The sequence below is a fragment of the Peromyscus eremicus genome, chromosome 11 (genome assembly GCF_949786415.1).
Source record: "Peromyscus eremicus chromosome 11, PerEre_H2_v1, whole genome shotgun sequence".
Lineage (NCBI taxonomy): Eukaryota > Metazoa > Chordata > Mammalia > Rodentia > Cricetidae > Peromyscus > Peromyscus eremicus.
This window is the reverse complement of record NC_081427.1, coordinates 60,443,452-61,020,167: the sequence shown is the minus strand read 5'-3', so window position 1 is coordinate 61,020,167 and position 576,716 is coordinate 60,443,452. Positions and strand designations below refer to the sequence as shown.

The 576,716-nt window shown below is 41.5% G+C and overlaps 4 protein-coding genes and 1 long non-coding RNA gene across 7 annotated transcripts; 2 read left to right on the top strand and 3 right to left on the bottom strand.

Annotated features, from left to right (window-relative positions):
• Positions 1-153,710: 153,710 nt before the first annotated feature.
• Ssbp2 (single stranded DNA binding protein 2) lies at positions 153,711-417,272 on the top strand. Of its 3 annotated transcripts, XM_059276412.1 has the most exons (19): positions 153,739-153,849; positions 193,449-193,565; positions 237,842-237,914; positions 250,425-250,486; positions 250,966-251,028; positions 265,262-265,346; positions 342,314-342,403; positions 361,184-361,243; positions 376,492-376,558; positions 377,217-377,287; positions 382,347-382,414; positions 387,330-387,378; positions 394,509-394,544; positions 396,363-396,417; positions 401,087-401,157; positions 402,724-402,802; positions 404,738-404,766; positions 409,676-409,774; positions 416,687-417,272. In XM_059276412.1, exons 7-19 carry the CDS (start codon positions 342,350-342,352, stop codon positions 416,714-416,716), a joined length of 768 nt encoding a protein of 255 aa, XP_059132395.1. In that variant the 5' UTR covers positions 153,739-153,849; positions 193,449-193,565; positions 237,842-237,914; positions 250,425-250,486; positions 250,966-251,028; positions 265,262-265,346; positions 342,314-342,349; the 3' UTR covers positions 416,717-417,272. The 3 variants fall into 3 exon arrangements, with proteins under 3 accessions (XP_059132393.1, XP_059132392.1, XP_059132395.1); XM_059276409.1 differs by lacking the exons at positions 193,449-193,565; positions 250,966-251,028 and having other exon boundaries at positions 153,712-153,849; XM_059276410.1 differs by lacking the exons at positions 193,449-193,565; positions 250,966-251,028; positions 342,314-342,403 and having other exon boundaries at positions 153,711-153,849.
• A 28,456-nt stretch (positions 417,273-445,728) lies between these two features.
• Positions 445,729-447,259, bottom strand: LOC131921880 (uncharacterized). Its single transcript, XR_009382131.1, has 2 exons — positions 446,913-447,259; positions 445,729-446,567 (listed from the first exon to the last, which is right to left on the bottom strand). It is a non-coding gene; the product is annotated as an uncharacterized LOC131921880 (long non-coding RNA).
• Positions 447,260-451,869: 4,610 nt separating this feature from the next.
• Acot12 (acyl-CoA thioesterase 12) lies at positions 451,870-493,331 on the top strand. Its single transcript, XM_059276242.1, has 15 exons — positions 451,870-452,092; positions 458,890-458,959; positions 461,883-461,943; positions 464,119-464,220; positions 467,148-467,283; positions 480,072-480,228; positions 480,819-480,938; positions 481,805-481,955; positions 482,493-482,548; positions 482,823-482,886; positions 483,755-483,838; positions 488,703-488,836; positions 490,550-490,678; positions 492,345-492,471; positions 492,700-493,331. Exons 1-15 carry the CDS (start codon positions 451,963-451,965, stop codon positions 492,847-492,849), a joined length of 1,671 nt encoding a protein of 556 aa, XP_059132225.1. The 5' UTR covers positions 451,870-451,962; the 3' UTR covers positions 492,850-493,331.
• A 10,658-nt stretch (positions 493,332-503,989) lies between these two features.
• On the bottom strand, positions 503,990-512,524 carry Zcchc9 (zinc finger CCHC-type containing 9). Its single transcript, XM_059276209.1, has 5 exons — positions 512,119-512,524; positions 507,893-508,043; positions 507,637-507,729; positions 505,564-505,632; positions 503,990-504,249 (listed from the first exon to the last, which is right to left on the bottom strand). The coding sequence occupies exons 1-5, from the start codon at positions 512,500-512,502 to the stop codon at positions 504,131-504,133; spliced, it is 816 nt and encodes a 271-aa protein (XP_059132192.1). The 5' UTR covers positions 512,503-512,524; the 3' UTR covers positions 503,990-504,130.
• A 35,680-nt stretch (positions 512,525-548,204) lies between these two features.
• On the bottom strand, positions 548,205-559,061 carry Ckmt2 (creatine kinase, mitochondrial 2). The gene is made up of 9 exons (XM_059276535.1): positions 558,910-559,061; positions 557,154-557,352; positions 555,734-555,829; positions 555,087-555,308; positions 553,786-553,871; positions 552,608-552,731; positions 551,646-551,780; positions 549,575-549,700; positions 548,205-548,330 (listed from the first exon to the last, which is right to left on the bottom strand). Exons 1-9 carry the CDS (start codon positions 559,059-559,061, stop codon positions 548,211-548,213), a joined length of 1,260 nt encoding a protein of 419 aa, XP_059132518.1. The 3' UTR covers positions 548,205-548,210.
• Positions 559,062-576,716: the final 17,655 nt, after the last annotated feature.

The following is a 576,716-nucleotide window of genomic DNA, read 5'->3' as shown; positions in this document are numbered from 1 at the left end:
AAACCAAGCTGCTTAGCACATCATTCACTTCAAATACTTACTTTGGGAGGGATATTGGAAATCTATCCTCCTAGCCATGTTGAAACATGAGATACAAATATGCCCTATACTCACCACTCTATCCAATAGATCTCAAAAAGAGAAGGACTCATAGTAGAGACTTTGTACCCTCTGCCCATTGTTGCCTCTATTCCGTCAGCCTCCGTGACCACTCTTCTATCTCTGCTTCTATGAATTTGGTTGTTTTAGATTCCATGTATTAGCAAGAATATGTGGTGTTTATCGTTCAATGACTGGCTTATTTCACTTAATGTAATGACTTTCAGATTCATCAATGGTGTTAAAAATGACCTGAATTGCCTTCATTTCAAAGGCTGAACAAGATTCTCTTTCGTATATATGTCCTATTTTCTCTACCCTTTCATGTGTTGATAGATACTTGAGGTTGGTTCTATTGCGTGGATATTGCAAATAGTAGTGAGCTGAACATGAAGGTTCAGACATATCTCTGTCAAACTCATTTCAAGCCTTTTGGGTAAACACTCACAAATAGTAGTGTATTTTTAGTTTTGTGGGCACCTCCATACAGTGTTGTTGTTGTTGTTGTTTTTTAACAATAGCTATATTCATTTATCTCACCAAGAAAGGGATATCTATTGAGTACCTCGTATGGTATGTGCTGAAAATCTGACCTTCTTCCTAGAGTTATCAGTTATGCATCAGCCTTTACACAAAGGGAATAATACTAACACAAGCTAAAGAATCCATGCAGTGTCTTCCCACCTAGGTGCTTCCTGCATGTTACGCTAAATACTTAGCTGGAGAGGAGTCATCTCTATCAAAAGTTTGAATTTGTAATTTCCCCAAACCTTAGCTATGAAACTCCCCAACTCCTGGTAACAACTGCTTCTCAAAGCTTGCACTTTCTCTCTTTGTTAATCCAAAAACACATTGACATTTCTTTTATCAGGTACTTGACTGTTTAAAATAAATGTGTTTTTTTTCCCCTCCAGATAACTAAAGCTTACCAGTTAAATGTCAATTTTTCATTTGTTTATATCATGTTTGGTAAGATATTTCTAAAATGTATTCAGATTCCTCAGTCTGCTTAAACAGAGATTATTTAGTATAATTTAATGTTTTTTTGAATAACATGCTAAATTTTAGGAACATCAGTTATTATTCTCAACAAAAAGAATTATCTGTCTTTCATAACAGGATGTGTCCAGCCCTGTGCAGAATGAAAAGCAGAGCCTCCTCTTTTATACCTACTAAGTCACAAGATGATGACAGCAGAGCCTAGCACCAGCCAGAACTCTATAGGATCAGTGGGCTGCATGCCATGCAGCTGACTCATATGATGTCTTACGTAGTGTCTCACAGATAACAGACATCGGCATGTATTTACCGAATCATACTGGAAGGCCTACTAAGTGGTATAGAGTTCATTTCTTTAAATTAATTCAAATTCAAACAATGATGGCATTAATTGAATTGTGCATCAAGTTCTGTATTTGTTGTCCTAACTGATCCTCAGGAAACATGGTGGGTTTCCTCTAGTATTTAAAGGCTGTGTGTAACAGATGAAACTGAAGTGGATTTTATTTTCACATAATTAATAAGAGCCTAGTATGTGGAACACATAAACACAGGAAGAATGTTTATATCTTGCATCAGCCATGCTTCTCCAGATGTTGCAAAGCTATCTCCCAATTCTAATGCTTCCTTGTATCTCACAAGGCTCAGGTCACTGCTGGGTTTATACAGCCCCTCCCTGAGGCTATGGAAGTAATAAACAATGATTCCGGAGGAGACTTTTCAGTGGTATTGCTGTCTGCAAGCCCTGCAGGAGCCTCAGTGATACAGACCTCTGGATTGTCTTCCATGCTGCAGCAGGCGCTGTGGTGATTCAGCTGCCTGAGTCATCAAGCTCCTGTGAATAACCCCAATAAACTCACTGGATGGAATCATTTCTTCATTCTCCTATTGCTTCTCCTCTCTGGTAGGAATAGAAATAGATTCACCAGGAAAAGAATTGAAACAGCAGAGGGAAAGAGAATTCACAGAGGGGTATGTGGCCAGCTCACAGGCTGAAGACTCATGCAGGATATCTATGTTAGGGACTTGGGCAAGATCCTTTTCTCTTCAGCCTTTTGCTCTTTAGGCCTTCATCTGATTAAGTGATCTACATTACAATCTCCTTAACTTCAAATAAATGCTAACTACGTTTACAAAACACTGTCACAGCAACATATATGTAGATAGTTGACCAAACAGCTGGACAATGACTACTTAGTCACGTTGACACACAAAGTTCACCATAAGCAATTCAGTAAAGAAAGATAGACAAAGGTGGGCGGTGGTGACACACGCCTTTAATCCCAGTACTCAGGAGGCAGAAACTGGCAGATCTCTGAGAGTTCAAGGCCAGCCTGGTCTCCAGAGTGAGTTCCAGGATAGCCCGAGCCACATAGAGAAATCCCATTTCAAAAAACAAACAAACAAAAAACAAAAAAAAAAAAAAGCAAAGAAAGAATAGACTTTTCTCCAATGAAGTTACACAAATACCCAAGGAGCACATTAAAAAATGTTCAACATTATAATTCATCTGTGAATTTCCAATCAAATCACATTGCAGGGGATGGGAACGTGGCTCAGTGTCAGGATATTTCTTTAGTATGTTCAAGAGGCCCTAGTTTGACCCCCAGCACTACAAAAAAAGCACACACACACACACACACACACACACAATATCACTCGGTAGGATTGGTCATGACAATGATTGTGCTTCTGTGTGTGTGCGCGCGCGCGCGAGTACATATGTGTAGGCTCACACATGTATGTGGAGGCCAGAGGGCAGCCTCTTTTTTGAGGTACAATCTCTCAATTGGACCTGGGACTTACAGATTAGGCTTGGCTGGCTGGCCAGTGAGTGCCAGGGATCCATCAGTTTCTGCCTCCCCAGGGGTGGGATCATAAGTACATAGTACCACAGATGGAGTTTTATGTAGGTACTGGGAATCAAACTCAGGTCTTCATTCTTGCACAACAAATACTTTACTAAATGAATTATCTTTCTAGCCCCATCAACAAAATTTTAAAGAAAAATAACAAGTATCAGGAAGGATGCTTGGAAATCTGAGGCCTCATTATACCAGGCATTTTGGCTGTTATAATCCACTAGTATAGATAGCGTGACTTAAACAATAGAACCTATTTCTTGTAGTTCTAATGGCTGGAATTCTGAGGTCCAGTGACAGCATAAGGCTCTAGAGGCCCTCTTCCTGATGTCCCTGATTCTTGCTGTGCTCTCAAATGGTGGAGAGGGGAATTTCTGACATCTTTTATACTTTTTATAAGGGCATTAGTCATGCTGTCTCCACCCTCATGACTTCATCTAAACCTAATTACCACCCAAAGAGATCTCTTAATATCATCACAGAAGTTAGGGCTTCAATATAGGAACTTTTGGGTGATAAAAAAAATTCAGTCCATAACACTGATGCGATGCTAAGGGGCATGTAAAATGCCACACCCCCTGCAGAGAGCAGTTTGGCAATCTCTCAGAAAGTTTTACAAAGAATGCCGTATGATCAAACAATTGCATTTCTAGGTTTATACTTAAAAGAATAGGAAACAAGTTAAAAATTTAAATACCCAAGTGTTCATAGCAGCTCTGTTCACAATAGCTAAAGACTGAAAACAGCCCAAATGTCCATTAACAGATGAATAGCTAAACAAAATATGATGTATCGATGCTGCATAATATGCAGCTATAAAAACATACACGTGCTCAGAACGGGTCAACCTTGAAAGCGAAATACACTAGGTATAGGGCACACCCTGTGCATTTCTATTTATGGGAGCTACCCAGAATACACAAATCAACAAAGACAAAAAGATTTGTGATTGCCTAAGACCAAGAGTAGGGGATTATGGGAATAGCTGTGAGTGACTTTGGAGCATCATTTTGAGATGGATGAAAATGTTCTGGAATTACGCGGCAGTGATAACAACGCAGTGATGTAGGATAGTCATTATAAGACCAAATGTTTTGCTATATGAATTGTGTTTCAGTTACAACATCATGAAACAAAGAGAAAGACCCTAAAACCCATGCCTAACATGATTTTGACAAGCTTGGGAGTTGTAGAAGACTTTTTTCCATTCAACTTCTTCATACTGCAATTCTTCATAGGCAGGTTGATTGTTACAACTGTGTAAGGGGACTCCACCTAAACAAACCAAAAGGATTCAGAGAGAGGGGACAAGAAGGAAGACAACAGTTCCTTAGGCTGTGGCCTTCATGATGCCTTTAGAATTCCCTGCTGACCTTCCTAAGTCCCAGAATTCAATGTGAGAAATACTGGTAGAAGACATCTTGTAGAGGCATGATAGCATATGTTAGAGCTTCTCCCTGAACTAAGGGGCTAGCACATGTCATCTGAAGTATTACAGAGTCTCTAGTGTTATTTGACACTCTTATCAGAGACCTAGTGATAAAGAAACACACATTGGAAAAAAAAAAAAAACCTGATTGCCTGAGGTAAGTGCTTTTGCGAATAAATGCCTTGATTCTGTCATCTAAAGGATAGAAGATCTGCAAATTTAGTCACAATATTCACATTGAGGAACTTGGACAAGTCAAAGCCTAGTGACATTCCTAGACACCAGCACCATGTGAAGAAGGAGTCGAGCTTAGAGAACTCAGGATGACCACAGTGTGGACTAAGCATGGCATCTCCCCAAAGCCCGGCCTGAATGGGAGCTGACCAGAGCAGGAGGAGAACGTCCTGAGCTGGAGAATCCTGGAGCTTGCACATTAAAGTGAAAGACTTTTGAAATAATATGGTGTAAAATAACTAATTAGGCCGGGCGGTGGTGGCGCACGCCTTTAATCCCAGCACTCGGGAGGCAGAGCCAGGCGGATCTTTGTGAGTTCAAGGCCAGCCTGGGCTACCAAGTGAGTTCCAGGAAAGGCGCAAAGCTATACAGAGAAACCCTGTCTCGAAAAACAAAAAAACAAAAAACAAAAACAAACAAACAAACAAAAAACTAATTAGTAGTCTTCATGTGCAGAGGGAAAAGAATGAAAACTCTGAAATCAGTTTTTCATTGGCCAGGAAGGCGATCCCAAAGCCGGTACTTTAGGAACCTGTGAACCACGTTTCTGCTTTTGCCATAAAGAATCCACTGGAGGCAAGCAGAAAAACCTGTCCTTTTTCTCTTGTGGTCACGGATAGGCTGCAGTGAATTGAGCTCTGAATTACACAATGTCTTATGAAGTTTCTCCTTCACGACATGCTACTAACCTGTACTTCCAGGAAGAAACTGAGCATGGTAATTTTTAATTCTGTGGATCGCAACAGAAGAATCATACGGGGGAGGGGGGTTCACAGAGACCTTCTTACCCAATTAAGCAGGATATGTAGTCATTTGGTTAATAGAAGATATTGGTTAGAGATGTATATGCAAGCATCACAGCTGTATCTATTAAATTATTACGTTGAACTAAATGGCTGCTCATTCTGCTGCCAAGCTTTTGATACAAGGCCCATGCTTATAATTTGAAAGCTGGTGTGTTGACTGAAGACCATGTGCCTCTTTCTTGCATCAACCACATCCTTTATATAGCCTGTGTGCTTTCCAATTATAATTTCTTTGAAGGGCAGCACAACCGTGGGACACCTGTTAGACAAACCGAGCACAGAATCTTTCCAGGTCTGTATAGTTGTCTTTCCACGTTAAGCACTGCCCAGGAGCTGACATTCACTGGAGTTCTTCACAGAAAAGCCAAGTTTTCACAGAACTAACGTTTGCTTTCTATATTTACATTTCGCACACCTACAGTGTTTAACCTAGTTGACTGATAATAGTGAGGGGTGAGCAGACAGGGAAGAAGATGGGGAGCAGATAGCCCAACCTGGTAACACTGGGGCTCAAGCTTGGGAGCAGCAGAAGGGCATAGCTGTGCCAAGGGGTGGCCTGCTAGTTGTGAGGGATCGATGCACTGTGGGTATGAGTCAGTGTATTTTCCAGAAATGTCAGAAACACCCTCAGCAGTTCCTCCCAGGGCCAATGCCTGCTGCTCAGAGGCACTTCCCCTGGGGAAGTGAAGAGCTTGGATGCCTACTCACTGAAGCCTGGAAAATGATATCATCTTATAGTTAACTCACACCTTTGTAATTTAAGTTCCATAGGTGAAAGTCGGTCATCATATTACCTGCCACAGTGTATAGCCTCAACCATCCTGAAATTAGGAGTATCTGGTTCAGAGCTCTAGGTGACTTCCTTTCGTTCAAATCCCTTGCCAGTTAGCTACCTGAGGCTTGGCGAGGTCGAATGGGTGTGTGTGTGTGTGTGTGTGTGTGTGTGTGTGTGTGTGTGTGTGTGTGTGGATGTACATGTTATTAAAGGTTTATGTGTTAAGTAAGAGAAGTGAGAAGGCAAAACCATGTTGGGCTAGAAAAATCTCAAGGAGCATCAATATTAACAATGGGATATAAATAGAAAATGTGTAACTTTGAAAGTCTGTAGAATTGACATATTTCAGAATTTCAGAGGAGAAAGAATGGGCTTTGAGAAAATAGTGACTGGGAAAACCAGTGTATGTGAATAACCTGAAACTCCAGGGTCTGTTGGGCAGGCCCTAACAAACGACTCCTGAGCTCCCAGGGAGCCAGCCTACACTGGACAGGAGGAGAATACTTCCAGATACCATTTAGTTCAGAGTTCCTGGTCCTCTTCCCATCCTTGCTCTTTGCTGTCTTTATCAAGCCTTTTAAAATGAGAGCATGATGTCCATGTTGTCCCAGGAGGCATAACTCTTTGGATTGGCCACCTGCACACACACACACACACATACACACACACACACACACACACACACACACACACACACACACACACCTGTTGTGTTACCAGAGAATGCATCTCACAAAAGCTTAAATATCTTCCCTTCCTCATTTTTTTCCTCAACATCCTTCCTCTTCCCAGAGTCTTTCTATGTAGCCCAGGCTGTCCTCCAAACTCGAAGTCCTGCTGTTTCCTGAGTTTGGGGATTACATGTGTGCATCACCATGGCCAGCCTCTTACATCATTTTGATAGTAAGAACGTACAAAATCCCTAGTCCCATTGCAGTAACTCAGACTCCACCATTGCCCCTGACTGAGATCTTTCCAATCATGTTTCCTCACAGAGCACTCCTCTCCTAGCCTAGTACCAGCTCCCTGGGGCATCATTTGGTGTCCTTCAGAGACTACCATAAACCTACATCGTCCCACACACCTCTTTGACCTGTGACTGAAAACAATATTCATGCTCGATCCAGGTCTCTAACCAGATCCATGAACTTGCAAAGTGTCCGTCAATTGTTGAAGTCACCTGGCAGATGCTGCTCTGTACACACAGCAGATGCCACAAGGATGCAGCCCTCAGCCCATCACCATCCATGAATCTGGTCTCCTGTATCCTTCTAGACATGTGTGATTTTGTAAGAGATGGCCACATCATAATGCCAGCATCTTGCAGGTGCATACTTCTGCCTAAGCTCCAAGTCATTCTTCTTAGGGTACCACCTGAGACCTCCCTCCTACTCTGAGTCTGCCCCTGGCCTTGAGCCATCTCCAGCTCTGTCTGCTCCTCAGACAGTGGTACCTTCTCCTCTTCCCATCCTGGGTTCTCATGCATCTTCCCAACAAAACTTCATCTCCGCCTACATTGAAATTTTCTCCTAGCAGGAACTAAAATGGAAAACTCGTCACTCAGGTCTTCATCTCTCTAATTTGCCCTGTTTTACCACTGGTGCCCAATTTTTTTTATTATCATATTATGTTTTAACATGTTTATGAGAAAGTATAAAATTATACATGTTCTACTTTTTTAAATTTTACATATCTATGAAGTGGCACTGTTTAAGAACACAGACAGACCTGATTAGGTTGACTGACATCAGCAGCAAACCCATTCGTGACAGAATGCTTACAGGGATGTCTCAAGAGAGACATGGAGCAGCTTAGCATCTTGACAGCCTTTATTAGAATTCTGTGCTCTTATTTATTAATTAGTGGGCTCCTCCCAGTAGATTCTGTTGCTGCTGAACTGAGCTTCTGAGTTCTGGTAGCGTTGTGTGTCTCTACCTATAGAGACCCACCTTCATTTCAACCCTGCTCTCACACTACTGTGCATTCGACAAGACTTATGTGCAGTATAAACAGTTGTTCCGACAGAACAGCAGTGCAGTTCTTTTGGGGAGTCATCCTGGATACAAGGGGATCTAAGAATGGCCTTTATTTTCCAGTAATTAGCTTACCCCTGTGCTATCATCCTCCAGGTTGCCTCTGAGACTCTCCACAGCCTTCCTTCTGGGGTGGACTGGTACAGTTCTGAAGTCCATCCCAATCATCTTGCTAAGTTCTGTAATTACATCAGATTCCATTATACATCCTCTTAGGGAATCTGGAATGTGATTATTCTTAAACTTTAGAGATGGTAACAGTTAAATGTGTTCACATCAATTTATGCCATAAAAATCATACAGAACAGCAAAAGCATCGCTTCATAAATATGATGTAGGAGATTAAGTAAAAGTAATTAATTTAAGTTGTTTTCAATTAATGATAGCATTGGTGGAGCTACACGCCCCAAATAGTGAGGAGAGAAGCTCATGGTGATATTTGAGGAACATGCAGACCAGGACGGCTGCTGGAGAGATTTCACAGGTTTATTTTTTAAGTTTCCAGAATATTTACTTTACAGCAACTCATGTCTTTTTAATACAACTGCTGCATGCTGGGGGTTGTCCCCAGGGTCTTACACATGCCAGAACTGAACTCCACCACTCACCTACCTCTCTAGGTGATATTACTATTAATATTATTTCAATAAAAGCTGCACTTTGATTACAGCACATTTGAAAATTTCACGAAAGAGAAGGAACCAAGTGAAAATCCTGCTACACCTTCAGTGAAAGCTTCCGCCTGATGGCTTCCTCCATACTTCTGCCTTCCTTCTATTCTCCCGCTCTTGGATTTGCTCGTACTTAATCTCCTCTCATTCCCCTCCCCCTCCCCCCCTCCCTTTTCAAGCGTGCACATTCTCCCATTTTAAATACCTTTAAATTGGAAACATATTTCCCATATGGATTTGCCACTGTTTTAAATTTTAAAATACCTCACCATGCCATTAAGTAGCTTCCAAAAATTCTGTGCTAGAAACTTAACAGCATTCCAGCGCAAAGGAATAGTTAAGAGCACGTACAAACCAGACTTCAGGCCCTGGCCCTGCCTGCCTGGTGTAGATTATTCGATTGCTCCGTGCCTCCGTTTCCCTGTGAGTGATATGAAAACAGGAGTACCCGATTCACAGAATCAGAGAGCAAATGAGATAATATGCATCGAACAATGCCTGGCCCAGAATGCCTACTAGAAAACCTCAAACATGACCCCATGTGCCTCCAAACATTCCCTTTTTGGTGTTTTATGTTCTTGATTTCTGAGGAGCCTGATGTTGGATGTAATAAATGTATGTCTAACAAAATAAGTGAACTTCGATCCTCACTGAGTCCTGTGGCCCATCTATGCTGGCTTTTTGGTGTTTTTGTTTTTCCGGACACTTACAAAATGTCTTCTCATTCTCAGGAAATAAAATCTGACAAGATGGATTTGCCCATCTTGTGATATGAACTTTACCCCAAATCCCAAATATTAGGATTTCCCTCCCTCTCCCCCCTTCCTCTCCCCTCCCCATCTCTCTCTTCCTCTCTCCCTTCTTCGCTCATTTATTTTAACTTTAGAGTCATTTTTATTCATTTTATATATTTTTTGAGAGTTTCATACAATATTTTTGACCATATTCACTCCCCAGCTCCTCCCAGATCCAACACCCTCCCTACCTCCCAACTTAGTGTCGTCATTTAAAAACAAACACCCTGGTGTAATTTCTGTTGCCCACATAGTCTTGGGTGTACAGTTATCCACTGGAGTGTGGTCTACCCAGCAAGGATCACATTCTTTAAAATCTGATTCCCAGCAGCTATCACTCATCAGTAGCTCCAGGGCTAGGGGTGAGACTTCATGCCTCCTGGCCATTCTGGGATTTGTCTGGCTAGAGCTATCGCAGGTATTGCGTGTGATGGATTCATTCTCATTCTTATGTTTGGATCTTGCTGATCTCTCTCTTCCCACAGCGTAGACATCTCACTGCTCACAGCATTCACACCTCTGTACTTTATTGCTACAGTGACCTTCCTGTTCTCGATGACTGAGTGAGCTCCTTCTCCATTTGCCCCACTGACCTGTTTTCTCTCCTACTTTATAAATTTGTAATACAGTGGCTTGCCATAGCATGTATCATTCTGATTGCCACTTACCTTTCTATTGTTATTTATTTATTTATTTTGGTAACCCTCATGTCTGCTTTTCGCTTTTTTTTTCCCTCTTAATCTTCTCAACAATGTATACTTCAGGTTGCAGGGCTGTATAGGGAAACCTCTTGACTAGCTTAACATTCCTCGCAGTCAGCAGATTTCTGGCAAGCACCCCAAGGCCCTGCCAGAAGGCCAGCTTCTCACTGTACTTTCTGCCATTAGCACATTTCCTGAAAATTTGCATATAATCTACTTAAAGATGTTAGGAGTGCTCCTGCTTCATTCTGCACAACAAAGTCCTTGATTTTGCAAGTTCTGCTGTGAGTCACGGCTGCAGCAGAGAGCGCACCTTATCAAGCAAACCTTTTCTGGATAATAGGCAGGGCATAATTTTGCAGATTCTATACTCTACGGTCCAGCTTCATATAGAACTGTGTGATCACAAACTAGGAAAGCAGCACTTAAAACAATAGATACAACTTTTATTCTAGAAAAATTAATCTCTCTCCAGATCCCTCAGTTGTGAACATAACATCACATCTACTTTTCCTTTCTCTGAGAAGATAAGTATATGTACTTGCATATGTATATACACACATATATACATCATATACATATGTGAATATTTAATGATATCTTACCACTAAGAATAAAGACTTTCTCTGACATAACCACAAGACTGAAAAGTTAACATTGATGTGATATTATAAATTATGCCGACTACATTCAATCTCCCATAATTGTCCCTTAGTCTCTCTTGCCTGTGGTGCTATGTGTTCCCCAATATATTGTGCATCCTAATAAATTTATCTGGGGTCAGAGGACAAAACAGCCACTAGACAGACAGAGGCCAGAAAATGGTGGCACACACACCTTTAATCCTAGCATTCTGGAGGCAGAGATCCACCTGGATCTCTGTGAGTTCAAAGCCACACTGGAAACAGGCAGGCATGGTGACACACGCCTTTAATCCCAGGAAGTGATGGCAGGAAGCAGAAAGGTATATAAGGTGTGAAGACCAGGAACTAGAGCTGGTTAAGCTTTTAGCAGCAGTTCAGCTGAGATTCATTCTGGATGAGGACTCAGAGGCTTCCAGTTTGAGGAAATAGGATCGGCTGAGAAGTTGGTGAGGTGAGGTTAGCTGTATCCTGTTCTGTCTCTCTGATCTTTCAGCATTCACCCCAATGCCTGGCTCTGGATTTGTTTTTATTAATAAGACCTTTTAAGATTCGTGTTACACTTGCCTGCTTTTTTTTCTCTCTTTTGCAGCTGAGATACATATTTTGTTATTATCTGTCCTGTTTTGTTCCATGATATTTCTCAGTTTTTATTGTCAGATTGCTTAATAACAATTAAATTCAAGTTGTCCTGGGATTGGGGGAGACCTTAATTAATTGGGTGACATTATGTACATCAAATTAGGGACCTCCTGAGGTCAGGTTGTATCTCAGTGGTGGTGTTAAGTGTGGTCTCTTGATGAAGGTGGTAGTTGCTAGGTTTCTCCTTATGAAAGGTGCATTGCCCTCTACATTAAATAGGAATCTATGGAGGGAAATGGAACAACTGACTCCTAAATGTTCTTTCTTTCATATTAATTTTCTGTTAGCATACAAATAAACTTTGACCCCCCAGTACAGTATCTTCCACATTTCTCATCTTTCATTCCCCTCTTCATGATACCCTTCCTCTCATATAAACCCATGTGTGTATATGTGAAGAAGGATATATATATACATATATATATATATATATATATATATATACACACACACACATATGTGTGTATGGATATATGTATATGGCCCTCTGCAATATATTCAATTCCTCTTGTTTATGTTCTGGTGCACCACCTGCTTGTGTGGATTTTCTGATCATATAATTTTAACTTTACCATAAATCCCAAATAGTAAGATTCTCTCTCTCTCAAACTAAGGTCTTACTTATTTATTTTTTTATCGTCTAAAAACTTATACAATGTATTTTGACCATATTCACCCCTTCTCTATCTCCTCTGCTGTGTGATGGTTTGGGGGTTAGTTTCTGTTTTGGTTTTTGAGATGGTCTCATGTAGTTCAGACTGGCCTTCAGCTCACTATGTAGCTGAGGGTGACCTTGAACTAGGAATTATCTTGCCTTTATTTCCATATGCCAAGACACCCTGGCCCTGGCTTTTGTGTAAGTTTTAATGACGACTATATTCAGTGTCTGAACCTTGGACAACTGGTCTTCAAAAGCAAAATGAACAAAGACCAAAGTTCTTCAGCTTTGTGCTAAACTTTCCATATGTCTTGCCTAAGTCTTAGCAAATCCTGTGTAGTAAGTACTATTTATATTTTATTGAAATATTTTTAAAAATCTGTAATGAACATAAAAGTCCTGATATGGAGATACTATATCCCCAAATGAACATTGGGGCAGAGCACTTAAGAGTGTTCGCAAAGAGATGGAAGAACTCAAATTTCCTTTATGTACAGCAGATAAAAACACTTGTGCTTTTGAGGAATGTATTGCTGTGTATGCTTGGTTGGTGCTTTAATAATGTTAATTTACAATTTCACAGCATGTTATGGAGAGCTAAATACACATAAACCAACTGTACAGCAGACTTTTTAGTGACTTACACGTAACTAACTGGCCAGATTCACAGACACACCCCATCCTTCCTGTGAAGTCAAGTTCCCCAAGGGCTCTGTAAACCTGCCCGTATGTTTTCTGTTGTTCACTGACTGACAGTCAGTTATATTTGTTCTTAAACATGCTTGGGATAGTTAGACTTGTAATATTTTAATTAATGAAATTAAGCACATTTTAATTAAAAGTATGAAGATTATCAAATTAGGACAGAAAAAGGTATCCTTGCTCTGGAACTAAGGGTTGGTTACCCCCTAACTTTCACGCTACAATTGCACCATGGGTCTGTCTCACCATGCTGGTCACTGGTTGTCGTAGTGTCCAAAGTTCGCAACTGTGTAAGACCATAGACGACTGTCTTCCCAGGACTGCAGAGCATCTTCCTGTACTGTGAGAACTAGCCAACAGGAAGGAAACGTCTGGCAGCACTGACTTAACTTCTCTATGTCCTGTGGCCGGTTATGTGTGGTTCTTCAGCAATAAGATCTTCCCACCAGGGTCTGTTGGACTGAAGAGCAGTGGAGACACCATGTATTGCTATGAGGGGATCCAGAGATGCCCATGACCACCAACTCAAGGACAAGTAGCCTACATATACCACTGGGCCTTTTATTTGGCAACCTATGGCTTCTAGAATCAGCACGATCCCCTGTGTAGGGTAATTCCAATTAAACTCTTTCATGTGAAACACACATGTATTTAGGAAGCTTATAAAATAGTGGTTCTCTATAGGACATTTTCAATCATTCCCTGAGTTATCCCTCTCCAAAACCTCTCCTCTGCTTACCCTCTTAACTCTCTCCCCATTGAAACCTCCCTTCCATTATTGCCCTTTCTCCTTTATATTACCCATAATCCTCCATTGCCCCTCTCCTAAATATTCCTTCTCCTCTTCACCTTTCTAGTTTCCTGGATTCTACGGTCCCCCAAACTTAGCACACGAGTCTAAAATGTGCTGGTCAGATCCACGTCAGTTATTCTTGGGTAACGTTTCTGGATCTTTAAACAGTCTCAAAGAGCAATCTGTGGTACTGTTGGACTCTGTGTTGAGGCGACCAGGACCCAAACGATCACAGCAGATGAGTTTCTGGTGTCCCAAATAGAAAAATGGAGACTCCTTGCAAAAATGGTGCTCACATGAGGTTTATGTGTGCTGAACAACCAAACAACAGCAGAAAACACATTGGACGTTGTAGAGACTTCTGATGAGTGCTGTGCGACATTTAGAGTCAAAATTCATACTGAGCGTCCATTTCAAAAGTGTCTGGCACTTTTTCCTTCTCCCCAGTAACACAGTTCCTGTTCTTCCTAAATTAGACCTTTGAAAATTAGCTGGATGCATCCTGTCATGGACAGTTTTGCAAAGACTAACCCTCCACAGCCTGGCTTCAGGCTGTGCCATATCCACCCAGCCCTGTCCCCTCAGACATGAGCTCCAGCTTTTATTTGACTTCTAGCAATGTGATTGCTACTGGATGACCCACCACAGTAGGGCATCACAGTTCTTCAGGTAGACACCTAAATATTTGTGGATAATATCTCTTTTCACATCTAAGAATTATTCAGCACTTCCAATGATACCTAAGTGACTGGGACACAGAGGCCATACTGGGAAGTTGGAAGGTTCCTTGTCTATGATGGTGAACAAGAAGACCTATACCCACATGACCACCCCACCCCCACCACTGTGCTCTGTCCTCAAAGTAAACCTGTGTGCAAACCCCTCTCTCCCTCAGGATGCTAGAGAGCCACCCTCACTTTTCAGACAGGCAAATGCAGCCAAGTATACAAGCTTAAGCATCAGAGCATAAACAGAGCCATGTCATGTCACATCATGTCACCCTGACTTGGATGCAGCCCCACTGCTGATTGAATTTGATTCCGACTCCTCAGGCAGACATCTGAGCCCAGAGAACCCTTAACTTCCCCCCACCTTCTCAGCTCTCTTCCGTGACTCTCATGGTACGTGATGGAAACCTTCCTGTCAGATGACCCCATCCTCACCTGAATCATTGTCCTCATCCCATTCTGTCCCGTTTCTGCCCATGGAACTCTTCTCTACCTATCGACACCGAGGTCAACTGTTGCTTTGTCTGAAAGCCTGCCTAGACTTCTCTAACCCACAGCCATCTCTTCCTCCAGACCCCTGGAATAGTCTGACTCTTTGTCCGTTCATTTCGCAATCACTTCCTATGTTCCTTGGGGCAGTTTTACCCACCTGGTGTTCCTGTAATACTGTGCTCAGGTAGCACCTTGTGTACAGAATGCAGTAACTTTAAATGTTTGATAACTGTCAGTTGAATTGTCTAAGTCTTGACTAGAATCAAGGCGGGCAATGCTACAAGAGTTTAGGAAGTATTTTTAGGAGTTAAGAAGGTATATAGATTTGGGATGAAAATATACTGCTCTAAACCATGACATTCTCTGAACTAAAACCTAATATATAGAATTAATTAGATGGACTATTTGATTTACAGAGCTGTTCCTTTATGTACTGTAAAAATAGATTGTTTATTCCCAGGCAATTTTTATTTATTAAACAATAAGAAAAACATTACTTCTCTCTAACTTGGATCCTTTGAAAAGTATTGTCTCCAGGCCAGGCCATGGTGGCACACGCCTTTAATCCCAGCACTCTGGAGACAGAGACAGGCGGATCTCTGTGAGTTCAAAGCTAGCCTGGTCTACAGAGTGAGTTCCAGGACAGGCTCCAAACAACACAGAGAAACCCTGTCTCGGAAAAAAAAAGGATTGTCTCTAATACTTTTATTCATATTGATAATTGAATTGTTTTTAAAGTATTAATAATCTTTAAAAAACGAATAGTTTAAGATTATATTTATTATTTTTCTTTTCTTTCGGGCATTGAGTGGTCAGATGTGTAATCATAAATATTGATACTTCCCATAAATTCAGGGCACTATTCCATATAGATAAGGCATTTCTATAATTTATTATTGACACGGTCCATAATGATCTCGCTATGTCCTCCTTGCCGGCTTGTCCCAGAGTTGGGTGGCAGGCAGCTGAACCAGCACTACAGAACTTTCTCTATTACCTGTCTCCTTCTGATCAGCACAGAGGGTGACATTGACAGCATTATGGATCACTTGGCTTCTTCCCCGCCTCCTGATTTTTTTTTCTTGTACTTTGTTCTCGTGGGACCGAGGGGCATTTCAAGGTGGGCTCGGTGCATTAAGTATGCGTGCGGTCTGTCTACAGGACCGGGATGATACACACTAATGATCTCATTGCAGATTCTGGCTTCAGTTTACCCCGTGTGTGAGGCACTCAGCTAGATCATGATGAGCCGATGCCTTCCCAGTTCTGCTCATCTCCCTGCCTTGCTTGAAGGGTTTCTATACAAGCCATACTGGCCAGTGTGTCTTTTAAGTTTTCAGGAAATTTCCCTTCAATGTGGTCTTCGGGTGCAAATTTGGAGCATCTAAAAATGAAGTGAGTAGCTTAAAACAACGTAAGAGACCAAAAACAAATAACAAAACAAAACAAAGCAAAGCAAAGCCTTGGGTTGGCCTCAGAATAATAACTTGGCTTCACTGCTTAAAGTGCTGGTTTTGAAAGATATCTATCGAAAAATAACTTAGTTACCTCTCCTTAAAATTGCGGCCAGATAACAACTTACAAAGAGACCCTGTTCTAGCCTGTCAAACAGGAGTACTTTTCAACTGACCATGCTCTGAGTGCTATTCAAAAGGTGATCAGCATTCTCTTATTCCCATGCCCTTGCTAGAGATACAGGAATTTGTCTCTCTTTTGTCAGCTTGTGATTTGCAGAACAGTCATAACACACCAGGGGCTTTACCATGCAACTCCTCCTGCCTAAGATTTCCTCGCATAGCTATGCCCTTGGCTCGCTCCGCTATGGCTGCAGGCTTCTTACTCAAGTGGACCTTTGCTGCTCATCGGGAGGTGCTATTCTGTAGGCTGACTTGGTCACCCAATTACAGAGATTTCTCTGCTGTGTTTTCTCCAAAACACTCATTACTCCTTGAATGATCATGCGCATTTTTATGTGTAATCTGTTTCCCTTAGCCACTTGAAACTGCATGAGGGACAGAAGTCAACCGTTTCATGTGATACTATGTATCCAGCTACTAGAATCATGGTAGAGGTGGGCAACCAATATTTTCTACATAAGAACCAGTAAAGTTAGCTCTGTTTCCTTAACTTCTCTGGTCATCTTTCTAAACCACAATTATGATCATGTTATTATGTTTATATGCTTTGAAGAGGTCCCCAGTACCTACAGAATCAAAGACACCAATCTTTGTATGACCAATCTTTCTATCCTTTCCTCTCAGCACTTACTCTACATGCCTTCAAGACTGGCCACACAGAACCACTGGGCATTGACACTCTAATCACGTCTCTGCATTCTTGATCACATTGTTCTTTTCACCGATGTTGATGCCTTCCCTGAGCATCTCCTGTTAACCATCAGGACACAGTTGAAATGTGAGTTCTGCTGGGAAGCTACCATGCCCTGCCACACACACACACACACACACACACACACACACACACACACACACACGCACGCAATCAGCGGATGCATTTCCAAGGCTCCTGCTTTCATTTGAACACCCAAAGCTCAGTTACAGTTATTTCTGAATCTGTTTTTCTCCTTCTTCTAGGCTTTTATTAGTTGTATTAGTTACTTTTGTTGCCATGGTAAAATATGGTGATAAAAAGTGACTTATGGAGGAGTTTATTTTGGCTTAGGGTTCCAGAGAGGGAGTCCTCACCGGCTGGGGAGGCATGGCAGCAGGCAGCTGGAGCAGTAAGGTACAGGGTCACAACTTCAACTGCACACACCAGGGAGAGAGAGGGAAGTGTGGCAAAGTGATAAACTCTCAAGGCTTCCTCTAGCGAAGCTCTACTTCCTAAAGGTTCCATAACTTCTCCAAACAACACTCCAGTCGGGGACTAAGGGTTCACGTATGTGAGCCTTATTCAAACCACCACACTAGCCTTTGTATTCCTCAATCCAAATAATGAAATGAGTATGTTGCAGAGCTTTGTATAACGGTCCTTCCTTTCTCTGTTCCTATCCATGACTCAAATGAGTTTGTTCCGGTTTTGACACATGAGCTATCTTATCGTAATCTTCAAGTGCTAGTGAGTGCCTTAGAAATTGTCATTTTGCACAATTTTTAATGGAATGATTGATGGATGATGAGTAGATATACACATAAATACACGTATTACCAGAGGCCACAGGTCTAGGTCCTTTCCTAAGCACCTCCCCCTTTTTAAAAAAAATCCTACTTTTCTGCATAACTGCTTCATTACCATTCTTTCTGCCACGTACAATTATCTCCTCATGTGCCCAATTAGATGATTCCACATGATTTGGAGGGTATAAATGATGAACTGAAGATCCATGTGATTAACTTTGGGGACCTAAATTCTTTGATGTGCAAAAGGAAAGAGAAGGTTCATCCGAGGCCAGGTTGAAAACTGGACAGAAAAAAAAACAAGTGTTCTGGGTACACAGAAGCATCTTGAAATCTTTTAACTTTGAAATGTATTCATTCAGTCTTTAGGAAATAAACAACGAAGAAAGTTAGAGCTAAATGCATAGGAAATGTTTTCACATTTGACATGGAATGTAGTGATTTTATCAAGGCAGAAGACACTACAAAAGGAAGGTCAGAGAACGTAGCTGGATACAGAGGGGCTGCCATAAATCACCTCCACCACCAACTCACCGGGCATTCCAGCCCGCCAGAAGTGGCCTGTGTTGAGAGAAAGGTGCAAATCCCTCACCATATACTAAGATTTGCAATCCTATGCTGGAAAAACCATTTCTTTCTAAGTCCATTCAGGCTCAAAATATGACCCCAGTGAGTAGCGCCATTGTAATCTAGTTATTGTATACACAGGATGGGAAAAGGATGTACTTACAGTACAGAATCAGGAGACAATAGCCCTTGGAAAGTGCCCGCGCCTTCAACGTCTGGAACGTGCAGCCATGGTCCTTGACACCCTTCAATCTCATTTCCTATCACTGGAATCGTGGATCTGAATCTTTTTCCACTCCAGCCACAGAGTTCTCATCTACCATTCTCCTCGCAGGCCCTACACCTTCACAGTCTCCAGGACTTTGTCTTGAGATGGTAACTTATTTGTGGAATTCTTATTTCTGAGTTTCTTCAGGGTTCTCTGCTGTCCACATTAGAGGCTACGTTTCCTTATGTCCCTCAAAGTGTGGTCTCATTAAATTTTGGCCAGGAGGATGGTGTCCTCAACGCTGCATACAACTTCTAGGCTGTTTTCATAAAAGGCAAGAGTGTCATTATGTTTACTAGAATGTGGACCTGCCGGTGAATTGTTCTAAATGTGTGGATGAGAGAGAGCAAAGCAACCAGATAAAAGGAAATAAGGCTTTTGTTAACGTCTCAGAACAGAGGCCCTAGCTGTCTCAGGCCGTGACCTAGACAAGAAGTAATTTGATGTACTATTTTGCAGCTGAACTTAGAATCAAAGTTGTATAGTAGTTTCATGAAGTGACCTGCCCACAAAACATGTTTTTCCATCTCTGTTTTGCAACTCCATTCCTTTACACCCAACTCTCCGTGCACGGAAACTCCTGCTTTTCTTCCAGCTTGGCACTCCCAATCCTGACCCTGTCTGTACATGTCGTCCCCTCCAGCGTCAGTATCACAGCCTGTCAAGATGCCAACACCATCTCAAATTCACACTCTCACTCTTTTATTGTGGCTATCTATTTCCCAGGTCTATTCCATGCATCCTCTCTCTCGCTATCTAACCCTGCTCTTTTCCCTTCTCTGTCCTGCTCTGCGACCCAGAAACTAATACCACAGACTGTATAAACCAGAGTGCCGTGCCTTTGATGTGACCAACATATGTTATGAGGTTGGAAGAGCTTGGAAAAAGATGTGTGGGTGTTTATTTTCCCAACTTCCCCTCTGCTGGGCCACAGTTGTAACTTCTGTGTTACTCTGTGTAAATGCACAGCTCCTCTGTCACAGCCCCTCACTGTGGCTCTAAGTTCCTTGAGGCTGCGGTGGAAACAGCTTGTTGACACTCCTGTCCCGGTGCTTTGTCATTTTTTATAGTTTCCTTAATTCCACCCTCACACTTGTAAATGTCTTTATTATTAAATTCTCTTCCACTTACATTTTTGAGTTTGCCTCTGTTTACTTCTGGGTCCCTGGCTTATGACATGCCTCATTTGGCTCTTCACAAACTCTGACAACCTCTAAGTCAAGGACCAAGACAGATTTTCCCATCACAAGCCTAGCTGAACCTCCAACTCATACTTTTTCTCATTACTCTTCATAGAGTTAAAAAACAGGCTGTCCACTTGAGGTTCCTAGAAAACTTCCCAAGAAGTTGACCTTTGGCACAAAGTTTACCTTACATAACCTAGATTGTCAATTTAATTTCTTACTTTCATTTCATGTGAATGTGAAATTACTTTATCTTTTCTCATATCATCATGTAGTAACTAAATCTTACTCCAAATACTTACTTCACTCATTTCTTCAAACGTTTCATTTGTGTATCTGATATCTTATATTAGTATCTTACAATCATTTATAGCTTTTTCATTCAGATATTTTTATTCGAGTCAGGGTCTCACTATATTCAGGCTGGCCTTGAACCTGCAAACCACCTGCCTCTGCATCATGAGTGCTGGGATTACAGGCATATACAGTCATACCAACCTTGTAACTGTCTTGTGTCCTGGAACATTGCTGAGTTCTTCTATGAGTTCTAACAGTGGTGTGTGTGTATGCCTGTGGGGATGGAAGGGTATACATATTCTTTAGAATGTTCAGTAGCTCCCCCCATACATGGGAGACATCTTCCATGATCTTCAGTAGATACCTGATGTCATAGATTGCTCTGAACGCTGAATGTTTCATGTCTTTTAGTAACCACTTATGGTGGTTTGAAAGAAAATGACCCCAAAGGGAGTGGCACTATTAGAAGGTGTGGTTTTCCTGGAGTAGGTATGGCCTTGATGGAGGAAGTGTGTCACTGTGGGGGTGGGTTTTGAGGTCTCATATATGCTCAAGCCATGCCCAATGAGACTGTTGCCTGCAAGTCAAGATGTAGGACATTCAGCTACTTCTCCAGCACTACGTCTGTTTGTATTCCACCATGTTGCACCAGGATGATAATGGACTAAACCTCTGAAAATGTAAGCCACCCCAATTAAATGTTTTCCTTTATAAGAGTTGCCGTGGTCATGGTGTCTCTCCACAGCAATAGAAACCCTAACTAAGACACCACTCGACATTTTCCAGTTTTATTATTTTTTCTTGTTTTTTATTAGCTCTTTGAGAATTTTACAATGCATTTTAATCGTATTCACTTCCTCCACTCATTCTTTTCAATTCGACCCCTCATTCCTTACACCCAGTTTTGTGTCCTCCTGTTTTGTTTTGTTTATCCATCAAGTATAGTTGGTGCTACCCAGATGGTTTTGGATATATGGACTTCATTGGGAGGTGTGGCCAACCCATCAGAGGCTGCGTACTTAAAGACAATTGACTCTCTCACAGCAGCTGTCAACTGATAATAATAGCTTTTTAGTTAGAGGAAGGACTTCATGCTCACCTGCACCCCCTCTGCTAGAATTTTATTTGGCCTGAGTCTGTGATGGTGTTGTGCATGCTGACTCAGCTGCTGCAAATTCTTATGTCCAACTCCCTTACTATGTACAGAAAGCACTGTTTCCTTAGTCATCAGCTGCCTGTGGCTCTTACAATCTTCCCACCCCCTCTTTCACCGTGACCCCTGAGCCTTGGGGAACAGGGTGTGATACAGATGCTCCATTTAGGGCTGATCATTGCACAGTCTTTTGTTCTCTGCACCTTGATCAGTTATTGGTCTCTGTGTTAATCACCTCTACTGAAAAAAGAAACTTCTCTGGTGACAGTTGACCAATGCACTAATCTACAGTTAAAACAATAAACCATTGGGAGTCCATTTAATACCACACCCATTCAGCAGAGTAAGAGTAATAGGCTCTCCTCTGGGGCCTATATCTTGTATGTTATTTTCCTCATTTGCGGATGTTAGCCTTGAATCTTCAGATATGCGTGTTCCATTTGGAATAGCCTTTGAGGTGAAGAAACGAGGAAAGGGCCCTGTTGGGGCCCATGATTTAAAAGGAGGGGAGATAGAACACAGTAGATGAAAGCTTAAAACGAATAATGGCTGAAAAGGGGTTTAATGGGAAGGGAAGGGAAGGGGGGGCAAGGTAGATAAGGACATATGGAAAGGGATAACTGACATTAAAAACACTTAGGAAAAACCCACAAGAAAACCTACCACTGTAGAAACTTCCTAAAATCTATACATACACACATGTAAAGCATTTAAATAGAGTTACCCTATAACAGGATTATATCTCTACTAGACACCACAGAATGACAAAAAAGCCCAGCACTGGGAATGGGCTACCACCTTTGGAATTACTGGACACTAGAGTCTCATAGACCTCCCCGCAAATATTATAGGATAATGCTCTTGGTCACCCTGTAGAACTTGAAGCAAAGACTCTACTGCTGAGGACACCATACACTTGGATTGTAGAACCTGTAGAACTCAAACTGGTACTGACCTGGAAGTTTTATCCCCACTAGATACTTCCATAGTGCTGGAAGGTGCTATGCATGCTACCAGAGAGTAAAAAGGATTACCAGTTTTATGTAGTTGTAGATCTTATAATACACAACAGTGACTGGTCTGGCAAGATTTGCCTACCAATACAATAGTGTTATAAACGTTGTGGCAAAAACCAACTAATTTCTTATTGGATTTAAGTCCTGCTCCATAAGTTGAAACTCATGCTTGGAAGCATTATTAGAACCAAGACCCTGAGGCTAGATAGGTCATAGGCCTTAGGGGAGAACCTACATTTATCACTCTGCTAGGTGAATAGAGTATTAAACTCTTTCTGGATACTAATGGTCTCACTTTCTAAATCAAAAGACACAAACTAGTAGATTGGATCAAAAATCAGGAACCATTTATTTTCAGCCTCCAAGAAAAGCACCTCACCGCAAAAGACACACACACTCTCCTAGGGTGAGAGAATGGAAAATGGTATTCCAAGTAAACGTGCCTAGGAAAAAGCAAGTGCTGCTGTTCTGATAGCTGACAAAATGGGCCTCAAATCAAAACCAACAAGAAAAAAAATAATGACAGTTACTTCATACTGATTGAGGGAATAATCCATTAAGAGGACATTGTGGTTCTGAAAATATACACCCTAAACACAGGCGTGACCAGTTTTGTAAAACAAGTAATGGTAGATTTGAAGTTACAGATTAACTCTTGCACAATAACAGCGGATGACTTCAATAACCCACTCTCAGCAATTAACAGGCCTTTGCAACCAAAAAGAAACAAAGTAGAAATATGCAAATTAAATGACATCATAGATCAAACAGACTTAACAGACATCTACAAAACATTACACTCAAAGACTGTAGAACACATTTTTCTCAGCAGCCCAGAGAATTTTCTCTATGATTGATAATATATTAAGATGCAAAGCAAGTCTTAAATTACAGGAAAAAGAAGTAATCCCATGTATCCTATATGATCAAAATGGAATAAGAACACAAATCAATAGCGAGAGAGCCCCTAGAATACACTTAAACACATGGTGATTAAACAACACACTATAAAATTATGAATGAGTTCTTGAATAAGTAAAAAGAGAATTTAAAAACTCCAAGAATCAAATGAAAATAGGAAATATCAAAACATATGAAATACATTAAAATCAGTTCTAACAGGGGATTCTATAACTCTAATAACTAACTACCTATATCAATAAATCAATGTGATCTCAAACCCATAAATTGATCATAAAATTTAGAGATCTAGAAAAATAATGAGTAAAGCCCAAATTAATAAATGTAAAGAAAGCATTAAGAACAGGGTAGACACCTTATACCTGTCAGAATGGCTAAGATAAAAAACACTGAAGACACCTTATGCTGGAGAGGATGTGGAGCTAGGGGAACTCTCCTCCACTGCTGGTGGGAATGCAAGCTTGTACAACCACTTTGGAAATCAATATGGCGATTTCTTAGAAAATTGGGAATCCATCTCCCCCAAGATCCAGCTATACCACTCTTGGGCATATACCCAAGGAATGCTCAACTACACCACAAGAGCACTTGTTCAGCTATGTTCATATCAGCGTTGTTTGTAATAGCCAGAACATGGAAACAACCTAGATGCCCTTCAACTGAAGAATGGATAAACAAAATGTGGTACATATACACAATGGAATACTACTCAGCAGAGAAAAACAATGACATCATGAGGTTTGCAGACAAATGGATGGATCTAGAAAAAATCATCCTGAGTGAGGTATCCCAGACTCAGAAAGACAAACATGGTATGTACTCACTCATAACAGGATACTAGATGTGGAACAAGGATGACTGGACTGCTACTCACATCACCAGGCAGGCTACCTGGAAAACAGGACCCCAAGAAAGACACAGGGATCGCCCAATGACAGAGAAATGGAATGAGATCTACATGAACAGCCTGGACATGAGTGGGGGTAGTGAAGGGCAAGGGTCGAGGGAAAGAGAGCTTGGGTGAGTAGGAGATGCCAGCTGGATCAACAACAGAGAGGGAGAACAAGGAATAGAAGACCATGGTAAATGAAGACCACATGAGAATAGGAAGAAACAAAGTGCTAGAGAGGCCCACAGAAATCCACAAAGATACCCCCACAACAGACTGCTGGCAATGGTCGAGAGACAGTCCGAACTGACCTACTCTGGTGATGGGATGGCCAAACACCCTAATTGTCGTGCTAGAAACCTCATCCAACTACTGAGGGATCTGGATGCAGAGATCCATGACTAGGCCCCAGGAGGATCTCTGGGAGTCCAATTAACGAGAATGAGGAGGGTTTATATGAGCGAGAATTGTTGAGATCAAGGTCGGATAAAGCACAGAGACAAATAGCCAAACAAATGGAAACACATGAAATATGAACCAATGGCTGAGGGGTCACCAACTGGATCAGGCCCTCTGAGTGGGTGAGACAGTTGATTGGCCTGATCTGTTTGGGAGGCATCCAGGCAGTGGCACCGGGTCCTGTGCTCACTGCATGAGTCGGCTGTTTGAAACCTGGGGCCTATGCAGGATCGCTTGGCTCGGCCTGGGAGGAGGGGACTGGACCTACCTGGACTGAGTCCACCAGGTTGATCTCAGTCTGTGGGGAAGGCTTTGCCCTGGAGGAGATTGGAATGGGGGGTGGGCTGGGGGGAAGGTGAGGGGGGGAGGGGGGAGAACAAGGGAATCTGTGGCTGATATGTAGAACTGAATTGTATTGCAAAATAAAAATTAAAAAAAAAACAGGGTAGAAGTGAATGGAAGGAAACACACAAGCAAATATAAATATAAAGAATCAAAGAGATGGTTTTTTGAAGGGTAAATAAACTCTTAGCCAAACTAACAAACAGAAAGAAAATTTTAAAAAAGATCTAAATTAATTGGAGAGGATTACAATTGGAGATGAAAACTGAGCTAGTACAACAGATACCAATGAAATCCATAAAATCATTACGTTTTACCTTGAGAACATACAGTTGTGGTGATATTTTATTCGTGCTGAAATGTGATATTTTATTTGTATGTTAATAAAGTTTGCCTGGAGATCAGAGGTCGCAGCCATAAACAGAAATCTGGTGGTGGTAGCACATGCCCTTAATCCAATCACATGGCAGGCAGAATCTCTGTGTGTTCAAGGACACACCCAAGCTGGTGACACACGCCTTTAATCCCAGTACCAACCATAGAGACCTGGAGGTCTGTATAGACAGGCAGTGATGAGGAAGTGATGTGCCTGGGCTTAGAGCCAATGAGAAGGCAGAACAGTAAGGCAATAAGAGCGCAGGTTAGACAGGAAGAGGCTCTCTTGGGAAGCTACAACGAGGTGGTGAGCTAAGATTAGTTGGTGGCTATAGCTCTGATTTCTACGGTTTGCACCTCTGTATTTGAATCTGTGTTTCTTATTTAATAAGACTGTTTAGAAATTCGTCTACATACAGTCCACTAAATTTGAAAACAAATGGATGAATTTCTAGATGTGTTTAACCAATAAAAATTAAATGGGAGGAGAGGAGGGAGGGGAAACTGTATTTGGGATGTAAAATAAACAATAAATTAAATAAATTTAAAAATTAAAACAAGATGAAATAAAGAATTTTAACAGGTCTATAACAAGCACTGAGATTGAAATAGCTATTAAAATTCTCCCCATTATAAAAGTCTAGGCCTAGATGGATTCACTGGTGAATTTTCTAGTCCTTTAGAGAAGAGTCAACACCAGTGCTTCTCAAACTATTCCATAAAATAGAGCAGAACATTACCAAACTCTTTTATGAAGCTAGTATTACCCCAATATCAAAAACAGACAAAGAAAAACACACCAAAAGAAAGAAAGAAAGAAAGAAAGAAAGAAAGAAAGAAAGAAAGAAAGAAAGAAAGAAAGAAAGAGGGAAGGAAAGAAAGAAAGGAAAGGGAAAGAAAAATTACATATCAATTTCCATGACGAACTTATATGCAAAAGTAATCAACAAAATACTCATCCATTGCCATTGAGTTAGGTTTGTTCTGGACATGAAAGAATGCTTAACTATATGTAAATCAATAATGTTATAAATTAAATAAATGGACTCAAGGACTGAAATCCCAGCCATCTTGGTAGACACAGGAAAGGCTTTTGACAAAGCCTAACAGCCCTTCATATTAGAAGTCCTGAAGAAACTCAGAATAGATGAAACACATCTCAAGACAATATATGTTAGATGAAAAACCTATAGCCAATATCATATTAAATTGGCAAAACTCAAAAAAACATTTGCACTAAAATCATGAACAAAATGAGGGTGTTCACCTTCTCCCATCTTATTCAATATAGAACTGGGAGTTTTACCTAGAACAAAAAGTCAAGAGATGCAAATAAAAAGGATACAAACGGGACAGGAAGAAGTCAACACTTCTCTAATCACATATGATAAGAGTGTACACATAAGAGGCCCCAAAGACTCCACCAAAAACTCTTAGAGATGATAAACACTTTCACCAAAGTGGCAGGATACAAACACGACACAGGAAAATCATTTCTGTCCCAATGACAAACTGAAAAGGAGCCCAAGGAAGCAATCCCATCTACAATAGCCTGAAAAAACGCATCTTGAAATAAACATAACTGAGGATGTGAAAGACTTCTGTAACGAAAACTTTAAACACTGAAGAAAGAAATTAAGGAAGGCACTAGAAGCTGGAAAGATCTCCATGTTCACCAATCGGATGAATCAATATCATGAAAAGGTTATCTTCCCAAAAGAAATCTACAAATTCAATACAACCCAGAGACATTCTTCACATGGGATATCACCTCCCTGTGTGTTATTGGCCAGGGAGGCCTTAAAAGCTCCCCAAACACCACAGGCTCTTGTCATTGCTCTTGTTTGCCCATCACAGCTACATGGTAAAAACCTAATTGCTAAAGACAAAAACCACTTCTGTTGTAGGACAAAGAAACTAAAGTGGTTTAGTCTTAACATTTCCTCCTGGCTGGCTGGCTTTCACAGTGACAGAAGGTGCAATGTAGGCTATTGGGACAGAAATTTCTTTAATGATATTATCTAGCAGTGAACCCTAATTCAATAATACTTACTGACTTGCCCGACAAGATATACCAATGGGTACAACTGTGGCATGACTGATGCAGGAGTAACCAACTTCTTTCTAGTTTTATTTGAGACCTGCTGCCCAGGAAGGAATTTATGCCTAGTACTGTAAACTTGGTCAAAGCCCACGGCTTGGAAGGCCTTATGTAGTGGGGGGCACCCACTACTGTTGTTTTGCTAAATGGACGTGTTGTCAAACTACCTTTTGAATATTTATGTTTATTCCCATAGATCAGTGCTAGTCTCAACCTTGTTGAGAAAAGTTTCTTTTGCAGCAGGCAATAGTTAACGCAGGGGCTTGAAACTGGCCAAAGTGCTGAGACTAAACGACTGTTGAGTTCTAAGTCCAAAATGGGACAGATACGTCACACACCTCCATCAGAACTCAGGGAATATTGTGGAAGAGAGGATAGAAAGGATGGAGGGCCTGGAGTGTGGGGAGTTGTACTATCAAATGCCGTCTTCTGGACATGGCATGGCTGCTGCACTCAGAAACCCACTGCCCTTATGGTTATAGCTGCATGAGAATCTCGAAAGATCAAGCAAACACGATCAGTTGATATTTCTACAGGCAGCACTGACTGGACTCGGGAGGAGGTAAGGTCAAGGTTTTAAGATGGAAAGGTGGGAAGGGGTGTCTGGGGAAATGGATGGGAGAATTAGGGATTGATATGATTGAGATACAGTATATAAACATGCGCTAGCCAATAGCAACCCTCATACCAGGAATAAGTTTCTTCTTTTGGGGTTGGTGGCCAGTGTGGTTCCATAGACTGCAGAATGTTACAGTCTGTTGCCATTGCTCTTGGTTAGTGTCCTATTGCTGTGAAGAGACACCATGACCATGGCAACTCTTATAAAGGGAAAAATTTAATTGTGCCTCCCTTACAGTTCAGAGGTTCAGTCCATTTTCATCATGTTGGGACATGGTGGCATGCAGGCAGACAAGGTGCTGGAGAGGTAGCTGAGAGTCCTACATCTTGCAGGCAATAGGAAGTGAACTGACTCACTGGGTGTGGCTTGAGCATATATGAGACCTCAAAGCCTGCCTCCACAGTAACACACTTCCTCCAACAAGACCACACCTCTCATTAGTGCCAATTCTTTTGGGGGCCTTTTTTTTTCAAAACACCACATTCCACTCCCTGGCCTGCAAAGGCTTGTAGCCATACGATAATGCAAAATTTATTTAGTCCAGCTTTAAAAGTTTCCATAGTCTCATATAACAGTTTCAAACTAATTTAAAAGTCTAAAGTTCAAAGTCTCTTCTGAGATTTATTCAATCTCTTAACTGTAATCACCTATAAAAATCAAATTAAAAAAACAGATCACATACTTCCAACATATAACGGCACAGGATATACATTACTGTTTCAAAATGTAGGGAAGGGAGTATAGTGAGGAAATACTGAACCAAACCATGACCAAAAACCAGCTGGGCAAAGTTCAAACTCTGCATTTCCATGTCTAATATTAAAACACTTTCAGATCTCCAGCTCCTTTCAGCTTTGTTGGCTGCAGCACACTTCTTTCTCTTAGGCTGGTTCCACTCTGTCAGCAGTTTTCCTTGACTCTGGCATCTCCAACATGTTGGGGTCTCTAAGGCAAACCAGGCTTTTCCTTTACAACTTCACACAATGGCCTCTCTGTGCCTCCATTCAGGGACATCCCTGAAATATGCCTAGCCTTAGCAGCTTTCCTTAGTCACAGAGGAATATTCCATAATCCATTTTTTCTATCCTTAAATCCAGGAACAAGTGTCCAAAGCTGTCCGTTTCTGCCGCTTGCTGGGGCTGGAACATAGTGACTCATTTAATTACATCTTCACCAGCTTTCTGTTTTCCATGGTTTCCTTCACTGCTTAATCTTGGCTGTCCTGGAACTTGCTCTGTAGACCAGGCTGGCCCCAGAGATCTGCCAGCCTCTGATTTCTGAGTCCTGGCATTAATGGCATGCACAGCCATACCTGGATCTAAGCTTTTCTTTAATTTCTTTTCATAAGTTGGAAACTTATCTGCTTCAGATTTTGCCCTGAGGTCACCACTCCCTTTATTCCATTTCTTAATCTATTTATCTTCCTGAACACAGGACTTAGCTCCATTCCACTTCTTGGTGCTCCTTTTCTCCTCAAATTTTACATTTTGCAATTTTTCCTTGCTCAGCTTGCTCCTTTCATTATAAATCATTAGAGTTACCACTAACAACCACAAGACAGAGTCTAAACTAGGCTTTGAGATTAGGTTTTGAGATTTCCTCTGCCAAGAGAATTAATCTAAAACTCTTCACTTTATCCTCAGGTAAACTTTTGTGATAAGGGCCAAAATCAGCCATATTCTTCACCAAAATATCACAAAAATCAGTCTCTAGGCCACATACTAACATTCTTCTTCTTTGAATGCAGGCACACACAGTTCAATCACACTCAGCACCACTGTGTTTCATGCGTCTACTAGAATAACCCATTAAGCAGCACTTAAAGCATTCAACTGCTTTTATAATCCACAGTCCCAAGGTCCATATTCCTTCAAACAAAAGCATGGTCAGGCCTATCACATCAATATCCCACTTCTGGTACCAACTTCTGTCTTAGGGTTTCTACTGCTATATAGAAGGGCTCTTCTGCTCCCAAGAGCAAGAGTCGCATCTTACTGCCGCCCCATAAGGGCTTTTAAAGGAAAAATCCACAAAACCCACAAGATTACAATTCCCATACAATTTCATGGTCTGATCACAGGGTGGGTACAGTCACGTCCGCATGTACATTGTTCCTGAAACCTCAAGGGGGGTATCAGGGCAGGAGTGGAGTTTACAAAGGTCACAGTGGTCCTTCCTGGAACACTTGCAACTATCCCAGTCACAGTTGAGTACATCTTTTAACAGAAATCTTTTTACATTGCTATATTGTTACAGGGATGATTGAGTAATGGCTGAGTGAGATGGTCCTTGGAACTACATTTTTAGTTTCTCATTTCCTGGTGCTTGAAGTTTCTCTCTTTCTGAGGCTTGGGGGTATAAGCCTGAAGGGTTAGGGTCTTTCAGGACATGGTGGCACGCAGGCAGACAAGGTGCTGGAGAGGTAGCTGAGAGTTTTACATCTTGCAGGCAACAGAAAGTGAACTGTCTCACTGGACATGGCTTGAGCATGTGTGAGACCTCAAGGCCTACCCTCACAGGGACACACTTCCTCCAGCAAAACCACATCTGTCCAACAAGGCCACACCTCCCATTAATGCCACTTTCTTTGGGGGCCATTTTCTTTCAAACCACCACAGTTACCCCTCAGAACTTGATGGTGAGAACCTATTGCTGAGGTCACCACATACTTGCATCATAAACACAGATAAATCAAGCTGGTCCTGACCTGAGGCTTCATTCCCACTAGCTAGCTTTCATAGTTCTGGAAGGTGATACACATGCTATAAGAAAAGTAATCATTAGCCAGGTGGTGGTGGCGCATGCCTTTAATCCTAGCACTTGGGAGGCAGAGGCAGGTGGATCTCTGTGAGTTTGAGGCCAGCCTAGTCTCCAAAGCGAGATCCAGGAAAGGCACAAAGCTACACAGAGAAACCCTGTTTTGAAAAACCAAAAAAAAAAAAAAAAAAAAAAAAGAAAAGAAAAGAAAAGTAATCATCACTCTTACTCAGCTTTACACACAAATATATCACTTTAAGGCAGTACTTCTCAACCTTCATAATGCTGCAACCCTTTAATACAGTTCCTCCTGTTGTGGTGAGCCCAACTATGAAATTATTTTTGTTACTTCATAACTGTAATTTTGCTACTGTTATGAATCATAATGTAAATATCTGATATATGGGATCTCTGATACGTGACACCTGTGAAAGGATCCTTTGACCTCCAAATGGGTCCTGACCCACAGGTTGAGAACCACTGCTTTAAGCCATATTCTTCCATTTCTAGTTCCTGAGATTGCATGTTAACATCACAATATAAAAAAGTTAAAGTTTTAAAAGTCTCACAGTCTTTAAATTTTTCAACACGTTAAAAGTCCAAGGTCTGATTTAAAAACCCAACATCTCGGCGCACGCCTTTAATCCCAGCACTCGGGAGGCAGAGCCAGGCGGATCTCTGTGAGTTCGAGGCCAGCCTGGGCTACCAAGTGAGTTCCAGGAAAGGCGCAAAGCTACACAGAGAAACCTTGTCTCAAAAAGCCAAAAAAAAAAAAAAAAAAAAAAAAATCCCAACATCTCTTAACTGTGGTCTTTTGTAAAATCAAAGACAAGTTAAATATTTGCTATGGGATGTTCTGTATGTTAAGTGTTTTGCTCTGATTGGTTAATAAATAAAACATTGATTGGCCAGTAGTCAGGCAGGAAGTATAGGCGGGACAAGGAGAGAGGAGAATTCTGGGAAGTGGAAGGCTGAGGTGCCACCATCATGACAAGCAACATGTAAAGATACCGGCAAGCCATGAGCCACATGGCAACTTATAGATAAATAGAAATGGGTTATTTTAAAATATAAGAACAGTTAGCAAAAAGCCTGCCACAGCCATACAGTTTATAAGAAATATAAGTCTCTGTGTGTTTACTCGGTTGGGTCTAAGCGGCTGTGGGACTGGCAAGTGAGAGAGATTTGTCCTGACTGTGGGCCAGGCAGGACCAGGAAAGCTCTAGCTACAAATATTTCTTATTCCCAAAGGGAAGAACCAGAGCAAAGGACCCATCAGATTAAAGCAAAACCCAAATCTAGCAAAGTAAATCAAACCTTGTAAGTCAGTGTCCACATCTGAGATTCAGTCATGATCTTTTTGGCTAAAATGGCTCAGGCACCCCTGTTTCTCCAGCTCTGTCATCCACGATGCACACACTTTTTTTGACAGGCCCAGGTTGGGTCCACTCCACACCAGCTGCTGTCCTTGTAAGATGTCACAGGGTCCGGGCATCTCCAGTATCCTGGGGTCTCTACAGCAACTGAGGCTGTACCTTAACCAATGGCCCTCTCAGTCTCACTTCACAGTGTTAGGCCTGTGTAGCATTATCTACGACCCCTTAATCTTGCATTTTTTTATTCCTTCAAAACCAGTATCATGTGGGTGACTCTTACACATTGCCAAGTTCAGCTACCAGCTTGAGATGAGGCCTTCCCCTCATCCCCACCCTGGACCACAGCTTCTGTGTGCTGACCTCCAGGAAATACTTCAGGTTGAAGAAGATTTCACCTCTTACTAATCACAGCTGATTCTTCAACCTCAGCTGCCCAACATCTGTGGTCCCAGTGAAGCACAGTAGACTCCACCTCATTGGTGCTGATCTCTTGTTATCACAGCTGATTCTTAAGCCTCATTGGAGCAAGAGCCACAGATTCCTAATGAAAAGTATCACATGAACAGCCTGATAGTCTTGGCTTCCCTGGGAGACTTCATAAAACAGGCCTCGATTGTTGGCATTTCTTTCTGCGTTCTTAGGTTCCAAGATTCCACAGGAGAGCCCGCGAAGCTCTGAGGACTCAGGGGCTTTTCCAGTTCGAAGTTTCAAACACTTGTACAATCCCGCGCTCCCCACAAGACAATATGGTCAAACCCACCACAGCAACAACTCCACTCTTCTGGTACCAATTCTGTTTGAGTTTCTTTTCTGTTGCTGAGACAACACACTCCTGACACAGAGCAACTTAGGGAGGAAAGAGTTTGTTTCATCTTACAGGTTATAGTCCGTCATTGAGGGAAGGGCAGGAACTCAAGAAGGAACCTAGAATCAGGAACCAAGGAGGCGCGGGCACTGCTTACTGGCTTGTCCACTTTCTCAGGCTCGGCTAGCTTTCTTATATAGCCCAGGCCTTCCTGCCGAGGAATGGTGCTTCCCACAATGAGGTGGACACTTCCACATCAATCATTAATCAAGACAATCTCTCATGAACATGGCCTCAGGCCAATCTGACAGAGCAATTCTTCAACTGAGGTTCTTTCTTTCCATGTGACTCTAGGTTGTATCAACTTAATAATAAAATCTAGGAAGAACAATATGCATGAAATTGTCAAAAATAAAGAGAAAAAATATGGTCACTTGAACACAAGCCCTGCAACACTATCAAAATTGCTAGGAAGTAACTAAGAATGAGGAAGTAAATACAGCATAAGTGTAGGGAACAAAGAGATGAGTTCTGTCCTAAGTGCATGGAACAGGATGGCACAAGAATTCATCATAATACTTACAATGGCCCACAATTTAAAACTAATGAGTATCTTAGAGTTTCTATTGCTATGATAAAGCATCATGACCACAATCAACTTGGAGAGGAGAGGGTTTATTTTGCTTAACTTTCCCATCACAGTCCATCATTGAGGGAAGTCACGGCAGGAACTCAAAGCAGGAACCTGGAGGCAGGAACTGATGCAGAGGCTGTGGAGGGCCTCTGCTTATTGGCTTGCTCAGTTTGCTCTATTTGCTTTCTTATAGAACCCAGGACAACCAGCCCATGGGTGACACTACCCACAGTGAGCTGGGCCCCTCTATATCAATCATCAGTCAATAAAATGCACTCCAGACTTTCCTACAGACAAATCTTATGTAAGCATTTTCTCAGTTGAGAGTCCCACTTCCCAAATGACTCCAGCTTGTGTCAAGTCGACATAAAAATGACTAGCACAATTGACCCCTTGTTAAGTTGACATACCAATGCATCACTTATTATCCACAACTTCTCCTTTCTTGTTCATCCCCAAGATCTCGTATTAACATCACAATATGAGACATTTCAACTTGTGAAAGTCTCACTGTCTTTAGAAATTGAAACACTTTAAAAGTCCAAAACAGCCAAAGTCTTTTTTCAAGAGTTCAAAACTTCTTGAAAATATCCAAAGTTTTAAAAATATCCATAGTCTCTCTAAAATAGCCAAAGTCTCCTTAAAATTCCAAATTCTTTGTAAAATTCCAAAGACTCTTAACCATGGGCTCCTATAAAATAAAAAATAAGTTGTATACTTTCTTTTTCAAGAGGGAAGGCCCAGGGCACAGTCACAATCATATCAAAGCAAAACCAAAGGCCAACAGTGTAAAGCTCAGTCTCAGACTCCTAGGACTCATGATCTCCTAGGCTCCGCAGGGCTCCCCACAGCTGTGCAGCTTGCCCCACAGGCTCAGGCTGGCTCCACTCCACAGCTGTTGCTGTCCTCAGCCATCATCCACGGTACTGGCATCTCAGAAATGCTAGGTTGTCCTGCTACAACTGGGCCGGCCTTTCATCAATAGCTCTTGGGTTGTCGTCATGCTACCAAGCCTCAACTTTTCTCCATGATCCCCTCAATCCTGAGCTTCAGCTGACACTGAGGGTAAACCTTCATGAACGGCCTCTGCCAGCCTCTCTTCAGGAATGCTACCCTGATACAGTGCTGAGCCTCAGCTGCTCCTCATGACCCCCTCATGACTTAAAAACCGGTGCTACCTGGGAAACTTACACATTACCAATTTCATCAGCTAACATGAAGTGCGACTCTGGAACACAGCTTCTCCATGTCCCCCCCCCAATAGCTTTCCCAGCCTTCTTTTTTTAAAAACACCTAAGACTATCAGCCCAGGGAAGGCACCACTGACAGTGAGCTGGGACCTTCCATATCTATCATTCTACAGGCAAATCTTATGAAGGCATTTTCTCAGTTGAAAGTTCCTCTTCCCAAATGATACTAACTTGTGTTAAGTTGCCATAAAATTGGCCAGCAAGATGAGTTGTTTCTGGAATTTTCCATTTAATAGTGTTGGATCAGGGTTGACTATGGATAACTAAAGCTATGAAAAGGAAAATTGGGTGAATGGGAGTGCTGTATACAAAGTCACGCCACCAACTAATACAGATAGTTTTCTTTATCATTTTTGTTCCTTGATCCACCTCTTCGAATCTGTCAAGTAATTGGTATCTCTTCCAAAATGGACAAAAAGAGTTGCTAAAAACAAAGAAGCCCAGAGCTCTTGCCATGTCTGCCTCCCCGGTGTCGGAATCATAGGCGTGCACCACTACGGCTAGCGATTTACATGGGTGGTAGGAATCAACTTCAGTGCCCTCTTTACCACCTGAGCCATCTCCCCTTTTCCCCAGCACTATTCGTGAAAGAAACTGTTTGCTTCAGTGTATACTTTTGAACACCTTTGTCAAAAATTAGGTATCTGTAGCTATGTGGGATTATTTCTGGGTTCTCCATTTTGTCCCGTTGGTCTACAGGTCAGTTTTTGTGTCACCGCCATGCTCTTTTAGTTACTGTAACTCTGTAGCATAATTTGAGATCACATATTGTGATGCCTCCAGGATTGCTTTGGCTGTTCTGGGTTCTGTGCTGTTTCTATGTGGATATTAGGATTTGTTGTGAATCATTTAAAAACAAAATATGCATATGTGGCTGTCTGTGTGTGAATGTGTGCACATGTGTGCAGATGCTCACAGAAGCCAGACGTCTCAGAATCCCCCTGGAGCTGGAGCCACAGATATGGTGATATTTGTGCTGAAATGTGATTTTGTTTGTATGTTAATAAATAAAGCTGCCTGGGGGTCAGAGCTAATATCAAGCCATAGCAGAAGCTGGGTGGTGGCAGTGAACACCTTTAATCCCGATCATATGACAGACAGATCTCTGTGTGTTCAAGGATACAGCTAGCATGAAGACACACGCCTTTAATCTCAATAGCAACCATAGAGACCTAGAGGTCTGCATAGACAGGCAGTGACGAGGAGGTCATGTGGTTGGTTTTACAACCAATGAGAAGGCAGAACAGAAAGTCAATAAAAAGACAGATACACAGGAAGTAGCTCTCTCTCTGGGGGGAAGGACAGCAGCAGCAGCGAAGGGTAAGAAAGGGTTTTTAGTCTCAGCTCTTAGCTACTGCTCTGACCTCTTGGGCTTTTAACTCTGCATTTGGCTCTGTGTTTCTTATTTAATAAGACTGTTACATCTACACACAGATAGTTGTGAACTGCCCAACTTGAGTGATGGGATCCAAACTTGGATAAGAGTAGTAGAGGTCCTAACTGCTGAGCCATCTCTCCGGTTCCCAGGATTAATTTTTATAATTCTGTGAAGAACAACATTGGGATTTTGATGTGGATTGCCAGTTTGTAGGTTTCTTTTGGTAACATAGCCATCTTCACAATATGCGTTCCACCATCTAAGAGCATAAGAGGTCTGCCCATCTTTTGTGTCTTCTTTCATTTCTTTCTTTGGTATTTTAAAGTATCTTTTCCTCTTCCTCCTCCTCCTCTTCCTCTTCTTCCTCCTTCTCTTCCTTCTCCTCCTCCTCTGCTCACTCCTCTCCCAATCCCCCTCCCCCCATTAACATCCTCATCCCCACTTCCTGCTCCTCTTCTCTTCCTACAGAATCTCATGTAGTTCAGACTGGCCTTGACTTTGCTTTGTAGCCAAGGGTGATCTTGATCTCCTGACCCTCTAGCCTTACCCTCCAGGTGTTAGGATTACAGACATGCATCACCATGCCTAATGAGTATATTCTTTTTTATCCAGACTTTTCTTTTCACCACATCCCATGGAGTCGGCTTCCACTCTGCCTCTTAACTGGACATAGTGATAAAGATTTTAAGAACCTAGAGATTTCTCTGGGTCAACTTGCTTTTAATTCTCCAACAAAACTGTGATATTTATTTGAGTAATGTGTTGATGTGGTATTAACTAGGTGTCAACTTGACTTGGGAAAAAGATGAGCAGACATTTTGTCAAACATTACTTTAGATGTATTTGTGAGGATGTTTTGTATGATATTACCATTTGCATCAGTAGATTCAGTAAAATGAATTGTTTCTTTTAATATTAGTGACTTTTGTCCAATCAACTCAAGTCTGAATAGAATGAAAAGGTTGACCTTCATATAAGGAAGAGGAAACGCTTGCTTTTAAGTGGATCAGTTCTTGATATAACCTTTGTCTGCTGGCTTTCAAACCAAGACTCATACCATCAGCTTTCCTGGCTCTCCAGCTTGTTACAAATCCATGACCTCCAAGACTTCATAGTCATAAAGCCAGTTCCTCACAAGTGTGCATGTTATATGTGTAAGTGTTACATTGTATAGACAATAGATTAAATAACTGCTCTACTTTGTGATTTTTGGAAGAACTATGACTACTATAATTAGTAATGACAATCTCTTCATTTTGGCCCAACAGAAGCTCCCCAAAGTGTTAAAAGCAAAAGAGAGATACCTCCAACCCTGGAAAAACGGCTTCCAAAGCCGGATGTTCTATGGCTTCTGGTTAGTAAAGACTGAAACTGTTGAGACTAGATCAACGGTTATCTATTGATATTGAAACCCTCTGGGATATCTAAAGGACATCTTGATGACCAGAGCTTACAAACTGATGAACTAGTTTGGAGGTGAAACTCAAGCATTATAATATTTTAGCTTTCCCGGGTGATTCCAATGCACAACCAGTGTTAGATGTCCAGGTGTTCTAAGACACGATAGGGTTCATTCTTAACCGGAAGAAGGAAAACTGGCAGCAGAGAGGAGCAAAGTGATGGAGACAACACCTAATTCCTCACTTTAGTACTTGCGTGAAGTTTTGACACTGTTTATCATGGTAGCACAATTAAATATCAGCAAAAATATATTCAATAAAAAGTTTTAATGACTTTTTAATATCAAATTGTCCATAATTCTTACTCCTTTATGGATAATATGGGGTAAAATCATATAATTAACACATTCTAGAATACCACATTGATTTTTCTTTTTTTCAAATACCAAAAACAAAGAGATTTTTTGTATGTTTAAGAAGAGTCAGACTTCTGTCAGAAATGGCTAAATTCTTGAGAGAACTGGCATTCAACTTTTAAAACACAGAGACAACGTCTTGGTCCACATGTTTCTGTCAGGCAACAGCCTGAGAAATTGAGAGAGAGAGGGAGACAGAGAGAGAGAGAGAGAGAGAGAGAGAGAGAGAGAGAGAGAGAGAGAGAGAGAGAGCAGGAAAGCAAGGCAAGGTGGTTCATGCTTCTAATCTCAGCATCCAGGAGACTGAGGCAGGTGGATTGCTGTGAGTTTGAGGCCAGCCTGAATGTTTACATAGTCAGGCCAGACCAGCTTGAGCTACAGACTGAGACACTGCCCCAAAACAAAGACAGAGAGAGGGAGGGAGAGAGGGAGGGAGGGAGGGAGGGAGAAAGAGAGAGAGAGAGAGAGAGAGAGAGAGAGAGAGAGAGAGAGAGAGAGAGAGAGAGAGAGAGTCTAGCAGAGAGATAGAGGGTTACTGCTCTTGAGTGGCCATTAGGGTCCAATTCCCGTGCCACAGGCCTCGCCCTCCATTCACTCAGCGCCTCTAAATGACTTTCCTGCTTTCCAGGGCAGAGGAGGGGGGATTAATTTCCTGTGTATTATTCCATTACTTACTAATATCTGAAATCAGACCGAAGGGTGGCATCTGCTGACTGAGAGGGCAGGGCAGAAGTTGTAATTGCATGAATTTATTCTGTTGGATGCATGTGTTGTTTGTGTTTCCGTCAATGGGCTCGGTTCATCTGGTTTCTTGTGTGACAAATACTGCCGTAGTAATTATTTAAATGGTGGATTTAAAGAGAGAAGAATCCTCTCATAGTATTTTATTTGATGTGCCAGGAGAGGGAAGTCCTAGGACTGATCACTTTTGAAAATGCACTAGGAATTCAGAATCTGAATTAGTACGCATTGCCACGTCCATCCTAGGCTGTTCCTTGCCTAGCACTCCCACTGAAAGAGGGCTCCTTCTCATGATGTTCAGGAAAGCAGGAAGGGGCGTGTCTCTAGCTAGATCCAGCAGAGTTGAAGAGATGGCCTTTATCATAAAGCACACTACCACAGGTTAGAGCTAGCTTTAAAAAAATCAGGAAATAGTCTAAACTCAGCTATCAGCGAGGTATACCCTGACTAGAAGACAAATCGCAACACCGCCGCCCCCCCCATGCTGGCAGGGAGGGGTTACCTTTTACCTGTTTGTATTTGGATTAGCCCAGGGCGGGAACCAAATTTTAAAGTGCCTTAAGAAAAAAAAAAAACTGATGGTTGATAAGAACTCTGTCTTTTGTAAGCAATCGTAGAACTTACATTGGAATTGATAAAAATTGTTGGCTAAAATTTTGAGACCTCCATTTCACAAGACCCATATTTCACAAGACAAAATGCAACCACTGTGTGATCAATTAGCTATGCTTCAGAGGGAGAAGGGAAATCCGCCTTTGGTCAGACACGTTTTGCTATCTTGTGTGTTTTATTTGCTGTCCCATCTCAGAACCTTACACCTTAACATTTAAAACCTGTCTTCTGTAAGATGAAACAATGTTTCTTGTCTACAGAGTATACAGATTATTTTTGTACACATACAAAATACTGAGACACCCACTAGCCACGTATGTAACAGATTTTCTCCACTGAAATCTGGTCTTCATAATCACTAATTGTTTGGTCCCAGAAAACGAATCCTCACAAGTCCCAGGCCCAATGGTACGGCCGTATCCCCTTTTACTAGATATTTATTTTCCCACGTCTCCTTGCAGTTAGCTGTGTTTCACTGACCTGGCTTTGACTAATCAGAATAGGAGGGAATTGTCAGGGTTACTCTGAATAATATTCTGCTCTCTGACGAAGGGGATAGATACTTCAGCAGACCTTCTGAAGGTGTTCCTTCCACGCTGGCTGTGGTGCTATGTTAGTACTTGTTAACTATACATACAAGTACTTATAACATCAGTTAGCTGATGTTAGTACTTGAAGCTGAGACACGCACTTGGCCGCTGTTGCCCATGAGATGGCAAGCATGATTGATGATCAGAAGACGGAGATGATATCCAAAACGCTGACTAAGTGCTGACGTCATTACGGCTCTCCACCAGCCTTGAATTGCCCACAGTAATAACTGTTATCCAGTGAAAAATAAGTATCTTTCTAATCCAGAGTTTTCAGATCTTCTGATGCTTGCCACATATTAATCAATGTACTTGCTCTCCTTTCAGGACATAGATTTGTATTATTATCATTCTACAGTAGATATAATTGTCCTTCAGCCTGCCTTGTTGGTCTTTTTACTTAGTTTGCTATGCATTTTGAGTGGACATTAGCCTTCTGACGGAAAGAAACAGAATTCTCTTCCCATAAATTCAAATAATTTTTACCTTAAAGAGTTAACTAGCTCTGTGGAAACATTAACCTTGAGCAGGGTATAACAGTCATTTGCTGTAAGTGAGTCTGGCAAGTATTTTTCATCTGAAAGGTTGGTACCACGCACACAATAATGTATTGTTTCCATGTTGATGAATGGACAATGCTGTGTATTTTTTTCTAAAAGATAATTTTTTTATTCCACTTCAAATTTTACAAAGTGCTTTCATGTGTATGAGTTGAATTGATTCTCACAACATCACAAGGTGTATATTATTTTTAGCTTTGGCTTACAGATAAGGACATGGAGACAGGGGAAAACTAAAAGTCTCCTTCCTATAATTCAATTAATAGCTGTAAGATCTTGGATTTATATCAAAGCCTATCTTCCTTCCACAATAGCATGTCATGAAGAATAGCCACTTGGAGAGATCTAATCTTCAGCCCAAGCATCCCACAATGTATTTTTAATATGTTATAGTAAATGTCCTTAAATGTAAAAAGTATGTGATTTATTTACCATGTTAATACCAAGTCACTAGCCTAAAAAGAAAAAATAATGTAAGTTTGAGTATAACTGGCCCGAAACAAAAATTTTTAAAGCTCTAAAAGACCACCAAATTGGGACTTCCAAAGGTAATTTCTCTTAATGTATTATTGCCTATGTCATAGAAGGGAATTAATATAAAAGCTCACCCAGGTCAAAGATCCTCTAACAAATCAGTTACTGATCTAATCATCCATAGACCTAGAGACCTAGAAACATTCCCATCTTTTCTCATGTGTGTGTGTGTGTGTGTGTGTGTGTGTGTGTGTGTGTGTGTGTGTGTGAGAGAGAGAGAGAGAGAGAGAGAGAGAGAGAGAGAGAGAGAGAGAGAGAGAGAGAGGCATATGTTCACTGTGCACACAAGTGGAGAGGGAGCCAGTGTGTGTAGAAGCTAGAGATCAACATCCAGTGCCTTCCTCCATCTCTCCCTGCCTTCTGTATTTGAGAGATCTCTCACTGAACCCAGAGCTGACCACTGCAGCTAGACTGGCTGGTCAGGAAGCCCCAGGCTCCCCGCTGTCTTATTTCCCCAGTGCTGGGATTCTAAGCATGAAGAGCAGCCACTGGCTGGGAATTGACTTTGTGCTCAGCAAGCATCTGACTTGGAAGCCGTCTCTCCGAGCCTTGTCTTCTCAGAAGGTTGCTTGGGACGTCCAGGGTTCAAGGAAGAAACACTGTACGTAGAAGGACATGAAGATTTTTCTCCTACTTGAACTGAAGGAAGTGTTGGGTTTTTTTGTTGTTGTTGTTGTTTTTTGTTTTTGTTTTTGTTTTTAAGAAAGAGGAAAACAATTAGTTTTTTTCACCAGTAACGGTAATTTCTAGGGTAACTTATCCATCTTCCACAGGGAATTGTCTCTTTTCCAAACACTTTTCTCCTCATGCTAGATTGGCTTAGAAACGCCATTGCCAGTTTTCTGCATGCCTTCGGAGCTTAAATATTGCAGCCGCCTCACCGCGGACAGTAAAGGAAAACGGGTCCGTCAAGGACAACTAAACGCCTATCAAACTGCCCAAAGAGTAAAATTATAGCTCAGAGAAACCTAATTTTCTGTGTGAGTTTAAAAAAAAATTTTTTAAAGAGGGAATTCATATTCCTTGTGCGGAGAGCACGGCCTGTGGGCTGTAAGGCGCTCAGCAATTAGGATGTCCGCACGAGATCTGTCTTTCGAATATGCTGGGTTTATTCACACAAACATTCCTTCTAATATTGTGCTAATGTAAAAGTTAAACAGACATCTCCCTGGGCGGGGGATGGTTGTTTGGGCAGAAAGGCTGCTGCAGTGTTCGGATGCCCGGGGAGCTTGCAGGCTCTACCCGAGTCGGCTGTGAAGCCCTTCAGCTGTGGCAGGCAAGGGGATGGCACTGACGGAGGTCCAGGAGGTCCTAGAGAGCACAGACTAACGGCTAGTGCGGACAGCCAGGCCTGTGTGGGCCAGTGTCAGCACAGGTAGTTCCAGGGTCCCTGGGGTCTCCAGTCCTCTTGCTTGTGGGTATCAACACAGAGGGTGGAAAAGCCGAGTTTGGGGAGTACCGTTCTTAAAGTTCCATTATTTTTTTTTTAATCATTTCATTAGATGGTAGCTTCTTGTCTTAGTTAGGGTTTTATTGCTGTTGAAGAGACACTATGACCATGGAAACTCTTATAAAGGAAAACATTCAATTGGGGCTGGCCTACAGTTCAGAGATTAAGTCCATTATTGTCATGGCAGAAAGCACGGCATCGTGCTGCAGACACCGTACGGGAGAGGTAGCCGAGAGTCCCACATCTGGATCCTCGGGCAGCAGGAAGTGATGGTGACACACTTCCTCCAACAAAGCCACACCTACTGCAACAAGGCCACACCTCCTGATAGTGCCACTCCCTATGGACCTGTGGGGGTCATTTTTATTCAGACCACCACACTTTGTCCTCTGAGGGCTCACAGCTGGGGCTGGTTCACCAACATAGAAACTCCACATTGGGGTTAGCTCATTAGCATATCAAGGCCTGTCCTGGACTAGGAGCATCTGAGCTGCCCAGTGACCTGCCCGGGACTTGCTTCTGAGGCCTAGCTCTTATCAGAGTTGCCTAGTGGCAAGCTCAGACATATTATTTCCTGTCAAAAAAAAATGACTCTTGAGTTACACAAAGTGGTTTTTAAGTCACACAAAATGGCTTTTAAGTTATGTTCCTAACACCTGTGTTTTTAAATTAAATTCATTTTCATTTTAATGAGGTTAATTACTCTAATAAAGGAAGAGTTTCATAACTAAAACATTTGTGGATTGTGACTATGAAAACAGGTGTGTCAACGGGGACAACAATTCAAGATGCTCATCCTCAGGTTTTATTCTTGATACTCTCCTCAAATTTATTGATCAAGCCTCCTTTTAGAATTAGGAGAAGACAAATGATCAGAGGAAATTTGTTGTTGTTTTTTTGAGACAGGGTTTCTCCATGTAGTTTTGGTGCCTGTCCTGGATCTCGCTCTGTAGACCAGGCTGGCCTCCAACTCACAGAGATCCACCTGGCTCTGCCTCCCAAGTGCTGGGATTAAAGGCGTGCGCCACCACTGCCCAGAGATCAGAGGAAATTTTAAGCACAAAGTAATCTGAGTGAATGTCACAAACATCAGCTAACTACAAAGCCAGAAAGCCCAGGAAACCAAAATGCAGGCTAATGTCAGAAAGAGGAATCCGATTATGAAGAGGAACATGCAAAAACTCGGGCAAACGTATGCTTTATGGATCTTCTCTCCACTAATGTTTATGTTTCAGAAGAAGTAGCATTTGAAAAGGAATGGAGCTGTGAAAATTAGGTCCCTGCTACATGATACTATGGATCTGGTAGGCTTCCAGGCCATTTACACTCAACAATACATCGTGTTCCCACTAGGTGAGTGCTGGGTGAGTTTATTGAAACCTAAACTTGCTTGGATTTTTATTTCTGCCCTGGTCTCTATCATATTTTATTTCTTTTCATCTGAAACAGCTAAATAACATGCTGGCCAAGTCAAGGGGGGGGGGGGGCTTGTGAAGCTAGCAAGATAGGGTTTTATCCCATTTTCTCACAGGCATCTTTATCTGTGGGACACATTTATAAAGCATTTAAATAAAAATATATGAAATGCAAATAATTTTGAACTTCATACTATTATTGGCTAATTGCTACAGGGGAAAAATTCCATCACTAAATGGATAAGACATGGTTACCAATATTTAAATACACATGAGCATTTGAATACTAGGATCCTTTCTCTAATCTATATCCTTAAGTGGAGCCAGAGTTTATAAAACACCTGAAGACAGGGTGGTTCTTGCTGAAGAAAGAAGGAAGCCATCTTCCCAGGGAGGCCCTAAATCATCTCCTGAGCCCAAGATGTCTGATGACAGCTTGAAATTCTTGGACCTTAACCTCGAAACCAGTCTTTCCATCAGGCTCCACCACCAGAAAGGTGCATCTCTGGGGAAATGATTTTGCCTTTTAGGCCTCATAGTATGAATAATTTTTAAAGGCCCGACATTAATATCTTATTCTGATTTCTAAATATAACTATTCATGTTGCAAAGAAATCTATTGGGATTAAAATAGGAAGGAAGGGGGTTTTTGTGGTTTATATTAGCGTTAAATGTGTGTTGATTTCAAACACAATGCACTTGTTTACTCTTGAAAAATACAGTAAAAATCATCCGGACCCTCATAGCCACATCTCTTGATCTATGATTGTTAAATTCTGCCTTCAACTTAAACCACGCACTTTACCAACACACCAGAGTAAATAGTTGTTACTTCCTGTGTCTAGAGTCGTCAACCAATTGTGCTTACATAGGTGGCATTGTCAGATTAAGATTAATTCATATTAACAAGTTGGCAAGTGTCTTGTATTCATGTGAAAACTGCTCTTCTCCTATAAGGCTAATATGTGATTTGGTCAGTGGCATTCACTTGGTCAAGTTAAACAGTAAATACAGTACAATATACATTTTATTCTATAAAGTATACCCTCACCTTAGAGAATTCTTCACAAATTGATTTTCTTTTTGTTTCCCTCCACAGCTGCTCTATATTATGGAACTATTTTATATGGTGTTTGGCACGGAGACAATTGTCCAGGTATACTCGGTATAAGTAGAAGTACGAGTGACTGCCCAAGCTGAGCAGACATTAGATACACTCCCTGGGAACTGATGACAGACAGTGACAGAGGAAAGTGTTAAGGATTTTTTCATCATGGTGCAGTTCAAGAGCTATAAGAGGATGCATGGTTAGAGAAGAGCCGGATTGTGTGTTCCAGGCGTCAACACTCAAGGGCACTATCGAAGGAGAGGAAGGGAGCTGAGACAGGGGACTTCATAGATTGCCATAGAGAACCTAAAACTACTCAGGCAAAACTTCAAAAAGTTACAACTTGATCATACTCTTCAGGGACAGCCAGTTGTATCACTAAAGTACTCAAGTCTGGACAGGACAGTCACCAATGAGATGACACTCCCCACATCAGGTGGGAGGTGGATGTCCAGGACAGTCACCAATGAGATGAGACTCCACATCAGGTAGGAGGTGGATGGACAGGACATTCACCAATCAGATGAGACTCCACATCAGGTAGGAGGTGGATGGACAGGACATTCACCAATCAGATGAGACTCCATATCAGGTGGGCGGTGGATGGACAGGACGTTCACCAATCAGATGAGACTCCACATCAGGTGGGAGGTGGATGGAATGATATCCAAGGTGCCTACTTACTATTCTATTATTTTCTGAGGTTAAAAAAAAAAACATAGTTAATTTGATTTTGCATAGGGCATAATGAGGAGTAAGGCTGATTCAGAATAATATTTAGCAATTAATTATAGATGAAATGAACCTTTACAATGATGGAATTTGGGCCTTGAGAATGTAGCTCAGTGGTAGAGCATTTGCCTATCATGTGCCAGGTCTAGATTCAATCACCACCACCACCACCACCACCACCACCACCACCACCACCACCACTACCATAAACTAACAATAAATTTAAAATCCAATCTAAAAAGCAGAATTGTAAAGACTCCAAAGCTTTGTCTTCTATATTACGCATAAGAGACAAATCCAGGAAGGGCATATGATTTGTTAAAGGTCCTAGGACACTTGAGGATTCTAGACCCTGAATTAATCTCTTCCTTATGTTACACTGTACTGCTTTTAAGCCACTGAATTTATGTGTTGATGTACAAATTTGAGATATTGGACACCAATAAGCTTGTCAGATCTGTGTGAACAAAGACAATTGTGGATTTGAGACGATCTTACAGAAAATTCTGGGTGCCGTACAATGTCTGTGTACAGTACAACGTCTGGAGGACCAGCATTTTTTAAACACAGAATTCTTACCAAAAACACTTCACCTGAATCCAGCACTAAGATAATGTAGAACATTCTACAGAATGAAGTTTTAATCCTTTACAAGTATTAATGTTGTGGCAGTTGTGGAGGGCTTATTTTTCCCCTCGACTTGGTGATGGCAAGAATTGTGAGTTCTATTTAGCTGCTGTTTGTTTTATCTCCATTTCTGTAAAATAAGTTTTCTAGTACACATAGATATATTTCAATTAGGTAGATAAGTTCGAACACTTCAAAGACCTACAGAATATGGCATTTAAAATGTTTTAAGACCTTTGGCTTTCTGGACATTGAGACATGTCTGCTCCTGGCAGCACCAATCTACTTCAGAGAAGATAATACACATTGAAGAAACTCATCATGGAGTTTGCTTTCTTTGAGGCAAAAGTTAGCCACTGAGCAAAAAAGTGCCCTTGTGTCAACTGCTTGATAATATGCTATATAAACTGGACATGCAGGACCCATAGGAAAATGACTGCTGAATTTGTCAAAACAAGGCAAAATGGTCCTTCAGGTTCCTGCTTTGCAGAAGAAATGGCCAGACATTCTACAGGACACAGAGAGAAGCCACTAAGAGACTCTAGGCCTGTAGGCTGAAGAGTGGATGCCCCAATGTTGCAGAAGAACTTTGGGTCACTGTCCAGGCAGCCAGCTGTGTCTGTCATTCTAAATTTTCGGAAGCTGTTTACAATGCTCTTTCTGTTTACTTAGGTAATATTTTATCCTTTTGATGATGGGTTAATTTAAGTGTAAGAGCTAGTTAGTAATAAGCCTGAGCTAATGGCTGAGCAGTTATAATTTAAAAAATCAAATAATAATAATAATAATAATAATACCTAGTGGCTTTTGCTCTTGTTCATTGACAATAATCTAACAACTGTTTTCTTCATAGATTCGTCAAATATTCTGTAAAGAACTTATTAAACATGTACGAGTTGCTCTTTAACAGGAATTATCACGATTGGCTTAGTCTCGGGAAATTAAGACTTCTCCATGGAAGTTGGGCCTGAGACTAATGCCAGGTTTTCCTCAAGCTTAGAGCTTTTGAGAATCTTGTGGATGCCTGCACAAAATTGTGGTTTGTTTGTTTGTTTGTTTGTTTGTTTGTTTTGTTTTTCCCATGAAGGAAAAAAAAGTTTTGTGAGCAGGTAGCCATCACTGTCTGCTACAAGGAAGGAAACCAAGCACCTACATATTTTGGAATGTCAACAGCGCGGTTGGAGGGGTGGTCAGAAGACAAAAATGATTCTCACAGTGTTGTTTGTGTGGCTAGGCAACTGTGTATCACAAAGTGATCTAGAAAACAGACTTAAGAGTATGATAATCAGTTATATTTTAATTAAGTTGACCGTGAAGCGTCCTTGGAACATCAAGATACAATATTTAGCACATTGTGAGGTAGAGCACCGTATTGAATATATAGAGCTCTGAGTATCATCAACATTGGGTTAAAAATTAAAACCATGGGGTAGTAGATCACCTTAGAACAATAGATGGCTTGAGAAGAACAGTGGAGCTGGGAGAAACATTGTAAGAGACCTAGAAAAGGAGTGCCTAGGTCAATTTGTGGAGGCTGGCATAACCCTCTCCAAACCTTAAAACCAGATAAGTGACAGACACTGCCCAATGTAAAGGACAGGTCCAGCTGGCTTCAGAATAAAGATGTCATTGGACTTTCCAAAGTGGCCCAGGGGTTCTATAAAAGCAAAAACTGTAAGCACAGAATGGAGTGGGAGGTGAGAAAATAAGATGAATGATGTAAATGGACACGGTGGGGATTTGGGGTAAACAGAAATGTTTAGGCTAAGAAGCAAAGGACCAGTCAAAAGAAAGCAGTCAAAGGTGAAAGAGAGAAGAATAAATCATGACGACCACAACTTACTTCCAAGAATAACGGTAAATTCGAAGCTACTGGTCAGTGGGTGGATGAGCACATTTCAAGGGAAGGACAGGGTTGTCATGCTGCTGTGTTGCGCCTCTTTGGCTGACTCTCCAACTCACAGGCCAACGTGGGCTGTAGCAGCCAGTTCTGCCCAAACCACACCTGAGAGGCCACTGCAGGTGCTGTACAGCCAGGGCAGCTGGGTCTGTCAAAGCCAACCCATAAACCAGAGTCACCCACCACCACAAGTCAACTGCTCATAGGAGTGACAAAGCCAACCCATAAACCAGAGTCACCCACCACCACAAGTCAGCTGCTCATAGGCATTCAAAGCCAACCCATAAACCAGAGTCACCCATCACCACAAGTCAACTGCTCATAGGAGTGACCAAGTCTGGGCTGCCGAAAAGCGAGCATGGAGAGCAGAAGGGAACAGTGTTAGCAGAAGAGTGTGAGACAGAAGTGTGGTCAGGGAACTTGAGAAACTGACTCTCCTCCCCACCATTGCCAGGGTGAGGTGCCCGAAATCGCCAAGGATGCTGTGGAAGCCTGGACGGTAGATACTCTCCCAGCCAGTGAAGGAAATCGGCTGTCGGAACTTCTCCAGAGGGTGAAGCCACCGAAACCTCAACCTGAGGAAACTTTGAAACCTAGTTTACTAAAGACGAGATTGTGACTTACTGGAGAGAGGGGCAGGGGGATTCTGCCAGAAAGGAGTGTATCCTCACAGGAACCCAAATCCAGAAGGGCACAAGATTTAACTTGTCAGAATTACTGAGACTAGTTGTCCTCCCCACACCTATAAAGACTGATAATCCAGAAAGAAGGGGAACCATATCATCCCCCACAAAGAGGAAATGCTGAGGACATAAGACCTCTGTTTCTTGTTATCACCAGAAGGGGGGAAGATTGTGGCCAAAGAATAGGACACTGAAATTTAAGACGACGGGAGAATTTCAGATTCATTTCAGCCTATCTTTAATATCCAAAAGGATAACATTAGTGTCATCTAGACCCAAGGTCTCTGGTTGTATTCCAGGTGAGTAATCATGTGTAAGAAATGTAATTCCTCTGAGGGTCCTTTCTTTAGCTATAAACCTAGAGGTGATAAAATGCCATTGGTGTTGTGTGAAAAAGAAAGAGAATGGATAACTTTAGTGTCACAGACATTAAAGAATATATAACATAGCCAGGCATGGTGGCGCACACCTTTAATCCCAGCGCTCAGGAGGCAGAGGCAGGCAGATCTCTGTAAGTTCGAGGCCAGCCTAGGCTACCGAGTTAGTTCCAGGACAGCCAAGGTACACAGAGAAATCTTCTCTCAAAGAACCGGGATATACATACATACATAATGAAATATAACATATATAATATAGTATAATATAGCTCAATATTACATTATTATTTTATGTACGCAGTCATCATCAGCTTGTACAGTTTTAAGGACAACTTGAGAGCAAGCCTCAATGTCTCATTCATAATGTATTCCTAAGACTGATCTGGGAGCCTGGCACATGAGATATTCAAAGAATGGATGTGTGACCAAAGTACCTGCTGCCTTCTATTTTACCGTTCTCCCACCTCAATGTACTTAGGGAAGGAGGTTTTTACCTAATGCATACTTCTGATTTAGTCCACACGCAAGCCTGCTTCTCTGCCTGACTCATTCTATCAAGACTCACTCTGGGGCTGGAGAGATGGCTCAGAGGTTAAGAACACTGCTTGTTCTTCCAAAGGTCCTGAGTTCAATTCCCAGCAACCACGTGGTGGCTCACAACCATCTGTAATGAGATCTGACGCCCTCTTCTGGCCTGCAGGGATTCGTGCAGACAGAACACTGTATATGTAATAAATAAATAAATCTTTAAAAAAAAAAAAAAAAAAAAAAAAAAAAAAAAAAAAAAAAGACTCACTCTGTACCCAGCACCGTGCTGGGAGCTTGGGATACAGTGTTGCTAAAATGAGCACAGTCTTTGCTGTCATAGAGTTCACACAAGTAGGAGAACATAAGTAGGAGAATCTAATTTAATAAGACAACTTTATTATAAATAAATCACCAAGGAGAGCCCTCTATGTGTGGGGGGGGAGGGTTGGAGGGAGCAGAGGTCAACCTTGGGTATTGTTTCTTAGAAACTGTCCACTTTTTTTCACTTTTTCTTTCTTTCTTTTTTTGAGTCGAGGACTGTCAATGGAACCAGGAACTCAGCAACTCATCTAGGCTGGCTGGACAATAAGCCACAGGCATCCTCCTGTCTCTGCTCCCTTCAGCACTGGGATTACAAGTATGTACCGTCATGCCTGGACTTTTACATGGGCAGCTCCTTACACGTATACGTCGAGAGCTCAGGGGATGGTGAGGTGTCTGGTGCTGAGTACATCCATGCATGCCTATAACCCCAGCAGTGGGGAGGCTGAGGCAGTGAGGCCGGGGATCACGAGTTCAAGACCACTCTGAGCTACACTGTGAGCCCCCGACTCCAAACAAAACGAAGAAGAGAGAGCAGAGAACCAAGAGGGTGAGGGAAAAGGAGTTGGGAGAGAGAGAGAGAAGGAGAAGAGGGGAGAGAGGGAGAGAGACTAGACCAGAGAAGTTACAGAAATTCCATAATGTGAGGTTAGGCGACCTAACTAAAGGGTTATCGATAAGAGTGTCCTGGACAAAAGGAACAGTACGTGGAAGGGTCTGGACGGAGAAACAAAGGCCCGGCCTGGGTGCTTAGAGCAGAGAAATGCAGTGTCTGTTGTGCCGGGTAAAGCTGGAAAGAAAGCCCTGCTCCAAGCTTGCAGAACCCAGAACCTCCACTCATCCACGCACGGGTGACCAGTAGAACTATGAGGTGTCATTTTTCTCAATAAAGGTGCTGGTCTTAGTGAAGAGAAGTGAAGACAGGCCATCCTTTGTCCACCCTCCACCTTCCTGTATTATCAGTGCAGGACGGCTGTGAAGGGCAGGGCTTTTCTAATGCTTGGGGAAATGGAGGGAGAGAGAGCGTAGTTTATAACCACAGTTAAGCACGAAACCAATGCCAGGCACTACTGCTCTTCCAGTCTTCAGTCCAAATCCAGCTTAGCTGGTAAACCCGGCTGAGTTCTGCTCCTAACTATGTCGACTCAGTAACTGTTCCTGTTGGTTGTCTGTGTCTTCTAATCTATCCCAAGGTCTGTTCTTTACACACACACACACACACACACACACACACACACACACACACATACACACACACGATGGGGAAGTCAGGGGACGGCCTTGTGGGACTGGTTATTCCTATCCCTGTGGATTCCGGGAACTAAATTCAGGACTCCAGGCTTTCGCTGGATATGCTGCTACCCACGGAACAGTCTTACCAGAATATGTTCTTTAGCAGTGCTTACGCTACTGCAGGTGAAAAGTAGGAAGTTTATGGCCATAAAAGCAGGTTGATTTCTTCAAGATCATATCTTTCATTCCAAGAAATGACAAAAACAAAACAAAATAAAACAAAAAAAAAACAACCAAAAAACCCTCTAGGTTGGCTGGCTGAAAACCCGTGAGATGACCTTGTACAACCCAACTCACTTTAATAAAAATAACCTCACCACTTAAACCTTTCCATTTCTAACAAGTGTTATATAGCACTTAAAATATGCTGTAGACTTTGCTGGCTCGTGACATACATAAAGATAAGCAGACCTCAGTGTTGGGCCCGGAAGAGCTCATAAGACAAATCGTTTCAGCCTCCTGCCTTGTGACGGAGCTGTAGCCCAGAGTGAGTGTGTTCTGTGGAAGCCCAGAGGAGAGTACGTGTCCCCGAGGAAGTGGGAAGAGGGGACTTTGTGCAGAAGGCACCAGCTGAGGACCGCAATGCTGCACTCCCAGCAGAAAGGTCTGTTCTTGTCTTGGGAAGAACAGGAGCAAAGCCGTGCTAGAGAGTGTTGGAAACCCTGTCTGGGGAGACGAGCCAGGAAGAGCAGACAGACTTTATGTCCTTCATAAAGCAGTGGTGGGGTCAAATCAGTTTCTTAAAACTGTCTTCAAAGCTCTAGAGAGGCCATGGAGAGTCACAGCCACCTTCCTCTTTTTTTTTTTTTTTTTTTTTTTTTTTTTTTTTTTTTTTTTTTTTTTTAAGAAATTGTCTTTGGGTTTTCATGTACATTCCTTTAGAAAAATTCTATCAGTTGTTTTGAGTGTTTAGAAATGATTTCCAAATATCATCCAGACCAGCACGAGACAAACGCAGCAACAGAATCTAGCTTTGCGGTTTGTTTACCCGTGTTCACTGAGGTCTCCAATGAGAACACTGTGTAGAAACCACAGAATGATTTCCTAGCACAGTCTATGACGATTCCACCCGACTAAACCAGTGGAGATGAACTGACGTGATTAGAACAGGCTGCTGTGGGACATCGTGCCACGCGCCCGCTTTGAAGTGGAACTTTCCCACGCGCCCTGACCCTGGCACGCTTGTCTCACCTCTCTGTCCCCATTTCTCTATCTGTAAAATGGAGTTACTACATCAAGCACTTAGAAAGTTGAATTTCATAACCTGTTGTTATTCTAGCTGTTAATGGACAGACTAAGACATTCCGGCTGCCAACTATTACCAACATCAAATCTATCCTATCTAAAGGTATACGGAAAGACGGGCATCCACAAAGTGATTATAGAGCTTCCAAAAATAGCAAAAGAAAGGGAAGTCTTTAATTTCCTCATGAGTTAAGGGGGGAAAAAAACAAAGGATTTTTTTTGTTTTGTTTTTAGAGACAGGGTTTCTCTGTGTAGCTCTGATTGTCCTGGAACTCACTTTGTGGATGAGGCTGGCCTCGAACGCACAAAGATCCACCTGCCTCCTCCTCCCAATTGCTGGGATTAAAGGCATGTGCCGCCACCACCGCCCAGTGATATTTTTCTTGGGCTGTAACTCTCAAGATTCGGCATATCTATAAAAAGCACAGAGGAGATCTCTTGAAACAGATTCCTCAACAGAGCCCTCTCCACAGCAGTCAGGATGTGAGCTTTGGTCCGAGTCGGCTGACTTTATTTTGTTTAGTTTAGCTTGACACAGTCGGGTCTTCACGCCTGTCTCAGCCTCCTAATTGCAGAGTTTACAGGCATGTGCTGCCACTACTGCCTGGCCACTACTGACAAAGAGAGGGAAGTCTTTCTCCGGTAACCGTGATCCACTGGCCGCAGTAGGCTTCTGCTGATCTTAAACCCATTGGGAGTTCTGCAAGTCCCGTACCTGAGTCTCTTTCCCATTTTTTCAGCCCATTGCCTGTATTCCCCCAGGCCCCAGAATTTCGGAAACTCTGTTTTACCTTCCCCTAGGAGTGGGGCCTAATGACCTCCCACCTTTTCATCCTCAAAGCTGAGCTGCAGTGACTCACATCGATAGCAGGAATGTTATAGTGCAGGAGAGGGCGGTCTCATGGCCTTCCTTGGTTGTCCTGCTGTCCCCACGCCCCCGCCCCCACCCCGTGTGTGTGTGTGTGTGTGTGTGTGTACGTGTGTGTGTGTGTGCATGTTTGTGTGTGTGTGTGCGTGGGTGTGCATGTGTATGTATGTGTGTGTGCATGTGTGTATATGTATATGTGTGCATGTGTGTGTATGTATATGTGTGCATGTGTGTATGTGTGTGTATGTGTGCGTGTGTGTGTGCATGTGTGTGTTGTGTATGTGTGCTGTACATATGTGTATGTGTGCGTGTGTGTGCATGTGTGTATGTGTGCATGTGTGTATGTGTGCATGTGTGTATGTGTGCGTGTGTGTATGTATGTGTGCATGTGTATGTGTGTGCATGTTTGTGTGTGTATGTGTGTGTTTGTGTGTGTATGTATGTGAGAATGTGTGTGTATGTATGTGAGAATGTGTGTGTGCATGTGTGTATGTGTTTGTGTGTGTGTAAGTGTGTATGTGTGTGTTTGTGTGTGTAATAGTGTGTATGTATGTATGTGTGTGCATGTGTATGTGTGTTTGTGTGTGTGCACATGTGTATGTGTGTGTTTGTGTGTGTGAGAGTGTGTATGTGTGTGTGTGTATGTATTCCCTTATAAAGTTAGGATAAGAACTGAAAAGGAGAAATGAAATAATGGGAGCCGAAGATCTTGCCCTTTCCATTCCTCTCTCTTGAAGCTTCTGGGTTTGGAGGTTAGGATGCCCTGACATTTTACAACACTATAAAGCAGAGGGGCACTGGGGACACACTCACTCTCACAGGGTGCACAGGGCCGACACTAAGCTAGTCTGAGACATCCTATGTCACTGAGGGATGCCAGGCCAAGGTCTTCCCGCCTGCAGGGTAATGCCCCATCTCTCCTCCTGTCTCCCTGAAGTGGGCCACTGGGCGTTTTCCGTCCCCTGGACTCCGTTCTCTCTTCCAGCACCCACCTTCCGTACCCCCACCTCCAGGCAGGAGGAGAGCCGAGGCTCCATCCCCATCCTGCTAGGCTGATCGTGCCCAGTGAGACAGCATCCTGGGCTGCCTGGTTTTGCTCTTTCCCAATCTGCTCAACTCGCTTTCCTGTTGCCAAGACTGCTCTTTTCAGCCGGCTCGGAACCAGTGAGTGCCCTGGGCCGGGGCCCAGCCTCTGGAGCCATGCCCAGAGCTTGGCCCACTGCTTGGCCTGCTGCCCAGGAGTTGTCAAGAGTCTGGCCAGGGTATGAGTCCTTTCAGCTGCTTGTACTACAGTCCTCTCCTTGGAGCGGTAGGATGGGGGACATCCATCCTTGTCATTTTGTCCTAGGCTACCCCAGAGCTTTCTCTTGCCCTTACTACAGGAATGGTCCTGATGAGCACTAAGTAGTTGGGGTTCTGGGACTTCGAGAGGCATTGGGGGATTCACTGTGAGCCCTCTAGTGTTCACAAAATGTTTCAGAGGACTTTGGGGCCATGACTGGTGGCTTCTCCAGGAACCATAACCTGAAAGTAGCCTCAGTTTACAGGCCTGCTCTAGAACTTCTCCACCCTTGAGATCCTTTGGTAAAAACAGCCTTTCTGAGATGGGATGTTAGGGAAATAACGGCTAACTTGGGCCTTAAAGAGGGTCTAAGTGACCACTGAACCTATCAGTCTGTGTCCCTAGGGTAGGACCCACTAAACTCTGTGGGGAGGGGGTGAGGAGTGCTTTAGTAGAGAGGAGAGTCAAACACCCGGCTGTGAGGAGCCAGTGACCGGGAAAAGATTGACATGATGCCCGCGCTCAGAGACTAGCACGATATGTGTATCGCCAGACTGGAAAGAATTCGGGAAATCATAGGAAATAAACATACTATGTAGCCACTAGGTGGGTGGCCATAGCCCGTGCTGACAATCTCAGAAGCCGAAGTCAGAGCAACCGAAGCTCTCCTATATCTGATTCCCAGGGCAATCCTGAACTGGGTTAGTATGTTTATCAGCAAAACCAAAGCTTCCTTTGTTTTCTTTCCTAAAAGAGGCAGTTAGTTTTCAGACATAAATATATATGGAAAAAATTATTACTTTTCCCCAAAATCATAGTAGGAGAGCCAGATCCCCCCACCTCCCAATCTGGGACTCCTCATTTCCAGCTGTAAACACAGCAAGATGCCTCGTCTGGGGCTTTTAGAAATCAAGTCCAGCTTGTAGAAAAGACAATTAAGAGGGGGAAAAAATCTCATTTTACCTTATATTCAGCAAATTTGGAAAGAAAAGCACTACAGTACCCCCAAACACATCGAGAGCTCAAAAGTAATTGCCACGATGCCTCTAATGGCGGCCACAACGAGAAGACAGGGTAAACTCTAAAAGCTACCATGTCCCTGACCTCTTCAAGGCTAACACAAGTAACAAGTATCACAGTTATCACAGTGACAGGTCCTGAGCAAAGCGTCACTTGGAACATTATTTATCTAATGCCCATTTTTGCAAGGATCTGGAGATACTATCCACAGCCCACTTTTCAAAAATCACTACAACTTCTCTGGGTCACAGGAGTGAAATGAAACATCCTGTCATGGTTAATGGGAAGTGAAACTATGACCCGGGTGAGACTATGATCCTGGGCACAAAGACCCACTTCACTCCAGACCATTTCCAGATGAGGAATGTCCCAAGTGGTAAACTTTTCTTAGCTATTCTTTGTGGAAAAGATAGTTCATGACAGCTGGAGGTGGGGTGGGGTGTATTCCACGTGGTACTGAAATGTCAAACTATAATTATTTCCAAGGGTTTGTTAGTCTCTTTAGGGTTTTAGAATATCTCCTGCCTAATCTTACCTTACAATACATTTTGGCTAAACACATAAACTAATTATGCATCGACACAGATTGGGAGGGGGGTTGTTGTTGTTTTGTTTTGGTTTTTTTTTGAACAGCAACAGCAATCCCTGGACATGTAAAAACATGTTATGGGATATAAGACAGCAACAGATTTCAAGGGCAGCCAGAATAATCTCAGATTAAACTTGGCATCCAGTCCCTCGTGAGCACAGTCACCTAGCAGGAAGCACCAAAGAATGAACTGTTTCTGGAAAGAAGAAAAGTGGGGACACTCCACAGTGTGCCCAGGTGTCTGAAATACAGAGATGTGGGTTCCGTCAAAGTTCCCGGCAGGAGCAGGACTCCCTCCCTTCCTTTCTTCAATCCCTTCCTCACTCATCCCTCTGCCCACAGCTTTCACTTTGACCCAAATATGCTAGTTTCCTGAAAACGATTCCACCTTTCTCATTACCAACTCATTTGAAGTAAAGCTGTAGAATTTTGAACTCAGAGTATCAAAAAGAACAGAACTGTGATCATTTACATTTACGTGTTATTTCTCTTCCTTTGTCTAGTTGACGTTAAATGTTAGAAATCTAGCCCTAATGCCAGCCAGTGCTCTGCCTAGGAAACTCTTCTTAGCAAGCTAGGCAGAAAAGAAAAAAAAAAAAAAAAAAAAAAAAAAACCCAAACCCGACTTGTCTCTGTTATGGAAGACATATACACAAGCATTAATTTCATACAAAGCAAGGTTGAAATGGGTGGGGTTCTTTGATTGACATCCATTTGTCACTCTCATTGGAAAATTTTATGGGCAGCTTCCAATCTGCTTGGACAAATTTAGATGAACGAACGATGCTATTATCTGTACACCAAACATAAATGAAGGCCTGAAAACCCCGAGTGGTTCACTTGGACGGCTAGAACGGGGGGTGGGGGGGTGGGGGTGGGGTGGGAGCAGCGCATGAACCTGAGACAGAAATATGTTGAGATGGCAAACCAATGAACAGAAATGGCATTCGGAGATGTCAAAAGATAAAACAGATTTAGTTTTTGGAAAGAGGTCTAAATCTAGTACACAGGGCCAAGTCTCATGAATTGCAAAAATTACATCATGTACAATCATTTTAGCAATAAATTTATTTTAACCATCAATAGCTAACTAAGGGTGGTTATTTTAGGAGAATGAAGTCAATACATTTGTTTTCCTGAGGCAGGCAGGGGCAGTATTGTGCTACTCCTGATCTTCATTAATATTCATTAACTTTTTAAAGCACTTTGGTTAGCTTTGGCTATTATCTATATAGATAGTTTGCCCTTAAATAAAAATAATTACAATAATTTCATTATTTAAAATGTAATTAGCATAAAATTTAAAAAACTCTACATTTCCATTAGTGGACTTTTTTCACTGGAGAGTATATATATATTTTTTTCCAAAGGATTCTGTTCTAATTGAATTCCTGGGGTAAAATTCTAATAACCATACTGACTAAAATAACCTAAATGTAACCAAAATTAAACTGAAAATCCCTTTTAATTTTTTTTTTTTTTCAAATTAATCTCTACTTTCAAGACTACCATAGTTGACCCAATTAGCTCTGAGCAGGGACCCAGGCCTTTGCTGTTCCTCTGCATTGTCCCCCCCCCCCCCATTTCACAACAGACCGTCTTCACCAGCCCAGGGCCTTCCATCCCTGAAGAACCCAACGCACATTTAGTGATATTTACCTTCTAAAGTAACCAAATCCAGATGCGCACAGAGCTCACATCGCTGTAAAAAGAAATTGTTTCCTTGTGCTCGCTGCCCCCACTCTCAAAGGGGTGGACTGAAAACTATGAACATTATCCCTGTGTAGCTAGAAACTGCAGCCAGAAATACAAAATAGTTTTATTTGTAAATAAACCCAACTGTAGGAACCATTTACTGCCTTATTCTGCTACAGCCCTCCAGTCTTTATAAATCAGGCTTTTTACACTATGACAGATTAACAACCAGGACAAAATATTCATGCATATGGAGTTAGAGATGGAATCCTCCACATCTCCTTGATTCACAGCATCCATTGTGGTACATGTTGAGTCACATTTGTAGATTATGAGGAAATAAATAAATAAGATTAAAATATAACTGCAAGAAAAGAAGTCTGGATAATTGAAATGTTTTGAAGCATGGCCAAGGGGACAATTCACTATAGTGAGCAACTATATTTTTAAGAAAACACATTTTTTTCCCCAGTGTTTTGAGTGTGGTACGTATGTGTGGGACCACACATGCGTAAGGCATTCTGCCCTATGATTGGAATTAAATCCATTTATTTATTTGTCAAAAGTAAATTCCAATCCTGAGAAATACCTCAGTTACCCTGAGTCTTTAAGGGTTGGTATTCTGTTGTCTCTGTTTGGCTACTCGATTTTGGTGTGTGTCTGGGATAAACTGGCCCCTTGGGGCTAGTACAATTTCCCTGTTTAGGTTAGTCTGAAAAACAGGGAAAGTGTCTTCTTGTTATTGAAGAACACACGCCTACAGGCTCATTTTTCCAAGCACACAGTCATTAAGAGCAGACCGGCAAGAAGAGGGACTTAGCTTCTGCCTCCCTAAGTGGATTCAACTTCCTCCCCAATCCAGCAATGCCACAGTTGAATAATTCTCCTCAGAGATGTTTATTTCCACTCGGGTTTATTTTTGCAGCCAGGGAACAATATTGGTGTACCCTCTGTGGATACATTTCCAAGTCAAGGAACCAGGCTTTGGGCTGCCCACTGCTGAGACACTGGGCCCACGTCTAACCTGACATTGCAAGCCGGGAAAGTGGGGTAGGGGTAAGAGGGTAGGGAGCCAGCACCCCATCCTCCAAGGCCCCGGGTTTGAATGCATCAGGTCCTTGCCCTTGAAAGTTTAGATCCAAAGTTAGAATTAGCAAGTACCATCAGGCCCTTTTGCTGGAACAGCTGTGGTTCCCAAGCGGCCCCACTTCAAGACGGCCCCTTTCCTTTCAACCGTCTCGGGACCACTTAGCCTCGAAGCAGGATCGATTGTCTAAACACATGGAAGGGAAAGGGTTAATCTGAATTGTTCTGTCCACTCTGCGCCCCAGCTTTAGGGAGAGCACCGAAGCATCTGAACAGGCAGCACCGGGCAACCACAAACCCCCAAGCTCGAGGTGCCTGACAACTTGATGCAAAGATGGGGAGCTGACTGGATGGAGGAGTGCGAAGTTCAGAGGACCAGCTGAGGTGTCTGAACAGAACCACTAAGGACAGAAAGGGTCAGACCCCAGGATTCCCCTTGTGTGGCAGTGTAAGTCTCAAAATGTATTTTATGACCTCAATGCCCTTTATTCCGAAAGAGGTCTTAAAACGTCCTGTAAGAGTGTTAAATGCACAGTGGGCATCCGGGGGCTCCCCTGCTTTGCCTGGCCACTGCTTCCCAAGTACCTTGGTGGCGGGGCCGGGGATGCAAAGCCACCTTCGCCCAGTTGGTGCAACCTCCAAACAAGCGGAAGCCAACAGGCTGCAGGACCAACCTGCCGCTCGGGCCCCAGCTCCCCCTGGCAAGCCCTCCGGCCTCCAGCCCCAGCGGCTCACACAACCCTCCGCAGCCCCTTCCTCACTGCCCACCCGGGCGGGTCCCTGCACCCCCACACACACTCCCTCCCCACCCCACCCCCAGAACCCCACAGGCGCTCTCAGCCCACCAGCCAATTCCTAACAGCCCCCAGCCTTTCCAGGAAAGGGAAGGAGAAAAAAAAAAAAAAAAAGACCATGACATCACGGGCAGGTTTATTTGGGTTTGTTTGTTTGCTTGTTGGCTCGATTAAATACTCGTGGAAGGTGAACGTACCCCACACAGGAGAAGTTTGATGTTGACAAACTTCTGGTGGCAGCGAGACTGTGTCAGCACAACTTCCGGGATAATGAGAGCTGCTTTGCAGGGAGCGCGGCAGCGGCGGCGGGAGGCTGCCGCAGGACGGAACAGCAAATGCTATTCAGCCCGAGCAGTTTCAAGCCGCCCGAGCTGGGGAATTACTGTAGTCGAGCTTCGGCTCTTACCACCGGCGCTGGATCTGGGCGCGCGTTAGGGGGGGGAACTGCAGGCACAGGGCGCCGAGAGGGGAGCTTTCAAGTTACTTTGCTCCTTGCCTGCACCCGGCAGAGGCTTGCAGGCTGTGTGGTAACTGCAAACATCTTGTTCCCTGCTTCTTTGGGCGGCTGCCCTGGAACCAACCAACTTTTCTCTCCCCCCAAAACTCCCTCTTTGTTTCAAATAGGACTCTCCAAAATTTATTCTTGGGAAGACTGACAGCCGGGGTCAAGAAACAGCTGTTGAAGTTAATGTTTCTTCCTCCCACTTCGTCTGATGGTTGTGCCCTGCCAAGACAAAGTGAGAGGCACTGCCTGGTGGCTTCTTTAAACAGTTATGCATTTAGCCAGCCACCCCCCCCCCCACAAAAAAAAAGACGGGGAGGGGGACGGGGGCAGTATATTTCCTGCCTAACACACAAGCTGATCAGAAATGCAACAGCATGTGCCTTTCAACTTGTGTTGATTACTTGCTGAAAAGATGCAGCAGCTTTTAGTTTTGAGCACTTTGAGCATTAGGGGTGGGAATGGAGGTAGGGGTGACTGACATTTTACGTTTTAGTAAAGGGGCAAATTTTCCAAACCTTTTCCCCCCCTGCCCGACCCACTTGGCCATCTAAGAGAGAGAATGGCCTGGGGAAGAGGGAGAAAAGAGTTTCACTTTGGCAACAAGGTAAAGTCACATGTTAAAATACAAATTGTTGTGCATAGCCAGAGCTTGCACAGACCTTGACAAACCATTTTTATCTGGAGATGACCATAATAACTCAGGATACCACCCTGTCTTGGTAGCTTTGGGTTCATCTTTCAGACCAGACCTGGAGAACTCTTCCTTTCTGGGTAAAGTTGGTCTTTCCCCAGAAGGTATCCTGGAGCAGGGAGTTTCCCGCCGCTTCCTGCCGCTCTCTCCAGGGTGACTGTGGGGCTAGGTAACCCTTCTCTTGCCACTCAGAACCCTGAGGGTTGTGTAATGACTACTTAGGACCGTCCTGTGTTGTCATGTCCTGATTGAGCAAGGCTGGGGATGGGTGAATGGGAAGTCAAGTCTTCCCAGAGAACTTAACCACTCTTCCATGAGGCCGGTTCTCCATTGGGAATGCTGGGCCCATTGGGTCAGGTCCTAGGAAGACATAAAAGGCCTCCTCCACGCCACCAGGTTATCCTATCAGCACATGGCTGTGTGGCACCATCACGAACTGCTATTGCATCAGCCCCAGGGATATTTTAGGAAGCTCTCAAGCTGGGTCCAGCAGTGCAGGCATCCATCGGGACCATGCTGCCAAAAACAGAGCTGCAGAGACGCTGGACAGGTGGCCGCAGTGCCCTCTCGATTCTGTGATGCGTGTGCTCCCCGAATCAGGCAGCTCTGCTTGGTGGCTTCCCTCCCCTCTCTCTGCCTGGCTCCCAGGGACCACCACCATGGTTTTCCTCCAGCCCCTTTGCTGTGTTTCAGCCCTTCTTCTGACCTTCCCGGTATTTCTGCCTATCACAGGCACTCACTAAGATCTTTAGCAGTATTTGTTCGTATTATCTGTAAACCAACTGGTTACACTTGGAGTCACAGCACCACACACACACACACACACACACACACACACACACACACACACAAACACACACACAGCCACCAGCTTGAGTATCTGCACATCACGGGCTGCTTTGACTTGGGTGAACTTTTCTCATCTCCCCCAAACTGTGCCATCTCCCAGCTTGTCTAGTAGCAGGGTAGTGGCCAAGAATCAGTACACCCTCAGGTAGTGCCCCTTCTCCTGGGCCCTGCCAATGCAATCCAGCAACCAAGTGACTGAAATTCCTTCTGCTTTTTTTGTTCTTCGTCCTTAGAGAGGCCAAGGCTCAGGGTTTAGCGGTGCTGAGGCAGACCTCCGCTGATTCTAGAGTTGTAATTCCCTACTGCTGGCTCCTGTAGTTTTATTACAGTCTCCTTTTTTTTTCCCCTAAGATCTACAGACACAAACCTCTAGTGTGGAGGCCTGCAGAACTGCTCTGCAGAACTGCTCTTAAAGGCGTTTTTTGTGTAGAAATGTAACCTTAGGGCAAAGTAGGCCCAGCTCCAGGAAAGGCACATTATCCTATCACAGGGGAGCACTGTGTTTGGGTCTAACCTCAGGATAGTCCTAAGGGTTGGAACTGTGAACCTCCATGAGACAGAGACTTTTGTCTGAAGATGGGGTTGTTGTATTTTAGGGGGCCGGGGGAGCAGGAGAGGGAAACAGTAAAGACAAAGTCCTTCCCTGGGCTGTCCAAAGAACTCTACCTGCAATCAGAAGAAACAGATGTGCTTTAATGAATGACTCTCCAGAAGGAAACCATTCCTGAGGCTCTGATTCCTTTGCATCCAAGTCAAGGCATCCCATGGTGGGGACAGCACTGTTTGGCTCTCCATGAACGAACCTTGCCATCCCATCCCAAGTGGGGTGTCCTTGGACCACTTTGAGGATCTTGTCTGTTTGTGATGGTTTGCGATTATAATTTACCACAGAGGATAACAGTAGTATTTAAATCAGGTAATGTCATTAAGAGATATATTGACGGAGACAATGGGAAAAAAGATGAAGAATCTACTGTCAATGAAGTATAATGGGGGCAAGAATATAGTAACTTAAGTCCGGGGTTGTTTTTCTCTCTATATCTTTCAAATGTTCACTTACTCTTTCAGAAGGAATGGTAATAGGAGTTTGGCTTATCAGGCAGACATTTTCAGCATTTCAGACGGGTGCAAAACTTGAGAGAAGGTCTGCTCTCTGTAGGAACTCAGGCTGTGGCTGGACTAGGGGAGTGTGAGATACACCTAGTTAGAGAGGATGAATTTGGAATCAGAAGCATTAAGAAAAACCTGGGGACAGTTCCTATAGAATCCACTCTAGATGTGGGTGCTCACTCACCCTTGTAGCCCCCTGAGATGGAGTTGCTGGTTTGGAGAACTCAGCGCAGGGCTTCCAGACCACGCTTTTGAAAATGTTTTCTCACAGAGCGAAGGTCATGGATGGTGAAGGAAGTAAAAATGAAGACCGCTCCACAGACGGCATTTTAGATTACAGAAGGTAGACAGAAATAAAAATGTGCCTGGAATTATTTGCCCTTTTTTTCTTTCGTAAGTCTAGGCAGGAGTATAACTTTGAGTTAAAAGGCTCCCTGTTATTTCTCTGTTGGTTTCTCCTCCAGCTACCCCATCCACACTCCAGTTCTGGTTTTGGGCAGAGCTGTGATTGTCCTTTGTATGGGATCCCATGAAATCCTGGGCTGGTTTGCTAATGTGGGAAAATGTCTACTACAGAGGCAAAGACCACCAAACTAGTTTCATTACTGCCCAAGGTGCACTTAAATCCAGCCCTTCAGTGGTGGCCGACCAGCCCAGCTCACCCTTCCATAGTGCTCATTAAAATGTTATTTACATTTTACAATATGGTCTCCAGCCATGAGTTGAGATTTTTCTCTTGGCAAATAGAAAGGAATACTTTTGTGACATGGGGGTGGGGTGGGGGCTGCAAAGTTTTAACTTCTGCTATGGTCCTGCTGGTGATCTGCAAATCAAGGTCATAGCGTTTCAGAGGGACCTTCCACCCATTTCACTCTAGAGAAGAGACGAGCAGACGAAAATCCTGTGCTCGCAGAAGTCTGCTTATCAGCCAAGAAGACTGTGACTTCTGCTTGTCTCTTAGAAGTGGATTTAATGTTTATCAAAAGAACAAGAATGAACAATGTTGAAGAAAGCACATCCTCTCCTTAAACCCTGAACGTCTGGCGAAGGTGGAGAGTCTTCCTCGCTTCCACCATTGAATTACAGTGCTGCACATCCCCGGCATTTTTGGGTAAACCATGTTCTCTCGATTCTTACCTCAACAGGTCAAATCATATTGAACAATTTAAGGATGTCTTCTTTCTGGCATCATTCATGAGAAGGGCAAATCTTTCAGCCCAAGGTAACAAAACTACACAAGTGATTTTTTTTTTTTAAATGGGTCTTTGCTGGCTTGGAAATTAAGTTTCCTTGAGTTCTGGGACAGTGAAGATTTTGCAGAACTTACAGCCCAACTGTAGGATCTTCCACCTCCCAAGACAAGCGTTAAGAATTATCGCTAGAGCCAGTTTGAGACGTTTTTCCCTGATACCCTCGTGAAGGGTGAAAATCAGAAGCCACTTCTCCCGTGGCAATAGGCCAAGCCTCTGAGACCTCTGGAGATGCTTGCCATCTTCCCATGTGTCATCACAATCAAGTCCTGGGTACGGTATTCTCGGCTGAGTTTCCCTCACTGCCGGTAAGGGCCGTGTGTGGAATAATAAATGATATAACTCAGAGCTCCATTAGAATCGAGTGTGCCTGACGACGTTCTTGGGAAGACAGTATGAGGGAAATGCATCAGAGATGCCGTCACCTTTCCCTTGTCAATGCCTGGTGGCACCTGGTGGAAGGGCCACCTCCCTTCTGAGGCTTGTAATTTCTGAGATGGTCTTTCATTGCTGTATGAAGCGCTCAGTTGAAAACAATGAGCCCTTTCTCGGCGACACAATGGTGGAGCACAAGGTCAACTACAGAGAATTTTTTTTAAAGAAAAATTTAGGAGAAAGCAACCAACTCACTGACCCAGGAGAGCTTTTATTACAAAATAATAATTTCAGACTCCAGCGGGTACACAAAACAATCAGCTTACCAAGGTGGTGGCTCCCCTAAAAGATTTTAGTAGTTAATCCTTTTTTTTAAAGGATTAGCTAACATAAAGCAGGTGCCTTAACGTATCTGTTCAAAAAAGGTCTATCAGGCCAGGCAGTGGTGGCACACACCTTTAATCCCAGCACTTGGGAGGCAGAGGCAGGTGGATCTCTGTGAGTTCAGGGCCAGCCTGGTCTACAGAGCGAGATCCAGGACAGCCAGGGCTACACAGAAAAACCCTGTCTCAAAAAACAAACAAACAAACAAACAAACAAACAAAAAACAAAGAGAAGTCTACCAGGTTGCAGATAAACATGTGTAGACACAGAATCTTCAAATTCACAAATATATTCAGAGGCCATCAACTTCATATATCTAATTATAATCTAAATATGAATACAATCACACAATTATCTAAATACAATCGTGCAAATTAATAAATACCATCACCTTTTAGTGCTTGGGCTAATATAGTAATGACCTCTTGTTTTTAAAGACCATTTTTCCCAAAGAAACAGACGTAGTATCTGTTCACAGGATTTACTGCCTAGGTGACAAATAGAGACAACCAGAAGATTTTTCTTGAGAAGTGACGACCAGGTGGATGTCTAGACCCACTCATTAACCAAGTAATTTATTCTCAGACAGTAATGTGATCTAACCTACAAGTTATCATTACACAGAAAACTTTGGGTTGTCTATATAAAACATTACAGTGCTCATGTATGTCCTCACCTTCTCGGATATAAAGAGAAACAAAGGAGTAAAGAATTTGCATTCAGTGTACACAAATTATTTTCACACATGTTGAGGACGTTAAAAAAAAAACTTTCAAGGCAGTGTCTTTAAAGAGGAGAGTTTTTATTATGCCATGGACTGCTCCAAAAGACCCAGAACTGGTCATCATCAGAGAAGAGGAGACTGTGGAGTGCTCAGTTCTAAAAGGGACATGTGTATCACACTCCCTCTCTTCAAAGCTCAGATCATATGGGAAGAAAAGGTGGAGAGATCCTAGGAGAAAAAGGCAGGAGCCATTTGCAGTGAAACAGAGTTTTCCTGGACGTGACAGCACAGTGGCACCCATGAGCCCGCAGCGGCTGTGACTGCATGTTCAGCACCAAATCACACAAATTCCAGGCACCAGCGGGTGCGGTGGCTTGAATGGAAATGGCCCCCATGGCCTTAAAGGGACTGGCACTATTTAAAAGGATTAGGATGCATGGCTTTGTTGGAGGAGGTGTGCTCTTGTTGGAGGAAATGTGTCACTGGAGGTGGGTCTTGAGGTTTCAGACGCTCAAGCCAGGCCCAGTGTCACCCTCTCTTCCTTCCTACTGCCTGCTGATCCAGATGGAGGACTCTCAACTCCTTCTCCAGCACCATGCCTGCCTGCATGCCTCCATGCTTCCTGCCATGACGCTAATGGACTAAACCTCTGAACTGTAAGCCAGCCCTAATGAGATGTTTTCTTTTATAAGAGTTGCCATGGTCACGGGGTCTCTTCACAGCAATAGAAACTCTAAGACAATGGGGGAGGGATTCATGAAGGTCCAGCCCCAACTGAAGAGCTGCTGGTGACGACGGAAGGGAGGCCCTCAGTGATGAGGCCCCTGAGAGAGAGGCTGCCCAGGCTCTAGCGGAACATACATGTCTGCAGCCCCCGGAGGACTGGGTGCGTTTTTACAAAGAGCACGTGAAGTTGGAAGGGGAAGGTGACAGAAAGAGCGGGATGGACTGGAGGGGAGGGAGTGGGGGGTGGATCCCATCAAAACACCTTACATGCAGGTGTGACGTGCATCTGAGAAGCAGTTTGTTTTCATCTGCAAGAAGCGAAGTGACAAAGTGTTGTGTTTCTCACGACTGTGGTGGTGAACACAAGCCATGTCTTAGACTACAAGGAGTCTCAGATAAACTAATACATGTAACACACTTTGTTGATGAAAAAAAAACTTTAAATGAACTTTTTTTTTTTTTTTAACAAATATTTCACTTTCGGAATGGATTGCAGATCTAAGATGCGCTACAAGAACAGGTAGATGTCGCTTTCCTTGTATTTCTAAGATTCTGAAGACTAACTTGGCACAAGGGCGTGCTGAAGGTTAGGCGTGCGACACGGCCACGCTTGGTGCCTGAACCGCACAGGGAAAACACTTTCTCCTGGATGTGAACGTGCCACACGCAGTGAGTCCGCCACTGGCGTTTCTACAGTGGCGACTTCTTCCAAGCCGTTTGTGACAGCTGAGTGCAGAACCCAACTACACCTCTGATTATTTGTTGGCTAACAGAGAACGCGGCGTCACCCAGTTAATGCTCTTCAACTCTGCCCTGCAGGGATCGGTTCCAATAGCGGCGGGAAGAACCAAGAGTGCCACTGTCTTGTGAACCTCTCATCCCGGATGCCTATGGAGATTTCATGGGTGGCCCTGATGTTTGTCAATGAGTATTGCCTTTCTCCCAACTCCATTCCCACAGCTGGTTTCCTCTCTCCTCCTGGGCTAACCTGCCTCGCAGGAGCACCATGCAATGATCACCCCTAATCTGACGTGACAAATGAGTAGGCCACAACAAATTAATAAGAGCGTGTGCTCTGGAGGCAGAGATCCTAGGTTCAAACTCTATTCCGTCCTTAGCAACAGACTGACACCGACCGACTCTCTGGTTCCTCATTCCTAAGATAGGGCAGAGATAAAAACACGGATGTGCCACCATCTCAGTTCAAAGCTCTCCCTAACGCAGGCCGCCAGAAACTCTTGTAGTGGCTAGGTGGACGCTCTAAATGACCTTTGTACCAACCTCTGCGTTTCCCTTCCTGTGGAAGATAAAGGATATCATTTTCACTCAGGGAGGAATCTCATCTCATGCTTGGACCGGTGGAGTCCCAGAGGGAGGCCAAGCCTGGGAAGTCAGCAGGTCAGTTCCTCCACCTTTCCGGTTGAACTGGTGCTAGACCCTCTGAGCACAGATTGTTAGCTATCTGAAGAAGGGCCACAGAGTCTTACGACCCCTGTGTTCCTCTGAGCAGTACTCTGTAACATAGTACTTTGAAAATGACAGTCTAGCCAAATGCCGGAGGCCTGACTACATTGAAAAGGAGCCTTTGCCGAGTTTATAATGAAGCACATAGCTTGCCTGGAAAACCAGGGTTACAAGGACTGGAGCGATCCCCTGATCGCTGACCTCCTCACGGCCTATTTTTTTTTTTCACGGTGTTTATCTTTTTGTTTCTTCCTTCCTTTTTCTTATTCTTTTCTATTTCGGACCTTTCTCAGATAAACTACTGCAAAATTACTCTTAATTGGCTTTTATTGTATTTTGAGATGTAAATGCTCATTAAAAACACGAGGCTGCTCTGATAGGCTCCCTTCATTGGCTCGCCCATCAGATGTCTGCTGCTCCTGTGCTGCGACATTCTAGTTTATCTGCTACATTTTAGTGCTTTGCTTCTGTCCATAAAAGCATGGTTACACCGTTCATTTGGAGTTGGCTTTTTTTTTCCATAACAATGCATTGCAAATGGCTTTCCAATGTTCACACACACTGCATCCCTTGTTAGTGATGCAAGTATAGAAATTTCTTGTTATCCAACTCTTCATTATCATTACCTGAATCCCAGTAGTGGTTAAGTTGTGTAGGAAAGCAGAAATTAGTCATAACAGGGAAACATCCAGTAATGAACTGACCACTTACTAAATTAGTCCCCACTTAAATGCCTCCCCCACCCAGCATCTATTCCCCACTCCACCAGCCAATTTTGCTGATTGCAGATGTTATCAACTTCCCACAATACAATGTAAATAAAATGCATTTCAGTTGCAGTGCAAAGTTGCTAATCTTGCAGAAGATGCAGGATGTTATGAAGCCATTGGAAGTGATTCTGGACAAGCGTTTCATAAGCAAAGGAGCGTCTGGCAGTGCTGGGCCCCCTCACAAGGAGAAAAACAACAATGTGATGCGGCGAACAGAGTACATGCTTCAAACGGAGACTCGCTTGAATCTCAGAGGACTGAAAAAGGTTCTTAGGAAAATGGAGGACCCTCTACAATGTCTTATAAATGACCCCAGTTTCCTGCTATAAAAGTCAGTATGGAGTGAAGGGTGTCAAATTTTGCTGCAAAATCCTCTTGTTAGGTAAACTGTTCCTCTACTGAGTCAACCCTTGGTTCGTTGTTTATTCTAACAGACTACAGCACTGTTTAGGTAGAGTACATGATCAATTCTGTTGTATACGTTCTTCAAAGATAAATCATGTCTAATGATAAATAAGATAATCTTTACTTTTAGTTTTCACAAAAACGAGTCAACCCTTTTGTCCCCAGCCTTTCTTTGGGATGAGAGTCCCTGTTTATTAAATTTGCAGTTTTCAACAGCTGTATTATGGCAAGCAGGAACAACAGACTCTGAAAACAGGGCTCCTGGTAGACTAATCAGATTCTCGTCTCTCTCCAGGAGGCATTTGGAGGCCGGGTGGGCCACTGCGCAGGAGGAAAGCCTCAGGGTGGTTGGACAATTCAGGGAGATGGACGGGCCTGCAGAGGGGTGGGGGGTGGGGTAGGGGGTGGAGGGAGAAGCAGGGACTTCTCTGGCTCTAATCTGGCACATGGATATTTGGAGCCAAAGCCATTGAAACGACTTTAAAAAGATGTAACTTCATTTGTGTCCAAGCTGGTAAAGTGAGTTACACCAGTTACATGTGGTCTCTCAGGACTGATTTTTAACAATTATCTTCTGCCTTGTGTTTTAACACTCGTGTGGCTGTGAGCAAGCCCATACACATATATCCTGGCGCAGTTCTAACAGTGTGTCTATAAGAGAAATTTCTAAATGTAAAACCCTGAAATCAGGAACAAGCCACGTTAAATGTGTAATCGAAATAGCAATGACTTTACTGGTTTTTTTTGTTGGTTTTTCAAGACAAGGTTCCTCCGTGTAGCCCTGGTTGTCCTGGAACTCTCTCTGTAGACCAGACTGGCCTCTAACTCAGAGACCCACCTGCCTCTGCCTCTGGAGTGCTGAGATTAAAGGCATTGACACCAGGTTTAGCTACTGTTTAATACTATCTGCAGAACCTGAGAATGTTTATTTTTTTCTCCACACCCCTTCCTATGAGACTATTACTAGTTTTTCGTGTACATTGGTTGTTTTTGTTTGTTTTATGTTAATGATAAATCCTTAATCTGTAAAATAAACTTAGCCCACTGCCTGTTGAAAATCTTTAGACTCTGGAGAGTACGTATGTTGGATGTAGGGAGAGATCATTTCTTCTTGGAAATGAGGAGTTGAAAATTGAGTTCCCATTCTTCCGCTTAAGTTCCTCTTTGAAAGGGGTGTAGTAGCCGCTTCCGTAAGATAATGTGTTCATAGTCATAGCGGAAGAGGGAAGGTTAGTTTTGGAAACTTCCAGGTGGGATTGTGAGAGCCTTTAAAGACCTCCAAATCTGTGCTGGTAGGAGAGGAGTGGCTTTTCTGTCTCTAGCTACCTTGGTGTCATTTAAGCCTACACTTTCCCCATCAGAATGTTGGTCACAGAAATCCTGGGTTTTCTGACTGAAATATTAGCTTATACATTGAGGGACCTGAAAAAGAAAAATGGAAAAAAATCTAGTATATGTTTATCACAAGCCATCAAATGATACTCTTTAGTAATGTGCATTTTCTATGTTTTATATTAAAAAAATTAAATGTAAGCTTAGTACATGATCCAGTACTATACTCCAGGGCATGCACCCACCTGTGGTGAAAAGAGGCCTGTGCACCCATGTCCACAGCAGTGTCCTTTATAACAGCCCAAAGGGAAGGAACCTATATCAGGAGGCAGAGGCAGGCGGATCTCTGAGTTTGAGGCCAGCCTGGTCTACAGAGTGAGTTCCGGGACAGCCAAGGAAACAGCAGACAAAAGTTCCTGTCTCAGAAACCCACAAAAATAAAAATTAAAAAAAAAACCTCACAGCAACAACAACAACAAAACTTACACTAAGGAAAATGAGCCACTTACAAAGGAAAAAAAAATGGTGTAAGTCTACACATATGAAGTACCTAGAATAATCAACTTCATAGAAAAAAATCATAGCATGGGAGAACCCTCAGGTTGGGCAGACTTGGTATCTGACAGGCAGAATTTTACTAGGGGAAAAGGAAAAGTTCTGCAGTTGGATGGTGGCGATCACTACACAGTAATGTGACCACATGATCTACCACAGAATGACCTACCTCAAAGTGATTACGATGGTGAATTTTATCTCATATATATTTATTATAATACTTTTCTCTTTATCTATCTATCTATCTATCTATCTATCTATCTATCTATCTATCTATCTATTTTGATGCTGCGAGGTCACACCCAGGGTATATGCTAATACCAGGAGTGTGCTGGACCTTTAGACACTCATCCCACTAGATTGAGTCAAAACCTAAGTGGATACCAACTCTAAGTGTATAAATGCTGAAGTGTCTGGGGATGAAATGTGCTCAGTGTATCAGAAATGAGGATGAATTGACAGACTGACTGAGGCACGACAGATGTGTGCTAGAGAAATGGAGACAGATGTTCACTGTGGACCACCGCTACCTTTCACTTGAATATTTAGAAATGTCCTCCCCACCCCCCGCCCAGTGTGCTGGGAATAAAATCCAGGGCCTTGCATCTGCTAGGCAAGTGCTGCTGCTGAGCAACACTTCCAGTCAGTCCTGAAATCTTTCTTAGGGAACAGTCACTTGGGGAGAAACGACTTAGACCAAAAACATGGGCTAATGAAAGATTCCTTTTATGACAAATTAGAATTTTGCTCTTGTTAATTACAGGAAATAATTTTGTCATGGAGAGATCTTCCGGCTGAGTTAAGGAAATAGGACCTATTTTTGTTTGTTTTTAATAACTTTCCAGATAAGGACATTTATTAGACAAGAATTGGACAGGTATTGATTCCCAACTGACTCCATGATATTAAAAATGAAGTCAATATCACCAAAGTTGATAAGCATCTCTCTGTATACATCAAAGGCAAGGGTCATGGTTCAGCTTTTTCTTCTATTTATAGGAGCCGAGCCTGTGTGAAGGGAGAGAACCTCAGACTCCTCCAGATGGGAAGACGGAGTAGAAAGATTGCTGGGAGGACATGCTACTCAGGGTCTTTGCAAGATGCCGGCCTCCTGATGAATATTAGCTCATGGCAGAAAGAAGGTGGTGTAGTGGGTAGCCATTCCAGCTTTGTTCTGGAAGTTCCAACCCCCATTGAGACTTCGGCAACTGTCACGCCTACAAGGCGGGGCCAAGAGAGGCGCCTGGGGACCTGAGATCCGGATCGGGGAACGCTCTCTTGGTTCCAGGACGCTGGATGGTGGAGGTAGACAGAGGAGAGCTCCAGAGAACACCGCTGGACTGTGATACACCTTCCCCAGACCCCGCGACCTACCTATCCCTTAATTTGTAAGTTACGCCATTAAATAAATCTCCTTTTAACTACGTGGAGTGGCCTAAATAATTTCACCAATAAGGTGGATTATAAATAGCAGCTTTTTGCTTCTTTGCAGAAACATTTCAGAGAGCTCCACATTCCTTTGCTTTGGTTCATTAAAAAGTAAACAGAGAGAAGCAGCCTCCATTTTGGGGATCTCCACACTCCAGACGTGCGTAGGCAGATGTAATTATAGAGGCATGCAGTCCTCCTATCCCAACCACATTCCTATGGCCTCGGAGAAAACAGCCAAAGTTTCAGAGGTACAAACTCAACGCCTAAAGGCAAGGAGGGAACACTATTGAGTGATGTAAGCTGTCCAAGTGTGGCTTATGGCTTCTTAGAGAGAGCCTTGTCCTGACTACAGAGAGAATCCATGACTCACTCCTACCCAAATGACCCACGAAAGCTCACATATGTCAGATTATTATTTTTTTCTTGTTTTATCCTTTTACTTGCTTACTACAAAATAATTATACACGTGCACATATTGTATTAAGGAGCAGATCAAGGTAATTAGCATATTCATTGCTTTAAATGTTTATCATTTCTTGGTCATGAGAGCAATAGATATCATTTCTTCTAGTTCCTGTGAAAGATATAGATATATCAGCTTCTTAAGAGCAAAATGCAACTTACATTTTTACATGAATGAAGATTTTAAATGTGAAGTAAGTTCCACCACTGTCGAAAAACGTTGCATGGGTCAAACAAACCACCTTTCTTGGCACACTGAAGTCTTTGGGCACTCTGTGTGACTTCTAACATACAGAATCAGGATGGGACATAAAACTCATGTAGTAGCAATATCCTATAGGATTCAACTCTGATTTTGTGTTCACATCCACAGTCCTGTTTCTCCATTGTAGCTGAGGAAAATGAGTTGCCCATCACTTCATTATTTATCTACTTTTCATTTTTGAGACAAGGTCTCACTGTATAGCCCTAGCTAGCCTGGAACTCCCTATGTAGACCATACTGGCCTCGAACTCACAGAGATCTGCCTGTCTCTGCCTCCCAAGTGCTGGGATTAAAGGTGTGAGCCACCACGCCCTCTTATCGCTTTAAACAGGAAACAAATGTCTGGCCACAGGAATCTTTGCAAAAGCCATACAGTCCACATCTTGAAAGTTTGCTTTGAACTGGGGAGATACAGCTCAGTGGTAAGTGCATGCTTTTTACATGGCCATGGGCTGCTTCTGCAGCACCCACAGAAGTCCACTTCATGTCATGAACATTTCGCACCCTTCCAAAAGATTAATTGACCAAAGTATATAACTCATGGAGCCCTCAATTTATTTGTACTTAGTGATCCCCAAGTGTATGTGTTTTGAGCCAGGAACAGATTTTCCTCCAGGACAATAGCTACCATTTACGGATGCCACCTCTTCACTGTTTTCACTGCAGGAAGGCTCACACATTTAGCTTCTTTAATTCTGGAATGCTGTTCGGTATGGATGAGAAAACAGGCTCAGAACCGTAGCGTGTCTTGCCAAAGTAGTGGATGTCAGAGCCAAGAATCAAATACGTGTGGGGGTCGGGCTCCAAGGCCTACTGCTCTTTAATTCTTCAACACTGTAGTGTCTATAATTCAGTGACCATACGTGCTGTTAAGGCATGGACAGGCTACTACTACTACTACTGTATCCATCAGGAACTTGCAGGACTATATTCCCAGTAGTGAGTTTCTAATAAAACCCCTCACAGTATAATTATATATCTTAAAAAACAACATACAAACAAACAAGAAAAACTTCCTCAATTCTCTGTAGGGAAAATACTCTTAATGATGCATAGATACATTCTTACTGTGACATATCCAAGCAGCACAGTAACCTACAAAGCAGAGAGCGAAATTCTATTGGCTTCTTCCCTTCCCCCCAATCCTGCTCCTCTTTCTGTCTCTGGTTCTATCCTATTTGATTTGTTTCTCCTAGGTGACTTTTTACATATCTATACATTATACACCCGCGTACAATGCGTGCAGATGTGTTCTCCAGGAAATGAATTCCCAATTCCAGCCTGAGACGTCAACGGGCTTCAGCGGCAGTCCTACAACTTCCCAGAGTGTGTAGACCTATTTGAAACCCACCACAAGAACTCTTTTTATGTGAGAAGAAAACCAGGGATGAGGCAGAGTTCAAGACCAGGATGGGATAGTGTGAGTGATGGGGAGGCAAGGGACGGTGCAGAGATCATAAGACAACTCAGTAGTGAGAGGAGAGAAAGAATTGCATATTAAGATCACCTGGGAAAATTTAAAACATCCTGATGTCCTATACCCCACTGCTGACCGACTATAGTAGTATTTCTAGGACTGAGCCTGAGTATCAATATTGTTTAACAGTTCTCCAAGTGATTCTAATGTGAGCTATATAACCATGGAGGTGCTGGAGTTCAGCTGGGTCTGGGCTCAGGTCCCAGCTCTTTCAGGTAAGTAGCTACCTGCTCTTTGGAAAGTTAACTAGTGTTCTTGTGCCTCATCTGTGAATTGAGGACTCTTAGATCTTTGTAGGATTGGTGTGAGGTTGACTTGAACTAATGCCACCAGGAAAACGTGTGGAACTGCCCTGGGTATAGTAAATGCAGTTTAAATGCTTTTTTCTCTCCTGCTTCGCTTCCTGCCCCTTGGAGCCTGGCTAAGAGTGTGGTTTCTTAGCTCCTGGTTCTTAGCTTTTCTCTTGATCAGAAGTTATAGGAGTTTTCTGCAAAGGGTTCAGTCTCTCCAAGCTCTGCCTGTCCTCAGAAAGCTTCCCTGTGATCCCAGACACCAGGCTGCTCATTCAGATGCAGAAGGATTTGCATCCTGACAGATGGGAGAGCAGCCTCCTCTCTAGGTGGCGCACAGAGCGGGAAAGGAAGGTTTCTTACAAGTGGTGATCCTTCCAAGAACCTTCCCTGGTCTCAGTTTCTCTAAGGTGCTCTCTGTCATGGTCTCTGCATTTTCTGCTGCCTTTTCTATTTATTCGTTTACCTTTTCTGCTCTCTGTCCTTTAAACGGTAAGTCCTTTTAGGGGCAGAGCTGTGATTTCTGGAAGAGATAACAGTGAGCAGAGGAAAGGGAGCTAAAGAAAAAATAAAGTGTGGCTTCTCAGACAAGTGGAAAGTAGTGCTCTTCCTCTTCCTCCCAGTATCTCTGTACCCTAAAACACCCTCCCTGGCCATGGACAAATCGAATGAGTCTCTTCTTCCTGCTTTTCCAGCAGAAGTCAGCGCCATCACAGGGAATTGAAGAGGCAGGGACAGAGGTTAGTCCTACAGGGAAATGGGTTTCCCAAGTATAAAAGTACTATTTTATAGGAAGGAAGATTTAATTTTTTTTCAAATCAACAAGGGCAGATGGATGGGGAAATTTTAAATAAGCAATTAAACTATAAAACAGTAGCAAGACTTTATACAAATTTTCTGCTATTAAATTAATACTAATTTGAATAGGTTTATGTTAATATTATTCCTGGAGTTTTTGTTTGTTTGTTTTTCTGGTTTTGTTATTGTTGTTTTGCTTTGTTTGGTTTTTGCTTTTTTTTTTTTTTGTGGCTGCTCTGTTCAAGTTTAGGACTAGATCCTAAAACCCAAAGATCTTTTAATCTAACACACTAAGCAAAAAATATTGAAAGCCCGTGCTTCATTAGTAAATGAAGGAGACAAAAGACGACATGGAAGCAATAGCTAAATCTTTAACAATAAAGTGCATCATTTCCGTCACATTAGACTTAGTTCTAAAACATAAGAGAGGTGATCAGCATGGTCAGGACACTGCGGCAGCATGGCTTGATATGGTTACAGTTCTTGAGAGGCTTGAGGTCCGAAGATTCTGAATTTGAGCCAGCCTGGGCTACATAACTAACCCCTGTCAAAAAAATAAAAGATGGGAGAAAGGAAGGAAAGGAAAGAAGGAAAGATGGGGGAGGAGAGGAGTGGAAGAAAGAGAGAACTTGAGGGAGGAGAGACAGAGGAGGGAGGGAAGGAGGGAGGGAGGGAGGGAGGGAGGGAGGGAGAGAGAGAGAGAGAGAGAGAGAGAGAGAGAGAGAGAGAGAGAGAGAGAGAGAGCGCACGAGCAAGCGAGCTGGATTCCAGATGTGTCAGGAGTGAAAAACATCCAGATGCTGGAAGTCCTCTAATTCTGCTTTCTCCTGGCTTAGTTCATTCATCACTGCTAACATAGGGACTCCAGGATCTTAAGCCTTACAATCTTGAAATTAAAGTAGCCCTAAAAATAAGAAATTATTTTAGAGAAACATGGCCATGGGGGTGAGGTTATAATAACTGTTGCTTACATAAATAGGTCATTTTATTGGACTGGTTAATGATTCCCATGTGTCCTTCAGAAACGCTCTGTGATCTTCAATGACAGCCACCTCAGCAATTAGAGAAGAGAAAATGACGAACTCAAGGCTTCTTCATCAATGGGCTCAGCCAGTAAGCCAATAGAGGGCTCAGTGGCCATTACTGACCCTCCCAGGAAAGCTTCCAGAGTGGAGACTGAAGAAGCATGGCACAGACACACAGCAGTATAATTCAAGCGACTAAAATAAACTCAGCGAGCCTGCCTCATCTCTAAACACTGCATACATTTAAGTGCTATTTTGACAAGAGAGCATGGTGGCTTTTTAAGAATTTAATTTTTCAAACTCCGGTACAATTCTGTTCTTCTAACAGCATCCCCCGGTGTCTGTGTTGGCTCCTAGTGAGATCATTATGAAGTGAATTGAATTATTGTTCTGTTCAAATGACCTGTGCGTTCAACAATGTGTGCTGGGCACCAGAAAGAAGTGTTTTATGTATTATTGGGAGATGGCCATCTGTGGCACAAACCAGGCCTCCCAACATGCAGAAATGTTGCGAGATAGTTTATGTTCAGTTTTATCTATGATCTGAATTCCATTTATAAGCTTTCTCAGCCACTTGTCAACACTGTTCACTATAGCAACACTGAAAATGGCCAGAAAGGAACAGATTTATCAAAGCTTGGGAGGTTGGACTGTATGTTTCAATTATTGTATATTGGATTTTTATCATACATTTAAAATTCTGTCCATAAAAATAGTAACAATGTCATAAAAATGGAAGTAGTTTTCTTTGATCAACTTCCAATTATTATAAGCCACAAAATGAACAAGCTAGATTTCATGACTTTTATTAGATAATGGGTCTCACATTATATATGTATAATTTAAATATAACATTATCTGTCGATGCCAAGGAACATGGATTAATTTTTTTCAAGTCTGGAAAACATTTCTCTCCCCTTTCCTGCATATGCGATGGAACAGCATGGCAATGTGTAAAATTAAATTTTAAAATTGTGGAATATATTTAAACCATACCCTCCCAACCTTTCCCTATCTTTTTTAAAGTAAACTTTTGTTAATACAGGGGGAATGTTGGACCAAATGAATGTTTTTATATAAAGCAAATATACTTAGTTATCTATATCATAGAATTAAAAGACTTTCAGATATCTTTTGTTTGGTGGTTTTACTGTTTCACTCACGCCTCAGTGAACATTAAGTACCTCTTCTATCATGAAGTATTAAATTTTCAGGTGGAATATAACTTGTAAGAGTTCCTTCCTACCTTCCTTCCTTCTCTTCTAGTGTACAAAATCATGTTTATGTTGAACACATGGCTTTGTAACTGAGATGAACGTAGATTTTGATTTCGTGTGGGAGGGGACACTTGTTAGAAAAACCTGACTCATATCAACAGGGCGGTTAGTGTCCTTCATAGATGTGTCCCTGGACCTTGACCGCAGAGCGTGGGAATGATGTTCTGCAGTGATGACCCCCGGCACCCGCTGAGGGCTGAGGACTCTCTCTGCATCCCCCCTAACTGCCGCAGGCATTGTTATTTGCTCTTCACAGCTGCCCCGTGAAGGCAGGCAATTTTATCTTTACAGGGAGAAGCAAAGGCTTTGGAACCAGAAATTCGCCTAAGGTCACTTCTTAGGACTTACTTTAGATTCATGTGAACTCCCGATACTGGAAAGGGTGGGACAGGTGGGGACTCTTCCAACAAGCTTCCAGGTGGGTCGGAAGTCAGGGCAAGCAGAAGCCCCTGCCATAGACCGCTGTGGCAAGTCCTCCTTCTGCACGCTAAAATAGTACTGTTTTTTTCTACAACTGGCCTGGTTCAGAACAGCTCAAGTCCCTCTATTTTTCTCGTACCCGTTGCTTTCTGGCATATTTTACTTCTTCAGGTAGGAATATTTTCATCTGGTTGTTTGGGAACTCATACAATGACACTGTCCCTGTTGTTCTGAGACAGGCATTTGTCACATACACAGTGGAGTATCTTCATGCTACATTTTGGGATTTTGCTGTTGTTCTTCGGGGGTCCCTAACAGGATCGAATGGGATGCCTCATTCAAAGAGGTTAACTGGCAACCCACACTGGCCAGAAACAGAGGGTTCTGTACATCAGGAACAGAGTTATCCTTAGCATTCTGGGGTTCAGACTGGAGCATTTGGAAAGCATTGGTTAGGCAGAAGTGAGTGGAGAATGGGAGGTAGACTCCAAGATGCAGGGTTCATGTCGGCACAGAGCCCACAGGAAGGAGCCCAAGGAGCTCATCCCAAGGCTTTTTTTTGGGGGGGTGGGGGTGGGAGTGGAGGGACAGCTTCCGTTTTAGTCATCATAAGCATCTCTGTACTTTATCTTAGACTGCCCTTAGTGTGGCCCTGATCTTGTGCAGCATTAAGAGCCTGACAGTCCTTATGAGGTCTCTCAATCAACACAGCTTCCCATGGCTTGCTTTCCCTGTCTTCTCTACTCATCCTTGGTGTATTTGAGCATAATGGGGATAATGCTCAGGGGTCCTGCCTTTGCTAGTGACTGAGATCCAACTGAAAAACTTGAGGGGAAAAAAAGGAGGGTGGGTGGGTAAAGCAGGGTGCTGAGAGAGAAGGTAGAAGATACTGACAGAGGCCCCGGAGCTGAAGTAATCCAAACGGTTCCAAGCTTTATTGGCAGCTAGCAGAGCTCTGTTCCCCGCGGTTCCCATCCATCCCTCCTCTTGCCTTTAGCCTTTTCCTTCTCACAGGCACTCTCTTGGTGGAAGAAGATGTGGCTAACAGCAGCTATGAACATTCTGACCACTGTAGCCAGATCCAAGGGAGAACTGCCCCCACTAATAAATCTTAGAAAATTCCTGAGGCAGAACTCTGATTGGCTAGGCTTTGGTCATGTGCCAAAGGGAGAGCGTCAAGGAAATAAGGTCACTTACCCCTGAGGCCCAGGAGCACACACTAAGATTCTAGACTCATCTGGATGGGGACAGTGGTTCCCTAAAGTAAAAACAGCAGTACCTCAAGCAGACAATGAAATAAAATCTGCGGTCATGACAAGAGGTAAAGTTGGACAACTTTATCATTTACAAGGAAGTAAATCAGCAAATGGGGCTTTGTGCATCTCCAGGGCTATAGGCAGTGTGGCTCCCTCCCATGGTCCTTGCTTCCTCTCAGGCCATCAAGGGACATTAGAATTAGAGTACTCTGCCTTAAGAAGTCATTTGGTGAGTTCCATCTGGCAGCCGGCCTCACCATTGGCCCCAGAAGCTCAAAATAACTCAAAAGACTTTACAAAATGACATCAGAGGCTTCCCTGCCTTGAACTCTTCTTACTTTGTGATCCCTAGACCAGCAAATATTGGCATCACCTGAAAATTGGTTAAAAGTGTAAATTGTTAGTCCTGATCCCAAACATGCTAAAACCAGCAACTAGGGATGAAACCTGTCATGTGATGCTAGGAATGAAGACAGGAGGGAATAGGCATAAACACACAAGAGTGGAATGTGTATATGCGTGTGTGTATGTACGTATGTATGTATGTGTATATTTGGCAAGTGGGGTGGCTGATTTTCATTGTCACCCAGGAGGCAGGTCTGTGAGGATGTTTCTAGGCAGGTTTTACTTCAGAAGGAAGATCCCCCTGAATTTGGGCAGCTTCATCCCGGGGAAGAGAGGAAGCAAGCTGAACAGTAGCATGCTTCCTCTCTTCCTACCCGTAGTCACGGTGTGAGCATCACGGCATCCTCAATGAGGGACCGTATCCTCAAACTAAGCCAAAACAACACCCCCTCCCTTTTCCCTCCTTTTTCTTTCCTGGGGGTATTTTGTGACAGTAACGGGAAAAGTAGGAGCTAACACATGGACACTTCTTTGTTTCAGCTCCACTCCCTGCGGCCCCAGAGACTGCAGCAGCGACTCTTGGAGGAAGCTTGTCTTCCCCGTATATCCAATGGGACTTGGAGAAGCCTCAGGGGGTTAAAAATTGCACCCCAAGCGCTTTCTTGCCTTGTTTTCCTTTCTGCATAGTTAGAAATCTGAGATCATGTTTTTTTCCACACAGAGTACATCATGGAAGTATCTCAGACACAAGCTATGCGGACACTAAAAGTGAGAGAACACCTAGTGTCCCACAACCTGTGCTCCGATCCGTCAGTGCTGGCTTCTGACCCGGTCAATCAGCAATAGTTACTTTGTCTACACATCTAAAAATTCTCACTATTAAAGTGAGCCTTTTACCACTCACCCCGAGCCAAGTATGCTTGGGTTTCAAACAGCTTTATATTTATAAGATGAAGTCATCCAATGTATGTAGTATAGATGCATGTTTTGGTACTGTAAAATTATTCAAAAGCCAGAGATCATAAATTTTTATTGCATTCATTGTGTGTGTGTGTGTGTGTGTGTGTGTGTGTGTGTGTGTGTGTGTGTCCCTGCATGAGCTGTGGCACAGATGTGGAGGTCAGAGGACAGTTTGTGGGGGTCAGCTGTCCCCTTCCACCATGTGGGTTCCGGGAGGGTTGAACTCAGTTTGTCAGACTTGGTGGCAAGCGCCTTAATCTACTGTATCATCTCTACTGCATTGTCTATTATTATTATTATTATTATTATTATTATTATTATTATTATATCATACATCTGAAAACAAATTAGCTTTAATTTTTGTCCTTACAATCTCTTGGATGCAAAGGCCCTTGTCCAGACCTCTGAAACTTCACCTTTACAGGACAGCTGCTCCTGCCAGGAAGTTCTTATCCCAAAGTAAAAGGATTTGCAAGTAAGGATTCACAACACAAGTGCCACCTCAGCCTTACTGGTGCTATTGCAAAGTGCTAATTTAATTTAATTACACTATAATTTAATATCTCTCGTGTTTCTCTGCGAGTACATGAGGACGGTGCTGGAGCGGCAGCTAGGTCCCTCACAGACGGGTCACTGGTAGAAGATGTGGCTTGTGTTCCTAAGCACTAGCTAGGAGGTTTTTGTTTTGCTTTTTAATCTAAACTCTGAAATATTTAGCTCATGTTAATTTTTTTTTACATAAAATAGCAGAATTCTTTTCCAAGTCTTCAGTTTGCATTTCATAAACAGAATAGGGCATTCCAGAGGACAATTTGGTACTTATTTGCAAGACCAGTGATTCAAGTTTTCTTCTTTACTACAGGACCTAAAAACTAGCAGCCTCCCTTCCCTGGGTTGCATCCCCAGTCCCCAGCCCAGGCCCTAAAAACTGCTTAGAAATCTGTTGTCTTGGCTTCTTTGGTAATTCAGGGAGTAAAAGACAGATAGGACCTATGCCAGATTTCACTTTGTAGTGAATTATTTAAAATTGTTTAAAAGGATAAATATGCTGGAAATTAAATGTGACAGACTGTTAAAAATCGCCCAAGGCAATTTTTAGAACTCTTAAGACTTCTATTCTACTACCTTGGGTAAGGAAAAATCGTGAAGTCGATAACAAAGGAAAGCGACAAGGAAATTTAACGTGTTAAAGGAGGCTGAGTTTGAGGTGGATGATGGTACGTGGGCTCCGTGGTGAGCCACCCACACGTAACCTTCAGCACCAAGGTACTCAGTCCCCAGCTGTTAGGGCACACCACCTCCAGCTCACAGCTGAGTTCCTCTCCAGAAACAGCTGTGAGCCCCACTGAACTGTCTTGTCCAGAGTTAATGCTCTTTCTTCGGGGTAGCCCACATCCAACAACCGGTTCACGAAAGGTATCACGTCCTACCGGGCTGCCCTGCATCATTTTGGAAACGCTTTGAGAGGCTGTGCGCTCTCAGACACCCAGTGGGACTAGCTGAGGCGGCACAGCTCTGCATCTCCTTTTACCCAATCCTTCTACCCAGTCCTGCCTTGCTCACAAACTAATGGGAACTGGTTTTCAAAGCACAGGTCGATAAACTCCCGCACTCTTATCCTCAACATCTCAGTTGTTCTTGGGTTTGGGGACAATGTCAAGTTAAGGATATCTAAACACACGGGACCAAATGAAGAAGGTAAAGAAGTTGAAGCAGGGCTGGAGAGATGGCTCAGAGGTTAAGAACACTGGCTGTTCTTCCAGAGGTCCTGAGTTCAATTCCCAGCACCCACATGGTGGCACACAACCATCTGTAATGAGATCTGGCGCCTCTCCTGACCTGCAGGGACACATGCAGGCAGAACACTGTACACATAATAAATAAATAAACCTTTAAAAAAAAAAAAAGAGGTTGAAGCAATTTTTATTTATGTATTTTTAATTGAAAATTTTTTCATACTCTACATTCTGGTTTTATTGTGGTAGGAACACAATACGAGTGCAACACTCAACCCATTTTAACCATACAGTAGATTATTTGTGGACTATGGGTAAGGGTTGCACAGTAGACTTCTAGAACATAATCACATAACCTAACTGAACCTTTATGTCTGTGGATTCATAGCGTTTCTGGTCCCCAAGCAAGCCCCAGGTAATTATCATCCGATCTTTGATTTTATGAATGTGATCACTTCAAATGACCATGTCTCTCTATGGCCTGCTTATTTCAGCATAATGTCCCCAAAGTTTGTCTCGTACGTTGTCACATATGGCCAGATTTTTTCCTTTGTAAAGAGCTGCACAGGCCAGGCCTGGAAGCAAAGGTCTAAGATTCCAGCTGCTCTGAAGGCTGAAGCAGAAAGATTGCAAGTTCAAGGCCAGACAGGACAACTCAGTGAGACACTGAATCCAAACAATAAGTGAAAATTTGAATAAAAGTAAAAAATAAAACGGCTGGAGAGCTCGGTGTTCGATGGCTTGTCTACAGTGCAAGAAGCTGAGACATCCTCAGAACAGAAGCTCAATGAGTAAACAAAGTCAAGACTGGGCAGTATTCCGTCATATGTGTATACACAAACTGAAGCAGGTGATATTTCCTTTATACATTCATCCGTTGCTGGGCACTTAGTAACCCACCGCCACCCACCTCATCTCTTAGCTCTCTCAAGCAGTGCTCCCGTAAGCAGGAGAGTGACGATAATCTCTCTGAGATGTTATTCCCCATCTCGTGGATAAATACTCAGCCTGTTTTCCACAGCAACTATGGGCTTTGCTTTCCCACCAACAGCACCAAGCACTCCCGTTGAAGGAGCTACCTCCTCACCAGAAGTCCGTCTTAATACAAAATTGGGGTAGGTTCTGATTCTTGGTTTGTGCCCCTTTTAAGGCGGATTTGATGTATCAAAGTATATTATACCAGTGTGAATTAGTCACACATCCATAACACTGGTTTCTGACTGAAATTCCCTGTGAATACTGCAATTTGTTTATAATATAACCTGTTAGTACTATTCAGATGGTTTTCAGTTTTGATGATAATGAGCTCATTTTCAAAAACTTCACAGATAATAAGATCATGTGATTTCAAGAGCTTAAAAGTGAGTTATTGACCCAGGGTGCACCTCATCTGATAGTTACCCATAAGCAACCGGAGTTATATACAATTAGCTTCTCATGAAATCTATTAAAACTGTACTTTTTAGTTTTTTTAATTGCCTAACGGGATAGGTCATAGTCCTCTGTGTAATGATTATATTCACTGTGATCAAGACACGCGGCTCAGTTTTCAGAGATAACATTGTAGGAACTGTACGGGTTTCATTTAGAGGCAAGAGGCTGAATGTAGAGTCTCTCATCTCCACGTTTCTTCCTCATTAACACTTGTCCCAGGGCAACTTGAACTGCCCCAGTGTTCTACTGTTACCTCTGCTAGGGAGCACCCAGCATAGCTGCCCGGCAGGAATAGCAGGGTTCGCAAGACTGATGCCCAAAGCACACCGTTGATACAATGGTTTCTGTGAATCATTTTATTTTCACAAACCCAGCTGTTCCAGGTTACTTCCTATTGATGTCCTGCAGGCGTAGGCTTGTGGACCCAAAAAAACAGCTAATTACCCCAGTTTTTTTTCTTTTGTAAATCATGAAGAAGCATACATTCCCTAGACCTCCTTGTTATTTCAAGTCTGGGGCCTCCAAATTCTGTGGTGTTTCCTGTATAATACAGCACCTCTCAGCCGTGACCGATCACGGGCACTAGAATGTTACAGAGAAAATGCACTGCACGGAAAATGAATCCGAGCAACCTCTCTCTGTCTTTCCGTAATTTGATATTAAAATAATGATTTAACATTTTAATGTGGCGCAGTTGACAATGCAGGTTGGTGCAATGAAAAGATAATTGCTATAACGTTTTAAAATATTTCATTACAGCGCTTTTTAATAATAAAAACAGTAAAATGCTTCTGCATTTTAAACTCAGCCTAAACTTTAATAATCATTCTTATTCAAATGACAGGATGTAGAGCACTAGAATGTCGCATGTATACCCATGAATGATTTGGGGGAACTATGAAATTATATTAAATTTGAAGAATACAGTTTAGTGTATGAGGGAGAAAAAAAAACCCTAATGACTTCACAGGAGAAATATTTATTGGAATATCGTGTTACCTTTGTTTGTAGCGTAATGGTCTCAGAGGGAATGGGTGAGATTGTTTTGATGGTGAATTTATTACATACTTTTTTAGGGGCCTGGGACTGAGGGATCTTGTTGAAAAGGGTTTTGTGATCCCTGAAGCTAGGGGGAACTTTGGCCTCTCCCAGACAGGGTCTCCAGAGTGAATCAACGTCCTTGGAGAATCAAAACAGACATGGGGGTGGAGGGGGTTCACAGATGCTTCAAGTCTGTGTCAATTCCCTAAAAGAAGGGAGCAGACAGCACATAACTCCTTCTGTCAAAATTGCAGCACCAGCTTTAAAAATGTACCCCAAAGCATTCTTTGTGTCCTCTGCTCAGGTGCTGCGTGCGATTGAGTGTCTCGGGCTGGAATCCCGACTCCCATTTAGTCATTTCTGGTTATCTAGTCTCAACCTTCCTGAGTTAGTGTCCTCATTTGCAAAGAGGAAATGATCCACGGTTGCTGTAAGGACTCACCAGGTAACATGCATTGGCACACGACTGGACTCCTAGAAGGCAGACACCGTTGTTATCATTGTGATGATCTTATACCAACTGGGTTTTATCTCCGTGTCCTAAGGCGGGATCACAATGGCATGGCTTGTGAAACTTAAACTCTGGGTTCCCTTGGGGACCTAGGAAGAGGGTCGGTGTGAAGCCAGAGTGTGAAGTTGTGTCTTGTAAGCGACAGTGCATCCTGGAGATGAAGATGAAGGGGAGCCAGTCCATGGCGTTGTCCCCGGGATAGCAGAGAACAATCCAGGGTCTTTTATCTTGTTACAGTTCTAGCACAGGCCTCGGGGAACCCATAGGTTCAGAACAGGCACAACGCCTGTCAGTTGCCTAAGAAGAAAATGCTGTTCTTCTAATTGCATTTGCAGGAATTTGCTGGCCCCTTGCCTCTACAGTTCTCTGTCACCGCTTTGTCCCTATCTGTAAGTCCGAGGGAACCAGGAAGACCTCAACCATGCTGGTGTTTCTGCATTAAGAAACCTAAAGGTATCCTCTGCTTTGATATTTATACCAGCTTCAATGATAATAAAATTAACACTAATAACTAGTATTTAAAAAATTGTGTGGTCTAAGTATTTTCTATATTCCCACTCACTCATCTCTCATAAAAATCCTATTATGTAGCATTGTTATTAGTGCCATTTATAAACATGGAAACTGTCACAGAGGAAAGCAGAGCAAGCCAGCCTAACTCATGTGGGTAATGGGTGACAGGATGGAGATTTGAGTCCCGGCAGCTGGCTATACAGGTCACACTCTTCATCATTATCCCAGAAAACATCTTGGTTCCCCAATCTTAGTCCATAGCCCATTCTTCTCTCTAAAACTGAGTTCCCAACTTGTTCTGCCTCTCTGATGACTTCTGGCAATGAGCTAGCTGCCTGTGGCCCTATGTCTTTGCCACAGATGTGCTGGACCTCTGTCCAGGAGCGTTAGATTCTCAGCCCAGTCCCTTCCCCAGTTTGAAGTTTCTCTGCCTTGGACTCATCTTTGGGCTGCTCCTAACTCCTGTTTTAGGAGATTTCAGGTACCAGGTTTCTGGCTGGGTTCCCTCCATTGCCCATGGGGACTTAGCTCTCTAGGATGAATTCTTCATTGGATGTCCCAAATCTGGGCTCCAGGTCCTTCAGGCATGGCTTTGATCATAACCAAACCTCCCTTTGTACGATGCCATGCTGAGGCTTGTCTACAAGAAGTGCCCTGGTGTGGGAGGGTGTGGCTTTGAACTGCCAGGCATTGCCTCAATGCCTACTTGATACTGCCATTTTCATGATTGCTGTTTCTACTTCCTTCCACACCTGAGTCTAGAAGAAGGACATGTTTAAGGAGCCCCCATTTGGGCTTTCTAGAAATACATAGAGCAGGCAGAGAACCCTACAGAAAGATGCCCCTTAGGACAGGTACCCGATAGGGTATGTTTGATGTGTATCGACAGACTTCTGAGCCTGTGGAAGTAGAGTGAAGGTGGCTGAGACCCCAGATACCACAGGACAACATTCCACCTGCCTTCAAGGTTGTGCAGTATCTCTGAAATCAGGCTTACTGCACAAAAATGATCAACTAGATATTTTCCAATCTAATGTGTAAGCTACAGAAATGTCAAGTGTTCCATGGTATTATTAGATAGGTAAATTAAAATTAGCTGCATATTAAAGTGCACCTAAAACAGCAAGAGAGTTAAGGTACTCCTTGGTTATGAAGACGTGTATTTGATGAATAGGTTTTAAAAAAAAACCCAACACACTCCACTATCTAAAAAGTAGAATGTTAGACATTTTGAGAGACAATAGATTCCCAACTACCACACATGTCTCACTGTCAAGGTCATCTCTGACAAGAGAAAAAAACCCGAACATTGCAGCTGCCTAAATAATCAAAGGTAGTCTGCAATGCCCTTATGCACATCTTTAAAAGAAAAAGTGTAAGACTAGTTGGTTCAGGGGAAAAGTGCAGGAAAGCATGAGAATGGGGTGGGTAGTAGAGTATTTAGATCAGAAATCATCAGGGGAAAAAAAATTTTCAGCCTATGCTCACCAAAAAAGTAGATTTTTCTATGAAACCAAGAATAAAACTATAACTGACAACATTAAATGATATAAAATAAATGGTTACCAGGCTGTCCTGTCTGTGTCTATCTGTACAGTGTTCATTGTGTTTGTGGCACTTTAAAGACATATGAAAAGATCCTGAATATGTAAATAAGTTCTGCAAATTCAACAAGAGAAGATGCTCCTTCAATAGAAAACAGGTCAAAGGTCATGCATAGACAATAAACTGAAGAGAAAATATGAGTGGCCCATCAACATAGGGAAAGACATTCACCCTCAAAAAGGCTTGCATTTTTCAAATATTAGTGAGCCATCCTCTTCCCCATATTATACTGACAAAGATTCTGAGTGCTGACACTCATTAGTGGTGATCTTTTGGGGTGTAAAATGATAGACCCTTTCTTAGAGGCGGAGAGCTGAGGCTGTATGTCAGAATTGTAAATGTTCTTTTGGCTCGGCAATTTTCCTTCTAGGAATTTACCCTAGAAATAAGCCAAGGTTCACAATGTTCTTCCCCAGATAGTATCTTTAAACATACAGTTCTTGGGTTGGAGAGATGGCTAAGCGGTTAAGAGCACTTGCTGCTCTTATAGAGGACCTAGGTTTGATTCTCAGCACCCACACAGTAGCTCACAACTATATGAAACTCCAGTTCCAAAGCTCCGACACCCTCTTCTGATCTCAGTGGCCATCAGGCACAAACGTATTATTGCACATGCATGTGAAAACAAACACTCAAACACTTTTTTTTTTCAGTTTTTTTTTTTTTTTTCAGAGACAGGGTTTCTCTATGTAGCCCTGGCTGTCCTGGAACTCACTCTGTAGACCAGGCTGACCTCGAACTCACAGAGATCCGCCTGCCTCTGCCTCCCAAGTGCTGGGATTAAAGGTGTGCGCCACCACCGCCTGACACTCAAACACAGTTTTAAAAAGCAGCATGGAATTGATACAGCTTGAAGTCACAGTTCAAAGCAATTGCAAACTAACTCGGGCCTTTGTCCACCTAGCATTAGAGTGGACTCAATTCTGTGTAGACATGTATCACTTAAGGACAAAGCAGGTTCAGAAAGATGTGTCAGGGTTAGACTATTTTGTCGTTGCATGAACACCATGGTGTACTTAGAAAAACCTCCTTTGTGTAGTCTATTATACAACTAGACTGGCTGAGATGTGTAGTCAGATGCGTGGTCCTTCATTGACGTAGCTGTGCTGGACTGTGTTTGTTTTGTGTTTTACTCCTTTCTCTGAGTTCCAGCTCCTGTGAGTTGTAGCTGTCCTTACACACTCTATATTTCAACATGCCTCCAGCCCCAGCCCCATCAGCTCTTCCTTTTCCTCTTTAGAACAAGAAGCATTTTCCCAAAGGATTGGAGGTGAGAGGCTGACACTGGAGTTGGAGAAGAGTGGGATAGAACACTCGCAAATTAAAAGTCCTACAAACTACAAGTCCTGTGTCATGCTTACCTGTAGACAAGCACAGAAAGGTTCTCAGAGACATGCTTCGGTCCCTACTCATCCTCCCTTTACTCTGTTCTGGGTACCCAGCTGCTGTAGGCAGGTACACATAGCTCCATTCTCATCCCCTCTCAGGTCTCTGCTCATGTGTCACTGCCCCGGTGAAATCTTCTCTGGTTTCTGCTTATAATCGCAACAACCAGCTCCTTACTGCTCTCAATCCTCCTTCCTGCCCTTTTCTTCCTGCCACACATATATTTTAATCATCCACTTTGTTAATATTCTGACCCTCCCCTTGAAACCCCGCCCCTTGGCCCTGCCCTGCCCTGTGTCCTGACATAAAAGCCTTGTTATAAGGAAAACCTCCCCCGCTTCCGCTCTTTCTTCCCACCACAAGGTGCGCACACCTCCGCTTTCTCTCCCTTCTCTCTATTCCTTGTCTCCCTCTTTCCTATCTTTCTCTTCATCTCTCTATTATAATAAACTCTCCACGTGGATGCAGCGCCTGAGTGTGAATGACTTTCCACATGCCGCCCCCACTGCATCTGCCCAGCATGTTTTCTCTGCATGCGTGGGATACCCTGGCCTGGCCAACTGGGGGTTCCCCACTCAAGCAAATTCATAACACACTTACTGTCTGCGTCCCCCCTTTACCACTGAACTGTAAACTCTATTCAACAGAGGTTTTGTGTTTACCTTATTTCTGCTCTATCCTCAGTTTCTAGAAAGGAAGCTGGTGGACGTATACACTACAAAACCATTTGTTAATGTGTAAATACTTGTCTTCCTGTTCTTATCTTGAATGTGTTGTGACTGTAGACTTATGAAATGAATCATGACAGTTTATACAATAGACGTGTTAGCACACCATAGCCAGAACAATGGCCACCTAAAGATATCAGATCTTATAAGGAAAGGTCCCCTCATTTGGAAAGAGATTCTTTGCAGATGTGTAAGTTAAAGAATATGAGGAGGAGAGATTATGGAGATTACTTCAGGTGACTAAATGAATGCTAAATGCCATCAAACATATCTTTGTGAGATGCAGAGGGAGAAGAGGGTAGCAGAGAAATGAGAAGATTGGAGGGATACACCCACAAGCCAAGGAAAGTAGGAGCCCTGAGAATCAGCTGGATAGCCTGATTTCACTCGTCCAACTTCCCAAAGTGCAGAAGAATACATTTCTGTTGCTTTGAATTACTAAACAACTAATAACTTGTGAGGGCAGTCACTTCTAACTTTTAGATGATCATATTTGGGTTTGACACAGAATATAATTTTCTCTTCCATCAGAAGTACTTGTCTTAGTCAACGTTCTATTGTTGTGAAGAGACACCATGCACATGGCTGTAGTGGGTAGCTGTTCCAGCTTTGACCCGGAAGTACCACCCCCATTGAGGTTTCTGGTAACTGTCACGCCTACGAGGCAGAGTGAGAAAGGAGTCCTTAAGACCTGAGATCCGGATGTGCTGGCTCTCTTGGTTCCTGGATCCTGGATGCTGGAGGTAGATCGAGCAGAGTTCTCCAGAGAACACCGCTGGACTGCACTTCACCTTTCCCAGACCCTGTAACCAATCCCTTTACTTGTAAGTTACCCCACAAAATAAACCTCCCTTTTAACTATGTGGAGTTGCCTTAATACTTCCACCAATACATGGCAACTCTTATAAAGGAAAGCATTTAATTGGGGCTGGCTTACAGTTTCAGAAGTTTAGTCCATTGTCATCATGGCAGGAAGCATGGCAGAGCACAGCCAGACATGGTGCTGGAGGAGGAGCTGAGAGTTCTACATCTGGATTCATAGGCAGCGGGAAGGAGAGGAGTCACTGGGCCTGACTTGAGCATTTGAAACCCCAAAGCCCACCTCCTAGTGTCGTACTTTCTCCAATAAGGCCACATCTATTTCAACAGGCCCACACTTCCTAGTCCCTGTCAAGTAGCACCACTCCCCAATGTCCAAGTATTCAAATATATGAGCCTATGGGGGCCACTCTATTCTAACCACCCCAGTACCTCAACTCTCAAAAAACTCAATTCATATATATATATATTTAAAAAAACTTAAAAGAAAAGAAAAGTGTGTGTGTAGGAGCCGTGTGGTGGCACATGCCATTATTCCCAGTACTTGGGAGACAGAGGCAGGTGGATCTCTATGAGTTCAAGGCCAGCCTGGTCTGCAGAATGAGTTCCAGAACAGCCAAGCCTACATAGAGAAACCCTGTCTTGAGAAACCAAAAAAAAAAAGAAAAAAGAAAAAAAAAGAAAATCCTTCTAAATTCATACTCAGTGATGAAATAGAGAGACCCCATCTACATTTTCCAGGGTGCACAAGGTTACATCTTGAGGAAGGACAGAAGGCTAATTCCCAGGTGTGTTACCAGCCAGTGGGATTCAAAGAACGGACTCCCTACTTCGACTTTTCTGATGCCATCTGGCAGAAGTATCAGGTGCCTTATGACAGTCCTGTCGGATGGAGAGTCAGGGCCCAGCTTGGCCTTTTCTGGCGGTTTTGGGTAGGGCTTTTTTTCTTTGGTATTTGGCTAGAGTAGATCAGTTCTTGCCAATACCTTTTCTTTGCTGGTCCTTCCTTGTCCTTTGTCTGGGAAGAGCAGGCTCTTCTTGAGTTGTTTTTGTCTGTGCCTGTGGCTGTGTCTGCCTTGCCAACTTCTTCAGGTCCAACTGAACAAAAAGATAAGCCAAGGCTCTCACCGCGACACTGCTCCTTAAGTCCTGAGGTTTCCAGTCCATTCATACTCCTCCCCAGCCCCCCAGCCCCCACCTATCTATCATTCAGCCTTTTGAAGCTTCACTCTATATGTAAATAATGCCCAGGGATTTGAGTCACACTTAGTGGGAAGATCAAGGTAAAGGACTTAGACTCCATCTCCCCAGAAGTGAGAAATCCTATCCGAAGTGTGAACACATCATTTTCTTTGGCGTTTTTCACTTGTAGACAGAATGAAGGAATGGGATGTTTAAAAGGCCCCCACAACCAGAGAAATCCTCTGCTTTCTCAGGTCCCCATTTCTGATGGCGTAGGGACATGCACAGTCTCCTTGTGTGGTGTCATACTTCACATGTACTTTTCTCTATCTCCTGTAAGTTCAGCTTTTCCAGTTCTTTGGCAAAGACTGCCTCTTACACTCCCCTCCCCCAAACCTGGTTAACCACACAGGAGGTGTCCAATAATCACTGGCAGAACCTGCATAAAGAATACGAACCACAGATCCAGCACTATGGCAAGTCTTACGGGATTGTGGAAGGGAAAAATACCACCATGTCTTTCAAGGGTTGAAGGTTGTGCCCGAATGAATTACCCTGGTGTCCTTTTTGTGTCAAGCCTACGGACTCGTTTTTTGCATGACATAAGTAGTTGCTTCACTCTGTACGACTGGAACCCAACCTGAACCACAGCTGGCAGATTCCATAGTTGCCTTTGCTCACACGAAGGCTCCAACACTAGAGGTATCGACAACAGGTGACTCTTTACAAAGCAGGTGTTATGTACCACCCTGAGACAGTCAGGCCCCTAACAGCTTGGCCCAATCACGTGCTAATGATGAGGCCCCAAAGAGGAACATGACAGGTGAACCTAAATGCAAAGCTCGTATATGCATCTTTCCTCCTGGACTCAAATCCTCCAAGCAAAGAGAAACGCCTCCAACAGGCTGTGGCCAGTGGGCAAACGGTGAGTCCTGGCCGCTCCCTTTAGTCCTGGAACGGTCCAGTGAGGACCAGGCCTTTGGAGATTCTTGCTGAATGCTGAATTCCATGATCGAAAGCAAATTTCTCTGACATTAAGACTGAAAGTTCTCATCTCCCACAGGGTTTAATATGGGCAGGGAGAGGGATGAGGTTACTTCTGTGTCTAGAATATAGTTAGCAGTGAGAACAAGGCCATATTGTTCTGGTGTTGACCTGTCCTTGACTATCCTACAAACTGTTTAAACAATCCCTTTATAGCTTCCTACTGGGGTTCCATAAGGATCACCTCCTTACTCCAATGCTGTAAAAGAGACATACATCACTACATCATTGCATAAGGAAAAGTACTGTCCTTGGGTTTCTAAGCTCAGAAGTTTAATCTTTAGTCCCCAGTGTCTGAACTCTTGGCTGATTAATTCACATAAAATCTTTACTCTTTCAACAGTTTTCTCCTTTTCATTCCAAATCCAGATCTCAAGGACAGTATACAGAAATTAATTTTTGAGGTAGAACGGGAGAAATTGTGTTAGATTCCTTCTGAGAATTAGTGCGGAGCTGATATTTCCTGGCTCCATTGTACCTTTGCTTGGGTTTGTCCATGATGTCTTTATTTTAATCTTTGATCTCTGCTTTTTGAGAAACTATTTTTATTTTGAATTTTGAGAGATTTCATAATAATGTTTAGTAAAGGGGGAAAGTGTCTGGGAAATAGAGAAAGTTTACTAAAACTGGATAGCCATTGTTGAATGGGCTAGATTTTCACTATAGCTATTAGAGATGTTCTTTTTGCAATGAGTAATTCACAGTTATAGAAAAACAATACAGTTAATTTTTTGGTAGCAAATCTTTGATTCGCCCCATACTTAAAAACACATATAAAGTTTTGATGAATCTAAAATAATTTAGGGAAAAGATTTGACACTGTGGGTCCTCAGACTGCCAGCGTTTACACCGAATCCAGTGTGTGAATGTTGATGGTTTGTTTACCAGCTCTAAGTACCCTGGGGACATTGCAGGAAGAGGCAAGCGAAAGGGTGAATACAAACTTAATTTGTAAACTGGAGAAGCAGCTACCTTTTCTAATCTTTCCAGTCTTCATAACCATGGTCGCCACCATCACCACCACACACTGACCAAAGTCTGGTCCCAGCTCAACTATTGCACATTTTTATCTCTTCCTCCTTACTTTACCTCAGCCACTCTCCTGAGTCATCTCTCCTGCCCGTCACTCCAGTCTGTCTTCCAGATGAAGCAGTCTCATGGTTTACCAAAAGATTCATTTCCTCCTCTAAGGGCTTTTCCTTGGCCATCACAACAATCTCAGAAATGCGCAATGTCAGTGATGACTGATGACAGAAACCAATCTTTCTCCCTGCTGCCATTGGCTCTGCCTCTCTTGTGTTCCATTCTTCTCTGTGTAAATGCCTTCTATTTGAATGGAGAGTTTCCTCGGAAGACAGGCTTATCCACTAACTATTATCAGGAGCATCTTAGCTATTTATAGAGAGGTGTAGTAGGCATTAACACGCCATGTTCTTGCTTTGGGAAGATGCATTGAGGACTGACTTTCTTAGACTGATCCCTGGGCTTGTTTGCTGAGTTAGGAGGGAATGGTAATAAGCCATCCCTCATGTGGAATGTTCTCTTGCCCACAGGAGTACATGTGAGAACAGGTAGGTGTCATCACAGGACAGTGTTTCTCTTTGGGGACTTTCCACACTCCTCCCTGGCTCTCCCAAGTCCTGACGTGCACGTCACTAAGAACCCCAATTTCAGGAAGTGGCTGTCTCTGCCTTCTGACATCTGAGTGATTCCAATCTATAGGTGTTTAAAGTCAGGTTATTTACACATTGGTACTTATGCACCTTCAATCCAGAGAATTTCTTTCAAGTCTTTCTAACTACACTATTTTTCTTCTCCAAATCCTAACGACTGGATTACACAGTCACTGTGTGCCAGCCACTACACCAAGTAAGCTGAATATGTATCTTTACCAGAATCCTACAATTTATACAATCCCTATTTTATGGTCGAGGAAAATTGTTGTAGGAGAAGCTAAGAAATTATCCCCAGGAAGCAAAAGGTAGTGCCAAAGGCCAGATGCAAACCCGAGTCTGCCTTTGTTCGAGACCACACCTTTCCTCAACTCAAGTGTGAGATCCATGACGAAACATTTCCTTTCTCCACAAGTAATCTTCCTGCCCTCTGACTTCTAGTCATGACAAATGAAGACTGTTATGTAACTAAATTTTTTTCTGCCAAGGTACCAATGACTTTGATCCAGAAAAGAAGAATTTATGAAGAAAATATCTTGAAGAGGTGTCTATCTCTTCTTCCTTACTTATTCCAAGCCATAGAAAGCTCCTGTACCCCCAAACACACACACACACACACACACACACACACACACACACACACACATTTACACACATACATATTTACATATACATTCACACCACAAATGCACTCACTCACACTCATACAACAAACACTCACTCACACATACATTCACACACCTGCTGTGGGATGTTCTGTGTGGCAAATGTGTTGCTAATTAGTCAATAAATAAAACACTGATTGGCCATTGGCTAGGCAGGAAGCGTAGGCGAGACAAGGAGGAGAATAAAGCTGGGAAATGGAAGGCTGAGTCAGAGAGACACTGTCAGCCGCCATGATGAGAAACAGCATGTGAAGATGCCGGTAAGCCACGAGCCATGTGGCAAGGTATAGATTTATAGAAATGGATTAATTTAAGCTGTAAGAACAGTTAGCAAGAAGCCTGCCACGGCCATACAGTTTGTAACCAATATAAGTCTCTGTGATTACTTGGTTGGGTCTGAGCGGTTGTGGGACTGGCAGGTGAGAGAGGTTTGTCCTGACTGTGGGCCAGGCAGAAAAACTCAAGCTACACACACCCTACACTCTTACGCCACACAAACTCACACCACATACACACACTCCACTCACACACACATACACCACATCCACTTGCACACACATACTCTCACACTACATACACATACTCTCACACTACACACACACACACACACACACACACACACACACACTCTCACACTACACACACACACACTCCTCTGAAAAATAGGTTAAAATTGTGAAGTCTACTTTGTGCTGACTCTAGGTTTACCCAATTGAGCTAAACGGCTGAACAGTATTGACAAACTAAGACCTGGCTGGGTCTTGGCTTCTATATGGGATTCAAGGTTCATTTTAGTACAGTCTATTCGAAAAGCTTCTGACCTTTCCAATTAGCCAGAGAACATAGGATGCTTCATGTTCGATTCTTTAAGTTTAGCCTCTAGAGAAAAAAATACTTATTTTTTGAAACGGGAACTGCAGAGTCCTGACAGAAGAGATACTCATCGATGTGTTTCTCTCTCTCCCCACCTCCCCCACTTCTCGACAAGCCCCTCAGAAGTCTGCTATTGAGAACCTTGAATCATATACATTAACCATACCTATCTATATAGCTAGTCATATCCCTGTCTTTGAAAATGGTTTATTTTTATTTTATAATTTCATTTAATTTTATATATCAGCCACAGATTCCCCTGTCCTCCCTCCTCCCGCCCCCCCAAAAATGGTTTATTTTAAATTATATGAGAACTATATTAAAGGTTTAGTAGAGATAAATTAATGCAGAAATGTAGAAAGTAAAAAAAATGCTTTTATCTTCATTTCCATTCCATCTTTTTCTCCCAAATAAACCAGCATGTCCTATTTGATATACAAGTGTCTGTACCACTTTCTCTCATTTATGTACAGACCTACTTTAATCTTTATGTGATTGAGTTTATACTGAATTTATCTGTTCATTAAGGTATCTTTAAGATGCTCTTGTCAACACACACAGAAACACACCCTGTTCTAAATAGCTGTACACTATTCGATTGCATGGGCACATAGTACTTATCTGGCTGTTTCTCGACTAACAGATTTTGGGCATTTCCAGCTCCATTCACCGTCACTGACATTCCTTAATTAAACAGCATATTGTGGGAGATGGATTCCTAGAAGCTGAATTGCTAGTCAAATGCATCATACATTTCTTCAAATTTCTAAAAGCCTGCTTCATTAAGAAAGTCCAGCAGGAATAATTAGATGAGATTAGATGTACAGCCAGAAGGACATAATCTCCCCCAACTTTAGAATATTGACATCAAATCGTTGTTTTGGAAGCAGGTGAAATATTCTGAAAGCTCACTATGCATGCTTCCAAATGAAGCCGTTCACAGAGGAAGATCATGTCCAGCGTCACAGTTGAAAGGCGTCTTAGGTACAATGGGGAAACACACCAACAACAACGATAATAAAGCCAGCATTTACCGAGTGCTAGCTTTGCGCCAGGCCTTTCCTTTCTGTGTGGCTATTTTATTTCATCCTCACAAGCCATTGTGAACGCGGGGCTTTGGAAAGCTTGCATTCTTAGGCACGTTCTTTAAGTCGCTGTAAGCCTCAGTTTTTTCCTTGCTCTTTAAATAAGCAAGCACACACTGACATTGGTTCCTAAAAGCCAATTGTGTGCATTTCTTTCTTACTTGTTCAGATGGTGGTAATGGAAACAGCCGTGGCACAAGTATTCATAACGTGGAAACTGCCATATGCTACGTATCAGGGCTTTCCCGGGCCAGTAAGCCAACCCTACCCCAACCACTGATATCCTTCATGTGGTCATCCCTAGCCACACCTCTTTCACTGTTAGTGTATTCTATATCATTTCCATCCCCCAATCTCCAACTCAGGTTTGGTCCTCCCCTTTCTGTTGGACCATTTCCTCTCTTCCTAGCTTTCCAGTCACGGCTCTGTCCTTCACTCCCACCCCCATACTAACGTGAGGGATTGTGAAAAATGGAAGCAGAAGGTGGTGAGGTAGGGTCGAGTGTGCTTTGCTGAGTATCTTTCCCAGGATACATTAAGTCTGCCAATTCAGTAGAAGGGTTTATGTGGGAAGTGGGTATTTATATTTGTATACCAAGCCAATCACGGGAAAGAAATCATCAGAGTGTGTATAGGTTGGCATTGGTAGTAGATTAAACTACTGAGTATTACTTCAAGGCTCAAAGTGCTACTGTGCAATATAAGCTACATCCATGTGAACTTTAACCTATCATTGCCTGGTTAAACACAGTCACACACCCAGGGAACAATGTTTTGATCGGTAAAGGAACATATGCAGGAGGTGGTCCACAGAATGTCCCTGACTTAGAGTACTGTAGCAGTCAGCTGTATAAGTTCACTCTATAAATGCTCAACGACAAGATTTCTAACAATGTATTTCCCAGAGCATACTTTGGCCATTAAGCAGTACATGACTATTTACCACCAAACAACGGCTTGCAATGAAGACTCAGGCAGGCAATCTGTGCACCGTGCCGAAGACTTTGTATGTGTTCCAGAGTGCTAACTCCTTTCCTCGGTTAAACGAGGAAGCTGCGGTAGCTGTGTGACTTGCAAAGGATGCGTAGATGATTACTGACAGACTAGAGAGTAGGAAGGAGGGTCTGCAGCTCAGGAGGAGGCATTTCTGGGAAAATAGTCCAAGTGTGCTCGCAAGAATCTTCCCTTTTCCAGCAATCTATGTGCCATGCAAGTTGACCTTCAGGCTCTTTCTTTTTCTTTGCAGTGGTGTGGCTTAATCCCGGGGCCTTCATGTAGCTAGGCAAGCACCCCACCACTGAGCCACATCCCCAGCTCTTCATGTACTGTAATTACAATAGGATAGTATGACAGAGAACTGAGTGATCATTAAAAAGGTCAGCAGAAACATACTTTCTTACCAGTTCTTTTAGAAAACAATCATTTTGCATAGAAATGGTATTTACACTAACATATTTACTAGTATTATTGTGTTGACAGAAATGCCCAAGTATTTTGAAAATGGTGCCTCATTCTTCATTTCTATAGAGCATGGATGGCATCTAGCAATAGAGTCCACACAAACCAAGCTCTCTTGCATCCATATTTTTTTTTTAACAGTCTAAAACCAAAATACTTGAGTACAACTGCATGGTTATCAAAGAAGGAATTACAACCACAAACAGCTTTAAAATCTTAAATAATTTACAGCATGCTAGAATACAAAGTTTTGAATCTGGGGATTTTAAAAGAGCACCCAAACTGAAAATTTGGCTCATGTGTATAAATGGTGCCTGCATACGACTTTTTCAATTATCATAGCTAAATTTTATGTGTCAACCTGGATGAGCCATAGCATCCGGATATTTGTTCTGACACTACTCAGGCTGTTCCTGGGTGGCTAGTTTTCAATGAGAAGTGCATTTAAAACGGTGGCCTTTGAGTGAAGCACATGACTCTAGATACTGCGTGTAGGCTTTTAATCAGTCGCACTTCCCCAATTCAAGAAGGAGATCTGTCAAAGACCTGGCCACTGCAGTGACAGCTCTTTCTGGATCTCCAACTTGCTAGTTCGCCTCCTGATTCGGGGCTTGCTGGCCTCCAAAACTATGTGAGTCGATTCCTTAAACCCCCCATCCCCCCATCCTATTGAATACACTTTTCTGGAGGACCCCAGTACAGCAGGGCAGTGAGGGACAAGTTAGAGAAAAGAGTGTGGCAGTTCAAGGATTTCAGTACTTGTTGGGTAGACAAGCTTTAGCCCAGGCAGAACAAAGCCATCTTTTTCTACTTGAGATGCCCTAGCTGGCCAGCAGAGTCTTCAGCTAAGGAGGACATTTCCTGTGGGAAAACCAGACCGTAGGCCTTCTGCCTTTCTACCCCGACCTCACCTACTGTACCACATGGAGGAGGCTAAATTAACTTTCCACAGCTTCCTTGTCTATATTGGAAACTTCTTTGGGGAAAATTTTATACATGTATACATACTAAGTAAGTATATACATGTATGTATGGCATACAGACTAATTGTGTATATGAATATATATATTAGTGTATTATGTACAGTTAATCTATATGCCATCAGTATGTTGTGGGAAGCAAAAGGAAAATATAATGTGCTGAGAGGACCTTGGAGCTGGGGAGGGGATGGGGGGCAGGCGGGGCGTAAGGCACGGACATTGCAGCTCACACATTTGCACAGGGTCAGTTAGCCTTGCATGCAAATGCCCATGGAGTCGTAATCAGGTGCAGTACTTCCTTCCCCCTCTAAATTCATTGTGAGTATGTTGGAGCTAATTTCCTGGGGATTCATCAGTTGAGGTATCTCAGACCTTTGGCCCTGGGCCATAAAACGCACTTGACTGAGTATGATATAAATACCTTCCACTCCATTGATGTATTGATTTGTTTTCATTTTGCTGTCTCTGTGTTCTGTACACATCCATCTCCCAGCTAAGTTCCCAGAGAGCAAAAGGCTGGCTTGAAGAAATTCTTTCTGAGTAGCAGAAGAGCTGGAAGAGGGGAAGGCTGCATGCTCATTCTGTACCTAAAACGGCTCAAGCAAGTACATATTAAGCTTATCTGATTTTTGCCACACGTACAGATAAGAAAAGCTGAGCGGGAGCTGGAGAGATGGCTCAGAGGTAGAGCACTGGCTGCTCTCCCAAAGGACCGGGGTTCAATTCCCAGCATCTACATGGCTGCTCACGACTGTCTGTAACACCACCTCCGGGGGATCTGATACCCTCACACAGACATACATGCAGGCAAAACAGCAATGAATGTAAAATTTAAAATAATAATAATAATAATTTAAAAAGTAAAGCTGAGCCTTGGATAGACTGTCCTTGTGGTGTGGGGTGTTATTTTAGAAAGCGCTCCCTGTGTCTTTCCTCCTCTTGGTAAGCTCAGGGCTGACTGTTGGTTGCTTTGTCTCCTTGAAGCTGTAACAGCATTTTGACACACGTTGAGACCAGTCAAGGACAGGCTGAGAGACAGAACCAAGGGAAGGAGAAGGAAGTAACAGGGAAGGAAGAGAGCAGACGTAAAAATTCCCAAAATAGACCACTTGACTCTAAAAGATGCTGAGTAAGGTTGAATGTAAAATTTTGGTCTTTTCTTTTGAGTAGAACTGGGAGCAAGGAACCTAAATTGTAAGCATTTTTCAAATTTCTAAGCTTGCTATTCACAATAAGAAAAATATTTGACCTAATGCCTGTGAATGTACCGTGTACACACAGGCGCATGTTCATTTATAGACGTTAATGTATGACTGAAATGACTCTCAGGTACTGGACCCGCACCACACACAAGGACTACTTTATCTTCTATTATTTTTAAACATGTTTGTAAATTCCTGGCTAGTAGTGATCAGCACATGAGGAAAATCATGGAGCTGTGGAGGAATTACCCAGTGGCTCATCTAAGTTAGTTGTTCAAGGTCACGGTGGTCCTGGGCTTTATCCCACAGTGATTGTGCTGCAAGAGAAACTGCCCATAGAGAGGTGTCTTTGCTGAGGTGACAAAGAGGACAGGCAGTAAAAATTGTCCGATCTGTGCTGGTGGGTCCCCAGCCCCGACTTAGTCCAGTCTTCATGGGGCTGAGGATGGTGAACCAGCACTGAGCAGGGTGCAAAAAGAATGCAGCTCATCCCTTCACTGACTTGCTGCAGCCCCTCCGGCATTCCGCACCTTACATTTCCTTCCACGGTTCATTTCTTGCAGTTTTTGTCCTGGTAATTCTATTTTGGGGTAATCTTACAACATTGACCGGAAAATGAAAGCAAAACTCCTCTTTCCATGAGACTTAGTGAGCCTTTCTTCCAAGAAATGTTGCTCACCCAGGAACCTGATTTCCCAAGTATCATTTGACCAAATCAGAAGGTTCTCCCTTCAACACAGACTCCTTTCTCAAAGTGTGTCTAGGCTCTGGTAGACTCACTGTTATGCCCAGATTGTGGGGACCCCCAAAAGACCATCACGGAGACCGAATCCCATATATCAAAGCAAAGAGGGGATTTCCTAGGTTCAGGTGCTGACTTTTGTCTAGGGGTATAGGGAGTATTTGGAATGTCAGGTATTTCCTCTTAGATGTAGACCCCACTGGGTGGGGTCAGTTTATGGCTTATTCTGGGTCCAGGTGTTGCCTACCAGAAGCTATGTTTGGGCCTCAGGTATTTCCCCTTAGATGCAGGCCCCACTGGGTCTTTTCCTGGGTCCAGGTGCTGCCTGTCAGAAGCTGTGCCTGGGCCTCTAAGCCTGTCATGGCAGCTGTGTGGTCAAGCTGTTTTGGCCCCCTCACACCACTAGGGCAGGTGGACAACACAGGGTTTGGAATTTCCTTCCTGCTTCCAGCTGCTCTGTTCCAGTGGTTCTGTCCTGCTCCCTCATTGGATTCCTCTCATCCCTCCAGCTGAAACTGGGAAAGAGATTGGCAGGATGAACCCGCCCACCTGGGATGCACCCGCCCTTGGCAACCCAATCTCAGTCTGTTACTTGTCTCTGAACTTCCTGTGGCCCTGGCCTTAAACAAAAGAATTCTTTTGTATCTCAGAGCCTTTGCAGAAGCAATTTCCATTCCTGGAAAGCTCGCTCTCTCTCTCTCTCTCTCTCTCTCTCTCTCTCTCTCTCTCTCTCTCTCTCTCTCTCTCTCTCTCTCTCTCTCTCTGCTTCTTCACATATATAGCTTCTGTTTATCATTTGGGGCTCAGTTTAAACATCAGGTTCTCAAGGTTTTTCTGAATTACATCACAGAAAACATACCTTCTTCATTGTTCTCTAGTTTGATCCTTGCTTTCACTCATGATGCCAACCGCCATTAGCTAATAGTTTACTTGTCTCTTTCCCCACCCCCGCCACTGTGACAAGAGTTCCCCAAAGGCATGATCATACTATGAGGCAAAGGCATTGCCCCCTTTTACACGTTACAGAACCTCACTGGTCTTGTGATAGGCACACACTCTTAGTAGTTGCCCATGTACACTCTTTCCCAGGCTCTTCAGTAGCCAACACTGAACTGATTGACTTACTTGTTCAGTCAGGGATGCTTTGGGAGGTCCTGCTTAGTTCTGCAACACCAGATGCTATTACTACACAAGCTCCCGTGGTGAACCGGAAAATGGCCACTCCCCTTCACTGAAGAAACATTCTGAAGTGAATTGATCTGCTGGAAGCCTTCATCAGTTTCCAAATGCTTCTGGGGGAAATCTGTGGCCTACAGTAAGGGGAGCAGCAGTGGCCCTCTCTATCGGGTCCCTCCTTCTTCCCCATGTCTTTCTTCTGCCTCTCTTCTTCCATGTCAGGCGCTGCATGCATGCAGGAATACCTCAGCATGAGGGTGGTAACAGATACTGCTTTTCATTGTTTTGTGTTCTCTTTCCTTCCCTCCATGCCCCCCTCTGTGTGTGTGTGTGTGTGTGTGTGTGTGTCTGTGTTGCTCATTGTGGTAGGTGTATTTCTTTTTTTTTTTTTTTTTTTTTTTTGGTTTTTCGAGACAGGGTTTCTCTGTGTAGCTTTGTGCCTCTCCTGGAACTCACTTGGTAGCCCAGGCTGGCCTCGAACTCACAGAGATCCGCCTGGCTCTGCCTCCCGAGTGCTGGGATTAAAGGCGTGCGCCACCACCGCCCGGCAGGTAGGTGTATTTCTAACTAGTTGTTCAGACATCCTTTGTTCAGACACTCTAGCTAGCTGCTCAGAGATTCTGGGTTCTTCCCTGCTGGACTGGGTTTCCTTAATTTGTGATTTCAGCCCAGGTGTAGCAAAGACAAGGTCATCCCAGCTCTATTACTCTAGGGCAGGACTCCCTAAAGAAACCTCCATTGTGCAGGTCATGTTGCGTCTGACATTGCCAACAACGGCATGAACTTTACCTGCTACAAAGACACTAAATATAGCTGGGTGGGACCGCCAGGACCTGGGATCCCAGCTCTTGGAAGGTGGAGGTGAAAGGGAGGGGTTCAAGGTCAGTCTGAGCTACATGAGACCCTGTCTGGGAAAACAGAAACAAAGCGAAACAAAGAGCTGAAGAAGAGGACACTGGGATGCAAATGCTCCAGTTGTATCAATATCTTCCTCTGGGTAAGGCAGAGCTGGGGTTCACACCTATTTGAAGGGGTTTGAATGAAGTCTTGGCTGTGTTAAGTACTACTATTCTCTTGGTTCCACTCTCATCGGGGGTCCCCCCCTTTGTATTTTGTGCCCATGATGGTTACTGTTAACATTTTCCCTCAGAGGAATAACATGGAGAAAGGAACCTAGAGAAATTACTTCTTTTTCTTTTTTGGAAACTTGCTGTTTCCTGTGTTCTCAATGTTTTGTGCTCCAGCTTCTTCATCTATAAAATGGGGAATTAGTAAAATTAATGAACCTTCTTCTTCTATAAAATGTCTCATAGACTAGGTGCTGGGCAAGTAAAATGTTATGGAATGATAGCATTTTACTAGTGTTTATAAACATAATTTGAATTTTCCATTAATTAGAATTATATATCTATAAAGACCTTTCCAATGAAATCACTGGTGTGCAACTTTGGGTGGCCATTCCCTTATTTTGTTTTACTTTTAATAAAATGAGTTCCTACCTACACTATTTTGGGTAAATTTCTAATTTTGTCTTCCTTCGGCCAGCTTCAAAGAAGCAGTCTTACCTTTTATTTGGTATCCCTAATTATTCTTATTTGTGCTAGAAAATTCTCTTTGATATTATGCCTCATCTCATTATTGAAAATCGCTTCACAGCTGAAGGTTAATAGCAATATTTATTCTAGGTAATGTTACAATGTGCTTTTAAAATACAAACAAATAACCTTTCATTAAACTACTGTTTCAGTGAGTCACATTTTATTTTTATTCTGGATGCACAATGCCATTCCCTTCCCTTATGAATGAAAATTATACTAAATGCCACTTGCCCAAAGTGGTAACAAATTGCAAAGCTATGTGCATTTTAGTTTTCTCATGAACAAATAGCCACCTGGTTCTAATATTGAGCTACATATTAATACTGTTTCTTCATTTGTGAGCCTTTTAACCCTGCTATAATCCATTCTCTACTTGAACCATAGGTTAGTGATATGTCTAGATGTGCTCTGAATCTATACCTCAGTTCTTTTCTAAACAATATTATTGGAACACTGGTTTTCTCCCCTTCTAAGTAGTTTCAATAACATAACCAGTCATAGAAGATTGGCTAGAATGCCCAGTCCTTGCTCACATGATGACATTAAGATGTTTAGAATTCAAATATATTTGACTCTGAACTCTGGAACCCAGAAATTTCTAGAATCACCAATTTTTGTGTGATTTCTTTTGACTCAGAGATCTTTAGGCTAACGGTGGGGGAGTCTAGCTTACCCCTCTCCCAACCTAAAGGAGTGCACCAAATAATTCAAGGAGGGGCCTGAGTCCTCTGTGAAGTTCCTCATGTTCCCCTAGACTCTGAAAAGTGGGCTACGATCCTGGGAGCGTGTTTCAAGGAAATATTTGAGAGACAGAGCCAATAACTGTCCATCTAGAAGGTCTTGATAAGACATACCCCTTATGTTTTCCTTGAACCAAGTCCTCCAGGATGTTTCTAAATCCAAGATGGTAATTTAGATCCATTCAGAACAAGATCCTTCTTCATAGATACTGTCAAATAATCTTTATGTCTGGGAGGCTACAGACTCAATCAGTGATCTGGAAGGTACACGAGCAAGGAAGAGTCCGCTGCTTGTTTGTTAATAGCTATGGGGGAGACGTGAGCCTGAGATGAACTTATTTAAATGTTTAGCATCATACCATGATCATAGATGTGAACATCATTGGTATCTTATTTCTTGATAATGTGTTGAGCACAGTATGGCAAAATTATTGACTGTATTCAACTCCATTCTACTCTTCAGAAGCGAGGATCTCTAGTGTGCATACCTCTTATAACCAGCCTTAAAGCTCTACTGGCTTACCCTGAGCTGCGATGGACAGAATATGGGGGAAAGAAGAATATGGCCCTGAGAACAGCTCCCATGGCCAAGTTTGAGTATGGGTGATCTCAGCACCTTGACGTCATGTCTAAGGGATACATTGACAAGTGTGAAAACATGGTGCTAATTTTCTGCCATCTGGGAAGAAAATAGGAGCCATTGAATGAAGAGTGTTCCATGTCCCTTCACAAAGCTTTCTGGACTGTCTTTTCAGTCATGCTCAGGTCACTCACAACAATGGATGGGGTGATGTAATCTACTCAAGCAAAAAGCATCAGCCAATATTATAATGATATAATCTTAGGGAAGGGGATGGAGGAAATCCTCCCCCTACATCCACTTGTGGTGCACTCTCATGACAACAGGACCTCTCTCCCCTGGTGTCCCGCATGTCATTGCATTCATGTCATAGTGGCACAGGTCTCACTTCCTTCTCCTCCGATTGTGCAATGCCTAGCCATCAAGATCCCAGTCCTTCCACCTCTCAGTAGGGATTTTTGAATATCCATTTCGCTAAACTTCGTCAGCTTCTCCAGACTTGCATAGCCACATGAAGGTTTTAACACAAAACCCTTACCAGAGAGAGGGAGATAGAGTCAAAGTACCAAGCATACCCCCAATTTTTGTACTCAGACATTTTCCATCCATAGAGTCTGATTTAAAGTTACTGACTACTTAACTGAGTGCATGAAATGATAAAGGCCACACAGACGAAACTAAAATTAGAATTGAAGTTCCCGTAAGTTTGCACTTCCGGCTTGGTTGGGTAGTCTGGGGTGATTTTATCTCCTGGAGATGCAGGCAAGTTAGAGGGTGGACCCGTGCTGAATTTTGTCTCCCAAGAAAGGCCGATCAATGTCATGACCTAAAGGCTTTCTGTTTCTGGTATCTCTTGCCTTGTAGGCTGTTGGGAGCTGCACTTGTTTGGAAATCCATAGAGAGGGACAAGAAGATACGAACTTCAGAAAACGTGTGCTGAGCACATGCTGACATTTCCCCTTGTCCTCTTAGCGTTTTGCAAATGATAAAACTTTTACACAAAACATTAATTGTCAAATTAGCTCTCATAGGATGGATGGAAGGAAGAGGTTTCCATAACATACCATCTAGAAAACTTAGTCAAAGGGGCCATTGCGTTTTCCCCACAGTCTCTTTCTACATGGGCCTTCAGGTAGGTGGAATCTTCCCTCTGAACCCCTCACCCAGGACGCCTTTGGGTTTGTACCTGCTGCTTTGCTGGGCAGAGTGTTCTGCACTGGGCATGATGCCAGCTAGAAGTTTGACTGACCAGAGCCTGTTCATAGCAAAGCAAGCCTCCTCCTACAGGAATTCTCACACCATCTGCAAGAATGTAGGATCTTTTACATATGTGTATCCTCATTATTATTTGAAAGGTAAGTGCATGTTTCTGTTGAATTTAAGTGTAGATTCAGATTCATCTATTTCTCAGATAATTACTCAGAGTCTCTCTCTCTCTCTCTCTCTCTCTCTCTCTCTCTCTCTCTCTCTGTGTGTGTGTGTGTGTGTGTGTGTGTGTGTGTGTCTGTGTGTCTGTCTGTCTCTTGTCAGGCAATGGGCTAGAAACTGAGGCTACAAAAAGGGCTTATGGTACAGTGAGAAAGATTTGGAAAGCAAGCCTTCGGCTCAAAGCCTTGGTGTGACACTGGTGTTCAGTGTTCTGAGAACACTTCAAGGAGTCAGCCTACCTGCCTGCAGACAGGCAAATCTAGAAAAACTTTCCAGAGAAAAGGCCAGTATCAGCCAGAAGGAGGGCAGCGGCAGTGTACCTGAGAGGAAATGTCGAGTTTTAACCCTGGGGTAGGAGACGGAGCACAGTCTGTCCCAGGCTACCTCAGTTCACTGGGCTATGAGAGCACAATTAGAAAGGATGAGGCTAGGGAAAGAGGCAAGCAGAATCACAGACCTATGAAGCAGGTGAAGGAGAGTTTGAGGCCAGTGAGAAGTGTATTTAGATTTTGAGTCTTTAGAAGGAATTTCACTGGTGATACAAACCCAAACCACACAAAGCATCCTTTGGTGATTGCTAGGTTTGGGTTGTGTACAAAGTGCTGACAGCTCCCACGTGACCAGCACACACACACACACACACACACACACACACACACACACACACACACACACCGTGCTCTGATGGTCCTGGAAAGCCTTGTATGGCAAAGGGTCTGGGTGGTAAGGGGGCGGGGGAAACCTCAGCACTGCAAACAGCCCACCTCCTGGATCTGTTGGTTTTATTCCAAAGCACTTCCTTTCATTCTTGAAAACTTTGAAGACAGTATTAGTCGAGTACCTTCTGAAGCCACAGTCCCATTTATTATTTATCTGAAGTTTCCGATGGCTTTCTTTCTTGTCAGGCATATGAATCTGAAGGAACAGACTAGATGATAACTTCTTTGAATAAATTATTATAAAATATTTAGCTTCAAGGAAAATATTCAACTACAATCATAATGTTAAATGCCCCAAACTAATTTTGGACTGACTTCCTGTATAATCTACAATATTCCAAATCTTATATAAAATTTAAAGACTAAGGTTTGCATAATTGCTAATCTGGTTCTTTTTCAATAGAAAATAGATTCTACCTAATAAAAATGTAATTTTTTAAAAAATTAAGTGTCAGAAAAGGATTGGGGCATACAAAAATAATTTTGATAGAAATGAATGTCAAATTTTAGTTTGTGTATAAAACTGTTAAAAATAACAAGCCAGTGCAGTGATCCATATCTGTAATCCCAGCACCAGGGGGCCAGCAGCAGCAGAACCTCAAGTTCAAAGCTAACCTGGGCTACCATGCAAGATCAAAAACAGCTTGGACTACACAGTAGGACTCTGCCTCAAAAACCAACCAAGCAACCAAATAACAAAACACACCTACATATAACACATACACACACACACACACACACACACACACTCACACAGAGGAGCGAGTATGATGGCAGGTAATTACTGTGCACCAAGTACACTTTGCTTTGACTTTGCCATTTATCTTCCGACAGACCTGGGTCCCGAACACTAGGCGCCATCATTTCTGCTACTAACACGGCAGCAGGGAGCCAACCCTGACCTACCTAACAAACACACTAAGCAGCAGGGCTGGGATCTGAACCTGAGACTCCCGACATTACAGAGGTCTTTATTTCCTGTTGCAAGGTTAGCTGTTTCTAAGTGACCTTGGGGGAATTTTAGCCCCTTCCTTTGGACTAGGTATTGGATATTAACTTTGGGAGACAATACATAGACAATACAAGGAGACCAGAATAGAAACTCATCGTGTCGAGCTGTAGGTTCTTGCTGTTACTGAAGCAAACCTGGGTGCTTCTCCCAGCACCAACTCTTTGCTGCCGTGGAAGAGGATAGTGCAATGACCGCTAGCAGCAGAGCTTTGAAGTCCTGATCTGTCATTTACTAGTTGTACCTACTCATGTAAATTCACCCACACTTACACACACACACACACACACACACACACACACACACTCACTCACCCATGAGCTTCAATGTCCTCATCTCCAAAACGAAGATGACCATACCTACCTTCTAGTAGTAGAGCTTAAATTAGTCAATAACTGCAGGTACCTGCAGGCCTTAGGTGAATGGCTTTAGTTATCTCCAGTGTCAACACATCAAAATCAAAGCCACCCCAGGTTAAAAGTACTGCAATAGGTCTCTCGGTTCTGGCACAGTAGTTTGTACACAAGTGTTTCTTCATCCTTACAAGGCATCATTCACTCAGCCTTCTAAATAGAATATTGGTTATAAGGTTGACAATTGGTTCTGGTGATGATGGTTGGGGGAAGGGCTCACTGGCTCAAAGCTCCTTCTAGAAAGTGTGTCTCTTGGAGTCAGGTGTCCACTTGGCTCTGTTTGGTACTCAGAACCACGTGACTTTTTAGTCAAAGGTCATTTGCTAGCCTCCTGGCGTCCTCAGTCAGTTCCCTCCTGCTCAGAGGCCTGACTGCTGGGTTGAACTCATGCCACAGGCTCAAAGATCCTATTTGTCTTTAGAGTCCAGGAAACAGCCTGGCTTTTAGGCCAATGCCAAAGGTCTGAGTGCAGTACTCACTTGAACTCACACAGACATCAAGTTTATCCCCTTGTTTATTGGTTTGTCAATTGATTGATTTTTAGAAATCAGGGCTTCTTAGGATCATCCAAACTTCCTTCTCTGACAACCCCTGGGACTAGTGACTATTCCTAGCCAGGCATAGCTCAGAGCCTAGAGGTAAAAGGCCCAGTAATTCCTCTGTCACATTTTCTGAGATACAGCAGATGCCACAGAATCCTTATTTTGTAAGAAATAAATCATCACAGGCTGTTTTCAGCATGAGGTGGATTTATCACTCACCAGAGAATCACAGACAAGCAGGACGTACTAGGCCCCTATTCTCCTTGGCTGGCATCTGGCACCTACTTGTCTCCATACTCTACGTTCACCCGAGGGTTGAAAGTTACAGGTAGTCACTACATAACTGAGCCCATGCAGCGGAAGAGAGCATCAGTAGATAAGGTTTTGTGTCCTGAGCCAATAGAATGGGGAATTTGGGGAGGAGGCAGTACCAGACATCAGGAAGACTGTATCTCCCTGAAGAACTCAGCCAGTGAGAACTAAAGGGGGCAGAGAAGTTTGATTGGCAATATAAAATCCACCACTTTATGACAAATCAACACACTAGTCACTGTTGCCTTTTGTCTGGGCTAACCCCCAACTTCTATAGAACCAAAAATAAATTTGTCTAGTTTTTGATACTCTGAATCTCCAGTGCTCTTACTATGAAGTACAAATTATTGTTTCTCACATTTTTAAAACATACAAATCATTGGCAATTATTAATATATTCTCAAAGTTATGAAATAATCACTAGACCAAATAATTCTTTTTTTCCCAATTCAATCATTTCATCATGAGCAATCTCTACCAATTAGCTGTCCTTCTGGATCCAGTGAATCTTCCTTTTCCAAACACACACATACAACGACAGAACAGCATGTTTACTTAATATCAGCTTACCTTTATTTAAGTTGCTGGTGCATAAAATCCTGCATTTTGATTGGGATGGTTAGCTCTTCAGGCCCCTTAGTTTGCATGTTAAAGTAAGGTTGTTAATATGAGTCAAAAGCATATTCCTTTGTACTTGGACATTTTCTCTACTCTTTCAAGAATGAAAGAAATGACTGTGAAAGATTCCTCCAACACATATTCCCTCTTTTCTCGTCATGTATTCCTTCTCTTGGTGAGGATGTGTAGCATATACTTAGAGAAGTCTCTTCCAGGGGACAATCTTCAACCTTCTCAAACCCATTGCATATTAATATTAGCAGTAGAAATGTCAATATTCATTTTGTTCTCATTTCAAAGATCTCATGTTTGGCAAGAACTAGGGGTTCTGGTGAGAGTTAAGTGAAGCTGAGAATGGAACCCATACCAAATAGCTTTTGTTTATCTTATTTATGCCTTTAAATTTAAAATGTTTTAAATTTCTATAAAGCCACTATGATGCTCTTTTTAAGTATATGCATTTTAACTACACTGAAACTTATTAAACAAACACTGAATATTCTAGTTCCCATCAGACCTTATCCTTCAGCTACTGCAGGTCCTGAATTGGTGAGTGTTGAGCAATATAACAAGCTGGAGTAGGCTACCCGAAAGCTCCCTCAATTCTAGCTCTGTAGATGAAGGAAGGCTTTATTCCATATCACACCCTCCCCAAATTCCTAAAATAGAAGTCACACGTGTATCATAGTTTATGTATAAAGAGAGCATCGTGAACCGTTGGTGTCCATGTTGAATTGTTTTCCACTTGAAATGCAGGATTAAATCTCTGCAATAATATAGACGTATGGAAACACGATTAGTCAGAGTCAAAAAAGAAGCAGCCAGTTAATGCTGGTGTACACAGGATCACACTGGCAGAAACAGCGCTTCTGATGTTGGATGACATTAAGGAAGTGGGTTTTTGGAGAAGCACTGGGGAAGAGCAAGGGCCTAGACTACTTCACATCAGGGTTCAGTTTTCCCTTCCTTCATTCAAATGCCCAAAAAAGAGACCTGTAAAGAGTGAAAGCCACACACACAGCTACTCAACAGTGTTAGTGATGCCATTATTGTAGGCAAGAGGGTCTAGCTTGAATTTTTCATTCAATTCTATCACGAATCATTCAGTTGTTTTAGTGTTTAATAAGCATCCCCAGTATTTGAAACTGCTAGGGACCATTTGGTTGAGTGTCTCATGATCTAGGGAAAGGTTCCTTGTGCTCTTGTATGATGATGAATATAGTTACATGTTCAAATTCCCTTGTGACAGAATTGAAGGAGTGTTGAAATCGTTATATATTGCTAGACCTCCACTGTACTGAATGCCTGAAATACATAAGTTATTGGCTTAAATTGGGATCTTTAAATATATATATATATATATATTGAGGTTTTCATCATGGTGGTATTTATTGTAAGGGGATCTGAACTGTAATATAACACAGTTACAGTCATAAATATAATTATGAGTGTGTGAGTGCTGAGGGAATACGGCAGAGGAGATTAATTAGACACAGGTAGTTCCAGGACTTCTCCAAGGGCTTTGGGCTGATGCAGGGGGAGGTCTTTCTTCTCACCAGCTTTCTCTTTACTCCTGAGAGACTCTCCTACACTGAGAGCTAAAGACAGAAGTGGGGGGTATCTTTTCAGCTGCGCCCGAATCTGAAGGACTTTCTGATGCCTTCAGTAGGAGTATCTCCTTATACCTGTAAAAGAGCTGCTGTCACTAGAAAATACTGTTTTCCATTAAGAATTTACCTTTTGAGACATTTGGTGATGTCTCAGGATTTGGAAATTATCTTTTAAAATGAAGTGACATGCAGAGGACTAGGGGTCAAACCATCAAGACTCCATTAGGAAAAAGTGTGTTTAGTAATGGACGTCATAAGTTATGAAGCATCCATGGGTTCTGACGTAGCTGTTGCTGGGACACTGTGGTCACTCTCATCGGTCCGGTCACACATGAGATCTTACATTAGAGTAGAGAAGTGACACTCTGCCTCTTTTTGTTTCCCGGACACCTTCATGGCTTCACATATTTAATAAGTGACTCCTAACATTGACAAGCAGGTCCACTCCCGGGCCTAAGATTTGTGTTACAGTAAGTTATTTGAATAGATCTAAATAGTAAGGTCACTGCTGACACTAAAAATAATCTAGAAAATAGCCCAGGAGATAAAGATGGGTGCTCTGATTTTTGCTGAGTACCTTGAAAGGATGCTTATGCACAGCTAGCAGCAGTTAGAAACTCCTGGATGACTTGACCTCAACCCCTTGATCTCGAGGCTATTTTAATGCATCAAGAAATAGTTAATTACCACCAATAAGATGCAGAGACAACAAGCCAAAGCATCAGTTAAGCCAGAAATGAGAATTTTGTAGTGGTGCTGCTTATCGCTCCCAAGGCAATATAACCAAGCAGACTGTGTTGACCATTAACTGTCTTGATTTTAGCATGGTAGTGACTCAATCCCAGGTGAGTCCCTTCAACACTGGGCTCCTCTACCTCCCAACTCTCCTCGAACATGCACGTCAAAGCCTCAAAAAGTGTCTTTTGAATGACCCATTTCCGGGCACCTGAATGGGCAATCCTGTCTAAAGGAGTCAAGAGCCGAGACTGTCTTTAAAAGCAAGTGGATATTACAGAGATACCAAACTACAACTTGTGACTACTGGGCGTTGGAAACCAGCAGTCAAGCAAAGGCGAAATTCCAGTCATCTGCATGGTTGAAGTGCCAGCCAGCAGAATGTACCTTTTGTGTTTTCACACAGCTGGGAAGGTGAAGGCAGCCGGAAGCTGGCAGCCAGGAAAACCTTAGGCAGGATGTAACAGCCCCAGGCTTAAGAAGAGGAGGTAAGGGTGAAGTGGGAACAGGTCACTAAGTGGCTAATCATCATCACATGACTCAAATGTTTATTTTTTTAAATCTTCACTCCAGACTGAGGTGTCCTCATTTCAGCTACAGATAAGTATTAACAACAGGGGAAAGAGGAGAAATAAACAAAAACAAAAACAAAAACAAGAGCTAGAGTTGTTTACATTGTGAAAAATGATCAACAGTCATTTATATGAAGGCATCAAGAACAACATTTCAACAGTGTTTTCCAGCCCCAGACATCAGCAGAAACTCCCTACAGAAGGCTCTAGCCACAGTCGCTACCCAGACAACACAGGAAGCTGCTTGCAACAGTAACTGTCATCTTCAGGATGAATGGCAGCCAGCTTACAGAGCATGTCACCCCGAGGGTCGTACGGGTGATTACACAAAACCAAGGGGACTTGGTCATTTTTTTGGTGTTTTAATAACGCTGATGCAAAATATGAGTAAAATTACAGGTGCCAGTTCCCACTGTAGAGCGCTGATAAACCACTTCCCATTTTGCAGTGGCTGGTCACATCTGGAGCCTTTAGGGAGGCGAAAGTACTGGAAGGATTATTGCAAAAACTTAAAGACACTTTTGCTGCCATTACTTTGTTTTTAACCTAAATTAGTGGGGTTTGGGGAGGAGGGGGGTGCTTTTTTTAGAGAGTTGTAATGCTTATATCATACACGTATTTAAACACTAATCAAATAGCAAGTTTGGAAAGGGGGGGTTAGGTTTGGACTAGTTGCTTGGAAACTTTTTCATATTGACCTTAAATAATCAGAGAACAGTATGAAACTATGGAATTGTGGGTTATGATTTTTTTCAATAATGAATGCTATCAAATTCCTCAGTTAAAGTAACCTGCTTGAACTTGATTGATCTCTGTTCACAACCTCTTTTATAATGTTGAATTAGCATGCCATGTGCACAGCGTCAGAATCTTAAATGGAGGAATACAGTTCTTATTCACCATGGAGTTGTGGATTCTGATAACCACAAACATGTGGGTAGAATGTATTGGGAGATGGTTGATATTTCGACTTACTTTGAATAAAGCTCTTCTTATAGTATAAATATTTCTTTATGCCTTATGTCTGCTTTAAGGTTATTTGGCCAAGAACCAGGACTGGATGATGCAGTGTCCAGATCATACTCTTTATGCCTTGTGATGTTTCTCATCAGGTCTCTTGAGGAGTGGCCATGTACCTGTATAGTTAGTAGTGTACAGTTCCCTTACGTGCTTCTCTTTTTGTTTCCTTTGATTGAGAAAACACAATACAAATCCTTTGGCAGAAATCTGACCCAGCCATTGAAGTCCCGCTTCCAGGGGATCCCTTCAGTGGAGGCAGAGACTTTGCCATGGCATTGAATAGATTGACAGGAAAGCAGATGTTTGTAGCAATGTGGTTGGATTCATGCTGGTAGATTTCTTACAGGGCTTATTTGCCAAAAAATACTCCTTTTGGACCAATGAAATGGCTCAGCTGGTAAAGGCACTTGCTGCCAAGCCTGACAACTTGAGTTCAATCCCCAGAACCCACATGTTGGAAGAAGAAAACCAATGCTCTCAAGTGATCTCAACACACACACACACACACACACACACACACACACACACACACACAAAAAAACAAAAAACTCCCCCAAAAAACAACAACCAACCAGCCAAACAAATAAATAAATGTAAAACTATGTCTCTTAAAAGACAGTTGAAACTAGATAGTAATGTGGGGAACTTAATGGACTTTGTTCCTAGACACCGAGGTAGCTCAGTGGTTCAGCACTCATGCAAATGAGCAGAGATACATAACAAGTGGATCTTGAATCTATCCAGTGAAAAAATCCACCTTGTTGGCTGTGCACCGCTAGTGTGTGCAGACACAAGCACCCACTGCCTCAGATGTGTATTAACATCAGATGTTACTTTACTGAGAAATTCATCTGTCAGCCAAAATGTGCTGACCTGAATGAAAAGAGACCTCTCCAGTTCTAGTCTGCTATAGTTTGAAAGTTGGTGTCCCCCCGAAACGCATACACTGGAATCCTATCCTCAAGGTGGTAGTATTAGGAGGGGGAGCCTTTGAAAGACGTTTATGGCAACTTAGGGATGGCACTTCTCTGAGTGAAAGCGATGCCCTTTGCTGTGGGATATCTTTCTGTATGCTGTAAATATGTGTGGCTCCCACTGGATAATAAATAAAGCTGCATTGGCCTATGGCAGGGCAGGATGGAGCCAGGTGGGAAATCCAAAAGAGATAGTGAGAGAAGAAGGGTGAGGTCGAGGAGATGCCAGCAGACCAGTAATGCCACAGCCAAGTGGCAACATATAGATTAATAGGAATGGGTTAATTTAACGTGAAAGAGCTAGCAAGAAAGAAGCAGAAGCCATAGGCCATACAGTTTATAATTAATATAAGCCTCTGAGTGATTATTTTATAAGCGGCTGCAGGACCGTGGGACGGGAAAGACCAAGAAACTTCTGACTATAGCCCTTACGTGAGAGACAGAGAGAGAGAGAGAGAACTCTAGAGAGTTTGTTTGCCCCTTCACCTTGAAAGAAGACAGTGAGAAAATTCCATCCATGAGGAAGGGGACCTCTCACCGGACACCAAGTCGGCCAGCACCCTTGCTCTTGGAACTTTCAGCCTCAGAACTCTAAGGAACAAATTTCTGTTGTTTATACGCCCCCATGCCTATGCTACTTCGTTATTCAAGACACAAACGTACTAAGACACCATCCTTTCTGTGTTAAAGTCTCCTGTCAGGCCTCATGGGTGTTCCTCTTTGGGGCAATAATGGAGACTTTCTAGCTGACTACTTTTTAAATTTCTTTTTTTCTATTTCTTTTCCAGTTCCACTTATTGGAGTGATATTCTGAGCTGGCTGCAAGGCATAGGACTTACATGTGAGAGAGCAGGATGACATGGACATTTGCTGAGTGCTTACCATAGACCAAGCTCTTGCTGTGAATGGTTTCCCACACTCCTTACAACAAACTGAAGAAAGAAAAACATCACTCTCCCTGATGTAGAAATGAGGACCTGAGACTTCCTGAGAGCTCATATATCAAAAGCCAGGATTTCAAGCTGGATCTAACTCTAAAACATGTGTTCTTCCCACTGCACTGTGATGCTTTCTTTTGGACTCTGAAACTATATAAGAAAGACCAGAGGGAGAGAATTCCTTCAGAGGAAAATATCTAATATTGTTTCAAATATGTTTACATACCTTGTTAGGAAATCTACATAATGCAAAATGCACCTCTTTTTTTTTTTAACAAAAAATCTCTTCTATATTCCAATTTGCATTTTATATTTGGAACAGCTTAACTAGAAAGTTGCAGCTTGATGGCTGCAAAGGACCGATGGAAATTGCTGCTTTTGATACAATAAAATCTGCAACACTCTTGGTGATGACCTTTGCAGTTGTGGTGCTGCTATTTTAGCCCAGGAAAAGCAAGCTACTCAAAAGAAGTTTATCGTGAAGTTAAAATGGGCTATCTCTGGCCATCCTGGCAGAGGGGTGGGGGAATCAATGTATAGCTCATGCACTGACTGAGGACTAGACTGTTACCCGAGGGATTACCTGTCCCACTGCTGGCCATCTGCCTTGTTACCTTCTCTGTTTGTCCGTCCCCTTTCCAAGGGTTTCTGCCTACACATCAGTAGGATTGTGACTGAAAGTAGCCCTCAGCTCTCAGTTTCTCGTGATCACTAGGTTGCCATCTGAAAATAGTCTCAAGTCTCTTTAATTTCAAGAGAAAAATCTGATTTCTCAATGCCTGGTCAGTCAATGCCAGGGTGTCTCTGGTCAGGTGTCCTCTGCTGAACCACTAGTGTCGTTGAGGAGAGTGGTCCAACCATGCCTACCTCTCTAGCTAGGTTGCAGCTATAGGCAGTACTTGGAGGAAGGGGTCCAGAGTAAACCAGGCACTTCAAAGACATCTCTACTCTTAAACAAAAAGTGTACAGATATGGTCTTGTTATTAGAGTGTCTTCATATAGTCTTCTTTGAACTGGAAACATTTACCCTCATTTTGCTCTTGAAATATGACCAACTGCATGAACCATTTTCCTGTTGTCATTTGACAACATAAACTAGAGAAAGAGCCTAGGTGTCTAAGACATTGGGCTTTCTACCATATCAGGCTGCATCTTCTTCTGTGGAAATGTACAAAACGTTTGAAAGAACCTTGTCTTGTTTTGCTTTCAACCTGCAGTTTAATTCACACTTAGTGCTCAGGAATGAATTTTCTAATTTGAAGCCACAGTGGGTATTGGCTTCTCTTCACAGAACTACAGTTTTGTGTTTTTGCTTAAGATTTGTGTTGTCCTCTGTAGCAGTAGTCTTAAAAGTTCTTATTAATAAAAACAAACCCAGGGCCAGGTATTGGGGTGAACACTGGATAATCAGAGAAGCAGAACAAGCCACAGCTACCTCACCTCGCCAGTTCCTTAGCTGATCCTGCTTCCTCAGACTGGAAACCTCTGAGTCCTCATCTGAATGGTTCTCAGCTGAACTGCTGCTCCAAAGCCTGAAAGCTTAACCAGCTAAAAGCTTCTAGTTTCTGGTCTTCACACCTAATATATCTTTTTGCTTTCTTCCATCACTCCCTGGGATTAAAGGCTCACTTTCTGGGATTAAAGGCGTGAGTCACCATGCTTGGCTGTATCCTTGAACACTCAGAGATCCAGGTAGATCTCTGCCTCCAGAATGCTAGGATTAAAGGCGTGTGCTACCACTGCCTATCCTCTATGTTTAATATTGTGGCTGTTCTGTTCTCTAACCCCAGATAATTTTATTAGCGTGCACAATATTTTGGGGAACACAATATCACCACAGTCCTCTTAGAAGTCTGCAATGCATTTTCCTATTTTGACATCATATGAACTTCCAGGAATGAGGAGCACCACAAAAGATGTAAGTTGGGTTGATTGTTTGGGGCTGTAGAATGATTGTAGTCCCAGTTTGTACAATTCCAAAAGGAGCCATGGTCCCAAGAACCGTCTTTACAATGCATGGAGGAAGCCAAGTGTGGTGGTACATGCCTGTAATCCCAGCACTCAAGAGACAATTGGGTGGACCATCACAGATTTGAGGTTAGCTTAGTCTACCCAGCAGTTTCCAGGCCTGCCAGGGTTACATAGAGAGACCATGTCTCAAACAAATAACAAGGAAATAAAATGTGTACAATGTTTATATCACTTTTTCAATGACTCCTAAATTTCAAACTAAAAATCAGGGAAAAAAAGGAAAGAAGGAAGGAAGGAAGGAGAAAAAATACTGGGAATTATTTTCTTTGCCTAGAGATAATGTAATTTCTCTGTACTAAATTCTGTTAAATTTTTCCAGTGTTTAAAGAAGTGATAGTGTTTGAAAGATGAAAGGAATTTGTTCCTGTCCTCAAAACACAAAAAACGGTCTGGCATAATGGATGAATTAGGATGCACATATAAAGCATTTCTTCCTTCCTAATGAACGTATCTGCTGGAACTGGTCACTGTAGCAGGAACTAGACAGTAATTTTTCATGGAGGGACAGTACAAATAAATTCCTGTAGTGCTTCCAACGCCTGGGAAAGTCTCTGGAAATGGACCTTAAATGGCCACACAGTTAACGTTCAGATATGAAAGGATTTGGGGAAATAGCAACTGTTTAAATATTAAACATCAAATTTTCCTTCTTTTAAAGAACTAATAACTTAGCAATAAAAATTGTCTTTGAATCTTACCATCACAAGGTCTCAGGAAGGCAGTGGATTTTAAATAAAAATTTGCAGACAGTTCTTATTTAAGCAAAATTAACGGCTGAGCCAAGGGGAATGAATTAGTCGACTGCCCCAAACTCACCTTGACCAGACAGCACCCCGCCTCCCTGGCAGCCGAAGTTTCTCCTCTGTGGAGCTGACTGCAGAGCCAGCCTCCCGAGATCGATGCTGTCGGGAAAATACCTCCGCTCAGAGGCGAGGAGGCCCTAATCAGCTTCTGCAGCTGCTGACCTGACCCTCAACAGTTAAAGAAGAAGCATGCAGCCATGAAAGTGGAGCAGATGGTGGCTACGGAATCAGAGGAAGGGTAGCAATAAAGGAGAAGTCCTTGGGCGTCAAACAATGGGCCACCCAAACAAGAAAAGTCCCTTTGTCCCTGGTAATCAGGAAAGGTTTTATTAACATGCTAGGAGACTCACCCCCAGACAGGAGGGAACAGGGAAGGTGACTTGCTTGCTAAGGCTCTTCCTGAGTAGGGAACTAAAGGCTGAGTTCCAGCTCCCCAAGGGGACATGTTTATTATCCTAGAGAAGAAAGACAGAACCTAGGAAAACGTCACAGATGGAGCTGGGAAGACGGCTCGGTGGGTAAAGCTCCTGTCGTCACTGTGCATGCCTAGGACCAGAGTTAGGATCCCCAGAATCCATGTGAAAGCTAGATGGGTGTGGCAGCACATCTGTAATCCCAGCATTCCAGAGGCTGAAGCAGAGACTTCACACACATACCCCACCCTACCTTCTCCAACTCTACCCTACCCCACCCCACCCCACCCCAGAATGCTAGCTAGCCAGCCTAGCCTAAATTAAGGCAAGACTGAGTTCAATGAGACATTCTGCCTCAATATATGAGATAGAGAGCTACAGGAAGGCGCTCAACACCAACTTTAGGCACATGTGCATGTACTCACACACATTTAAACGTGTTTATACACATGGATATACATCACACACAAATGAGATTTAAAAAGTAGCAAATGGAGCCATAACCCAGGAGTGCAAATCTAGAAAGCACACTTCTATTTTTTCCTAGGCCCGTGTTTCCTGCTGAACATATTAACATTGGTTGTCAAAAAAAATGCTCACAGGGAAAGCATCACGGCACTATAGAATCTCCCAATAACCCAAAACTTTCTGGTCAACCCATGTTATAGACAAGGAGAGGGAAAGTCAGAAAGATGCCAGAACTCCCAAGATCACGTGCAAATTTGAGGCAGAGAATTAGAAAGAACAAAGGACACCTTCCCATAGACATAAGGACATTGACTTTCGACTTCCAGGACATTTTCACTCCGAAATCCTTTGCCTTTAGCTGGAACACTTCATTCCCGGAAGTAGTTTGAAACTGGGACAGGAAACGGTAAAACTGCTTGTTGTAGATGATGACTTCTGGAGAAAATACAAATCCTGTCAGTTAACCTCTGAAGCACGTTTTAGCTTTGCACATGATATATTCATGGCCCTGCTGGAAGCCAGAGATCCTTTTCAGATGTTGCTCTTACATGGGTAAGTGTTACGCAGCACAGACGGATGTTTACCTGGTGTTATTTCCACAGCAAGAATGAGGACTCCAAAGCGTCTGAATGGTTTTGTAGACAACACCATTGCACTGTCTCCCCTCATTTGCTTGGTTAGTACAATCCCAACTGTACAAGCGAGGAACCGGGAGGGAAGCAAGTTGGCTGGAGTAGACTTGGTACTAAAGATCTTCTCTGTCCTTAGATAAAAGCACCTCATGTTTGCATCCTAAAAAGAAGCAAACCATGTAGAGGCAGCTACTTTTTGTTTTAAACACATGTGAAAGATAGAACTTCATTCACTAGTTAATGAAAGAACTATTACAGTGTCCCCACAGAGCCAAAGGTGTCATCACATTAGCCATGTCACAGAAGGGATGCTGGAATGAACTTTAAAATAGGTACAAAAACATGGTACTATCCAGAGACAACTAAGCAATTGTGTTCCAACAGACCTACCTTGGACTGCTCTGATCAAGACTTACGTTATGAGCTGGGGGTGTGGCTCAGTGGTAGAGTGCTTGCCTAGCATTCATGAAGCCTTGGGTTCAAAGACAGCTAAGCATGGCAATATCACATGTTTTTAACATGAGCACTCAGGAGGCTGATGCAGGAAGCTCTTGAGTTCAAGGTCAGCCTTGTATATGAAGATGGTGTCTAAAAAACTGAAAGGAAAAGAAGAATTTATATTATTATCAGTTTTCTGTAAGTTACATGGAATTGTAAAGACCTCAAAGACAGTAAAAATGAGACTTCATCTAAGCAGATGACTTAGAAAGATATGCCAGATCTGTGTGTTTTTTTTTCCTGAAGACCCTTAAACCTTTCAGTCCACTCAAATTTCCTTCACAATTTCTATGACTCATTTTTACTCATTGCGAACAGGACATAGAGAAACATTAACCTATCCTGGATGCCACCAGGTACAGCCTGGACAGAAATCAAGGTCTGTCCAGTTCCAGGGACACTTTTCTTGGTGTGTGGAGCAGCATTTCTTATAAAGGGGTGGTCTGTGTCTTAGGAGATATGTGACAAATGAAGACATTTTGGATGGCCGCAGCGCGGGGGCTGCTTCTGACTTCTGAGAGGTAGAAGGCCCATGTGGTGTTGACCAGAGGAAACAACCTCCTACAAGAACAAAAGCCACCTCTTCTTTAAAATCCATCTGCTGCTGAAAGCTACTTTCTTCGGACCTATTCCCGTTAGAGACCGCTAAACTTCCTTGTCTGGACCACTGTGAGAGGTGGAGTCTCCCCCTCAGAGGCCCAGCTCCTTTAAAATCTCCCCAGCTGCATAAATCATCAAAACATTGAAGGGGCCAAGAAGACCAACTGGTAGGAGGCGATGAGACCTTGTGGCCACCGTCAAAGCAAAAATGCTTTCAGCACACAATTACATTTCTGTTTTATTTGCCTTTTTCCTTTGTGCCCCTGGCTTCATTCTACAGCTTCTCAAGATTCATCTTTCCAAAATCCTGTTTAAAAACACGTTTTCCCCATCACATCCCAAACACGGTTTTTTGTTTGTTTGTTTTTCGGTTTTTTGGGGGGTGTAGAGAGGAATTTTTTTTTTAATCTTTTGCTTTCTTCCTGTTCTGTACTCTTTAAGCCCAAAGCATGTTAGCAATGACAGAATCCTTTCTGAGCACACAGTAAGAATTCTGGGAAGGCCCCCACATTAACAACTTGCACCCAACCTGCCTGAACTCAAAACTCCTGGGCAACTCAGACTGGGAAGATCCTGGTGCTGGGAAGGGAGAGAAGTTACTCCTCAGAATGTCTGGCTTATAGTTGGGAAAATATAGACACATGGTTTGTATGTTCCTTTGCTTTGAGTCTCCATTTCTAAGCCACCCGGATTGGCTCCACTGTCCTGAGCTCCAGGGTTTGAGCTGGGAATTTCAGGGGAGCTGAGGACCAGAGGGAGCCACATTTGCAGTCCAGAGCAGGGACACTGGCATGGTGGCTTCTGTGCTGTGTTGATCCTTTGGTCTGATACTTGTTTTTAGTTTCACTTTCTTTTAATTAAGTTCACTCCATATCTGACCTGAATAACACCTTTTTTTTTGGTTTGTTAGTTAATTTTAATGATAACAGCCCATTGTCATTAGAGTGGTTTCTCAGGTCACAGTGTATTGCAGAGAACAGATTGTTAATTAAATTGCAATATTTTCTGAATTTGGATGTGATTCCTAAAGTTAATAGCTATTAATTACCTTGCTGTGGTAAAAAGAAAGAGAAAAATCAGTATAGATGAACCACTACATATTTTGCAAGCTGCCCTCCAAGAAGCAGATCACATCACACTGTTCAAAGCAGCAGCTTTGCTGACTAGGCACTGACATAGTTAAGAAAAACCATGAATCACGAGGGGCCAGGAAAATGGTACTGCCCGGCTCACATTCCGAGGCAGCATAATTTATAATGCACTAGGACAGTGGGAGGTAGGCTGTCAGAAATGCTAAGTTCTCTGTGGAATTATTACATTCTCTTTGAAAGATTCGATGTCATTGAAACGAGGTAATCCTGGAGAAGCTTGGAGGTTCTGTGCAATTGGGAAAAGTGCAAAGATACTTAGAAATGGAGCCAAATTTCTTAGCACTTTTCCCACTGGAAATCAGGCCCAAGGTCTTATGAAAACAGGCTTTCTTTTCTAGCATCAGGAGGAAAGAAATATACTGCAAGGATGCCTATGGCACTTTGAAACTCCCAGAGTCACCAAGACCAGAAAGGTCAGAGCTATGCAGAAACTGCACCGATTCTGCCTGTCACATCTATGTGTGCTCCCATCCCCTTCTCAATTATTTAAGATCTGATATTGTCTACAGGTGCAAGGAAAAGAGACAATAAAAAAATTAGCGATGTGTGCTGATGACTTCAGCAAACTTACCGTCAGTTGTGATATTTATTATTACTTTGGATGACCAGTAACTTGTAACATGATCTAGTCCTTACTTAGTGCTAAGGACTGTGCTAAGTACTGAGTGCTAAGGGCTTTGTGTGGGTTATTTTATTTAACTCTCTTGTAAATGGACATACCACCTTCAACTTGGAGACTTAGAGAGACCCAGCAGTGTGCCCAATGTCACCCAGTTTGTTAGTGGTGAAGCCTGTGTTCCACTTCCCGTAGCTTTTCATAAATGCATCAGGTTTTAATCTAATAAAAAAGATTAAAATGACTAAATCTACTTGACATTTTGGAACGGAATATGATTCACCTTGAATAAGAACACTTTGGATTTTGGCATAGCAAGCTGGTGATTTTTTTTTTCAAATCATTTTTATACAATTCCTATCTGGTCCATTATGGTGCTGTACATGGACTCTCCAGATACAGATGACATCACTCTGCTGTTAACACCTCCATGGAATGTTCCCTCAAAGAGAAAGTTTATCCAGCTTTCAGAAGTGGTAGCTGTGCACTATTTCCAAATCAGCTCATGGTCTCCTTACCTGTTTACACCCTCAGCTCATCCGCAGAATCCGAGACCTTTCTTCTAATGGATGCTATGATGTCTGTCCAGTACTGTCTATTTCCTTGGAAGTCCATTGTATCCACTAAACAGGTGGCCCTGTTTCTGAAGCATTTGTGAGAAGCTTTATACTGGTTTCTATGGCAATAGAGGATGAAAACATTACTTTAAGCCATTTAAAATGATAATTGACCGAAATAAGTACATGTATTTTTGTTTGTTGCCTGGCTATTGAAAGGTCTCCGGTAACTTGGTTAGCGGTTTGCGGCAGCCTTTTCCTCCTCGCTTCTGGGTATCGGGCCTCAACCTGGCCACAAACTGATTTCATCAAAAGTGGCCGCAGAGCAGTTTCAGCGAAGGTTCTAGCTGAACCTTTTGTGGCAAACATTGCCATTTCGTGGGTGCAGAGAGATAGGACTCCCTCAAAATGAACCATCAAGCCCATAGGCAAGATTAGTACAGCAGGCAGGCCTGTTTTCTGGGCTGGTAGTTAAACAGTTTCTCTTCTGGATCAAATGCCAGAAGTAAGCCTTTCCCATTTGTGTGTGATACCAGAATAAATAGAGACTCCTCAGAAGGGAAGCGCTTTGATTCCGCCCTGTTCAACAGATGGTCATGGGGCGTTGTGGAGAAAGCGCAAGCTTCAGGCTCACCGGAGCTGGATGGAGGGCGGGAAAACCCTGGAAATGTTTCTTATCTGCTTTAATTACCTTTCTTGACCTGGAAGTTAAAACAGTAATGCATGTACAGTCAGGGTGTTTTAATCTAATAATTACGTGGTCTTGTGTTAATGATTTTATTCATCGTTGTGAGCAGATACCTTATAAAATGTGACTTGAGAGAGGAAGAAGTATTGGCTCATGACTTGAGGTGAAGGACAGTCACCTTGATGGGAAAGGCAAGCTTGTAGGGTGGCTCGTTTACGCCATCGGCTGAAAGCTTGCTCATGTTTTAACTGACAAGTAAGCAGAGAGAAACCAGTCTGAAAGGTCTGCGCTAGTCCAAGGCTAGTTCACAGGGACCCCCTTCAAATCCATCAAGGCCACACTCCGAAGGGTTCACACCCTCCCCAAACAGTGCCACCAGCTGGGGACCAAATGTTCAAACACACAAGCCTTTGGGGACATTCCTCACTCACACCATGACAGAGCCTTTCTTGCAGAATTCTCAGAAGCTAGAAACTGTTCCAAGTGAATCATATCCCTCGCTTAGGTTTTTCAGGACACAACAGCGGAGTCCTCGCTAATACACTGATTCCCAGAGTGCAGATAGTCACATATTTACCCGCTCCTCTTCCTTCTTCCTCCTATTCCATTATGTCCCCCATCTTATCATCCAGTCCTGTTGACTACCTGTCTCTCAGTCTGTTCTACAAACGTCTAGGAGTCTGGAGAAGTCTTATTCTTCTCAGAGAGCATCGAAGCAAGGCTGCAGAGCAGATGCCAGGATTCTGTTTAGCTGTCGGGGGGGCGGGGGAATGGGAACTGGGAATGCACACCCTGAGTGGTTTGCTTTGTCACACACGGAGTGGTGAACTTAGTGCCTGGAACCCAGCAGACACTCAATCCAGAGTCAGTAAGCTCCTATAACACATCAGATGCCCGTCTAGTAAGCGTGTATGTCAGCACACAGTGATGAATAGAGTAAGACCCCTTCTCCGGGGAGCCCTCAGTGTCAAAGTTATTAGAAGTTTTGCTTGAATTTAAGTCTCTGTTAAGTACCTACATCATCCTTAAAACAATAAGCACAAACTGTTATTTTGCTCCAACATCCTATAGTACAACATTCACATGCCACAAATGACAAATTAATATATGGGTTATATTCTGGAGGGCTAAGTTCCGAACAAGCAGGGAACGTTTTATTAAAAGGCAACCAAACAAAATCACCCAAATTAAATTATTCAAGATCATATTGATTAGTGTGACATATAGCAACAAATGCTATTTGTGGATTCCGTAGTGGAGGTGCAATCAACACCCATAAACGTTGCCATGACTTCCACCTGTCATTTTGCACAGGCTTGGGTCAGAATGATACAAAAACGCATTTGAGGGTCCCTTGCTTCCTCTCTCTGTTCTAGCTGCCATTCTATTCTGGCCTCAAATAGGTTATATCGGGCCTGAAATTCGCTACTTATTAAGTGCAGGGTGTAACAAATTACTTAATCTCTCTGAGCTTCAGTTTCACATCTATTAAAGGAGATTAAATTTAATACTATCTACCTCATGGTCTTCGGCCTTGCCACCCTGAGTGCACACAGTCTCATCTAATGGTATACACCTTATGGAGTTCTTGTAGGGATTAAATAAAATAATGCATCTTCAGCACCCAATAGAGTCTGGCATAAGTGTAAGTACTCAACAAATGGTTATTATTATTGTTATTATTATAGTTGTTTGTTATTGCCTTCATATCAATTCATTATTGGAGCTGGATTTTATGAGCTACAAATAGGAAACAGTTTCATTCATTCTGAAATTCCACTGCCCTCAAAAACATTTCTTTCTGATTTCACTTTGCTCCTGTGTGGATTTTCTTGTTATTTTTGGGTATTAAACAAGAACCATATTTTCAGGATTTTCAAAGTCTAGGCTAATTTACATTAAGATTTCCATTTGTCCCAGGGTAATGCTCTTCCCCTATTCCTAGGTGGGCACAGCCAGAGAATCTACAGGATTGAGAAAGGAACCTCACGGACCCTGTTCCTCAACCACCTTCTCAGCCAGCTGCTTCTGGCTGCTTTGGGGCTGAGGGTCCAGAGGAGACATGGGACATGGTGGGCCATGAGGTGAATGTAGCTAGAGAAGAAGCTAGCTGCTGTTCCCTGGACCTCTCTCACGGTACTTCTTCTGTCTCCCTAATGAGCTCCATCCTGACAACTCTCCAGTGGCTAGCCCTTCTTTCACAGAGCAGAGCTGTGGGTTCTAAGACGTTCCCGCATCCTTGTCAGGGATGTCAAACATAGCAGGGTGCAGTGGCTCTCTACCTATAGTCCTAGCACTAAAGGAGGCAGGGGCAGGAGGATCATGAGTTCAAGGCCAGCCTGAGCTCTTATACAAACTGAAGTCATATCTTTAAGTGTCAAACAGTTCAATCTTTTCCCAAGAAACGACTATTCCCTCTGATTCAGGTTTGACTATGGAACCCAAATGCCTTCTATGTGGTCTGGCTTGTGAGAGGGAAATTCACCCCCTTCCCTTCACACTCTAAAGGACCCCATTGGTGTTCTTTCTGTCCTTGCCAATGCCCATGCCAGAGCCGGTTCCATGTTCCTCACGGTCCAGGGGCACTTGACGCGCGAAGGGAACGAAGTACAAATGCCCTCCCTCTCCACATCTTCTCTTTAGTGATGCGCTAACTTTTTTTTTTTTTTCTAGGAAATCAGGGCAGTCCAAAAACAGAGCTAGCAGGTCATGCACGAATGTGTTTAGTGACAAACTTCAGAACGTGTGGCTGTTATTGGCCATTGTCTTCAGCCCTGGCGCTGCAGCGGAAGCCTGCCGAGAGCAGGAAAAGTCCTATACAGCATCCTGTTACATTTTTATTAAGCCTGAAGTTGTACAAGTGTTTCAATTGGCTTTCCTGCCTCTTTCTCCACTGTTTCGGTCCTTCTCATGCAAAACTGTTAGATTAATCTTTCTTAAAACATTGATTCTTGTCTTGTTTTTTTTTTTCCCACTCAGTTTCACAGCTTAGCTCCCATCCCAACATCCCCTCTAAACAATAAAGGAACGTGGGTTGCATAGTGAGACCCTATTCCTATTTCAAAAGGAGAGAGAGAGAGAGAGAGAGAGAGAGAGAGAGAGAGAGAGAGAGAGAGAGAGAGAGCAGACCTCACAGCTACAGTGTCTGTAGCCCTAAAGTGTAATGTGGTACTGGATGCTTCCAACTACTTTTGTCACCTGAAGTTCCTCCGCTACACATAGCAACTCTATTATAATATAATCAGAGATGCCAAGGCACTAGATAGTATGTCTTTAATTCTATTCTTTTTAGGAGTGGCCTGCTGCTGGACAAATCCATGCCGCTTAGAGCTGGTTTATCCAAAAGCTACACTGTATCAAGAAATAAAGTAGGGGCTGGAGAGATGGCTCAGAGGTTAAGAGCACCGACTGCTCTTCCAGAGGTCCTGAGTTCAATTCCCAGCAACCACATGGTGGCTCACAACCATCTGTAATGAAATCTGATGCCCTCTTCTGGCCTGCAGTCATACATGCTCTATACATAATAAATAAATAAATCTTTAAAAAAAAAAGAAATAAAGTATAGAATCTAGAAACCTAGAATTTTAGATCTCATAAAACACCTAAATCATCTTTCCTACTTTATTGATAAAAGACTCAAAAAGGAGGCGACTCAGCCAGGTACACCAGGTTATCTGAGACCCACCTGGAGTCGTGGATTCCTCTGGACTCCGATGCTCAGGCTGGTCGCTGTTCCACATGGAAACTGCTTAGGCCCGTACTAGAGGAAGTTATCCCTGCAGTGGAAAGGAATATGTGTTCTAAATCTGGGATTAAAGCCAAGTGTGATAACACGTGTCTGTAATTCTAACTCTCAGAGCTGAAACAGAAGGATGGATGGCCTATTTGAGGCCAGCCTGGGCTACATAGACACTATCTTAAAGGTGTAATGAAACTGGTATTAAAGCCTTCTCTAGTAGCATGTAGGGAGAAGATTAACTATTAAAAAGAATTCAAGTGGATCCTGAATTTGTCTTAAGATGCTAACAGATCTTTTGAGGCGCAGGATATTTCCTGGAGAGAAAAGGTTAAGACAAAACAAGGCAATTTACATTAAATAATAATGTATCAGGAAATTTCCATTTCAAGTAAGGATAAAGAAAGGAAGGGTGTTGGCCAGCCTAGGACTTGGAGGATGAAAAGGGAAAAAAAGACTCAGGAAATGGAGTGAGCAGGGAGACCTGAGAACATTGACAGAAACAAAATTCTCCTAGACTGAAAACTTTAGAAACAAAGATGTATAGCCTTTGAGTTTCTTACACTTACTTACACAATACAGTGATCACCAGTCATGACCCACTGAAATACATGGAACACTGTGTAACTAAGGGCACTTGAAGAATAAAAGACAGTACAATTTGCCCCTGTTAGGATGTTAGAGAGTCAAGGAAGATACTGACTGGTGGATTGAAATGGTAGGCAGAGTAATGGTCCGCCAGAGGCATCCATGTTCTAATCTTAGGAACCTGTGAAAGTGTGAATTGCAAAGGAGAATTAAGATTACTAACAGAAATAGGGAGTCCCCTTGGCTAGTCCTATGAATGTAATTACATGGGTCCTTGAAAGTGAAGAGGAAATCAGAAAGAGACCAGAATGATTGGGGTGTGAGAACGACCCCATCTACCGTTGCTGTTTTGAAGCTGGACTGTGGAATGTAGGTGGCCTCTAGAAGTCGCCTATCTGGAGAAGATAAAGGGCATTCTCCCTCAAGCCTCTGAAGAAGGCTGTCCTGCTGGCACCCTGACTGAGGTGCCACTGAGATTCGTGCTAGGCTTACTACCTGGAACTACAGGATAACAGATTTGTGTTGTTTCAGCCACTAAATCTGTGGCTAAAAAGACCAATAGAAAGCCAATAGACCTAATTTAGATTTGGTAAGACTCTTAATGCTAATATTTAGCCCCAAAATATTTAAGTCCCTTGGTTTTCTGGGCTCAGTCAAGAGCCCAGAAATGGCAGGCACAATCGCTATTCCTGTTTCTGCATGGCTTGCCTTAGCTTACTTTATTTATTTACAACATTATCTCCCATGTTCTCCTTCATGAATGTTCTTTCTTGCTCAACTGGACCATTGGTAGTCCCATGCCTGCTTCCTGTACTCTTCCCTTCTTGTCACTTGGAAAGCTGTAGTTCCTTTGACCTGTGTGCCTCATGACAACCAGCTTGCTAATAATTAGTTGGATCCTCAAGGTCTACCTCCAACACTGTCATTTAAATCTCGGAAGCCCTCCCCAACCTTCCCTTGAGCTTTCCCAGTGCTTTGTTCTTAGCTCTGTTACAACCACTTGTGATTTGCTTATAGCTTGGTCATCTGAGTGTATCTCTTAATTCATTGTGTTGATTAGAAGCTCCTTTGGGGCACAATGTATATTGCTTGTCTTTATATCCACAGAGATACAAACAACAGATGCCTGGAATATTATTGTTGAATAAAGTCATAAAGTATTTGTCTATACAACTTGCTTAAAGTGAAATAAATTATAGTATATAGTGTCTTAGTTAGGGTTTTTATTGCAGTGAAGAGACACCATAACCACAGCAACTCTTATTAATTGGGGTGGTTCACTTACGGTTTCAGAGGTTCAGTGCATTATCATGATAGGGAGCATGGCGGCAGGCAGGCAGATGTGGTGCTGCAGTAATAGCTGAGACTCCTACATCTTTCAAGCAAGAGGAAATTGACCGAGACACTGGGCGGTATCCTGAGCACAGGAAACCTCAAAGGCTACTTTTTTGGCAGGTATGGAGGATACTCTTGCTCTTGAGGATTTATTTTTTTCTACCTTGTTGTCATCAATAGACAATGAACTCCTTCTAGTGTTGACATTTGGCCTAAGATGTTACTTGCCCTCAAAACAAAATCAAGGATTAGATCCAAATCTTAAGGAAACACAAGAGTGAAATTGAAAATCCACCATCTCTTTGGAAGAATAAATGCGGCATTCTCATAGTGACACACTTCCTCCAACAAGGCCATACCCACTCCAACAAAGCCACACCTCCTAATAGTGCCACTCCCTATGAGATTATGGGGGCCAATTACATTCAAACTACCACATATACTATCAATAACTACCTACCTGCATATCTTGTACATTTTCTAAGTCCAGGTGTCCTCTGGGCCCCAATTTCTTGGCATGCCTCTCTACTCTGTCCTTTCACATCAGTCACTAGAACTTGGATCCACCCCTCCTTGTCTCTGTCTCCCTGTATCTCTGCTTCCTACTCCTGGTTTTGTCTAGGTGAGAGTCTGTGGTTTGAGATCTGCGGAGGAAGAAAACTGAGGAAGGCCGGGTGAACCTCGGGCTGGCTTCTCTCTCATCTCTCACATTCATGGACCTCCTGGCTCCATCATTCTGTTCTTGTTTCTATCCCCAGGCACCTTATTAGCCACTGCTCTGTTCCTTCTCATCTAATGTGTGGCGATACTTGCGACCAGTTTCAGTCCCTGATACTACAGGTACCATCCCTAGCACGCCTTACGCCCCGGCTAACTCCCAGCTTCATATGAGAGAGTCTCCCAATGTTTCATATTGCAATTCAACATATTTTCCTACTGCATGTCTGGAAAAATGTGTTCTAGGGAGCTGTAGTTGGGGACGTTAAGATTTTTTACTCAATAAAAGTTTTTAAAAGTCAAAGAAGATTCACAGATTCTTGATGGAACAACTTTAAGCATTTTTCTTTCCTGTGGAACTTCTTAAGGCCTTTAATATGCAAATGTACACCATGACTCTCCAAGAGGGATATATGATATACTGTATTTCATACACTTATTTGACCTTGGAACTTTTTCCTTTGAAAGTTTCTTAAGGGTAGATTGTCCCACGAACACATTTACACATAGCAGATTAGAAGTCAGTTCTTAGGAACTGACACAGGGTTCTATCCGTATAGATGCAGCCTTTCCAGGGGGACAGTGCTGTTAAATGCTGCAATTCTAGAGCCCAACAGATGGTGACCTGGAGACCCAGGTAGAGGACCAATCCAACCAAGGACTGCATGTGTGTAACCAAAGGCGAGACACATGATCAAGGAAGTGCATTGGAAGAGCTGGGCAACATGCACTGCCACAATTAGGAAGGAGAAAGGTCTACCAAGCCACTGCCAGCAGGGAGAGCACAGATGACAGGAACACACTGTGTGTTTAAAAGATGGCAGACATGGTGACACACGCCAGGACTGGAGAGGCTGAGAAAGGATCATGGGTTGGAGGTTGTTTTGAGCTATATATCAGGAATCCCATTTTTAAAAAATGTTAGAAGATACTATTTTAATTACTTTTAGATAAAACATGACAAATATTTGAGGATGCACATATTTAATATGATTTTAAAATTACACAGTGTATAAATATGTTGAAACAACATACATTAGTCTCTTAATATGTCAAATTTTTTTGTTTATTTTGAGATAAATCTTATTATATGGCCCAGGCTGGCCATAAATTCATGATCTTCCTGTCTCATCCTCCTGAATGCAGGGATTGTAAACATGTACCACTGTGGCTCAGAAAAATATATAATTTTTATATTTTACTTTTAAATTAAAAATAAATTTGGTTTTTTTAAGAAGAGAAGCTAGTCTTTATCTAATTTCAACATTGTGACTATTAGCTGGAAATTGAATGCATAACATTCAATCATGTGTGTCTTGTTTCTTCATATATAAAAACAGTATAGTTAATGGTGATGTTAAGTAAAAATAAATAATACCTGCTCAACATGCGTCCCAGGAATTTTAAGAAGATGAAATTAAACAATTTAAAGAGAGGTTTGGGAACAGTCAGGCTTTTTTGAGTTAAGTACATATGTGAGCACCATGTTTTTTCTTAATTAATTTAGGTTTTCCAAAATTTTATTACATTTTTTAACTTTTCAAGTTATTTATGTGTGCTCCAAGGTGTGTGTGTGTGTGTGTGTGTGTGTGAGTGTGTGTAAGTGAGAGGATATCTTGTGGAATTTGATTCTTTCCTTTCATCATGTTGAGCCCAGGATCAAATTCAAGTCCCACGGAGCCATTTCACTGGCCTCACGGGCTCATATTTTTGAATACGTGGTCCCTGTTTGGTGAAACTGTTTTGGAAAGGATTAGGAGGTGTGGCCCTGCAGGAGGAGGTGTGTCCGTGGGGCTGAGCTTTGAGGTTTCAAAAAGCCCATGTCATTTCCAGTTTGTGTTCTCTGTCTCATACTTGTGGATCAGGATGTAAGCTCTCAGCTACTGCTCCAGCACCATGCCTGCCTGCCTGCTGCCATGCTCCCCACCATGACAGTCATGGACTCATTTTCTGAAACTGTAAGCACCCCAAAAACTCTTCTGTAAATTGCCTTGGTCATGGTGTTTCACCACAACAATAGAACAGTAACCAAGACAAAGGACAAGGATGCAAGTTCTTAGAAAACTTCAAACTTATTTTTTCCAAAGCATTTTCATCTAAATTATTTTCCCCAATATACAGCATAATTCATATATTTCCACAGCAACTTACTTTTGCTTTCAGGTATGTCCAACCCTGTTAGTTATAATGCATGTAGTCCCATATAAAATTGTAAACTTACCTAAAACATTAAGATTTTTTTCAAATATATTTATTTGTGTATGAGTGTGTACAAGTGCTTGTCTGTAGTGTGTGCATGCATATGTGTATATGTGTGTGCCTGTGTGTGTGTGCACATACACCCATGGACATGTGCACCACAGTGAGTGTGGAGGTTAATTTGAGGAGCCAGTTCGGTCTTTCCACCATGTGGGTCTTCAGGACTGAACTCCTGTTGTTAGGACTGGCAGAAACTGCCTTTGTCTGCTGAGCCCACTCCCCGACCGAAGATGTTATAAGATTCTTCTCTGGTGTGTGTGTGTGCGTGTGTGTGTGTGTGTGTGTGTGTGTGTGTGTGTGTGTGTGTGTGTGAGACTTGAAGACATGGTTGATAAGAATAGACCTTATAGATGACCGTGTCATGCTGCAATGTCAAAAGGCTGGACAACCACTTTGCTTGATGGAGAGGCAGTGCGTCGGCTAAGAGAAAGCTAGACCCCTCAGCGGAAGTGAGAACTTCAATATTTAGCAGACTGGATAATCAGGATGTGATAGGTCATCGACAGATTGCAGCTCTAGCTGCTGTCTGAATGACTTTGAAACAATGCAGTTAGGGGAATGTCTCTATTGGTTGCTGGAAACTTTGGGTCCGAAGTTGTCAACTATTACTTCACATTCCACTTGGGCAAAGTGGAGGATACGCCTCTGTTAGCAAAATCTAAAATACCTCCTATTGCCTCTGTGACACCACAGATGTTTCATGGATATCTTGGTCATTTTCATAGTGCTGTGAAGAGACATCATGGCCATGGCAACTCTTAGAAAAGAAATCATTTAATTGGGCTTGCTTAATAGTTTCAGAGGTTCAGTCCATTATCATCATGGCAGGAAGCTTGGCAGCATGCAGGCAGACATGGTGCTGGAGAAGGAGCTGAGAACGACATCCTGATTCACTGGAGACTCTGAGCTTACCTTGGGCTTTTGAAACCCCAAAGCCCACCCCCAGAGACACACTTCCTCCAACAAGGCCACACCTTTTAACCCTTTCTGATAGTGCCACTCCCTGGTGACCACGCATTCAAATTTATGACCCTATGGGGGTCATTCTTCTTCAGGTCACCACAGTGGATTATACAGAACAAGCCAAAGAGCAGAAGAGCAAGAAGAGTGGGACATGTAGTCAGCACACTTCTCCATTCTCCATCTCACACATGACTGGGTCACCAGGCAGCAGGAAGGAGGTCTCTTTCTTGGCCCCTGCAGCTCCAGGACTAATCCATTAAACCACCTTTTGGGGGTATTCTTAAGCACTAGTCAGTCTCTCGATTTGGGATCTAATTTAGAGAAGGGGGACTCTAGGTCATCAATTAGCATATCATTTATCCAGAAGACTCTGATATGTTAAACCTAGCAATTAAATTTAATTCCTCTCTCTATTTACTTTAAAAATGGGACTTGTAACAAAGCCCTTCTGCATCTACAGAGCACTGGAAAGGAATCTCCGCTGGTTATTTCGTGGCTGGAGTTGTACACTATGGTGAGCAGGAAACTCACACAGGCAGACCAGATGAGGAGAGACTGCATTCTCTACCATTAGCTTCAGGGGTGGCTTAGGGATGGGCAGTTTCTCAGCAATGACTCAAATTGATATCTGACTGAGAGATGTTTTCTTTCTGGTTGCTTTTTGTTATATAACTATGCTTTGGGTATTTGGTTTTTTTTTTTTCTACTTTTATTATTTGATGTGAAGAGAACAGTAGCATTTTGTGAACAAGCATGGCTAACCCGAGACTCTTCCCAAACAGTTTTATCTATATATGACTACTTTTCTTCGTTATTTTTATTTTTAAACATAAAGGACCTCTGCGTATTTTACAAGAGCAAACTCATGAACCCGAATACACGACGAACTGTTTGTCATTTCCTGTATGTCAATTCCTCTTGCTGTTTTTTTTCCCTCTACCCACCACGATTTTAAAATTGATACCGATCCTGGTATCCTTTATTTGTCTGCTTCCACCTACCAAGTCTAGACATTAGAATGAATTTCTCAGCAGTGAATTAATTAGGCATTCTGTGCTGTGTTTGAGGAGGGGAAGACCAACACCAGAGAAGCAAGATTGAGAAGTGTTGAGGGAAACAGGTCATTTCATCTCCCAAAGATGAAATTCTGTGGAAGGAAGCTTCGTGGCGCTCATTAGGAACAGAGCCTCCATACGTACATGGAAGAAAGGCAGCGAGAAAAATTCCAATTGCTTTTTCATGAAATCTGACCCAGAGTTAACAAAGAGAATCGCAAAGCTTTTGCATTTGCCATTTTAGAGGGGCATGTCAATCTCCTTTCTCTTCCTCTGGTGTTGCTTGAATAAAAAGAATTATTGAAACTGAACTAGTTCAGGTTTTTATAAATCAAGATGTCAACAAATACAAGCACTAGTTACAACAAGCTACCGACCGACCGCAGTTTCCAGAATAAAATTAACAGCCCCCGCCCTCCTCTTTTAAAGCTCCACAAAGAAAGCATTGTTGATTCTCGAGTAAAAACGCCAGGTAAAGAAGCTCCCTGGCAGGTATTCTATTTTTATTTAGCTGTTTCGTAAGTCAATTATAAAGTTCCTTCCACCAAATGATTAGCATATACATAGCAAAGGAGGGCGGGAACGCTGGTCCTCCCCATCTTGTGTGGGTTACACTCAGACCGCTCTGGAGAGCGGGCGTCTGCCTGGGTAGGTGAGCATCACTCTGCCCAGCTGGCAGCTTGCCTCTGCAGGAGTTGAGGGTCAGCTCTTGGAGAATGGCCCAGCAGCCAGAGGCCTGAGCAGGGACTTCCTGCCATCTGGAACAATCCGGACACAAGGGAAGATGTCAGCAAGAAACATTCAAATGACTCCTCTCTACCTCCTCCATGGACACCAGAGTGTTCCCTTAGTTCCATGATTAGGAAATAGAATGCCCACCGCCAGGCACTTCGTGCACTACCCAGGAGCTCTGCACTTGGTTGTGTTTCAGTTTTGCAGTTACAAGCCTCTGGGCTTCTTTTTTCTTTTTTCTTTTTCATTCTTTCTTTCCTTTTTCTTTTCTTCCTGCTTACCACCTTTTGAAAACTCTATGTGAGGAATTCCTCCCCTCCACCCCTAGGATGAATCAGACCTCTCCAAAGCCCAAGCTCCCTGTGTGTTCTTACCCCTTCATTTCTAGCAAGGTCACCAGTGAGTAACCCCCAGTCATCCAGGCTACCTTGCTTTTAGGACAAACTGTTTTGGTAGAAGACAATGAGAGGAAGTGGTGTCTCACTGGACCTGTTTTCTGGCAAAGGTGGCATTGGAGGTTTTGGACTGTGAGAGACAATGGTGGTAAGGGTTCCAGCGTCCAGCATGGGGTCCAGTGTAAGCAACAGTATTGGCGGTGGAGCGGGAGGGCCAATGCATCTTCCTCTTGGCAATCGTGATCTGGCAGTCCAAGATTAAGATATCTGTTACAATTAAAAACATACAGGCCTTTAATGTAGTCGTTTCTTGAGCATATACACTCTGAAAATCAGAGCATTTAACTTAATTTGTTGGGGTTTTTAAAGTTCTGGAGATGTGATTTATAAGTATATTATTTTCCATAGACAGGTATAGCTTGTGATTGGTAAATTTAAAGACCAAAATGTCTGTGGGAAAATACCTCACACAATTTCCCTCAAGGTATTTTGAGGGTTCACACAGATTTGTACTTAGTTTAGATATTAAAACATTCACCCTCTTTTTCTCCATTCTCTTTCTTCCTATACTCCCTTCTCATATACATATTATTGCATGAGTCTGATTTTTCCAGACCTAGATGGACAACCTAGACAGAATGGTGTCTGATGGAGTAGGTGGGCATCAGTGCGCAACTCCCAGTACGCTGGGAAAGGAGTTACAGTGGGATCGGTGATAAACCTCTCAGTGTGAGAAGAAGGAGGAAGAGGGAAGGAGGAGGAGGGAGGGGAGGAGGAGGAGGGAGAAAAAGGAGGAGGAGGAGTAGGGAGAGGAGGAGGAGGGAAGGAGAAGGAGGGAGAGGAGGAGGAGGGAGAGGAGGAGGGAACAAAAGGAGGAGGAGGGGAGGAGGAGGGAGAGGAAGAAAAGGAGGAGGACGGAGAAGAGGAGGAGAGGAAGAAGAAGAGAAGGAGGAGGAGGAAAACTATCCAGGTTGGTGACTAATGGGTCAGGGGGATGGCTCAGTCCATAAAGCTCTTGCCACACAAGCATGAGGCTTGAGTTCGGATCCCCAGCCCCCAGGTAAAACGCCAGGTCTTGTTGAGTGCACCAGGGAGGTTGAGACAGACAAACCCCTAAGTTCACTGTGGAGCTCATCCAGCCAAATGGGTGAGCTCCAGATTCAGTGAGAGACCCTGTCTCTGAAACCAAAGTGGAGAACCACAGGTGAAGACGTGCAATGTCGACCTCTGACCTGCGCGCACCAGGCCATGCATGCACACAGGAAACAGTGATTAACAAGTTTTAATTTTAAAAGTGAATCCTGTTTTATTATTTTCTACATAATTTGAAATAGATCAATCACTTTAAAAATATGTCATTGGAAAAAATATATGTCATTATTAACCCATGGTGATGGATTGTGACCACGCTTGATGCTATAGAAAGAATTTCTGTACCTGGAATTTGAAGATATGGTTGTAGATTAGTAGGTCCTTTCTTTGTAAGACAGACTATTGTTTTTGAAGGTAAATCACTATCAAATGTTTTCTCCAGCTGAAGGATGCACTACAACTCTATTATCACTGCATTACAAATTTATGGAGTCTAAATCAATGAGTTTGAACTGTATAGATAGTTGGAGGGATGAGGAATTCTTGAGGTCAGTGCACAATACCAAGTTCCAGGAATCACATGTAAAGGTCTTCACGGCCTCTGTTTAGCTCTGCTAGACTGAAATTCTGCACTGGAATGGGACATTCTTTCTTTGTCCTATTAGTTTTAATAATTACTTCCCACTTCATCCTGTTGTGTCATAATTTGGGCACGATAGTATTTTGTTATGAATACAGTTCAATTATTAGTGATCTGGAGAAAGAATTTAAATGTCTTAGGAAAGGTCTCTCGGACGAGACTCTATCTGATGAAGAAGCCACTGTTTCCTCCTATAGTTCCGAAGTGTTCTAAGTCCCATTATAACATCCCCTCTGGTTGCGGGACTGCTTTGTATTTAGCGTCAATTCTGCTGCCTCTGTTGCATGGAAATGTAAGAGAACAATACCCTCATATCAGCAATAATTTCTTTGTTTTCTTCTTTTAATGTCCACTGGAATCTTATTAGTAGTAAATTATTTTAAACTTGATTTTGAATTCTTTTCTCAACATGATTCTTATGTTTCTACAGTTTGAAAATAGCACTTCTAAGTATAGGCGATAAAACCATCTGGCTAGAACAATCTAGAGATAGTTCTACCAAGGCCAGGAATACAGCCTGCTTCTATCTTTGAGATCCATCGAAGCAGGGGTGTACGGATGTGGGAGACAGAGACCCCCTTTCAAGGAGTGTGCGTGCTACGGCTCTGGGGAATAACGTTAGCTTCCCAGGGGCTGCCTCAGCTGCTGAGACTATTTCTACACAGATCACACTCAGCCCTGGACATCACCCGTGTGATAAGTGAGGCTTGAGTATGCAGGCCAGGCTTGTGCCGAGGACCAGGACCCTCGGTAGACACTAGACACTGAAGAAATGTCTGACAGATTGCTTTAGGATCTGTGAGGCCTGGGCTGCTCCTTTGTCCAGTTCTGTTCCAAGGTGGATCCCTGTCCCCAGGTAGATCCCTCAGGGACACTTTGCACCCCAAATTCGATGCAATGCATTCAGAGGACCTAACTGGAGGCAGACATGAGTGTCATAAAAGCTGAAGCTTTTCCAGTCAGGGTCTGAAAAAAATTAAATCAGAACTTTGAAAGATTCCCTCTCTTGCCTTGGATCCATTTTTTAAATAAAATTCTTTCTTGTTTCGTTCCTGTGTTGACTTTTGACTTGTTTTCGTTTCTTTGGTGTTTGTTTCAGGGAAGAGTGTGGAAAGCGCTTTACACATTAGAAGAGTAAAGAGTAAAATGTTGATTTCCTTGTCTTCTGTTGTTATGATGGATTCTGTATATTTGGTTCTTTCACATAAAATAATTAACAATTAAATAATGCATATATACAACATAGCTAAACTCCCATTGCTTGTGAAAAACCTACTGGTAATTAATCTTTGAGAGCGAAGTTAAGCGAATAGAGGTCGGTGAGGTGACTCAGTGGATGAAGGAGCGGGCCGGCAAGCCTGCCTGCCTGGACTCTGTCCCAGAGACGCGGATCGGAGAAGACAAGAACTCAACCTTGAAAGCTTGTCTTCTGACTTCCACATGTGTGCTGTGGGGCAAGCACTCAGGCACACACACGTACACACACGAACAGGTACATGCACACAGACACACACAAGCGCACACACACAGGCACACACACGAAGGCACACACATAGGCATATCACACAAGCACTTGCACACAGGCACACGTAGGCACACACACACATGCACACACATAGGCCCACACACAGGCACACACACAAGAACACACACAGACACACACACACACACACACAGACACTTTCACACACACACATGCACACACATAGGCACACACACAAGAACACACACAGAGACACACACACAGACACCTTCACACACATACAGGCACACACATAGGCACACACAGGCACACACACTATTACTGTAATTAACGAGGCAATTCCACGTAATTTATCTGATAATCAAGAGAGGTTTATTTCTGGGATAACTTACAGCCAATAGGGGTTGGTTACAGGATCCAGGAGAGATGAGGGACCATTCAGTGGAGAACTCTGGCTTGGTGTCCCATCCAGCTTCCAGGACCATGAGGTATCTAGAAGGGCCAAACACATATGCACCTTGAGTCTTAAGGGGCTCCCTCTTAGCCACACCCCAGGGGCAGATCACAGGCAGATGTGGCAGTTACCTGCTGTCACTCTAGGGACAGTGTTTTAAGGTCAAAGTTGGAACAGCTACCCACTACAACATACACTAAAAATTTTAAATGTAATTAAAGGAAAAGAAGTTAGTTGACGAGTCTTTGCCTAGCCCTGGACAACCCCCGTTCTGTAGCGTAGGATCCTTCCGTATCGTTCCTCACTCCGTATCAGATCGCTCCCTCACAGTATGCATACGGATCCTTTACTAGTTTTCCCTCGGCCTCCCTCCTACTGCTTCTTTGTGCATTTTTTAAACTAACTTTTCTAACTGCGAACCTGATCAGGACACCCCTGTTTAAAATCTTCCATTGCCTCCCTCAAGGCTCCTCAAGCACTGGAGCCCAGTGTTTCCACAGTCCTTGTGTGTACCTTTTCCTGCAGCCGTTTTCCTTACTTCTGGTTTTACCTCCAGGACTAGCTCTTCAGTCACCCCACTTCTGGTGAAATTTAGAATGTGCGTGCTCTTTCCTGCTTTTGCAAACACTACTCCTCTTCTTGAAGAATTCTCCCCACTTTTATTGTTTTATTTAAGGTCAGGTCATCCTTATTTTTCTTTAAGGTCCTGTTCAAACACTGAGTTCTAGTAGAGGCGTCCCCTCATGTCCTAGAGTATACATTGCCACTAACATCTTCCACTGCACTTACAAGATTATATTGAACTTACACTATAGTTCTGCATAGAACGAGTTACTCAAAGATAGGAAACGTGTGTGTGTGTACCTTCAGCATTTATCTCAGTGCCCAGTCATGACGGGTACTCAGTACAGATGTGTACCTTTCTCTAAGTTTCTTTGGAACACTGCCTATTTCTCTCGTATCCTCTCTATTGTTTAGCAAACTACCATATAGCTCAATGCTGCACACTACAGGTACTAAATGAACATTTGTTGAATGTTCTAATTAGCAGGGTAACTTAAAAAAAAAGGCTGAGCTGTTTATCGGCCAGAAGTCTTGAGATACATACATTTTTATTTCACTCCAGAGCACTCACCTGAGCCATGAACGACAAGCTGATGTTATTCACGGGAGAGCAACTTTGCCTGTCGGCCTCTGTTGCTGTGATATTAGCTATGCAAATAAATATCTCGATTGTTCTTTTGGGAGAAGAGGATTACTTGATGACTGCCTCGAAGTATATGTCAGCTTACTATGAGGAGGACAACAAGTAGGTTTCCCCCACTGTTGTAGCTGATTCAGTGAGGGAAGTATGTCTAGCCAAAGATAAGAAGGAATTTCTTCACTGGAATCCAGACAGACATTTTGGCAACTCCCTTTTTGCAGATGTGACTAGATGACATCAAAATTCCCACTTTCATCTATGAGCCTGTGAAATTCAAAACGATGTCATTACAGTGAACAACTGCTACCAATAAGGAAGCTGTTGAGTTTGGCCTTGTATTCATCACTGACTGCATTAAAAAAAAAAAGTTAGTAAGTAGGCATGAGACTGGAAATCTTGGGCACTGCTGAGAAACGCCATTCCTTGCTCTTTGGTTTCACTGGACTGAGAAGACACATGAAAACTTCAGTTAAGTAAAATCGGCATCCACCACACACACACACACACACACACACACACACACACACACACACACACCCTGTTACAGGTTGCAAGAGCCGAGAATGGAATGCTTCCAAAGGAACTGGAGTCTGGAAAGAAAATAGCATGTTCACAGCAATGCAGTCCAGACAAATGTACCAATCTGGTTGCGTGTCGTTATAGACCCTATAGGCTGTGACCAGCCCTAGTTAGGAAGAAAACAGTCACTGCTATTTATTAAGCAGTCGGAATGGACCAAGCTTTGGGCTAAACCCAGTATAAGAACTTGCCATGTAATCCTCAGAACAACGTCAATAGACAGTGGGCTCCTCTGGGCTTGCAGCTGATGAAACCGAGCACAGAGAGACTTGCATGAATGAACACAGCTGATAACTGATGGGCAGGGAATCCAAACCCATGTGGATGTAGCTCAGCAAACAGAGTTATAATTTAGTTCCAGAAACATTAGCAAAACTCCTCCCCCAAACGCAAAGGGCAGATTGAAACGGGAATCACAATGCTTGGAAACAGGAACCTATGTTTGCCGGTGCATCCCAGCTTTAGGTATACTGTCAATGTCTGGGAATGAGTAGGTCATTGGCAAGTCCATGCACTAGGAGGGAGGTAGATGTGCACCTGTAAGTATAATCTGCCAGAGGTTCCAGGCACTGGGAGGTCAGCCTGAATAAAATCTGAGGGAAGAAGACACTGCCCTATAAGCAGTATGGAAGAGAGAGACATGATGAACGTGTATTACCACAAAATCTGCTGACTGTGTGTGCGGCTTGTTTCCTTATTGTCAGCAACACTGGGTCACTTGGAACTCCAAGCAAGGTAAATCTGTGACTGAAAAGAGGCAGGGATATTTTTTTTCTCTCTTATGTCTTGCTCCCCCTAAATTCTGCTAAATCAGTTTGGATGTTGGAACAATGAATTGGAGTCAGAATCCTTAACTAAATCTAAATGGATGCTGACATTTTCTGTCCATTTTTCTTGTTTCTGAGCATGTAAGAAGCTCTGGGCTGTAGTAGGTAAGGGCTGGAATAATTGTTGGAAACACGTAAGAGAGCTAGGGTCTTTAGAAGCATTCATTCATTCAATGAGTAATTATTTATTGACCATCATTGTGTGCTACATGCTGTTCTAGATCTTAGGGTATAAGGACCTAGTCCAGGAATACCACAAAACTGCTGCCTCCATAGAGTAATTCAGACTAGAGGCATTGCTCAGAGTGAGTGATATGTGACTATAAAGAGAAGAAAACGGGACAAGGAATGACCGAGGATGTGGGATTAGGCATCTCTTAGGGACTCTCAGAGAAGACAGCTCTGGAACTAACATTCCAGAAGTCTTGAATAATGACATTAAGCAGAGGGGAAAACATTCTGGGCAGAGGAAACAGCTAGGGCAAAGGCCCTGGGGCTGGGAATGGGGAAAGAGGAAGCAGGAACTGTGAGTTTTTTTGCAGTTAGCCATATTCAGAGCTTCGCAAAGCATATCTGAAATAATTCCTGCTCAACTATTATGTCAAGAGAACATTCTAACCCTTAACTACCGAATGCTCCTTTTTCTTATTCATTTTGTTCTTAGTAAGTAACTCAAAATTTCCATCTTAAATATTAATTTAAAAAATTGTTTGGGGTAAAAGTTGCCAGATAATGAAAATGCAGTGACAAAGGTCATCGAATAATAAGTAAAGATGTAGATGACAGGTCTCAGATCCCCTTGGCGAGGGTCGCAGTGGTGAGGTTTGGAAGTGAAAGGCTGAAAATCATGTACTATTTATTATTTTAATAAATCTGCCTTGATGTCAACGTAATAGAATGTTGCCACAAAATAATGGACTCTGCTGCTACCTAAATGTTGAAGCCAAGCTCTGATGTTTATTTTCAAGACAGGAGACATTGATCCTTCACTAATAGAATATTACAAGTTTATTTCTATTATGCTAAGTAACCAAAGTTGATTTCATTGTTTGATTTGATGGATGTTGGTGCTGTCAGAGTTCAGAATGGTCTGGGTCTAGAAGGCCACTAGGACGAATATTTTCCTTTCCTTAATTAGGCATCCTTGGAACTCATTGTAGGACAAAATCAATAAGAGAAAAACTCTGGGATACTTAGCCTCCAGAACCTTTCTTTGGGTTCCCTGGGGACTGGGATTATTTGGCACATGATTGCTCTCCCCTGAGACCAAAACGAGTCTGAAGCCAGACAGGGTGTGAGTTGGATGGGGCCCCACTGAACTGGAAAGGCAACAGGAAATGTGATGAGAGGAAAAGACAGCTATAACAATAGAAGGAGGAAGTGAAGCCAGAAAAACAAGAGAAGGAGGAAAAGTAACAGCGAACTACAAAAAAAAAAAAAAAAAAAAAAAAAAAAAAAAAAAAAAAAAAAAAAATCTAAGCGGAAAGGAAAACCAGACAGAAGCAGAAAGCTCAGCAGCAACAGCCCCGGCGGCGGGAAAACGCAGCCTGCTGACCGAGGTCCAGGGGACCTGGTCTGTTCTTCTACATTTGCCAGTTCCCAGAGGAAGGCCATGATTGACAATGATCCAATGAGTCTACCAACAGAGCTGCCCAGCTTCCTCTTTTCCTAAGTGGAGTGTGACTTGAAGACCTCCATCTTCAGGTTTTCTGTACCATAGACCACACGGGCACGCAGATGTAAATACGATGAATGAACAAGGTCAAGAGTGGAGACGAGAGTGAACTGTTTCATTTAGTGCAAGAAGAAATGCATCTCCTTTAAATCTGGGAAGAGAAACAGACAACTGCCAATCATTTCTCCTTTCAATATCTTATAATAAGCCACGGTGTGCACTTCAATGTGGTGGAAATGAGAAGAAATGATGAATCTGTTGAGGGATGACGTTCTGGGAAAGGAGAGTGACTCAGGATTATTGCCCAATCAGAGGACTTAACTACAAGAGCCGAATCCACACCTGCTTACAATACTGAAGCCAGAGCCTGCATCTTGCTCTTACACATTTAATCTAACCTGAATTCAGAGATGCTTGCCCTTCCAGAAGCCTATGATACACAATGGAGTAAATGTTGCAGATGAGGGTGCGTGGCAGGGTCTGTGTGACAGATTCCTGACAGATCATGATAAGACAGGCTGCCTGGGTAGAAATTACAATCTTGTCATTTATGAGTGTGTGAAAAACTATTACAAAAATAATACCTACCGTCAGCTAGGGATGCAGCTTAGTCGGTAAAGTACTTGCCTGGCATGCATGAAGCCCTGCATTTGATTCATAGCCACATGCAAACTTGGCCAGGGAGGTGTGTATGCCTGTGATAATCAGTCCTTTGGTGTTGGAGCCTACTTCTGGATCAGAAGTTCAAAGTCATCCTTGGCTACGTATTGAGTCTGGGGTCAGAGTAGGCTATTTGAGACTCTGTCTCAAAACAAAACCAAACCTGAGCAAACAAACAAAAATTTACCTTAAAATTGTTAGGAGAATTAAGCGAGCTATTCGGTAGAAAGGCGCCTGGCATACTGAAAATGTACAGGAATGGAATTTCATGGGTGGTTGAACCATAGAGTATTGTCAGCAATCAAACTTGTTTGGTTTACAAAAACAGAAGTTTCCAATGCAGTATATTCTTAGTAAACTGTCTTATTTCTTTCGCATTTTGTCCATTTTTCAAGGGTTAGAAAGGACAAAGAAAGGTGAAGGGAAAGAAGTGAGAAGAACAGACAGAGAAAGAAGGGGCTGCAGCCTCTGCACAGTGTTGCCCGGGACTGTGTGCTGACCGGAAGCTGAACAGTGATCAGTCTATTCCCTGCCTTCCTCACATCCTGTGGTAATCTTTCCAACATTCCCCCAGTTTTCTGAGGTAAGAATGTGGCGTATGTCTCCTTGTACTAGAAATGACAAATGCCTCTTTGAAGAAGAACCCACTATAAAACAGAGCTGGTATCTCCTAAAGGGCACAGGCCTGTGGTCAAACCACCCCGAACATTGCCCTATCTAGTTTAAAAGGGTGCAGGGTCCAAGGCGGTGAGAAAAGTCATGGTATGAGGAAGTTGAGATCCAAAGTGGATGCTTCCAGATGGCAGGGCAAAGGCTCAGACCTGTGTTCTTCCTTCTCTGTGGAGAAGACCACACTTGTCCCTAGCCCAGCTCCTTTCTTTACTACAGTATCCTCTGTCTACCTCACCTCTGGAAACAGGACTACATGGAAAGGCCAGGGGAAATGGCTATAGAGCTATTGTATTCTCTAATTTCTGGCTGTTTCAGAATCAAATGTAGGATCAAAGAAGACTTCTCCAGAGGCCAGAAGCCTTGTCAAAAACTCCCCTTCACCGAGAGTCAAACAACATAAACTCTAAAACAGTATCCACTACTGTAAATGTTAGGTTTCTCCTCAAAGAACCAACCGTTCTAAGACTTCAGAGTAGGACAGTGTAGGAGGTGAGGGCAGCCATGAGATGGGAATGTATCTTTCTCAACTATCTTAACTTCTCAACCTAGGCTCCTCGGGCCATAGTCTGAGACTCTGAGAAGCTGGGAGCGGCTCCCCGGTCTGCAACTGTCAAAGCTTCAGCACCAGATGGCAGGGGCACCTCTGTCCCCCACCCCACCCTCCTTAAGACTTTAGGTTGAAGAGAAAAGGTCCATGGAATGACAATGAAATGATGGAAATTGTCTGACAAAGAAACCATGCTGTATCACCTAAAGCTACGTGATAATTCTGAGGCGTGGCAATCCGTGCCACAGAACAGGCACACATCCTCTGGAGCTGCTCTACTGTGATGCATAGAGTGCAACCCAATTGGTTTCAGAGATTTATCTATTTATTTAATCTGAGACAGGCTCTCACAAAGCCCAGTCTGGCCTTGAGTTGGCTCTGTAGTTGCAGATAACCTTGGGCTCCTGATTTTCCTGCCTCCAGTTCCGGAGTGTTGGGGTTATAGACATGTGCCCACTGCACCTGATCTGTGCAGTGCTGGGAATCAAGGTTAGGGCTTCCTGTATGTCAAGCAAGCATTTCCCCAGCGAAGCTACACTCCCAGCTCTTCAAACACTTGTCTGAGAAGCCCAAAATAATGTAAAGTGCTCTCTATATCTCTGGCAAGTATATATGGCCAAAATAAGATTGTTTATGATAGGCAATGGTAAATAGAGTTTAGTTGGTGTAGTATCTTTCTTAAACTATAGCTAAGTAAGACGTAAGAGTGAGATAATCTGTCATTCTCCCTTCCCATATTTCCATTTCCCACAAAAGGGAGCATACTGCCTCAATGGTGGAACGGTCTTCCTATCAATACTGGGGCTTTTGATAGCTCCAAGTATGTATGCAAAGACATACTATGCCAATGACCTTACCAGGTTAAAAAAAAATCATTGCGAAGATCTAGAAATGCACTAAAAAAATACAGTAATATCACTGAATCAGGAACACTTTTTGGCACGTTTCCTATCATATAACTCTCAGCATTTAATGACAAACTCCAGCTAGCGAATACTGTAACACTTGGAAATTGTTTTGCGAAATGTGCTAAAGTGTATGAAATTGCCATACATGGTAGTACAGGTTTTAATTAAAAAAAAAATTTCCCTCATCTTCAGGCTACGTGTCACGTTTTGTAACAGGATTATTTTATCTCAAGTTACTAAATTTCAAATTGTTGCTGATACTAAGAAAGACTAGGCAAGGGCTGGAGAGATGGTGCAGTGGTTAGGAATGGGTACCTCTCTTGGAGAGGATGTAAATTCAGTTCCCAGCAGCCATATCAGATGGCTCAGAACTGCTAGAACTCCAGCTCCAGGGGGGTCCAACACTTCCAGCATCTATGAATATCTGCTCTTATATGCACATAGCCACACACAGACACATATAAATAAAAATGAAATAAATATTTAAAAAAAAGACTAGGTTTAGTAGAATGGAACTGTTGGAGCTGGTAGATCTGGACCTCATTCTCGTCAAATTGGTAAGTGTTTATGAATATGTAAGTTGGAATTTTAAAAACCCAGAGCAATAGGTTAAATAAACAGCCATTGCCTCAGATTAACAAACGTTAAACCACTATCGGTGTGTGAAATGTTAATTGGTAGCTCTTTCTATCTCATTCTTGTCTGAAGGACTGAATCGCACAGTATCAGAACTGCCGTCTCTCCCCTCCTTCCTCTGGTCCATGGCATTTGAACACTTAGTGAATCCCCGCCTGCTGCTCTCTTGCCCCGGGGTGAACTTTCATAAGGTAGTTTGAGTGACAAACATCTCAGAGTCTGCTCACATTCCTCTGTGGAATAGTCACTTCTAAGAGAAAGAGGCGTGGCTTTGTGGTCTGGGAATGCTCAGCCAGGGACATGGAGTTCTCTTATTGGAATTAGTTTTGTTTGTTTAGTATCTCCGGCCATGCAGACAAATCGTTGTCAGGACTCAGTTTACTCGGTTTAGAAAGCAGGTTATACAAATGTGATTTACTGGGATCTATCGAGTATTAATGAACAAATTAAATGTTTTGAGATGGAAAATTATATGAGCACAACTGAGTTATTTTTATAAACTAGTTTTATGAAAAACAAATAGAACAGTTTTGTCTTTTGGAAAAAATTACCCCCCCATTTCAACTTCATTGTTAAAATGTTATTTTTCTTAAATAAATATTTTCAATGTTAAAAGTTTAAGTTAATATGCTAAGTTTTTTACATGATGCAAATAATTAAATTCATTATCAGTTGCATTTAAACATAAAGAGGTCGTCTCTTTGTTATTGATGACACAAGAAAATCCTTCCTGGGATTCTGTGAATTGTGAGAATGGAGGCATTATTAACCTTAATGTTTTAGAGACAATATTAGTATAAGAGCAATATAAAGTTAGCGTAAAGTAGAAACAGAGTTTCCTGTTTTAAAATAATGAAGGCCTCCTAGAATAAGATAATTGTGCAAATGTGCCCAAGCAAAATAGGATGTATGTGTAGGGATGTAATGATTATCACTGATGGTCTATGTCTGAAAGGATATGGCTTAAACAATTATCCTCAAATGTAAAGGTTCCATTTTGGGTGGCTGAGCTGGTCAGTATTCCCTTATTCAAATTCAAGTTTCCTAAAATTAACCAAGCACTTATGGGGTTTAAAAAACATCTTTCAGAGTGTATCATGATACTCTGTACATTATGAAGCTTTCAATTTCCAATCTCTTCCTTCTTTTCTAAAAAAATGAGCACAAGACACTGGATCTTCAACCCTGTGTCTGGGATCTCAAATTTGGCTCTGAATATGTGTTTCAAATCACATTAATTACAATATTGGTCCCAAGAGGAACAGCTGCAAAGAACACTCTTTGTACTCAAAATAATCTGAACAAGGGCAAAGAAGCATTTTATTTACATGTGTAAACATTTAGAGAGGAAGCACAATGATGGCTCAGGTAGCTGCTGAGAGGTTTTAATGATAATTGATTTGATTACTTAAGCTCCAAGGTCACCATATATAGGCACGTATGCATATAAAAGTCACATTTCTTGGAGTGGTAACTGGCATTCATTTGGCAAGTTCTGAACTAAGACCTTTTAGCATTTTATTCTTCCTAGATACTAAGACCAAATTGTTCTGAATCCTATATCCTACTGTGCAGATCTGTAATTTAGTTTTTAAATATCAGAAAGCATGCCATTATCCACAGGACTCTCTAAGGTAACAAATATGGGTAAAAACCAACCAGATGAACGAATTACAGCAACAGACAGCAGTGTCTCCAATTTTCCTTCTTCATTTTCTTTTCTCTTTAGGACACATTAAGGCAGCTGAAATGCTTTGTGGTCCTGTGTTATCAGAACACAGCATAGACGGCCATACATTGTTATCCTATTAATGACTCTTGGCTTGGAGGTAGAGAATCAAGTGCACTGTAAGGATAACCGAGTGCCTTATAGGAGAAGGGTCATCTGCAATATACCACCACAACCTAAAGCTCTTGCTTTAAGCTTGGACTGCCCATCTGAAGTCAGCAGCCCTACTTATACATAAGGATCATTTGGAAGTGCTTGCTTTCAGCCCCAGGTTGATGCGGTCATTCTGCAAACCAACAAACACAGATAAGAGGATCTCAACACCAGTTTAAGAATGATAGTTCATTGTCTTGTTTTTGTTTTCACAGCAGAAAGACCATTTTCGGTTTTCATGGGAACCTGTCCCTTGGTTTAATCTCTGTGTCATTGAAAGAAACCCTTGAGCAAAGTGAAAGTTACCTGTCAAGGCGCTCTCTCTCTCTCTCTCTCTCTCTCTCTCTCTCTCTCTCTCTCTCTCTCTCTCTCTCTCTCTCTCTCTCTCTCTCTTGCAAAAAGGATGTGCTATGATCCCCATATGATCCCCAAATGAGTTACCAAGTAGCAGTATACTTGGCCAAGATGGCCTCCATCTTCTATCCTTGACATAGATGGTGGCTGCATCTCATTCTGTCTTGGGTGCTGGTTCCTAGTCTGACATGGTAGTTTAACTGGTACAAAGTGAAAGAGGGAAGGTCAGGAATGTCGGTCCTGGTGAGGTTAACCACCTTTGATAGTAAAACGTTTTGACACAGTTGTGGATCTGAAAGTAGTTCAGCAGTTGCCAGAGGTCTCTTCTTGACGGTATCTGAGCAACATCAATCACATATGAAGTGTTGCATGGGTGACGAAGCCTTGAGATGGTAAACATTTTCCGGGGTAAAGCTAATAGAAGATAATTGGATAACAATTCCACGAGGCTAGCCTCGGAGGTAGTGTTTGTAAACAGTAGCGACTTTACACACACTTGAGGGTTTTGATCAAGTTTTTTGGAAGAGAGGATTGCTGGCTGGTCCTGTCTCATTTCTTCCAGTTCTTCAGTCCACGAATGTAATGTTCCAAGCACCAAATCGCTGTAGGTTATTAGAACCAGAAGGGAGAACGTGCAAGCCGTATCTCAGCCACCACTGTGGGCCATTTGAAACAGAAAGGGAAATTTTAGAGTTTGAAATGGCAAATTATTTCTCTTTGGTAGTGATCTAGTTAAGCCAATGTCACCTTTTATACATTATATTACTTCTTTTATTGGCTTAATGATTGTTCCTTCTATTAGAAATGTATATTTTGGAAAACCATGTCTGCCCTCTATTATTTTTGTCAAGCTCATACCTTCTCCATGAACTCTTTTTACTATTCTTCTTTCCCTTTTTTATACTTCCCCCTTCATTTTCCCTAACAGCCGCGAAAGTCCGTCTTCACCCCCCCCTCCCGTCTTTGATTGATGCTGGGTTGCCAACCCGTTTTCATTCCCCACCTCTTCCCTACTGACTGCCCTTCCTTAACCTTCTGTTTTATTTCTGTCCCCAGCTACCAGAGCTCCCAAACTCCATTTCTCTCCTTTCCATCTCTCTCCGAATCTCCATACGCATTTTTATGATCCTACTGCTAAATGCTTAAAGCTGTGCGCAATAGAAAGGTAGGCTTCCTCATTTGAATGCTATCTCCTTCCCCTTAGCATAACTGTTCCTCCTCCTCTATTCATCCTTTTCTGAGGTTTCCCTGTCCTACCCCAATGGCACCTCTCTTCCCCTGTCACCTCCCATTGGAAGCTCCTCTCTTCTCCCAACCCGATTTCCACCCTGTCTGATTTTACAGCCAAGGATCTCCGACAAAATAAAGGATGGAGTCTATCAGAAACCAGGTTGCGTGTGTCTTGAGAAACTTTTGCGCATTCACTGAAATGAGATTAGGGACTTGGATCCAAAAATATTCTCGGGGAGTTTTCAGCTCGGGCACAGCTTTGCACACCTTGAGCTGTGCGGCCTGACCTGCTGGGCAAGTACAGGGATGTCTTTCCGGGCCTTCTCTGCTTCCTTCCAGTCGAGGGGTCAAGCTGAAATGACATTGCCCACCCAAACTATTGACACAGGCCGAGGAGAGCCTGCCTGGGCCGCGGGTCTGCCGCAGACCTGAGCCGAGTCCTGCCGAGGAAGGGGCCGAGGCCGCGGGCCGCCGAGGTCCCAGGACTCGGTCCCTTGGCCTCTTTGGGGGGGTGTGCCCCCCTCTTAGAAAGGCGGCTGACTCCAGGCAGGGTGCTCCCTCGGGACGCAGGGCTCGGCCTCAGAGCCGGCGACACCGCCTGGGCGGGCACCCGGGCGCGTGGGGTGAGGGGGGGGGGGTCCATCGCCTCCCGGGGGAGAGGAGGAGAGTCGCTCGGTCCCTGGGTCGGAAGGTCGAGGGTTCAGAGCGGGCGCCCCCCACCCCCAGGGCTGCTGTCCCTCCGGGAGCGGGGCGGAAGGTGGGGGGGGCGACACCCCCAGAGAGCAGGGATGAGATCCATCGAGGGGACCGGCGCGGGGTGTCAGGCCGCAGCGGAGCGGGGGAGCAGCCTGCAGGGGCCCCCCGGGGGCTGGGGCCGTGGGGTCGGGTCTGCCTGTGGACCCGCCGGGCGCCCCGAAGTCTGGGGCGGCCGCGGCGACTCCGGTTCCGCAGCCGCGGCCAGGCACTCCAGGCCGCACTTTCCCCTCCTCCCCGCGCCTTCTCTCCAGTGAGGAGCCGGGCGCGGGCGGCGCGGGGGGCGGGGCGGCGGCGGAGGGAACAGCCAGTTGTTTAAAATCCTTCTAGAGCAGTTTCTAATTCCCCCCTAGCGCCCGGGTTCGGAGGGGGAGGGGGGGAAGGAGAGCGGGAGGGTCGGAGGGGTGGGGGGGAGCGCGGCGGCGAGGGAAGGAGGGAGGGCGGGAGCCGGCGAGGGAGGGAAGGAGGGAGGAGACTGCCGCGCAGGCCGAGCCGCCGCCGCGCGCTCCGGCAGGCCGGAGGGAGGGGAGGCCTGTCAGTCTCGCGCGTTGCCAGGGCGAGGAGGGCGGAGCTCTGGCGTGGGGCGGCCAATGGTGGGGGTGGCTGCGTGGGTCGCCATGGGGACGGGGCTGTTCCCGGGGAGGCTGTGATGGGTTGACAGGTGCGTGACAGTGGGAGCTGCTCTCGGCACAAGCATGTACGGCAAAGGCAAGAGTAACAGCAGCGCCGTCCCGTCCGACAGCCAGGCCCGGGAGAAGTGAGTGTCTCCGCGCCGCAGCCAGCCCTCCCGCCGTCGCACGCGCGCACACTCGCGCACGCACTCTCCGGGAACCGCAGCCACACGGCCGCCCCGCCTGGGGTGGTGGTGGTGGTGTGTGTGTGTGTGTGTGTGTGGTGTGTGTGTGTGTGTGTCGGGGGGGAAGAGCCGGGGGAGGTGGGTTGCCGGGGGAGAGGTGCGGGGCGGGTGGTGCGCGGCTCGGCGGGGGGGGTGGGGGGGAGCGGCCGCCTCCACGGGGAGCCCCCCGGCGGGTGGCCACGCACGGGCGGCGGGAGGGACGCGCGTGGCGGGGGGCGGCGGCGGGGATGGAAACTTGTTTGGGTGGTTGAGGGGAACCCCCCGCGGCTTCACCTCCTCGCAAAGTAACTTTGGAGCTGTGGTCCAGGACGGCCGGGGCCGCTGCGCGCGGCGGGCCGGGGGTGGGTGGGGGGAGCTGCTGGGCTGCTTGGGGTCCGGCGGGGCCGCGGCGGGGGGCCCCCCGAGCGTCCGGGGAAGAGGAGAGGGCGGCGGGCCGGGCGCACGGCGGGCGGAAGCGGGGCCCCGCGGGGCCGCGGAGGGCAAGTGCGGGCGTGGGCCGGGCGGGCTCAGGGACGCGGGGTCCGCGGGGTTCTCCTGGCGCAGGCCGGGCGGGAGGGCGATCGGGCGATCGGGCGGGCGATCGGGCGGGCCCGGGGCGGCGGGGGAAGTTTGGGAGTGGGAGCGCCGAGTTCCCGGAGGGAGAAAGTGTGCTGGCCCGCGCGGGGTCGGCCGCGGAGCTTGGCGCTCCCTGCCTCTCGCGGCACACCGCCTCGGCGGCGGCGGCGGCGGCGGCCCCAGAACTTTTTGAGACTTGCCGTGTCCCCCGGGGGCGGTGGCCGCGGGCGCGGAGGGCAGGTCCCGGGGGCCGTGGCGGCGCCGTCGCCGCCGCTGCCGCCGCGAGGAGGGCTGGCCCGCGGCGTGGACGCGGCGCGGGTCGGGAAGGGGGGCTGCGGCAGAGATGCTGGGCGCCAGCCGCTTGGCTGGGTCGTGGGAGATACAGGTGGTAACTTCGGTGGGAGTCGGGAGGACGCCGGGGAGCCGGGGTGGCCGCGGCCGCGGGCACGCTGCGAAGCAGGCTTGTTGGCGGCTCTCCTTGTGTACTTGTTACGGCGATTTGGTTGTTACTAAAATGAGAGCTAATAGTGACTGTGGCACTGAGGAAGAGCCCTCCCCCCCCCCTTTCCCTATGTGCAGATGTTCAGACAGATTCCCTGTAACTGGGTCTGCTCGGAGGGTCAGGCTTATCCTTGTCATTGAATACACCGTCTTATGGAGGGGGTGTAGGCTGGGGGAAAGCTAGTCTTTCTCAGGTACTTGGGGTCCCTTGCATACAAAAAGAGCTTCGTAAATAAATATCTAACGTGTAGGCTACCGAGTTTCCCTCCTTGCTGAAGGTAGGCAGGCTTACCCATGGAAGTTTGTTGTGCCCTAGGGATGGGAACATTTTCTAATCTTCGTGTTGGCAGCAATACACACAATTCCCATAGGATTGAGAGGTGGCAGGCCTTGATGTAGGAAAACAAAACACAACAAAAAAAAAAATTAACGAAGAGATGCTATTGGTCCCTCCACCCCTGATATTTTTAAGATCTTGCTGTGACAAGGAATGTATAAAATACCATGGTATTATTGCCTGGTTAAGAAACTGCAGTTTACTGGACTTGGAGTTCTAAAATACTAGTTTGTGCTTATTAATCATTTATTTGGCTGGAATATATCTGATACAAACATCTGAAGGAGGATGCTTTAGTGGTAAAGTACCTGGATTTCACATTATGAGGAGTGAAGGACTTGTGATGTATGAAAATACAATCTTACTGTGGGGTTAGTATTAATTTTGGTTTTAAAATAACTCGGGTTTTAGCTGGACTCCCAGGAATGGCTGATATGCAGCTGAGTCGATTCTATAGTCTCATGATTAAAAAAAAAACAAAACCAAAAAATAAAATTGTTTTCTAGTGCTGAGACAACAAGGAAGTTAGACTTGGTATGTTTGGACCTCTCCAGTGCCAGTTCTGTGATCTGTCAGAAAAACAAGTAATTGCCATTCTTGTTCTCAGATGGCCAGACTGAACACCAAGAAACATCAACTCTTAGGAGCAAAGTAATGAGGCTCTGCTAGATGGTGCTGTTTGATTTGAATATATTTCTTCGTTTATTACAATTGGCAATAGGAATTCTTAACTGTTTGCCTTATGGACTAGATAGCTGAAGTGGCCACCTTTGGAGAATTGACAGTGGCTGTTCTGGGCGTTTCTGCGTTCATCTCTAGCAGATCTGAGACAAACGTTGAAGAACATCCCATTTTCATAGAATAAATACCATTTTGATGGGAGAGCTGATCTGATCACTATTGTCTCTGTGTGTTTACTGATTCTAGAAGATAGGAAACTTGAAGTTGTGGTTAAAGGTATGGCAACAGACTTTTGTTTTTAATTTTTTAAGGTAGTAGATTTTAAGAGGTAACTGAGGAACGAAGAATTCTCTAGTAAGCAACTTAAGACTGTTCCAGTCTTAAACATCACAAATAATTTATATTTCAGTAATAACTACCTGTGTAGTTTTATAAAACTTCTGAAAAATTGAATTGTGAATAATGGCAAACATGAAGTAAACATATTAGCTGTATAATAAGAATTGTTTTCTCACACAGCTTAATAATGGAGAGCTGATAAATACTTACCTGCATCAAGTCTGCTTTCTCTTGCTGCTTTTATATAGAAGCCACTATATAAAATACTTGAAATTATTTTGTGGCTTGTATAGTTTCTAAAATTTGTTTTCTGGTTCTGATCATAAAATTGGCTAGGGTCAGGTTAATTGTGTATTTTGTTGTTTTACCAAACAAACAGATCAAGCCTACTCAAAGGTTTCAGTAGGTTTAATTGGAGAGAATGATTGAACACCCTGGAGGAAGGTGGGATGTTTGCATAGAAATTTTAATTCTGATCCTGTTAGATTATTGCCACTGGCTTTAGTACTTTCCTTGTAGCACTGACCAAAATGATAATTAAATAATTGTGTAATTAGTTGTTTATATTTCGCTTTCCCTGTAATGTACAATAGTTTTTAATTTCTTCTCTAAGCTATCTTTGGCATTAAGAACTCTGTCTTCTGATACTGGAAGCACCAATTTCTTGCTGATGAATAAATATATCAGACTTAAAGGAATCTTTCCAATGGGAAGAGTTTTCACTGTAAGGCCATACAAGGTTGAGTTCCATATTATTTAGCTTCGTTTTTTTTTTTTTTTTTTTTTTTCAAAAATACCCTCAAACAAGAATCCAACACAAGTAACTATTGCTTTTTGCCATTGTGTGTGCCATCACACAATGTTGAGAGTTTCATGATGTTTATTTTCTCTTTATTCACATTTCTTCTTGTTCTTCCAATAATTCTGATATATAGGCAGTTTTTCCCTCCTCCACTGAAGTCAAGAGACAGAATCCCCTGTCTGATTAAGTAACTACCCAGGGATAAGATACTGAAAATCGGGAAGTTGTGTTTGGAACAAAGATTTCTCCAACTTTGGCACTCGTTACTGAAACTGAAAGACACACATTCGGTGACCAGGTTACCTTCACTGTCTGGGAGGGTGTCTCCGATTTAGGAGACAGTGTTACATAATCAGAAGAGAGTCAAGATTTGGTCAGCCGTGTGGGCTTCCATTGCTGTACCCCTGCGCTCAGAACTGTCCATGTTGGCAGGTTGCAAATGTGTGTGTGTGGTATGGGAGAAGGCACAGAAAATTTCTGGTGGAAGTTGGAAAACCTAAATAAAGAAGAATCCTTTTTCCTTCAGATTTTCTTTCCAGAAATTTTGTTTGATCACTGACAATTTTAAAATAAATATAGTAGTTGTGAGCAGTTTCTCTATGAAGTGTGTTTGACTTTGAACCACCCTACCAAGGAAAATAGTGATGAACTTATAAATACTGATACTACTTTTGTTTTGTTTTGTTTGTTTTTGTTTTTTGAGGTAGCCCAGCTTAGCCTCAAACTCCCTATATAGCAAGGATGACCTTGAACTTCTCACCCTCCTGCCTCCACCTCACAAGTACTAGAATTATAGGTGTGTACTACCACACCCGTTTTTTATGTGGCCTCGGGGTTGAACCCAAGGCTAGGCAGGCAATCTACCAGCTGAGCTACATCCTCAACTCCTAATTTGTTAACATTATCTTATGGTAGTGACGGAAGAATTTGCTGGGGATTGAAGATGGACCTGGGAGGCGCATAGTAAACAGTGACACTGGCAAAGTATTTGCCAAAGAGAAATTAAATTATAACATGGGACACTTAAAGGTAACTTCCATGTTTAGATGTTGGTTCTAATAGTTGAAAATTCCAGAAAAAATTTACTATAGGCTGCTTTTAAATGGCTACAATATGAAGAACATTTAAATGCTACTGAGTATGAGTTTTTAGGGATTAGTATCTGCTGCCTGTCACCTTATCCTCTCTTTGATCATTAAAACATCCCTACCAAGCAAAAATTACAAGTCTTCATTTTTAGTTTTTTCTGAAGAAAATTAGGCAGGTGAAGTAATGCAGATCTCTTTAGAAACTTGTTTGATGAACAGTTGATACAATTTAAGATTTTTAGTTTGTGTCTTTTGAGGAGGTGCTGAAGGTCAAATTTACGGCCTTGTGCAGGCAAAGTACACACACTCTCCACTGGTGACATCCCAACCCACAGGATTTCTGGGACCAATGAGAGATCTTTATGGGAACAAAAGATACCGACTCTCCTTCCAGTTTCCAGGATGTTTCCTCTAAAATACTGAGTAATTTGGATCTGAAATGTAATCTTAGCTGGGAGAACTTTTTCTTTTGATTGATATCTTTTATTTTAGGAAAAGAATAAAATCCTCCCTGTCCCCCGAATTTTAAAGGAATGACTCTTAAGAAAGAAGTTGATAGTCAGTTACAAGATCTCATATAAACTCTGGCTGGCTTGGAACTCACTCTGTAGACCACCTGACCTCAAAGTCAGAGACCCCCCTGCCTCTGCAGCCCAAGTGTTGGGATTAAAGGCAAGCACCACCATGTCTGGCAAGTCTTAGTATTTTATGTAGAGATTTATTGTTATTCTTAGAAATAATATTAGAAATACTGTATACTTTAAGAGCTATCAAAAATCGTAAAAGGTTTGTTTTCATACTTTAAAAGCCACTTTGCCCATAAAACCAATTCAGAATGAAGAGAAAGATCATTACATTTAAGTCTGTAGTAGCACACCAAATGTAGCTTACATCTCCGATTGCTACTGGAAAAACTGGAAGGAGTGTGTTGTTGAAAATTAGACTATGCCGGGCGGTGGTGGCGCACGCCTTTAGTCCCAGCACTCGGGAGGCAGAGCCAGGTGGATCTCTGTGAGTTCGAGGCCAGCCTGGTCTACCAAGTGAGTTCCAGGAAAGGTGCAAAGCTACACAGAGAAACCCTGTCTTGAAAAACCAAAAAAAAAAAAAAAAAAAAAAAAAAAAAGGAAAATTAGACTATGCTCTGGAACAGGGACTGGAAGCCCAGGTGGAGGCTGATTTCCAGTTCATCCTTGTAGTTTATAGCTCCAAGTAAAATGTGAATTTAGAGTCTTCCTTTTTAGAAGCATGGAGATCATAACCATATATTAGTGTTAGAACATAGGATTAGGACCCGACTTTAAAACTATGAGACTATTTTGAGGCATATGTGGTTTTAAAACATGCATAGTTACAGTTGTGTTTTGGCATACATGGGATGTTTTCTGCTACTGTGCATTATTGCTTTGACACCACTGTGAGAAAGACATTAAGTATTTGTATGCTAGTGACATTGTTTACTAACAGTTAATCCTTGGTAAACATATGCTAAACATTTAAATTTATCAAGAGCATATTTTTAAAAAACAGATTTAAAACAACTTTGGAATAATGGAATATGTATTTGTTAATTTTGGAAGATAATTTTTAGATAAAAATTAATTGAAAATATTCACATTTCTAAGAGAGTTTATCAAAATTTGTATGTATTTTTATATACACAATGGCTATTTATATAAGACATTATATAACTTAATGGCATGATGGATTTACTTGACTACTACACCAAAGTGCCTATACACTAAAAAGGTAGTACGGGGTAAAGATGGCAGCTGCCATGGTCTCTTAGCAGAAACTCTTCTTGTCTTCCCAAGCTGTCAGTCTTAAGAACTGTAGAGGGTACTGCAGAGTAGGTGCAGTGGGTCACAAGAACAAGAAGAGAGTTTCCATGAAGGTTTAGATTCGGTGTTGACCGCGATGGATGAGTAGTGATTCTTGTCAGAGCAAGTTAATAGCTAAAGGATTCTCAGTAGTGGAGATACTCATATTTTCAGATAGGTACAAGAGCAGACATCTGAACCAGCCTAGGCAGTCCTGATTTAGTGGCAGAATATCTGTATTATCACCTGTCTGCTTCTGTGTCATCTATGTTTAATCTTCTTAGCCCTTCCTTCACCTTTGAAAAGACAGACATCAGTTGACATCATTGTCTGGTGATGATAGAACTCAGATGGTACTGTAAGAACTCTGATGCTGTATTCATTCAGGGCCCCACCATGCAATGATGAGCCAGGAGGACATTTTACATCACAGTTGAATTACAGTGAGCTTGGACCAATGATCTGGGCAAGATAGTATTTTTATAGTCTGTATGATTTATTTGTACTTTATAGGCATGATATAAAAAAAGTTCAGCGTTGTCTAAACTGTAGAAACTGAAGCATGGCACTTTGCTTTCCTAATTTTAAATGTCTTGTAGTTGTAGCTATTGAAGAGTATATTTTCATTACTACTACAGTTTTAATTTTAATTCATTGTAAAAATCAAGCCACATTAAAATACTAATGAAATATTTGTGAAGAAAGGCAAGAATAGAATATGAAAGTTGTCCATTTAAGTTAGAAGAAAAGAATTGGTGCCCCAAAAGGCTGGCCTCTGAAACTCAAGGCCACTTTTGTAAGTGACCTGATTCTTGCCTGTCCTCTAGTTTACCTACTTCAAATCTGAGATTAAAAAAAACCAAAAGCACTTTATTGGTGGCCCAAATCTTAAGTAAATGATTACTGTATAATAATTTATCTCACATAAAAATTAAAATGAGTGCTTTCTGCAAAAGCATAAATACAGACCATTCATAGTTTTGTCTAAGAAAGTTACTGCTTAGTAGTAACAAAAACAGCAATGCTCTGATTTGAGTCTTTTGTTTGCATTTGTCCCTTATATATTTTGTTTAACCCTCTGAAAATCGAATAGGCTGTATGTGGTACTTCTTAATGAAACAAAAGAAACTTAACAGTTTACAGTGTTTTTGGCTCTAAGTGTCAAAACAGGCATAGAAAATGGCTTAATTAACTGGTTTAAAAATCAATCCCCTGTCCCACAGCATCTGAAGTAGTCATTCAGAGTTGATTGAGTCAAGAGCATGACAGTTCAGGACCAGCTTTTCTGCCATCCCTGTAGTGTTTCTGTCATGGATGTAATAGGTCTGTCATAGGTGCCCAGCATTACTTCTTATAAAAAATAAAAGACAGGAGAAGGTAAGATTTTTCCTGTATGTTTCATTGGGAAGGAAGGAAACACTTTCGTGAACTGGGAGATTCCTGTAATGCCGTATTAGAAAATGTAAAATTCCTTCCTCTGAAGCAGTTGGTGATAAAGATAATAGTCTTGGTGTAACTGGCTTAAACCAGTCCTGTTCACTCTGAGCTAGAATATCCCTCCTTTCTCCCTGACTACCCAAACACAGCAAGGAAGAATCTGAGGCTGATACAGAAAATAAAACAAGGCTTGCTTTCGTGGAACGGTGAAGTTTGTTGGAGTAATGTGTACTAATAAGTAAATAAACAAATGTACTAGGCAATTTTTGGACAGTTATATTGGCCATAAAAGTAATAAATATGGGGTTGTAATAGAGAATGACCGGAAAGCTGTATTAGATTAGGCAGCCACAGAGGAAGCTTCTTGGAGAAGAAGACATTTAGACAGAAACCTGAGTAATTAATACTAAAAGGAACAGTCAGGGTGGCAGGATTTCAGTTAGGTCTGAACTACCATTAAGGAAATGTCTCTGCATAATTGTTCAACGATGTGTAAAATATGAGTGAAGGTAGGGGTAAAAAAGGTGTGCTTAGCTGATTTTCTATTTTTGCTGAGGAACTGGGATGTGAGTCCAGTTGGTATACAGTCTTCCTAGGTAGTAGGGTGAGGATCTCTAACCTCCCGAACCCGGGGGGGGGGTATAGTTGTTCTAAGGAGAACAGTAAAGCTTTTATAATGGTGTTGCTGAGAGGAAGAGCTAAGGTTGGGGTTGGGGACTAGCTCAGTCTGTAAAGTCCTTGCCATGCAGATGTGAGGCCCAGCGTTATATCCCCAGTACTGATGTAAAAGAGCTGGATATGCTGGCATGCTTGTAATCCCTGTGCTGGGAGGGAGAGCACTCAGATCTTTGAGCTCTGGCCAGCCAGCCTGGCCTACTCAGGGAGCTGTAGGCCAGTGAGCAACCCTGCCTCAAAAAACGAGGTAGGCAGCCCCCGAGGAATGGCACATTTACATGTGTACTCATGCACATACGCCCCCACAAATATGTACCCACATGTCACATACACAAAAAGACACAGGTTAGTGAACACTTAGAGGTGTTGGGTTAACAATGGATGGTACAGTTGGTACAGTTACTTCTCCTAACCTTCCACATAAGTTTGGATGATTTTGTAATAACCCTCATTGACCATTTTTGTTTCAAAATGAATTATATGTGATCTGTTTAGTTTAACGTTTCATTTTTCAGTTATATTGAACATTACATGAGGACAAGATGGCTTGTTAACCAGTGTTTTCCCACTGCTTGCTTAGCACAGTGCTTGGGTTTATTATATTTGTGGCATAAATGAATTAAAGATGCAATCAATTTCATATATATATTCCACCAGTGTGCCACTATATCTACCTCATATTCTTCCCAATACTTTCAGTGTTTGGTACTAAAATTGTATAATTTCTAAAGATTAAAAAATATATAGGTATAAAGTAGTCCTTTTTGAATTTCAGAGCTGGGAGTATTACCTAAGTATAATGAGTATGTGTGAATATTTTCATAGAAAATTTGACAATTTATGCAATAAAAATGTCAATATAAGTTGTGTTTTATATTTTTCAAGTACTTTAATATACTTTGTTTAAATTTCCATTGATGTCAAAGGTTTATAAATGAAAATTAATTTAGCTAGGATAATATAATGTGTGGCAGAGCTAAGCCGTATTTAAAAACAGTTATTTTATTTTTTTAACTAGCATGCACAAGCTGATCCATAATTTGGATGTTTTGGTTCCTTTGACTAGAAGTTAGCTGCCTCTTTGAACAGGAGATGAGTGAAGCTTCAGCTGTCAGTTTGATCCATCAGAGAATCATAGATCAGATATTAGTTACAACTTTAAGATATAAGTTACAAAGACTTTGATTAAAAGAAAAATACATATTGAAGTTAAAGTATGTTAAACACAATTTTACAGTTACATAATGCCCAAAGTATCATGTCATGAATAGAATGAACAAATCTGATTTAATGTTATTTAGAAAATATTTTTTACACACTATACATTTTGATGATATTCTTCTCATCCCTTAACTCCTCCAGATCCTCCCCACCTCCCTGTCTACTCACTTCATTTTCACTCTCAGAAAGCATAAAACAACAAAACCATGAAGCTTGAAACAAAGAAAAATCAGTGAGACAAAAAAATACAACCCCAAAAGCACGAACATACAAAATAAAGAGTCTATTTTATGTTGGCCAAATACTCCTGGGCACGGGCCCTCCCCTGGAGCTTGGTTGAAATATACCCAGTTACACACTTGGAGTAAATGAAGTTTTCCCTTTGCCAGTGGTTATCACTTCCAAACAGCTTCTTGGTTAGGGGGTGGGACTTTGTGTCCACTTCCCGTTTTCTACACTGGGATTTTGTCTGGTGTGAACTTGTGCTGGTCTTGTGCATGCGTCACAGTCTCTGTGAGTTTGTGTGTGTATTAGTCCTGTGGGATCTGGAAGACGCTATTTCCTCAGTATCACCTACCACCTCTACCTCTGAAAGTTCTGCCTCTTCTGAGTAGATCCCTGAGTCTGAGGAGAGGAGTTTGATAAAGACATCCCACTGAAAGCTGACTACTCCAAAGTCTCACACTTCCTTTACATTGTTCAGTCGAGGGTCTCAGTGTTCACTACCATCTGCTACAAGAAGAAGTTTCTCTGATGAGCATTGACTGATGCACTGATGTATGGATATAGCAGTATGTCATTAGTTATTATTATTATTGCTGTTCCTTTAGGGGAATAATAGCATTAGGTGTTCCCCTAGGCCTCTGACCTTTATTGTCTCGGTTCTTGGCCACTTGAGCAGTGTGAGATGTGGGTTCCATCTCATGGAGTGTGTGTTACCCAGTCAGAAGGTGGTGGGTTACTCTCATGATGTCTCTGCCACTATTGCATCGGGACATTTTGTGGGCAGGTCAGATTGGTAGGTTGTGGAGTTTGTAGCTGTGGTGTTGATGGTGACTTTTCTGAGCTGGTAGCATGCAAAGTATCTCCTAGCACCATGGATGCTAGTAAGGAGGGGTGAAGCTTCTAGTTCGGCCCTAGCTCAATGTCTTCATTCTCTATGATAGATGTAAGTGGTGTCTTGAGCACCAGGGTCTTACTCTCACATTGTAGAGGGTAACCAATAGCTTTGGTAAATAGCCTGTGATATTTGGGGAGTATCTATGGAAACCCACAAATCTGATTTTTATTTGAAGTTTTTATACTTGTCTTATTTTATTTTATTTTTTCATTTTACCACAGATCTTTCTCTCTTTCCTCCTCCCACCTCTCAACCTTCCCCCCAACCCACCCTCCATTCCCTTCTCTGACAAGGTAAGGCCTCCCATGGGGAGTCAGCAGAGTCTGGTACATTCAATTGAGGCAGCTCAAAGCCTCTTCCCCTGCATCAAGGCTGTACAAGGTGTCCCACCATAGGTAGTGGGCTCCAAAAAGCCAGCTCATGCACCAGGGATGGATCCTGATCCTACTGCCAGGGGCTCCCTTAAGCAGATCAAGCTACACAACTGTCTCACTTATGCAGAGGGCCTAGTCCAGTTCCATGGAGGCTCCACAGCTATTGGCCTAAAGTTCATGAGTTGCCACTAGCTTGGTTTGGTTGTCTCTGTAGGTTTCCCTATCATGATCTTGATGCTCCTTGTTCATAGACTCTCTCCTCTCTCTTCTGGTCTTCTGGAGCTCGGCCTGGTGCTTGGCTGTGGATCTCTTCATCTGCTTCCATCAGTTACTGGATGAAGGCTCTGTGATGACGGTTAGGGTGTTCACTGATCAGATTACTGGGATAGGCCAGATGGATTGATGGATTCGGGATTCAGAGTAGTTTAGACCCTCTTGTATGTTTTTGTTTTCTGAGATAGGGCATTGCCATATGGCTCACACTAGACTTGAACCTAGTGTTTTTCCTGTGTCAGCATCTCAAATTCAGAATCATAGGTGTGTGTACTATATCTGCTTAGTTTATGAAGGCATGGACAGTTTTTATCAATGAACTCCTACCCATTTCATTTGCCTGTTTTCTGGATAGTTAAAATAGGGGTAGGGAAAGGGCAGTTCTCTTCTCCCTACTTTGTGCTGTGTTAGCTTTTTTAGCTTCGTTCATTGTTTGGGGGATTCAAGCCAAGGCTACCTGGCCCTTTGCAGTTAAGCACAGAATCAGGTGGAGTAAGATGGGGAGGACTTGGGTCCTAGGTACAACCTTTAAGGCACACTCAAAGCTACCTCTTTGTACAGTAGGCTCTGCTTCCTAAAGTTCCCAGACCACGTGGAACAGTGCCACCAGCTGCTGACCAAGTGTTCAACACGTGAACCTGTGGCAACGTTTCATGATCACAGTGTAGCCTATACCGCTCTCTAAAAAAGGAAGGGAGAGTCTTCCAGTAGAAGTGATCGCTGGTCTCCTTTGCTGTGGTAAAATATGTACACCCTGAAATCTGCCATTCTCACTGGTTTTGGTACGCTGCTCTGTCGTTTTTCATCTTCCTCTTGGTGTGCGGTCCCACCATGTTCAGAACTTTTTCATCTTCCCGTGCTGAAACTCTATAACCATGAAACAATGACTTCCTACTGGCCTTTCCTCTCAGCATCTGGCAACCGCCATGTATTTTTCTGTCTGTAAGAACCTGACTATTCTAGGAGCCTCAGTACATGGACTCCAGCAGTAGTTGTGTTTGGCTTCTTTCTTGCTTAATCCTTACAGCAACTCAAACAGTAAATATATTTCTGATTTTAAACTGGGGAAACTGAGTTTCAGGGGGTGTTTCCATGCTCTCCAAGGAAGCTTAGTGAATTGTGTTGCTCATTTTAACCGTCTTTACTCTGTATGCTTCTTTGTTTGACCCAGGAGAGAGAAAAAAAAAGTGAGTGATGTGGGTGTGGGGCGGGAAGTGGGAGAATGCTTGGGTTGTTCTGTTGGTACACATCCACAGTTTGTAGTTGGAATGGGACCTAACAGAGAGTGCAGGAGAGGTTAAAGAAAAATGAGAAGCAGTTTACACCTGCTGAAGGGTGGGTAGAATCCCACGGACCACAAATGGCTCCGTATCCTTTAGCTGATGTTGGAAGCTTAACATCTGGGATATAAATGCTTATAAAAAGGAAGATACTCATTAGGAGCTCAGGCTTCATTCTTTCTGTAAGCAGTGACTAATTGTTTAAGTTACCTTTCTTGGTAAACTTTGGAGTCAGAAATAAGTAGGAAAATATAATAACTAGAAAAAAAGCCTCACTTGTAGTTATGAGTTTCCTCTATCTGTTGTCTCTCCCAGTGAGCATATGGCCGGTTGATTTGTTTGTTTGTTTGTTTTTGAACAAGCACTTTTGGAAAGTTCCATGTGGTCCAGAATTACTCCACCCATACTAAGTCTGTTACCAGCAATTTCTCTGGAAATGACTACTAGAAAAAATAAAAACAGTTCCTTTGTTGGTATTTACATTATGTACTATTTGTTGCTTATGATTAGATTAAAATTATGAGATGATTATACTGTATCAGATCATTTAAAGAAATGGCAGTTAATAGGAGGCTATTACAGTGTTTCAATACACCTTTTTAACCCTGAATTAAATTTAGTGATTATTATTATTCCATTTAAAATTGTCATGGAAAAACCTATATGAGGTGGTGTCTGCCATAAACTATCCATCACAAACATACACATATGTTGTACTCAGTTCATTTTGGGAAAACCTTGCTAATTCATTTTGGATTCAGATTGTATCGAGTAAGCTAGGTGAGTTGGACTTCAGTATTCAGGGCCAGAAAGATGGGGATATAGGCAGGTTTTTCCTGAAACATTAAAAGATGTTGGTGCGGTTCTTTACATCGGTAATATCACCGGTAAGAGAAGTGATAAGCCAGCAAGTGCTGGGACAGTGATGCCAGCTGACAAGCTGTTTTTGTGCTAGCGTTAGGTCCCAGCAGGATGGCTTCTTCAAAGGGATACTCAAAAGTGTTGAATGAAGACACAAGCAGGATTCAAACCTAGGGGGGCAACACCCAGCGATTAGAAAGTGTTGTAGCGCTCCTTGGTCTGAAGGATCAATCGGAGGGAGCCGCGTCACTGGAGAGAGGCCAGGCTCCTGGAGCTGTGCCTGAAAAGGACCACTGCCACTGTCAGCCTAGCAGGGAGGAGCCTCCTTTCTGCTGCCGCTGCTCATCTCTGGAGCCAGAGGTCAGGGAATTTGGGTGATATGCAGGCCTTAGAGATAAGCCTCCCAGGTCTGTGGAAGGACAGAAACTTGAGCGCAGTCTCAGGAGTCATGGAAGCAGCTAGCGCAGCATTCGGTCTTTTAGTATGTTTTCAACTCTGGAAACAACCCTTTCAGTTCTCGGAGTGGAACTAGAGCTTCGAAAGTCCATTTTACCAAAATAACATTTAAAATTAGCTTAAAAATGTCTGAGTGTATATTTTTATTTTTTATATGTTTTGTGAGATGAGAATTATATTAGTTCTGCTTTCTAGAACTTATTCCTTTATCCATTAAAAAAATGAAGAAGTGCTCCGTCTGTTCTGTGTCGGTCTCAGTTGAGCCCTCCTACGTCAGATCAGTTAGTTCAGCCATCTCTGCCCACCAGTGGACTCATTCTTCAGAGGGCTCACTGTCAGCAGTTACCACCCTGGTAGCAAGCACTAGAATGTGTAAGCAGAAGGTTGTGGGTGAGCTCTGAGAAAGGTACTGTGTACTAATGGACGAGGACAGTCTAGTTGGGGGATGGTCAGTCAAAGAGGATTCTAGAGAAAGAATCTTGCACATAAACACGAAGACATTAAAGAGAAGTGGCATACATTCTCAGTATACTTGTCCCAGGGTCCCCATGGGTCCTCAGCTCTGTGGAAACTCAAGTCTTACACGATAGGGTGTACTGTTGGCGTGTAGTGTCTGCGCAGGTTCTCAGGTACTTTAGGCCATCTTTAGATAACTTATATTATCTAGTGCAGTGTGCGCGATATGTGGGTAGTTGTCACATTGTTTCCGGAATAATGACAAGAGAAGTCCATACAGATGCAGTATTTTATGATATTGTCGGTGTGAGGCTGAACTGTGGACACAGAAGGACCAACCGTATTTGGCAGACTGCCTTAACGTTGGTACGATTAGATGTACTATAGGTGCTATGTGTGGCAAGTTAAACTATTTTGGTTGTGACCTTGAATGACAGCTTGATTGATGAGATAAGGAATTTTAAGCAGAAAATTTACATCATGAGATGCATTTTAGAATAATAGTTTTGGAAGAAATATGGAGGGCCAGATAAGGGGACAGCTGTCTTAGGAAACTTTTGTAATAAATGTTTCAATTTTATGTGTTTTTGTTTTGTTTTGTTTTGTTTTTTGTTGTTCTAGTACAGTAGAAGTTTCAGGGTATGGAATACACTGGACTCAGTGGCCTAAATGTAAAAGAAGTAGGGTTTTTTATATGGCTATCTTGTATCTTAGTCACAGACACAGGAGATTCAGGAAGAAGAATGGGGAGGTTTAAGGAGAGAGATGTTCAGATTGAGATACCGTTCAGACCCAAAGAGAGCAGTGTGGGGGAAATTGTATATGTAGGATTTCGAGTTCAGAGGATAAATGGAGGCCGGAGATGCTGGAATTGAGCAGGGATGGGGGCAGAGTCGTAATATTTAGAAACATAAAGTGCTCGCATTTCAAGCATTGTGCCAGATGCTTCTGACAGGTTTCATGTTGCTGATGAGGGAAACCAAGGCTTTTGTAAACCACTCAATGCCCAGGTCTAGCTTATTTACTTAACAATGATTTCATGGAATATGAAATTCAAACAGATATGCATTTATCTTTAGTGTGTAGCTCAATGAAGTTTTACCAACTGAACATACAAGTGTGGTAAGCACCCACATGAAGAAAAAGACTCAGGAGCATCATGTGTGTTCCTACCCTGTCTGACTTCTACCAGTGGAGATTAGTGTGGGACCTTTCTAGGGCCCAGCTGTCCTTCTGTTGTTTATCATTTGAAGACATGAGGTGGGAAGGGCATGCTTTCTTGGGGATGTGGAGGGAGAAAGTGAGGGAATTGAAGATAAGCCTTGGAGAATATGTAAAGGCAGGTAGAGCGAGAGGTGGAGATTTAGACTGAAGAAGATCAGCAAACAGAAATGTGGGGCCTCATGAAGCTTGGCATGGCGTGTCAAGGACGGGAAGTTTCCAGAAGGGAGGTGTGGGCTAACATGGCCAGGCCTAGAAGAGAGAGTAAGATGTTAAACAGAGCTGGATATTAAAATTAGGATTCGGCCGGGCGGTGGTGGTGCATGCCTTTAATCCCAGCACTCGGGAGGCAGAGCCAGGCGGATCTCTGTGAGTTCAAGGCCAGCCTGGGCTACAGAGTGAGTTCCAGAAAAGGCGACAAAGCTACACAGAGAAACCCTGTCTCGAAAAACCCAAATAAATAAATAAATATAAATTAAAAAAAAACTAAAATAAAATTAGGATTCCTCCTGTAAAGCTCCAGTGGTCTACCTGCCTCTGCCTCCACCTCCGCCTCCGCCCCCGCCTCCGCCTCCTGAGTACTGAGAATAAAATAGGCATGCATAACCATGCCTGGCAGTATTAGTGTTTTGGGAAGTGGAGATAAGGTAAAGAAACGGAGATTTCAGTGTGGACAGCCTTTCTTTGAGAAAGGACAAGAGGACAGGGACTCTCCGCAAGGAGACAGGATTGGTTTTACTTGATGAACTTTCTGGTGGGAAGTATTTACTGGTTCTGTCACATTGTGAGAGGTTTTGTTAGTTGCTTTGGTCTACTTTGTTGTACTTTAAGTTTTATTAAAGAATGATAATTATGGGTCACTGTAGCGTATAGGAAAGAAAGCCAGTAAGTGGAATTTTTCTTTAGTAGCTAAGGCATTGAAGGTGACCGTGTATACATTTTAAAAATGAATTTTAGGGTGGGTTACATTGTTAGCTTTTAGTCAATTGATTTTTTTTAATTATTAAGAAATTTCTAATTTATTTTACATATCCATCACAGTGTCAATTGATTTTTAAAAGCTTTCTGAATCTTAGATTAGAATAAAGGCATCATTTCCAAGAGGTAATTGGGAAATGATTGTGGTATAGTTAAGAAAACTAAATTAATAACTGATTTCTGTTCCTACTAGTGTTTAAATCAAATACTTTATGGAAAAAAATTAACTTGTGTAATAGTTTTCCCCAAGATTAAAACATTCTGTCCTACTGGAAGCTCTGTAGCCAGGAAGGTAAACAACTCAGAATAGCTGTAGGAAGTCCCTGAAACAGACCAAATTCACTAGGCCCCTCCCTGCCAGAGTAAGCAATATAAGCGGAGCTGCTGAGAAGACTCTGAGATCCTGAGACCAGATCAGCTGCCAGAAGAGTTTTAGATCAGAGTCACTTGGGAAGGAGACTCTCCAACCTGTTGAGCTGCCTACAGGTTGTGTGGTATGTTCCAGGTTCCCAGCTTTGTGAACTACCATCTGTGCTGGGGGAAGGAGGCTTGGTGACACAGCTGTCTTTGAATCGTTTCAGCTCCTGTAAGTGACCCCAATAAATTGCATTGGTTCACCAAGTTGGGCTTCGGTGGTTTCTGTATTTTAGTCTGTTGTGGGTTCCCTATCTAGGGTGAGTAGATGTGTGTGTGTGTGTTGTATCTCCCCATCATACAACAAAAATGAATATAGTAAACATAACCACACGACCTCTCAGATTTTTCCAGATTTCCACATGTGCCTGGGAATTTTGAAGTATTGTTTAATAATAATAATAATAATAAAAGCTAGAACAACTCGTAAAGCCACTTGAATAAAATTCACCCTTTATTTTAATACTTACTTATTTTACTATCATGCAACCTAATTGATAGAAATAATTTTGTACATGCAATAAGGCCTCATTAGCTGAGTATTCAATAGAAGGACACACAAGACGAAGAAGCGTTGACATGTTGTATGTGCTTGAGTTAGTTCTGGGGCCTTAGTTTTCTGAAAGTCTTACGTTTCTTCAGACATAGGTGTATGATCATTTCACTGTTTCTTGCTTCAGTCAGAACACACAGCCAGAGAGAGGGGTGGGGGCAAAAGAGGGGACCATGACAGAGGGGTGAAAACCCTCTTAAAATCATGACCCCAGAAGAGCCGCATCTATTATTTTATTACTATATAGAGCACTGGGGAGAACCCAGGACCTGACACACGTTAGGCGAGTACTCCACCACTGTGTTCACCCTCTAGAACCCAGGACCTGACACATGTTAGGCGAGTACTCCACCACTGTGTTCACCCTCTAGCCCGAGAGCCAGCTTTTCTGACTCTCAGGTCAGCTGTTCTGAAATACCTTTTAACAAAGGGGTATTTTAAGACACGTTTTGGTGGTGCTCATTAGTCTTACAGCATTTGGAACGTGGGGGCTGTAGGATCAGGAGTTCAAGAGCAGCCCTGACTACATGGTTCTAGGTCAGCCTGGAACTTTTTGCAATGCCCCTCCCCCAACAAAAAGTCAAAATAAAGGTGTGAATGAGGGGAAGAAGGTAAGAAAAGTTAATAACAAGATTATCACAGGCCGGGAACAGAATGGAAAAAGAACGGGGGATGAAGACAAAAGATTTTTGTACGCTGGTCGTTTTTCAAGTTTCCAATAAATACCTCCTTCAAAAGCAAAGTTAAAAAATTTAAATTCTGTCATCCATTCCCTCACTCATTAAATCCTTAATTTGGGGTCTTGCTGCCTGCCAGGTACTGTACGAGGCAGTGGGGATCCAGCAATGAGGAGACCGACCTTGCCAGAGCGGTGAACAGTGCTTGGCATAGGGAACAGTTTGTGCCTGGGAGGCCGCCAGACTGATCCTGTCCAGAAACAGAAAGTTCAGTCCTGCAGTGACCTGTGTCATAGGGAGGGGCACTTGGGAAGGGTAGGAGAGGTTTCAGAGAGGAGCCACATCCTGTTCTGGAAAGCCAGGGGTTAATTTAGAATTCCTCCCGAGACTGGGGCCCACTCTAAAGCTTTTAAGTAGGTAGGGAACCCCAGGTTTACTTTTTACCACTCGGAGAGCAGGAAGCATGTAATGTGAAGTGTGAAATCAAAGCAACCTGTCTTCACCTAGGGGTGGAATAGCACAGTGGATTGGTGAATGCATTTGTCATTTGTTACAGTGTGAGTTTCTGCATAGAGGGAAACATAATCATGTGAGGAGAGTTTGCTTTATTCATCATGTGTTTTCTGATGTGATAAAACTTCTATTTTGCCGTCAGTAGTGATACTTATCAAATGTGTTGTGAAGAATTGGTAAACATCAGTTTCTTACTGAGAAGTGTTTTATTGTTTGAAAGTATATTTGAATTAAAAAACATAAGGTACAAGTTAGAAAAAGTTCTGTGCCATTAAAGTAGAAAATATATACTTGATTCATCCCTTGACAGATTAAAGGTTTGAAATGCAGCCAAGAGTATTTGGGCTATCTTTGTATATTGTTAAAAAATACAATAAATTCAGTTGTATCAGTATATTTAATATAATGTATAGTATCCAGCAGAAGACAAAGACTATACTCACTGTTATTCTAAGCAAAACACACACATACATAGTTTTCTTTAATAAATAGTTTAGCATGCTTATATTCGCTTAAAGTCAACTATAAAAACGTGCAAATCAATTCATTTATTCCTGAATAAGGCGGTGTGTTTATTTGGAAACTGCTCCGCCGAGGACAATGATCTTGATGTCATTTGTAATCATTTATGGACAGGAGAGGCAGCAGTACTACTGTTATTGTGTGCCACCTTCACATGGCTTCTGTGTGTCCTGTTTAACTAGAAGAAAGATTTCTACTCCACTTCACAGGCCTAAGTCATGTCCTCTGCTGGTGGAGGATAGCAGAATTTCTCTGCGTCGTGCATAGTCTCGTTATTTTGATTGTCCTCTTGATAATGGCAGCAGCTTTGAAATGATAAGAGTTGTTTCTGTAGTAGAGTGAGTGGTCCATTGTCATTTAGAATAGACTGGAGAGAGGGAGAGATTTATGTCAAATCAAACTGCAGACTAACCAAGGTGAAGAATATCGTAGTCTAGGTTTGCCAGCTCTTTTAAGGCATTAAATATTTAAGGTTATTGTTATGTTGTCTATTCTAAATTTTCCTTGGCTATTGCCAGTATGTACAAACATATTAAACATTGGCCTGTTTTTATCTGTGTACTTAAGACAGTGTAAAAGGCAAAGAAACAGGCGTAGTTTGTTTCTATATCATCTACTACTTCACTTATGTATCTTTAACTTAACAAAACAAAGGGTGTTGAGTCTAGTCAGAAAATGCCAGCTTTGTGCCTGTTTCCTAATACAACCTGCTCGTTTTTGATTGGGGATTTTTTTTTTTTTTTTTTGGTTTTTCGAGACAGGGTTTCTCTGTGTAGCTTTGTGCCTTTCCTGGAACTCGCTTTGGAGACCAGGCTGGCCTCGAACTCACAGAGATCCGCCTGCCTCTGCCTCCCGAGTGCTGGAATTAAAGGCGTGCGCCACCACCGCCCGGCTTGATTGGGGATTTTTTTCCAAGTAACTATAATGCTGATAATGCTTTAATAAATTTTGGATTCCTTTTTTTTTTGACAGAGCAGAGAATAGTTTCATATCTTTCTAAAAATGCATGGATATTTAGCTAGGTTTTATTAAGCATTACTTAGTATCTGGGGCCTGCCTCCAGACGGAAATCGCCGTTGTCACTGGGGTTTATGGGAGCGCTGTCAGCTAATTGTATTGCCAAAGGTACTTTCTTTCTGGCTGTTGATCTCACTTCCTATAACTAAGAGGAACCCGGTTTTCAGCTGTTTTGATGTCACAGGAGCTCTGTGTTTTCCTTTATGCTTATTTATTACTGTGACATCCAAGTTTTCTCGTCCATTCAGTAGAGTCTTGAGGTTATTGGAGCCTTCATTTTTTTCTGCTTATGACTGATAGGTTTTCATTTTGTTATTGACATCGAAATGATCTTAATACAACAGACATTTTCTGTTATTGGGGAATTCTGGACATACTTAATCTTGTTTGATGAAGAAAGAGTAAATACTTAATAAGTGTTTAAAATGTTATAAATTTAAATCATTTGAAATTATTTAAGTTGAAGAGTTTTATAACTGAATTATCTTCTAAGAGCCCCTTCTAATGATGAGAAAATTATTTACTTAGGACTTTAAAAAATTTTGATGTTTCAATTTTCTGTTTTTTTATAATAATTTTTTATTTTTGAAACTATAATTAGATCCTTTCTTCCCCCAAGTCCTAATGTAAAAAGGGAAGTTCTTATGAAAAGCAATAGGATGAGAAAGTAAGAAAACTGTCCTGTTCCTAATAGATACGATTTAGAGCTCCATTGAATAAATTAAGTTTGTGGGATTCCACTTAATTTTCCTAGGATTTTGATTGGAAGCTGAACAGTTTTATTTAGAATAATGAAGATATTGCTTATGGCATAATAAGGAAATATGGAGTGCCTGGTAATAAAATGCCCCTCACTGTGTGTGTGTATCCACGCTGGAAAGATAACTCCTGTGTTCATCAAGAACATGCACTTTTGAGGTTTTTATATTGGAACTATTTTATATTTTATGGATCATGGATTTTACCTCTTTATTTTGGAGAAGGTAAACTACAGTTTTCATATTTAGAAGCACTAAAAAGAATTAAAACATTGCATACACGATGATAACATGCCATTGTTTTGGCATGTTTTATTCTCTGAAGTACATGTATTTTATGGTTTTGAGTATATCTTCCCACTTTGACTGTAGTGTTCTAAATGCTCAGACTTTCTACTTCCTATAGTTATGGTATAGAAGTCAGCCTTGGCTGAATAGGAAGCATCAAATCAGACACCATCTTACGGACCAGTGTGAAGGCCTGGAAACCTAGTGCTTCAGTGCTTGTGGAGTTGAAACGGCCTGGTTAATTATCCATTCAGGATTTTATCCTGTTACATTCCTAAGCTCTGTATATAACTAAAAACGAGTAAAGCAACACACACACACACACACACACACACACACACACACACACAATTACATTTTATCTTTTCAAAGAATCAGTGACCATGAAGGAAAGAAGTATCTTCTCATTTATATGGTTATCTCTTTATATTTATTGAAACTTAGAGATCAAAGAAAATTATATCAATTGCAGTCTATTGGGATAAGGTAAATGACCTACTTTTAAGGTTCTTATTAGATTGGTTGCTGGAATGCTTGAAGTAGACAAACCATTTTAGCCCAAAATGTAGGAAGTAGCCAGGAAGTCTTTGCTCTTACCTGGCATGAAGATAATTTTCTACTGGATATTGCCAGAGGTTCATTTGGCTTAGTAACTTCCTAGACTTTAAAAGTACTGGTAGACATGATTACTTTTTGAGTGCAATACTTCCATCCCAGGAATATATTAATGACTTTTCTTTAAATCTGTGGTCATCTAAAAAAGATAAAGGACAAATGTGTGATGTTTTTAGTAAACTATTAAGGTATTTGAGTTAATAGTTGACAAAACATAATGACGTTAGCTGATAACTCCATCATTTTGATGCTAGTTTTATGGCCTTTGATTAGTATTTATTGGATATCTCCATTTTGAGTGATGAGGGTATCGTTAGGAAATGCTCAATTTTATTCAGTCTTGAGAAAGATATAAAAGTATGTAAATGAGTGTTTCCATAAAATTAATGTCTTAGTCTATAATAGTAGGTGGAGTAGTTAGAGCTCTGTTTATAGGTGCTTGCTAGATACTTTATGTGCGATTTCTGTAAGCCAGCAACTTTGTGAAGGTGATAATATATCCCTCTTTATAATATGATGTGACAAACGTAGAGATGTCTGTTGACACTTGGGGAAACTTAGCTCATAGTAACAGACTTGGGATTTGAACTTGGGTCTGTCAGTAACTACAGGTAGCACTTTTCCTACTCTCCTTTTTTGCCTCTTAAATTACTGCTTCTGTTGTCTGGGAAATTCACTTCTGATGAACACTTTGCTTTCCCAGTGATGCCGGTTAAAGGAGGTGCCAGGATAATAAGGTGCTAATTGAATGGTGCACAGAGCAAGTGCAAAAGAAATTAAAGAAGGAAGGGGTGTGGCCTGAAGTCATCAGGGAAACTGCTTGGAATAGTCAGGGGACTTCAGTTCATTCGGTTAAAGCTATAGAAGCATTGTGAATACCGGACCTGGTAGAATAGGTGGGATGCAAATGAAAATAGAGGCAGACAGACAAAGGATATTCTTTTGGAGAAACTAATTCTTAGATGTTTAAAAGTGTTGTGTTTATCCTGAAAGAAGCAAGGAAGCCTCGTGTGAGTAGAAGAAGCTTCTATACTGAAGAACAGTAGGGTACTCCCTAGAAAAAGCTCCTGAGGGTGATGTGCAGTATTTAAACCATGTAGCGCTTAACTGCTTCTGTGGTTGCCAAGACCAGTGGCATTGTGGGACTAAATACTATTTTAGGAAGCTTGAATTCCAGTGGCAGTGTTCAGTTTTAAATTACAATAGTGGCACATTGGTATAGTCAGAGGGGCCGCTCTGGCCTGGGCTTGGTGTCTACCTCTTCGTGTGCCACACTGATTAGACCGTCATCCACTCACTGCGCTCTGCTCTGGCTTTGGAGTTAACGGACAATACTTACGAAAACTTCTGTTTGGGTTTCTGTGTATCTGCTTCATGACGTGCACCTACTGATATCTCATCTGGTCCTCAGGTGACTGTACCGTCTATCCATTTGTGTAGACACAGGAGGTATCTTGGGGGTGAGACTCACTTATAAGTATGAAGTTCAGTTATTTTTTCATCTGCTCTTGAAGCACATAGCCTTAAAGGTGATTTTCACAGTAGTTTTAGTGCAACTGCATTTTGACATTAGGTCATCACATGAGACACATGGAATTTTCTGTTCGTGGAAATATGTTGGTACTAAAAACATTTCATATTTTGGGGTACTGAACATTTTTTTCTCATTTCTTTAAATATGTATAGATGTTTTGTACCAACTTGGCCAGAAGAGGGTGTTGGGTCCCCTGGGACTGGAGTTGCACATAGATGGTTGTTGGCAGTGTGGGTGGTGGAAGTCAAACTGGGTCCTTGAACTGCGGAGCCATCTTTCTCTGGCCTGTACGTCTGATTTTCGGGCTCGGAATACTCAGCCAGGATTCTTCCAAGCCCTCGCTAGCAGCACCTCTCTCCCCTCTATTTCACTGACCCTTGGTAGTTAAGCAAACCCTTTCACCACGTTATTTATTTATTTACTTATCTCTCCCTCCCCGCTGCCCGTGTTTTCACATGCCACAGCATGTGGAGGAGGTCAGAGGTCCTTCACCGTGTGGGTTAAGGACTTGGACTCTTCTTTGTCAGGCTTGGTAGCAGGTGCCTTTAGTGGCTGAGCCATCCCGCCTGCTTGGCGCTTGCTGTAAGCCTCTGTTTTTCAGTCTGGTGGTGTTTGCAGGTTGTGTATTGTGACTTCACTGCTGATCTCGGATAATCAGTGAATTCGTTCTCTTTACATACTTGTGGCTGTTTTCTGTCTTGGAAATTCTTACTGAAACAGCTCACTCACTATCCTCAGACCTCTGCTTCCTGTCACAGCCCAGGAAGAGCTGTGACTACCCTTCTTCAGTGTGCTCCAGTCCTTTCTTTGTCCTGCCGTATCAATATTCCTGGTCTCTAACACAGTACACTGTAGCAGTCATGTATTTGTTGACTTCATTTGCTCAAGTTCTTGGAAACAGGGAACATATCTTGTTTGCTTGCTTTTTTACAGCTGCATCCCTAGCACGGAAAACAGTAGCTGCTCAATAAATGTCTGCAGGATGTGTCTGTTTCCTTGGCTGGTGTCTGCTTTGCGCTTCTCCTCTGCAGGATGTCCATGAGAAACACTGATCCTTATTGATTTTAGATGTAATATAACTCATTAGTTTTCATTTTCACCGAGTGAAGTCCCACATTACAGCATGTAGATCAGCACTTCATGGTTTGTTTTTGTGGTCTACAGAAAACTTTGTATCTGATATCACAATCCCCCTATATTTTGTTCCATTTGGTTACAGTTTCATTTTTGTTTGTATGTAGGTCTGTAATCCTGTGAGAGTTTGCTTTCTTATGGGTTATAAGGTGTGCTGTTTAGTTTCTTCTGGAGAATGCTGCAATTGGTACTGCTGCTGACACAGAGCTCTCCCTCACATAAATCCCTTCACGTAGTTCATTGAGCAACCCTGTGTGTGCATTAGATTCTCCAGAGTTGGAGTTATAAGCAGTTAGTTGTGACTGACCCAGTGTGGCTGCCGTAAACCTCACTTGGGGCTTAAGAAAGAGCAGCAAATGCTGTTAACCCGAGTCATCTTGCCAGCCCCTCCGGCAGACTTTGTACTCTATCTCTGGTATTGTGTTGAAAGTGGCAGGAAATGGGTATGGAAGGTTTACATGAGATTCTTAAAGGCCTGTCTATACTCTGGTGATACTTCTCTATTGGAAATTAGGAACTCCAGGTCATTCCTTCAGTTTTCAGAGTCAAACTTCTGTTCTGCTCATGTCTTTTACAAATATGTTTTATTTATATGTGTGTATGTGTGTTAGTGTGCACATATCTGTGCAGGTGCCCCGGAAGGCCAGAGTGCTGTGTCCCCTGGAGCTGGAGGTCCAGAGGGTGTTGGTGCTGGGAACAGAACTCAGGTCTGTGGGATGAATGATTGCTGAGCCATCCCTCCGGCCCTCCATTCTATGTACATACAGCATGTATACTCACAAACTGAAAAGAGACTACAAATACTCTGTAGTTTTTCATGGGGAGTGCAAGTTGAAGCAAAATGGAATAGGGGAAAATAGCTTCTGTTCTTTCTCCCAGCAATAATACCTGTCTGAGCTGGAAATGTTCTTCAGAAGGTAAATAACATACTTGGGAATACTTTAGGTTCTATATCAAACATTGTCTAGATGGTTTCAATTGATGATTGGTTATTAAGCATAGGAATTGGAGCAGCATATTCAGATGCTCTGACCAATCATCCTTCAAGCGTAGGCTTAATCCTGTTGTTACGTCTATTCTGACTTAATTAGGAGTGGTGGATTTTAGTGTTCCTCTGTTGTTGTGCAGTGATACTGGTTTTCCTGAGTCACGTGATAAATGTACTGAGCCTGTTTGGCTAACTGGGAACTGTATTTCCATGTAGTTGGTTTTTAAACACTATCCTAATACTTTGTTTCTTATGATTATATTAGCTACCAAGCATGCATATGATTATGAAAATGGTCTAGAAAGATGATAACTTTTTATTGTTGATAAGCTATATATATATATGCTTTAACCTGATTTGGTTTTATTTTTACATGGAATACACAGTGAAATGAATGTTACCAGTAAAAAAAACAATCGATATAGAAGTTTAAGATTTTCCTAAACTGTTACTGTACTGAATTGTGATTAAAGCCAAATTGTGAATTCTAAAAGCAAATAGTTGATAGCATTTTAAAGTAGAACAAAACGTTTACTTAGAAGATGAGAGAGAGAGGGAATGCCTTGAGAGTCCCCAGTCAGCTTGTGTTAGATGATAAACACGAGTGATCGAGTTTGAAATCTGGAGGTGTAATTTTTTTTGTGTTCCTTTTGTTGTATTTTTTATGCAAGTATCCAAAATAATAGCTCCTGGTGTCACTTGCAAAGCTTAGCAGATATGACTCTAGTGCCCAGAGTTTTTCTATTTGAGTGATTCTCCTTCCAGTAGTGTGGTTTCTTTAGTTACAGCAAATCCTGTTACTGTTTTGTTGAGCTTGGATACAGATTTCATGTTAGGACGTAAATGATGAATCAAGGCAACACGATTTATAATGGCTCCTCCCATGCATTTATCACCATATCTTGGTAGTGGCAACCCAAGATGAGGGAGGATTGCTCTCAGGGCAGAAGGCAGCTCTCCTTTAGCTAGCGACGATTGCTCTTGCCAGAGCTCTTGTGTTGTGAAGCTGTGTGAGCGCTGGTCACAGAGCTGCAGTCTGGGCATGTAATTATATTTTTATTTTCTATAACTTATAAAGCTGTGACATTTCGGGGTCTTACTGGCCTGGGATACACTGCTCCTAAAGGGCTAGCTAATTCTAGTGGTAGCAAGTGATTCCCTTGTGGCACCTTTCAGATGGAAGGCTGCCCATCTAGCCTTGCCAAGTACTACCTTTATTGAGCTCTCACAGACTGAGCTCCTTCCTCCTTGCCCTAATAACACTCCAGGGTCAGGCTCCAGGTAAGGGGGCGGGGAGGGGGGCAGGACTTAGAGGCCGCCCTAACCTACTTGCCTTGCCCTGATTGGCTGTTTCTGCATAGAAGTCATCAAGGCTTGTGCCACACCTTCCTTCAGTTCATTCGACCTCCTGACTGACCTCGGTGTTTTCTAAGCAGCCTTGGGGAGTGGCATGTCCTTTTCTCTTGGGTGTAATAGGCTAGCCAGTCCTCTGAACCCCCCTTTCCTCTCTCCTTCCACTCTTTTTTTTTTCTTATTTTCTTTTGAGGTGTAGTATGTAGTTGTATAAACTAGGTTGGCCTGGAATCATTCTTTTTGCCAAGGTTGGCCTTGAACTTATTATCCTTCTCTATAAGCCTTCCAAGTGTGGGACTATGCATCTCCACAGTCAGCTAAACTCTTCTTTTTAAAGCATTTGTCCGTGTCTTGTCTTTTTACTGTTCTCAGTGAAAGTCAATTTCTATATATTCAAAACACGGTATCAGTTGTCCCCTAGAGTCTTCTTACTCAAGCCCAAAGTCAAAATAGGTGGGAATACCCCGGGTACTTACAATGTGCCCAGTGTCAGGGTGACTTCCTAGGTCTACGTTGGCTTGTGGACAGTATAAGCTCATGAAGGACCCCCTTGAGAAGTAATAAGTTGAACTGGATTAAGAAAGTAACTGCCCTCTCCTGTTGGTTTGGCTTAGCTCTTGAAGGAAGTAGGGTCTGTAGTAGAAACGGGGAAGAACCGTGGTGACTTCAACTCCTGGAGAAGGTGAGCCAGAGAAGACAGGAAAGCTCACCAGCAGCTGCTGTCACTGTAGAAGGTGTGGGCCAGCCGGTCACTCAAGCTGCTGCTTGTGACCCGGAGTCGATCTCAGCTTATGCTGCGGAGGAGGTTATCAGACTTTGTTTTGAAAGCTCCGGGACCTTATCTGTTCTACTGTATGAGGTAGAATGCTTCAGGAATAGCTGGAAGAATAAACATAGTATGTGTTTGCTGAAGAAAGAGATGGAGCTTTCTGCCAAGAGTATATTTTCTGATAAAAACGTAAATGAAGGAGGAGTTGGACAAAACCTATAGATTTCATGTTCTTTAAATATCAATTACATTTTTTTTTTTTTTTTTTCGAGACAGGGTTTCTCTGTGTAGCTTTGTGCCTTTCCTGGAACTCACTTGGTAGTCCAGGCTGGCCTCGAACTCACAGAGATCCTCCTGAGTGCTGGGATTAAAGGCGTGCGCCACCACCGCCCGGCCAAATATCAATTACATTTAAAGAAAGGGATTTCTTGCAGGAAGTTTATAGCAACATCTAAATAGAAACAGCCTTAGAAGTTTACATTAATCTCTGTTGTCTAAACTGCCTTTCTTAGTGTGGGAAGCACTGATTTATTTAATGTGGCATTATTTGTAGCTAAATAGTAGTGATAACCTTGGTGAGTGCCTTTCTTTCCTAGATCCCTCAAGGAGTGTAATCTCATTGAATATTGACAACTTGACATTTCTGTGAATGTCTGGAATAGAAAACGTAATCTTACAATGGATGTATGAAGTGTGAGTAATATAGGACAATTTCAGTTCAGAGCTTGTCAGGGAAGCTGAGTCCTTCACCTTCACTAATGCTCTTTGACTTCAGCGTTCTGTCTGTCTCTGTCTCTGTGTCTGTCATCTCTCTCGGTCACATCTGCATGCTAGTCTGCTTTGCTTGCTTTCAGAACTAGTAGATCTTTCTACATTTTTCTTTTTCTTTTTTTCTTCATTTTTTTATTAAGAGATTTTCTTTTCATTTTACATACCAACCACAGCTTCCCCTGTCCTCCCTCCTCCTGCCCCCCAGCCTTCTCCCCCAACCCACTCCCCATCTTTCTACATTTTTCTTAGCACTGTTGTCTGCTGTTTTTTTTTTTTCTCAGCTTTTATATGAACTTTTCTTTTTCAGCCAGTAATTTGGATCTGTTTATTTCATTTAGTCCTCAAAATTCTGCCTCTGTGGTGTATGAGGTACAGCCCTAGTGAATGGGGTGTATGTTTACAGTATAGACAGCCCTAGTGAATGGGGTGTATGTTTACAGTGTAGACAGCCCTAGTGAATGGGGTGTATGTTTACAGTGTAGACAGCCCTAGTGAATGGGGTGTATGTTTACAGTGTAGACAGCCCTAGTGAATGGGGTGTATGTTTACAGTGTAGACAGCCCTAGTGAATGGGGTGTATGTTTGCAGTATAGACAGCCCTAGTGAATGGGGTGTATGTTTACAGTGTAGACAGCCCTAGTGAATGGGGTGTATGTTTACAGTGTAGACAGCCCTAGTGAATGGGGTGTATGTTTACAGTGTAGACAGCCCTAGTGAATGGGGTGTATGTTTACAGTTGTAGACAGCCCTAGTGAATGGGGTGTATGTTTGCAGTATAGACAGCCCTAGTGAATGGGGTGTATGTTTACAGTGTAGACAGCCCTAGTGAATGGGGTGTATGTTTACAGTGTAGACAGCCCTAGTGAATGGGATGTATGTTTACAGTGTAGACAGCCCTAGTGAATGGGGTGTATGTTTACAGTGTGCATAGCCCTAGTGAATGGGGTGTATGCTATACAGTGTACACAGCCCTAGTGAATGGGGTGTATGTTTACAGTGTACACAGCCCTAGTGAATGGGGTGTATGTTTACAGTGTACACAGCCCTAGTGAATGGGGTGTATGTTTACAGTGTACACAGCCCTAGTGAATGGGGTGTATGACGTACAGCATTGACAACCCTTGTGAAGGTAGTATATGATGTATAGTATAGCTATAGTGAAAATTTGGTGGTTTCTTTCTCCACCCCTCCCCTTGTGTTAATTCCTGAAACATACTTTCTTGCTAATAATGTGTTGCTGTGAGCTTTTCGTGTGCCTTCCTTGTCTTTGGAAGGAATCATTTCTCAGTTACTTCATAACTTCTAGGAGAGAATAAAGGCCATTTTTCACAACCAAAAACTTGTAAGTAGTGATGGCCATGGGAAGATGCTGTGCAGTACGGCTTCAGCTTAGAAGTTGGAGAGGTGGACAGCATGCTTCAGCTCTGGATTCAGTTTTCCCCTTGGAGAGGCCACAACTGCATAGGCTTCTGTGACTGGTTCTGGTACCTTTTGTGTAGACTTTGCAAATGGTTGAAGGTTTTGTGTGGTTGAAGTGCAGAAGGTTTTGTATTTTATGCTTGGAGAGATAACATGGGAAAATCTTAGGGGATATGGAGAATAAAAGCAAAAACTGAAAGGATAAATAAAACCATGAACCTTGTTTTGCATGGGACGAAAGGTTTAAAATAATATAAGGAGGTTAAACTCAACAGGAAACTCTGAGGTAGTGAATGTTGTAGCAGATGTCACAGTGGCCATGCCCTAAGCGTACACCATTGCGTGAAGCACCCGTGCTGCTCTTGGTCACTAGTTGAAAAGTGTTTTGACTTGAAATAGAATTCTACTACTTCCCTCCTTTCCTCCCTCCAGCCTCCCCCCAGGCACTCTTTGTCACCCCACCCATGTCCAAATGCCACTCCTGAGTTGATGCCCTCTTTTTCATTCGTTATTACTGTTCCATACATACTTGCATTTATATGCATATACACACATATGCAAAAATATGTAAATACAGCCTGCTGATTGACTTTTGTTGTTTGTGAGTATATGTTTCAGGGCTGATCACCCTGGGAGAGGCTGGTTCTCCACCTCCCAGTAGTCATTTGTTGCCTGTAATTCCTTGTCTAGAGATGGGACCCCATGAAAATTTCCTCCTCTCTGTTAACAAGTCCGTTGATGTTGTCATTGCTCTGGTCTTGTTAATGCAGTCATCTTAGGAGAGACTGCTTTGCCTAGACTTGTATTTGGCTCCCACAGTCTTTCTGACCTCTCTGCTGTGTCCTCTGAACTTAGGTACAAGAGCTGTGATATAGATGTATCGTTGGGCCTGGCTCCTCACAGGAGCTCCATTTACTTGTGCATTGTGTCCAGTTGTGGTTTGCTGTAAAGAAAAGCTTCTTTGATGGTGAGGGGTGACAGCGGTACTTACCTGCAGGTATAAGGATAAGGTTTAGAATGTAGTAAGGAATTGTGCTAGTCTGGTAAAGTGGCGGTAGTAGATTCTTTTCTAATGGCCATGATCTCATTAGCCCTGGGAAGCTGTCTAGGTTTCCGGTACCCAAGCATAATCTCCCCCCCCCCCCCCCCCCCCCCCGTCAGAATGGTTCAGATCAACACAACAACTGACAACAAATGATTGCAAGGACGTGGAGAAAGAGGAGGGAGTGCAAACTGGTACAGCAACTCTGGAGAGCAGTGTAGAGAGTCCTTCAAAATCTAACGATAACTCTACCATGTGACCCAGTTATATCGTCGCACCGTGGCATATGCCTGAAGGAGTAGACAGTGCACTCCACAGATACTTGTTCAGCAGTGTTCATGCTGCTCTATTCACAGTTGCCAGAAAATGTGAACAACCTAAATGTCCTTCAGCAGATGCATGGTAATGTTTTGAAGTTGGTACACATACACAATGGAATACTGTTTAGCTGCAAAGAAAAGGAAATCCTGAAATTTGTATCTAAATGGATGGAACTAGAAAAGATTATATTTAGTGAGGTAACCCAGACCCAGAAAGACAAATGCCACATATTATCTCTCACTTGTGGTCCCTAGCCCCAGATCCTCAGACGTGAGTGTGCATTGTGGAGTAACCACAGAAAACAGGGCATGCAAAGGGGCCATTGGTGTGTGTGTGTGTGTGTGTGTGTGTGTGTGTGTGTGTGTGTGTGTGTGTTGGGGGTGGAGTGGGCGTGGGGGAGGAGTAGAAGGATACACGTACTGTGACACGGGAAGTAGGAGAACAGAGGGGGTTCCAACAGAAGGAGGCCAGTACAGATGGAAAAGGGGGGATGAGGGACAGATAACCAGTTGTTTATTAAACCCCAAGCATCCATATTATTTAGTGTTTACCTAAAGTTATACACAATGCATATAAGTATAGGAATATATACATACATACACACATATGTTTTTATATGTGTGTAGATGTATAGCTTAGAGAAGTGAAGCCACTTGGACTGATAGTGCTCCCCACAAGAATCAGAGACTAACAAAAATCTTAGCACTAGGCATGAGAAACTGTCTTTTGGATGGTTAGTCAGGGTAGTCTAAGTGACCCCTAAGACCTTTCAGGGGTTGGGGGTGGATCCCTGTTACTGAAGATGGCACACATTTAGGATACAGGACTCAGATGATTGGAGCTGGTTCTGTCTTGAAAGCCTCCTTGCTCTTCCACGATACCAGAAAATACTGTGCAAGTTACCAAAGGAGGGACAGCATTGAACAGTCTTACCTAGTTGTAGCACCTGTGAACCACAACAGTGACCAGCATGGCAAGATACTTGTAAAGATGCAGGAAGTGGCAGCCACATGTCAGTGGTAGCCACTAGTTGTCTTATTGCTTGCTATTAACAGAGCTTAAGGATACAGAGGATTAAGTCACACTTAGGACTGACCTCTGTACACCGAGGAGCAAGTGGAGAGACAAAGAGGTAAATTGTGATGTAGCCCATTAATATTGCAGCAGTGATATTTCATATGTGGGAGAAGTCACTGCAAAGTCTGAATGGGAATTACAGGACCTTATTTGTTTTAGTTAGACATCACCTTAGTGACGCTGATGTTTCAAGACAGTTCAGGTTGAAGCTAGAGAAGGAAACTCCTCCTTATACTGTTGTGGTAATTCCTATGGGACTGATCAAGATGGAGACCATTTAATCAGGTAGAGGTGCAGGACTGATGAGGCACTGTCAGAAAACAGTATGGGAAAACTCTCTATAGGAAGTTATGTCTAACAGGTTCAGTCCTGCCTATGTTGAAATTTCTATGTTTACAGGACATTTAGGCAGAGATGGTAGTTGGTTTCAGGTTTAAACGATTATTTATTTTGGTATATGAGTGTTTGTCTGCACATAGGTGTGTGCAGCACATGCCTGATGTCTGTGGAGGTCAGATGATGGTGTTGGTCATGACCAGCGGAAGACGGTCACCACCAACCATGAGAGCGCAAGGAATCAAACCTGGGTTCTGTGGAATAGTGCCAATACTTTGTCTCCTGACCTGACAGCTGATTTTACACACACACACACACACACACACACACACACTTTTCTAGACACAAGGCCAAACATCAGATCAAGACTGATATACTTTTCATTCTCCTAGGGCACAGACATAAAAAAATGTGAATTATTTTATTAAAGTGATGCCTGCCTTAGATCCAGAACTCTAGTGTTGTCCACTCTAGGGGCCACTGTATATATAGAACACAATAAGCCACTTTAAATCTTATTCAGGATGGGAGTTAGCCAAGGAATCGGAGGAGGGAAGAAGGAATTCTTCTACACAGGAAATAGTATGTGCCATGGTTCTGAGGCAAGGAAGAGCCAGAGTGCTGTGGGATGTTCTGTACGTTAAATGTGTTGCTCTGATTGGTTAATAAATAAAATGCTGATTGGCCAGTAGCCAGGCAGGAAGTATAGGCGGGACAAGTAGAGAGGAGAATTCTGGGAAGTGGAAGGCCGAGGCAGAGAGATGCTGCCAGCTGCCACCATGAAATGCGAGATGTAAGGTACTGGTAAGCCACGCACCACGTGGCAACTTATAGACTAATAGAAATGGGCTAATTTAAGATATAAGAACTAGATAACAAGAAGCCTGCTGTGGCCATACAATTTGTAAGCAATATAAGTCTTTGTGTGTTTACTTGGTTGGGTCTGAGTGGCTTTGGGACTGGCGGGTGAGAGAGATTTGTCCTGACGTGGACCAGAAAAACTCCAGCTACAGACGTGTATGAAATGACGCTGAATATGTTAGCAAAGATCAGATATGTAGGGCCTTACTAGCAAGCAAACATTTTAAAATTTATTCTGGAAACATCAGAAGCCACTAAAGGGTTTTGAGTTTTAAGCAGAGTACCATGACATTAGTTTGTGTTTTTCGGCAATCACTATGACTGTATGGTAGGAAATGCTTCCAGATGGTATAAGGTGGACTCTGAGGGACAAGTTAGAACTCTAGCCTGGTGACACTGATGGCTTGAACTAGATGCTGGTGATGATGGTAGTTGGAAGATCAAAATGTAAAACAAGTGGAACTTGATAACTTACTTATCAGGGCATCATATTATTGTTAGAATCTTTGAGGTGGGGGGAGAGGGGAGAGAGGTGGAGGAGAGGAGAGAAGTGGGAGGGAGAGGAGAGAGGTGGGGGGAAAGGGGAGAGAGGTGGGGGAGAGGAGAGAGAGGTGGGGGAGAGGAGAGAGGTGGGGGAGAGGAGAGAAGTGGGAGGGAGAGGAGAGAGGTGGGGTGGGGGGAGGGGAGAGGTGGGAGGAGAAGTGAGAGAAGTAGGATGGGGGAGAGGGGAGAGGTGGGGGAAGAGGGGAGAGAGTGGGGGGCAGTTAACTAAAACCTTGTAGTTTCCCAACACAGAAGGCCAGGGCTGGAGGGCAGGATTCCCAAAGGACAAGCAGAGTGCTTGGCAGAAGGGAATTGGGAAAAGATGCAAGTCAAGAAATGGGAGTTTGAGAAAGAAAAACTATTTGTCCCCATCAAAGAACAATTGGAAAAATGACTAAGTGATGGTAGTGGACACCACAATTTAAAAGAATATTTAAAGATATCAGAATATTCTTTTTATGTTAGTGATATAATGCTAATTTTTAAAGAAAATGCTATAGTAATTTGCATTATCAGTGTAAATGCTCAAGTTTCATTTAAAAGATTTTACATATATAAGTATGTACATATGTAGTAGAAATATTCAGAGACAATACATCAGTGGTTTTATGTGAATGGAAAAAATTCATTTTAGTTTCTCTATAATTTTCAAATTATATAAACATATTAATAACTAGGAAATTTATTTTAATTCTATCAACATTTTTTTAAATTAAGAAATTTATTATTCATTTTACATACCAACCACAGATTCCCCCTCTCTTCCCACCTCCCGCCCCCTAGCCTTTACCCCCAACCGATCCCTCATTCCCTCATCTGACAAGGTAAGGCCTCCCATCGGGAGTCAGCAGAGCCTGGTACATTCAGTAGAGGCGGGTTCAAACCCTTCCCCTTGCATCAAGGCTGTGTGAGGTGTCCCACCATAGGCACTGGGCTCCAAAAAGCCAGCTCATGCACCAGGGATGGATCCTGATCCTACTGCCAGGGGCCCCCTTAAGCAAATCAAGCTACACAACTGTCTCACCTATGCAGAGGGCCTAGTCTAGTTCCATGGAGGCTCCACAGCTGTTGGTCTAAAGTTCATGAGTTGCCACTAGCTTGGTTTGGTTGTCTCTGTAGGTTTCCCCATCATGATCTTGATGCTCCTTGTTCATAGAATCCCTCTTCCCTCTCTTCGACTGGACTCCCAGAGCTCGGCCTGGCGCTTGGCTGTGGATCTCTTCATCTGCTTCCATCAGTTACTGGATGAAGGCTCTGTGATGACAGAGTAGTTACTGATCTGATTGCTGGGGGTATCTTACCCATTTTTTTTAATAAATTTTTTTTAATAAAAAACCTTGTTTTTAAAATGCTGATGTTCTCTGAGCTGTAGTGGAAAACTTTTGTGTCTATAATCACAGTTTTTGTAGCTAAGATAAATTTATCTTCAGTCATTTTAGCTGATGTTTTTGGTATTTGTGATTTGTTATTTCCATGTAACAGGATTTACATACATACATTTATTTATTTATTTATTTGTTTATTTATTTATTTAAGGATTTTTCGAGACGCTGTTGATTTTCAGAATACATAAGCGGAGTATAAGGATTTTGTTCCTTTTCTTGCCCTGTTCACAGCTGCCCACATTTCTTGCCATCCTGTCTAGTCCAGCTAACTGACTTTGGTTTGAACAGTATTTAATGTTTACGTTATTATGACTGACTGCTGGTCATTGACATGACGTGTATTCTGTAACCGAGTTTTCGTGTTCAGTTTTGCTACTGGGGTGTGCTTGTTAAAAGTGGCTTTGATTTTCTGTGATGTCAATGTTATTTGTTAATAAACGTTGTTGTGTTAATTTTATTTTCTTGATGAGGTGGTTCTCATACTCTTCTCACCCATTCTAACTACACTGGTTTCTCTTTTGGCTTTTTGCAAAGTTGTTATCCTGGTCTCTTTCTTCCTCCTCATCTCCGTCATCCTGATGATCCATTTGGCTGCTTCCTTGTTCTGGATCCTGTGTTACTTTCCATCACTGATGGGCTATCTCAGGAAAACCGGTGTATAAGGAACAACTTACTTTCGTTGTGGTTTCAGAACACGGTTGCTTGTCCTTGTGCCTTTGGGCTGGAGTTGACACAGGTGATCATGGCAGACGGTGTGGCAGCCCGGAACCCAGAGGGAGAAGAGTCTGTGATGGCCGTCCCTGCATGAGCCTCCAGTGACCTCACCCTCATTTAGGCCCCATCTCTTAAAGGTTCCCTTACAGCCCAGGAGTGTCTGAAGCAGTGACCAAGCCTTTAGCATGTGGATGATGTGTAAAGCTTAGCTGTGGTAGGTCCCTTGTCACCTAGCTCTTCTCCCTGCTGGGTGCCTGCTGTGAGGGCACTCCCCTGTGCCTGCTGTGAGGGGCACTCCCCTGTGCCTGCTGTGAGGGTGCTCCCCTGTGCCTGCTGTGAGGGTGCTCCCCTGTGCCTGCTGTGAGGGTGCTCCCCTGTGCCTGCTGTGAGGGTGCTCCCCTGTACCTGCTGTGAGGGTGCTCCCCTGTACCTGCTGTGAGGGCGCTCCCCTGTACCTGCTGTGAGGGCGCTCCCCTGTGCCTGCTGTGAGGGCGCTCCCCTGTGCCTGCTGTGAGGGTGCTCCCCTGTGCCTGCTGTGAGGGTGCTCCCCTGTGCCTGCTGTGAGGGCGCTCCCCTGTGCCTGCTGTGAGGGTGCTCCCCTGTGCCTGCTGTGAGGGTGCTCCCCTGTGCCTGCTGTGAGGGTGCTCCCCTGTGCCTGCTGTGAGGGTGCTCCCCTGTGCCTGCTGTGAGGGTGCTCCCCTGTGCCTGCTGTGAGGGTGCTCCCCTGTGCCTGCTGTGAGGGGCGCTCCCCTGTACCTGCTGTGAGGGTGCTCCCCTGTGCCTGCTGTGAGGGTGCTCCCCTGTACCTGCTGTGAGGGTGCTCTCCTGTACCTGCTGTGAGGGTGCTCCCCTGTGCCTGCTGTGAGGGTGCTCCCCTGTACCTGCTGTGAGGGCGCTCCCCTGTACCTGCTGTGAGGGTGCTCCCCTGTGCCTGCTGTGAGGGCGCTCCCCTGTACCTGCTGTGAGGGTGCTCCCCTGTGCCTGCTGTGAGGGTGCTCCCCTGTACCTGCTGTGAGGGTGCTCCCCTGTGCCTGCTGTGAGGGCGCTCCCCTGTACCTGCTGTGAGGGCGCTCCCCTGTGCCTGCTGTGAGGGTGCTCCCCTGTGCCTGCTGTGAGGGTGCTCCCCTGTACCTGCTGTGAGGGTGCTCCCCTGTGCCTGCTGTGAGGGTGCTCCCCTGTGCCTGCTGTGAGGGTGCTCCCCTGTGCCTGCTGTGAGGGTGCTCCCCTGTGCCTGCTGTGAGGGTGCTCCCCTGTGCCTGCTGTGAGGGTGCTCCCCTGTGCCTGCTGTGAGGGTGCTCCCCTGTGCCTGCTGTGAGGGTGCTCCCCTGTGCCTGCTGTGAGGGTGCTCCCCTGTGCCTGCTGTGAGGGGCACTCCCCTGTGCCTGCTGTGAGGGTGCTCCCCTGTGCCTGCTGTGAGGGTGCTCCCCTGTGCCTGCTGTGAGGGGTGCTCCCCTGTGCCTGCTGTGAGGGCGCTCCCCTGTGCCTGCTGTGAGGGTGCTCCCCTGTGCCTGCTGTGAGGGGTGCTCCCCTGTGCCTGCTGTGAGGGCGCTCTCCTTGCAGTAGTCTTAAGTGCCTGCTGCTTCTTTGGCCTGACACAGTAATTTTCAGTTCTAGCAGGTTTTTGGAGTTAGTTCTTTGCTTTCTTTTACTTAATTTGTGTGTTTGTAAGTCTTCTTTTCTTTGATGTAGGAATTTGGTCTGGAATTCTAATCATTTGATATTTTCAGGTATTTACCTTTTTTAAATTGGCTTTGTCTTATTGCGAGATAGACTTGGTTTTGTCTTTTAGGCTGTCGTACATTAAACCAATCCTCTTGTTCCTGGATCTGTTCTCCCATGTTCTTGTTTCAGGGTTGCCTCTATTCTCCTCTTGCTTTGAGGATTATTAATGGTAGTCTGTAGAAATGCTCTTCTTTTGGCCCATTTGTTTCTTCTAAGTCACAGCATTCATTTGCTGGCTTTGGCCTTGCCTTTCCTCTTCCTGTCTGCCCTTTACTGTGGGGCAGTCCTTCTTCACTTATGGATGCCAAAGGATTCTGCAAAGTTGACTAGTAGTTTAGCATCTTTGGATGAGGCTTGCATACCTAGAGAGAGGTTTCAGGTTCACCTTAGGGTAATGTAGCAGGGCTGTTTTGTTGGGAGAGCCTGTGGTGTCCGTATCTTTAGGTTTTTTATTTCAGACCGTTCAGATATCCTGGAAGTCCCTGGAGGTGTAGGACTGACTGTGGTCTCCAGATGGGGGCAGAAACCCAACTTGACCTTGACTTTCTTTTTCAGTCTATCATGTACTTGATGCTATCAGGTCACTGAAAAGTCTCTAGAGAAAGCCTGCTGTGTTCCGCTGGGACAGGACAGGGGTGCCACTTGTCCGGGAAGGAACTGGACATCCAAAAGTTTGTAATTCAGTTTGCTAATGCTTCTGCTGTACCCTTCTCTCCTGCTCCTGAAGTCAGTTGGTGCTGTTGCTTTTGTGATTGGCAAATTCTGTCACATAAATCTAACCCCAGTTTTCCTCAGACTTCCTTAGAGTTCAGATTTCTTGGTCCTGAAAGGTGACTTGTGCACTTTCATTACTGTGAAGCTTCATCTTGTGGACCCATTCTTGTGTCTCTAACCATGGAAAGGGGTCCCTTCAGTGCACCTGTTGCTGTGACGTCAACCCACCCTCTTTAACCGGGAATCTGTGACATGACAAACATGGCCTCTTCTAGTCTTGACATGTAGCCCATAAAGCCATATTGCTAATTGACAGCTCTTCGGTTAGCTCTTGTGAGTATCTTATCTATCCATAAACTCTGCGTTAGCTTAAGTGTCTTACTACTCATTTTCCCCTTCACTTTTGATATACCGGAGGAGTTGGCATTTAATGATAGTAGATAACACTCCAGAAACCGTCTGGAGCTTGAGGAGGCAGGAGAGAGAGGAGGGCTGCTGAGGACAGACACCACACAAAGGGCGTGGCCTGCTTAGCGTTCTGCAGTAAGCGCCCGACACTAGTTTTCCTCTTTCGTGTTCAGGCCAGCTTGTAGAATGGAACCCTCTTATTCTCCTTTACAGAGGAGGGAACCAGGGTCTAGAAATACTCCACCCTAGCCAACTCAGCCCAGCAGGGAGTGGGACGTGCAAGAGTAAACCATCATAGTCTGGCTGCAGCTCACAGTGTCACTGAGCCGTGCGCACCCTGTGTCCCTGTGCTGCTGGGATGCTTTCTTTTGTTGGTGAAGGAAAGTTTTCATTTTCTCCTGGGGCCTAGACTGATCAGCCTTATTTGTCTATTATCACTTATTTCTTTAGATATTATTTATCTATAATCTACAAAGTTAAAAATGTAATTTTCCTGTTGTTGATTTATAGTAAGGAGAAGTTGTTGCCTCAGACTATCCCGGCCTATCCTAAAAGGCTTGCTTTCTTGTCTGCTTATCAGTGGATACATTTCTGGGATCCTCTGGAGCTGAGCTGCCACTGACTCGGGGTGTCCAAAGCCTTCCTCCTGTTTTCCTGGGATATGCTCCATTGAGCATGTGGTAGCACTGGTGAAGTGGTGAGCTCAAGAAAAATGTCGCTTTTTCAGATACAGTCAAATACTAGTTATCCTGAAGGGGAATTATTCATTTTTGGTATATTTGTAATAGGTATTTAATTCAGAACTTACTCAATAATGAGCTGTTTAGTCTTTGAAAACATAACATCCCTTTGATTTGGTTTTGAGGAAGAAACCCTTTTTTTTTTGTTAAGAGATTTTTCCATTCATTTTACATATCAACTATGGATTCCCCTGTCCTCCCTCCTCCCACCTCCCAGTCTCCCCCGCAACCCACCCCCCCATTCCCACCTCCTCCAAGGCAAGGTCTCCCCTGGGGAGTCAGCAGAGCCTGATATATTCAGATGAGGCAGGTCCAAGCCCCTCTGAGGAAGGAACTCTTAAAGACAGGTACCTTATTAGTTCACATTCTGCATTAAGACATAAATAAATAATCAGCACTATAGAATATACCTCACTTCACTCTGTATCCTTTTAAATACTTTAGTTTATGCCTAAAAAGAATCAGATTTGTCATTTTTATTGTTATTAAATTTGAACAGATTGAATATAGTTATACTCATTAGTATACATATAGTGATACATTTTGAATCTATGCATTTACTTGCCTTGTTCAATAAATAAAAAATATTGTGCTATTAAGGTAATTGCATGCTTATTTTTAATAAATCTAGTAATCAGATTTTAAAAAACATTTCTTTTTAAAAATTCTTATTGAATGATGAATGCAATTTTCTTCAAGCCCTTAAAATAATGTTTCCTGTGTTGAGGCACAGCCCTTTCATTTGCAGATTCCAGCTCACTCTCAGAAGAGTGCTGTTGAGGATGCCCTGTGCTTGAATTCATCTTACAAGGGCTGGCGCTTTGTTTCTGTGGAGGTCTGCTCTAGTGTCCTGTTTTAAGTCTGTGCCCCCCAATCAAGACTAAAAGTGTTGTATAGTTCGTGTCTTCTAGTTACAGCCTTATTAGCTCTTCATAGAACTTTGGCTTCTCAAAGATGATGTAGAAGTGTTGACACTGTAATTCCATAGAAAAAGGAGACTGAATTTCCTCACTATTTAAGTCGTTATTGTGTTGTTTAAAACATTCATCATCCTCTGTCCACTCTTAGTCAAGAGGAATGATGGAAGTGTTGGTCTTTATCATGAGTTCCCGGATTGGCTTCATCTGGAAGATGAGACCGATAGAAGCTTCACAGGCATGTTCAAATTAGCGTTGGGCGTTAGGACGTGCTGCCTTTGTGGAGAAGCCCCACGTCCCTCCCAGGCTATCCCATGACTTCATTTCATCCTTTCCATCCTGTTATAATTGGCAGTGGTTTCTAATCTACCACATGACCTTTCCATTCATGGCCATTGGACCAAGTGGAGCTTTATCAACAGTGTTCTCAGTTGGAATTCTTTTAATAGAGCTCACCCTCTTGAGTTTTTTCTCTTAATTTAATGAGCAGTGAGTTTTCTGAATTGAAGACACTGTAAGAATCATCTCTACTTGGAATTAGAATTGTCAGTGCAAAATTAAAAGCATAACCTGAAAGTTTTAGTAAGAATTTGCGACTGCTCATTTTCCTTCTGCTGATGAATCTTTAATTTTTTAAATTAAAATATTGAATTGAAGGGACTACATCCCAGACAAAGCGACTCCTAAATTGCTTGTGAAAGAATAATTCTCTTAAGTGTTACACATCTGGCTGTGATTGATGGCCTTTATAAATTTCCTTCCACTGGATTTTTTAAAATTATTTTTTAAAATTAAATTTTGGAAGAAACTATAATTCCAAAGTGGATATGCTTTAAATTCAAAAATATGGAAAGTGTGTTAAATTTTTAGAGAATATAGATTATTTAGAAGTCTCATTTTTTTCCCCCTGCCTGTGATCACTTACACTTTCAGAGATCCCATTAGCTGTGGGTATGTAGTTCTCTAGGTTTCTCTACTTTCTTATTGCTCACACTTTGGCATGTTTCTGTTTTCTCCAAGGTATTGTTTATATACTATGAATTTTGATTAGATTATTATTCATATATTACTAAGAATTGTATTTATTGCTTGATAAAGTGGAGAGAACTATATATCTCAAACGCTTATGTACGTTGTAGAAGATAAAGTAGGAAGAGAGAAGAGATAAGGAACAGAAATGTGAGAATGGAGAGATTGGGTTGTCTATCTATAGCTGGTTATATATGCCTTCTGTTTTAATCTCTTTGTTTTTACTTTTTCTCATTAAAATTGTAACTCCAGAAAATGTTGGTCATTATGTCTTCCCTCTTTGAAACTCCCAGATTCTAACAGTGTCAACCCAGTTGTGAGAAATTATCTGCTTTGTGTTTTAGCCTTTGCAAATATAGCTCTCAAGTTCTTGCAAAATAAGTAAACAAAGATGATAAAGACTACTGGAATCATGTCACCATTTCATGCTTTGGTACTCTTAAAGCAAGCTGTTAACAGTTAATCTTTAGTTTGAGTTAGAATGGATCAGTCCCCACCCCACCAGACTCATGCACACACCTTTTTATGAGTACACATATTATATAACTATAAGAAATAATCAATTATTTCTCTGCTCTAGTTTTTAAATTGACTTTTAGCCTCGTTCCCTTTCTCATCATATAATGGGGAATAAAATGTCAACCCATCACTCTGTTTCTTCTGTATTTAGGTACAGTGCCATGCTTGCATAAAAGTGACACTCAGCTGATTCCTAAGGACCTTAGAGACTCTTCAGCCATCAGACAGCTTTTATTGAGATGTGTCATTTGCTTATGAATACAAACAACACAATACGTTGAGAAAAGATTTTCAGAAAGAATTGAAGCATTTACTTTCTTGATTTTGTTTTGTAATAAGAAAAAAAATAACTTTGAAGCTTTGACTGTAATTCTCCCCCTTGGTACCAAGAGGTAATAAAATACAAGTTAAAAAAAACAAAAACAAGCTGGGCAGTGGTAACGCACGCCTTTAATCCCAGCAGTCAGGAGGCAGAGCCAGGCGGATCTCTGTAAGTTCTAGGTCAGCCTGGTCTACAGAGCAAGATCCAGGACAGGCACCAAAACTACACAGAGAAATCCTGTCTCGAAAAACCAGCAACAACAACAACAACAACAACAAAAACCAAAACCAAAACCAAAATGGGCTGTAGAGATGGCTCATCGGTTAAGAGCATTCTTTGGCTGCTCTTCCAGAAGATCCCTGTTCAATTCCCAGCACCCACATGGCAGCTCACAACTGTCTGTAACTCCTGTTCCTGGGGATCTGACACTTTGACACAGACACACATGCAGGCAAAACACCGAGATACATAAAATACAAATAAATAAATTATTAAAAAAATAAAACAACAGATGAGGTTAGAGAGGTAGCTCCGTGGTTAAGAGAATTTGTTGCTCTTGCAGAGGACCCAAGTTCAGCTCCCAACACTTACATGGTGCTCACAGTCATCCATAACTACATTTCCAGAGGATTCAATGCCCTCTTCTGACTTCCCTGGGCACCAGGCATACACACTTTTGCAGTGGTCTGTAATTGAATTGTTGTATTAGCTTGTTATGATGGCTGTAACAAAGGTCCACAAAAGAGCTAGATTAAATAATGGATACTCTGTTGTCTCAGAGTCCTGGAAGCTCTAAGTGTGGAGTGCAGATGTAGTCCGTGTGGTTCCTCTGAGGGCTGTGAGGGAGGAGTTTTCCTGGCCTCTCACTGTACCTGGTGCATGACCATCTGCTCCTCGTGACTCTTCATCATCTTCCCTTTTAAATGTCTGTGTTCAGTTTTTCTCCTTTTCAAACAGTACCGGTTACACTTTATTGTGTGCTGAACTGGGTAGTTTTATGTCAGTTTGAAACAAGCTAGAGTCATGTGAGAGGAGGGAGCCTCAATTGACAAAATGCTTCCATAAGACAGGGTTGTAGGCAAGCCTGTATTTTCTTAGTGATTGATCAAGGAGGGCCCAGCCCATTGCGGGTGGTGCCATCCCTGGGCTGGTGGTCCTGGGTTCTATAAGAAATCAGGTTGAGGAAGCCATGAGGAGCAAGCCAGTAAGCAGCACTCCTCCATGGCCTCTGCATCAGTTCCTGCCTCCAGGTTCCTGCCCTGCTTGAGTTCCTGTCTTTACCGCTTTTGATGAAGAACTTTTATATGGAACTGTAAGTAAAATAATCCTTTCCTCCCCAAATTGCTTTGGTCATGGTGTTTCGTCACAGCAACAGTAACCCTAACTAAGACTGGCACCAATGGGATTCTAGTATGACCCAGTTTTATCCATCCTATTCCAAATGAAATCCTAATCTAAACAGAATTCTGAATTAAAATTTCTGAGATGCTAGGTCCTTGGACTCTAATGTATCATGTGCCTTTTAATTTTTTTGGGGGGTGGTGGTGGTGGTGTGAGACAGAGTTTCTTAGTGTAGCTTTGCATCTTTCCTGGAACTCACTCTGTAGCCTAGGTTGGCCTTGAACTCACAGAGATCCACCTGCCTCTGCCTCCAGAGTGCTGGGATTAAAGGCCATGTGCCACCACTGCCCGGCTATGTGTCTTTTATTTTGGGGAGAATGCAATGTAACCAGTAACATTCATCTTCAAGAACAGGGAGAGACTCGCTGAAGATGGAGCTTTTCTTTTCAAGAACTTAGTTGATGCGCCTCTCTTGATCCTTATTACTCTGTTAACTTTCAGCGAAAACTGGTTTCATTATAGTGTAAGGAATTTTCCCCCTCCCCTCCCCTCCCTTCTCCTCCCCTCCCCTCCCCTCCTTCTCACACCCCTCCCTCCTTTCTTTCTGTTTTTTTTTTTTAAACAAACATTTATGTTACAGATGTTAGGATCAAAGAGTTATCCAATGATTACTTGCAGAAATATTCCGATTTATGATCTTGTGTAATATATATAATATACAATATAATAATATAACATAATATGAACTGAACTGAACTTAGCTCTTCTCTCGTGTGTCACCTCATACTCCAGCAGTTCTCCTGAGCACTGTGCATGGCTGCTTCCCTGGAGGACATCATCAGAGGATGGTGGAGTCTGCAGGAAAGCCTGCTCATCAGACCACAGAGCAGACGTTTTGTTAAACACATGGGGGAGTGAGACCCAGAGGGGAGTGCAGGGAGCTCACTGCTGGTACTCAGATAAACCCCAGAAACCAGTACCCTCCCAGCTGCCATAAAGGGAGTGCAACGTACATGATGTAAAGTCTGCTCTGGGCCAGTAGCAGTTAAGTCACTATAATTTATATTTATATTAAATGCCAGGGCAGGAAAATGACTGACCTTAAAGATGATTGTAATTTTGAGATCTTGCAGAATTATTGGCTATACTTAGTTTGGCTTTTTGTACTTATTTAAGTACAAAATAGAACACAGGCATTTTGGTATAATGCTTTCCTTTTAACACAAGATAAGTAACACAGATGGCGTCAAACCCTAGGAATCTTGTACTTATCCAGGTCCGAGCTCATTGAGTGACTTTGAACAAATAACTCCAACTTTCCCTGCTTTGTGAACTTATGTTCACCATGTTGGTGGGGGTAGACTTCCGTTCAGCAGTGGAACCTATGCATTCTGTGGAGTAATATCCATTTCTAGATAGTAAGGATTGAAAAAGGGAACCAAATTCTTCATTCTTAGAGATATTTAGAAGGATGGAGAGCTAGTATATGTGAATAGTTAGTTATAAAGTAATGTCAGATGTGACCATGCATTCTATGAATGATATGGAAATAAGTATCTGTAAGGTTAAATCGTTTGGAAGAGTGCTCAGGTTAGAGGTTGAACAAATTCTGAGAGTCTGTGCTAGTGGTGTGTAGGTAGGGAAAGGACTGTTTGCTTATAAGAAGTGAGGCTGTTCCTGAATCGCAGCATATAGTCATAAAGGTGTCAGCTCTTGACTTGTTCACGTAAAAATGTCCCACCACTTCTACGTTTATAGTCAAGTTACCTTAGATTTCTTTCTGAGTTTGCATAGAAGAGTCAGGGATGAACAAGGGCAGCTTTCAAATAGACATAGACAAATGTGTGTGGGGTAGAGGTTTAAAATCATAGCTTTTGCATAATTAATTAACTGATGTCTCGTTAGGTTTATGGTCTTTAAATCTGAAAGTATATGTTTATTATCAGTACACTTCAGATTTTTCACACTTGAAAAAATCAGTTATTTTATGTCAGTTATTTCTAGAAACTTTTAGAATAAAATATTCTAAAATATACTAATATATATAAATAAATTGCTGAATGATAAAGCATTAAATATATTTCCCAGACACAAGACTGTATATATACATACATGTTCATCTCTCTCTCTCTTTCTTGTGTGCACATACACATACACATATGTACTGATGGCTAGCTAGTATAATGGTTAGGTAAATAGCTGGGTGAACTAATTAATTAATATTTTAATTTTTGTGTATGTGTATGTACACACATAGGCAGATATATATATATATATATTATATATATATAAAATCTATTTTGAATAGTTTAAGAGTTTTCCGAGATATATGCTACAAAATACACACACACACACACACACACACACACACACACAGACTTATATATAGCCAAATACATTTGGAAATGTGGCATATTATGTTTATATCAAAACCCCCTAATACATAGCTCATTAAAGATTCTGAGAAAAGAAACTGATTTACACTTAGTCTAGCATTTTCAGGTGTGAATAAGAAATGCTGTATGAAACTCTGTGTGTGCGCGCGCATGTACCTGCTTTAGTCTGTAAAAGCGTGGAACTTAGTGAGTTTCCATTTGATCAAGTGGTAGGACTCGTGTTGGCGATACAGCAAGAAGAGAAACTTTTGAAGCTGCTTTCTTAAGCCACTGTGGAGGGCAGTGAATATATGTTCATGCCAAGTTGCCTGCTTGGTTACTTGGACGTCACTAGTCCAGTGCTTTAGTGGACAACTGTGCTCTTCTGTCTGCCCTGTGTCTTGGCCTGGCTTTCTGCCTGGCTTGTGCATCCTCTTGCTGTTTCTGCCCAGTTTCTCCAGCCTCTACTTCTTTGTTTTCGTGCCCAAAGAACTAAAGCAGCTGGGAAGCTTAGTTTAGATACTCAGCATTTGTTCGCTTTAGACATTAAATTGTTCAGTTTTGTTTGCTGTATTTATTATACAAGAAAATGTCATGAGGACACACGTTACTTGGCATCAAATTCTGCATCTTAAATTACAAAGAAAACATTTAAAGTTAAGTAGAAAACTTGGCTTCTGTTTGGCTTTTCTCTTTTAAGATAAATCACAAGGAACACAAGTCCAGTGTTATCTGTAGTAGAAAACCAAACTCAATGACTTGAGGGTTAACCACTAACTGAAAGAGAAATGGAATTTGAACAGTTGCATTTAAAACATGTTTTGACTTTTGTCTCTAGAAGAGACTATGGTATTTCCTCTTGGCCCTTCGCTGATGGCATTATTGGTCCCCTAGAGCCCCCAGACAACTGCAAAGTTTCCTGTCTGTTAATGGCCAGTAAGATTATGGCTCAGGGTGCTTGTGGCGTCTCTTGGTTGCTGCTGCTGTATCCATGTTCGGCCATGATGCCATGTGGTTTGTTCACCACTTAGCACCTTCAGAATAACCTGTGTCTTCCAGAAGCTCACTTGAAATCTAATTTTATATTTCTGTTAAGTTATTTAATTAATTAGAAGATATGTCAACACTGACAGTATTATAATTTAGTAGGCAAGTTGCTTTACCATTTAATCCTTAATTAAATATTGAACCACTTTAACAAAGTTGCCCTCACATAAAGAATACTGAATAAGATACTTACAAAAAAGGAATGAAGAGAAAGGAAAGGGAAAAGGACCCCTCATTAAAATGACCAGCTTTCTTCTGTGGTAAACAGTGGGGAGTGTGGGAAGTGTCTGCTCTTACTCCCGGTTACTGGAGCTTAGGTGCATTAAGGTTTGTTCAGCCAGTGTGAGAATTCAAAGTTCTCTTACTGCCCAGTAGTTCAATATAAGACTTTCATGGCAACTTGGAATAGGTCACAGATCTTAGCTGGCCAAAGGCTGTGAAGATATTATGTCGCTTTTCAATGGGACATAGTGGGAAATTTGCAAAAATAAATTCTGGTTTTTATCCCCGAATAATAAAATGACCGAGAGCTGTGATGACCCAGTTTGAGTTGGCATTAGAGTTGTCTGACACAGGAACACTGGATTTGGGGTGGAATACTGGCAGAGGATTCATTCTCAGATGTGTGGATGAAAGGGGAAACCGACAGGCTTACTTTCCAAACAGTAGCCTCCCGCATCTCTCTACACACTTTGCTCTTTAGAGGCCTGTTTGATAGCTTCCTTGTTGAGTTTCTCTTGTCCTGCGTCTAAGCTCATGTGTAAATGGATTGAGTAGGAGGAGGAATGTGTCGATAGCTTTGTCCCTCCTCTAAATAATGTCAAACCTGCTTAGTATTAAAAAGTAATGGTATTGATACCTTTTAGTATGCCTATTAGTTTCATATAACTTTGTTTCTAATTATTCAAATTCAAAATTTAGTCTCATGTGAATAATGTATTTTTTCCAAAATTTTCATTAATTGCTATGTAAATTGATTTCCCAAAATGTTTCTGAGGTCAACTAGGGTGATGGAATGAGACTAGCTTCACACTGGCTATTTAGCCCAGGCTGGCCTTGAACTCAAGACCTTTCCTATTACAGCCTCCTTAGTGCTGGGATCACAGGCATATGCCATGATGCCCAGCTGATGGTCTTGTTTTGATATTACTAAGGTAAAAGGCCTTAGGAAATAGTCTAGCCCGAAGGTTTAACTTAATTTGAGACACAAAGTGCAAAGAGCTTACAATTAGATTAGACTTTTGTGTTACTGGTTTTTACGTAGAAATTTCTTACTAGATTTTTTTTTTTTCTGGGAAATATTCTCTCTGAATGTATTTCTTTGGCTTTTTTGTCTAGTGTCATGTACTGGGTTGGGCAGGTTGATGGTGGGTGGGGAAGCCATATTGTACATGAACTCTGAAACCCTGGCCTTAGACATCCCAGGGCCTGTATCAGGCCAGTGTGTAGGGCTGAACTTTCTTTCTTTCATTATGCATGCAATATATTGCCCATGTCATTGTAAGGCAACAACGGAAGGTCAGACTGGATCGGAGCTAATCAGGCCCATTGTGTTTACCACCATGCTGCTTCTCATCTGTTCTACATTAGAAATCTGAAGGCTTTCACAATTTGAGGGATTACATTTCTGACTTCTTCTGTTTTGGTTGAACTACTTTGATAATGTGCTCAAGCTTATCTACTTATTAATATGTCCAGAATGTCTACCATAATATAGTTACTCATTTAACACTAACGTGCCAGGGGTTATGATCTATAATTCTCACAGCTCCAAAGGGCAGTTGGTAGGCACTTCAATCTCACAGATGAGAGATGGTCTCCATGTGATCTCAATTTGTAAGTATATGTATAATATATAATTTGTTACAATTCTTTCTATGGAATTCTTTCATCTGTAATTGTTTTTGTAAATTTAAAGACCTTTGGCCAGTTTAAAAAGCATTTTAAATGTTTTTATTAATTCTTTGAGAATTTCAATTTTGATTGAATTTGAGAATTTTGATCATCCTCATCCCCCTCCCCCAACTCTTCCAGCTCCTCCCCACCTCTCTTCATGTACATTCTTCTGTCTCTCTTCCCACTTCCCTCTCCCTCCCCCTCCTTACTCTCTCTCTCTCTCTCTGAACACTATTGAGTCCAATTGTGTTGGTGACTGCTTCTGGGTCTGCCCTGGAATATGGCTTTTCCGAAGGCCTTCATTGTTAGTTAACCCTTCATGTAGGCATCCTCTATCCTGCTCTTATTTAACCCTTCCTGTTCCATTCTCCTTCTCCCCTTTATAATATTCTATTTCCCCTTCCTTGAAAGATTTCCTTCCCCCTGTTGGCCCTCTACTAGTTACATAACCTCAGTGAAACACATATCCAAATATGATAGAAAACATGATGTTTCTGTGGGTCTAGGAAGACTGTTTCCAGTTCTGAACATTTGCCTACAACTATCTTAGCTTTATTGTTTTATTTGTAACAACTGAACACTATTCCAGTGTATAAATATACCACATGGATGGTATATTTTCATAGATGGGCACATAGGCTGTTTCCACCTCCTGGTATTTTGAAGACAGCGGCAGTGACATGGGAGAGCAGATTCCTCTGTAGTAAGATACTGAGTCTTTGGCTATATGCCTCAGAGTGGTGTAACTGGATCTTCTGATAGATCTATTTCTGACTTTTTGAGGCACCTCTACACTGAATTTCATAAGCAGTTGCTCTAGTTTAAACATGTTTATGATATTTATTTATTAATGTGTATGCGTGTGTGCTTGGATGCACAGATGTGCGTCATGTGGAAGCAGGAGCCCTCAGCAGCCAGTGGGAGCATAGATAGCATCTGCTGGTGCTGCACTTGGGAGTTCCCATGTGGGTGCTGGGAGCTAGAGTCCAGCCCATTGCAAGAGCAGTCAGTGTTCTTAACTGCCAGCCATCTTTCCAGCCCCAGTCAGTTTTCCCTTAAAACTTTCAGTTAGGATAAGGATTGAAGATCTTAAAGGTGATGAGAGAGAAACCCTGCTTACTTCTCATCTTTAAAAAGTTGTACTGGTCCATTTTACTCATGGACACATTCTACCTCTTAAACTCACACTAGTAGTCACTGGCTTAATAGTCTTTTACCTTCCCGTTTGTGTGTGTGTTTTGTTTAAGAAGTTGAACCCAGTTCAACAGGGAGGGATCCTTACTCAGACTAAAGAAATAACCTGTCCTTTACACTGGCCTCCACTGCCTTTCAGTCCTGTGAGTCACTTCATCACAGAGGCAAAGATTGCTGAGCGCATAAAGGGTGTGGCGCTGGACGAAACATCACTCTCTACGCAAAAGTAGTAAGTAGGTAGCAGCAGCTGATCTGGGGGGTCCTGGCAATGTTTTAGATTTTTAAACATTTTTTATTCATTTATTTTTCATGTGAGAATTGAAGAATGGCTATCCAAAGTTACTTTATTTTTCCAATAACAATCACTCCATCTTGCATTATACTTAGTAATTGTTTATTTGGACTGTTGGCACTAATTTTCCTGTTTTGACCTCAATTTTTTTCTCTCAGATTAATACTTCATGTAGTCATAGTGCAGTCCTTGTAGTCAAGGTCAACTGTTACATTAGTTATGTCTAAACCAGTGGGCACTGGTATCCACGGCACTGAAATGTAGTAAAACGTAACTCCTGTGCTCAGTGGTAGACTTTTATATGGTGTGTGTACCTGTGCTCCTTTTTTTCTGTTTAAACTCTTCCTGGCAGAGGAAGATTGTAAATGTTTGTTGGACTCCGTTTTGAAGAATTAGCTCTCCCTTTTACACAAGCTGTGCTGTGGAATTCAGCAATTGCATGCATAGTTGGAGTGAATGCCTCTTGCTGTTGCCGGCTAGTTTCTGTCAGTCTGGTACAAACTAGAATCACCTTGGAAAAGGACCCTCACCTGAGGACTTGCCTCCCTCTGCTTGGCTGTGGCACTGTCTCTGGGACATTTTCTTTATTAGTGATTGATATGGGAGGTCCCAGTCCATGGTGAGTGGTACAGCTCCTGGGTGGTGGTCCTGGATTGAACAAGAAAGGGAGCTGAGCAGGTGTGTAGAGCGTGCCTGCTTGAGTTCCTGCCCTGATGTCCTTCAATGGAGGACTGTAATCTGTAGGTCAAGTAACTGCACCCAGGTCGGTTTGGTCACAGTTTTCTCACAGCAGCAGAAAGAACTGAAGTTCTTGTTCACGTTCATTGTCACCGTAGAGTTCTTCCTGTTGATGAGAGCACTGTTAAACATGGGGTAATTTTGGTATTCGATTTTTTTAAAACTTTTTAGCTGAGTTAGACCATTGTTTTTAAAACTGGTATAAATTAAGAAATTTAGAAATAGGTGAAATATCCATGCTAAAAACTTCTTATTAAATGCTTGTTGTATATTGCAGATTGTATCAGGCCACCAATTTTGTTGCTTACTTGAAGATTAAGTTTACTGTGCCACAGTCTTACCTATTTAACTATAATATAATTTCATGTTGGTGCTTTATTAATAGATTAAGATGATTTTCTTTGTTGTTCATACTTATTGGTGATTGTCTGATTATTTTTAATGACTGCTTACATTTTCTAGTGTCTTTAATATTTGTGAAGAAAGTGTGTTAAAAATAAACTGACTACAAAAATTAGTTGGGATAATAAAACACAATGTAAAGACTAACTTTGCAAAAATGTTGTTTAATTTTTTTATTGAAAATTAATTTTTTCACACAATATATTCTGATCATGGTTTCTCTTCCTCTAATGTCCCCCCACCTTCTCACACACCCAAATGCACATCCTTTCTCTGTCTTTAGAAAACCAACAGGCAAACAAAATGAAGAAAACCAGAAAATAAATAACAAAGGAAAAGCACACGAAACACACAGAAACAGACAGACAGATACACAGAGACAAAAACAAAACCTATAAAGACATAAAACTGGAAACCATAATATACAAGCAAAAGACAAGTAAAAAACAAAAAAAGAAAGAAAAGACTGAACAAAGTAATATGAGGCAAAAAGTCTATAAAACACAACTGTTGAGTTCATTTTGTGTTGACCAGCTACTGCTGGGCTTAGGGCCTACCCTTAAGTATGGTTAGTACACGCTGTGTAACTTCACTGGAGAAAGCTAATTTTTCTTTTACAAGTTCATGTCAATTGGAGATAGCTTCTTGGTTAGGAATGGGAGCGCATGTCCACTTCCCCCTCTCAGCACTGGGTTCCCGTCTGACTTGAACCTGTGGGGATGCAGTGCGTGCTATGTGAGTTCATGTGTGTCAATCCTATTATGTCTGAAAGACAGTTTTCTTAGTGTCCTTCATCACCTCTGCCTCCTGTTCTGCAAAGCTCCCTGATCCTTGAGGCAGAGGATTTGATGAAGATATCCTATTTAGGACTGACTGTTCCAAAGTCTCTCACTCTCTGCACATTGTCCAGTTGTGGGTCTCTGAGTTAGTTCCCATCTACTGCAAGAGGAAGCCTTCCTGATGATGGCTGAGCAAGGCTGATCTATGGCTATAGCAGAATGTCGTTAGGAGTAATGTCATTGCAATGTTCCTTTAGCAGAACAATAGTATTTTGTTTTCCTCTAGTCCTGTGACCTATCTACTCTCAGGGTTCTTGGCTTTCTGAACAGTGTCAGGCATGGGTTCTGTCTTGTGGAGTGGGCCTTAAATCCAATTACACAGTGGTTAGTTACTCCTATAACATTGTGCCACCATTGCATATCATGCAAGCAGATCACATTGTAGATCTTAAGGTTTGTAGCTGGGTTGGTGGTTACTTTTCTCCACTGGTAGTGTGCAGGTATCTTCCAGTATCATGAGCATTAGTCAGGAGGGGTGAAGGCCGTAGTTAGGTACCAGTTCAACTTCTGGTTGAATAAATTAATAAGATATGTGAGTGTTGTCTTTGACAGTAGGGCCTTATCATTTTTTGAGGAGCAACCAATAGCCTCGACAGTAGCCTGAATTGTTTGGGGGTTCCCATGGGGCCCTTTTTGGTCAACAACTTGTTTAGATGTAACCTATTCCTGTCACTGGAGGTTTCATTTGGTGGTGAGAGATGTCCAGCTGGGGCATTCTCTCCCTGTTATTGGGTGACTCCATTTAGATTTCTTTCATACATGTATACATTTTAAGAAGCTTCTACAGTAGTAGGTTTTCATACTTTGTATGATGAAATTAAAAAAATATAGTTTTACTTTAAGGGTCAATCATTGGGGTTATAGTTTTGCACCATCAGTATGCTGTTACTGTGGTGTGTGTGTGTGTGTGTGTGTGTGTGTGTGTGTGTGTGAGAGAGAGAGAGAGAGAGAGAGAGAGAGAGAGAGAGAGAGAGAGAGGAGAGAGAGCACGATCATGTGCATGTGGGGGCATGGTGCATGTGTATGCATGTGCCTGTATGTGTAGAAGCCAGAAGACAAACTAAAGCATCATCTATTTTTTTTCTCCCTTTGAGACAGAGCCTCTCATTGGCCTGGATCTTATCAGGTGGTCAGATATGAAGTATGCTAGTGGCTGGCCACTGAGCCCCAGGGATCTGCTTGGCTATGCCTTCCCAGCACTGGGATTACAAGCATCTGTTTTTTTTTTGTTTTTTTTTTTTTTGTTTTTAATGTTGGTTTCTGAGACTTGAATTTAGGGCCTCATGTTGCAAGGCATGCACTTTACTATTGAGTTATCTCTCCAGCCCAGTGTGTTTTATTGTCTTAATGCATAATCTGTATTTAGGGGCTAAATATACAAATAGTGCAGTATCAGGTCCCACAGCACCCTGTGTATTTTTGCAAGCTTTATGCTTTGTTTGAGAGCTTTTGGTGATCTTTAGAAAATTAGAAAACAGCTACAACTTGGATCCTGCATTACCTTGTTTTTCAAAATCCTCTTCTAAGCAGTTCTGGAAACAAAGCCCAAAATGTTTGTGCTGGTAGTTGTAGTTAATCATTATTCGTACCTGTTGGGCATATAGCCTGAAACAGTGGTTTTATTTCTGTTGGCTTAAGTCTCGTGAAAATAGACGAGCAGGAGCTATTAACAAAGCACGACTGTAACCAGACACTAGGTTGTGATTGCAGCAGAAACCAGCATAGACTTCTGCAACGAAAGCATTCCCAAGAGTATACCTATTTTAATGAATAAAAACAAAAACAACTGATCTAGACAATTTGGTCTGGAAGGGTTTTACACTAAATGAACCTTTTGGTATGCTCCTGTATATGCAAAACAAATTCCCACCCTCCTCTTTATTTTTCTATTGGTTCTCTTATAGGCATTACTTTATTTTATTACTTTATCTTACAGATTTGTCCATTAAAGATAACTGGATATTAAGTTTCAACTAGATACATCTATTTTCTTTTTATTTTAAAGACAGAATATTAGCTATGTATCCTTGACAGCCTTCCAACTCACTGTGTAGCCCAGGATGATCTCAAATTTTTGATCTTCTTGTCTCAGCCTCATTTAACCCCAGACCTATATTTTGACTTATTTCAGGTGCTTTTTGATCAAGTATGAAATGAAGATTGTTTAACATGATCCTCCAGTTACCTCATGAAACATGAAAGATAAAGAAGTGTGCTGGCTAGTCTTATGTCATCTTGACACACAAACTAGAGTTATCTGAAAGGAGGGAACCTTAATTGAGAAAATCCTTCCATATTTCCGGCTGTAAGACATTTTCTTAATTAGTGATTGGTGGAGGAGGGCCCAGCCCATTGTGGGTGGAGCCATCCCTGGGTTGGTGGTCCTGAGTTCTTTAAGAAAGCAGGCTGAGTAGGTTATGAGGAGTAAGACAGTAAGCAGCACTCCTCCATGGCCTCTGTATCAGCTCCTGCCTCCAGGATCCTGCTTTGAGTTTCCATTCTGACTTCCTTCAATGATGAACGGTGCTGTGGAAGTGTGAGCCAAACAACCCATTCCTTTCTAGTCATTGTGTTTCATCGCAGCAATAGATGCCCCGAGACAAGAGGCTCCTTCCTTTTTATAATGGGAATGCCTTGTATTTCCCCATGATTAATTAGACACAAATTCATCACTAATGGGCACCCGTGTTGGGCCTCTCTCTCTCCCACTCTCTACCTGCTTTATTTTCCCTAAGAGTTGTCTAGTGTTTAAAGTGTCACATAGAGAATGAATTGTGTGGTGATGAGCAGGGTATGCACGGTTCAGCAGTTTACAGTTTTATCTCCTTACAGTTTATATTTCTTAGTGTATGAAAATATGAATGAGTAACTGTAGTGGATAAGTGTTCTATGACCAGAGAAGCATGTAGAGTGTGCTCTTCTCTCCCTCGTGGGCTTGGATGGCCTTGCTAGCTCAGTTGGTAGAGCCTGAGACTCTTTTTTTTTTGTTTTTGTTTTTTCGAGACAGGGTTTCTCTGTGTAGCTTTGCGCCTTTCCTGGAACTCACTTGGTAGCCCAGGCTGGCCTCGAACTCACAGAGATCCCCCTGGCTCTGCCTCCCAAGTGCTGGGATTAAAGGCGTGCGCCACCACCGCCCGGCCGAGCCTGAGACTCTTAATCTCAGGGTCGTGGGTTCATGCCCCACGTTGGACGCCAGGTATAACGAGAAATCCATGAGAGTCTGCTTATAGGACTTGCTGTTCTTCCCCCAGTGTTTTAATGGGCTTTCTTTCAAAAGGTGGTATGTTTGGTCTCAGAGGAAGCCTTTCCAGAGTGTGCCCATTAATATAGCTGATCCCAGCAGCTAACGATATGAGAACGTGAGCTGCACTTGTAGATTGATGCTCTAGAGAAACTACTTAGCTTTAAAAGCAGCAACAAGAACCCATCTGACCCTCTTTTGACTTCTGTTCCCCTGTACAGAGGGATGTCTTTCCATTTCTTTGCATTGTCAGTGAGAGGGATTCACATTGTCATGTTCTGTATCAGTGGCAGTGGAGAGAAGGGAACAAGTATTCACAAACAGAACAGGAAGGAGAGGTGGGCTCCATGGACTGTGGAGACAGGTGGAGAAGCTTACTCAGAGACACCTAAAGACCATTCTGTAGATGGAGAATCTTTAACATATAGCAAAGGGAGGACCAGAGTTCAAGGAGATGAGGTAGTACTGGGTTTTAGTGCTAACAGCCATTAGCACTAAAGGAATGTGGTAGATCTGATGTACAGGTCAGGAATTCTGGGAGAGTGTTTAACAGTGACAGGAAGGAGATCAGAATGTCTACAGTCAGCCTAGCCTGGGTCTTAAATGTCCCAGATACTGTACTTAATGGACATTTGCAGGTCAGGTCTACCTGCACAGAGCATCTCACTGGAAGATGTTTAATTGACCCTAGCATACATAGTTAGTGTGATGTATATAATTCTTAGAATATTTTCAAAGTTAAAAATTTGTGCCTTTAATCCCAGCACTCAGGAGGCAGAGGCAGGTGGATCTCTGTGAGTTCGAGGCCAGCCTGGTCTACAGAGTGAGTTCCAGAACAGCAAGAGCTGTTACACAGAGAAACCTTGTCTTGAAAAACCAAACCAAAAAAATAAAAAAATAAAAAAATTACTTTCTATAAATTTAAGATGGTATGAAATAAAATCTCCAACAAAAAGAAAAGCACTATTAAGTAACAAAAATGCTAACTGAACCATATCTAATCAAAGAAGTTTCTAGTAATCTTAATCTAAAAAGAAACACTAGCTGGGCATGGTGACATACACCTTTAATTCCAGCACTTGGGAGGCAGAGGCAGGCGGCTCTCTTTGAATTGCCTAGTCTACACAGTGAGTTCTAGGACAGGTAGGGCTATGTAGAGAGACCCTGTCTTAAAAACAAACAAACAAACAAACAAACAAAAACAAAAAACAAAAACCTGAACCAAACCATGGGTTTCTCGTGGATGGAAAACAAGTACGAAAAAAAGCAACATTAGTAATGTCTGAATGTTCAAATTTTATATCTAATTTAAAAATTAAATATTTAAACAGACCCCCAAAAGACCAAATCGCAATGCTCATGAAAATATAATCCCAGAATAAGAAATTTTAAGTAAAAAATTAAATATATGCTTTTCCAGTTTTAGCAAATTGATTTTAGATGTTTAAGTGATTTTGTGTTAAAGCTGGTTTATATTTCAAAGTAAGCAGCCAATACATGTGAAAGTGCTGCTGATTTAATGAATATTGTATCTTATGCAGCAATGTTATGATATGAGTTTGATTTACATGAAAAACACCCAAGAGACCTTAATCTGTATCGATTGTACCTAGAATTAATTTGTATTTCTGTCTATAAGACACATATATTTCAATCTGCAATGTTCATTTTGGTGACATTTAATGAGAATGTAGCAGATAAATGTAGCTCTTTATTTTAATGAACTGACTAGTTGAATTAAATAGTGAGGCTTTTTGGATTCAATTAAATTTCAACTTAAATGGATTAATTTAATTACTACTTTTGTTGATGTTTGGCTTTGTTACTCTAAACTTTTGAGAAAAATGTTGATTTTCCACACCTGCTTTGAAGAATGTTATCTATGAAAGGCTACAAAGAAGACTAACAAGCGTAGTCTGGTTTAGTCATTGTGCATCATTTCTACAAGTGGACTAGTTCCAAGATCGGTTTCACACAGACAAAATCTGGTTTGTGCAGTGTGTGCTATGAGGAGCATGCACTAGCTCTTAAGGATGCTGGCAGCCCATCCTATTGGATAAGGAATTCTTACTGCTTAGATACCTAGGACCCCACCTGTTGGTTTTGGAAATAGCTACCTACTCAGTGAAGTGTGGCATGTCTCACCTCAGAAACAAAGTAAGTGAATACAGTCCAACAGTGTCTGCTGCAGATGTTACTAGATGAGCCTTTTCTCTGGGTCCTTGGGTACATACTTTTTAAATATTAAATTATTTTTTAAGAGCAGTTTTAGACTCAGCAAAATTGATTGGGAGTGCAGAGTAGAAGTTAGCTTCTTTCATTTAGTAATGTGCATTTATCTTTTCTGGCTTGATAGATCATTTCTTTATAGTGCTGAGTTGTATTTTACAGTCTGGATATAGCACAGTTATTTCATCTACCTATTGAAAATCATCTTGGTTTCTTCCAAGTGTTACTACCAGATTTCTGTGTGAACGTAAGTTTTCCATTTATTTGTGCAAATGCCAAGGCGATTGGTTATTGGGTGGATATGTTAACTTATTTAACTTTGAAAGAAGCCATGAGACCACATTCAGAAGTGACTTGCTATTTGCATTTCTACCACAGATGAGTGGCAGTCCCTTTGTTCTATATTCTTGTCATCATGTACTGTCAGTGGATCATATTTTGGCTATTCTAATATTTGTATAATGGCATCTCAGCATTTTAACTTGAATTTCCTAATGGTTTATAATGTTGAACATCATTTTATATATATATATATGTGTATATATATATATATATATATATATATATATATATATATATATGGTTGTCATAGGTGTGTATGCCTTTTATGGAGTCTCTGCAGAGGGTTTTTTGTCCACTTTTTAATCAGGTTATACTTTTTATATATAATATATATAATCAGGTATAACACAAATTGCTAAACAGTCTTATTAATAGAAAACCCAGAGCCAGATATTGTGGTGAAAGCTGAAAGATCAGAGAGACAGAAGAAGCCAGCCAAGCTCTTACCTCTATGAAGTCCTCAGCCTCATGAGAGAGTTCCGGTTTCCTCACACCTTATATGCCTTTTCCTGCCCTGCCATCTTACTTCCTGGGGTTAAAGGCCTGTGTGCTTCCCAAGCAAAGGCATGAGATCTCAAGTGTTGGGATTAAAGGTGTGTGCCACCATGCCTGGCTCTATTCCCATGAACTCACAGAGGTCCAGAGGATCTCTGTCTCACGAGTGATAGGATTAAGAATGTGTGCCACCACTGTCTGGCCTCTATGTCCAATCTAGTGGCTGGCTCTGTCCTCTGATCCTCAGATAAGTTTTATTGGGGTGCATAATATATCACCACAATCAGGTTATACTCTTTATATAAAATATATATATTTTATAATCTTTATTTTGTGGAGAATTTTTTTTAATGCTAGGAATTAAATATAGGGCCTCACACAGTCTAAGCATTCATTCTCATATTCCTAGCCTTTTACTGTTCAATTTTAAGCATTCTTTGCACATTTTATATACAGGTTTGTTCTTTTAAAACTTTTTCTTACTCTGTGTGTGTGTGTGTGTGTGTGTGTGTGTGTATGTATGTATGTATGTTGTATGGGTGCTTGCCTGTAGAGGGCAGAGAACAATGTTGTAGATTAAGTTCTCTCCTTCCATCTTTGCCTGGGTTCCAGGATCAAGCTCAGGTTGTTCTGTGTGTGTGTGTGTGTGTGTGTGTGTGTGTGTGTGTGTGCATGTCAGGGATGTACAGCCAGCAACTCTACCTCCTCAGCCATTTAGCAGGCTCAATAGTATTTTTTTTAAATAAAATGTATTTTTTGAAAATATTTTCTCCCATTTTCTGGCTTGTTTTCCCATTAGTTTGACTGTGTTTTGTAGAAGAGTTGAAAAAAGATTTAGTCGACACATGATATTTGTGTGTGTTTATTGGATATAGTATGATAATTTGATACAAGTTTGTAGTTAGATTCATGTAATTAACAGTCACATTTCCTCTTCCTAACATTTATCATTTCCCTTTAACTGTGTTATGGAACCCACTATCTAACTACCAACTCTGCCTCCTCCTTTCCTTCTTAGCCTCTAATGACAACTATTTGATTTCTTTGAAAGAATTTTTCTAGGTTTTAAAATGAGTGAAAACACAGCAGAAGTTTGTAATTTTAATACAGTCTAGCGAATCATTTTTCCCTTTTCTTTTTCATTCCTGCGTGTGTTGCATTAAAAATTTGTCACCAGACCCTGGATCACTTGAGTTTTCTCCTATGTCATACTTCAGCCGTTGTGTTGTTTCACATTACACACTGAGGCATGTGATCCACTTTGAAGTGTTTAAGGAGATTCGTGTCTCGATTCATCCATTTCGCATGTGCTTCTATTTGCTGAACTGCTATGTCATGCCATGTTGCCTTTGCTCATGTCAGAGATCACAACATGGGCTTTTGCATGTTCTTTCTTGATGAGAACTTTCATCAGGATTTTATACTTTTCCTCATCTAAATCCTGGATGTACTTTGTTGGTGTTTTGTACTAATGTAAATGGTACTGTGCTTTTAATTTTAAATTCTTTTGGTTTATTGCTAGTCTGTAGGGAACCAGTTGTTCTTTGGTTATTCATTTGTGTTCTCCAGCCTCATTACAGTTGCTTATTAGTTTCATCAGGTTTGCTGTTGTCTATTCCTTATGACTTTTCTTTATAGATGACCATGTCATCTGAAGACAGAGAGTTTGATTTGTTTCAAATCTGCTTACCTTTAAATTCATTTTCTTGATATATTGCACTAGCTAAGAGGTCTAGTATAGTGTTAAAAACCAATAGGAAAGAACACCCTTGCTTTGATCCTTACTTTAGTGGGAAGCTAAATTTCTTTCCATTAATGAAGAATTAATGATGTTGGGGTAGGGAGATGGCTCCATGAATAAGCACTTTCTGTACAAGTATGAGTGTCTTAGTTACTTTTCTACTGCTGTAAAGAGATATTTACAAATGCAACTCATAAAAGAAAGCATTTAATTTGGTGTTCACAGTTCCATGTTCATCGTACTGGAGAACGTGGCATCAGGCAAGCAAGCAGGCACTGGAGCAGCAACTAAGAGCTTACATCTGACTCACAAGCAAGACAAGGGGCGGGCATGCTAACAGTTAATAACATTGGCTTTGGAAACCTCAAAGTTCACCCCCAGTGACACATCTCCTCCCATAAGGCCACACCTCCTTATTCTTCCCAAGAAGTCCACCAGCTGGGGACCAAGCATTCAAATATGAGCTTAATGGAGCCATTCCCATTCAGATCATCACATTCTGCTCCCTGGCTCTTACAGGCTTGTGGCCATTCCATAATGCAAAATGCATCGGGTCCACTTCAAAAGTCCCCATAGTCTTTCACAGTCTCAGTACAGCTCAGAGGTCCAAAGCCTCTTCAGAAACTCAAGGCAATCTCTTAATTGTAACCCCCTGTAAAATAAAAAGACAAATTATATACTTCTAACATACAGTAGCCCAGAATATACATTACAGTTCCAGAACAGAGGAAAAGGGACGTAGTGAGGAACTTCGGGACTAAAACAAGACTGGAAACCAGGAGGGCAAACTCCAAATACTGTAACTCCGTGTCCAGTGTCAAAGGACTTTGATGGCTCTGCACTTCCAACTTTGCTGATGGTAACACATTTCTCTCTCTTGGGCTGGCTCCACTCCCTGTATGTAGCTCTCCTTGGCAGATATCCCACAGCTCTGGCATCTCCTACATCTTGGTCTCTCCAACACAATCCACGCTTCACCTTCACAGCTTCACATAATGGCCACTCTGAGTCTCCATGCCGGCACTCCCAAGCCACACACCTGGCCTCAGCTGCTTTCTTTAACTATGGAGGAAGATTCCACAACCCTTTTACTCCTGTATCTTTCGTTATTAAAGCCATGTGGCTAATACAGCCAAGTTCTGCTGTCTCCTTGGAATGGGACCTGCCCCCTCCTTGAACAACATTTGCATAAGCTTTGATTTGTTGTTGTTCTTTAGGAACAGACAGTTCCTCAGGCCTGTTCTGTTCACCAATTGCCGTGTTAGCTGGGTGACTTTTGCCCTTAGAGCACTGCCCTCTTGGTTCCATTTCTCTTTATCTCTTTCAGAGTAAACCAAGGCTCCAACGTTAAAGTTCCCGGTGCTCTTGTTCTCCCTTACACTGTACATTTTGTATTTTTTTCCTTTGCTGCATTTGCTCTTTTTCATTGCAGATCTGTAGAAGAATGGTCACTAAAAACCACAATGAAGTCAATATTAGGCTGTCTTGAAATCTTCCCTACCGATGAAATTAGTCTGGAACTCTTCAGTTTACCTACAGGCAGATTCTTAGGACAAGGGCAGAAAGCAGCCACCGAAACAAGACCAAAACAAGAATGGTCTCGAGCCTTTTTTCCCTCGAGAAATTGTTCCCTCCTGAAACCTCTTGAGCTGTCTCCTTAGTCCACACTGCTCTCAGCACTACCGTCTTCCAAGCTCCTGCTAGGAAGGCCCATTAAACTCTGCTTACAGAATTTGCTTTCCTAGTTGAAAGTCTCAAAGTCTTTCACCTCCCTCAGACAAACCCAGCATGGTCAGGCCCTTCATAGCAGATTGCCACTACCTGGCCCCAGCTTCCGTCTTAGCTACTTTTCTCTTGTGTGAATAGACAGCATGACCAAGGCAACTTGTGAAAGCATTTAATTTGGTGACCTCCATTTCCAGAGGGTAGAGAATTCATGACCATCATGGTGGGGAGTGAGGTCGCAGAGGCAGGCAGGCACTGGGGCAGTAGTAGCGAAGAGTTCACATCTGATCCACAAGCAGCAGGCAGAGGAAAGAGGGCGAGGGCTTACTGGGAATGGTGTGGGCCTTTGAAACCTCAAAGTCCAGACCCAGTGACACACCTCTTCCAACAAGTATACAACTCCTGACCTTCACAAACATTTCCACCAACTGGGGACCGAGAATTCAAGGATGTGCATCTGTGGGTAGCATTCTCATTCAGTTGGAAAAGAAATTCTCAACCATATTGAGAATCTGAGTTCATATCTCCAGATCTGTGTAAAAATCTGGTTATAGCTGAAACATGTACCTGTAACCTCATTATGTGTGTTGGTGCACAGAGACAGGATTATTGGGGCTTCCTGGCCCCTAATGTAACTCCAGGTTCAGTGGATCATGATAGAGCGGGACATACACCTTTAGCCTCTGTATGTGTACATAGGGTACCCAACCTGCACATACATGTGTAAATATACACACACACACACCCTGAAATGATTGCTGTTAGCTATAGGTTACTTTAGGCGTTTTTGTAGGCGGAAGAAATTTTCGTTTTAGACTGCCAAGAGTTGTTATAATGACTGATGTTTGATTTTTGTCAATGTTCTTTGTGCATGTTAAGATCATTTGTTTTCTTTAACCTACTGATATTGCCAGTTACATTATTCCAGATTCAAAGGTTGAACCAGACTTTGCATATCTGGAATAAACCTCAGTTGTGTATATAATTTCTTTTATGCATTGATGGGTTGATTTGATTTGCTGATATCTTGTTGAGTTTTGCATCTGTATTTGGGAAAGATATTAGTCTATACTTTTCTTACAGTGACTTTGTCTGGTTTTCAGTATTTGTAGAGTGCTGGCTTATTATATGTTAGTAGTTATTGATTTCTTTATTATGGAAGAGATTATAGAGAATTGGTATAATGTCTTTCTTAAATATTAGACTTTCTCTGTAAATACATCTTGGCTAATTGCTTTCTACTTGGGAGAGTTTTAAATTACTGATTTAATCTCTTTTACAGATATAAACCTGTTAGGATTTTCTAACTCTTTTGTGATTATTTGACATAATCTGACTTTCAAGTGACTGGTTTCCTATTTTATATAAATTTATCCAAGTATTTGTAATTATAGAGTTGTTCATACTATCTTTTATTATCCTTTTAATGTTAGTAAGATCTGTCATGTTTATGGTATTAAGATTTTGTGTTTTCTCCTTTCCAGCACTTGGGAGGCAGAGTGTAAGACCAGCCTGGTCTGCAGAGCAAGTTTCAGGACAGCCAAAGCTACACAGAGAAATCCTTTCTCAAAACAAAACAAAACAAAACAAAACAAAACAAAACAAAACAAAACAAACAAACAAACAAAAATTTACTTTTTGAAGCAACTAGATTTTTTTTCCAATTTAATTGACTTCAAATCTAATTTCTGGCCTTTTTTTTTTCTTTTCCCCTGCTCAATTTGGGTTTAACTCACCATTTTTTCTATGTTCCTCTGATGGGAGTTTAGCTATTGAGTTTAGCTACTTCTTTCTAAAGGATGCATTGAATCTGTAATTTTCACTCTTTTTTTTTTTTTAATGTCTCATGTATTTCAGTGAGGTGTATTTTCATTTTTGTTGAAAGTATTTTATAATCTCTCTTGAGATTTCTGTTTTGCTCATAATGACATTTGGAAGTGCTGTCTTTCTGTCAGTGGTTTTGGGTTTCATTTTTCTGTCATTTGGAGCAGATATTGCATGCTTTCTGTTCTTTTAATCTTGTGAGGATTGTTTGATGATGCAGAAAGTGTCACATGGTCACGAATACCCAGGTGAATCTGAGAAGAAGTGTGATCCGCTTTTGTCGGCAGAAATGGTTGTCAGTCTGTCTAGTTGGAGAAGAGTGTTGAACGGAGCTGTGTGCTCACTGATGGTTGCTGGAGCTGCCTGTTGCAGGTAGAGCGATGGGAACGTCTCCTATGGTGGTGGATTCATCTCATTCTGATGAGGCACTGGCCCTCCTTCCCTCATGCTGTTACTTGTTAACTTTGTTATGTCTGCAGTACTGATGGCATTGTTACTGTGGAAGGCTCTCCTAAGCCCTGGTAACTTGCTCCAAGTTCTGCTATCTGAAAGCAGTGTGGCTCTTCTCTGTCTTTTTCTTTTTGTTCTGTTGATACAATTGAACATTTAAAAAGGGCTAAATAACCTTTGCATATTTTTTGAGACTTTCATCCATGGGTACTGTATTTTCACTGTTTCTTCTCCTTCCTCGTCCTTCACGCTGTTGGAAACATTCCATCTCTACATTTTACCTGTTGAGTTGTGAAGATTAATAGGACAGTTTTTCCTCCTTTTTTCCCCTCTTCTTTGTGTTTCCTTTTCCCACTAATACTGTCAAATATCAACAAAAATGCAAGTGTTACAAAGATAATCATTACTTTAGCCTCAAAATCTAAAGCAAAATAATTAAATGCTAAACTGTCTTATAGTTATGTATTCACACAATTGCTATAACAGAAGTCTAGTCTTCATTGAAAAATTGGTTTCTTACTCCTTAGAACAGTAATGCTGTAGGCATCCTACAGTCTCTGCTGCAGAAGGGGTTAAAGTGGTGTGTGTGTGTGTGTGTGTGTGTGTGTGTGTGTGTGTGTGAGATTGTGCATGTTTGAGGGAGAGAAATTTACCAGGGCTCACAGGATATGTGTTTATTCTGATGTTTGGAATTTCCATTGTATTTCTCCTAGGTATTACTGTGGATACTGAAAAAAATGCTGCTTAGTAAGAAATAGACTGTACATATGTCTGTGTTTTGATCTGCAAACAATTGTGCTGTTAAATTTTGCAGATGTTTAGGACAGTCAATTAAGGAAGAAAGACTTTCGCTAAATTATTTTAATTACATTCTTAAATTATGTTTTGATATACCAAGAAAACACTGAAATGGCATAGTGGTCTGACCAGTACCATGACCTTATTATTATAACACATTATCTATTTCAATGACTTTGTAATTGTTAATATTAGTATAATTTATCCCTTTCAACTGTTTTGGGATAAAAGTACACTTTAAAATTATAGTGTTGATTAGGTTAAAAGGATTCACTTAAGATAGGACATAGAAATGATCTATGCTGAGAAGCTGATAGCTAGGGGAGTGTAGAAAGAGCACATGTGCTTAGAATGTGTACTGTATTTTAGATAAGCACTTCTAAAATAGTAGTGGTATATTTTTACCATTTATTGGTTGCTCCTCCCCTTGCCCTGTATTTCCTTGCTAAAGTAGCTGACAAGGAGTTGGTTGGATATTCCTTGACAGTTAGGACAAGGTATTTTTCATAACATCCTTTTATCTTGCCTCATTTTAGTGTAGAAAGCTTGGAACATTGGTCCTCAGTGACAGGAGGGACTTGCCCAGACATACTATGGAGACACAGTTTATCTCGTTTGAGGGGTGCATGGTAGGGTGACATCTAATCTAGACGTTGTCTTAGGCTCAACATTTATAGGTTGAGTCTGTCACTGTGTCCTTTACTTGGTGTAGCGTGAATCTTGATCTCAAGTCCTGGGATTAAAGGTGCGTGTCACCATGCCTGGCTCTATTTCCAGTGTGGCCTTGAACTCACAGAGATCTATGGATCTCTGCCTCCAGAATGCTAGGATTAAAGGTGTGTGTCCACCATTTTCTGGCCTCTGTGTCTATCTAGTGGCTGTTCTCTGACCCCAGATAAATTTATTAGGGTGCACAATATATTGGGGGACACAATATCACCACAACTTGGTTACAAAGTAACATTTTGTGGGCAGTATAATTTCTTTCATGACAGGTATGGCATTGTGGTATTTTGCAGTGTTTTCCTAAATACAGGGGACTAAGTCTGAGAGTCGTGTTTCCTAGTCTCAGTTGCTTTCTAGTTTTAAAGAAAGGTGTTTATTCCCTCTGGCCACCTTTTAGTAAGAAGTAGATTGACTTTTTTGTGTGGAAGACCAGCTTCCACGTTTATTTACCCCAGGGACTCTTCAGGAGTGAGGGATAAGAGATTTAGATAGAAATACAGAGGAGAGAGACAGTTACATAGGATAGCTTTGGAACAGCCTGGGTCAAAACCCACCAGCCCCTTCTGTCTGTGGTCAAGGGCTTTTAAAGGAATGCCAAGGGGTGGAGCAAAAGACCTCCCCCCAGCACAGCCAAGTGCAGACCATCTCAGACACTAGTAACTGTGCATGTGGTCAAGCCATCCCCTAATGCAGCCCTGCCGGGTAAAGCAAGCTCAGACCTCACTAGGAAGCTTTTGTGGGCTCCCACATTTTCATACCTGGGAGGGATTGTCTAGACTTCTCTTCAGTGAATAAAACCTCTGCAGTGTACCCAGCTTCATTCAGCATTCCCTCCAGTTCCTAAACCCCAAATGATACATATCCCAAGCCATAATGTTTTTCTCTTCCTTTTAAAGATTCATCTTGAATTGCTTTCAATTTATTATTATTATTATTATTATTATTATTATTATTATTATTATGTTTTCTATATGGTGTGTATGAGTGTGGCTATGCATGTGCCATTGCATGTACGTGATGTCAGACAATTACTGGAGTTGGTTCTCTCTTTCAGCCTTTATGTAGGTTCTTGGGATTGGATTTAGGCCAGCAGGCTTCCGTAGCACATGTCTTTTCCTGCTACTGACCCATCCTGCCATCCCTTATGACACCCTTAAATAACTCTAATTGTTACAGAAATGGGTTTCAGCGTATCGAGTTAAATTTTGCCCTATCATTGTAACTTACTGGTTTAGTTCCACCCTCTGAAGTCATGTAAAGTAAATAAAGCCAAGCCTTCCAGTGCCCGACAGATGAAGTTTTGGAGTCTTCCTAGGTATGCATCACCGACCCTTTCAGCCATTGCTCATGGCTTGTCTCTTCTTGCTCTTCTTTTTAGGTGTGTTTCCTTTCTAGTTCCTGCAGATTGTTGATCCATATTAAGTTTCCTCTTTCAGCAGGGTAGTCCAGTGCTAAAAAGTCACATTGAAGTCTATTCACCTGTCTTTTGCAGTCCGCTGGTAACTCATACCTGTCATTCTGTACAAGTCTTTTGTTTTTTTTTGTTTTGTTTTGGTTTTTGGTTTTTGTTTTGGTAAAGACTTGCTTTTGTTTTTTAATTGTGTGTGTGTGTGTGTGTGTGTGTCGAGTGTAGTACCATGGAGGTCAGAAGAAGGAAGACATGAGATCTCCAGAGCTGGAGTTGAGGCCTTTGTGAGTTTTGATGTGGAAAAGATTGAGTGTTTCTGGCCTCCTACCTATCTCTCCAGCCCCAAGGTTTTTGTTTGTTTGTTTGTTTTGTTGTTTGTTTTACAGCACAGACTTTACAGTTACTTTAATTAATTTCATTGGGTTTAGTAATAGGTTTCGGAGTGAGCTGTCCTTTTGGAATGCTAACTGTGTCAGTTATTTCCTTAGTTTTGTTTTCAAATTGGATGATTTTGCTGGAATCTTTTTTTCCCCTTAAAGTCAAAGAGCTTAGTTGATTATTTTAATCTGGATTTTGAAAGTGAAGACATTTTAGTTTATTTTCTTTCATTGACATAGGCAGTCAGGGCTGTAAAATGCTTGCTTGTCAGTATAACTGACTGGAAATTAGATATCTAGAAATTGATCTATTATTTAATTAATTTTATGTCTTCATTTGTTCCTTTCATCTATTGATTCCTATATAGAGATATATTAAAAAAAAAAAACTTTAGATACAGAAATCACCAATCGAATAACTTCATCTAAGCTTGAAAAACATAATTTCTGTTTTCTGATCTGATTTCCTTATTTTTGTTTTTATCTATTAAATACATTTCTGTGTTTGAAGCTTTCCATAGTAATCTAAATATTAATTAAGAAATTCCATTTAAATGAATATTTTTTCACTTAAAATTGGACAGGATACAGCTTTATCTATTAAAAGTTGAAACAAGTAAAAGAAAATTATTTGAAATAATTCTAAATCAAATTATTATAGTTAGTAATAATTTACTTTCACATGTGAAAGTTTTTATAAACCTTAAAACATCACATATGTTGCTATTTATTATTCTGTAAGAATGGGGTAAAGTCTTTCTATCATGTCTTGATATGTAGAAATAAATCTCAGTAACGTAATAATAAATCTCAATAACATAATGCCTTATTGAACACTTTTCACTACTTTTAGGAACATAGAGGATTTTAAATGGGCTACCATTGTCATAGACTATAGACAAATTATTTATGTTATTTTTTTTTAAATCCCGTTTACTCCCTATTTTTCCCTTAATGCCTCATTTAATGCTATTTCCTCTGTCAGTTAAAATATTTATGTTAAAGATTTCTTATTATAGTCTCTTTCCATCCTGAAGTCTTGATTTTTTTTGACTCCCAGCATAACCACTATGCACTACATTCTATTATTCATCTTATTTTTTTTTTTTTTTTTTTTTTTGGTTTTTCGAGACAGGGTTTCTCTGTGTAGCTTTGCGCCTTTCCTGGGACTCACTTGGTAGTCCAGGCTGGCCTCGAACTCACAGAGATCCGCCTGGCTCTGCCTCCCGAGTGCTGGGATTAAAGGCGTGCGCCACCACCGCCCGGCTCATCTTATTTTTAATTGTATGTCTTGCCCCATTAACAAATCTGAAAATTACTTGATGGCAGGATTTATATCGTCTTTTTGTTTTTGTCTAAGTTAAATAAGTTCTAGAACCTTATTAACTGTTGTCAATGGTTAGTATAGTGAGTGTATTTTTAGTTTCTTAGGATGTTTGAAAATAGTTTTGTTTCTAATTTTATCTAATTAAAATAGCTGCACGCTATTTATTTTCTAAGCTTGATTGCCATAAATTCTTTGTTAGTGTGTTCTAAATTCATGCTTCCTTCTTGTTACTTCATACAAAGTAGATGCTGGAGAGTTGTCAAGGATTCAGGGCTCAGTTTGCAAACTGTTTGCCATGCAGGATTGAGGACCTGAGTTTGAACCCCCAGTACCCACTATGTGGAAAACAAGAGGTGTGGCTGTGTGTTTGTGCATGTGTGTTTGTAATTCCCTTCTGGGAGGTGGGCTCAGAGACAACCTGGAGCTTGCTGACTGCGCAGCCTCACCTATTTGGCAAACTCCAGGCCAGAGAGTGACCCTGTCTGAAAACACAGAGTGGAAGCCTCCTGCTGAACAATGCCCAAGATTGTCCTGTGGCCTCCACGTGCATACACAAATATGTACAGCACAATACACAATCCCTCTCACTATATGTACACACATACTCAGATGCACACCCACAAAATGTTGTCTAATAAAGAGTTTCTAAAAGCCAATGCCATTGGTATCTAAATATATTGAATTCATACTAGGAAATGGCTTTTCTAGGGATGGGGATATCCCTAAGATGCTGATTTTATTTGTAGCTTTAAAAAATAATAGTTTTAAATATGATTTCATATATTTATATAGTCTAAAAAATAAGAAGGAAAATTGCCTTACGTCTTTATTTTTGAGGTTGGATTTTCCTTTGAACAACTGCTCACTTCCTTCTCTGGTATTTGAACTTCCGAACTCTGTCTACAAGTTTAAAAATTTAATTAGCTTTTAATTGCAAATAGTGTGTTTTAATTATGTTCACCCCTCTCCCAGCTCCTCCCAGACCCACCCATTACCCCCCCCCCCCCAGCTTGTGTCCAACTTACTCTTTAATTCCAGTTTGAGCTGCTCATAGATTCTTGGATAGCTAGCCTTCCACTGGATCGTGGTGAACTTACCAAGTAGTACACGCCTAAAGAAAACCGATTCTCCTCTCCCAGCAGCTAGCAGTTGCCAGTGGTTCCTCTCCGTGGTGAGCTTTCATCTGCTTAGGCTTGCACGGCTTGTCTTTTGCTTGCTGTCACGAGTTCTGTGAGGTCATATGTGCAGCTTCATGTCCAGAAGACACTTTCTCTGCAGGCATCTACCACCTGGCTTTTATACGTTTTCTGTCCTGTCTTCTTTCATGATCTCTGAAGCTTGGCAGGAAGTGGTATGGTATGGATGGCCCACCTAAGGCCGAGCATTCTGCGGTATCCTGTCCTCTGCACCTTGACTAGTTGTGGGACTCTGTTCGTCACTGGCTGCTACAAATAGAAGGTTCTCTGATGAGGGCAGAGAGATGCACTCTGGGTATAATAAGTCTTTAGGAGTTGACTTAATGCTGTCCCCATTTAGCAGATTAGTAATAGTAGGGTCTCATCTAGCTTCTGTGACCCATCTAGCCAAGCTCTTCCATCTGTACAGTGACATTTCTGGGATTTGCTGTGAGAAAAACTTCCAGAAGTTCTTTAGAGAAACAGAAAGTGGATTTTAACCTTAGCGTTGCTTAATAGCACATAACTAATATGCATACTTAAATGATGGTGATGTTGAAGTAGGTTTAACTAAAGACTGCAGAATGCATTGTAGGTAGATGAGCATTGGGACTTGCTTTTAGCAGTGTGCATTTAGATGGCTTCCATGCCTTCTCATGATTTCTTTCTGAAGGGGACCCCCACACAATGGGGGCTTCCTCCTGGACCCCAGATTAGGCACAAACAACACCCAAACACCTGTTTTCACGGAGAGATCCTTTCTTAAATGGGGAAGGAAAGTGGTTGCTGACTCAGGCAGAAAAACAGCAGCAAATGACCTTTTGAGGTGTAATTTTAAGAGGAGAAAAAGGGGAGGTCTGGGTTAGAATGGGCTAGGATGCGGTGGTAAAGGAGCTAGGGGACAAGGGAGAAGGGGGAGGGACAGGGGTATTTTTCCTGTGGGGACAAAAGACTGCCTCTGGATAGAGAGGAGACAGATGTGGCCCATAGGCAAACAGTGGTTTATAAAGGTAAAATGGGAAACCCTGTGTTAGGATGAGGTGTTCAGTTTTAATTGGGCACTTTGGTAGTCAGCCTCAGGAGGAGGAGGTGGGTATAACTTAATAGGGAAATAACCTTGGTGGCTAGCTTTAGGAATACAGTTCAGTGGTTTTTAGCAAGGCAGAAGGAACAGGGTAGAAGGGCAAGGCCTGCCAGAGCCACATGCTCGAGTGGGTAGTGGGCAAGTGTCCCCTCACTCTGTTCATTGAGTACTGTTCTCCTGTGTGGTGTGCTCCAGGTTTTGTGTTGGTTGCTTCCAATCAATAAAGCTGCTGTGGGCAACAGGGTTTGGTGTGGACATAAAATTTCAATGATTTGGCACATACCAAGGGGCACAAGTGGTGGGATTGTTTGTTAAGAATTTCTTTAGTTCTTTTAGTTCTTTCCTTAAGTTTCTTAGATTGTAATATAATACATCATTGTCTAAGGCGGCCAAACTGTCTTCCAAAGTTGCTGTGCAGTTTTCTGTTTCCATTAACAGTGAAGGATGTTTCTCTCGCTCTCCGACCTTGCCAGCATTTGGTATTGTCAGTGCATTCCAGTCCTAGTACTTTATTGTGTCTGCTTCCCGTTGTTAGGCACGTATGTGTTCATGTTACAGTCTAATGCTTTCCATAGACTTTTACAGACATATTACTCTTTTTCTCTTTTTGCTGCTAGTTAAACTGTCATAAGGTCTTTAATAAAATCTAGAGGTAGAGTTATACTATTCTAATATACAAAGATGTTTTAAAGAATTTCAGTATTTTTGTTTTTCCTGCATGGTGCTGGGAGTTGAGCCCAAGGCCTATGTATGTGAGGCAGGCATTTGACATTGAGCTTGTTCTCAGCTCCACAGCGTCAAGGATGAGATACTTTTTGACTTTTGAAGTAATTTGGAAAGATAATTCCTATTTTTCTATCTTTGAATTTTCTGTGTAAATGGTGATAACCTTGCCTTGAATAAATACAATATAAATTTAATAAGAACTTCATTAAACATACTAATTTCAAGTGTGATCCAAATAATTTTCTTTAAAATATTTAGTGTAATTTAATGTGATGAAATTTTGTTATACAATGAAATTGAAGCAAAGACATTTAAATAGTGCTTAAGCTGATTAAAAGTAATCAAAATGGAATATTATGAAATATGAGGTCAGGTTTTTATTTTATACACTAGAAAATAAATCTAATTTCACTTCAGAAGTGAAGATGGAACCTTATCATTATGCATAGCTTGTTCCTTTTCTAAAAGGAAAACTTAACTTTGTGTTTGGAAAATGAGGCTGGATTAAATCATTTTAATGCTACTTAAGAATATTTGGTTAGTTAACAATTGTGTGCATGGAGAAGAATTTGTTATGTTGTAAAACTGACCAGTGGGAACTCAGGAGAAAACAGTGCCTCCAGCTTTTCGGTAAAGTCCTGTTTAATGTCGGTCTTTGCTGGTGCCGTAATGGTAGTGCTGCCTTGCTGTGGTGTGCTCACTGGCTAAGTGCTCTGCCAGGGGATCCCTGTTAGCAGTAATTAACCGAAGTAAATCTCCACACCCACTGTGCTCTAGCAACAAGCAGGGTTTGCTTTCTCAATCTACAGAAGGCAGCTCATTACCAATTAGTAGTGTCCCTTCTGGTGGGAAAACTATGTAGGTCTCATTGGCTTTAAATGTATAGCGACACATTTTTAATAAAATAGTTATTCTATGACATTTTGCCTTCACTTGAGTTCTTTAAGTGACTTCTTTCCCCTTCTCTTGATCTCATGTCAAAGTTGAAGTTATAACCTTGTAGAAAACTGCAAACTTCAGAATGTCACAGGATAACAATACTCAATGTTAATGAATGGTGCAGATTTATCATTACATTGATTTTTTTTAATTAGTGCTTCATATTGTTTTCTCTGTAACAGAACAAGTCAACACAATTTCAGTAATTTGGCCAAATCATTTGAGTACTGTTTATTTTGAAGCTTGTATCACATTATTGATGGAAGAGAAGAGCAGTTGTCTGTCTTTTCTGTTGCTGAAACACCATGACCAGGGGAAAGAGTGTATTTGGGATTAGCGTTCCAGAAGGCTAGGGGCATTAGTGGCAGGAGTGCCCCCTGGAGAAGCAGCTAAGAACTCAAATCTCAGACCACAAACAGGAAGCAGAGAGAGCTCACAGGAGCAACAGCAGGAGGCTTTGAAACCCCAAAGCCCACCCCCAGTGACATACTTCCTCCAGCAAGGTCACTCCTCCTAAGACTAACCAGACAGCACTCTCGGTGGGGACTAATCTGAGTCTGGGGAACATTCTCATTCAACCCACCATAGTAGGGGTGTTGAGAGGGATAATTATCTTTATTCAAAGCTGCTTCTCAGGGACATGGATCTGGCTCCGCATGTGTATTCTTACAAGCCTGCTTTGGTTGTTAAAATCAGCTTCTAGTGGTAGGGAGAGTCTGTGACAGCTTTTACTCAAGAGTTGATTCAAGCCTGCTTCTGGAATGTGGCCCCAAGTCTCTTCTGAGGCTCCTGGTGTTCACTGAAGTCTGAGTAGTCAGCAAGTGCGCTCCCAGCATTGTGTCTGCAGTGGGAAATGGTGCTTTGCCTGTTATGGTGGAATTTCACCCCCAAAGACCTCAGTATTCCTTTTAACTAATTGTTTTACTTTTTGAGATTATACTGTAATCACATCATCCCCCACATCCCTGTCTTCCCTCCAAACCCTCCCACATACCCCTTTCTGAATTTGAAAGAGAATGTTTTCCTCTATAGAGCTCTGTCTTCAGCTGCTCTGCTCTGTAAATTCCAGCTCACTCAGTGTCTTACCACCCGACCCCAACTAAAGAGACTGCTCCTGTGTGTTTGCCTTTCTAACTTTCCACACTGTGTGGTGGACTATGTTTTGTGGTAGAAAGAGGAGAATGTCAGGAAACAGCTAATTTGTCCCTGTTTTCTCAGCTATGATGGCCTGTGCTGCCTGTTGTCTGCACTCCAGAATCAGTTGTTTTGTGTTATACAATTTCCAAGTCATTCACAACAGAGACTTTCAACTTTTCCTATTTTACCCCTCATTTATCAAAGAGGAAAGCAGACCATGGCTGATGAGGCCATGGACCCTAGAGGAGAAACTACTATTGTTATTTTTTAAACCAGTCTAATTCCTGACTGCAGTCTTAATACTTATACCCACAGATAAGTATAGCTCATCAAAGAATTTTTTTCGTAGCAGATGGAAACCTTTAGAGAAAGCCACAACTGGTCAAGTGCAGAGAACAGTGACCGTGGGGTCCCTACCCCCAACTGATTCATCTGTAACAGCACCCCTATACCTAGGCTCAGAGGCAATCATGGAAGAGTGGGTGGAAAGAGGGACATCATGGGACATCTGCTGTGAGGTTATGTTTCTATATAGGACGGGGAAGCTGCGTCTAAGAGATGTCAACAGTGTGGATGCTTAAATAAGATGCTGCCTAAATGACAGCTCTGACTGGCGTGCCCTCTTGGGGTGTCTGTTGATAAAACATCATGACCGTGACTGGGGAAAGAAAGGGTTTGCTTTAGCTCACGACTCTGAGGCCACACTTCATTGTTGAGGAAAGTCAGGGCAGGAACCTGGAGACAGGAGCTGATGCAGAGGCCGTGGAGAAGAGCTGCTCACTGGTGGCTTTCTCCTCACATCTTGATGAGCCTGTGTACTGATAACACACAAGACCACCAGCCCAGGAGTAGTGCCACCCACAGTGATCTGGGTCCTCCTGTATCAAGGCACCAATCAAGAAAATGCATCACAGGCATGCCAACAAGGCGATCTAGTGGGGGCCTTTTCTTAATTGAAGTTGATTCTTCCCAACTACTGGCCTGTGCCAAGTTGACTTAAAAACTAGCCAGCACACATGCCAATATGGATGGGGATTCTCATGAGTCTTAACCTCTAAACATTGGTTCCCAGCCTTTAGGTCATGATCCCTTTGGGGATCGAATGACTCCTTCACAGGGGTTGCATGTCAGATATCCTGAATATCAGATATTTACATTATGATTCATGACAGTAGCAAAATTACAGTTATGAGGTAGCAACAAAGAATAATTTTATGGTTGGGGGGGTCACTGAAACAACTGTATTAAAGGGTCGTAGCATTAGGAAGGTTGTTTTCATCTCCTTGTGGGAGCAGACAGGAGGGTCCCAGGAGCTTGCTGTTCATCCCATCTAGGCGAGATGGTAAGCTCCAAGTTCATTGATAGACTCAGTCTCAAAAACTAAGGTGGAGAGGGATAGGTGAATACAGCTAGTGTCAACATTTGTCCAACACACGTACCCAGGCACATGCCTGCACATTTATGTCCACACACATTTTTCAGTGTTGACTGATACTTTGAAAATCAATCATCAATGCTGAGAACGCCACTGGTACATGGCAGAAGTATATTTAGGGCCTTTCAGAAATTGTTAGAAATTGTTTGATAACACTAAGTCAAATTTTATTTAACCATTTTTTTTAATGAAATAAAAGAAAGTAACTAAAATACCAGTTCTTAAAACCAAACATTCTAACATAGTAGAATCGAAAGATAACCTAGCATGATGCATGCATGAGCAGGAACGATGCAAGAAAATATGAGAAGTCTTTTTTTTTAAAAAAATAATTCAAACCATGTGTTTCTAAATAAGTAGAAAACTTTGTGTACGCATTAAAAACACTTTGATTCATAACAGAAAAGTCTGGAATCAGGGCTGCGTCATTTTCAACAGCGTTTGTTGGCATGCTGCTGTGTGGCATGGTGAGTTGCACAGTGCAGAGTGCTAATGTGTGCTCAGAACCAAGCCTGCAGTGAGGCTGCATGATGCACAAGGCAGACACTGCCAGAAGCAGCTTCAGTGAATTGCTCATTTGATTTTGAATGCATTTTTGATAATTGTATATTAAAAAATCTGTTGCCCCAAATTTCTCTACTGCCATGTTCAGCTAAGTGACTCCATTTGGGGTTACAACCCACAGCTTAGAAAGCTGGGGGACGGGGTAGGGGGAATCCAGTCCCAGTCACTCCTCCCAAGTGGAAGTTTAGTGACATTAGTTTTGGTACTAAAATTCTGAAACCAAGTCAGTTACAGGAAAACCAGTAGCGTGTCACCATTGGTGCTCTGGACATACGTAACAATCTGCTCTACGAGAAAAGCACACGCAGCAAATGGATCATGACTTCAATTGTGTATTTCAAAATCCCACTGCGGGTGGGAGTCCCAGGACTATCTTCAGTTTACATGAGCGTAAACTCTGTTTTCAAGTGTGGCCTCCAGTGTTTCGAGCACACTGAATAGACGGAAAGTTTGTTTTAATGTTTGTTTACTTAATCCTGTGTGTACACGTGTGTGTGCACTGCACGATATGTATGGAGGGAGGTCAGAGGAGGACAGCTTGTGGGAGTTGGTTCTCTTGATTGTTCAGGTGGGTTCCAGGGATTGAACTCAGGCCATCAGTGTTTGGCAGCAAGTGCCTTTACAGCCTGAGCCATCTTGGTGGCCCTGGATGGAAGTTTTATTTAAATTCTATGAGTAACTGTATTTCCACAACTGTCAATTAGTTCCTTAAATTAATTCTTATTGTATCTTTGCTCTTTGAAGTTTTCCGAAGTTGGTATTAAACATTTAATTTTTAACTTGCCTATCTGCAGGAGGCAAGTGTTTTCTGTTTCTGGGTATACCCGATCATGTATTGCTTGCCTCTAGACCCAGCATGAAACAGCAGCAAAGTCATGTCAGTTTTTGTGCTTAACTACCCATCTATCCAACTTGAACTGTCCTGTGCCAACTATCTTGAGAATATGGGGAAATAGACAGTTTTAGTATGACTTAAAAAAAGCTTGGTTTTAGCATTATTGTGTGGTTTCACAGTTTTTGACACTCCAAGACTGGTTTTAAGCCTAACTGTTAATGATGAGGAAGTTTCAAAAGACAATGTTAGAAACAGATTTCTAACTTTTCACACCTCCTTAACACCAGGTCGCAAGTGCTATTAAACATTGGATCAGGCTGCTCTAGTTTCACTGCTAATAACTGCTTACAGTCCCATGAGTAGCCGATTAGTGGCTGCCAAATGCTTCTGGAGACACCTTAGCTGGCTGTAATCTGACGAACTATTGGCATTTTCTCACTCAGGAATTCCATTTAGACAGTGATACGTGCCACTGGTCAACACTGGGATTATGTAGTGGTTTAGGAAGGGAAGTGTCTTGTCTCTACCTCACATGTATTTGAAAGACATGTAAGAGAAGGTGTTCTTTATCAATAATTAAAGTAAAAATATAAATTGTTACTATCAGAAGTTTCCTTCCTCCAGGATCTGTCACCCAGATCTTTGTGGTATGGATGACCACTCTTGGATACTTCGAGGCAGGATAGGAAGTAATGAAAGGGCTGGGTGGGTCCCTCTCTGTGGTTATAAGGAAGATGGGGTGTGTGGCATTACTTGGGGTGATTCAGCAGCTCTTGGTAGAAGGAGGTGGTCATGATGGTCAAAAGTTGGTATCCTTTGGCAGTAGTCTTTGAAGACTTAGTGCCTGGAATCTGGAAGGCATCACTCAGGAATGAATAGGAACTGAAGACAAAGCAAAATTAAAACAATAAGAATCAGGGTAGGGTGCGATGTCTCAGCAACAATTTGTTGAATTCTGAAAGAATTGAACCTAAATAGTCATTTAAGGGGGTAGGGGGTCCTTAAGGAAGGCTTTCCCTAGTGTGCACAAACTTATGTGAAGTGGATGTGTGGGGTCCCTTTCAAAGAGAAAATGTAAGTCTTCAATTAGCTGGTTTACTGTTTGCGTAAGAGAGTCTATTCTTTAATGCTTTTCTGGTCATTGATGCTGGAATTTAAGGATTTAAAGTCTACACATGGGAAGTGAGATTTTTAAAAAATATATAAACTATAGAATATTGACTATTTATGACTTAAGTTTATAAAAAATTATTTATTTATTTGTATTTCATGTACGTTGGTGTTTTGCCTGCCTGCATGTCTGTATAAGGGTGTTGGATCCTCGAGTTACAGATGGTTGTGAGCTGCCCTGTGGGTGCTGGGACTTGAACCCAGGTCCTCTGGAAGAGCAGCTGGTTCTATTAACCACTGAGCCATCTCCAGCCCTACTTTCATAAAATGTTCTTCACGAATCAATCTACCATCCCTTGAGATTCCTTAATCTTGCTTTATTTCCTTTTAAAGAGGAAGAAGAAAGAGGGAAGTTGTTAGTTCCCTTTGAAGATTTTTTATTTAACAATAAGGACAACAAAAAACCTCACCTGAAATATACTATACAGTAATGAACAAATTAATTTTTTTAGTTGTCTTTTTCTGCAGCAATTGGGGAACTGATGTGAAGGTGTTACCTCCATAATGTTCTCACTGAGGAACTGTACATTATCTACTGAAAGCAAATATTAAACTATTTTTAATCAATGCTGAGCTTTTATTCAGTGTATTTTAGTCATATTTGCCCCATCTCCTCCCCCAACACCTCCCAAATCTACCTCTGCGTCTCTCATAACTTTGTGTTCTCTCTCCCTCTCTCTCTCCCCCTCTTTTCCTCTCTCCCTCCCTCCCTCTCTCTGTCTCTCTCTCTCTCTCCCCCTCTTTTCCTCTCTCCCTCCCTCCCTCCCTCTCTCTCTCCCTCTCTCCCTCTCTCTCAGTAGGCATCAGCTTCACTTAGCTACCCATATATGCATGGATTTAGGGTCATCTGCTGGAATGTGATTGAGCTACCAAGGGCCACACCATTAAAGAAAACTGATTCCCTCCCCAGAAGCTATCAGCTGTCCATGGATCCTCAGGGATAGGCTTTGTGAACCCCTGCCCCATGCTAGAATGCTGACCGGTTGGTCTTGTGAAGGCGGCCACAGTTGCTGTGAGCTCATGAGGGAAGTACTTCTGCTGTTCCTAGAAGACATCGTTCACTGTGGCTCTCCCTAGTCTCTGCTCGTACAATTTTCTGTCCCCTCTTTCACGGTGGTTCCTGAGACTTGGGTAGGGGATGTGATGCAGATGCTCCATTGTGGGTGAGCATGTCACTGACATGTATTTGCTGTACTTTAACTTGTGAGTTTCCACATTAACCAGCTCCATTACACAAAGAAAAATCTCTGATGGAGTCTGGGGCCTGAACAATCTATGGGCTGAGAGATACAGATTCACAGGGCAGTTTGATGCTGTGCCCATTGAGCAGAGAAATATTATTAGATCCATCCCTGGGACCTGTATGCCTCACCAACTACAAGTTCTTAGGCTCAGTTACAGTACCAGGCATGTGTTTCGTAGGTGGGATGGGCCTTCAGTCCAATTATAAAGTAGTTGACTGCCTTCTTGATGTTCGTGCCACCATTGCACCCATGTGCATGTTGTGCCAGTGGGTCATTATTGTAGTTCTCAGAGTTCCCAACTGGGTGAGACTAATGATGACTTTTCTCCTACTGTCCTGAAGAGCACTTTCTCTAGTACTATGAAAACTAGCCACTAGGAGGGAAATTTTCTTGGTCAGTGCCAACTTGCTTTCTTCATGTCCTGTAACCAGTGTGCATAGCAAACAAAGCAAATCTTAAGTGTTCTGAGGAGATGCTCTGCTAGAATTGGTACCTAAGAGAAAATCTTACATTTCTGCCCCTGAATGCCTTGAGAGGGTGAAACCCAGTGATTCCTTAAGTGCCATATCTATGACTGATCTAAGGGAGTCACACATTCATAGGTATTTGCTGGATACATATTCTTAAGGTACTGGATGTGGATAAACACAGTCAATATGATCATGATAGGCTAATTGTATGAAATTAGAGGCAGTTTTTTTTTCTGAAGCTGTAATTCTACATGGCCTCTATCTAGCTATGAATGTATAATGTATAACCAAAATAGTTTAAAAATTATAAATAACTATTCTTTAAATTTCAGGCTTTGTTTATTTGAATAACTTTTTCTTGCTAAATAAAAGAAGGTAGCAAAATGGAAACAAAATCGTTTGTCATCACTGACTTAAAATGAAGTGAAACATAATTAAAGATATTTGACTCATGAATCTTTGATGGGCTTTTCATTCATCAAAGTAGTGTCAAGAAGAAAAGAAACTGGGTCTACCTTTTGCAGTGGCCTTTTACTACAACACTGCTATTTTATATACTTAAATGTTATTAAATAACATACCCATTTTGTATGTTATGAAAAGTACTTAAATTTCTGAAAGACCATAAAAAGAAAGAGAAACTGTTAATTCAAAAGTTTATGCCTTTCAAATATTAATAATTTCAATATTCTTAAAATCATCCTGTTTGATAACAACTGGATCCAAATTAAGTGTTGCTTTTATGTTGGGTGATCTTACCCACATGTATTGTGACTTACTGCACAGATGGAGAAATGTCACTCTCTAGTTCTTGAAATATTTGTCTTCAGACAACAGTGTCTTTTATTGTAGAATCTTCCTTCCAGAATTGTGCTGGCTAGTTTTATGATACAGGCTATAGTCATTTGAAAGGAGGGAACCTCAATTGAGAAAATGACTCCATAAGATCCAGCTGTAGGGCATTTTCTTAATTAGTGATTGATGGGGGAGAGCCTAGCCCATTGTGGGTGGTTCCATCCCTGGGTTGGTGGTCATGTAAGAAAGCAGGCTGAGCAAGTCATGATGAGCAAGCCAGTAAGCAGCACCCCTCCATGGCCTGCGCATCAGCTTCTGCCTCCATGTTCCTGCCCTGTTTGAGTTTCCATCCTTCAGTGAGGAACAGTGATATGGAAGTGTTAGCCAAGTAAACCCTCCCCCCCCTCCAAGTTGCTTTGGTCATGGTGTTTCATCACAGAAATAACCCTAACTAAGACAAGAGCTTTCAGATATTCTTATCTTGGTGTTTTCAGTGCTGTTATTGTGGGGAGCCGTTGGAAAGTACAGAATACCTGTGTCTAGTGCTAAAAACCCCTGCTGCTGCTGTGTGTGGGCTCTTCAAGAGCAAGAATCACTGGTATCCAGTGTATGACTTGGTTATATATCACTGGATTTTAGCCAGCCAAAATTATGATAGTAATTATCTGTCAGTAATGGAAGGAACATATTCTTCTATTTGGCAGGTTCAGAAAACTGAGACTCAAATTTTTTTAAAAATTATTTTTATTTTGAAAACAAGAACCATAAATGCAGATGGATAAGGCAAATTTAACTTTGGACCTGATCAGTGTTGTTGTTTTTTTGCTCTTTGGGGGCCACCACCCAGCTCCCAAATAAATTACACATGGAGGCTTATTCTTATTTATGAATGCCTGGCCTTAGCTTGGCTTGTTTCTTGCCAGCTTTCCTTTTCTTAACTTATCCCATCTACCTTTTGCCTCTGGGCTTTTCCAGTTCTCTTACTTCTGTAACTCTTACTCTTACTCGGTGGCTTGCTGTGTACCTGGGTGGCTGGCCCCTGGATTCCTCCTCCTTCTCTGACTGTTAGAAGTTAGATCTCTCCTCTTAAGTTTTCTCCTTCTATATATTCTCTCTGCCTGCCAGCCCCACCTATCTTTTCTCCTGCCTTGCCATTGACCAAACAGCTCTTTATTAGATCATCAAGTGTTTTAGACAGGCAAAGTAATACAGCTTCACAGACTTTAACAAATGCAACATAAACAAAAGTGACACACCTTAAAATAATAATCTGCAAGAGGTCAGTATAAAGGATGGAACTTGGTGAGAAACTTCAGTGGACCCTGTCGCCACTCTGCCTCTTCCCCACACGTCCGTCATGGTCCCTCTGCTTCATTCTCTTTCATATTCCTCACACTTGGTAGAATAGCCTTCAGTCTTTGACACAGGCCCCATCTCCTTCCTAGTGGGTACTGGTGGCTTTAGAACCAGGGCTTTACAAGTCATAAGGGATTACATGAAGCTATATTTGTTCTCATGTAGTAGTAGGGCATCTGGCCACAGGCGAGCAGTTTTGAGGCTTCACATCTATCCAGAGAGATATTCTGTTTCTCCCTTTTCAAAGTAAAACTTGCCATCATAGTCAGTGAATCATATGATTGTGTGGCTTATGGAGAGTCAAGGTGTGCAAGATATGTGTGCTTAATGGGTGTTCAGATTTACTAGCAGCAATGTATGTTTAAACCAGAGGCACATTGCAATGCCTGTATTTCCAGTGGTGTGCTCAGGGTGAGCCACACTTCCACTGTGAGGTATGGCTTTTGAAAGAAGCTGCCATGTCCATCATGCATACATGGGAAGGGAGCGATGCGGTCCTAAGAGTGCCATCCCACTGGAGGAACTCTTCCTTCTCAATTGTACTGTATACTCACTGCCACTGGCATACATTCATCTGTGAGTCACTTCGTGAATGTCTACCGGCGGTGCTTAGTGGGTCTCAGCAAAATATTTGTTGACTTGAAATGGAGAGGCAATTAACTGGACAGAACAACTTAATTTGAACAGGATTTTCTTTTTTGTGACAGATGCTTGGTGTGTTTTCATGGGAATGAAGAACATTATCACTTTTGCAAATGCCATCAATCTTTAATAATCAAAATTCCCTTGGCAAGAAAAGTGGTGTAGCCATACAGAATTGTGGTTATTGTTACATTGCATTATTTACGGTAAACCTGGTTCAATATTGGTAAATATACTGCAGTGGAAGCTGAACTGTTGTGAGATATCTGGGCATCTGTCCAAGATATCATTAAAATACTGCCTCAAATTCATTGAGTTTGTGAATAACATCTTAACAGCTCAACTGAAATCGAACCACATGGTACAGTGTAAAAATTCTGAATCCACAAGATACGGAGAGCAGTATAAATATATATGATACACTCTACATTTTGTATTTGAGTAATAAATCTATATATAATTTTGTGTTAACCTTTAAACTCTTTAAGTCCCCAAATGATTAATATATTAACTTTGAAGTTTGCATGATACTCTGATTAGCTGGTGAATTTGAATGCTTTTTAAACTAAAGTATTGATTGGTCTAATAATCAAATGAAAGATTAAGTAGAAGGTAGAAACTTCTAAACAAATGTTAACATTGATACGAAACACATTTTGAGCTGGATGTATACATAGGTGGGTTAACAATAGTGTCCACCAAAAAGGTCAAAGGTAATAAAAGCCAGTCAATTAAATTCATTTATTTTACTAATGAAAGAAAATTTTACCTTAAAATGGGATTCAGGAATTACTAATTTTTGATTTTAAACTATTGATTATATTAAGTATAACAGAATATTTGAGTAAGTGAGATGATGTAAGAATAATATGTAGTTAGTTATTTTTTTCTAAAAAACAACATATTGGTATAATTAAATTTCTTTCTGAATATAGACACATTCTCATTGAAAGGGCGTGGGCAAAGGCTTATTTTCACTACTAGTGTATAAATGTCTTATATGTAGAATGATACAGATAAACATCTTAAATCTTCTCCTCTCAGTGAATGTCTCGTCTGTTTTCCAGGTTAGCGCTCTACGTATATGAATATCTGCTCCATGTAGGAGCTCAGAAATCGGCCCAAACATTTTTATCAGAGGTATGTTTTATGTATTTTTTGCATTACATTTGCTATGTAAATGAATGAAAAATATACAGAATGATGATTTGAAAGTTGTTATGTAGTAAGTGCTCAGGTAGCATTTTGTATAATATAATCCTTGTAGATTCTTAGGTTAAGCATGTTTAGTATCACAAAACACATTCTCTGTGCAACTCAATAACATTCTAGGAGACTTTCTAGCCATTTATTCCCTTATAAAGTTATCTCAGCATGGCAATAATAATCAAGAAAGCAAATTTGCTTTAGAAGCTTCCACTAGGCCCGAGGAGATGCCTCTGTTAGTTTAATCTCCAGAACGTACATACATCAAAATGTGATTGTGGTGGTGTGCATTTCTATTCCCAGTACCATGGAGGTGAAGAGAGGCAAACAGACCAGCCAGCCCATCCTGCTCATCAAAGTTTAGGCCACAAGAGGGTCTGTCTCCAGAAAATGTAGATGAGGGCCAGTGAGATGGCTCTTTGGGTAAAAGTCCTTGTTGACATGCCTGATGATCTGAGTTTGATCCCCAGGACAGCATTGTGGAAGAAGAGAGCACACTCCCTCTAAGTTGTCCTCTGAGCTCCACACAAATTCCATGATGCTCATAAGTGCTGGTACACCTGTGCATGCTCACACATGGACACATATGTGCGTGTGCACATTAAGCTTCCTTCCTGCACCTATTTCTAACATGTTAGCATTTGTTTGTAAGTTTTGATAATGTTGATTTGTTTGTCTTTACATGAATAAGAGTTGGTTATTTTGAAACATTTCTGAAAATCTTAGTTCAAATTCCTGCTATTCTCTCTCTCCTTCTCTGTTCTGGTTTGATTTTGTTGCTGGAAACAGGCTGACCTCAAACTTGCCATCACACCTGCCTTAGCCTCCTGAGTGCTGGCATTACAGGCAAGTGTCTGCTCCTTTTTTACTTCTTCCAGCTCTGCATCTGAGCTTCCTTACAATAGAACTCGTAATTTTTCTTCTCTAATCTACATTATGATAAGGATAATGAGGATGTTGAATTCTGTTGTGTAGTAGGCATATCATGTATCAAGGGGTATAATATTTATTATTTCACATTCTTTTAAGAAATTTGCATGACACATCATATTATTGCCCTTTCATTAATTGGAACATGACTAACTTGGGGTCACACAAGTTAATGAGTTATGGAACTAAAAATCAAATTGTCCATGTTATTTCTATGGTCATTGGTCTTACACTTGTTGTGTGTGCAGGAAACCCATTGCTGGTATTGCTTCGCCTGAGGGATGGCTTACTTGTGATTCCTTTGTTCTCAAACGAGTGCATACATTAACACACAGACCAAACATTCAAATATATGACCCTGTGGTAGCCATTCTGATTCAAACCACCATAAATACCAAATAACGAAATTGAAGAAAACACTCCCTATGTTCATGGATTGTCAGTATCAGTATAGTGAAAAATGGCCATATTATCAAGAATGATCTTCAGAAACAGTGCAGTCACCATCAAAATATAACAAAATTCTCCACAGAAATAGGAAGGAATGCTAAAATTCACATGAGAGCATATAAAACCCCAGGTTACAGTTTTGAGAAAAAGAACAATGCTAGAGATATTCAAGCACCCTGTCTCAGGTTATATTATAGGTCTGTGATAACAAGAACAGTATAGTATTGGCCCCCAAACACATACGTAGATTCATGAGATAGAGCACCCAAGCGTTAAACCCCTAAAACTACATGGTTTTACATGTTTGACAACCATGTAGAAAACAGATTGAAGAACAGGAAGCATTTCCAAATATTGCTGGTAAGTCTGATTCCATACGTAGGGAAATGAAACTAAATTCTTCTTACTCTTTGTAAAACTCAGTTGCAGATGTGTGTCAGAGACCTTAATATGAGACTGGAAACGCCATTGTATGGAAGTATCAGGAAAACAATTCAATCATAGGCGTAGATAAAGATTTTTTTTAAAACTCCACAGCTCAGGAAATAAAACCCGGGAACTGTCGAATGGGATTGCAGAGGTGATGGAGCTGCTGTACAGTAAGCATTCAAGTGAGCAGACACCCCGCACCCAGGAGAGGCCTTTCCTAGCTAGACATCTCATGGAGAGTTAACAGCCCGAGTGTATGGAGAACTCAGCAACATTCAACACCAAAACCTCTATCAATACACGAGCTAATGAGACGTCTATTTCAGAAGATGAAGCACAGATGGCTAATAATAAGAAAACCATCTCATGCTTAGGAATCAGGGAAATGCACGCTAGAACTACCCTGTAGTGCCGTCTCACCCTGTAGTGGCTAAAGACAAATTCTAGTGAGGATGTGGGTAAAAATTCTAGTGGGGAGCTATGGACAGTTCCAGTCACTATGGAGATCACTTCCACAGGTTTCTCACAGAGCTAAGTACTGTATGACCCACTGCACAACTCCGTCTGGATCTGTACCTATAAGACTCTAGGTCAGTGCACCACAGATATGTTGTACATCCATGTTTATTATAACACTACTTGTTTAGGTGTCCACAAATTGAAGGATAAATAAATAAAATATGGTAATATGCACAGTGAAGTTTTATTCAGTCATAAAAAGAATATAAATTTGCTATTTTCTAGGAAAATAGCTACAACTTGAGCTCATCATATTGAGTAAAATAAACCAATCTGAGAAAGGTTATATCATGTTTTCTTTCATTTGCAGATCCTAGACTTAGTGTAGGTTACATAAAAGTGTACACACACACACACACACACACACACACACACACACACACTCACACTGGAAGCAGAAGGGAGGCTGGGTAAGGAAGTAGACTGGTAGATGGGTGGGGTGGAGCACATAGTCAAAGCACAAGATATACTTGAGAGAAACTGTTGTGATGCCTAGCACTGTCTGCAGTGCGTGTCCACCATCAGAGAAGAGTTCCAGGAAGGAGGGAGGATGTCTCCCTAGGTTTAAAGTCTTCACAAAGAAAAACATTAGGTTTATATATTTATAGTTGTTTAAAAATATAGAACATACATTCTCTTAAGTGTTCTGAATTTATAAATGGAAGCCTGGGGTGTGTTTGTGATATTACTTTGCTGAGCACACACTGGAGTTCCTGATCATTTCAGTTGGTTATATTTCAGTACCTTTCTTTTTATTTCCTCACATTGTAAGTGTCTGCAATATCTAATTGCTTGTGTTTGCTGTATAGACCACTAGGCTCTGTCTTCTGGGCAGTGCTCAGTGTTGTGTTACTCTGCCTAACCCTTCTCCTCTTACGTACCTGAAGGACTTGGATGTCATCATTCACTAGGAAGGCTTTCTCAGGATTCCTTGTCTTTAAGGTGTCACTGTACCCTGCAGGGACCCACACAGGAAGACCAGTACATACTTGAGTAGGAGGTTTTCCTACTACCGTCTTGATGAAAGAGCCTGTGGCAGTTTAAAACAGAAGAACAGCATCATCAAGTCTATGCTATGATATCCGTGTTACCCTGTCCCCTGACTGTAGACAGGACAGAAGAGAGAAATGAGTGAATGCAGTATTTAGAGCTCGGCACCCTCCTCAGAGTCGCTTCCACTCCTCACTTTACTTGGAACACACACAGAGCTAGAGGGTGCTCTTTGTAGAATGACTTCTTAAGCAGTTCAGTTGTATATGACTCTTCATGTCCTATCAGTCCTCCCTACTGTATCCCCAGATTTTTACCTCACTCAGAACTGTTACACAAGAAACTTAAAACAGGCAGAATGACTTGTTTGGATTGAGTATTCTGATAAAGGATTGAAATAGTTACTTCAATCTAATGTTTTCACTCAGGTTCAATGCAAAGTAGCCACTTCTTTATATTTTCAAGTTCTCCTTCAGGATCAATGAGGTTATAAAGACCATGATGTTAATAAGTTCTTCTGAGTGAAGATTACTGTGCTTGACTGTTTCTTCCACTTACATGGTTGTTAAAGCTGAAGCTGTGTCCATGGCATTTGGACAAGCAAGGTGTGTCTCTTACCAGCCCAGCCACTCAGGTGGCCTTAATCTTTGAAAAAGTGCTCCTGACCTAAGCCGTCAGAAATCAGACTGCCTCTGACGGTTTTCCTGTTGGTCAGAAGGGTGAAGACCATAATCATACTAGACCAGCCCTTTGGCCTTTCTTTTTCTGTTTTTCTCTTGCCACAGAGAATGTCCCACTAGCTGTTCTCTTGAGCTGCAATTTGCCTTCTGACTTGTTGAATCCTTGCAGTTTTCCATATTGTCATTAAACAAATCCTCCTAGATGTCTTGCACTTCTTTTCAAGATATCATTTGTAATTTTTAAAACTTTTGTTACACAGAATACTGAAAAGTCTTTCCTTTCATAACCTTCTAATGACCTTTAGAATAAAACCAAAACCAAAAAAACAGCAAAGAACCATTGAGGAGTTTCCCAATAAAAATTATATATGTACATACACACACATATGTATATATGCATGTGTGTATATATGTATATATTTTTCATCTTTCTTCCTTCTAAAGCAAATCAGTGCTGTCCGATGAGACTGCTCATGGAAGGCTGCCAGTGTGGACCATTTGGTAAGGCTCCCAACAGTCACATGACTGTGGAGAACTTGCGATGTGGCAGGGACAACTGGGAAATGTTAGCTAGCTGAATTGAAATCTGGGAGCCATATGTGAACAGAACAGCATAGTTGTAGACTATTCACTTCAAAGCATGGTCAGATTTTTCCTTCTGTTAAGTTTCTTTTGTTTCAACTTTTAAGTATTTTTATTTCACTTGCATTTATTTGCATTTAGTTTGATATGTGCATATACTTATACCTTAGAAATTAGAGGGAGCACCACATTCTTTCTAGATTATAAATCTCAGGCATTTTATTTGAGAATGAATTGGATACCCCTGATATTCACTCAGGAACTGGTTTTTATCCTTTATGTTGTTAAAATTTTTTTTTAATGGTACACATTTTAAAAGTGTGAAAGAATTTAGGAAAACATAGAAAAGTTTAAAAACCATGAGCTTGAGGCCTGTCGGTACACTTGTAGATTCTTGAAGGGGCATAAGTCTGCTAGAAAGGTGCCGTGCTGACAAGACCAGAGCTTCAGAGAAGTGTTGTTAGTGGGGCTGTGGAGATGTATCAGCTACTAGAGTGCTTATTACACACATGAGGACCAGAGTGCATACCCTAGTTTTGACTCGCATCAAAAGCTGGGTTCAGCAGAGCCCGCCTGTACCCCAGTGCTTGGGATTTGGTGGTCAGCAAGTGTATGTAGTCAATTAGTGAACTCTGGGCTCAGCCAGAGACCTTATCTGAGAAATACATAAAGGACAATTTCAAGGAACTTCACAATACCGACCTCTTGTCTACACACACACACACACACACACACACACACACACACACACCCTATCCCTATGCATAGGTGTTGCTGATGTCCAGAACTGTCAGCTGCTCACTTTTGGAGCTACAGGCCTGCCTGCTTGTGATGTCCTGCTAGCATCTCCTAAAGGCAGAGCTCAACAGAAAGCTAGCCCCCAGCAAGGAGCTAAGTAATGAAATGCCATTTCCAGAATCCCATCCCTGAATACAGAATGGTGTATATAGGGAGGTAGCTGGAACTAAGACATGGGTAAACTATGTGTACCAGTATGCTTTGAGGGTGTGTATTTATTATGTTGTTGTTGACTTCTTTTGGTTTTAGTTTTTGAGACTGAATCTTGGCAGCATCCCTGACTGGCCTGGTACTTGCCATTTAGCTAAAGTGGGCCTCAAATTCCTGGAAAGTCTCCTGTTTCAGTCACCTGAGTGCTGGGTTTATAGATGTGAGCCGCAATGCCTGGCAAGTAACAGTATATCTAGTTAGAAGCATGCAAAGATGAAAAGTTAAGTAGAGGTATGCATACCTAGTTTCTGGTTGTTGACGTGGATTTTTATCATCCATATTGTTCAATACTTGGATTTTTTCTCATTGATGTAGAAACTTGGGTTCTGTTGATTTAAAAAAGTCATAATTCTCTTTTTATGGCTGTAGAATATTTCATTTTCTGAAATCTTTCATGATCTATTTTATTTTTTGATGCCCACTATAGATGACCATTCAGGTTGCTTCCTGTATTTTGCAAATGCAAAAAAATGCTTAAATGTAATACATATATATATTTAAACATATGTATATGAAAAATATGTAAAGATGTAAAATGTTATACACTTGACAATTTTTATTTATTTATTTTGTAAAGTTATGGGGATAGAGACAGTTCTTAATTTTTAAATTGGAGACTCTTAAGAACCTGATGAATAGTAAAAAGGCCCTTACCTTAGAAAAATATGTATCATTTTTTTTTTTTTTGCCAACTGTTAAAGGCTTACTAATCCTGTAACCCAGTTATTGACCCAGATTAAAAATCTCTGGTATAAAAACAATAACTACACATGGTTGAAAGTTTTCCTTTATTGGTAATATTTATTTTCTAATTTTCCTCAAATGAAAATGTACTGTATTTTTATACACACACCCCCTTCATTTCTCATGGGATGTTTGATTAGGCTTTTTGACCATGTTTATGAGATGATTCATGGAGCATTGTTGTGTGAGATAACAAGCACATCACTTGTCCTTACACCATAAGCCAAACATCAGTTAATGTGTATTTTGTTCATGACTCAGTGTTTGGTTCTTAGCTTATTAGAAATGCTGAAAATAAACACGAGATTACATGATAGAGCCAGCATCTTCACAGACAAGGACCCAAATCCAAAATATGGCAGAAGAAAGAGTTTTGAGAACTGCATGGAAGTTCCAGGTGTACAGAGATTCTAGCTGGGCCTGTGGTGATAGGAAGAGAGCTGGATATGATGTTTAATCAGGAAAAAGTGTCAGAGAAGGAAAAGCCAGTCAAGACAGAGAACTTGTTGGCATAGATGCTGTCCAAGCATAGAGAAAAGCCTGGAGCCTACAGCGAAGCCCTCAGTGAACCGAAGATCCCCATTTAGAACAAACGTGTTTAAAATGTCTGGCCATTTATCCATGCCGCTAATTATTAATGTATGGTAGCTAAACAACAAATGCGTAAATGAATGTAATTTTTCAATGGAAGACTTCCGTTACCCCTTTCCAGAAGATAGTGGTAAATTTGGTGTGATGTGTTTTGTATACACACACTCAACTCGGCACACACACAGACACACACACACACACACACACACACACACACACACACACACACCCCTTTGCTTTCAAACAGAACATTTTCCTATTGTACATGCTGTTCTCCTTTCAACTTGTCAGACTAGGAGAGCATGTCTTTTCCATGGAGATACGGCCTGTTCTTTGTAATGGCCTCATGCTGCTCTGGGAGTGTAGGTATGAAAATTTGCAATTACATTTGCTGTTGACATTTCTTAGGTTGTTTCTGATGTTCATTTCCCCAATCCGTTTTGCCCCTTTGTGAGAGGATTTCATTCTCTCCATAGATAAGCCCTGGGTGGCTAGTGCCAGTTTGGAAGTAGCACTATCACTGGCTGTGGGAACATTCCTGCCTTCAAGTGTTGTTCATTCAGTAACAGTAAAAGGAAGGCTCTTTTTGTCTGGTAGTCTGAAGTCAGCTGCTTCTGGTTCATCATGGGAAAGATGAACTCTGGTCACTTTCTAGTAAATATGTTAGCAGGCTGAGAGCAGTGATACATGTGATGCATTTGGGATTCTTTATGGAATAATAAGATGTAGTGCTTTAAAACCCTCGCTGATTATCTTCTGGCTTCTTCTGATACAAGACTGTGTCAGGAAAACACATACTGTAGCATCTCAGAGTCCACTGTCTCTGAAAGAGCTTCTGATTGGCTGGTCGCTCAGGTAGGAGACTGCGTGGTGACGGGTGTGCGGGGCAGGTTGGACCGTGAGTCTAATCCTACCTCCAGTGCGCCTGGCACTGAAACCTCATGCCATTTCACTTTCTGTTATTAGTAAGAACAGTGGTGGTTTTGTTTCATGAGCATATTATGCAAAGCCAAGGTGAGCTGGCATGAAATATGAGAACAGTATTTTGAAAACCTTGTTCTTTGTAAGATAGGGCTAATTCCGGTGCTCAGAATATTTGTGTGTTTGGGGCACATTTATGATCTTATGCCCTTTAATGAAGACACAAGCCATAAAGATCTGGTAAGGTAAAAGGTCGAGAGAGCAACAAAAATATTTTCAACTAAATTATATCTGTAGGACATCAGAGTTTTATTTCCCTTCAATATTAGTTAAGTAATATTCCCTAGTGTTTATGAACCAAAGGATATGAGGGACTGAAATGAACAGATACAAGGAGACAAAAATGCACAGTTTTTAAAAAAATGTTACTACTTAGGGAAATTCAAATTAAAATCTACCTCACATTTATATGATATGTTTGTGTTTATTGTTTACATTTAGTCTCCTAACTTCATTGATTGCTTGAGTTTTTATTTAGCGATTTTGTTTGTTTATTTTGTGGGTAGTACATTAGTTGTTTACTTTAAAATTCCAGTTCATTTACACCTTATGTACTTAAGAATTCTAGCCTAAGATAGGGACCCAAAAAAAGTGTGCTCAGTTCTAACCTCTGTACTCCGCAGTGAACTGTCCAGTTAGAGCCCTGACTCTGAAGCTGTGGGGCTTAGCTTCTGCTTTTGCACGCTCACGTACATTTTATGTACTTATCCATTATATAAATAAAAACACGACAGAGTTGAGACTACAAAAACTGTTAGCTTTGTATCTCTTTCATGACTCATGTGTCCTTTATCTGATTTAATCCTCCCTAATCACCTGATTACCCCTTCTGTGTTTTCATACTGAATGGTAAAGTAGCTCCACACTTACAGGTGTTTACATTATAGGCTACATATGAGGGAGAGCATGCATTTTTTCTTCTTTCTGAATTTGGGTGACCTTGTTTAATACTATACATTCTAAGTCCATCCATTTTCTTGCAAATTTTGTGATTTCATTTTTTTCTTTATACCTGAGTAATAATAAATTTTGTTTTTATCTGGCATTTATTTTAGTTGAAATAGAATTATATTACTTTCTCCCTTCTTTTTCCTTCCTTCAGCTCCTCGTAGCTGCCGGCCCTGGAGCTCCTCCTAGCCCCTCCTCACGCTCTCACATCAAAAGCCTTATTTTCCTTATTAATTTTTATTCTCCATTCATCTGTTGAAAGCTGTCTGTCTGTTATGGTTCCTTGCTATAGTAAATAGAGCAGGAAATAGAGAAGTGCAGATATCTGTGTGGAAGGAAGGAAATACAGGGTTCTGGGCACACCCCCAGAGTGGAATAACCAGGTCATATGGCAGTTCTAGTTTTAACTTTCTGAGGAACCAAACTGATATCCATAATGGCTTATTAACTGGCACTCCAACCAGCAGTGAGTAGGGGTCTTTTGCCCCTGCATCCTCCCCAACATCTGTTGTGAGATTTCTTGATGATAGCATTATGGCTGGTGAGATGATCTCTTGAAGTAGTTTTGATTTGTATTTTCCTGATGACTTATAGATGTTGAACACTTTAAAAATAGTTATTGGCCTTTTGTCTTTCTTTCTTTAAAAACTGTCTGTTCATTTCATTAGCCCGTTTGTTGACTGGCAGTTTTAGTTCCTTGGTATTTAATTTCTGCAGGTTTTGTTTTGTTTTTGTTTTTGTACAGTCTGGATGTTAGCCCCAGTCTGAAGTGTAGCTGAAAGATTTCCCCCCCTTTCTATGGGCTATTTGCTGTACTGATGGTTTCATTTTAACATCATGTAGTCCCAGTCTTTGATACTTGGGGCTCATTCCTCTGCTAATGAAGTTCTATTCAGAACCTTCTTGCCTACTCCAGTGTCTTGAAGAATATTCCCCATGTTTCTCCTAGACATTTCAACCTTTTTGGTTTAAATTGAGTCTCAAAGTGTCCCTTGATCTGGTTCCTGCACACTCATCTAGTCACATCTCTCAGTGTTCTCTCTTACAACTTTATTCTTGCCCTCCCACTATGTGGGAGCTCTCTTAAGTGTGTCATACTTAATCTTCTCTATTGGTTTATAATTGCCAAACCAGAATTATAAACCTTTCCCTTTAAAATACAAAGGAACCTGACTTTGTTCTCCAGTGTGGTGCCAAACAATGGCCTGTATGTTTTCAGTCTGAGTGAGGTACCCCTTAAGTCATTTAGCACTCCAAAACCTACACATCTGTATTTGGAAGCTGACCAGGTAGCTGAGCATCTGCCAGGGGACTGCTGGGAAAGAGCACCAATGTTCACCTCTTCCTCTTCGACCAGAAGAACAGGATGCTGGTCTGTCACAGGTGCTTTAGATCCCTAGTCAAGGCTCAGTGGAAAGTCCAGGTAGACTTCCCTTCATTTCTCCAGCTCTGAGAAGAGTGGCCTTCTTTTCCCTCTGTTTTCCTGAATACAGCTTTAACTACAACAGAAGGATCGCAAGCATGTGTGTAGATTTTTGTCCATTGATGTGGCTGTGGAGGGAGAATGAGTGATTGGATGGTGAAGTCTGAGAATTCTTTCTCAGCAGAGGCCTCCCCAGAGATGTTCCTCTGTCTAGATCAAACTTGCAATTACCCAGCTTGTTCCAGAAGTTTCCTGCTGAAATCAAGCAGGACACTATAATGCTTTTGCAGTAATTGCCATGCGTACTGCGTGGTCACTTCCTCCTGGGTGTTAGAGGGTCGGGGGGATGTAGGGAGGGAAACGGCTGCCAGTGCTCTGCACTGAGGAAGCTCCTCTGGGCAGCCTTCCCTGCCCTCTGCAGACTGGTTTAAAGCTCACCCTCCAAAGTTCCCACAGTCCAATGTCCACTTATCTCCAAGAGCAGGCTCTGCTGTGATCATCTGCTGACTGCCTCCCCATTGGAGGAAGCTCCTCAAGGCTGGGGTTCTGTTTCAGTCCTCTTGTGATTACAACTGTATTCTCTTCTCTGGTTGTACATATGATATCCACAAAGGTACTTTACACTGTTCTGATGAGTAAGTTTAATTTTGTTTAGTATGAACCTAAACACATTAAGTGTTTTTGTGTGACGTTGTCTCTGGCTGTTTTGGTATAGGTGAAAATGATGCTAGATCAACTTTTTGTGAGAATGTCTTCAGGGTAAGAAGAGCAGACTACTCAAAAGCATTATAGTGTCCTGCTTATTTCAGCAGGAAACTTCTGGAACAAGCTGGGTAATCGCAAGCTTGATCTAGACAGAGGAACATCTCTGGGGATGTTACCACTATTTCTGTACTCACTATTTTAAGTGACTTCAGGTACTAACCAGTTTAATCCTCTCAAAACCCTTTTTTCGGTAGGTAATTACTAGCTTATTTTATGGATGAGAAAACAGAGGCAAAGAAGAGTCTTTAACTAGTCCTGGGTTCACATTGCTAATGCTTATGCTTCATTCTGTTTAAAAGGAATGCAATTTAAATATTCTTTCGTGAAGTGCTGTGGCTTGGTGCTATCAATGAGGATCTAGACACACTAATTAAAAGCACACTAAATATATCAGCAGAAGCATAGGAAAATAGCTAAACTGTTTAATTTAAAAAAGCATAGAAGGAACATTGAAGTGATGTTTACATGGAATCATTCATCTCCATAACCAGTCATCAGGACTGAAAGATCAAACCAAAGAGGTTGTGCTTACAAAAACATGGGTAAGAGATTTTACATAGCTGTATTTTTGATCTCCAAGGAAAGAGTGAGCTTCCTGGCCTCGGTTACTTGAGGAGCTCGGGGAGCCTCATGGACTACCTACCGCTCTTGGAGGAGAGGTTTTGCTCCATTTTATTTGTGCATCTTAGGTCGGGAAGACACCAGCCTGCTTCTGCCGGAAACAGTGGGGCAGCTGCTGTCCTCAGTCATCTGTAGCAGCTGGTGGAGCAGCCCCATGGAGCAGCCCGGCATTAGCAGCTCTTTCCCCTTCCTCCTCCCTTCATCCTCCTCCCAGAGCTGCTCTGTGAGAACTTAACAGGAAGGCAGTTAATGAATGACTAGAGTAGGAAAGACATTCTTAGTGTCAGTTTATTGATGATTGTGTGTGTGTTTGTGTGTGTGTGTGCGCACGTGTGCATGCACATACACACCCATCATGTGTGGGGAATGCGCGTGCCTGGCGTGCATCTAGAGGTAGAAGGACAACTCTGGTGTCCCTCGACGCCCTTTATGTAGGTGCCTGGAACTGAACTTTGGACACCAGGTGTGCACAGAAAATGCCTTTAATGGCTGAGCCACTTCTCTTGTCATGACCTTTGGAGCACCAAGACACAAATGTTGATCACTGAAGTGGTGAGAAGCAAATTCAAGACAGTTACGGTGGCATCTTCTCACACACCCATTTAGTCTTCTAATCACTATGTAAAAGGAGTACTTGGAAATCCTGAAGAAAGAATAACATGAAAATGATGAAGAACTTAAAATCACTTAGGATTTTAAATGAGGAACAGCATTGCTTGGTAATATGTGTGGGGGAAAAGTACTACAAGAAAAGTATTTACTATTTTTTTAAATTCGTTTTAGATAAGATGGGAAAAAAACATCACATTGGGGGAGCCGCCAGGATTCTTACATTCTTGGTGGTGGTAAGTATCATTTTATTTCATTTCCCTTGATTGATACTGCATTCCAGTAAGCTCTTTATGCCCCCCCCCCTGCTCCTGTTTTGATTTTCATTTTCTAAAATTGTCAACTAAAAGGTAGTATTTGAAAACAAAAACAAAACCTCAAGACCAACATTCCTGTGTTGACTTAAAGATACTACTGTTGAATCAAAATGGAATTGGAGCTGGTTTGTGGAATTCCATTCATATGGAGAGCTACTATAAGAAACTGTAGGATGAAGTTTATTTCCTCATGGTTCTAGAGGACAGTAGTCCAAGGTCAGGGTGCCATAGTGGTTGGTTCCTAACGAGGCCTGTCCTGAAGGCTCATAGACAGCTTATCCTTCCATGGAGGTGGGAGGGAGGGAAGGCAAAATATCTGCGTTTATTCTTACAAGGGAGCTAATCTCATCATGAGGGTCCTACCCTCAAGATGTCAGCTAAATGTGATTATTTTCCAGAGACTACTCCTCAAAATACCATCACACAGGGAGTCAGGACTTCCACGTCTGAACTTGGAGAAGGTACAATTCATTCCATAGCAGTCTCCTTTTTTGTGTCTCTGTGGCAGATGAGGACAGTACTTTTTCTTGGCTCTTAGCTCACTCACTGGATCTAAGATTGCTTTCTGTAAAGAGGGCTGCAGGTTGTCAGGAGACTAAATTAGTACACCCGTGTTGCTCTGCTGGCCACCCAGTTTGTCTTTGAACTCTCTTCTCTTGGGAACAGTGCAGGCAGGAGATGGTGATCCGATTGACATGTCAACACTAGGCTAGTCACATCTTACAAAAGAGTCGCTCATCTAACAGAGAACTGAACACAAAGGGGATAAGTTACAGTGGCCAGGTACTGAAATGAGTTTGTCTTTTCTTGAGATGGGAGAACATATTCATGAGAACCTGTTTCTTGATATAATGATCATCAGGTATTGAACTGTTCAAATAGATTTTTTTTAATTTTTACCTTGAGGAAATGCCTTTTATACTTTTACATTTCTTTGTATTTCTGTTATATAGTGGAAGAAATTTTTAAAAAGTTTTATTTACTCGTGAGGCTTTGAGCAAATGTCTCTTTGCAAACCTAGTAAAATGTGTTTGTTGCATATTGTCAACAAACTCAGTAAATGACTTGTGTTTATTGAGTGCCAGGCAACACATTTGATACTCTGGATACATCAGTAAAGAAAACATACAAATTGCTACGTTCTTATTGATTACAGTCTTTGGGAAAAGTACATAGTTCAATGGGCAACAAGAAAAAGTGTCTTATGTGGCATATGCAGATTACTTGATAGACACACACTCCATACATCAACTGGAGGAGTTGCTGTTGAAGCCAAGGCCTTGAGTATATATAAAGAGATAACCAAAGAGGTGTGGAGAAATAGAAAAGGGAAATGTTTTAATAAACTATACTATAGCAAGGATCTAGAGGTCAAGGGAAGAAAAAGAATGGTTTGCAGGAGGAGTTGAAAGCAGTTCAGCGTATTGGAAATTGACGTGATAGTGTGATTAGAGATTGGGGAGTTTGAATATATTATAAAGACAAAACAGGTTAAATTTTTAAGTAGGAAAGTAATCATGTTAGTAGCATATTCCTACACTCATCTTCATAGCATCACTCTAGCTCCATAAAATAGAAAATGGATGGAGCTAGATTAAGTCCAGAAGCAGCAAAGCCCTTAGAGACATAATGTGGGGCAGAGTAGAGTGGTTGTGTGAGACAGGGCATGAGCTGCGGTGTAAATCAAGTGGAAGGATGTGGCCAGTGAGACATAGGCCGGGTTTGCTCAAGAGGAGCTTCTTAGGCACGCTGAGGAGTACATGATTCCAACAGGACATGTTGAATAAGGCAGTTGTAGGGTCTGCTGTTCAAAGGAGAGGAAGAGGAGTGAATGATGTTCCTTGTGAATAAAGAGAGAAGTGCTGGGGGCTGGAGAGATGGCTCAGTGGTTAAGAGCACTGACTACTCTTCCAGACTACCTGGGTTCAATCCTCAGCACCTACATGGGAGCTAACAGTTGCCTCTAACTCCTGTTCCAAGGGGGAACTGATACTGGGAAAACACCAATACATATAAAATAAAAAGAAGTCTCAAATCTTTTGTTTTGCTGGGTGGCACTTTTTTTTTTTTTTTTTTTTTTTTTGTGGCAGAACCTTAATCCCAGCACTCAGGAGGCAGAGACAGGCAGATCTCTGTGAGTTCAAGGCCAGCCTGGTCTACAGAGTCAATTCCAGGACAGTCAGGGCTGTTATACAGAGAAACCATGTCTTGAAAAAAAATGAGAGAGAGAGAGAGAGAGAGAGAGAGATAGATAGATATTGAGATTTTCATTGTACAGAAACTGGCATCTTTAGTTAACATTTAAGGACAGAGAGGAAGAGGAGGCTGTAAAGAAGATAAAGTCCCTCAAAAGGTAGAAGGAAAACCTGTAAGGTTTGTGACAGAAAAGCCAAAATAAGAGAAGATTTTTAGAACTAAAAAGGCAGCTTGCTGGATCATTAGTGCTGGAGAGGTAAAGTAGCGAGAGTGAATATGTCCTCTTAGGAGTCAGTGAACAGTCACTAGTGACTGACTGTGCGAGACAGGTAAGGAGGAGCAGCCAGCGAGTACTGGATTGAGACATGACAGACAGAGCTTGGGAAGTGGCCAATGGTAGATATACTGAGTCCGTTCCAAAGCTTCAGCTGTGGTGAGAGGAAGGGGCAACACCTGGAAGAGTATGTCACTCTGACTGGATCCTCTCATTGCACATGGAGAGGTGGTAGGAGTTCTGGGGCTTACACAGAGGAGTGGAGGAGAAGCAGAGGTCGGTACTACAAAGGGGGTAATTAGAGGTGGAGGTCGGAGAAGAGTGTGTGATTGTACAAGCATTAAAGGGAAGTCCATCTCTGCTGCTAGGCCGTGAGAGAAGGTGCCAGGCTGTGTGTAGGTTTAGGGTGGGCATCAGTTCTTGTTCCCATGGCTTGTTTTCTCTACAGAGGATGACATGAGGCCTCTGAGGAGGGTGCTGAGGACAGTGATGATGGTAGTTTATTTTTAGAAGGGGTCATTTGAAGTATTTATATATAGACCAAAGGGGAAGAGAAGAGAGGGAGGGAGGGAAGGAAGGAGGGAAGATGGAGAGAGAGAAAAGATTGAGAGATTAGAAACACACAAAACCTTGCTAGCAACTGTTCAGGGCCAAGTTAATATTGGTGTATGTAAAGTCATTTCAACACAGATGGTAGCACTTCTGTAGCAGCGATCGGTAGAACGGACATTTGAATGAACTGGATTAGCTGGGTCTCAGTGTCTCTCTGCCTCTGCATCTCTATCAGAAGCATCACCTATTGGCTTGGCCACTCATTTTCAACATCTTCTTTAAGGGAAGGAAACAGAAGGCCTCTTTTAATGCCAGGCATAGGGGTTCCTTGCATATTATTTAATCATCATTTTTTAGCCTCTCCATGGAAGCACATCTCCCTCGAAGTTCTGTGGTCCTCCGGCCACACTCGGTCAGTTGTGGTTGAGGGTTTCCCATTTGTCTGTCTCACAGCACAAACAAGTGCAGGCCTTTGTTTGAACCTGGTTCCTGTACTTGGACCAACTGTTCACTACAGTTGAGCATGGTCATTGTGCTGTTTTCTGAGGTTTAAGACTAGTCTCTTGTATGTTGTTAAAAATCAAAATTGTAATTGGATAATTTATGGATTTAAGGTATTTAGATCTAGACTGTCCTTTTTCCTAGTCGTGGGATTGAGCTCAGGGAATTGTGCAGACTAGGCAAGTACTCCACCCCTGTATCTGTAGCCCTGAATTCTTAGCTGCCTTCAAAGGTCACCAAGTCTTCTCACCTATGACATCTTTCTAGGTGAGCTTACGCTTATGAATGTAAAGTGGCGTAAAAATCATCATAGACATCTGTTCTTGTTGGACAAGTGGGCTAGAAGAGTGAGGATTTCTAGTTACTCTCTTATTTTATTTCTTGTGCCTATTTCATTTTACCCTTCTTCAGTAAGTTCACCTAAATCTACAGCATGGTGGTCGATAATAACTTCCTGCATGCCTTGGCCTTTTTTGTACTAGACTTTAGCTTTCTACATAGCTATCAGAAGGTATAGCTCTTAAACCTGCCATTGTTTATTTATTTATTTTTTTCTGTCACTCAGAGTTTCAGAACACCTTGACTTTAAACTTTTAAGTAACTTAATTTAGAGATATCAAATTAATACTAATAATTGGCATATAAATATTTTAGACTAACTTTGCTGAACTTAAAATACAGCATATACATTATTTAAAATATTTCTTTTAGTTTTTTCCCCATAAAACTATCAACATGTTCTTTTCAGCATTTGCTTCATGTATGTGAGTCATTGATGCTTAATAATGGTCAAGTCAAGGGGTCTTCTGAGAACTGACAAAAAGCTGTGAATCTATTCCTTCAGAAAAATGCCAGATTCATAAGCCTTCCTGATCATTTTGTAAAGTGAAACTTTTGCTGAGAGCTGAATTCAAATCCAGCAGATGCGTGGCCCTCTTATCTTAGGAGTTTAGACTTGGGCTTTGTAGTCCATGGTCTGTTGAAGGAAGCAGGCCTGTATTAGTGCTTACCTCTGATGGAAATGCTGGTGGTGCTATTGGAGTCACATATGTGAGTACTTATAGCTCTGCTCACTTATGTAGCTCAACTAAGACTAACCAGTGGACCAGTTGTAATTTTATAACTTTATGTCACTTGAAAAAAAAGAAGATTTGAAATTGGAAATTTTTGTTGTTGTTGTTTAAGCCTATTTACCAAAAACTTATGAAATTCAAACTATACTACCCTCAGGAAGATCAGTAGTTGGCTAGATAACCAAGTCACACAAAGTCTAATGGAGCATGTGTTGTGGTTACAATGTAAGTACAGGAGCAGCACTCACCAAGGTGGGGAGAGTGAGAAAGGGCATTCCAGAGGAAGCAAATCGGAGCTGAATTGAAGGTCAGATGAGAAGTATCAAGGGCCAAGAATAGTTACCGTGGATCTCAAGAGGAGGTTGACTGTGCACTCAAGGAGTAACAGGGAGTTTGAACCACTTGCTGGCGAGGCTGCAGTACTAGGAAAAGACAGTCTGCACCACTAGGAAACAAGGCAGTGGCCAGATTAGGAAGTTGTGGAGTCTGTGGAAGATTTTGGACTTATTGCCCCGACATTGTAAACAAAGTACATGTCATGATTACTTTTGTGCTTTTAGACAAGTACTGGGCATCAACATAGAGACAGATTAAAGAAGCTTGAGAACAGATAGAGATTAGTTATAGGGTGCTTGTAATTATTTAACTGAAAAGTGATAAGGAGAGAGATCCCAGATACCAATGTGTTCACCTCATTTTGAGGTGAACAAAGAGGTTTCCAGTTTTGGATTTGAGTAATGGGATGGATAGTGAGGCCATTGACTAGGTAAAGAATATAGAGGGCATTGGGCTTTAGATAAAGGAACATTCATTAGCTGGTACAGGTTAAATTTTGAGATGCCCTATACAAAGTGAGAGATCTGGGTCTGTAGCTCTGAGATAGCTACATAACCATTTGGGACTTAGCAGCATAGACCATAGTCCAGGCAAAGAGTTCAGAGATGAAGTTACTCAGTAGAACAAAGAAGACCAAGACTTGGGGTCAGGTGGGTGAGGAGATGGCTGGCAGTCGTTGGGTACCTTTAGAGGGACATCTTGAACCTGGACCCTTCTCTCTTGTTCTGCACCCTTACCTTCTCCTCTCTGTCCCGGCTGCCTTGCAACAGCAGCCGTCTTCTACTGTGATGGACATCTGCCTTACCATAGAACCACAGAGCCCACCGGCCACTGCCCAAGGCTTCTGACACCAGACCCTAAGCAAGTCCTTCCACTTTAAATCGACTTGTTGATATAATTTGGTACAGTAATGAAGAACATCTTAACTCGTGGTGAGATGAGATCTAGAAGACCACTGTAGTTAATGTTTTCAGCTAGAGTGTTACCCTGAGTAGTTGAAGAATGTGATGGCATGTGTAATATTTCCAGAGTTAACATAGAATACAACCTAAGCATGAAAAGTCAATGAAAAGGAGAGGTGGGGTCGTGGGCTATATGAAAGACACACACACACACACACACACACACACACACACACACACACACACACACAGAGTATAGGAGAAGTGAGAGCCAACGGCCTTGGGGAGGCCTTGGGGAGGCCTGAGAGGAGTTTACACTTGAGAGGAAGCACATGGTCTGAATCTTCAGTCTCATTTCTCACTGATCTCCCATCACTTGCTGTTGGTCCTGTTTGTCCCACGGCAGAACACGGCATCCCCAGCCTGTCTGTTACCTTCCTCTAGAGCAAATATCCCTGGAAGATTTATTTCCTGTTTGTACTCGTGAGTCATGTTCCCACTTCTTCCATGAATTTTAAAAATAAAAATTCCCAGAAACTTTTTTCTTCTGAGGTAAGTATCTTTTTAAACACACGGAATTTGAAAACATAGGCTTAAAAAAAAATCTGCCATTTGATGACTTAATTAAAAAACTATGCATTTTAATTTAATAAAAATATAAACTACCTTTTAAAATAACTAGGTCTATAAATTTGTAGTCTTAATATATAATTGACTAATAAGATTATCATAAGAACTTAGTTTATTTCACCTGGCAACTGGAAATCAAATCTTGCAGTGTGGCTAGCACTCCAGTGATTTCAGAATTTAATGAATGACATCAGATACAGCTAAAAATAGCCAAATACTTGGATGAAAACAGTAGCATTAGAATTCTTGAGCTGGCTTGCTAGAAAGGGCTGTTAATGATTGGCTGACTGGCCCTTACCACTCTTGGTGTGCCTTCTTGGATAGTCAGTGAGTCACAACTACTTAGTCAAATTCATTTGAACTAGAACTAATAAGCATCATGCAAGACAACCTGGGTAACACCTGGGACAGAAAGAGGGGTGTGATAGTGTGTAAATAGAAGAAACATGCCAGTGAGATCGAACAACAGAGTTGATTATACCATAGAGGAAAAACAGGTGTTATCTGGGAGAAGATGAAAGGAATGGGCAGAACAAGGAAAATTCACTGGAGAGAAAAACAAACAAATGTACAAACAAAAGTTAAATGATCTGCCGTGAAACACAAAGAATTGGATAGAAATGGGAGACAGACTTTATTCATTTAATGTGAACTTCTCCCTTATTGGATTAGCTCTACGAGACTGTTAGAATAATTTACTTTTAGTACTTTAAACATCTTAAAAGTATGTTTGCATATGTCATCATTTTGACTCCTCATAAGCCCTATGAAATAGATAATTTTCTTCATCTTTACCAGAAGTGGAGTAACGTACCTCTTGCTTAAAGTCAGGGTGAGAACTATAGCTGGAGTATCTTGATTTCTGATCAGAGCTCATTTCAGTAAAGGTTAAGGATTCTTCTTTAAAACTATTTGTTCATAATTTTTAACCATGTGCATGTGGCCATGTGTCTGTGGATGCAGGTGCTTGTGGAAGGCAGAGGTGTTGGTTGGGTTCTTCTGGAGCTTCGGTAGTGTCAGTTGTGATCTGGCTGCTGTGGCTGCTGGGACTGCACTTGGGTCATCTGCAGGAGCAGCATGTGTTCCTAACTGCAAAGCCGTCTCTTCAGCCCCAGGCTAATAATTCATCTTTTTAATTGAAATTTTTTCACACAACACATTCTTATCATAGTTTCTCTCCCCCAACTCCTCCTGGGTCCTCCTCACCCACTCAGCTTCACGCCCCTTCTTTCTTTCTCTAGAAAACGAGCAAACAAATAAACAAGACCTAAACAATTCAGACCTTTTTAAAAGAAAGAAAAAAAACCATAAGAAACATGCACACAAATACCCATAAAAACACAAAATCAGAAACCGTAATTAGTACACAGCAGAATGGTGGGACAAGAGCTCAAACAAGGCAGTGTGAGACAAAATGGACTTTGTCTAACAAAATACCGCTTAGTTCACGTTGTGGGGCCATCTACTGCTGGGTGTGCATGGGTGCTACTCTCAAGTGTGGTTAGTATACCCAACTAGATACCATTGGAGAAATCGAGTTTTCCCTTTGCAAACATTCTCAATTGGAGAGAGAGCCTTGGTTAGGAGTGGAGCCCTGTCCTCTTAACCACTCAGTGCTGGGAACCTGTCTGGCTGGAGTTCATATGTGCATCCGTTTGGTTGTGTCTGAGAAGACATTTTTTGGAATCACCTGTATCCTCTCTGGCCCCTCATTTCCAGCTTTATTTCAGTTTGGGTTTTCTTTAGGGATCCTGTTTCTGACTTGGTATTTGGAACTGTTTTCATGATTTTATTCCACTGTTTTTTCACAGGCTTCATTAAGGGATTTATTCGTATAGTCGTCGTTGTTAAGGTCCTTGCACACCTTCCTACCTGCTGGTTTGCAGTCCTTGTCTTGTCCTTCAGCTGCTCTTCATTGCTCAGGCCTGCAGTAGCAGGGTCCTGGTGGAAGACCGTTGTCCTTTTTCATGTTTGTGGTTCCTGATGGTGTCTAGGCAAGTGATGGCTGAGACTGTTCTAGGTGTTGATGTCTGGGCTTGGCTCGGTTGGGCATATGCTCCTCCCTTGGTTGCTGCTGCCCTCTCCAAGTCTTAGAAAAGAGTGGTGGCTGTAGATTCCCTGGTAGAGAGCGCTTCTGCAGTCAGTGGGTGTCATAGAGGAATAGAGGTGGGCTAGGGAAAAAAGCCTCAGAGGGGCTGTGGAAAAGAACTAAGGGATCCTGTCCATATCAAGATGCAGGGTCCTGGGGTGTAGGGGCTGTATTGGGAGCATCAACTATGCTGTAGTAGGACAAAGACTGTGTCTCAGGTGACAGGGATTAAAGGGCTAGGGGGAGGAGGCTGTGTCTGTACCAAGTGTTGGAGGAGTCTCTAGTAAATGGAGTCAGAGATTGATGGAGGGGCACCTGTAAGCAGGCTGCTACAGGGGTGAGGGTGTTAACAGGTGGTTGAAATGGAGGACAGGAAGGAGAGTGCAAATCATCTACCCAGTCCCAGCCTGGTGTGGCTATTGGAAGCTCCCATATAGAAAGTTGGGCAGGGGCGGCAGTGTTGGTACACACCTTTAATCTCAGCATTCCGGAGGCAGAGGCAGGCCATATCTGTGAGTTTGAGGCCAGCCTGGTCTACAGAAAGAGTTGCTGAACAGCCAAGGCTACACAGAGAAACCCTGTCTCCAAAAGAGAAAGGAAGGAGGGAGGGAAGGAAGGGTTTCTAGGTATCCTGGTGCTATCACAAAGGGATGGGATGGGCTAGAAGGGTAGAAGGGAGAGCTGAGAGGGTCAGCAGAAAGGAGCAAAGCTGGATCCAACCAAAGGAGTGGAGTCCTCAGGGAATGCAGCACGGCTATTAATTCTTTACCATAGAGCTGATTGACTGTCCTTAAGACTTGAGGCATGTTTTGGTATAGTATGTCAAGATGGGAAGTTTGCATGCTGTGTGCATGAAAAAGGACTCAGAAATGTTTTCTCTTAAGTTATGTCTGCATCAAGACATCCCTGGACCACTGGTAGCTGCAGGGAAGGTGAGGGTGTGGTTACCATAGGATCCTTGGAAACAGAAGTAGAGTATGAAGATCAAAAGTAGGATAGTGATGCTTAGGGTCTTACCTGCTGTTCTTATAATAATGGATGCTGCTCACATAGCTGGGTCCGTGTAAACCTGTCCATAATCAGAATTAGGAGTCTTGAAACATGAACTCTCATTGCTGTACTTACACAGAAGCAAAATAATGTAATAATTAAAAAGTGTAAGCTCAGGTCTCTCACCAAGTAACTCTATGATCTTAGGAAAATTATCTAATTTGACTAAGTTTAAATTAAAAATGATGATAATAATTAGGGTCAAATGCAGGATTGGGATACTTAGTATATGGTGTTTGAATTAACACAGACTAAATAGATTCTAATTTACCACACTTTAAAACATGAATTTATCAAATGTAGGATTGGGATACTTAGTATATGGTGTTTGAATTAACACAGACTAAATAGATTCTAATTTACCACACTTTAAAACATGAATTTATCAGTTATTCAAGGGCATTATAAAAATGTTTTAAAGCTATTAAATACTCTTTACTATTGTTAAAAGTGCATGTGTGTGGAAGTCCTAAGGGGAAGCGTTCAGTATGTATATTTTGTGGAAAGTACCCTTGGTCTTGTGAATAAGTAGTTTTGTTCGATAGAGAGTGTGTTACCTTGCTCTCTGGTTGTTCAACAAATGCCTGGGACAGTTAGCTTCAAGGAGAAAAGGATGACCGCTTGGCCTACAGTTTGGGAGCTTGTAGCCTGTGACTTACTGGCTCGTTTCCTTTCAACCTAAAGCAAGCAGCCCATCATGACTGGAGCACATGATGGAGCAACCACTTTGTCTAATGGTTTGGACACAAAAGAAAGAGACAAAGGAAGAGTAGGGTCTGGTGTCTTACTGTCCCCTTCAGGGATACAGAAGATAGCCTTACTAGGCCCCATGTTTTAAAGTCCCTCACCTGTGCACACACCCTGCTCTCCACTAGATAGTTCCAAGCTGGGCTTTTTAAGACATAGGCCATTCCAGATCCAAACTATTATAGGAATTATGAATACCTAGCATTCATTTATACCATACTTGAACTTATAACATGGCTTTTTTTCCTCAAAAATTTTTTTCCCATATGAATTTTTTTTGTTTATTTGTCTTTTATTTTTTTAATTTCTGATTTTAGAAAGTCCACCATCTAGTTACTGTAATAAGGTCCTTCCTATCTTCTGGGCCACATGTAGCCTGTTTATTAAGCTTTATAGATTCCTGGCCACCATTTTGTTTCTGTGTTCCCATCACATGTTAAGCTGGTTAAGTCATTCTAGAATCATGTTTTCAGGGATAGAAGTGAAAACTATTTTGGGGAAAACTGTAAATTTGGGGATTGTTTGTTTTTCTTTTAGTTATACGGGGCAGACTTTAATAATAAATGTAGTAAATGATACAAACCCAAAGACTTTCTTACTTGGGAGTTTTACTTCTGTTAATATAGCTTTTGTTTTCATTTATAGAATTCACATTTTCTGCTTCTTTCTCAGTGATAAATACAGTGTGTACGTAAATCTAAAGCATTAATCATCATTTTGAGTTCACTGTATACCAAAGATAATGCTCCTTAGTCTCCAGCACCTCAGGTTACAGAGTCTGTCCCCACAGAAAGTCCAGCATCTTGTGCTATTAGAGGTCTGGGAAACAAGGATCAGGTTGAGTGGTCATTGGAACAACTCACAATAAACCCCTTCAGGAAGGACAAATTAAGTGTTTCAGTGAATCTTTCTCTGCGAGATAAACTCATTGTCACTGTTCAAGCCCATGGAATTTATGAATTTTAATGATTTATGAAATACAACTTTTATATTTAGGAGATTTAGCAATTGAGCAGTTATCAGTTCAACTCATCATTGCCTTAAGATTCAGTCACCTGTGTGAAATGGTTTGGTATGTCTCTTTTATGGGTAATATATGACATATTTAATCCAGATAAGATTTTAATATTGCTAGAAGAAAAAGTATTTTAAAATTTTTTTTCAATTCACAAAGGATTCAGTAGAGAACTTCTGGCTTTAATGTCCTTATTGTGGAATAAAACCATGTCCTTTGGTCTTCCTGCAGTTTTTTTTTTTTTTTGGCATGATTGCTAATATAGCCCTTTGTTCCCAAATATTAGGTTGATAGTCACTGTGCTGTATGACCTGTATCACTGTCGGAGCAGGATTGAGCCTTATAAGAAGATACAGTTTTGAAATGTCTTTACCACCTATAGTTATTAGAGCTCAACAAACATAGTTATAAAGCAGATGATGCCTTCTTAAAACATGCATATTCTAGCACCGAAGTTCGGCCTATCTGGTTTTTACTTTTATTTTCAAGTTTCATGATATATATCTTAGATTACTATAGACTTAAATATAAAATACTCCTAATAAGAGCTGGGCAGTGGTGGCACATGCCTTTAATCCCAGCACTTGAGAGGCAGAGCCAGGCCGATGTCTGTGAGTTCGAGGCCAGCCTGGTCTACAGAGTGAGATCCAGGACAGGCACCAAAACTACACAGAAAAACCCTGTCTCGAAAAAAACCAAAAAACCAAAAACCAAAAAACAAAAAAAAAAACCCAAACAACAACAAAAAACTCCTAATAAATACAGTTTCTAAATAAAACATCCTGTTTTATGTGAGTTCTTTGCCATACTTTCTCTTGGCTTTTTTTTTTTGGCCTCCTTTGGCTGTCTAATCATTGACTCCATAGAATAGAGGATGGAAATGCATATGTTCTAATTGGCTTCTCTGTTGGTGACCAAAAGCAACTTGAGAAGGAAAAGGATTACTTGGCATACACTTTAGGTCGCCATCAGTCCATCCCAGAAGGGCCAGAGTAGGATCTCAGTAGGAACTGAGAGCATGGAGGAATGCTCCTTGCTGGCTTGCTCTCTCTGATTGGCTAAGCTACCTTCTTATTCAACTCAGGACCACCTCCCTTGTAGGACCGTCTGTCCCACATCAATCATTAAGAAAATACCTCTACAGACATGCCTACAGACCAATCAAAAGGAGCCAGTTCCTCCCCGAGTCTCTGTCTTCCCAGGTGACTCTAGTTTGTGTCAAGTTGACAAGACTAACCGGTGCAGCTCTACTTACCTGAGGTGCTCTGAGATAGCCTAGAACAAGGCTTGCTGTCCTTATGAAAATTTTGTGGGGCAGGCAAATGTTTTAGGTGGTGCATTTTTTAATCTTTATTTGAGAAGACCATATTTCTATAAAGTAAAATGTATAACATTAATTTTATATTTTATTGTAACTTGTTTATTATCTAAAGACTTGATCCTGTAAACTTTTGATTGCCACTAAATTTGTTAGGGAAAAAAATAGAACAGTGTTAATGTTATAAGATAAATATTTATGTGTGTTAATAAAAATCTTTAGTGGCTGTTAGGCCATATTCAGTGAAAACAATAATTGCATAATCTGGTCTTTTCAATGTAATATTCCAAGCAAGGTGCAATGGCACATGACTATAATCTCAGCATTTGGAGATGGGGACTGAAGGGTTAGAGGTTCATCGTCATCATTGCTTACCTAGAGTCTGAGGGCAGTCTAGGTTAGATGAAATGTTATGTCAAAAAATAGAGAGCAAAACAAACAAACAAACAAAAATAAATAAATAAAGTTACAGAGTGACTTTCGGGAGAGGTCTTAGGATACTTGCTAGCAAATGAAGGAAATTTGAGAATAAGAATAAATACTGAGCTGCTTATCATGATGCTGTGTATAGCATTCTGTGACTGTAACTAAACACTGCTAAACACTTTATTTTTAGGGTTTTACATTTCCTTCGGAAGATGGAAATGAGTAATCATAGACTACTATACTTCATGCACACCTTACCCATGTGGTAGTCTGGCTGTATCCCTGAATATCTATGAGTCTCATGCTTTTTATCTTGGTAGAGCTCTAGGAAAGCCACATACAGTTTTAACAGCTTTCATTCTTGTCTGAATATTGAACTGAACTTACTTTTGTCTTTATTTTCTTCTTTGTATTTCTCTTATTGTAGGTTTTTATTAAGCAGGAAAATAGATTTTCTTTCCACGTATGGAAAAAAGAATAATACGTAAGACACTGAAGGGGTGGCAGCTTAGCCTCTCAGTTTCTTTTTGAAGGCAGTCCTACTGAAGTTATTATCTCCATCACCAGGCCTCCAGGGTTTTCTTGTGGAGGAGAAAGAGCCAGACTAAGTGAGGCTTCAAAGGCCGAAGGTTCCTGGGCCCTCACACAGATTACAGTTGATATGTAATGCATCCTTACTGCACAGCAGACGTGTGTGTGCTGTATGATTTAATCTCAAAAGTCAAAGCGTATGGAAGAGGAAGTTGTTTGTGACCAGTGGAAACAAGTTCCTCTTGGTCTTTCACAGCAGGTGAGCAGCAGCAGGTGAGTCTCTGCCCTGCTCCGACTGCCCTGTTCTTGACTGCTCCAGTTTGTGGACTTGGAAAAGTGGAATCAATAACTTGAAGAACTTTTGTTCAGAAGCACCCTCTGACATCTGCTTGCCATGAGTTCAATCCTTGCTCATGCTCATGTTAACTCATAGCTGGAAGGATGACCAGGGCCTATTATTTTTTAAGGACAGCTTTTTAATTAGGACAGTAAAGGAGTTGAGATGGATTATTTTAATTTCAAAATTATTAACCTCTTTTTGTAATTGAAGAGATTTTTAAAGAAAAACTTGTTCAATCAGTTCAATGTGCTGGCTAGGGTAGTAGTCTATGAACTGGACAGTAAGATTGCCTTGCAAAAAAGGAACCACTTTTTTCTTATTAATTACATTAGGACATCATTTATATTTCTATTCTTCATGGGAAAGTTGGCTTAAATATTATTTCAGCTAATTGTCAGTCATGTGAACAGCCAATTATGAGAATGAAGGTTTTCAACAACTTATTCATGAGGGTTTGATCCTCAGGACTGGACAAAACCACATTGTTTTAAAATTCTTTATCCTTTTAGGGAAATGCTTAACAGTTTGGAAAGATGTTTAGATAAATGCAGTTATGAATTAAGGAACTCGCCTGAATTTAAATCTTTCAGAGAAATGATACCTGTCCTAAGGAAGAAAGGGTTTGTATAGAATTAAGTGTCTTATGTTTGTTAAATTGTGATTTCTCAACTTATCAATTAATAATTTTCTCCATGTTCCATAATTACTTTTCAGTGTGTTTTGGGATCTCTACTGTGCAGCTCCAGAGAGACGGGAAACGTGTGAACACTCCAGCGAAGCAAAAGCCTTCCATGATTATGTAAGAGAACATACACTTTGAGAATGAAGTATCATTGCCGGTGTTCTTTCTGATCAATGCTCTTTCTTAAAAACACAGTGGGCCATTTAACCTTAGAAAAAGATGTTTGGTATTTGTTGAAACTTAGTCTAGAGTGTAGGAATGACTCCTCTAACTATGGAACGTTCTTATTAAGCATATATGACTTGTAAAATCTCAGCATTGTGCACTCATGTATATATCATTTTTGTAATTGCAGTCTGTTTGCATTAACGTTTTGGAGGTGGGTGGGGGAAGTTGCTGGAGATAACCCAGGGCTAGGGAAACTCTCTACTGCTGAAATTTCAAATGTAGATTCATGAAACAGTATTTCTTGATTTTCAGAAGAAATCCGTCTTAAGCTTTGTGTAAATGATAAGCTATTTTGCACAGAATAAAAAATACTGAAATAAAAGTAAAGAATACTTTTAACCAAATCTATAGAATTCAGTGCCTCAATTGAAATTTATTTGAATTAAAGGAAACATTAGAGAAGAGACCTAAAAATTCCAAGCAAAATAAAAATGTGATTTGTTAAAAAAGATTTCTTAAAGAAAGGCAGCAAACCCCCTTGGCTTAAGTATGCTTTAGAAATATAAACCTAACTTTAAAAATCAGATTATATCATAGTAAAATTTCTTTTTGGAAAATTCGCATATAAGATGGTCCTGTAAGGGGTCCCTGTGGAGCTGACCAAGAAGAAATATGATTGACAGTGGGATGGAGGAAATTCTGCCTTCTTTTTCTGACAATAGTCTCTAGTCTGGAGCCTGAAGAAATACTTGATGGCATATTCTTAACTCAACATGTTTTGGTGGCAGAGGGAAGTATCATTCTGTGCAAAAATCTTTAAAAACCAAAACTAGGTCTCAAAAGAGAAACATGCCTTGTTTTTCTTAAGGAAAAAGAAAAAAAAAGGTTTAAAATCAAGAGCATTGTCCTGAAAAATCATAGCCCCTAAAGTAGTGCTAGAAGAATATGCAGACTTGAGGAGTCGGTTCTTGGTGTGTGGCAGGGCCTGTGCTCTACCCGATAGCTCACTGTACTCCTAAGTTCTGTGTGGACAGAACAGCTCCTGGGGACAAGGCCAGGGAAGGATTGCTGCTGCCACAAAGGAGAAGGAGAAACAGGCAGATGATCAGGACGCGGAACAGTGTGTTTATCCCAGCAGCTTGTTTTGCCTTTTTACACATGAGTGATGACAGAGAGTGAAGCGGTGTTCCAGCCATGTAGATTCCAGGGAATCGGGATAGAGTTGGAGTCTCTATCTCTCCTGTCCCTCACACCAAGAGAGACACATGTAGGGACTCGTGGTACCATTAAGTTGTAAACCTACCCACTCATTTTAAAAACTGGATGGCACTAGAAAGAGCCAGTGCTCTATTATTAAAGGAGTTTTAATACCTCACAGTCTACAGCTTAAGAAAATAACTAGGTTTAGAGAGATGACTCAGTCACCAAGTCTCACACACACACACACACACACACACACACACACACACACACACACACCATTAAAACAAGAAACCAGTTCCATAGTGTTCACCATGGAGACAGTCTGGGGCGTCCTGAACTCATTAGAGACCGATTTTAGAACAATAGGTAGATAAAGCTGCACCTCACACCGCCCCAGCTGCTTTCGTCATCGTCTTTGCGTTCACATTGACCTGAGCATCTGTGTTAGAACTGTTTTCTTTCTGGAAACTCATTGATTTATGTGAGCTTTAGCAAGTATTTTCTGACTCTTGAATAGTGCAGTTTCTGAAGTAGACCAACATAGTTGATGTCTCACGTAGACACAGAGCTCTGAAAGAGTCGGGGAAGAAGAGCAGGGAGAGGGCCCACAGAAGGATTGTGGTACCATATGTCATGTTTCCTAGAGTCCATTATGCCATCATTTCCATGTGAAAATTGATGTTTCCTGCTGATTTTTCTGGTAGTTAATTATGAATTACATTTTTTTTCTGTGTATGAAGCCTTCAGAGTGAATGGATTTATTTACTGACTTTAGAGAGAACTTACTTGTTTGTGTAAATTATCAGGTGATTAAAATTTACCTCATTTTTTATTGGCTTTTATCTACACGATTCAAGTAAAATGACTCTTTTTAAAAAAAATATATGAATGATAGAACGAAATGATAGAAGCTTAAAAAGGTAAATAATGAATACAACCCCCAAACTAAAATGTTAATTGTCTTTTCATATTTGGGTCACACATCACTTTGGGTTTTGTTTACATAATTTGTATTATTTACAAATATATAGTGAATATTAATTTTATATTCAGGCGAGCTCTTTAAAACAGTTTTCACTCCTGGTTAAAGTTTTTATTTCTCTTAAATCGGACAGTAAAAATTTTGGCAAAATGAAATATGAACTATAAGATGAAGATACATTTTCTACAACCATATTAGATATTTAGTGTTTCCCATGAAAGATGTCTTTGTTTTTTTTTTTCTTTTTTTGCATGGGTAGGTACATAATAAAATAAATCTATAAACTGAATAGATATAACTTTGAATTATTATTCTAAGACAGCTTATTTTGTCATTATTGACATATAAAAAACTATATTTATAGCTTCCTCACAACCAATGCCATGAACTTGTTCATTACCTGCAAAATTTTTTCTCCCTTTTTTCCTTCTACTGCATTGAGCATACTCAGTGAATGATATACTCCTGGGCAGTTTTAAGTATGAAATGCAGTATCATTGACTATGTGCTCCGAGGTGTACAGTGTACCTCCAGACCTTCTTTCGCTAGAGGACTGAAGCTTTGTGCTTTGACTAACATCTCACCTTTTCTCCTGGTGGTGCTGTTCACATTCAGAGTGGGCCTCCCACTTCGTTAAATCTCTCTAGAAATGTCTTTACAGACATGCACAGATGTGTCACCTAGGTGACATTCTAACTCCAGCTAAGTTGACAGTCAAGACGAGCTACTCAGGTGCTTTTGTTCATGTCTTTGTGCTTCAAAACATTATAAAAGTTCTTACTTAGAGACTGCTTATTTAGCCAAACCTAGTCATTTCAGTAGTTAAGAAACCTGATATCTATCGAGGCGAAGGTCCTAAGGTAGTGTATAAATGCAGTGTGCCATATCCAGGAAGGCTTAGGTTTTCCAAGTTCTCATAGCGTATATTCCTAAGTATACCTGGTAAAATTTCTGCCTGCAATGTGGAATCACTTTTAAGAACAGCAAGTAGTTTATGATAGTTGATCCAGCAGTGTGGTTAAGAGGAAAGAACTCAAGAAAGAACTCGGGACAGTACTACAAGGAAGCTGTACTCGTGGGTCTTGTAAAAGGTGAAAAGCCCTGAGTTAGGATGGTACCAAAGAAATTGAAAATAAAGAGTAAAATTATAAAACAGATCACAAACATAGACAGACACACAAAGACACACACACACACACACACACACACACACACACACACACACACACACTTGTAGTTAGGAGCTGAAACTTGGACCACCAGGATGAGAAATCTCAAGACCTGGAAAAAGACCATACAGAAAATGGGCTAAGCTGTGAAAATGGGATAAATTAATGAGGAAGTGCAGTTAGGTAAGAATTTAGGCCTGAGCAGAGAAATTGAAGAAAAATGCTCACATTTAAGGAAGGAATATCATTAAGACAGATGGGTGGTGGTACAAGTCAGTGAGAAATACTAGTTAGACTGAATTATATTCTGTAATTGGTATGTCCTATAATCCAGGAAGGTTTCAGATTTGTTTTCTGTATCAAGGTGCTTCCAAATTGATCTCTGTATCTCAGGGCCTAATAAAAATTGTTCGGTGATAGCCGGGTGGTGGTGGCGCACGCCTTTAATCCCAGCACTTGGGAGGCAGAGCCAGGCGGATCTCTGTGAGTTCGAGGCCAGCCTGGGCTACCAAGTGAGTTCCAGGAAAAGGCGCAAAGCTACACAGAGAAACCCTGTCTCAAAAAACCAAAAAAAAAAAAAAAATTGTTCGGTGTTGATGTTATGCCTTGGGCTCCTTGATATTCAAAAGGTTGTTGAAATAAGACATGAGGTTCAAACTGTATCAGTGCTGGAGTGATTTTTATAGGCCACAATTCCATTTTAGAAACCAGTCATGTATTATAGGGAGCAGGATAGATTCCAATATTGTAGGAAATGAAATAGATCTAAGTGACCTTTGGCTTGTTTCTTCAAGTTTTGAACTTGGAATAACAGGTAGAGAGATCTCTTAGTATATTAGCACTCTTTTCTTCCGTGAAGTTTAGCAAGCATATATTAAACTGTCAGTTAAGTAAAGAACAGTGTAAAAATGTAAATTATGAACAGAGTCATAGCCAAAGCATAATATTAGCTCTTAGAATATATTCCTTAGGGACATAAACACACATAAAAACTAAAAATATATATCATGTCTAATTTGTTGTTTTCTCATTTAACTCATATTTAATAAATGGTTGAAGGCCCATTCCTTCTTGCTTTCTGTACTGGTTGGAGGTTTTTTTAATTTGTTTGTTTGTTTTTTGTTTTGTTTTGTTTTTTCAGTTTGGCATAATCCAGGTCATCTTGGAAGAGGGAACTTCAATTGAGAAAATGCCTCCATCAGATTGCCATGTAGGCATGTTGTGGGGCATTTTCTTGATTAATGACTGATGGGGGCAGGTGGCCCACAGTGGTAGATGCCACCACTACACAGGTGTTCCTGAGTGCTATTAGAAAGCAGGTTGAGTGAGCGTCATTCCTCCATGGCCTTTGTTCCTGTCTCTAGGTTCCTGCTTTGAGTTCCTGTCCTGAGTTCCTAAATGGACTGTGATATGGGATGTGTAAGCCAAATAAACGCTTTCCTCCCCAAGTTGGTTTTGGTCGTGGTCTATAGCGCAGCCAGAGAGAGCAAACCGGAACACGTTGCTTTTGTTATTATTTCCCTCTGCTTGTGCCTCTCCTCTTCATCCTCATTGCTTTAGAGAAGTATTTGGAGCTGTCCATGTAATAAACACAAATAAGTCAAGGAAGTAGACAAAGTTTTGGATGTCGCAGATGACTTGTGTCCTCTACGCAGTAATAGATAATTGAGTTAATGTTTGTATTGGAAATTGTGGAATCATTTTCCATGTGTAAATAGCATCACTACCATTTGTAAATCATGCATTTGCCAAGCTCTTTCCTTTTTGCATCGGTATAGAATAATCTTTCCAGCTGAAACTTGTAAGTTATAAATGTGGCTGTTTCCATCCCAGTCCACTTACCTATATACCATTACTTACAACCTCAGGTCTTTCTTTTGCATTTACTTTTGCTAAATTTTCCTCCCTTGGGGCTGGCAAGATGGCTCAGTGAGTAAAGATGATTGCAGTACAAGCCTGGCAACCCAGGTTCAATCCCCGGAGCCCATGGAAAAGTGGAAGGGAGAGAGTCAATCCTAGAAAATTGTCCTCCAACCCCCAGGTGTGCTCTGTGGCATGAGTGCCCCCATCATGCATGCATGTGCAAACTCTCCCACCCTCCGGCACTCTCTCTCTAATAATAATGATGGTGATAATGGATTACAGTTTTCCTCCTATAGGGTATACATACTTTTCTTTATGTCTGGGGTTTAAATGTCATTCCTTACAGAGAATTACTTAGATAATCAAGAACGTAAGGAGGGCAGCAGAGTATTGGAACCCCACTAAGATTTTATGTTGGAAACATAGACGACACTTACCTGTTTGTGTGCACTCCTGCAGCTGTAATTATGTCTTTATTTGGTTGTGGGGAAGTGGAGTGGTGGGCATTAGGAGTTCTTGTCTTAGCAGGATGGCAGGTCATCTACCTGGGTTTACACCAAGCTTGAGGTGGACGTGCTGCTGGGTCCTGTAGACTTGGTTCTTGCAGACCTCCCACGGCTGCAGTGAGCTCCCTGAAGGGCTGTGCAGATGCCCTTTTACTGCCTGGTTTTTCATCAGAGTCTGCATATCTTGGACTGCCTGGAAAACTACCTCTGAGAGAAACTAGGCTGCTCTGTTCTTCGAGAATATTCAGGTTTGGTTTCTTCACATCAGTGACATTTTCAGAGCAGATGTTGCTTAGGAAGCTTTTTGCCTTTTAATACCAAACAAACAAACAAACAAACAAACAAACCTCTCACAATTACACAGGCAGCATCTAGATTGTTCTGGGTAAAGAAGTGCATACAGATGGACCATCTATTGGTCTTGTACCCACTTTCATAATAAATGTGATTGCAAACCTTCTTTGATGCCTGCATGCTTGCGTCCTGTTTCCCACATATTACATCCCTACCATAGTTTCTCCTCCCTCTACTCCTCCTAGTTCTCTTCCCACCTGCCTCTCCTCTCCCCTAGACTCACTCTTCCTATGTTTCCCTTTAGAAAAGAACAGGCCTCCCAAGAGTATTAACAACACAACATAGTAAGTCACAATAAGACTAGGCACAAACCCTCATGTCAAGACTGGACAAGGCAACCCAGTAGGAGGAAAAGGGTCCCAAGAGCAGGCAGAAGTGTCAGAGACACTCCCATTCCCACTGTTAGGAGTCCCACAAGAACACCAAGCTACATAACCATAACATATGCAGAGGACCTAGCTCAGACCCATGCAGGCTCTGGTCATTTCTTCAGTTTCTTCGAGCCCCTATGAGCCTGCTTATTTGAGTCTGTTGTCTGTGTTCTTCTGGTGTCCTGGACCCTTCCAGCTCCTCGTGCTCTTCCATGGGATTTGCAAAGCCCTGCCTCATGATTGGCTGTCTCTGCATCTGCTCCCATCAGTTGCTGGATGATGCCTCTCTGATGACAGTTGGGCTAGGCATTGATCCATGAGTATAGCAGAATATCATTAGGAATCATTTCATTGACTTTTTTTTTTTAATTTTTATTTTGCAATACAATTCAGTTCTACATATCAGCCATGGATTCCCTTGTTCTCCCCCCTCCTGCCCCCCTCATCTTCCCCCCAGCCTGCCCCCCATTCCCATCTTCTCCAGGGCAAAGCCTTCCCCGCAGACTGAGATCAACCTGGTAGACTCAGTCCAGGTAGGTCCAGTCCCCTCCTCCCAGGCTGAGCCAAGGGACCCTGCATAGGCCCCAGGTTTCAAACAGCCGACTCATGCATTTCATTGACTTTTGTTTTCCAGTCGTGTGTGGGTCTGTCCTGGGTCTCTGGGCTGCCCTTCCTTTGGTTCCTCTAGGCAGTGTCAGGTATGGGCTCCCTCTTGTGGCATAGACCTCAAGTTAGACTAGTCATTGGTGGCCACTCCCACAAGTTATGTGCCACCATTTTCCTAGCACATCTTACAGGCTGGACAATTGTTGGTCTTCTTTTCAAATTCAAGTTCTATTAACTAGTCATCAACTTTTTACAAGTTTCAGTGGGTCATGGTAAACTTTTCCTTTTAAGAAACAAGACAGAGGCTTTAGCTGTAGCTCATTGATAAAACATTTGTCTAGTACACAGGTGCCCCTTTTATTATCTCCAGCATATTTCCTGACCAACCCCTCCCCACTTAACCTCCAGTGGGAAAAGGCAAGCCTCTGCTAGTCCTCCATTCAGATCAGTTCAAGTTCTGCCTCTTTGGTAGAGACTCTATCTTCTCCCAAACTGATCCCATTTATGGCATACAGATATGAGATTGGCTTTCAGTATTCTACTTGATTATTGTGTATTCAAATCACTAAAATAAGATGTTTTCACATTTGTTATTTTTTAATGTTCACAGAGTTAAAGTAATAGCATGTTTTTCCCCCTCATATACAATATGGTATAATATTTGCAATGATAAATAGGCTCATTTTCAAATCGTATGACAACATTAAGCTGCTATATTAGAAAAATATTCATCTTTTTTGTATATGCTCATTATATTTTGCAAAATAGATATCATAATATAGTAGAAGCCATGGGCCTAATTTAGAAAGTGTAGCTAGCATAACCAGAGTAAGACTCAGATAAGCTAATCATCTTTTGTAAAAAGAGACCCCAATAATGAATAATTGTTATAATCTTGTAGTCTTCTTTGCTTTCTGAGAAACTATGTATAAGTGTTCATGGTGCCAAGGATTGAACCCATGGCTTCACACATGTTAAGTAATCATCCTACCACAGGATTCCATCCCCAGTCCTGTAAGCAGTGATACTAGTTTTTCTGTATTTATTATTATCACTTTAGAAGCCACAGTGGTTATCATCTCGAGCTTGGCCAATCTTTTCATATCAATTATGGGTTTTTACATTTTCAAAAGATAGAGGTAGTGATATCTCTCATTCTATATGCTCTCTCTAGTGTGGTTTTGTCAGCCTGTTATCAAAATCTGCAGCCAGACTTCTCTAAGCTAACTCCAATGATCACTTAGAATCATTAGAATGTTGGGAATGATGCTGAGTCAGAAAGAGCCTGGAACACTTGCTTTGTAGCTCTGTCTTCTTGCGATGATCCCTTTGAAAATCTGGGGAGCATTTTGTGATAAGATCAGTCTGAAGGCTGTAGGTCCTGGCTACATGTGCCCTAATGCATATCAGAAGAGTTATTGACCATTCACGCTGCGTGCCGTTCCTTACTCTCCCCATGACTTTGAATGGGAATATCTATTGATTAGCTGGTCTCTGAATTACTGAGGCATTTTTTAGGTGTACAGAAGACTTGATCATGTCTTTTTTAATCACAGGTGTTCAGATTGAGCAAAAAGGAGCTCAAGCATAGATCTAAGAACCTCATTTGCATCTCAACTTTATTGAGATTTGACCCTGACTTTGGATTCTTTCTTTCTTTCTTTTTTTGAGACAGTGTTTCTCTGTGTATTCCTGACTTTCCTGGAGCTTGCTATTATAGATCAGGCTGGCCTCAAACTCACAGGGATCTGCCTGCCTCTGCCTCCAAAGTGATGACACACATCATCACACTTGGCAGGATGGATGTTTAATTAGGAAGTGACTATCAGTCTTGGAGAAGGAAGAAGTGTATTTTGTTTTGGAATGGACATAAACTGTTGTAAACAAAGGGCAGATTTTAAAAGATTGATATTTTAAGTAACCATGTTTTGATAGATTTGGAAGCAGTTGCAAGAAATATTAAGAGATCTCATATACTCTTTCAAAAAATTTGCATTAAGGTGATATCTTACTGGCTAGCTCAGTTGGTAGAGCATGGGACTCTTAATCCCAGGGTCATGGGCTCGTGCCCCACATTGGGCACCAGATAATGTGAGAAATCCACAGAGTCTGCTTTAAAGGCAAAGGAATTTTTTTTTTTTTCCGAGACAGGGTTTCTCTGTGTAGCTTTGCACCTTTCCTGGAACTCACTCTGTAGACCAGGCTGGCCTCGAACTCACAGAGATCCACCTGACTCTGCCTCCCAAGTGCTGGGATTAAAGGCGTGTACCACCACCGCCTGGCTAAGACAAAGGAATTTATTAGGGAAGGAAAACTCATTAGACAAAATAGAGGAATTGTGACAGGATCCTGGTAGGGTGAGGCGTGATCTCATGCTGCTTTTCCGCCTAAGATCATCCCAGCATCCAAGTCCCACAAGGGAGAGAAAAAAGAAAGCCATGTATGTGCATCTCAGGTCTTAAGGTTCCTGAGCAGCCACGCCCCAAGGGCATATACTTCAAGGTCATAGGCAGATGTAACAGTTACCTGCTACCTCACTAGGGGCGATGCTTCAAGGTCATAGCTAGAACAGCTACCCACTACAGGGATGTTGACCTTGATATAGTCTAGTGATTTTATTGATATTTGCAAGCTTTTATGTGTACTTCAGTGTGTGTGTTTAACTTTTATCATAGGTTATATTTTCAAATCTACCTATCAGTTAAGATATAGAGCAAGTATGCCTTCTATGGCTTTGTGTGTGTGTGTGTGTGTGTGTGTGTGTGTGTGTGTGTGTGTGTGTGTGTCTACAGCCACCTCTTCAATCTTCCCTGTTCCATGCCAGGTTTACACTAAAGATGCATAATGATTGTCTTTTCTAAATTTAGGTTTTATCTGTTGATAAAATAAACAATTACGTATACTAGTGAAGAATACTTTAAATTTAGCTTTCCATCTTTTCCCATTCTGTCCAGGGTTAGCTTGCATGGAAGGGCTTTCTTCATCTGCATGTTCTCAGATGCTCCGAGGAGGGTGTGGGGCTCTTTACTTTTATATTAAGTACACAGTTGTTTTTTTCCTCTATTGTTCAGAATATCCAGTCAAATTAACTACGAAAGTCATAAGGGAAGCATTTCTTAAAGAAAGATGGCTTTTCTGGCTGTTCTAATATTATTCATTTTGCTATTTTGTTGCTACAGTAAGAAAAATAAGCAAAATAGCTTGTAAAGAATTTAGTATTTTTCCTTTAGATAGTGTGTATTTCAAAACTTTTGATTACCAAATTATTTCTGGCTTCTATCTTTTCCTGTTTTCCTTATGTATGCAGCTGTTCCTTACAGTTCTTTCCGGTAATTCTGAATTATTTAACACAATGCCAGAATCATTATGGAAGATTGGTGTGAGTCTTATTTTGTAACTAAAATGTGAGCAAAATAGAACACAGAGTTAATGTTATGGGCCGTTAGTGCATCGGATGTGTATTTGTGGCCACAGAAATACCTGAAAGCTAGTGCTGCAACTGATTTATCTAGCATTTACTCTACATCTTGTGTTCTTCTTTAACATGCAAATTTAGCCATCTCAAATCTTTTTAAAAACTTTTTTCTTTAATTAAAAGTATATTTATTGATGTTGTAAGGCACAGTACAGAACCCAGCCTTGAGGAGCTTCCTCCAATGGGGAGGCAGTCAGCAGGTGATCACAGCAGAGCCTGCTCTTGGAGATAAGTGGACATTGGACTGTGGGAACTTTGGAGGGTGAGCTTTAAACCAGTCTGCAGAGGGCAGGGAAGGCTGCCGAGAGGAGCTTCCTCAGTGCAGAGCACTGCACTTTTTAAAAGTTCACTCAGCCATCAGTGTGCAGTGTATTGAGGGAAGCAAACCTACAGGGAAGGATGCATATGGACTCCTGTTCTACCAGCTCTGTCTGTATCATTAGGCAATCCAAACAGACTAAAGTGATCACCTCGTCTGCCTTGGTCCAGGAACTGAGACAGGGTAGGTGGTGAGCTGGCCACTGCTTCACTCTTAAGCACCCATACATTTCTCTTGGGGTTTTGACAAAAGTTTTCCCTTGGGATAGAATTATTAGTTGAGTGTGTTGAACTTTTGTTCATCACCGTGTTCTGTGTGTCGAACGTGATGATATAAAGCTTGCTGTGATATTCGCATTCTGTTCCTATCACAATCTTTTGTGTGGAGTGTGTCCTTTCATTCATGTGAATTTCTTCAGGACCTTATGTCTTGGTTTAAGTATGATGATGTATGTGAGTGTGATTTTTGTTTTCCCTGCTTGATATTTTCTTGTATCAGTAATAGTGGATATATTTTATTGATTTTGAAAAATTCTCAGCTACTACATTTTGGGAAGTGTTGGGAAGATGGATGGGGAGTGTGTCTCTGTGTGTGCACATCTGTGTCTAGGTTCGAATACTCATGCACACATGTGCAGAGGCCACGGTCGATGTTGGATGTCTCACTCTGTTGTTCTCTTCCTTGGTTTTTGAGACAGGCTCTCTCAGTGACTCTGAAGCTTGCAGCTGCGCAGTATAAATGGACTGCCAGCAGACTCCAGGGCTCTCTTTGTTTCTGCCTCCTCTGCACTGGGATTTCAGACATGCTTCCATACCTGGCTTGTCTGTGGGTCTGGGGTCCTGAACTCAGGGCCTCATGCTTGTATAGCAAATACTTTTCCTACTGAGCCATCCCCTCAGTCGTCTATCTCTATTTTTTCTGTAATTTCTTTCTTTTTCTTTTGGGAGTTTATAATTATGCTACTCATAGACAATCTTTCCTGTTCACTCTCCCCTATATTTCAGTTTGAGACTGTTTTAGTATCATAGTTTATTAATTTTGTACTTTTTACTAATTAAAGATTTTTTTTGACAGTTTACACATATACATAATGCACTGCCCACTCTCATCCCTACCATCTCACTTTCCCCGCCGTCCTCTCTTTCCATACTAAGTTTTGTTTCGTGACCTATTAACTTGAACCAGGGCTGTCTGTATGGCCGTGGGCTTGGGGCTACCCGAGTGTCCTCAGTGTGTGCACTATTGAAGACAGTGATCCCACTCTCCAGAATCTATCCAAAGTCAGGTCATTAGTAAAGCACCATGACTCTTCATGGTGCATGTCATGTACAAGTATTGTTGAGTTTGTTGAGTTTACTGATGATTTGGTTAAACACATCTCTGCTGCCGTACTTTGTATTTCAATTTGAATTCTTTTCAATAGCTTCTGTCTCTATTTTTTCGTTTGTGTTTAACCCTTTCTGCTAGAACCTCTTGTTTCAGTTTTTGCTTATTTGTTTATTTTTGTCCTTTTTTTACAATGCTGAGTCAAACCTAGAGTGCTGAGCAAGTGTTCTCACCCTTGGTTAGTCCCTGGCTACACTAGAACCTGTAACATGTTTATTGTAGATATCTTAAATTTCATGCCCTTTGGTTCCAATAACTTGTATGTCATTCTTTGGCTTCATTTCTTGGATGTGTTTGTACTTTCATGCTATTTTGTATGCCTGACATTTGTATATATTAGTGGAAACAGTTGTAAAATTGTGCTTGGAAAATGGACTTGATTCTAGTCTTTTAATGTGTCTGATGGCAGGTTAGTCTTCTGGTCGAGTTGTGCACCATGGCTATAACATTTCTTTTTATCTGATTCTTGCTGGCTGGGTCGTGGGGAGGGGTGGAATTATGAACTCTGTTCTAGTTCAGCCTCCGTCTTGGGCGTAGCCTGTTTCCCTGTCCCAGGTAAACCTACCAGATCCTGTGGGAGGTGAGGTCTTGGTTCATAAAGTTGGACGGATTTTATTTATTGTACCCTTTCCTGCTGTGTGGGTCTTAACCAGTGCTCTGAGGGCGTATTCTGCTGTTGTTTCTGCAGCTTAAATTCTTGTGCATCTTAGTGGAGACAAGGACTGGATGAAGCTGTTCTTCCAGCCGACAAGACCTGTTATATCAGAGTCTCTTTTTATTCTCTTGTTCTACCCAGTTTCTCTTGTGAGTACTTTGTGAGATGTGTAGGAACTAGCCTCTGAGTGGATGAGCCTCGTCCTGGTGTTTGTGGCTCAAGGGCATTCTGAATCGTCCAGCTAGTTCCTACTCAGTCTGTAGCAGTGAAACCTTTAGCTTGAGTGCTTCTTGACAACCTGATTTCCCTAGCAGCCCTTTCACGCATCAAAGGTGCATTGCACATCCTTGTTTGCCCTTGGGAGTCTCTGCCTTTCCCTACAGCACATGCTGTGGTAAGTTCAGAACACTGGAGTTCTTTTAGAAATACTCCTTGAGTGGTTGTTGTGGGGTGGCCAGTAGTACTGTTTCCAGCTTTCTATGCCTAAGCAAGTCTCATCACACTGTGTGTTATGTCCCACATATCTGCTAGGCTAGGCACTATTAACCTGAGGTTCCACAATTCCCACTTTGCCTTTTTTTCTAATAGATCGTTTTTACAAATCTCTGGTGAGAGCCTGATGATTCTAACGCCTTTCCTGCTATCACAGATGTACAGATCCAAAGCATTTTATGAAACACAGGTTGAAATACCAGGACTTCATGCATGCTCTCCATGCCAGCATGGAACCACCAGCCAGTGGTTCTTTTATTCTAGAGTCACCATTCACCTAGAGGATCTCTCTCCCACTTTTTAAAAAAGGGCATTTTAGGACCTTCACTCTTACAATTGCTGCGGCAGAGGTAGAAATCATCTTTGAAGAGCAGGATTCCTTACAGATAATGACTTAACAATTAGGTTTTCTCTTTCTGCTTTTCACCCATAAAAGCATTTATTTTTACCATGATTGAGGTGGATGGGTTATATAATGACTTCCTGTTTTTGATTTATTCAAAGACTTTTGTTATTGGCTCAAAGTCCTTGTAAGGACTTGGATTGTTTTGTTTTGTTTTCTTCTTATCTAACTTCTGATTTGAATCTCTTCTGTTCTACTTCATAGACGTCCATTTTTCTTTTGTTCATATTTTTTTCTAGCAAAATATAGCTTTTTATGTTAAAATTTTCTTTAACTTTATTAGTTGCCAATGTTAGAGCTTGTTTGCCACTGTCTTTTTGTATATTTTTGTCTTATTCTATCTTTCCTCCCTGCCTCCTTTCTTTCCTTCCTACCTTTCTGTCTTTCTTTTTCTTAGTATATTTTAAACTTCCAAGCCTTTTGTCATTAGATGTTTAAAAAGTACTTTCTCCAAAATTTAATATTCATAACTTTGAAAATTCAGTGACTCCATAGCTGTTTTCTGAGCAAGTGGGTCTTGATCATCAAGTACTGCCCGCCCGCCCGCTCAGCTGTGCCTAGCACTTGTCCTGTTCTTTGTGAGATAGAACAGACTCAAGTTACCTTCACTGTCTGTAACCTTGTTATATAAAAATCATCAATTCACTAAACTGAACAAAAGAAATTAAGAACATCTTGACTGACTCATACACATTCTGCCCCTCTATGTTAATATGGAATATATGCTTTAACATTATAAACATCCAAACTCAAATGCCATCTCTGCAATTTGGTAATAATTGTGGAGAAGTTACTTTCTGAGTTTCTTTCCCTATCTGTTAATGAAGGTTCTTGGAGTCCAGCCCCTCAATAGCCTTCTCTCAGAGTCTGTGGAAAAATGTACAACCAGGTGATAATCTAATCTTAAACCATATGACATGAATCTCCAGACATGAAACTCTTCAGTCCATTCACTTTATTCTTCTGAGTCACTTCTCTCCACACAGCTTCTTTTCTGCTCTCTTAGTTAGCTCCTTTCTCACCTGATTTCTCTCTATATTTTTCCCCTGTTCCCTGTAAGTGCTATCTTAATTCCTTCATCTAGTTCTGCCCCATCCAGGTTCTCATCCATCTAGTTCTTCCCCATCTTAGCCCCTCTCCCATTTCCTTCTTCCTCATCTTGTTGTTCTTCACCTGGTTCCTCATCTTCCATCTCATTCTTCTAATTCTCTCTTCTAGTTCTCCAATCTAGCTCCCCCCAAGTCTCTTGAGGTTTACAGTTATATACCCATTCAATAGCAATGCTCTGGCTAAGGCAAGGTCACCAGGCTTCAATTCCCTCAGGGTCAAAAGGAGGGGCAATAAGATCCACACAAAAGAGCAGTAATTGCCAGCCATCCTCTGCAACCCAAAAGGGAAGTGACTAATGGGGAAATGAATCAACTCAGGGCTAAAGTCGGTTAATGTCGAAGCAAAGGGGGTTTTATATGCTCAAACTGTGTTCTTAGAAGTGGTTAGGTAAAGTGTTAGGAGTCTATCAGTGACGAGTGAAAATAAACTGCCTTATTTTCCTTGGCTCCTTGTCTGTCCAAGCTCTCTTGGCTGCTGCTGTTTTCTGGAAGAGTCGGGGAGTGCACTCGGTGGCTAGGCACCCTGAGTCATAGCTAGATGCACCCATCAATTGTTAAAGGGAGATCTGGAACTAGAGATAAGATTTGGAAAAGGAGAAAGTTAAGCTTAATTAGCACATTCACCTGGCCTGGGAAGTTGTCAGTGTAAATCTTTACTTTCTCTGACAGATGGTCTGTTCTTAAAAAGTCTGTGAAGTCTCTCAAATAAAATACTTTCGTCCAGGGAAGGTTCTGGCTGGATGTTGCTAATGACAATACTTACAGAGAGGCTTGAAATTGGGGGTCTGGCTGTGTTTTTGCTTTTAGCACAGTTGGGGAAGGTTCTCCAAATATTCCAGTAGCATAGAGGAAATTGTGTCCAATGAATGATCAGCACACTGTTCTAGAAATGGAGAAACTACAACAGCACACAAGAAGTTCATTGCAGGAGAACGGCTAATGTTCAAAAGCCAATATCACCAGGACTCTTGAACCTTCACTTTATCCTTGCAAGGCCCTTGCCTTCCTTTAGGTATTAGCTCTTGCCAAGGCCAGCTGAATTCCTACTTCATACTTCTGTGGCTCCTAGCAGTCTGTGAAATAAGGAAAATAATACTCCTAGGGAATCGTTGAGGGCAGTGTTATTATATGTCAAGTTTTATACACAGAGTACCTGGTACACGGCATAGTGTGTCAGTCATGTGCTTTTATAAGATCTTAGAACCAATGTATTTTACATTCATATGGTGGCAAGGGCAGAACATAACTGGTCTGTCTCACCCACCATCATCATTTTCATAGAAGTGGTGCTTCTCAGGGTTCCTCTTACCAGGCACTCCTTTCCCGACTCACATCTCAATTCATTTCATTTCAAGTGTGAATTTTTTTTTCTCACATGCATACCTTGCCATACATTTTTCTTGTGTCCTAAATGTTCTGTTTATATATTGGTATTCTAGTTAACATTTTTTCCCTGTTCTCAATTTGCCTTTATTTTTTCTGGTATTGGGTACAGATCCAGGATTTTGTCTATGTTAGGCAAGTTTTCTACCACTGAGCTAAATCCTCAACCAGAATGAACTGTTAATTTTTCTTGAGTTCACCTCTTCTTTATGAAGAACCTCAGACAAGAAGTGAGGAGAACAAGAACAGTGCACCAGCTTGTCCACAAGGACGAGCATTGGTGCAGTTGGTGGGAACAAGACAGAGCTCTGACAGCCAGCTTCAGTGGTCTCCAGGACGCCCATCTTCAGTGATTGCTAGAAGGACACAGAACTGGAAGCAGCCTTATTTGCTGCTATATATATTGCAGTAAAAGCTTATTAGGTCAACACATAAATAGAGAGAGGGAGAAAAAAGGAGAAAGGGCATAAATCTGGAGGAAAGGCCTAAGGATCTCTTCCCAGTGGAGGATGTCCACAGTTTTAAATACCACATTGTGACATGGTACAGCTACCATGATGATGCACGTGAAGTGCCATTAGTCTTAGTGCCCACCAGTCTGCATAGAGACACCCTCTTCTTACTGCACCTCAGCAAGTCAGATCTTAGAAGGAAAATGATACAGACCATTTTTTTTTTTTTTTTTTTTTTTTGGTTTTTCGAGACAGGGTTTCTCTGTGTAGCTTTGCGCCTTTCCTGGAACTCACTTGGTAGCCCAGGCTGGCCTTGAACTCACAGAGATCCGCCTGCCTCTGCCTCCCAAGTGCTGGAATTAAAGGCGTACGCCACCACCGCCTGGCTGATACAGACCATCTTGTCTGTAGTCTAGGTATAGTATGCCACCCTTACCATCCCAGTGTTGCCAAATGTCAGGCAAATTGCAAACTTGCATGTGAGCCTTTTTAACAACGGCATCTCAGGGATAGTGCTTTCTCCTCTCACACTGAGTAAGACTCAGGTACAGGTAGAAAACTGCATAACAAAGAGAAAGAAATCATTTCATTTACCTGCTTCCTAGCCTAGAAATATCTATTAGAAATAAGCATAATATAAATGTAACAGTAACTTGTCTGAATGTGAAAAATTAATCAGCTTCTCTGATTCTTCTGAATACAATGTGTATTTTAGGCATTTTTAGATAAGGTATTACCACCTGGCAGTAAACAAGTCCTCAGTAAACATCTAGATAAAGATTTAAAAATTTCAAACCAAAGACTCAACTATTATGCTGCTCACTGGAAAAAAAAACACAAACAAAAAACAAAACAACCCATTACTTCTTAATGAGGTGATTGAGTTATGCTGAACTCTCCAGACCCATGTCATGCGGAACATTCCGAAGGTCTAAGAAGGTAGATGTAGCAATAGTACAGTGATCAGCTGTGATGCACCTGCGTCAGACTAGCTTTTGAATACAGGAACTACTGAAATACAGCCATTGTGTCAAAAAATTCAAGAATAGCAACTGCTCTGTGTAATATCTGGTGTATTAATCCTAATTATATAAACATTTGAAATTAAGAGACTAGAAAATAACCACAAGTAGACTTTTGCTGAAATGACAGGGACATTTGGTAGTTACATATGAACCACAAAGCTGCAGCTGCTAGAAGGTTAAACTCTCAGAAGTAGTTTCTCTGTATGTGTCTCCAGTAATCTTATGTATCCATCATAGTTGGGTAACTATCAGGGCAACAGTTGGCAGCTATATTTAATATGGGAAATGTATAAAAATGAGTCTTCTATTTGTTAATTTGTTTTTCTTAGCATTTAAAAGTGCCTACGCACCAAATCCCAAACATGACATTGAACTTCTGACCCTCCTGCCTCCTCCTGCACAGTACTTTGGATTGCAAGCATGTGCCACCACCCCCAGGTATTAAATACTGGGAATCCATGGTTCTCTGCATTTTAGCAAGCACTCCTCCATCCATATTAACAGTTCCAGATGTCCAAATGACTAGTTTTTACTGTCATGTGGAAATATACATGTGTGTAGCACTTGTGTTTGTGTCTGATGAGTTAGTGTTCAGAATTTTCCTGATTGCTAGTTATTTATTTTAATGGATGCATGTTAAATGCAGTGGTAATAGTTTTTATTTGATATGTGTTTACTATCAAATTTTTAGTCACCATTAGAGAATCTATATTCTAATTTGTGTCATTAATATGCCTTCTAAAAATGAAAAATACATCTTAAAGTAAATTTTATGTTAGTAAAAACCTAGTAGAAAAATCGATGATATTTGCATTAGGTTCAAGAAAAGTACTTTCAGAAAATGTTTTTATGAGTATTACAAGAGTATTGGCCAGTAAGCTTTTTAAATTATTAAAATAGATATGTATCCCTTTTATCATGAAAAATTTAAAGCATGGATATAATAAAAAAAGAAATGTTGCTATTTTATTATTTTAATTTTAGTATTTCTGTGAAATTTATTAAGGGGAGAAATACCAGTAACACATAGATTTCAACTCCAAACAAAGGGGAATTACTTTTGTTTTGTGAAGTTGGCTTTTCCTAGGCAATAGAGCCAGAGCTTTAACCTAATGCTTAGGTAAACTGAACTCATAGACCAAGGGAGAGCTGTTTACTTTGAGACACAGCTTGTTTAGAAGCCTGTGTGTGTGTGTGTGTGTGTGTGTAAGAGAGAGAGAGAGAGAGAGAGAGAGAGAGAGAGAGAGAGAGAGAGAGAGAGAGAGAGAGAGGAGAGGGAAGAGGGAGGGAGGGAGGGAGGAGAGAGCAAGCTGGAGTGAACGCCGAGACCTTGTCTAAGAGATATATTCATTACTGTTGCTATTACATTCTGGATTTTACCCTGGTATACTTTAAGATTATGAGTTTATTTAAAAACATTTCATGTTAGAATTATAGTTAGAACTTATAACTAGAATGAAGTTCAGGTTGATTAAAGTATTTTTTGAGGCAATTGCATTTTTATTCACATACAGTCATTTAAATACACTCATATAGTAAATTCTGAGCTCATAGGACATAGAGCCCCCATTATGAGAACAAGACTGTTGTTTGGGGCAAGCTAAATAATTGGTTTCAGATTGGGTTATTTTTGGAGGTGGGAATATTTATTTTCACATGCATAATGAAATACTTGAGGGATAGAATACAAGTCTAATGAAATTCAACTGTGTCTCATATACATATACAAATAGCCTGAGTATCTTGGAGGTACTTTTTATTGTTTTATGTGTGTTATTTGTATATATGCACATGTATTTGGGGGAGTCTGCATGTATGTATGCATGTGCAGAGGCCAGAGGAGGATATTGGGTGTCTTCCTGTGTCAGTCTCTACTGCCCTGAGACAGTTTCTCACTGAACCTAATGCTCATCCATTTGCCTTTCGATTGTGCTAAATGTCCAGGAAGCTCTGGGGGTCTGCCTACTTTTCTTCCCAGTGCTGGCTTTACAGGTGGGAATGGCCATGGACAGCTTACACACACACACACACACACACACACACACACACACACACACACACACACACGTGCTCAGGCAGTGAGTCTTCTTATCTACTGAGCCATCTCCCCAATCCATCTGGAAATAATTTTACTCAGTATTTTTAATCTGTCCACATTTTAATGACAACTTATTACATGATATCACATGTAGAATTGTGCACTGGGGTTTTGGTACTAAGGAAGTTTTAGATTTGGGGACATCTTAGATTTCAGATTTTTGGCTTAGGGGTGTTCAAAGTACAATAAAGTGCTAGTTACAACTGCAGTAGCAGAACTCCCAGCTAATATTATTAAGTGCTTATGGTGTTATCAGATTGTACTAGACACATTATAGGGCTCACTATATTTCTTTTAACATCCCCATCAGGCAGATATTTCTGTTTGTAGTTTTACAATGAGTTGACTAGCTCAAGATCATACAGCTTGTAAATATGGGTCCCTTGTGATTTAAATCAGAAAGGTTGAACTAAGAGCAAACTAGGAGCAATTTTAACTATATAAAAACAGCAGAGTGCAATTCTCTCGTTTTTATTTAGATTCATAATTTCCTTTAGTCAGCAATTATATGTGTCCAGACTATATGCACTATCCCTTTTGTTATTTTCAAGTAAGATCCAGAGGACCCTTGAATAGCAGAGCCACTGGATACCCTACACTGACAGCTGGTCTATGAATTGTCGTTTCTCATGACTCCCTGTCACCACTCTGAAATCCCAGAGAAACTTAGTGCTTAGAAAATGTAGGTTAGCTTGACAGAAACCATTTGTCCTGGTGGTTAGAAAAAGTTGTTTATAATCATTGTATGACTAATTTTAAATTGCTCTCGGTCTTTTTCATGTATACTATTTAATAAGAATGAAGAAAGGAACTGTAGACAAAGGGATTAAGGGAACAGAAAGCCCTGATGGGGAAAGAAGAAGCGTAGAGGGGATTGACTGAAAGGAAAGAGGAGAAATGGGTAAAAGAAATGCAGATCAGTCAGGAATGAACACATTATACAGCATAGGTCATACATACGTTTTAAAAGTGATTTATATGGTAAATGAAAATTGTAAAAAAGACTGACAGAAAGCAGGGAAGAACAGAGAATCCACCTCCTCTAGGTCTGCTCATTGTTACTTACTCTTCCTGACCTCAGCCCTTGGTTTGTATTCAAACAGTGCTTGCTGTTTTGTAGAACAGGAAAACATCAGTGAGGGACTGTGTCCTTCAGTTAGGATTGCTCTGTAAACAGTTGTTTTTAATGTACATAAACTAAAATCTAAGAGTTTCAGTGGGCTGTGGAATATTTAAAAGTACTATATTTTATTTTACTCATATTTCCCTGATACATACTGTTCTTTTGCATTATAAGTAGGGTATAATAATAGAAATTACATGTTCTAGGCCATGCATGGTGATTCACTCCTGTAATTCCAGTGCATGGAAGGTTGAAACAGCAGATTCCTCCAGAGTTCAAAGGCCAGCTTGGGCTACAATATGAGACCCTGTTTAAAATGTGCAAGGAACTTAAGTGGAAGTGGACATAAACTAGACCCATTTTTAAATCTTCCTGTTGTGGTTTAGATATGAAGTATCTCTTCAACACTTCCCTGTCAAAACTCTGACTCACAGCAGGGAGATGATGGAACCTACCCAGTGAGTTAGTCCACCCATGGGTCTTCCTCTGATGGTATTAGCAGGAGATGATGGGACCTACACAATGAGTTAGTCCATCCATGGGTCTTCTTTTGATGGTATTAGTGGGAGGGAGGCAGTAGAAACTTCTGGAGGTGTAGGACCTTGTTGGGGGAAATATGTCATTGGGTATCTGTTCTTGGAGATTGTATCTTTCTCAGGCCTCTTCCTCATTCTCTGTTTCGTGACTGCATATTTCTGCTTCAATATACACTTCACTCAGCCCTCTTCACCATAGTTCTCTGTGTCATCACAGGCTCATAGCAACAAAGCAAGACAGTCATGGAATATAACCTCTGAAATGGTAAGCTAAAATAAATTCTTCCACCATCAGTTGTTTTTCTCAAGTGTTTTTCATGATGAAATAATGAGGACACTCCTTGTATACATATTTAAGAACAGCCATCCATTACCATCAAGCTAGATACCAGGTTAGCACTATTGACTAATCAATTTTTTTTTGACAAAATCAAAATGATGGGCTGAGGATATAGCTCACTAGTAGAATATTTGCTTGGCATGTGTGAGTGCCTGGTCCCTGCTAAGTACTACAGAAACAAAAAGAAAGACAAAATAAAAATGATACTGACTTCAAGCCCTTGCAACTTGGTCTTGATAATCACTTAACGTTTGAGGAATTGAGGAGAAAATTTAATGCAATACAAGGTACTTTACGATAGAGTGATAGAAAGTAGTTACAAAATCAGTTTCAGAAAGACAAAGCAATCTAGTCATTAAATTCTGGATATAAATAACTGTATAAAAATCCAGTATATCAATCCAATGTAAAGAAAGTGTTAAATGAACAAAAAAAATTTCTACATGTGCATACAATTGTATGTATCTATGTTACTATACTTGAATAAATGTTCTTATTTTAAATATTGGGAAATGAGTCTCAGGTCCATTAGCATATTGTTTATGTTATATGATTACACAGAGATAATTGTCAGATCTCTCAGTATGCCTAATACCAAAGAAACAGTCTGTCCTTAGTAATTATTCTCCATTGTCATCAATCCAAAATGATTACAGCAAAACAATAATTCCATAATTATTAAACATTTAAATTAAATATACTAGACATTGTGTTGAACATTGTAAAGAAACAAGGAAAGATTTTCATTGTCTTCTGAACATTTGCAGCTGTTTAAAGGTAATGAGTTATGACAATAGTTAACATTTAGTTTTGTTAGTAGCCATTGCTATGAGGAAAAGATAATGGCAAGCCCTATGCAGAAGTGCATGTATTGGCTGAATCATCAAAAGGTTTATCAAGAAAACTGAAACTTAGCTAAGATTTTAAAGGATAGATTTGTAAATCGAGGCTCATTTGTCCCACCCTGTCCTGCAGCAGTTTGTAAATAATCATTCAGAGGCTTATATTAATTATAATTGCTTGGCCTATTGTTCAGGCTTATAGATTTTGGTTTATTGATACAAATTTAAAGTCAATTTTGTTATATATGTATATTTCTACTCTTGTTTAAGATATTATGTTTATACAACTTATTTAAAAATATATATAATTAAGAAATATAATTAATAGTTAATCATCTATAATAGTCAAACTTATAATCATGTTAGGTAGGTTTTCTAGGTATACAGAGATATATTTCAGATAGATAGATAGTCTTCAAACACTTCAAAGACCTACAGAATAAGGCATTGCAAATGTTTTAATAACTTAGACTCTTCATGACAATGAGACACATCTGCTCATGGAAGCACCAATTTACTTCATAAAAGGATGATGGGCATCAAAGTAACTCAATAGGAGTTTGCTTTCATTATGTAAAGATTAGCCATTTGGAGAAACTGCATTTGTCTTGACTGCTTGACTGTATGCTATATAAACTGGACATGCAGGACCCATAGGAAAATGATAGCTGAACTTTGCCAAAATAAGGTGGGATGGTCCTTCAGGTTCCTGCTTCACAGAAAAGTCTGACAGATACTCTAGGCCTATAGGCTGAAGATGGATGCCTCAACATTGCAGAGGAACTTTGGATGACTATCCAGGCAGTTAGATGTCTCTGTCATTTCTAGAATTTTGGAAATTGCTTATAATGCACTTCCTGTTTACTCAGATAATATTATATCCTTCTGAGGTCTTTAATGGAGTTGAAGACTAGATAGTTACTTTTCCTTAGTTATAATAAAAGATAAATTAGATGTGAAACTTTAAACTCACAAAGATTGGATAGATGATAGATTATTGTCTTAAATCTTACCAAATACAAATAGACTAAATATTATAACTATAATTCTTGCTTGATAACTGCTTTGTTATATATAATTTTACTACGTTAAAATTAAAACCTTCATTTTTTATTAGACAGAAATGGGGAAATGATATAGGATGTCTTTCTGTACGCTGTGAATGTGTTGTTCCCATTGGTTAATAAATAAAGCTGCTTTGGCCTATGCCAAGGTAGGATAGAGCTAGGTGAGAAATCCAAGCAGAGATATGGGGAGAAGAAGGGCAGAGTCTGGAAGACGCCATCCAGCCACCTAAGGAGCAAGATGCCAGCTGACCAGTAGTGCCATAACCACTTGGCAATACATAGATTAGTAGAAATGGGTTAATTTAAGTTATAAGAGCTAGTTAGTAATAAGCCTGAGCAATAGGCCAAGTATTTATAATTAATATTAAGCTTCCGAATGGTTATTTGGGAACTGGTGGGTGGGAGAGAAACTTCAGTTTATATAGATTACATTTGACAAGGACAAATAAGATTGAACCATTAGGAAAAAAAAAATCAGTGAAACATTTCCAGGGCCACAGGACGGAGAAAGGGCCAGATTGATTTAAAGAGATGTAGGTTTGTGTATAATATATATATATATATATATATATATATATATATATATATATATATGACAATATGCAAGCAAGTTTGGCTGAAGTAGCTCAGAATAAAAACTTAACAGTAAACGCAGAGAATGGAAGTAAACAATCATGAATCTGAATGCAAGGTAAAAGAACTCAGATTTCTTCCTGAAAGTACTAAATGATTAAATGTTTTTTGAGAGATCACTGGATAAAAGCAATACCTAGAGACTATTTAATTGGTTTGGCAACAAGGAAAACAGAACAGACAAAAAAACTTAGTGGATGTTGTCAGAGAAAGAAGGAGTCAAACCCCAGCGTCCTGAAGCAATTAGATGAAAACTGTTAGCAGAAATAGAATTGCCAATCATCCAAACAAGCTTCTTTCACAATATTTTCTTTGATGAGTTTGACAGGTCAGAGTGATGTTTGCTATCTTTAAGACATTAAAAAGGAAAGTGACAAAAAGTTAGGAAAATTGTCCAAAAGCCTACACTAGAGAAGCAAGGCTTACTATTTGAGAGGGTTTGGAGAGATACCTTGTCCTAATTAGGGGTTCTGTTGCTCTGATGCAACACCATGACCAGAGCAAGTTGGGGAAGGAAGAGTTCGTTGAGCTTATGTTTCCAGGTCACAGTCCATCATTGAAGGAAGTCAGGACAGGAACTCAAACAGGACAGGAACCTGGAGGCAGGAGGTGATGCAGAGGCCATGGAGAGGTTCTGCTTCCTGGCTTGCTTCCCATGAATTGCTCAGCCTGCTTTCTTACAGAACCCAGGACCATCAGCCCAGGCATGGCACCACCTTCAATGGGCTGAGTCCTCCCACATCAGCCACTAATTAGGAAAATGCCCTACAGGCTTGCCTACAGTCTGATTTTATGGGGCATTTTTCTGAGTTGAGGCTCCCTCCTCTCCAGTGACTCTACCTTGTGTCAAGTTGACATGAAACTACCCAGCACACATTCCAAAAATATAAAATGAGGAAAATTACAATTGTTAGCAGAGTGCGGATTCCATGCATTAAGAAACAAGAAGAGCATTAACAGATGAAGGCATGACTTCATATTAAAAATGAGAAGACCACATTCAGGATTACGTAGACAGGTTTGTCATTTTTACTTTACCTGCTTCTGTCCTCACCCACCAGAGAACAGGTGTGGGAGTATTCTGGGTATGAAAGCTGTGCTTTTTACTGTGCGGTTTCAGGTGGCTGACAGCAAGAAAAAGCACTAGCCCCCTCAGCACATGCACACATTATATAATCAAATAAAAGCTTTCACAACAGGAACAGAAGCTGTCAAATAGCCCCAAGACACTACCTGCAGGGTGGATACTTTTGCCAGTTTCTGTCCAGACCAACTGCCAACAACAGTTTTCAAATTAATTAAAACATATGGTCATTAAATTCATACTTCACATGCTCTACAAATTTACCTCTTTTGCACCAAAGACATTGCAAGTATAATTTTAAAACTTGAAAGACTTTTTTCTCTTAATTTCTGTTTGTATTAACACGGCATTGTATTATGGAACAGATGTTTCCTGGGGAGATACAACACACATCTACTCACATCAGATAGGGACCCCACAAATGACAAAAGTACAGGTACTCCCAAAGTCCACCTTGGTGAACTAAAAGTTTTAGTGGAGTGACTTACAGGAATATGGGGAAGGGGTTCTTATAGGAGCAGAAATGCCTCAAAGACAGCCGCATCACCAAAGCCCACCCCAGCATGAGTGACGGCTCACAAAAGCTGGGAACCTGGAGCATACTGAACAGCCTGCAGGCAGCTCAACAGGTTGGAGAGTGTCCTTTCTGGATGTCTCAGATGATCTGAGCATCTTCTAGGCAGCTCTGTCCGTCTGTTTCCTCTAGGGAGTTCAGATGGCCGCTGCTTCTTCCAGCCTCCTGGGCTTATCTGAGAATGAATCTCAGAAATGTTTCTATTTATATACTCATAAGAATGGAGGGGCCTAGTAGTGAATCTGGTGGGTTTTAGGGACTGCCTGAAATTGCTTTCAGTTGTTTACTTTCTCTCTTAATGAGCTTTCTGCAGGATAGAATGTCTCAATCTGGGAGGAGAGTTCTACACAACTCAGTTCAGTGGCCAGTTAGTCCTTTAGTCTTTTTTTTTAAAGCAGTTAATGTTTTATAAATTATGTTTAATGTATTATTAAAACATACTATTTCACAGGCTTATAGAAGAGCTCTGTAAAACCGTAAAATATATGTTCTTTTGGTTTCCACTTAAAATATTTATATTGGGGTGAGGGCTGGGTTAAAAATATGGGAAATATGGCTTTTTTATAGTTTTAAAACCTCATGTATTTCATGAAATTATAGTATGATGCAAGATATTAAAACAGAATTGTAGAAATTTACTACCATTAAATATATAGATTATTTATGGATAGCATACATTAGATTTGATGGTTACTAAATAAAAAAAGAAAAAAGGAAGACTGGAAGTGGCCAAGGTAGGAAGGTGGGGTGTATTTTGAAGGACTTGTGGACAAATACGACCAAAGCACATTGTAAGAAATTCTCAATAAGTAAATAAAATATTTTTAAAACTGAATGGTTTCAATCCAACTCTGCAGTTTTTATAGATGGGATTTAGCTTCATAGAGACAAACTGAGGTACAGCAGTGGACAGAGGAAGCAAACAGTCATGGTGGTCTATCCCAGACAGTGGAGGCTTGAGATAACCACATTCTGTTCAAGCCCATTGGCATTGCCAGGGCACCTGCAGCTCGGTGAGAGGGTAAAGGGTGCAATCTGAATGCATGCCAGGGTTCCCTATTAGTTCAGTTCTAAGCGTTAAACATTGAAGTTTAGCTTAGGAAAGAAAAGCATCTTTGTGTCTGTCTCCCAGGCTTTTATGTTTGGATTCCTAATTGTATTGTGTTTGTGTGTTTATGTGAGAGTTAGGTAACCCCTATAGATTGTTTATATATATTTATCTTTTTATTGAAAACAGATATTTTCATTCAATGTATTTAAATGAAACGGTTGTCCTCCCATATCCTCTCTACCTCCCCACCCAAACTTTTTGCTCTCTGTCATTAGAAAATAGACATCTAAAAATAAATGAGTAACGCAATAAAAACAAACTCGAGTAGATTGTTTATAATGGGAGATCTGTGTCTTAGTGTTGGTCCTAGTGCAGTCTGAGGCTCGGAATACTTCCTTACGCATAGATCTGCTCAGTGTCAAGGTACTAAAGAAGGCAAGCCTTTTAACTAGGAGTTTTCTCTAAAAATCCAGGTGGAGATGAGGGAAACAGTGCTTTGTTAGCACAGGGCAAGGACACACAGGGACACCATGTGTTAGCACCAGTGCTTCTTTTATGGTGCTCACTTCTGATGTCACTGTTCTCCCAGGACACTGTTAAGCATAAAGTAAAGATAATCTTCATATATGATTATGTTCATTGGTAAGGTCTTTAGAATACTAAACACCTGATATTTAAAATGGAAGAAAGACAAACAAAATGTATATTATGCTTTTATACTTATAGAGCCAATTAATTTAAAAATTGCAGTCCATCGCTCGGATTCTTCTAAGTATGCTAATTGTTGCCTGATACACAGCAGTTGGTCAAACGCTTACTGCCTGTGTTTCTAAGTTAACAGAGAAAAGGGAAGGGTGGACAAGATAGGCAGCAGGTGAAATAAAAACTCCCCACAGAGCAGAGATTGGAAAGAAGCTGGAAGTAAACACTAACAGCTAATCCCTCGGAGTCCACAGTAGTGCTCCAGAGCTCACAGATGGACTCGAGGCTTGAGATGGCCTCTGAGTTCAGTGGAAAATGAAGGAGATGGACTAGATGCTCCGAAATGTCACTTTGAGCTCTAAGTATCTGCTGCTTTATAAACCTTGTACTTCCCGTGGCAGTAGTACCGTGTTAACAGAAACCTGATGGACACAGAGGAGGAGCAAGTCTCCCAGCAGAAGGGCACCAGGAATAGTTTTCCTTTTATTTCTTCAATTATATGGAAAATGTGATTTTTATAAAGGGAATATAAATTCTTCATTTATTTTCGAGCACATAACTCTGTCCTTTCTCAATTTGTTCCTGTTCCTCATTCCCTGCAGTTCTATTTCACATACATTCTTGGTAACTTAGGTTGCTATGGAGCACAGTTGCTTATAATTTATTAAGGACTTACTTCCTAATATATGCTTTATTGTTCTGGCTCTTTATAAAATAAAAGGTGACATAAGGAACTCAGAGATAGAAAGATCTAGACAGTGTTCTAACTTTTCTCATGTCCCATACTGGGAGTTTAAAGCTTATGTTGATTGATAAGCTTCAGAACGAGCCATTCAGAAATAGTTGTCTTGAATAACAGTGGTAATTACTCTTTAGAAGGGGGATATATAGAATTGATTATAGTAACAAATATAGATACTATTGGGCTAAGAGTATATCTCAGTGGTGGATCATTTGCTTAGTTTATGAAGTCCCATGTTTGATCCTCAGCACTATAAATAATACTGCCAATGATTAGAAGAACAGAAATATTACCATCAAACACAATGACCATATAAAGTCATAATCTGTTATTTTAAAAGAGATACATATGCTTGGTATATTGGTTATACAAGGTCCATGTAATCCACAGGAAGGGGGGAAATGACATAATTACCTCGTCCAGATTCTTGGCCTCATTAACAGCATCAGATATTAGATCTGTCCCATGTGGTAGGCTTTAAATCCAATCAAAAAGCGGTTGGACAGTCCCATATCATTTGTGCCACTTTGAACCAGTGGACATAGTTTGCAGGCAGGTTGCGATTATAGCTTACAGGGTTCATAGCTGGGTGAGATTAATGATGACTTTTCTCCTCTGGTATCCTTTATAGCACCTTCCAGCACTATGAGCACTAGTTAGTAGCTTCTAGTTGGGAAGCAGCTTGATTTCTCCATGTTCTGTGACATAAGTATATGGCGTCTTCAACAATAGGGTCATTACTGTCAGATTGTGGAGGGTAATCAATAACATTGACAGTAGCCTGTAATGTTTGGGAGTGTCTATGGGACCTTTTTGTCTAACAACTCAAAAAGATGCAACCATTCTTGGTACTGAGGTTTTATTTGGTAGCATATGATGTCTTGCTGGGGCATTATCTCCTGCATTTTATGGTAACTTCATTTAAATACATTTTATGTATTTTAGGAAGCTTCATATTTAATATTTTAATTTGAAGAAGTGTCCTAGAATGTCATTTAGATGACATTACTTTATTCTTTTGTGGACATTCTCAATGCTGTTGCTTAATTTATTGATCATATCAATTATTTTTATAAAGTTTTTTGTATATGTATGCATATATATGTGTGTGTGTGTGTGTGTGTGTGTGTGTGTGTGTGTGTGCAGTACATGTATGCAAGTGTCCATGAAGGTCAGAGATGATGTTGGAGTCACTGGAGCTGAAGGTGCAGATGATTGTGAGCTACCTGATATAGTTCTGGTGACTGAACTCAGGTTCTCTGGAAGAGAGCAGCAAGTGCTCTTAACCACAGAGCCAGCTCTCCAGCACCAAGCCTAATGGTTTCTCTTTTAACCCAACCTCTGAAAATTTTAATCTGTGACTCTACAGAGGATATAGTTTATTTGTATTTTTGTATCATTATTTTTTCATGTATCTCAATCTTAGATGTTCTTCACAAACCAAAGGCAACTTGAGAACCTTAATAATACTTCAAAAGGATTTCATTTACCTGTAGCAAGTTGCAAATCTAGTGGTGTTAATATTTTACTTCTTGTATATGATGGTTTGTTTCCGATTTCATTCTTCGAGATGATAACCATATGAAATTCTAACTTGTATTAGGTTTTAGTTAATCTGTGGAGAGTTTTGAATCCTAATGCCTGTACTTCTCACTGTGAGTTTGTGAAAACTTCTCCCTTTCTAAGCCTCCCAGCCATGTTTTTGACATTGAGAGAAGGCTTGAGCAGGAGTCGTCACAGATTCCACATGACCTTTCTGAATTTACTCCTTTTTAAGTGTATCTCTGTCTGTGACCGAGATTCTTAGTCCTTCGCAGCTTGTTGACTTTATACATAGTGTTTAAGCTTCTGTGCACATACACCTCTTCTACATTAACACATTCTGAAATTGACTCTTCACATAGAACCCCTGGTATCTTAATTAGTTTTCATTTAAAATTACTAGTTTTAATAGTAGTATTAGTAAAATTAATAATGTAATTAATATTACATTACTAGTAATTTTTTCCCATTAATAGAAACAACAAAATCCTAGCAGGTAGGTCTTAAATACCTTTTACCTAACAGTTTACTAGGCATGTGAAATATCATACACATTTATTCATTACAGTTACTCATATAATTTGAGAACCTACTTGGGATTCCATTGAACATATTTACTGTTTCACATTGATTTTCATTTATTCTGATATCAGAACTGGAAGTTTCTCAAGCTTGTCGTTCACAAAGTACTCAATAACTGCTGAAAACTAATGTGATTCCCTTGACATCAAAGATGTCTTGACAGTTGATATTTTGTGGCATTAGCACTTCAGGTATCAGGAGCTTGTAGATTTGAAAATGTCTCTTAGCTCCTAGATGCTGGGGCCTCTAAGGGACTGTGCTTCTTTGAGAAGAAAACCCAAGTATTGTAGGTACTGATTGTCAAACGTTCGGTCTAGGGTTTTGTATGTTTGCTTTATTTTTTTAAATAAGTGAATCAAATGATGACAATTTTAGAAGACTGTTTTGGAAAGAAGAATCTTTTCATAACACTAATAACAGGCTCCATTAAATTGTTTGCACTGCTCTGGGAATGATGAACAAAAGACTTCCCTTTGTTACTGATATAGGGCTAGCTGTTACAAGAACTTCAAACAGATGCCATGAAATACAAGGTTGTCCTATACCAAAAAAAAAAAAAAAAAAAAAAAAAAAGATTGCTGGGCCCTTAATCCTAGCACTTGAGAGGCAGAGGCAGGTGGATCTCTGTGAGCTCGAAGCCAGCCTGGTCTACAGAGCAATTTCCAGGACATCCAGGACTATACAGAGAAACCTTGTCTCAAAAAATAAAAACAAACAAACAACAACAGCAAAAAAGATGAAACAGATCAGCATTTTGAAGTTTTTTAGTTTTGAGATTACAATTGCATCATTTCTCCCTTCCCTTTCCTCTCTCTGAGTCCTACCATGAACCCTCCTGGCTTTCTTTCAAGTCTGTGCCTCTTTCTTTCATTAATTGTTGATTTATGTTGCATATGTGCATATGTATCCCTAAATACATACATAAATACATATACATAATCCTCTGATGCATAAATACAACGTGCTCATTTGGTACACTGTTTCTTGTGTATTTTAAGGGCTGCCCATTTGGTATTGGATAACCAATTGATAGCTTTTTCCAGGAAAGGCTGTTTGTCCTGCTTTCAGCATTCCTTAGTTCTTTATGTAGGGAGACCTTCTAGACTTTTCTCCATCCATGTTAGCGTGTCTGTTACTTTTGCGCTTGTTCAGCTCATATTTAGACAGTCATGTTGGTGAAATTTGGTGACTGTAGCTTCTGATATTACTAGGAAGCACACTCTCACAGCAAACTCCCTGTACCTCTGCTCCTGCTTCCACTGTGGTTCCTTGTTCTTAGGTGCAGAAGTTGTTTTGTAGATGTATTCATTAGGACTGGGCTATAGGACTTTGCATTTTGCTTGGTTGTGGTTTTCTGTAATGGTCTCTGTTTGTTGTAAAGATATGTTTTCTTGATGAGGAGTGAGGACTATACTTATCTGTGGATATAAGAACAAATATTGTTAGTGTAGTTAGCCAATTATGCTGGTTTAGTAGAGTGGTAGTTATAAGTTCTCCAAGATCCACTACTTAACTAGCCCTGTGCAGTTGGTTAGGTTTCCAGTACTAGACATGATTTCCATCTTGTTGAGTGGGTTTTAAGTACAATTAGAAAGATATTGGTTGCCATCAAGGTATGTGTGCCACTCTTAGGGTTATCCTGCCATACTGGTTGTTGTGGTTCATAGGCACCATAGCTAGGTAGGACTGTTGGTCCTTTGGAAGCTTGCAATGGTGCCTTATAGCACAATGAAAGCTAGTTCTTAGGGAGGAAGTATTCAAGCCAGTTCCAGCTATAGGAAACTCTGGGTGCTGGGTCTGACGTGCATGGTCTCTTCAGCAATGGAGACTTACCTTCCACCTCTGGAGAGCAACCAAGGGAAGTAGCAATAGTCTGTAACGTTTTGAGAGTCTCTTGGTTGTACAGCCCTGATGAGCAGCTCAGAAGAGGGCCTCTCATTCCTAGTGTTGAGGTTTTTGTTAGATGGTCTTTGGCTCTTGGAGATAGCATTGTCAGCCCAGATGATTTTCATTTAAGAAAAAGATTAGTTAGGGGTTCTGTCGCTACAGGGAAACACTGCGAGCGACCAAAAGGCAAATTGGGGAAGAAAGGATTTATTTGGTTTACACTTCCATATCTTAAGAAAGTCAGGACAGGAACTCACACAGGGCAGGATCCTGAAGGCAGGAGCTGATGCAGAGGTCCTAGAGGCTTGCTCCTCATGGCTTGCTCAGCTTGCTTTCTTACAGAATCCAGGACTGCTAGCCCAGGGATGGCAATCACTAATTTAAAAAATGCCCCCAGCCAGGTCCTATGAAGGCATTTTCTCAATTGAAGTTCCCTCCTTTCAAATAACTCTAGCTTGTATCGAGTTAACATAAAACTAGGCAGCATGTATATTATAGGTATTTATAGTTGGATAATTAATAGTGTGATTCCTTATGCCTTTCCCAGACATCCTTAATGTTATCTTGACTTCCCCCTCCTTTATTCACCCCAAGATTAGAGTGCCCCCTTTTTTCACTTTCTCCATCAGATCTCTTATACCAGACTATTCCCCTCTCCATTGCTCCCTTTTTACTTTTCTGGTTTCTGCAATTAGCCAAGGATATGTCCTCACATCTGAAGATTTGGAGGTGTGAACTTCCAATGAGAGAGAACAAGTGAAGTCTGTCTTTTTGGGTGTGGGTTACCTCACTCAGCATGGGTTTCTCTAGTTCTATCAGTTTACCTGCTGAATTAGTGATTTCATTTTTCTTTATACCTGAACAGTATTCTGTAATGTATTTGTACCATATTTTCATTATTCATTTCTCAGTTGAAGGACATTTATGTTGTTTCCATTTCCTAGCTATTTTGAGCAAAGCAGCAGTAACCATGGCTGAGCAAATACGTGTGGAATAGGAGATAGAGTCCTTTGGGGATATGCTGAAGAGTGGTCTATCTGGGCCACATGGAACACTTAGTTTTCGTTTTTTGGAATTCTGCTTATTGATTTTCAGAGTGGCTGACCAGTTTGCAGTTCCACTAATAGTTAATGGAAGTTCTTTTTCCACCCACATCCCCTCAGGCGTTTGCTGTTTGCTGTTTCTTGATTTCTGCCATCCTGACTGATAAAATCTTAAAACTGTTTAGATTTGCATGTCCCCAATTGCTCTGGGCTATGGTCATTTTTGGAAATATTTCTGAGCTATTGTTTTTCTTCTTTTGAGCACTCTGTTCAGGTCCCTGGGCCACTTATTGAATGGGTCATTTGGATTTGACTTTGTTTTTGAATTCTCTATATATTCTGGATAGTAGTCCTCTGTCAAATGTAGAGCTGGCAAAGATTTACTTCCTTTCTGTGGGCTTCCTCTTCACCTGATTATTTTTCCTTAGCTGTACAGAAGCCTTTTAATTTGATAAAGTCCTACTTATTAATTGTTGGCCGTAATACTTGGGCCAGTAGAGGGTCCTAGTCAAAAAATCCTTCCCTACACCTACATCATGTAGGGTGCTGTCTATGTTTTCTTCTAACATTTTCAGTGTTGCAGGTTTCACATTAAGGTCTTTGATCCATTTGGAGTTAGTATTTGAGCAACATGATAGGTAGGTCTAAGTTCATTCCTTTACATGTGGACATCCAGTTTTCCCAACACTATTTGTTCAAGATGCTTTCTTTTCTCAAGCATGTGTGTTTGGCATCTCTGTCAAATAGGCTGAAATTACACGTACCCATATTTTTTTCTGTTTGTCTGTGTGTCTGTTTTGTCCCAGTACCATATTGTATTTCATTACTATTGCTCTGTAACATATCTTGAGATCCAGAGTGGTAATTCCCTAGCATTTTTCACTTTATCCAAGCTTGTTTTGGCTCTCTGGCTTTGTATGAATTTTAAGATTTTTTTTTTTTTTGTAAAGAATGAGATGGGGATTTTGAAACAGACTGCATTTAATATGCTAATGGCTTTTGGTAAAAACAATCATTTCACAGTATTATTTCTACCAGTCCACAAACATGGAGTGTCTTTCCATTATGTGATGTCTTTGTCTCTTTCTTCAGAGACTTCAAGTTTTTATTGTAAAAGTGTTTCACCTCCTTGGTTAGATATATTCCCAGATATTTTATTTTCTTTAAGGCTGTTGTGAATATGAGTGTGTCCATGATCTCTTTCTTTGTGTGTTTGTTTGTGGTGAATAGAAAAGCCATTGATTTGTGCAAGGCAACTCTGTATCCTGCCACATAGCTGAATTTATCATTTCTAGAATTTTTCTGGTAGAATTTTTGGGATCTCTAATGTGTAATATATCATCTGCAAATAGGGATATTTTAACTTCTTTTCTTATTTGTATCTCTTTAATTTCCTTCTTGTTGTTTGTTTTTGCTTTTTTTAGGTGGGGCCACCACCCAGCTCCCAAATTAATCACACATGGAGGCTTATTCTTAATTATTAATGCCCAGCCTTAGCTTGGCTTATTTCTTGCCAGCTTTCCTTAACTTAAATTATCCCATCTACCTTTTGCTTCTGGGCTTTTCCCATTCTCTTACTTCTGTAAATCTTACTCTTACTCCATGGCTTGCTATGTAGCTGGGTGTCTGGCCTCTGGAGTCCTCCTCCTTCTCTGGCTGCTAGATTTTTTTTTTTCAGTCTTCTACCTCTTCCAAGATTTCTTCTTCTATTTATACTCTCTGCCTGCCAGTCCCACCTATCCTTTCTCCTGCCTTGCTATTGGCCGTTCTTTATTAGACCATCAGGTGTTTTACACAGGCACAGTAACACAGCTTCACAGAGTTAAACAAAGGCAACATAAACAAAAGTAACACCTTAAATAATATTCTAGTACACCTTCTCTTGCCTTATTGTTCCTGCTAGTACTTTGAACCCAGTATTGAAAAGGAGTGTGAATAGTGGACATCCCCATCTCAATCCTGACTTCAGTGGGATTGCTCCAAGCTTTCCCCATTCAGGTTATTGTTGGGTATTGGGGAATATTATTTTAAAGTGTGTTACTTTTGTTTATATAAATAAAGAACTGAACAGCCTGTGGTGAGGCAGGAGAAAGGCTAGGCAGGCAGGGCTGGCAGGCAGAAGGAATTAATAGCAGGAGAAACCTGGGAGGAGAAATAGAGGAGCAAGAAAAGAAGGGGCCAGCCACACAGCCAGTCATGGAGTAAGAATGGAAGTAAGTTTATAGAAGTAAGAGAACGGTAAAAGCCCAGAGGCAAAGAGTAGATGAGATAGTTTAAATTAAGAAAAGCTGGCTAGCAACAAGCCAAACTAAGGTCAGGCATTTATAATTAAGAATAAGCCTCCATGTGTGATTTATTTGGGAGCTGGGTGGCAGTTCCCCTCAAAGAGTAAAAACAACCAACAACAGTTGGGTGTGGGTTTCTCATATGTAGTTCTATTGTGTTGAGGTATGTTACCTCCAGTCCTACTTTCTCTAACACTTTTTATCATGGATTTTGTCAAAGGTTTCTTCATCTCTTGAGATGATCATTTGATTTTTGTTTTTAAGTCCATTTATGTGGTTTATTACATTTATTGATTCACTTATGGTGAACCATCCCTGCATTCAGGGATGAAGACATTTTGGTTATGGTGTATAATCTTTTTGGTGTATGTCTGTATTCTGTTTGCAAGTGTTTTATTGAGCATATTTGAGTCTATGTTCATCAGGGACATTGGCCTCTAGTTTTCTTTTCTGTTGCTGTGTAAACAGACCATCTTTATGATACTGTGGGGAGTGGAAAAGAACCTCTCATTCCTCCTTCCTCTATGAACCTACGTTTCAGCTTAGGTCTAGTTGCTGAGCCAGAGGTGATGGAAGTGGTAACACTTTGTGTGTACATCCTTGTCCTGAAATCTTGATGAACTAGTTATGTGTCTCAGTCTATATTAGAGATGCTAGAAATGACACAGATTGAACATGCTGGTGTTTCCTTTGCTGTTTTCAACTCTGACTTTGTGGCAAGGGAAGGGGATGCTTTAGCTCTGTAGAACAAATTTTCATTCATATCTCTTGAATAATTTCTAACATTTCTTTTAAGCAGCAGAACACACTGATTCTATAGCTCACTCAAAGCCTTCACTGTATTTGTAATACTAGTGGGCAGTTTCTTTACTGATGTGTACTGGACTTGCAGATTTGTAAATCTAGTGTAAATAAGCTACCTTCGTAATGGCCATTTAAATCTTCCCTCTGGATTATCTAAGAAGCCATAATGTTTATTGACATCCTTCCTATGATGTAGTTCTTAATTGAGAAGCACATCTCATAAGAGAGTTATAGCCTCCAAATAGGATAATTCCTGTGGTTTGAAAGTTTCACAAAGAAATTCATTGGCATTAGCAACCCAAGCAGATTTATTTCTTAACACTTGTCCCAGAGGCTCTAAACTATTGCTATAAAACTTAGAACAGGCCTGTAGAAACTGCATTCTCTAGTTACCCAGATTTATTTCTAGGTTAATTGGTTATTATGTATTTTCCTAGAAAGCCATGAACTGTATTCTTTAGAATGTATATGTGTTGTTAACCATCAGAACTATGTAGAATGCAAAATAGTATAGATGAAGGCTGATTAAAATAGTAGAGTGCCTTCTTCATTAATGTTCAGTGTGGCATTGTATTTAGAGACTCAGTTGGTAAAATGTTGCCATGCAAGAATAAGGACCTGAGTCCAGATATTCAGATCACCACCCCCGAATAAATTCTGGAAGTAGTGGCCTTCATCCTTCTGTAACCACAGTGCTAGGCTTTGGGAGGTGAGAGACAAGAGTTCACTCATGAACTAATCTAGTCAATTTTTGTCTCAAAAATGAAGGCGGACAGCAACAGAGGAAGACACTGATAGTGACCTCTGTCTCATGTACGCACATGTGTACACACACATGCACATGTACAGAAAAATATTGAATAACTTATGCATCAGATCAATTTCTTTGGAGTGTAAAAGCTAGAAAACATGGAAAAGCATAACAATTTACCTTGCTAATGGGTGGCTTCCCATGGTTAGCAGCTGAAAACTAAGTTTCTTTCCCCCATAGACATTTTCCCTTCATAGTAGTGCATCACTGAAATCTAAGTTGCTTTCAGTTCCTGGAGAGCTCTGGAAGGAAAATGCCAGCGTAATGAGAAGCATGTTGCCCAAAGGACCTTCAGCAGATCACGTCAGGAAACATTGTATTCCTTCTCCAAATACTTAATAATTAGAAGAGAAGTGTTAGACACAAGGAAAGTCCATTCTATATTTAAACTAAAAAATAAAATACATAATGTAGAAGCTGACTAGATAGAAGTTCTTTTGGGAGACTATAACTAAGGGTTTTAGATAATTTAATACATTCCAGTACCGTGAGAAAAAAAGATTGCTAATTTGTATTTATTTTGATTTCTTCTTGGACAGAACTTTGAAGGAGAATGCTGACTAGTCTAGATGCATTAGAGGGCTGAAAATACACTTTGTGATTTGTGTCTGCACCTTTAGTGACTGGCTAAAGTCATGGAAAAGAGAAAATGATATAGAGGGATTAACAAAGCATGTGTTTAAAATGTGGAAGCCAATAGAGCAAAGCTTGAGTTGTGAGTTCATGGCGGAAACTAAGAGAATGCTTTCATCTGTCCTTGGAATAATTGGGCAATCACCAGGGGAAGAAAAGTGTCACACAAATGCTAAGTAGAAACTGTTCTGCAAAGTAAACTTCTAAGACAAGACCCCAGGGTACTCTATATATGAACTCTGAAGTTCCCACTGTCTAGAAATATGCCAAGTGCTTATGATTAAAGGAATGGAATGTTACAGCACAGACCGGGAAAAACAACAACAACAACAGCCCTGGATGCCCTCTCATTGTGTTATGTATCACGGGTCCACAGAGAGCTTTGGGCAGGCACAGCTGAGTGCACATCTGCATCGGATGCTGTGTGACAGAGGTGGCACTGATCAAAAAGGAATCAATGAAAATGAATTCTTGGCTCTTTCCTTGGCAGTTCTGTTTTGAGTGGCTTTAACAGCAATGCGATGTTTTCGAGGAAGTTTCTGTAGTGCTGTGCACTTCCTTTGGCGACTCCTGCAGAGCAGGGCTTAGCTAGTGAAGTGGGTTCAGTTTCTGGCTCATCGGCTTCACCATGCAAGGCCAGGAGGAGGGTTGCTGTGAACAGCCTTCCACACAGTCGCCTCGTGGTTTGGTGGCCAGAGCGAGGACAGCATTTCTTTCTAGACTAAACTCAGAGTTGTGTTATAGATCTTTCACTTCTTGTGTTGTTGAAATGACTGAAAAATTAAACATAAGTATTGCCCAGAGTACTTATCTATGAAGAGAAGAAGTTTCTTTTCTTTACTACTTAAAATTTTTTTTTTTTTGAGAGTCCAGGCTGGTTTCAAACTCATAATCTTCCTGCTTCAGTTTTCCAAGTTCTTAAAGTGACAGTCTGGGCCAAGTTATGGGACCTTGTTTGTCTAAAAAAGAAAAAATTTGGCATGTCTTTTTACAAAAGATGTGTAATTGCATGATTTCAACTACCGCAACTATGTAGTTTCAGGTATTCAGACACTGTTCATGTTCCTTGTCAGCCAGAGTTAATTGAAGCATTGTGTTTAATATATAATTTCTAACACCTATAGATAATATTAGAAGTAGCTATAAGGACTTCCTTCTAAATATCTCTGTGTGAGAGGTAAGACCACACATATATGTATATACACACGTATTTTTTAAATTTTTTTTTATTAAGGAATTTTTTATTCATTTTACATACCAACCACAGATCCCCCTCTCTTCCCTCCTCTCACCTCTCCAGCCTCCCCCCAAACCCATCCCCCTTTCACTCCTCCAACAAGGTAAGGCCTCCCATGGGGAGTCAGCAGAGCCTGGTACATTCAGTAGAGGCAGGTCTAAGACCCTCCCCCTGCATCAAGGCTGTACAAGGAATCCCACCATAGGTGGTGGGCTTCAAAAAGCCAGCTCATGTACCAGGGATGGATCCTGATCCTACAACCAGGGGGCCCCTTAAGCAGATCCATGGCCTAGTCCAGTCCCGTGGAGGCTCCACAGCTGTTGGTCTAAATTTCAGTAGTTCCCACTATCTTGGTTTGGTTGTCTCTGTACATTTCTCCATCATGATCTGATGCCCCTTGCTCATAGAATCCCTCTTCTCTCTCTTCGACTGGATTCCTGGAGCTCAGCCTGGTACTTGGCTGTGGATCTCTGCATCTGCTTTCATCAGTTACTGGATGAAGGCTCTATGATGACAGTTAGGATATTCACCGATCTGATTACTGGGATAAACCAGTTCAGGCACCCTCTCCACTATTGCTAGTAGTCTAAGCTGAGGTCATCCTTGTGGGTTCCTGGGAACCTCCCCAGCACCTGGCCTCTCCCCATCCCTAGGATGTCTCCCTCCATCATGGTGTCTCCCTTACTGCTCCTCCACTCCATTCTTTCTCCAACTGAACCATCCCTTTCCCTTATGTTCTCATCCCCAATCCCCTACCCTCCATTGCTTACCCCTAATCCCCAGTTTACTCATGTAGATTTCATCTATTTCCCCTTCCCAGGGCGATCCATGCGTCCCTCTTAGGGTCCTCCTTGTTAGCTAGCTTCTCTGGAGCTATGGATTGTAGTCTGATTATCCTTTGCTTTACATCTTATATCCACTTATGAGTGAGTACATACCATATTTGTCCTTCTGAGTCTGTGTTACTTCACTCAGGATGATATTTTCTAGTTCTATACATTTACCTGCAAATTTCATGATGTCATTGTTTTTAACTGTTGAGTAGCACTCCATTGTGTAAATGTACTATATTTTCTTTATCTGTTCTTCGGTTGAGGGGCATCTAGGTTGTTTCCAGGTTCTGCCTATTATAAATAATGCTGCTATGAACATAGTTGAGCATGCGTCCTTGTGGTATGATTGAATATTCCTTGGGTATATGCCCAAGAGTGGTATAGCTGGGTCTTTAGGTAGATTGACTCCAAATTTTCTGAGAAAACTCCATACTGATTTCCACAGTGACTATACAAGTTTGCACTCCCACCAGCAGTGGAGGAGTGTTCCCCTTGCTCTGCAACATAAGCTGTCTTCAGTGTTATTGATCATAGCCATTCTGACAGGTGTAAGATAGTATCTCAAAGTAATTTGATTTGCATTTCCCTGATGACTAAGGATGTTGAACAATTCCTTAAATATCTTTAGGCCATTTGAGATTTTTCTGTTGAGGATTCTCTGTTTAGATCTATATATAGCACATTTTTAATTGGATTGTTTGGTATTTTGATGTCTAGTTTGAGTTCTTTACATATTTTTGGAGATCAGTCCTCTGTCAGATGTGGGGTTGGTGAGGATCTTTTTCCATTCTGTAGGCTGTCGTTGTTTTTGTCTTATTTACTGTGTCCTTTGCCTTACTGAAGCTTCTCAGTTTCAGGAGGTCCCATTTATTAATTGTTGCTCTCAGTGTCTGTGCTACTGGTGTTATATTTAGGAAGTGTTCTCCTGTGTCAGTGCATTCAAGTCTACTTCTTACTTTCCATCAGGTTCAGTGTAACTGGATTTTTGTTGAGGTCTTTCATCCACTTGGACTTGAGTTTTGTGAATGATGGTAGATATGGAGCTATTTGCAATCTTTTACATGTTGACATTCAGTTATGCCAGCACCATTTGTTGAAGATGCTTTCTTTTTCCCCTTGTAGAGTTTTGCCTTCTTTGTCAAAAATCAGGTGTTTATAGGTGTGTGGGTTAATGTCAGGGTTTTCAATTTGATTCCATTGGTCCACAAGTCAGTTTTTATGCCAATACCAAGCTGTTTTTATATTACTATAGCTCTATAGTAGAGCTTGAAGTCAGACATGGTGATTCCTCCAGAGGTGGTTTTATTATATAGGATTCTTTTAGCTATCCTGGGTTTTTTGTTTTTCCATATGAAGTTGAGTATTGTTCTTTCCAGGTCTGTGAAGAATTGTGTTGGAATTTTGATGGGGATTGCATTGAATCTGTAGATTATTTTTGGTTAAGATTGCCATTTTTACTATGTTAATACTATCTATCCATGAGCATGGGAGAGCTTTCCATTTTCTGATCTTCTTCAATTTATTTCTTCAGAGACTTAAAGTTCTTATCATATAGTCTTTCACTTGCTTAGTTAGAGTTACCCCAAGGTATTTTATATTATTTGTGGCTGTTGTAAAGGGTGATGTTTCTCTGATTTCTTTCTCAGCCCGTTTGTCATTTGTATATAGGAGGGCTACTGATTTTTTTTAGTTAATCTTGTATCCTGCCACATTACTGAGGGAGTTTATCAGCTGTAGGAGTTCCCTGGTAGAATTTTTGGGATCACTTATGTAGACTATCATATCATCTCCAAATAGTGAAAGTTTGACTTCTTCCTTCCCAATTTGTATCCTCTTGATCTCCTTATGTTGTCTTATTGCTCTAGCTAGAACTTCACGTACTATATTGAATAAATATGGAGAGAGTAGACGTCCTTGTCTTGTTCCTGATTTTAGTGGAATCGCTTTGAGTTTCTCTTCATTTAATTTGATGTTGGCTGTCGGCTTACTGTAAATTGCCTTTATTATGTGTAGGTATGTTCCTTGTATTCCTGATCTCACCAAGACCTTTATCATGAAGGGGTGTTGGATTTTGTCAAAGGCCTTTTCAGCATCTAATGAAATGATCATGTGTGTTTTTCTTTTTTCAGTTTGTTTATATGGTGGATTACACTGACAGATTTTCCTATGTTGAACCATCCTTGTATCTCTGGGATGAAGCCGACTTGGTCATGGTGGATAAGTTTTTTGATGTATTCTTGGATTTGGATTTCCAGTATTTTATTGATTATTTTTGCATCAATGTTCATGAGGGAGATTGGTCTGTAGTTCTCTTTCTTTGTTGCATCTTTGTGTGGTTTGGGTATCAGGGTAACTATAGCCTCATAAAAAGAGTTTGGTAATGTTCCTTCTGTTTCTATTATGTGGAACAATTTGAAGAGTATTAGTATTAGGTCTTCTTTGAAATTCTGGTAGAATTCTGTACTGAAACCATCTGGCCCTGGGCTGTTTTTTGGTTGGGAGACTTTTAATGAGGGTTTCTATTTCCTTAGGGGCTATAAATCTAGTTGATTTAATTTTGGTATGTGCTACCTATCCTGAAAATTGTCCATTTCTTTTAGATTTTCCAATTTTGTGGACTACAGGTTTTTGAAGTATGATGGTTCTCTGGATTTCCTCAATGTTAGTTGTTATGTCTCCCTTTTCATTTCTGATTTTGTTAATTTGGATGTTCTCTCTCTGCCTTTTGGTTTGTTTAGATAAGGACTTGTCTATCTTGTTAATTTTCTCAAAGGACCAACTTTGTTTCATTGATTCTTTGTATTGTTCCCTTTGTTTCTATTTTATTGATTTCTGCTTTCAGTTTGATTATTTCCCGGCGTCTATTCCTCCTGGGTGAATTTGCTTTTTTTTGTTTGTTCTAGAGCTTTTAGGTGTGCTGTTAAGTTGCTAGTGTGAGATTTTTTTATGTGGTCATTTAGTGCTATGAATTTTTCTCTTATCACTGCTTTCACAGTGTCTCATAAGTTTGAGTATGTTGTGTATTCATTTTCACTGAATTGTAGGAAGTCTTTAATTTCTTTCTGACCCTTTGGTGATTCAGTTGAGCATTATTCAGTTATTATTCAGTTTCCATGAGATTGTAGGCTTTCTGTAATTTTTGTTGTTGTTGAAATCTAACTTTAAGCCATGGTGGTCTGATAAAATACAAGAGGTTATTCCATTTCTTTTGTATCTATTTAGATTTGCTTTGTGACTGAGTATGTGGTCAATTTTAGAGGAGGTTCTGTGAGGTGCTGAGAAGAAGGTATATTCTTTTTTGTTAGGGTGGAATGTTTTATAGATATGTTAAGTCCATTTGAGTCATAACATCTGTTAGATCCTTTATTTCTCTGTTAAGTTTCTATCTGGCAGATCTGTCCATTGGTAAGAGGGGGGTGTTGAAGTCTCCCACTACTAGTGTGTGGGGTTTGATGTGTGGTTTAAGCTTTAGTAATGTTTCTTTTACATACATGGTTGCCCTTATATTTGAAGCATAAATGTTCAGAATTGAGACTTCATCTTAGTTGATTTTTCCTGTGATGAATATGTAATGTCCTTCCCAATCGCTTTTGATTGATTTTAGTTTGAAGTCTATTTTGTTAAATACTAGGATAACTACACCAACTTGCTTCTTAAATCCATTTGATTGGAAAGTCTTTTTCCAGCCTTTTAGTTTGAGGTACTGTCTGTCTTTGAAGTTGAGGTATGTTTCTTGTGTGCAGCAGAAGGATGGGTCCTGTTTTTGCATCCATTCTGTCAGCCTGTGTCTTTTTAGAAGTGAATTGAGTCCATTGACATTAAGGGATATTAATGACCAGTGATTATTCATTCCTGTTATCTTTTGGTGGTAGTGTATGTGTATTTCCCTTCTTTGGGATTTGTTGCTGTGGGATTATCTATTGCCTGTGTTTTTGTGGGTGCATCTAACTTCCTTAGGTTGGAGTTTTCCTTCTAGGGCTTTGTGTAGGGCTGGATTTGTGGATACGTACTGTTTAAATCTGGTTTTGTCTTGGAATATCTTGTTCACTCCATGTATGGTGATTGAAAGTTTTGTGCAGTTTTTTTTTTAATTAAAACTGAAAAGTTAAATTCATGGCCACTGAAAAGAAAGTTTGTTTTATCCTTTGATATGCAAATATCACATAAATTAAATGTAACGTTTTTATTAACTCAGTTTTAAATTTTAAAACATTTTTTAATTTGTGTATATTAATGTTTACATGCACATGCATGTGCATCACATGCCACATATGTGCTTGTTGCCTCTGAAGGACAAAGGAGAGTGGTGGATCCCTGGAACTGAAATACAGATGTTTGTGAGCCACTTATGGGTACAGGACTGAAGCCCGGTCATCTGGAAGAGCAGCAAGTGTTCTTGACCTGAGTTGTTTTTATAACCCCTAGAATCATTTTAATAAATATTTTAGACACATTTAAGTCATTATAGTTTACCTTTAAGTAAGGCTTGAAACTTACCAGTTAAAGGTGATATAATTGAATTAATTCTGAAGCCTGAGCCTTGTTTTCCTAAACCACTTTATCCTGTGATGATTATTGCCATAACAAGCTTTAATTTGGTGTCACTTTGAATTTAGGCAATGATATCAAACTGTGTTGAAAGAAATTCTCTGGTGACTAGAACCACTCAGCAGCAGCTGTTGCTGTACCTGTGAGAAGAGGCTTTTAAACCTGTTAGCAGAGCGGCCTGATGTTTTGCTTAAATTATCACTGTATTAGTGTCTGCTTGGATATATAGAGCTCTAGCTTTTTTTTTTTTAAAGGACTTTGCTGAATTAACTGCGTAGAACAAAGTAGGTTTGGCATGAGGATCATTCATCTGTTTGTTTTGTTTGTTTGCTTTCTAATATCAGGAAAGTTTTGAGACTTTTTCATGCTATTAATATTTACATGTATACTACATATGTGTGTATGTATAAACTAATAATGTAAATGATTTTTAAAAAATTAGTTAACTCTAGTTAATATCCCCATCCCTAGTCTACCCTGACTAAACTATTTTCTAGCCCAAAGGTACTTCAATTCCAGAGTAATAGTAAGGGCCCAGACGACAGCCCAGCAGCTGACTGCTTTCTGTGTAAGCAGGAGATCTGAGCCCGAGTCCCCAGGGTCCACATGGAATGAACAAACAAAATCCAGGAGAGGTATGTGTTAGATTTCAGCACCGGTGTGCGAAGATGGAAGACCATCAGGAACTCTAGACTAATAGAAGATTGCTGAGTTCAGTGAAAGACCCCTTTCTGAAAAAAAAAAGATGGAGAGCAAGAGCATACACGGGTGTCAACCTCTGTCCTCTGCACACACACACACACATACATAGGCAGATACATAGACACAGGAAGACACACAGACACACACACATACAGACAGACAGACACAGAAAGACACACACAGAGACAGGCAGACAGACACATACATACACAGACACATACAGACACAGAGAGACACACACATAGACACAGATACAGACAGACACACACAGACACAGACACAGGAACACACACACAGAGACAGACACATAACACAAACAGACAGACACACAGGGATACAGACCAACACACACACGCACACAGTATGTTTGGCTGATACTCAATATCCAGAGACAAAGGAAACTTTCATAGGATATGTCTATTTTATATCTTGACTACAGGGCTTGCTATGAGAACTCACAGAAATATTTAATGTAAAATAGTGAATTGTTACAATTCAAAAACAAAAATGAAAGCTTTAAAATGCACCCATCTTTTCTTATTCGTTAGATGTACATTAAAAATGCCTGGTGCCCTTACCCCATTTTGTTTTTGCTCTGAATCCAAGTGCATCCTTGTCTTGTCTGGGTCTCAGACTTTAGTTCTTAGTAAAACTTGAGACGACCTTTCATCTTTTACTCCTTCCTCCCTCTTCTTCTCTCATCCTCATCATCGTCTTCATGTACATTTGTGTGTGATATGTTCATAGATATGAATATGAGTCCAAGTCTAGCGTAGACTCTTCTAAGCTAGGTCTCTTGTAATGTTTACACAAGACAAATGTGAGTTTGTCATTTCTAAAGGAAGCCTTTGGCTTGTTACATGTATGTAAAAATAATTTTAAAAATGGTTTGATTGTCCTGAGCTGGTCTGAAACTCACTGTGTAACCAAGGATGACCTTAAATAAAGCAAATATTTGAAATATTTACACATTTATAATTATATACATAGTAATGATTGACTTTTGAAAAATTGATTTATATCATTTTTATAATGGTAGTTATGTTTGTAAATGAGCAGCTACATCAGCTAATCTTCCATCTGAATAGTGACGTGTGTCTCCTGAGTAAACTACGGGACACAATAAATTACTTTTTTTCACAAGAATTGAATTTAGAATCTGAATGTTACATGTATACTCTGTCAGTATCATAAAATCAGTTATTTATCAAAGTCTGAACTCGAGCTAGATGGGTAGGAGGGTGTCTTTACCTAAGCCCACAAGTTTTGCCCACAGGTAATGACTGTCACTTGTATACATTTATTATGGGAGTAAGGCATTTTCCATGACTGACCTCAGGACTTTTATTCTCTCCTTTGATTTCTTTCTACTAAGTGATCAATGAAAAGAAAATATTATTCTGAATTTAATTATTGTATGAATGGAAGTTCAGCCTTTCTTTGTAACCAGATTAAGAAAGATCTTGAGTATAGTAATTGGAAACTTTTCTAAATACATGAGGAGCTAGAAATGTAAGGTTCACTCACTAAGATTTATAATGTGTATTTCTCTTATCTTATTTTTAAAGTGTCTGCTGTAAAGTATGTACTATTTTAGGTGCTATCTTACTGTAGTTTTGGTTGCTATAACAAAATATCTGATACTAACTAATTTATAAAGAAAATAAGTTTATTTTTACTCATAGTCTCAGAGATTGGCAAACCAAAGGTATGGTACCTGCATGTGCTGAGCATCTGGTGAGGGCCTTCATATATCATGACATGGTATAGGACATCACATGGTGAGATGAGACAGGACATGTGCTGTATCAAGTCTCTCTCTCTCCTTCTAATGTACGAATGCCACCATGGGCCTCACCTCTCTACCTCTTCTGATTCTGAATTCTTTACCTCACCGCACAGGCATTTACAGGGGAAACTGAGGATTGAATTTCTAGCATGAACTTTTAGGAGACGTATTCCGACCATAGCAGGTGTTAAGGGCACCACGAAAGTTACTGGTTCTTTTTTGATGAGTTTATGGTATATGCGAAGGCACACTCACCTGTAATATGACTTAATAAATCTGTAGTAGAAGTACACATGCATATCAAAATGGAGGTGAGTTTTTGGTTCAGGATGGAGTTATGTTTAAGAATATTTTTCTATACCTATGGGGAATTTTGATTTATTCATTGCAAAATGCCAGCTCACGTCTCACAACCAAATTTAATTGGATTATTTGTGTTTGTCACTTAGTGGTAGGTTGTCCACCCAGAGTTTGGAGATCAGTTCATGTGTATATATTTCCTTCCATTCAGGGGTTGTCTTTTTCATCCTTCTGACTATGTCCTTTACTCTGCTCTTTTGTTTAGTGCAGTACTGTTCATTTAGTTTGCCTTTGTTTTCTGTATTTTCCATGTTACGTTCATGAAATTAATGATGACCAGTGTCGTGACCACTGTCCATATACTTCTAGTAGTTTTACAGTTTCTGGTTTTATGTTCAAATCTTGACTCCAATCTTTCCTCCTGCCCCTCCCCCTCTCTCTGTGTGTAGTGTGGGATGTGTGCCTGTGGGTGCACGCATGTGTGCCATGGAGTGTGTGGAGGTCAGAGGACAGCTCTCTTTAGGGAGTGGGTTCTCTCCTTCCACTGTGGGGCGACATATGATCTTTAGATAGAACTCAGGTCTTCAGGTTGTTGTGGCAGATGCCTTTGCCCACCAAGCCATCTTACTGCCCTGTTTCACTCTTCTATATTTGAATATCCACTTTTCTAACAGGATTTGTGGAAGAGACTATGCTTCCCATTGAGTATTCTTGTGCTTTTGCTGAAATCATTTGACAGTATATCCACAGATTTCTTTCTGGACTCTGTTCTAGGCCTTTGGTCCATTTGTCTCTCCTTATGGATGACTATACTGTTTTAGGTATAGCGTCATTCAAAGAACAGTGTTCTTATTGTTTTAATAAAGTCTAGCTGATCAAGATCAAGGCCACTGATTATTATTTCTATATTTTCCTTTAGAAGTTCTGTGATCTGTTTTTTAAATTTTGTTCTGTTATCTACTGAGTTTATATATGGTGTAAGATTTTGGTGATTTATCTTGTTTTATATTTTTGGCGTATGACTATCTGACTAGTTCATTGTTTAAAAATACTTTCCTATCTCCTTTCAATAGCTTGAGGAGACATGAAATCATAATGATATTGGTTGCTCTCTGTGAGCATTGTGATGAACAGGAAAGGACAATTTTTTTTTTGTTACAACTGTAGTTGTGCTTAATAAACCATTTTTTCCTTAAACAGGAATACAGCTGTTAATACAGTGTTCTGTTCTGGAAATCTGCAAAAAGTAGTCCCCTGATATTCCCAAACAGGCAGCTTTGTGGCTTGGGTGGATATAATAATTACTTGATAGTGCTTGTTACTTCACAATGTATGCACATATCATATAGCACACACACACACACATACACACACACACACACATTGCAAAAAAGCTAGAAAAGTATTACCCATTGGAATGCTTAATGAAAGCAACTTATGAAACATAGAATTTCATAGACAAGTCTGTTAAAAGGTACCCCTTTATAAAATCGAAGAGGAATTGCTCTAGGCTTTTTTAGTGCTCTTTCTCTTTGGGTAGAGTATGGAAAGAATAAGGGGAATGGGAAGGAGGGAGGGATAGTTCTCCGTGGTGACTTTCTACCCTGTAAATCTGGAATACGTCTGCTCCTGCCTACATTTCTGTAATGTATGTTTCCTCAGATTGATCCTGAGGTTCTTCCAAAGATGCTCAGCTCCTTTTTAAGTAGATGAGGTCAGTGAATTAAATAGTTTCTGATTGTTGATTTGAGGGAGGAGTTGATGATTTAAGACACATGGTAGTTACTCATGCTTGAACATTTAACATCTTTTTAAAAAATAACAGAAATAATATGAATCTAAAAGCATTGTAAATCTTTTCTAACTAAATGTGAAGTGTGCTCTGTTCACCATGACTCACATTTTTTTGCTTAATAAAATTTTGTAACATTTTAGTTTTTAAGGGAAACACTGTTTTTAAGTTGATAATTTTATAATTTTAAGTTGATTATGCTGTATATGTTGATTTGTGCCTTCAACACAAATTCAGCAAATTCAGCAATTTGTATGCTATATATGTTGATTTGTGTTTTCAACACAATTCAAAATAATTGAATGTTAGTTTTACTTTTTTAACAAATAAAAGCCTCTGATTTTAGATAAGCTATAGCAATATGCAATACTATTAGAATAGATTACTTTGACAAACGATTTTAACAGTCTTTTGAGGTTTACCCTAAGATTTTGACTCAGGCTATATCTAAGAACATTGAATATTTGCATAAATACTAATATTTATTAAAACAAATGATGATTTTAGAAATGTGCTTGTGATATTTGATTAAGAAATTAATTTTGAAGTTCAGAAGTGCACAGTTCAAGGAAGAAATTAATTTCCATTATTTGTTACACATGTCTTATAAACATCTTCTCAAGAAACTGAGACTTCCCATACACTCTCCCATGGTTAGGACTGTTGCAGCACTGTTAGGGTTCATTTTGACCCCATATAGAGAGAGACCATGCCACCACCCACTGAATAAATTATTTTTGACAGTAGTTTGTTCTTGACCTTGAAAAACACCTATAGCACCTTGACCTATAGCAAAATACAAGTTGAAGCAAGGTTTTCTGCTTAACTAACACAGCTGGTGCCTTTATAAAAGTCCACTGGTGTTTAGACAGCCATGTGTATTCCAAAAGGGCTGTCCAGCCTTAGAGATTTCCTGCTACAAATCTGGCTTAAACATGCAGCATTTTGCATTTTGACAGCCTGTGTATATGAGTGTTCATGTTTATGCAAATGGTGTCTTTTTCTCCAGGCTTGAGAATACTAAGTATGCGTTAACTAATTATGAAATTAGTAGAATGCTATGGACTGAATGCATGTTCCTAGAATTGAAGTCTTAACCCTAATGTGGTGGTGTTTGGAATTAGGCAGACCATGACCATAGAGGTGTTATGATAGCATTTATTGCCTTATACAAAAGGAGGAAGGGAACTTGTGTGTTCTGTCTGCAGTGTACATGTGAGATGAGAAGATGCCCATCTGGAAATGAAGAACAAAGACCTCATCGTCACTAAATCTACTAGCACCTTGATCTTAGACATCCCAGCCCTCAGATATATGAAAAAAAAAAGTTTGTCATTTAAGCCACTCAGTTTTTAGAATATGCTATAGCACTCAAACTGACTTCTGATATATACAGTAGCATGGATACGGAATATATTGAGAAGGTAACTTTAGATATATATACCCTTAGTGAACTGTAAGGTGTGTCACTTAGGGAAAAGTACAGAGAACTAGAAAGTATACAGCAAAAAGAAGGGAGGATATTTACTCCTGTTTACAATAAGAAGCTATAAAGCCTTTGGGAGGAAATTGAGAGAAAGAAATGATGAGAATTAAAGAACTAGAAGATACGTAGCATCTACTGCTAAATTTAGATGACTAAATTGTATGTTAATTTAATATTTATTTTAAAAATTATATGAAGATTTTAACAGTAGTTAATTTTGAATGTTTAGTTTGCATTTTATTTTCCTTACTTGTTCTTGCATTTGTGTTTCATACAGTTGCTGTGGATATCGCTCTGTATGCTGTGAATGTGTTGCTCTGATTAGTTAATAAATAAAGTGTTGATTGGCCAGTAGCCAGGCAGGAAGTGTAGGTGGGACAAAGAGAGAGGAGAATTCTGGGAACAGGAAGGCTGAGTCAGGAGTCACCAGCCAGACATGGAGGAAGCAAGATGTGAAGGCAGAACATACCAAGCCACGTGGGTAAACAAAAATAAGAATTGTGGGTTAATTTAAGTGTAAGATCTAGCTAGCAAGAAGCCTGAGCCATTAGGCCAAACAGTTTTAATTAATATAAGCATCTGTGTGTTTATTTGGGTCTGAGGGGCTGTGGGCCTAGCCGGGACTGGAGAAAACTCCAGCTACAGACAGTGAATCATGTATTACTGTGTTACTGATAAAACCAACTAATACTTAACCAGGATAAGATCTTTGAGGCAAAGCTGATCATAGTGTGAAGAGAATTTGACCAGGTCAAACCACACCAGATTTAAATCCAAAATGCTTATTGGTTACAAAAGAGGTGGAGAGTATTTTTTTTAATAGCATCTTGCTAGTCTCTCTAAGAACACTCTCAGACCTTCGGTTCTTTATCTTTAAGGAGCACTTACTGGCTGTACTGTGTGACTTCCCACAAAAAAGGAGCTATGCAGTTAACCAATTATGCATTACATTTAAGAGCATTTAGACACATTCTCTATTTACAAAGATACAAATATCAAATTTTAGTTTATGGAACTGTTCTTAATTTTGTAATGTAATGCTTCAAGTTAATGGTTGATTTAGAAGTGAAAATTGCGGTTATTTTGCTCTAAGTAGAGTCTGTAATATAGATGTGGAGAGCTTTGTCCTATTAGCAGTCATTCCCATGCCCTACAGAAAGGCAAACAGATTTTATTTGGACAAAAATAAGTTGGAAATTAGAGAGAATAATCTCCTCAATGGAGAACTGTTATTAGCCAGATGAAACTTAAAGTAGGTTTACTGTGGAAGTCTATTTCAACATCTGCACTATAGTACTATCCAGATGCTTGCTATAAAGTTCAATGGATCTTGACAAGCGTTGAGTTGATTTCAGTAGCTATACAATGTTAGGAATCCTTGAAAAATAAGAGAATCTAGTTTTTACCAAATTTCATCTTAAGTTAGTATGTTTTATTTAAATTAGTATGAATGTTCTCTTTTCTCCAGATAATACAAAATCAGTTGTTGAAAGCAATCTCAAGATTGAAACTTGATATACAAACCACTAGCTTGCCTGTAAGCTGTCATACAAAATAAAAATAAATGAAACCTTATTTCATTTACCCTTTGAATACAAATTAAATAGACATGATTTACTAGTTTAAATAGTTTGTTAGGAGGGAATTTATGTAATTTATATATAAAAAATAATTAAATCAGTAATGAATGTGCATCAGAACAGAATGTATGAGCTATATATATACTGTTCTGGATGCAAAATGTGAACTTTGAGCATGTGTTAATAAAATATATAAATAATAATTATATAGTACTAAATAAATGTAATCATATATTTAAATTGTATCTGTATACATAGATGTGTGTGTGGGGAGAGAAAGAAATTTATCCTTTCCACTGATTATAGATAATGGAGTAATTTGAATTTAATAAGCCTCTAGGAAAATGTATCCACAAGAAATGTGCTGTTAATGAAATGTTTTGAATCTGCTAGGTCATGAAGTTATTTTTGAAGGAGGTGGTAGAAGTCACTGTTTAACAGTGTCCTAAACAACTCTGTGCTGTTGAGCACACTCCTTTTTGTTCACAAGTGTCCAGGATGTCCTAGTAAGTCTTATCCAGATCTCATTTTCACTGTTCTGGTTGGCTATAATCATAATAAATGTGAAATCTGTTTCTGTTGCCTATACCAGCACCCTTTTTGAAAATTTTAATTAATGTGTTTCTTCTTTATTCAGGAAGTCTCTAATGACATTTGAGGAGAGGAAGCTTGTTAGCTTCCTTCCTGACTAATGCAGCTTTTATTTTTTATTGAAATTGTGGTCTCGGCCAAAAACCAGTTGGTGGAAAGAAGGAGTCATGAATGAAAAGCAGAGGGAGGAAAGGGAAGGATTGTAAGCAGGAGCAGAGAGGAAAATCAGAAAGCTAATTGTGCGAACATTGAGTCATTGTAAAGGTTTGGCTGAAACACAAACCCTGTCATCTCGTTCCCTCTGCCACTCTGCAGGTACCTGTCACAGAATTTCTAAGTAATTGAAACAAGATCACTTTTCTTGTTTTTTATTTTTCATTCAACAACTGGAAAATAGCCATTTCTATAACTTCTTCACAGTTTTATTTCTATTTTCCCCTTTTCAATTAGTGCTTTGAGGGTTTTAAGTTCTATATAATGTGGTTTGATCATAGTCAACTACACCCCAACTCTTCCCAGATCCACACCCCTTTTTCTATCCACCTGACTTTGTATCCTTAAAACAAACAAACAGACAAACTTGCATGGCCAATTTATGCAGCCCCAAATATTCTTGGGTATGTCGTCCTCTGCTAAGGCAGGGTCAGCTTTCCAAGGGCTATGCTCATAGAGAAAACTGTTCTTTTTTTTTACTAACAGTAGCATATACTGTGGGTAGTAGTGCCCATAGCAAAGGGTAGGATTGTACCTCCCGTCCCCATGCTGGTATTTTGTCCGGCTTGACTTTGCACAGGTCTCATACCTGTTGCCACCACTGTGACTTCGTATGCGTGGCTGCCCTGAAGATATCCCGTGTAGTCACGCACTGCCTGGCTCTTACACTCTGTCCATCCTCTCTCCTGTAATGATGTCTGAGTCTTGGGAAGGATATCACATGTATGTCCCATTTAGGGCTGATCATTCTGTCGTCTCCTAGTCTCTGCACCTTGGCCAGGTGTGAGTGTCTGAGTTAATTGCCGTCTACTGCAACAGAAGCTTGTCAGATGAGGCTTGATAGATGTACAGATATTTAAGGGTATTCCCGATGAAACACACGCATCTGCAGAGTCAAAGATAATATTCATAGGTAAGAGACACTAGGTGATACTGTCTCTCTGGGTCTGTGTCACCTCACTCGGGGTTGTTTCCAGCGCTCTCCGTTTACCTGCACGTTTCATAATTTCCTTTTTCTTTGCTTTCTTTTTTCCTTTTTCTTTTTTTTCTTTTTTCTTTTCTTTTCTTTTTTTCTTTTTTTTTTCTTAGACAGGGTTTCTCAGTGTAGCCCTGGCTGTCCTGGAACTCACTCTGTAGACCAGGCTGACCTTGAATTCATAGAGATCCTCCTGCCTCTGTCTCCTAAGTGCTGGGATTAAAGACGTGCACCACCACCACCCAGCTCCATAATTTCATTTTTATTAATATCTGAATATTATTCCTTTGTGTAAATATACCACATTTTCATTATTCGTTCATTTCTGTAACTATTGAAGCTTATTTAAATGATGATACTTGTTGATAATTAATTTGGGGAATGGGTACAGGTTCTCAGCACGTAGCCCAGGCAGGACTTAAACTTGTGTTTTTTTTATGTCAGCTTCCCAAGTGCTGTGATTATGGGCATATCTTGGAGTTCAGCTCTGTTTGTCGATGCTCTGAGTAGAGAAAATGTTATACTGAATCAGAAGTTGGAAGGAGGGTTAGTAGGAAGTGAGTGGGGAATGTCAAGAGGAGTGCATCCAAATCATGCTTAGGTGATGGAAAAACAGGCTAAATAGTTTGTATATTAAAAAATGAAAAGTAAAGTTTAGAGGCCATGCAAAAGCTCTGCAGAAATCATAAGAGAGCTGTTAAATCATAACAGTTCTCAGGGCTAGTAAAGTGGAATCTCCCGAGTCATTTTTCAAGTTTTGAAAGATGAAAACTTTATAATCTACAGGATTAAGCACTACAAGTATTAGGTTGCACATGCTCTGTTCATCAAAGATCAGATGTTTGGCCCATCTTCATAACAATGTTTTAAATTCTGTTCTGTATGAAGTGAGGAAAAACACATCCAGTATTTTGAAAGTCCCCTTTCCCCCTCTCCTTTCCTTTTAAAATAAATTCCTTTTCTGGAAGAGTCTGCTCATTTTTAGGAATGATCTCTCATCCTTTGTGATGCATGTAAATATTCTAGCTGTCTAAAAGAAAATGGACCGTGGAAGGTAATTATAGAGACAAGAGTCATGAGTGAAGGAATATGAATCACGTGTACATCTCATCAGGGCTGCTGGGAGCCTTCTAACAGCAGTGGGCAAGAGGAACTGTGAGACAGTGGCTGAAGGAGAACTCCCTGTCCCTTGTGATGGCCAGCAATGGGTAGTCTCGTGATCCCACCGTCTCTTGAATTGCTACAGTTTGCTGTCTTCCTGGCAGTCCGTGCCCTCCCTCAGAAGCTCGGGTCTGTAGTTAATGTCACCCTTTCAGACAGAGAGAAACTACATGTTGTATTTAATAGATACCACCCAAATGTATGAAGAAAAATTTATCAGTTATGAATTGATTTTCCATTTTCATGCTCTTTACAACTATTAAAACTATAACTGCTTGAGTCATAGGCTAAGTTAAAAAAATAAATCATCCAAATCTACATTTCTAGTCTGCCAATCTTTCTGTCATGTAACCAAACAAAAGAGAGTAACCTGGACTTTCCCCTAACCTCCAGGGACTGTCACTGGAGAAGGGTGTGGAGGAGATTGTAAATGTTTATAGCAATCTTAGTCTTGTAGCTAGTTAAGCATTGCAGGGAATTGAAAAGACCTTGATGTGCTTTTAGCAGTCAGTTACAAGTGGTAAAGACAGAAATGCACTGCTCCCGCGCACCGGACTCTCCTTTCCTAGGATTGTTAGTTTGCTTTGGAGTGAATTACCGTGCCAGTGTCGTGGACGTTCACAATGAACTGGGTAAACTCTAGTTCATATTTCTGAGGAATCTCAGCAAGGACCAAATCCTGAAATTATATTTACATATTTAAGTTTACAAAGTGTTGGTCCTGTTAAAATGTCTGTTAAAGAATCAAAATGTCCCATTTCACACAGATAAAGCCAAGGATTGTTTTGAGATTTTACATAGTTTGTGCAAAATGAAACGAACATTAGAAGAATGAGTAGAGAGTGATTTTCAGGCCTCCTTTAAAATTTTATATAGTGTTGTTTTTAATTTGTTCTTAATATTTATTGGTAAATCATTGGATCACCTATTCTCACATTTTACTTAATAAGATTTATTGGTAAATCATTGGATCACCTATTCTCACATTTTACTGTGCACTTTGGTTAAGTCTAGGAAGCAAGTCTAAGGCCTGGGAGGAGACTCAGTTAGGTAAGAAGGCTATGGTAGTTCTTAGGGAAGTGCAGATTAGAAATATTCAATATGCAGACATAAGAACAATTAAACAAAGTTATTAACAGACAATATCAGGAACAAAAACAGTTTTAGAAGCATGGGCTAGCTTTCCAAATGTCAGCAGACTTGGGATATAAAGAAATTAAATATTACTAATGTTTATTTACAGTGACATAGGTGAAAATTGTTTGCATTGAAATTTAGTTCATCAGCAAGCAAGAATAAGTATATAACAGAATGTTTTATTTATTTGAACTGTGACTCTGGATATGAGAGATGAGATAGGAGAATATGGGTAAGTGTATCATAAAATGGAGGAAGACAAGGTATCCTTCCCAAAGAAGAGTTCCAGCTGGGAAAACATCACAGAAGGAGAAAATGGACATCAAAACCAACTTAATGTAAGATTGTGGTACTTAAACACCTTTGTGAAACTTTTTAAACATTAGTTGAGAGTCTCATACTATATGTTTTGATCATGTTAACTTCCCTACTCTTCCCAGATCTAGTTCCCATCACCGCCCACGCATCTTTGTGTCCTCATCAAGTACAGTTTGTGCTGCCCGTATTCCTGGGTACATAGCCATCCATTGGCAAGTAGTGGGACTGAGGAGCTGCTAGGGTCACACCCTTAAAGAAAACTGACTCTGTCTCTCCCAGGAGCTGTCTACTGCCAAGCGCTCCTCACCTAGGAGTGGGATTTCATGTGCACCTTCTCTCTCCACGTGTGCATTTGTCTGCTGTGAGCTTGCACAGGTCTTGTGCACTACTGTGAGTTGATGTGTGACTGTTATGTTGTGTCCAGAAGACACTGCTTTGTTGTAGTCCTCCACTGCTCTGGTCTTACAGTCTTTCACCCCCTTTCCCAATACCTAAGCTTTGAGAGGAGATGTGTGATGTAGTTTTCCCACTTAGCACTTCCCACTCTTAGTCTCTACGCTTTGACCGGTGGTTTCTTGTGTTCATTGCTATTTACTGCAAATAGAAGTGTCTCTGATGAGGCTTGAGAGATGTGCTAACCCATGTTATAGTATGGATATAACAATAAGTCATTGGGAGTTGGTTCAATACTATATCATTTAGCAAAATAATCGTAGTAGGCTCTTCCCCCAGGGCCTATGACCTGTCTAGCCACAGGTTCTTCATCTTGATAACTTACTGTTCTGGCTATCGGTTTCATCTTGGGGACTGAGCCTAAATTCAATCAGAAAGTGATTGGCTGTTCCCAGGACATTGTTGCCACTGTTGCAGTAGTAGGCATGTGTCTTCTGACCCAGTGGTTATTGTTGCTCACAGCTGTGTAAGAGCGATGATTACTTTATCCTCCCAGCATGGCCACAGCCATTCTAATACCATGGAAGCTAACTGATAAGGGTGAAGCCTACAGTATGACACCGGCTTGATTTCTCCGTGTTTGTGCTTCTAATCTGCAGTATTGTCTGCAGTAGGGTCTTACTGTCAAGTTCTGGAGGTAAATCAAGAGCACTGGCAATAACTTGTAATGTTTCGGGCATCTATGGGACCTCACTGGCCAACAGCTCTAAAAGGGATAACCCATTCCTGCCACTGGACATTTTGTCTGTCAGTCTGTGGTGTCTCTTAGGGGCATTTCCCCCCATTTTAGGGTAATGACATTTAAGATCCCCTCCTCTGAACACACACACACACACACACACACACACACACACACACACACACACAGAGAGAGAAAGACAGAGACAGAGAGAGTTTGACTTTTTAAAAGTACTTCTATAGTTTTATATTAACAGGCAGTCAATATATGAGCAGTGAGTAGAGTGTTGGTAGTGATAGTTTCATGGGTATACAATAAGAACCCTTTAAATGATACAATTCTAGGCAAGGAGGTAACTTTTGTTTCTTTGCATACATGCTACCAAATACCTTTGATACAGAGGGGATCTAGGTGTGCACTGTTCTTTGCAATAGTTTACAGTTTGGGCCTGGAATATAGATCCATATAAACAACAAAAGTGGTGGCAAGATAGAAGGGGCATACAGGAAGGCGGTGGGAGTAAAGCCCGACCCACCCAGCTTCAGAGCACATAGGGAAGAGACTAGAATCAGTGTAGAAAAGTGAGACTTGAAGAAAACATTTGATTGACTGTATCAGTGACATGATCACAGCATAGATAATGGACAGTGTGATATGACATGGTCAGAGCAGAAAGACTGACTGATGATAAAGACTAAACTAAGGCAGGAAGTCAAGTCCCACTTACAATACAGTGCCAGCAATCAGATGTTCTCTATGTCAGTGATGTAGCTGTAATCCCTGAACTGGCACTTCAGCATTGTAAGTGGAAAGGAGAACGAGGGTGTGGTGGGATAGTATTTTAAGGTGTTCCTTTGTTTATGTTGCATTTGTTTAACTCTGTCTAAAACACCTGATGGTCTAATAGAGAACTGAACGGCCAATAGCAAGGCAGGAGAAAGGACAGGTGGGGATGGCAGGCAGAGGGAATGTATAGAAGGAGAAATCTGGGAGAAGAAGAAAGAGCAAGAGAACAAGGAGAAGAGGATGCTAGGAGCCAGCCACCCAGCCACCCAGCCAGCCCTGGAGTAAGAGTGAGATTTACAGAAGTAAGAGAATGGGAAAAGCTCAGAGGCAAAGATAGATGGAATAATTTAGCTTAAAAAAAAAGCTGGCTACAGCAGGGCGGTGGTGGCACACGCCTTTAATCCCAGCACTCGATAGGCAGAGCCAGGAGGATCTCTGTGAGTTCGAGGCCAGCCTGTTCTACAGAGTGAGGTCCAGGACAGGCACCAAAACTACACAGAGAAACCCTGTCTAAAGAAGAAGAAGGAGGAGGAGGAGGAGGAGGAGGAGAAGAAGAAAAGAAGAAGAAGAAGAAGAAGAAGAAGAAGAAGAAGAAGAAGAAGAAGAAGAAGAAGAAGAAGAAGAAGAGTTGGCTAGAAACTAAGCCAAGCTAAGGCTGGGCATTCATAATTAAGAATAAGCCTCTGTATATGATTGATTTGGGAGCTGGGTGGTGGGCCCACCAAAAAAGAGCAGAAAACAAACACTACCACAAGGATGATTTGAAATATTTGTAAATTTAATATTTTCAAGACTGTCTCTATTGGCTGCCACTTGCTGCAAAATGACCAAGGGTGAAAGCAGCCCTGGTCTAGGGGATAACAGAATAAGTATTTAAAAGGCAGTTTGGTAGTATGACCATCTACCAAAATAAAAACAACAAGTTCTACCATAGAGCCCTCAACCTCCCCAGCCAGGGACTTTTGACCAGAATTACCAGTCCCAGCCAAAAACTTCCTCCTGTGATGCAACCCTCAGATCTAATCAGAGAGCAGTTCCTTAGTTGTAACAGTCATGCCACGATGGACAGGTGAGCACACATGGCCTGGCACAGAACTGCAGCATGTGGGATCCAGTGCTGGGAATCCAGTTGCTGCCCTGTCCTTTCCAACGGCCTGTAGCACATGCTGCTGGTGTGTGTCGGGGGGGATTCCCATTGGCTTAAGGATGACTTCCCTTTGTCTTGCAGCCAAAATATTAGATGCCTTTAACCATAAGGTCTTTGTTTGTAGTTATGGTGGTAACCATGGTTACTGGCAATGACAATACCTATGTTGTTTTTGAGACACTAGAGGACTCCCTGAGCGATAATTTGTAGGGAGATACCCCATGCCTTACACTGTGATTTTCATTTTAACAACCTACATCTTCTGGGGACAACATTCTCCACCCAGGCATAGTAATTCCGTTCAAACTCATTTTTGTTTGTTTTGCTTTGTTTTTTTAAGTTGGATTTAAAAATTACTTTAGTAACCGGTGGGTTTCTATAAAGCTTTTTCATACTTAATTTTGGTTGATCCACCCACTACCCCTCGTTTTCCCAAGCCCTGTCTCCACCTAATCCTTTAGCCATGCCTCTTTTTTATTTCACACATATTCTATTACCCCTCCAATTATTTTATGACATTGGGTTTTGTCTTAGCTTTCTAGCGCTGCAATAAAACACCTACCAAAAGCAACCTGGAGAAGAAAGGGGGCTTACTACATCCCACATGTATTGTATTCCATCATTCAGGAAAGTCGGCAGAGAAACTTAAAGTAGGAGCCTGGAGCCAGGAACTGAGGCGGCGGCCATGGGCATGTTGCTTCCTGGCCTGTCTCTCCTGCTCACTCGGCTTGTGCTCTTAGACACCCCAGGACCGCCTGTTTGACACCACCCACAGTGGGCTAGAGCCTGCACATCAGTCACTGGTCAAGAAAATGCCCCGTAGACTTAAGTACATGCCAGTCCGCCAAGGCTTTTTCTCCATTGAACTCTCCTCTTGTTCCCAGGTGACCCTAGCTTGATTCAAGTTGACAAAGCAGTAACAACAAAGATCAAAACCTAACCAGGACAGGGTTCAAAAAAGTGGGCTTCCATGTGCCCTTCATACCCCTTTCCTTTGGGTTAACCCTCCTCTTTATCCCATCACCCCTCGCTGCTCTCTACTCCACTCTGCCTATGACTGCCGACCCTCTTCCCTTAAACAGTCCCCCACACCCAGCCCTTTTCTGAATTGTTTCTTTGGGCACAAGTAGGACATTAGATTGCAGCTCAAAACATTTTTCTTGCTTTTTTAAAATTTATTTTTATTTATTATTTACACACACCTGCATGTGTGTATACATGCACCTGTGCCCACAGAGGTCAGAAGAGCTCATTAAATCCCTTGGAGCTGAAGTTATAGGCATTTGTAGGCTGCCAGTGTATGTGCTATCCAAGCTGTAGGCCTGTGAGAGCAGTGAGCAGTCTTAATGCACGCCCCCTCAAGCCCCCCCCCAGCCATCTCTCCAGCACCACAGTTTTCTTTGTTAAGAACTTGGAAATGATACCATAATCTCTGGATATTTTTTCATTTTCTTTGTTTCTTTTTTTAACAGATTCATTTGGAGCAGCTTTAGAACAGTTTGCAGATACATTCACAATGCTAAGAGATTTCCCATATAACTTCCCATTACACACTGCCACCTGGCTTATCCACAACCCACATCCCCTACCACATACGTCTTACACTCTGTGAATCTACATAGAACATGATTTTCACCCAAAGGCCATATCTTACATACGGTAAACCTTTGGGGTTGTAAAAAGTCTGTGTTTGGGGCAAGTCTATAATGACATGTGTTCCCCATTGTAGTGACAGAATAGTTTCTCTGTCTCTAGAATCCTCATCTCTGCCCAACTTCTGATTACCATGAGCTTTCATTGTCTCCTTTTGTCTTTTCTAGATTGTCATGTATTTGGAATCAGTATGCAGCCTGTTCAGATAGACTTACTTTATTTGTAATGTGCATTTAAATTTCCTCTGCTGTGGGAATTCCTTCCACCAATGACCTTAGGATATCTGGCCTAATAGAGGCCAGGTTGTTTTTCTGGGTAATTGACTGCTTAAAACTGAGGAGGAGGAGCACATTTACTCTCTCTTGGGGTGGTCTGAGACCAGACAGAGCATAAGGATGGCTGTTTACTTTGTTCTGTATCCCTGAGTGTATTCCTCCCCATTTTATGTCTAATAAGTCCTCATACCCTTTGACAGACTCTTGTGGACTCATTTAACATTCCTCCACGGTTTTTCATGCCTTGATAACTCTATTTTAGTGCATGAATATGACCCCATTGTGTGGAATAAAGTTTACTTGTCTGTTTACTTACAGAAGGGCATCTTGGTTGCTTCTCAGCATTCACAGTCATGGATTAAGTGGCCGCCAACATTTTTGTGCAGGTTTTTATTTTTCAGCTTTGTTCGTATTGTACTGGTTTGGTTTGGCTTCTTCAAAAGTGGGTTTTGCTGTATTGTGCAGCCTGCCATAAGCTGCCAGGTTTAGTGCTCCTGTCTCAGCCTTGTGAGTATATGTAACTGAGTCTCTGTCTAGATCTGTAACACTTTAATTGGATTATTTGGTATTTTGATGTCTAGTTTCTTGAGTTGGTTATATATTTTGGAGACCAGCCCTCTGTCAATGTAGGTTTGGTGAAGCTCTTTCCCCATTCTGTAGGCTGCTGCTTTGTCCTATTGACCGTGTCCTTTACCTTACAGAAACTTTTCAGTTTCATGAGGTTCCATTCATTAATTGTCGATCTTAGTGCCTGCATAGTGGGTGATCTGTTTAGGACCTTGTCTCCTGTGCCAGGCTATTTCCCACTTTCTCTTCTATCAAGTTCAGTGTGTCTGGTTTTATGTTGAGGTCTTTGATCCACTTGGACATGAGTTTTATTCAGGGTGATAAGTATGGATCTATTTACATTCTTCTACTGCAAGTATCCAGTTAGACCAGCACCATTTGTTGAAGATGCTGTCTTTAGTCCAGTGTGTATTTCTGTCCTCTTTATCAAAAAATCAGGTATCCATAAGTGTGCAGATTTATGTCTGGGTCTTTAATTCAATTCCATTGATCAACCTATCTGTTTTTATGCTTCGAATATCTTTTCCACCCGTTTATCCTGAGGTAATACCTATCCTTGATGTTGAGGTGTGTTTCTTGGAGGCATCAGAAGGATGTATCCTGTTTTCACATCCATTCTGTTCGCTTGTCTCTTTTTATGGAGAATTGAAAGTATTGATATTGAGGAATGTCAGTTACCAGTGATTGTTGATTCCTGTTTATTTTGTTGTTGTTGTTGGTAGTGGTGGTGGTGATGTGTGTGTATGTGTGTGTGAGATAGAGAGAAAGAGATTGTTGTATGATATTTTGTTTGTGTTCTGAACAAATAACGCTTGCCTGGAGATTCAGAGGGTGGAGCTAGCCACTAGTTAACCATAGAGGCCAGGTGGTGGTGGTACATGCCTTTAATCCCAGCACTTTAGAGGCTCATGTCTTTAATTCCAGCACTTGGGAGGCTCACACCTTTATTCCCAGCACGATCGGAAGGTGGAGACAGGAATATAAAGCAGATGGAGACAGGATCTCAGCCCCTTTTAGGTCTGAGGATCTGGAGAGGTAAGTTGCTGGTGGCTGCTCCTTTGCTTCTCTGACCTTTCAGGTTATACCCCGATATCTGTCTCCTGGTTTTTATTGGTAAGACTAATTAGGATCACACTTCAAGAGAGAGAGGAGACAGAGAGAGAGAGGAGAGAAGTTTTCTTCCTTTGGTTTTGTTTGTGTGAGATTTATTTCCTCTGTTTTCATGGTTGTAGTTAACCTTCTTGGGCTAGACTTTTCTTTCTAGAACCTCCTATAGGGCTAGATTTGTAGAAACCTGTTTTTGTATTTGACTTTATCATGGAGTACATTATTTTCTCCATCTATGGTGATTGGAACTTTTGCTGAGTATAATAGTCTTGTCTGGCATCTGTGATCTCTTAGAGCCTGCATCATATCTCTCCAAACCCTTCTGACTTTTAGAGTCTTCATTGAGAAGTCAGGTGTAATTCTAATAGATCTACCTTTATATGTTACTTGATCTTTTTTCTCTCACAGCTTTTACAATTTTTTTCTTTGTTCTGTATGTTTAGTGGTTTGATTATTATGTGGCAGAGGACTTTCTTTTCTTGTCCAATTTATTTGGTGTTCTATATGCTTCTTGTACCTTATAGGCATCTCCTTTATGTTAGGAAAATTTTCTTCTATGATCTTGTTGAAAATATTTTCTGGGCCTTTGAGCTGGGTTCCTTCTCCTTCATCTATTCATATTATTCTTAGATTTGATCTTTTCATAGTTTCCCAGATTTCTGGATGTTTTGTGTCAGGAATTTTTTATATTTAACATTTTCTTTGACTGGTGTATCCATTTCTTTTATAATAAGGTCAATGCCTGAGATTCTGTCTTCCATCTCTTATATTCTGTTGGTAAAACTTGCCTTTGTAGTTCCTATTAGAATTCCTAAATTTTTCATTTCCAGCATTGTACCAGGCTTTTTCTTTTGGTCCACCAACCAGCTTCCAAATCGTGATACCGAGACTTCTTTATTAGTTATGAATGCCCAGCCAGCCTAGCTTAGGCTCATTTATGGCTAGCCATTTTAACTTAAATTAACCTGTTTCTCTGTATTTACCTTTTGCCTCAGGTCTTTTTACTTTTCTTCCCTTCTGTATATCTTACTTTCACTGCTGGCTGGTAGCTGCCTGGCTTCTGGCCCCAGGCATGTCCCTCTCCTTCTCCCTCCTTCTCTTCTGGTGTTCTAGACTCCTCCTTCTTTTTATTCTCTCTGCCTGCCAGCCCCACCTATCCTTTCCCTGCCTTGCTATTGGCTGTTCAGCTCTTTATTAGACCAATCATGTGCCTTAGGCAGGCAAGGTGAAACAAACGCAAATTTTTCTAGCATAAAGAAGGAGATGCCCAAAAGGTACAAGAAGCATCTTTACATAATTAAATATACACACTTACATCATTTAACAAATGCAGCATAATAAACAAATGTAGCACACCTTTACACAGTTAAAGTAATAGTCTGCAGCATAAACAAATGTAACACGTTTGCCTAGTTAAAATAATATACCACAACACAGAAGTCCCTCAGTTTATGTTTTTTTTATTGCTTCTGTTTCCATTTTTAGGCTTTGAACAGTTTTATTTCCTTCAACTGTTTGTTTTTTCTTGGCTTTCTTTAAAGAATTTATTCATTTCTTCTTTAAGGACCTTTATCATTGTCATGTATGTAGTTTTAAAGTTTTTTCTTATGCTTCAGCTATGTTGGAGTATCAGGACTTGCTGTGGTAGAATAGCTGAGCACTGTTGGAGACATACTGTACTGGCTGTTACTGACTCTGCTCTCACATTGGCATCTGTGTTTGGGATAATTTAGGTCTAGGTTCTGATTTCTGGGTTTGTCTTTGTTGAGTGACTATATTGTTCCTTGGTTTCTGTTTCTTTTTGGATTTTCAGAGAGGGTGATGGCTGTGTGTTGTTTGTTTACTGGCCTCCTAGGCTCTTGTGTTCACAGGGAATGCCTGTTTGTGCTAGAGACTGGGGTGCAGGGGCAAGTGGGGAAGGGAGCTCAGGAGGGATGTTCTGTGGATCCACAGGAGATGTGGGCAGGGGTCAAACAAGGCTGCAGCTTGGGGTCTGTGGCAGGACGAGGGAGGGGACTGAGGGATTTGGTCTAGGGGAACAGAGAGAGTGGAGAAGTTCTGTGGGCAGGCTACCTGGTCTTCTGGCAGGCATGATCTGTGGTTGGGTAGAGGCTGTCTGCTGAGGCCACTGGGACACAGTGACAGTTGTTGGGAGGAAGGCCATGACAGGATCCACAGGAGAAATGGACGGGGGAGGGAGGCTGCAGCTGTGTTCTGGTCCAGCCTGAGGGATGATTAGGGCTGGGAGAACAAGAGGAAGTTTGACTTCTTGCAGCATTTTTTTATTCTTTATTTTCTGCATTTTAAGCATGATATATTTTTGTTTGTGTAGTGGTTGGTATTCTATGTTTCCTAGTTTTGGGCTTTGGTATCTACCATTAACTAAGAGAAATTTTCAGGTTTTGTTGCTTCTGTCTTAATATTTGACTATTCCATATATATTATACTTTTTGTAGTTGCCCCACACTTCTTGAATATTCTGCTCTGTTTGTTTGTTTGTTTATTTTTAGTAGTTTTCTCCTTGCATTTTGGTTGTGGAAATTGTCAGATTCACAGTCTTCCATTAGCCATGTCTAGTCTACTAATAACACTCAAGACAGAGGAAAACGTCATAATAATGTGTCCCTACACTATTCTGAGTTGTCTATTATTTGTCCTTTAAGAAACAAGATAGCATCATTTGTTTTAAAGTCATTTGAAAAAATTGACATAGACACGTTTATTCTTATAAATAAATATCAGCAACCTAAAAATATGAGCAGATTGGTAAAGAAATAGTAAAGATACAGAGATAGAGAAGCAGGCAAGGCTGCCTAAATAATTTTTATAGGGAGGATAAGGAAACCTTGATTATTGTAGTAAGGATGGCAGAAGTGTCAAAGATATTTATTTATCCACCTCTGTTCTCCAGACGTGCTTCAGCTGTGATGTCGCACTGACCTCTGAAACACCTGATTATGTAGCAACTAAACATGACATAAAAGATGGTAATAATAATAGCTAATACCTATTGATCCCATATTTTATGCTGGACACTATTCCAACTGCTTTATCTAAATCCATTCACTGAACCCTGAACAAGTTTCAGATGGCATCTACATTCTTTTTTTTTTTTTTTGGTTTTTTGAGACAGGGTTTCTCTGTGTAGCTTTGCACCTTTCCTGGAACTCGCTTTCTAGACCAGGCTGGCCTTGAACTCACAGAGATCCATCTGCCTCTGCCTCCCGAGTGCTGGGATTAAAGGCGTGTGCTGCCACTGCCTGGCCAGCATCTACATTCTTATTGTCTTTCTTTCAACTGTATCTTTTATATTGTATTGTATTATCTGAATCTTGGCTTGGTTATTTCTTGTAATTTCTTTATTTTTTAAATTAATACCAAAATCAAAATGTAAAACACATTCCAACTTTTTGAAGTCGCACATTTTTAAAAGTTGACACACTTTAAAAGTTCAATCTTTGAAACTCCAAAGTTTTTCTAAACTCCAAAGTCTCTTGACTATGGACTCCTATTAAAAAAAAAAAAAAAAAATTGCGTACTTCTTATTCCAAAAGGGAAGAAGTGGACACAGTTACAAGCAAACTAAAGAAAAACCAAAGTCAATAGTGTAAGAAATTCAGTGTTTGACATTCTGGGACTCATGATCCTCTGGGCTCCAGAAACCCTGAGCGGCTCCACTTCTCTGCCATTTCACAGCACACACTGCTGATCTCGGGGTCCAGGCAAGCTCCTCACCACAGCTTCTGCTCTCCACATGGTTGTCCCGCAGTCCTGGGGTCTCCAGTATGCTGGCTCTCCAAAGGCTGCACCTTCACCTGTGGCCTCTCCCCGGCTGTCTTTGGGGACCCCAGCCATTCCGTATGGTGCCACACCTCAGCCAGTTGCTTTCGTTCCTGCATTGTGATTTCTGGGGTCCACTTTCTAACCTAACCACCGATTCATTAAGTGGAAGTATCTCCACTGTCTTTTTTTTTCTGGCCTCTTTTTACTGCTGGAGAAATTTCCTCATCCCTCATTAATGGGGTTTTTAAAAAGTTATTCAGTTCTTGTGAAAATATAATTCTCATTCACTCATTAAATCATCTATATCTTGATATTCAAGAATTTCTGTTAATGGTCTCATCTCACGTATCTTGCTTTTCCCTGATTATCAAGGATTCTTTTTCTGTTTTCTTCGGGTCAACAATCATTGTTTCCTCAAGGCTTGTTAGCATTACTAGTCTAGTAAGAGGTTTTTGTTTTTTAAATTCCTTCCCAACATCTTATTTTTTTCTTCAAGATTAGCTTAACTAAAACTGTTTTTCATGAAATTCATTCAATTTGACTGTGTTTTCTCACAGCTCTGATTAAGTTAGTGCAATTTCAGTGGCCTTTGTTTTCTTGGGTATTTGGAGAGGGTTGAACCTGCTTTTCACAGGTGGAATATAGGTGACAATGCCTCTCTTAGGCATGAGCATCCAAAGGGCTTGCAAATACTAAAGAACATGCCATTTTTACTGGAGCAGAGACATCACCACTTCTTACAGCCATTACCTTTCTAACCTAAATGATGTTTACTCCCCTCAGAGGTGTTTCTGTTTACGTTCTACTTCAGTGCTGCTTAGGAGGGCAGAAAGAACACAGGGTGGGTAGTTTCCCTCTAGCTGTGTCTTTATCAATTTATTAGATTCTATTATTTATTACCTTAGAGCGTCAAACAATTATTTCTATTTCACTTTACCAAATACTTAAGAATACCTTCTTGCATTCCATGCACCTAAAGTAGAAAGAATTCTGGAAAGAATGTGCATTTTCTGCTTGTGGGAAAGCTGTTTGTATGTATCCATTACATTTAGCTTGTCAATTTTGGTTATAAACCTGTCTTAGTTTACTTAATATATCGGTTTCTTGGAGGCCTCTGAGTCTTTCACTGGGATTTTGAATTTATTAGTTTCCTTGTAGTTTTGTCAGTTTTGTGGTTATGCTCTCAAATGCATTAAAGGTTATAATTTACTTATGAATTACTCCTTTTATTGAGTAAAAATGCTTTTTATATGCACTAATTCTTTTTGCTTTAAATTTTATTTTGTTTAAAGCATCTAATTTGATTTAGTTGAATAACCTACCATTTGTGATTCTACAGTTAAAAAAGGATTATTTTATGGCTTCGTCTTAAAGCAGTGTTTAAAACTGTGTTCACTTGATGGCTAGCTGTGACTGGGTACCACACATGAGAGCCTGATCTTAAAAATGAGTTATATGGTCATCTTTCAGTACTCAGATTCCTACTCAGATGAAATGATTCTACAAATCAATTGACACTTTGTATGTAATAGCATCATCGACTCCTGTTCATCATCCATGGGGAATGTTAACATGAAGGTTATAGAGTTTACCCCATGTTACCCTTCCTTAAAACTACATGCACCTATTGGGAAACAAGAAAAATAAATATGAACTAAGTTTTCTTCCAGAGACTTGATGTACTTGCCTGGTGTAAAATTGCATGTGCTATTTCAGAATCCGTATACTTACTAATTCTGTAAATGACAAGTTTTATTTAAGTAAAAGATCAGCCTGATAAACTGAAGCTCAGTTCAGCTGACTTTTACTGTCTTTGTGTTCAGAGTAAGTTCTACCTACACGAGAAAGAAAAGGGCGTGTCTTTTGAGATTCTTCTCAGTTTGAAAGCAGAAATTTTAATTATAATGTGGTAGGCACTACAGTAAATTAATGCAAGGGTCACGGGAACCATAAATTCTGATTTATTGTTTGTTGATGTGTAGACCATGAAACTGGAAAGGGGACCATAAGAGGGGAAGACCTTAAAGTGAGGGTAGTGAACCATACATGACATAAAAGTAGATGCCGGATATTGTAGAAGGGCAGCAGGGTAAAGTGGGGACAGTGGCATAGGGCAGAAAAGAGAAAAGTATGCAGGAATGTCACAGTGAAATCCGTGACTGTCTTTTAATTCATTTAAGACAAGGCTAGAGCCACCCTACACAGCACTTTGTTGTACTTACATCCAGTGCATAGACCCTTCTGACATTCCCGTGTTCCTTCACTCTGCTGCACAGCCTGGGTTCTTACTTCCTCAATCTCTGCTTTACAGCACGTAACCATCCTGATGTATATCTAACCCTCATCACCAACTCTTTCTTCGGGTCTCAGCTTTCTAACTTTTACCATGCTACCAAGTAAAACTGAGTAAAACTACCTGTCTTCTTTTAAGATTATAAATGTCTCTGAACAAGAGCAGGGTCTGCTCAGTACACGGTTACCTATGGGGTGTTCGTAAAGTTTGTTGTGTTTAAATGTGTGCATGAACGAAAAATATCAAGTCAAAAATGGGCTTGAAATATGTGTACAAGCCTAAGGCACCTCAGTATGTTGGCATCATTAAAACTTCACATTCTTTCATTTGAATTCTGGGCCTACTGTATTTTATTTATTTTTGATTTTAAGATGGATACTCCTAGGTGGTCTGGAACTCTCTATGTAGAGTAAGCTGTCCCCAAACTCAATGATCCTCCTGCCTCTTCTTTTTTGCATTGAGAATACTGACATGCTCTACCACACTTGGCTTTTGAGCCAGTTTTATATGAAAAAAAGTCATATTTAAGTTTCTGTTTCAAAAATTTTTCACCCAGTTTTTTTCACTCAGTTTCCCCAGAACTGTGCTGAATGATTTTTATTTGCTTTGAAAAAAGAAGCTCACCTTTTTAAGGAAGACGATTCTCGGCATGAGAATACCCTAAAGAATGAGATGCGGTGTGTAAGGACAGTTTCAAAGGCTTCCTCTAAGGATTTCAAGGGGCAATTGAGGAACAGTACAGACTCCAGGATTCAGTGTGCCTGTTTTAGGGGCAGCATCCCTCTGCGGCTTAGGGTTAGATAGATCCATTTTAATAAGGCATAGTAACTGTCTATGTCGAGGCTTTTAACAACCTTCATGAAGATCACAGGTGTACATCTCTTGCAAGTTCATAAATGAACATCAGTAATTCTTAAAAAGCATGCTGACATAGGGTTAGAAGGAGAACCATAGGAAGATTTTGTTTCAGCCACTGTCTCACAAGGGCCAGATTTTAAAACAACTCACTAGTATACTTAAAAAACAAAACAAAACAACAACGACAACAACAAAACCCCTCCGTTTATATGTTCTAAAAGGGAGAACCAGTTATAGGCTGAACTTCCTGCTTTCTCTTGGGTGTATTGTATTTTGTATAAATACGATCTATTTTTAGGATCTCTGACAAGTAATTTAAAGTGATCACTTCCAAATATTACAGATTAAACAGCTCCCTTTGCGGTTACCTTTTATTTGTTTTTATGTGCTGACCTGTAGTGGTGCTTGGTTTTGCTCTATGAAGCAGTGGACTAGTTTAAAATCCAGTAGCAGAGATAAGCAGTACACTCTATACTGAGAGGAAAGGAGGCAAAGATGGGCACATGCTTGCATGTGAGAGCAGGCTCCATGATTTAATTACTGGTTCCGTTTGGAGTGAATAGAAACAAGTATTTTCATTTACTAATTTAGTTTCATCGTGCCTTTTTGTAAGCCACCTGCTATGTCCCCTTTAAATAAACATCTTTTAAAACTAAGTAATAAGATTTTGGCTCAAGCTAGTCTTGGGTTCCTTTTTTATGTGTACTAACTTTCTTGAAAGAAGAAACATTCTAAATAGCTTTAAAAATATTCATTGATAAAAGTCATCCAAGGTATTAAAGTAAAATAATTAAAAATATTTTACTTAAAAATTCATTAAATTTCTGCTTGATTGTGTGTTCCTATTTGTTTCTGGGTAAATCTTAAAGTAGTTTATTAGTTAAATACTATGTCAGATCCAGGCTAACAGTGTTGTTAAGGGAAATAAATTCGAGAATGGTTAAGCTTCAAATTTATATATGTTAAGAGAGTTTAACATATATAAATAAGATAAACATGTTTTTGAGTAGATACATTGGTTTTTGTTTGTCTGTTTATTTGCATCTTGTGGCTATGGTTTCGCTATGTAGCACAGACTGGCCCTAAATTCATAGCATCCTCCTGCCTCATCCTCTTAAGTGCTGGGACTACAGACAGGCACAGCTGCTCCCAACAGAAACATCCATCTTGCATAATTGTAAACTAAGGTGTAAATGATATTGTATCTTTTAAATGAGTGTTATGATTACCTTCTTAGGAAAAAAGTCAATATTGAAATAAAAATGCCAGTGATTTAGTTTTTTCTATTGGTACAGAGATGTAGTTCCACAGTTGTGATCGTTCTGTGACAAAGATTTTTCAGAAGAGCTTCTTCAGGAGAAAGGAAGGGCTATGGGAGTATGTTTAGAACAAATGTGCTTGGATTCAGAGATGATGAACTAAGCAAATGAAAGAAATTGTGCAGCAAACCATTGTTAGGACGTCTATGTGCCATGTAGCTCTTATATACTGGAGCAGGCGCATGTAGAGAGATCTGTGCAAGTAATCATTATTATCATCATGGGTTAGGGTGAATGACGGAAATGCCCTCCAGGTAGGACAACCAATATGTATCAGGCAGACATGGAAAAAGTATAGGTAGATGAAATATTGGTATCCAGGGACTCTGGCTGCAGCTAGTGGTGACTGGGAGAAGTAGGAGTTTAGTTTTTAACTCATTCTCTCTGAGCTGATATGAAGAACTATAGCATATTAGTTTGGGCATCTGAGACCTTCAAATCCAATGTGAGTAGAAATGTAAGACTATTTCAGTGTACCTTGCATTATAATTGGTATAGCAGAATAACTACTACCACCATTTTAAGGTTTTATTTAAAATGTCTATATGTGGCTAGTGTGTTGTGTTGCCATAACAAAGTATCTAAGACCGGAAATTTAGAAAGAAAAAGAAATCTCTGTCACAGCCTAGCGACTGGGAAGTCTGAGACTGAGCACTGCCACCTAGTGGGGGGACCTTCGCTGTGTCCTTGTTTGAGGAAGGCAGAAGGCCACAGAACGAACTTGCTCCCCACATTCTTTTATGAGGATACATAGAGCTGTTAGAAACGGGGGCACTTCGTACCCCATCTCCTCTTTGAGGCGCTACCGCTCCCTTCAGTCACATTGGCAACACCTGGATTGGGAGGAGACACAACTGAAATCAGAGTCTTAAATCGTGCACATGACTTAGTAATGAAAACCAGTAATCCTGTTTCCCCTTCATACCCTTCCTTTCAATCCTCTTCCATACCCCCTAAGTCATACCCCCTTCTTATCTTTACAGTTATTACTTTATATTTTTACACATCCTTAATATTCTTTCTGTTCCTCCAAACACAGGTTTTACATCTTGTCTCTCACATTATAGTCAGGAGCTGGTTCTCTAGCCCTCTTAGTAATTCAAGGAGCAGTTACTAGGTGTATAAAGTCTTGAAAAAAGCTTGTGCTATTTTATGATAGATGAATATTTTTAGCTTTGTCTACTGTTTTGAAACCTCTTAGAGGTATAGGCATCTCTTTTTCTCTACAACACTCAAATACAGAACTAAGGACTTAATAAAATGTATATTAGGATGTATATATCTGAAAAATACGTATTTAAAGCACACAAAGGAATCCAGTAGAAGAGACAATAAAAAGATATGTTTATATCTGAATGGAAGTCTCACACATTCAGTTTAGTTACAAGAAATATCCTAAAGCCATGTTGTATGTTTTTCTTTTATTAAGATAGGAAGTTATTATAAAAATCAACCCAAAACAATTATATAATAAAGGATATCCCATGATACTTTTATAAAAATTCATGCAATTCCAGTGAAATTGATCCTTAGTTTTCATATAATTAAGCCGTTTTCTCTTGTCATCAGCTACAGACTCCCACACACTTCTGACTTAGGCCCAACTAAAACTTTCTGTTCATTCTTAGGTAATGGATTAAATTTGTCTCGTGTGTTATAAGTAAACTTGAAACAAGTTTTCCAGGAAACTTAGAACCCTTTCCTTCTAGAAGCTTTCATCCAAACAGCTTGATTCTTCAGTTTACAGAGTCAATACTTACAATATTTAGATAGACGCTGTGTATAAATTAGCATGGTAGTCAGCTGGAGGATTGTTGTTTGATAGTACTTACAGTACTAATGAGTATACATCCGTGGTATTTATCAGAGTAGCGTTTGTTAGTGGACCAATGGTGTGCTAAGCTGAGTCACACAATACAATAGCACGGGTGGACTTGTGAGTAGAGCCTAGCAAAGTGACTGACAGTATAGCTCAGCCTGTGGTCCGCAAAGCCAAGTCTGTCAGCATGATCTGGACGAGGACTTGGTGCCGTGGATCATTTCTAATATTGTGTTCCTTTTGTATCTTTAAAAGAGGACTAAAAGTTATTCTCACACCAAATAACTACCTGTGCCCTGTGCTGTGAGTCCTCTAGGCATCAGACTCCTGCGTTTGCGGGTAACCCTACCATTGTGAACCAGCATGGATGTTGAAAGTGAAGCTCCTCACACTTACCCTCGTACAATAAGAATTTGGCCTGTCTTGAAATGTAAGGAGAGTCTAACGACAGTAAGAGCTGGGAATGGTAGCACACACCTGGGGGCGGGGGTGAGTGGGGGGGAGGAGCAGGAGGGGCAGGAGTTCAAGACCAGCTTCAGGTATGTAGTGAGTTCTAGGCCAGTCAGGACTATGAGAAACTGCTACATGAGACTCTATATTAAACTCTAGAACATACAAACTTGGAGAGACAGAGACAGACAGACAGACAGACAGAAACAGAGAAGACAACAACAAAACAATGAAAGGCTTGTTTATGTCAGTCAGGAGTCACTGTCCCTGATCTGGGGCTTCCTGTGTCTTCACAGTGCTTTCAAAATTGTCAGCGCTGTCCTCTTGACCGCTGAGGGCTCTACCCTGTTCTTCTGTTCTCCATGGAGCAGATCACAACAATATTCTCCTTTATTTGTTTTGTTGACTGCCTTTCTCCCCTTGCTAGGAATAAGCCGTAAAGCAAGGGTTTTATTTTTGTTATGTCTGCTGCTGTATTAACCCTCAAAACCCTTGATGAGGGAGAGAAAACAAAAAAAGTGATTATTTCCCGAACTTATAAAATAAGAGCATAAACTCTCATGAAGCAAGCATATCACAGGATACACATGTTATGAAGATCTTTCATGGAAAAAGTAACAAATATCTATAGACAATGTAGTGGGGGGGGAAACACAATATACATTCTTTACATATGGTCCAAATGAACTGGTTTTATTTTTCTAATATAGGAAAAAACTTACCAGTGTAGTTTTGGGGCAACTAAGAATAGATGAAAAAATAGATTTGAGTTACAGTTTCAAGGACATAGAAGAAATCCCACTTCCTAGACCTGGTTGTAACTGTGCATTTAAGGCTAACAGGGTGGTTGATTGTAAATTTGCACCCCCAACAGTGTATTGAATTTGTATGCAAGCTTAGTTAAATGGAAAAGCAGTTTATTTTCATTTTAGAAAGAGTATGTGTGACACTGTGCAAAATGAAACAGTAGCTGGTTAGGGCAACAGTCAGGTAATAGTCACTAAATGACATTGCATCCTTTCCTGAGAGTATGTCCCTATACCTTAGTGTTTGAGAAGTAGTTTTCTCTTTTGTATTCATATTCTTTGGCTGAAATTACATTTGGGTTCATAAGCAGTATTTCACACAATCACAGTTTAGTTTACATATCTTTGGGAACTATGAAAATCATTGCTCTGAACAACTTCAAGTTTTGTGGAATAAACATTTTTTTTGTTGTTGTTTAAAAAAATCCAGGAACTATGCAGTATAACATGCTAAGATACCATATCTTCCGTGAGCTACAAATGCTTGGATAGATGCGCTTGTGTACATAGTAAGGCAGGACAGCATGTGCGTAACTGTGGAACCTGCTTGGAATATTTTTTACAACAAAGCTGTTAAGAATCAAATCGGTGTGTCTTCAGCCTCTCTGGTGCCCTTGCAGTAAAATCATTCAGAATCTTCTCTTCCTCCTATTTTGAAACCTATAATACATTGTTGCTAGCCACAATTACACTCCATTCAATGTAACACCAGAACTTGCTCCTCACACCTCACTGTGACACTGGACTTACTCCGCAGCCTGTTTCCTTATCCCTTGATCCTCCACTAACCCCTCGCTCTTCCCCACTTCCGAGGTCAGCTCTTTAAATTCACATTTGCAGCAGGTCGTGTGCTGTTAGTCTCTGCCCTGCCTTGTTTGACCTTAACATAATGTCATCGAGGTTCATTCACGCTGTCACGTTTTTTACGGCTAAATAAAATTCCATTGTGTATATGGGCCACGTTTTTCTTAATCATCCATTTATCAGTGAACATTTAGGTTGATTCTATATTTTGGCTGTTATAAACAGCACTGTAGACAGAACAGGATTGCAGATGTCTCTTCAACACAATAATTTCTTTTCTTCTGGATGTATACACAGTAGAAAGAATGTCAGCTGGTGTAATAGCTCTGTTTCTGATTGTTTTGAGGACCTTGCATGTGTTTTTCCATAAAGGTGGTACTAGTTTATATCCCCATCGGGTCCCTTCTTGAGTAATTTTAGGACTTTAAATTGTGTTTAATCAAGTTGGAAAATAAAATCCATAGTTCCACATATATATATATATATATATATATATATATATATATATATATATCTCAGGTATGCATAAAATTGCTCTGCAACTATGGATTTTATTTTCCAACTTGAAGATATATATATATATATATATATATATATATATATATATATATAATCCTGACTTGACTACAAAGAATCTAAGGCAAAGGTTTTATTTTTTCATATTCCTGTTTAATTAAACGCTAGGATTTCATGAAAAGATTATAAATGAAGTAAACTTTGAATTTTTCAGTCTGATTTTTATAACTTGTGTGAGACCAGTGTCTTCAAATCTAGTTTATTTCTCTTCTTCACTCTCCTATTTGCATTGCCATCCTAACCACCTTATACTTTATATTTTCGTAATGATTATGACATATTGAAGTGAATGGCTGTCTATAGGCGGGAAATTAATTATACTTGTTTATGACATATCTAAGTATAACCTAAAGTCTTTCTCCTAATCCCTGTGATCATCGTACACAGACCTTTACCTATTTGTACATTCATTTCTAACGTTTGCCATTTCAAATGTCTGTACCTTAAAATTAATCATTTATTTAAACTTTTATCATCTGTCACATTACTGTCAGCCTTTAATATGTATTCAAATGTGTCATCTTATGAAAGGTCTTTGCCTTCACGGAATTTCTAGAGGTCCGTTAAAGCCACTGACATTGTTTATCACACTGTTAACCTCAGTTCACTTGTCGAGTGGGAAATGAGCAGCTTTTGCTCCCAGGAGTGCGAAAGCAGCCCCCTGCGATCTGTGCTCATCTGAGCAGCCTGTGGTCCTGTGCCTTCTCTGTAATGATGTAGCTCTGTCTCTCCTTTATTCTTTGCAGAGTGCTGCAGCAGCTCCCAGCCCCGTGCTAGGAAACATGCCCCCAGGAGATGGCATGCCAGTAGGTCCTGTGCCACCAGGGTTCTTTCAGGTACTCGGAGACTTGACTAGGACTGTTAAGGCATAGGAACTCCTGCTTGGTGTTTATTTACGATATGAAGTAGGATGAGGCTGTTTAGTTCTTCTAGTTTGATTCTTAAAGTAAATATGATACTGTACAGCCAACTCTTGATTGCTCAGACTGGTTATCTATTACAGTTTCCTTCCTCTATTGTATTATTTGTTATATTAATATTAAACCATTCCATTGATTAAGAAGGAAAAGAAATCAAAGTGCAAATTAGAGTAAGTTCACTGTGGTGAACACTGTGGGAAAGATGCTAAAGATGTGAAGAGGTCCATTTTCAACTATCTGTATTTCTATAGACTAAGACTAATCAAGATTTGGCTGTATTTTCAGAAGTAGCCAAGTCATATTCTATTCACATAACAAAAATTTTAGGCTGTATCAAAATATCTGAAATCGCCTTTGTGATTTTTCAGCTGGGATTTCTATTAATAGAATTATATAAAATTTGAAGATCAAATTTTTCAACTGTATTTAGCATTTTTAAATTTCAGTACCTGCTTCTTTTAGCAATGACAGTAATGATTTTAGAGCTATAATACATCATTTTTTAATTTTATGGATCTTCATCTTAAATCTGATAGAATTCTAACCCAAACCAACATATCAGTATAAATTCTAAAGAGTTTTTTTTTTTTTGTATATGGTTAATTTTATAACACTCTGAGAAAATTAAGAATTTAGGAGTTAGGTGGGAGGCATCATAGAAATTAATATATAAATGCTATCTTGATAATGTAGTAGATACCTATAAGCCAAATTGATATTTTGCTTTAATTTTAATTTCAAAATTCTTGATAATCATCGGTTATTAAGGTACTTATAAAGGTGAAAATGGAGAGATTAAATTATAAGTAAATTTTCAAAATAGATACATTGAATTAAAGGATCTCAATTACAGCCTAGTACAAACCCTGTACTTTTATGGCATATTTATTTGCCTAGCTGCTCTTTATTATTACTTGAGTCATATGTAATATTTAAAAGTCATATTAAAGCCACATTCTATCTTCAAGCCCCTTTTTATACTCTAGGAACTGAGTATAACTCTAGATTATTAAATAATCACCACTTAAGACAATGATAATAATAACAAACACATAATAATTGTTTTCTGTGTACTGTGCTTTAGTGTAGTCTACATGATTTACATAGATTCCAATTCCTTCAGCACTCAAAAGTGTGACATACGGACTGCCATGATTCTTACTGTGCAGATGGAATACCAAAACATTAACAGATAAATGATGTTCAGGACAGTGGCAGGGCTGGAACTCCAGTCAAAGCAGTCTGAATTTCTGCTGTTGAAGTTACCCTTGGAAGTTGTTATCCATGACATATTTCCTGCTCATTTTGGTTTTGCTTTACACTCTTAGTTCTCTTGCCAAAGGTGGGTTAGGGTTAGGGAGAAAGTCGGAGAGTTTTATCTATTAGACAGTTTAGGAGCACTCTAAATGGCATTGTTAAAAAGAGAAGGTTGGTTGGGAGGAAGCCAAATTCTTGCACTATAGCATTATGCCAAGATGGATAAACCCATACATTTTCATTTTTGCATTTGCAAAGTTAGCCCCTCCTCTTACCTGTTTTCTTGTTAAGAGTAGTCAAAATAACTTTAACTTCCTTTTAATTATTCTGATACAGTTCATGATCAGGTGCCACTAGATTCCAGACGCTGTGATATCGAAAATAAAGCACATACAGTATACAATTTCCTGAAACTCTGTGTGTTAACCAAACAAACCAACAAACAAACAAAGTAAAGTGGAAAGTTCTGTGATGGCCAAGAAGACAGAGTGGTTAGATCTACCAGAGTAGAGATGAGCGAGGGCTAGAAAAACTGCCCAGCAAAACAATCAGAGGAATGGCGTCTCAGAGAGGGCCACTGGCCAGTGTGCCAGCAACAGAAGAGCAACCGAGGTGTCCAGGGTACACACAGAAAGTGCAGGAGTGAGGCGAACGGTCCTGTACGCAAAATGGAAAGATGTGCTCTGGGCTGCTGAGAAGAGCCTGAAGTGGCATGTTAAGAGCTCAGTCTGGTTAGCATGCTTCTAGGAACCATCAGCTCTTTGAGAAAGGCAGCGACTTTCTCAATGTGTAATTGATTCAGACTCTGTCTAGGCTGCAATTGGTTCAGACTTTGTTTGGGCATCTCTGATAAACATGTTTATAAAATCCCTGACATCAAAAAGTCCAGAGAATGGTGACTTGAGAAAAAATGGTGTAAGTATGGAAATTTTGAAAATAGGCACATTAAATGGGTAGAATGCTTTCTTGTGGCAAAGCAGATCAACATGCTCAGTCTTGGGAAAGTATTGTCAAAATGGAAGCTGTAATCCATATTAATATCTTAAGATGAATGAGGAGTTAGGTAAAGGAAGCAGACAGAGAGAAGAACAAGGGAGGAAAGAGAATTCATGGAAGAAACCCCGAGGGGAAAGAAATAGAAACCAAGTATTTCAACAGAGTTGGCAGCCTGACTAGTTAAAGGGGCTAGATGGCAGTGAAACCTGAGAGAGAGCCTGGAAGGCAGTCCAGAGCTTGAGCCTGATCTTAAAGACTGTACTGAGCTGTCAGGAGGAACCTCTTCACGTTTGCATCTTGGAAGAGAAAAACCATTTCAACTAGTGTCAGCTAGAGCTGAGTTGAGAAGAATAAGTCTAGAAGAAGAAGCTGTTTAGGAGATAGAGCTCCGAAAAGGTCTTTCTGATGAGATCTGGGACAGTAGGGTTAGAAAGAAAGAAAGAAACAGTTGATAATGATGTTTGAAAAACTTTAGTTGATTGCCATAATTACGCATAAAAGAAAAAGTTGCAAGAATCAAGGAAAATACTGCAGTTCCTATTTTGGATCTCTGAATGATTGTAATGCTTTTATCAATGTAAAGAAAAATATGAGATGGAAAAATTCAGATACATTTACATTGTTTCTGTTTACCCAGGAAAGCTGTTTCAACTTACCTCAAGAACTTTTCCTACCTATTCAACATTTGTATATACTCAGTATTTAAAAATGATCCTAAACTCCTCCGGCTTCCTCCCAGCGCGCCCCCACTCATCCCCCCATCCCCTCCTCCTAAAGGGTAAGGCCTCCTATGAGGAGTCAGCAAAGCCTGGTACATTCAGTTGAGGCAGGACCAAGCCCCTTCCCCTGCATCAAAGATTGAAAAACTCAATATAATGCTAAAAAGCTGCCATCTTTTAGTGATACGGTGATGAGATCGGCTGACGTGTTTCCTAAGCCAGTCAGTCTTGGTTTTCTGCAGTGTTTAGACTGTACTTCCATGCAAGCCTAGGCATAACACATGCTATTTATGAATAGTAGCATGGTAATAGTCAGAAGCCCCAAAGAATTCTACCTGACAGCAAAACACCAGTTTCTACTCCTGAATCCCTAGACGTTTTCCTCTGAGAATGGTTCACATCTAGAAAATTTAGAAAAGGGAATCATTTCAGAGTTCAGCACAGCTACTACAGAGTTCCTTCTGGGAAAGTGACATTGCAAGCAGCTTCAGAAGGACAGGCTGTGTGGCTCTCCTGGTGACTGGCTCCAGAGGGTTCCGGAAGATCAGGCTCGCAGATAGCAGGGAATTCCTCGCACTCAGGAGCACTAAGCTTTCTGCCCTCACCTTGCTTGGGGCAACTGGATGCCAAAGGCTGTTCCCTTCTCTTGCATTTTACAGTTAGGTAGAGTGTGAGAGTACTTCATATTCTCAGGGAGGAAATGCGAAGCTTATTTGGGCACAGCTGGAATGGAAGTCACCCATGAAGAGATTAAAGTATTAGTACTAAATAAATAAAATTAATAATTTTATAAATTTTATATTAGCCTACGCGGTTCAAGTGTAAGTAGTTTTGAGCTGTACTCATTCTATAATCAGACTGTAAAAATTACATTGAAAACAGTTCTCTTAATAGATAAATGTATTTCTTTTCTTCCCATTTACACTGATGAACAAGCACCCCCAGGTATAACTTACACCTTAGCAAGTGTCATTACTACAGATTCTAAACTTATGAATTCAAAACAACTGCAACTGCCTTTAATTCAAAAATCAATAACTTGTGATTAATATTCCAGTCATTTAATATGTCCATTAAGGAAAACAGCCTTTCGATTATTGCCTTTATTTGAGACTTTGTTCCCACAGTATTAGTTTCGTTCCTGTCATTTTGACAGAGTACCTGGCAGAGGGAACTTAGTGGTGAGATTACAGTGTGAGAGGGACCAGGCTAGCTCTGCGAGAAGGAAGCTTGATGGCTGTGGTGGCCAGTCCTTGGTAGTCGGATCTTGCTATGTGTTTGTTCACATCTTAGTGGACCAGGAATAAGAAAGTGACTGGATGTGGCCATGGGCTTTATGTAGCCCCAAAGTCTAGCAACCCATCTCTGTCCGCCTGGCTGACCTCCTAAAGGTCCCATAACCTCCCCAAACAGAACCCCCTCCAGGTATAAGACATGAAAACCTGTGAGCCCACAGGAAAGACTTCTGATTCAAGCCACTGCACCATTTGAATTTTGTTTTTATTTAAATAGGAACTTCTGTTACTTTAGTAAGAGACCAGTTAAGTGAAATTAGTGAGATTACTTGGACATGCAAAAGTCAGCATCAGTTTAGTAAAGGAAGGCCATCTAAAGTAGACACACTTACTTGCCTGGAGTCTGTTAGAGGAGTGATTGGTATAGGAACCCAGTAACTCCTGAGTGACACCCGCTGTAGAACTGTTAGATGACTTTAGAGCCACATTCTTAAACCAAGACATCGACTGACTTGACCAGAGGAAAGGCCATGGGGCTGTGCAGGAGTCTGGAGTTCAGTTTTAGTAGAAAAAAAATACAGTAATGCGTCAGTAATCTCATGTGGCCTAATCCAACAGCTTCAGGGTATGCTAAGGAACTTTAACTAGAAATGATATCGACCTGTTGTATGTCTACATATATATATGTGTGTGTGTGTGTTGTGTGTGTGTGTGTGTGTGTGTGTGTATATATACACACACACATTCATTCAAAACGTTGGCAAAGGTTCTTACTACCTGCAGCTTTATTGAAATAGGCAGCAGTATTTCCTTAGTCCATTTTAGATGTTCTAATTTATGTATAGTGGTCAATATCATAAATAGTCTTCATAAAATAGCCGGGCGGTGGTGGCGCACGCCTTTAATCCCAGCACTCGGGAGGCAGAGGCAGGCGGATCTCTGTGAGTTCGAGGCCAGCCTGGTCTACAGAGTGAGATCCAGGAAAGGCGCAAAGCTACACAGAGAAACCCTGTCTCGGAAAAAAAAAAAAAATAGTCTTCATAAAATAAAAGTAAACATTCTTTATGTTTTAAGAAAGCTGGATTATCAGTTCTGTCTGTTGCTTTGTAAGATTCAGTAATTTGTGGATTGTTACAAAGATTCTCCCATGAATTACGATAATTTATAGAATATTTAAGTGAAAGCCATTTCTCATTTTTGGGGTGTGAAGGAGTGTCATAATTTTCCTCTTCCTGCTCCTTACAACAGAAAACTTCCAAGATGGGAACTGAACCTTATGTATCACTCTAGTAACTGGACACATCTTTTATTGAAAAGCATGATGCGGTCTTTTAATAGGTACTAACATACATCATACCTGAGACTATAGCTAACGTGGGAAATACTTGTAAATACTTGATTTGAATGTACACCAGTCTATAGATTTGTTCCGTTTTGCTGTGTATTATATTTTGCTTTATTTTGTATCTTGATACATTTATTATCCTGTAGTCACTAAATCTTAGTGTCCTTAACAGAAACTGTTAAAAACTAATAATGTATTGATGTTAGGTTGGAAAAGAAACGTTTTGGTGCGATTAAGGTTATAAATCTGTGTTGAAATGAGTGTACTAAGTAATTTAGTTTGAGGATGAGGTGTTCATCCATATTTTCTGTCTAAGTTGATTAGAATGCTGTTGTGCTAGAAGACGCATTGCCACGGGACTGTCGTCCCTTTTCAGGACCAGGGCAGAGATGGGAAAGCTGCCTTGCCATCTAGTGGCAGTGTAGTGATGTCTCCATGGTAGGATCTGTTTTCCCAAGATTCAATTTTTAACCAAACTGCACTGTAGCAAGCTGACCTAATGCTCTGACATAGTAATAGCAACAGAGAAAAGAAGGAAGGAGGGAAGGGGAAGGAAAAGGAAGAAAGAAAATAGTAGGAACTTTCTTGTTTCTTCAGTGTTCTTACTGACTAGAAAAGGCTCCATATCAATGACATAAACCAGCTGAGTGGAGACTCAGAGCAAAACAATATTGGCAATACTTTAAAGAAAAAAGACTCATGTGAGAAAAATAGTGACTTGCCCCAGCTCTTGCAACTAAAAAGAAAGAAAAGGAAGTATTTTCTACAAGCTCTGGGTTAAATGCTTTTGGGAGGTAAATGTCTATGTACTTGACTTCTGCGAAGATGCTTCATCTGTGCCATGTGCTCTGCCACTGCTGAGTCTTCCTGACTTGGACCCACATGCAGTTAAACGGTTTAAACCGTCCGTGTGCCTTGTCACACCTTCTCTGCTCTTGTTCTGCTCACTGATCCTGCTATTGCCCTTCCTTTCTGTGATCTGCCTTTCCTCTTTTCCTGATGATGCTTCAGAAGTGAGTCTTTGGAAGTATTGTAATTCTAGAGATACCCCTTTCCCACTCTCCAGAAGTTGTATGTAGATGTCACGTAAATCTCAATGAACCAGAAGTTCATTGTATTGTTCCTTGCTTTTGTTGAGTAGGGTACTTTAAATATCAAGTATAATTAACAATAAAATATAACATCTAATATTGTCTGCAGACACACACACACACACACACACACACACACACACTCACACACACACAGCTTTAAAATTCAGATAGTAGAAATAGTATTTCCCAGAGTTAAAGGCATCAGATTTGTATGGTGGGATTGAGGGGATACTGCTTATTTATCAAAGTTCAAACAGTAAAAATTAAATTTCCTAAAAATGTAATTTTGAATGTTAAAGAGCAGAGAGTCTGAGCATTGCAAATGGAGCACGTCCTTCCATAGTGCAAAAATAAAAGCAGCTAAACATGGAGAGGTGCCCGGTGACCGCTGACTTGGATAGCGCTCTCCTGCAGTCCTGGTGACAGCTTTTCTGGTCTCAGCTATGGAAAAAATTAAAACTTCTCAGCTTGAGTAACTAAATGAGCTTTTTAAAACCTACAATTCAGAAAGCTGAAAGCCCTGCAGCAGTTTCTGTGTGGACAGGGAGCAAAGGACGGCCTGTCACCTGTTGAGTCTGTGTCTTCCGGTTTGTGAGAAATCCACTTGTTTATCCAAGTGAGGGCCTGATGGTTCTCCTGGCCATCGGAGACCAGTATGGTTTCCTAAAGGTCAAGGGATCAACAGGTAGGGACTAGAACTCTTATTTTTCTGATGGTGCTGTTTTGTTTTTGACAGAATTTTACAAACTGTAGTTGGAGAGACACTGCTTGAGAGAGCCAATGGCAGTATGTGTTGTGCCCCGTGGTGCCCACACTCTCCTTTTCTTTCTCAAGATAGGGTTAAATGTGTGGCTTGTGCTTGAACCTGCAGCAGCCTCTTTCCTCTGCCAACTTAGAGCTGCTGTTGCGGGTTGTGACACAGATCCTGGGTCTCTTTCTTTCTCTCTCTCTCTCATTTCTCAAATTTCCAGCATTTACTATATGAGTGAGACTAGTGTAATTCATGAGTGTACATGCTAACATCTTTTTTACTTTTTAAAACTGACATATAAATACTGATTATATTTATTTTATAAGATAATAATTTATATTTCTACTAATATAAGATAATCTATCAATATGGTACCTTATATTATTATATATTATATTAATATATTAAATTTATTAATATAATATATTGATATAAGGTAATTTGTATTTCAAATTAGGGTAACATACCTATGTCAGATATTTGTCATTTCTCATGGTGAAAGAGTTCTGATGCTGTCGTGGGCTTTTGTGGCACCTGTGTGCTGTAACCTGAAGTCTGCTCTACAACCCCAGACATGCTTTCCCTTCTCCTCAGTACAGCTCAGCACCTGCTGAGCAGTCTCTGCATCTCCATCTCCTCCCCACTTTATGCAAAATCAAACTACTTGCAACTTTAATCTAGAAATCCATGAAAGTGGTATAGATTTATCACAACACACTTCTCCTGAAATCCCAAACAAGCTCTTGCTTCTTCCTTGACACTTGTACTTCTTTCTTTCTTCCCTCCCTCCCTCCCTCCCTCCCTCCCTCCCTCCCTTCCTCCCTCCCCCCCTTCCCTCCTCCTCTTTCCCTTCCTCCCTCCTCCTCCTCCTCCTCTTGATTGTTAGGGAGTGAGCTCAAAGCTTCCTACATGGTAGCTAAGAGAATCTCCAGTGAGCTGTATCTGTAGTCCTCACTATACTCTTTATGTGAAACAGGATTTCACTACGTTGCCTAATCTGGCCTCTAAAATGCCATATAACCCAGGCTGACCTGAAAGTAGCATAAACCCCTGCCTCAGCCAGCAGACTGCTGGAATTACAGGTGTGCACCACCATATTTATCTCGTGTGTTTTGTTTCATTTGTGGTTCTGGGAGTGGAACTCACAGCCTCAGACATGCTAGGCAAGCACTCCACCCCTAAGCTCTATCTAGGTCAGTTTCTTAAACAAATATATTAATCTGTCTGCATGGACAGTTCAAAGGACTACTGCTAAGTCAATAGAAATGTCACAAGATATCAAGACACCAGAAAGATAACAAAATACAGCATTTTAAGTTATTTAAGTTATTTCAGCAATGATAGCTGAATAAGGTAAAGTATATATCTTCAATACCCTCACCTAGAACAACTTTACATGAAAATATTTCTCATACAATACAAAAAAGGAATGCATTTGTATTCTTTAAGGAAAAGTTAGAAGTATTGCTTTAATGTTGACTTTTTAAAGAATTTATACAATATATTTTTATCATTACTGTTAGTCTCCCCAACTCTTCCTCCCAGATCCTCCCTACCCACCCTCTTCATGTTCATTCACTCCCCTGATGTCTCAAAACAAAAACTAGGCAAAACAGCAAGTCAACAAAAAAGCAAAATCAAAACATATGCACAAAATAAAAAAGAAAAGAAAAAAACCAAGAGAGAGAAAGAAAATCAATAGGCAAAAAACCCCAAAATAAATAAATAAATAAATAAATAAATAAATAAATAAATAAATAAATAAATAAATAAATAAATAAATGGAAAAGCACACAAAAATCCAAACAAATATGGAGTTGATTTTACATTGCCTGAGTACTCCCAGGCATGTGGCCTGCCGTAGAGTGTGATTTAGGTATCTATAGTGTCGTTCCATTGGTGGAAATGGATTTTCCCTTTCCTAGCAGGTATCAATTTGAAAAGCAATTCTTGGTTAGAGGTAGGACGTTGTATCCACTCCCCTTTTCAGACATGCTGGACTTTTGTCTGGTTTAAACTTGTGCAGGTGTTGTGTGTGCTCTTACAGTTTCTGAGTTCATGTGTGCATCAGTCCTATCGAAAGATGCTGTTTCCTTGGAGTCGTTCACCAGCTCTGGGTCATAAAATCTTTCTGCCTCCTCTCTGCATAATTCCCCAAGCCTTGAGGTGAGGGGTTTGATGAAGACATCCAATGAAGGACTGAGTGTTCCAAAGGCTCTCATTCTCTGCACATTCTTCAGTTGTGGACCTCATTGTTAATTTTCATCAACTGCAGGAAGCTTTCCTGATGAGGCTTGAGCAATGCTCTCTTCTGTGTGTATAGTAATGTTCATTAGGGATTATTGCATGGCAATGTTCCTTTAGGAGAATAATAGTATTAGGTTTTTCCGTAGGCCCATGACCCATCTTGTCTTAGGTTTTAGTCATTTTAGTGGTATCACGTACAAGTTCCATCTCATTAAGTGCATTTTAAATCCAATCAGGAAGTGGTCACTTCCAAAACATATGTGCCACTGTGACACCAGTACCTTGCAAGTAGGTCACTGTTGTAGGTTGCACGGTTTGTAGCTGGTGCCTTGGTGAGTACTTTTCTTCTCCGATAGCATACAGAGTACCTTCTGGCACCGTGAATACTAGTCTAGGCAGAGCAGGGAGTTTTTTCCAGTTGGCACCAGCTCAATTTCTCCATGTTTGATGATGTAAGGGAGCTGTGTCTTCAGCAGTAGGGCCTTTCATCAGTTTATGGAGAGTAACCAACAGCCTTGCTAACAGCCTGTGATGTTGGGAGGGTCAATGGGCTCCTTTTGGCCAACAGTTCAACAAGAAAGGGCCCTTTCCTGACACCGGAGGTGTGACTTGGTGGAATAAAAAGTCTAACTGTGGCATTGTCTCCCCAGTCCATGGTGATCCCATTTCAATTCCTTCCATCTGTGTATCTATTTGGGGAATTTTCTATAGTAATGGGTTTCCATATGGCTTTTCAAAAGGCTTTAGTTGTCCCTCCCCATATCCCTTCCTTTACCCTGCCCTTTTACCCCTTTCCCCATTTAATCATTTCATTCCATTTCCCCCTTATCTCTTTATAACACTATATTCTATTTTCCCTTCCGAGGGAGATCCCCTCCTCCCCCTGCTCCCTCACTAGCTATCTGCCCTCTGTTTTTATTCAGATTGAAACATGCACCTGTAGCTGGAGTTTTCTCCAGTCCTGCCTGGCCCACGGTCAGGACAAATCTCTCTCACCTGCCAGTCCTGCAGCTGCTCAGACCCGATCAAGTAAACACACAGAGACTTATATTGCTTACAAACTGTATGGCCGTGGCAGGCTTCTTGCTAACTGTTCTTATATCTTAAATTAACCCATTTCTATTACCTATAAGTTGCCATGTGGCTTGTGGCTTACCGGTACCTTACATTTGCTTGTCATGGTGGCAGCTGACAGTGTCTCTCTGCCTCAGCCTTCCACTTCCCAGAATTCTCCTCTCTCCTTGTCCCACCTATACTTCCTGCCTGGCTACTGGCCAATCAGTATTTTATTTATTAACCAATCAGAGCAACACATTTAACATACAGAACATACCACAGAACATACCTAAAGCTTGAAAGTTAAAGTCCACTTAGAAGAGAACACATGCAAAACTTGTCTTTGGGGTCTGAGGTCTGGGCTATCTCACTTAGGACAGTTGTTTCTAGCTCCAGCCATTCACTTGAAAACTTTAGCTTTTATATTGAGTCACCCTGTACTCTACCCTAAGCTCTCAATCTCGGTTATTTATTTTCATAATCAGACATTTATTGAAGGTGATTGGTCTGTTGTTACCTTAGTACTATACACAAAAACAAGCATGTGTGTGTGTGTGTGTGTGTGTGTGTGTGTGTGTGTGTGTGTGTGTACTTATGGATATAAATCGACTTAAGTGAATTACTAATCTTTACAGAATGTCATTCAATTATTTATACTGTTAGACCAGCAGACAGCATGGTGCTCATTCACAATCCGGAAGTGTGTGCTACACACCTCCATGTAGCAATTGCGTGGTAGTAAAAGCTCGAGAAGCACTCTCATCTTCTTGAAAAGGCCTATAATGTAAGTGACCAATTTTGATGTTTAGAATAAATCCATAAATAATCATCCCGCTTGTGACTGCTCTGTGGGATTAGCTTGCCAAAAACACATCAAAGAAACTAGATCTGTTATTACTTTACAGTTATTTTAATTAAGTGTTGATGATGATCGAATATCTAAGATGCATGGAAGATAAACTACATACTTATGCTGATCAGCAGAATATGCTAGCACAAGTATGTCATTTGTGAGCTAAATTAGTTTAGTACTAGTTAGAATTAAAATGTGTTAATCAAGAGTGTCTCATTCACTGGGGTGTCAGTGGTGTCTGATGGAGACGTTCATGAAAAACAGAAAAGAAACCAAACAAATTAAGATGACTAAATTGTAAAAGGTCTGCAGATTCATTTGTATGTAACTTATGCACCATTACTTTTCTATAGAAAATTCAAGCATCTCATGGAATTATAAAGATATGTAAACATCTGTATATAAACTGTAACTAAGATAAAATAAGGAATTCACACTACATTAATGATTTTCAAAGTAATATTCCATAATAGTATTTATTATTGGTAACATATAACTTCAAAAGAGTTAACATACTTAAGTTTAATAAGAATTTATTTGCAAGTAAACTACAGAGTAGAAATTTACGTAGAGAAGATCATATGAAGAGACTTTAATTAGCAAAACAGATATATAGTAACAAAAATAGCATTTTGTTTTTAAAAGAATATTTGTCCTTTGGTTAAACCTAGTAGTGAATATATTTTGGATGTATTGCTAGCACTATGAATAATTGTATCCTGACATTTTTTATTTTCTAAAAGTATGTTTTATAGCTTCTAGAATAATCATGTCATAGAATTATGCTGGACTCAGGCTCTGCTTAATACATACATTGGCCAAACTAGAGAAAAGAGTTAACTAGGCTGAGTAATGGCCCCTCGGGACCGAGACATAGAGACATTTAACCCTTATCTAATCAGTGAAGTTATTGAACACAATTCATATTTTGCCAGAGCGTGTTTCATTTTGCACCTCACATTTTTGTCTAAATGTTGTAGTATATCAACTACATTTTAAAAAATAACCCTTTTCTTATGTGTCTTTTATGCTAAATACTGTATTTTAAGAAGATAAAATATTTTACGTTGATACTGAAATGTTGAGTCCAATGTATTCTGAAAACAGGTTTCTAAGATGAGACTTAAGACTTACAAGCTTTTGAAATATGTTTCGGGGGTAGGGAGATGGTTCAGTTCAGTGAGTTCAATGCCCCGAACCCATGTGAAAAACAGCTGAGTGCAATGTACACACTCTGTCCCGACACTGGGGAAGTGGAGGCAGCTGGAACCTTGGGGCTTGCTTCAGACTTGTCTATGTGGTGAGTTCCAGTCCAGTGAGAGACCCTTGCTGAAGAAAATTGGGCAGCTTCTGTGGAACATCCAAGGTCATTCATTCATTGGCTTCCACATACATGCACCCACACAAATAAACAAATGCACACCTGCACAGAAAGTAACATGAATTACAATACAGTGTTTTACTGTGAAAATGTTAGGATCCCGTTTATAGGTGAGGCACTGGATGAGACAAGCTGCTGTTCAGAATTGTTAGTTTTCTTATGACTGGTCATTATTTTAAAACCTGGCACCCCAGGACTAATTGCAAAAACCCAGAAACAGTAGTAGAAAACAAAAGGTCTTTGTTTAGTTGACCTAAATTGTAACCTTTCTGTGTATAGTTAATGTGGATAGTGTCATTATAACTCTAGGATATCTCTTAGTTCTAGTTCTTACTGGGCGCTTTAGAAGGTAGTAATTTATCTTATCTAAGCAAACTCAGTTTTTTTTTTCCATCTGGACGTACTTTGCAAGTATCTTCTCACTAAACCAGATACACTCTTCCTGTGGTGTGTTCCATTCTTTACAATATCAGTTGGTACTATGTATTTTTAACAGGACAAGTACATTGACCAGGTGAGATTTTAGACCAAACAGCCAAGCTTTGTCACATCCTCAGGTAGTTCCGAGTCCTCCATTAACACTGTTCATGACTCAGTTACTGGATACTGTGAGGAATCAGCCAGATGTTTGCCACAGCTTCTTCTGTACCTCCTTCCTCAGAGGCACTTGCCTTTCTTTCCTGGAGAACTCATAAATTACCATGTTTTAATGAGCAGTTTTATTATAATGATAACACTCTTCTAATCACACCATGTGCATTTACCACACTCTCCTCCTGTGTTCTTTTTTCTGTCAGCATTTATCTTAAAAAACAAAATAAACATGCCCAAAGTTTATATATCATCAAAACTCTACTCAAAATGTTTAAAGAAAAAGAGGAAGAGCTTGTTAAATTCTTTTATTTCAATTATGGCGTTTCTTTTTGTCTGATGAACCAAGACCACATGCTAATTAGTGGTTTATATGCAAATTAACTTGCTTACTGGAAATACTGCTGCCTTTTCAGCTTTTCATGGTTGAGTGGTGGCTGGGGGAAGGAAGGCCACATTAAGTGAATGGTCACACAGTTGCTAGGGCCTGTGAAGAAATGCTAAGTCAAGCAGTTGGTTTGTGTTGGTTGGTCCTCAGAATGAAGCATGCATACGTGCTATCCCCGTCCTGGTAGTAGAGTCAGAGGTAGGAAAACTAAAATGGCAATTAAGAAATTTGATCTTTGGTTTTCTTTCACATATAAAAAGGTTGATTTAATGAATTCTAAAAAGGAAAACCTAGTTTAAAATGTATCAAAAAGTGTGTGTGTGTGTGTGTGTGTATGTATATATATATATATATATATATATATATATATATATATATATACACACACACAAGATTATTTAGGTCATATTTTATTATAAATGTAACAGAAAGGATAAGGAATAAATGATAATCTTCCCTTTAGAAAAGCAGTTTAAAAATTCTAAATAATTCTTGGGAGAATAGAAAATAGTAATACACTAAAACTTAATGACATTTATTCTTAAATACATTATGATCCTAAGTGACATAATTTTATTTCCTGAAAGACCGTTTGGCGGCAGTGAGCTGGTGTTCCTGTTAGGTATTGTCAGCCTTCTTTCTGTTTTGTCGTCACACAATGATTTTGTAATATATATCTCTAGTCTTCCTACTTTTCTTTATCCCATTTCTTTTAGGTGTCGTCAATTTGGGCTTCTATAACAAAAATACTGTAGATTAGGTGATTTGAGCGACAGACTTATCCTCATAGTCCTGATGCTAAGAATAGTCAAAATGAAGGAGCTGGGCTGAGGACATAGCTCAGTTAGTAGAGTGTTTTGTCATATGTTTTCATGAAGTAGGCGCCATCTTCTAGCACCCAGTTAGCCTGGCATGGTGGTACACCTACATCCCATCTCAGGAGATGGAGGCCAGAGAATCCTAAATTCAAAGTCATCCTCAGCTCCACAGCAAGTTTGAGGCTACTCTGAGCTGTGAGATTCTGTCTCAAAAATAAAACACCCACAAAAAACCTAAAAATCCAAGCAGCCTTGTGTTCAGTTCCTTCTTAGTGGGCAGTCATTTGCTCACAATGGGGCAGTCATCTTTCTCTGCCTCTTCCTTAAGACAGCAGACTCTTCAGGACAGCTCCACCCCAACCCCAGAAAGATGCCCCACAGGCCACTCTTCAAAAAGCTTTGCGCTGGAGATCCCCGTTTCATCACAGGAATTCTGTGCAACACAAACACCCAAAGCACATGTTGATAATGGGGACATGCAGAAAGAACTTTGTGAGCCTGATGATCGTGTGTTATACAGGTGGACCAGTTGGGAAACTGGACACCTCATCTAGATTTGCAGTCACTTAGAGCTGCATTTTGATCAAGTAAGGATGATGCAATACGGCTTCCAGGGAAGACACAGAGTAAAGTATTATTCTCTTTGAGCTTTCATTGGTACTTGACATTTGGTGAAGAGAACATTCAATTTGTTCCAAATTAGAGGACTGATGCATAGAGCATTTTTCCAGAAAATTCTATCTTAGATTAATAATAACATGGTGAACCTTGAAGAATCCCAGGGAGAGAACAGTAAGCTTTATCTGCTTTGTTCACTGGCAAATCCAGCCACCTAAACCTGTGCCCTGTGAGTGACTTGTCAAATGAGGGACCCCATCACCACATTCTCAGATTAGTCGGCACTTCTGTTGTGCCCCCCCCCCATTGACCTTTAATGCCTCATGACAGTGAGCACCATTGTTTGTCACTGTATTTCTTCCTTAACCATGCTCTTCTTTGACTCTAGAACATGTGGTCATTTTCTCCGACTGTTTGATAAAGACGGCTTGTGTCTTAGAAGCATTTCCCCACCCCTCCCCACTCGTACACGACTCAAATGTCCACAGCTGCGAAGTATACTAGTCTTTGTATTTAAAGGCAAAGTAGAAAGGACTTATCCCAGAATCATGGATCCCTTGTTTAGTAAAGAATTTTAAAAATTATCTGTCCCAACTTCTTCATTTTAAGGTTAAGAAAACTACAGCCCCCAGAGCTTACAGCTCAAGGCTACCCTACTAATTAGTTATGAAGCAAATACTAGCATCCAAGCTCTAGACTCACAGATTTTTTTCACATACATTATAAATAACTTTTCCCAGGGATTTGATGCCCTACTTAATCAAAAACCAAAATTAAACAAAACAAACTGCCTCAGATATAAAGAATAAGCTCATTTTCAGGGTTAAGAAGTCTTTGAAGAACATGTTTGTCCTAAATTAGGAATGCAGAGAGTACCAACATGTCTGTGAACACGTGTAACTCACATTACTAGTGGATAATCTCTGGCCTAGATCAGTATTTTACCGTAGCTTAATTTAAGTTGCCTTCCTAATGGTGAAGTACAGATGCCAGCATAGAATTCGCTCAGCTGATCCATTGCAGACAGTCTGGTCCTCTAATGCTGTGTTTGCTAAGCTAACTCATTGGACAGTTAAGACTTAGGTGGCTGTTAGGATTGGTCTGAATAGTTAGAATTTATATCAACACTAATTTTAAAGAAAACTTTCACCAAAGCATTCTTTGTGACTTAGATAGAAATGTTTCTAAAAATCAAAATGAGCTAGACTTCCTGTCATGTGTGCTTTGTGAAGATACTTAGTTTGTGACTCCCTCTCGGTCTCCTTTCCTCTCCTCTCTCCCTGTCTCCTGTCCTTCCTGCCTTTACCAAAATGCAAAGTGATATTTTGGAGGAAGGCACATGAGGAAATAAGCTGTCTACACCAGAGTCTGTATCTCTCAATATTGTCTTCCAAGGACCTATACGTCCCTAGTCACTACATAGTGATGTTCTCTCCCAACAGCCTCAGGTAACTTCTGTAAGACAGGTAGAAAGGTACAGATAATCTCATTCAAATAGACTGATTCATAATTCAGGCTAGAGGTCAAATATTCCATGAAATTAATACTGTGGCATCTTTCCACATTGGGTGATCATATCATTCCCAAGTGCTATATTTCAAATAAGGTATTGAACAGTTATTTATCCTAGCATTTGGTATTTAGTGATACTTTTCACATTTTTTTTTTACCTTTACTCCATTCCCAACTGATTTTATCGTAGGTAGGAATTATTAGTAGGTTACATTTATTTCTCCATATTTCAGTAAACTGATATTATAACTTGAATTTATGACTTATATCATGAAATATCACTTTGTAAAGAAAGGCAACTATTATAAAACTAATAATATAGTACCTAATTAGTAAATTTAGAAGTGAATCCAGAATTGACAATTGTAATTGTGTAAGTAAAATTGGATAATTTAGAAAAGAACAGAGCCTGGATATTGGAGTAAGCTTCTAGCTGGTAGTATGGAGTTACTTATCAAGTCACTTAGAATAACTTCTCCAGTGAAGAGGAGAGCGGACTCTGGTACATCCATGAAAGCTAAACCTTTTTATAATCATTTTTGTTAACATAGGAAAGTCTACTTAAGGTCTAGCAGCTGGAGGTAACTCTATTACCTGCACAATCCTCCACTTCTGCCCAGTCTTCTGGGAGCACAGTGACACACAGGAGTGCAAAGAGCAAAGCAAGCCACCTATTCATCGTAAACTTCATTTGTTGGCTTCTTAGATGGAAAAATGGACTATAGAAACAGATCTGCATGGCAGAGATTTCTCGAGAGTTATTGCTGCAGACCTGATTTCTGATTTATAAAAGGTATAAATGCAGGGTTCAATAATGTAAAATGTTGTGAACTTGATATACTTGCTATCTATTTAATTGACTCTCAGTATACATTAAACTATTCTTGATATTTTAATTAATATGCAGCCCATTAGAAATAAGCACTTGCTTATTTTATATGTAAAGGATCTTATATTTAAGAAATAGTATTAATATATAAATCAGAAAAATTATAATTACTTTGCTAGTGATTAAAAGTATAATAAAATAGAAATTTTGAATAATTTAATGACCTCTAGAAATGAACACCCAAGTCTAAGAAGTCAAATATTGGACACTTCCCTGTAGGCATTGGCTGCAAAGACACTCCCAGATACTCAGTTTCCTACTGAAGGATTTAACCCAACTTAGAGGAATCTGTGTTTCCTCCAACAACATAAATAGCATGGCTTTTAAAAGAAGACAATTTCCCCTTTGTTTAAATGTATATAGTTCAAAATATACTATAATCAAAATATGGAAAGGAGTTTTACCTTTAAAGTTTATAGTTAATAACAAACTCACAATGGGAAAAAGCCAACGAAGTATTTTTGACCGTAGACGACTCTTAGAAAACAAAGTTCTTTGCAATCTTATAGAGAACAGCCATGAAGGAATGAAATTTGACTTTAAATTTTTATTGAAAATTGATAATAAAGATTTATAATATATTCAAAAGTATACATTCAGAACCTATCTTGTATACTGCAGTAACCATCAAGCCTCCTCTTCAAATAGTTATGGGTTCTTTATTTTGTCTTTGATATCCTTACTTTAGAAATTTATATTTTGAATCGTGTAGTTAATCATCTTTCATGGTTTCATATTTCCTTTGGAAAATTTCCAGATATTCTACAAAATAAAAAGCAGGATGACACTTTTCCTTGGAAGGTTTTATTCTGCTGAAAATAGCCACATAGGAAAATGAATTGATGTATAATTTGTATTAATTCTGAATTTTTCAAATAGTTTGTTTTTAGATTTGTGTTTTATATTGTCCTGATTTGTGGTTTGTTTGTTTGTTTGTTTCCAATAGCCTTTTATGTCCCCTCGGTACCCTGGAGGCCCAAGACCCCCACTGAGGATACCTAATCAGGTAAGATGTATGTGCTACTTAAATTTTTCCAAGAAGATCTTGGAAATACCGGAATATAACAACACCATCTGTTATCCCCACTTACTGCTACTCTGATAACGTGTAATCTACTTGAAGGTTGCATAGGCAGCCTCTGTGTTGACTGACTTTCTAGGAAGTGTTCTTGGAACACAGAAACACGTATATCCCCATGCTTCATCCGTGACTGTTTACATCCTTTATAGATTGGAGGAGTCACAGTATGCGTGCCTTGGAACCCTGTAGTATATATATACTACCTATGTATTTCCAGAAAATGGTGTGCTGACTTCTGGAGCTCATTTTGCTAAATGTTGATCATCCTTTCAGTGAAATTTTCTATAGCATACTTTGATTTATTTTCTATGGTATAAAATTCATATACATTGTGCCTTGATATAATGGCATGTCTAAATATTTAACAATAAATCTTACAGGTTTTTTTTTGTGTGTGTGTGTGTGTGTGTGTGTGTGTGTGTGTGTGTGTATGTGATCTTCCAGTTTTTTATTTCAAGAGTTTTAAGTTTCTAAATGTTTCATTTTTATGTGGTTTTTAATCAACATTATAAGTTCTTATTTACTAAAAAGAATAATGCACTTTTTTATTTGTAAAGAGTTTATAGTTTAGTTTTATGATGTGGATGATGTGCAGACTTGAATGTAGTAAAAGAAGAAATTTGATGCTTAACAGTGTGTCATTTGTTCAGTTTTATCCCAAAATAAAATAAAATCATTTTAAGTTCTCTTTTCCACTCTTTGCTTTTTAATTTCTGTATTTTTGCTATCAAAAATGGAACAAGGAAGTTGCACTTATTAATCACTTGTAGTAACAAAAGTTTGATTTTCTTATCCAAATTGTTATTGAAATTTTGCTGAGCTTGGCATTGATAGTGCACATCTTTAATTCCAGCACTAGGGAGGCAGAGACAGACAGATTTCTGTGAGTTTGAGGCCAGCCTGGTCTACGTACTGAGTTCCATGGCATCCAGAGCTGTGTAGAGAGACTCTGTCTTAAAAACACGAAAATAAAGGAAGAGAGGGAGGGAGGGAGGGGAGCTCGACAGGGGAGGGGAGGGGAGAGGAGAGGAGGGGAGAAGAGAAATGATGCTATCTAAATCTTTGAAGTGCCCCAGATTGTTGGCATTCTCTGTGTGGGATGCAGCAGGAAGTGCCAGCCCCCAGGTTCTCCTCCTGGGGAAGGAAGCAGAAAAGCCAGCACTAGCTTGTCCCTGATTTGGGCTTAGCAGTCCTCATGTGTCACTTGCAGACTGAATGTGCATTTGTTTCTTGGGTCAGAGAACAGGCCATGAGGCAGTAAAGAGGTACATAGATGTCACCGTGTAGGAACCTTCCTTGTTTTTCTGTGTGGATGAAGCTGGGTGTATCAACAGACACTTACATAGGGCATGAACCTTTTAATTTTCATTTTTTAAGGATGAAACCTTATACCTTCTGTTGGAGTCTTCATGGTATTTAAACCATCCCTAGCATTGTATTTTGCATAGATCTAGGAGAATCCTGAAAACCTGAATTAGGAAACTGATATTCCAGCATAAATATATTACTAAAATACCTTTATCCTGTGTGATGATGAGAACATGATGTAATTACTAGAATTCTAGTCATGTGAAGCCATTCCAGTGTCATGTATATGACACTATGGGGCACGCGCAAGGACTGTGGGGCATTCACGGGAACCGTGGGGCATGCACGAGGACCGTGGGGCACGCACAAGGACTGTGGGTGAATCCCAGAACCTGTCTAAAAGCTGGATTTGATTAGTGGTTCTGACATTGTGGAAATTGTAAGTAGAGATGAGGGCATCTTCAAGAGAAGCTAGCTAGCTAGACTGTTGACTCCAGTTGGCTAGCTCTACATTCTGTGAAAGACCATGCCTCGGTAATTAAAGTGCAGAGCAATCAAAAGACATCTGGCATCCATCTCTGTCCTCAACATACATGTGCATTCACACACATGTACTCACATGTGATAACATGCGTACACATATGCACAGACAGTATGAATGCACACACACAAGATACTGTGTTAACTCTCATAATCTATAAAAAATTAACAAAATACAATACAAATTGAAACAACCTATATTTACATAGATCGTTTAAATTTTTGTTTTTGGCAGAATTTCACTAAATAGCCCAGGTTGACCTCAAAATCTTGATCCTCCTGCCTCATCCTCCTGAGTGCTCAGGTTAAGGTGGAGTCTGGTGTTGGAAAGTTCTTGAAAACAATCAAGTAATGACTGTTTTTGTAAAGAAGTAATCAGAAATTGAAAGTAACAGATCTTACTGTAAGGGTGTTTTCCTCTAGAACTTGACAGTATTTCAGTTGATGCATTTTGAACATTACATTCTTTACGAGTAGCTCCTCTCCAGCCTCCTGCCTCAGCCTTCCACTGAATTATGTTAACTCAGACATCCATTACCTAAACTTAGGTTAATTTTCATTTACACTATTTTTGAAATAATCACATTAATAGTTCAAATAATGTTGTTTTGGATGTGTTTAATATATTTAAGTGCATAACCTGTTCAGACAGATGCTTTTCAGCTAAACTATTTGTTAATTAAAACAGAATTGGCATTTTTGTTTCTAATTGTAATGACGTCTATTGAGCAAATATATTAACATTTTATATTTATGCTTTATTTAAGTTGATTATAATATAATGAAACTTTTTTTCTTGTTAGTAGAGTATACAAAGTAGAAACAGAAAGTGAAGCATCCCTTTTCAGTGGCCTTGGCTGGTCATTTGGAATATGTGAAAAGTACTCTTTAACGAACAGGACCTTTACAATTTATATTTACTAATTATTAGGTTACATATTTTAGTTTTTCTGAAATATTTTTATGGTTCTGTATTAACTCTACAACAGCTTATACTATTTGCTATGCTATTTATTGATAGGACTGGGTATTTGGAATATGTTATAGAGCCACTGTGTTGAAAATACAGAAATGGGCAGCCATATCTAAAATGGTAAGAGTCAGATAGCAAAAGTATACAATAGAGTAGAGAATAAATGTGTATGAAGAGATTCATGGAGCAAAAATTATACCACAAAATACACGTGGCTCACAATTTTATGCTGGAATTGATTCCTCTCAGAAGGTGCCCTCTTCAGTTGTTGAAACATCCATAACCTTAAGTGAAGTAGCTCTTTGTATTTCTCATGTATAAACTGCCTGAACATAAAAGTCCACAGCAATTATCCAACACTATTATGCAATCCAAACAACATATAAACTGTTCATGGTCAAGTGAAGAGTAAGCTATTGTTGCTGGGCGGTGGTAGCACACACACACTTTTTTTTTTTTTTTTTAAAGATTTATTTATTTAGTATACAGTGAGTGTTCTGTCTGCAGGCCAGAATAGGGCACCAGATCTCATTGTAGATGGTTGTGAGCCACCATGTGGTTGCTGGGAATTGAACTCAGGACCTCTGGAAGAACCGCCAGTGCTCTTAACCTCTGAGCCATCTCTCCAGCCCACACACACACTCGGGAGGCAGAGGCAGGTGGATCTATGTGAGTTCAAGGCCAGCCTGGTCTACAAAGAAAGTTCCAGGACAGGCTCCAAAGCTACACAGAGAAACCCTGTCTTGAAAAACAAAAAACAAAACAAAACAAAAGAAAAGAATAAGCTATTGTCTATGTCTTATTGCCTTTAATTCTCACCATTCTTAAAATAGATATGTGAGTTGAGAGTACATGGAGTGCACCCTATTGTCCATTTTATATGCCAAGGTTAAATTTGATTCTCTACAAACATTTGAACATAGTATCCAGATCTTCAGGAATAACTGTCAAATATAGATGAGCAGTTAAAGTATGATGCAAATAGTGAAATTGTATATGTATGTTAAAAATAACCTGTGGAGTAAAATCTACTCAAGTGCTACTGCGAATGTATTAACAAATGTAAGAAAATGCATCATCGCAGCCATGTCATTGTATGAGCTCATTGTTCCCATCACATATACTCACATTGTGGAAAAGAAGACTAAGGACCATATACTTTATTTCTGAGTGGTAGGATTATGAATGATTTTGCTATTTGAAAATTTCAGTGTGTCTACAGTTCCCGTTGAGCAGGTTCTTTACCTGTAGTTAGAGAAAACACTAACTGTATAGATAAAGGAATGAAAATGTTATATTTTGAATAAGATTAACCTTAAATATTTAATGCATTATTCCTGTAATGGGAAGAAGACAGAATGGACACTAAGGATAAGTTAATCCTAAAAAGACTTAATGATTTTTTATGGAATACCCAGGGGCCCGGGGATTAGCTAAGTCCAGAGTAGAATATCTGAGGCAAAAAATCTACATACACTATGCAGTGTGTGTTATGTGTATTAATTTTATTCCCCTAAGACAAAATTCTATCAATACAGCTATAGCTCCGTTGGGCATTCAGGACAAGAATAAACCTAGATGCATCAAGCTCTGTATCCATCTACTTTATTTCTCTGGGATGAGATCATGTCCCCATAGCTTCAGTTTCGTCTGGTTCCCTACTTCATAGTCCTGCTAATGACTAAACTCCTATGCTTTCAGCCTCATCTTGGTCCTCTGTATCCTTTCTCCATCTCTGCTACTCTCTACTCCTGGCTCTCAGAAAACTCTACCCGAGATCTGCTTGCTCTGTCTTCCTCTCTTCTCTCTCACTCTTCTGTTCTGTCCCTTTCTACAGAAAATGCCTGCCCTTTCTTTCCCTAGGCACAGCACACAGTTCTCTGCCTCCTCAGGAATGTTCCTCCACCCTACCTTCCACCTTGATATGTAAAAACCTTTTTTGTTTTCAGTCAGTTGCTGTGGAAAGCCACTAGGCCTCAAGGTGAGGAGATGGCCTGAGCTTCATTTGCACAAGAACAAAGCTATGTGTCTCCAGCCAGCTTATCTCCTAAGCTCAGTGGGGGAGTTAGTTAGTAACCTAGGAGTTCAGCAGGTCTGGAAATATTTGGGCACGCAAGAATTTCATAGTAGAAACTGGATAGCACCAAATATTCATGATAAATGGCTTGCCTTTTGACAGACCCTTGGCCAGTCAAAGTTATCCCTGTGTTATTCTGTGTTTGTCAATATAGCTCCCTCCACTTAACGTTCTCTCTACTTAGGATTGCGTTGCTATTCATGGTTGTCTTAGTTGGGGTTTCTTTTCCTGTGATTAATCTGAATCTTTAATATTCTTGCAGCCTGCAAGAACTTTTCAGATAAGAAAAAAAAATCAGCTGACATTTGAAGCAAAGCAAGAGATGTTCAGACAGTGGTAATCCCATCTCTTGAGAGGCAGAGGCAAGAGGGTTGCCATGAGTGCAAGGTCAGCCTGGGCTGCATAGTGAGCTTTTGTCTCAGAAAGCAAAAATGTAGACATTCACTTAAAATTTGAAATTTTGCTATAGCACCGTCTACCCAAGTTGCTTACATTTCAAACAGACTGCACACTCTTCATAGCATGCTTTCTTACTGAGAGGAAGCACTGATTCATGCATCCTTTGCAGGTATTCTTTAAATCCTTGTTAAACTTTTTACATATGAAGTTTGGCTTTTATTTAGTGCTGTCAGAATGAGATGTAAGATGTTTCCAGATCCATTGAGAGGAATGCATTCTACCGAGTAGGTAACATGCGCCACGCTGCTGCAACTGTGGAAAGTCTCAATATCTGACCTTACACAGAAACCCAGTGCACCTGCTCCGTGTAAGGCTGATGGCAGAACAGACAGAGCTGCCTCCTTGGACAGTTGAGAAGGCCACTTTCGATCATAGAACCCCTTACTTCATGGCAATTACAGTATTCATGGTTTGAAATGATTATTTGAAGTCCAACTAAAAGTATTATTTCCTTATGATTTTGAATTTGAGTTATATTGGTATATATGTGTTCCCCCAAATTATTTCTCCTCTTGTAAGACAGAGGAAGAAAAAAAAAGTGCAATATGTTTGAAAACAAAACAAAACAAAAATTACATTCTCTTCCCAACCCAAGAAAAGCTTACACTGTGGATCCAGCCTGGGCTTCCCAGATCAAGTCATGGTTGTATTGACATTTCTGGTACAATGTGTGTTTCAGACACATCATGTTCCTTTGTGTCCTAGTCATTTTATCTTAGATGCATTTGTAAGAGTGCACTGTGACACACTGGTTAGAAATGTAATAGTCTATACAAAATCCACCTCAGAAAAAGATACTTGAACAGATGCTTGTTGAGGTTTATAGATATGGGCACCATTTCAGTGAAGTCATAGATCAGTGACTCAACTATTGAAAATCCATTTTAACTTTTAGTTTTGATATTTAAATTAGCATCATTAGATCTCTTAAGTCATTTTTTTCTTTTCTTTTTCTTTGCCTTTTAGAGCTTTATTAGGAGAAGAGAGAGAGAGAGAGAGAGAGAGAGAGAGAGAGAGAGAGAGAGAGAGAGAGAGAGCGCCAGCCAAGCCTGTCGGAGAGGAAACACAGACAGAGGAGTGCACAGAGAGAGAGACGCAGAGAGAGCTTTTGTTTTTCGTTTTTCGAGACAGGGTTTCTTTGTGTAGCTTTGTGTTTTTCCTGGAACTCACTCTGTAGCCCAGGCTGGCCTTGAACCCACAAAGATCTGCCTTGCCTCTGCCTCCCAAGTGCTGGGATTAAAGGCATGTGACACTACCGCCTGGCTCTTAAGTCATTTTTTTAACCAAGTGTGTGAGTAAACTCTCTATCCCAGTAATCTGCCCTGGTCCTCCCCCACCCCCCAGCCTCCTCACCCCAGGCCCTTTGCCCCTTTCCTGTCCTGTGTGTGCATTTGCCCACCTCCATTTTCTTATCACCTGTTTTACCCTCTTTCATCTCCTTCCTACTGCGTGTTGGGCCCGACCCATGTTTACACAAACACATGCTACATCACATCACATGTGTACATGCACATATATTACAGTCCATGATTCACACATGAGACAGGACATGCTTTTTTCTGCTTGAGTCTGAGCCACCTCAGTTAATAGTGTACTTTCCGGCTGGAGAGATGGCTCAGAGGTTAAGAGCACTGACTGCTCTTCCAAAGGTCCTGAGTTCAATTCCCAGCAACCACATGGTGGCTCACAACCATCTGTAATGAGATCTGGTGCCCTCTTCTGGCCTGCAGTCATACATGCTGTATATGTAATAAATAAATAAATCTTAAAAAAAAAATAGTGTACTTTCCAAGTCTATCCATTTCCTTGCAAAGTCCACGATTTCTCTTTTTGTTATAGCTGAGTAATACTCCACTATGTACCACATTTTCTTTATCCATTCCTCTGTTGGTGGACATCTACAATGGTTCTATTTCCTTGCTGTTGTGAATAGAATAATAATAAATGCAGATAAGCAAGCATCTCTGCAATAGGACATGGATTCCTCTAGGCATGTGCCTGGGGTTGGTGTAGCTGAGCCATACAGTAGTTATAGTTTTAACTTTTGGGGAACCCTACACACGGATGTGGTAGTGTTGCTCCGCCGGAATGTATAAAGCTTCTTTCATTAGAACCGCACCATGAGTTTTTTGTTGGATTCCTTGATGATAGCCATTCTGACTAGGGTGAGATGGTGTCTCAAAGTAGTTTTAAATTGCTTCCTCTGATGACTAGGGATTTTTGAACTCTTTAAAAAATATTTACTAGCCAATTGTGTGTGTGTGTGTTTGTTTGTTTGTTTCTTTCTTTCTTTCTTTCTTTCTTTCTTTCAAGAACTATTGATTTCATTAGCCCATTTGTTGATAGCCAAAGTTTTCTTTGTGTGGTTTAATTTTTGTAGTTCTTTATAAACTGTGAATATTGGGCCATTCATTAAAATTTAGGTGTCTGTTAGCATCGTTTGATTTCTAGGTCCTGTGTTCTGTTACATTGCTTTGCCTTTCCATATCCCAAAGTCATTCTGTCTTTGTCTATATAGCTGCCTCCACTTATGTTCTTTCTACTAAGGATTGCGTTGCTATTTATGGCTATTCATGGTTGTCTTAGTTGGGGTTTCTTTTCCTGTGATTAAAACACATGACATGCAACAACTTCAGGAAAGTGTTTATTCCATCTGACTTCCAGATCACAGTCCACCACTTGGGAAGTCAGGGTAGGAACTCAAGGCAGGAGTGGAAGTAGGAACTGTGAAAGAGTGCTGTGTAATAGTTTCCTCCTCGTAGCTTGCTGAGTCTGCTTTCTTATAGCACCTAGGACTACCAGTCCAGGGCTGGAGCCACATACAGGAAACTGGGCCCACGCATATCAATCAAGAAAATGCACAATACATGCCTACAGACCAGTCTGATGGAGACCTATTCTCAGCTAAGGATCTACCTTCCCAAATAACTCTAGTTTGACATAAAAGTAGCCAGTACAATTGAGCTCTTGTGAAGTTGGCACAAAAACACATGACTATTCAACTAGAACCTTCAAGATGGCATGTTAACATTCCTTTTACAATATAAAACATTTCAACTTTTTAAAGTCCCACAGCCTTTCAAAATTCAAACACTTCAAAAATACAGTCTCTTTAAAACATCCAAAGTCTTTTTTAAAGTTCAAAGTTTCTAGAAAATGTCCAGAGTTTCTCAAAAATATCCAAGTATAAAATATTCCAAGTCTCTCTAAAATTCCAAGGTCTCTCACCTGTGAACTCCTGTAAAATCAAAACTAAATTATGTGCTTTCTTTGTTTGTTTGTTTTCTGGACAAAGCATCCTTTATAAGAATACAGAAACTCTCCAGTGTCTAATAGTTGCAAAACTTTAGAGACACATAATAAGGCAAAGTATTCTGCCTGGATTTTGATTCACTGCATTTTTAAATTTTTATTTATTTATTTTACATCCTGGCCGCAGTCTCTCCTCCCTCCAATCCTCCTAGTCGCTCCACCCATCCCTCAGTCCACTCCTCCTCCGTTTCTGTTTAGGAAAGGGCAGGCCTCCCATGCATATCAACAAAGCATGTCATATCAAGTTTCAATAAGACTAAGCACCTCCCCATGTATTAGGCTGGGCAAGGTGACCCAGTATGAGGAGTACAGTCCCAGAACCTGTAAAAGGGTCAGCGACAGCCCCTGTTCCCACTGTAAGGAGCCCCACAAGAGGACCAGGCTACACAACTGTAATGTATATGCAGAGTGCCTAGGTCAGTTCCATGCAGGCTTCCTAGTTGTCAGTTCAGTCTCTGAGCCCCTGAGCCCAGGTTAGTTGATTCTGTGAGTTTTCTTGTGGTGTCCTTAACCCCTCTGCCTACTACAATCCTTTCTCCCTCTCTTCTGCAGGGTTCCCCAAACTCTGCCTAATGTTTGGCTGTGAGTCTGTATCTGTTTCCATCAGTTGCTGGATGAAGCCTTTCTAATGACAATTGGACTAGGTACCAATCTCGTCACAGAAGGTGGCCAGTTGAGGCTACGTATCCATTATTGCAAGGAGTCTTAGCTAGGGTATTCCTTGTAGATTCCTGAGAGATTCCCTTGTGCCATGTTTTTGCCTGACCCCAAAATGCTCCCCCCTTTCCAGTAGTTTCTTTCAGTACTCTCTCCCACCCCACTCCAACCTGATCGCTCATGTTCCCATTCCCACCTACCTGCCATCCACTCATGAAATCCCTTCTATTTCCCCTTCCAGAGGGACCCCCCCCCCTTGATCCCTTCTTGTTACCTAGTTTCTCTGGGTCTGTAGATTGTAGTATAGTTATCCTTTATTTTACAGCTAATATCTACTTATGAGTGAGTACATACTATGTTTATCTTTCTGGGTCTGGGTTACCTCACTCAGGATAATTTTTTTCTAGTTCCATCCATTTGCCTTCAGATTTCCTGATGTCATTGTTTTTAATGGCATGTGTTTATGTACCATATTTTCTTTATCCATTCCTTGGTTGAGGGACATCTAGGTTGTTTCCAGGTTCTGGCTATTACAAATAAAGCTGCTATGAATATAGTTGAGCAAGTATCCTGGTGGTATGATTGAGCATCCTTTGAGTATATGCCCAAGAGTGGTATAGCTGAGTCTTGTAGTAGATTGATTCCCAGTTTTCTGAGAAACTACCATATTGATACACAAATCAAAACGGCTCTGAGATTTCATCTTATACCTGTCAGAATGGCTGAGACTAAAAACACAAGTGACAGCTCATGGTGGAGAGGATGTGGAGCAAGGGGAACACTCCTCCATTGCTGGTGGAAGAACCAGGGTACAGTCGCAATCAGACCAAAGCAGACAAAGCCAAAGTGCAACAGTATAAAAAGTTCAGTGTCTGACTTCTAGCGCTCCTCACTCACAGTGTTTTGGGCTCCATTCAAGGACTCCCTCCATTTCTCCAGCTCTGCCATTGTTAGCACACATAGCTTATCTTCTAAATTCAGGCCGGAACCACTCTGCAGTGGCTGCTGTCTTTGGTAGCTGCCCTGTGATACTAACATCTCCAAAATGTTGGGGTCTCCATTGCATTCGGGCTGCCAATTCACTAGTAACCTCTGATGGCCTCTCCTCAGGGACTCTGACCTGCCACATGACTTCAATCCTCCGTATCTCCGTAAGCCCTTTAATCATGTGGCTTCTCCTGAAACTGAGACTGTACCTTCACTGATAGCCTCTCCTAAAGACCAGCCCTGCCATACAGTGCCAAGGCTCAGCTCCTCTTCATACCTTCAAAACAAGTGCCAGCTGGGAAGCTCTTACACATTATCAAGTTTAGCTGCTGGTACAAGATACAGCCTTGGCCAGCTCTGGGCCACAGCTTCTGTATACTGATCCTAAGGAACCACTTCCCAGAAGATCTTACCTCAGTGATGCTGGTCGCTTCCTAATCATTGCTAATTTATCAGTTCCAGATAACCAGTATTGATTGTCCACACAAAGCAAAGTGTCTTGGTAATCAAAGTCAGTTCTTGATTCCTAGCTGACCAGAACCACGTATCCTTCATTTAAAATATCACTCATATAGCCTGGTTAGAGTCTGTATTTCCTGTGAAACATCACAAGCTAGGTCTCCATCATCTGTATTGTTTTGGTTTCTGTATCTTCCATGCTCCCACAGAATGGTCCACTGAGCTCTTAGCACTCAGTGGCATTTCCAGCATAATCCTCCCAAAAATACATGGTCAAGTCTGCCAATTTTGTTTTAGTTGGGGCTTCTGTCATGATAAAACACTGTGACCTAAAGCAGTTTGGTGGAGGGAAGGGTATATTTCACCTTACTGCTTACACTCCAGCCTCTAGAGAAGTCAGGGTGGGAACACAAGGCTGGAATCCAGAGGCAGAAACCAAAGCAGAAGCTATGGGAGTGCTGCTGACATCTTGGTCTCCTCGTGGGTTGCTCAGGCTGCTTTCTTAGAGCTAGGACCAGCATCTTCCACAGGGGTGGAACTGTCCACAGTGAGCTGGACCCACCAATATGAGTCATCAATTAAGAAATTAATCCTCACAGGCTTGTTGATGGGCCAGGCTGGTGGGGGCATTTTCTCAATTGAAGTTCCCTCTTCCCAAATGACATGTTGAGTTGACATAAAACTAACCAGAAATATGTCCTATTGTGGTTCTATATGAATTCTTGGATTGTTTCATTACAGCTCTGTGAAGAATGACATCAGAATCCTGGTGGGAATTACATTCAATCTGTTGGCCACTTTCAGTAGTGTAGCTATTTTCATGACATTAATTCCTAATATTTGATTATCAGGAACACAGATTATTTGCATCATCTAGTATTTTCTTTTCTGTCATTTTTTAATGGTGATGGAGTTTTCAGTGTAGAGGTCTTTCACAGCCTTGCTTAGGTTTATTTTAGCTACTTTTTTTGGAGCTATAATGAATAAGATATTTCTAATTTCTTTCTCTGGGAGTTTATTGTCCATATATGAGAAGAGTAATTCATTTTGTTGATTGATTTTTGTGTTCTAAAACTTTACTTAAAATGTTTCTTAGATCTGAAAGCTTTCTAGATGATTCTTTAGGGTCTTTTATGTGTAGGTGGGGCTAGTGTAACACATTTCTTACTTATTTTTGTTCCTGTGTATCTTTTTCTAGTTTAATCCCATAGCTAAGGCAGAGGGCACTGTATTGAGTAAAAGTAGAAGTGGGCATCCTTGTCTTGTTCCTGTCTTCAGGGGAAATAGTACCAGCAATTTCTGATTTTGGTATAATGCTGGTTATGGGTTTGTTACATGTAGCCTTAACATGGGTCTTTTTCCTCTTGCTTTTTGCCAGTTTAGCTAAGGGTTTGTCAATATTACTAACTTTTTCAAAGAACTCACTCTTTGATTGATTTTGTGTGCTCTTTTAATCTTTATTTCATTAATTTTTGTCTTAATTTTTATTATTTCTTTCCAACTGCCAGGTTTGAGATTGGCTTCTTATTTTTCTAGAATTTTGAATACATCATTAGGTTGTTTATGTGAGATGTCTCTAGTTTTGTAATACAAGCCCCTATATCTGTAAACTTTCTCTTAGGGCTGCCTTGGCTGTGTATCAAAGGATGATGTATTTATTGTACTGTCATCTGACTGTAAGAATTTTTAATTTCCTCTCAGAGTTCTTTAATGACCCACACTGTTCATTCAGAAGTGTATTGTTGAGTCAGTTAAGTGTTTGTATTACGTAGTTTTTATTGATGTTGCTGTCAGTATCTTCCATCTACACAAGGATGCCCTGGGGCTGCACCAGAGCCACTCTGCAGTAGCTGGAAGTGTGGTTGGAAGATGAGTTATACTGGGCAAAGAAATGCACTTAGGAGTTACAGAAGAAAATACATTGAAGGTAGTAAAGGCCACACTTCCTACTGTTGGATAAAATACTGACAAGCCTACATAGGAGGCAAAAATAATCCCAAGGTAGCAGCAGATTTGAACTTGAGTATTGAATGTAATATGCAGTGAATCTGATGTGCATGTATATACAGCATATGAATTTATTATTCACCTGTATATTTTTTTCAAGCTCACTGGTCACTACAAGTGTCTAAAGGTATTGCACCCGAGTAACAAGACCAGTTGCCCAGATCATGGTGCTTAAGTGCTGTGCTTATCAAAAGAATCAAGATCCTTTAAGAAGGGGCTGCTCCAAGAGCTAGGCCAAAGTAAAGAGCAGTGTGCACCTGGAGAGTTTTATGGCAGAAAGTTAAAAATACTCAAAACCTGAACTCAAATCCAGCATCCACATAAGATGCAGGCATAGCAGCATGCCCCTATAATCCCAGTGCTGGAAGGAGAGCCAGGTGATCACTGGGGCTCATGGCCATCCCAAGTCAATGTAACTGGGGAGCTCTAGTTTCAGCAGATTCTTGTCTCAAAAAATAAAATGGAAAGCATTTGAATACACCTGGTGTCAACCTCAACCCCACATACACATAAGCACATACACATATATACTATACACATACAAAAGGAATAGATAATTGAAGGATTATAACCCATTGAATAAAATAGGACCCATGAGTAGTAAATAAGTAAATATGGCTTTCTTGCATTAAATGTCAGCCAGGAAACATAGAGGCAATGATGGGCATGAAGTATCTCCATATGGCAATCATCTCAGTGGTTGGGGATTAGTGGTAAAGCTAACAAAGGAGTGTAAGGAATGGGATGTTGACAATATTAGAATAGTTCTGATAATAAAAATCATCAGTTTCAGGGAGTGGGGATGATGGCTTTATAATATAGAAATCTGACAGGTACCAACACCATCAGATAATGAAGCTTAGGATGGTCAGTAGTGGGTGAGTGGGCATCTTGTACCCTCAGATGTGGTACACAGAGAAGAGCATCAAAGCTTCTCTGTGATATTCCTTCATGTTTAGAAGACATGACCTGAGTCCAGATCATGAAAAGAATATCAGAGTCACCCTGTAAAATACACAGCTTATTTTCCTTACAGCCAGTGAGGGCTGACAGAGAAGGGTTGGCATGGAGAGGAAAAATGGGAGTTGTTTATGCTTAGAAAAGCAGTCATGGCAGCTCAAGGCAACACATGCTCCATGATGTCCTGTACCAGAAAGAAATAAGAGAAATGACAAGACTTACGTTAGCTGTGTGGCGTGGAGGTGCTGCTGTATCAGGCTATTTCCTGACTTGAAATAGTAGGATGGTGAGGCACTTGCTCTCAAGAGATCCAGAAGATAATTTATGATGGGCTTGGGGGGGGGGATGGTAGGACAGAGGTTAATGTTGGGCTCTAAGGACTCTGGGTTGGGATATACGGGAGTGCTTCATATGTTCATGAAGTTATGCAATTGTAAGGTTTGTTCCAAGAATTCTGTAAGGAAGTGATCCCAAAACAGACTCATAAAGATGTCAGCAGTGGCCACATACGGGTTCTTGAGAGGAGAAGAGCACACCAACTGGTTATCTAATACTTGTCTGAAATCATACGTACAAGTAACACTGTACAGACTGAGCAGTAAGTGTATAGTGGTGGACTTGCAAGCAACAACAACAAAATCCAAGAATTCAGCAAAAAAGAAACTAGAGCTCTTGCTACATGCCATGATAACAGTTAAGGCAACTGGCCAAATCTGGGTGCACAGTTGTTAGATTTCTTTTTTAAAATATTTGAATATTTAATTTGATAAGATTTTCAATTTAAGTTAAATTAGAAGATCTTTATAGAAAGGTATTTCAGTCTCCCTATTAAATTACATTTTGAAGATGCCATTAAACTACTAAAGAAGAAATAGGATGGCTTATTGTAGACTTATCTCCACAAGATTTATGTACAAGATTGGATAAAACAATTTCTTCTCCTTCTCTCTCTCTCTCTCTCTCTCTCTCTCTCTCTCTCTCTCTCTCTCTCTCTCTCTCTCCCTCCCTCCCTCCCTCCCTCCCTCTCTCCCTCTCTCTCCCTCTCTCTCTCCCTCTCTCTCCCTCCCTCTCTCTCCCTCCCTCTCTCTCTCTCTCTTGACAGGGTTTGACTGTGTAGCCCTGGCTGTACTGGAACTCACTCTGTAGACCGAGATGGCCTCAAACTCAAATTCTTTGCCTGCCTATGCCTCCCATTGCTGGGATTAAAGGCGTGTGCCACCACTGCCTGGCCCCAAACAGAATTTCTTATACAACAAAAATCTTACATTTAGGATGTACAAGGATGAAGTTTATAAAATGAATGAGAAACTGAAAGATCTTAAGAGAGATTCAAATGCATTTGTAGTTGTAGAAACTTAAAAGGGGAATGTTTAAAGCACATGTTTCATAAATATTTACACTATTGCTTTTCATTTCTGTTTTACTAATTGCTAGGCACTTGGCGGTGTCCCGGGAAGTCAGCCATTACTCCCCAGTGGAATGGACCCGACCCGACAACAAGGTGATTAAAGGAGGGTGAAACTGAGGTCCTGGGCCAGTGAGGGAATCTCTGAGAAGAACTTCATTGGTATAAATAATCCATCATCTTACCAGATGCATTTTCACAGCAACATGACTAAATGGTTTCTACTTCCAGCTGATTCTCAATTATGCACAATAGCAGGTTAGAGATGCTGACATAGAGACAGAATATTAAAATGTCTAAAGTCTGTCTATGACTTCGGACGCATAGGAAGTTAAATGATAACACATTTATCAGTTCCTCTGCCCTTTTCAGATAGAGGACTTAGTGTTGATAGTCGGGAAGAGGACAAAGTGACACCTGACTTCATTAGTTCAAGGGTCCCAGTAACCTCGTCCTTCCTTGGAGATACTTAGGGACCATGGACAGCGAAGGCTGTAGTGCAGGAAATACTGTCCTAAGGAAAGATCAAAGGCTGTGAGAGAAGTAATTCAACACAGAGAAGGAAGAAAATTTCAGCCAAGAAAGCAATAGAGGGTGTGGGATAGCTGATAGCCAGAGCTGGAAATTGTGGTTACAAAAGTCAAAACACGTTGGTGGCCATGCTCGGATATGGCATGGTTCTACCCACAAAGAGGGAACTGGTCTCATGGTGCTCATAGCTGATCCATTGCTAATCTCATCATACTTCCTTTAGGACATCCAAATATGGGTGGACCAATGCAGAGAATGACTCCTCCGAGAGGAATGGTGCCCTTAGGACCACAGGTAAATAATCAGCCTGAGAGCCGTGGCTGCTGCCTCCTGATAAGAGGCCATTGTTTTCTGGCTGTTAGCATATGCACTGGAGTATTGACAGACCTCGGGGGCTGACTGCATTGGACATGTAGATCTCACTATAAAATTCTGAAATTAAAAGTACACTAGGTTCTGTGCTTTATGTTATAAATAACTATATTTTATATTATAAAAAATTATGAGAGATAATAAAAACTTACTTCTGGCTACTAAACTCTTGTGATGACTTTTAGTCACTGTTTATTATGTTAGTGTGAATACTTCCTCTGCAAAGCCAGATTGTAGTGTATTTTTTTCTATTTGTATTAGCAGTATCTTTTGTATCTATTTCTGTTAGTATGAAGGAAATAAAGTATCTTGGTATAAATTTACCTCAGAAACCAGAAACACCAACAATAACCATAAAAGTTACACCACACAAAAGGAATTGATGAAAATTTATTGTAAAGACCTTGCATTTAAACAAAAGCAAGAGCCATGCTCATGAATGGATAGGAGAGAAAGTTTAAGTAAAATCATTTGGAATGGCAGGAATCTTACTACATAGTCACACATATCACCTTTCATATGAAATATGTGCATCAAAAAAGATAAGCTTCATTTCCTGAAAGATGATGAAATCAAGTCCTACAACAGACATTTTACCACATGCTGCCACCCGAGGGTAAACTGTCCTGTCTCTGTATCTGTATTGTAGAAACAGGCTCTGGAATGGTGTTTGTAGCTTTATGCACAGACAAAATATACATGTTTTGCTTGAGACAAGGTCTCACTGTGTAGCCTTGGCTGGCCTGGAAATCATTCTGTAGACCAGATTGACTTTGAACTCAGAAATCCTCCTGCCTCTGAATCCCTAGAGTGCTAGGACTAAAGGCCTGTGCCGTTGACCAGTCTCCCTAATTTTTCCATAAATACCACTTCTGAGTTTTTTTTTTACCTTAAGGCATGTGTAATAAAATGCGATAGTCATTTCTGATAACAACTTAAGCTGAAACAAAGAAATATACTTAGCATAATGGTTCTTGAGGACTGTGTGTTGAGCAAGTGCAGACAGAACAGAGTGACCATGTGGTTAATGTGTATTGTATGGGTGAAGACATAAACTCTTACCCCAAGTTAAGGCATATTTATAATATGTTTTCAATCTAAGGACAGCAACCGCAAGTGATTTTTAAATTAGTACCAATATACTTTAAACATAAAAGCAAAATTATTTATTTCATCAGAGGGGGAAAAAAAGTCTTCTGATACAAAGTTTGAAATTGTTTTCTCTTTATTTTTGTGATAGTCACTTAGCTAACCTGTTTCTTTAAAAAAAAAAAAAAAAAAAAAAAACAAATCCCATGGGACTCATGGAAATAGCCTCTTAAGTTACACAGCTATTTTAATTTTCTCTAGAATCTTGAAGGGTGAATAAGCAACATGCAAGTAACATCTAAAAATCAGGTAGTTGGGGTGGATGAATGGGAGATGAGAATGTATAGCTCGCATATAGAAAATAAACTGATTCCATATATTTAAATACAGCCTAAACTGTAGAATTCAACTTACTGTAGGTTAAAACTTCCTAATAATTAAACAGTCCAATCAAGGAAAGACGTTTTAAAGTTTCATAGCAGACAGAGTCTGAACACCTTTTTGTGAGGCACATTGCATTGGAAGACAAATTCCCCCAGATGGAATAGACAGTGGCCACTAGTGCTAAGAGATTAGCCCAGATGGAATAGACAGTGGCCACCAGTGCTAAGAGATTAGCCCAGAAGGAATAGACAGTGGCCACCAGCGCTAAGAGATGAGCCCAGAAGGAATAGACAGTGGCCACCAGCGCTAAGGTTCGGAGATTCTCTATGAGCTCATCCCGTTCTGCCTTTGTTGAGCCACGTGGAAAGCCTTCTTTTTCTTTCTTTTCTTCCTGAGTTCTCTGTGATTGGGAATATTAGTCACAAAATGAAAATATTTTATATCTGTAAATCATGTATTATACTGGATAATCCCTCACTTTCTGTGACAATTCAGTTTAATTAGCTCATCATTTATTGAAGGCCTACTGTGTATCAGACATCTTACTTGACCATTGAGTATAAAAAGATTAATAAAATAGGATTTCTGTCTTCAAGGTGCATATTGTTGAGCAGAAAATGCGGCTGCATTTAGAAAAGTTATTATCTAATACTAAACGCCTAGAAAACAAATATGGAGCCCTTATATAATAACTCAGTGGGTCATCACATGAACAGAGAAGTAAGTGATGCTTTAGAGTTGAGGCTACATGAGAGTGGAGCAAAGGGGGCTCATTACACTTTATTAACATCCTTGAAAAGAATTAAAATAGCTACAGGTTTTCAGTAGCAAGTGCCATATTTTAATTAATTAAGCACTCTGATAGTTTATATTTCATTTTGTCCTATGAAAAGTCTACATGGAAATTAATATTATTATTGTTGTGCAGGTAAGGAAAATAAGGTTAAGAGAATTGTTGGCCCATATGAAGGAGCGGCTGCTGTAGTACACACCTGTAATCCCTGAACTCCAAAGGCTGGGCCAAGAGGATTGCAAGCCCAGGGCCAACCAGACTCTGTGGAGAGCCCCTGGCTCCCAAAGGCAGTGTGTTACAGAAGCCGTAATGCTATGGCAGTAGAGACCCAAGCTAATGCCTTTCTGTGCCCAGAGCTCTCAGGGACATCCATGGACTATTAGATTCTCTAAAACTCACAAATAAGGAGAAAAGTGGCCAGCTGTCCCAGAAAGAATCTCTGCCTTCCTTTACCATGTATAGTTTTCATTTCCATGACTTTTGACTCTGAAATCCCTTGCTAATTACTACCCCTACTACTCCCATGCTTCACCCAAAGATGAAGAGAGGTAGCTGCCATTTCACCTGATGACGTATGTGGCTAGAATGATTCTCCTACAGCTCACACACCTGAATGTAAATATTTCCTTAAAGTGAAAGTGAATCAACAATGACAGTAGCAAGTGGCTGGGGATTTCTCTTACCAAGTATGTCATTCTGTCTAGATTAACAGACCTTTCTAATTGATTCATTTCGTCCTCTTAACACCTCCTCCAAGTGTTCCTGTAGGTGAGACAACATGGCTATGAAAGTGTAGTTTCTTTAATTTGGAGAAGTCCAGTAGGCTAGAAATATAACTGTGAGAAGAAGTTCAAAAATGTAGAAATGAAGGCAGAAAGCATAGGTTGGGGCTGGCCTGCGATTAACTTTAGGGGGACATATTCAGGAGTTTAGGCTTATTTGACGGGTAATCTGGGTCATATCTTTTAACTGGCATGAGTAATACTGTGGTTTAGAAAAAGAAACTTGCTCGAGGAAGTCCACAGAATAAATTGGGATAAGGAAAGAGTAGAACAGAAACGGATTGAGATGGTGCAGTTGTCTTCACATTAGGAAGTAGAACGCCATGCGGGAGCTTTCACGGCTGCAACCAACAGACCCTGGCAGTGGATCAGAGAGGAAATGTTTAAAAAAGAAAGGATATCCAGGAACTTCTAGAAATTCCTAGCATGGCTTATTATGTGGCAGGTGATGCTAAAGTACTAAAGGAGGAGAAACTATAAAGAACTTAAGCACAAGCAGATGATGATTATTTCTATGTGCCGAGCATGAGATGGCAACCAGGCAGAACCTACCACTGTGGAGTTCAGCATAATTCAGGCACACAGAGACACATGATAAAATAGATTCAGAGTCCTAGTGTATAAGCAGTGTTTGAACAGATTGTAGCGGATAAGATTACCCATGAATGTATATTTATTGAAAATGATGCTGTAGCTAAAATGTGGGGAAAAGTAACATTTAAAGAGTGAGCAAAGCAAAGGAACCAGCAACGTTAACTGGAATACAAGACTGGAGAGGAGAGAGATTAGCATCAGAAAACTAAATGTGAAAGTCATTGACAGTGCCCAATGTATTAACATGATCATCAGAAAGTAACCTTTTATAGCTAGAGTTTTCCTGCCTGGCCCACGGTCAGGACAAATCTCTCTCACCTGCCAGTCCCACAGCTGCTCAGACCCAACCAAGTAAACACACAGAGATTTATATTGCTTTCAAACTGTATGGCCACAGCAGGCTTCTTGTTATCTAGTTCTTATATCTTAAATCAATCCATTTCTATTATCTATAAGTTGCCACGTGGCTTGTGGCTTACCGGTACCTTACATTTGCTTGTCATGGTGGCGGCTGGCAGTGTCTCTGTCTCAGCCTTCCTGTTCCTGAATTCTCCTCTCTCCTTGTCCTACCTATACTTCCTGTCTGGCTACTGACCAATCAGTGTTTTATTTATTAACCAATCAGAGCAACACATTTAACATACAGACCATCCCACAGCAACCTTTGATTCTTATTGTCAACTAGTAAGCTAATATGATATGCATACTAAAGCATTAAACTGCTTTCATCTCCTTTAATGCACACAGTAGGTATTGCCTGAGGTTCACTGAGTCACATAATTCATGCATGCGTATTTTCAGTATGCTTTAGTTCTCATATAGTTTGAGTGTTATAATAGCACATGCCCATGTTGGATCTCTTTGTCTATGAATAGACGCTTATAGTCAGCATTTGGGGGCTGGGTTTACTTGTTCAGTTTCTTTTCAGACTTCATGTAATTGTTCTTATCTAATAATTTCAAACTTGTTGAATTAATAGTTTATCTAAAAACAGAATTTTGGATTTATAAAATGTTTATTTGAAAAAGTAACTAATGTATAGATATTAGGTAATTAGTAAAAGATATGCTAAATGTTATAATTTTGATCATATCTTGATCATTTAACATGATCCAATGATTGTCCATATTCATAGAATTTTTAAATGGCATGAACCAAAGTAGTTGTTAAAATAGAAGCAAAAATAACAGAGTGGACCCTTCAGAGAATGAATTACACAGGCCTTATCCAGTCAGGAGTTACGTAGGGAAGTCATTAACCTGCTCTCCTTTCTTTCCCCCCTCCTCTTTGGTTTTGTTTTTTTGTTTTGTGGTAGTCTGACCCTTGGTTATCATTACAGAACTATGGAGGTGCAATGAGACCCCCACTGAATGCTTTAGGTGGCCCCGGAATGCCTGCAATGAACATGTAAGCAAAATGCTTATTACTCTGTTTAGTGAAGTATTCCGTTTTCTGTCTTCTGAAATTACACGAATTTGTGAAGCAATTTAAGTACCTCAATGTCTTTACTGTATGAAAATGAACTAAACATGAGTGCAATTTCTTACTTCATTTTCATGACTTACTATCATGTTTTTCTTCTTTCCATGCAACTTTCAAATTCTTTTTGCATTTTAGGTACCATAAATTCACAACTTTTAAGTCTGTTTCTTTTTAATAATTATGTATAGATTTCATATGAAATCTATATAACACTATGAAGAGATGCAGATACCAGAACCATGTACTAACTCTACAGAAGATGATAAATGAGAATTCTTAGTCATGTTGATAAGTTCTTTGTGGGAGCTGACGGTGAGTTAGTCTCATAAACATATGTCTATGTTTGCATTATTGGGACCACTTTCAACACAGAAGACTTCTCTGTGGTGATATCCTGTGTTAAAGAACTACATAGTACAGGATTGGTTCTCTTTGAAAACTCAAGATGTAACTGGATAAGGAATAAACTGAAGATGTTGGTATTACTGGAATGACCTTTCCAGTCCAAAAAGAGTAGTTTGTTTATGTTGCAATGCAATTTGCTAAGGAATTTTTTATTTATTTTGCATTCTCCAACCTTCACTTGAAGGCATGTATACACTAGATCTTGCTAATGACGTTTATGAACTCACCAGAGGATCACCAGGGTGATGGGGCCTAAAGGAAGCTCATCAGAAGTGATTACTGTGTTCCGTGTGGGCTTGAAGCTCCTCAACTTTACTTCCCATCTGCCTGTTTTTAGCTCCTTACGTATTAAATGAAACAACTCTCTGTCATTCAGTGGCATGAAGACATACTGTGAAATAAGCTCTTTTGATGTATGCAGGATTTTTTAAGCTTCTGAAACCATTTTCATAGGATGCAATTTTTACTAAAACTGAAAATAGGTTAATAAGTGGATACCAGCCAGACTCAAAACTAACAGAACAGGGAGAAAAGTAGGTCAAATTGTTCTATAACGTCTTTTTTGCCTTTGAAATAAAAATGGATAGACATGAAGTCTGGCTCTTGAACTCCTCACAGGCTCACCCTTTATTAGCAGTTGCTCCAGAGGGTTGAATGGTATTTTGTACTTATGTTAAAAGCTGGAGCTCTTAACAGTAGGCCAGAAAATACATGAAACTTAATTTAGATTCTCACTTTAAAAGTCAATATATTTCAATAAAATTGTAATATTGTAATATTATGCTCAATCAAGTTGTCACAAGTGATAAGGACATATCTAATATGAAACAATATAGTACTCTGTGTAATAATTAGCCATACAGCCACCTTGAGGTAAACCTGATTTTGCTGGTACATAATAAAATTTTATTTTCATATGATTTAAGGGACTCAAATAATTACTTAAAATTATCTAGTTCCTTCTGATATATGTGCTTAAGCATCCACATATGAGTACTCTTAATTCCCTAGACCATTAAGACGAAAAACGTGGCTGAAATTCTTAGTAGGATTTTTTTTTTTTTTGGATATTTAGCCTTCTTAAACATTCTTAGATAGTTTGAAATATTTTCTCTTATATGAGAGTCCACTGTTGATATGAAGTCTAGTTATTAAAGAGAATGAAGATTTACGTGCTTATTCTCATTTTTTGTTACTTTCCCTTTATTTTGGAGTCTTCTGTAATTCTTTTCATTTTTAGTAAATTGGGATTCTCTCAGAGACAGTGAAAAGCACATATATATTTAGGCACAATAAATGCTTTCCTATGGCAGGGAAACTTTCCGATTAATCACATTCTAGTCAAAGAGAGTAATCATTGCATTGCTGGTATCCCTGGCAAATCAAAGTGGACTAGAACAAGAAATACACCATATCTTCATCACACTTGTAAAATACATTGAATTAAAAATCATTATTTATAATCTTTAACACAAATGTGTGACACAAAGAGGGGGTTTTTAAATGGCACCCGTGACTTTCTTCATGACGTTTTTAAAGAAAAAAGAAAAAGAGAACACTATCGGGGTACTGAAAATTTGAAAGACAGGACATGGTGTTCCCTCAAGCTCCACTTTGAAATGGGTTAGGAGCAAGAACAGGCTTCCAGATACTCAGAATGTTTCTTCATTCCTCTCATTTGCCAGGAGAATATAAAGACAGTGAAATAAAAGCCAGTCCTGGCCCCCCAGTGATTCAGTGCTGTGTTCTGACCAGCCACCAGAGCTTTTAATTGCAGAATTAAACATTCACAACACAAATTTTGTTAATCCCATTAATGGAAGTTCATATATAGAAATTGGTTGCTGGGCTGTGGTAGCACATGCCTTTAATCCCAGCTCAGGGAAGCAGGCAGAGGCCGGTGGGTCTCTGTGAGTTCAAAGCCAGCCTGGTCTACAATGCCAATTCCAGGACAACCAGGGCTGTTACACAGAGACAACCTGTCTCAAACAAACAAACAGTAGAAATTGGTCACAAAAACATTGGAGAGAAAAGGCTTATGGTAGTGGGAACATGACACTTCTGTTTTTTAAACTTGGAACAAACTGCACAGTAGTTTGTCCTGAACATTCAAAGTAGGTTTTCAACACTTCTATAACAAGTAAACACCCAATATTAAGTGATGTAAAATTTACAAGCCCTGCCCTGGAACACTGCTCCTCAGCCTTGTAGCCATTTACAGAAGCGAGGAGCTGCAAACATCCCATGGCTTCCAGAAGGGACTGTTCAGTGGGTTATTTAAATGAGTGAGTTCCAAAGGAGAGTTATCTCCTTGGTAGTCATGATTCCAGCTGTCCATCATAATAGATGCTTGTCAAAAACACGTACATCTGTCACGTTTTCTTCTTCTTTGCTTCTAAAAAGGGCTCATCCCCTAGTGTTTATTCAGAATCATGCTTACAGATGTTGGGTCAGCTTCTTGGTAATCTCGAGGCTCCAGCAGAGGCGGACATGATCGACTAACTTAGTTGATCTTTAAACCACTAGGCACTGGCTTCAGTGCTGTTTGTGGAACTCTCACAGTGTGTTTATATGAGTTCATATGTAATTCCTATAATGTTCAAATGAAGTTGATGTGAAATACAGAATTCTGGGACTAGAGTAGTATAAACAGTAGAAATGATGTTTCTTATGATAAGTTTAACACTGAATTTATGTTATTTACTAAATAAAAATTTCTGACTTTTAACTTAGCTTCTAATTTAATAGTACACAACTTTAAGTTACATATTTTATTTTATATACCTTATTCATACAATTCTTCAAAAGAAATTGCATTGACTTTGTGTCAGGGATGCACGTGCCATAGCATGTGTGGAGAGATTTGAGGGCAGCTTTGAGGAAGCTGTTCTCACCTTCTCCATGTGGGTCCTGGGGACAGAGCTCAGGATAGGAGGCTGGGCAGCAAACATCTTTACCCACTGAGCCACGTTGTGAGACCGATTCCTACAGTTCTTCATGGGTCATATTCAAAGTTAGAAGACAATTAACTATGTATCATCAGTGCAGTTCAAGTTTCCCATGATTTGACTGTTTTCTGGGTTGCCCAGCTTCTTCACTGTGTTATATTTAGCACCAGACAGACTCTGGCTAATCTTCCTACTCAAGCGTTTCACTTGATCAACATGCATCCTGTTTCGCATCATTTTATGTCCATCAGGACACTGAATCCTGCATGTAAAATTGACTTTGAAAAGTGTTCAATAATCAATTGTAAAATTGTTGTCACCACTGTCATCCTTATCATCAATATCACCTCAAGGGGAGAATTCTCCTTAGGGCACTTGGAACAGAGCCAAAGGAGGGATTTACACCATATCCCTCTGTTTATACCCTGTGAATACCAGACTAAATCTCAAACAGTTGTAATGAGTCCAAGCGAGGTAACTAGGACAGTGTCTTTGTTTAATGTTTATTACTTTACATTTAAGATTCATAGATTCAAGGGAACTTTAAAACTAGAAAATTTCACTGCCTTAGTGAGTAGAAAGAGAATTTTCTATAACCAATGAAAGAAAGTTAAAAATAGTCTGCTTCTCATAAAACAATATTTATTCAAATGTACTTAATACCACATCCCAAGTATATGACTCTTGATTTAATTAACTGGGCATTAATTTTGTTTATAGGCTATGAAATATAAAACATTCTCATGAATTCTAAAATAAAGTAATATATTGGTATAGATTATCTCCTTTCATTTCAAGACTTGTTCTCTCTACTGTCTTCAACTACAATTATGAAGTATGAATTTTTATATCTGTAGAACTGTAATTCACATGCCCATTTAAAGGCTACATTCTCTTCTGGCAAACAGCAGTACTTATACTTAGTATTCAGTGGCAGCCTTACATTATAATGGTATTGGCCATGAGACTAAGTGCTTCCCAGTGGTAACTAAGTCATCATTAGCACCAGATGATACATTGATATATAATCTACTTTAATATAATTTTTAAGGAGGCAAGTTTAGATAGTGCTTATTTGTAATTTGACAGTAATCATTTATGTAGATACTTTATAAAATCATTTTGAATGATATGCAGGTGACTCTTATTGCTGTATTGGATTATATTTATCTGTATTTGATCCCTTTTTACTCCAAAACTGGTAAAAAAATCATTTAGGAGCATATATAGACTGCTATGGGTAATTTCCATTTCTTGTTTATAAAAATAAGTAATATTAAACTAGCTATACATGAAACTGTTTCATGAAATAATTTTTTTTCATTCAAGGAAAAACTATTAAGATGACTAAAAAGTAATTTGGGTGCTTAACTAGAACCATGTGTAGTAACTGAATTACAGACATTAATGTTTTGTGCCTTGTTCTTTACTTACTGTGGAACTATTTAGGCACATGTTGAAATGTAATCTGTCATATCATTTTGTAGGGGTCCAGGTGGTGGTAGACCTTGGCCAAACCCAACAAATGCCAATTCAGTGAGTATATATTTTGCACTTTGTAACATTTAGCAGTGAAAAGACTGTTACTTTTGAGAGCTTCACAAGAACTTAACACAGTTGTTTTACACTTTTAAAGAAGTTACTCAAAAAAATATAGGTTTGTTTATATTCTTTTAAAAACGTATCTGATTTTCATTTCCTTGTGTAAACATGTTCTATGTCAGTTAATAGATCTTCAAAAGTAAAGATAGAAACAGTGAGTAATACAATAGTGTGTATAGCCATCTCTACTTATCATAAGGTTGGATCTTCTGGAGTAGCTACAAGATCATTAAGTTGCCAGATAAGATGCGTCTCAATTAGAGGAAACTGAATTACTATGATTGTGAGTTGTGTTTATCATACCTACCAGGTGCACATTTGCCTAGGGCCTATTAGCTAAATTGCCATCCCTGCTCATCTATGTATCTGACATCCTGGGAATTTTTCTTATATTTTTGTGGCAGTGGTTTAATGCATTTTTTCCCTCTTAATGAGGTCACAGAAATATATGCACAGGTTGCAAATTAAGCTATCAGGTTTTAAACTGAATGATTTTAGTTTTATGATCCTGGAGATGATTTCTTCATCTTTGAAATCATAAGCATTTCAGTATGTGAGAGAAGCCTGCTTTATACATTAGTGTAGTGTGTACACTCTACACAGACAGCCAGGTTAAGGGGTGGAGTAAGGGCCCAGCAGACTGAACTCCATGGACAAAGTTCCTGAGCGCTAACCAAGAAGAGATGCAGCTTGCTGGCTGTGCACAGGTGCTTCCATTCACCGCCAATTGCCCGAATGTTAAGTCAGTCTGAAATGTAGCTAATATTCAAGATTAATTTAAAACTTCAAAGAAGTGAAAAATAAGGTGTGTGAAGTATGGGAAAAATAATCATGGATCCAATGTTGTTCTACAGCAAAAGCCAAATTTCCTTTCAGTTAATTAAATCATTCATGTTTTAGAGGAAATAATTAGTTTTGTATTATCTTATTTTCTTTTGGTTTTAGTAGTTATGACATTTACTAATTATTTCAGGTAAAGAGAAAGATGTTGCTTCTACTTGGGCCTTCAGTGAACTGTTCAGCAAGTCTTTGTCAAGTATTACTTTGCCAGATTATATTGTAATGTGGGTAACTTCTTCCCTGGGCTTTGAGTTGCCTCTGTGCCTTAGGAGACTTTTTGTCTTTGCTTCTTCCTCTTTGCCTTAATTAGTTTATTCAGGATTTCACTTTGAAATGGCATCTAACATGTAGCCCAAATACATCACTTTTGTCCTATTAAAGTACCCATTAAACTGTTTCTAGGTAAGTCTTCCTAGCACCAGGGTCTGGAAAGAATCCCTATTTCCTCCATGATTGATGAAACTCGATAGAAAAGTGAAGCCTGTGCTCCTCCTTAAGCTTAGTGTCCACACAGCCATCCACTCTAGGCAGAGAATAACTCATGCTCCATGTCCATCAGCACCTTTCCATACATACCCGAGAGTGTAGCCGAGAGCCACTGAGGACCATGCATGGCATTTGGGGAGGTAACAGAGAAATAGCTGTGTTGTACCTGGGAGTGTATTAGCCAAGTAAAGTGTATTTAATAGAAGCAGAGATGAGAAGCAAATCCCATATTCTGTTGAATTTCAGTTGTGAGGGCCCCATCTCTTGAGGATTCCCCCAAGCACCATTGGTGTACTAATCAGATCAGTAGCTCAAAATCATTTTAGACCCCAAGAAATACTAGAAACTGGAGTGGAAATGTGCACAATCCACTGTCCATAATCAGTCTGGAATGTGCATTTGGCCAGTATGATTTAGACAGGTGAAGATGGAAGGTGATCCTTTCTGCTCATGTATGCCACAGACAGAAATATCTACCCCCAACTCAAAGGATGTGCATCGGGAAAATAGTGGGGAATGTGTGGGGTTTCCCCAGAAAGAGAAGGAAGTCATCCTCCTAAGCATACAGAGGGAAAATACTCCTCTCACAGCAGGTGAAGAGCCAAAAGGAGAAACTGCAGAGTGGGTGGCCTTCTAGAAGAGAGGGGCTTCTGTGAAGCAGAGGGAGAGGCGTTACAGGGACATCCTCCCAGACACATCCCGATGCACATCCTTTGAGTTGGGGGTAGATATTTCTGTCTGTGGCATACATTTTGATTATTTTGCAGTTATGACTCATCTGTGTTATTTTGAATTCCACGTTCCTTGGACTTACTGTACATATTTACTATGACAGATGCCTTTCAGCTGATAGCAGTGCAGTATGTCTGCCTGCTCAGGGCAGCATATTAAAGGGGCTTTCGGGGTTTTATCTTTTTTCATATGATCGACCTTCTCCCCATTATTTTGAAAGGATCTAAGAATTCCATGCCTCCTGCTCCAGTACCCCAGTGCTGATGGTTTACCACATTTGCTCCAGGATTCATTCTCTCAGCAGTTTTTCCTGTTGTGTTTCAGTGTGTCTCCTAAACATAAGATATCATCTTTCATAACTGCAAAAACAGTGCTCGGAATCACAGCACTAACCCTGGTTAATACTGCTTTCTAGGCTACAGATCTTACTTGAATCTGTCCAGTTGTCTAAATAATACCTTTATGCCACTCGTCGGCCACGTGTCTGGTGCTTTTCTGGAACCACTCGCTCAGTCACGGCCGTCTCTGTTAACCTGCAGGTGTGCTGACTGACCAGTTGTTTAGAAGGTCCTGTAGCTTGTTTTCACTGCCAGGCTACAGTGGGAGGAGCCTTGTGTTTTCCTGAGAACACCATTGCAGGAGGCTCCTGGTGAACCTGCCTCATCTCTGGTCACCTTAGTTTGCATTGCTTGGCTAAGCTGCTGCTGTGCCATGTCTATTACACTAAAATAACTCCGGAAAGATCCATGTAAAACCATACTTGACGTTGTGGTGAATGTTCTTTTCCTTCCTTCTCCTCAGCAGCCATTTTTGGCATCTATTAGTGATTCTTACCTGAATCTTTTCTTTTCCCACTGAGTTGGTCACCAAATGGATATTTTTAAATGTTTTCTTTACTTCTCTAACAGTTGACTTTTTACTAGAGCAAAGGCTAGTTCATCCTGAAAACTCCCTGTCTATTTACTTTTCATGATAGTTCTTAACACGTATTAATTGTACAAATTGATGGGGATCTCTTTTCTCACATGCATTTGTTCATCTGTCATATCTATTATACCTTTTTCATTATTCCTCCAGCCCCCTCCCCAATCCTTAATATTTTTTCTTCTAAAAATCCTGATTTAAATCTGATTCAGGTTTCATGAGTTCAGAAAAATGTGCCTTCTTTTTTCCTTATCTCTGTCCCCTTAGAACACACGAAGGCTGTGTGTCACCCCAGATCTTTATGTTTGTGGCTTCTAGTTGAACACAAAAGAATACCACGACCAGTTAAGGAAAGGAATTGGAAAGAACTCTAACTAAACTATATTTGCTTGTCTTGAGTCATGTGCTCCTTCATGAGACAGACAGAGGGGATGAATATGTCCTGCCTATATCACATGCCTACTCCTGAGCCTGTGCAACCTGTGTCTAGTCAAAATAAGGAAAGTCCAGTTAACTGGAAAGTATGAAAGGGGTAGACACAACACCAGATGTTTAGTATGGCATTCTATTAATCAGTTCTCTGATTGCATATGAAAAAGCAAATGGAGGGAATTCCTTTAAGGAAAAATATGACTAACCATACGGGCCATTTTTTACACTACAATACATTTTTTAATTAAAAAAAAAAAACACTAAAAACTGGTTCCTGCTTTCCATTGGCACAATGCATGACGTTGCGCTCCCCGACTCTAGCTCATCAGTACTTACAAGATCATCATAGACTTCCCTACTAGAGAAAGGTGTAACTGGGACGATGGTGATCCTTTTCAATGCAGCATTACTGTTGAGCCCTTATTCATACCACCACCATCATGAGTGTTAAGATGCAGAATTCCCTTCTAGCTTAGTCATGCAACGTATTTGACCCTTAATTTTTTTCATCAGCTTTTTGTAGCTAGATGAGTCTGACCCTCTGACTCTGTGATCTTACTTATCAACTGTCTCTTCATTTTAACATGTTTTAAAACACTTATTTGTGTGTGTGTGTGTGTGTGTGTGTGTGTGTGTGTGTGTGTGTTCCTGACTATATGTAAGAGCATACAGGAGCCCATGGAATTCAGAAGAGCACATTGGATCCTCTGTAATGGAATTATGACACCATTTGTCATTGTGTCCTTTCAATTAATTTGTGAAATGATTCCCAATTCTCCACTCCTGTTTATTGTGGTCAGCATTATCCACAACTCCTTTTGTCATCTCTTAGCTGAAATTTTGCAGTAGTCTACTTGGATTCACTTTCCTTGGTCCCTGTAGAGTCACCTTACTAAGGCATGCACTTGAACATGTCTAGAAAATCTTTTATTTTTGATAGTATGCACTCATTCCTGTTCAATCGTAAGTCCTACAGTGTATCAGCCATAAAAAAATTGCCGAACATTCCCTGAATGTGCTGTGTTTCTCACATTCCTTTCCCCCGTCAGTTCTCCTCATCTTTCTCACGTCACACCTACCTTCTTTCTGTGCATCCCCAGGTTTCGAGCTCAGAAACAGACCCACTACACTCACATAGCATTTCTGTCTCTTTCGATGTGGTGTATGTCTTTTACACTATGCTATCACATCCTGCTGGCCACTTGCAGGAGTGCAGGTTCTGTTACGTGCCAGGGGTAGGAGCCCACAGGCTGAAGTATAATCAGAAAACTAAAGATTATAATGTAGAAATAGTTGATGTACGCTACAATAGAAGAGCTTGTCCAGACAGAGATGGAAATAAATTGAACAGCTAGATGAGATAACAATTTGTAAAGTATTTAAAAGTGGAGGTTCTATTTCACCATGTGAAGGAATCGTGAAGACTTGGGTGGAGAGGAAGGCTGGAGGTGCTGTCCTTGGAAACTAACAGAAGATTCTTGTCTTTCTCTCTCGAGCATAATAGGTGTAATTTTAATTCTGTAAACAATGGCATGCCCACCTGAAATGATGGTTTAATGTATGGCAGGAGGGCAAAGTGTCTCCTCAGGATGACATAATCGCTCTAAAGGCCAGCTCACAAGAGTGAAAAATAAGTCCAAGTTTCAGAATTTGCTTTTCATTCAGGAATTTCGTGAACTGTGTGTGGAACTCCTTTGGTAACTTGAAATCTAACAAATGAGAATATTTATACAAAGAAGTGGATGAATACTACAGGTCAAGAATTTTCCTTCCTCCTAAAGTTGACTAAGTTTACGTGCTCATTACTTAGCCGTCAGGGTTTTTGCAAAGGCTGGACCAGAAAATGGGAAGATGTTCGTAGAGCATGTAGCATGTAACTAACATGTTACAGAGTGTGATTGTATTTGTAATCTTCTCATTCTGGCTTTGTGTCTTCCTCCAGGAAAGCTCTTGTAAAACAGAGACTAACTAGCAGATGATCAAAGAAATAGGAACTAATGTTTGAAAGAATAAACTTAAGATTTTTGAGAAATAAACTACAGAGTATAGGAGAATGTAGAGGTAATTTAGTTTATAAACAAAACGACTAATTGACTAAGAAAAGATGAAAGTGTAATAAAAAATAATCTGACAGGAATACAGAGTAAGTTTTGTAAGCATGAGTAGTAAGAAAGAGGTCAGGCAAAGGAATTTTCCAGATCTCGCTACAGACGTTCTGAACTCTCAGAAAGGGAAGAGAGATAGCAATATATCACAGAGTTCAGGAATATACTATATTGTGAATAATAAATAGCTAAAAGATGATTAGATTGTTGTGCCAGACAATATCAGAGTAAGAAAACACTGACCAGGAGCTGAAGACAGGGAGATGAAATGCATTCCAGGGACCAAGAGAATGTTGGCAGTTCAGAGGGGGCAAATGTATGTATTTAAAGCAATGTGTTGAAAAGGCTGGGTAGATCATGAATTGACAAGGGCACAAGAAAGCAAAGTCATGCATTTACTGAATGGAGGCCAGGTTTAATGCTGGGAGAGACCTTAGTTCTCAGGGGAAGTAATCCCTTCACCAGAGACTGATCACTGCAGTAGCTGTGGGCGCTCGGGCTCCATCAACCCTCTCACTCACACCAAAGTAGAGGCTTGGGTGACATGTGTTCTGTGCTTACAGAAAACAAGGACACCAAACAGTGAGGAGAAAGCCTACTATTAAATAGTTCCAAAAACCATCAAGTATTTTAAGGGGAAAATTGTGGTGTGTAGACTTCCTTCTTTGTGACGTCATATTACTGCATTGTTATGGCAGGTTTGGGGCCATCAGAGAAAGGAATCAGCATGTTCGCCTCTCAGAAGGTCTTCTGGCCTTCACTAGCTCAGTCTGGGGAGACAGATTACTGCCTTTTCTTGGAATAAAGCATATGGCTGTGTCATGCAAGTGGGCTTGTTGAAAATGTTTAATTTTCCTATTAACACTCACACTTAGGTGTTTATTTTAAAATATATTTTTAATTGTTCACTTCCTGTTTTTAATTGTTCAGAGCACTGTGAATTAGTAGCTCTCTTGCCTGGAAAATAGCCTTTTCAGGAGGGACTTCATTTGAAGAGAAAGGAGATTCGTTGCTTGGATCTGGTCCTCACAGATTATCAGCCTTTGGTCATTGTAGTTAGCAAATTCCTTGGAATTTATTGCATTGTTTTAATACTAACTAAGCAGGGAATGTTAGAATCAACATGTACTGCATGAAAGTAGCAGTAAATGTCTTTAAATTGTGCATAAATTAGAAGTTTTATCTGTACAGGATACTAATCTGAAATCTTCTGGTCTCCTGGTGTTAGCTGTACAAGTATACATCTTTCTATTTATAGACTATCTTATTAGTACCATGCAGTGGATACAACTGACTTAAGCCAATATAATTTGAAGCTATAGTTTTAAGTTCCTCTTGACTGAAATCTACATTTTCTTGTGAGTTCAATATAATATTATAATTGCTTAGATTTTTTTGGCACTTACACAGATGGAAATTCCTTTATGTTTTATAATACTTTGTGATGCATTTTAAACTTGATAAAAGAGAAGTCAATTTATTTAATTCAATCTCATGCAGTCACATGAAATGAAAATATTTGTTTCTGTTCTGCTCATGTTCCAGATACCGTACTCCTCAGCGTCTCCTGGGAATTATGTAGTAAGTACACTTGGGTTTGTTTGCTCATAAGAATTGATGTTACATTTTATTTGGGCAATGAAATTGTTGCCCAGATGTTAAGAAGAGCCCCTGTGTATTGACCAAGAAGTGAACATCTTGAGTTGTTTCATCTGCCAACCTCAATACATATGTCGATGTTCATTAGTGAAACAGTTATCAGTCTGGCTAGAATTGCCTTGAGTACTCGGTCTGACTTTGGCATATGTTTCTGGGAGCCACTACAATACTCTCTATCCAATCATGAGGAGAGTCATTCCCAGTTACACGACGATATGCTTGAATTCGCAGTTCTCCATAAGAATAATGTACACACCCTCTCTCCAGGCCTGCTCACCACACATAAAGGATAAGAAAACATTAAACTTTATCCCAACCACAAAGTGGATCAGACTACAGCATAAAGTAATAATTTGGAAGGCTCTTTTAGGTTTTGTCTATTCCTAGAAGCTGAAAAACCTGTTTCCTTGTTACAACCTAATACATAGTAATATTTCTCAGTGTTCATGTAGACCTGAAGCTAGTGAGTTTGGACCATCTCTTTTATATTCACAAATAATCCTTTGGCATCACCTCTTTTATGATCCTTGTTCATCCAAAGACCACCATAAGGGATAGATTTTTATAAATTTAGGAGAAAATATTAACAGAGAAGCAAGGATAAAATGGTAAACTCGGAAGCTTTTCCTAAAGTAATTTTCAGAGGTTATGGGCAACTGCAGTGCAGTAAATAGGAGAACACAGAAGAAAATCAATGAGCATTTTAACCCCCTACAGAAACACTGTTTTATTAACATAGTGAAAAGCACACACTGTTCTCCAGACCTGTGGTCTTTGTGTTCAGTGTTCCTCTGCTCTGTTCCAGCCAAAGAAGTCCAATTCTTGACACAATTTGAACGAAACAAAGGAAAGAAATTAGAATAAACACTCTTAAAGTCACTTTAAGCCTGATAAATTTTTATGAAATTATATACATTTATTTTAAAAGAAATTTTAGTTGTTTACTTAGTGGGACATATGTATATTATTTGAAGTGATTGGTAGGCTGTATGTATACACTCAGAATAAAGTCAAGATTTAAGCCACTTGAGAGTTCATTGGACCATTATACATAGGGTACCTGGAGAATTCTAAAGCTCATTGCCTAGCGTGTGCGATTAGTTGTCAGAATTAAGGGCAGATTCACTCCTGCCCAGTCAGTGGTTGTAGAGCTGCGGCCTCCCTAGCCTGCAGCATTAGTGAGGATCATGTCTCATTTCCCACTGAAGTGATAGCTAACGTGTTAAGCTCTCGGTGTTACAGCTGAGGCTGACAGAGAAAAGAAGCAGTATTAGTGGGTCTGTAATGTGGATCTCTAAACGGGTGTCTCTTAAATGCTCTCTATGTGAATGTCTTTGTAGTGTTAGTAAAAGCCAGTGACACAGAATGTAAGAAAATTACAGCAAACAATTAAAGTACATGTGAATTATTCCTATTTTGTTGATTTGTAAAGGCCTTATTAAGTGGTTTCTTCTTAACCTCATTATAGGTGATATGATTAAGTCATGAATAATAAACCAGTGTTACAGGCTTATTGTTTTTGGAAACTTGTCAAAACAGTCTCAACATAGTTAAGCTAAATTATGTTTTGCATAATATTGAGTTGATTGTGAATCAAAGAAAATAAATTACAGAGGAAATATATTTGCTTTGTATTTCAAAATTGGATTATTATTGAGATAAGTATAACCTTTTTCTGCTTTTCCTTACGGTGTTTAATGAACTGCTTTATTTTTACTGAAATTTTGTGTAATTATTTAGGGTCCTCCAGGAGGTGGAGGGCCACCAGGAACGCCCATCATGCCTAGTCCAGCAGGTATTGTAAATCAAACTAGCTCCATGGACATTTTACTCCTAGGATGAAACCACAGAATATAGAAATTGTTTTTGAAATAAACTTAGGAATTTTCATTGTTTCAGCATGATTAAAGACCATAGAGGAAGCAGGTGGGAAGAAGTCAGGTTCTTAAACAGCTTCAGTCCAGTTAAGGACTTAGAAAATTCCTCTTGTGTAGATTATAGATTTAGTCAGTATGAGCAATGTGTTAATTTATATGAATTGCAAGTAACTTAACTTACCTAAAAAATCCCTTAAGACTGAAAAGAATCTATAGCCCCAACCTCAGAGAAATCTACAGGAGTAAAACACTGTATACCCATTAGGTTAGAATAACAAGCTGACACCCCACTCATATATCTTATCATCTTACTGAGTATGAATGTGCTTATGGTATTGTTTACTCTACATGTCTATAGGAATTTATTGGTTATAAATTTACTAAACAGTGCTAAAAGATTTTTTAATTTTTTAAAATAAGATACACTTTACTATATCCCTAATAATTCAGCATAATTATTTCAAGTAGCATTAGCCTTTTTTTCCTTGAGACTTTAACAGAATATTAAGCTTGTCTGGAGACTAGTGATTGGAATTTAAATTGTCTAGGGTCTAGCAAGTTATGGAACATTTATCAAGGGCTATTAGATGGTTCTTACGAGTTGGCTTGGGGGCTGGAGACATGGCTCAGCGGTTAAGAGCACTGACTGCTCTTCCAAAGGACCCACATGGCAGCTTACAACTATCTGTAACTTCAGTTCTAAGAGGACCCAACATCCTCAGACAGATTCATGCAGGCAAAACACCAATGCACATTTTAAATAAAAGAACTGACTCTATAGTCCTAATACTATAAATGATTAGAGATGCAATCCAAGATTCTATACAAGTTAGACTATCTCATTAACTGTTATCAATAGTTAGACTAGTCTTCATTCGTAGCCCAATAGTAGTGAAATTATTCAATTTTAGGCATATGATAGGATGTAATTAAAATTTTACTGAAGTAATCATAAAACAATTTTTTTCAGTTGTGAGAAAAATAAATGTTTATTATTCAGCACAATATTATCACAGTTTTATCCATTTACTTTTAATGGCTTATTTTAATTATATACACTTGTGGATGTCTGTGTGTGGGCATGAGCACGTGGGTATGGGTGCCCATGGAGTTTGGCAGGCAGCCTCAGATCCCCTGGTGCTGGAGTTACAGATGATTGTGAGTCTACTGTGGGATGTCTTTCTGTATGCTGCAAATATGTGTTGCTCTGATTGGTTGAAAATAAATCTGTTTGGCCTATGGCAAGGCAGCTTAGAGGCAGGTGGGAAATCCAGGCAGATAGACAGGAAGAGACGAGAGAGGCAGGAGAGATGCCAGCCACCACTGAAGGAGAAACAACATGCCAACCGACCGGTAAGCCACGGAACACGTGGCAAACATAGATTAATAGAAATGGGCTAATTTAAGATATAAGAGCTAGCTAGCAAGAGGCCTGCTATAGACCATACAATTGGTCATTAATATAAGCCTCTGAATGATTATTTTACAAGTGGCTGAGGGACCACAGAGCCAGACGGGACTAGGAAAACTTCCGACTACATGAGCCCTTTAATGTTTATATTGGGAACTGAGCTCAGGTCTTCTGCAAGACCAGTGTGTGCTCTTAATAGTTGAGTTACCTCCCCTACCCCACAGCTTTGTATAGACGTGTGTGTGTGTGTATCTGTGTATATATGTGTACACACATGTATTTATACATAGGTATGTATCACTGAAATTGTAAAAGCAGAAAATAAGCTAAAACTTTCAGTGTTTCTTGGAAATAACATAGATTTGAAGTGTTTGTAATTAAAAATAATTTTAGTTATGGTTCACTGTGAAGTCAAATGTTAAGTATTTAGGTTTAGTTCTAAGATATATAGGAGTTTGAAAGTCATTATTGTTAATAATTCCAGTAAATAATATTTTGCTTTTTACATTTTATTTAAAACCAAATTTGGTAATACAAAATACTACCTTAAATTTATTGTTTTCTCTCTATCCATAAAAATGTCATCATCTCTATTTTCAAAGTGTCCACATTGAAGAGCAGAATCCATCAAAGATGAATTATATGAACTGATTGCCTCCCCTGCATCTCATTCTCATATTGTGAAGTTAATGTGTGGTTTATGGAGATGGCATGCGATTTGTGCTCATTTGGCTAGAAACTAGAGCCCAGCTTCAAGCCACACTGGCATAGCAGGAATAAGGAATCTAACCATTGCTTCATTCTGTCTCACTGGCCTTGTCCGCACACTTCTGTCAAGTCATCCTTTAACAGTGAGCCAGGGTCCTCAGGCTAAAAGACACATGCCCATAGATGCACTTTAGTGTAAGGCTCTTCCATGAATCAAAAGGAGTCCGGCATTTCCTATATAACCATCCTTCTTCCTTTTGATGGTTTTCTTTCTTTTGGATGAAATTATATTTCCAACTAGTATTAAAAATGATAAATTCATCTCTTGCATATTTAAAATACGTAGTCCATTTTTCTTTCACCAAAAGTTAAAGATAAAACCCATTTAAAGTTTTCTTATATTTAAAAACAAATACAAAATTTTCTGAAATGTGATAGAATTGTCTAGACAAATTAAATGCAATAAATCTTATTTGTTGTCTGAGGCATACAAGCTAGGTAAGACATAGCCCCTTCCTTCTGATGAACTCTTGATAGCCAGGTGTGAGCAGGAGAGAAAAGACAAGGTGCACTGTAATCGTTGGGAGCATGCTCAGAAACCTCAGGGAAAACTCATACTGGAAATAAATGGGTCTTAGATAGTGACAGGAACTCTAGGAGGTGGGACAGGTGAGAAGATGCCAGGCAGGAGAAGGACTGAAAATATGAAGATGGGCAAGGCTGCTGGTAGGCAGGAAGGAATCAGTGATCTTACATGACAGAAGTACTTCATCGATGAGGACATGAAAAAGTTATAGCCACAAAAATAGCTGGGACTTCACTTAGTATTCAAAACAAAGGGCAGCCTGAGGAGATGCATCTGGTTCATTCGCTACTATGAGTCATTCACTTAGAAGTAATATCTAAAGCCTGGCAGTGGTGGCGCATGCCTTTAATCCCAGCACTCGGGAGGCAGAGGCCGGAAGATCTCTGTGAGTTCGAGGCCAGCCTGGTCTCCAAAGCGAGTTCCAGGAAAGGCACAAAGCTACACAGAGAGACACTGTCTCGAAAAACAAACAAACAAACAAACAAACAAAGTAATATCTAGCCGGGCATAGTAGTGTACACCTTTAATCCCAGCACTTGGGAGACAGAGGCAGGTGGTTCTCTGTGAGTTCAAGGCCAGCCTGGTCTACAGAGTGAGTTCCAGGAGCAGCTAGAGCTACAGTGAGACCACGTCTCAAAAAAAAAAAAAAAAAGTAAAATCTAGTACTGAGATTCATATATCATTGTTGATCTAGTACTGAGATTCATATATCATTGTTGATAAATGGCCAATCAATAATATCATGCTTACTCTAAGTGGTACACACTAAAATCACAAGCTAATTAATGTCTAGTAAGTAGTCACACAAGTGGCAGAAGTCATTATGTCTCTCTATGGTCACTACCATAAGAAAGCATATTATTTTACCCTCTTTTTTGAATCAATACAAAAAACATTTTTTCAAACCCTTCATCATTTTCAAAATAATTATTATAATCTAAGGAAACTTTGTAATTGTAAGAAAATAGAAAACTATTTCATAACTAATATTCCCTCAATGTAAAGTAATTGTTGGCTTTAATGCTGGGTTTTACTTCATAAAAATATATGTGGAGATTTAATTAGAATTAGCTAGTAGACATGAAGTATAAGTTTTAGAATAGTGTAAAATCTTACGTATATTCATGGAGAATACATTGCAATTATTTTAATAAAAGGACTGAAGAAAGTTATCAAAAAATTGCTGGAAGCCATAGGTGGTGAGTCAATACTTGGAAAATTGAGACAGGAGGATTGCTGTGAATTCAAGGCCAGCCTGGGCTACCAAATGAGTTACAGGCCAGCCACAGCCAGAAGAAAAAAGGAAAGGAAAAAAATTGATAGAAGTATCTGGCATTTTCTTCAAGCAAGGTAGTTTCTTTTTCTAGTCTTGTGATCACACGTTTGAAATTCAGTCAGTATATTCTTCCAGTTTCATCCTCAAATTCAGTTTTTCTCTATAGGAATTCTAAGAAAACCCTGAAGATTGAATAGCTACTGGATTTGAACTTTTAAAATTGTCTGATATATATATATATATATATATATATATATATTAGATATATATATATATTAGATATATATATAAGATATATATGCCATTGTGTATGAAGTAAACAATAATCCATGTTTTATGAAAAACATATACTGTGGTTATTTATATCTCGTAATGTTCAGTTGGCCTGAATCACTGAGGTGCTCGCTCCTCTTATGTTCCTAATTTATGACTTTAGAACAGTACAGTTTGGGTCAGAAAGTGACAGCCAGGTGTTTGTTTCCAGATGTTGGTCATGACTGTGTCTGCTGTGTATCCAGCTGTCAATTTCTATGTGTGCCTAGATTATCTTTGGTTATTTTGTGATGGCTTTGGTAGAGATATTAATTAAGTGATGTTTTGTTTCAGATTCAACCAATTCTGGAGACAACATGTATACTTTAATGAATGCAGTACCTCCTGGGCCTAACAGACCTAATGTAAATATGAGTTTTAAATTTGGACTATAGTATAGTAATACTAACAATTTAAATATCGATATAAATGTTATGCTTATACATAAGTACATAGGGTAACTAAAATGGAAAAAGTCAGTAAATACATTTCTTGTACAGTAAAGTAATTAAAACCTCCATGCCTATAGTCTTAGTCTTTTAAACCATTAAATGCCTTTTAAAGTTGCAGAGTCAGAGAAGAGAGTAGAGCACAGACATCCACAGGCTTACTGGTCTAACTTCTCAGCCCAGCTCCAAACTGTGCTCTTAAAAGCTGAGTAAGAATGTTCTATTCAGTCAGTCCCTGACTTTCCAGTTATGTGTGTGCATTGCAAGTTATTTTCTACAAGACCAATCATGTGCTTTTATTTCATTGCATTCACTTATTATGTGTGTGTGTGTGTGTGCACACTCGTGCTAGTGAGTGTGCTGTGGCACACATGTGCAGGTCAGAGAACAATTTGGAGTAGACTGTTCTCTCCATCCACTATGTGAATCCTGTGGATTGAGCTCTGGTTTTTTATGACAAGTGCCTTTACCTGCTGATGCATCTTTCCTACCTGTCTGTGTGTTTTTAGACACCCAGTCATAAGCAGCAGCCTTGTCTTCCTGGGAAGGTGTGTGAACTGCTAGCATCCAGGCTCATCTGAATAGTTTTCCCCCAAGCCACCTTGCCTGCCTGTCTTCTTCCTCCATCTTCCCTTCCCTTTTTCCTGTCCCTTCCCCTTCCTTTCTTGTTTAATCTGTTATGGTCTTGGAAGCCGGTATGATTCTTAACCGTCACCACTCTGTCTACACACACTGTAATCAATGCTGCAATCCATATGTACTGGAATGTGATTTGAGCTTGGGAACATTTAAAAGAAAATGCTAACTTTAGTAGGTACTTGCCTCCAAACGTAAGATGATGATACCTGCCTTCAGATGGGCACAGCAGCATTCTGGAGGAGTGAAGAGGAGGTGAAAGGGCACTGACCTTGAACTTCCCATCACAGCTACTACTAAAAGCTACTGCAGAGTGTCTGCAGTAAGCTAACGTAGCTGACTAAAGAGTTAGCAGTGTTCAGCTGTCCCTAGGTAGCTAAATGCATTTAACCTGCAAGATGAAATCATTCCCTGTACCCATTCAAACAGTGATACATTGCCAACTAAGCAAGCCTTGATACTGGCTTCGTGATTCAACAGAAATATTCTCATAACGAGCTGGTAGCATCAGCAGCTTCTCAAGAACTACCTTGGGTGTGCTTGTAAGAGGAAATTTGTCACCGTCAAGGAGAGAATGATGATCATCTCATTTGCATGGAATGTCCATGCTTCCCAGTTGGGCATATCTCAATGAGGAGAAAAAAATGAACAGAAAGGATTAGCCTGAGCATCCAGAACACAGAGATGAGAGAGGTGGGACAGACAGTTAAAGAATCCACAACCTTGAAAAGTGTTCTGAAAAGTCTCTACACATGGAAGTAAATCAGGGCAATTTCTAATGTTAATAAATAATGTTAAAATCATTTTCCGTATAATCACAATAACTTTCTTCATTTTTTGAAACAGTTTCCAATGGGCCCTGGGTCAGATGGTCCCATGGGTGGCTTAGGAGGAATGGAGTCCCATCACATGAATGGCTCTTTAGGTAAGGCTTTTGCATTAGGTGTATGGAATAAATTCAAACTAAAACATGAGTTCAATACAGTGGGTATTATGGCCCACAAAGCTCTTCCATGAACGGATACTTGTTTGTGTGGTCATGTGATCCATAGTGTATTGGATGTGAACTGGAGGATACTTGAAAGTCTGGGGTGTGAGTTTGGTTCTGTCCAGATTGCCCCACAAATATTGATGCCAGTCTATGACAGCATAAGTGTCTTGTGGCTGAAGGAGACTATTCTACTGAGCATGTGCCATGCTGCCTAACCCAGAGGGCTCCTGTCCTTCCCACAGATGTTTTTGTCTCCAGTCTGTGAATATAATATAGAGAAACTAGGTCTCTGTAATAATTCCTTAATTCAGTTGTGTATTTTTAATGTTTGCCTCATTTTAAATAAAATTAGTAGCCATGTTCTGATAATACTAATAATTCCCTGATGAGACCATGCTGTGCACCTGCCTTCAGGAGAGAGCTGATCTCACGTAAAGCAGTAGTTAGCAGTGTGCCTCACGTATGGCACTCTCTTAGCCGATGAAGCCCAGTGTCCGTAAGGCAAATAAAATACTTACAGTGATGAGACAGAGATAAAAGTAAAGCTGCTCGGGTCTCGACACACCATGCTCATGGATGGAAGGTGTAAAAAGGATTGCTTGTGATCAGAAGATAACCCGAGAGCTAACAGTGGTGCCAAGGCTTGTAAAGGAGCCTCTCACTTACGTTAGCCCAGCCGTGCTTGTACTGCCTGCCTAGGATTTCATTCCCCATACTCAAGGTCAGAAACATGTCCCTCCATTCTCTGAAAGTCTGTAATAAGTGATTCAAAATTCTTTGCAATGCATCAGTAGACTTTTGTGCTTTTAAGGATCCATATTTATTTTTTGTAGGTTTCAAAGTTTTGATCCATTTTATTTTGGTTGACATGAAGTGTCTGATTATTACAGCCAATAGTCATGTGTAACTATTTAATTTAAAGGCAGAGAGAATTTAACGTTCAACTCCTCAGGCACACTGCACATACCATGTGTACAGCAGCCACACATACTATGAGCTACTATAAAGGACACCACAGAGAAACATACACACCATCACAAAGTGTTCAGTTTGACAGTACTGCTATAGGATTTGATTTTTTCAAGATATTGCAAAAATACCCTCAACCTGCTAAGTTATAGAATTAGTCAAATAGTTAGAAGGCCTTTGATTACAGTACTACTAGAATCAGCTTCTAGAAGTTTCACAACAGTTGACAACTAACTCCTTACATTCTGTAGTGAACATTATTCTACATATTCCCATGTAACAATATAGCATGTGTACACTCAGTGTGTAACAATGCTGTACCTTTTTACTCACAATCAAGTCATGCTAAGCCTTTATTTTTGCTGACCAATAAATACTGCTATTAAAATGCAATATTTTACACTAAGATTAATTGTAGAGAATAAAATAGTTCAAATAAAGCTGATATTGTGGCAAAGTTATGATTATTGCTAGTTAGTGTGTAATCCCATCGCCTATGTCTCTCAGGAATCAAAATTAAAATGTAACACACCTTGAAGATATGTTTAGTTTCTAATGTGTATATTGAGTGCTATTTTTAATATTAGTAAAAATACTTTTGAATATTGTAGTAAAATACTTTTCAGAATATTGTCAGACATTCTTAGAAATGTCTATTTTAAATTTTATCAGATTTATAACATCATTTTCATTAAAAGATAAAGATCTGAACATGTAGATGATCTCTCTAATGGTCTCCAGGGGTCTGTAGCCATGACTCTGCTCCTGCTGTTAGGGTCCAGGTGATGGGAAGTAGCAGCAGAGTTCTTTGCTGTGGAGCTAGCTCACTCACCTTCAGGAGTTTCCATTTATAAATGCTCTCTTACCTAATGAAGGTTATCTTTTCATGTTTTGCTTCAGGCTCAGGAGATATGGACAGTATTTCCAAGGTGAGTAATGTGTATTCTATGCTTTTATCTCCACTTATTCCACATGGAACACTAAGGGTACTAAATGAGTTTTGTGAATATTGTTCTTCCATAAAAATTTGAAAGTAGAAGTTCAGATATGATCATTCAGCAATTAAAATATGAATATACATAATCTTTAAGAAAGGAAAATATGATAGCCAACTTAATCATGTTCAATGCTACATAGTGAGTTGGACTGACAGTTTGGACGATCTTTGGAAAAGTTGTAGAAGTTTGTAAAGTGTCTACAGCAATGTGACAGTAGATACTGCTGAGAAGTTGGTATAGATGGTATAAGAACATTGCATTTGTGTGTTAACTTGGCCTTCCAAGCCTTCATTAGATGCTGTTGGCATGTGCAGTCAAAATGGAAGGAAAGTAATTAGAAGGAAATTATATTAATACATGTAGAAAACCAAATGTGTCTGCATTTTTCCTCCTTCAATAATTTGAGTATCTAAAATTAATCTTTTGGTAAAATGCTGTACATATTTTTTAAAAATAACATCTAAATACTTTCTAGGTTGTAATGAAATTAAAGTAGTTCTCTGAGAGTCAAATATATTTAAAATGTTTGATGAGAACTAAAATTAGCTAACACTAAAATAATTCCCTTCAAAGTCTGCTTTAGATCAGTAAGTAGAGAAATTCACTGAAGGACAACTGTGCTTTTAATTCTATTTATATTTGTAGAACAATATAAAATTCCTGGCACCACAAAAAAATGTAAGGTTAACTGAAATGTAAAATAGTTTAAACTAAGACTTCAGGCCCTAAAACATTGTAAACTGGAGTTCTGACATTCACCTGGAGTGTCTAGTTGCCATACAAGGTCTGTGGATACTTGGATGGAGGTATTTGGAAACAATCAGAGAGATATTCTAGGAAAACATTTATTTATAATAAGTACTAATTTACCTCTGTGAGAAATGGTATTCACAAAGTCTGTTTCCAAAGCAAGAGGCCCTGTGTGATTGTACTACAGCTGTCTGTGTGGGAGGTGCCCTTTCAGACGTGAGGACCTCCCATGATGGGAGTGGCTGAACTCTCCTTAGTTAGCAGTGAGACGTTAAGGTCATATTTGAGGAGTGTGTTCTTGTATTTAGAGATGGTTCTGAACATAAAACTTGGAATGTCTTAATTGCTATAGGGACATCTTCCTAAAATTTGCATTAATAAACTATAACTTTTATGCTAAACAGACATAAGCAAAATTCTATAGGGATAAGGGCTTTATAACTTATAAAACACTTTAAATGTTTTTAAAGAGAATTATAATAATGAATTAAATACTAGTTTTTACATCATCCAATGCTAGTAACTTGCTTAATGAACTTTTAGTTCTTTTGCTTAATGCCCAAGCATTAGTTGACTGTATGATGTGGGCTAAGTCTTGACATGTGAACAGTGAGAAGGAAAAAAAGGGGGGGGATTCTTTCTTTCAGTGAAGAACGATGTGCCAAGGCAGCCTGCTGGGCTGTGACCCCAAAGATAAGCAAAAGTGAGATCGCTGCCCCTAAGAAGCTCTGTGGAACTGAGCAGACAAAGCTGGAAAAGTCTTAGAAAGTTTGGGTCACGTGTTTGGAGAATAGAAGAAACAATAACTTACTAATTAAGAGAGGATTTGAAAAAAATACTTAAAAGATAAAAATTGAAGACTGGACAGCTAAATGGCTCGGCAGGTGAAGGTACCTGCAGTGTGAGCCCAGAAACCTGTGCTTGACCCCCAGAACTCAGGGAGAGGCGGAGTGAGAAGTGACTCCTTGAAGTTGTATCTGACATCTGTGTGCCACAGCACACATGCCCACAGCACACATACTCACAACACACATGCCCACAGCACACATGCCCACGGCACACATGCCCACAGCACACATACTCACAACACACATGCCCACAGCACACATGCCCACGGCACACATACTCACAACACACATGCCCACGGCACACATGCCCACAACACACATGCCCACGGCACACATACTCACAACACACATGCCCACAGCACACATGCCCACGGCACACATACTCACAACACACATGCCCACGGCACACATGCCCACAACACACATGCCCACGGCACACATACAACACACATGCCCACGGCACACATGCCCTCAGCACACATGCCCTCGGCACACATGCCCACAACACACATGCCCACGGCACACATACTCACAACACACATGCCCACGGCACACATGCCCACAACACACATGCCCACGGCACACATGCCCTCAGCACACATGCCCTCGGCACACATGCCCACAACACACATGCCCACGGCACACATACTCACAACACACATGCCCACGGCACACATGCCCACAACACACATGCCCACGGCACACATACAACACACATGCCCACGGCACACATGCCCTCAGCACACATGCCCTCGGCACACATGCCCACAACACACATGCCCATAGCACATATGCCCTCGGCACACATGCCCACATACATGCACACACACAACACACATACACACACACACACACAAACACACAAATACTAATAATACATTTTTAAAAATTAAGTGGATGCCGGGACGGTGGTGGCGCACGCCTTTAATCCCAGCACTCAGGAGGATCTCTGTGAGTTCGAGGCCAGCCTGGGCTACCAAGTGAGTTCCAGGAAAGGCGCAAAGCTACACAGAGAAACCCTGTCTCGGAAAAAAAAAAAATTAAGTGGAGACTACAAAGTTCAAGAGAGGTAAACATTTAGCCAGAGGAATTGTGTGTGTGATTTTTTTTTTGTTGTTGTTGTTGTTGTTTTGATTTTTTCGAGACTGGGTTTCTCTGTGTAGCCCTGGCTGTTCTGGAACTCTCTTTGTAGACCAGGCTGGCCTCAAACTCACAGAGATCCTCCTGCCTCTGCCTCCCAAGTACTGGGATAAAGACATGTGCCACCACAGCCCGGCTAAGTGCGATGTAATAAATCCCTTGAATATGGGCTCAGTAAAATCTGAATTATATTTTAAAGCTAAATCTTAGAGCAGAAATACACAACATACCTATCCACTAAAATAAAAAAAAGTCACCAACATGGTTAAAACAGCTAAAAATAACCTTTCCTGAACTCTTCCTGTCATACTAGTCCCTAATTATGTGCTCCAACAGTTGTGCTTTCTGGTCATTCTAAGTACCTTTCTGCGTGGTAATCTTGCCTCGGTGATGAATTCTACTGGAGACGCTGCCCACAGATGTGGCCATAGCTAAGTGAAGCGTCACACAGTTCCCTGCCAGGTTCAGGTGCCAGGTGCCCGTTTGCCCGAGTCTTCATCTTGTGACTGTGGTTCTGTGCAGCTCAGTGTCTTTAACCCTCCACATTGAAGGAGCCCATGTCATATTACAACCTTGGCAGATAATACTTAGGGTAAAAACAAAACAACTGGGGACCAAGTATTCAGATATCTGAGCCTATGGGGCCATTCTCATTCAGACCATCACATTGTCATTCCTATTTTCAAAGCACAATTTATTATTGAATTAGCAGCTCTAATAACTAATGAATCTAAGGTGATGCATTTTATAAAAAATTTAAAGGAAATGAAGTTGTCAGGTTGACTTCAGACTGCACTTGCCTCTCTTTATTCTTGGGTAACTAGCATTTTGGAGAAAAAGCTAACCAGAAGTGATAGAATTCTCTTTCTGCTATGGAAGTGTGGCTCTCAGCCCTGGGCATATAGAACTCCTGTGGGCTTCAGAGGACCCTTGCTCCCAGATCCTCCCTGCAGGGGACAGAGAGACAAGGTAGAGCTGCATTTACAGCAGCTCATCTGCCTGCCTCCGCTCCACAGGTCAACCATAGATGTAAAAAGCACACATCCTTTTAGGAACTCATTCATAAAACTTTGTGTTTGTGATAGGTCTTGTAGTCAATCAAAATCTTCTAAGTAATTTTCTTTAAAAAAAAAAAAAATCCAAACTGAAATACGCCATGTGGTTTAGGGCAAAAGCAATATAGAAATCTTTCTTCCATTTAAAATAACAAAGTGTTTGGTCCTGAATTTTTTAAACCTGATAAATTATAACTTAAAATGCTTCCTTCAATCACCATTGCAGGGCAGTATAAACATGATTTATATGCCACTCTGTGTTTCCTATTGGCCTGGACTGCCAGGTACTGTGCCTAGTCCAAAGTACACTGTAAGGTAAAGATAAGGTGAGCAAACTTAAACAGGGTGTTTACAAGGCCCTGCTAACCTCGTGGTGCTTGCTAATAGCAGCTGCTTTGTCTCTGAGAAACTTCCACAGGATCTGTCTTTTTAAACTAATGGGGGATGTTACTTCAGTGGAACTCTGAAAGTGAGTTTTCTGGTCCTAAAGCATCTCTGTTGTTAACAGTCTCTTCCTTAGGACTCACATCAAAATAATTGAAGTAGTGTTATCTCCAAAGTTCACAAAGACTTAAAGGAAATGTCTACTAAAACAGTGACCTTTCAAAGTTTGATTAGTACAATTACTAAGGGAGTTAGCCTCTATCATGCCTTATCCATGGGTAGCTCTCTTCATCAGCCTCCTACTGGGAAAGTTGGGGGTTTTTGTATTGTTGTTTTGTTTGGTTGGTTGGTTTTTAACTCTAGAATTCTAGAAACTCTATAAACTGAGAGTGAGGAATTGAGTAAACAGTGATTCTGGGAGGAAGAAAATAGTTATCATAGTTTATTCAGGGTTTTGCTTGTTCTCAGACTTTCATTTGCAAAAGCATTAACACTTGTTCTGGTGCAGAGGGTGAGGTAGAGGATGACGAAGAAGCCAGTTAGCATCCCATCTGCCTTGTCCAGAGTATAGCACGGCCACTGTCCATTCAGTGTTTGGAGCTGCAGTGCAGGAGGGAAATGAAAATCTTCAACAGTGACTTCTTTTCTGAATCTTGTTTACAGAATTCTCCCAATAATATGAGTCTGAGTAACCAGCCGGGCACCCCAAGAGACGACGGTGAAATGGGGGGAAATTTCTTAAACCCTTTTCAGAGTGAGAGTGTAAGTATTGCCTTGACTGTGTTATTATGCTCTCAGTAAAAGTGCTTACCGTTGTTATTATTGATGTTTACGAAGTGTTCAGTTGGTCGATCTTCTACAGGTCAGAAGAATCTTCAAGTGCAGTCTTACGACTTTTATTTATGTGCAATTACCAAAACCATAATACTAATTTTCTTGTAGGGAACATCCATGTCATAGATCAAACAGAAAGCAGCTTGCCTCTTTGGTGTGTCCTACCTTCTCGCAAAATGTCATCCTAAGACTGTGACACTAATCTACATGTATTGTGGCTTCACACAGGCTTTGCTGCAGTGCAGGTCACATGGGTGGTCTGTCAGCCTGAGCTTGACACCCATGGCATTTTTAAAGTGGTCTTCTGGGGTTATAGGTTATCTTCACAGATGTAGACAGGACAAAAAGTGAAGCTGTAAAGTTCATTTGTTTATCTAGCGAACAGTTCCTAAGCACGGATATCAAGGCAGTGTGCTAGACACTGAGAGGACCGAAGACACAAGATGGTGCCTTTCTCGAAGAGCTACTATGTAATGCAATGGTTTGTAACTGGTATTTAACTCTGGAAACACTCAAGGAATTTTTTAAGTTTCCAAGAGTCCCCTCAAAAGTCAATGGACTCAAGATTTCTGGGAGTCAGGCTCGGGGTATGTGGATAAAAAGGCCCAGTTAGTGATGGCAAGGGTCGCTCTCTGCTGGAGCCACTGAGTTGGGTTATAGAACAAGCTGTTGCAGAGCCCACGTGACCCATGTGCCACACACGTGGGTCTGTCGGCAATGGGAGGGGCGGAGGCAGGTTCTGCTACCATGCTCCCGACAGCCTTTGCCAGAGCTGCCACCACCGGTGATTGAAGCCGTGGCTAAGAGCCGTCTACTTTAGTGCAGAGTGACGGGCGCCACACGTGGAGCCCGGGGGTGATGATGGTCTGTGGATTCTTTTGCTTCTTGGCTTTACCGATAGCCTCCACTAGAAACAAGGCTGCCCCTGAGTTTAGACTATAAAAAGTTTTCTTTCTGCTAGTTTGCTATATTTATATGCTTGGTGAGGACAAAGAAGATAGATAAAATTATACAAGAAAGCTTAGCTGTCAATGAGTGAGCAGGGGAAAGCAGGACACTCCACATGGTTTAGTCACATAGGAGATTCCAGGAATTAGTTTTCTAGAAACTTGGTCACTGGTTTAGCTCAGGAACGTGGACAGATCGGTCATCTTCAATGCTCACTATATCTAATAGGAGACATTTATTTCCTTCTGTTGAATTCTTCCAGCAGTGACATATTGTAATGTGGTGAGGTATATGGTGAGTCAGTTCAGTTCATCTACTGTGTTTGCAGAGTTTTAGAGTAAGAAACCAAGTCTTCTAAAGTGAGGAGGATACCATGCCTGTCCTTACGAGTGCAATTCCACCAACAGATGTTTCCGTGACTAAGCTCGTATGTCAGACATATACACAGACATACTACAGTAACCATCAACACCGAAGAAGGGACTGAAAAGAGAGCATCTGTGTAGTAGAGTGCTTGCCGCTCCATTCCAGAACACACAGTCTTGTTATTTCAACAACTCTGACCAAACTGGAGGACAGTGTGTTTGGTGACAGAAGAGAGGTACAGAAAGACAACACTGTGTGGCCTCACTCATACACGGAATCTAAACACTGTTGGTCTGGGAAAGTCTTCCTCAGAAGCTGGCTATGATGGGCCTCTTAAACGTCCCGCATGAGACAGTAATATGTGTGCAGCCCTAGTTACAGGTATAAACCAGACTTGCAAGTCAAGTACTTCCTGGTAATAAATCATAAGAAATGCCTTTTCAAACAGTTCTTTGGGGTGCACATGTCTTTTTACAATTTATTAAGGACAAGATCTGTTGAAATGAATGTTCTTACGTGGTTGTTTGTTTGCTTATTTGAGATAGGGCTGCTCTATGTAGTTCTGGCTGGCCTGGAGCTGCTCTATAGACCAGATTGGCCTCGAACTCACAGAGATCATCTGGCTTTGCCTCCTAAGTGCTGTTTTATGTGTTCACATAAGGACTTACAGTTGATGTTTGTTATTACAGGACACAGAACACCTTCATATTTTCAGAGTTGATTGATATTTTTATCCTATAATCATCAATGCTAAGAATGTACTTCACATAAATATAAGATAGCTGAAGAATGTTTAGGACCATTTCATAAATTGATGTCAAAATCAAGAAAAAGTCCATTTAATCACTTTTTAGCAACCAGAGGTCACCAACTCAAACAGCAATTTTTAAAATTAGACATTTTCCTATGGGATTACTACCCTAAGATAAACTAATTTGATACTTCCATGCTAGTGGATGACTGGAGGAGAAGATAGAAAGTTTTTGTTTCCCATAATTATTATTTCTATAAGAGCAGAAAACTTTGTGTATATGGCAAAAAACAGTTGAGAATGTAGACCATCCTCACTCTGCGCTGAGCTGCTGGCCCTGGCTAGCATGAATGCCACATGCACTGAAAATTCCCCCTGACTGTTCCAAACCAAGGCTTCAGTAAAACGAAACTTCCTTCCCTCTCTCCTGGCCCCAGCAGGAGAATTCACAAAAGGAAAGAAAGTGAGCAGCCACCAGAGATACTGCATCACCACCCCGGGTGACAGGCACAATGGGGGATGGGAAGGGGATGTAGCCACTGCAGTCAGGAGGAATAAGTCCATACCTCTCCTGCTGGCTGCCCCGGCCTCTGGTCTGTCCAGTGAGGGGAGTCCACTTGCTGGAGCTGCAGTCGGTGTTATCTGTGGCTTTCTTTGTGTTACCACAGTTTACTGAGTAAGAATTTCATACATGCATACAATGTGTTTCGATCAAACCTGCCCCATCCCCACTCACACATGTTGTTTATATGTATTAAAGTAGGATGGATGTGAAAGGAGAGGTTCTCTGCTGACGAACGTGGGAGTCAAGAAGTGACAGAGCTTGGTGTCTCCAGTAACTTCAGATCTACTGTAACCAAGAAAACTCAGAACTGTTGAGTGAATTCAAAACCCTAGGAAATAAGTGTGCAGAGTCTAGATTTTTAAGGCATATGACCCTGAAAGGAAGGCACGTGTGCTTGAGCAGCCTGCCCCTTGAGGATCTGTCACCTTCCCTAGCGGTTAAACCAGAAGTCCAGAGAGAAAAAACAACTGCTTAGTGCTTGCTGTAGACTAGATGTTATCCCCCTCTCTCCCTACATGCTGCTTCATTTCATTACATCAAGACAAAAACAACGCCTACATCCACAGAGCCAGTGCTGCGCCAAAGCAACAAAACCAGGCTCCTTCTTCCAAGAAACAAAGCTGCCCCCTAGTGTTCGCATGCTGTAAATGTTTGGTTTTGATGGTGCAGATACAAAAATGATTCAAAAGAAGAAAGTGGATGAATTAATTTGTTGCGTTAATTTGTAAGAAATGTTTGCACATGACGATTGTCTGATCAGATGAGGGGGTGTGTTATTAGAATGGCGGTACTGAGCAGTGACAGGCTGGCAGACAAGGCTCCCACCTCCTCTCCACTGTCTCCTGCTATGCTCAGGAAACTGTGTGAGGCTGAGTTCCTTAGGTAGTAACTCACACATTGAGTTATTTCACGGTATATACAGGGGAGCAGAACTAGACCGTGTTTCTCTTGTCCTTCAGGAGACTTAATGACTGCATCTAACAGAGTCTGTGGCATATTAGGTGATAAGGAGGAGACTCCACAAGTTCATATTAGGACATGCTATCTCAAAATATACTTTACAAAAATAGATAACATAGGCATATTTTTAAAATAATACCTTTTGATTTTTTCCTAAGCCAAACAAGAGTGCCGTCAGTAGCTAACGGGTCATTTTATTCTCTGAGGAGAACCAGACTAGTTGAGTAGTTCCAAACAGTACGACCTGTTATCACAGCATTTGATATAAATATCACAGTGTCTCGTTGTATATGGATGTAACAGCAGAAACGCTGATATGAGTCAGCACTGGACACCAGGAGGAGTGTGTGTCTCTCAACGTGGCAGTCCATTTACCGCTCACTCTTCCTTTCTTCCGGGAAAATGTGAGCCACCCCTTCAGTACTCTGAAGAGTGTGATCCATGGAAATACTCCTCTTTGCTTGCATTCTGGGAGGCTTCCTAGAACTTTATAACTTTCTGTAGTTTCATTTTCTTGAAATGATTTTGATAATAGAAACTGACAGTGAGCAGTCCACAGCCTTCGGGAGCATGTGACGCGTGGCCTGGGGACGCCCGGGCACCAGTGCATCCCGATGTTCTGTGCCCGACAGTGACATGTCACTCTGTAGCTGCGTGCATTACTCAGAAATTACACTTCATTAAAGTCTGGTAGACTCTGAGTTTGCTTTCCTGGAGCTGATGCTGCGGCCCTTTCTGACTGGCCCTGACCCTCAGTTTCTCTGCACCTAATTTTTTCTCCTCAGTTTCTGTTACGGGCAAAGCGACTTCTTCTGACTCCCTGATGTATCAACAGTATTTTACTTTTCTGTGAGAGTTTTTCTCAAGGCATTTGATCTGCCACATTTTAACAACGACTAGTGTTAAGGGATAATAGCAGCTACTAAAACACTTGACAACAGAGCATGTGCACATGTACATCATTGGACAGTGTACATTAGAATGAAAAGTATTGTATGAGCTTCTTAATGTTATGAGATGTATGAATGAGCTGGAACGATACTTAGGGAGAAAGGATTCCAGACATCTTAAATCCAGATTGCCTGAACCGCACATTCAATGGGAGGGTCTCTGGAGTCCCAGAGACTGTCGGAAGTATTTCCTGTGAGATTCTGAAGGAAACCATCCTACCTTGCTTTAGGTCACTGGCACAGCAACTCTCAGAGATAATGCTGGTGATCTGTCCATGCAATTTAAATATGTGATTAAAGTGAAACATGGAAATTTTCACTGCTGAATCTTCAATGGCTACATTTGGAGAACTTAGAAGCCACATGTATATGGAGCTTGTTGTACTGGCTGGGACAGAGTAGAAAGTGCCATCGTCATAGGTTCTGTTGAACCACGGAAAGGCATTCCCAGTTCTTATGGTGGCTACAAGGAGTTCGGAAAGCGTGGATTAAATTTCTCTGCACCCATTTTTCTGTAGAGATGCGTTTCCCTCTTTTCTTATTGCTTGTCCTGGTCTCTGAATATAACTGTATTCTATAGTTTATATAGTTATAATATATTGTCCTGGTCTCTGAATATAACTGTATTCTATAGTTTATATAGTTATAATATATTGTGTGACTAAGTATATTTAGTCCCAGGCAGAGGGTAATAAGTTGCAGCATGGTGATGTGAAACTTTGTCACGTTGCTATGGCATTCGATGTTTCCTTTTCAGCACAGGGTGGCTCCAAGCACTCCTGACGTATGGTGGCAAACAGGGCCATTGATTTGCTTTTGATTTGTATTTTCCATCTTGCCTTTCTTTCTAGGTTAGAATGCATTTTTATTTTTCTATTCTTTGAGATTATAAACAGTTACATCATTTCCTTTTTCCCATCCTTTTCATTGCTCAGTGTTCCCTGTTATCCAACACAGGAGTCAGAACTACTTAACTAGCTTTCCTTCCTTGTACCAATACAGAGCTCAGCTAGTCAGGGACAAATAGATTCTGCTTGGTGTGAGCAGTATTTGAAGAATTAACAGCCCCTTCCTGTGGTCCAGCCACCCTTTTCCCAGCCTCCTCCTCCTCCTCCTCCTCCTCCTCCTCCTCCTCCTCCTCCTCCTCCCTCCTCCTCTGCCTCGTTCTCTATATTTACTCAGAACAGTGCACTTGGGGGCTTACATCCTAATAACTTGTGGTTCAGAGGACCAAGCCCCTGTCCCAGGTAATGCTTACCTGGGGCCTCTTACCACTTGAGTTCACCTGAACCTCAGCTCTGCCTGCAATGCATCCCAGCTGACCTGGGGTTCCTCCAACACAATTTTCCTCTTCTTCTTTTGTGAAAAATCACATCCCACTGCCCACATAGCCACAGTTAGTCAATGGATTCTGCAGTGTGGAACCCATCCTTTGGACTTCATCTACCTCTCATCCTGAGACACAGTCATTAGTAGAACATTGAAAGAAATCACCTTTTGAAGTGGTTTTTGGAGATTTTCCATCAAGCATTAGGATATTCCAAGGTCCATGTTTTTATATTCACGTAGAAACCATTTCCATGTGTAGACCCCTACCATTTACAAAAGGTGCTTGTCTTGACTCAGAAGCTCCAAAGCTATGTCATCCATGACGGCAGCCTCTAGCTGCCTGTGGTGATTCACATTGAAGTAAATTGAAGTCAGTAGTGTTGTTCTAAATTTCCACCCGACGTCATGTCAGCCTCATCATACTGTAAAGCGAGTCCCTGCTGTTTCCTGCAGTGGACTAAGCCTGGGTTGGGGGAGGGGCTCTATGCTGGTGCACACTGGAGCATCTGGTGTTCCCTCCCATGAGACTCTGCAAAGCTGGCACTCGCTGTGTTTCCTTACACTGTTCAGTACTGAGCACTTTCTGTGTGTCTAATCAAGTCTATAGTTTAAGGATTATGTGTTTAATCATCCCCAAACTCCTGAGTACTGTCATAAAGGCTGTTAAAAGAGTGAGAAGACTGTCTGCAAAACCCTCATCTGGCTGCAAGGAGTGTCTGAGGGACTGGATGATTGTCTAGGTCCTGGGGAAGAATCACACTTGGTAGAGGAAATAGTTTAAAATTTCACAACTAAGAAAAGCCATACAAACCCCTCTTGTTATATATAGTTCCTTATTGTCCTGAGGTTAAAGGTGTATGCATAAATGTTCATAGAAACTAAAAGTCATGATTTATCCTTCTGTACTAAGTTGAACCACACCGACCTGTGACAGGATCACTATTAACCAATGGATTCTTCTGTCCTTGTAGTACTCCCCTAGCATGACCATGAGTGTGTGATCCATTACAAGTCTCCTCATGAAAAGCATCGTGAGTCAGCCCTTCACAGAACTACTACGGAAGAAAACTGCTCATCAGTGTACGGTTAAAGGAATCCCAGTCAACCAAACCAACCTTTTAGCTCCTGCTCTCCCCATTTTGTGAAGAAAGCGGGTCCAAACGTGATTCAAACAACTGTACGGAGTGGCACATTAGAATTGCCCTAAACTGAACTGCAAATAATCATCTGTGTATGTATATGTGTGGGAAAGAGAATGTATCGTATATGCAGATCTATATGCACATATACGCATACATACATTGACCCACAGGACATTGTAAGATATTATCACATGACATCTTAGTAGAAGTAAGTAGGGACTTTTATTCCATCCTTTTTTTCACGTTTACATTTTAATTATTAAAGGTTGCTCCTGCCCCTCCCTGAACTATTTTGTGCTGTGTATATCACTGCTTTATATAAGTTATTTTTTAAGGTGAACTCAGATGTTATGGTTTTGTAAATGTCTGCAATCATGGATAGGAATAAAATCGCTTATTTGAGAGCTTTCATTCACTTGTGTCTGATGGAAGTTACCTGGGAGCCCAGAGTGCACTAAGTGAGAAAGTGTGTCTTCATCCTATGCCCGGCTGGACGTTTCCTCAGTGACCCTCTGAGCCAAGTAGTTTAGTACCTTGTACGTGAGGAAAGCATGTCAGCAGACGTTTGGCTGGGGCCTCCTGCAGGCCCCATTTCTGCAGTAAATGCTTTCCAATGAGTTCTTTCTTGATTTGTTTGTCTTATATGATGCAGAAATCATTAGCTAACTCAAATGACCTAGCCCATAGCTAAAGTGACATGAGTTGTCATATTTTTAGCACCACATTTTATCATGACAAAACCCAAAAGTGATAATAAAGCCACTTGTTTGAATTTGTGACTTTTCACACAGGTATCTGGAGGTAAATTTTTCATAATATACAATGTGAAATAGTATTGGATTTTTATTTGGATTTCCTGTGGACGTTTCCAGAGAGACTTGAAAGCAGGTGGACACACTGATATTATTCAGGCTTTTAGCACCAGAGAGGAAAGAAGCCTTAGTAGAGGCTTCAGGAGTTTGTTTTTCCTCAGCCTGTAGCTTACTTGTGGAGCAGATGGGAGCCTGGCCTTCTGGAGTTGCTGCTCTCTGGCTGCAGAGAACAGGCCCTGTCTGCCCTGGTGTGGGGTCAGAGCGCTGGCATTAGGAGGCAGATTACCTGTGTAAGTTTGTGACTGCAGGTGGCCAGATCTCCACTGTGTGTCTGACAGTTCAGAAGGGAGTAAAGAAATAGTTCTTAGCTATCTCCCTCACAAAGAGCCTTGCTGCTTGACACTTCCGGATCTTTGCGATTAGGTTTAACCCTATCTCCAAACACCAAAATCCCAATAGGAAAAGTATGTGAGTTTACCTGATGCTCTGAAAGATCCTTTCTCTTACTTGTGATACAAATAACTACTGATCGCCGCCCCCTGCCTGCTAGGAGAAGGCACTGTCCAACTGATCGCCACCCCCTGTCCTGCTAGGAGAAGGCACTGTCCAACTGATCGCCACCCCCCTGTCCTGCTAGGAGAAGCCTCTGGCCTTGCAGCGTGAGTGAAAATGTTGACACTGTACCTGCCAGCTCTCACTTCCAGGTGGTTGATTCATTCCTTCTGAAAATTAAAAATTTTGGCTGTGCACGCCAGGGATTCTGGGAGAATCATAGAAGATAAAGAAGATGAATTAGCTCGACACTGAAGATCTAGATGACATTATGAGTCCTAATCCATAGCACAACATAGGAGCCCACGGCTGCCCCAGAGAGCTGCCTCGTACTAGCAGACTCCAGAGATGGGTCACAAACAGCTCACACAGACCTGGAGCCCGGGTGACCTGAAGGTGACGCTCTGTGCGTTCCCTTGACTCACCAGAAGTAGTGGCAGCTTTCACTTCCTGTGACAATTGTGCAGAAATCAACTCTTCAGTAAGTTCGGCTTTACAATGTCAGAATTCCAAAACTTCATTTTGTCGACTCTTCTCTCCATCACTAATTTTTCATTTCATCTGCCTTCTGAGAAGGAAAGCACTGTTTCTTATCACTCACACACACACACACACACACACACACACACACACACACACACACACACACAAATGTGAACCTGATTTTACTTGCCCTTATTTGAGAATAGTTCTGGAATATAAATGGCATCATGTGTCACTTTTAACCTGTTTGGTCAAAAAAGTGGGAGCCGGGGGAGGGAGTAAAATGGGCTTGTATTTTGTTTTATGTACTTGTTTTCAACATCTAGCAATCAATTTATCATTTGTTTCCTTTCTTGGAACCCAAATTAAAAATACTTATTTCCACTTTATAAATTCCTGAAAAACCTTAAAAAATATTTTTAAGACAAAACTACATTCACAACAGGAAAATAAGAATGTTTAGTTTTTATAGCCAAATAATTTTGTTATCTGAAGGGTGAGCAGTACCAGTATATTGATTTTTGTTTAGATTTTAATTATTTAACATTGTTTTGCTGATAGAAAAGTTTAACCCTTTCTTATACATTCCACCACTATCTGCTCACTTCTCTTGTCTGCCTGCCAGGGCATATTTTTGCACATTTCACCCCATAGTAATGAAATCAGCAATATTTGCCTACATTGAATATGGCATGCACACATAAAACGTAATAAATAGGTATAAGCATTAATTTTTGTTACTCTGCTCTGTCCTGCCTAACTCGCTGAAGTTGAAAACACACATCATGCTAAGGTGTGAATGGTTCTTAACCAGGTGACTTCCTTACGGTGAAGATGCCTAGTGTGAACAAAAGCTTTGGGCTACACTTGTCTCTCTCTTAATACCACAGATTTCTTGGGTGACTCGGCACTTCTTTGAAAGTGTTCCAGTTTAGGTTCAATTGCTAGTGAACAAAACTTTTATGGCTAAAACACCGAGGTTAAGATTTCTCAGTTGCCAAAAGACTAACAAATCAATTCTGTTCCCCCTCAGCTATGGGGAGTGCTCAGACAGACCGGTCCCTACAGAAATTAAACAGAGAAAAGTTCTCCATTTCGATGTTTACATTGTGTAAGGTATCTGAACTCCATTGCACTTGAAAGGGCCATTCAGTTAAACAGTCTTCAGCTTTGGAGACGGCAGGTTTGGCATATGAGTAAGCCGCTAGTCTGCCTCCACCTTGACTGCTCCCTCAGCAGGCAGATTGGCAGTCCTGCCTGGTTTCTCCATGGAGACGGGATACAGGGCTGAACGTCTTTCCTCTCTGCTCAGTGTAGTACCAGTAGTCGTTTTCCCGAGGAAAATGATTTCAGTTTTCATTGCTTGGTTATTGCTGTTCATCATAAGCAGTATTGCAGATCACAACTACTCAACATCTGGATGTTCATGACATGGTTTTCATGTTTTCTGTGCTGCAGTTCTCTTTCCTTGAAACATTAGCTGAGGCAAGCAACCCATGAATACATGGTGAGGGGGAAGGTTGATGTGAGGAGACCATGGTCACATGTTTTACCTGACGTGGGTTGGTCTGTTTTGTAGTTTTCCTTCCTGGTGGGCTAAATTTCTCTGCTATGAGAAGCACAAGACTATGTTTGCTTAAAACAACGGTTCCAATTTTAAACATTTGCAACAGTCCCCCCCATCAAGTCTGAGAAATATGCCTTGAAAAATACTGGAAAAGCCAAGAGTGGTGAAGCATTATTAATCCCAGTTTTGCATACAAATTTGTGTGTGTGTGTATGTGTGCCTGTGTGCATGTGTTGAGGATGGCAGCATAAATTTTGCTCAAAAAAAATCACTCCTACTATGATTCATGTTATTATTGACACATAGCAAACTATTCTTTCTTTTGACTCTTTTTTATTTCAGTGGTAAATTATCTGCCAAAAGTTCATTAGGATACAAAGAGAGTTACACAGCTCTATGCTATGTATAGACCTCTATATAAGCAGGAGGGGTCTCTCGGGCCCAGATTTAGCTTCTCAACATTGGATTTTGTACTGATCTTGTCAGGAATCGTGCAATAATTATAGCTTCCTGATATACACACTTAGGAGAAATTGAATAGACATCACTTAAAGCATTAAATTTACCCATGAACCATCATTCAATTTGGATGACCTACTGATAAAAACAAACCTGAGGTCTCTTTAATTGCTTCTCTAGGCTCTATTATGAAGAGAAATATTCAGCTGAGTGAATCTCCCAAGGAAATTTCCTCTGTTGAGTTTCCCTTGGTAGCTTACATAATTTGTTTTCTTGACTAAAGGAATAATTTCTGTACAGAGTTTAAATTTAAATGTGAATATTTTTGCTGTCTACATTTTAAAAATGAAATACACTACTATATATAAATGTTACAGCATTAATGTGGAACTAGGTATTTTCATGTATGCATTTACTGGGTATTATTAGGACAAATGTTTGATTCATTTTGATTATCCCGGTCATTCGAATCTTATCGTTGGCTTCTAAAATACTTAACATTTCATTTCTAAAAGAAGACAGGCTGTTACTATGGCAAAGGTAAGTATCATTATTTCTTGAAAAAAAAAATGATATAAATAGTTGTTCCCAGTTAATACATTTCACTTTCTCTTTTTTGGCAAGTGACCTCAGTGCATCGCCCAAGGGCAGGATTTGGATCCTTTACAGGATTCTCAAACTCTACACAACATGCTATAAACTTAAGTTTCTAACATGTCGTAAAATTGTCAGTAAAATGTAATTAATCATTTATTTGTTTGAAAACAACTCATAATCTGTCCATCTTACATGATTTGAGTAGAAATTAAATTTTTGCAATACTTTGGAGATTTTCTTGACATAACTGATTAAAATTTGTATGGATTTATATCAGATCAGACTTCAAAAATGTTTACTTTCCTTGCATTAAGACAATTAATGTATAAACTATGTTAGGACAAATAATTTGAAGGACATGTTACTGTGACATAAAGATGGAGAAGTCTTTATACATAGAATTCTTAATTCATAGTAGCCATAAGACTATTGAATTGTTTGTGATTTTAAGAATATAAAATGTTTTCTTACTACATGTGTTAAATTGTTACCTACAATGTCTTCCTGGAAAATAGAATTATTTGTAAGGTTTTTATAAATGCACAATTTATGTATAAATATAATTGAAATCTGGGATGACTCAGTAATTGCTATTCTTAATTCAGTAATGGCCACCAGATAACTGACACGTTTGTAAACTTAGCTACCTGTGTGCATATGTGTGTGCACATACACGTTATTACATTGATTCTCAAGTGAATTTATCACTTAATGTTTTTGTAAACGTACTTGAGCTGTCCGTGTAATGGAAAAAGTCACCATAAAGATGTACATAAATGTCCCTTCATTTGACACGTCATCACCTTTAATTTATAAAAATACTGCTTTTGATTTATGGTTTCTTCCCTTTTATTTCTGCCCTTAACTTAGTACTTATTGGGAAAGTAAAGGAAATTGTGTGAAGACAGCACAGAAATTCCCAAGTGAAAAGTCAAACTGCAACGTGCACATATAAGCACAGATGTGAACTGGACATCATACACTAAATAAAATTCAGGAATCTGTAGAGGCAAGGGGTGTGTATGCACTTAAGAAAAGGTTGCAATCTTGCCCCCGAATAATACTAGAGAACAGACAGCTGTTAATGAGGTTTTAGTATTTTATTTCAAGTAAAACTAAACCCAATGTCAAAACCTGAGGCAGTTGTTCAGATAATTCACACAGTACTTCCATCTCTGTGATGAACTATGCAGGTGGTCACTTCAGTCACTGAAAACATCTGCCTAAAAGGTTTTAAAGTGGAGGCCCTATACTACCCTAACATGATGAGGAGGGAGAAGACGACCCTCCTCATTGTATTGAGAATTCATCCTTGGAAAGAAATGGAAATGCATAACTCAACACCACCCCTCAGTGGTGTGCTGAGTACTGCTTCCACATTATTTAGTACAGTTTTGATCCAAATGGGATATTTCAATTTGGTGATGTGGCACATTTGTATGTAATAGATAGACAGTATTATAAATCCCAATGACCAGACAGCATAAGTCAAGGATTACCTCATGTGGTTTGTCAGGTGACTTGTTTGTTTGTCTTTGGTTTGGTTTTGTTTGTGCAGTGTCTGAATATCTAAGTAGGGTATCCTGAAGAGTAGACAGAAGGCAACTGACCACCCTTGACTTCACAATAGGTACAAGTCAGGGAGCGAAGATTTGATCTGGAGTTTGTTACTTAAACTATTTCTGATTGTCTACAAAAGTTGTTAACAGTAGAATCATCACGTAGGGTCAGGGTAATGGTTGTGCAGATAGGTAACAGCTGTCAGAACATCAGCTACTCACAATGAGTGAGGCAACACACCACGAAATGCTGAAGAGAAAGATGGAGACAAGCATGTGCACACCTGATCCCAGAGCAATCTGAGTCAGGGAGTGTTTGTTCCCATGGTTTAAAGTATACTTCAGACGAAAAAACTCTCTACATCAAAAAAGGGATAACTGGTAAATTCTAGGTTTTATTTCCAGCACAATTTGATGAGAACGGATTATAGCTTTTTAGAAAACTCTAATCAGAAGACAATATGTGTAAAAATGTTGTTTGCAGATCTTCCCTCTGTAAACTTTGGGCTCTCCGTGCCTATAGCTACAAGTCTGGAGATGTATGCATTTGCATCCATAGTTTTTGCTAATGGGTGGAACTCTTAATGTATAGTAGGGCATGAAAAGGTTACTCTTAAGCATACTTTCAATCAAAGTATCCCTATACATTATATGACAGGCATCAGTAGCATAAAGGAAGACAGCATCATCATCAAATTATACGTATGTGTGATATGGCTTATGAATTGAAAACTTTGGAAAATCAAATATATCTGTTGTCTTTCTCACCATTTTGTTAGCCATTATTCTCTTAGAACCAAAGGGACTGCACACATACTTAGTGGTCTCAAGACTTTTAACAGAACGTATGTGTCAAGCAGTGAGAGTGATGGGCTTAAGAACTCAACCTGCTATTAAACAGGCAGTTGCCAGGCAGGTCTTAAATATTTACTTTATTTTCAATTGGAGTACTTACCCACACACCATTCTTCATTCAACAAACTCCCGGAGAGCTGAACTTAAATTTTTACAAAGAAGATAACTCAAATAATACTAAAAAGCTTATTTACAATATATAAACATATTTAATGCAAATAGCAGCATTAGCAATTGCATGGGATCCAGCTCTTCAAAAAAGCCTCCAAATTAATATGGAAATGCCCAATTAAATGTTCTGTGTAATAGTCATTAATAAACATTTGTTGAACCAAATAACCAAATCAAAACCAGTATTTTGTACAAAAGGTAGATTGGTAAATCCATTGCCAGGATTTCTAAGATAATTATCTCTATAAAACTAGACTATAACTAAGTTCTCAATACTGAGTCTTTGAAGTTTAAAATTCAAGTGTTCACCATCCAGGCTCCTGATTGCCTGTGACCATGAGTGTTCTAAACTGAGTCTCTTAAATCAGCCCGCAGGGGAAGTGGTCTGGGGAGAGCAGGAGCTGCCTTCAGTTACTTCATTTTTCAGGATACAGTAAACCTTGTGGAGAAATGCATTTACTCCTACGGTTTGCATTCTTGAGAGATGTGCGTGGAGTGTCTGTAAGACGGTTGCTTAACTGAGCCTTTGCAAAACTGAGGAACATCTTCTCCCCTTCGTGTAACTGCAGGTAGTTTTGCTCTTTGGGTCTAGCGGTGGACACTTCAGAAAATATGAAAGAGATTGCAAACATGTATGCTCCAAAAGGCTTTTGTGTTCACTTCAACTTTCCCAAAACACACAAATTTTCTTCATGGGGTACTAGGCAGCTTTGTCTCCTACCAAGTTTACCATGATGTGAGCTCTTGATGTGGGTCCCAAACTTGCTGTTCTGTTTGCCCCTTGTGAATACAGACAGCTCTGGAGTGAGGGAACTCACCCAGCTGAATAAGAGTTCTCAGCAGACAAGTGATTAAGTCAGAAATCTTTTCCACTTGAGTTGCAAACGTAGATGTCCTTGCTTCTGAGTAGGAAATTGGCACCTACAGAGATGAACAGTTAGTCATGAAACTGCCACATAGACTCCCAGCCCAGACATGAAACCGGCACAGCTGTGTCTAGCCTTCCTGGAAGATGCCTTCTGGCTGAAGAAGAAAATTGATACTATTGGTTTCTTCATGGTCTTTCCCATGGCCTCAAACTTCACGACTTAAACTGTTTTCAAATACAAACAGCAGCAACTAAAACACTTCAAATCTGTATCCAGAAGAAAAGCCATGAAGGAAACCAAGTTTCTGGAAGATGTTGAAAGGGGCCAACTCGGCTCTGCGGTGAGGGGTGGGGAGCATAGATGCTCGGTGACGGATGAATTTCAGCTCCCCAACTCTTAACTGCTTTATTTCACAATTGACTTTTCATCCCTGCATTTGTTTAAAGGATGATAATTGACTTCAATATTCAGAACGTGCCTAAAGTTCAAGACAATATTTAACTAGGCTACAGATTTTTATTCTCCGTGATTCTGTTAAAAGAGTAGATTAAACTTCTTCAGACTTAATTATGAGACAAATCAAAGATGTGGAAAACCTGCTTTGGGAGCTGTTTTAAGAGGAATTGATTGAATTGAAAAGCATAGACTGTGCAATTTGGAATGCAAACAATTATGAAATTAGTCTTCTGTTTGAATGTCAATATTCCCTTGATCCTTTGAGCCATAGCCCCGAGCAGTGACAGTGACTGTGTGGTGTCCTTTGCTGTCTACAGTCCGGAAGAATGAACTAGAAGATGGAGGGGTATTGCTGCAGAGGACCAAGAATAGCCATATGGTTGCAGGGCTGGCTCCTCCGTTGTCCTTTAAAGAATCCTATTTTTCCCCCAACTTGAGTAACAAACACTCTGTTTCCTGCAGCCAAAACTTTTGCAGCCTGCCTCCCGAGGACTCCTCAAGCCATGTTTACAGTCAAAGAGGCTGAATGAACATGGGGGAGGGGGAACTCATTTCCTTTCCTTTTTGTACCTATTTTTTTTATTCATTTTATGTACCAACAACAGATCCCCCTTTCATTCCTCCTCCTGCTCCCCCCAAGACTTCCTCCCCTGACCCACCTCCCATCCCCTCCTCCAAAAGGGTATGGGCTCCCATGGGGAGTCTGCAAAATATTATATATGAAAGAGTGTACTGGTCAGAGAACAAATCATTTATCCAATAATGCATTGTCTTAGTTACGTGAACTCTGATGCAATAGAAATGGACATTTTGTGAGTCCAAATCTCTCTCTCTCTCTCTCTTTCTCTCTCTCCATCCCCCACCTCACTTTTCTCTCTTACCTCTTCTCAGAGTCTTGTTTTCTGTCATGCCCGTAGTTGGTTTTCTAATTGGGGTATGAAATAGAATTGTGGGAGAGATAATGCAGGTTTGTAATTTATTCTCTTGAAAAGACTCACGTGGCTCTTGAATTCTTTATTTCTTCACAATGTGGTGTGGGCACTAATATGCCCAGAATTCTGCCTTTACCTGAAATACTTGTAAGACAAAAGAAAGGCCAAATCAGCACAGGTCTTAATTTGTTGGGACAAGTGATAATGTCCTCTCACAATTGAATCTTCCCTGCCCTGAATTACTATGTTTGATCAAAGAATCCCACTTCTCCATCATTTCCAAACATTGTTTAAGATGTCTTCTTTGGGGATAACTCATAACCTCATCCCTACCACAAGACTGAATGTTTGCAATCAAGCCTGTTGACGTGGTCAGTGTGTCCTTTCTGCTGCAGCTCCCTTCCCCCCTCCCCCCACCCCTGGCAGTAACCGCCCACCACTGGAGAGGCAGTAGGTGGTTCCTCTGGTCAGTGACACACTTGCACAGCTCATTTCAACAAAGGCAGCCCCACTGTGCCTCCTCACACCAATCCCTTCTCTGTGGCTTCCACAGAGGTAAATTTTACTTCCAACTTACTATCTTCTGTCAGCATATTATTAAGAATTGTATCGGCTGTGTTTTCAGCAGGTTTTTTAAAAAATGCATTTTACCAAGCTATCCAGTTTCGGCAGTTTTTAAGTGAAGAAAGTGTTTAATGACAGAAAATGAAAAACCATGAATTCCTTTAGCCTTGTAGAACCCATGTTTATTCAGTTCTTTTTTTAAAAAAATAATTTGGCTACACAGCATAACATAAATATCTACTAATAATTTACATATTAACTTAATTGGGTGTTGTGTGTGGTGAAGTTATCTGTTCAGTTTTCAGTAATATGTGTTGAAATGATAGAAGAAATGGGCAGGAGAGGACATGGCTCTTTATCTTGAACCACTGGTCTTGTGGGTAAATCATGACCTCATCGTCTACCTCTTCAGCCAATAGTTCCTAAATATCGTTCACAGTAACTACATCCAAGTCTTCTAAAAACCTGCAGACATAAGTAGTGCATAAACCCACTTTAGCCTGCATGCCTGCTTGGTCTGAGTTGTTTCCATAAACATAATCCACCCAAGCATATCAATGCAGGTTTTTTCATCCAAATACCAATTTATTCAATTATTTCCATGCCTAATGGTTGGGTAAAGGGTCAGGGGCAGTCATAACCAGTTGTAATTGATTAATTGTATGGCTTTCAAAAACTAAAATACTAAGCAGGTGCCTAAGGAAGACAATTAAATTATAGTCCAACATATTTCCGAGATGTGGGCATTTGGTGGTTGTGTACAATCACAGAAACTTCACAAGGAGGCAAATCAACTGAGCTAGGGACTCTGCTCACTGAAATACTGGGACTTTACTATGTCCTACACAGTTCCCACGTGGGCCCAAAGGCTGGGAAGAAAGACTGAGTTGGCAGGCAGCGTGGGTGGGTACATGCACACTACACTCTGGCTGAGTTGGAGAACTGTTCTATGGGGCACAGAAACACATATCCCTCCCGACCCCCCACTCCCAGGAGCTTGTGTCTTGGAAAGGGTTAAGAACCAATGGGTTTCCAGAAGTCCCTGCAGCTGCAACCACAGCCATGGTCAGCATCAACATTAAGAGCAGTAAATTCTTTCTTTGAAGTTCTGAGTTGGGGATAGGTTGTTTTGGTTTTGGTTTTAGTCATGTTCAGAATGAAACCTAGCGCCTCAGGCATGCTAAGTAAGTCCAAAGACCACAGCAGAGGTGGTCTGAAACTGTTGCAGCCTCTGTGTTTAACCACGATGCTATCCCTTATCTCTATTAATCTGCATCCATGAAAAAAAAAACTTTCCAAAAAAAACTTTGATGTTGACTTTCAAAGTTGAATTTTTAAATTGAGTTATTCATTTTTCTTTTAAAAATATTTTTATTATTTTTTATTATGCTGACTTTTTAAAAAATTCTCTCATATATTACATCCCACCACAGTTTCCCCTTCCTCCCCTCCCTTCAGTCTCTCTCCTTCCCTCCCTCCCCTCTCCCCCCAGATCTCCCCCATCCCCTCAGAAAAGAGCAGGCCTCCCAGGGACATCAACTAAGCATGGAATAATATGCTACAATAAGACCAGGTACGTACACCATCACATCAAGGCTGGACAAGGCAACCCAATAGGTCCCATAAACAAGCAAAAGAATGAAAGACAGCCTTCACTCCCAAAGCTGGGAATCACACAGGCACACCAAGCTTCTCATCCGTAACATATATGCAGAGGACCTAGATGTAGGCTCCCTGATCTCTGTGAACCCCCCATGAGTCCTGGCCAGTTGATTCTGTAGGCCTTGTTCTCATGGTGTCCCTGAACCCTCTGGTTCCTCCAATCCTTCCTCCCCTCCTCCATAGGACTCCCGGGGCTCCATCTAATGTTTGGCTGGGGGACTCTGCATCTGCTCTCATCAGATGCTGGATGAAGTCTCTCTGGTCTCTTTGATGATGATTCTGCTAGGCTTTGATCCCGGAACACTCTGCAGGCAGGACACACTGTAGGTCGAAGGTTTTATGGCTGCATTGATGTCCCAATCCCTCCATTTGAGGCCTTGTCTGATTACAGAAGATGGCCAGTTTAGACTTCTTTCCCCCCCCCATTATTAGGAGCCTTTGCTAGGACTACTCATAGATTCCATGGAGTTTCCATTGCATTAGATTTCCACCTCGTCCCTGAAATGTCCCGCAATTCCAGTAATTTCTCCCAGTATTTCCCCCCCACTTGATCTCTGCTATTCCTAACACCAACTGCTCGTAGTCCACCCACAAAATCTGTTTCCCCTTCCCAGGGAAATTCTTATAACCCCCTTATGCCCTCCTTGGTACTTAGCTTCTCTAGGTCTATAGATTGTAGCATGATTATCTTTTATTTTATAGCTAATATCAACTTATAAGTGAGTACATATCATGTTTGTCATTCTGGGTCTGAGTTACCTCACTCAGGTTGATTTTTTTTTTCAAGTTCCATCCATTTGCCTGCAAATTTCATGATGTCACTGTTTTTAACAACTGAGTAATATTCCATTGTATAAATGTACATATATATTATCTATTCTTTGGTTGAGGGACATCTACATTATATCCAGTTTCTGGCTATTACAAATAAAGCTACTATGAACATAGTTGAGCAAGTGCCCTTATGATAGGATAGGGCATCCTTTGGGCATATGCCTAGGAGTAGTGTACCTGGATCTTGAGGTAGATGGATTCCCAATTTTCTGAGTAGCTGCCATATTGATTTCCATAGTAGCTGTACATGTTTGCACTCCCACTAACAATGGAGGAATGTTCCCCTTGCTCCATACCATCACCAGCATGAGCTGTCATTTGTGGTTTTGATCTTAGCCATTCTGACAGGTGTAAGATGGAATCTCAAAATAATTTTGGTTTGCATTTCCCTGATGGCTAAGGATGTTGAACATTTCTTTAAGTATATGTCAGCCATTTTGGTTCCTCTGTTGAGAATTCTCTGTTTAGATCTGAACCCCATTTTTAGTTGGATTATTAATTTTGTTGATTCTAGTTTCTTGAGTTCTTTATATATTTTGGATATTAGCCCTCTGTCAGATGTGGGGTTGGTGAAGATCTTTTCCCATTTTGTGGACTACCTTTTTGTCATATTGATGATGTCCTTTGCCTTACAGAAGCTTTTCAGTTTCATGAGGTCCCAGTTATTTATTGTCGATCTTAGTGTCTGCACTTTTGGTGTTCTGTTCAGGAAGTGGTCTCCTGTGCCAATGCATTCAAGGCTATTGCCTACTTTCTCTTCTATAAAGTTCAGTGTATCTGGTTTTATATTGAGGTATTGATCCACTTGGACGTGAGTTTTGTGCAGGATGATAGATATGGATCTCTTTGTATTCTTCAACATGCTGACATCCAGTTAGACCAGCACCATTTTTTGAAGATGCTTTCTTTTTTCTATTGTAAAATTTTGTCTTCTTTATCAAAAATCAGGTATCCATAGTTGTATGGATTTACATCTTGGTCTTCAATTCAATTCCATTGATCAATGTGTCTGTTTTTATGGTGATACATTGTAGTTTTTATTACAACAGCTCTGTATTACAGCTTGAAATCAGGGATGGTAATGCGTACGAAAGTTCTTACATTGTTCAGGATTGGTTTTAGCTATCTTGAGTTTTTTTTTTCTTTTTCCATATGAAGTTGAATATTGTTCTTTCAAGGTCTGTAAAGAATTGTGTTGGAATTTGGATGGGGACTGTTTTTGCATTGAATCTGTAGATTGCTTTTAGTAGGATGACCATTTTTACTATGTTAATCCTACTGGTCCATGAGCATGGAATATCTTTCCATCTTCTGATATTTTCATTTTCCTTCTTCAAAGACTTGAAGTTTTTATCATACAGGTCTTTCACTTGCTTGGTTACAGTTTTCCTGGGATATTTTATATTATTTGTGGTTATTGTGAAGGGTGTTGTTTCTCTAATTTCTTTTTCAATCCATTTGTCATTTGTGTATAGGAGTACTACTGATTTTTTTGAGTTAGTCTTGTATCCAGCCAATTTGCTGAAGATGTTTATCAGCTGTAGGAGTTCCCTGGTAGATTTTTGGAGGTCATTATGTCGACTATCATATCATCATCTTCAAATAGCAAAAGTTTGACTTCTTCCTTTCCAATTTGTATCCCCTTGATCTCCTTTAGTTGTCTTATTGCTCTAGCTAGAACTTTGAGTACTATATTGAATAGATATGGAGAGAGTGAAAAGCCTTGACTTGCTCATGATTTTAGTGGAATTGCTTTGAGTTTCTCTCCATTTAATTTGATGTTAGCTATAGCCTGGCTGTAAATTGCCTTCATTATGTTTAGGTTAGTCCCTTGTATCCCTACTCTCTCCAAGACTTTTATCATAAAAGTGTGTTAGATTTTGTCAAAGGCTTTTTTAGCATCTAATGAGATGATCTTGTGGGGGTTTTTTCTTTTAGTTTATTTATATGGTAGATTATATTGACAGATTTTTTTCATATGTTGAATCATCCCTGCATCTCTGGATGGAAGCCTACTTGATCATAGTGGATGATCTTTTTGATGTGTTCTTGGATTCGGTTTGTGAGTATTTTATTGAGTATTTTTCCATCATGTTCATGAGGGAAACTGGCCTGTATTTCTCCTTCTTTGTCTAATCTTTGTGTGAATTGAGTAGCAGGGTGACTGTGGCCTCATAAAATGAATTTGACAATGTTCCTCTGTTTCTATTTTGTGGAATAATTTGAGGAGTATTGCTATTAGGTCTTCTTTGAAAGTCTGGTAGAATTGTGCACTAAAACCATCTGGCTCTGGGCTTTTTGGGGGGTCAGGAAACTTTTAATGCCTGCTTGTATTTCCTTAAGGGTTATAAGTCTATTTAGGTTATTTATCTGATCTTGATTTAACTTTGGTAAGTGGTATCTATCAAGAAAGTTGTCCATTTAGTTTAGATTTTCCAATTTTCTGGAGTACAGGTTTTGAAGTGTAACCTAATGATTCTTTGGATTTCCTTGGTATCTGTTTTTATGTCCCCTTTTTGTTTGAGTTTGTTAATTTGGATGTTCTCTCTGTATCCTTTTAGTTTGGATAAGGGTTTGTGAATCTTGTTGATGTTCTCAAAGATTCAACTCTTTCTCTCATTGATTCTTTGTGTTGTTCTCTTTGTTTATATTTTATTGATTTCAGCCCTTGCTTTATTTCCTGCTCTCTATTCTTCCCGATTGTGTTTGCTTCCGTTAGTTCTGGTGCTTTCTGATGTGATGTTAAGTTGCTAGTATGAGCTCTCCTCAATTTCTTTATGGAGGCACTTAGTGCCATGTATTTTTCTCTTAGCACCACTTTCATTGTGTCTGGTAAGTTTGCGTGTGTTGTGCATTCATTTTCATTGCATTCTAGGAAGTCTTTAACTTCTTTCTATTTCTACCTTGACACAGTGGTCATTCAGTGTGGAGTTGTTCAGTTTCCATGGGTTTGTAGGCTTATGATGTTGACTTTCAAAGTTGGATTTTTAAATTGAATTATTCTTTTTTCTTTTAAAATATTTCCATTAGTGTGTGTTTGTGTGTGTGAGTGTGTATGTGTGTGTGTATGTGTGTGAGAGAGTGTGTGTGTGTGTATGTGTGTGAGAGAGTGTGTGTGTGTGTATGTGTGTGAGAGAGTGTGTGTGTGTGTGTATGTGTGTGAGAGAGTGTGTGTGTGTGTGTGTATGTGTGTGTGTGTGTGTGTGTGTGTGTGTGTGTGTGTGTACCTGTGTCTGAAGCAGTCAGATTCATGTCAGATTCCATGGAGCTGGAGTTACTGGCAGCTGTGAGCTACCAGATGTGGGTCCTGGGAATCAAACTCGGGTCCTCTGCAAGAATAATACATGCTTTTAATAGCTCAGTCATCTCTCCAGCCCCATAAATTATTCTTGACATTTATTTTTATTACTTAAAATCTTAGTCAATAGGGGCTTCAGAGAGAGTTCTTGGAAAAATGCCTCAAGAGGACAGGACATAGGGTCCCCAGCACCTTCACAAATTCTAGGTAGGCATGGCCACCCTTGTATAATCTCAGCCTATTGTTTTCTGAAAATTTCCTGCTATTGTTGACTTTTCTATATCGGTAATTATTTCTCACTAAAAGTTCCAAAGAAGTCAGAGCGAGGAAGGAGAAAAGAAAGAACAGAACCAGTCTACTAAACTTGGCAGTTTTCTCAGATATCAGGTTCCTAAAAAAAGAAAGAAAGAAGCAGCCGAGAGGTCATGATAGATATGATTAAAGTCATCCTCTGCCTAAATGGGTTAAATCAAGTCAATATTTACCAAGAAATTTAGACATGATTAAAGTCATCTTCTGCCCAAATGAGTTAAGTCCATTCAATATTTACTGGGAGATTTCACAATAAGATGCTTGGTCTATAGGCTGATTTTTTTGTCCCCATGACCACATCCTTAGTTTTCCCATGTGAAGTAAAGTAAAAATAAACTCAGAAGTTTTAAATGTAGGCTCTCAAACTCTGACCTCATAAGTTGCTAATTGTATTTCAAGGATGGGACTATGAGAATATAAAATATAGTTTGTAAAACCATGCTGTTGGTGTGAAGATGCTCAGCTTCTCCTTTTGTTGGCAAGAACTTTCAGTGCCCACCTGGAGGAAGAAAGTCACCATGCAATATTACTGCTGTAGCGCTAAGACTTTTAATGCCTTTTGAATTCAAATCTAGGAAAAGAAGAAAAAAGATGTTGCAGGAAAGCATTTAATGAGAAGGTCTTGTTTTAAAATGCCTAAAGCCTAAATAAGCTGCTTGTGGTTAAATACCAGACTTCATGTAACCTGACAATTTGGAGTTAGGAGAAGGGGAGATGGCCATTGCCAGGTTGCATGAGAGCTTCTGAAAATGATCCTTTGATAGTCATTCCCTATGATCGTTGTTGGTTTATAGTTTGCGGTGGGCATTTCCTCTTATGTAGCTGGGCAGCTTGTTCTGAATCACAGTGAAGCTTCTGCTCCCTAAATGTGCACAAGTTTATCACATAGTGTTCATGCTGGATTGGCTTAAAATTGTGCCATAACTAAAATATTATATATATGAAGAGAGAAATGTTTGCAATTGAGAAAACCTTTGAATGTGGTTTTCACCTACAAATATTCTTTGAAAGGTTATGACTTGTTCTTTGTGGTTCCCCATGATAGATAACCAGATAGATGATAGATAGATAGATAGATAGATAGATAGATAGATAGATAGATAGATAGACAGGTAGACAGATAGACCTGTTTCAGCAAGACCTGTGTCTTACCATTTTGAATTTAGAACAAAGAATATTTCATTTACAAATTTTTTAAAAAAACTATGATAAACTTCTACAATTAAAATTACATAGGAACTCAGGATAAAAATATTTCCAAGTGAATTTTGAAAATAAAATTGTAGTTATGCCAATATTATCAAGAACAATAAATAAAAGTAGCAGTAAATACCTAGAACGTTCTTGCCCTAATCTCAGCATTAAGTGACCACATGGGTTCAATTCCTGGTACCACCCATGACTTTGAACAAGGTACCCAACTCAGAATTCTGTGTTTCTTTTCCTCAAATATATAATCAATGTTGTTAATAATGCCCTATACTAACCCTACAGGCACTGTATAAATGACATCAAATAATCCAGATCACATATCTAGCACCATAAATGTTGCTATAAATGTTAACAATAAATAAAACCTAACTATTCTCTTCTATATTTAAAAATATTGAAAGAAAACATTTTAGATTTATTTTAAGTTTAATAAAATGTTTATAGCCTAGATGAAGTCCCAAATTATACACACACACACATTTTTCCTCAAATCTATGAGTAAATTTTTCTCTTTTAGGATGAAGAAATTAAGTGTTTTGTTCTGTTTCCCAGCTTATGAGGTACATTGACCAACCAAGAAGTTACAACCTCAAGGGTTCTTTTAATCAAAGACCTTCTGGCATTTTCTAGTACTAGAACTTAAACATATTTTCTAAGAATCATAACATAAGTTGATTTAGTTTTTAATAACCATATCTAGTCAAATTAAGTTTTTGTTTTGTTTTGTTTTTGAGACAGGGTTTCTCTGTGTAGCTTTGCGCCTTTCCTGGAGCTCGCTCTGTAGACCAGGCTGGCCTCGAACTCACAAAGATCCACCTGCCTCTGCCTCCCAAGTGCTGGGATTAAAGGTGTGCGCCACCACCGCCCAGGTGTCAAAATAAGTTTTTTTTGTTAAAATCTGTTATAGAAAGAACAACTCATAATGAAAGACCCTAGCCCTTCAAGCTTACACCCCCAAGCCTCAGGAAGAGAGAAACTTCAAGCACTAGAAAATGAGAAACTAAAAATCTAGTTCCAAGGGCCACCTGACTCAGCCACTACTCAATCACCCCTGTAACAATATAACAATGTAAAAAGATTTCTGTTAAGAGATGTGCTCAACTGTGACTGGGATAGTTGCAAGTGTTCCAGGAAGGACCACTGTGACCTTTGTGTAAACTCCACTCCCGCCCTGATACCCCCCTTGAGGTTTCAGGAAGAATGTACATGCTGACGTGACTGTACCCACTCAGTGATCAGGCCATGAAATTGTATGGGAATTGTAATCTTGTGGGTTTTGTGAGTTTTTCCTTTAAAAGCCCTTATGGGGCTGCAGTAAGATGCAATTCTTGCTCTTTGGAGCAGAGTTTGCCCATCTGTACAGATGTTTCTTTAATAAATTCCTCGTGCTGTTGCATCAACTGGACTGGATGGAGTCTGGGTTCTTGGGGCGCCCACTTGAGACCCTAAACTTTAGGGTCCAACAATCGGAAGTCTCAAAGATTCTTAAGTTTTAGAACTTTGCTGGTATTTAAGGCAGAAAAGCAGGAAGTTAGCCATTCCTGAGACCCTGGTAACAGTTCTTCCTGTGGGAAATTCCAGATGCAGGCCAGACAGCATCACAAGCTCCACATCGCATTCTGGGCATTGACTCCTGGGGTGCTGGGTGGTAGAGAAGAAAGGAGCCAAGGCACTTGAGACAGCTACAAGTGTTGTTGGTGGTGTTGGTTGTGAACTTTTTAAATTAAAATACAATTCCATCAAGCCAGGCATATCACACACACACACACACACACACACACACACACACACACACACCTTCCTCCATTCCCTTTCCTTCCCTCTGATTTCTGACCTATTTTCTTTATTATATATACATATATATGCAAACATGCGTTAATACAACCTGATGACTCTGTTTGGTGTTCCTTGTATGTACACAATTTCAGGGCTGGCCACTTGGAATTGGGTGAGCAGTTAGATGGCTCTCCCATGGGGTAGACTGCTATTCTGCTCTCAGAGTCCCTTGGTTGCCTATAGTTCCTTATCTACGTGTGGAACCCATGAGCTCCATCCCCCTTCCATTTAGCATGTCGATTTGTGTTGTCCTTGTTTGGGCAGCCATGTTGTGGAGGTATCATGGGTAAAGCGTCTCTGTCATTCTAAGGAGCTACAATCTCACAGCAGATTGCCTGGCCCTCTGGTCCTTACAATCGTTCTTCCCCTTCTTTGGCAATACTCCCTGAGTCTTGGGTGCATGAGTTGTGTTACAGATGTGTCCGATGGAGCTGGACACCCTGTGATCACCCCAGAGAGCTGTTCTCTTCATTTTGACCAGTTGTCCTTTTCTGTAATAGTTTCTGTCTGTTGCAAAGAGAAGCTTCACTGCTAAAGGCTCAGAGCTATACACACTTGTGGGCGTGAGGGTAAGTATTTAGAATGCAGTCGAGAATTATGCTAGTTTAGTGGAAAGCCATAGTTGAACAAAACAAACAACAACAACAAAAACCTACTTCTGTTTAACCCTCCAGCATGGGGACAACAGTGATCTAATTTGTCTTATGCACTGTTTCCTCCAAAGCCCGAGCATCACTGCCCCAGAAAGCTCTCCGATGGCGCTCACCTGCGGTCACTCCCAACCCCACTTCCTGCTCTTTTCTTCGAGACAATTATTACACTATTAAACATCTCACTGATTTGTCCATGCATCCACCTTTCGCTCTTCCTCACTATGACGTGTGCTCTCTGAGAACACCATTTTGCTCCCTGCTGAGAGCAACCTCTGGCACACAGTGCAGATTGAGTTACTGATAGCGATGCATTGGTTAGAGCTACAGAACCAGTGGGCTCCTGTTTGCATCCTTGTATACTTGGGAGCTTGGGAGCTGGATGCGGGTAGACTTCTGTGGTTAGATTTCCATCACTGTTTCCCGAGTACCTGCCCTTGGGTATTAACAAGGAAGTAGCAACTACATAACACAAGGGCCCTGTCATGGGTCTCCACATACACCACAGGCACACACACCCAAGTCCGTCCATTAAAGTGGCCACGACATGCTCCAGCTCTTGGAATCTGGCACTTGGCCCTGTTATGATGCCATCGTTGACATTGAATATCCACTCTGATGGTGACACCTGCCTAGGCCCCTAGCCAAAGCTTTTGTATTGCTAGTACTGCGTCTCAACCAGCAGAAAACTGTCTAGATTTAGTAAGTGTGTTAGTGTGGTCAGTGTCTGGGAAAAGGGGAGATAGGGAATGGCAGTGAGTCAGAGAGACTCCCAGATACTAGAGAAGAGATGTGGAGTGTTAGTGCGGGGGTAGGGGTGTGGCGGAAGAAGCAGGGAGTAGCACATGGGGGGTCAACTAGAGTGCTTCCCAGTAAAGGTGCTTTTCTTCTTTTTTCCTTCCCTCTCCCCCTTCCCTCCCTTCCCTCTCCCCCTTTCCTCTCTTCCCTCCCCTCTTCCTCCTTCCCTTCCTCCTTTCCCTCTCTCCCTTCCCTCCCTCCCTTCCCTCTCCCCCTTTCCTCTCCCCTTCCCTCTCCTCCCTTCTCCCCCCTTTCCTCTCCCCTTCCCTCTCCTCCCTTCCTTCTCCTCCCTTTCCTCTCCCCTTCCCTCTCCCCCCTTTCCTCTCCTCCCTCCCCTCTTCCCCCTTCCCTTCCTCCTTTCCCTCTTCCCCTTCCCTCCCTCCCTTCCCTCTCCCCCTTCCTCTCCTCCCTCCCCTCTCCCCTCTTTCCTCTCCCCTTCCCTCTCCTCCCTTCCTTCTCCCCCTTTTCCTCCCCCTTCCCTCTCCTCCCTCCCCTCTTCCCCCTTCCCTTTCTCCTTCCCCTTTCCCCCTTCCTTTCCCCTCTTCCCTCTCCTCCCTTTTCTCCCCTCTCCCCTTCCCTCTCCTTCATTCTCCTCCTCTTGCCTCTTTTCTTTCTTCTCTTCCTCCTTCAATTTCTCACCAAGAAGATTCTTGGGAATCCTGACACACACAGCAGACACTCAGCTTCCTGCGTAGGCAACAATTACTCACTGAATGTCACAAGTCCATCACTTAAATGGACTGTGTAGAGCTCATTCATTCAGTTGCATTTTACATGTTGCCAGCTTTCTACTTTGTCACTGTGAATGTGTATCCTTTTAAGATGAGAGGACGGAATGTATTTTATTTAACAATTTACTCACTTTATTTATAATTTTAAGCATCTAGCCATATGGTGTGTGGGCCCTCATTTGGATTCTCACTGTGGATCCACAGTTTCTAAGAACAGGCCTAAAGTGAAGAGAATGTGTTCTTCCCTGGACCTGTGGGCCGGTTACTTTTACTAACACTTACAAACTGGGCAGCTTGCAGTAACTTATGAATGAAGGTTAAAAAAAGCGATGTATCAGAAACACAATGGCCTGGCTGGGAAATCCTCCCTCAAGGCCTGTCATGCATTTCCAGGCAGATGTCAGCGGGCTGGACCCTTTCTCCAGGCTCAGTCGTAGGCAGTGGATGCTGGCTGTCAGTCACTGCTAACCAGAGGCCTCCCCCATGCCACTTCCAGCAGAGTGGCGTTGGGTAACTCAACTTCTTGTGGTTAAGAAAGAGAGAGCCCAAAAGAAGCAGACCAGTGTCTCCAGCCTTGCATCATCAAGTCTTGGGTGTAACTTGGCATCAGTTTCAATGCAGTCAGACTTGGACCTGCCTTTGATCAAAGTGTGTCTAATGCCATCATAGTCCTCATCCGTCTGTGCACTCTTGCAGCAGCCTCATTAGAGGCTTCCTCAGGGTAACATAATCATAAACATAACCATGATCACTGGTCAGAGATCCACCAGAAATGTCAGAAGAGGCAAATTATTCAGGTGTCCTCACACAATTCTTGTTGCTATAATCCTGGATCTAATATAATCTGAGGGATGTTTTTAATTCCAAGACGACAGAAGCCAAGGAAACTTGATGAGAATCTGCTCCAAATACCCAGCTTGAGGCTTGGCTAATAAGACAAAAAGAAGGACCTGTCCTGTGAAGTGAACCTGAGAAGGCCACCGTCTGGAGGGCTGGCTGTGGTGTTGTCCAGGGGCATTCATCTGGAAGAATTCAAACTGCTGGGTTTTTGTTTGTGTGTTTGTTTGTTTTGCATGTTATACACTACTTCAGTTGCCACACAAAATAATGGTTTGATGGTGACGTTTTCATACATACAATGATTGTGCATTCCATTTCCATTCTGTCATGCTTTCTCTGTCAACTGGTCCCCATCCTTCCAGACAGTCACCTTCTTCAGCTTTGTGCATGTGTGTGTGTGTGTGTGTGTCCTCATATGAGAGAATATGTAGTATTTTTGTCTTTCTTTTTCCTTATAATCTTCTTTTGTTCCCCTTCCCCCCCCCCCCACAGTCCTGCTTCTGCTTCCATATCACAATCGTTCACAGAGAAAGAGGAGGGTGAGGGAGGGGAAGAGTCTAGATTCTTCAGATGGAGCAAAACATGACATTTGACTTTCTGAATATGGCTTATTTCACTTAGCATGATGATGTCCAATTTCACGCATTTTTCTGCAAACATACTTCTTTATAGATAAAACTCCACTGTGTGTGTATGCCACATTTTCTTTATCCATCATATATTGATGGACTTTTAAGCTGATTCTATTTCTTGACTATTGTGAAGTAGTAATATGCAGCAAATGTGAGTGGTCGAGCATCACTGTTGTATGCTGACTTACATTCCTTTGGGTGTGTGCCCGAGGGTGTTGTAGCGAAGTCATGAAGTGGTTCCACTTGTGCTTTCTCAGGCACCTCATACTGATTTTATAGTAGTTGTACCACTTTATATTTCAACACTAGCATTAAAAGAATCTTCATCACTTCCTCACCAGCATATTTTTTAATTTTCTTTATAATGGCCATCCTGAATGGTATGAGATGGAACCTCAATGTAGTTTTAATGTTCATTTCACTCATGAGTAGGAATAATTATTTTTTTATATATGTATTGGTCATTCATAAGTCTTCATTTGAGGACTATCCAATTCATTTGCCTGTTTGTTTGTTGGATGATTTGGGTTTGGGTTGTTTATCTTCTGAGTTCTTTATAGATTCTAGATGCTAATCCTCCCATCAGTTGTATAATTGATGAAGATTTGCTCCCATGTTATTTTTGTATCCTACTTTGCTGAAAGTTTATCAAACTGAAGACTATTCCAATAGAGTTGAATTTCTGGTGTGGTATCATTTACAAATATGGATAATTTGGTATTTTCCTTTCCAGCTTGTATCTTTTCATTTCCTTTTCTGCCTTTATTACTCTAGCTGAGACATCAAGCACTGTACTGAATAGTAATGGAGAAAGTGGAAAATATTCTATTATTCCTTATTTTAAAGAAAATGCTTTCAATTTCTTCCCATTAGTATAATGCTGACTGTCATATATAGCCTTTATTATGTTGAGATATGTTCCTTCTAGTCCCGCTTTCTTTAGGGCTTTTATGATTGAATTTTGCCGAAGGTTTTTTTTCTGCATCTATTGAAATGATCGTGTGATTTCTGTTCTGGATTCTATGTGCTGAATTACATTTGTTGGTTTGCATCATGTTGAACCATCTTTGCATCTCTGGAATGAATCCAATCTGGTCATAATATATAATCTTAATGTGTTGGTGAATTTATTTTGCAAACGTTGTATTAAGAATTTCATGTCAGCCAGGCGGTGGTGGCGCACACCTTTAATCCCAGCACTTGGGAGGCAGAGGCAGGAGTATCTTTGTGAGTTCCAGGACAGGCACCAAAGCTACACAGTGAAACCCTGTCTCAAAAAACCAAAAAAAAAAAAAAAAAAAAAAAAAAACCTAGTCTATAATTGTTGCATTTGTTCCTTTGTTTTATCTTTATCTTTATCTGGTTTTAGTTTCAAGGTAATACTACTAGCATAGAATGATTCTTTCATTCTCTGTTTAATGGATTCTTTTGGGGAACATTGATATTACCTCTTCTTTAAAAGTCTAATAACATTCAGCAGTGATTCCATCCGAGTCTGTGCTTTCTTTGTTGGGAGACTATTACTGCCTCAATCTCATTGCTCATATATGTATTTAAATTGCTTATAGCTCCTTTAATTTGGTAGTCGTGTGTCTCTAAGTATACAGGTTTTTGAAGTATTCCCTAATGACCTTCTGGGTCTGCTGACGTTGTTTAGTTTTTGTTGTTATTTGTTTTTGCTCTTTTGGGGACCCAGCTCCCAGCTCCCAAATAAGTCACACACTCACACATGGAAGCTTATTCTTACTTATCAATGCTTGGCCTTAGCTTGGCTTGTTGCTTGCCAGCTTTCCTTAACTTAAATTATGCTGTCTACCTTTTGCCTCTGGGCTTTTCCTGTTCTCTTACTTCTGTAAATCTTACTCTTACTCCATGACTTGCTGTCTTGCTGGGTGGCTGGCCCCTGGAGTCCTCCTCCTTCTATTTATCTTCTCTGCTTGCCATCCCTGCCTATTTCTCTATCCTGCCTTGCTATTGGTCAGTTCTTTATTAGAGCATCAGGTGTTTTAGACAGGCACAGTAACACAGCTTCACAGAGTTAAACAAATGCAACATAAACAAAAGTAACACACCTTAAAATAATATGCGAGAACTAAGTCTTTTTTTCATTACTTCTTTGTATTGTTCTTTCAGTCTTGAATTCATTAATTTTATCCCCAATCTTTATTATTTTTTATCCTCTACTGCTCTTAGACTTGGCTTATTCTTGTTTTTCTAAGTCTTTGATATACATCATTAAGTTATTTATGTTAGAAAGCTCTGATTATTTTTGATGGATGCACTAATAGCTAGGATTTCTTATCAGCACTGCCTCTACCATATTCCAAAGGTTCCAATAAAATACACTTTCACTTTCATTTGATTCTGGAAACCTTTTAATAATCTCTTTGATTTATTTATTCAATGATTCATTGGTCATTAAGAGTGTACTGTTCAATCTCCAACTATTTGTATAGTTTCTTTTGCTATCAGTTTCTAGTTAGTTGTATCCCGCTATATGATCTGATCAAATACATTACTTTGATTTTTTTTTTACAGGTCTTAACACTTACTTTATGTCCTAAAATGTGATCTATTTTAGAGGAGTTCCATTGGCTGCTGGAAAAAATAGTGAAAGAAATGTTCTGTAAGTGCCTCGGTACATTTCATCTATGGTGCAGACTAATCCTGAAATTTATTGACTTAGTCTGGATGGCCTACCTGTGATGAGAATAGGAAATTGAAGCCATTTTGTATTATTGGTTTAGGACCCCTTTATTCCCATTAGTGTTTATTTTATGAATGATCTCGGCTTTTGGTTAATTGATGCTTACAATTCATGTATCTCCCTGAATTATCCTTTGTATTACTATATTGTGTCTGTCTTTATTTCTTTGACTACTTTTCTTGGAAGCCAATGTGCTTCAGATATCAGAAAAGCTATGCTAGCCTGTTTGGACTGTTGTTTTCCTATGTTACCTTCTCCTGTGAGCTCATGATTTCAATCATGAGATCATCTTCCTCTGTGTCTGTGACTCTCTATCTTCAGCAGCACTGCCTTGGTGGTCATGAACTGCTTTAGCATGTGCTTTAAGATGTCTCTATTCCTCTGTTGCTTTTAAAATGTAACTTTGCTGGCTATAGTGATCTTTGATAACAGTTACTTATTTTCAGGGCTTGGGGAGCTTCTGTGGAGAGGTCTGTTATTACACAGGGTCTGCCAGTGTGAAATGCAGTCCTCGGTATTTAACTATCATGCGTCATGAAGAAGTCTTCTCTGGTTATGATTTTTGGGGGTTCTAAGTAGCCCTTTAGCCTGAATGTCAATTTCTTTCCACAAATTTGGGGATTTTTCTCCTGTAATTCCATTGAATTTATTTTCTGTGCCTTAAGTTTTGATCTCAACTTCTTTTGATACTCACAGGTTCTTAGGTTCGGTCTCTTGATTATGTCCAGAGTTTTGGGAAGGTATTGTCCTGCTGACTTCTTCATATTTCTTTAATGACATTTGAATGTGATGTTCCCTGGACTCTCTCTTCCCTCCCTGACAGTTTTTCTCTTGTTTTTTCTAATCTGTTGGTGATGTTTTCCACTGTGATTTTATTTGATCCATTGGGCTTTTCACTTCTAACATTTATTTGCTTATTTATTTTTCAGAATCTGTTTCCTCCCTTAATTTCCACTCACGCTGCTGACTTTTTTTCCTCCAGGTCGTGATTAGCTTCCTCCTCAGCTGCCTGGAAATGTAAAATAAAATAAACTGTTTCCTCCCCAAGTTGCTTTTGATATTTTATTACAACAATAGAAACCCTAAGACAAGAGTTAGTGCCAATACCAGGGGTTCTGCTGTGCCAGGTACCAATACTGGGGGTACTACTGTGATGGATGTAAATTCCGGGGGTACTGCTGTGATGGGTGCCAATATCAGGGGTACTGCTGAGACAGACCAGAGCAGGTGTGTTGAGAAGTATGGTGGCGACCTTTTAACTTGGGGCTAGGAAGGCCACTGAGTGAAGGTTATGATCTTCAGGATCATGAGTGAAGCCCAGATGCTCAACACTGAGCTTTTCACACTACTGAACTTGGTTTTTTCTTTTGTTTGATTGCAACTGTGGCCTGGTTTTTCTTTTTTGAAGGAAGAAAGCATCTGATTTAATTTTTATTTTTATAAGAGCTCATGTTTAAGAAACTTTGGGCCGGGTGGTGGTGGTGGTGGCGGCGGCGGCGGCGGCGGCGGCGGCGGCGGCGGCGGCGGCGCACGCCTTTTAATCCCAGCACTCGGGAGGCAGAGGCAGGCGGATCTCTGTGAGTTTGAGGCCAGCCTGGGCTACAGAGGGAGTTCCAGGAAAGGTGCAAAGCTACACAGAGAAACCCTGTCTCGAAAAACCAAAAAAAAAAAAAAAAAAGGGAGACTTTGGAATTTTTAGGGACTGTAGGATTTTTTTAAGTTACAATGTGTTTTATGTTTTGATACTGATATTATAAGATATGAGGTTGAACAAGAAAGGAAAAGCAATGGTTTAATAGTAATGTATTAGTGTGTCAAGTTCACTAAGGGTCAATTGTCCTGATTAGTTTTTTGTCAACTTGACACAAGCTATAGTCATTTGGGAAGAGAGTACCTCAACTGAGAAAATACCCGCAACAGATCGACCTGAGGGCATTCTTATGGGGCATTTTCTTAATTAGTGATTGATAAGGGATGGTCCAGTCCATTTTGGGTGGTTTCACCCCTGAGTAGGTGGTCCTGGGTTCTATAGGAAAGCAGGCTAAGCAAGCCATGAAAATCAAATTAGTAAGCAGTGCTCCTCCATGACCTCCACCTCAGTTTCTGCCTCCAGGTTCCGGCCTTGAGTTCCTGCCCTGATTTCCCAGGATGGTGGACTGTAACCTGTAAGATGAAATAAACCTTTTCCTCTACAGGTTGCTTTTGAACATGGTATGATCACAGCAATAGCAACCTAACTAAATCAGCATCCTCGCTAAAGATACAGTGGGGTTACAGGAGACACAGGGTGCTCCAATCAGGAGTTATTTTACAAAATAACTGCTTAGTGAACTTCAGGAGTTTCAAAATCATAAAACACAAGGGGGAAATGTAATTGTTCTTTACCGAGGGTGACTGAAGAGACTTGGAAATGGACTGTAACACAGGCTTTACTGAGTTGTTGAAACATGAATGGGCTTGGAAGATTAGATGTTAGTAGGGAATGAATGTTTCCCCCCATTTTGATAGTGTTTTACAATTAATTGACATGTCCTGTTTAGAAAAAAATTCACACTAACATTTTTGGATTAATGAGTCATCAAATTGATGATGTACTTTTTTTTTTTTTTTCAAGATAGGTTTTTTTCTGAGTAGCCCTGGCCATGCTAGAATTTGCTCTGTAGACTAGGCTGGCCTGGAACTCAGAGATCTACCTGCTTCTGCCTCCCAAGTGCTGGGATTAAAGGTGTGTGCTATCACCACTTTTAAATTTTAAATGGTTTAGAGAAAATAAACTTTTTGTAAGGTACTTCCAAAATTTCTGTTGTGACTATAATCTTCCTGTCTCTCTCTGTCACACACACACACACACACACACACACACACACACACACAGAGTTAAAGGAGACTGGTCATAACTCTGATAGTCAAAAGTAGTGTGTAACTGAGGAGTTGCAAAATCCACCCGTCGGTTTCCAAGCACGCGTATTACCCCATCTCGCCTTACCTAGAGTAAGTCACATTTTCAGCACATCCACAAGTGCTGTCTTGCTATCTTTCATCTACAAACCCTGTTAATGTAAGGACCGAGGCAGCAACGCTTGCCCAAATGCCCTAACAAAGTAAGCCTTCGATGGGCGTGTCCTGAAATGAGTAGAGAGGGATGGATGTAGTCCAGAAGAGCAGCAGGCCTGTGGAGTCAGGCAGAGCAGGATGCCCCTTCCACAACCCCCACACCCCCACTTCTTAGTCCATGTGCCACAGACCTTGCTCATGGATATCACAGCTCAGCTGAGGCAATTCCTAGTCATATGATCTTGGGAAAGTTATCACAGTTTCCTTAACTGTAAAACGGGAATTTTAAAGTAGTTTATATATTTTATTGGGATGTGTGACACGTTTTTGTGTTAATTATCTAGACTCAGCTCCCTAAGGAGACACTACCTGTGGGATGGATTTGAGGAATTAAAGGCCACTCAATAAATAAACAATAAATCACACTGGTCATGATTATTATACTTTATAACAATAATTTCTATGGTCTGATTACACTTCACGAAGTAGGAAAAGTATCCATTTTATAAAAACAAAAGTCTAATGTGCTGAAAATCAACAGAGTGATGTATTCAAGATGGGACGGTCCAATTCAGACACAAGCACACAATCTTTCCAGACCGCAGTATAGGTCTTTCCCCACCTCGCCAAGGCCTCCCCGGATCAAAAGTGGCCTTTGTTAAACAGGGGACACTTTGGGAAAGGTTGCTAGCTAAGCTTTATCCCTTTGATGAAATAACCTCTTACAACAGAGGTGCCCAGCGTTAGCGCACAGCAGTCATGTGGAAGGTTGGTAAACTACAGGAGTTTGCTCCTGACCTGGGGAGGAGCCTCCGGATGCCAGGAGAGCCATGAGAACCTGCTCACAAGGCAAGGAAACAGTGGGCAGGAGACGGAGCCCTGTGGTGAAACTGGAGGGTCAGGAAGGGACAGCTGTCAAGTGGAGCTTAGCAAAGCTGGCACGGTGCTGTCCCCTGGGAGAAAAGCACCGGCTCCTCCCTGAGCTCAGCTCTGCCTGTGGCAAGTCGCCCTCCGAGATGAGCACGCCAACACCGATCTTCTCCAATCAGAAATGACCACGTGAGCTAGGTTACCTGAGTAGCTTAGTAACTATTTAAAAAGTAAATCCATAATTTAAAAATCCCCCCAAAAGAAAGCCCCGTGGTTTCCAGAGCTTCACTGGCGTATCCTAGGCTTTTAAAGAACAGCAGAGCTACACAACGCTTCCCGTCGCAGAATCCAGAAGGGAACACTTCCCAGATCTATAACCAAACCAGGCAAAGGCAGTCCTAGAAAGAGAATAGAAGAAAGAAAAAAAATGGCTGTGGTGATGTAAGTCTGTAAATACAACGCTTGAGCAGCTGAGGCAGGAGGATTACTACAAATTTGAGGCCAGCCTCCAGCACAGAGAGACTATCAGGCCATCCAGGAATACATGGGCTCTATCTCACAAAACAAAATAAAACCAACAACAGGAGGAGTTAGTCAACTAATCTTGGTATAAAATACTATAAAATCCGTGGACTAGCCCCACCCTCAGCATGGGGTTCCCTCCTGTGATGGAGGGGCTCCTGGCTCCCTTTCCTGTTAGCACAGTGCGCGTTTCAGCTGCTTCCACTCTATTCAGTGCTCACCATTTCCGGCTCGTGCCAGCTGTTAGTTATCCTCTTGTCCTGTTGAGACAGACCTTTGTCAAGGGAGCACACAGGTAGATGAGGATACCTCAACTTCTGTGCATCTGGGAGGGACACCTGGTTTAAATAGAAAATGTCCCCCAAAGGCTCAGGTATATGAACACTTGGTTCCCCCTTTGGTGGCTCTGTTTGGAGCCTTGCTGGAGAAAGCATGTCACCGGAGGCAGCTTTGAGGGTTTATACTTCCGGTTTACTCTTGGCCACCTGCGCGTAGATGGAGATGTGCTCTCTCAGCTCTCTGCTCCGGCTGCCAGGCAGGCTGCTCACTCCCCACCCTCAGGGACCCTTATCCCTCTGGAACTGTAAGCCCAGATACACTTACTTCCATAAGTTGCTTTTGGTCATGGTGTTTTTCTCACAGCAACAGAAAAGTAACTAATACATCTATTAGCAAGCTTGAATGTGCCTGTGAAACTCCTGGAAATCTAAATGAAGTTCCCATTCTAACTGGGATGTCTGGGGTGGGGGTGAGGGGGCTCAGTTCCACACTCATGGTAAGTGGTACTGGTGGTCTGGAGACTCCACTTGACTGCTCCCCCACCCCCCAAGGCTTCTTCATTTTCCACTACAGTGAACTGCTTGCTCTCAAACGCCTGTCTGAGGGTCTGCTTCTGGGAGGGTCTTTTTCTGCCTCTTCCTGAATTCCACATTCTTAAGAGTAGGAACTGAGGAAGACACCCTTATCTCCAGAGTGAGGGGTTTAGATGCTTCCCACTCAAACATTCTGAAGAGTGTCTCCTTTCTTGAGATTACGTAACTTACAGCTCTCTACTTGGGAAGTTTTCTTATTCCGTGCATGATCTTTCAAAAATGGTCTGGCTCTGCACACTGTTTGTCCCCAAAAGATATCTCTGGATATAAGTGGACAACTGTGGGGGCTTCCTCCAAATAATGAAATTTTTATAGCAGGGAATTTGAGATAGAAAATGTTCCCATATGCAGATGACATTTCCCTGTGAGAGGGAGAAAAAGACCATTCAAGAAAAACAAAAAACAAAAAACAAACAAACAAAAAAAAAGAAGTTTCATGCTATTGAGAGGAAAATTAGTGTGACTCCAACAAGAGATGAAACTGTAATCAAGCCACCCAAACCAGAGGTGACAGAGATAAGGAAACACAAGAGTTAGTTTGTATATTCTATCTATTCTTTGGTGAGATATCTCTAGATAGACGTATACAAACACATGTTGTCTCTTTTCAAATCATGTCTTTGGAAAATGTCTTCTTATACCCAAGCTTAAATGTTTATGAAATGCCTAAAGTGGATAAAAACTCAACTATGTGAAAGCACACGATTCAATATCACCATTTTAGTTCTCACTTTTTATTCAAAGGAACACACCTTGGGTCACAGATACTTTACTTCTAATACTTTAATAAATTTCCCCAAGCATCTACAAATAAAAACCCACTCTGTCATTGCTGTGTAACAAATGAGCCCACATACCAAGTTGTAGCTTGAGTTTTCCTGCCTGGCCCACAGTCAGGACAAATCTCTCTCACTTGCCAGTCCCACAGCCGCTCAAACCCGACCAAGTAAACATAGAGACTTAAATTGGTTACAAACTGTATGGCCGTGGCAGGCTTCTTGTTAACTGTTCTTATATCTTAAATTAATCCATTTCTATAAATCTATACCTTGCCACGTGGCACGTGGCTTACCGGCATCTTCACATGCTGTTTGTCATCGTGGCGGCTGGCAGTGTCTCTCCGACTCAGCCTTCCACTTCCCAGCTTTATTCTCCTCCTTGTCCTGCCTATACTTCCTGCCTGGCCACTGGCCAATCAGTGATTTATTTATTGACTAATCAGCAACACACTTGACATACAGACCATCCCACAACACCAAGTGGCACCCACCTAGAAGCACTAATGTCTCATTCCTAAGTCTGCTGGTGGCTCTGTTTGAAGGCTGTGGGTTTGGGGGACCACCAGCAACATGACTAAAATGTGTGAATCTAGTCAGATGCTGACCAGTCATTAGTGGGGTGTAGACCCTCCTTATGGCAAAAGTCAGATGTTCCTGGCAGTACAAGGTGAAATCTGGTACACTTCTACCTCCCCACTTTCCATCCCCAAACAAGTCCCATGACCAAGTCCAACATCAATGAAAACCTCCCATAGAGCTATCAGTAGATGGAGTGAGCACATGCTGAACAGTCACTGAACCCACTAATTTCGAAATGATGATGGTTGTCATTACAGAAGATAAATAAAAAGGTATTAAGAACTCTCCAGGCACTTTCCAAAGAGGATTATCATACATCATATGGACACAGTCACGTTGCCATTGAATAACTGTATGAATATGAAAAGGGATCATCTTGGATACAACAGCTTTAACTGGTTTTAAAGTCACATTAGGAGCCTGGGAATGTGACTCATTTGGTATGGTGTGGGGGCCATAGGTTCACTCTCCCAGCACATCATAAATAGGGAATGGTGACACTTGCCTGTAATCTCATACTGGGAGGTAAGGCAGGAAAGTTCAAATCCAGCCTGAGCTTCACAAGACCCCCTTTTTTAAAAGGCATTTTTACTTGCCTCACACCTCTTACAAAACCAAACTTTGAAGACATTCCATTTTTATTTGTGCTCATATAGTCTGAACCTGACCAGATACAAAGACTCCTAAAGTCTGTCAAGTCAATGCCTCTTTTTTCTCTTTGTTTAAGTATGTATGTGTTTAAAGGGGAAGCAAAATGCCCAGGCTCAGGACTGGAGAGATGGCTTACTGACCAACAGCTGGTATTGCTCTTCCAGAGATTTGGCTCTCAGCCCTGACATCAGGCTGCTCACCACTACCTGTGATTCCAGCTCCAAGGTGATCCTGTCCCTCCAAGCCTAGGGGTTCTGAGGACCTGCACTCAGGTGCACACACACATACAGGAACATGCATACATACACCTAATTTAAAGTAATACAGATGAAATCTTTAAACCCCCAGGCGCTCCTTTTTTGATGCTCCGAGGCTGGGCGTGGTGGCCAGAGTCCTAACGCTGAAAGCGAAGCACCATTCCCTGGAGTCAGTGAGGTCCCAAGAAGGACAGGAGGCTCTCTCTGGCTTCCAGCCAGCTGGTCCTGATGTCTTAGCTCACCTCTCCAGGCCTCTGCCACTTCATCCACAAATGTGCTCCCCAGTGCAGCCATCCATGGATCCAGGGGCCACAGCAGGGTTTTGATGCCGTTTCCCTGATAAGAACTGCTTTGTGACCTCCCGTTCCCCTAAGCTCTCTTTCCCCCGACCCTTGCCCTCCATTAACCCCCACCCCCACCCCCAGTTTGCTCATGCAGATCTCATCTATTTCTCTGTCATTGGGCGATCCCTGTGTCTTTCTTAGGGTCCTCTTTACTAGCTAGCTTTCCTGGAGTTGTGAGTTGTAGTCTGGTCATCCTTTGCTTTGCATCTAGTATCCACTTATGAGTGAGTACATACCATGTTTGTCTTTCTGAGTCTGGGTTAACAGAGTGGGAGAACAAGGAAAGAGATACCATGATAAATGAAGACCCTATGGGAATAGAAAGAGACAGAGTGCTAGAGAGGTCCCCAGAAATCCACAAAGATACCTCCACTATAGACTACTGGCAATGGTCGAGAGAGTGCCTGAGCTGACCTGCTCTGGTGATCGGATGGCCAAACACCCTAACTGTCATGACAGAACTCTCATCCAGTGACTGGTGGAAGCAGATGCAGAGATCCACGGCCAAGCCCCAGGTGGAGCTCCACCAATGGGCGAGAGAGAGGAGGGATTATATGAGCAAGAGATATTGAGACCATGATTGGAAAAAGCATAGGGACCAATAGTCAAACTAGTGGAAACACATGAACTGTGAACCAATAGCTGAGGAGCCCCCCATGGAACTGAATCAGGCCCTCTGGATAAGTGAGACAGTCGATTAGCTTGAACATTTAGGAGGCCCCCAGGCAGTGGGACTGGGACCTGTCCTTGGTGCATGAGCTGGCTTTTTGGAACCTAGAGCCTATGCTGGGACACTTTGCTCAGCCTAGGTGCAGGGAGGAGGGGACTGGACCTGCCTCAACTGAGTGTACCAGGCTGAGCTGAATCCCCAGGAGAGACATTGCTTTGGAGGAGGTGGGAATGGGGAGTGGATTGGGGGGAAGGCTTGGGGGTGGGAGGAGGGAGGACAGGGGAATCCGTGGCTGATATGTAAAATTAAATTAATTATAAAATTAAAAAAAAAAAAAAAGAACTGCTTTGTAAAGCCCCTGACTGTTGCTTCTGAGTTCGGGCCTCAAGTTCATCCGCAGTGTCCTAGATTCGTCTCCAATGAAGATACTGAAGAAGGCATCTTTGGGGACTTGTGGGGACCACTAGTAACAATGTGACAGTTTCTGATCTCGTGTTTTCTAGATAAAACTCAAGGGTGTTGCCTTCTCTAGTTGGGTGCTCTGATGTACCCACACACACCAGCTTCCCATGACTTCGTGTTTTTCGTTTGTTGGGCAGTGGAATCAATTTCCTAACAAAATGATTTTTGGAGCCACACTATAATGTCCTAAGAATTAGAAGGTAGAGTTTGAACAAAGGCTTGAAGTGTTGCAATTCCTAGCAGGAAAATAAAAAAATACAAAGGGCCAACTACTAAACCGACTAAGCAATAAAGCCCAGGAGCCCAGCAAAGGCTCGGCCCTCCCGGGAAAGCATGCAATCCCTCCTCACGCGCCCTCCTCTGCCTAGGACTTCAGCCGGTGACCGCTGTCCTGCATTCTAGAGAACACCAGTGCCCCGGTTTCAGAGCTGAGGCAGTGCTCCCGATCTGCCCAGGGAGAGGCCAGCGTCCTCCCTCGCCCTCCTCGCTGCAGTCCCCGGGTGACTCGGGTGACTCGTGGGACCCTGACCTCTCACCTCCTGAGCACCTGGCGGCTGCAGCGGGCGGTGCCCTTTGGAGCGGGGGCGGGCCCCGGGGGAGCGGGATGGCCTGGCGCTGGCCCCCAGAGCTGGGCTCTCTCCACCAGGACCCAGGACGATGGAAGCGACGGTGGCGCCCGGCGAGGTGCTCATGAGCCAGGCCATCCAGCCGGCGCACGCCGACTCCCGCGGGGAGCTGAGCGCTGGGCAGCTGCTCAAGTGGATGGACACCACCGCCTGCCTGGCGGGTAAGCGCGCGGCCCACGCGAGGGCACCGTCGGGCAGGGCGGGTGGCGGCCAGGGTGGCCAGGGCGGCGATGGCATCTGCGGATCCTGAAAGACAGGAGTCTGGACCTGGGGGTGCCCTAGGCTGGCGTGGAAGCCTGAAATAGCTTGGGAGAAGGAAGCCAAGGGGAAGGGCAACGCTCCCAAGAGCTGAGAGCAGGAGAGCTGTGGAGACAGGAGTGATGACTGAGACACCTACTGACAGCGACCTAGACCAGTGGTCCTCGGATGTTTACTTCACAGGACTCCCTTCGACACATAAAATAGTGAAGACCCCCCTAGAAGACTTTGTTATATAGATTGCTTGTATCTATACTTGTATCTTATATCTATATCTATAGAATATATTCTATATTTAGAATTCTACAGATTGAGTTCATTGGCCAAGTAAAACTGAGGCTAGAAAAAGTGTTCACACTGCAAGCATGAACTTGGTGTGTGTGTGTGTGTGTGTGTGTGTGTGTGTGTGTGTATGCACATACAGCACGCACATGCGTACTTGCACAGGTTAACATATTTTCTTGACAAACAACTAGATTATTTACTGCAACAACAGAAGTGTTCTTACAGGACTGGTCACAGTTCATGCTTTCTCGAGTGAGCTAAATGTTTCCTCAGTGCAAGACGGCTCCTTTACCAGATTCCCTTCTCTGTTCCGTTTACTGCCATCAACTGTTAGGCGGTCAGGGAACACTTGACAATATTCTTGGGAGAGGATGAGAGCGAACACAGCAAGCAGAAGGTCTGGGGGCGTAGTCCAGTTGTGAAGGGCTTGTCCGGCTTGCATGAAGCCCTTGAGTTCCATCCCCAGCACTAGGAGTGAGGGTGGTGATAAAAACATCTACTGCGGACCTAATGATGTCTCCATGCCACCCCCAAAGTTTGTATTTTGGAAGTGACGATTGAGTAAGTGAGTAATCAGGGTTAGCGAGATGATAAGAGCACATCCTGATCCCGCAGGACCATGTCTTGGAGCTTAGAACATGTGAGGCTACAGCAAGAGCCATCTGCAAATCAGGAAGAGAGCTCTTGCCCTTCTGAAGTGACAGGTATGGACCCTATAGCCTTCAGAAGTGTGAGGAACTAAATGTCTATTGTCCAGTCCACCCAATCCACAGTCTCATGTGATGATCACCCCAGGAAAGGCAGCCTCTCACCATTGCTACACTTAGGCTCTGACTTTGATTTTTCTTACACTGAGGGATGGAAACTCTGCTTTTGAAAACACTGGGTTATAATAGAAATGGGTTTTCTAACTGAGAGCCTTCTAAGTGAGAGCCTTCAAGAGTAACTGTTGAGCAGTACTTTTGAAACTATACACATGCTGACTCCTCTTATCTTCAGACCAGTGATAGATACAGTCTTGGATACAAGTCAGTCTTACTGTGCCTCCCTTCTGAGGAAATGCCTTTGGTGTCCTAGTCCCATCTTGCTTCCCTGGGATCTGTTATCTATACACAGTGAACTTTAAGTACATGAATCGTATCACCTCCCCCAGCTTAGGACCGCTCAGATTTTCCCATCATCCTTGAAGTAAAACTCAGACTTTCTTCATTCTTTACAGATGCTTTTTGCAGCTGAAAACTCATTCTCTGAGGGGCCAGACAGACAGATATGAATTGATTCTGAACCTAGCTCAGAACATCAGACTGATTGGCTATGGGATGTTCTGACAGAGGGCGTTGACATTAAGAATAAGTGTAACATCTTGTTTCCCATACAATGTAGCATGGTAACGGTCTCCCCTGCAGACTGTCTGATACCAGCAATGGCAGCCTTCTGGCATTTTTCCAGTATGTACAAAGCTTTTCTCTCTAAGGAACTTCACACCTGCTCTTTTCTTGGCCATTTCCACGCCTTGTCCCTCAGCTTCAGCATCATTTTCCCATTTCTCTAGAGTCCCTAAGTCTCTTAAGTCAAGCCCCTGTGCTGAACCTCCATTACCACGGCCTTGTGTTCTAGTCACATCCCTTAAGCTGCGTGTGGCAGAAGTAAAGCTCAGAATATTATAGACCCACTTTTCTTGATATAGTAACACAGTACCAACCCCTGCGTGTTAGCCACCTGTAAAACTCAGCTATATTTTCAATGACAATTCATTTGTTTTATTTGCTGATTTGTTTGGTTTCTGTCTTAACAGTTTCTAACAAGATTTGAATTGGATTACAATGTAACAAGGAATCAGAAATAATGAAGTTTACCCATATGTAAACGAAAGAAACAAGTATAGGCAGGATTGGCATTGCTGATAATAATGATGCCTATTTCCAAGGCAACTAAATGCAATTGGCATAAAAGTTTCTAGTTTGACCTTTTTGGAGACTTGGACCATAGGAAGACTGTAGACGATCAATTTACACTATACTTTAGTAATTATATTGCTATTGGTGCCTTCATAACCGGTAATGTTAATATTACAAATGCTAAAGAATCCTTATGATAAAGTTGGCTTGTGAAATACAGATAATGGCCATGTTGACCCCTCTATGGAAATGAGAGACACCACACAAGAGGGGGCATTACTCAGGTAAGATGTGAACGAATCTGAAGAATAACACAAAAGCCGATTTTTCATCGTTGTTTCAACCAGAGTTCCCTTGACCAGTGCTCTGTATAGTTATGTTTCCTAAGGTAAATAATGACGATAGTCATGTCCCAAGACACGGCTGTAACCCTCAAGCACTGCTGGGTTCCAACACAACTTCTCAATATTTAAAGAAAAATGGAACAGCTCCAATCACCTTAGCATTCGGCCCCTCAGCTGTGGGTGGGCCCTCCTCTTTCAGGCCTTCAAACCCGACACCTGAAACCATCTCTGAGTCATCCTCCACCCCATGTCCGTTTCTGTTTTTGAACTCTCTCAAGACCACAATTCCTCTCCATGTCATTGGTGAATCTTTCTGAATGTTCACTTCTAAAGAGTGTCACCACACTCATCCAACCGTGTGGTCAGAAATCTGGGACTGAGCCCTGACATGCTATCCACGTTGCTTCCTTCTCCACACACTCAATAGATAATAACCCTTTCCTTTTTGGGTGTACTGACGCTTCCTTCTGGAGGAATCTCTTAAGCCCAGCTCCGTGCTGAACCTCCACACCACTGCCTAGACCCAGCCCCACCACCCTGCGTTGTGGACTTCAGAGGCCTCTCAAACTGCTTCCTTTATCCTGGTCTCATCTTCATAATGCATCTAAAGGACATCCGGAAATAGCTGATCTCATCATGTCAGATTTTTTTTTTGGTCTTTACCCTTCGTCTCTTCACTAAAAGGCTAAAAGGGTATTTCCTGTAGCCTGGGCAAGTACTTCCTATCAGAAAGCCTTCCCCTATAGATAACAACTATTAACTTTGGACAAAACAGCAAATTAAGGTAGATTAAGGCAGTTGAGAAGTGAACGGAAGTGTTTGGAACACTTGAAAGTTACACTCGAAGAGAATGGTAATGGTCCAACTTTTCTTTTTTCTTAAATCTTTTTTATTTAGTTTTATGAGGGGTGTGTGTGTGTGTGTGTGTGTGTGTGTGTGTGTGTGTGTGTGTGTGTATGGTGAGGGTGGGATGTTTAATGATATTACAGATGGGAGAGCACTCCACCAATTCTCTCCCAGTTAAATTTTCAGTTAGAAATCTACAGGTTTGTCAGTTTGGACATCCAAAGGACACTGTTGGAGGAAAGCACATCCACTGGAATGTGAGGAGAGATGTTTTCAGAAAAGAGAAAGTCAGGGAGGCAAAGCACCCTGATTGTAACCCTTGACCAGGTATCTGGCACACTTGGAATTCTGTGTGTATAGGACAAACTCCAAACCTCTAGTAAAGACCAAAGAAAGTGAAGGAGCTGCCTCCACCTCTAAAGAGACAGGGTTCTTAGTTTGGACTTAGTAAACAGAACTGCTTGCTTTTTCAAGAAAACACCAAAAGCAAAACTAATCCTTTTCAAAGAGCTCATCGGAACCCACTGTTTCAACAGCAAATCATCAAAGGCTCGGAGATAATAAAAACACTTACACACAAATAAGCAGGCAAACATGACTCATTCTTCAAAGATGATCAATAAATACCAACCTATAGATGACATGGATGCTAGAATTAAAATTCAAGGACTTTAATGTAGCTATTGTAGTTATACTCAAAGAAATCGAAAATATTGTAAAGAGCAAAAAAGGCAATAAACCTCAAAAAGTGAAATAGAGAGTGTTTTATGAGGTCAACATGGAAACTCAATAGCTTAAAACAATAACATCTAAATTTAAAATATACTAGATAGCCTTAACTACAGAATGAAGATGGCTGAGAAAAAAGTTAGCAAGTGTAAAAAATATATCAATATAAATTATCTAATTTTGCAAACAAAAAAAAATGAGGTTATGGTCCAATGCTATAGCACACTTGCCTAGCATGCGTAAAGTCAGAATTAAATCCCCAGCATTACACACGCACACACAAAGTCTTACACAGTCATGAAAAACAAAAACAAAACATAAAGTCCTCCAAAGGAGAAAGTAAGAGGAACTCACCCCTATTCAGAAAACAATGGCTTTAAGTTCCCCAAACATGCTGAAAAGCATACAGTTAAGTTCAAGAATCCATAGAGCACCAAACAAGATTGATTTAAAAATCATCGTATGTAGGCATATTATAATCAGGTATGTTTAAGAGGGTCTCAAAAGCAGCCAGGAAGGCTGTGCTCGGTGTAGGAGAACAGTGATTAAAATTACCACCGACCTCATTGGTAACAGCAGAGACCCGGTTGGACCAAGTGCGTTAGAGTTTACAACCAAATGTCAGAGACAAAATGACAATGAACAATATCTAATAATAACAGTTCTAAAACGATGACAAGCAAGAGCCTCCAGGCCCTCCAGCTCCATCTCAGCCCTCCTCCTCGCTGTCTCCAGTCTCACCACAGAAGCCTTCCTCACGCTCCCTGGAATCACCGTTCTGTCTGCTCAGCAACCTTCCTTTCCACTTTCTCTCGTATCTATTCCACTCCAGCTCATCCTTCAAAAACCCCCTCTCTGGACACCTTTGCAGATTCTATAATTGCTCAGCTAGTCTGCTTCCAAATTTCCCTAGGAAATCAATAATAGCTCTAAGTTTTTCTGCCATATGAAAGTATGAAGGGCAATCAACATGTAAGAACCAGGACAATCCGGTCCTTTTGAATTCATATCATCTACCCGGCACACTTGTGAAATGAAGACAAGACCATATACAATCATGTGCAAGAGTGAGGGACCTTATGTCGACCTCTCCTATTTTTATCTGTTCTTTTTTATTGGTCCCTGCAAGTTTGTAGTAGAAAGTATAGCTGTTGGGGTCCACATTCCGGGAGGCACACTGAGAGTTTTCTCAGCCTTATCAACCCAATTCTCTTCTATAATTCTTATTTCTTGTAATAAAAAAAAACCCACTAGAACAATCATTTGAATCTTTCTAGGATTGAATGTCCTCATTTAAAGATGGAGCCAATGATAGGACTCGCCTCCATGCTTGGTATGGCCAATGAGAAATGCTTAGTAAGTGTTGTTACCTGCTGCTGAGTCTCCCTGGTCCCTCCTACAGTCTAGCACTGTGCTTTATAAGCATAGCCCTCACCCAGAAAATGCAATACAGCTCTTATTGGTTACTCCTTTTAAATTATTTCAATCACTTAAAGTTGGCAAATCACATTGGTGTACATAACCATACTTTATTAATAAGAACACTTTAAGTTAACAGCCTGTCTCTTCATGGACTGAGTGTCTACTAGGCATGCTTTTGTCAATGTTTTATAGCTTGTTTTTGAGAACATTTAGTACTTCTCTGGAAAATATCAGCTCTAAAGAGATGGACTCAGAATGGATCTGTGATGGTCCCTGAGCAGATAGGTTAAAAAAAAAAAAAAAAAGACACTGATCCTGCTCAACACCTGGAAATCAGCCAAGCATGCCTCATGCTTGCCACACCGGCTTCAGCTGAGCCCACCCTGAGCAGGCCTAGAGTTGGACACCTCCGTATCCCCATCTTTTCGCTGGATTGTTTTGTAACTAACAAGCCTCTTTCCTGCCCATTGCTCTCACAGAGTTCCAAAGTGGTTCATTTCTCACCTCTCTTTGCCTGAGATGATCAATTAATACTTACACTGTAATCCATTACGTAAGAATTTGGGGGTGGCGGTGATCAGAGTCTGGAGGTCAGCTTGGGCTGCAAAGTGAGTTCCCGGCCAACATATATGTTAGCTGTCTCAAAAAAAAAAGGTCAATGAAAATCTGTTTGGATTTTGACAGAATGCCTCTCAAAAACAAAGCTGGGAGAAACACACATCAAAATCTTTTCCAATAGCATAAATTCTGGTATTTTTATGTTAAGCAAAACCAATACTCAAAACAATTCTGGACAAATTAAGTGCAGACATGGGCCACGGAAAATGATGAGCTCCTATTCGCTATTGCTCCACCCCTTAGCCACACTCTCCTACAACATTGTAATGCATGAAGAATTGGTGTCAGTTTGGTAATAATAAATGACGAGCACAGTTAAAGTTTAAATTAGATATCCCCAAGTTAAAATTCAGGAGCAAGTACAGTAATCATCACACAATACAGAGCACAGGCCTGCTTGTAAATACAGATCATCCTGAATATGTGAGCACCAGGGTGCTGTAACGAGTGAGGGGATGTGTTCCTAAAACAAATCTACTTCAATGTGTTCCTTTTTCCCTTTGCTAAAACATTTAATCACAGCCACTAATATGGCATACTTTCACTCGTTTTTTGAAGCTGAAAAACATGCCGGGATCTCGTGCGTCACAGCCTCCATGGATGACATTCTGTTTGAGGACACAGCTAGGTAAGGAGTGTTGCTCTTTCCACTTCCTGGGGATTTACTGGTTCATTTACAGTACATGTTTATTGCACCTTGTTCATTTGGAGCCAATGATTGTGTTTCTTAGAAAACAAGAGGCACTGGACCCTCTCTAAATCAGCTAAAAAAAAAAAAAAAAAGTCCCAGCTTCCACTTGTCCTCACCCTTCACAGTACAAATCCAGTCTCAGTTTTGTTAAGTCACTGTCAGCCTTAGAGGCATTGTAGTGCCGTGCATGGCAAGCTTTCTGTCATCTCGTCTTTAATGGCTCTTTTTCCTGCATGACAGATGATAATGAGGATCTCTGTGTTGGTGCGGTACAAACACTAACTCCTGTGTGTACATAAAGTAAGTTTTAAGGAACATTTTATATGTGAGAGTGTTTATATGCTTTAGCAGCCCTTCAGGAGAGAACTTCAAGTCAGACAGTAAAACTAGAAAGAATAGTGTGGTGTATCATATGAACTCATCGCTAACCTGTAAGAAGCATCAGCTCATATCTGTTCTTATTCCTTTGTGGTCTTTCCCATCTGGGAATTATTCTGAAGCAATACCAGTCATGATTTGTAAATAATTCAGTAAATACTCATAAATACCAAGGTCCCTCTTAAAAACATCACATAGCCACAACCACTGCATTTGAAGTTACTGAAAGAGCTCTCTTCCAGATGGGTTAAACTACCATGTGGACAGAGTCCAGTCCAGCTGCTTTCTGTGTTTTAAGATGACATTTTAATTTTGTTGGATCTGATTGCTGTTTAAAACATTTACAAGCAGTAAGCTCAAATGTGGGGAAAGCATTTCACTCTGGGAAACTTAGTTTCTATCTCACTGCTTCTTAGGCTCCCTCCTCTCTCTTAAGTATCTACCTTTTTATCTGAGAATTACCCCTTTACATTAAAATATAAGTGAGAATTTATCCATATTTCTTAAAAAAGAAATTCCAATATGTGGTGTCACTTTCTCCACCTGTTCCATGTAAGAGTCCACCCATAAAACCATGCCAATGCAATGCACACAGCTGTTATTATGTTTACAGATACTTTCGTATTCACTGTAGACCTCCCTAATTCAATTGGTCATCGTTACTAAACACTGAATTGCTTTTGCTATCACAGATATTAAATATATGGATTTATGTGGTGTGTATTCATATTTTTGCTAGTGTATTTTGGGCCTGGATCCCTGAAAACAGAACTGCTTGGTCAAAATGCAAATGCATAGGCCATTTTAGTCAACATTGCCTAAGTTCTTGCTCTGAAGGGTTTTGTATGACTTTTATTGCTTTCTAGATTAGTTAGATGAATCTAAACATTAAGAAAAGCATTACTAAAATACTGATTTGTTCAGACTTCCAACACAAGAGTTACTTGTTTAAAGACATATATCTATGTACATAATGTAAATTCCTTCCTTTACTTCTTGTTTTCCGGCCTGGATTGTTACAGATTATGAGAGACACAGTATATAGGGCCTCAGTACGTTCACAAAGTCATTTAGTAGATACGGCCACTCTTCCAGGAAAACCAACTGACTTACCTCATAGACTATCCTTAATATATCTGAATGAGCCTTTCTGCTGTGATTAAAGCAGAGCTAATTGCTAGCCTTTCTAGGAGCCCAAATACGACCATGTTTCCATGGCTTTGACTTTGAACTTAGATAACACCAGGGTTTGAACTCTGGCCCAGCTAGCTGCTGGCTATATCACCGTTTAAGCCCAATTTCTGTTGAGAGTAAAACGAGAATCATCGTGTTAACCTCACAGGTTTATTGCTGGGTGAGTGGCATGCTGTTCGCTATGACTCAAAGCAACTTGGCATGCTGCCTTGGTTCGTGCACAGCATTCATTTTGTCACTGATGTGACCACACTGAGGAACAGCACTTTGCTGAATGACAAAGGCTTCTGTTGTGAAGTTTCATCCGTTCCTTTGTGTGCCTGTGGACTTGGTGTGTTTCCATACCTGTGCCCCCAAGTAAACCTTGCTTTATCAAGCTCAGCAGCCCTGACTCATTGACTACACCTTAGTTCCAGCAGCATCACTAGTCAAAATTCAGTGAGCAGTGTGAATTAGAAAGACCAGTGACTCTTCTAGGAAGGTTGGATAGGCAAAGAAACTAGAAAGAAAGATTTTAGAAGGAGAAACCTTCAATATTTTTATAGCCTGGAAAAGTTGGGCAAAAGTGAGAGGTGGGGGGTTGAGAGAGGAAAGGGTTAACAACACAGCCCGGATGGAGAGGAGGTGATGGGGTGGGGTAGAGCCAAGGTGATGGGGTGGGGTAGAGAGGGAGCCATGACGAAGTGGTCAAATGGAGTCAGCTGGGATGGGGGAACAAAAGGAGCCTACGTTGGGCAGCTCTTAATTTCCACTAAGATGAAGGGATCAGTGACCCAAAGTCTTGACCTCCAAGTTTTCAGAGTTCTAATAGCAGTTGGGGGAGGGGGGTGGGGGGTGGGCTGAGGAGCAGCTCAGAGGGCCCACATCTACCTAGCAAGTTCACTGATGGCCTGGCCTGTTTCTTTACGTTTGCTGGTCTGTTTGTTTATTAGCTCATGTTTCAAAGCAAGCATCAGTGGTACAGGTCTACCTGTGTGCTTGTCTGAACTTCCTCTGGGCAACAGCGGCTATACAAAAAAGTATCTGTTGTGGAAAGGGTTACCGTGTACACTGTCCTTGCAAAAGCTCCTTTCTGGTTAATAAGGGAGTCTGTTAACATTATGAGCGTGATTTAAATGGTTAACATCTATCCTGAAGGCCTGTCTTTGCTATTAGCTTTAACCTGAGTTTTCCACATGTGAGTATTATCAGCCGGTTCAGGTGGAATTGCTTTATGCCACATGTATCTACTAAGTTGAAAATGAAATGTGCTAGGATTGATGAGACCGTTCTTTCTTCTTAAAAACAGAATTGGACAAATTATTACCATCCGAGCGAAAGTGACTCGAGCGTTCAGCACGAGCATGGAGGTGAGTGGCCTTTCCTCAGGGCCGCCTGCTGGAGGACGTGTCTTCACGGCTCTCAGAGCACCAAGGAGGATGCTTAGAGCGTGCTTACCACTGATAGGATCCTGAACCTCAGAAAGCCTTAAATCTGCAGTCAGACACGCGGGTGAAGGCTGAGGAGCTGATGCCCCCCACTCAATCCTGCCGCTCACATTCAGTGTGACACCGTGTTCTACAGAAGGTCACACGCAAAGTGAACGTGCAAGAGGGGAGGGGCTTCCTTTTGCATTTGGTGAACTATCGATTCTGTTTCTTACTTCTTCTTACAATACTATTACCCAAACTGTGTGTCTCCATCTCCTTACACCCCCGCCCCCCTGCAGGGCAAACTAGCCAATAAAACTACAAGAGGCAATTGGTGCCTCTTGCGGGGTGAAATCTCCTGTGGGCTCTATGGGTGTCTCAGGCTTGGTGAGGCCTGCCTAGAGAGAACTCAGAAGGTTCCTCGCAGTGTGGGAGATCTGGAGATATTCACTTCACAGCTCCCTGGTGCGAGGCGGTTTCCTCTGAAGTTATTCATGCTGTGCATGCTCAGATTGGTATCAAGTCAAAGACCCATGGAGACCACATGCACATTTCCAGAATTTTCTCTGTATGTAGATATCTCTTTTCTGGTACCCTGCCCGACAAATTCCAGATCCCTTGTCTGTTTGCTCTCTGCTTCTTCAGCACAGCAGAGGTGAGTTCCCCTTCCCCGACTGTCATCTGTGAATTACCTTCAGGATGAGAGGAAATGATACGTTCCCTTCATTTGTTTTCCTGTCCTGGGACATCACAACCCTTGTCACCTGTTTCCCATCTGTAGAAATGGTCATTTCCTGTACCTTATCTAGTTTTCTACTTCTTTTCATAGAGTGGAATTCCATCTCACCTACTCTGCCCTAACATAGTGAATTCCCCATGCCATGTCTCTGAGACACTTGTTCATCACACATACCTCAGTCAACTGTCCTGGTAGCTGACAGTGTCTGAACTTTAACACTCCAGAGTTGTAGCTAGGCTTTCCTTGTTTGATGTTTTAGTTTATTCTTCCTTGTGTATTTCTCTGACATGAAAATCCATGTGGCTGAGGGTTGTTTATAGAGGTGAAGAATGATTGGTTTGTGTCTGATTCATTACCATCCAGTTAACTTGAGATTTACCATGCAAATACAAGTTTCTATTTTAAATTAAGTGACTTAAAGTGAGTCATGGGTTATTGATTATTTTTGTACATGGTGTTCCTGGCGAGGATGTAGAAATACGTGTACTTTATCATTCATTACTCAGTGCTGAACTGAGATGTCCCAGGTTGTCCATTATTCTCAGAAGATAGTATTACTTATCTGGGTGAGATATGCGAGAGCGTTTATTAGTCCAAATCTAGAGACCTTTTTCTGTGGCATGCAAGTCTGAAGAGCTAGCTTCAGGACTCCTCACATGGAGAGAGAGCCACCCACAGCAGAGTCCTTACAAAATGCCTTAGTCACTTGCTGACTGCTCCACAAAAAACCAAACCAAGGAAACCAAGCCACAGCTAACAGCAATTCCGACCCTGTTATTGTAGGGTATAAAATGTAACAACTAAAGGTTAAAAACAGTGATAGTTTCTCTCACCGGTAGGCTGTCTTGCCCTTGAGAGAGAGTTCACTCAAATATGATTTTCAAATGTTTATTGAAGCAAGGCAAACTTTTAAGAATTAGAGTGTAGAGCTTCAAATGCAACATGATAAATTTATAATGTATGTAAACATTGATGTGTACTTTGTATATACATTTATAAAACACATATGCAATATTGCATGTATGTATGTAATATTACATTGTATACATGTAATATAGCATATGTGTAACTGGAAGAAATTAACCTAAAAGTTAGTTAAGTATTTCCTCTGGGTAATGGGCTGATATAATGTATTCTAGATAGCTAGATCCCAGCTATTTTTCATGGTTAGTGTGTGTATTCCCGCATTCAGAAGAGTTTCATTTGTCATAGTATAGAGCTCATCACTGAATAAATAGCGTCACTGAAAGATAAACTAAAATGCCGATGTCACTTAAAAACTGGAAGGCAGGGTGGAGAAGTGTGCAACTGCATTTTGCACATTGCAATTGAATCTCTTATCTGGGTGACTGACGGTTTGTTTTTCTTTCCTTCAGATCAGTATCAAGGTCATAGTACAGGACAAGTTCACTGGCGCTGAGAAGCTCCTCTGTGTGGCTTTCTCTACGTTTGTGGCTAAACCAGTTGGAAAAGAAAAGGTAAATTTCCCACGTGAACAGATACCCTTCTTGTAAGCCAGGGACATAGGAATAACTGCTTCCTAATTATTTTTTTTCCTTACTGTAAGACTCATGTCCTCAAGATTTTTTTTATTCATTGATATTTATTGGTATTATTCTGTGGTTACGTCATAGAACTGAAGAGAAATATCTTTTGAGAGTAATATCTTAAAGGGAAAAAAGTACCAGCTTTATAAAGAAGGAAAACAGTGTTTTAAATTATCCAAAAGTTATATCTACTTCTTAAAAATATTGCTTACTGGAATAGTTCTTTTTTTGGTTATGAAGTTCAAAATTAAGTTGGACTTTTTCTCTTTTTTTAAGCAGGAAAAATTCGGCAAGTAGTTGAAAGTCATGGTCCAATCATTTTTTAGACCTTCAGGAAAGTATCAAAGTTGCTGAGTTAGTAAAATTTAAAAATAAACTTCAGGGCATCTGGGCTGAAAACATCCTTGAAAGGAATATTGTGTCCTTGTACGTTGCTCAGCTCCTACCCAGCCAGAGCCTAGCTCTACCTCAACGTAGGATGCCAAAATTTCCTCCATGTTGCTTCTATTTCAGACCTAGGGAAAATCGACACACTTGAAAACTGTAATAATTCAAATTATAATGCGAGTGTGTCACTCAAGAATGATTAAAGAAGCAGGTGAAGGTGGCTTCTCCTAATCACTTGCCAATGACGAGGCCTACTGCTCACTCTTCCCTGGTGCCTGTGATCTTCCCCATAGCGGTCACACAGCTATGCCAACATAGCTTCGGTCACACAGCTATGCCAACACAGCTTGGACAAAGTCATGCTCCACTGCAGCCAGCCAAGGGGACCGCTGAGCCATGCTTTACAGCTGCTCCAAGCCTAGGCCGATGGCACAGCTGGGCTAGATCACCACCATGCTTGGTTGGCAGGTGACCCCACAGAATTTTGGTACCTGTAATTCTGTAATATAGGCCTCATATTATAAATGTGCCTCAGGCCAATCCCCATTGCTGAAGGGATGCTTTCCAAACTGAAGTGCACATCTATCTGCTAATTACATTATCGAGACAATGAAAATGCTGCTTCCTGGGACATAAGTTGGACCTTGTAAGTCATTGATAAAGCATCACAGAGACCCTGTGTTCATGAAAATCTAAGCAGCGAGAGAGGTCTTGTCAGCCTTTAGATTCTTCTTGATTCTCTCGAAAATCTTTAAACTTTTCAGAATGAGAGTGTCATGGGGTGGGTACAGAGTTCCCACACTTGACAGCAAATGACAGGATGGAGAATCCATCACCATCCTTTGCTTCACATGAAAGAAGAGGCCATATTTTCCCCCTCCAGCCTCATACTTCTCATTCTAGATTTAGGAACAAGTGGAATAGGTACATGTTGGCACACCTCAGTCCCATCTCTACAGAGACAAGAACTGGCTTCCAGGAGCCACTCTGGGAAGCCAGCTACCTTACGGTGCTATGACAACGAGCTACTTCAGTCAACATAAATGGGAAAGCATCTTTCCCAGATCAACTCATTTTCTAGTTGGTACCTTCTTATTTGATAGCACATTACGTGGAGAGGCATGAAAGGCTGTAGTTTGGTTTGAACCACAAGAAATACCAGACTCTCTATCCCAAGTGAGTTCATTCCAGGACAAAACTGGCAATGATTAACAAGATTTGGTTCAACAGTTGCACAGAGCAAGCAATTAGAAGGGCCCACAAGACTATACTGTGTAAAAGGAAGTGAGGCAGCAGAAGGGTGGCCCGTGACCTTCAGAGGGCGTCAGCTTCTAGGCAGCCCTTGCTCTCAAGTTTAATTTCAGGCACACAAAATGTACTTCGTGGACTAGGAATCGTCATGTCAGATGCAAGGGTCTTCTTTTCAGAGGAGGCAAGGTACAAATTTCCCAGGCTACCTCTTATGTTCTGCTGATCATGCAACCCAAATGTGACATTGCAGAGAGTCACTGTCAATCTACACATTCCTGACAAGTGGGACAGGCAACCCAGGGAGCCTTGGACTTTAAACAGCACATTACCAGTCACTAGACTTTTCACCCTTATCTGGGTAAAGGGTCATGTTCAGACTGGAGGTATCTTGGAGCTGCCAAGACCTTTCACACACAGAACCAGCACATGGGCATCTGTAGGGGAGCTGGAGCCTGGACACTGCATCCCAGGATTCGGGAGGGCAGCCAAAGCGTTACACTGACATATTGATTCTTTCAGTTTACCTAGTAGACACTGTTTTGACCATGTGATGAAATATCCAAACCAGGAATATCTCTCGATACAAGATGTTTTCTCTAGAATGACTTTATTACCTCCCCTTGATATCTTAATTTTGAAAAAAAAAAAAAAGGAAAAAATATCAACATAAATTCAGTGGAATTATAGTCCCACACCTTATTCATTGATTTCATATTTTATAGAATTTACACATATATTAATTTTTATTGAAAATAGATTTTTGTCTCTGACAATATATCCTGACCACAGTTTCCCCTCCCTCCGCTGCTCCAAGCTCCCCACACCTGTCCTAAACTCCATATCCACTCCCCCTCCATTTCCTCTTCAGAAAAGAGCAGACCTTCAAGAGACAACAGCCAAACAGGACAAAACATGATACAATAAGACAAAGCAAAAGCCCTCCTAGATTCTATGATCCCATAGAAAACTTATAAAATGAGAAAAATAAACAAGGATGGCTTTCAAATGAGAGATAACAAAACCTATTTTGATCTTTTAATTGGAAACATTTGAAGACAAATTTTCACCAGAATGTTTCCTGGAAACACCCATAAATAGTCTATTTACTTGAGTTAAAAAGCCATATGGTATGTCGTCTGCTCTTGCAGAATTCACACTGGGCATCTATAATTTAAGGAAGCAGTGTAAGATAAATCCGAAGATAAACTTTCTCCCTCCAGGTCCGTTTAAAACCGGTCCCGCTTCAGACGGAGCAAGACCAAGTACAGCACAGTCTGGCGTCGGAGAGAAGGAGAGTTCGCCTACAGCATGAGAACACCTTCAACAACATCATGAAGGAAAGCGGCAGGTTCGATGGTGGGTGCGTCTACACAGAGGAACTTTCTATGGCATGGCGCAGGAAGGGGCTTTCTTAGAGCGCATGCTTTCACAATGCAGCTTAGATGAGGCTAGACCTGTTTCCTGACAGACCCAGGCAGTAGGGAAGAAAAGGACTAGGCATTCAGCGTATACATGGTGACCTAGGCCTCTAGGCTGGAATTGCTCTGGAGGAGAGAGTGGGAGACAAGAGATGAGGTCTTGGTGGTTATTAGCCAGCAAGTCCTTAGCAGTATGGGGGATGAAGGGGTGGTGACCAGGGCACATTGATACGGAACTTCCCAGATCACTAAGCATTTTCTCAACCAAGACTTCATAGGAGCCATATACCTTCTCAACACAGAAGGAAACTCCAAGCAGGAAGAAGCCTGGAGGATCCCTACAATAAGAAAGGAAGGGAAAGAGTTCATTAATATTTCCTAGTGCTTCCCACACCCACACTGTTTTACCACAGTGGTTTCCTGAGCTCTTTGATGTCATAGTTCCCCTTCCGAGTCTTTGGTCTTTCTCTTTATTTGACTCCATCTTGAAAACCCCAAGAGAGAACATAGTAGGAGAGAGGAGATGGAGTGAGCCAGCCCAGGGAGCTGGAGAAGCCGACAGACGCTCCAACTCCCCTGACTCTGAAGGAGAGCATGGAAAAGGGGAAAAGGAAGAAGAGGACAGGAGTAGGTCAAGATAGAATGGGGAGAAGGGAGAGGACAAGGACACGTGCAAAGGCCAGAGATGAGAAGAGGAGATAGCATGTCAGAAGTATGGAGGCCTCGTGCTGACCAAGAGGCATTATCAGGGTCATGGGACAACCCCACAGAAGCCCACTGGGTACTAGAGAAAATGTCCAAGATTTCTGCCTTGAGAGGATGGTTCTAGTTCAGTCTTCAGGACCCTCCAGGTCGATGGCATTGTTTACCAGAACAGAAAATCTTGATCATGACTCAAGGCTGATCAGAATGGTTGGTATGGTCATTATTGAAGTAGAAGTTGACTTTAGGAAAAAGAGCATTCATGTTGATGTTGTACTTCACAGTTCCTGAATATTGGTATGATGTGATGACCTCATAAAGGGCAATGTCCACTATCAGTTACGGAAATAGAGACTTCATCATTAAATTTACAATGCTTCGAAGAGTCTCTTTTAAAAGATGGTCTTGATTCTAAGATGTGTATAGATGCATTTTTCCTAAAGACTGAAGTCACTGAACCATGATAATATTCCTAAGGCAGACCAGGCAACTACTAATAAAAAACAAAACCAAAAGGCCATCAGCCCAAGTCCACCTTGTTGTCTTCTCACCACAAAACTCCAGGAAGGAAATGAGATGACAAAGTCCCTCACATCTGCTTCAGTCTTAACTCAGGGAAATGCCAGTCGTTAGTGTGGCTCTTAATGAGTCTGTGCAGTTACCCGGCCTTCACTGGCCTTCCTTTTCACATAATCATTTTCTTCAAAAAAATGCTTCTGTCTTTACTGCGGTTACAGCACCTGAGTTTTTAAGGGGAATGTAGGAATAAGTCACCGAAGAGTCACAAGGTTCTTTGGTAATTTCAGAAGGAAGTTCTGACATCTGTGTGTATTTATCCCAAATCTTGCAAGAACATGCTTGACCCTCCCCAGCCATTGCTCTCACATCAATGTCTCATGGATCATTTTCTAGTGCTTTAACTTGAGAACTCTAGAGAAGAGTTCTCCTGAGGAAAAAGACATCCCTGGGCTGCGTGAGGGGCTGGTCAGATGGTCTGGTACTAACTGGAAGAATTGAATGTGTGATTGTGGATGGGATCATGTACTATCTTGTGGATGTCTGACTCCTTCCCTCTCAGCATCAAGAAAGAAAGAACCTGTCAACTGCTTAGTTCCATCTAGTACAGATGTATTACACTCCTACCATGTGCAAGGAACATGCTTGCTATAAGAGGCAAAAAAGATGAGTAATGCAAAGTCATTGCACTTGACAAACCCATACTCTAGTGCCGGGTACATGAATAGTTCCAAAATAATGTAGACAGTGATCAAAGAAGTGGGCCCCAGATTCTGTGGGCCCAGGGGAGGACCCCTGAGAGGGTCCAGAACGATTGAGGGAGATGCTGTGTTAAGGAAAAGGAATTAAACAAAATCTCATTGCCATACAGTTTAATTTTCCTAGGAGGCTGATCAGAGCAGATCCATGGTTGCTTCAATTTAGAATTACAAATGTTTTAAAGCTTTTCTCAGTGATTTAACTTAATCTATCCCAACACAGATCATCCTATATTCTTTTCAATGAAGCAACTGTTCGTCTAACTCTATCATATCAATCTGATCTTAATTTTGGAAATATTACTAACTTCCATGTCACCAATGATACCACAGAACTTAGAGGCAATTTTCTTCAAGAAAGAATGATGGACTGTGGTCTGTCTGCTCCCTGTCCCTTAGGTCTCAGAGAGGCTGGTTTTGATTCAGAAATGTTCTAAAAGAAGGTGGACAGATCATCATTAGTGAACTAAGATAGATGTTCTCAACCTGTGGGTTACGACCCCTTTCAGTAGTCAAATGACCCTTTCCCAGGGATCACATATCAGATGTCCTGCATATCAGATATTTACATTATGATTCATAACAGTGTCAAAATTACAGTTATGAAGTAGCAACGAAAATAGTTGTATGGTTGGGGGTCACCACAGCATGAGGAACTGTATGAAAGAGTCACAGCATTAGGAAGGTTGAGAACCACTGAACTAAGGAATCTATAACATCATCAGACTGATTAAGCCGTCTTCACCCTTTAAGGTGCTGCATGAGAGAAGTGAGTAGTGTTAGAATACTGGGAAAGTTGATTCCAGACTCTATGTTTTCATAAGAAAAGTGGGAAAAAAATGAGATTAGGTTTTTAAGAGGATGGTTGGAACCTATTTTTTTTTTTTTTTTTTTTTTTTTTTTGAGACAGGGTCTCTCTGTGTAGTTTTGCGCCTTTCCTGGAACTCACTTGGTAGCCCAGGCTGGCCTCGAACTCACAGAGATCCGCCTGGCTCTGCCTCCCAAGTGCTGGGATTAAAGGCAGGCGCCACCACCGCCCGGCCGGAACCTATTATTGTACCACTGGATCACTAAGGGTGAGGAGAACTAAATTTTGAGTTATTTGTCATATAAAACCATATCTTCAGAGCATTCTCCTGGTTGAACCTTTCTGGATATGCAGAATGAAAACAAGAGCTGGAATAAAATGACCTGAATTCAGGTCAAAGTTCCCGATCTAAAAAATACAGAACAAATGTGAAATTGACCAACAAAATGATGAAACAATACCTTCAAAACATTCAAGGGACAACCGTTGAACTTGATCACTTGGCTTACAGAATGCGGTCTGTTTATATATACACTCTGCTCTAGTCAGGTCTGAGATCCTGAACTGTTCACTGGACCTGGGGATGCTCTATTTTTTTCTCTCCATTGATTAGCTATTATCTACAAGAAGACACACTTGCACACAAAAGATACTTACCCTCAGTCCACTTCTGCATACGTGCCCTGGCTGATGCCTGTATGCATGTAACCTGACCAAGGATGGATTCTGCAGTGTTCCTTGTGTGTGCTACATATGTCTTCAGAGAAGTGAATAACATTTTCTTTAGCTGTCCCTTGGAAAAGAGGAAACTACCTTTTATGATTTTTTTATGACAATTCTCAGATTCTAAGATCTCCTATTAATTTTTTATTTTGTAATTATTTCATAATCATTTAAAAACAGATGGTACATTTTCAGGGTAAAGAGTTTACAAAGTTAAAAAATAAGTCTTCCTCCGACTTGTGCTATATACAGTCATGTATATGCTCTGGCAGTACAAGAGTTAAATGCTTAGATTGTTAATCATTTTATAATATAGTTTATAGTTAGTTTCTAATAAACTAAGTTAATACTTTCTTTTGAATAAAAATATACCATTTGGACAAGCAATATTGAACTGAAAATATCTCAATCAGCACTAACTCATCATGTTTTTAGAATCTCATCTAATAAAATCAATTTTGCAATCAGAGAGCAGGGTATGGTGGCATGCACCTGAATTCCAGATACTCTCTAGGCTGATGCAGAAAGATTGTTTGAACTCGGGAGTTCCGAGCCAGCCTGCACAGCATAACAAGATCCCATTTCAGAAAAATAGTTAGAAAGTTGAAAATAAATAGAAGTTAGAAGAGGTTAAGATTTTTACATGTCTTTAAAATCAGCCAGAAAACAAAACAGTTTTGTTTATCACAATGTGGTAGACTTGACAATCCGAGGAAAATCTACAGATTGTTTGCAAATCTGTCTCAGCAGTCAGAAAGGAAGAGAAAACAGGGACGCAGTCAAAGGCTTGAGAACACCAAGGCTTGAGAGACTGTGCCCAACCCAGCATTGGCTCTGGAACCTGCAGGTACCCAAGGCCACAGACTGGGGGAAGAGTCAGGCACTTGTTGTAGGTGGAAGGATGAACCAGGATATCATGGGGAGCTGCTGTCCTCCAGGGACTCTCCATGAGTCCCCTAGAAAAGCCTCACCTTCAGAGAGCCCTGGTGGGTGCCTTTCTCTCTTGACATTAGCCCTGGGTGGCACAGGGGGAGTCATTCCCTTTGAGAATCCAGTCCCAAGTTTATCTCCATGCAGAGTTGGTGCTAGAAATACACAAGCAGCCTAGGTAGAAGCAGGTCACACGACTGCTAGTGTACTATGGACCTATTCTAGGCCCCCTCTTATTGCAACAGCATATAAAATCCACTGTGGATAAGAGACTGGCCAAGCTTTGGGGACTTCCACAATTTCCTGGTAACAGGACTTCCAATGAAATCTCACAAAGACTGAAATCAATAAAGAACCAAAGATCTAGAAGTGACACCAGAACCACAAAGTTTGAAGGAGGTCCACCAAGACTATTTCATAGAAGATGACAGAGTAACAAGGTCACTATGACTTATGGAGTAAGAGGGGCTTGGGATGCAGCCTGGTGCTTGAGTGCCCATCAGACATGAGATCTTAGAGGCATTGTGCAGTGCCATTACTTACTTAATTAGATGAGAAAGGAAAGAGAATCAAAAGTGTGATTCAAGAACAAAGAGATGATCTAAAAAGTTTGACAAAGAAACAAGGGGACTGTGTGGTGATGTATTGTGTCCCCCAACATTGTGCACCCTAATAAAGTTTATCTGAGGATCAGAGAAAGAAGCCAGCCACATTCTCACCACTTGGAGATCCTCAGCCAGAGACCTACTTCCTATATACCCACGCCTATATGCCATTCTGTTCTGCCATCTCATTTCCTCTCTTTGCCCAGCTACATTACTTCCTCTTCCTGCCTAGCTCTGTCGCTTCCTGTCTGCCTGTACAGACTTCCAGACCTTTATGGTTAGTGCTGGGATTAAAGGTATGTACCACCACACCTGGCTCTGTTCCCAGTGTGGCCTTGAACTCACAGAGATCCAGTCAGATCTCTGCCTTCTGAGTGATAGGATTAAAGGTGTGTGCTACCATTGCCTGACCTCTATGTTTACTATGGCTGACTTTTCCTCTGATCCTCAGATAAACTTTATTAGGGTGCACAATATTGGGGGACACAATACATCACCACATTTCCCCTTTTTGTCTAAAATAAAAAATGTTATAACTAATATAAGAAAAACTATATACAATAAGTGCAATAACTATATACAATATATACAAGCAATAACTACATCAACAATGTCTAGTCCATTTGCATTTGACAATTTCAGAGAAAATACTACATTATCCATCCTATTTTGGTGAATTGAAAGAATTGTATCTAATTTATCTTCTATCCTAATTTGCATTACCAAACTATGTTTTGATGTCTTTCAAACTTATACACTTTACATCTCTTAGTGAGTTTCTTTTCTGAATTTCTTAATGAAGAAAACTGTAACTATAACTATATAATCTTCAACTCCCTCAGAGACCTGAGAAGAAAATAATATTACCTAGTAAAACAGGAAGTACAAACAAGTGACTTTCAAAAAATGTGAGTTATGACAGAAACAGCCAGCTACCTGGACAGTCACCCAAGGTTTCTGTGCAATGTTGGGGCATCATCTTCAGCCTACAGGCTTAGCATATCTGACAGACTCATCTGTGAAGCAGAATTTTCTAAAGAGCTTTCCTACCTTGTCTTGGCAAGGATCGGCAGTCCTTTGTTTTGTGTCCTGTCTGTCCATTTTGGACTGTCAGCAATCGATGCAAGGGCACTTTCTTGCTCAGGGGCTAATTTTTGCCACAATGGAAGTTACCTCCATGTGGAGTTTCTTCAATGCCCATCATTTTCTCTGAAGTAGATTGGTGCTGCCAGGAGCAGACATGTCTCATAGTCATAAAAAAAAGAAAAAAATCTATGTCATTAAAACATCTTAAATGCCATATTCTGTAGATCTCTGAAGGGTTTGAACATGACCTGTCTATCTAAAATATATCTCTGCTTGACCTTGAAAACATACCTAATATGATAAAGTTCAATTATAATGTCTAACTACTAACTTTTATTTCTTTATATCCTAATAGTTGGTAATAATAACTTTCAAGGATTAGCAAATTGCATTACATTACATTGTTAAATGAACTGTATAGGTACAATATCTTGAACAAGATTAGAAATATATGTACAGTATTTTCTAACAAAATCAATCTCAAAATTGTATCAATATACATAATTTGTATACAATATAAAAATCCAATCTAATGAAAATGTTTAAAACTAGTAGTTGCCTTTTAAAAGTAGATTCAATAATCTACCTTTTAAAATGTATATCATGTCTATATCCTCTCTTTTTTCTTTTCAGAGTAGATTTAATAATCTACCCTTTATTCTGTCATCTCTGTCTTTTTTTTTTCAGAGTAGATTCAATAATCAACCTCTTATATCCTCCTTTTCCTTTTTATTTTTGTTTCTTTTTTCAAACAAGAACCTTAAATCTAGCCTGCTTTGTTTAGACTTTTTCCTGACCATTAACAATAACAACTTGTAACCAACCATCCTAAACAATGACAATTATCCAAAACCCATAGAAAAACCAAAAACCACACACCCCACCTCTTGGAAATGTGGGTGTCATGTTCTTAAAATTACTTCTTGCTGTTTGGGGGTGAAGGCATCTTTAGGGGATCCTGAAAAGAAAAATTTGGAGTTAATTGTCAAGTCCTGCGAGAGGTAGCTGTATCATTTGTTGTCCAGTCTCTGCATAATGCAAAAGTGCAGGGCTTATCTCAAGTCCTTGCTCAAGTAGTCTGTGAGGTTGGATCATCTCAGCTAGCCATCTTGAAATTGTCCTGAGCAGTTTGTAGTCCAAAGCCAATCTCTAGGTGGTGTTTGTCATCTTAGTGGTATTATTATTGTCCTGATGTAATCATCATTGTGGTACCCCATTATCTTTTTGGAGACTTTAGGTTTGTTGTTAGGTGTGGTCATAATTCCCTGCAGAAAACTGATAGAGACTAAAACACAAAAACATGTACAGGCAGCTAGATGAAGCCTTTTTTCTAGAATTAGTTAGTACTCTATCTGTCCATTAATACCATGACAAAAGTTAAAATATGTATATGTTAATCTTATAAATTTTGATATAAAATGCATACCTTAAGAAAAATTTTAAAGAGTCAAAATAAACCCAAAGAATTATGAGATTAGTGGCAATAGAATAGTCCCTTAATTTTGGTTTCCTTCTGTCCCATATCAGATGGCTCTTATGACATGATACAGAGATTTTGCATTTTCTTTTAACAAGCATGCTTGAGTTTAGAGAAGGAGAGAGACATTCTCCAACTCCAAAGCTAGCTTTAATTTTTAATTGAACTGGGACTACATAAAGACCATTTATATCAAGTGTCTGTAGAGAACAGCAGAAACAAACATTTAGGAAGACTTATGAAATTTTATATGTGATAAACCAAGAGGTCAATTTACTTTTTTTCTTGGAACATTTTTTTTCTGAATGATTTGTCCTTTTTCTTCAGATGTTTCATTTGTCCAGTGTTCTTCAGATTCTTTAGCCTTTATTCTCCTGAAAAACAAAAACAAAAAAACCTTCTTGGGGAGGTTCCCTTTTGGCAAGTTATATCTGACTAAATGAAAAGCATTTGTTAGTGGCATAAGTTAATCTAAATTGGATGGTCATACTGGTTGATGAACTATCACCTCTTCTAATTAAGAGGTCTCTCTTGTTCAAATCGAATCTTTATCAATTTTGATGATATCCATAGCTTATCTTCTCCTGGAGAAACAAAAGCAAAACCTTGTCCCCAGCGTAACACATATCCTGGTTTCTATTCTGAGGTCAGCACATCCTTAAAGTATATAGGCTGATTTAATTCTGTAGTTTTTTCTATTATCCAATGTCTCTCTGTAGCTGTTGTTCCTTTCTCATTAGCACTGAGAAAATTCAAAGTTAATAGAGCATTATGGAATCTATTTCTGGGGGGGCGGTTGTTACCCCTTTCTGTTTATTTAGCACATCCTTTAGATTTCTATTTGATCTTTCTATGACTGCTTGGCCTGTAGGATTGTGTGGTATACCAGTAATATGCTTTATATTGTAATAAGCAAAAAACTGTTTCAGTTTACCAGAGACATATGCTGGAGCATTGTCAGTTTTAATTTGTGCAGGTATCCCCATGATGGCCATAACTTCTAGCAAATGAGTGATTACAGAATCAGTCTTTTCAGAACTCAGAGCATTTGCCCACTGAAATCCTGAATAGATGTCAATGGTGTGGTATACATATTTCAATTTTCTAAATTCTGCAAAGTGAAAAACATCCATCTGCCAGATTTCATTCCTCTGAGTACCCTTTGGGTTACATCCTGCTGGTAGTGGAGTCTGGTTGTAAAAGGAACAAGGAGGACATTTCCTTACAATTTTCTTGGCTTGTTGCCAGGTTATGAGAAAATCCCTTTTTAAACCCTTTCTATTGGCATGATTTTTTTTTATGAAATTCTGAGGCCTCCAGCACATTTACTATCAATAGCTTATCAATCTTGTCATTACCTTTTGCTGGAGGTACTGGCAGATGGACCCATATGGGATCAGATGTAAGTTATATATAAGGGATGCTTCCTATTCCTGATTATATATTGTAACTGAATAAATAACAAAGTTAACCCTGACTTATCAGGGATAAATTCTGCAGTCTCAATATGTAATACCACTCTTTCAGCATACTGAGAGTCAGTAACTATGTTGAGAGGTTCCAAAAAAATCCATTAATACCATCAAAATAGCACATAATTCCAATTTTTGAATCAAATTATTAGGACTTTGAACCACTTTACTTAAATTTTCTGATTTGTAACCTGCCTTTCCTTGTTTGTTTGCATCTGTATAAAATGTAGGGGCTCCAGATATTGGAGTTTCCCATACAATATGAGGCAGGAGCCAATCAGCTCTCTTTATAAGTTGATTTCTATTGCTTTTGGGATATTTGCTGTTAGTCTCTTCCAAAAAGTTATTAGCAAGAAAGAGGAGGGTTTATATGAGCGAGAATTGTTGAGACCAAGGTTGGATAAAGCACAGGGACAAATAGCCAAACAAATGGAAACACATGAACTATGAACCAATGGCTGAGGGGTCCCCAACTGGATCGGGCCCTCTGAATGGGTGAGACAGTTGATTGGCTTGATCTGTTTGGGAGGCATCCAGGCAGTGGGACCGAGTCCTGTGCTCATTGCATGAGTTGGCTGTTTGAAACCTGGGGCCTATGCAAGGTCACTTGGCTCGGCCTGGGAGGAGGGGACTGGCCTGCCTGGACTGAGTCTACCAGGTTGATCTCAGTCCTCAGGGGAGGCTTTGCCCTGGAGGAGGTGGGAATGGGGGGTGGGTTCGGGGGAACGTGAGGGGGGCAGGAAGGGGGAGAACAAGGGAATCCGTGGCTGATATGTAGAACTGAATTGTATTGCAAAATAAAAATAAAAATAAAAAAAAGTTACTTCAAGCTCTTTGCCAAGGTTCACTTTCTGCCCATAATTTGTCAATGTCCTCCTTAGTGAAAGGTACAACAATTTCTGCTGGGTCTATTCCTGCTAATTGACAAAGTCTCAATTTTCCTTTTAAAATCAACTCAGAGATCTTTTCAACATAAATTTTTAATTTTTTACTCTGTTTATTTGGTAGAAATATCCATTCCAATATAATATCTTCCATCTGCATTCAAATTCCTGTAGGAGAATGCTTAGAGGATAAAATAACCAAAATGTAATCAATCTTTGAATCCACATGATCCACATGTTGTTCCTGTACTTTCTTTTCCACCAAGGCCAATTCTCTCTCAGCTTCAGCTGATAATTCTCTTGGACTGTTTAAGTCCTTGTCACCTTCTAAGGCTTTGAACAAATTACTCAGTTCATCATTTTTTACCCCAAAAATAGTCCATAGATGGGAAATATCTCTTAATAATCTTTGAAAGTCATTAAGAATCCATAATTGATCTCTCCTAATTTGCACCTTTTGGCATCTAATTTTTTTGTAAACCTATTTTATATCCTAAATAGTTAATAGAATCTCCTCTTTGGATCTTTTCAGGAGCAATTTGTAATCCTCAACAAGGCAGAATTCTCTTTACTTCTTCAAACATTCTCTCTAAGGTATCTGCATTGAATCAGCTAGTAAAATATCATCTGTGTAATGATAAATTATAGATTCAGGAAACTGTTTATGGATTGCTTCCAGCAGCTGTCATACAAAATATTGGCACAGTGTTGGGCTATTTAACATTCCCTGTGGGAGAACCTCCATTGATATCTTGTCCCTTAACTGGCTGAGAATTATTATAAGTAGGCACAGATTCTGGGAGAATATTGAAACAACAAGCTGAGTTATTCAGGAAGAGGCAAGCCTTATATACCCTCTATCCCTCCCTGGGGAGAAGTCTGATGAATATGCATCTGCTGGTGTGGCATGGCTGCCTCTCATTGGTCCAGGTCATTTCCAGATCATGTCTCCGGGGCTGTTGCTAAGGCCCTTAGGCAGACCCACGTTGGCTCTCAGAAAGTATCTTTGTAATTGTTTGGGCAGACTGGCCCTCAAGCCTGTTAGGGACGAGTCATCCCATAGTGCACAAGAAAGAGGAGAGGAGCTGGTTAGTGGGTTTGATAGTCATGCAGGCTAGACCTGGACAGAGAGCTTGCAGGTCACAGGAAGGATCTGATAGTTCTTCTAGAACAATGGGAGCGTTGCCACATTCTCAGCAAAGGACTAACGTGATCAACAGAAGGAAGGGGGAAATGAAAGAAATAGATCATCAGTTAGTTGTGAATCTAAAAATCTCCTTAGGAAGTGGAGCTAAAGGGACCTAGTTCCACGCTCTGGTAACTAGAAGAAGCTGCTCCTGGAATGGCCTATTTCCTATTAATGTCAGCTGGGTTTATATGAACATGAACGCACTGCCTGCCGAGCTCTGCTGACTCAGCACAGTCCCTGGGATGTGGAGATCTCCTCCCCACAGCAGCATGCGAATTGCTGGGTGATGCTGGCAGCATGGCTGAACCAAAGTAATAACTGCTTTGTACCCAGAGCAAATGATTTCTCTGTTGCTGAGAGTAAAACTAACCTGTTAATAAATGAAATATCTGAGTCCTAAGGCACAGAGGACACAGGGAAGGCAGTGGTGCTAGTGTCTCTTCTCCCGTGACTGTGCATAGGGGACCATATCCCCACGCTCCAGTTTATGGGCCTCCACATAGTGTCTGTGGCCCCTCCCACTCCAGATACCTGATTTTAGTGACTTTATTGAGGGTTCATTGACACAGGATCGATGGTCTGTATTTAAAGCACCTAACTTGAGTTTGTGCATTGGTACACAACAGTCAAACTATCATTATCATCAAAATACTGGCATATCATCATCAAAATCACCACCCTTCTGTGCCCTTTTCCACCACAGAAAGCTCCAGTTTAAATGGAACCATTACTTTAATCAAAATTCTGGTGTATTTGCTTAACAGGCAGGAGACCTCTCTCTCTGTCTCTGTCTCTGTCTCTCTCTCTCTCTTCCCCCCCCCTGTGTGTGTGTGTGTGTGTGCGCGCGCGCGCGTGTGTCTGTGGTTTTTTGAGACAGGGTTTCTCTGTGTAGTCTTGGTGGTCCTGGAACTTGCTTTGTATACCAGGCTGGCCTTGAACTCACAGAGATCTGCCTCCTTCTGCCTCCTGAGTGCTGGGATTAACACCAAGCCGGGATGGGTTACTGTGGGAAGCCAGCTGTCACATTTCAAAGGGTTCCTATGAGGAGGAGAGAGGAATAAGAAACTTTTAGATAGAAAGATAGCGGAGAGGAGACAGACAGAAACACAAGACAGCTTTGAAAGGACCTGAATCAAAATCCACTAGCCCCTTCTGTTTCTTCAAAACGGCTTTTTATAACAATGCCAAGGGGTGGGGCAAAAGACTTCCCCCTTGCTAGATCAAAGCATACCATACAGCCAAGTGTAGACCCTTCCAAACACTTGGTAAACGTGCCTGTGGTCAAATCATTACCTTATGCAGCCCTGTTGGGTAGGTAGATCTCATTTGGAAACTTCTGTGGGTCTCCAGAGGTTACCTGTCTCTTAAAGGGCCCTCCTGGTCTGTTATCAACCCAGAACACTGGAAGCAGCGGCTTTTCCGTGGAAGGCCACTCTTCAGAACCCACTCACATCCTTGATATAAGGTTTTAAGGATGATATCATTTTTCTGAAAGAGAGCTGTGTTTGCTGCAGGGAAGCGAAGGTCCAGCGAGGGTCCTGTGGCTGACCCCACTGTCTCTGCTGTCACCTCACAGATCCCATTTACAATGGTGAAGAAGGGACGGCCACCACCACGGGCACCTCCGTTCAGAGCATTGAGCTTGTCCTGCCACCCCACGCAAACCATCATGGAAACACGTTTGGCGGGCAGATTATGGCATGGATGGAGACGGTGGCAACCATTTCTGCAAGGTTCTCAGTGATGGTCTGGGGGTGGGGGCCCAGGAAACATGGCTTGAAGTGGTTTCCCTTTTCATAAATTATGCAAAAACTGTGAAATGTCTGTTCTGTAGCCTTTCTTGCTCTGTGCACCAATCCGGGCATATTTGTTCTATGAAGGGAAAATTTGGCTTTTAATCTCTGGATCAGCTCAGTGACTGGGGAGGCTGAGGAACAAGTGTGATCCACATTGGCTGGCAGTTGTCCTCACTTGTCCTACCCCAATCCACAAGTCCCAGTGTCCTGGGACCTTTGTCAGGAGCTGTCAGGATACGTATGACACTCTAAGGACAACAAAAAGCGTTGATTTGCTTTCGGAGGGACTTCCATAGAAGACAGGCCAATGCCAAACAGCATCCTCAGGAAATGCCCGCTGTGTTCCCCCAAATGTCGGAGGTTGTGTTCAGATCCCCTCCACACATAGTCCTCTTGAGTCGAAGGAGTTGTCTGCTTAGAAAACAGGTTGCTTGCTTGCCTAGGGCAGCCATTCAATGAATCGGTTATGTATGAGACTCCTCTGGAGGATGTCCATCTCCGGTTTTCTCTTCCCTTCCTTTCCTTAGCCGCCTGTGCCATGGGCACCCCTTTCTGAAGTCTGTGGACATGTTTAAATTCCGGGGACCATCCACAGTTGGGGACCGCCTCGTCTTCAATGCCATAGTCAACAACACGTTTCAGAACAGGTAAAGTGTGCTCCTTGTGCCGACTCAGAGCAATGCACAAACCGCGCTCTCCTTTCAAATGAGGGTAGGGGCTGCATCCCAATACCGTCCAGTTGTTTTTAAACTTCACTCCATATGGGCACATACTCCTGTTCTGCCCCTGTTCTCGTCACACTCAGGGAATTGTAATGAGTTGTTTTGTCCCATAGAGTGTTGGGACATCCAGCTGGCCCGGGATGGTTCCAATTGGTACTTGCCATCCTACCAGACTGGGTTCTTCCTTTCAGCATCCATGATGGGCTTGTTGCTTATGGCAGTGAGTTCAGACTACATCACAGTTATTTCTGTCATCCCCAGTACATAGTGAAAAGGTTTCACAAGGTGGTTTGTTTGTTTGTTTTTGTTTTTTGTTTTTTGTTGTTTGGCTTTTTGAGATAGAGCTTCTTTGTGTAGCTTTGGAGCCTTTCCTGAAACTCACTCTGTAGCTCAAGCTGGCCTCAAACTCACAGAGATCTGCCAGCTTCTGCCTCCTAAGTGCTAGGTTTAAAGGCGTGCTCCACCACCAACCGTCTGTATTTCTGCCAAACTTCAGCCTTTCATTCTTTTAAAAACTATTGTTTTTAAGGAAGAAAACATGTTTTGAGCACAGTTTAACTCACAGTCCCCATGAACTAAATACGTCAATGGATGTGTGTCCCAGTGGGACAGGAAAATGGAAACTCACTCAGGCACTCCTACAATACCCCCAGAGTGGATTTTAGCAGTTGTACAGATTTGCTGACATCCAAGGAGAAAAATCAGAGCCCTTGTCCTCTTGTTGCTTGGTGGGAGGGGAGGCCGGCCACGCCACGGTCCTCCTTGCCCACCACCCTGCATCCCCCTTGCAGTGTGGAAGTTGGAGTGCGTGTTGAGGCCTTTGACTGTCAGGAGTGGGCCGAGGGCCGAGGCCGCCACATCAACAGCGCTTTTCTCATTTACAATGCTGTTGATGATCAGGAGGAGGTCATCATCTTCCCCAGAATCCAACCCATATCAAAGGTCAGTTGTCACCATGCAAGCTTCAGTGACCTGTGGGCACAGAGCTCCATGCAGCTTCCCACCGGCAACTGTCTCCAAGAGGTTTGCTTTCTTCTATGCCTAACCAAGTACAATGGGCTCTTTCCTTTTCTTTTTTCCCCCACATCACTCGGGTGATGTACCTCTCTCTACAATAGATGCTGTTGTGGAGCATATGGTTTTCTGTGTCCCCTTTTGGAATCTGCTATCATGTATAGGACATCCCGTTCTGGATGCTGCGCCACATTCATGGGAAACCCGTCTTTCTCATCCAGGAATCAACTTAGTGCTAATGCTCACCCCCCTAAAAACTCTCAAGTTAAATCTGTGTGATTTTAGTAGCAGAAATTTAAAAATCTCCACTTTGAAAAGGAAATGAATGGCTGTCAAGGTCGCCAAGAGGCTCAGACCTCACAAGGAAGCATCACAGAGACGCGGAGTCTCAGTCTAGGGGAAGGATACTTAAGGATTGCAGTGCCAACATATTAGAAACTGACTGGTTGTACTCTTTTTTTAAAGGATGATATTCGACGCTATCAGGGAGCTATTGCAAGAAGGAGAATTCGCCTAGGCAGGTAAAAGGCATAAAGTGTGAGGATTTCATGGGCTTTTCTCCATCTGACTAGCCGCTCCTGGGGTCCCTGTTCCCACATAATGGGGAAAAAAAGGGACCTAATGTTTCTGAAAAGTTAAAAATGGTTCAGCCTGGAAATGGTTCTTCCTGATTTCCCCGCCAAAGAGCATGTTTTTTTAAACAAACAACTTCAAATTAAGAAATGATCATGGGTCCTTTACTAAGCATAGAGAAAAAAAAATTGTTACTTAATATTTTATTTTATTTTTTTCCAGGAAATATGTTATTTCCCACAAAAAAGGAGTTCCACTCAACACACAATGGGATATAAGCAAAAAGGTAACGGTTTGACAGTTTGGAATGCTTCGTGTAACATCACACCATCACAGAAGTGGAACCCTCCTTGCTTAACAGGTCCAGGTCGCACCTACACGGGTTAGGTAACAAGGCGAACTGTACAACCCTCCATTTCTAAACGATGCCACTGGTTATCTTACTGTCAGATTTGAACTCTGTGAGCAGCTCCCCAATTCTGCCCCTAAGATGTTATGACACCAGCTGGCCTGGGATGTCTCAATCTGGTGTCTTGCCTTGATTTGCAACGATTGGCATGCTTATCAACTTGAACTTTTATAGAGCAAGAAGGATTAGTTATGTCAAGGGAGATGGCTCAGTGGTTAAGAGCACTGGAAGCTCTTCCAGAGGACCCAGGTTCAATTCCCACGTCCACTCAGAGGCTCACAACCATTTGCTACTCCAGTTCCGGGAGCTCTGATCCCTCTTCTGTCCTCCACAGGCACTGCACACATGTGGTGCACAGACATACATGCAGGCAAAATATCCATATTCATAAAATAAAAATAAACACTTTTTTTGAAAAGAAGGATTAGTAATTTAAACATTTTTGACAGTGAAATCTAATGCAGGATCCAAGTTTACTGATCACACACATTGTTATAAGTCACACGGAAGGGCATCTGTCTTGGCTCAGGATACCAACTCAAAGCATACACATCTGATGAGCACGTAGTTACCTTGTCTGGACTTTGAGGTAGAAGTTAGATAGTTTAGTTTGTGCTCAACGTTATCACTTTGGCTCAATATACGCGTCCTCCAACACTGGCCATGATGGAAGCAGAAAATGATGGCTCCCGAGCCTGTATATTGAACACATAGCTTTAAATTTTTGTGTGTGTGTGTGTTTTAGGAATCGCTAAGTAATGCCAATGTGGAAGCTCTCAAAAATTTGGCATCCAAAAGCGGTTGGGAGATTACCACCACCTTGGAGAAGGTAAGTGCCCAAGGTTTATGCTGTTGCTGCCCATAGCAGATTAAAGCCAGCATGGTTATCATGGTTGTCAGGCCAATCCGCTGCTTTCCTCAGGGGGCAACTATTGTCAAGAGGTGGACTTCCTTCTAGCCCTGGGCCTTCCTGCTGGATGACTTAGAGCACTGCTCATCTGTCCCCCACACCTCTGCCTCCTGGCAGGCCTGGGTTCTCACATCCCACCTTTTACCTCTCACTCCCTTTTCTACATCTCCATCCACCCCAACCTGATGGTCTTGATGATCCAGGACCAATACTTCTCCATAAGTTCTGTTTTGACGTAATGCACTTCTCTCTCTAGTAGCTCATTTCATTGTGATGTCTCCGAAATGAATTTGTCTTTAAAACTAACTTGTCTTTGAATTCTTTTCTGTCTTGTGATGATGCTTCATCCACAGTTGCTGTGAGCTGATATTTAAACCTTACATTGCAATTTAGGTTTTCAATTATATTTTTTTCCAAACAGATAATAAACCTTTTAAGAAGGAATCCATTCTTTTAAGAAGGATACGATTTCTTTGTATGTCTCTTAGCATACAATTTGGGCATATTATCCAGTTGAAATAAGTGTACATCATTTGGGCCTTAATTGTAGGATGTTGGAGGACTCTTGGAAGCCAGTGCTCACATTCACTAGACTCTAAGCTCTAGGGGACATTATGCTCAACCACTGTATTCTCAGACCATGGTAGATGGTAGTGTCTGACCCTTGGAAGATAATCGGGGTTGCCAGCTTTGGGTATGTCTGCTGTGGACTGTTGCTCACTGTCAGTGAAACACTGCCCTAGAAAACAGGTCACAAAGTGTCCAGACAGTCCTGGAACAGTCCAGGTTGGCACCTGTTGTCCCATCCTACCTTCAGCCACACCTCGGTGTCAGCGTGGATGAGACTCAAACAACCCTCTCACCTTGGACTCTGAGGAGCTTCAAGGCTGTTTCCTTTGTCGTTTCCAGTTCTCATGTTGCCTTCTTCTTCTCCCTTTTGGTTGTTTGTTGTGGTTATTTCCTTGTCCACCCTGTTGACTCCTTCCAGGGTCTTCCTTACGCCCTGTAGATCCAGCGAGGTTCCCAGGTCTACTGGGCTCAGTGATGTGGGAACAGGTTTAATAACTCAAGCATTGGTTTCTCACTATTGCTCATAAAAGGAGCTTCCATACTTCTTTCCTTTTCTGGAAATGAAATCTGTCTCTCACTTTTTTTTGCTGGCTTCTGAGCATCATCACCAACAGGTTTTACCCACCCCCACCCCAGCCATCTTACTCTGTAGCTGGCCTTGAACTACGTTTTCCTCCCAAGAACTTGGATCACCAGTGTGTACCACAGCCAATTTTTGATTCTTATTTTCAATGTAGTTGGATTTGAAGTCTTATATTTATAATAAAATTGGACCATACTTAAGGTTTTAATGCATATTTGATTTTCTATATTTAGGGGTAGAAATAACTAAAAGTAATACAAGAAGCCAAAGGCAAATCTAGAAACGGTACACATGCACATGAAACTGCTCAAGAATAATATAAGGAAGTTCACAAATGAGGGAGATATTGTAGTGTTTCACCTATAGAGAGAGACCAGTTAGGTACAGACTTAGGCAGGTTAAGGTACAGACAGACGCAACAACCAAAGAGCCCCCAAAGGTGCGATTCTCATCTCTTGGAGGTAGTGTCATGAGAGAAGATGAAGAGAGCTCTCTGGGCAGTGCTCAGCTTGAACTGAGTCCTCTAGGGACTGAATTACCATGCGGGGAGGGCGCCCTGGCCTGACAGGCATGGCTAGTTTAAGGAGTATCTGAAGTCTGAGAGTGTGCCCCCAAAATGGTGAAAACAAAAATGGCATAGATCGCCCAAAAGTCCTCTCTGGGAAAGAGCCCTGTTATAGACAGCTGACCAGAGGGGATCTAGTCTCAGAAAAGCTGAAGGAGACAAACGAGGCCCAGAGTGCCACCTGCCCATCCCCAGCCCTTGTCATCTGTGGTAATCCCCTGGTGTCCCTAGACCTCTACAGAAAGTTTTCCACTGGGCAGTGGTGGCTCACACCTTTAATCCCAGCACTCAGGAGGCTGAGCCAGGAGGATCTCTGTGACTTCCAGGCCAGCCTGGTCTATGGAGTGAGTTCCCAGGATAGCCAGGGCTGTTACACAGTGAAATGTTGTCTCAAAAAAAAGTAATTTCCTCTTCCTGTCTATAATGTAATCTCAATAATATATTTATCAATTGGTACAAAAAGTCTAAAATGTTTATTGGAATACTAGTTGACATCCAAGCAGAGATCGGAGCAGAGCGTTAGCATGATGAAAGCAGTTCCACTAATGGAGTCTGTGCAGACTTGCTTCAGCAAGTCTGGAGCTATTTGTGTTAAGCTTCATTTCAAAGAATAAACTGTGCAATCTCCCCAGACACTGGAATTGGTTATGAATCCTGTCTACTTCCATCCCCATGAGCAAAGTGAAGCCATTATCTTGGGTAGCTTCTTGGAGAATCTTTCCATGGAGCCAAAACTGGATTGGTTACTGTCCTACTACTGTGACAAGACGCCATGACCATGACTGAGGCAACTTATAAAAGAAAATGTTTCGTTAGGCTTACGTTCCAGAGGATTAGAGTCCAAGATGGGTGGTAGGAACAGCAGAGAGTTCACAGCGCAACCTTAAGGAGAAGGCAGAGAAAACACCCTGGAAATGGCACGGGCCCACCACCACAAGCCCACCCCCAGTGACGCACCATCTTCAACAAGACCACACCTCCTAATCCTTCCCAAACAGCCGCCAACTGAAGACTAAGGATTCAAATGCCAGCGACTTGTGTGGAGCATCTCATTCAACTCCACAGTGGCTTTTCTCTGGCAAATCTAAAGAGAGCCAAAATGGACCACTGCCTTCTTTGTCTCTTTTGCATCCATGACACTGGTTCAGGTAGCAGGATAATAAGAAGGACTTCCTGCTCCCTTTGCCTTCTCAGGGAAGGAATAGATGTCATTCACTCATCTACTATGGATAAGTCAGTGAGCTCCACCTGTGAAGGTAGAATTTAATGGTGGCTACTCCTTTTGGCTCATGGATAAAAATACATCTGGAAGCTGGAGAGAAGCTTGCTGGAAAACTACTGGTTTAATTTCCTAAGTCTGTCACAAGAGAGGACCACTCACTGGGCCACTTGAACAATAGGAATCTATGGGTTCTCTCTTCTGAAAGGGGGTGTTCTAAGATCAAGTGGAGGCTGGCTGGTTGCTTGTTAGAAGAGACCATTAGTGCCTCACCTCTTGCCTGGCTTCTAGACTGTTCTAGTCAGCCTACTGAGCCTTGGCTTGTAGATGCATCACCCAATCTCTGCCTTCATCTCCACACAGTGTGCTCCCCATGTGCATGTCTGTGTCCAGCTTTCCTTTTCTATAAAGACATCAGTCATATTGGGCCCACCTTCCTGCAATATGACCTCATTCTAATGAAGCGTATTGGCAAAGACCCCATTTTCATATAAAGTCACCTTACAATGTACAAGAGATTAGGGCTCTACCATAGAAGTGTGGGCAGGAGGGGACCATGATTCAACGCTTAGCAAGTGTTCAGCCCAATGTTCTCTCACCACCACCACCCCCTGATTCACCAAAGGAGACCATGACAGTCCCAAAGCAAGCATGTGACCAGCTCCACTCATTCTGCAGCACGCCGGTAGCCAGGCCTAGAGATGCCCGGCCACCACGCTTCCCTGTGGATTTTCACCAGTGGATTTCCTTTGGCTTCTGTGCTGTCGGCAGCCATGCGGGGCTCCACCTGGACTTGTTTGTATCTGATGAATGCTCACAGTCTAGGCCAGGCCTTTCTTTGCAGGCTGGAATTGAAGACGCCCATGGCCTGGAAGGGATCCGTTTTTTTACATAAGCGAGTAGTCACCTGTTTGTTTCCTGCCTAAGCTTCCTGTAGTTTTATTTCTCATCCCTTCATTCTCATAGTGAGGAGGATATTAGGCTTCAATAAAGGTCAGCTCTTCACAGCTCGATTTCTTTCCATCTGCCCGACTCCTGTGGTTGAAGTCCTAACCTTGTGTCTGTTTGTCTTCTCCCAGCTGGTTGCCATGGGAATGATTATAAGATGGAAAATTTCAACACTAACTTCAAAACACCCTGAGAGAGATGGAGAAAATGAGCAGAATAGAAATGTGCTCTTAGCTGAACACGTAGATCTGATAATTAAAAAAAAAAAGTTGGAAGAAAGCTCAAAGCCACAGAAATGATATTAGTGTTTAAGTATATGTCAAATGGCTCCTGCTTATCTCACAGATACTATATATTAGAAACTGGCCTTGGGAATCAGAAAGCCAAGAATACTTGTGGGGAAGAAGTGTGTTCCTGGGGTCCTTTTGAGAAATTGAGTTTGTCCTAGAGACAGTTGGCTTGTTTCCTGGGTACCTTTACACTACTCAAGACATGCCTGACATCCTGAGAGAGTGGTGTAATTCACAATCTTGTCTCTAAAGCCTTAGGGTAGAGGAGGTGCTGGTCTGTCTAGCACCGTGGTGACATTCTCTGTCTTTAGTGTTCGGAGGCAGGAAATATCACAGAGATCAAGATAGACTAGCTTTTGTTCTTTATTTTTCATTAAAAAAAATGATACAAATGAACTCACCCCCATACTATGTGGATGGCACAGAACTAGCATCCTGCTCAGCTTCTGGGCATCCAAGACTGAGGTGAAGTTGTTGTTTGGTTCCCATTGATAGATGCCTTAACTGGTGCAGGCACTTAGGACAGCACCATGTGTGTGTATGTGAGTGTCTCTGAAAGCAAAAATATAGTTCTCTCTTGTAATTTAATTTTTCTTCGTATCTTTTAGATCAAAATATATACCCTGGAAGAACAAGATGCCATATCTGTTAAGGTTGAAAAGCGTGTTGGCAGTCCAGCACACACGGCTTATCATCTCTTGTCCGACCTCACAACGCGACCTTTGTGGGACCCCCATTACATGTGAGAACAAACTTAAATGTTTTTTCTTAGTCCAGCCTGACATCGTGGGAAGGATAACTGAGTTATACTTCATCTCCACGGCCCAATGCATGATATATTGTTTCAGGAATTTAGAGAAGTTTTAGAGCTTGCTTTGTCCAAACTGCTGTGTCAGGTGATACTGACATGCAAACCATCATCATTACCCCCATCTGTTTGTCATCTGTATTGAGTTGGCACATGCGGCCCACGTCTACTCCGACACTCCTGACAAATTCAAAGCTGATGCTGTTCCTGTTTCTGCATCAGGGCAAGGCGGCACTGACAGCCGTGTCAGGGCCTGCTTTGGAATCCAGCTTGGCCAGGCTCTGGAGCACATACTCCTTTTTCTTTGCTACACAGCCTCATGGCTCTGGAGGAGGTATTCAGTGTCTTCCCAGAGCTCTTTTCCTGTGAAGCCACAAGTCTTAGTGAAAAGCTAGCCATGAGTCCCAGAGAAAAACTCTGCCTGCTGCTCCCTCTTGATTCTCTCTTGATGATCTGATCACACCCTGCTCCCATCCATCCACTTCTTTCCTGCCACTTTCTGTCTCTGCCTTTCTGGATCTGTCTCTTCCATTCCAACTTTGCTGGAATATGATTGGTCATAACCATCCATAGGTCCCAATCTCCACATTTAAACACTTTTGATAAAAAAAATGTGTGTTTGTGCATGTATGTGTGTGGGGGGGTTGTGCACAGCATCAAACATGTACATATTTCTTTTACTTCTTCCTTTAAATAGTATAGCAATTATTAACATGCCATTCACATTGTATAAGTGGTCTGGAGACGTTTTAGAGCACACTGAAGGATATGCAAATGTTATCATGAAAATACTATGTCATTGTACATAGGGACTTGAGCATCAAAAGTTTTGGTGTTGCCACAGGTCTAGGGATGACTATGGAGCTGTGAGCCTTGTCGGCTACCCCGTAGTGACAGGTTCCACTCAGGCTCAGCCTCCAAAGCTGCAGAATACTGCAGCATCTCAAAGACATCTCGTCTTCCAACAAGTTATTCTAAATGTTTCTGCCACAATTCTGCTTGACTTGGCACTCCATTGAAATTGAACATGAATGAGTGGAGAAGCCAGTGAACTCATTTCAATTCAACCAACTTCTCTTGTATGTCTACTTAAGAATCAGGATCTTCATCAAGTGTTTGCATTTAACTCTCACAATAACCCCCTAGAAACTCCCTAGAGACTATTATCCACATTATAGAGATGAAATAATAAAAATGATGTGTCTAACATAGTATGGCCAGGAAGCAGCAGTCTGAAAATCAAAAGCAAATGGTTTAGCATCCAAAGTTAGTGTTCTTCCCAGCATTCTACATCTCTTGAGCGCGAGGACCAGCCATATATCTCACTCATCTTCAAAATGATTTATTTGATCCTAGAAAAAGATAATTTTGTGAAAAGCTTATTGCTTTCCTCTGGAGTTTTGAGGGAGGTGACCTTGGAGCCAGACAGCTGATGTCTTTCCATCGCATGTAAAATTACTCCTCCTGAACAAACAGCTCTATCCAAAGTCAGCCTTTAAGCAGGGGTGGGGGCAGGGGGCGGGGCGCGATCATCACAACAAGTGAATACAGATGTCACGAAGGCGATCAGGCCGATAAATAAGGGAAGCGAAGGACTCATTCTGGCGAGCAGGAAGCATGTCTTTGAATACTGTGCTGTTCACACAGATCCTGTGAAGTCGTAGACCAGGTGAGTGAGGATGATCTGATATATCACATTACCTGTTCTGTGGTAAATGGAGACAAACCCAAAGACTTCGTCGTACTTGTGTCACGGAGAAAGCCTCTCAAAGATGAGTGAGTACACGCAGCTCCTGTGGTGTCCCAGCACTGTCTGCCTGAGACTAGAAATGAAGGGCTCTGAAAACAACCAAGCCATCACGGACATTTCTAGTCTTTCGTCATATTCATCCATATATATCATCATACAGTTTTTCAAAATATGTGAATCTTTAGTTACTGTTTAAAAAATGCATCCATGCATTGTCAGCTGCGTGCAAAGGACCCACAAACACTCTAAAGCAGCCCCCTTCTGCTCTGTGTAGACTAAAATGAATATTTGAAAAGACTTCGAGACTTCTAGCTGTCAGTAAACTCAGCAAGAGGAATGAAAACATCAGAAATTGACTTAGAATTCACAAAGGCCGTTCTGTGTTAGCCATCCAAACTGGCTTACTATGTGCTGGGGCCACGGCCCGGAGTTTGAACATGGCCTTCCCATGCACGCTGGACCACACAGAGCCTGGAATTGAAAGAGCCATGTCCCAAATAACTCCCTACACGTGTGGGCTAACGTACATAAGTGTTCACTGTAGCATCTATCTACACCTTCTATCATGTCAAAGGATATGGCAAACAAATTGATGTCTATCTGATAAATTAGGATAAATCCAAAATGCAGAGCGGTGAGCCACCTCCAAGGAGGGGAAAGTGGTTATGGGGGAACAAATAATATAAAAACATATCTCTAAATATTTATTGTTAGGTGGAAAATCAAGTTGTGGGCTGTATTTGTATAAAAACCTACATGGTTTTTTTGCTAACGCTGCTTGGAACAGGAATAAAATCTAGAGAGTGCGTGTGAAAGGTGAGAATAGTCACTCGTGTGACAGGAAACAGGGTTACAGCTAGAGCAGACTGGAGGGCCACTCTTATTTTGTAGTCGATTGCATTCTTTATTGTTTGAATATGGGTTTTCTTAATTGAAAGATGCCAGGAAACTGAAATCATAACCCTTTAGGGCACACTAAAACTTCAGTGTTTCCAGGCTTGTGCTTTGTGAAGTTACCTCATTCCCTGCGTTTGAAGGTCGCTATAGAGAAGGTTTTTGTTGGTTGGTTGGTTTGTTGACGTGAACCATTCATCCAGAGGGGTCTCGTTTTCAGAGCTCACTCCAGCCAGGACAATGACGTTGCCTCATGAGCTGGGGCTGGTCAGTGTTGGAGAACTTGTCTAGCATGGAGTAAGCCCTGCATTTAACCTCTAAAACCACAAAACCAAATTCATAAATGCCACTATGAATTTGTTGAGAAATTTACTATCTAACAACTATTCTGACATGGAGTTAGAACATGTGTTGGTTTTTAAATGCAGCGCTTGTTACTGTGCGAGAAAGGTCACAAGACATGACAAAACCCAGTATCAGAGCTTTACTGGGGGGTTGGGGGGCGCAGAAGAGAGTGACCAGGCCTGTGAAAGACACGTGTAGGGAGAGAGGGGGCAGGGAGGAGGAGAGAGCAGAAGAGAGGGGAGGAGCCTGTGACTGGCTTTTTAAGGATTCCCCTGCACATGCGCAGGTGGGCTTACGGACTTATGCCACACATGCGCAGATTGCAGATTGCGTGACGCAGCGCACGGATGACGTAAGATGTAAGGCCCCTTACTTAGCCACTGAACTGCGCGTGTGCGGCCGTATAGCCAGAGGCGTGGCAGAATCCTAACAACATGTGCTCTTACATTTCAGGAACACTTACGCTGTAGCAGTGAAGTCTGTTTCCCTGTCGTCCGTCCCGCCATACCCACAGTACATCAGAAGCGAGGTCATATGTGCTGGGTTCCTCATCCAGGCTGTGGACAGCAGTTCATGCACCGTATGTTTGTTGAAATATTTGTACCTTAAGTCATTCTCACAGATGTGGGAAAACCTCTTCATTCCCCCCAGATCTCCTAATTAATCATAGTCTTGTAATGTGTGTCCTCACTAAAAAAGATCCCTTTGGTCCCTCCTTCCGGAGCCATTCACCAACAGCTGCAGTCTCCTGCGTGAAAACTCTGCAGTCAATAGAAACTCAACATGCTGTGTTTTCTCTTTGGCACAGGTAGCGTACCTGAATCAGATGTCAGACAGCATCCTCCCTTACTTTGCTGGCAATATTGGTGGCTGGTCAAAATCGATTGAGGAAGCTGCAGCCGCTTGTATAAAATTCATAGAGAATGCTGCTCATGACGGACTTAAAAGTGTGTTATAAATGGTCAGCTCTCCACTACCTGTAATTTAATTTCCCAGGCTTAATTCCAAGTGTCCTTAGCCCTTTCACTCGGCAAGCTTTGGGGCCACACAATGATTTGATGGCAGCCTAAGCAAGGTGCAGTTAAGAAGATGTTAAAAACCAGCGTGTGTTCTGGTGATTTGGATTCAAACTACAAGACCTCTAAAACCCCATTGTACAGACATTGGGAAACTAACTGCCTGGACGCAATATTGAATGATCTATAAAATGTCACAAAGTTAGTGAAAACTCTCACGGACATCTCCAGATTACAGACGTTCAACGTGTATTCTGTGAAGACAACTTTGTAAAATGTGAAACAATGGCAGGTCTTAAGCTGATGGGTGTTCAATATTGTTCCATGGGCAGCAGATGTCTCTGTCAGGGGTCTCTGGGAAGATGTATTCCATGTTTTAGAACTTTAAATTAGGAAGCATTAAAACATAATGGAATTCAATCAATTCTGGTAATAGGAACTACTTTACTCCTGTCATTTTACATATATTCCAGGTAGATGGCCAATTTAGTACCTATTTCTCTACATATGCACACCAAGCACCTGTAAAGTGTGATATTACAAAGAGAATATTGATTGAGCTCTTCTTTATAGCGATCCCATTAGCACTTTATCCCCTAGACTTCAACATTTATCATTCTACACTGTGCTAGGTCTTAACCCGTAAGACAAAACAGAATGTGTCCAGCCAGCCCCCTTCAATGGATGACTTTTCCAAATTGAAGATCTTCTTTAGAGTTGAGAGCAAGCCACAGGCTCGGGCCATCCTGCTGTGAGCTCACCAGGTTTCTGCCTCCTCCCACCAGCCCCCTTGCATAGTCTAGGGCTGGTTACAATTATGTTTACTTATCTGTTTCAAGTTTTCCTGCATGTGAGCTTTAGACTGCATTCTAATTCTATAAATTACTATTTATGTATCAAAAGAGTCAATATGTGGAATAGAACATTCTAGAACTAAAAAGACTTCTGGAACTATTTTACATTCTAAAGGGTAATGGAATTAGTGATGAAGGGCTTATATTACACTACAACTTAGTGTGTGAAAATTTCAGACTTCTGAAATGAAGACGCTTCCAAATGCTATATGTATGCATAGGCTTGGTCTTTGATTTTAGTTCTTGAAATGTTTTCCTGAACAGAAATGGAAATATTGTGAGTATCTTTAGCTGACTCACATTGAGTCCCAGAAATGCTGTTTGCTCACATTTGCAGGGTCCACCTTACACAGGAGGGACAGTAACTACATAGAACACTCTCACCTATTCTAGGTTTTTCCTGTACCACACACTTATGATGAGGTTTGGTTGATAAGTTAGAGATTTGCAATAGCCTTTAATAAAATAGAACCATCATAGCAATATGCTAGAATAAAACCTGTGTTTACGAGCTCCCTCTCAAAATGTCTTGCCATGCTGAGCTGACCTTTCTCCCGTCTTCCTGACATGGGGAGAGAGGACACAGTGTCCACAGGTACAGAGCAGCTAAGCAGAGGTGAACTCTGTAGACACCGAGACACAGCATTAGCTGCTGTTGGCCTTCTGTCTTGAACACAAGCACTGTAGTATTGTAACAGGAATACTGAGTGTCTCACGGACAGAAAGACACTGTAGATTCACTGGATGGGAAGATGATGGTTCATTCTCCTGGCAGGACTAATTTTAACATGCTACACAGAATGCTGCATAATATTGCTTACAAATTGCTTCATTCTAGAATTTTCCATTGACTATTTCCAATGGTTGACGGAGTGACAACCAGGCATACTGGGTTGGCTGGGTGACATGGGCATAGACCAGCATTCTCTGATATGATAGTCATTAGCCTCACAAATTCCTTAAAATTAAATGAATTTAAAGCAATTCTTCAGCCACACCAGCCCCCTTTCACGTACTGCTGGTCACCCAAAGTTGGCGACTGCTGGAATGGGAGGTATGGGCGTGAAACATGTCCATCTTCAAGATCTGTTCAGTTTGTCTCAGTCTTAGGATGCAGGCAGGCCCCACTGTTTTCCCGATTTCACCCAACCTGTCAAAGAATTCCATCTTCCTAAAGGTTTTGTTCTGTGCTTCTGAGCAGAGATGTAGAGCCATCTAGCTGGCTGTTTCAGAATCATTCAGCCCATCCTATATTGAAGTGTTCATTTTCAGGATGTCTTGTCTTTATAGACTTTGAGAGGACATGATACAGGAAAAGACAGCAGCATGCTGGTGTTTTCTTAGGCTATTCCAAAACTAAACCTACTGTCCAAAACAACGCTACAATGCATCCGAGTTGTGACGCACAATAGCCCTTGGGTTTGCTTTGTCTTAAAAACCTTTTTATGACATTTTATTTATTTGTTTTATGTGTATTCATCTGATTGGTGTGGGTGGGCACATGCCACTGCACCTGGGTGAAGGTCAGAGAACAACCTGGGGGCGTCAGTTTTCTCCTTCCACCATGTGAGCCCCAGGGCTTGAAATGAAGTCATCAGGTTTGGGGGTCAGCCCCTTTACCCAGTGAGCTATCTTTGTGGGCCATGCATTTCTTCTTTATTATAGGAAGATGTCTGCCCCTTCTGCCATTCATATACTGAGATCTTTTCTGCTAGGCATTCTACACTCTGTGGTTTCTGCAAGGAACTGCAATGTACTTTTTATAGCATAAATAAAATGAATAAATAATATGCAATGTTGGAAGGTCCACTATCTGGTAAAATAAAGCAGGCAAGGGAGATGAGCTGGGAGGATTGATTTTAGGGTGACTAGAGATACTTGAGCATAAACCAGACACACAGAGAGAGTGACGCAAAGACCTGTAGCTGTAGGATAGACCCCACCAAAGGGTCGTCAACTCCCAAGGACAACGCCTCTGCCTCATTCTAGGAAAAGCGGAGAACCAAGTGAGCCTGTCCCAAAGTGACAGATAATTAAAAGCAGCTGAATCTCAGACAACATTGCTCTCCCCTCTAGTGCCAGGCTCTAAGCAAATGTGGATGTTCTAAGGTAAGCTGTTGACGGGTTCAGCAGGTGTCAGCTGGCCAGGGGATGAGGACAGGAAGTTGTACTTCGGGTGGGGAGGCTCTCATCAGGTCCTGTCCCTAACTATAGATAGGGATATTGGTACATGGCAGTTACTCGGGGAGAGAGCATCATTCTTGGTTCTTTTGCAGAGGGTGGGGGAGAGGATGGCTACTGGTAAGTTGCCCATGTTCCATGTCCCATACCCTTGCACATATGGGCAGCACTAATTGGACTTAATGGGTTATTTAAATTAAACAAACAAACAAACAAACAAAAAGGACAGGAAGCTGGGAGTGATATTGGGAGGGCTCAGGAGGAACTGGCCAGGGAAGATGGGGAGGTTGGATCTTATCACATCTTGTTGTACAATGTATGAAATTCTCAAAGAATTCATTAAAAAATAAAGTTTTCAAGCTCAAAAAAGGAAGTCACTTAAATGCAGATTTCATTAGAAACATGCTGCTTTTACATAATTAGAGAAACACTACAGAAAATCACTAACTAGTCATTATTATTCAGACAGAAATATTAACAATTGAACAAGCATTTAGTCTTTCATTCTTATGTATCAAATTCGTGCTCCAATGTCACTGTCCTGTCTTGATTCCTCTTAATAAAGCCCATAACTGGCATGATTAAAAAAGAGAGGAGATTATGGTCGGTTTTCCTTTTGAGCATTGTGGTATTTTTATAGAACGTTAGATATTTTGTGGCCGTTTTTATGGTGTTTTGCAGTGCTCCTAACAAGACCAAGAGGTTTTTTATTTAAAAAGAAAGCTCTGTTCAGTCTGCCTGGTTTTGATACATCTGAGCTGCTGTGTGCATCTCCTTCACCTCTGCCATAGGAAAAAAATCTAGAGGAAGAAAGGAGAAAATGTATCAGATTGTGAGTTCCCCAACACTCACACACCTGTCGGAAATGATAACTGATTTTAATAAAATTAAAATCAATCAGAATACATTTGTAATACAGCATCACATTATTCTGTTCTATTTCCAAGCTTCTCACAGTGCAGGTGAAGTGTCAGGACATCCTGCCATGGTTGGGGGTTTGTTGGAGTTGAGTAAATATAGAGGTATAGGTGATTTTCAGGGAGTGAATACAAGGGTCTCCCATGGAATCTAACCAGATGAGGAGAGGAGAGACTGTGGTCAAGGGGGGTTATTTTATTTTTTTCTGAAACAGCCTAACAAATTTTTACTGACAGTTTAAGGGATAGTTTTGAAAATATGTATTAAAAAGGTGGTATATGAAAAGGAGTATGTTTCACAGCTTGGGATAAATTATTAAAGCAAGAAATATTAAATCCATTCATAGATTACTTCTTCCATTTGAAAATACCTAGAACCTTAGCTCACTCAGGGCCTCACTCTTGCTGGCTCTGAGTGTGTCAGACTCGGAGACATCTATATCCTGGTTCTCAGTCACAAGTCAAGATGACCACTGTATGGTGTCAGGTCAACCGCTAGCTCACAGGCAGAGGTCAGCAGGTTCAGAGTCTCTCAGGTTCCAGGTCTGTTCTAGGTCTCAGTCAGTCTCTTAACACCCTGTCCCCATGTCTGAAGTCTGAAGCATCCACTTCAGCACACCTTGTTATTCTTTTTTTTTTCTTTCTTTCTTTCTTTCTTTTTTTTTTCTTTTTTTTTTTTTTTTTCCCGAGACAGGGTTTCTCTGTGTAGCTTTGCGCCTTTCCTGGAACTCACTCTGTAGACCAGGCTGGCCTCAAACTCACAGAGATCTGCCTGCCTCTGCCTCCCGAGTGCTGGGATTAAAGGCGTGCGCCGCCGCCGCCGCCGCCGCCGCCGCCGCCGCCGCCGCCACCACCACCACCCGGCCACCTTATCACTCTTGTTAGACTTCAGGAGCCAAAGAAAGGAACCCAAACGCATTCTGCTCCTGTCACCTGCTCTGTCTCAAGCAAGATGGGCCTCTGCGCCTGAACAAAGAGTCTCACGCCTTCTGCCAACAGCCACACAACTATGACAGCCTCATTTTCTTTTTTAGCTTATTCAGAACCTCAGCCTCTTTGCAATTCCCAGCCCTAACTCAGCTCCCCTCTCACAAGTCGGAGAAATCTTAGATTAAAACGTCCTTCCCCATTTTATACCTGCCAAGATGAAGCTCCGTATAAAAATCCACACATTTTACACTGAGGCCATCTTTCAGTTCCTGTTTTGTGACCTTTTAGAAACATTTAAAAGGAGTTAGGATGAATACTGACACTATTTAAGAACACATTCCTCCCGCCTGCATTCTCTCCTTTCCTCGCCCGGCTTAGAGTCTCTGGACGATCCTTGTATTCACTCCCCGGAAATTACCTGTACCTCTCTTTTCTCTCAGCTTGTCCAACAAACCCCAGCCGTGGTAGAACTATCCCCATCGTTCCCCGCCAGTGTGAGCAGCTGGGAACTGTAGACATCTCACTTCAGAGTTCTCATCACTGATACCAAAAGGCATTGGGGGCTTCGACAACACTCTCAACGTGTTCCTGAAGGCACACTGCCTCAAATGTCTGCCTCCTGCATCGCCTAGAGCATGAACTTTAGAAACAGCCCTCTGAGAAGGCGTAAGCCCCGAAGCAGCTGTCCTCATATCTACGCCCCTCCCACCTCTGCTCCCTTCCCATCATTAGGGTTGGAATCTCTCCACCATCAGCCACAAGCAATTTCTCTTGCCTTCTAAAGGGTCTCCCCACTTTCTTCTACTCACTGGCAAAGGCCTCTCTTAAACCTTTCCTCTCCATCAGACCTTGTAATAGTCGGGGCTTGTCCGGCTCTCTCCTTGATCTCTGTTCCTCTGTCAGTCCACCTGGCTCTGGGTTTTTGATGCCTTCTGTTCATCGGTAACACACACACACACACACACACACACACACACACACATACACACACCCCGCTTCTGCATCTCCTCTTAGCCTGTACTGATGCTAACAGCTAACTACTTACTTAAAGTTTCACTAAGACGCTGTCATTTCAAAGTCAGCATCTCTAAAACACTCTGTAGCAGGCTTTCCTTCGGGCCACCAACCAGCTCTCCAGTCATGACCCAGATACTTAACTAGTTATGAGTGCCCTGCCTTATCTTAGACTTGTTTCTTGCTTGGTTCTCTTCATCTGCTTTTTGCCTCAGGGTCTTTTACCTTTCTTTCCTCCTGTATGTCCATCTCCATGTCTAACTGGCTGGTGTCTCCCTTTCTTTCTGCCTCATTCTCTCCTCTTGAGCCTAGATTCCTCCTCCTATTTATTCTCTCTTCCTGCCAGCCCCACCTATCCCTCCTCCGCCTAGCTATTGGCCATTCAGCTTTTTATTAGACTAATCAGGTGCCTTAGGCAGGCAAGGTGAAACAGCAGCACATCTTTACATAGTTAAACAAATGCAGCATAAACAAATGCAACACATCTTTGCATAGTTAAAGTAATATTCCACATCAACACTCAATCTGCTTCCTGTCCACATTAAATCTCCCCCTCCCACCCCATCCCCTCGGCAAATCTGATCAATCCTATGTTAAAAATAGTGACTACTGTAAATCAACTTCAGCACACCAACTCACACCACCATCTGCTCCCATCTGGACACCACTCATCTTCCTGCCTCTTTTCTTCCTCTCTCCTTCCCTCTCTTCTCAGCCCAGACTCTGCTCATCCACATCCCTTGTGATGAGCAATGTTGCATATCATAGGAAAGGCCAGGGCCTCCTGAGGGCCTGTGTGGCACTTTAGATAACTTTCCAGAAATGTTCACTCTCTCCTTGCATCCCCGCCTCCACGGATTGATGTACTCATCACCTGCCTCCGGGCTTAGCCACGTAATTCCTCCACAGAATGTTAGTAGACATGCTGCAGCCAAGGGCTGGAAGGCTGTTCTTGGAAATGGTCTTGCCCTCTGGCATCTTTGCCACTATCTGGAGACACACACATCGGGGTTGGCTGTTGGTTTGGGTAAAGGAAGAGAGACATGTATACTAGAGTAGCTTGAAGTGAGGCCAGTTTAAAGCAGCTGACTCCCAACCAAATGGCTAAGGGATGCAGACCCTCCCACATGAGAGTTGCAGAACTTGCCCAGCCAAGACCTCTGATGCACATTACTGCATGCTTCTGAGAGCCTGCGGTTCCTCAGCAGGCACTGATGGATCCAGCTTAGAGGACAGCACTCCTACTCGCTATCTGGCCTTCCCCAGCTAGCCGACCCCTCACGCTTTTCCAACACACTGGTCTCTTTGCTGCTCACCAGCCATCAGGCTCGCTCCTACCTCAGTGAGATCTATTCTCACCCCGCGGAGACGCCAGGCTTACTGTCTCATTTCTGTCTGATCTTCATGTAAAATATACCTATCCTCACCCCTAAGACCTCCCATTCCACTTCTAGGTTTCCTGTTCACTGGTTACCATCACCTAACTTACAAACTTTTAGCCATTTTTCCCCCTTTCATTCCCAATTCAAATGTAAGCTGTACAAAAGCCAGGATTTCTATTTTGTTCATTGTACTATGCTTTCAGTGGATTGTCTGAGTTAAAATAGCCCTCTCCCCAACATCCTCTTTTACTGTTAAAACCTGAAAATTTCAAGTATCTTTGTATCCCTTCTCTTCACAAAAACAGTATGACAGAATTTTATCCTACGTTCATTGGAACACTTCTCTGTTTATACACTGTCGTGGTTTGAATGTGAAATGTACCTCGAGGCTCAGCTAGGGGAGGGCCTTGGGGTGGGGCACAGCTGGAGGAGGTGGATCTCTGGGGGTGGGGTGGGGGGGGTGGGATCTTAAGGTTTCTTGGCTCAACCCCACTTCTTAGGCTTTCCGCTTCTGATTGCATATCCTGCCTCATGCCCTGACCACCATGCCTTACCTGCCAGGATGGACTGCATCCTCTCAAATGGTGAGCCCAAATAAACAGTCTCCCAGAGGCGGCTTCTAGTCAGGATCAGCACTGAGAAGAGCAGCTGACACACGTCCTTTAGGGTAAAGCACAGACGTCTGTGTTACTCCTTTGCTTTACTCAGAGCGGTATTCATTCCAATTTACACACTTACGCCAATGTGGCTTCTTACCCATTTGATTCCATGTATTTATGTGTGTCGGGGGTACATGTGCTATGGTGCACATATAAAGTAGAAGGTAGCCCTCAGAAGTTGGTTCTCCTCTCCCACCATGTGGCTCTCACGCCATCCCCCAGGAGGGCTCTTACCTCTCTTTTTGCATTGGTTTGCACTCGATTCCTCAGACCCTCACTTCTGCTCAAAGGGCAACACTGAAGTGTTTTACAGAGGAGCTTTGCGTGATGTGTCCTATTTTATTTGTTCTTGTTCTTTACATTTAATCTCAATGGGCAGAGTTTAGACTGAAAACGACATTTCTTCCCACATCACAGATGTCAGACGCTGTTTCCTGGCTTTCACTGTTACTATGACGTGTTTCATCTCTAATACTTTAAAATTTTCTCCTTTTTTCCTTTTTGTTGAAATACTCTTTTTCTCACATATTTTGATTGTTGGACCCCAAAGGTTTAGGGTCTCAAGTGGGTGCCCCAAGAACCCAGACTCCAGTCCAGTTGATGCAAGAGCACGAGGAATTTATTGGCTTCTGTACAGAAGGGCAAACTCTGCTCCCAAGAGCAAGAGCCGCATCTTACTGCAGCCCCACAAGGGCTTTTAAAGGAAAAACCCACAAAACCCACAAGGTTACAATTCCCATACAATTTCGTTTCACAAGAACATGGTCTGATCACAGAGTGGGTACAGTCACGTCAGCATGTACATTCTTCCTGAAACCTCAAGGGGGGTATCAGGGCGGGAGTCAAGTTTACACAAGGGTCACAGTGGTCCTTCCTGGAACACTTGCAACTATCCCAGTCACAGTTGAGCACATCTCTTAACAGAAATCTTTTTACATTGTTATATTGTTACAGGGGTGATTGAGTAGTGGCTGAGTCAGATGGCCCTTGGAACTAGATTTTTAGTTTCTCATTTCCTGGTGCTTGAAGTTTCTCTCTTCCTGAGGCTTGGGGGTGTAAGCCTGAAGGGCTAGGGTCTTTCACGATTAGTTTCCTTTCCCTCTACTCCTCCCATCCAGATCTATCTGCTTTCTGTCTCTCATTAGAAAACAAACAGGCTTCTAAGGAATTATAATATGACATGACAAATACTAGCACACTGGAATAGGGCAAAACAAACAGAAGGAAAAGAGCCCAAGAAAAGGCACAAGAAACAGAGATGCAGAGACTCACTTGTTCACACACCCAGGAATCCCATAAAAACACTAAACTAGAAGTCATACTATATACACAAATAGCTGGGCAGTGGTGGTGCACGCCTTTAATCCCAGCACTTGGGAAGAAAAGGCAGCAGATCTCTGTGAGTTCAAGGCCAGCCTTGTCTACAGAGTAAGTTCCAGGACAGCCAGAATTGTTACATAGAGAAACCCTGTCTCAAAAACCCAACACACACACACACACACACACACACACACACACACACACACACACACACAGATATATATTAAGTACAGATATATACTGCCACAATATATACACAAACATATCATGCACTGAGTTTAGATCTCCACTACCCTGTAAAAGTCAGGCAGGGCGTTTTCCCAAATCCAACTTCACTCTTCAGTCCCACTGACGAATGCACACGGCTGTGTTTATTCATAGACATAAACCCAGTGCCTGAGAACAAGCAGAGCTCGCATACCGGGTAGACAAAGTCAATGCCAACCTTCTCTGGCATTCCCAGTTCAAGGAACAGCCAATCACTCTGGTCGCCCATCACTCCCGCCTCTAGGACACTCCTTGTAGCACCTGCGCACTTTTAAAATGCTGCCTTCAGCACCTGTGATTTCCTTTTACTGCCTTCACTCCCTGATGGATTAAACCATTAACCTAAACTGAGGGACCTAAGGAAGGCAAACCGGCCAGCGGCGGCGGCACTGCAGCAGTGAGGACCGTCCAGAAAGCACAGGCTTCCCCGTGCTCCCGGGACCGGGAGGAGTCCTGCCTTCACTAGCCCCTCTCCAGCAGCGTGGCTGGCTGGCAATTCCTTTGAAGCACGATCCCTTCCTCCAGCTCTGGGATGCTGAGCACTGTTTTGTCAGCGTGTTTCCTCTCACTGAAAATAAAAGAACAGCTCCCATTAAGACCCGAACTGTTAAGCTGTGCAGACACGAAAACAGAGAAAGCGCTCCTTTTCTTATTTGGTAAATATTTAGCTTTTGAGGCATCAGTAACTAATCACAGCTGCTTCCTTCAGTTACAAATGGATTCAATCAGGTAAAATTTCAAACGGAACTCGCAGACCCCCAGTCATTCCATTATACTGCACAATGGCCGTGGCAGGGCTTGTGGAATATATGTATTAAATATGCATGTATTCATCAAATCAGACAAAGAAGCTAATGGGTCTCTGATTAGTGTTCTAACTCTATTATGGTGATCCTTCCATCACACCCTGACTCATCTACAGCACGCGAACACAACGCTGGGACGTCTAACACACGATCTGTCATACCGTCACTCTCCTGAATACTGCACATTTTTTTTTTTTTTTGGCTAGAATTTCTTTCTTGAAAAACTGAAGGCAAAACAGAGCTGTGAGGCTGGAGTACTCCTTAATTTTAATATTAGTAATTTCTAATTCTTTGTATTAAAACTAAACAGATTCCTGTTTATCCCTATGAAGACTTGTTTCCAAGGGGACTCTGAAATGAGAGTAACAAACAATGGCCACTTCAATATAGACAAACAGCTCATAGGTTTTATTTGGTACTAAAAATTACAGACTTTGTGACAACATATAAATAATGTTCTATTACAATAAATTGACACTCTGAATTAAGAATAACAAAATTCTACTTATTCACAGACTTGAAGCTGTGTGCTTTGTTTAGGGGTGATCAGTTTTGATGAACAGTTTAGATTTACAGAGGTGACAGTCACTTAGTTACATCCAAGTTCTATCTGTTAAATGACGTTCTTAGGCACAAGCCTGTAACCTTAGGACCCAGGGCATGGAGGCAGGGTTACTAGTTTGAAGCCAACCTGAGCTAACAGAATCTGTATCAAATACAGACACACACACCCCATACTCCTTGAGCGACAGAATGCAGGCAATTTGACCCCGCCAAGGTCAGAGTGTTGTCTGTAATACAGGCTTGTCTCCACAGGCACCTGGCTCTGGCCTGTAAAGGCCTACTTTGGAAAGTAACAGTGAGGTGGTGATTAACAACAGTACTGATTCTTATTAAAAATTGACAACTTTGGGTACTTTAGTTTTAGGCTTCTGTGGTCTGGGCACATCCAGAACTTCTTCATAGTCTGCACTCATTCCCTTTGCCCAGCGACCAACTGTGACCACTCGATCTGTAGAGAAATTAAAAAAAAAAAATCAAGATATAAAACCAACAGTAATCAAATATTTCCACTTAGAGTGCTATCGGTTGAGCAAAGGAACTAGTTTTGACATGCGTAATCACAAGGAGAGAAGCCTCCATCACCGCAGGAAAGTGAGCAATTCTGTAATTGATTAGAACCCTTGATTTCTGAGTACCACAGGCAATTTCTCATCCCAATTAGGGAAATGCAGCAGCTACTTTGCCATGCACAAACTGACGAGAAAGCTCCTTCATTCTTTCCCAGAGTTCATCACTGAAGAGTCAATGAATTCCAAGAGCCCGTAAACAGCAAGACTTAGGAGGCATTAGTTTTAAATGCACAAGATTCCACCTGTGAAATTATACAACATCTGCTTGTCAGTTTTGTCATTTGGGAAGTGGCAATCCTCCCAGGAGGGAGAATTCAAATCCCACTTCATCATTTCAATCTCACAGCCTACACCATATAAAGATGATCTCCTTCTAGACAAGATTATAAACAAGAACTCCTGGCTTTCTTAGCATTTAAAAACATTAGCGGAAGAAAGTAAGAATGGGGAGACTCGGTGATGAACCGTGACCAGGAAATGCATCCCAGGGATCCACCTCTCTGTGCCTCCCCAGTGCTGAGATTAAAGCCTGCAACCACCACAGCCAACTTTTAGTCAGTTCTGGGGACCAAACTCAGGTCCATGTGCCATCTGGCCACCTGCCCAGACCTGTTCTGTGTTCATTAACACAAGAACATCCATCTCTATTCTAACTCTGGCTAAGGGAATCATGATCTCTACTTTCTTAGAAGTCTGCTGCATGTAACAGTGAACATGAGAAGTTTTTAATGATCCAGGCTAATATTTCACTAGAGGAAAAAAGCAGTAGGCAGATGCTGTGTTGATAACACATTTTTAATAAGTTTAACAGCTTTACAGTCATTTTAGAACACACAAAGCAAAGCACACGAGGACACTCAGGCTTATGAGTGTTGAAAATTAATTTTGTAGTTGAGTTTTACCTTAGGAATCAATACTTTTTTGTAACAAAGTAAGTTCTAGTATAAGTAATTCCATTTCTGAGCAAATGCCAAAGCTTGTAAGATGCTTTTCAAAATGGAGTTCTGCAGCTTACCAGCTCTCTTACCCTGAGAACAGACCTGAGGTCCAGGGACGCAGGACTGTGCTGACTTGTCATTGTCGTGGGCCAAAGCAGCTGTGTGCAGTCAACAGTGCCTCTACAAGTTAATTACTAATGTAACTCAGCGAGCACAGAGAGAAACACCCTCATAGATAGAGGCCTAGGAGCTCACCTGAATTTTGATTTTCAGGACAATCTTTCTTAAAATGTTCTACAGAGCCACAGAGTTTACAGCCACCACCTAGAAAAAAAAAAAAAAAAAAAACAGAGTCATTGAGTATTATATCATGCCGACCCAGGGTTTGTAACACTGGTGAACATTTTCCTGTCTACACATCGCTGATGACTCTAAAGGCAGCTGGAGTCAGGAAGCTGGGTGGGTACTGTTACACCTGCTAAAACTCCTTTGCCACTCCCGAATTTCAGGAGCTGCTTCTTGTACCTGACCTTCAAGAGAGAAGTGGAGAAGAGACACACGAGACAGAAGTCATCTTTCCAAGACCTATGGCACAGAAGTCTAGAGATTACTCCTGGAGAGACAGTCAAGGTGTGGAGCCTTCACCTGGAAACAAAACTTGTATAGGGTCACACACACACACACACACACACACCCAACACACAGAACGATGCCCATATTTCTATCAGTTTCTCAGTAAGTCACACACACACACACAGGTTAGTAAACACCATTGCTCTACTACATAGGTCAGATGGGTAGTCATTACTTCAGGGAAATCTGGTTCTGTGCCTTCCATCTGCCAATCCTGCTAACCTAAAAACACACCCCTGTCTGTCTAATTTAAGCAACATTGCAGGATGGCGAGTTACAACATGTGGTTTCCACAACAGGGCTACACATAACAGTCAGGCCTTCTCATAATCAGGCTTGTGTGAAGAGTCAACTCAGAAAACATCCCCACAGGATACAAACCTGTCTCACATGTGTGGGATACATGCCTCTTGCTTTAAGGGAACAATGAAAACTCTCCAATTTGCTCACCATGCCACGCCATTTTTGCTCATAAGTCAGCTTCCCAGGCCCAAGACCCTTCTTTACGCAATGGTGAGAACAGAAGAGGCCTTTGACTGATGCATTTACTTTAAAACAGATAAAGGCCATAACTGAGCAAATCTAAGACACCACTGACGCGTTTACCTAACTTGTTCTATATTAATAAAAACTCGGGAGTCAGATATTGGGGTAAAAACCTGACCGATCCAAACAGTAGCAGAGGAACCATCAGCAGATCCCGCCTTTCCAGGCTTCCCAGATCAAAAGATTTCCCCAGCGAAATCGCCAAGTCCCTCCCTACTACTTCCTGTGCATCTCTCTATCCAGCTCCCCGGGTCCTCCATACCTCTATGGTTAATCCCTGATTCAAGGTTAACTTTATTAGCAGTCTTGGAGGGTCAGTGTGAACAAACATCACTGATTGTAAAGAGTGTCATTACACATCTTCCAGAAAGTCAAAAAAGATACCAATCATGTAAGACCCACCCATGGTATGACATAGTTGATTTCAGATATAAAAATGAAAAAAAAATGCATCTTAGAACCAATGAAATCTAACTTCCTTATTTCCATTATTCAGTGATTACCACTGGACACAAGGACAGTTCCGTGACCTGGCTGGGGACCTGCCGCTGGACAGGTGTAAGACAGACTCCAAGAGCCACACATCTTTCCACTGGACCTAAGGAGGGAGACCTCGAGCCATGACACCAAGATGCCAAGGGTCTATTGGCACCAGCCACTGTATTACAGACAATTTCCTCCTGTAGCCCTCAGACACTAACTGAGACATAGACAAGAAATTACATGAAGCCCCAGGTCACGCCTAAGGAGAGACTTCAGAAACAAATACCACAACAAAACAGAAGAGTGTGTACACACTCCAGCAGAATGGCACGCTGGGATGGCACTAACGCACGGCACAGCTTTTCAAATCTTTTACTAATTTGAGATACACTTTCTCCACTTCTGTTGTGCTTAGACACCAACAGATATTTAATATATTCTCACAAGCAATGCTCAATCAAGTAGTATGAATATCCCTTAGCTTTTCCCTGATTTATCAATAAATTAAACTACAGTACACAAATAGCCCAGCACAGAACAGTGCTTGGTAAAGGTACTCAAGGTTTCATCTATTCAAGAATGGATTTAAAAACAGATTTTAAAAAAGGTCAGATCACAGTTCTGAGCGATGCACACATTTCGGACACAGAGGACAATGGCACTCACCGTCAGCATAGACTCCTTTGGGATTATCAGGGCAGGACCTGGACAGGTGCCCCATTTCTCCACAGACAAAACACTTTGCAAAAGGAAATTCACCTGTAAGAATCAATGTTCCCATTAGTGTACTGAGTATACGACAAGTCGTATAATTCACATTACTTTAAAATGCCGTACACAGAAAATACATCTTTTTTACCAAGCTGTCTATTTAACGGTTACCTTCCCACAGCACCAAACAAGAACCCGAAAGAGAACATACCGAGCGCGGGGTCCACGCTGGCCCTGCACTTGGTGATCTCGTGCTCTGTGGACCCGCAGCGGTAACAAATGCCAGTGCCCATGTCCTGACTCTCCAGTGCAGCCGGGCAATCGGCAACCCCGTGGCCAGGTCTTCTACAGTGGAAACACACCTGAGAAAACAAAACGTGAGCTTCCACGTGGTGAAGCTGCTCTCCTGCCTTCACTCACCCTTTCACCAAAACTATCTTTATTTTGCATTTTAAAGTTTAAAAGAAAAAGCATATATTGCATCTGTAGAAGAAAGTGCTTTCCATATCCCCAAATGGTCAGGTGCCATTTTTCTATTACATCACCTTAAGTGCTTCTGATAACTAATCCCATTAATCCATTAGTCTCAGACACAGAGTTATAAATGGCTTTGCAGGAGGCAACTGTTCATCGGAACTGAACAAATATGGATCAAACATCTTTTACTGAGGATGCCTGCACCGGAAAACAAAGCGTATGTTTGGGGAAGAGGCCTCTGGAGGAGTCACACAATGGTTATAAAAAAAGACCACTCAAATTACTGCCTGTATTTTTAAATTTCACATAGTTGACTGAAGCTGGGTTCAGTGTCTCCACTATGATTCACATCACAGGATCTGAGCTATCTGAGTAGGTCAAGCAGGTGACTGTGTTCGAAAGGCTGAGTGGAGCTGGCCAGGAACCAAGGTTCATCAGTGCCGGGAGGCACCAAAGCATCATTAAGGTGTGGGTTTTTGAGAGATTATGGCATCCGAGACCCACAATGCTAAGGATAGCTCTGAGGACCATTCCACTGCTCTGCCTCGCCAGGACAGGTCTAATGTCGCCCCTAAGAATGGAGAGGTCAGGAAATCACTAGAATAGTTACCTGCTCACATAAACAGAACAGCTAGACAAATGACATGAAAGAAAAACCCTGTCAGAAAGAAAAGGTCACGTCACCATCACCAGCCAAATCCTGTTCCAGAAAGTCTCCTAAAAATGGGGACACTGGCATGGCCAACACGAACAGATTTATGCAACCAACTGCCTCAAAAAAATGAGGCCTTGATAATCCAGCAAAACTTGGTATTGCCTGATTCTGCTTCTTTATAGACAGAAGTCCATCAAAATATGGTGGGGGTTTCCTGAAGTTTCTGATTCCATGAAGCAATGGCCCAAGCTTTGTCCAGCAGGAGTGTGGGACTGGAGGGAAGAGAAGTATTAAGTGAAGTCACGGTCTGTTGGGCGAGGCCAGAGACCCTGATGTCATGGTAGACTGCACTCCTGTTATAGCCAATAGTTCACAAGAGGAAAAGCAATAGATCTCATCTGACGTGCTGTCTCTACTAAAGTGACTAGCAGAAAGGAAATCTGAGACTATGCAACAGTGGTTGACATTGGTTCCAAACAGTAGTATGTGGTGGGTCAGAACTATCATCCAAAACAGAAGTTCTAAATGGCAGAAATATTAAGATGTTAAAAGGACAATTAGGTAAACTATGGGAAGGGGAAATCCATCTCACTTTGTTTCTAGGACATGCCACTAACACATGGAGATGCTTGTCCACCACAGTTACACTGAGAGATTTCATAGACTAAAGAGCATCGGCTTATTCAAAACATCACCCAGACTACATGACTTCCAAAAATAGGTCTCTTCTGAGAACTACGTACTACGGAAGAAATCTAAACCATTTCAAGTCATTTAGAAGTCAGGTGTGGTGGCGAATGTCTGCAACTCCAGGCCATGGGAGGCATGGACAAGAAGTCAACCTATGTCTGAGGCCAGCCTGGTCTACATAGCTAGTTCCAGTCAGCCAGGGCTACATAGCAAGGCCCCATCTCAAAACAAACAAACAAAAACCTAATGCCTCTAACAATCTACCTCACATTTAAGTGGAAAATGGCCAAAAGCAGCAGAATGGCATTTAAACCACAAGCAAAAGTAAGACAAGACTTAATCAGGAGCTACAAAACCCACCATCACTAATTTTAATTGTGTTTTATATAAAAAAACCACTTAAATAAAAGCAACTATTTTCTTACATTGAAAAGATTTTAAAAGTTCAAACACCATACTAAATAATATTGAAGGTTTTGTCTACACGGGTGGTGTAAACAAAATACTCTAATTGGCATTATGATAACCAATGTCTCTTTGCGGAATTAGGTCTGAAGAGATGTTAAGAGCACTGCTGATCTTCCAGAGGACCCAGGTTCCATTTCCAGCACCCACGAGAGGGGGTTGGAGCTCACAACTGTCTGTAACTTTAGTTCCAGGAGAACCGATGCCCTCTTCTGGCTTCCCAGGCCACCAGGCACATAAGTGGTTCATAGACATACATGTAGGCAATACACCCATAAATATAAAAGTTTATTTGACCCACAGCTGGACATAAGCCGAGAGAGAGTCTAAATTGGAAGTGTCCATCGGGTCCCTGACACTTGGGGAACCCCATGGAAGAGGGGGAAGGAAAGATTGTAGGTGTCAGAGAAGATGGAGAACACCAGGGGAACATGGCCCACTGAATCAATTAAGCAGGGCTTATACAGGCTCACAGAGACTGAAACATGGGGCCTGCATAGGTCTGTGAACATATGTTATAGCTATCAGCTCGGTGTTTTCATTTCAGCTCCTAACAGTGGGAGCCGGTGTGTCTGTGACTCTTCTCCTGCTCATGGGACTCTTTTCCTCCTGTGGGGTTGCCTCGTCCAGCCTCAATATGAGGGCTGTGCCCTGTCTTATCATATTGTTTGGTTGCTGTCTCTTGGAGGCCTGCTCTTTTCTGAAGGGAAATGGAGGGGTTGTGGAACTGGGGGAGAAGGAAGGGGAAGAGGAGTTGGGAGGAGTGGACGGAGGGAAAACTGATCAGGATGTATTGTATGAGAGAAGACTCTATTTTCAGTCATCATCATCATCATCATCATCATCATCATCATCAGATTAAATCAGGGGTTTACACTCTGGTAGAATGTTTACACTTTTTAATTCCAGCACTCGAGTGGCAGAGGTAGGCAGATCCCTGTCACTTCATGGCCAGTGGGTCTACAGAGCCAGATCCAGGCCAGCCAAGGCTGCAGTGACACCCTTTCTCAAAAAAGAAAACAAAAACAAAAAACCAAACATAAGGTAGGTAAGATAAAAGAAATGTACTTTCAAAAAATGTCTTTCAGGGCTGGAGAGACGACTCAGTAAAGCGCTTGCCACACATGCGTGACAACCTGAATTCAAGCCTCAGACACCATGTAAAAAAAAAGTCAAGTGTGGCAAAGCACGCTTAGAATTCCACTACTGGAGAGGCGAGTGGCCTGTTGGCCAGCCTGTAGAGTTTAACTAGAAAGTTCCAGTGAGAGCTAGCAAAAGATCCTGTCTCAAAAACAAGGTGGATGGTACCTGAGGAGTGACGCCTGAAGTTGTCTTCTGGCTTCCACACACATGCACTTGCTCGCTTACACACATGCACCACACACTAATGGCTTCTGGCTAGACATGGTGTCCTAAACCTGTACCTCCAGCCACCCACATACCAACCACATACAAACACGTGCATGAGCACAAATGTACACACACAGACATGGCTTTTGGCTAGGCACAGTGGCATACGACTGTATTCCGTTCTCACCAGGAGGACTGCTATGAGCTTGGGAGCCACAAGGGCTGGCTGTGAAGTCAAGGGGCCTGGCCTCCACCAACCCGGGGAGGTTTGCTGCCTCAGCGTCTGAAACCTATCATTGCCACACACAAGTCTTGGAGATGCCTTAACTTTCATGTAGAGAGGATTACATGGACCCAACCTCTTTCTCGTGAATGGATATTTTATGGATAAGAGCAGAAGAATGGCCACTCCTTCCAAGTAACGGGCACCATCTTTAACTATCGAGCAGTTTTTTTTTTTTTCAACAGCTTTTTGAAAAGGTGTTACCAGAAGACAGCGGCAGGACAAACATAGCCTTTGAATTCAGTTTGAATCTCACCTCCAGCACTGACCAAGTGGCTCTCACTTAACCTGGACAGACTTCTGTGTTTCCTGCCTGTGCTATGGGAATACGACCATCTGTGTAGTGTGGTTACGACAACTAACCAGTGTATTAAGTGTGTGTGTGTGTACACAGGCTAAAAAGCACAAGCCTTAAAAAGATGCACTAGGACTCTGTTAAAATACGTACGGTGTGAGCAGATGGACGAGTTTCTAGTTACACAAAGAAGTAAACGACACACAGACACAGTGATCTCACCATTGCGTTTTTCTTCGCTGCTTGTCTTTTTAACCGTCTTTCCTCCCGTCGACTGTCTTTCTTTAAGGCCACGGCGATTTCTTCCCGTACTTCCTGGCTGTCTGTCGCGATAGACTCTCCATGGCGAAGCATCTGCGAGTTCTGTTTTAGGTATTCCATGAATCCATTCACATCTTCATTTAAGTACTCTTTTTTCTTTTTGTTCTTTTTATGTTTTCCTTGAGGCGCATCATTTTTAAGGGACAGCCTACTGATCTGACGCTGTTTATGCTTTGGGAGGTTGTGGTCTGGGCTCTCTGAAGACCCCTTCTTCATGTCCTCCCATGATGTCGCAGACAAGGGTCTCTTACTATTCGAGGTAGTCACTCTAGCCCATCTGGTCATGACTTCAGCAAAGGCACTTTACCAATCTGCAAGATAAGAACAAGTAATATTCAATTAATTAAAAGCTGAAGATATACAGACAGGTCATTATTATCAAAAATACTCCTATCTCAAACTTTAAATCATTAAAACTCTTTACTTAGTTATCTGCATCAACACATGGTATGCTGCAAAGACATTTCTCTAAAATAATTTTGGCATTGATCAGAGAAGTTCCATTCCAGTTGAAGAAAAAGGCATATACATTTGCTTAAAACTAGAAAGTAACAAGTTTTGACGTGATTTTTAAATTAGAAATCACATGTAAATACTGTGAATGGTCTTCTCAAACCCTGCAGTTTTCCTGGCTGTTTCTTTTCCTACCTTTAAATCCCAGGCTACTTACTCCCAAACTGCTTGCTCAGTTTGCCATTTCTGTTCGACAAATTGTGAAGCACGTTAGTAAGAACACAGAAGTCTTGTCCTTTAAGTTGGTCTTTATAGTTCTTCCCGAGAGATTTATAAATTAAGGCAGTATATAAAGTGTTTGCAGTCACATGATAGTCTTATTAATGAGGGTGATTACCACGGGTAGTCCAATGGTATTAAGTCATTTTCAATTATCCCATTTTAATGATTCAAATGGTAAAACAAATTTCATACCAAGAAGTCTTGTTTGCATACCCTTAAGAAATATGTTCGAATAATCATAAGTAGGTTTCATTTAGAGTATCTATGTGCACGTTTTTTTAAAGGAGTAGTTTATTTTTTTAAGACTAATTATTTGGTGCCAACATAAAACTAAATAGTTTACTTTGCATGCTACCTAGCAATACCGAGAACGTTTCTTTTTCCTCTTCAGTAAATGAGAACATCAGACACAAAGAACGGGAGTTGCCACTTTTAGGGCAGCATCCTGTGTACTGGGCAGCGTAAGCCTTGGCGCCAGCAGTCTGCAGCATGCCTTCGGGGCGGGTGAGTGACGCCGCACGTCACTTTACAGTGCACTGCTCCCCGGTGACTGTCACCTGGGGGGCGGATCCTCCTCCTGGCACCCCGGATGGGAGGCTCGGGGTGTCGGGAGGGTGACCCGGAACTGCTGGACAAGCCAGACGCTCCCACACCGGCGGCTGCACTTTGCCCCTCCGCCCCCAGCAGCGCGTCCCGCGGGCACTCTCGGCCTGATCCCAGAAGCCGAGCTGGGTGATCGGCCGGGCCTCCAGTCTCTGTCCTCGCGCCTGCCGCACGAGTCCGGCTCCAGCCGGCCGGAGGCGGCACGGACGCTCGCACACCCCAACCTGTGGTGCCCGCCTAGCCCCTTACCCCCGTGTGAGTCCTCCAGAGCAGCGGAGACAGCAAGCCAGAGAAGCCCGGCCCCGGACGTGGGCGCGGGCGTGGAGACCGGAAGTACACCTTCCCCGAGCGTCACTTCCGGCGGGCCCGGGCTGGGTAGAGAGGCTCGTGTGTGGGTGTTCCGCTCGGGAAGGTGGCTGGTGTAAGTTAGTGGCTTGTGTAGTGTTGGCAGGGCGCTGCGCTGGCCTCGCGGGACACGCAGGTGGGCGCTCAGTCTGTGCTGTCCGGGAATGTGCAGTGTAGAGGGAGAGACAGACGAAAGGACTGCCGGGAGGAAGGTCGGCTTGAAAATGTCCTTTGCACTGGACTTGGAAAATTCAAAACGCAGTGAAAGTGGTGGGAGGGAGCCAAGGGCATTGCAGGGCTAAGCTCGGCGAAGGTATCGGTGCAGCAGGAGTGTCACTGCGGTACAGGTCTGAATTAGACCTTTGGAGCACCCGTGGGTTCTGAGTGGTACTTCGTGGTTGCCCTGCCTGGATCTGAGTTCCCTCTTCAAGAAAAGTCTAGTCCTCCGTCCTGTTAGTCCCCCCCAGGAAAGCACCTCCAGCCACTTGTGCTCAGTGAGAAATGGTATTGTCTATCCATGAGTTCGCCATCCTCAGGCTTTATCCATTTGCCTCTTAAATATTCCTCCACCTCTCTGTCCCTCGGCTCTTCTTGCTTTTTACTCTCCGACTTCCTCTTCCCCTTTCTCAGCTTTCACTGTGTTGGCCCAAATTACTGCCGCTCATCTGGATGGACGTTTTTTGCCCTCTGCCTAAGTTGTTTCCCACAAGTGAACTTTTGAAAATGTAAATTAGAGTGCCAAATCAAACTGGTGCCTTCTTGCTTACACCCTTCCATCTTCTCACTGTTGGGATGATATTCAAACTCTTGAGCACGTGTTAAGTCCCTGCCAACTTCACTAGTCTGACTTTCGTACAATGGCGGTCCGTTTTGAGCTCTCTGCAGAGGCCCTCCCCATTTTCTTACGTGGCTACTGTACTTGTTTTGCATCAGGATTTACACATGCCGTCCTGTTTGCGTAATACTCCGGTTTTTCAATTACGTTCTCTTTCAAGACTTGCAAGATTTTATTCCTATCTAAGCCTCCCAAACGTCTTCTCACACTAGGCTGTATGACAGGTTGTAGTTTTTGATGGCACTTTTCACAATGACTTGTATAAGTTTTATTGTATCCTGATTGCTCCCCCACACACACAAATTTATTCTTGTTCCTTACTATATTTGTTACTAAAATGGGCTCGGTTTTTCCTTAAGAGGAAAAATCAATGTGGTAAAAATATTGGGATTTGGTATGGTAAATGCCACAAATATACTAGAAAGTTTTAAAATACAAAAGCCACCCCTTAGCTGTTGTGAAGCGAGCTGCTTAAAAGACGTGTGATAACTCTCCTCCTACCTTTCTGACTTCAGCCAGTTGGCTCCAGCCTACTGATGTTTCAACTCAGTGTGAGGTTTTACTTTTTGTGGGTGCCTAGCCTTGAACATAATGTATACCACTAGATGGCGCAGTCGATGAAAACGTGTCCTTTTAATGCTGAATTTACTTGCAGATCGGATTTCTGGAGGTGAGGGGACATCTCTATTTTATTACTTATAATTCAAGAGATTATCTTTTTATTTAATTTATTGGTATAAATACATTATTTCATCACAAAATATTAGGAAAACGTTAAGTGAGGAGCCAAAGGTTTCATTATCAAGAGGCACACTTCATTTTTCATATTGTAAAACATCTTTATTAGGTTCTCTAGAGGAACAGAACTGATAGAATGAATATACATATATATGATAATGAGATGTTTGAGAATTACTTTGTATGTTTACAAACACACACACACACACACACACAAACACAGAATGTATTAGAATGACTTACAGGATATGGTCCAGCTAATCCAACAATGACTGTCTACCAAAGGAAGGTCCACAGTCTGGATGTCCCAGATGATCATTAGTATACCCTGGAATCCCGAAGGAGTAGGCTCCAATGCCAGTGAAAGAATGGACTTGCCATCCAGCAGCCAGGCAAAGAGAGCTAGCTTCCTTCTTTCCTGTCCTTTATACAAACGGCCAGCAGAAAGGTGTGGCCCTTCCCACCTCAAAAGATCTGGATTAAAGATGTATCTTCCCACCTTAAAAATCCAGATTAACCAAGTGAGTTCCAGGAAAGGCGCAAAGCTACACAGAGAAACCCTGTCTCGAAAAACAAAAAAACAAAACAAAAAAAAAAAAAAAAAAAAAATCCAGATTAAAAGTGGGTCTTCCCATTTAATATGATTTGATTAAAAAAAAATCCTTCACAATTGTACCCAGTCACTTAGTTAATTTCAGATGTAGTCAAGTTGACAACCAAGAATAGCCACCATGACATCTTAAAAAGGATACATGATAAGAAGTAACATGCAAAGTAAGTAACATATGAAGTATATAAACATACAAAACAATTGTAAAACATCTCTTTTAAAATATTACCCAGTTTAAGAAACTGGCCACTGCCACATACTCTTCATTATATTAATGTAATTTTTAGCATGGACAATATATGTGTCAAACAAAAGGAGTTTATATGATGATATAAACTCTACAAACCATTTCTCATCCTGATGATACCTGTAAACCCAGACACTGTAAAAGCTACTGTGAGAGTCAGAAAAATAAATAAATAGTTGTAGAGGGAGTCAGAACATAAAGAAGTACACGACTGAATGTCCCCTTTAATACTTGTTTGGGGAAGGGACGTTTGCATCATGAGTGGACTGCACTCCTAGGTGGCAGAGCAGGAGTGGCCAAACCCATAATAGAGTCTGATTCACCACTGTGCAGTCTAAAATCCAACCAAAGCAGCATCCAACAGCCACACCTGGGCAAATTGTAGAAGGCGGGAACCATGTACGGAAAGGAGTCCTGCTGCTGTGTGCGAACCCATGTGGGACTCCAGGACTAGCCCCCAAAACACCGTGCGCATGACAAACTCAGAATCTTAAAAATGAACTGAGATTGGAATTACTACCCACAAAATGTGAGACGAAGTTGACAGTACAAATCTAAACACATCATTGTTGGCTTATTTGTTGTTGTTGTTTTTTTCTCTAAGAATAAAACAGAACTTGAAGTATGTACAAGAAAACATCCATCATTTCCAGGATAAAATCTAAAATAATTTGATAAATAAAGATCTAGAAAATTATAAAACATTACCAGAAACAAACAACACCCCACTAAAAGAAATGCCACCTCCATTATCCCGGTCTCTAGAGGGATAGGCCCAAAAGAAAGAGAAAAACTATATGGGGAATTCTTTGTGTTGGGAAACCACAGAGCCTGGTAGTAGTCGAGCCAAATAGCTGTTCACTCCAAGAAGCCAGAAGCCTCATAATGGCGGTGACTTGGGCAATGATGGGCATAGTCCAACGCTGAAGTCTAGAAGCTTCCCAGAGACTCACGGCTGTGAGTCTGCATGGAAGGGGTGAAGAAGGAGGAGTCTGCATCCATGGTGATAACAGCAGTGATGTATTCAGTCAAGAAGGGGGAGCAAGCAAAGCTAACCAGCTTTCCCCCACTTTCTTCATCTGTACCCCCAGCCTATTGAGTGGTGCTCCCCACATTCGGAGTGGGTGTTTTCCCCTCGGGTGTTCCCCCCCCTTTGGTCCTGTCTGGGAATACCCTCATAGATCCAACTGGAAATGTGTTTTATTAACCCCTCAGCATCTCTCAACTCAGACCAAAAAAACAAGATTAACCATCACAGCTCTAAAATGACCTAGATGCTGGAATTATCAGACCAGGTCTTTAAATAACAGTTTACATCTATGCTCAAGGAACTAAATAAACGGTATAAATGATTTAAGCAAAAGTTTTATTTTTTGAAAAAAAATACTGTGAATGGATCGTAAGATGGTCAGTCTCAGTATAGAGGTTTTTATGTAAGTTCCAGGGATGGAAACTCAGGTCCTAATGCCATCTTCCCAGCCCTATTCTTGGGTCTAAAAGAACCAAGGGCTCAATGTGTGGCTGAGTTGTGAAGCACTAGCCCAGCATGCACGATCCTTCCTGTATTTGATCCCAAAACCCAGAGAAGAATATGCATTCCCATTTTGGTAGATACTGATTAGTCGTTCTTTAGAGCTTGTGCCAATTTCCTCACTCAGAATCAATGCATGAGAGCAGCAGGTTCTCATCCTTCCCCGAAGAGGAGATTGACAAACTTGGGTTGTTGCCAAGCAGCCATAGGTGAACGTGACCTATGGAGGTATGGAGTTTCAGTTTATTTATTATGAGAGAGTTTGAACTTGTTAACAGTCTTTTTTGTTTTTTGTTTTTTGTTTTTTGTTTTTCGTTTTTCGTTTTTCGAGACAGGGTTTCTCTGTGTAGCTTTGTGCCTTTCCTGGAACTCACTTGGTAGCCCAGGCTGGCCTCGAACTCACAGAGATCCGCCTAGCTCTGCCTCCTGAGTGCTGGGATTAAAGGCATGCACCACCACCGCCCGGCGTTAACAGTCTTTTGTACTTCTTTCTCTATAAACCGGCAGCTTACATTACTTGCCAGTTTCTCTTTTCATCCCCCCTTTAAATTAATCTTCGGTTAGCATATCAAGTAATGGGTTTCATTGCAGCATTTTCATACACACTGTTAGTTAGATGCTACTTTTGGATAGCCTATTAGGAAAAAAAGGTAATACAAGACACTTTAGAACTTAACATAGAATCTGCCTGGCTAGACTATGAGCATGTAGAACTAAAGCATAAAAAACAAAATGGCCCCCAGGTGGAGTGGATCCTCTATGTCTTGCGTTTACTATTTAGGCATTATTTGTGACCCATGATTGCTATATACCTGGCATTACATTCTTATTGAATGAATATGACGATTAATAAAACAAGAAGAAAAGTGTTTCCACATTTGATAAACGAATGAATACTAAATCAGAATGTGCTAAACCAGTTGGCTAATGTAGTTAAAACAGCAATGACTACAAAATGGGGAAGCACTTCCCCATATTAAGTAGCCCACTCTGATACAGCAATTCTCCTAGTTTGGGCTCATAAAGCTGGTAACTGACTTTCACCTTGCCTTTGGTGGTACCCAACACAGGTCATTGATGTCTCTTGATGGGCTCATTACTAACTGGAGTTTGTGCCACTGGTGTGCACCATATGTGACACAATTTGACACTATTAGTGGTTGGTGAGTTCAACTTCAGCAGTTTACATGGAAGGGATTGAGCATGGTGGTATAATACCAGCACATGTAAGATGGAGGCCAGCCTAGGTGACAGTCTCTCTCCCCCCTTGTCTCTCTCATACACACACACACACACACACACACACAAACACACACACAATGCTCAAACAAAAAATTCTGGAAGATCAGAGCATGAGTAAAGGAAGTTTATGCACCAAATGCATATTTCAGATTTTCTTCAAAATAAAACATAAGTTTAGGGCTGGAGAGGTGGCTTAATTAATAAAATTACTGGCCACATAAGCCTAAGGACGTTAATTTGGATCCCAAGAATCCATGTAGAAGGCCAAGTGTGGTGGTGGGCTGCAATAAGTCCAGTGCCAAGGAGGCAGAGGTGGGCAAATTTCTGAGTTTTCTGGACAACCAGCCCTTCTCAGTTAGTGAGCTCCAAGTTCAGTAAGAGAGCTTGTCTTAGAGTATTAAGAAAGATCAACTGATAAGGACACCCAATGCAAGCCTCTGGTAATATGTTTTAGCCATACTTTAATGTTTTTTTTACATGCTTCTTCTGGGGGAATGTATAAGAATCATGTATTTACACAAATGATAAAAGGGCTGAGAAAGAAGTCAGAGAAACATCACCCTTTACAATAGCCACAAATAATATAAAATACCTTGGGATAACACTAAGTAAACAAGTGAAGGACCTTTTTGATAAGAACTTTAAATCTCTAAAGAAAGAAATTAAAGAAGATATCAGAAAATGGAAGGATCTCCCATGCTCGTGGATAGGTAGGATTAACATAGTAAAAATGGCAATCTTACCAAAAGGAATCTACAGATTCAATGCAATCCCCATCAAAATCCCAACACAATTCTTCACAGACTTGGAAAGAAAAATACTCAACTTCATATGGAAAAACAAAAGACCCAGGATAGCTAAAAGAATCCTGTATAATAAAACAACCTCTACAGGCATCATCATCCCTGACCTCAAGCTCTACTATAGAGCTATAGTAACAAAAACACCTTGGTACTGGTATAAAAACTGACATATGGACCAATGTAATCAAATTGAAGACCCTGACATTAGTCCATGCACATATGAACACCTGATTTTTGACAAAGAAGCCAAAACTATACAATGGAAAAAAGAAAGTATCTTCAACAAATGGTGCTGGCATAACTGGATGTCAATATGTAAAAGGTTATAAATAGATCCATATCTATCACCATGCACAAAACTCAAGTCCAAGTGGATCAAAGACTTCAACATAAATCCAGTTACACTAAACTTAATAGAAGAGAAAGTAGGAAGTACTCTTGAACGCATTGGCACCGGAGACCACTTCCTAAATATAACACACTAACAGCACAGACCCTGAGCACAACAATTAATAAATGGGACTTCTTGAAACCGAGAAGCTTTTGCAGGGCAAAAGACACAGTCAATAAGACAAAAAAGACAGCCTACAGAATGGAAAAAGATCTTCACCAACCCCACATCTGACAGAGGATTGATCTCCACAGTATATAAAGAACTCAAGAAACTGGACATCAAAATACTAAATAATCCAATTAAAAAATGGGCTAAAGACCTAAACAAAATTCACAAAACAAGAATCACGAATGGCTGAAAGACATTTAAAGAAATGTTTGACATCTTTAATCATCAGAGAAATGCAAATCAAAACGACTCTGAGATACCACATTACACCTGTCAGAATGGCTATGATCAAAAACACTAATGACAGTCAATGTTGGAGAGGATGTGGAGCAAAGGGAACACTCCTCCACTGTTGGTGGGAATGCAAGCTTGTACAACCACTGTGGAAATCAGTATGGCTGTTTCTCAGAATATTAGGAATTGAACTACCTCAAGACCCAGCCATACCACTCTTGGGCATATACCCAAGGAGCGCTGATTCATACCACAAAGATATATGCTCAACTATGTTCATAGCAGCACTATTTGTAATAGCCAGAACCTGGAAACAACCTAGATGCCCGTCAACTGAAGAATGGATTAAGAAAATGTGGTACATATACACAATGGCACCGGATAAGTAATCTCTACTCAGCAGAGAAAAACAATGACAGCATGAAATTTGCAGGCAAATGGATGGAACTAGAAAAAATCATCCTGAGTGAGTTTGAAGGAATCCAGAAGGACAAACAAGGTATGTACTCACTCATAAGTGGATTCTAGATATAAAATAAAGAACAATCAGACTACAACCCACAGAACCATGGAGACTATATATATATATATAGCATGGGGGACCCTAGGACGACTGTGGCTTATAATAAGTTTTGGTTTTACTCAATTACTGAGCAAGCCTCAATGAAACATTTCACAATTAAGATGGGAATACATATACTGTATCAAGCTGGTAATAGAAAGGTGGATAAATTGATTAATTTGAAAAAGTGAAAAATGAAAAAAATAAAAAAGAAAAGAAAAATTTGAACTGTTTAAAAAGGAGCCAAACAAACATATTTTGCTGGAGTAAAAAAAAGGGGGAATTGGGGACTCATCATTCCTCTCCACATTCTATTCTTTCCCTTGTTTTATATATTTTAAATTTTTTATCAGTGGATTCTGCTGGAGTATCCACTGCAGATAAGCACTGGAGGTCTCCTGTTGCAAATCACCCTCTGGAGCGATGGAAGGATTTTTCTACTAGCACTTGGAGGAGACCCGATCTGGTGTTGGTGTGGGCTCAGGGTTCTGTTTATGTCTTTTCCTCAGGACAATGAGGTTCCTCTTTGAATTCCTGAGCGCTGTGTGCACCCTGTGGCTGCTGCTGAAACCCAACATGACAGAGACCTATTGGGCCTTAATGAAAAACTCTCCCCTTCTGATGCCAATGGGAATTGAGAGCCCAATATGGCCAGCTTTGGCAAGCATTAATGTAAGCCTAGGAACTGTAGCCATGCTTTTGGATTCCCCAGAAGAGCTGCCAGCCTAAGTTGTGCTGGGATCAAGAAAAATGGGCCTTGGCGGTTCATGTTACTGGAGTTGTATCCATGCCAGCGGATGTCCACATGCTCCAGAAGAGAATTTGACATTGCTGCTGCTGTTGTTGCTGTTATAGCAGTGGTGGACACTGCTGCTACTGTTTCTGGGATTACAATTTCATAATTGCTTACTACAGCTAGCACAGTGGAGACCCTGGCAGCAAAAGTAGCTACCACAGTTAGTTAATCTTTCATTCTATTGGGCATGATAAATTTAATTCAATAGTTATATACATTTCGATTGGCTTTGAAAATTATAAATTTATAAACTCAAGTTCCATTTGCTTTTGGGATACCATCTTACAAGGACTCCAATTTGCAGTAAGGCTCGTTAAGGAAGGGAATGGCTCAGTTGCCTTTAGCCTACTGGCTATGGGTGGGATAGGACCTCTTTTTGTCTTTTCTGTGTTGAACACACAGATTGCAAGCCCAGTGCCACTTTGAGATCTTTGGCAGCAGTTAACTCTGCAGCTCACATACGATTGAGCCTATATGATAATGAGTATTCAGAGATGGGTAATTCCTGGGGGGCACTTACCAACCTAAGACAGAACACCTGTGTGGCCTGGGCAGGCGTCTCCATGACGAGTAAGGTGACCTGCTGACGTCCCATGCAACCTAAGTCAGAAGCTCATTTTTTAGTAAAAGGGGGACCTGTAGGGTCCTGGCCCCCGTTTTGGGTAACTGTTGCCTTGCTTGCTGACCTTGACCTTGATATCCTCCCTATGCTAATTTCCTGCCGGGTTCCACCCTCCTGAATGCTTAATGGAAGTTCCTTGTCTGTGTATCCTGCATAATGGACATTAACAGCTTAGATGCAAGATTGTAAAACATCAGTAGCAAACTTCTGCCCTCTGGGGTTCTCCCATTGTGCTGTAAGCCTGTATTTAAGACCTCTTCCCTCCTTCAATAAACAGCATTCGGCACTAAAAAAAAAAAAAAAAAATCATGTATTACCCCAAATACAGAAGGAGCAGGCAGACTTAAAGATTCTGTCGAGTCTAGCTGGAGAAGTAAGTGGGCTTATTAAGATTACTTACAGGAGCATGAGTGATTCACAAACAGCTGTAACACCCAAAGTCCCCCAGAGCAGTTTTCTACAGTTCACATCCTTCGGTGTCAGAGAGACACAGAGACACGCAGAGAAACAGAAACTGAGAACGAGAGTGAACAGAAAGGAGAGGGAGAGAGAATGAAAAATAGAGGACTGACTCTGGTGTTAGACTTGCCCATGCTCTACAGAAGAGATGCATTCTGGAGTTCTCTCTGTGCCCAGGTAGTCGTGCACCCAGTGAGGGCACAGGGGAGGGCAGTAATTGTTTATTTACTGGTTCAGTGGTCCTTGGAATTCTGCTCCCCAGTTTTGCTGCTACAGTTTTTGTGTTTGTGAGCACTAGCTGATCCCTGTGTTATGTTTCGTGGTTGTACTGAGTGGAAGGCAGAGTAGACTGGTTTGCTTAATTCATCGTATGTGGAATTAGACCCAGCCCCACTGGCATTTTATACACCCATTCCTGTCCAAATCCTCTCTGAGTGACAGGTGCTTGGTCAGCCTTGTGAAAGGGACCGGAAAGTACCACAGGACCAGGAGTCTTCAAGGCCCTGACTGGATGCACTGACTTTCTCGGGGAGCAGATTCAAGTCAGCCAGCTTTGCTCAAGGGTCATGTGGAATACAGACAGGGTATTGACCACGGAGAGGAAATCTGGAAGCAGATTTTGTCAAGTTGAAGTGTTCACGTTTTATCGCTTAGGGTTTAAGTACTTTAGTATTGGTTACTTTCAAGTTCCTGAGAGGAGGAAAATTTTGTTTGGTTTTTGTTTCAGACCGTTGTGTCGGGAAAGCATCGTGAACAGCTCAGTCTGTGGCAGGAGCCTGGCAGAAAGCTGAGTGAGAGCAGACGGGAAACAGGAAAGTGAGAAGAGCCCTGGGCTGGGTGCAAACTTCAAAAGTGGGCCCCAGCTAGGTCCCACCTCTCAAATATTCCACAGACTCCTCAAATAGCACTGCCAGGCCTGTGGGGGCTGTTTCAGATTCAAAGCATGGCAGGATTGTAAAACTGTGGGCTGTCATTCTAGATTTTATAGTAGACCACATAAAACTGAAAAGAAGGTTTCCTATGAAATGAAAAAGAGCCTAATTTGGTGATCAGCTTCTCTGGACATTAAAGAAAGAAACAATGTACAGAAAAATAGAGCAGCAGGACATGGAAACGAGTTACCAGCTCCTTTGTTTGAAGCAGAAGGGAGATGTGGGCCAGTGGTGCTGTACTGGCCTCTCTCTTATTTTCTTATTTATTTATTTGTTTGTTTGTTTTGGTTTTTCAAGACAGGGTTTCTCTGTGTAACAGTGCTGGTTGTCCTGGAACTCACTTTGTAGACCAGGCTGCCCTCAAACTCACAGAGATCTGCCTGAGCGACCTCTTTCGTAAAAATCTGCCAATGTTTTTTAAAGATGTTTTAGAATCCGCCGGGCGGTGGTGGCGCATGCCTTTAATCCCAGCACTCGGGAGGCAGAGCCAGGCGGATCTCTGTGAGTTCGAGGCCAGCCTGGGCTACCAAGTGAGTTCCAGGAAAGGCGCAAAGCTACACAGAGAAACCCTGTCTCGAAAAACCAAAAAAAAAAAAAAAAAAAAAAAAAGATGTTTTAGAATCCTTGCAGTAAGGCTTGTAGATAATACAATTATGAGTTTCTTCATAGACCATTTTATAAACATTAATCAATGAGTATGTGTTAAATTTAGAATCATTTTAAAGAGTCTTAAGCCATGGGGCTCTGACACAGAACACGAGAATTTGCGATAAAACACATACATAAACCTATATACTTTTACTAGCCTGTCTCCCTGTTTCACAGATCCATAAATCTCAGAAAAGTGACTACTCTAAGACACAATGCTAGAATCAGAATTTTATGACCTGACATGCACCATATGGTCCTTATTTTCACCTGCATTGTTGGTCTTCTTCCTCATTAAGAAAAGTCTTAAGTATCGCTTCTGAATTTCAGAAGTGGGGGACAGGGTATCTGAAGTGTCTGCAATGAAAAACCTGTTAGTGGGAGCTGTTTAAAGTTGCTAAGCAGCAAATGGGAGTGGGATGCAGTTGTGCTCCCCCAGAAAATGTCTAAACCTTTTTCATATCCTTTGCTTCAAAATGACAACTAATAGGATCAGAGCACTAATTGCAAAAATGTTGAGTTCTTCTGACTGTGCTCTCAGCCCCTTCTGGTCTCTTTCAAACTCAAGTCCCTAATCACAGTCTGTAGAAGTTAGCATGTCAAGTGCTCCAAAGGAGTGCTTACACCTCCATTTCAAGGAAGCGGCAAGATTGGCAAGCTTTCTTGCATTATCTGAAGTGAGTACTTCCCCTTCTCCGGTGTCTAAGGAAATGATACTGGTATGAGCTATCCACTCACAGGGAATAATGGGATTCCATCAAGAAAAGGCACTTTTGATGTCTACTGTTTTCCAGCACCTTGTTAGTCTGTGAAGACGAGACGATAGAGTCCTTGACTCTAAGCAGCCAGCAGCCTGGGAAGGTAAGCTATGCAGACTCACAAACCACAAATAAGACTATAAATGCTACATAACAACTAATGAAGGAATTACTGAGGGTATAGATTTCACATACATTGATTATTCTTGGAAGGTCTTGAAAAAGATCTAAATACAGTATGTTGCAGCAGCTAGGGAGAGAGAAATTAGGGAAATACCAAGGCAGAGCCCATTTCAAAAGGTAAGTACCCAGTGTCTCTATCCTTCCCAGCAAGCCATACACACACACACACACACACACACACACACACACACACACACACACACACGGAGGGAGAGACAGAGACAGAGATTGTGCTGCTACTTTATAAGGAGTCTAATTGAACACCAAGTGGCCAGAATGGTTAGTACAAATTTAGGAACTAAGAAATAGCCTCCCTAATCTAAAACTCTGGATAAACACATCAGATTATGATTGATGATGAAATAATTTAAGAGGATTGTAAAGTAGAATAAACATAGCCTTCCAAAAACTCCTGCATAACAAAAATGAGCATGGGAAAAGAAGCCTCATGAATATTTTAAGGAACACTTATGAGTCAGGAAAATGTACAAAGTTGTGTTTGGATTCATTCTGGAGGTGTGATGGTGAGATGTGTGAAGAATTGCATGGAGGCCCCAGAGGAACCTGTGGTCTAGTGGAAAAGGCTGACACAGACGCTGATGGGCTTGTGAGGAGAAATGAGGTGGGGCAATGTGAAGACCTGCACAAGTGTGCCCGTGGCGGCTCAACAAGGAGGCCAGCAGCAGGCGTCACAGCAGGACGTCAGCTACACTGTGTACACTGTGTGTGCGTGTGTGTGTGTGTGTGTGTGTGTGTGTGTATGTATGTGTGTGTGCGTGTGTGTGTGCGTGTGTGTGTGTGTGTGTGTGTGTATGTGTGTGTGCGTGTGTGTGTGTGTGTGTATGTGTGCGTGCGTGTGTGTGTGTGTATGTGTGCGTGCGTGTGTGTGTGTATGTGTGCGTGCGTGTGTGTGTGTGTGTGTGTATGTGTGTGTGCGTGTGTGTGTGTGTGTGTGTGTGTGTGTGTGTGTGTGTGCGCGCTGCTTTCGTTCTCCAGACAATGTGCCCCAAGGGCAGCAAACCAGATGGAGGGCCTTGTTAAGATCAGGCCCAAAGGCACGGTGTCCAATCTCTATGTGTTGCTGTTTTTCCTGTGGTGGATATTTGTTTTTAAGACTGACCTTTAAGATAGCAGTGATGGCCGGGTGGTGGTGGTGGTGGCGCACACCTTTAATCCCAGCACTCAGGAGGCAGAGCCAGCGGATCTCTGTGAGGTCAAGGTCAGCCTGGGCTACAGAGTGAGTTCCAGGGCAGGCTCCAAAGCTACACAGAGAAATCCTGTCTCGAAATAAATAAATAAAAATGTGGTGATGATTACGAGTGTAGATGTGTTTGGTGACACTGAACTATATGTACAAAATGGCTGAAGTGGTAGATTTGTTGTTATGTGTATTTTATACCTGACATTTAACCTTTTTAAGGCTTTTTTGAAATGATGATTGCCATGAAACACATTTTTGCATCTTTATTTTATTTACTATTTAAAAATCTATTCTTAAATTTCTATTCTTAAATTTATGAATTAAGTTCTATTTGTATATAATTTCTTTCCTATCACAATATCAGTGTGAATGTAGAATGTGCTCTTACAAAACAGGGCATTTTTAATACTTATAATACCCACTGTTTATTGAGCACCTTGAGTTCTAGAACTTCCTAAATTATGAATGGTAAGACTCCTTATACTAGTACCATGGACAGAAATACTCATTTGAGGAAATTAAGGAGATGGAAGATTTAACTAACATTAAATTTGTCAAAACTGGATCCAGCTCTGAAAATGTGTAATCCCAGAGGTCTGACCGTGCACCTTCCTGGGGTTGTCCCTTATTTTTATTTTATTATTTTTCAGGCAAACATGAAAGTATATATGAATAACTGACAAATACTGTATTTCCTTCCCAAGTTAATATACTGATGAATATCTTGAGGGTGGCTGGGTTTCTACTTCAAAATTTTGATGAACTTCAAGAGAGAAAAACATCATAGCAATGTAATGAGAAAATTTGGATCAGAGAGAGAATGGCTAAACATTTCGTTTCTATTTTTTTTTAATAAAAATGCGTATAAGTTAGTGTCTGTTTTCATTAAACTAATTCGACGGGCCATGTAAGTGAACTTTTCAGAGATGCACCACGGACAGTTCGAGTATGTGTTGCTTCAACAAAATCTTAAGAACTAAAACTGTTCACCTGTCTACCAAAGAGAGAGTTGATTGCGCTGCTAACCAATTTGTTGCCAAATGAACAAAATGCATTTTAAAAAACCCTTCGGTACCAGCCCTCTTTTATTCATTAAAGTCTCCTTGTGCCTCGTTAATTTTAATGCTGTAATCTAGCTCTGATTGAAGTGCACCTGAATGCAGTTAGTGCCTCATCAGGCCTGATGTGTTCCTAGTAATTCAGGCCGTCCCCACAGAGCACTCACACATTCCGAGTTTCACACATTGTGTGTGTCTGTGTCGGCAGCAAGACAGCTTCTGCATTTTAGGACCCCCCCCCGCCCCCCATCTTCTTGTCTGACCCGTCTCTGTTACCTGACACCTTTGCAAACCGCTTTATACTGAGTTTTGTGCAAACAAGGATTTTTTTGTGATGATGCCAATACTTGACATTTCTTCCCCCAAAATCAACAAATTGAAGGCACATATAGACCATATGGGTCAAATACATTTTTGGAGAGTGAGGAGTCTGGTATAGCTAATAAAAACTAAGTGACTGTATCAGTTCAGTACATTTCTATGTAATTGGTTCATAAAACTAATTTTAAAACTCTCTTCTTAAATCTTACCTTTATAATACTACAACTGCATCTTTTTAAAAATTGTTTTTGACAGCTCATACATGTTCTCTTAGGGCTTCTATTGTAGTGATAAAACACTGTGATCAAAAGCAGCTTGGGGAGGAGTTTATTTCATCTTCCAGTGTATAAGTCCATCACTGAAGGAAGCCTGGGCAGGAGCTCAGGGCAGAAACCTGGAGACAGGAACAGGAACAGAGACTACCACAGTGGTTCTCAAGCTGGGGTCAGGACCCCTTTGACAAACCTCTGTCTCCCCAAAATATCCATGTTATGGTTCATAACAGCAGCAAATTTGCAGTTATGAAGTGGCAGTAATAATAATTTTGTGTTTGGAGGTCACCAAACGTAAGGGACTATGTGGCATTAGAAAGGTTGAGGATCCCCGCCATTGAGGATCCCCGCCATTGAGGATCCCCGCTTACTGGCCCACTTCTCATGGCTCGCTCAGCCTGCTTTCTGATAGCAATTTCCCATGGGTCCCGGGCCTTGGTCCTTGTCATGGCCAAGCCTTCTTTCTCTGGTCCAAGTACACGAGTTTACTGACAATGAGTAGTGTGGACAAAAGCGAGCAACTGTAGCTTCCTCCTCCCAGATATTTATAGGCAGAGAATGTTTTCTTACAGAGACCTCTGAGGGAGAGTAGCCAGTCCCTCCCCCCGTGCTGTGCACAATCAACACACTGAGGTTCCAGGTTGTGGAGGTACTAGGTTCCACTCCATCAGAGTACACACATCTCACCTCACCCCAACTTCTCTGCATGTGTGGCTGTCCTTCCTTCTTTTCCTTGCTTCCACTAGTCAGCGTTCAAGGACCAATCTGGACTGGATATGGCACTTGTACAGTCTCCCCTAGGTCCTGCGACCTCCTCAGCCATGGGCTTCTGACCAGGTTTACAGTATCAGGCATGAATTTCTTAAACCAAGGTGGGAAGGAGTTGGTTAGCCCCAAACATTCTTGCCACTATTGCGCCAGTGAACATACCTTTCCTGGCAGACTGGTACTGTAGCACACAGGGGCCACAGCTTAGAAAGAACATGGATGGATTTTTCTCCCCCCGCAGCTCACATAGAACTATCTGCCACTACAGATGACAACAGAAAGAATGTGTAAAGCTTAGTTCCAGTATGAATTTTTGTGTCCTGCTTTCGACGTATATGGTGTCTGCAGAAGTAGAACTTTACTATGGAGTTTGGTGAGTAACCAAGAGCAATGGAAACGCCGTGTGTTGGTTTAGGATCAACTGGGTAGTTTCTGTTGAACAACTCATGGAAGAATACCTCACACCGTCTCTTTATTATAAGACCATTTAGGATTCCTGCAACTCAAGGGCAAGGGGTGTTCAAGTGAGTTTAGGCTGTGGACAGTCACAGGGACAACCGTGCTTGGGTACATCATCTGGACAACAGTAAGATGATAGGTAGTCTAAAGTGATCCCATTCCTATTTCCTGCACCTGGGAGGAGCACGAAAGTACAGTCCAAGGACAACTTTCTGCTTCGTGCTTGGAGGGCTGAAGTTACAGGGCTCCTGACCGGCTCTCTTGGCGTTTTCACACAAGCAATCAGAATTCTCCTCGTGTAGCTTGGACCATATTCTGACAGCTTTCCATGTTTTCCCCACTCATCCCGAGTTTTGATAGAACTTTTCCCCAACCTCCACCTTCCCCATCCCCCTGGTCCTACCCTCACTGGTGCTTTTCTGCCCCTAGTATTTCTGTCTCTACTTTTAAATGACATTTTTTTTAACTTTCATTGATTCTCTGTGGATTTCACGTCATGCATTCTGATTCCAATTATCTCCCTGTCCCGTCACATCTGCCCTCTGCCCTTGCAATTCCCCCAAACAAAACCAAATTTAAATGTTTAAATGAAAAACCAAAAAAGCAAACGAGAGAGAGAGAGAGAGAGAGAGAGAGAGAGAGAGAGAGAGAGAGAGAGAGAGTCTTGTGGAAGCTGTCCTGTGGCCCGCTGAGTCACACAGTTTACCCTTTAGTCCATTCATCTTTACTTGGAAGTGTTCATTGCCATGAGTCATTGGTCCGGCTCGAGGCCTCTGGCTTCTGCTACACCCCTAATAATGGGCTCTCTCTGGGGCTCCTCTTGGATATCCTGTTGTTGTCCTGTGTCATGGAGATCCTGCTGTTTTGAATCTGTAGGTTCATCCCCTTTTACATGCTTCACCAGTTCGGAGATGAGGTGGATGTTGGGGCCAACTCACAGCCCTGGTTCTGGGCCTGGGTGGTAGCTGGGTTGGTCAACTGGTCACCTTTCCCTCATCGTCATCACTACGCCCCAGGGATCTCTCCAGCACTGCCTTGGCTGGCTCACCCAGTGCAGCTTGCAGCAAGAGACGGGGCCAGTTCTCCGGTTCTCAGGTCCTCAGGTCCGGCTCACCCACACTCACACCACCGGGGCCGGTTCTACTGTTTTGTCCAAGCAAGGTGCAGGGCTGTCTCTCCCTATTGCTGTAGGGGGCATACCGGGGGTGGGGGTGTGCAGCGCCTGCTCTCCTGTGTGCTGCAGTTAGTGAGGGGCAGGGCGAGTTCTCTCCCTCTTGTGACCCTGGGGCCCGATCTCCCACCGGCCGTAGGCAGTAAGGGGCGGAGAGGGAAGGACATCTTCCCCTCATCTATGTCACTGCATGGCAGACAAGGGGTGGGCAGGGTCAGTTCTGTTGCTCTCAGGGATGGCTCATCCTGACAACAGGGTCAGCTCTAGTGTGCTGCCCAGGTGTGATGCACGCCTGTGGTGAGGGGTGAGGCCATCTTTCCTGAGTGCGAGTGTGGGGACCCAGCTCTCCCCTGAGGGGCAGGCCCAGCTCTTCTGCTGCAGTATCCAGCGGGGAGCAGGGCCAGTGAAGGGCAGGGCTGGCACAGCGTGCTTCTAATGACCCCTTGTGCCAACATGGGCCACAGACGTCATCACAGACCCCAGCTGCAGTAGGACCACGGACCCAGACATGGACCTTGGCAGCAGCTTGGTCCCCAGATGTCACCAGGGCCCAGGTGGCAGCCTGACAGGCCATCCTAATTAGTATGGCCCCAGTAACAGCATGGCCCTCAGGCACCAACGTAGTCTCAGGTGAGTGACCAGACTCTGGGCATCTGCAGAGCCCTCTGTGGTAAAAGGAGCCATGGACATCACCCCAGAACCTGGCTGCTACAGGGCCATGGACCCAGACCACGGCCATGATCCTCAGTAGCAGCCCTGGCCCATATAGTGACAGCACTGGCCACTCAAATTGGCTTGGCCCGCCAGCAGCACAGCCCTCAGACACCACTGTCACAGGTTGTGGCCTAGACCCTGGGCATCTTTGTGACCTCTGGCGGCATCATGGACCAGGGATTTCAACACAGCCCCCAGCTGTGGTAGGACCACGGACCCAGACACGGTCCTCAGCAGCAGCCTAGGCCAGGATATCACCATGGCCCCTGAGGCAGCATGACCCTTGGATACCAACATGGCCACAGGTGGCGGCCCAGACCACAGGCCTCTGCATGGCCTTCAGTGGAGACAGGATCCACAAACATCAACACAGGTGCCTCAGCTACTTCACGGCCTCAGACCAAGTCCTGGCCCTTGGCAATAGCTCAAGCCTGGACGTCACCTTGGACTCAGGTGGCTAGCAGGCTGTTCCAATCAGCTTCTTCCTCACCACCCTCACCCAGCTTCTTCCTCACCACCCTCACCTCTTCAGAGCTGCCTCTCTCCCCAGCCCACGTATCCTTCTGTCTGTCTATCTCTGTCTCTGTCTCTCTCTGTCTCCCTGTCTCCGTCTCTCTGTCTCTGTCTCTCTGTCTCTGTCTCTCTGTCTCTCTCTCTCTCTGTCTCTCTCTCTCTCTCTCTCTCTCTCTCTCTCTCTCTCTCTCTCTCTCTCCCCCTTCCATTTCCCCACCCTGTACTCACTCACCATAATGGTGCCCGACCTCCTGGCGCCACGGCTCTCTGTTGGGTAGTGTTTGGTTGAGTCCTGCCTGCCCCAGCCACAAGGCATGGCATGAAGCTCTTGCTTTTCTTCTCTCGAGTTCCCGGGTCTAGAAACCTCCTGCTTGGCATGATGGTGCCTGACCGCCTGACGCCTCTGGCTCCTGGTTGATTGATTGTTCTCCCCGGAGACCCAGGAGTCTGGGGCAGGGGTGAGGGTCGGGGCATCTGTGCCCTCTGCCAGCTCAGACCTAGAAAAGGCTGAGGGACTCCTGGCTGATTTTTCAAATAACATGTTTTTGTCTTCCTCCTTCCCAATGTTTCTTGTGAATCCCTTCTTGCTTTCTGGCTTTTGTATACTCATTCCAACTTAAACATGTACATCTAAACATTGAAATTCCAAAGTAAGGACTGTTATGAAATTGTTTTATTTTGTCTGCCTTCTACCCTCAGGAACTTCTAGTGATGAAGTTGGTTCAAAAAAGACTACTACAACCATAGTTCGGGTGCCAGGAATGATACTTGACAACGTTTACCTCACAAGTGGCTAACCTAAGAAGAAGATGCTGGCCGGAAGTGCTTGGCCTTGGGCCCAGATAAAAGGCAATACTTCATGGACGTGCCTGCATGGTGACCATCAGCAAAGCAAAGGTTGACCTTACCATAGATAAGAAGGCCTACATAGAAAAGAGTATCAGACCTTAATTACATTGAAGGACACTTCACTCAGGAGTATCACCTTGAAGCCAAAGTGTGCCCATGGCCTGAGAATCAAATCAAGTTAGCAGTTAGAAAAGGCAGAGGACTTCTTCAAGAAACTTCAAGTGGGAAAGCCTCAATAATAAGGATCCTTAAAAGTCAACAATATAATTAATATTTGGACAGCTGATACACGTGGTCACTAGGGACCAGCCATATTGAACTATGTCTTTGAGTCTCTCTGTGATCTTGAATGAGTTCTGCTGGTTCTGTTGTTCCATGGCATTGTGCCCTCTGACACTAGGGCATCTGGAGGAAGTGGCTTATTCTGAAATCTGGCCCTAAGCTCTTCAAATTTCCAAGCCAAAATCAAAACTGCACTGTGGGAAGAAAATTCCTTCATTTCATTTAAAAATTCTTTGGCTTTGAATTGTTGCTTCAAAACTTAAAATCAGAAAATTCATGAGACTCACAAAGGTCATTTCAAGGGCAAGAAACAGTTCACTGAATCACTGAAATGAAACCTGACTTCTCAGACAGTTCACAGAGCAATATAAGCTATAACCAGGGACCAGTATTAGACTAGAGAATCTGGGGCTCTTCCCTGATCCCGGGTCAGAAGATTCATTTAAACAACTTGCCCAACACGTGCATATTGAAAGTACGCTGGCTTATGGGATACTGTTAGAAAGGGGGATGGTTGACTTTCTTATAGACAAACCTTAAATATTTCAATAGCCTGGTGATTAGCAAAGTATTTAGGACAGTTCACTGTTCTACAACTAATGACTTTTTCAACAACTAGGGATGAATCAGGAAATCAGACTATTTTTTTAAATATTTTTTTGTATCTTAGACTATCTTTAAGAATAAACAAAATGTAAAATTATTTTTGTCTACTGAAGAGCAAACTCCAATAAAAATATTTCATCGAAATGCAACCCCCCCAAAAAAATCAAAGATAAGATCCACATATGAGAGAAAATATACATTTGTTTTTCTGGTCCTGGGCTCCCTCACTTGATATAATACTTCCCACTTCCATTCATTTTTCCTGAAAATTTCATAATTCCATTTTGTATATGGACCACATCTTCATTACTCACTTATCAGTTCATGGATGTCTATGCTGACACCATTCCCTGCTCTCATGAATAGAGCAGCAATGAAGATGGATGTACAGATATTTCTGTCATATGTTATAAACTCCTTTGAGTGAATGCCCAGGAGTGGGATGGTTGGTTCATAAGGTGGTTTTATTTTCTGCTTTAAAAAATATTTGTTTTTATATTATGTGGATGAGTGTTTGGGCTGCATGTATGTAGATGAACCATTTTCATGCCTGGTGCCTATGGAGGCCAGAAAATGGTCTCAGATCACACGGAAACTGGAGGTATATATGGTTGTGAGCCACCATGTGAGTGCTGGGAACTGAACTCAGGTCCTCTGCCAGAGCAACAAATGCTCCTAACTGCTGACCCACGTCTCTAGCCTCCTGTTTTTAGTTTCTTGAGACACTTCTTACCGATTTCCACAGTGGTTGTGCTAGTTTACAGACCCCAACACAGTGAGTAAGGATCCTTGCCAGCCTTTGTCATACTTTATATTCTTTCCTGTGTGTGTCTATGTGTGAGTAGGTGAGTGTGAGTGCCAGCACCATCCATTGATGGACATTTAGTCTGTTTCCAAATTCTGGATATTATGAATAGCTCAGCAATGAACATGGTTGAGATAGTGTCCATGTGGTAGGATGAAGCATCCTTTGGGTGTATGATATGCCCAAGAGCGGCTTAGCTGAATCTTGAGGTAGACCTGTTCCCAGCTTTCTAAGGAATTGCCACACTGATTTCCACAGTGGCAGTCCAAGTTGCACTCCCACCAGCAATGGATGAGTGCTCCCTTACCTCACATCCTCACTAGCATGAGCCATTAATTGTTTTATTTATCTTGGCCGTTCTGACTGATTTAAGATGGTATCTCAAAGTAGTTTTGGTTTTCACTCTCGTGATGACTAAGGATGTTGAACCTTTCTTCAAGTGTTTCTCAGCCATTTGTGCTTCATCTCTTGGGAACTCTCTGTTTAGATCTGTACCTCATTTTATTTGTTATTGTTCTCTTGGTGTCCAGTTTTTAAAAGTTATTTATATAGTTTAGATATTAGCCCACATCAGATGTATAGTTGATAATTTTTTTTCCTATTCTGTTGCTTGTCGGTTTTTCTGACAGCATCCTTTGCCATACACAAGCTTTGCAGTTTCATGAGGTCCCATTTATTAATTGCTGTTCTAAGCACCTACACTATCTGTGTCCTGTTTAGAAAATCTTTTCCTGTGCCAATGAGTTCAATATTATGTTTCATTTTCTCTTCTATTAGATCCAGTGTACCTGGCCTTGTGTTGAGGTCGTTGGTCCATTTGAGCCGAGTTTTGTGCAGGATGATAAATACGGATCTACTTGGATTCATCTTGTTTGGCCAGCACCATTTGTTGAAGATGCTGTCTTTATTCATTGTGTATTTTTGGCTTCTTTATTAAAAAAAAATCAGATGTCCATAGATATGAGGATTTATGCCTGGGTCTTAAATTCAATTCCATTGATCAACATGCTTTTTTTATGCCAATACCATGCTGTTTTTTATTACTATGGCTCTATAGTACAAGTTGAGATCAGCAGTTATGAAATTCCCAGCAGTTCTTTTATTATGCAGGATTGTTTTAGCTCTCCTGGGCTTTTTATGTTTTCATATGAAGCTGAAATTTTTCCTTTCAATTTATGTGAAGAATTGCATTGGACTTTTGATAAGGATTGCATTGAATCTGTAGATTACTTTTGGTAGAATGGACATTTCCATTATATTAATTCTACCAATGAATTAATGTTCATCCATGAACATGGGAGATATTCCATCTTCTGAGATCCTCTTCAGTGTCTTTTTTGGTGTCTTAAAGTTTTTATTACATAAGCCTTTCATCTGCTTGGTTAGAGTTATCCCAAGATTTTATGTTTTTTGAAGTTATTGTAAAAGCATTGTCTCCTTGATATTGTTTTCAGTCCGTTTGTCGTTTATGTACAGGAAAGCTACTGATGCTTGTGAGTTAATTGTATCCAGATACTTTGCTGAAAGTATTTATCAGCTGTGGGAGTTTCTTGGCAAATTTTTAGGGTCATTTATGTGTACTGTCATGTCATCTGCAAACAAAGATACTTTGACATCTTCCTTTCCTACTTGTATCCCCTTGATCTCCTTCAGTTGTCTTGTTGCTCTGGCTAAGACTTCACGTATTATATTTAGGTATGAAGACAGTGCACAACCTTGTCTTGTGCCTGATTTTAGTGGAATTACTTTGAGTTTCTCTCCATTTAAGTTGATGTTTTCTATGGCCTTGCTGTAAATATCCCTTATTATGCTGAGGTATGACCCCTATATTCCTAATCTTTCCAAGACTTTTATTATGAAGGGATGTTAGATTTTTGTCAAAGGCCTTTTCTGTATCCAGTGAGATGATCATGTGGGTTTTGTCTTTCAGTTTGTTTATATGATGGATTGCATTTATCAATATACATATGTTGAACCATCCCTGAATCTCTGGGACAAAGCCTACTTGGTCATGATGGATGATCTTTTTGATGTATTCTTGGATTCGGTTTGCAAGTATTTTATTGAGAATTTTTGCTTCTATGCTCATAAGGAAAATTGGTCTGTAACCTTTTTTGTTTGGTCCTTATGTGATTTTGATATCAGAATAATTGTGGCCTAATAAAATTAGGCAATATTCCTTCTGTTTTTATCTTACAGAATAATTTGAGGAGTGTCTTAGTTAGGGTTTCTATTGCTGTGAAGAGACACCTTGACCACAGCAACTCTTATAAAGGAAAACATTTAATTGAGGCTGGCTTACAGTTTCAGAGGTTTAGGTCATTATTGTGATGGGAAGCATGGGGCATGCACGCAGACACGGTGCTGGAGAAGGAGCTGAGAGTACTACATTCAGATGAGCAGGCAGCGGGAAGTGAATTGGCTTGAGCTTCTGATACCTCAAAGCCCACCAACACAGTGATACATTTTCTCCATCAAAGCCACAACTACAACAACAAGGCCACACCTCCTAATAGTACCACTTCCTATGGACCAAGTATTCAGACACATGAGTCTATGGGGGCCATTCCTATTCAAACACCACAGGAGTATTGGCATTAATTCTTTTTGAAAGTTAGGTAGAATTCTGCACTGAGTCCATCTGGCTCTGGGCTTTTATTTTTGATTGAGAGACTTTTAATGACTGATTATATTTTATTAGGGAGTATAAGATTATTTATAATCTTATACTGATTGTCTTAGGGAGTATAAGATTATTTATAATCTTATACTGATTGTCTTATACTTATGTCTGATCTTGATTTAAGTTTAGTAGGTGGTATATATCAAGAGATTTGTCCATTTATTTTAGATTTTTCAGTTTGGAAGAGGGCAAGTTTTTAAGGTATGTCCTTATGATTCTCTGGGTTTCCTCAATGTCTGTTGTTATGTCCCCCCCTTTCTTCTATAATTTTATTAATTTGGATCTTCTTTCTCTATATGCTAGTTAATTTGGTTGAGGGTTTATCAATTGTATTGATTTTCTCAAAGAATCAACTCTTCATTTCATTCACTCCTTATGTGATTTGTTTCTATTTTATTGATTTTAGCCCTGAGTTTGATTGTTTCTTGCTGCCTACTCCTTTGGGGATTGTTTCCTCTTTTTGCTCTAGAGCTTTCAGATGTGCCCTTTAAGGTGCTAGTAAGAGATCTCTCCATTGAAAAAATATTTATTATTTTTTACATAGACACTTAGTGCTATGAACTTACCTCTTAGAACTGCCTTCATTGTGTGCCATGGGTCTGGGTTTGATTTGTTTTTATTTTTGATCAATTCTTAAAAGGTTTGAATTTCTTTCCTGATTTCTGTTTGGCCCATTTTTCATTCAGTAGTGAGTTGTTCAGTTTTCATGCGTTTGTAAACTTTCTATTGTTTCTGTAGGTGTGGCTCTTCAGCTTTAATCTGCAGTGGTCAGATAGGATGCAGGGTGTTATTTCAGTTTTCTTGCATCTGCTCAGGCTTGCTTTGTGTCCATGTATGTGGTCAGTTTTGGAGAAAGTTCCATGAGTTGCTAAGAAGTAGGTATATTCTTTCGTGTTTGGGTGAAATATCTTCTAGGTCCATTTGGTTTATAACATCAGTTAGCTCCAGCATTTCTCTGTTTAGTTTTTGTCTGGATGACACCTCTGTTGGCAAAAGTGGAATACTGAAGTCACCCACTATCACTGTGTGAGGGTCAGTATGTGACCAACACTGTAGTAGTGTTTCTTTTATGAACCTGTATACCCTTGTATTTGGAGCATAGATGTTAAAGAATTAGAAAATATCATCCTGAGTGAGGTAACCCAGACTCAGAAAGACAAACATAGTATGTACTCACTCATAAGTGGATACTAGATGTGAGGGAAGGGATGGCCAGACTGCAACCCACAGCTCCAGAGAGGCTAGCTAACAGAAAAAGACCCTAGGAGGGACACATGGATGGCCCTGTGAAGGAGAAGTGGATGAGATCTACATGAGTGGACTGGGTGTGTGTGTGGGGGGTGGCAGAGGGAGAGGAGTCGGGGATGAGAACATAGGGAAATGGGAGGGTCGAGCTGGAACAGGGACAGAGTGGGAGGGCAGGGAGGGAGATACCATGATAGATGAGGACATCATCATGGGAATAGGAAGAGGCAGGGTGCCGGGGGAGGTCTCAGGAATCCACAAGGATGACCCCACCTTGGAGTGCTGGCAACGGTCTAGAGGGTGCCTGGACCGGTCTACTCTGGTGACCAGCCTAGCAAATAACCTAGCTGTCATCATAGAGCCTTTGTCCAGTGACTGATGCAGATGCAGAGATCCACGGCCAGGCTCCAGGCTGATCTCCAGGAATCCAATCGATGAGAGAGAGGCGAGAGACGTCGAGCTCATGATGGGAGGATGTGTAGAGATGACAGGCCACACTAGTGGAAGCCCATGAACTGTAAACTAGTGGCTGTGGAGCCCCCATGGGACTGGACTAGGCCCTCTGGATATGGAAGACAGTTGTTTGGCTCGAACTGTTTGGGGGGCACCCAGGCAGGGGGATCAGGATCCGTCCCTGGTGTATGGGCAGGCTTCTGGGAATCTGGTGCCTGTGGTATGACGCCTTGCACAGCCTTGGTGCAGTGGGAAGGGGCTTGGACCTGCCTAGGCTGGCCTCTGCTGACTCCCCATGGGAGATCTTGATTTGGGGGATGTGGGGGTGTGGGGTGGCTTGGGAGGGAGGGCTGGAGGGTGGGAGGAGGGATGAGGAGGGATCTGTGGGGTGGTATGTAGAGTGAGTAGAAATTTCTTAATAAAGAAAAACGAAAAAAAAAAGAATTACAGCGTCTTCTTGGTGGATTTTTCTTTGATGAGTATGCAGTGTCCTTCCCTATCTTTTTTTTGATTTGAAGTCCATTTTGTCAGATATTAAAGGCTACATGGGCTTGCCTCTTGGGTTCATTTACTTGGAAATATCTTTTTCCATCCTTTTACCCTGAGGTGATGTCTACCCTTGATGTTAAGGTTTTTGTTTGTTTGTCTTTGGATGCAACAGAAGTATGACTCCTGGTTTTCAACCCTCTCAGTTAATATGTGTCTCTGTATTGGGGAATCGACACCACTGATGTTGAAAGCTGTCAGTGAGTCTTTGCTGATTCTTGTCATTTTGTTGTGGTATGGGGTTTTTCCCTCTCTGTGGACTTGCTGGTCTGTGATTATTTATTCCTTGTTTTCTTGGGTGCGGTTAACCTTTCCACATTGACGTTTTCCTTCTAGCACCTTCTGTAGAGCAGGATTTGTAGATAGATACCGCTTAAATTTGGTTTTATCGCAGAATGCTTTTGTTTCTCCATCTATGTGACTGAAAGTTTTGCTGGGTATAGTAGTCTGGGCTGGCATCTGTGGTCTCATAGAGTTCGTTTAATATCCATCCAGACTCTTCTGGCTTCCAGAGTCTCTTGAGAAGTTGGACATTATTCTAATAGGTCTGCCTTTATATGTTGCTTGGTCTTTTTTGTCTTGCAGCTTTTCATATCCTTTCTTTGTTTTGTACATTTAGTGTTTTGATTATTTTGGGCTGAGGGGAATTTCTTTGCTTGTCCAGTATATTTGGTGTTGTGTAAGCTTCTTGTACCTTTATAGTAATCTCCTTCTTTAGGTTAGCGAAATTTTCTTCTATGACTTTATTGAAAATATTTTCTGTGCCTTTGACATGAGTTTCTTCTCCTTCCTTTATTCCTATGATTCACAGATTTGGTCCTTTCATGGTGTAGCAGATTTCACGGATGTTTTGTGCCTGGATGTTTTAGATATAACATTTTCTTTGACCAAAGTATCCATTTCTTTTGTCTTCAATAGTTGTGATTTTGTCTTTCATCTCCTGTACTCTGTTGGTGAGGCTTACTTCTGAGGTGTTTGTTTGATTTCCTACATTTTTCATTTCCAGTTTTACTCAGCTTGGGAACTCATGATTCTATTACTAATTGCATGTTTTGGACTATTTTCATCATTTCATTCCACTCTTTGTGCTTCTACAGACTTCATTAGGGGATTTATTCATATCCTTGAACATCTTCAGAATAGCTGTTTTGAAGTCCTTGTCTTGTGCTTCAGCTCTAGTGCATTTCTTAGAGCCACTATAGCAGAGTGGCTGGGTTCTGGTGGAGTCATATTTCTTGGGTGTTAATGATTGTGTTTTTGCACTGGTGTCTAGACATCTGGGTTTGGGGTGGTTGTGATTCTACGTGTGGATACCTGGTCTTGTCTGTGTTGAGTGAGTGTTCCATTCCTTGGTTTCTGTTGCTGTCTGTGGATCGTAGGCAAGTTCAGTGGTTGGTGTGGGTTGCCTGGCAGGGAATGCTTCTTAGTCCTTACTTCATGTGGTCACTTGGAGCCCAGGGTAGAATGTGTTTCTGAGTATTGGGAGCTGACACAAAGGAATGGGGATACTCTAGGAGGAAGAGGTAAGAGGGTCCACAGGAAGAAGAAAAGCTGGACCTGCTGTGAGATTTGGTGGAGTCCTCAAGGAATGGAGACTGAGAGGGAGGACAGACTTCTGCAAGTAGTCTGCTACAGGGCTGGGCATGAGACTGGGGTTTTGCACTGGAGGAAGGAAGTGAAATCACCTACCTGATATCTAGGCTGGTGTGGGTAACTGGTTCCCAGGTAGAGAGAGTGCCTCCCGGGTAAGAGTGTCTCTAGGTATTAGCAGCTGATACAAGGGATGGGAAGAAGGAAGAGGACTAGGTCCCCTAGAGGTTCTTCTGTGACTTTCTAGGTAAATTGGTTTCCTATAGACAGGAAATTATAAGGTTTAGAAAGCTTCCCCCCTGAGTCTGATGTTCTCTTCCTTTTAAATTCAGAGTTAAGACTCGGAATCCACAATACCGCCCTACACACACACACACACACACACACACACACACACACACACACAGAGAGAGAGAGAGACAGAGACAGAGACAGAGACAGAGAGAGTATTTGGGCTTTGGGGCTGTATGGTTTCTGCTGAAATTAATCTGCCATTATGAGTAAAAGCAGCTGCAGGCAATAGGTCAATGAACACGTGGCTGAGTGCCACTGAAACTTCTTTTAAACGAAGTGGGTAGTCAGACTGGGGCTGTAGCTATCGTTGGCACGGTTTATATTTAGTGTAACTGTGGGTGCACTGGGTTCTGATCTTCAGTTTTGCTATTTGTTTTCCTTTTGCCTTAGGTGGTCTTGTCTCTTCTTTCATGATATTTGCAGTTAAATGAGTGCTCTGTAGCCCTCCGTCACATCTCGTTGCTGGTTTATTTTGATTGGTTGCACTAATAATAATTTCATTTCTTGAGAAACATCATTTCTCAAAATCCTCAGTATTTTATACCATCACATGTATCATGTGAGGACCGTGGGACACGGCTCTTGCATCTTCTTCCTCCAGTGAAGTTTTCCGTTGCCATGACTTCACGGCTGTGTGTAATATAGACATCCTGTGTGTTGTCATTGAGTTTAACATCTCTGCCACTCTGGACACTTCATCCCTGTCTATAGGTAGGAGCTTCCACTGGCTGTCTTCCTCTGTGACATAAGTCTTCCTCTTCTGGGATCGAGCATTCTCTGCAGTTAGCCTGCCTCCCTGCCTCCAGCTGCAACCAGAGCATACCTGACACCATGTCTCTTAACCACAAAGCACTCCCTTGCCTCATCAAAGGTATTCATTTGAGGGCTGGAGAGACAGCTCAGTGATTAAGAGCACTTGCTTCTCTTGCAGAGGACCCAGGTTCGGTTCCCATCAGCCGTATGGCAGCTCACAACCATCTGAAACTCCAGATCCAGGGAATCTAGCAGCCTTCTCTGGTCTCTTTAGGGACCCAGAATGCATCTGGTACACAGGCAAATAAGTAGGCAAACACTCAGATACATAAGATAAAAAATTAAATATTAATTTGTTTTAATATTGAAATTTAGTGGATTTTTTTTCCAGCACTTAAAAATGGCATTCTATTGTCTTGCCTGTTGAGGGACTATAATAATACTTACCTGCATTTTCCTGTGCATGGAATATGCATTTTTCTACTTTTAGCATAGTCTCTTTATTGAATTCTCATTACCGTTATTGTGATGTGTTTTTCCTGTGTTTTCTCTATTTAATATTCCTAGAATTTCTCAGATGTATAGATTATAACTTTTATGAAATTTGGAGAATTTCAGCCTTTTCTTCATAATCAAACATAGGGCTAACTGTAGACATATTCACATCTGTTTTCAACACACTAGCTAAACAGCAAATTGGTCATCTTTCCTGGTCTTTATCAAAGCTAATAATTTATAATTTTTATGCTAGAAACTGCTGGGATGAGCTGTACAAGCATCCAGACTCGGCTAGCTGGCTGTGAAAGTGTTCACTTTTCACTCTGAGATTAAATGTCCTAGTTGAAGTTTGCAAAGTTTTGTTGGCGGGGTTGCTTGGGTTTTCCCTACTCACAAGCACGATTCTTCCTTCTAGGTTATGGTTTTACTGGAGCATAATTGAAAACTGAGAACAGTCACCAAAATCTTTCCATTCTGGGGGGGGTCTGAACCCAGCATCTCTCAGTGTCCCTGTTCTCCACGTCCTGGGGCTCGCTCTCTGCCAACCCTCTAGATTCTTCCGCACACAAGAACACCTGAAGAGTCAACCCAGGGCCTGAGAGGAACTTAAAAGCAGACGTTTACGCACCTTCCTGAGCAGCACTGTCTTCTCTGATACTTAAACCCCTTCGGCTCAGACCTGTTCTCCCTACCCAGGAAGTCAAATCAGAGGTCAATTGCTAAAAGTTCGTGTAAGCTGTCGGGAGAAAAAATAACACATTACACACAGGTGTGCCTGATCGAAGAATTTCCATCACAAAGCACGGACATCAGAAAGCAGTGGAAGGAAATACTGAAAGAGTTAAAGAGAAGAAAGAAAAACAGAGAATGTAATGTTTATTGAGCCAAGTAATTAGGTTTATGCTTTCCAAGCTGTGACTTCCATCTCTTTAATATATTCCAAATCAAGAGTGGATTACATTTAGAATTTTGATTGGAGGGAGGCAGCGGGATTGAACACAGAGTCTTGTGTGCATACTAAGTGTATTCTTCTGCGCTGAGCTATAGCCAGGGCCTCTGAGGGGTTTTCAAAACTAGATGAGAATGAAACAGTATTGTCTAGAGAGTCGTCAGAGTGCATCTCAAATACTAAGGTAAATGTTGTTGACAAAACCTTTATTTACAGATTTATATATGTGTGTAAAATGTTTCTTCCCATAGGTTATGATTTTTTTAAAGCAGAAACTGTAGTCACTGCCTTGCTGTGTTTATCATCATAAAAATTTTGTAGGGAAAGAATTCTCTCTGCATCACAAAGAAAGCCAAGATTAAGTTAAAAAAATATGGTTTTGAGCATATATCGAAAGTCTTGCCTGGCATGTACAAGTGCCCTGTGCCAACCAATACCATTATAGCAACTTCTGTGCTGTAGCCCTCTTTGGTATTTTTTTTTAAATATATAAGAATACAGACCCTTTGGAAGCATTCTGGGGAGCACTGACTGGAGGCGGCTCAAGTTTCTTCTCTCCAGGTGATCCTCCTCCTCATATTGGCCTGGATAAACCCCCATCCTCACACTCAAAGAACTTCCACGTGTCTTTTGGATTGCCCTCTCAAACTAAATTCTTTTGACTGCCTTCAAAACATGCACAGGTTTTGTGGTATTTAACCTGTGTGAAGAACAGCCTGCTTCCGAAGAGTGGGCTCAGGAGATTGGAGATGGAATTTCCTTTCCCATAGAACAGCCAGGGAGATTTCTGGTGAATGCCTGCTCTAGCTCCTTCCTGGTCAGAAACAAAGAACAGCACATAAATAAATAAATAAATAAATAAATAAATAAATAAATAAATAAATAAATAGTTCAGTGGTGCAGGCCTTGGGAGGCAGAGACAGGTGGATCTCTGAGTTCGAGTCCAGCCTGGTCTACAGAGTGAGTTCAGGACAGCCAAGGATGTTACATAGAGAAACCCTATCTCAAAAACAAAACAACCCGCTTCCCCAAAGCCCCATGGTTCAGAAGTGAGCTCTACTCACACTGCTGAAGTGATCAGAAGTGAGCTCTACTCACACTGCTGACGTGATCAGAAGTGAGCTGTGCTCACACTGCTGACGTGACCAGAAGTGAGCTCTACTCACACTGCTGACGTGACCAGAAGTGAGCTCTGTAAGATGAATTGCTAAACGGTCTTATTAATAAAAAACCTGGAGCCAGATATTGGGGTTAAAAAAACCTGAGATATCAGGGAAGCAGAAAGAAACCAGCCACGTTCTTACTGCTAGAAATCCTCAGCCAAAGAGAGACCTATTTCCTGTATACCCATGCCTATATCCTTTCTGTCCCTGTCCTTTTACTTTCTCTCTCCACCCAGCTACATCACTTCCTGTCTGTCTGTACAGACCTCCAGACCTTTATGGTTAGTGCTGGGAATTAAAGGCCTGTGCCACCACGCCTGGCTCTGTTCCCAGTGTGGCCTTGAACTCACAGAGATCCAGATAGATCTCTGCCTCCCGAATGCTACGATTAAGGTTATGTGCCACGATTTCCTGACCTCTATGTTTACTGTAGTGGCTGGCTTTTTCCTCTGATCCTTAGATAAACTTTATTGGGGTGCACAAATAAAATATCACCACAGAGCTCTACTCACACTGCTGACGTGAACAGAAGTGAGCTGTATTCACACTGCTGATGTGAACAGAAGTGAGCTGTACTCACACTGCTGATGTCAACAGAAGTGAGCTGTACTCACACTGCTGACGTGACCAGAAGTGAGCTGTACTCACACTGCTGATGTGACCAGAAGTGAGCTCTACTCACACTGCTAACGTGACTACTGACTGTGTAGGGTGTTTGTTAAGAACTGGTGTATGGTGTAATGACTTTGGCCGGAATAAGACATGGCATCTAGTTAGGAACTGAATTATTAGTTACATGTCCTGCCTCATCTTTCCCATACAGCATCTTCCATTTCCACCATAACAGACATTGTCAATGTGCTTGTTTCTTGTGTCAAAAAGTGTAACTTATCAAAACTTTTGTAAATAGGAGCCTACCACTCAAATGCTTGGCAACTTTTAAGAGGATTGGATGCTCTTGTGTGCAGTCAAGTATAAGTGTGTAGTCTAGATACTGTCCAAAGAGTTCTCAGAAAAATACAATAGATAACAGGGATAGTTATAAAGGAAAGTGGGGTGACAGACCAAATGCTCAGGAGTACATGGTAAACCTTCCTTTCGTGACTCCTTATGAATGGAAGTTTTGTTCTTAAGAGTAAATCCACACATAAACCCAGGGCCAAGTGCCCGTACAGCTGAGGGTGTGAGAAGTAGTTGACTTAAAGATTAAGTACTAATGCTCTGTAAGCAAATGAACATTTAATGTTAATGTCAGTTTAGCTTGACGGCTAAGAGAGGAAAGAATTATAAACAAAACGGAGCCACAAAAAAGAGGAGTGTTGTTTTCTGGGATTCTGCGTGGTAGGTATTCAGCTTGTTCTTGCTGAGAATGTTCCTTGAGATATGCAGATTAAAGGCTTGCTTTCTTTTTCTATTCACAAGCATGTATTTCACGTCAATGTTTGTTTTTCAGCTTTTATTTTTTTAAAGAAAAGAAACATCGGCGTATGTATCTTATTTCTTTTGATCCTCCATGCTTATGTCTTTAGGTATATGATTTTGTCTTCCCTTACCATTCAGCTCATAAAGCCTTGCAGAAGAGGGACCATCATTGTTGCTGAATTGCCCTAATGATGATAAGGGAGTATTCAGAGATATATTATAACAATAATAGTGATTTCTTTGCCTTAATATTTACTCAGCAAATACTTAAATGATGCTTGCTATGAACTGAGTGCTTCTGAGTAAACTTTTCAAATACTAGATTTTTATCTCCCTAAAGACTCTATGAAATAGCTGCAGCCATTCTTATTTCATCCAGAGGAAACAGAAGAAACTGGAGATTAAATTATTCACTGTGATGAGTGGGAAAATCTGGACTTGTACCCCAGCAATATGGCTGTGTGGCCAGTGTGCTTACCAGACCATTATTCTCTCCTCTGTATCCCTCTGCACCCAGAAAATACCAGCCATGGCCCCAGGTTGGGATCCCTCTTTCTTCTTCAACTGTTAGTTCGAACCAACCCCCCACCACATCTCATTCAGGGTACTTAACATGATGGCTCTGTGGTGAGTCTTCACCACACTGTGATTTGTCACTTCAAGTTAGAGTGGTGCCTACTGGCACCAGCACCACTGTCTCTTTTTGGCTTGTCCCCAGGGAGCATCAGGGGGACAAGGGATTATACTACAGTACCAATGTTTTCACTGTAGTGCCTGCAATGTTCACTTCGTGTAAAATGCCATTTGTTCTGACTCCTGTGGTTCAATCTAATGTTGGTCTCATGTGTGGAGCAGCGTCTTGTGGCTTGTTATGTGATTGACAGCTCCCACCTCCTCCTTCCTCCTCCTTCAGGTTACAGGCATTGCAGAATGGAAGGAAAAGGATAGTGATACGCAAGTTAAAGATGTGCAGGCTGAGGGAACACAGGGTTTGACTGGATGTCAGTCACAGTCAACTCAGTAACTAATTTGACTCTATGTTCTTTGACTTTCAAATCATACCCAAAACACTAAAAACATTTTTCAGAGTTTCAGATATCAAATTTTGAATTGTTTTGCTACATTTATTGTATAAACAAACAATGGCCAGGCCACACCTGACAATAGTATTCTCACCCACAATTTCTAAAGCAACCGCTCTGGTCTGGGAATCCGATTTGCAGTCTTTGGAGCAATCAGTTCAGCATGACCAGAATGTGGTTTATGATGGACAGATCTCTTGCTCAAACTCAGCACCAACAGGTAAAGCTAAATATTCTTCACAGACTTGTACTCTGGATGCCCTCCTTGCTAGCCTGCCTCCCTGCACACAGCAGCGATCAGAGCACACCTGTACCACTTTTCTTAACTACAAAGCTTTCCCATGCCTCTGCTTGCTCGAGTTTGTGCCAGATACCATGGACAGGGCTGAATCGCTCTGAATTGATGCATACATAGCCTGTTTGTCCTCATTGGAATAGCCTTTTGATTAGGTCCCCCATTTTCAAAGGAAAGAGTTTCCTCTCGCCCCAATTTCTGGAAATGATCGTATCAGCTCCTCGCTTCCAGGGATGTCCATGGGCATTTGTACAGGGTTGCCTTAACATCTGGAGAGTTGAACAGTTATCTAAATGAATCTCTATGTGGCCTTAAAACGTCAGCCCTAGTATTTTAAAATACCTTTCCTTCATGCTGCTTGTAGTTGGACATACTGACCTTCTTGGTATTGTTAGAAATCAGAGACACAGCCCAATGATATTAAGGAGAGTTTTATTGTAAAATGGCAGTACCTACAATTTTACATGTTTTCAAGTCTACAAAAACTCTCAGAGCAGAGACTTCTTTGTGTCTGTCGTACCAGCAGACACATTATTCATAAACTGGGAGGGAAAATTCACTTTCTGCCAAACTGAGGCAGAGGAGGGGGCACTTTAATATCTTGGCCTCTCTCCAGCTTCTTCTCACAATCCACCAGGTAGTTGACTCCGTCGATTACGATCTGAACAAGTTCCACCTTGACGGTGAGAGAGAGGGATGACCACGGGGAGGAGACACATGAAGAAAGGAGAAGGGGGTGATTAATTGGAGCATGAGGTGCCTCAGAGCCCCCAGAAGGGAAACTTTGTGCTTAGTAGGACTTTCTCACAATCAGGGCACTGTGTGAGGGGGTCATCCTGAGGCTGGGGCCAGATGTGGAGGTGGAGGAGGCGGGGCTTAAGGTTTTCTCTCAAGACTTCTTTAGGGCGGGGTTGCTGGGAGAATTTTATACTGGAAAATCATTAGTTTTCATCCCCTGTATTTTTCCTCTCTTTAAAAAAATTGTGTGTGTGTGTGTGTGTGTGTGTGTGTGTGTGTGTGTGTGAGAGAGAGAGAGAGAGAGAGAGAGAGAGAGAGAGAATAAGGGCTGCTGGATTAAATACATGGTTTTAAAAATACTTTTAGACATTTTACTAGCTTTTATAATAATCTCCTAGAAGATTACAATAAAACACGAAGTTATGTTTGATAGTTGCTATGCAAATTGAGAGAATAACCTTACCTAGTGGCCCTTCATGTTTATTTTTCTCACCAGCAGCTGCATCCTGGGTTGAGATGGCTTGCCATGGAACTTGCCATCAGCATTTCCTTAGTAGTCAATTGTGTGTTCCTAAGTGAGCTCTCCAGACTCATCTCCCTCACAGCCTCTACCTATCGACGAAGCCTATTGTTCCCATGCACTCACAGGAGTCCCTCAGCATTGTCTTATGGGCACACGTTTAGACATAACTATCCCAAACCTCTTTCACCAACTGAACTCTACAACTAAAGCATTCGAAACTATTAAGCATCTACGATGTCAAAATGAAGATGATACCCTGTGGTCCTCAGCAAGGGAAATTCAGCATCAAGAGGGATTTTCACATTTTCCCACTCTCAGAGGGACGACGACACACCTCTTCTCTGAGTCTGTGGGGATAAAACACTGCTGTCCTTTAGCCTAAGGGAGCTCCCGTGGCTGAAGATGGCTGAAATAGTTCTCAGGGGGCTGGTCCATAACACCAGTTCCTCTATGATTCCTTGACTTGCCTACAAGTGCCCAGAAGGGATTGTGTATCTTTCTTGAATTGTTTTCCATGCAAAAGAAGCACTGCAGTGAAAGGCTAACTCAGGCCTCGGTGGGGAAAGAGGACGTGGAGGCCAGGCAGTCGAGGCTGCTTTTCCATGTCCTCGTTCAGTTAGGCCGACCTCATTAGCCCATGCTAGAGAGAGAGACGTTACCTCTGATCTACCGATCCGATCGATGTTGGAAATGTCATATATATCCGCCACTGCCGCAGTGTCCACGCCGCCTGTGCCCCGCTTCTGGAGCCTCAGGTTCTCCAAGATCTTAGAAAAGCGTGGATCCTAGGAGAAGTGATATCGTTGCAGTCACTGAGCAAAGATGTAATAAGGGGCAGTAACAATAAAGTATTTACAGCATACGTGGACACTGGCTGGAACTTCTAAGCCTTCCAACAATCTAACGAAGCGGATATTATTTTCACCCCATCAAAGCCCATTTTCCGGTGCCATATAAAAGTACCTGATCCAGGGGATGTTGGCGCATGCCTTTAATCCCAGTGCCCTGGAGGCAGAGACAGCTGGATCTCTGTGATATTGAAGCCAGCCTGGTCTACATATTGAACTCCAGGCCAGCTAAGGCTACATGTTATCTTGAGGGGGGAGGGACCAAATACTGGAGATCAGGTCAGTTATAAATGACGGAAGCACTTTTGGCTTACAGCTAGGTGGACAGTCCAAGAGCACGGAGCCAGCACCTGTGGCATCTGGTGAGGATGCCCTTGCTGCATCATGGTTTTGCAGAGGGCATCACACAGTGAGATAGAGCTTGTGCGCTAGCTCAGATCTCTCTTCTTGTACTGCCATTAACACCATCATGGAGATCAAAGCTATGACCTCAGCCATCCTTATTACCTCCTGAGGTTACACACGCCATTGACATGTGAATTGGGGGATTAAGTCTCTAACATATAAGCTTGTAGGAGACAACTGAAACTCTACCAACCTCCACACTTAAGATGAGCAAACTGCTCAAGAGGAGATAACTTGCCCAAAGTCAGACAGCTGGAAGTTGGCAGAGTAGCAATTAAACCTGGGGCATTTGACTCCACGTTTATCTTCATATAAATATACACGCGTATATGTGCATGCGGGTGCCAACTTTTGTATGTACTACTCACCTGTACACCAGTTTCATTGTTATAATTAAAATCATGAAGTTAAATCACTGCCAATCATTTCCTTAGCATTGGAATTTTGAATAATAAAAAAATCACATACCTTTACCTTGATAGGGAGCACTTGTTTAAACTTCCTTGATTTACTTTGCATGCTGTGGCAGAAATGGCTAGCTCCCACTCTGGATCCCTTACCCCTCTGTCCAGCAATGGAGGTGAAGATGTAGCTACTTGCTGTCTGAGCTCTTACCAACAGAATGAGCAGATGTCGTGTGTGCCACTTCCTTTCTTATACCTTAAACCTTGTCATGGATGTGCCTACCTGCTCTCCCTTTACACCTTAAACCTTGTCATGGACATGTCTGCATGTTCTCCCCTTACACCTTAAGTCTTGTCATGGACATGCCTACATGCACTCTCCTTTTCTCACATTCTAGAACATGGAGAAGGACTGTGACTATGCAAATGAGGAAAATTCTCTAAGTGGTCCTCCAAACAAGGCCCCTATCAGCAGCCTCAGAGTCACCTGAAAACTTGCAAGAAATAAAAATTCTTGGACCAGGGAGATGGTGCAGTGGGCAAAGGTACTTGCTGCCAACCCTGACAACCTGACTTCATTCATTGGAAGCTGGAAATTATCCTCTGGCCTCTACTGTGTACCCACGTGCTCCCCACACTGCACAAAACACAAATATGCAAATACAAAATGTAAAAAAGAAAAGAAAAGAAAAAAATTGCACAAGCGTGGCCTTGCAATCTGTGCCGCCCAAGATCTCCCTTCAGGTGATTCTCACACAGGCTCAGTTGTTAGGACAAGGGAGGAGCCCTAGGGAGCAGAGCAGGGCAGCCCCACACCCTGATTTGTTACATGATGGAGACTCAAAAGCACTACTCTTGTAGACCATCCCCTTTTCACAGGCCCTGAACCTTTTATCCTAACGAATGCCAAGGACTTCAAGCCAGACTTTGCCCTTTGCATCCCTCTTCCATTGCAGGTGGCAAAGGCCAGGGTTAAGAAGTAAACACAGACATCTCCTTCACCTTCTGAAAAGCCATCACATCTGAGCTGATCCTCTTGGGACCCAACAAAGCTCCTGGTCACATGTTATTACCTTGCTGAGCTTTGGGATCTTAACGTGGACACCAGCTCGTAATCCAGTCCCGAGGTTCGAAGGGCAAGTCAAAATGTATCCTAGACGCTCATTCCACATGAACTCCCAGCCTCGTTCTTGGATCAGCCGTTCCACCTACAATGAGCCAGCAATGAACAAAGGGCAGACTTCTCAAATACCTAGTCCTTCAGGGCATCAAACACCAGGGAGAGGGACCAGTAGAGCACATGAATGAAACTGTAGTGCGTCTGTGGTACTTGTACTTAATAGTTCTTCTGTAGAGTATAAAAATGATCCTATTAAATCAGATGGCCATGTAAAGCATTTGACATGGTCCCTAGAAGATTCTGAGCTCTCCATAAATAGCAGCTGATACTCCTTTTCAAGCAAATACTGTAGGAGAACATAGGAACTCTCAGCAGATTAAGCCCGTGAGAATCTATTTTGTTTCTTCCCATCCAGTCCCACCTCCCAGCCCACCCACTCCCACCCGATTCTACCTCTGCCATTCCATGCACTTATCCGTCCCCACCCTATACCATACCCTCTCCATGTTCAGAAAAGAAGGAGAAAATAACCAGTGAGTCACAGACTTCCGCAAAGAGAAAGCACTGCTCTGGAAGATTTGATTCTTAGGAGAAAAAAGTAGTCCCACTTTGGAAGTTATCAAAGTATCTTTTTAAAAATGGAAAACAGTGGCTAGAGAGATGGCTCAGGCCTTAAGAGCGCTGGCAGCCCTTCCAGAGGACCACGTTAGATCTCAACACCCACATGGCAGCTCACAACCATCTGCTCGTACAGTCCTGAGGGATTCGATGCCCTCTTCTGGCCTCCAAGGACACAATACACTCACACATGTAAAATAAGATGATAATAATAATTTAGAATACATATGCAGAAATGGAAACCAGAGAGAGAGATTTGCTTTGATGGATATCTACAAACCCCTAATGGAACCTTACTTCCTTTAGTCCACGGCAGAACCGCTCAAAGACTCGTTTCATATTGCCTCCCTTTTCCATTGAGATTACCCTGGTGTGGTCTTCCTCATTTATCCAGATGAGAAATGTCTTGTCATAATTATGCCTAATGAAGACAGAAATGTGGTGCTGACTGTTAATTGCACTGATCCCAACACATGAAAATTCTCATTACCTCTGGAGCTTGATTGCCTCATTTCACCTTCCCCATTCCCTAGATGGCCCTTATCTCTTAACTGTGCCCGAACAAGTACCACAAAATAATGATACCTCCCAGCACGGAGACTAGTACTAAACCCAGCCGTTAATGATGCTACACACGGTTCTACTCTCACAAGAATACAACCCTTCCTCTTGTTCCCCGAACAAGACGACAAGAGCTCACCTATGGTAGCATTTAGCTCTGACGTTAGGAGTGTTTTGTCTCCTGAGAGGCTCAACTAAAAGCTTATGTTTCTTGGGAAAAAAAAGTAGGAGGCAAGGATGGGGGAACTTTACCTACATCCCAAGAATTCACACGTGTGTTTGCTATATAAACCCCGGCTGTCTACCCTCTTGTGAACTTTCTTCCTTAGCTCCTTTTGGAGACAGTTGGGATAACCAAGCCAAGGTACGCTGAGGACTGTTAGAAAGGATGTGTAGACACTGAGTAGCTATTCACTCATTTAGGGAGGGCTTATCATATCAATATTATCAATTGTCAATATGATAATTTCTAATTCCGCGTTCATTTGTCCTCAGTTCACAGGCAGATTATCTAATTAACATGAAATATCTTTCTTTTGAATAGTTTCCCCCATGCATAATTTATGCAAACCAGCTCATATTCCTATATCTCTTTTGAAACATCTCACAACACACACACACACACACACACGCACGCACGCACGCACACACACACACACACACGCACACACACACACGCACACACACGCACACGCGCGCGCGCGCACACACACGCGCGCACACACACACACACACACACACACACGCGCGCGCGCAAACACACATGCGCACACACCGTTTTCAAATAGAATTGGCTCTCCATTTAGCTCAAGCGGGCATGCTGTCAACTGCAGTTCACAGCAACCTCGGGTTAGAACAAGCAGGCGAGCTGAGAGTCTCCACACACAGGGAAAAGGTGAAAACTACATCCGTACCAGATTCCCCTGGCATCAGGCCAGTCCCGGGCCATCCCGGCACATGTTAGTAAAGGGGACACTGGCTTGTCAAACAGGAAGTGGTCCTGTGGGCCAAAAGTGACAAGGCAGAGAGAATCGTCTGTGAGACTGACTTGGCATGGGCCAGTGATCAAGTTTCAACTTACAGATACAGAGGCCTCTCAGGCAGTGTTTCTCAGGTTCACTGCGAGCCACAACACCTCCAGAGCTTTTAAAAATGAAAACACCAATGTCCAGAACTCACACTGAGACAAGACACCAAGTAGATGTGAGGAGTCCTTCCAGAATCTTTAACAAGGGGGAGATCTTGGAGACTGAAGACAGGAAGGGTTGGAGAAGGTTGGTCAAATAGCTCCTGAGCCATTGCCCACGAGGAAGCTCACCCATAAACAGGTGGCTGTTTAAGGCAGATATGGGTTTGCTCTGTAACAGCAAGCAGATGGATTGCCGATTCTACACACATCAGGAGATAAAGGCGTACCAACTACGTAGCTGTCCTGTGTGGTTTGGAAATGGGATGGTTCATGTAATTTGCATCTTCTGAGATGACAGAATCTTCTTTCTCCTTTTCTTGGAGTTTAGTTAAACATTACTTTTGAAAAATGCATTCTGTTTTATTTCGTGTTGATGAGGAAATAAAAGAACCCAAGCCCAACACTTGGGAGACTGAGTCAAGAACGTTGCTGTGAGTTGAGACCAGCATAGGCTACATACTGAGACCTTGTCTCACAAAACCAGAGGACCTCTGTTTTGTCTGCTCTAGAGCCAGAGAGATGCCCAGAGGTGCTGGGAGGCGGCAGGAATGAGTGTCTGAAGCCAGTACCCGCTGGCTCCATCCATACCAGTCAGGGAAATCACCTTTGTAACACAAATTGCTAAATGGTCTTATTAATAAAAAACCATTTAGCAATTCATGTTACACACCTTCCTTTCCTCCCTAGATCCTCTCTGCTTCCAGAGTTTTCTTAGGGTGTGGTACCAGAGATCAGTGTTTAGGCACCAATAGGATTTCCACACTCAACTGTTCTCATTTGTTCATAGATAACAAGAGGCAGATCCCCCATTCACCTCCACCCTCCTGTGCCCAGCCCAGCACTCGTACTGGAGTTTCCTCTTCAGACTCTAGCCATGGCTTGACAAGATTTCTTAACACCGAAGCTGTGGAAGCCCCGCGCTGGTTTCAGCCCTGCAGGTCAGCTCTTAAGTGGGTAGAGGCCAAGGCAGAGCTGTGGGTCCAGCCTCTTTCCAAGCAGCCCCTGGGTGATTTATCACCTACTCACGTCAATGAGCCGTTGCTGATCCTGCTCGGTCATATCAGACAGCTTGTAGTAGCGACCAGCCAGGTCCCCCTTGAGGCCCTCCAGGGCAGTGATGGCCACGTTCTCCACCTCCCTTCTCTCCGCCCGGGAGCAGGCAGGAGGCAGGCTCAGTCCACGGATGCTGCGACCAGTGCGCACCCGAGAGGACAACACGTAACGCTCATCAAACTGCCCGTGAGTGATCTGCCGGGTGGAGCAGAGTGGAGAGTCAGCAAGGCAGCCACGGAGCACAGTCCTCTGACCTACGGCTTGCCTGGAAACCCTCAGGCATTGCATTACAGAGAGCATCACATGACTGCATTATGTGGCTAACCGCTGGGTGACTTAAGGAGCCTTAGTTAAGTAAGGTGGGTCTAGAGTACATGGTTTTGGTTGGGGTAAAATGCTGTAATAAAGTTTAAAGTTCTCATCAATTAATTGTCCTTTAGAGGCATCTTTAAAGGACCTTCTTAACCTCCCCTAGCCCTCAAGTGGATATGCTGAAGGTAGGCCATCTTAGACCTTCCAGGGACATCTCACCAGGGTAGGGGCTCTTAGATTCCCTCTTCTGCCTGTGGATTCAGGAAAGCCTTTTTTTATGGGGAGAAGGAATGGAGGCTGGACCCTACCTTGGATGCATCCAGGTCCGTAGGGTGCTTCATCACCCTGGGGTCATAACCATTGTGCCTTAGTTTGATGACAGGATCAAAAAGGTCAGCAAACACCTGTAGGCAAGAATATCCTCCTGTAATTGGCTCACCCAATAGCAAAGGACTTCTGCTTTCGCTTGTCCCCTTTTCTCCTCAAGGACAGGGTTGATGGCCTCCTCTGAAAGTCTCCATGCTACCACGGAGGACATGCATGAGAGTGGACTAGTAGACAAGAATGCAAAGGACCAATGTACACCAGAGAAAACCATTCAGAGCCACCTTGCTCCTGAGAGAGCCCAGGGCTGCTGGACGCTGCAACTTCGCCCCAAGGACTCTGCCAAGCTCACTGTTATCACACTGGGTGAGAAAATCTGGTGGTTAAGAACCCCGTTTTGTAAGCTAGAAAAAGCCACCAGCTTGGAGGCTAAGCAAGTTTTGTGATCAAAAGAGATGGGGCTCTAAGATTCTAAGCAAAAGACTGAGTCTGTGGGGACGTCAACTGTCCATAGGACAAAGCAAGGGTCCCTTACCCTGTGAGCCTGTCCAATCCAAGAGCAAATCAACCGCATGAACCAAATAGGCATGGGTAGTCTTTTGAAAAATGCCAAGAGAAGTTACGTCTAATAACAGAGTACTCGGCAGCCTTGGGAGTTACGGGGAGTGGAAAGAAGGGCTTCGAGACCAGAGAAACAGCTTTTGTCTGAGTCTCTGTTATAAGCTAATGCTTATAACATTAGCTTATAAGCTAATGTTATATTACTTAGGATGACCCCTTCTTGTCCATTGACGGCAACTTTTCTGAGAAACTGCCTTTGGTTCTATGACAGAAGAGTAGAAAGAGAGAGAATGAGGGAGTCGGGCTGCGGGCTTTTGTCACAATGAAGAGGCTCTCTGTGGAGACAGGTACAGTACTGAGTTCTGCTACAAGCAGACACCGTACCTCTGCACCAAGCATGAGGCTGGATCCAAGAATCTTGGTGAGCCCAGGAGTCGGTGCTGCAGTAATGGGAAGTTAAGTCTCAAACTACAGACACACAATCAGCCCCACCCAACAAACCCAGACACAAACGCTCGAATGTCTTCTGATGAGTACATACCATTCAATTTAATTTGTTTTGTACCAACACAGCCTTTGACAAGCTCAGAGAGCTTTGTCATGCAACGACTCTGTCTTTGAGGAGGGACGCTGGCACAGTGCTAAAGAAAGCCTTGTCCCTAGCTGTACATCTCATAATTCCAGAAAGGATTCCCAAGGGTTCTATGAGAGTTCCCTTTATTGGAGCCCTTCTTGAGAATGCAAACAGCTGGGCTCCAAAGAAAGGTAAAGACCCCATAGTAGTGCACCTCAAGCACATATGGGGCAGCCCCCACCTCTGGAACCAGCCACCCTTGTTTTTACCTCATACGACTCCTCGTCACCAGCCACCATGCCCACAGTCTTTATGAAGGGGTGGCCGGGGTTGTCCACTCCGGTTTGGATGCACTGGTCCAGGGTGTAGCCATTGGGTGTCATCTTGTTTCGGAGTTTGGCATAGATGGTGGGAGTGAGGCACTCGGCCATGCAGTTGTTATGTTTTCTCAGGTCAGGGTAGTCTGCGCTGTGGGAGGAGAGAGGCTGTGGACCTGTAGCCCCCAAGTAAGGGCTATCAAAGATTCAGTTTCTCTGGGACCCTCAACCAGGCTCTCTTGGCCCAGTGGGCACAGGGGACATTGGATAGAGACACCTACATGTCCTGACTTGAGTAAGCCAGGCTTAGGATAAACCAGTGCTAGAGAACAGGACACGGCCCCACCCAGCAGGAAACCCGTGATGCTACAGAAGCAAGAGAGGGAAAGAGAAAAGGAAGTCAGAAAATGAATTGAAATCATATGTAGATTTCTCTTCTGCCCAGAAGTGTTGGTAAAATTCAATGAATTTGGTTTCTTGGGTCTGTGGTAGGGAGAGAGACAGAGACAGAACTATCTAGAGTGCTGTTTACTTCTCTGCCCTTTGCCTACAGGACAAGCTTTATGACAACAGAGACCTGTCTTGTCTTCAGAACAGTGACCAGCCATGGACACAAGCATTTGGTAACTATTTGTTGGGATAACACACAGAAGGACTCCACATCGGATGCTGTCTTACCCTGGCTATTTACTGTTTGAAGAATATGAACTGAGGAGCACCATAGACTCAAACACAGGGATCTCCCTCAGCGATTCCTGGGGTACATGGTTCGTCTGATTCCCTCAGAGATGCTCATTCTACCAGAGATTAAATGTCTCCAAGGACATCTTAGTTGTTTTCTTTCTTCTATTCCCACCTACATGGACTCCTAGGACACAATCACTCTGCTCAAACTACTCAGTGTGTTGGTGTTTTGGACACAGTGAGATTCTGGGGCAACAGAATATCTGACCTCACCTTCTCTGTGACACTCCTGTCATCAGCAATGTCCCTCAGTGCTCACACTTAAAGTCAATACCATGATCACATTTTCTAGAATACAGTAGAGCGGTGAGTAAAGCATGGGTCTCATATCAAGAGGGCTGGGTTTGCATTTGGCTGCACTAAATGCATGAATTTGGACTATTTCTAAGTCATTTCATTACTAAAGGATGCTAAATCATCCACCATGTAAAAGGGCCTAACACACATGTTAACAGATAGTCTAATAATGTAAGTGCTCAATAAATGTGAACTATCACTGTTATTACTATTGAACTGCATGGCAAGCTTTGGGTAAGAGTGATGACATATTCCCTTATATTTGTCACAGGTCATCAGGCTTAATGAGTTTCAAAAAAGATCGTTAAGTTTGACTTATTTAGAAAGACAAAAAGAAGGATTCTCAGGGGCTGGAGAGATGGCTCAGTGGTTTAGAGCACTGTCTGCTCTCCAGAGGGCCCAGGTTCAACTCCCAGCAACCACATGGCAGCTCACAACTGTCTGTGACTCCAGTTCCAGGGGATCTGACAGCCTCTTCTGGCCTCTGCAGGCACCGCATGCACATGGCGCAAAGACATACACCCAGACAAAACATTCAAACAAAAGAGATAGAAATAGATAAATAAATAAATAAACAAAAAGGAGGATTTCTCACTGACCGTTTCTATCAGGAGAGAACGCGTGTCTGGTTCACACTCCGAGTTATTTAAAAGCCAGGGGGACTCACCTCGCGGGAAAGAGCTTGTGCTGCTCCCGGGCATCAGCAGACACCTTCTGCCTGTTCAGCAGGTAGCCAGTGGTCAGGGCGCTGGTTCCCAGAGTAGTAAATAGCAGCGATGCATTGCGGCCAGTTAGCAACTTAGAGAAGGCACTGGCCATCCTTCTTCTTGGTAGAGTGTCTGGAAGCAAAGAAGCTCTATCAGGCACTGAACTGTTGCATGGAGAGCAAGGAGCGAGGAGGCGATCTGCAGGGGCCATGTCCCTTCTGCTGGCTTTGTTTATCTAGTTCTTCCTTTTGTGCTTCTTTACATTAATAAAGAAAATGAGGGCTTTCATATTTTGTGGATGAGCTTATCATTTTCTCAAGCAATTACAGAGAAAAATGAACAAATGTTATCTATTTCTATATATTAGACAAACCGAATGCTTTTTAGACTTTTCAACCATACAACAGGACTCTGAATAGAATGGATTTCTGAACTTCTAAGAGGTACTGAAATTCTTTGAGGACCATTGTCCCACTTTGTACACCCCAAACAAATTTGTGTCAGAGCTCAAAGTAACAGAAAACACGTTTGGGTTATCTTAAGAGCAAATGCTCTTCTGACTCAGAAGGTTGAGGTGGGGTGTCCCAAACTTCCATGCTGGTTTAGGACCCCCTGAAAGGGGATGAAGTTGTTCAAAGTTAAGAAAAATCTATCCCTTGGCTTCTAGCAGCCTTAAAATCTTTCTTTAAAAAAATCATATTTAGTTTAGGTCTTGGATTCTTGCAGATTAAGATGAAACAACAAATTCTCAACCAAAGATCACCAACCATATCTAAAGACACAAATAAGGAGACAAGAGAGAAAAAATAACAACAGAATTAGGCTTCCAATGACTGAAGATTGTGGAATTGCCAGACAAGAGCACTGCTGGCTCTAGATGAATGTTTAAATAATGAAGTTATTTATAAATAATTAAATTATTTAAACCATAATTACAACCATAATTACAATCAAGTAACAAGAGACCATTAAGAATGACCAAGCATGGTGGTCTCTCTCTCTCTCTCTCTCTCTCTCTCTCTCTCTCTATATATATATATATATATATATATATATATATATATATATATATATATATATATATATATATATTATTCTAGCACTTGGAAATAAGAGGCAAGAGAATTGTATCATGTTTGAGGCCAACTGGTCTGAATAGTGAGTTTTAGGCTAGCCAGGGCTATGTTGTAAGATCTTGTCTAAAGAAACAAACCAAAGAATAAAAAAGAAAAAAAAACCCTGAAAGATAATGGAATTGAAGTTTTGCAAATGATGCAGCTGAAGAAAGAATATGAACTGGAAGGTATGCCTCAGGAAAATACCCAGAATGTAGCACAGAGAAGCAGAAAAAAATGGAAAATCTGAGACATAGATTAGGAAATATGATTGATAATTACAATGGGAAAGTTGAATACAAACTGGATTGAAGTCACAGGAAGAGACACCAGAGGAAGCAGAGTGTTGTCTCAAAGGAAATGACCAAGAATTTTCCAGAACTGATAAAGTAAAGGAGGCATAATGTAATATGATCAAACCCTGAAGAAACTAACCCCTAAGCAAATGCTTTCAACCAGACACAAATATACTAGAAGCAGAAAGAAGACAGTTCACCTACAAGGAAATTATGAGTATCAGTTAATTTTGCAATAGTAAACCCATGGAAATAATATTTTTAGAGATAAAGAGGCAATGAACTCATTTCACATGAGAATGAAAAAAATACAGCAAAAGAACAAGTCAATTACAAAGGAGCTACTAAAATAAATACTCAAAAAAGAACACGGCCATGAAGGGCAGGCTGAAATGCAGACAACAAAGAAAATGTATATAAATCTTAATCTGTACTTATGTAATTCTCAACAAACCAGGAAAGTCAGTATTAAATATGCACAGAAGGAATCCTGCTGGACCTGTTGCTGCTTAGAAGTCACAAGGCTGGTTAAGCCTTGCAGTATCACCTGGCAAGAGTACTTAGTGGGGGCCTCTGAGTGGACAGCAAAGAGAGGCATTGATCAGTCCTTTCCCCCTGCTTGGTACCCAGGATGTCTGAATGAGGAAAGCGTGGACTCCTAGGTCTTTACGTTAAGACGCTGCAAGCTTAGATGCGTTGGTTGCTCCAAAGAGCTTGTTGGTCTGTACCATTATGGCTGAAAGCCCGAGTCACCCAGAGAAGGCTGAACCTCATGGAGAGCGTGGCACCGCAATGCTGTCCGTCCTTCTGACATCACCTTTCTCCCACGATTGAATTTTGGGAACTAAGTTTGCGTCTAAATTGTAGGATTCTCCAAGGAAATTTCTGCTAAATTCTAATTTGTTGACTAAGCATCAAAGACTTTAAACATTTATGAAGTTGTTTTCCTACATTGGCCTGGGAAATCAGCCTATTGAACACCTTATCTTCTATGTTAATGTCAATACACAATTCTCCCCGTCCTAACGATGGCATACATTTCTAAAACTGTCATGACAAGAAATCAGCCATTTCTTGAAGTTGTCCTAGGGACTTGTAATGGCTGAACACTGACCTTATCACATACACTTCTTCGCCCTCTACAGAGCTTCAGTGTTTCCAGTTTCTTTAAGAACGTCAAAGACACGGAGATGTGCTAAGGCGTCCTGGCCCTTACGTGCAGCTGGCAGTACCAACACACACCTTTGTGCCGTCACAGTCCCAATTCTGCTTCCCAAGCAGAGGGACAATGCTGTCACACTGAGATTTACTGTAAATTTAGCAAAGCAAAGTAAGTTCTAACCGAATGCCTTCTAGGCAACAAGGGCCCAAGCATAAGGCAGAACACACTGTCCCTAAGCTGACAGGAAGTGTGTTGATGCCTGCAGCTGAGGCAATTTCCTTTACCCTGGGCTTCTTCCTTTTAGTTGCTTATGAATTCACTGGTAGGAGGCTTTTTGAAGAGACTCTGAAGAAGCAGTGTTAGGAAGACAGGGAAGGAATGATCTTCATGAAGAGCCTGGTGGCCACTGATAATCACAGGCCTTCTTTCCTAAGAGGATGGCACATAGGTGGGCATCTGAATCAAAACATAACTGCTTGATATGGCATTACATCCAAACTTTAGTTTTGGGAAATAATAGGTCTAATTTACTTCTGAGAGTTCCAATAGGACATTAGCAAAGTGTGTGGTCTGTGTCGCTGATGTAGGTGGCAGGGGCGGCTTTGACAGTCTCAAGCAATGCTGCCCTGAAGGAAATCTAAGATCCCAGGCGTCAGTTCCTTGGACACTGAGCATAGAGTGCAAGCTTTGGTGAACTGAATAATTCCATCTTTTCTGATTCTATCTTGGGACCCCCAATGGCCTAGCTCTGGTTTCTAAGTCCAGCAGCAAGTCCAGCTTGAGATTCATTCAGGAACTACCTCTTGACTGGGGGGCTACTAAGTGCCAGGCACCACAGTAGACAGTGGAGATAAGATAAGAAAGTAAATAAACGCTGTGCCTTCCTCAGGGCTCCTAATTTATCCAGGAAAGATGGATTTAGAAATAGAACAAGGGACTGGAGAGATGGCTCAAGTGGTTAAGAGCACTGGCTGCTCTTCCAGGGGACCCAGGTTCAATTCCCAGCAACCACATGGTAGCTCACAACAGTCTGCAACTCCAATTCCAGGAGATCTGACATCTTCACACCAATGTTAATAAAATAAGTTAAATAAATGTTTTTTTTTTTAAAAAAACAGAACAAATAAAATAATGATAGGTTGAGATAGATGCAGGAAACAGGCAAGATATTATTCCAGGGATCTTACAATCTTATTTGCCTATTTCAAATAAGGTTGCTCAGACAAAGAGAACAGAGGGGCCAAGGCCTTGAGGCTGGACAGACCTGGTTGGGACAGAAAGGGTTGGTGGCATTGCAGCCACGCCGAGACCTTTAGCACCATCAGAACATCTATACCTGCAAAGACCAGGGCAGACAAACAGGAAGACTACATGGATGATGTTAACTCCTGGTAAGTCATGGAAGCTCACACCAGGGAACCCTGGGATTTGGTGGGAAGAGCGGGAGATATGAGCTTAGATGTGACAGTTACTTATGATTTCCTTGGCATGTTACATTGGGCTACTTCATCTCTCTCTCTCTCTCTCTCTCTCTCTCTCTCTCTCTCTCTCTCTCTCTCTCTCTCTCCTTTTGTTAGTAAAAAGTGGCCTGCTGGCCTTTGCTGAGGAAGAGAAGATGCAGAAAACCCCGTTAACACCAACAGAGACTCATGCATCTCCCCCAGGGTCTCAATCCATCCAGATCATGAAACAAGACAAAAGGTTAGCAAAGGGCTAAATATCAACCGAGCAAGATAGCTTTTGCTGTTTCAAAAAACCACATACACTTCATGGGTACATCACTCAGGGCCTGAGTGCGTACATCACATCACGGAGACTGTCACTAAGGGCACAGTTGCCAGGCTGACATTCAGATGGACTCTAGAGCGTTTGTGACCTTAAATTTTTGATATTACTTCAAAATATTGATTTGTTGTTTGCTCTCTTGTGCCTATGCAGGAAACTAGGCTGAGTTGTCTTGGCAAAGCATCATCAGTCTTGGCTTCTTGATGCTCTTCCAATTAGGACTTTGGTGTCTATGGTATTCCAGGTCTCATGGGTGCTTCAGTCTCCATAAAAGATGTTTCCTTCTAGCCCAATGGGTTGGTTTTCTCTCTTAGTCCACAAAGCACTCGCAGGCTGCTCATTCATTTGTATTTGGGCTTCACAGTGCTTTTCATCCTGTTGGTGAACTCAACTCTCATGTTTCCCCTTGTTAGGGAATCCTGCTCTTTGTATGGTCCTGTTGATGGGTATATTTTTCAAGCCCAAGAAGTTTTCTTTATTAGCTATCATTCTTGAACGTGGTTAGATGATCAGTAAGTATCCCTTCCTTAACTTCATAGATTTCCAGTCATGCCTCATATAGGATGCTTTGGTCAACCATGGTTGATAGGATGGTGGTCCATTAAGATTATGGCTGAACAACTCCAGTTGCCTAGTAATGGAGTATTTCTCATAATGTCATCACATAGTGAGACATATCATGGACATATTTGTGGTGATGCTTGTGCTGCCACGAATATAAAAGCATAGCATATACAATGATTAACAGGATGGACTACTTGTTACTAAACGACTATGTTACTGTTTTTTATTTACTATGATATATTTTATCAGTATTTTGACTATAAAGCAACCTGCAATGTTATCAGGTGACAGTTTCATTTAATCTCATGCTCCCTGACTTTTGGTTACACCAAAAAGCCACGTGGAGTCTTCAACCACTAACATCTTGTCTTGTGAAAGTACTGTACTATGTTTGCACAATGACCAAATCATCTAAGGATGCAGCTACTGGAACTAATCAGTTCTGATAGAGACCCATGCCTATGCTCACATGCAGCAGTCTAATTTCAAAAGGCAGGTGTCTCACCAGCCTCCTGGGTGTCTCCTGCTCAGGTGTCACTCAGCAGTAAGGACAGGTCCTTCGCCACATCCATTTCCATGAGTGCTTCTGTATCTAGCTGGGACCCTTTGCTTTAAGAATTTCTCATTTTTAAATCTTTTACCCCTGAAGCCCAGGCCCTTCTTCCAAACTAGTTTGCATCCCCTTCACCATAGAGTTTGAGGTACTGCCCACAGCAACAAACAAAGGAGATGGCAGGCTTGTTCTTGGTGTTCCCCTGTTCGGGTTTCCATGTCTAGGAGCTGCCCACTATCCAGGCTGGCAAGTCCAGACTTCTAACCATCAGCCACAACATGTTGTCAGCTTCCTGGGTACTACCACAGTCATCCTCAGCAGTTTTTACAGTGATTCTGCAAAGACTATCCCACAGAAAATGGGCCTTCCTGGAGAGCAGAGCATACGTGTGTGTCTTTCCCCTTTCTCCCTTCCTTTTTATCATCATCATCATCATCATCATCATCATCATCAACATCATCATCAACGAATGAATTCTGTCTGCTTAGCTCTGTGAAACAATGGGATCCCTTTCTGTCTGGAATCTCTTTGGTGGATGCCCTGAGACATGCATTACTGGTTAAATACATATCCAGCAATAATGCTTTAATTTGTTTTCCTATATGTTGCAGCAGACAATTTCTGGGGAGGCAGGAGATTTAGGTACAGACAGAATCCATTATAGGCATGTGTTCAAGGAAACACAGAGAAGAGGACTTGGTGGCACCAATGTCCTACAGAGTTCATCCAAAGGTTACTTCAGGATGGGGATGACGTAAATGTTAGCTACTTGTTTTAATCCAAAGAACAGGTAAATCTTCTCTGTTCTCTATGCATCATATATGTCTACAGTTCTAGAGCCAAGTACCTACATAAGACAATTATCTCACCACTGAGAAAGGGAACTATTACTGGCCATGGTTTTCCTTGAGGTCTACATTCAGAGCAATGGCTTCTGAGTCACAAAAACTGGCTGGTGGCTTACTTGGTTTCATTGTCTTTTTGAGACAAGGTAGCTTAGGTTGGTCTTCAATTCACAATCCTCCTGACTCTGCCTTCAGAGGACCTTATATGTGTGTAACCTACTCTACCTTGTTTACAAAATCCTTACAATACATTTCAAAGAGACAAAGACATAGCTTACTATGGCACATTTTCCCAAAGGAAATGTTCTAAGGAAAAAAATGGAAGGGGGCTCTTTCCCTCTGCTCTAGAGAATATTAGTATGTCTCCCCAACTCTACTGTGTGCTAGAGAGTATGAGATATGAGCAAGGTGAGCACAAGGCAGAGTGAGGAATCATGCAGAACCAGCCCTATACTCTCAAGTGAAGGCAGGGCTAGGAGGCAGCTTTCTTGGCTCTCACATCCATCTACACACACTGGATAGGTTCCTATTAAACGCCTGAGTGGGTTCACGGGAGCTAGGGTAGGCTGTCCAGGCCAGTTAGTTTTGTTGTAGTATAGAAACGTTTTCTCCTTTGGCCCTCCTTTAACACCGACAGTGCTTTGGGTCTCTCTGCTCACTGGAACAACACACTCAGTATTGCATAACAGTAGTTAGAACATTTTTCATTTGTCGATAACAAAAAAACAAAGCTAGAGATTACTTTCAAGAGCTGGTTCCCACAGCAGCCTCCAAGAACAGGTAGATTATACAGTGCCACAAAACAGGGTACTTAGAAACAGACATTTTCACAGTTCAAGGTCACACAAAGATGAAAGCAACTGGCCCAAGTATCCATTCTGTACCAGCCACTCATTTCAGTGAACATCCTGCTCTCGTTGGTGGGTTTTTACAGTAAAAACCATGATAGTGTATTTGGATGGAGATGAAGCCCAAGGACCAGAGCTGCTGGGTGTCTAGCTGCTTTCTTTCCTCACTGGTCACTCAGGAATACGAAGCATTTATTTCCTCCCCCAGGGTTTCCACAGCAGAGCTACAGGGAGGGTAAGAATGGGCCCACCTGCACCTCGACGTGGTTCTGGGCAGTCCTGAGGGGATGCAGAGTCCAAGGGTAGTCCTGGAAGCTCCCTCCACAGGAAAACTATTAACCACAGACTAAGACTGTCAGCAGACTGTGAGGTTCAAGATCAAGCAGAGCAAATGACATCGAGATGCTTCACTGCTGGAGGTACAGTGTGCCATGATATCGGGAGAGGGAGGAGAGAACAGTAAATACAGGTGAACGTGGCTTTGTAAAACCTCACTCAGTTGGAAATTTTTAACAATCCACTGTATGGCAGTTTCTACAGGGCTCTTAAGTTGGAGGAGGAAACTCTTATGTATCCCTTACTATATGCTAAACACACGGTCCTAAGGCTTGATGGGTACCATCCCATTTCATAACCTCTCACAATCCCATAAGGTGCCCTTATCACCCCTGTTCTACAGGTGAGAGAATGGAAGCTTAGGAAGGCAAAGTGTCAGAGACCACACGACCTACAAGGAGTAGTGCTGGGGTTCATGGACAGCAGTCTGCCATGTGTCCTTCACTGGCCATACTCTAGGCATGTGTCCTCTCCTGGGAATTGTGTGATAAGGGACCAAAGTGTCAAGGAGCTCTGAGATGGCATGGCCTGGTAGTGCACTGTGTGAGAGACCTTGTCAAATGTTAACCATCCTACGGCGTCCCTTGCCTCCTCTTCCTAGAGACTAGTATTGTGTCACATACTGCTGAAAAAATATAATGGAACCCGTGAATAGACACCCCCGCGGCCATGAGCAGAAGCAGAAGACCATGATGTATATCCACTGTGTCCATTTAGACAACTGCTTTCTAGGCTTCTTCTAGGTAGATGTTGCCTTCAGCAATATCAAGCTTAACCTACCTCTACAGAAATTAATAAAAAGACTAAATATGTCCCTTGTTCTGTGTCTAGGTCCAGAATCATAAGGATGAGGTCACAACATCCAGGACCACAGTCACAAATGCAAGCTAGCTCTGCAAGGAGCCTACAAGAGACCATTTGCCTGGAATTTGAAATGTTGAATTAAATGGGGACTGCTGTGCCTAGAATTTGTAGTGGTTATCATCAATGGCCCCAGGGGAAACCCGTAATTTGTAACAACACTCTTTAATTTGACAGTACAGAAACTTCAGAGATGAGAGAAGCCAGAGGTCATGAGTGAGTGCTGCCCTTACACCTTACAGGGACCCCCATCTGTCACTGACTGTGGGCTTTGGGTAGCTGATTGGCTGGGTTGAGAATCACCTGGACAGCTCTGGGAAAGTGCTGTGACCAATCCGGAAAAAGCTTTTGTAATCAAATGTTTTTCTTCAGTTATGAATATCAAAGAGAACACAATCCAGATTTTCTGTGTGATAGCCATCTTTACGTGGCTTACCTTTTTATACTAGCTTGAGCCTATTGCTTTAAACTGCAGCCTTCTAAGCCTGAAACGGTGCTGGCGCTATGGCTGCTGGCTCCGCCCACTTCAGCTTCCCAACATGGCGGTGGTTTTCCGCCAGTTCTGGGAGCCATCAACTCTCAGAAATAGTGGGTTCTAGAGTAATATGCAGTCAATAAATCAGATCAGAGCAAGAGGAGAGGCTCCCTGGGAAGAAGTGGAAGAATCCCCAGGATGTCCAGGTTGTTTGTGGCCAGTTAGGTGTGGGCATGAAAGGAGTGAATGAATCTTGGAGGTTGCTCCCATTTCTGACTTAAGTGATATATGTGGAGCCATGCCCTACAGTGAGGATTCTGGCTGGAGAGCAGCTTTGTGAAGGAGGAAAGATGCTGTGATTGAAAGCAGGAGACCTGTAAGGTATTCCAGAGGGAATGTGCTCTTTCAAATATCCTGTAATGAGTGTATAAGCATCCCTCACTTGAAAGCCCACGCTACCTGCCTGGGAAGACTATCTAGTTACTACCTGGGTAGTTATCTAGTTACTGCCGTGTTTCAAACTCCCTGCCTAGCAATCTCCCTGAGTGATCACCTGTAGAGACAGAGAGCTCATGACTGTGAGATGGCCTTGGAGCAATAGATCTGGGGGTTGAGCCCACTTTTGTAATAGTTATTACCTGTTGTCTTCAGAAAGGCCCTTAAAGGCTGTCTTAGTTTTCTTAGACATTAGTGGTCAATAGAAACGTTAAGACTGGAGTAAGGAGTGGTCCACATTGAGTCTTCAGAATAGTGCCTGGGACTCACTCAGAACCAAGTGATGGTGAGCACCTGCCGCTATCCCCTTGCACTATTTCTGAAAGGTTACTTCTAGATGCATCCCAGAGAGTGAGAACATCTTCCTGCACCTCAGCAAACACCCCAGCCTCAGAAAGCAGACTTTATTCCAGGGAAGGATATGCAGGCCCTTCACTTAAAGCAGGCACAAGTTGCTGACCCAGACTTCCCAGAGGCAGGGCAAGGTCATAGCTGAGCGACTGTGGCACCTCGCTAAAGCCACATCTAGTTCTTCACAGGGATGCTTTAGTCTGGTACCCTACTTTTCACCGGGTTGCCTCGCCCCTTCCTGGTTCTGCTCAGGAAGATAAAGCCTTGGGTCTCAGTTCCTTTATTTCTTGAGGATGTAAGTTCCGCTGGCCCTAGATGTAACAACTGGTTAGGCTGGAGCACTTGGTCCTTCAGGGACATCCATCCAGATTCTAACACTTTCATGTCTGCAATTTGCCACGGAATGCCTTCTCTCTCTACATCCCTGATACCTTCTCACTCAGTCCATGGGGACTTTTCTGGCCTGCTCCCTGACCTAGGTCATCCCAGAGCTTGAGAGCAGGGAGCCTTCTGCAGGCCATGGCATATTTAGCTGACCCAATTCACCTCTGTAGAAAGGCAGCTGAGTAGAATATAAGCCAGAGGGCAGAGTGGCACCTTCCTTTGATACAAAAAGGATCCTTCTGAGTCTAGATGAGGTTCATAAGGGAAGCCAGAGGTCACGAGTGAGTGCTGCCCATACACCTTACAGGGACCCCCATCGGCCACTGACTGTAGGCCTTGGGTAGCTGATTGGCTGGGTTGAGAATCACCTGGACAGCTCTGGGAAAGTGCTGTGACCAATCCGGAAAAAGGAAGCAGGAAATAGCCATCAACACAAAAGCTCTCAGGTTCATTGTCCCAGCATCATGCTTTGGGAGGAGAAATAAAGCTCCCAGAACATAAGGACTGAGGTAGAGGGATCCTCAGTGCAAGTCTGTAGTGTCAAAAAGCCAGGCAGGAGCCACCAGCCCATCAGAGGGAGAAGCGTCGTAGTGTGTGTTTGGAATATGGAACACTCTGCAGCCATTGCCTCCACTTACCTAGACACATGTTTTATGACTCATTCCTAGATGGAAAAAAAAAAGCATCTCACAGGAATGAGTGCAAGTAGTTCTGGGTTTGTAACAGTAATACATCATATATGCACACACATACAAGCATATATTTTTGCTTTGTATAAGCAGCAAGAGTGTTTTTGAAGGTTTTTCGCAAAGCACTAAAGGGTTAGTCCACAGCAATGTTTTTGGAGGAGTCAAGCCGTTTATTTTTCTCCTAATGGAGCCCTGGAAAGCATCGCTTCAGCACATCTGCATTCATGATTTCAAAAGGAAAGTAATAAGCATAAAATCATTTGTGTGAAAATACTCGGACATCTATTTGTTGACTCTTGAATGCACATCTGCAAGCATGGTCCCGACATAAGTATGTCCTGACTAGGCTGCCCGAGAACAGGCAGCTGCCAACCCCACTAAGCTAAGGAGCGCCGATGTCGTCCAGGGAGGCTCAGCATCTCCTTTCCTATGGCTGGTGTGGCAAAGAGGAAGGAGCATGCTGCAGCAGGCACCAAGCAAGTGGAGGTCCTTCCCTGACACCTTAGGGTGGATCTTCTCCACTCCCTTCCCGAGACTGCTGCCTCAATGACCCCAGATACCTAGCCAGCCTTGGATGCTCCCTCTGAAAGCCTACTTATTTCAACTTTTTCAAAAATTGTCTTAGGTGTTTCATTTAATTGTTTTATTTTATTCACCTCTCTGAGGACAAGGTGTCATCCCAGAATACGCTTACTACATACTTTAAGATTTGCTGATCATCCTTTGATTATCAGCATGAGGCTCACAAAACAAGTTTAACCACATACATGGGCTCGCTCATCCTAGATCCTGGTGCTGGTAGTGTCTGCAACAGCTTCCTGGCCTTATGGTTTAGAGCCTCATCTTTCCCAACTCTGATCCAATGCTGGAGTTCTTCATTCTTTCTAGAAATAGCTTCAGCCAAACTCTGCCCCCCCCCTAACATATAGTGAGCTCCTCCTTGAGCCTAGTGGTGCCAGGGGCTTGAAAACATCTTTAGACTTTGCAACAATCCTGCCAAGCAGGCTTTATTTGGCTGAATGGAAGTCAAGTCGCCTCTACCTGAAGCTGGTTTTATTACCAGTTCTGACCCAGGTTCATGTGGACCCCAGCACCTCATCTACAGTCCTGTCTTGGCTTGAAGAGAATTGCTCTTGTAAGCTCAGGACTTAGGCATGCCTCATGTCACTCCAAGAGTCCAGAAACACATTCACCACAACCATGCCAAGGCACAGGATTGTCACCTTGGAGCATGTGATTCCTCACTGTGTCCCAGGACATTTGAATCTTGTTCTCCTCCCTTCCTCCGGCTTCTGCAGAAGTGCCCAGGATTCCAGGCGTTTCTGTGCACACTCCACTCTGACACCAGGCACTCAGTGGGCCTGCCAAGCCTAGCTAGGGGCACCGCACTAGCCCTGCCCTTCTTAGAGGGTGCAAGGACTTACTTTCTCTCTCTTCCCATCATATGGGGTTAGATAAAAGAGGAGGACAGAGAGATTGTCTATAGCTCTTACCAGGAGAGGCTGCCTATCTGTTCCCCTAACCTGGAACAGCTCTGTGGTTCTTGGTCTGAAAAGTGTGTTTTTAAATAGCATTTGCGTAAAGTTAGATCAAATTTTGGGACTCTATGCCAGAGAAATTGTGTGTGTGGGGTGCAATGTATAAGAACATAGCCTAACTAAGCCAACGACATTGGGATCATGTTTGTGCCTACATTTGCTGTCTACATCAAAGAAGGAAAGCCATAGTAAACACTTTAGGCAGGGTGCCAAGGAGCTGTGACTTTTTTTCTGTCCCATTTGGTGGACTCGGTCCCAGGTTTCTAATTTTCTCTCTGGCTCTGTAATGTCATGAACTACCCCAACCCTGAAGCTTCTGCTTGCTTTGGATATCCTGAGGTGAAGGCCACATGTGCCTTTCTGCTGATTCAGAGTTATTTCTGGCCCTGCTGTTCACCACATCATCTGTCTGAGCTTTGCCAGGGTAGAGGGTAGGGAGTAGTGGGGGACCCACGTGTCAGCTGCCAATACAGAGTCACCCCAAAACAGAGGATGTCCTTGATTGGGTGGTTATCCCAACATCACAGGATTTTCTGAGCAAATTTTCAATGATGCCAGTCATGAAGGCAAGGCCATGACTCTCCTGTTGTAAGACAGCAAAGAGGTCCAATTACCTTACATGGCAGGACGCAAGGTCAACCTTATTGGGGACCCTTGAGCTTCTCTGTCTGACTCAGCAAATAGGAAATCATGAGAACATAGGGTTCCTCCCTGAGAGACAGGCCTTTCCCAGCCCCACTTGTAAAGATGGCCTGGGATCCTTCTAGAATTGTCTGTCAAGAGAAAACATTTCCAAGAGAATGGGGACCTAAAGGCCACCCTGTCCTCTGAGCAGCTGTAACAGAGTGGGATGTCATCTTCTCTGCCTCTTCAGGCAGGGGTGCGTGTGACCTCCAACAGTCACCTTCAGAGTTGGCTCTGTGGGAGGTACCTGGCTTGACAGACAAGAACTCCCAGAATGCCAGACACAGATTCCATGTGACCTCAAAGAAGACAAATGGACCTTCCTCTGCACTGTGGCAGAGATGGAGACTCAGGGCCTCTGGAGCGGGGACTGAATTGGTCCCAGACTCAGCCCCTACCCTACCTCTGACAGTCCATACCTCCTCATTCCAAACCCCAACTCCTGCTTCCTGGCTCTGCCTCTGCTACCTTTTTAGAGAGACTGCCCAGGTCCCCAGTCCATGCCCCGAGGCCATGCTTATATCAGGTAGCTGGCAGAGTCTACACTTAGCCCACAGGTAGGATCGGCTCCAAGCACAAGGGATTTTTAAAAGGTGCCTCCCAACGTGAGAGGATCACAAGGGTACAAAGGCTGGCAATGGCCAGTAAGTCCAGGAAGAGTCTATCTTCCTGCCACCTCTTGACGTCATGTTCTCCATGAAAGGACAGAGGATAGAAGGGCACAGATACAACAGAAAGTGAAAGATGTCCGCGGGGAAAGCAGCCTCCTGGAAAGCACACAGTTTAACTAACATGGCCTTGTCCTGAGTGTACTGACTGCCACCTAGAGCCCCCAGACAGCAGCACTGTGCTGGTCCCAGGACCTGGCCATGCTTGAGGAAGGTCCTGAATTCAGCACTGAGGACAAAGGGGGCTTTGGTTTGCTGGGCAAGTGCCGCTCTCCACACACTCAAAACAGAGCTTCCAAAGCCATGGACGAGGGCAGGACTGATAATGACTGTCCCCCAAGAGCCAAGCAAATAAGTAAGGAGCGGGCTGCCACTTAGCCATTTGAAGCTTAGTTTTCATTTTCTTCTAAAAATGGGGCTTTACATAGTTCATGTTCGGTATATCAGTACGTTCAAGAGTGAGTCTCTGGCAGCAGTGTTAGACATTAAATGGAATCTGGACCGTTAGTAACTGTTCTGCTCTTTTGGAGAGCCTCAAGGAGCTTAAATCTTCTAGCTAGTTCATTCCAAGTCACCAGGCATTGCATTTGATGCAACTGAGGAAAAACACTCCCAGACACGAGCGGATTGGTCCCTGCAAATTATCAGAGAATGAAATGTAAAATCTAAACGTACCCCAAGTTCAGGGTCAAAATTCTACATTTAGATTTTTATCCACAAAAGTTCTTGATTCACTAGGAAACTGCAAGCTAACTAAGGTTCTCGGTCCCCTTTTTGAGCTGCCCATGCTCATGCCAGGGGAAAAGGTGATTCCACACAAGGACAACCCTACTGGTACATCAAGTTCCCATTTTTCTCTGGCCCACACACAGTTTTCCCAGTAAGTGTTTTCTCCGTGGCTGTGGGGGTCCCCTGAGCTAAAGCTCACCACACTGGCTCAAGCACTGTCCTTCTTGGGAGAAATCAAGCATTTTGATCATTTCACTGACCTTGAAGCTGGAGGAGTCTGTCCTATCCAGATCCTGCTGCACGCACACAGCCAAGAAGTGTAACAGGAGCTCCCGGGGCTCAGCCTAGAAAAGGCCACTGTGCTGGGTGGGGCTGGAGAGTCCTCCACCAATCCAGCTTCAGACCTCCAGCTACGATGGCTCCCTCAGCTGTGTCCTTGAAGGCCAGCTCCTGACTCTTTTGCCACTGGGCCAGGCGTCCTTTCTAGAACCTGCCATTTCTGTCAAATGCCTGCCTTTCCCTTGAATAGGCAGACCTTTGACTTGGCCCGCCAGCCGGGTCTGCAGACACTTCTTGCTCTGAGAGGGAGCTTGGATGTGCAGCTCACCCAGAGGGCAGTCCTCGCTTGGGGTACAAGGGCCGACAGAAGAAACTACCTGTTAGGAGGGGAGAGGGGGTTAGCCCTGAAGGAAAAAGTCTGAGAGGAAGTCTCAGGTGGCCTCTTTCCAGATGTTAGAGAGAGAATCAGGAGCAATCGGGAAAGCCCATACAACTTGCTGTCTGGGACTTGGGTTCGGGGACAATGATCCTTACCATCATATTCAAGATCGGGATCTCTGAGGTAGAGACTAGATTTTTCTTGCTTTCTATCCACACCAGTTTACATGACCACCAGACCTTATCCTTGCTAAAAATAGCCTCCCAGGACATCCGCCACTGAAAGGTGCCTATGAATAGCAACAAACCATCCGGGTTTTGGACAGCTACCCTGCCATTTCAAAGGAGCTTGCCTGGGCTTCTCCTGGCCATCACGTACACATGCAGCCACATCAGCATCACCTGCTTACTCCTTTCTCACTCTTAGGGCACAGCCAGGCTCAGAGAGATGCTGGACAGGAAATGCTGGTTCCCTATGTGGGTCAGTGTCCTTCTTGGCCAAAGTTTCCTTAAACTTGACCCACAGCATAAGTACTTTTGTTTAGCCTTTGCATGAGATGATGCATGAGATGCGGATTGGGAGAGCACAGGACAGGGGGGCTCTTGGGGACTGGGAAGAGCCTTGATGTGAGTGTGAACTCACACATCCAGGCTCCTCCGATGTGTGCTGAGGGGTCAAGCATTTTATCGTGTGTGCCTTAGAGCCTGGTGAACTTGTATACTCGCTATCACTAAGACATGGCTTACACAGAATCACAGTTTTTACAAACTGATTCCCTTTCAACACGTGATGTACTCAGATCTACTTTCTAGACCTTTCTGTTGTTTCATTAAAGTAATCCGATTGGTGCCAACCACAGAACTTGATGATCCTTCAGAATCTTAGTCCCAACTGGAATACTCTGTCATCTTGGGTCACAGTTCCTGGGCTCCAGTGGCCTTCTCTGGTACCACGGGCATCAAGCTGTGGGGTATGGGGCCGAAGGGTGAAGCTCTGTGCTGGGATGGAGCAGAGGGGAAGTGGAGGCTTCTTCTCAAAATAGCTCTGTGCACACATATTTGTTTCAAAGTCAGCTCCAGTGACCTGACACAGTCTCGCTCCCAGATCCAGAAAACTGCGAGGCTTTGGGGAGGATGGCAATGTAGATTTTTAAAGAATGTCAGTCATACACACACACACACACACACACACACACACACACACACACGCACGCACACACACAAATTCCTTTTATTTCCCCTTCACTTTTGGATAATCAAATCAACATTTAGGGCTCCCTCTACCTCCCTTCACCCTCACAGTTTATATTTTACAGATTAAGTTTATATGACTTGAGTTGGGTCACAAGTTGGGGGGACTTGAGAAAATAATGTTTATTCCTTTTTTTTTTTTGCTTGTTTGTTTTTGTTTTTTGTTTTTTGAGACAGAGTTTCTCTGTGTAGCTTTTGAAGCCTATCCTAGAACTCACTCGGTAGACCAGGCTGGCCTCGAACTCAGAGATCCACCTGTCTCTGCCTCCTGAGTGCTAGGATTAAAAGCGTATGCCACCACTGCCCAGTATGTGCCTATTCCTTTCTACCCTTGTGATTAAGAGGCTGTGACGGGGACACGAAATCTCCACAAGTGACTCCCAGCAGTAGGACGAGTGTCTGAAAGTCCATCTCACAGGATTCCTGTCATACCCCTTCTATCCCTTCCTCATCAATGCCAACTCCCACTCTCACGTCAGTGTGGCCATGGGGCTGGCTTTTGTCACAGGGAAAAGAACATAAGGGAGTGTGTGGCGGCTGTTGTCACTTGCTTTAAAGTGACACAGAAATCTGTTGTGGACTTTCTTCCTTAGCTATCCCTAAATCTACCTGGCATGTCATAGAGCAGGTCCCGGATGGGGCCACGCAGGGAGGAATTGCCTTATGAGGTGGCCAAGCAGGAAGGCGTGTGTGCCCTATGTCTGTGTGTCCCTCCAGCCTGGGTGGTTCCCATCACAACTGGAGAAGGAAGCTAAGGGGCCTCTCTTTGCAGTTTGCCCTTGTGCTCTGGATCCTGACTCAACTCTAGATGTCGGGACAATGTCTTCTAAGTCTTTTCATATATATCAGCCCACGTAAGCACTACAGTCATTCTGGGAATGGACACCAGCCTTCATTTTTAAGAAGATGCAACCTGAGAGGCCTCAGAAGCTCCTGAAGTTCAGAACTAGCAGTGACTGGGTGAGGATCCACTCCTGCGTGACATGAGCTGCCTGGACAGGATGGGTTCTCCATGCCTGGAAGTAGTCAGACATGGGCCTCAGATGTCACTGGAACAGACTTAACTAGAAACAGAGTGGGTTTGATGATGATTCTTGACATCTTTTTGGAGGACCTTACCCTCCAGTTCTCCGCTTAGTAATGTGGTCTGCAAATTAAATTCTTCTAAGTGAGCGGGGCGGTGGTTGACACACGCCTTTAATCCCAGCATTTGGGAGGCAGAGCCAGGTGGATCTCTGTGAGTTCGAGGCCAGCCTGGTCTGCCGAGCGAGATCCAGGACAGGCACCAACACAACACAGAGAAACCCTGTCTCGAAAAACAAACAAACAAAACCCTCCCAAAAGCCACAACAACAAAAAATTCTCCTAAGTGTTCTTTGTATGTGAACTGTAGAAGTAAAAGAACATATAAAGGGGGCAATTGAGGTGAAGGACAGTGTCAAAACAGGAAAGGAGATAAATGAAGAAACCATGAGACTTTC

Bases quoted from the DNA above. Each gene is read 5' to 3' on its own strand.
- Acot12 (XM_059276242.1), top strand. From the start codon at position 451,963: ATGGAAGCGACGGTGGCGCCCGGCGAGGTGCTCATGAGCCAGGCCATC. The intron at 480,229-480,818 runs GTTCTCAGTGAT...TCCTTTCCTTAG, and splicing joins GTGGCAACCATTTCTGCAAG to CCGCCTGTGCCATGGGCACC. The intron at 480,939-481,804 runs GTAAAGTGTGCT...TCCCCCTTGCAG, and splicing joins AACAACACGTTTCAGAACAG to TGTGGAAGTTGGAGTGCGTG.
- Zcchc9 (XM_059276209.1), bottom strand. From the start codon at position 512,502: ATGACCAGATGGGCTAGAGTGACTACCTCGAATAGTAAGAGACCCTTG. The intron at 505,633-507,636 runs GTGAGTGCCATT...TTTTTTTTCTAG, and splicing joins CAAAGGAGTCTATGCTGACG to GTGGTGGCTGTAAACTCTGT. The intron at 504,250-505,563 runs GTGAGCTCCTAG...ATTTCTCTACAG, and splicing joins TCCTGAAAATCAAAATTCAG to ATCGAGTGGTCACAGTTGGT.
- Ssbp2 (XM_059276409.1), top strand. From the start codon at position 153,788: ATGTACGGCAAAGGCAAGAGTAACAGCAGCGCCGTCCCGTCCGACAGC. The intron at 250,487-265,261 runs GTAAGTATCATT...ATTACTTTTCAG, and splicing joins TTCTTACATTCTTGGTGGTG to TGTGTTTTGGGATCTCTACT. The intron at 342,404-361,183 runs GTACTCGGAGAC...TGTTTCCAATAG, and splicing joins TGCCACCAGGGTTCTTTCAG to CCTTTTATGTCCCCTCGGTA.
- Ckmt2 (XM_059276535.1), bottom strand. From the start codon at position 559,061: ATGGCCAGTGCCTTCTCTAAGTTGCTAACTGGCCGCAATGCATCGCTG. The intron at 553,872-555,086 runs GTGAGTAGGTGA...TTTGGCCCACAG, and splicing joins ATCAGCAACGGCTCATTGAC to GACCACTTCCTGTTTGACAA. The intron at 551,781-552,607 runs GTAAGGTTCCAT...GGCTCATTGTAG, and splicing joins TCTGCCGTGGACTAAAGGAA to GTGGAACGGCTGATCCAAGA.